This window comes from Delphinapterus leucas, chromosome 2, assembly GCF_059928025.1.
Source record: "Delphinapterus leucas isolate spDelLeu-1000000601 "Yukka" chromosome 2, BTC_Dleu_Yukka2, whole genome shotgun sequence".
Classification (NCBI taxonomy): domain Eukaryota; kingdom Metazoa; phylum Chordata; class Mammalia; order Artiodactyla; family Monodontidae; genus Delphinapterus; species Delphinapterus leucas.
This window is the reverse complement of record NC_143130.1, coordinates 13329298-13906013: the sequence shown is the minus strand read 5'-3', so window position 1 is coordinate 13906013 and position 576716 is coordinate 13329298. Positions and strand designations below refer to the sequence as shown.

General features: G+C 39.4%; 3 protein-coding genes, 2 non-coding genes and 2 pseudogenes across 18 annotated transcripts; 2 read left to right on the top strand and 5 right to left on the bottom strand.

Annotated features, from left to right (window-relative positions):
• Positions 1-14082: 14082 nt before the first annotated feature.
• LOC111177951 (2-iminobutanoate/2-iminopropanoate deaminase pseudogene) lies at positions 14083-14977 on the bottom strand (annotated as a pseudogene).
• Positions 14978-28156: 13179 nt separating this feature from the next.
• On the top strand, positions 28157-28305 carry LOC115802852 (small nucleolar RNA SNORA57). Its single transcript, XR_004023400.1, has one exon. It is a non-coding gene; the product is annotated as a small nucleolar RNA SNORA57 (small nucleolar RNA).
• Positions 28306-65872: 37567 nt separating this feature from the next.
• Positions 65873-65979, bottom strand: LOC115802854 (U6 spliceosomal RNA). The gene has a single exon (XR_004023402.1). It is a non-coding gene; the product is annotated as a U6 spliceosomal RNA (small nuclear RNA).
• A 21987-nt stretch (positions 65980-87966) lies between these two features.
• SKIDA1 (SKI/DACH domain containing 1) lies at positions 87967-94616 on the bottom strand. Its single transcript, XM_022580467.3, has one exon. It carries the CDS (start codon positions 94591-94593, stop codon positions 91843-91845), a length of 2751 nt encoding a protein of 916 aa, XP_022436175.1. The 5' UTR covers positions 94594-94616; the 3' UTR covers positions 87967-91842.
• Positions 94617-111213: 16597 nt separating this feature from the next.
• MLLT10 (MLLT10 histone lysine methyltransferase DOT1L cofactor) lies at positions 111214-364691 on the top strand. 14 transcript variants are annotated; one of them, XR_002645563.3, is made up of 24 exons: positions 111215-111283; positions 111416-111575; positions 114113-114192; positions 162614-162668; positions 202093-202202; positions 216860-216963; positions 220178-220271; positions 222175-222270; positions 249956-250051; positions 275201-275453; positions 278749-279318; positions 284686-284730; positions 285579-285611; positions 330613-330791; positions 343185-343302; positions 344645-344717; positions 347991-348145; positions 350077-350265; positions 350856-350944; positions 351080-351441; positions 352485-352581; positions 356440-356628; positions 357310-357436; positions 358368-364691. XR_002645563.3 is itself a non-coding variant. In XM_022580469.3 (23 exons), the coding sequence occupies exons 2-23, from the start codon at positions 111416-111418 to the stop codon at positions 358410-358412; spliced, it is 3198 nt and encodes a 1065-aa protein (XP_022436177.1). In that variant the 5' UTR covers positions 111214-111257; the 3' UTR covers positions 358413-364691. The 14 variants fall into 14 exon arrangements, 12 of the variants coding, with proteins under 12 accessions (XP_022436177.1, XP_022436178.1, XP_022436176.1 ...); XR_002645562.3 differs by having other exon boundaries at positions 356440-356634; XM_022580469.3 differs by lacking the exon at positions 357310-357436 and having other exon boundaries at positions 111214-111257; positions 356440-356634.
• A 6446-nt stretch (positions 364692-371137) lies between these two features.
• DNAJC1 (DnaJ heat shock protein family (Hsp40) member C1) lies at positions 371138-574204 on the bottom strand. Its single transcript, XM_022580478.3, has 12 exons — positions 573694-574204; positions 498602-498703; positions 498059-498105; positions 491343-491508; positions 490369-490466; positions 489297-489390; positions 472616-472706; positions 458174-458337; positions 403874-403993; positions 378142-378190; positions 376094-376524; positions 371138-373643 (listed from the first exon to the last, which is right to left on the bottom strand). Exons 1-12 carry the CDS (start codon positions 573895-573897, stop codon positions 373575-373577), a joined length of 1635 nt encoding a protein of 544 aa, XP_022436186.1. The 5' UTR covers positions 573898-574204; the 3' UTR covers positions 371138-373574.
• On the bottom strand, positions 407625-436930 carry LOC149749946 (non-histone chromosomal protein HMG-14 pseudogene; annotated as a pseudogene).
• Positions 574205-576716: the final 2512 nt, after the last annotated feature.

Genomic DNA, 576716 nt, shown 5'->3' with positions numbered 1-576716 from the left:
GGAGCTAGGATCCTGCAAGCTGCACCACGTGGCCAAAGAAATAGGAAAAAAAAATTCATATGGAATCTCAAGGGACCCCAAATAGCCAAAACAAACCTGAAAAAGAGAATGGTGCTGGAAGACTTACACCTCCTAATTTCAAAGCTTATTCTAAAGCTACAGTAATCAAAATAGTGTGGTAATGGCATAAAGACTGAAGTCAGGACCAACAGAATAGAATAGAGAGCCCAAAAATAACCTCTCACATATAGTCAAATGATTTTTGACAAGGGGGCCAAGACCATTCAATGGGGAAAGGACAGTCGTTACAGCAATGGTACTGGGAAAACTGGATATCCATATGCAAAAGAATGAAGTTGGACCCTTACCTAACACCACATCCCAAAATTAACTCAAAATGGATCAAAGGCCTAAATGTAAGACCAAAAACTATAAAACTTATAGAAGAAAACATAGGGTAAAATCTTCATGACATTGGATTTGGCAACGATTTCTTGGATATGATGCTAAAGGCACAGGAAACAAACTAAACTTCATAAAATTTTTTAAAATTTGTGCATCAAAAGACAGTATCAACAAATAAAATGGCAACCCACAGAATGGGAGAAAATATTTGCAAATCATATATCTGATAATGGATTAATATCCAGAATATATTAAAAAACTCCTATAACTTAACAATAAAAAAATTTAAAAGCTTATTCAAAAAATATGCCAAGGGGGCTTCCCTGGTGGTGCAGTGGTTGAGAGTCCACCTGCCGATGCAGGGGACACGGGTTCGTGCCCCAGTCCGGGAGGATCCCACATGCCGCGGAGCACCTGGGCCCATAAGCCATGGCCGCTGAGCTTGCGCATCCGGAGCCTGTGCTCCGCAACGGGAGAGGCCACAACAGTGAGAGGCCCGCGTACCGCAAAAAAAAAAAAAAAAAAAATCACAAAAGCACAATTCTTACGAGAAAAAACACAGGACTCCTTACTGTGCTCATGACACAATTTTTCTAAAATTAAGGGCAACTACACATGTGCACTGAGTGTAGGAAATGCAGCATCATGGGGTAGCTCTATGAAATATTCTTACATTGTCAGAGTCAGACAGGGACTGATGGGCAGGAGGTAATAACTTCCCTTTGCAAGTGTTACCTCCGGACTCAGGTAGGAGTAGAAGTGTTTAAGAGACTGGAAAAAGGACCAGAAAATCATGTTTTTATTCCATTTTTAAAACTGAACATTCTCTAGGTAAAAGGAATCTTGCTTTATTGGTCTTGGAATTGGGATGATTACAGAGTGCTTGTGGAGATGGCTTATTCCTAAATCCCCTCTTCTTGAAAAAATACTTATTTAAAGCTCCAAGCCTGGGAGCCCTCACCAACTTTCCATTTGTTCTTCTTGGCAAATGGCTGTTCTGCACCCAGCCAGCTCCCAAATCCAGTCATTGGGACATATGACGTCACAGTCTAGGAGGCTCTTTCCTCTCCCTGCTCCCCCCAACACACACACACACACACACACACACACACACACACTCATAAAGAAATGAAACAGCTCTTAAATTCATGTACTTAAGCATGTTTGTTAAGGTTATATGGCTGCATCCCGCAGAGATGAAAGACAAGGAAAACCCAGACAGCAGAGAAAAAAAGATGTTATCACAGAGGGATTTATTCTCCCTAATCAGAATTTTCTGCTCTTGAAAAATCAATGCATTGGCCACTAATCAAATGAAAACAATTAAAAAAATAGGACAAAACCTTTTGACTACAGCTTGAAACTCTTTTAAAAGAGCTCTTTTTGACGTGTTCAATCTCTGGTCCATCTAAAACAGCAAACTTTGTGACACGTGAGACTTCGTGTGACTTTGTCTCTCAACTGGGAACCATCATTTGGAGTGATCCGTATGTGTCTCATGTAGTAACTAGGATGGAGGGCTGGATGTCAGGGAAGTTAAGGTTTCTACTCACAGGAAGTCTGTAATCTAGTTTGGAAGGCGTAAGTAAGACGTGAAATAATTAACAAACTAAGCCAGACAATATATAAAAAGGTGTGGAAGGGTGCGACTGTCATCAGTGTTGTGTATTCCATCGGGTGTGCTGCAGACCAGCCTCCTCAGAAAGCAGGCTGAGGTAGAGATTAGGTCTCAGGAAGATCTTGGGGACTGCTCTCGGGGGCCACACCTGTTGGAGAACGGAAGGACTCAGCCTGGCAGATGGAGAAGCAGGGCTGTGGCGCAGGCCATCTGTGGGAAGCTCTGAAGCTGAGATGTCCCTTCAGAATGGTCCACGTTGGGCCTTCAGACAGCCCCACACATTCCCACCAGTTGCTGGGTGTGGGATGTCCAGGTGGGAAGCTTGACGGAGAGCAAGGTGGCCTTTCCCAGGGTGGGCTGAGAGCTGGGGGCTCCCCACCCAGCCTGCACGCTCCCAGCAGCTGAGGAATAGGTTCTTCAACCTTGAAGGGGCCATCTGGGCAGCACAGCATCCATGGGATGGTGGCTCCAGGTCACAATAAATTCCCCTGCTCTGGGAAAAGTCTCCCCTCAGAGGGAAGGCCCCAGTGGCCCCAGTTTCCTCACCCACCTCCACCTGGCTGCAAGATCTAAATCACCTGAGTCGAATTTAAACACGCCAGCTTCTCCTGGGACTTGAAACTCTGCATCAATGCCCGAAGCAGCAGTTCTGGAAGCCGAGGCACTGCCCTGCAAAGTGTAAATATTTCCACTGCTGAGATCCCTGGAGATTCTCTCTTCCTGCCCCCGGAAGCCAAGGTTTCAGCTCTCCTTCAGTTCTGTGAGGTACCCCAGGACGTTCCCAAGAAATCCATGTTTGGGTCTATATTCCAGAACTAGGTCTTGTTGATTGCAAAAAAAAAAAAAAAAAAATTACCCTGATTAATACGGATTATAAAGAGGACTGAAAGGCTCTATTATTGTGTGATTTTTGTGTGTATAATACCTAAACTTTCAGTCCTATGAAGGCGGGGAACAAATCTGCCTTATTTACTGTGGAATTCCCACTTAAAGCATGGTGATGGGCATAGCACGAGCATGTAACAAATATTTGTTCAGTGAATGAATGAATGAAGGAAGGAAGGAAGGAAGGAAGGAAAATATAGGACTTCGATGCAGGCTGGGATCATCAAAAAGCTTCAAGAAGGAGATAAAACTCGATCTCGGCATTACATGGAAGGATTTAGCTGAACAGAAAAAGGGACCCTGCCAGGAAGAAAAGAGACATGAATACACAGATGAAGGAGGCCAGCTGCTTGGAGCAGAGGTTATGGATTACAGGAGTAGGCCAGATTGTGCAGACTATTGAAACCCAGGGGGAGTGGGGTAAATTTCACGTGGAGGGCAGTAAGAAGATATTGCTGGGTCCCATGCAAAGGATAACTGGATTCCTCATCAGCTTCCTTCCTCTCTAGTGAAAACTCACACTGAGAGACAATCTAATGCCAAAACCTGTTAGAAATTTCCATCCACTGTTACTGCCAATGGAGCTGGGTTGAGAAAAATCTAACCAGAGCCAGACTGAAAAAAGCAATAAGACATGCTATACCTCCCTGGGATTCTACTTCCTGTCTCAGAGACTGAGTGTCTGTGGCTACCAAAAAACCAAATAATGAGCTGTAAGGCAGGCAGGATAAGATGCCTCTGTGCACCCTGTCTCTCTGCCAGAAAACTCAGGACAAGAGAGAAGAGTTGATAGCAGCAGTGCACTGCATCCTGGAAGGTAAAACCCCACAAGTAAAATTCTATAGATTAAGAGAAGGATCTGGGTGGCAGTTCATGAGGATTGCAATCTACCCTGGAGGGTGTGGTCCACCCTGGGGATTGCAGTTGTCCCTGTGTTCCAATGGGTCAAAGAATCAAAGGACAAATCAAGAGGGTTTAGGAAGGCCTCATTCCTGAGTACCTAAAGAGCCCCACTAGATTAATTTCTTTGGGGACATAGGCAGAGGGCTGAGCGTATCAATCTGCCTCCAGCTCTGAATCTAAGAAGGGGAAGTACATATAGTGAGTAGGTAGAGCCAAGGACAATCAACAGCAATTAAAGGCCTGAGAGCAAATATCAAGTGTGAATAGATCTCTCTCTCTCTTGTTTGAAGCTCAGAAAAAGGAGGGGGCTGGTGGAAAACTTGAGGTCTGTGAAATCACATTTAGACAAGGGAAAAAGGAAAAATGCCCAGAGAGCTCATAGGAAGAGCCTACAACTGAAAAATGATCCTATGCAGGATCCAGGAAAGAAATTAGGAAATGGTTTAGTATCCTTTATACAATGAAGGCAAGAAGGTGCATGTGATAAATTGTAAAAGTAATAAATACCATAAAGAGAAAACAGCTTGAAATGAAGGCAAATGTATTCATTATATTAATTAAGACTTTCCTTGCACCAAAAAAAAAAAAAAAGGTAAAAGCAAAAAAAAAAAAAAAAAAGAGAGAGAGAGAAGGGATTTATTGCAAGAACAGGGGGTGGTTTACAGACCCCTGGGGCACGAAGGAACAGAGCAGGGGCCTGAGAAGGGGCTGGAGCTGGACCACGGTAGGGTGGGGAGTAGGGTTTTGAGTTCTCTTTGCCCCTCTCCCTCACCACAATGGTATGACTAATATCTTTCATTTCTGTCCCAATGATAGGAGAAACAATACTATCTCATTTTAATATGCATTTCTTTGATTATTTGGGAAGCTGAGCATTTTTCATGTTTAACAATATTTCCATTAAGGCTGTTGTGAGGAATGAGATGAGAGAATAGAAAACAAATTTTTTGAGAATAAATGCAGGCTGCTATGCTGCTTTACTTTTGTAAAAAATGAAGAGTGGTTTATATTGAGTACATATTTCAAATAAATTCTGAAGTTCATCAGGTTTCTATTAGAGAAGAGTGATATGTATGTATACAAAGCCCATTTCAGGTGATGGAATTGCACCCAAGAAAATAAGCACTTGATGGTTACATATGATACAGATCTGTCATTTAGCCCGAAAGCAAACCCCCAAAAAGGGAGAAGAAAGGTAAAAATGGTAAACCTACAAGAAATTCCATGTAATAGGTCATCTTTTCTAGACTGTCTTTGGCTGATTTTTGTGGGACTCTTCTACAGAGAAAGTGTGTATGTTCACTTAGCTCTAATTATAAGGTATTTTCCTCAAGCTTTAACCCAACAAAATCAGAATAGCTACTAGGAATTATTTGACCCTGTTTTCAGGGTTAGTTTTCTCACATAGAGGGTTGGTAAATACTAAAAGAAAGGGACAAATGCCTTTTCTAAGTTAGATTCTCAACGGCACAATGAGGAATAAAACTGACTTATACTAACTCTTCCTCTTACTATAAAGAAGACATGATTCTACATGTATCTTCGAAAAAAATAGTCTCCAGTTGGGCACTGTTTTTAGAGCATTCTTTTACATATTTTTTACCCAACTGAGACTATGTCCTCACTGTAAAAACAACACATTATGTTATTGACCCTGAATTTTACAGAGAGAGAGAGAGAGAGAGAGAGATTCTTCTCCACTAATGACTTCCAGGTGGACAGAGCAGCTCCACTGGGCCCCATCACCTGGTGGAAAAGGGATAATTCTAACTGGACCGAAGGATCCATCTTGCCAGAGTAAGTCAAAGGCCATTAGCACTTCCAAATACTCTGCCAAATGGTTCATTATAATCAGAAAGACATACAGATGACCAAAAGCACACGAAAAGATGCTCAACAAACTACAATGAGGTATCACTTCACACAGTTCAGAATGGCCATCATCAGGGACTTCCCTGGTGGTCCAGTGGTTAAGAATCTGCCTTCCAATGCAGGGGATGCGAGTTCAATCCCTGGTCGGGGGAACTAAGATCCCACATGCCGCAGGGCAACTAAGCCTGCTCACCACAATTACTGAGCTCACGCACCTCAACTAGAGAGCCCGCGTGCCACAAGCTACAGAGCCCACGTACCCTGCAACCCTCATGCCACAACTAGAGAGAGAAAACCCGCATGCCACAACTAGAGAGAACTTTTCCTTATACTGTTGGTGGGAATGTAAATTGGTGCAGCTACTATGGAGAACAGTATGGAGGTTCCTTAAAAGACTAAAAATAGGGCTACCATATGATCCAGCAATCCCACTCCTGGGCATATATCTGGAGAAAACCAAAATTCCAAATGATACGTGCACCTCAATGTTCACTGCAGCACTATTTACAATAGCCAAGACATGGAAGCAACCTAAATGTTCATTGACAGAGGAGTGGATAAAGAAGGTGTGGTACATATATACAATGGAATGTTACTCAGCATAAAAAAAGAACGAAATGATGACATTTACAGCAACATGGATGGACCTAGAGATTATCATACTAAGCGAAGTAAGTCAGACAAAGAAAGACACATATATGACATCACTTATATGTAGAAACTAAAAACATGGTTCAGATGAACTTATTTACAAAACAAAAATATAGAATCACAGATGTAGAAAACAATCTTATGGTTACGGGGTGGGAGGGAAGGGGGTGGGGGAGGGATCAATTGGGAGATTGGGATTGACATATACACACGTGTATCATCAGGCCACTCACGATGGCTCTTCTCTTGCTCTCTGTACATCCCCTGCCTGACCAAGGCCTGCTTCACCTACACCATACTCTCATGACTGAACTTCCTTTTGCCCCAGGCCCCAGCTAATGATAGTTTATCAAAAGGGCAATGAGGGTCATGCCCCTTTGCTGGTTTCCCTGGTAACTAATGAGCCCACCTGATGTCAATTTCCTTATAACTGGTAATCTATTCCTTCCCCCTGGGAGCTAAAGACAGCCACCATGTCCTACCCGCTGTCTGCCGCACATGGTGGGGTATCGCTCCAGGACCTTGCTTCAGACGTGTAAGCTCCCCCATCCATTAAACCCTTGATGTCTCTGATTGCTGACTCCGGGCTCTTTCTTCAATCTTGAAGCTGGGCAAGCACAGGCCTTGTAGGCCTGTGGGGCATAGCCCAACAACACTACTATATATAAAATAGATAATTAATAAGGACCTACTGTCTAGCACAGAGAACTCTACTCAATACTCTGTAATGACCTATATGGGAAAAGAATCTAAAAAAAGAGAGCATATATGTATCTGTAAAACTGATTCACTTTGCTGTACACCTGAAACTAACACAACATTGTAAATCATCTATACGCCAATAAAAATTTTTTAAGAAGAATCAGGGGACCTCCCTGGTGGTCCAATGGCTACGACTCTGCCCACTCCCAATGCAGGGGCCCAGGTTTGATCCCTGGTCAGGGAACTAGATCCCACATGCCACAACTAAGAGTTTGCATGCCACAACTAAAAAAAAGATCCTACATGCTGCACCTAAGACCTGGTGTAGCCAAATAAATAAATAAATATAAAAAAAAAAAAGAATCAGAAAGAAATGTTCTTTACTAATTAACAGAGGATGGAGCACCCTGACTCCACTAGGGGGTCTGTATATATGCAAATGAACACCCCACAAACATCTATAAACCCTAAAGTCTGCTTTTATTTTCTTCTATCCAGCTTCATTTTCTAACTCTCCATCCCAGAGGTACAACAAAGGAAGTGGCACTAGAGGCTATTTCCACCTAGTTCCTCACAGACCATTTATTTGGTCCACATAAGGCACGCCAAAACATGCAATGCAAATCTGATCAATGTTGAAATAGATCCTTTTTTAAAAGAATCTATTTTTCTGACCAGAGGTCACAGAAACAGGATATCTTATTCTAATTCCCCAATTTTTTTTTTTAATAGAAAATATTTTCAGGGCACCCATAGAAAAATAAAGGAAGCCAAGCAGAACTCCTACACTTCTTCCTCTCAACCTGGGGAGTTATGCCTTTTCTGTGTCAAGGATCAGTTTCTGATTTAGAAGGCCCTAGATATATAAGCTCACGAGGCCAAGTATCCAAAAGCAAGCCTCAACATCAAACATGTCTAGAACTGTGACGTGACTTTCCAATGGACTCTCACAATGGGAATACTTCAGTCATCTGCATAACATTTGAAGGAAAAACGTCCATTAAAGGGGAGAAGGTAAGAACGAGCAAACCATTTTTCACATCTGAAAATCTTCCTGTGTTAAATAAGAACTTCAAACAGTCGGAATTCAACTGGCCAGAAAGATCTGGATTTATACTTACTTCAAAGCAACTCAGCTAACTCTGGCTTTGTTTCTTGAGAGGTCTCCCCATGTTTCTGCAGCTCCTCTAACGCATTAAGAACTCAGGGGTCCAGGGACCAGTCTTTCAAACTGCTCCTCTTGGATGAAGGAAAAGATGGTGTAAGCAGATAGGTTAGAGGGTCCCTGGAGAAGGAGAATCAGGCTTCACTTTCTTGACCTAAGAGAACCCCTTTTAGCCTAAGCCATTTTGTGATCTAAGCCTGGCTACAGTGCTTGCCCTTGAACAGGTCTCCATAATTAATGATCTTAAGGAAGGGAATGCAGAAACAAGGCAGGAGCAGTCAAGAATCAACAGTGCAGGCTTGGGGTAGGGTCCTGGTTCCTCAAGGGATATACATAATAATATATCTTTGAGTTGGGCAGGAACTAAGGCCCCCACCCAGGTGGAGGATGGAATGATGATGTTGACCCACCTGACTTCAATCAACTAAAGCTTGGACTCTGTCAAACTTTGCCCCAATTCTATGCTGAATTCTCCTCTGCTCAAGCCCCTTCATGAATATGCATGTACCCTTAGCTTGTAACTTCCCCAATTTTGCTTTTCTGGGAGACACTGCTTTGGGAGAGACCCCCAGTGTTCTCCTTACTTGCTGCAAGTAATAAGTCCTTCCTTCTCCTGATCTCTGGCTTGGTTGTGTCTATTGGCTCAAAACCCACCAACAGATTGTTGCCAAAATCTTGCCACTCTGTGTGATGCTGAACAGAAATACGGAGATGGAGTTATGGAGGAGAAAGAAAGAATGGCTTTATTTCTTTTTTTTTTTAACTTATTTATTTTATTTATTTATTTTTGGCCGCACTGGGTCTTCGTTGCTGCGCGCGGGCTTTTCTCTAGTTGCAGCGAGCAGGGTCTACTCTTCGTTGCGGTGCGCAGGCTTCTCACTGCAGTGGCTTCTCTTGTTGTGGAGCATGGGCTCTAGGCGAGCGGGCTTCAGTAGTTGTGGCACATGGGTTCAGTAGTTGTGGCTCATGGGCTCTAGAGCACAGGCTCGGTAGTTGTGGTGCACGGGCTTAGCTGCTCCTGGCATGTGGGATCTTCCCGGACCAGGGCTCGAACCCATGTCCCCTGCATTGGCAGGCGGATTCTTAACCACTGCACCACCAGGGAAGCCCAGAATGGCTTTATTTCTTTGCCAGGCAAAGAGGAAACACAGTAGGGTAGCACCTCAAGAACTGTGCCCCCCTCCCTGGGGAAGAGGGACAGGTTATATAGTCAGGACTCCTGGTGATAAGGACCATGTGATAAGGATCAAGGCAGTAACAGTCTTGCATTCTTCTTTCTTCTGCAAAGTTTCAAAAGGGTGGGGTTGCTGACAAGATTAGGGTGTGTGGAGGGTCTCAGGTGGTCTAATCTTGATGAGCTTCTCTGGTCCCTGTAATCTTGCCTCAGGTGGTTTCATGGCTGCTCCTTCCTTGATTAGCAACTGTTTGAATCTACCCTTTGGAACTCAGGGAAGGTCATGGAGGCTGGAGTCTTGCCTACAAGAAATGCGGGACAAAAAGGCCTCCGTACCTGGGAGCCCCACAGGGCCCTGCTCAGCATCAAGATGAACTCAGTTTTTGGGTATCAAATGTACCCAGTTTTCTAAGCAAGGTTTGCCTCCTTCACTGGGCATCCCCCACTCACACCCACATCTTAGGATGCAATTTTTTGTCTATCTGTTCGTTCCTTGGGGGAAGGGACAGTGTCACGGACTCCCTTCCCCCTTGCTGGTTCCCCAGCACCTAGTGACCACAGCTCTCTCCTTGACCAGACTCTGGGCAGGCTCCTCTAAGTCCTTTTTCTTTTCTTTGTTTTAATTTTTATTAGAGTATAGTTGATTTACAATGTTGTGTAGTTTCTGCTGTACAGCAAAGTGTATCATTTATACATATAACCACTCTTTTTTAGATTCTTTTACCATGTAAGTCAATACAGAGTATTGAGAAGAGTTCTCTGTGCTATACAGTAGGTCCTTATGAGTTATCTGTTTTATACACAGTATATGTCAATCCCAGTCTCCCAGTTTATCCCTCCCTCCACCCCACCCCCCACTCCCGCTTTCCCCCCTGGTAACCATAAGTTTGTTTTCTACATCTGTGCTACGTCCTTTTTTTTAATATTTATTTGGCTGTCCTGGGTCTTAGTTGTGGCATGCGGGATCTTTCGTTGCACCATGTGGGATCTAGTTCCCTGACCAGGGAACGAACTTGGGCCCCCTGCATTGGGAGCATGGAGTCTTACCCACTGGACCGCCAAGGAAGTCCCTGTGCTAAGTCCTTTTTCAACTTCAACTAGACCTCAACCTAGACTGTGTCCATCCATGTTAGGCCTGCACTGCCCAGTTTTAGCAAGAATCTTGTTAAGCTCAGTTTACAGAGAACCCCACCCTTAATATCTGATCAAATTTCTCAACCCGAATCATCCTCTGGGTGATATCTGATCACTGTTGCCTGCCCTCGGCTACAAACCTGTTCAGTTTGTTTAACCAGAATCCCCCCTACTCCTGATGTTTCCTCTTAGTAATTTCCTTCCACTAACCCCCTCCCTACTCCTTGGCTGTAAATCCCCACGTTTTCTTGTTGATTCAGAATCAAGGTCAAATCTATGCCGGGCTCTCTTTTTCCCAGTTGCAATAGTTCCTGAATAAAATCTGTTTTTACAGCTTTAGCTACAGTCTGGCCCTGGTTTCCTTTGATAATAGCACAGTACCTGGGGTACTGTCTTCACTCAAAAACTGCATTAATTGAATGATGGATAAGACAAATATGAATGAACAAACAAATGCATGAGTGAACCTTCAGCCCACTCTGCTCTCAGAGGGCAGGGGTAAGCAGCACAGATGAAATGACAGCCCTCAAGCGTCTCTCTCCTTACTCTGCTCTAGTACAGAATCGTTACCTCCTGCATGAATCTGACGGCCTTGTCGGGGAGGAAAAAAAATCTCTTCCTCTACTCATCTTACGTTCTCAGGCTGGGGCCCTGTACACTGGACTCATGAAAGACAAATTAACAAGAGAAAAACATAAAAATTTATTTAGTATAAGTTTTATGTGACACAGGAGAATTCATAAGGAATGAAGACCAGAAGAAGCAGTTAAGCCCAAGTATTTTTACACTAGGTTTGATGAAGACTGGGAAGTCGTGGTAAAATGTGATAGGACAAAAGGACATGAGATAAAGTTAGTAAACTGGGGGGAATTTAGCAAGGCCTGATCATTTGGATTCCTCCTGGCATCACTCCATCTGTGAAGATAAGAAGGGCACCTCTCTCATGAGGATCTCATGACCCACTTTGGGGAAGAGGGAAGATGAGAGAATCCTTTTTGCACCTGCTATATCCCAAATTCCTTCAACCCAAAATATTCAGTATGTCAAGGTGCCATATTGTGAGGTAGCATGTGTTTTACCCCATCAGCCAAACCCCTAATAACAAGGAGATGGGAACCACAATATGAAGAAGTAATTGATCTAAGAGGCTCCTCTGAGTAATGAGAAGAAAAACAAAAAATGAAGAGTAGAAAGTGCAACAGAGTAGACACCTCCCCAAAACTAATAAAGACCATTAGAAAGGTCTGAGGCCTGACACCTGGGGGAGGGTTGATATGAGCCATTGCACCTGTGTGGTTACAGATGCATGAATGAAATTTGATGACTCCAGCAGAGGACCAAGTATGCACCTTGGGCACCAGCAAAGCAGTAGCACTAAAGAGGAGAGAGAATCTCAAAGTTGGGGCTTCATTGTGAAAATTAAATTATTCTTATTTTATTGTCTTCATATATGTGCAATGTCATCGTCTCTGCAGGGTCAGGACCTCTACCACTCTACCCCTACACACACTCACAGAAACAATTTTTGCACCTCTGGGAACCTAAATAAAGAGCATGCCGAGGAACGCATGAGATGTCGCCATAGAGTAAAGAAAGACTGTTGTGAGCAACTTTGAAAACTGTCTCACTACTTCCAGTGACGCTTTGTATATCTGTGAGCACACGTGTTATTAGAGGCTGGAGCTGAGTCCTCATGTGATTAGCTCTGTGTGATTGCGTGTTTGTGTAAACGTCTGTAGAAGCATTTGTACACAAGACGTGGGTAAGTAAAGGATCCCAAATGGTGTCCTAATCAGAAATGTTGTCTCAGAAGTGAGACAGATTGAAACAATCTATAAAGGGAATAAGAAATAGAAAGGAAGTTAAGTCAGAAGAGGAAAAAGGCCAAAGTGTTACTGAAGAGGCACAAATGTCATAAATTTAAAATAGATGTTTAGCACAGTTATAACTTTGCCACTCTGCTGTGACATTTAAAAATTACCAACTCCATAATATGGTTTAAAGCAGTGTTTACCAACCTTAAATGGGTTTAGACGTTCATCACTCACATGTGAAAGAAGTTTAGGTCAAGCATAAGAAAAAACTAAAGAACATAGAGTTTCTAGTTAATAGATGTAATTTGTGATATTTTCATTAACCTAAGCTATTATAAAATAGTGCATTACATTACAGAAAAAAGCAAAATTTCAGAGAAATGATTACCAATTTATCATTCCTGGTTAATAGGAAGAAATCCACTTTCTGAAGAGAAGTAAAGAAAACCTTTCATTTTGATTGCCTTGGCCAATGTAAAAATGAAGAAATGAATGTGACATTTTAAATCTCATAGACAGGTTTAGTGTAAACTGTTACAAAGTGGAAGAGGTATACAGATCTTAGCTGATTTTCCCCTGGAACCTGTTTTCTTGAAGGTTTAGGTATTTCACAAATCTGCATTTGTGTAATGGTTTACCCTTTTTCAAAGGGCTTTTACATTTCTGATTCTTGCTGATCCCCATAACAACTTTGCACAGTGTTTGAGTATTAAGTGTGAGCTACAGAGAGGTTGTGTGGTTTATTTGAGGTGTCACAGTCTGTGACAGCCCCACTACAAGTGATACTTATTCTACAGTCATTAATGCCTCCCTAAAATTATACAAAGGGAATCCACACATCCATTCCAAGAACTGTAGAGCCATCCATTGTCTTGTGTTCTGTGAGATTTCCTGCTGGGAAGGGAACACAAAGGCTGCCATCTTGGTGGTATGGGTTCATTCTGACCAGTTGGTACCCAGGCCATGATAAACATTTTAATATCATCTGTGATTACTTGTGTAAAGGAAAAGACCCTGGATGGGGGTCAGGAAAGTTGAGTTCTCGTCCTGGTTTTTATTATTGAAAATACTGCAGCCACCGTGGCTAACACTTACTGAATGCTTACTTCAAATAATGCCAAGTGTGCCACATGGAGAATCAATTCTCACAGCCACCCTCTGTAGTAGATAAGCTCAGCTTGTACTTCACTGATAAGAAAACCTAGATCTAGAGAAATGAAACAAGTTGCCCAAGGATATGAAGCTTCCTGAGAAGCCAGGACTTGAACTTGGCAGTCAAATGCCAGAACTTGTGTTTCTGACCATTATGAGAACCTGCCATTCACTGGTTGACCAATTTAGGCAATCTCTCAGTTTCTCTGAGTTCAGTTTCCTAGATTACTTAGTAAAAAGGTTTCACTAAGTCCCTTCAAATTCCATATACATTATGGAAATTAGAGAAGAAATACTGCTGAAGTGTGATTTCTCCTTTGTTAATCAGTGTGTAAAAGTTGCTCTGAACCCAACAGATAAAACTGAAGGGCTTCACACCCCCACCTGTTTCCTCCATTGTAAACTTCGTGTATCATATTTTTTTATTTTGTACTTTAGGTATGTTCCCAGTATGTTACAGACAGAATTTTATTTTATTTCATTTTATTTTTATTACTTTTTAAAATCTGCATGCTATTTTATTTCCATTAGAAAAATATTATCTATATAAAATCTGGTCCAGTTTCTTCTCCTTTACCTCTACCATTCAAACTTAAATGCTTTAATTTTACTCAAGTAAAAGCAGAATCATGTATCTGACATGAGAACTAAATAGTTCACATCATTAAATTAATAGAGTTTAATTGAATTAGGTGGGCTCTTTCTTATTTCTCAGGAATAGTAACTTATCTTTCCTATATGCTATTTCCCTTTACTTTTATTTTTCTGAGTAACTATGTAATGTGTGTCTCTTTTCCCACATCCAGTAATATGAGTGTTATAGAAGTGTCATTTATAACATCACTAACTAGATTCATCATTAATCTTCAACTCATGTTCAATTCCCCTTATTATATGGTATTTCCATAATAACATCAGATATTTCAGTCAACCTTACACTTTCCAACAAATACTGTAAAGATTAAGAAGTTAATTTAAAAACATTATTAAAATTCCAGACTGAATAACACTGGGCCCACTTAGAGCAATGCTGTCACGAGAGGTCCTTGGACAGCTACTGCTTCAATCTCAACACGGCCTCCTTTGGTAAAAGCAGCTACCTGGTAAGCAGCTCTTGCAGGAAAACTACTCTGGAATATTGCCTGTAGATGTCATTGACAGTATTGAAGTCGTTTATGTCAGCCAGCAAAACAGTCGTTTTTACCGCATTCGTGAGGTCACCGCCTGCTGCTTTCAGAATTTCATCCATGTTTGTAAGAGCTTGTTTAGCCTCTTCTACCACCCCTCCTGGCACAAGCTGTCCACTTGCAGGATCCATGCCTAGCTGTCCTGAAATGTAAATGGTCCTGTCGACTAACACAGCCTGACTGTAGGGACCAGTGGCCGCTGGGGCTTTCGCGGTGCTGATCACCTTTCTGATCAAAGACAACATGGCTAATCCTTTTCCCTTGCCGCCCCCACCCATACGTACTCGCGTCTCACGGGTCTCTACAGACAGAATTTTAAAATGAAAATGCTATGTTAATTTTACTGGATGATTAATCTTTTTAAAAATTCTATTGTGAATCTTTTTGTGTTTGTTGTTCTTAAATTTTATTATTTTTAAACCACTTTATTGAGGCATGATTCACATATAAAAAGCTATACATACTTAACGTGCACAACTTGATGAGTTTGGAGATAAGTATACACTCATGAAACCATCATCATAATCAATGTCATAAACCTATCCATCACCTCTGGAAGTTTTCTCCTGCCCTCTTATTTATCATTATTTTTAGTACTGTTATTAGTGATATGAACACTTAACATAAGATCTATCCTCCTAGCAAGTCTTTAAGCATACAATACAGTATTGTTAACTATATTGTGAATCATTTGTAAAATAAAGAATCATCCCTTTAAAATTGCTTTTGTAAAACTCAGATTTTCATTGTGAAGTGCTTAATTAGAAGTGCTCCTATAATTCAACAGGTCTTTACACAGCTTTGTACTTTTGTTCCACTATCCTAAACACAGCTCCAAAGAGGTAGTTCAATCTGATTAACATCAGTAATTCCTTCTTTCTTCCTAAACAGATTCTTCATTGTCCTCATTCTATGGAGGGGAGGCTTCTGGTCTCCCTGATGGTTTTCATTAACACATCAGCCATTATTTTACTTCAGTGACATATTTTGTGGTGATAGCCCATCCATAGATTAAGGAAACATTGAAATCTAACACAGTCTGGTAAATAATCAGGACAAGATTAATGGTTATATTTAATGAAAGCCACCTGTTTGTTACAGCAGCTCACTTGCTTTCTTCATTTCATTTCAGATTCCAATAAATTGTAAATGCCTTGAAGCACACTAGACCCAGGCGGAGTAAACATAGGTCTCTGGGAGTCATCGCCACCTCTTTGGAAACACACCCAATATCCACATGGTCTACAGTTGGAAGAGGGAAAGCATAGTCAACTGACAGGCTGTTTGTTGACTTGACCAACAGGCCTGTCCTTTTGTGTCCCCCTGGCTTTCATGAACAGACATGTGTTTTCTTGGTGTGCAGCCATCATCACAGAATGATAGAGCTCAGACAGCTAAATTCCTGGTCTTACAGGTCATATTTTACCCTCCTCCCCAAAGTATGGTAAGTCAACCACCATAAAAATTACCTAATTAAAAAAAAAAACAATTACCTAATTGTCTAAAGTGAAATAGACAGTTCCAGCTTTGGTGACTTTTTAACTGAATGACTGGAGTAAAATACAAGTTGAAGGGAGCAAAAAAACTTGCAGTCTATCTTTTGAGGACACTCACCAGTGAGTGTGTACGCTCAAAAAGTCTAGAAGGACACAGTAAAAAAACATGAACAATGACTATCTCTGGAAGTAAGATTAAGTGATTTCCTTTTTTAAATTGTTTACTATTTTTTCAAAATGTTCTTTACAACTTTTTATTACCATCTCAATAATAAAAGAAAAATAACTTTTTGTTTTACCATTAACTGAAATTATGTCATTCCCTAATATTTTGGTGGCAAATTTACAGTTAGGACAGTGAATAAGAGATTAAAACTCATATCATTTTTATTCCCACTTTGAAACCAGGGCATACAAGATTTCTCTGAGGAATCCATTTTCTGTACAGTTATGCTAGTGATAAAATCTCATTCAGCTAAACTCTCCATCGTGGAGAGGCAAGAACACAAGAAATTCTAGTTTTAAAATAGACCCTTCTGGGACTTCCCTGGTGGTGCAGAGGTTAAGAATCCGCCTGCCAATGCCGGGGACACGGGTTTGAGCCCTGGTCCGGGAAGATCCCACATGCCGCGGAGCAACTAAGCCCCTGTGTGCCACAACTACTGAGCCTGCGCTCTAGAGCCCATGAGCCACAACTACTGAAGCCCGTGCGCCTGGAGCCCGTGTTCCGCAACAAGAGAAGCCACCGCAATGAGAAGCCCGCGCACGGCAACAAAAGAGTAGACCCCGCTCGCCGCAACTAGAGAAAGCCCGCACACATCAACGAAGACCCAACGCAGCCATAAATAAATAAATAAATTTATTTATTTTAAAAAAATAGACCCTTCTTACACAGAAAACTATTTATCTGGAAGTCATCACTTATCAAGGAACCTTAGCTAATCAGAGTATAGCCAAGTACCCTGACAATCCAAAAAGGTCTCTGAACAGTCCAAAAAAAGAGACGATAAAACATCTTGCTCAGGGCTTCCCTGGTGGCGCAGTGGTTGAGAGCCCGCCTGCCGATGCAGGAGACGTGGGTTCGTGCCCCGGCTGGGGAAGATCCCACATGCCGCGGAGCAGCTGGGCCCGTGAGCCATGGGCGCTGGGCCTGCGCGTCCGGAGCCTGTGCTGCGCAACGGGAGAGGCCACAACAGTGAGAGGCCCGCGTACCGCAAAAAAAAAAAAGAACCACCCTGGCCAAGACAAGCGGTCTTAACCCAGGCTAGAACCCCTGCGCAAGTCCAGGCAACCAATTTGGTAACAGTCGGAGGGGGCAGACTCACAATATATTCAAGTCCCATACTCCCAGGTGGGCGACCTACACACTGGAGAATAATAACGTTGCAGAGGTTCTCCCAAAGGAGTGAGAGTTCTCAATCACATGCTGGGCTTCCAAGCCTGGGGGGTCCTGCACCAGGAGCAATGAGACCCCAGAGCATCTGGCCTTGAAGGCCAGAGGGGCTTACTTTTGGGCCGACTCAGAGGGCTGTGGGAAATAGAGGCTCCACTCTTAAAGGGCGCATATAAAATCTCACACGTTCTGGGACCCAGGAGAGAAGCAGTAATTTGACAGGAGCCTGGGTCAGACCTACCTGCTGGTCTTGGAGTCTCCCGGCGAGGCAGAAGCCAATAGCAGCTGACGCTGGGGACACAGACACTGGCGGCGGCCTTCTCGGACCCCAGTGCTGGCAAGCCTGCCGTTGCGGAATCCTCCCCTCTAGCTTATTAGCTCAGGCCCAACAGCCTGCTGGTGCCAGTGCCTGGACGCCTCAGGCCAAGCAGCACCTCAGGATAGGACACGGGCCTACTCCTCAGCCGTCAGGCTGCTTTAAAACGCCCAGAGCACAGAAGAGCCCTGCCCACCAGAGGGCCCAGGACCAGCTCCGCCCGCCAGCGTTCAGGACCAGTCCCAGAATCCCCTGCGCTCGGCCCCTCCCTACGGAGCCTGCTCTAGCCTCCCACCGACCTCCCCTGCCCGAGAGGAGACGCCAGAGGTGGTAAATCCACAGCCTGCGGACCCAGCCTGCCCACCTGCAAGGTCAGACCGTGACTCACCACCAGCAGGCCACACAAGCTTCGGGACAGCCTGGACTTCGTACGCGACTGGGTCAGGAACCGGCTGCTCCCCGCAGCCACCCCGAAATCCGACACCAGCTCCGGGAGCCCTGGGCCCTGCAGCCAGACTCCACGACCCGGCTCTGCCCTCCAGTAAGCCGGCACTAACCCCAGGACCTGGCTCCACCCAAAAGCCCAGACCCACCGGTGAGGCCGCACTAGCCCTGAGGCCTCCTGGGGTCCGCCGTCAGCCGCTTCATGCCCTGGGCCTGCCGAGCAGCGGCCGGCAGCCTCCTCTCAAGGCAGGGCCCGGGGCCAACCAAGCCTACCAGACCACCCTCATGGTCAGCCCGCCGCAAAGAAGGACCCGTGCAGCCCTCTTAGGGGGACCCCTAGAGCATACGAGTCAGGTGACAAGAGGGGAGTGCGCTGTGGGGAAACATGGGACGTCTGCTACCAAAGGCCACTTCTCCAAGGTCGGGAAATGTACCTAACCTACCACATACATAAAAATACAGAGTTGGGAGTTCCCTGGCGGTCCAGTGGTTGGGACACCATGCTTTCACTGCTGAGGGCCCTGGTTGGATCCCTGGTCGGGGAACTAAGATCCTGCAAGCTGCGCAGTGCGGCCGAAAAAAAAAAAAAAAAAGAGAAAGTTAAAAAAAACAATACAAACAGCAATTTAGGCAAAATGAGGCAACAGAGGAACACCTTGCAGATGAAGGAACAAGATAAAACCCAGCAAGAAGAACTAAGTGAAGTGGAGATAGGCAATCCACCTGAGAAAGAGTTCAGGTAGTGATCATAAAGGTGATCAAAGAACTCCAGAGAAGAATGGATGCAAAGAGTGAGAGGCTAAAAGTTTTTAACAAAGAGTTAGAAAATATAAAGGACAACCAAACAGAGATGAGGAATACAATAACTGCAATGAAATATGCACCAGATGGGGCTTCCCTGGTGGCGCAGTGGTTGAGAGTCCACCTGCCTATGTATGCAGGGGACAGGGCTTCGTGACCTGGTCCGGGAAGATCCCACATGCCGCGGAGCGGCTGGGCCCGTGAGCCATGGCCACTGAACCTGCGCGTCCGGAGCCTGTGCTCTACAACGGGAGAGGCCACAACAGTGACAGGCCCGCGTACCGAAAAAAAGAAAAAAAAAAGCACCAGAGCCTGGGAACCCAGAAACACCCTGATAGGAGCCCCGGAAACAAAGTTTCAGAATGCCTTTGTTACGTTCATATTTAACTGTATTAAAATTATTATATCCTACACAAATGCGTTCAAAGGACATGGTTCCCAGAATTGTGCCGCCTGGATATGTCCACTCACAGTCCACAAAATATGAGGTGTCAAGACAGGGCTTCCTCACCTACCAGCTGTGTGACCTTGGGTAAGTTACTTAACCCCTTGAGCCTCAGATTCTTTTTTATTGAATGAGGATGGTAATGTTATAGTGGGCCTCTGTTATTTTGGTCTGAGCAGCATCCATACCTTTGGGGATTCACGTCTTCCCCAAGTCATGTGTCAGCTCATAGTAATCACTCAGTAAATGATCATTTTTATTGATTATCATTACACTAGTAGCAGTACAGAATGTACCTATGTCTCTGCAAAAGAAAGAAAATCTGTATCATGCTAAATATAGTCACTGAGACATATTCTCATCAATGCTCTCTCTATTCTGCACCATGTGGATCCTGACCTGGAGGGTCTGTGAGGGGGAAACGCCCCTTACATTGTCACGTGGTATGTCCAGAGGCCCTGCAGCAAACCAATTCCATTTTTTCTTTCTGAGCATGGAGGTGTTCTTTTTGTCCTTTGTTTTCATCAAGCATTTCAGTAACCATCTTGGAGTTCTCTCTAACTAGTAGCCCCTGTTGTGAGAGCGATTGTATCACGCTTAATGGTATGATGTCTGACCTGGGAGACTATGGGGATAATGTGGGTGGTGGTCACAGTTTAGCCAAAGTCTATATAAATTTCAATTACTACCTTTAGCTATCCCCTGCACGTACCCCTGTCCTGAGCCAGACGCCACTGCTTTCCTTTGCCATAAACTGCATGGACACAACCTATAATCTTCCTCCATCTTCTTCATTCCTTGTTTTTATTTTCATTCTTCTTTCTACAACTGCAATATTCACAATTCAAATGCCGCCTAGTGAAGCCTATGACAAGCACCGTGGGTGAGGACATCGTTTATATCAACAAGATTGGTTCTTACTCTTCCTGCTCATGCAAAAGTCAGAGTTGAAAACACAGGCACGAAGTACATACCTGAGTCATTTTTAAGCCCTCTACACCTAGGATTCAGCATTTTTAAAAATCACTAATGTTTCTTTCCCTTTTTTTTTTTTTTTCAAAAGAGCATTTTCTGCTTTTTTATGTGAAAAGAGCTTCGTTAACTGTAGGCCCACATAAGTGCAATGGACAGAACACTTCAGGATGAACAGAAAAGCTCATTTATAGGATGCTTCTACTTTCCCAAATAGATTTCATTTTCCAATTGTCTCATCCACTGCTGTCTTACTCTAAAGCAGCTAATTTCTGTAATGGTTCTGTTGCCATGGACTAAAAAAAAAGTGTTAAAATGTAGCAGAAGCCCTATGTTTAGGGGAGCCAGCTGGTGTCAAATGTTGTAGTTGCAGCCAACCTCTCCTCTTCTCCCAGGAGTCCCCTTTGGGCAGCAAAGGGACACTGAGTTTACCTGGCAGTCACTACTGTGTGGGAAAGGACATATTTTCCACCTGAGAGAAATCAAATCACAACTGCTAGAGGTGACTCTGAACACAGTTATTCTACAAATTTCCAGAAACTACGTGCACAGCAGTTGGGCTTCTGGTGCATTTTTACTTTTTCAATGTACCATAAATTATATCTATAAAACATTGAACAGAAATCTCCTTGGTCAAAATAGCCATGGTTTTGTGCATTCCAAAAATAATTTCTTTTGGTCAGGATTTTAAAGGTAAATGATATGGTCTCCAGGCAGGACGAGAATCCTCGCTTGCCGTTTCCCGGGCATGGGGCCTTGGGCAAGTCACTTAAGATTTCTGTACCTTAGTTTCCACATATGTAAAAAGGTGTCATTAACAGTGTCTAACTCACATGCTTGTTGGGATTGTATAAGTGAGATAAATATAGTGCCTGATACAGAGCAGCAAGTATAAATTTTTTAAAAATCACCTTTTAAAAAACTTTTTAAGGAGAAGTAAGATCTTGCAGTTATTCTATATTATTGACAATAGCAGCAAGATAGCTAAGCCTATTTATTATGAGTCTTAGCTACTATTTTTACTGTTAGTATTATTAGTCTCATTTTATTTCTACACATTTTCCATGTGTTCCAGAGCTCCCTTTCCCAAATAGTCAGCATCCATGACCTCATTTGCTGTTTTGCCTAAAAATTTTCATTCCTTTTTTTTTTAATTAAGGGTACTTTAATTAATTTATTTATTTATTTTTGGCTGTGTTGGGTCTTCGTTTCTGTGCAAGTGCTTTCTCTAGTTTTGGCAAGCGGGGGTCACTCTTCATCGCGGTGCACAGGCCTCTCACTGTCGTGGTCTCTCTTGTTGCGGAGCACAGGCTCCAGACGCGTAGGCTCAGTAGTTGTGGCTCACAGGCCTAGTTGCTCCGCGGCACGTGAGATCTTCCCAGACCAGGGCTCGAACCCGTGTCCCCTGTATTAGCAGGCAGATTCTCAACCACTGCGCCACCAGGGAAGCCCCATTCCCTCTTTTTTTACCCTTTTGTGTTTTTTTTTATAAATTTATTTTGTTTATTTATTTATTTTTGGCTGCGTTGGGTCTTCATTGTTGCGCGTGGGCTTTCTCTAGTTGCAGCGAGCGGGGGCTACTCTTGGTTGCGGTGCGCGGGCTTCTCATTGCGGTGGCTTCTCTTGTTGCGGAGCACGGGCTCTAGGCGCGCGGGCTTCAGTAGTTGTGGCTCGCGGGCTCTAGAGCACAGGCTCAGTAGTTGTTGTGCACGGGCCTACTTGCTCCGCGGCATGTGGGATCTTACCAGACCAGGGCTCAAACCCGTGTTCGCTGCATTGGCAGGCGGATTCTTAATCACTGCGCCACCAGGGAAGTCCGCTTGCAGTAATATCTTAATATTTTCAAATAATTCTCATATAGCATGTCTTCATGCACCTGTATAAATTAGGGCATTTATGTATATGCATAACCACAATATTATCAGCTATACAAACAAAATTAATGTCATCTAATACCCAGACCAAAATCAAATATCCTGATTTGGCTCAAAAATGGCATTTTATAGTTGGTTTGCTCAAACCAGGGTCCAAACAAGGTCTACACCTTCTATGTAATTGTTGTATTTCTTAAGACATAACAATGTACTTGAGGCATGATACTATCTCTTAAGTCTTTGTTTTTTTGTTTGCTTTTTTTTTTGCGGTATGCGGGTGGGTGGAGCACAGGCTTATGGGCCCAGCCTCTACCCCAGCATGTGAGATCTTTCCCGGACCGGGGCATGAACCCGCGAACCCTGCATCAGCAGGCGGACTCTCAACCACTGTGCCACCAGGGAAGCCCTCTCTCTTAAGTCTTTTTAATCAATAATATAAGACCTTAATTCTCCTTAAAGACCTATTATGAAGTTTAAAAGCAGGTGATTCTTTTTCTCTTTTTATTACTAAGCATTGAAATGAATTCTTATTTGGATTATGCTCCTCAAGCACAAAAAGAAAAAGAAAAAGAAAAGGGAGGTGGGGCCGGGTTGGAGATGAAAGCCAGAGGAAGGGCATCTTCTCACTTCTGTTTTCTCTTCATTGTTTTTGTAGCCTTTCATCCTTTTGTTATTTCTTACCCGGATACTTTGTTTTTTTCCCGTTTTCAATTATGTTAGGAATGATCAAGCTCATTACCAAGGATAAAATGTAAAACCCTATCACCCACCTAACTAAAAAACAAGGGATTGTTTTACTGGACAGCCTTTACTTTACTTCCTGAGAAGTTAGTCAGCAACACCATTATGTATCTTCTATGTCCTTGCTGTCACCTTGCATCATCGTGGAAGCCAAGAAAGATACAGAAAACGAAGTCCTGACATCTGGGCAAAGATGGAAGAATTGAACCTTTGCATTTATGTCTATTCTCTCCTAAAACCATGCTAAAATGACAGTATAGGGATTTTTAATCCAATAAAAGTAGTGTTTTATTGGTAAAAAAAAAAAGGGCAAAATATAAACATGAGTGCTTTAAATCTACTTTAAAATCTACTTTAAATGAAATTTAAGTCTACTTTAAAATGAAATTTAAGCCAGACGTATCCAGAACCCCAGCAATCACCAGATCCGGAAGCCAGTCCCAGCCCTGCCCCTCTCTGGCTGTGAGATACTAAGCTAGTCTTTTCCCCTGTCAGGGCCACGACTTCAGCTTGTGGCGGGGGGTGGGGGGCAAGTCCCATATATGATCTCCCACATCCCTTCCAGTTTTGAGAGTGTTTGCTTCTGGTCCCAGTCTTAAAAATCTTAGGCAAAATCAAATGAAATCCTATCTCAGAACCTACTGAACCAATAGATGTAACCCAGTTCACCCAGAGAGTTTAAATCAATACACCAACCCCCCAAAAAAGAAAGGAGAGAAAACAAAGCATGAAAACTGTGAAAGCCGGAAAGCAGATTATTAAGTGACAAATGATTTAGCACCCTGAAAAAACTTAATCCTAAACTGACAGTGAAGAAAGTCAAGAAACAACTGGATTTATGGCCGAGAAGCCCCAAAAGGCTTGGGAATTGGTGGCATCAGACACTGCTAGAAATGGAGCTGAAATGGAGGCAGGGGTGAGGCAGGGAAGGAGAATAAACGAGAGACTTGAAAGTCTGTCTGAGAAGCAATTAGAGCTTCCTTTCCCTTGCCAGCTATAAACAATCAAGCTACTGCCTCATGCCCACAAACGGGGAAAAGGCAAGGGGCTTGGAACTGGGGAACACCAAGGAATAATTGAAAGCAAAGGAAAATGGAGGGTTTCATTAGCATATGCATACTGGATGCTGAGACGCCACCTTTCTTTCTCCTGGGCTTGCAGAACATTGACAATCAGCACCTCCTTCAAGCAGTATTTGACAGTCTTCTCTATAGAATGTGACCAGTCCAAGAGCAAACATCTACGTGGAGGTTTACCACTGAACAGCCAGCCTAATGTGAAGTGCAGTCCATGTGTAGGTACCACACACAGATTTTTACCCATCCATGCTTAAGTGGGAGCTGACACTCAAGTATCAACAGGTATCCAAGGAAACCCTCTAATATGAAAGACACTGTACAGTTAGAGGGAACGGTCCAGAGGACCACCCTCACTTCTGACGTCAACTGTAAATTTGGAGGTCCCCAAGACCACCCTTAGGCTTTTCTTTAATTCGCTAGAAGGACTCACAGAACATGCTGAAAGCTGTTTTACGCACAGTTATGGTCTACTGCAACGAAAGGATACAGATTAAAATCAGCCAAGAGAGGAAGTGCATAGGGCAGGGTCCAAACACAGAGTTTTCTAGTTGTCCTCTCCCCATGGCATCCAGGAATGATGTGTGGCAATGAGCAGACTATTGCCAACCGGGGAAGCTCACCCTGTCAGTCCAGAGTTTTGACATGACCCAAAGCACCCACTCTAAATCATGCTGTTGGCGTGGCTCAAAGCCCCCAGGCAAACAAAAACAATCCTATCAGCCTGACATTCCAAGAGTTAAGAGATTACCTCCCAGAAGCCTAAGGCAAAGGCCAGAACATTTTTAGAGCAAAATTAAATTCTTTACTATACAGGCCACTCCTTGGTTTTTTTGCCAAGGCTTTTTTTACAGCAAAACAATGAGTACCTAGCATTCCCATGATAACATGTCCCTGTACAGACCCTTTGCATTCTATTATGAAATTCTTCTGGGCACGGCCCTCCCCCATTAGAATGTTTTTTTGTTTTGTTTGGGTTTTGTTTTTTTTTTAATTTTTTTGTCACACAGCATGCAGGATCCAGTTCCCCAACCAGGGATTGAACCTGTGCACCCTGCAGTGGAAGGGCGGAGTCTTAACCACTGGACAGCCAGGGTTAAACCCAGAATGTTTCTTCAACATCACCCAAGACATTTGGGGTATTTCAGGTTTCAAGATTATTTTATATCCTGCGGTCATAGAGGCAGTTTCAATTAAAGTCTGAGAGTAAGCTAGTAATCTCTCAAATGGGAATTTTATGGTCCAAAATCCCAGTGGTCACTGCTGGGTGGTGATCACTGGCTTTTACCATAAGCCTCAGTCTGTGCTTCACACAGGGCTATTGTATAGAGAATTTGTCTGAGCCAGCACTCAAGCTTCTAACAGGGCATTAATTAAAGTAATAAACTTTTTGTCCACCAGATGTTCTATATTCTTTCAAATTAACAACCTGTGTGGGCTTGGGCAATCTTGTTGGTTTCCACTGAGCATGTCAAATCAATATTGGCTGAAGGGCAGATTTACATGACTTTTGTTTTACAATACTAAATAGGAGACATGTTCCTCAGCCAGACACAATATTTATCCCCATAGTACATTCAGGTAAAGGAGACACAAACATTCCAATTTTCTGGAAACTGTTCAGTCATTCCAGCTTTCATCCAAATTTTTACCTTGATCCTATCAACCACTGCATTCCTTCATCCTCCCAATCTCAGTGTAGCCCTGTTAGGACTTTACCAACAGATTTTGGAATCACAGTGCTTTGGGCTCCCATGTCCAGGAATCCTAGGAAAGTCTCTTCTCCACCCTCTGACCATTCTACCCACTCACGTGCACATGACTTTGAGTCTTCAGACAGGGGTCAGGCCAAGAGACCCAGGCCCCCCTGTCAATCCTTATCTTGATTATCAACGTGGGGGTTTGGAGATCAGATTTCTGTTTGTCATCTTTGTCTTCTGGCTTTTTAAATTTCTCAAAACTAGGATATATAGAGCAGACTTGTTTAGAACCCTTCAGAGTTGGGGGACCTTCAGGGATTCTCATCAACCCACCCAAGTTCCAAGAGTGCTGCAGTAAGACCTTTGTTTTGACCATATCAATTCCACTTTATTCGTCCCATTTCTTTTTGTTGTTGTTGTTAATTTATTTATTTTTGGCTGTGTTGGGTCTTCATTGCTGTGCATGGGCTTTCTCTAGTTGTGGCAAGCGGGGGCTACTCTTTGTTGCGGTACACGGGCTTTTCTCATTGCGGTGACTTCTCGTTGCGGAGCACGGGCTCTAGGCGCATGGGCTTCAGTACTTGTGGCACACAGGCTCAGTAGTTGTGGCTTGCAGGCTCTAGAGTGCAGGCTCAGTAGTTGTGGCACATGTGCTTAGTTGCTCCATGGCATGTGTGATCTTCCTGGACCCAGGCTCGAACCCATGTCCCCTGCAATGGCAGGCGGATTCTTAACCACGGGACCACCAGGGAAGTCCCTACTCATCCCATTTCTTAATCACCATTTAAAGAGTTCTATCCTGCTGGGGTAAGTTCTTTTTTTTTTTTTTTTTTTTTAATATTTATTTGGCTGTGCCAGGTCTTAGTGGTGGCATGCAGGAACTTTGATGCTGCATGCGGGATCTTTACTTGTGGCATGTAAACTCTTAGTTGCAGCATGCATGTGGGCTCTAGTTCCCTGACCAGAGATTGAACCTGGGCCCCCTGCACTGGGAGTGGGGAATCTTAGCCACTGGACCACCGGGGAAGTCCCCTGGGATGACTTCTTTAACTCTCCCTTCTCTCTTTCCCTGTTCTCTTATGTATCACTCTAACCTTCTTCACTATCTGTTATTTCAACATAACTTTTCGCTTTGGTAATGACCCAGAGGCTAGCAGCTGTAGCTCAGAGTCCAAGCTTGGTCCCGTGTCAGGATCTGCCCTAACATTCTCCTTTAACTTCATTTTAGCTGTTTCAGAGAATAATAACCAAGGGATTGTATAGTTAGCTTGTTTCTTGTTATTTTGCATTTCTATATGCATCCAGTGAGCCAGCTCCTTGGAGTTGGATTCATCATTTCTAAATTCCATTGTTAACTTTTACCTCCAGTTAACTGATGGCAGTAGAATTGCAGTTCCATACCATGGATGACCCTGTAGCCATCCAGGAATCAAAGGTTCATCATCCCACACCCTCTCATCCTTCCTCGTCCCAAACCATAGCTTTCAGTTCTGTGAGTCCTTTTAGTGAGTAATCAGACCTAAGGGTGGTCTCGTGAACCCTTGAATTTTTGCAATTGGTATCAGAAGTGAGGGTGGTCTTGTGTACTATTCCCTCTAACTTGACAGACACCAAAGCAACAAACAGAAAATAGCAACTTGGGGGCTTCCCTGGTGGCGCAGTGGTTGAGAGTCCGCCCGCCGATGCAGGGGACACGGGTTCGTGCCCCGGTCCGGGAAGATCCCACATGCCACGGAGCAGCTAGGCCCGTGAGCCATGGCCGCTGAGCCTGTGCGTCCGGAGCCTGTGCTCTGCAACGGGAGAGGCCACAACAGTGAGAGGCCTGCGTACCACAAAAAAAAAAAAGAAAGAAAGAAAATAGCAACTTGGAGGAAAAAGAAACTATGTAGGAAGAAAGTTTTAAAAAACAAAACAAATAAAAATCCTCAGAGAGATAAGATTGAGGAAATTTCTCAGAAAGATGATCAAAATCTGTAGAAGGGTGATAGAAGAGAAAGAGGTGGATTCCCAAGCAATTATACAATTGTTTGCTAAAAGTATGCTAAAGAAATACTTTGTGATACACAAACATTTGCTTGAGCATTTTAAAGGAGAATTTTAAGAGAACAGATGGAACCCACAAGTAGAAAAATGATCAAATGGGGGAGAAAATCCAACAACAGAAGGATTGGCTAAATTGTGAAGTAGTCCATGACCACTGAAAAATATTATGATCATTAAAAATTGACATGAAGACCCTCCTTTTCTTGGCGGGGATCGGGCGTGCGGTCCCGGTCCGCGTAATGTACGGAGGTAGAGGGAAAGGGCTCCGGCCCCCTCGGCGTCATGTCTTTGGTACCGGCGGCTTCTATTCTGCGGGTTCTACCCTCAAGCGCCGGGACACAGGGCAAAAAAAACAAAACAAACAAACAAACAAAAAAATTGACATGAAAATATGTGAAATCGTATTTACTTAAAAATTTAAGTAAAATTTTCAGGTTACAGGATAGTATGTTAAATATGATTATATTGTTATAAAATATATTTTATCTATGGCTATTCACATTGAGTCTTTTTTTTTTTTTTTTCCGGTACACGGGCCTCTCACTGTTGTGGCCTCTCCCTTTGCGGAGCACAGGCTCCGGATACGCAGGCCCAGCGGCCATGGCTCACGGGCCCAGCCGCTCCACGGCATGTGGGATCTTCCTGGACCGGGGCACGAACCCGCATCCCCTGTATCAGCAGGTGGACTCTCAACCACTGCGCCACCAGGGAAGCCCACATTGAGTCATTTTTTAAAGACAAAGGATAAAGAGCAAAGAATTAACATCAGTGTTTATCTTCAGATAGTAAGAACGCAAGTGATTTTTTTGTTTGTTTTTCTATATTTTCCAAATTTCCTATGCTAAGCCCCTTACTTTTATAAATAGGAGTAAAAAAGTGTTCCTTTAAAAGGCATGGTACTTGGAAGAGCTTATTCCTTTCTTCAACTGTCATCTGGAGCAAGTGACCCACATTCGGGTTGCCAGTGCCCCTGCCTCACAGCTCTTCTAACCACCTTTCTCACATGTCCTAACTTCTCATCCTATCAGCTGTCATCTCATCTCCTTCAACAACTGATTTCCTCCTTTAATCCCATATATAAACAAGTTAAAGCCCTTTAAAGGGACCCTGACATAGTTCTCAGTTTCACTCAATGCTTCACAAATAATAGGAATGAGGGAATTCCTTGGTGGTCCAACACTTTCACCGTGGGGGGACCACAGTCCAATCCCTGGTCAGGGAACTAAGATCCCGCAAGCCATGCAGTACAGGCAAAAACCAACAACAACAACAAAACAAATAATGGGAACAAAATAAACACTTATTGAGGGCTTCCCTGGTGGCGCAGTGGTTGAGAATCTGCCTGCCAGTGCAGGGGACGCAGGTTCGAGCCCTGGTCTGGGAGGATCCCTCATGCCACGGAGCGACTGGGCCTGTGAGCCACAACTACTGAGCCCGTGTGTCTGGAGCCTGTGCTCCACAACAAGAGAGGCTGCAATAGTGAGAGGCCCGTGCACTGCAATGAAGAGTGGCCCCCACTTGCCACAACTAGAGAGAGCCCTTGCACGGAAACGAAGACCCAACACAGCCAAAAATTAATTAATTATTAAAAAAGCAGGCTTCCTTGGTGGCGCAGTGGTTGAGAGTCCGCCTGCCGATGCAGGGGACACGGGTTCGTGCCCCGGGGGAAGATCCCACATGCCGCGGAGCGGCTGGGCCCGTGAGCCATGGCTGCTGAGCCTGCGCGTCGGGAGCCTGTGCTTCGCAATGGGAGAGGCCACAGCAGTGAGAGTCCCGCGTACCGCAAAAAATAAATAAATAAAAATTTAAAAAGCAAGTTTTGTTAAATGAATAATGAACCCTGTTTAAAAAAAAAAAAAAAAACACTTAAGAAGTCGTTGTTAGAGAAGAGGGAGATGTGGTAGTGGGAGGACTAGAGAGCTGCAGAAAGTCTTCACAGAGGTTGGAAGACCTGAGCTGGGCCTTGAAGAATGGCTAAAATTTGGGTGGCTCAAAGGGAGAGCAACCAGGCATGCCAGGAAGAGTGAAGAGCATGGGAGAAGAGATGGACTTGGCTACATAAGTTCAGGAGACATACATTAAACTTGCCTGGTTGGAGTGCAAGTTGTGGGTTGGAAAGCAATAGAGTAAGTTTGGAGAGGTCGAGGCTGGATGAAGAAGCGTGAGGGTCAAGCCCAGCCTACATGCTATGGTCCTCAAACTTTGGCAGACTTTTTACACACCTTACTGGACCCGAGTCTCAGAGTTTCTGTCTCAGTAGATCTGGGGTAGGACCTGAGATGTTACAGTTCTAATGTGTTCCTAGGTCATGCTGGTTGCACATTAGAACCACCTAAAAAGCTTTTCAAAAAGCCAAAGCCAGGGCCCTACCCTTTAGAGATCCTAATGTAATCGGCTTGAAGTACCTGAGCCCTGTTGTTTTTTTTAAATAACCCAGGTGATTAAAATATGCAACCAGGGTTTTTAATCTTTCTAATTACTGGCATAAGCAATAAGGAGCTCTTCGTGGTTTCTGAAGGAGAGGATGTTAACATTTATTAGTTACACAAATAATAAATAATGTCAAAAAATGAGAAAGAAAAAAATCTGAATTATGTAAAATCCCAGTACAAAGAGCAACACTTGTTAATGATTTAAATAAAATTACCAGATCTTTCCCATGCAAAATATACGTAAAGATATATATTTACAAAGATGGTATCATATTTACTAATTGCTTTCTTTATTTAACAATACACTGTGAACAACTTCCACAACAGTAAATATAAGTATAAATCATAATTTATGATGGCTGCATGGTACTCTATGAGAAGGATGTCCTGTGGTTTGTTTAACCCATCAGTAGAGCATGTTTTAAGATTGTGGAAGGTGGGCCATACCATACCAGGTCAGAGACAAAGCCCAGGACTCGGGTTCTACTCTTGGCTTTCCCATTTGCTGAGTGAACTTAGATAAATCAAAATCTATGTATGGGGGGCTTCCCTGGTGGCGCAGTGGTGGTTGGGAGTCTGCCTGCCGATGCCCCGGTCCGGGAGGATCCCGCGTGCCGCGGAGCGGCTGGGCCCATGGGCCGTGGCCGCTGGGCCTGCGCGTCCGGACGGGAGAGGCCGCGGCAGTGGGGGGCCCGCGTACCGAAAAACAAAAAAGAAAAAAAATCTGTGTATGACGTTGAAAAGTCCTCAACTAGGGTATTATTGGTAAGAAACCCAGTTTGAATAAAGAAACCCTAGGACTTGTTGATGGTTAAATGTGACAGAGAAAAAATATTTTAAATATGTAAATTGATAGTAGACAAGGAAACAACTTTTTTTTTTAAAGAAAAGCCCAAGACAGAAATTAGCATACTTTCAAAAGCAGAGAGGCTCAAGATAGCCTTCTATAAATCATAACCATTCTTTCTTGAAGCACTAGTTGATGTCTTGCCTAATCTATGAAGCCTGCTGTGATTTTTACTCTGTGATTTCCTTTTACACTTACAGTCTAACACATGGCTTAGCCCTTAATCATAGAGTCTTTTATCCTTCCTCAGTTATGTGTCTTGGCACCTCAACTAAGCTATAAACTCCTTGAGTGTAGAGATGGCCCCTCCACTACCACACCTAATACTTTCTTTTTGGGCTATGGTGCCTAATGTAGTGCAGGATTCACAATAAGTATCTATTAGGAACATTTGTTGATCTTCAGTTTTGCAATTCAGTAATCTGATCAGCAGACCACTCTAGTTACCAATGCATATTTTCTGTCCCCATAGACAAGTCTCTAGGAATCCTTAAATTTACACAAGTATGTCAACGATAGCCACTTCAATTTAGACAGTCTCTAAATAATCTAGCATTTGAGGTTTTCCCCACCTTCCATTGGCTCTAGAAATCTAAGCTCCCCAAAGCCCCCCTTTTTATCCTATTTTACACCAAATGACAGCTGCAGTGACTTCCAGAGTTCAAATCAGTACACATATCATACTACCATGGAAATCCGCAGTTCAGCATATTTGGTGAGCTCATTACACAATAAAACTTGATGTCAGAGATTAAAGTCTATTTCCCAGTAGATAAAAATTGGTTTGACAATATGCAAACCAACAGTTTGTTCAATATGATATATATGGCAAATTTTGCTTCTGAAGTCAAAACGTTTTCATTTTTATTAATATTTGGTTATAAAGGCAACAAATTCACAATTCTGTTTTTTGCCTGAAAATAATACAGAGAGGTAGTGAGTGGTTTTTCTTTCTTATAGTTTATATTAACTAACTTAAAACTCCTAAATATGAAATCTGTCAACTTGCCCAGAGTCTAATAATATTCTCAATATTGGCAATTTTTCCAACATAATTCTTTACAGAAAGGAAAAAGAAATCCAGTTGTAATCTTTTCTTTCTTTCTCTCTTCCTCCCTTCCTTCCTTCCTTCCTTTCTTTCTTCTTTCTCTTCTTTTCAATTAACATTTAGTGCCCACTATGTGCCCCCCCTGAACCAGGCACTACACAAACAGTAGTGAACATAACATAGTCATAGCTCTGGTCATGGAGACAGATATAAACCAGAGATTGTAAACTGGCAGCTTTCAGAGGTATCATGACCCACAAATGAATTTTGTTTGGTCCACACCATGTCTTTTTTCAACTGCATTATTTACCTACCTTTTAAGGCCGGGACATTTCCCACAAAAAGTCAGAGTTCTGGGTTATATGAAAAATTGGAAAATCCAGTCTCATTGAGCCCCTTGCTCCCTCAAAAGAACAACTAGCAGATCCAAGCAGGAACTGCCCTGGTTGGATACATGGAGTTCTTCGCAGCCCTCACACAATCTCCCTCAGCACTGTTTGCAAATGCTATGTTAACAGTCACAGAAATAATAAATGCACAGTTACCAATAGCAGCGAATGCTCTAAAGGGAAAATACAGAGCTTTATTCTCAAGAGAATGTAAGAGGGGGACTAATTTAGATTGAGGGTCAATCATGATCTCTTTAAGGACACCACATTCTTAACTTTCCTCAGTATTGACACTCACCTCTTATGAAGTATTTATCCAAATAATATTTACCATTTATTGAGAGTCTACTGGTGCCAGGTACCTTACTTAATTCTCACAGAAACAATTTTGCATCATCTCCATTTTGCTAATGAAACACCTATGAAATACATGAGTTTCAAGAAGGTCAAACGATTAGCCCAAATATATAGAACCAGAAGGGGAAAACCTGAAGTCAGAACCAAATCCTGATTAATTCCAAATTATATGTTCATTCCAGTAAAAAGAGCTGTTTCAAATAAGTCCCATTTCCAATTCCAAAAGTCCATTCTTCTCTGCTCTTCCTAAAACACATGGCCAAGAATTTTCAATATGGAGCACCCTTGATTTTTCCTTACGATGAGACCGGGTTTATTCTCCAATTATTCCTCTACTTATACGTGGAGTGGGGCAGAGTCACCATTTGAGACAGCTGGTTCTGCAGCTGAAGTCCAGAATCTCTGGCCAGATCTTGGGACCTGCTGGTGCTTTGGATGATCCTAACTTGAGCCAGGTTTATCAGGCCAGGTGCCTGCTTGCCTACCATGTTGGTGGGGATTTCCTGCCCCCACCAATCAGTTGGAACTTCCCATGTCCATACCCAGAGAGCTTAAATTTTGTTTTCCCCTTATCACTTAACAGGTTGTGTGAACATCTCACCAAATTCTGTTCTGATCTTTTAGGCTTTCCTCTCAAACCTCTGGGTCAGTTTAATGTTGCTGCATCTTTCTTTCTCTTTTTTTTTTTTTTTTTTTTTTGCGGTATGCGGGCCTCTCACTGTTGTGGCCTCTCCCATTGTGGAGCACAGGCTCTGGACGCGCAGGCTCAGCGGCCATGGCTCATGGGCCCAGCCGCTCCGCGGCATGTGGGATCTTCCCGGACCAGGGCGCGAACCTGTGTCCCCTGCATCAGCAGGCGGACTCTCAACCACTGCTCCACCAGGGAAGCCCACTGCGTCTTTCTTTCTTCTTATTATGAGAAATTTTTGACCGTTAAAATTCCTTATCGGGCCTCCCCGGTGGCGCAGTGGTTGAGAGTCCGCCTGCCAATGCAGAGGACACAGGTTCGTGCCCCGGTCCGGGAGGATCCCACATGCCGCAACTAAGACCTGGTGCAGCCAAATAAATAAATAAATATTTAAAAAAAAAAAAAAAAATTCCTTATCATGCCACCTATTCCAAATTCTCCTCCAACTCATCCAAGATCCCAATTAAATAGTATCAGCAAGTAATTTCCCAAGGCATCACTGTGTTCCTACCACTTCTATCATTCAATTCAAGTACAATATTCAATTAAAGTAATGACATATGATATTTTGAAAGTAAAACCAATAAAAAAGGAAGATATAGTGTTTTTTGTTTTGTTTTGTTTTGGGGAGTTTTGTTTGGGGGAGTTTTGTTTTGTTTTTATTTGTTTGTTTGTTTTTTGGTCCGAGGATACAAGGCAAAAATCTATGTATTTTAGGTTTTGAAGAAAGTAGAATCTGAGTATTTATGGCATGATCTATACCTTAGCTTCGTAACACTATATTCCTCACCTGCAAGATATTTCTGTCTTTTTAGGCCTTATTTTCCATTAATAAATTTGCTTTTCTAGTCAACTCGACGACTGAGCCAATGTAAGAAATCCTTCCACTTCAACCTCATAGGAATGCTGTATTAATGTTTTATTATGCTAAGACATAAATGAGCTTGAAATCAAGAAGTGAAACTCTTAGAAATGCAGCAAAATTTAGGATGGTAACTAAGTCAAAATGCTCACAGGGGAATCAGTTGAATATAAGCCTTAACAGCTGGAGTTTGTGACATTAACACCTATGTGAGGATGGGAGTATAGGACTCTAGGTCAAGCCAGGACTCACACAGGGCTGGCCCTTGTGAAATGGAGCCTAGAAAAACTTGGCCCACCCATTTGAGGAAGCAGCAAGGAAACTTGCTGTTACCATGAATAGAAAAACAGTCACTGGAGAGAAATCCGAAACCCAGGCCTTTGCCGTGTGCAGAAATGAGGTTGGAATTCACACTCTTTGCATGATACTGGGACCTCAAGGCTGAAAAATTAACGTATAAACTGGTTTGACACTATGGAACCCACAGGTCCCCAGTCAGGGGGAAAAGCAAAACCATTCTGTAGGAATACTCCAACAACCTAACGCTCAAGAGACTTTCATAGAAAACAGAGCAACCCCTGCTGAAATAACTTCACAGTAAAAATCAGAAACCACACCAGAAAATAAACCACTGAGGAAAAGTCAGCAGACAGGACAAAGGTGATCCTTTATACCCAAGGACTGATTTTAGTAAAACTATTAGGAAGAGAGTTTAAAGTAAGTATGTTAAAAATGTCTGGGGAGATAGTGTAGGGGTAGAAAAATCTCTTCCTCTACCCATAATAGGTTCTCCAGCTGGGGCCCTGTAAATTGGAGGGACAAAAGACAGACTCACAAGAGCAAACAATACAAATTTATTTACTATAAGATTTACATGACACAGGAGGCTTCATAAGGAAATGGAAATCCAAAGAAGTGGTTAAACCTGAGCCTTTTTATAACTAAGTTTGATGAAGAGTGTAACCTTGTAGAAAAATTGATAGGACAAAAGGATACAAGCTAAAGGTAGAAAACTGGGGAAACAGCAAGGCTTGATCTTCAGATCCCTCTCACAGTCCCTCCGTCTTGGGAGATAAGGATGGTCCTTTCCTCTGGGAATGGGGAGGACATCTCTCACATGAGGATCTCAAAACGCGCTTCAGCGGAGATGGAGAGGTCAGAGAATACTTCCTGCATCTTCTGTTCCTCAAATTTCTTCAGCTTAAAATATTCCATATGCCAAGGTGCCATTTTTTTAAGGTAGCATGTTTTGAACACTGTCACTGGGAATCAGTACAAAATGAGGAAATGGGACTCTCTGACCTTTATGTTCCCCTCTTTCAGCACCAACATTACAGTTGCCCGACCCCACCTTCCACCCGTAGGTTCCGCATCCACGGATTCCACCAACCACAGATCAATTTAGAACAAAATCAGTGCAAGGTTGATGGAATCCAGGATGTGGAACCCAAGGATTTAGAGCGCCAACTGTACTAGGCCATTTTATATAAGGAACTTTCGAATTCAGAGTCTGGTATCCGAGGGAGTCCTGGAACCTATCCCCCCCGTGAATATGCAGAGCCGGCTCTGTTGGATTCTGTGTGCAGTGAGCACCAATCTTAATCTACAGTCTCAGGCAATTTTGAGTCCTCATTCCATTAGTCTGACAAGGAATGTTAACTTTTGTGGATTTCCCATCCCCTTCCCTGTCATGTCAAAATGCCAGGGAACTTTCTACCAAAGCACTAGAAAAGCAAATCATTCCTCAGATCATTTGATATAGATTTTACAACATTCCATTTGCTCAATAAACACTTGTTGATCTACTGATTTATGAAAAACACCTAGAAAGTGTTTTTATCTGTAGCCCACCACATTCTTAAAATGATCGGAATAACAAAGATATCTATACTAAAGCTTTAAAACAAAGAAAATCAGAATCATGAGAGGGAAATAAAAAGAAAAAATGTTTCTAAGAATTGAGAACAGCCTTTTGTTCTAAGCACCCAAGTAGCCAAGGCAAGGAGGAAATGTGGGAGTCTATAGTTCATGCTATCAGAAAAGAAAAAATAACACTACTCCTTAATGGAAAGAATGTTTTACTTACTTATCAATTAAGTTGAGTCTCTTGGGGACAAAAATATTTAAATTATGAGAGACTAGCTGCTTAATGGTGTACAGAATGAGATAAAAAAGATACTGAAGTTAAAACTGTGATAAAGTTCTTCCAGATTCATGAAAAGTAGAAAAAAAAATATGGTGTGTTGTTTGTTAAAGCAGTTTTGAGAAGCATAGGAAAAATTTGTATGTGGTAGTTTAGTCATTTTATTCCCACTTACAGCTGTTACAGAAATTGGAGACTTTAAGAATAGATATATATTTAAGGATGCATAACACTGCCATTTAGTAAATTATCACTGCTATTAATGCAAGTCAATTGAAATTGTTCCTTAAAAGTCTGAGCTAACCTAAGTCATATCAGAAATAATATGGAAGCATTAACAAAATCAAAAGACAGGGGCTTCCCTGGTGGTGCAGTGATTGAGAGTCCGCCTGCCAATGCAAGGGATGCGGGTTCGTGCCCCAGTCTGGGAAGATCCCACATGCCGCGGAGCGGCTGGGCCCGTGAGCCATGGCCGCTGAGCCTGCGCTTCCGGAGCCTGTGCTCGGCAACCTGAGAGGCCACAGCAGTGAGAGGCCCGCATACTGCAAAAAAAAAAAAAAAAAAATCAAAAGGCAAATTTTGTCAGTAGGTAACATCAAATCAAGCAAGCAATTTTCAAGGCTCGGAAATGTTACGGACCTAGCATAAACCTAGTTCAAGAGCAAATGATGTAGGGAATTAATGGCTGAACCAAGCACCATTGAGACCTGCCAGGCTAACTCCTAAGGATGATGTAGTGTCTTTTGGAAAAAAAAAAAGGAGAAAAGTATAGAATTGTATTAAAAACTGCTCTCCCACGATCACCTTGTAAGAAAAAGGAACTGCCTGTTTACTGAATAAAATATATCTAAGAACACCTATCACTTCAATGACAAGACGAACAACAGTAATAATAATTAAATTGTATGCATGTGAATTTTAGAGAAACAAGGTTAACCAGCCTTAATCTTGTTCTAATGTTAGCCTGTGGGGCAGGTTTAAACACTAAGCTCTTCCAGAGCCACATAAGCTGCTCAGGGCCCCAGGGTGACTTGACTGCATTGTTACTGTGATGAATAAATAGCACCCTTCTGACCTGAAAGAGTTAATATGGTTCCCCTCCCCCAAATGTATTACTAGGGAGCTCTCTGAGATATTATTTGGTGCTGGAAGGAAAAAGGCCCATTTGTCCCAAGGTTTTTTTTCCTCATAAAGCGCAGCAAAGACCCCTTCTTCTGTCTATGTCCAACCCCCGCTCCTGCCTACCCTACAAACCATATTTTGTAAACCAAATTTTCAAACTGTAAGACTGGTTTTTCTCATGAGGCAAAGGAAAAAAACCTCTGTGATTAATGCTTGAGCTAAAAGCATAGAATGTAAAATGGGAAGATTATTTATGGTTCTTCTCTTCAGGAGCTAATAGAGTCAGACGTTAGCCTAAAAGGTTGGAAATCCTGCGGTGGGATTTTTTTTTTTTTTTCCAACAGATAAAAGTGGCTTCTAGAAACAGCATAAATACTGTCTGCAGCAAGCCATAAGCACTAATAATTTTGCTGTAAGTGCTCAGTCAAAGGGAGATGAACATGTTAAATGTTATTTAAAAATGGACAGCATATTATCTTGAAAGCCACAGTGAAATACTAACCTAAGTGGCAAGCATTGCTTTCAGTGCCATGTTTTAAGATGGACGGTGGTTGGAGGGATTTACCAGGCCACTCTTCCATATAGTCAAATCACATTCAGTAGCTCAAAATGTAATGTGGACTGAATTTTCAATTTCCAGTTATATTTTCCCCAAGGCTGTTTAAATTTCTTTTTTCCTGAACTGCTCATTCTTCTTCAGTTAGTTCTGTTTAAAAGAACTGCTTTGCTAATTACCTAAGGTAGGCAAGTGAGCATGAAACTTGTTTTCACTACCTAGGACAGTGTTAAAATTTAATTTGGCAGAGAAGAGTTTTATTTGTTTTAATACGTTATTTCCAGTGAAAAGCACTTTGCATTTTTTAAAATTTATTTATTTATTTTGGTCTTAGTTGCAGCAGGCGGGCTCCTTAGTTGTGGCTTGCCAGCTCCTTTAGTTGCAGCACACGTCTTAGTTATGGCACATGTGCTCCTTAGTTGTGGCTCACAGGCTGCTTAGTTGTGACATGCAAACTCTTAGTTGTGGCATGCATGTGGAATCTAGTTCTCTGACCAGGGATCAAACCCGTGTCCCCTGCATTGGAAGGCAGATTCTTAACCACTGCACCACCAGGGAAGTCCCAAGCTTTTTGCATTTTTGTTCCCTTTTTAAAAATCAGGAACACCAAAAGTTTCCTCTTCTTTAGTGGTCTTTAAAAAAAAAAAAGGATTTAATGAAATACTGGAGACAAATAAGAAAATAACAATTTGGAAATTAAAAGGCCTGAGGTGAAATGCTAAGACAAATATATTGCCTCTTTATAATAAAAGAGACTTCCACAAACAGATGTGCTGGTTGTCAGTAAGCCAACAATTGCTTACTGGTCTAATTTTGGGGGTGATTAAAACATTCGTAACGCACAGAAACAGCACTGTTACCAAGTGATTCCACAGGTGATTTTGGTCAAAGGAGCCAATGAATCACAGCACCCCGGAGGGACAGACAGCTCCAGAGGCGTCCTACCTCCATGTGGGTGGAAATAGTCTAGACGTGGGCCAATGTAAGAGGAGTACTCCAGATCAGGCTCCCTAAATATGTTCAGAGTGTTGTGCAAACGTGTATTGCCATGAAAGCAGTTCATGAATCCCCACTGTTCAATTCCTTAACAGAAGAAAAAAAAAAATCTGAAGCAAATAAAGCATAGATTGATAGATTATAGATCTAGATCAGTCCAATTCTAACAGGAAATAGATATCACTCTCAAACTGGATAATTAAATGTTAATGAAAGGACTATTTATAAAGGTGCTGTATTTGTTTGCTAGGGCCACTGTTACAAAGTACCACAGACAGGATGGCTTGAACAACAGAATTTTATTGTTTATACAGTTCTGGAGGCTGGAAGTCCAAAATCAAGGTGTCGGCAAGGTTGATTTCCTCTGAGGACTGTGCGGGGAGGGTCTGTTCCAGGCCTGTCTCCTTGACTTGTCGATGGCCTTCTACTTCCTGTGTCTTCACATCTTCTTCCCTCTGTGTGTCTGTCTCTGTGTCCAAATTTCTCCTTTTTACAAGGACACCAGTCATATTGGATCAGGGCCCACCCTGATGACCTCACTTTAATTTGATTCTCTCTGTAAAGATCCAATCTCCAAATAAGATCACATTCTGAGGCCCTGGGGGTTAGGACTTCAACGTAAGAATTTTGGAAGGACATCACTGAACCCATAACAGCTGTGTACAGCATTTGAGGAAGCCGCCAAGGGATAGCACAGTATCCTGGGACTAATCACAGCAGAAAGCTGTCTCGACCCTAGGTGTGAAGAGATTATCAGAACCCAGAGAGAGAGGAGCTAGGTGGAGATGACTATCGTACAGGAACCAGGGCTTTGAGTAAAAGGATTTAGCCAACAAGCAGCCTGGATAGAGCTGGAGAGTGGAGAGAATAAACGCCCTGACCTCACCCACCTCCCACCTTGCATCTCCCCCTGCAGGTTCCTCCCATGAGCCAAACCAGGTGGAAACCAGAGAACAAGGCAGTAGATCAGTCCAGACTGGCCAGCCTCCTGGGGCCCTCTGCAGGGCTGCATAAAGGTAAAGAATGAACCTGGAGTGATAAGCAGAAGATAACTAGTAGATTGTCTATTAAAACTCATAAAACCAGCTAGTGGATATGCAAGAGTTCCTTATGTTTTTCTGTATATATTTGAAATAATTCACAGTAAAAATCTTAAAAGAAACTTATAGTATATTGTTATATGGTGAAAAAATACACATAATATTATCACTACCCATGTTCTGAAGGATATACTCAAAAATGCAACCATGTTTATCTCGTGGTTGGGGGTTAAGGATAGTTTTTACTTTTATTTTCTTTTATTATTTTGGTATTACGAAGATTTTTACAGGGATGGAGAGTACCAGGAAAATAACACTGCCAGCAACCGTAAGGGATGTAGTAAGAAGGAGTAGCATCTCTTTGAGTAAATAGAGGAAGACTTCTGGAAAGAGGCTTAGAGTACAGGAGGGTTTGCTTATGATGGAAGAGATTCCAGAGACCAGTGTACAACATTTGGAAGATGAATGGGGAAAAGAGAATGTGTAATATTATGGACCTCAAACCATCGGAGAAGACGATACAAGGGGCTTGCATTTTGGGCGGTGGCCAAACATTCAGGGGGTTATATATTGAGGCAGTGAATAATTAACTACCTTCCATGTTTTAAATAGAACTCTGATGAAAGTTATTTTTAAACTCCAAGTGCCAGAAGCCTGACCACACTAGCAATCAGCAGTCTTTGCAGGACTCTATCCGGCATGTGTGTGAAAATCTCTTATGAAGCCTTCCAAAAAAAAACCTTTCCCATGGAGCGCCAGAACACTCAGGCCTACTTTGATGGGGTATGAACATAACTGAGATCAGTTCTTGGAGTCACCTTCGTAAGATTTTCTATATGACTTCTGCAGTGTCGTGGTAGGATGTCTGTTTTTATATTGCTGAACAGATGTAAAGTTTGAACTTCAATGTAAAGGTTACAGCATAAATTCCATATGCCTTTGTAAGTTCTAAGACATGGTAAATAAAGCAAAAACCCAGCATCTACACATATGCTATAAAAGTCTCATATCAATTTTCATCAGCAGACTAAGAGTAACGTACCAAGCATGTGCAAACATGTAATATTAGAGCTTTCCAACTAAAAAAAATACTCAGCTTTTTCTCAAGCTAACAGTGATTGTATTCCTCAGAGAGCCATGAATATGTAAAGTTTGAAGTTTTTATGTCCAACTGTTCTTAAAGTTATTTGAGGGCAGAAAAAGGTCACCAGGATTTTTTTTTTTAATAAATTTATTTATTTATTTTTGGCTGCATTGGGTCTTTGTTGCTGTTTGCAGGCTTTTCTCTGGTTGCAGCGAGCGGGAACTACTCTTCCTTGAGGTGCACAGGCTTCTCATTGTGGTGGCTCCTCTTGTTGCGGAGCACAGGCTCTAGGCGCGCGGGCTCTAGAGCGCAGGCTCAGTAGTTGTGGCGCACGGGCTTAGTTGCTCCGCGGCATGTGGGATCTTCCCGGACCGGGGCACGAACCCGGGCACGAACCTGCGTACCCTGCATCAGCAGGCGGACTCTCAACCACTGAGCCACCAGAGAAGCCCTCACGGGGCTCTTTAATCCATAGGTATAACTGTGTTTTCACTTCTATAACTGCCTACGTGTTCTCACTTCCCTCCGTATTCATCTTAGATGTCATGATCCAGCACTCCTCCCCTGAAAATACACTTAACCCCTTTGCACCTCTCTTTCTTCTCTGCATTTGCCTGGAAAACCCCAGCCCTGACTAGACTCCTACGTCTATACCCCGTGACTGCATGTCAGCAGCTTCAGAATCATGCTGATTGTTGCCACATTAAATTAATGACTACAAATCCCAGGTACAGAATTAACACTGCCAGACCACCCTACTATACCTCCTGGCAAATTCCCTTACCCATTCTTCAAAAGGATTACTCTAGGGAATTCCCTGGCGGTCCAGTGGTCAGGACTCGGCACTTTCACTGCCGAGGGCCCGGGTTCAATCCCTGGTCAGGGAACTACGATCCCACAAGCTACACAGTGGGACCAAAAAAAAAAAAAGGACTACTTTAGACTCCTTTGCTTCCCTAACATAGTGTTTTAGGTCACCTATACTTCAATTTAAAAAAGGAAAGAATGTGGGGGAGGATAAATTAGGAGGTTGGGATTAACATATACACACTACTATATATAAAATAGATAATCAACAAGGACCTACTGTAGAGCACAGGGAACTCTATTCAATACTCTGTAATATCCTAAATGGGAAAAGAATCTGAAAAAGAATAGATATATGTATATGTATAACAATCACTTTGCTGTACACCTGAAACTAACACAACGTTGTAAATCAACTATACTCCAGTATAAATTTTTTTTAAATTTTAATATATAAATAAAAATAAAAAGCACAAATTAAGGCAAAAAAAAACTATTTCCGGTATATCATAGGATCAAGAAAATAAATAGTTACATTACCGTTGTTTGGTACCAAGATTTTCAGCATGAGTAAAAAAAAAAGATAGCATAAAATAAAAGAAGAAATAAATATCCTGAACTTGTTAAATTTTAATTGGAAATATCAACATGAACTTGATTTTTAAACCTATCTGTCTATCTATTGAAGGGTAGCAGAATATGCCACCCCAAAATATGCCACTTTAACATAAGCATTATTTTGAGCTGAAAGCAACTGAAAAGAAGCAGATACAAGAAAAGCTCCCTACCCTCCCTCTAAGACAGGACATAAATTTACAAAGGGGGCCCTCCTCTCTTCTCTATCAAGAAGGACAAAGGTTGATCCTGGAGGCAACTTTAGACCCTTATTAATGGAGGAGGCACCGACTGAAATCTGAATAACAAATTGTACTCCTGTTTACCATGCTTTTCCTTGTAACCTCCCCATAACTGGTCTCCCCCACACCTTTATTTCTTTTGTCTTTAGCTGAAGATGGTATTTAAGCTGGAGGTCTAAGTCACCTCTGAGAGTTACTCATTTTTCCCCAGGTATTTCCCATGTATACATGACGTATACACGTTGACAAATTTCTGTTTCTTTTTCTCTTTTTAATCTGTCTTTTATTACAGGGGTCTCAGCCAAGACACAGAGGGTAGCAGGAAAAATTATTTTTCCTCCCCCATACTACCTATCTATCTATTTCCTAACTCTAGTCACTCAAAGGACCTAGAAGCAGTCTTAAACCAGTGGCAATGAGTGTGCCTAGTAACCAAATTTTGTGTTCTAAATACCACCCTCCTTTAAATGGGAGCAAGCCTCCTTGGAGAAATAGCTAACTCCAAGTCTGAGGCAGGGAATACATGGTAAGGCTGGAATAAGTGCTACTATATGCTGTGTGCCTGATAAAGTAGAATTCAAGACTTTCCCTGGGAAAAGAAGCCAATAGCATATGTGCAGTTTATTGTATGTCAGTTATACCTCAGTAAAGTGTTTTTGTTTTTGTTTTTGTTTTTTGCGGTATGCGGGCCTCTCACTGCTGTGGCCTCTCCCGTTGCGGAGCACAGGCTCCAGACGCGCAGGCCTAGCGGCCATGGCTCACGGGCCCAGCCGCTCCGCGGCATGTGGGATCCTCCCAGACCGGGGCACGAACCCGTGTCCCCTGCATCGGCAGGCGGACTCTCAACCACTGCGCCACCAGGGAAGCCCTCAATAAAGTATTTTTAATTAGGAGGAAGGAACAGGAAAATAACTATATAACTCAATAGTTCTTAAAGTATAATCTGAAAATCTTGGGTGACCCCAAGATCCTCTCAGGGGATCTGCAAGGTCAAAACTATTTTTATAATATTACCAAAATATTATTTGCCTTTTTTCCACTACTTACATTTACACTGATATTGCAAAAGCAAAGGTGGGTAAAAATGCTGGCCACTTAGCACCAACCAGTACTGGTAGGCACTGGGTTCTTTTTTTCTTTATTGGCTGTGCCCACGAAGCTTGCAGGATCTTAGATCCCCAACCAGGGATTGAACCTGGACCCAGGCCCACAGCAGTGAAAGCACCGAGTCCCAACCACTGGACCACCAGGGAATTCCCTGTGTTCTTTATTATTATGAACTCACAGCAAAAACAGAAAACGAACAAAGCAGAAAAAGATAGATGGAGGCAGAGTCAAGTTGGCGTACTAGGAGGACGCAGAATTCGTGTCTTCTCACAACTAGGGCACCTACCAGGCACCGGTGGGGGACCACAGACACCTAAGGGGATGGGAGGAACCCCCAGTAACCAGGTAGGAAGTGGGGCATGGGGGGAGTGAAGGAGGAGGAGAAGTGGAGGCGGGACAGGACTGGCACCCCTGAGTGTGGCTGGGGGAGGGGAAGGGATCCCATGCCCAAAGGGGGAAATTGGGGAACCGTTAGGAGGGCAGAGGATCAAAAGGGAGTGTGGCCAGGTTTCCCCTGCCAACTTGGGTCCCCAGGAACCTGCTGAGATCCCGGGCCTGATCCTCTGCCCACCAAGGTCCCCTCCAGCCGCACAGGTCCTGAGGGAGTGTGAGGGGGGGAAGGGGGAGCAAAAGTAAAGGCCGGACTTCCGGGACCAGCACCTCTGAGGAGTGGCTGGGCAAGGGAAGGAGTTCCTACACTGAGGGGGACCCACCCACGGTTAGAGGTCCAGCAGTGATGGAAGAGACCCTGGGGGAGACAGTGGGGAGGGGCACGAAGGAACGGAAGGGAACACAGCCAGTGCTTTCCCTGTCCACTTAGGCACCGGGAAGCCTGTTGGGCTCCCCAGCCTAAACCTCTGCCCTCGGAGCCTCCCTCCTGCCATGCAGAACCCAAGTCCTGCCCCTACACCCCCACCCAGGGCCCCACCTCTACACTCAGAGATCCCCTCTAACTAGGTGGGACTAAACCCCACCCACACGCCCTCACTCAGGGTCTTACCTCCAAACTCCAGAACTCCACACTCCAGACGCCCTCCTTTGGACAGTTTACCTCTCCCCTTCCTTGCAAGTCCTAAGCAGAGGCCCCGCCCCATGCTTGAACATAGCTCCCCCACCCGCCTAGGTCCCGCCCCACCCTAAACTGCGCCCCTGCCTAAGTTCCAACCCCACCTAAATTCCACCCCAATAGCCAAGGCTTTTTTTTCTTTTCATTTATCTCTTTTAGATTGGGGTTCTGTTTTACCTGTTGATTCATTGTTATTGATTCTTTTATATTTTTATTTTTCCTAATAAATCTTTTATTTTTCTAATTGTATTTTATTCTTTATACTTTGTTAGTGACCTCTCCTTTTGGCTTGTTCCCTGCACCTTTTTATTTTTTTCTTCTTTCTGTTGTGGTTTTATTTTCCCTTGTTGCAGTTGTTTCAATTATAGTTTTATTTTTCCTAATATATTTTTTATCTTTCTAATTTTATTTTATTTTTTTCTTTGATATTGCACTGCTCCTTCCTTTTTCTTTTTCTTTCTTTCTTTCTTTCTTTTTTTTTTTTTTTTAACCACACCATGAAGCTTGTGGGATCTTGGTTCCCAAGCCAGAGGTCAGGCCCTGTGGTGGGAGCTCCAAGTCCAAACTGCTGGACTAACAGAGAACCTCAGACCCCATGGAATATCAATCAGAGTGAGGCCTCCCCGAGGCCCTCATCTCAGCACCAAGACCCAGTTCTGTCCAACTGTCTGCAAACTCCGGTGCTGGACGTCTCATGCCAAGCAATCAGTAAGACAGGAATACAGCATCACCCATCAAAAAAAAAAAAAAGAAAAAAAAATATGTTACAGATGAAGGAGCAAGGTAAAAACCGACAAGACCAAATAAATGAAGACAAAATAGGCAACCTACCTAAAAAAGAATTCAGAGTGGACTTCCCTGGTAGCGCAGTGGTTAAGAATGGCCAATGCAGGAGACACAGGTTTGAGCCCTGGTCCGGGAAGATCCCACATGCCGCAGAGCAGCTGGGCCTGTGTGCCACAACTACTGAGCCCATGTGCTGCAACTGCTGAAGCCCACACACCTAGAGCTCAAGCTCTGAAACAAGAGAAGCTACCACAATGAGAAGCCCACACAGCACAACGAGGAGAAGCCCCACTCACCACAACTAGAGATAGACCACACGCAGCAATGAAGACCCAGCAACGAAGACCCAATGCAGCCAAAAATAAATGAATAAATAAGTTTGTTAAAAAATAATAATATTTCAGAGTACTGATAGTAATGATGATCCAAAATCTCGGAAACAGGATGGAGAAAATACAAGAGACATTTAACAAGGATCTAGAAGAACTACAGGGCAAACAAACAGTGATGAACAACACAGTTACTGAAATTAAAAATACTCTAGGGCTTCCCTGGTGGCGCAGTGGTTGGGAGTCCGCCTGCCGATGCAGGGGACGCAGGTTCGTGCCCCGGTCCGGGAGGATCCCACATGCCACGGAGCGGCTGGGCCCGTGAGCCATGGCTGCTGGGCCTGCGCGTCCAGAGCCTGTGCTCTGCAATGGGAGAGGCCACAACAGTGAGAGGCCCGCGTACTGCAAAAAAGAAAAAGAAAAATACTCTAGAAGGAATCAATAACAGAATAACTGAGGCAGAAGAACAGATAAGTGAGCTGAAAGATAAAATGGTGGAAATAACTGCCAGGGAGCAAAATAAAGAAAAAAGAATGAAAGAATTGAGGACAGTCTCAGAGACCTCTGGGACAACATTAAATGCACCAACATTCGAATTATAGGGGCCCCAGAAGAAGAAGAGAAATGATGATGATAGTCAAACACTTCCCTAACATGGGAAAGGAAATAGTCAATCAAGTCCAGGAAGCACAGAGAGTACCATACAGGATAAACACAAAGAGAAACACACAGAGACACATATTAATCAAACTATCAAAAATTAAATACAAAGGAAAAATATTAAAAGCAGCAAGGGAAAAGCAACAAATAACATATAAGGGAATCCCCATAAGGTTAACAGCTGATTTTTCAGCAGAAACTCTGCAAGCCAGAAGGGAGTGGCAGGACATATTTAAAGTGATGAAAGGGAAGAACCTACAAGCAAGATTATTCTACCCAGCAAGGATCTCATTCAGATTCAAGGGAGAAATTGAAACCTTTACAGATAAGCAAAAGTTAAGAGAATTCAACACCACCAAACCAGCTTTACAACAAATACTAAAGGAACTCCTCTAGGCAGGAAACACAAGGGTAAACAAAAACAAACCCAAAACAATTAAGAAAATGGTAATAGGAATATACATATCGATAATTACCTTAAATATAAATGGATTAAATGCTCCACCCAAAAGACACAGACTGGCTGAATGGATACAAAAACAAGACCTGTATATATGCTGTCTACAAGAGACCCACTTCATACCTAGGGACACATACAGACTGAAAGTGAGGGGATGGAAAAAGATATTCCATGCAAATGGAAATCAAAAGAAAGCTGGAGTAGCAATTCTCATATAAGACAAAATAAAGACTATTGGGACTTCCCTGGTGGCGCAGTGGTTAAGAATCTGCCTGCCAACGCAGGGGACACGGGATGGAGCCCTGATCTGGAAAGATCCCACATGCTGCAGAGCAACTAAGCCCACGAGCCACAACTACTGAGCCTGCGTGCTGCAACTACTGAAGCCTGTGCACCTACAGCCCATGCTCTGCCACTAGAGAAGCCACTGTAATAAGAAACCTGCGCACCACAACAAAGAGTAGCCCCCGCTCACCACAACTAGAGAAAGCCTGCGTGTAGCAACGAAGACCCAACACAGCCAAAAATAAATAAATAAATAAATTTTATAAAATAAAATAAAGGCTATTACAAGAGACAAAGAAGGACACTACATAATGATCAAGGGATCAATCCAAGAAGAAGATATAACAATTGTAAATATTTATGCGCCCAACATAGGAGCACCTCAATACATAAGGCAAATGCTAACGGCCATAAAAGGGGAAATCGACAGTAACACAATAATAGTAGGGGACTTTAACACTCCACTTTCACCGATGGACAGATCATCCATAATGAAAATAAATAAGGAAACACAAGCTTTAAACGACACATTACAAAAGATGGACTTAATTGATATTTATAGGACATTCCATCCCAAAACAACAGAACACACTTTCTTCTCAAGTGCTCATGGAACATGCTCCAGGATAGATCATATCTGGGGTCACAAATCAAGCCTTGGTAAATTTAAGAAAATTGAAATCGTATCAGGTATCTTTTCCAACCACAATGCTTTGAGACTAGATATCAATTACAGGAAAAAAACTGTAAAAAATACAAACACATGGATGATAAACAATACACTACTAAATAACCAAGAGATCACTGAAGAAATCATAGAGGAAATCAAAAAATACCTAGAAACAAATGACAATGAAAACACGACGACCCAAAACATATGGGAAGCAGCAAAAGCAGTTCTAAGAGGGAATTTTATAGCAATACAATCCTACCTCAAGAAACATCTCAAATAAACAACCTAACCTTACACCTAAAGCAATTAGATAAAGAAGAACAAAAAAACCCCAAAGTTAGCAGAAGGAAAGAAATCATAAAGATCAGATCAGAAATAAATGAAAAAGAAATAAAGGAAACAATAGTAAAGAATAATAAAACTAAAAGCTGGTTCTTTGAGGAGATAAACAAAATTGATAAATCATTAGCCAGACTCATCAAGAAAAAAAGGGAGAAGACTCAAATCAACAGAATTAGAAATGAAAAAGGAGAAGTAACAACTGACACTGCAGAAATACAAAAGATCATGAGAGATTACTACAAGCAACTGTATGCCAATAAAATGGACAACCTGGAAGAAATGGACAAATTCTTAGAAAACAACAACGTTCTGAGACTGAGCCAGGAAGAAATAGAAAATATAAACAGACCAATCACAAGCACTGAAATTGAAACTGCAATTGAAAATCTTCCAACAAACAAAAGCCCAGGACCAGATGGCTTCACAGGCGAATTGTATCAAACATTTAGAGAAGAGCTAACACCTATCCTTCTCCAACTCTTCCAAAATATAGCAGAGGGAGGAACACTCCCAAACTCATTCTACAAGGCCACCATCACCTTGATACCAAAACCAGACAAAGATATCACAAAAAAGGAAAACTACAGACCAATATCACTGATGAACACAGATGCAAAAATCCTCAACAAAATACTAGCAAACAGAATCCAACAGCACATTAAAAGGATCATACACCATGATCAAGTGGGATTTATCCCAGGGATGCAAGGATTCTTCAATATACACAAATCAATCAGTGTGATACACCATATTAACAAATTGAAGGATAAAAACCATATGATCATCTCAATAGATGCACAAAAAAGCTTTTGACAAAATTTAACACCCAGTTATGATAAAAACTCTCCAGAAAGTAGGCATACAGGGAACCTACCTCAACATAATAAAGGCCATATATGACAAACCCACAGCCAACATCATTCTCAATAGTGAAAAACCGAAACCATTTCCTCTAAGACCAGGAACAAGACAAGGTTGCCCACTCTCACCACTATTACTCAGCATGGTTTTGGAGGTTTTAGCCACAGCAATCAGAGAAGAAAAAGAAATAAAAGGAATCCAAATTGGAAAAGAAGTAAAACTGTCACTGTTTGCAGATGACATGATACTATACATAGTGAACCCTAAAGATGCTACCAGAAAACTACTTGAGCTAATCAATGAATTTGGTAGAGTAGCAGGATACAAAATTAATGCACAGAAATCTCTTGCATTCCTATACACAAATGATGAAAAATCTGAAAGAGAAATTAAGGAAACACTCCCATTTACCATTACAACAAAAAGAATAAAATACCTAGGAATAAACCTACCTAAGGAGACAAAAGACCTGTATGCAGAAAATTATAAGACACTGATGAAAGAAATTAAAGATGATACAAACAAATGGAGAGATACACTATGTTCTTGGATAGGAAGAATCAACATTATGAAAATGACTCTACTACCCAAAGCAATCTACAGATTCAATGCAATCACTATCAAACTACCAATGGCATTTTTCACAGAACTAGAACAAAAAATCGCACAATTTGTATGGAAACACAAAAGACCCCGAATAGCCAAAACAACCTTGAGAAAGAAAAACAGAGCTGGAGGAATCAGGCTCCCTGACTTCAGACTATACTACGAAGCTACAGTAATCAAGACAGTATGCTACTGGCACAAAAACAGAAAGATAGATCAATGGAACAGGATAGAAAGCCCAGAGATAAACCCACGCACCTATGGTCACCTTATCTTTGATAAAGGAGGCAAGAATATACAATGGAGAAAAGACAGCCTCTTCAATAAGTGGTGCTGGGAAAACTGGACAGCTACATGTAAAGGAATGAAATTAGAACACTCCCTAACACCATACACAAAAATAAACTGAAAATGGATTAAAGACCTAAATGTAAGGCCAGACGCTATAAAACTCTTAGAGGAAAACATAGGTAGAACACTCTATGACATAAATCTCAGCAAGATCCTTTTTGGCCCACCTCTTAGAGAAATGGAAATTTAAAGAAAATAGACAAATGGGACCTAATGAAACTTAAAAGCTTTTGCACAGCAAAGGAAACCACAAACAAGATGAACAGACAACCCTCAGAATGGGAGAAAATATTTGCAAACAAAGCAACCGACAAAGGATTAATCTTCAAAATATGCAAGCAGCTGATGCAGCTCAATATCAAAAAAACAAACAACCCAATCCAAAAATGGGCAGAAGACCTAAATGACATTTCTCCAAAGATGATATACAGATTGCCAACAAACACATGAAAAGATGCTCAACATCACTAATCATTAGAGAAATGCAAATCAAAACTACAGTGAGGTATCACCTCACACCTGTCAGAATGGACATCATTAAAAAGATCTACAAACAGTAAATGCTGGAGAGGGTGTGGAGAAAAGGGAAGCCTCTTGCACTGTTGGTGGGAATGTAAATTGGTACAGCCACTATGGAGAACTGTATGGAGGTTCCTTACAAAACTAAAAATAAGGCTTCCTTGGTGGCGCAGTGGTTGAGCATCTGCCTGCCGATGCAGGGGACATGGGTTCGTGCCCCGGTCCAGGAAGATCCCACATGCCGTGGAGCAGCTAGGCCCGTGAGCCATGGCCGCTTAGCCTGCACGTCCGGAGCCTGTGCTCCACAACGGGAGAGGCCACAACAGTGAGAGGCCCACGTACCACAAAAAAAGAAAACTAAAAATAGAACTACCATGTGATCCAGCAATCCTGCTACTGGGCATATACCCAGAGAAAACCATAATTCAAAAAGAGTCATGTACCCCAATGTTCATTACAGCACTATTTACAATAGCCAGGACATGGAAGCAATGTAAGTGTCCATCAACAGATGAATGGATAAAGAAGATGTGGCACATACAGACAATGGAATATTACTCAGCCATAAAAAGAAACAAAATTGAGTTATTTGTAGTGAGGTGGATGGACCTAGAGTGTGTCATACAGAGTGAAGTAAGTCAGAAGGAGACAAACAAATATCGTATGCTAACACATATATATGGAATCAAAAAAAAAAAAAAAAGGTTCTGATGAACCTAAGGGCAGGACAGGAGTAAAGACACAGAGGTAGAGAATGGATTTGAGGACACAGGGAGCTGGAAGGGTAAGCTGTGACGAAGTGAGAGAGTAGCATTGACATATATACACTACCAAATGTAAAATAGCTAGCTAGTGGGAAGCAGCTGCATGGCACAGGGAGATCAGCTGGGTGCTTTGCAACCACCTAGAAGGGAGGGATAGGGAGGGTGGGAGGGAGATGCAAGAGGGCGTGGAGATGGGGATATATGTATGCATATAGCTGATTCATTTTGTTATACAGCAGAAACTAACAGAACCCTGTAAAGCAATTATACTCCAATAAAGATGTTAAAAATAAAAGAGGAATAATACCAGTTGCTGGGGAGGATGCAGAGAAACTGGATCTCTCATACATTACTGGTGTGATTGTAAAATGGTATGGTCACTCTGAAAAAGAGTTTGTCAGTTACTTATAAAACTAAATATGCGTCTGTCATACAGCCCAGCAACTATACTCCAGGACATTTATCCCAGAAAAATGAAAATTTATGTTCACAGAAAAATCTGTACATAAATGTCCATAGCAGCCTTAGTTGTAATAGCAAGAGAGAAAAAAAAGACAACCCATATGTCCTTCTAGGGATGAAACTCTGCAATATTCATACAATGGAATACTACTCAGCAATAAAAAGGCCTAAACTATTGGTGAGGCGAAAAACTGGGTCTCAGATGCGCTACGCTTAGTGAAAAAAGTAAACCTCAAAAGGTTACATACTGGGTGATTCTATATAACATTCTTGAAATGATAAAACTACAGAGATTGGGCTTCCCTGGTGGCGCAGTGGTTGAGAGTCCGCCCGCCGATGCGGGGGACACGGGTTCGTGCCCCGGTCCGGGAGAATCCCACATGCCGTGGAGCGGCTGGGCCCATGAGCCATGGCCGCTGAGCCTGCGCGTCCGGAGCCTGTGCTCCGCAACGGGAGAGGCCACAACAATGAGAGGCCCGTGTACCACAAAAAAAAACCAAAAAAAAACAAAACTACAGAGATGGAAACCGATTGGTGGTTGTCATGGGACAGGGCAAGTGTGGAAGGGGTTCATATGTAAAAGGGTAGCAGGAGGGACTTCTTTGTAGAGATGAAAGAGTTCTATGCCTTGATTGCTGTGGTTACATGAACCTATAGAAGGGATAAAATTGCATAGAACTACACATACACAAACACACACGAATGCATGTAAAAAATGGTGAAGATTCAGTAAGACCTCTTGTAACCTATAAGCTACTTAATGGTGTTAGACAATGTCAGTTTCTCGGTTTTGATATTGTACTGCATTTAGTTATATGACATGTCATCATTGGAGGAAGCTGAGTGAGGGTACATGGAACTCTGTACTATTTTTGCAACTTCTTCTGAGTCTATAATTATTTCACAATAAAAACTTAAAAAAAAAGACAACAGATAAAAATAAAGGTGCTTTTAATCATTAATTATATCAAACCTCAAACCTATTTATACATCTTTTTAATATCCTATGTGATGAAATGGAAATAAAACACTTCTGCTTCATATCCAAGTGGGATGGTTGTCCCAAGGGAAAGCACTTGTGTGACTGTATGTGGTCTGAGTTGAACTAGCGGTTTTTTCATGGAACACTGTTTTTACTTGAGAGAACTGACAGACTTACTATGATTATTTTGACTTGGGTATTTGGCACATTTTCTCAAACATAAATGAAGTGAGCCTGTCACTTCAAGGAAAACAACTGACAGTGTTGGTTGCCAGTGATAAAATTTGAGCTTTTAAGTGAAAATTAGAATTTTGGGAAACTTCTAGCAGCTACTCTGAGCTTAACAGTTTCCCAATACTTAAGGGTTTTCTGTTGAGACCAGTGGTGACACTGACAATTCGAATCTTTTAATATTGTTTAAGGAGGTGTGTCAAAATTTGGAAGATCTGCACAATTAGGTGGACCAATATTTTGCATGTGACCAACGCATGATGTGACAAAATTATGTGTCGGTAAAATATCCATTCAAAGTGCAAAGTAGGGATTTCCCTGGTGGCGCAGTGGTTAGGACTCCACGACCCCAATGCAGGGGGCCCAGGTTCGATCCCTGGTCAGGGAACTAGATCCCACATGCAAGCCGCAACTGAGAGTTCACATGCCACAACTAAAGAGCCCAAGTGCCACAACTAAGGAGCCCGCCTGCTGCAACTAAGACCTGGTGCAACCTAATTAATTGATTAATCTAAAAAAAAAAACAAAGTGCAAAGTAGTTCAATGGGTTTGATATGATTTTAGATTCTACGTTGCAACTAAATTTTAAGAAACTACCACTCATCAAGTTTTGGTGTGATATCAAAGAATAATATCTATGATTATCTGAAAAGGCTACTAAAATACTCATCCATTTTCCAACAACTTCACCCAAAACAATATATTGCAATGGATTGAATGCCGAAGCAAATATGAGAATCTAGTCCCCTCTATTAGGCCAGATAATAAAGAGATTTACAAAAATGTAAAGCAACATGACTCTTCTCACTAAATCCTTTTTATTGTGGAAGACATAGCTGTTTTCATAAAACATATTTGCATTAACATGTATAGGGTTTATTACTGTTACTTTTAAATGAATTAATGAATATATATATATATTTTAAAGTTTCTCTATTTTAATTTCTAACATAGTAAATATAGATAAACAGAACCCTGAAATAAAAGTTCAGTCATTTTTAAGAGTGAAAAGGGGTCTGGAGACCAAAAAGTTTGAGAACTGTTGGTTTAACTGAACACAGAAGATCACTTTAGAATGTACCTGCTTTTTGCTCAGGAAAAATCCATGAGTGGCCTTTATTAGTTATGAAATATACAATGAACAGGCACCTGCTGCTCTGGGGGAAAGGGTAAGAGGACCTTTTCTGGCCTGAAAAAGGCTGTCTGTCAAAGCTTAGTATACAGAGGTGGTCACTGTGTGCAAATTTGCATGGGGACCAAGATGCATCCTGGGAGGAAAGTGATCCAACACTGACCCCTTCCTTGTGAGAGTCAGTGTCCTTGCAACCAACCACTGTGAAGGCATGAGAACTGGTGGGAACAAAGACCCTCAAAATCTTCAGAGAGGAGCTCATTGTGATGGAGAATTCTGCACAGGTGACCCCGGTCCCATAGCAGCACCTAGAAGGCCACAAAGAGAAAGAGTTCCCACTGAGTGTGAACCTGAGGATGGATCCACATACTTTGTACCTCTTTGGATCCAGCTACCTTGTCCCCTTGGTTCAGCCTCAGGAATAAGGATTGGAATGAATGTGAGCCAGAAGAGCTGTTCCCTGGGAGCCCACATGTGGGCCGCTGGACTAGTGGGGCCATTCTTCCAGCAATGGGGGCCAGGCCTGGGTTGAACCACTCTTGTGCAGTGAGATCACAGACCTGTGATTAAAGGAGCAGCAGCCTTAACCCAGAGCCCACTGACAAACTGATTCAATTCTCTAACTCTCTCTGCCTGATGTTTGAAAACAGAACTTACCCCTTTGGACTGAATAAGTCCCTACTATCCTGGGAAGATTGGCGGGGAGAAGTCAGCTTCAAAGGAGAGATTCTGGACATCATGCACATGTGAGACTTCAACTGATTCATAGAAATGATAGGGACTTCCCTGGTGGTCCAGTGGTTAAGACTCCACGCTTCCAATGCAGGGGGCAAGGGTTCCATCCCCGGTCGGGGAACTAGGATCCCACATGCTGTGCCTCGCAGCCAAAAAATTAAAACTCAAACAAAAACGAAAGAAAGGATTTAAAAAAGGTGTTTGTATTAGCGTAGCGTGCCAACAAGTCAGTTACAGTTGTATTGGGTGCTGTGCTGGGCAGCCATGAACAAGATACAATCCCTGGCCTCAAACTGCTTACAGCTGCAGAAAGAAACCAGAAAATAGGCATTTGTGGGGGCTTCCCTGGTGGCACAGTGGTTAAGAATCCACCTGCCAATGCAAGGGACACGGGTTCAAGCCCTGGTCCAGGAAGATCCCACGTGCCGCGGAGCACCTAAGCCCGTGTGCCACAACTACTGAGCCTGTGCTCTAGAGCCAGAGAGCCACAACTACTGAACCCACATGCTGCAACTACTGAAGCCTGCATGCCTAGAGCCCGTGGTCCACAACAAGAGAAGCCACCTCATGAGAAGCCCGCGCACCGCAACGGAGAGTCGCCCCCGCTCACTGCACCTAGGGGAAGCCCGCGCGCAGCAATGAAGACCTAACGCAGCCATAAATAAATAAATAAATAAAAAGTGTATTTTTAAAATAGATAAATAAAATAGGCACTTGTGTTCCATAGAGAGAAGTTCTATATTAGGAATAAGTACAGAGTGCTATGGGGACAGATAGAGAAGTACTCAACCAAGTCTCAAAAGGGATGTAGAAACAGATTCCCAAACTGCATTAATCAGGACATTAATTGCCAGCCGGGAGGACAAACAACCTCTAAGTGTCAGTGTTTCAGCACAATATTTATGTTTTGTTCAGCTCAGGCAGATTTCCTGGTATTCTCCTCCAAAGTGTCCCAAGGACAGCTTCTACGTTGTGCCCACACCAACTTAGCGCTTCAAGGCTACCCCCGCATCATCCAGCCGGCATACAGGGCACAAGTGGGGTTGGGGATGGTGGTGTGTGAGGGAAAGGCACGTCACATTCTCAACAACTTGGGCCTGCAAGTAACACACATAACTTTCATTTACGTTCCATTAACCAGGACTGGCCACGTGGCCCCGCCTAGATGCAAAAGAAATGGGTCATGTGGGCTTCCTGGTCTCCAGGAAGAAAATTAAACGACGTGGTGGCCACATAGCATTATCTCTGCCACACGGCAGAGGCAATATCTAAGTTAAAGGGTGAGGAAGGTGAAGGGAGAAGGTGAGAAGGAAGAGACAGAGCATTTCAGATAGAGGGCCCTGTGGAGGAAAAATCCCAGAGGTGAAAGATCTTGGTGTAGAATGACTGGAATAAAATATATCAGGGGAAGTTGTGATAAGACATGAGGCTAAAAAGGTAAGCAGGGCCTTATGATAAAGGGTCTGGGCACCGTGTAAATTAAAGTGGACTTTTATCCTGAGAGTGACGAAAGCCTTTGAAGCATTTTGAACAAGGGAGTGACATGACCATATTCGTTTTTCTGGAAGCTCATTCTGGCTGCAGTGTAGGGAGCCAGCTGGAAAGAGGTAAGACCAAAAGCAGGAAAGTCAGGAGGTTGTTGCAGTGTTCTAGAAGAGAAACTCTGATCTGATCTGGGGTTGTGGCAATGGGTATGAAAAAGAGCGGGTGGACTTTACGCAGATGTGATGTGGTAACTGAGCATATTTGATGATTGGACAAGGAGTGGGGAGTTGAGGGGTGAGAAAGAGAGCCGGGACGGTGCCTTTCACTGAGACAGACAGTTTTAAAAAACAAAACAAAACAAAAAGCTATTTTAAGGGGAAATACGATATGCTTGTAGAACAGCCAAGGGAAGCCAGAAGGTATTTGAAAAGCTGGGGCTAAAGACAGATCTTAACTGGAGATGAAAGATGTGATAGTCATCAATATAGAGATGGTGCTTAAAACTATAACTGTGGATTATCCAGGGGGGTGTGAAGAGCCAAAATGGAAGCAGTGATGTGCTGTTAAGTGTTTAACGATCAGCTCTCCAGCAAAAGAAGCCCTGATTTGTAGCATTTGCTAATGTCTGTGATGTAACTACTCCCACTGCAGTCAGTTTCAAACTACTAACTTGTCATCACTGAATGTGGAGTTCTTTTTTTTTTTTGGCTGTGTTGGTTCTTTGTTGCTGCTCGAGGGCTTTCTCTAGTTGCAGCGATGGGGGCTACTCTTCATCGAGGTGCGCGGGCTTCTCTTTCCAGTGGCTTCTCTTGTTGCGGAGCATGGGCTCTAGGCGTGCGGGCTTCAGTAGCTGTGGTTCGCAGGCTTCAGTGGTTGTGGCTCGCAGGGTCTAGAGCGCAGGCTCAGTAGTTGTGGCTCATGGGCTTAGTTGCTCCGCTGCATGTGGGATCTTCCCAGACCAGGGCTCGAACCTGTGTCCCTCTGCCTTGGCAGGCAGATTCTCAACCACTGCATCACCAGGGAAGTCCGAATGTGGAGTTCTGAAGAGATGCACTCAGTTGGTTCTAGAGAGCTGCTGGGAGCTGGCTCCAGCACACCACTGAATAGCAGACAGCCTGCAAATAACCCTAACACGAATATTTAAGGAATGCGCAGAACAAAAGAAATCTCAAAAGAAGAAACCATCCTACAGTCCACAGAAAGAAAGAATGTGAAGGAAGAAATGGTCGACAACTCACACACACACCCCAAAAAAATCAAATACAATAAACACTAAAATGTGTCCATTGGATTTAGCATCAGGAGGTCTTTAGTATCCTTGGTAAGATCAGTTTTAATGGAGTCAGGTGACAGTGGGCCTAGAGGTTAATGTGAAATCAAGGCTTGGAAACTACAACTGTAGATAATTCTTGGACACCAAGAATAATCAGGCTGGATTCTATTTTCCAACAGAAAATAGAGATGGACCAATCATTCAAAACCATAATGGTAGGGCTTCCCTGGTGGCGCAGTGGTTGAGAGTCCGCCTGCCGATGCAGAGGACACGGGTTCGTGCCCCGGTCCGGGAAGATCCCACATGCCGCAGAGCGGCTAGGCCCGTGAGCCATGGCCGCTGAGCCTGCGCGTCAGTAGCCTGTGCTCCGCAACGGGAGAGACAGCAACAGTGAGAGGCCCGTGTACCGCAAAAAAAAAAAAAACCATAATGATACTATCCCTCACTCCCATTCCACTCCCCACACACATAAATACCTAGATTTATGTACTTCTGTGTTTCTTGCAATGGACCCCAAGTAAAGTGGTACCGTTTCCCCAGGAAGCATGGGAAAATGTATAGGGTACGTGCTGGATTGTGCGGCTGTCAACTTGGTTAACTACAATTCCCAGAATCCCCTTCCCTGTGTGTTCCAAGTTGGAACTGCCCAGAACAGGAACTTGAGTGAAATTGGAGGCAGAAGTGAAGCAGCAACCATTATCTTCAGGAGGTCTTTAGTCAGATGGTGAAGGACAGACTCAGAAGTGTTTGGCAGACCTCAGCTGGTCATCATCTTCCTTCACTCTGCATTCAGATCATCATCCCAACTGTTGGCCCTAAGACCAGCAGCAGCCCCAGGTAAACCACCAGATGTGTGGATACAGACCCACAGAGGAAAGAGTCTTCCAGAAACCTGTCCATGAGCTCTCCCTTTGTGGTCCACTTCAGGGCCTGGACAGTGCATGATCTCTCAAATTTCTCTGCAGTTCCAACTTGTCTACCCACTTCAGTGCTACAGACAAACTGAGTAATGACTCTTCTTTTGATCCTTCAAGTCTCCTCCCAGACTTCCACTTCCTCGCTTCCTTAGTTTCTCTTACATTTGTGTAGAGTCTCTGATTTCTAATCCCTTCTCCCCACAATGCTATTGATGGCTCTGTTTCTCTGATTGAATTCGCATTGACCCAAATATTGATACTGGGAGTGAAGTGCAGCCAGAACAAAACCTACAGTATGTGGCTTTGGTTTGGGGATGGGGCAATGCGTAGAGGCTGGAAAAGCAGCATGGAAACTGTTAGCAAAGGCTGGAAAAATGGTGAAAGGATCATTAGTAGAGGTTGGAAAGGTGGTGAATACCTGTTTTCGCAGATTGAAACGGTGATTTTTGTTACATAGCAGTAAAACAATTGGCAGCACTGTCTCCTGTGGTAGCTAGAAAGATAGACAATGTACCTAATGAATTTTTGGATCTAGCTAAGTTTATTTCCAAGCAGAATGTTTGAAGTGGAGATGAAAGATGTGATAGTTATCAGTACAGAAATGAGTCACCAGTTGGTTACTCCTAGCTGCATTAAATAAAGTATCACAAGAGAGGGAGGGCAGGAGGGAAAAGAAGGAACTCTAGTTTGCAAGTAGAATTTAGAAGAAACAAAAAATCCAGGACTTGTTTATGTTGTAAAACAAAACTGTGTCACATCTCCAGCTGATATAGGCAGCGGAAAGATTCTCTGAGGAAGAAATAGCCTCAGGTAAAGATCAAATCAAGGATTTGGCTGTAAGACCCTGTGCCAAAACTTCAGAAACATTAAAGGTGGTGCCTAGTAGACACTTTCAGTTAGACAAAAGGGCTTCTAGGAATCTTAAGAACATGGTCCCAAAGAAGCCTAATCCTAAAATAGCTATGAAGAAGTCTAAAGGGTGGGCCTGTCTCAAAAATAATTGTGGATATGATTTTATCGAATGGAGTAGACTATAAATCTGATGCATAGAAAGCCCACAAAGTTGTTTTTTTTTTTACTTCTTTGTTTTTAAATTTATTTATTTATTATTTGGTTGTGCCAGGTCTTAGTTGTGGCAGGCAGACACCTTGGTTGTGGCATGCATGTGGGATCTGGTTCCCTAACCAGGGATCGAAGCTGTGTCCCCTGAATTGGAAAGTGGATTCTTAACCACTGGACCACCAGGGAAGTCCTGAAAAAGGAAGAAACTTCTGATGCATGCTTCATCACGGATGAACCTTGAAGGCATTACGCTAAGTGAAATAATCTAAGACAAATACTGTATGATTCCATGCATATGATGTACTTATAGTAGTCAAATACATAGAGACAGAAAGTAGAATGGTGATTGTCAGGGGCTGTGAGGAGGGGAGGAATAGGGAGTTGTTGTTTAATATGTACAGAGTTTTAGTTTTGCAAGATGAAAAAAGGTCTGGACATGGATGGTAGTGACAGTTGTACAACAATGTGAATGTACTTACTATACACTTAAAAATGTTTAAAAGGGGGCTTCCCTGGTGGCACAGTGGTTGAGAATCTGCCTGCCAATGCAGGGGACACAGGTTCGAGCCCTGATCTGGGAAGATCCCACATGCCATGGAGCAACTGGGCCTGTGAGCCACAACTACTGAGCCTTCGTGTCTGGAGCTTGTGCTCCGCAACAAGAGAGGCCACGACAGTGAGAGGCCTGAGCACCTCAATGAAGAGTGGCCCCCGCTCGCCGAAACTAGAGAAAGCCCTCGCACAGAAACGAAGACCCAACACAGCCAAAAATAGAAAATAATTAATTAATTTTAAATAAAAATGGTTAAATGGTACTAGTGGGGAGAAGGAAGGGGGAGCGGCAAGATAGGGGTAGGGGATTAATAGATGCAAAGTACTATGTATAAAATAAATAAGATACAAGAATGTAATGTATAGCACAGGGAATATAACCAATATTTTATAATAACTATAAATGGAGGATAACCTTTTAAAAAAAGTGAACCACTATGTGAAACCTGAAACTTATATAATGCTGTAAATCAACTATACCTCAATTTTTTTTAATGGTTAAATGGTAAATTTTTTATGTAATGTGTATTTTATCACAATTTTTAAAAGAAAAAAAATAACCATACCCAAAGAGCCTTAGCCACATTGATATCTGATGAAGATCAAAAGTTCACTACTTGGGACTTCCCTAGTGGCACAGTGGTTAAGAATCCATCTGCCATGGACATATATACACTACCAAATGTAAAATAGATAGCTAGTGAGAAGCAGCTGCATAGCACAGGGAGATCAGCTCAGTACTTTGTGACCACCTAGAGGAGTAGGATAGGGAGGGTGGGAGGGAGACGCAAGAGGGAGGAGATATGGGGATATATGTGTATGTAGAGCTGATTCACTTTGTTATAAAGCAGAAACTAACACACCATTGTAAAGCAATTATACTCCAATAAAGATGTTAAAAAATATGGGCTTCCCTGGTGGTGCAGTGGTTAAGAATCCACCTGCCAATGCAGGGAACACAGGTTTGAGCCCTGATCCGGGAAGATCCCACATGCCACAGAGCAACTAAGACCACTTACCACAACTACTGAGCCTGCGTTCTAGAGCCCGTGAGCCACAACTACTGAGCCCACGTGCTGCAACTACTGAAGCCCGCGCACCTAGGGCCTGTGCTCCGCAACAAGAGAAGCCACCACAATGAGAAGCCCGCGCACCACAATGAAGAGTAGCCCTCCGCAACTAGATAAAACCCCATGCGCAGCAACGAAGACCCAACGCACACAAAAATAAAAATAAAATAAAATCTACTTAAAAAAAAAAGATGTTAAAAATAAATAAATAAACAGCTGAATTCATACACATAGAGAGTAGAATGGTGGATGCAAGTTATGAGAGGGGGATATGGGGAGATGTTAGTCAAAGGTACAAACTTTCTTCTTTAAGATGAATAAGTTCTGGGGAATCTGGTGTACAGCATGGTGATTATTGTTAATACTACTGTATTGTACACTTGAAAATTATTGAGAGTAAATCTTAAATGTTACTATCAACCACACACACACACACACAAAAAGGTAATTATGTGAGGCGATGGAGGTTTGAACTATCACCATTGCAGTAATCTTTCTGCAGTACATACAGGTATCAAATCGTCATGTTGTATACTTAAACTTACATATGTTATATGTCAATAATATCTCAATAAAGCTGGAAAAATGAAAAAAAAAAATCCACCTGCCAATGAAGGGGAGACAGGTTTGATCCCTGGGCCGGGAAGATCCCACATGCCGCGGAGCAACTAAGCCCATGTGCCACAACTACTGAGCCTGTGCTCTAGGGCCCACGAGCCACAACTACTGAAGCCCACGTGCCTACAGTCCATGCTCTACAACAAGAGAAGCCACCACAGTGAGAAGCCCACACACCACAACGAAGAGTAGCCCCACTTGCTGCAACTAGAGAAAGCCCTGCACACAGCAACAAAGACCCAACACAGCCAAAGATAAATAAATAAATTTATTTTTTTAAAAAAAGTTCACTACTTCAAGTCTGACACAACACTTGGCATGAGAGTTTTGAGGGTCTTAGGATGTGGATAGGTATATTTCCTAGTTGGGAGGAACGTGAATAATTTATAGCCAGAGCATGGACTTCGATAAACTGAAGAAATAGACACAGAGTTTTCTCGTGTGTGTGTTTCTCTGCTGGGTGACTTTGCAGCTCCCTGCCCATCAAGAGTCGGAGTCCACTCTTTGCACCTGAGTTTAACCTTATGACTTTTGTTGGTCAGCAGGATATTAGCACAGGTAATGTAAGCAGAGGGTTGAAAAGTCTTTATGTTTGGGAGCTTGCCTTCTCTTGCTTCTGGGAACACTGCAACCCCCTTGTAAAGAAGCCCAGGTTAACCTCTTAGAAGATGAGAGGCCCCACATCCCAACTCCAGACATGTGAGGGAAGCCATTCTAGACCATTCAGCCTCAGTCAATTTGACTCACAGTACGTGTTCCACACCCCAACCCAGTGAAGCATGAGAACAAATATTTTGTGTGTGCTTTAAGCCACTGAGTTTTGAATGATTTGTTACTCGGGAAAAGCTAACAGGTACACAGTGGTTTTAGATTGTCAAAATGACTAGGGAATTCTATTGGCATTCAGTTGGTAGGGGCCAGGTGGGCTAAATGTCCAGCAATGCACTCGTGCAGTCCTGCACAGTGAAGAATTATTCCACCCAATCGCCAGTAGGGTCCCCACCAAAGAACACCACAACTATGTCTGAGCTTGCCACCCTGGTTGGAAGAGAGAAGAGTTAAAGGAAGTTAGTATTTATTAAGTGGGTTATCTGTACCAGACATTTTACATGCATTACTTCATTGATTCTATGCAACAGCCATCTATGCTTAGCCCCACTTAACAGAAAAGGGGCTAGAGAGGTAACTTGGTTGTCTCATTTCACATAGCTAGTAAGTAGCATCACCAGGACTTGAACCCATGGCTGTCAAACGTCATCTCAGAGAGGTCTTCCCTGACCACCTATTCCAAGGTGCCCTCCACACCCACCACCATCACTCTTTATTAGGTTACTCGTTTATTTTTTTCATAGCACCTATCTCTATTTGAAATCAGTGTGTTTGTTTACTTGTTGTCATAAGCCCCCTACCAGAATGTAAATCCCATAGAAGCAGAGATTTTGTGGGATTTATTCACCACTACATCTCCAATGCCTAGAGCAGTGCTAGGCATGTAAAAAGCACTCAGAAAATTATTGTTGAATGAATGAAGTGAATGAATGGCTTTCCATCAAATCCTCATGCAGGCTGGGGTCTCAGCTTCTATTTCTGATGGTCCCAGATTCCTTCTCCTCTCCACTGGCTCTGATTAATGTGACCCAGCCTGAGACCTCTGACATGACTAAAGGAACTTCAGAGATCCTCTAATCCAATCCTTTCATTTTCCAACTAAGAAAAATGAGGTCACCGACATTTCCCTGGGGACATCCCTTCTCAAGCCACATGTTGGTCTCAACACTTCTGTCACTTCCCTGAGCCTGTTTATTCATCTTTAAAATGTAGATAATAACCACCCTGTCTGCTTCACTGAGTTGCTGTGCAAATGATATAAAATAATGTGACTTCCTTAAATCTCACCAGCCTCAGGGATGAAAATTAATTATCATGATAACAATCACAGATAGTAACCTTGAGCCTGTGGTGCTAACTCGGGCTCTTAAAAATATGGAGAGCTCTTTAATTTGATCATGATTTGGACACTTGCTATATCAACAAATTCCTTCTCAACTTTATATGATTGTAATAACTGCAGCTAACAAGACAAGTGTGGTTGTCTGTTGCTGTATAACCAATCACCTCAAAGCTTAGTGGCTTAAAACAAGAAGATTTATTATTTTTCATGATTCTGTTGGCTGTGTGGTTCCTCTTCCTGGGTTCATTAACGTAGTGGTATTCAGCTGGTGGATATGCTAGGCGCTGGGCTCAATGGGAACAGCTGATACACAGCTGGGCCTCTCTCTCTCCTCACGATCTTTCATCCCAGTCTTCTTTGTGGCATGGTGTTCCAGGAGGATAAAGATGGAAGGTGCAAAGTTTCTCCGGGCTTTTTTTTTTTTTTAATTTTATTGAAGTCTAGCTGATGTGCAATGTTGTATTAATTTCTTTGGTACAGCAAAGTGACTCAGCCATACATATATACATATTCTTTTTCATATTCTTTTTCCATTATGGTCTGTCACTGGATATTGAATATAGTTCCCATACTATACAATAACACCTTGTTTATCTACCCTATATACAATAATTTGCCTCTGCTAATCCCAAACCCCCATTCTTTCCCCCACTCCCACCCTCTCCCCCTTGGCAACCACAAGTCTGTTCTCTGCATCTGTGAGTCTGTTTCTGCTTTGTAGGTATGTTAATTTGTGTTATGTTTTAGATTCCACATATAAGTGATATCATACGGTATTTGTCTTTCTCTTTCTGACTTACTTCGCTTCGTATGATAACCTCTAGGTCCATCCGTGTTGCTGCAAATGGCGTTATTTCGTTCTTTTTGATGGCAGAGTAATATTCCACTGTGTGTGTATATATATATATATATATATATATATGTACCACATCTTCCTTATCCATTCATCTGTCGATGGACATTTAGGTTGTTTCCATGTCTTGGCTATTGTAAATAATGCTGCTATGAACATAGGGGTGCATGTATCTTTTCGAGTTTTATCTGGATATATGCCCAGGAGTGGGATTGCTGGATCTCCTCAGGCTTAATTCCAAAACTTGTACAACATTATCTCCACTTTATCCAATTAGTCAAAGTCACAAGGCCAGCCCATATTCCAGGGAGTGGAGGATAGAGTCCACTTCTGGATGGGAGCAGCAAACTCACATTTTAAAGGGCTGTGCATTCTGGAATGGGACAAACTTGCAACCATGAAAAGAATTTTCGTGATTCCACATTATCTTATTTTCATAGCTCAGACAAAGGCAAGTATTGTTAATAATGTGCTTCTGATTTCTGAAAGCAGCGTTCAAGTAAAGCTATTCTCAGATAGCTCTGTTATAATATATATTTTTTTCTTTTTAAAAATATGCAACGCTTCATGAATTTGCGTGTCATCCTTGTGCAGGGCCCATGCTAATCTTCTCTGTATCATTCCAATTTTAGTATATGTGCTGCCAAAGCGAGCACTGTTATAACATTTTTAAATCAATTGTCAAATAGCTTTTTTAATAAGATTATTATAAAAATCAACAACTGCTTATCCTTTCCCTACAAATACACACACACCAGGAATAGTTGTCCCTCACCACTAGCCATTTAATTCCTACTTCTTTTTTGTTTTTATAATTGATTAATTTTTTTTTTTTTTGGCTGTGTTGGGTATTCGTTGCTGTGCGCAGGCTTTCTCTAGTTGCGTCGAGTGGGAGCTACTCTTCGTTGCAGTGCGCGGGTTTCTCATTGCAGTGGCTTCTCTTGTTGCAGAGCACGGACTCTAGGCACGTGGGCTTCAGTAGTTGTGGTTCACGGGCTCTGGAGCGCAGGCTCAGTAGTTGTGGCACACGGGCTTAGCTGCTCCGTGGCATGTGGGATCTTCCCAGACTAAGGCTCGAACCCGTGTTCCCTGCATTGGCAGGCGGATTCTTAACCACTGCACCACTAGGGAAGTCCCTCCTAGTTCTTTTTTAATGTAAAAACTTCCCTTCCGCTTTCTAATTAGCTGTGGCAGAATTTTCATCGGTATTGTAGCTTGGCAGTTACCTAAGTTTCCTACTTATTTTGGCCAATTGCCACCTAGAATATTAAGTCCTCTGAGACAAGCTGTCAAAGGCAACATTCCTGGAACAGCCTATCACATTTTTTCCACACTTAGGAAGAGCAAGTGTCCCCATAGGGCAAAGCAATCTCCTCTGAATCTGGAAGGGAAGAAAAACAGGAAGAGCGAACTCTGACATTCAGCTTCTGGTAGTCTACAGAGCTACTTTTTTTTTTTTTTGCAGTACGCGGGCCCCTCACTGTTGTGGCGTCTCCCGTTGCAGAGCACAGGCTCCGGACGTGCAGGCTCAGCGGCCATGGCTCACGGGCCCAGCCGCTCCGCGGCATGTGGGATCTTCCCGGACCGGGGCACGAACCCGTGTCCTCTGCATCGGCAGGCAGACTCTCAACCACTGCGCCACCAGGGAAGCCCCAGAGCTACTTTTTAATAGCTGGGTGACCATTAACTGTCAATGTGGCCTTTTGAGTTGTTCAGTGATTTTTGGAGCCAATAGATATTTTGTAAGAACTAAAAAAAATCTAAATTTACTGAGAGAAATATTCCTCAATTTTTTTCCTTACTTGGCAAAAAAAAAAAAAAAAAATCAAACTACTCCCTTTATCTACTTTTAACCATTTGTTTAAAAACTTAGGCAGGTTCAGTTCAAGTCCCAAATTACAAAAATTGTTGAAGATAGCATTTTTCTTATTAGTTATTTTTGGCTGTGTGGGCTTTCTCTAGTTGCCGTGAGCAGGGGGTTGCTCTTCCTTGTGGTGCGGGGCTTCTCACTGCGGTGGCTTCTTTTGTTGCAGAGCACGGGCTCTAGGAGCGCGGGCTTCAGTAGTTGCGGCGCACGGGCTTATTTGCTCCGTGGCATGTGGGATCTTCCCAGACTAGGGCTCGAACCGGTGTCCCCTGCATCGGCAGGCGGATTCTTAACCACTGTGCCACCAGGGAAGTCCCAGCGTTTGTTTTTAACATGTCTTAAAAATCGGCCATTATAGGGGCTTCCCTGGTGGCGCAGTGGTTGAGAGTCCGCCTGCCGATGCAGGGAACACGGGTTCGTGCCCCGGTCTGGGAAGATCCCACATGCCGCAGAGCGGCTGGGCCCCTGAGCCATGGCCACTGAGCCTGCGTGCCCGGAGCCTGTGCTTCACAACGGGAGAGGCCACAACAGTGAGAGGCCCGCGTACAGCAAAAAAAAAAAAAAAAAAATCGGCCATTATAGACAAAAGAAGTTAAAAATCTGGTGGCTATGGGTAATAAGAAAATAATTAACTAAAGTAAGTAAGCTTTCTGAATTATCCATAAATACTTCTAAATTTGAATTAATATTCAAATCAAAAAATGATCTCTCTGGGCTTCCCTGGTGGCGCAGTGGTTAAGAATCCGCCTGCCAATGCAGGGGACACAGGTTCGAGCCCTGGTCTGGGAAGATCCCACATGCTGCGGAGCAACTAAGCCCGTGCGCCACAACTACTGAGCCTGCGCTCTAGAGCCCACGAGCCACAACTACTGAGCCCACGTGCCACAACTACTGAAGCCTGCGCGCCTAGAGCCTGTGCTCTGCAACAAGAGAAGCCACCACAATGAGCCCCGCAACGAAGAGTAGCCCCCCGCTCACTGCAACTAGAGAAAGCCCGCGTGCAGCAGCGAAGACCCAATGTAGCCAAAAATTAAATGAATAAATAAATAAATTTATTTTAAAAAAAAACATGATCTCTGAGATTTTATGATTATGGTATTTGGTACTAAAATTTAGCTAATAACATTCGTTCACAAGTAAATAAAATACATAGAAGGAGAAATTGATGCCAAAATAACAAGTTGACAAATTTTCTGCTCAAAAGGAAAAGTAAGAGAAAACAGATTTCTATAATTAATTAGGAGAATTTAAATTTATTTTAATTTTTCTATTGACTCTAATATTCTATTTATTAGTATTTAAAAAATTTTTATAATATGCAATTCATTATTTAATGAAAGCTATCACATATTTTCATATAAGGAACACCCCAGGGTTCCAATCAATTTTATTTAATTTAGGAATGATCATTATATTTATATACATAAATCCACATGTGTCTTATGAATTGGATTTATTTAAAATTCTCCTATATTTAATAAATTATGAACTTTTGAAAAACATGCATATTTGTCCCATTCCTCTTACCATATTGGGTACAATTGTTCACTTAAGGTACAGTTAATTTTCCTTTTAGTGGCTGTTTTTGTTTAGATTTTTATTTATATAGTCAGACACTAACTTTTAAGCTTTGGTTAGATCTGTCTAATATATCACTTTGTACGAGCGTTTCCCCCAGAGCACTATAAATCTGCAATGAGAAGGAAGTATGGGCAAGCAAGCAAGAAAAACGTCCAGGAATGAATCCGTGCTAAAGATTGCACACAACTGAATATTTTGCATTTTAAGTTATTCTTACTATGTTATCTCCAAAGGGTCAGGCATTAAGTTTTAATTTACCCTGATGACCTTAATCAGATTTGTTTCAAATTTATGAGGACTGTAAAATTAGGAAACTTTCATTAAAAAAAATTAAACCCCCTGGATGGCTTCCCAAAGCACATCCAGCATTACTTACGACTTTATTATTTCAGCTAGTTGGATACATCATAACCACAGCTCTAGCCAGGTCTGTAAGAGTTCTGTGACTGACGCCTAATGGAACCAATTTTCACTCTGGCAGAACAAGTTCAAGTTCTAATACTAACTTGAATCCTAGTTTCCTTTGAATGCCAGGAACCAGATCCTTGAAGAAGAAAATGTATCAGAGCATCTGCCTGTTAAGCGCCATTCCATTTATTTCATCTAAATAGCTCGCAGGAACAATTGACTAAAATCAAATCTAAAATAGAAAACAAATAGTTTTTTAATTACTGAATTTCCTTTATTCTTTTTTTAGTCTTCTTTCCCTCTTGGCCTCAATTTTCTACAAAATTCCCCTATTTCCACTGAGGGCCAGAGACCTTTTTAAAACAGGAACAAATGTTTCGGTGCACTCGCTCACCTACACTAACAACCATATTACAGTCACAGTTCATTGACTGTCACCCGCCCACATTTTTATTACCCTACATCTGATGAACATTGATGCACTTGGGTTTCTTCCTCTGCACTGGCAGGAAAAAATAATAATTTAGATAGAATTCTAAGAACTTAGCACGTTTTGTCAATAGCTTCATTGTTCCTTGTGTCCATTCATCACATCTTGCCTGCTACTGAAATCTTTCCTTACTTTCCAACATTATTAAAGTCAGTCATTATTAAAGCCATCTCAAAAAGAGATGGATACTTCTGCAACTTCTAAGATACTGTCAACTAAGAATCATATTTTCAACACTTCAAATTTTATTGTATTTTCAAGCTTCGGGGAAATCTAATATTCTTGCATATTTCCTAAGATGGAATTTCATGTAGACAGTGATGTGATAGGAAAGATGAGACTTATCTAATGATTTTGGCATTGCCCCTAGATAACTGTGCTCCTCTGAGAAAAGCAGCAATGGTTTTCTTATTATCAGAGCACATTAAAGAGCACGTTCTGAAGTCCTACATGTCTTACGTTTGAGAGAGAAAAATCACTGGGAAAACAACAGTTATATTTGTATTCCTCTAGTTTCATTAAAATATACTTTGGGCACTCTTTTTTTTATAACAATTTTATAACATATATTCTACAAGACCACTTAACGGATAATTGTATTTTAGTTTTATTTTTCACAAAAGTCAGGTTTAATTAAAGCTTTATGAAAAGGCTAAAAAGTATTCCACAGTTTCTAATTTTCCAACCCCTCCTTCAGTAGGAATGACTTAAGTAATTTGATCCAGATAGTTTATGTTGTTGGAGTTCAATCTCAGTGAATAAGCCTCTCTAAATAGAATGCATGTTTTAGTCATTTTCAATTAATATGAAGTTGTTTTGCCAAAATATAACTGTAAATGGGAAGCCATTATTCTGAACATTTGGAAACTATAGTTTTAAAAAAATTATTTGTTGATATTTGATATAAAAATACTGTTTAAGCCACTCATTAATGCTATTTTCCATTAATCACAAAGAAGTAAATTCAAAGCAAAGATAATTGTTTTATTGGTTTACCAAAGATCCCTGATGAAATGCACACACCACCAAGAACAAAAGTTAGGTCCTCAACATGTTCCAAATTTCAATGGAAACAAGACATGGGCATGGATTTATAGATGATACATTACAGGCTGACTAGGGAAAAGTCTGCACAAAATGTATATTCTGTGTGTGTGTTCATGTGTGGGAACGAAAGCCAGAAAGAGAGGGGAAAAGAGCCACAATCGTATAATGGTTCTCTCTCTTAGATTTATTAATGGGGAATGGAGAGAAAGATAACCCAGGACTCTTCTCTCTGGTGACAATACAATACTAGGGGAAAAATCAGGCGTCATATGTAATTTACTATAGAATTGCTTGTCTTAGAAATAGACTAGAGGGAATACAAACGCTGTTGCATGTGCATACGTGTACAGATACAATACACACATTTTCTCTTCTGAAATTTTTATTTCAAATCTGCTTTAAATCAAACTGAGTTGAGCTCAGTCTGGGGCTGGTGAGAAAGAACCTTCTAAAATTTTTGCTCAACCCAGCAAATGCTTTAAAAGTGAACTAATGAGCAGTATCTCTTAGTTACCTAACCATGCTCCAAGAAAGACTGGCTCTCTGTATTTTGATTTAGAAAGAAAGTGCTCGGGCTTTTAAAGAACAAAGAAGGAAAGCCTTCTCCATCCTTCCTTCCCTCCCTTCCTCTCCACAATTTGACCACTCCATTTTTCCCAGCTTTTCTTTTTAAATAAGGTCCGTCTCCTTTCTTTGGCCTTCCTTCCCTCCTTGTACGTCCACGACCACTAATTTGACTAAAAAGGATTTTCCACGAAGGACCCTTCTTAACACATAGGACCTTTCTTAACACATCAACGTGATAAGTGGACACTCACTATCTTGGGACTCGGCCCACCTGACCAGGGCGGTCTCCCCCGTACCCCGCCCTCTGCTCTCCTGCTCCTCCGGCGCCTCCCCCGGGGGCTGAACACCCCCCGGCAGGTCTCGCGGCAAGTTGAGAGCTTGGTCTGGCGCCGCGCGGTGTGGCCACCAACTTCTGCTTTCCCCCAGGGAAAACTGCGAGACTCGAAGCGCGTCGGCAAGTGCTTCTTGTGGTCGGCTTGGGGTCTCCGAGCCCCCGGACTGGAGGCCCAAAGCCCTCCTCCTCCCGCGCCTGGCGTCGGGGGAACCTGGGTCTGGGGATAATTCAAAGCCCTCGGAGCCCCCAACACCCAAGCACCCACATCTGCCCGAGCGAGAAAGCGCAGGATGGAGCTTGCACGGCTCGTATGGCTTCGGCATGACCCGTGGAGAGACGAGATGCGCGTGGAGACCCAAGAGTTGGGGGAAGAGGGTGGTGAGAGGGCCCAGTCCAGGCTGCCCCTCGCGCTGGGGGCGCCGCCAGTCCAGACCTCAAAGGGAGCAAACGAGCGCGGAGCCGTTTTCCGCTTCACCAGAGAGCGGGCTTTTCGCTGAGAAGGAAAAACACAGGGAAAGTCAGCTCGCGCGCTTGTTTTGGTTTTTCGTCTGTTTGCCTCTCAATTAAAAAGTGGCCGGCTAGGCGACAGCTTTGCGGTTTTCACAGTGTAAAACGGATTAGAGGGAAAGCTCCAGCCCTTCTCGACTTTCGCTTGCGGTTTGCAAACCCCGGGGAAGGCGTGACCCTGCGGCACCTGCCGGGGCGAGCTCCTCCCGCTGCGGCCCGACCTGCGGCCTCGGCTCTCCTGGGGCGGGGCCCGGCAGGGCGGAGCCGAGGCTGCGCGCCGGGGGGAGTGGGGAGTGGGGAGTGGGGGGTGGGGGGTGGGGGGTGGGAGGGGGAAAGCCGGTTCCCTCCGTGCAGGTAAACTTCGTGCCCCGGGCCGGCACCGCCTCCCCTCCCCCACGCCCTCCCGGCGCCGGGACCTGAGCTTTCCTCTGAGAGTCCGGATCCTGGGTGTGCGGAAATCCTGTGACAACCCCTGGGGGACCCCTCTCCAAGACGCGGAGGAGGGAAGAGCAAAGAAAAGGAATTTACTGCAGATGGCACCGGAACCGGAGTTGGCTTGTTCGTGCCCTGCTCGATGCTCGTAGGTTTTCCCCAAGAATCTCGAATTCGCTGAGGTCACTTATACCCAAGAAACGATGAGTTCACACGCACACTCTTTAGTTAAAAGGGAAAAAGGAAAGAAAGAAAAACTGCTCTTCGATCCTCTCCACGTTCCTTGCTTTCACCAAATAAACAAAGCATCCGGGCGAGAGTGAGGTGAAGCGGGGGCGCCGGAGGTGCACAAGGAGAGGTTTCCTGTGGGCCCGCCGCTCCTCCCCGGCCTCTTGCACCGGCACCTGCCCAAGAGTTTGCGGGGTGTGGGCGCTGAATGCGATTCCGGGACCGGCCAGGCTCATCCTGAACACTTGGATCTGAAAAGTCCATGGACAGGTCACCAACCCCCGGCGACCCTTTCCTGGTGGCCTTCTGCTTTTAATAAACGAAAATAAAAGTTTGCTTTCAAGTTAAAGAAACGCCTTTTTCGTCTTTCAGCCCTGACGCGTAACTTACGCCTCTTTTTATACCAGCAGGATATTATCAATGGTGATTGTCGAAATCGATACCGGGGCATCCGCGGACGAGGACCTACAGGTAGTAGGGCCAAGGGGGTCAAGGAAATAGCAGTAGGAGCCAGCAGCCTCCGACCGTTCTGGACTGCCAGGCCCGCTTCTCGAGGGAGGCTCCGCGGGTGGAAGCATGGTTGCGGGAGAGCCGAACGCGCGGGTGGGGAACGAGGCCGGTTCCACCTTAAAGAGTCGGATCAGCGGCTGCAGAGGCGCCCGGCACCTGCAGGGGGCGCTGCTGCCCCGCGGTTCCGCCCGCGCCGCGGCGCGCCGCCTGCCTTGCGGCTCCCGGGCCGCAGTCCCTGGAGGGGGTGGGGACGCTGGGGGAGGAAGGGAGCGAGTGCAGCCGTTAGGTAAGGAACCCGAACCCTCCCGGATTCTGAAGCGGCCTCAGTGAGGCGTTGGCTGGAGGGAGCTTTTCCGTCATTCGGCCGGGAGAGGAAATGTGGCGAGGCGTCCTCCCCTGCCCCCACCGCCTGCCTTCCTGCCTCCCTGCACCTCCGCTCCGCGACCCCGGCCGTGCTTCCCAGACCCTTTGTTCTCGAGGTTGGGAGCTCCTGGGTGGGGGTTCCCCGGGAAAGAGGTTCCCCCTGCGCCACTCAGAAGGGAGGGGACTCTCGCCTCGCCCCCCGCCCCAGCCCTCCCCAGCCGAGTCCCCCTGGCCCCCGGGCCCCTCTCCGCATCGCAGTGCCTCCTTTTCGACCCGGAGTCCCCCCAGCTCCCGCTCCCAGGCCTTCGCCGTCTGTTTACCCGCCTCCCTTCCCACTTCGCCGCCGCTGCGAGGTCTCCGGGAAGAGGGTGGGAGAGGCAGACGCGAGGAGAAGGAGAAACCACGTTGCCACCGCGGCACGGAGAATCCCCGGGGACACTTTCAGGCTGCGTCCCCGGGGACCCGCCGCAGAGGCAGGGGTTTCCCGGCGCCGCCGCAGGGCGGAGGGCCCGCCCCAGCCGGGAAGCCGCCTGGCCAGCGCCCCCGCCGGGCGGCCCGGGGACCCGCTGGCGCGCAACACAGCCCGCCCTTGCAGCCGGGAGACAGCCCCGCGCGGCGCGGCCTCAAGGTCAGGACCTGAGCCCCCCAGGTAGAGAGAAAGGGACACTGTAGTTGGCGCCCCGGGGAGGCGAAGTGCAAACAAACGCCCCCGGCTTCCCCCCACCTACCCTCTGGGGCGCCACCCGCATCGCCTCTCTGCCGCGCGCGACCCCGAGGGCTCCCGCGATTGTATCTCCTTCAGTACAGTTACAGTTGCAAGCAGCTAATTTCTTACTCCGGCGAAGGCGTCGCGTAGTGGAGCGAGGGGACAGGGTTGCGGAGGGGGGGGGGAGGGGAGAAGCCGGGGCGGGAGTGAGCGGAGAGGTAAGGGGAGTCGGGCAGTGAAGGGCCTCCCAGAGTCCCGAGTCTCCGCCGACGAGGCAGGACTGCCGGTGCAGGCCTGCGCCCCGGCCCGGCAGCCGCAGGCCAGCGGCCGAGCCCTTCACGTCCTCGGCTCTGGGGATGCGCCTTCGCCTTCCACGCGCCCCGCACGCTCGCGACCGTAGAGGGGGTTCCGCACGAGCCCGGGTACAAAATAGGTGTCCCCCTCCCCCCGGAGATTGGGAGGCCCGGGACCATCAGCGTGAGGCTTCCTGGAGTCCCCTCCGGCCTCTCAGCGTGACCCTGGACCTCACTGGCTCGTCGAGAGCCGCGCCAGCAGTCCTCTCGGCAGCGGGTTCCCCGGGACACACCCCGTCCCCACCCCCGAGAGCTGGCGGCCAGCTCGGGATGCCAGGCGGCCAGGCGGGCGCCTTGCCAAATTCCGCGTTCCTCTCCAGGAGACGGGGAGTTGCGTCCCAGGCTCGGGAAAGCCCGTAGTTTGAGCTTGGGACTCGCTTGCAAAACCCCCCAAGGCGCCTGGGACGCCTCTGCAGGTTGAATTCCTGCTCCCTATCACTTCAATTTTAATTAATCTTTTAAAACACCGCTGTCACGTTGCTTGCAGAAAATTAATCAAACCTGAATCCTTGTTGCATAGCAAGAATTTCGATCCGAGTCTGTTAAAAAGGACTTGACTTTGCAAAGTCACGTCTTATACAGTTCCCTCATTCCCCCTTTAGCAAGGGAAATATTGCAAAAGTCAAGACATGTTTGTTTGGTTCTTTCTATCTTCAAAAATGAAACTTTGCTTATTTCTGATCTTTATTTTCTGTCTTTGAACAACAACAACAAAAATAATAACGAGATAAATTGCCTACCTCTGTTAATTCAAAATATAATTACTTTGAATGACCTTTAAGGGTCCAGATAAACTAAGATAATCTTAATTTTAATGTGACACGACCCCTATTTTTCCTTGTGAATAATGAGAATAAAGCAGTCATTAATTAATACCAAGATATCTCCATAGAAGATGGTATCTTGTCTCGCTGAGATGCTGAAACATCAGTTGTATTAGTAATTGATACTGTATAATTGAACATGAAGATAGTTGTCTATTTTTAACCTCAAAGCTCAGAGTTTATTTGGTGATTACTGAGCTCCTAATAATTAATTTTTGTTCCTTCTTGCTGCTTGTAAATAATTCTTATGATTCCCAGTTCCCATGCAATAGAGAGGCTTCTCATTAAAATCTACTCCTCAAAATATAAGATTGTGAACCTATATTGTGCAACAACCCTTTCTATTCCATTATTTATAACATATTTGGTCTATTTTTATGTCTTCCTGTTACATTCCCCTTTGCTGTAGTTTATCTGCTAAAAATTGGGAGAATATAACTAACATCTTTTACTACAACTTCGTCTTTCTGTGTTCCATCGGTTCAGTTTAATATATAATACTTAAAATTTCCTATTTTTCAAGTTTCTGAGGTTTGAGGATAAGTTCCATTGAAGAATCAATGTTTTTTGTAAAGCAAAGTTGCCATAGACTCTACTCCCACCTAACACAGAGCCCACACTATCTCACACTTTTCTGTGGTTAAAAATAGACTTTGCTCAAACACATTCCGTTTTTCCAACTTGAAGATTGGCTCTCAACAATTTCCTGGGTTAAATTTACATTTAACACAACTTTTGGCATTAAAATAATTTCCCCTCCCACGAAATAGAGAAGACTTCCAAATAATAATGGAAATTTAGACTCCACCTTAAAGGTATCTAATTATTTCTTAGCATCAGTTTGCTGATGACCCTCACTTTTTATCCAATAGAGGGGGTTATATTTTTTCTCTTACATATGCATAAAATCTCCCTATACATTTCTCCAGTATGTCTCCCGAAATAAATATAAAATATTTTACACCACTTAAATATTCTTCATACCTACCCTCCCAAACACTTACACTTTACTTGTCAGTGCTATTCCTAAAGTGATGAAAAGAATATTGGTTTTCCACTTTTATTTCCCCCTTGGAGCAATTAAAACTTTAGGTCAATATATGATGGAGTAATTCTCTCCTCTTAGATTTTATATTTTCCCACTGTAATTTAGACTGAAATGGGATTAAAACAGGATCTAGAGTTCTAATCTTGGTTGATGTTTTGGTGTATTCACCGTAAAGAGTCCTATTCCCTGGGGTCATGAAGCTCCCAAACGTCAATCAAGCAAACTGATTCAGAAATGCCATTGTTCGACTCCCACGTCACTCGCCTTCCTCTCATTTTATTTAACAATACCGGAGTTCTCTGATCAGTCATTCGGAATATGAGGCATTATCTGGGGAAAATTCACAAAGTGTCTTGGTCTTTCTTTGGGAGATACTGTTAAGGGGTTTCCGCAAAGCAGAAAGTGCTTGTTTATATTTCTGTCTTTGGACCGCACTACTGATCGAAAGAACCGATGAATACCGCTGGAAAGAAAATCATACCGTAAATCCGTCAAAAATTAATTCGTCCAGTTGGATGTTACATTTCTATTTTCGTGTTGGAAGCATCCTGGCTTGTCACCGGAAGAGAAGTATGACCGGGTCTGGGTCCAGTTGGCATGCCCCCCACTTTCAACCCCTTCTGTTTTACCCCATTTAATAACATTAATGTGTTTAGTCTACACTAGTTAACCAAGAATTTATTTGGGGCGAGGAAGAGCCAACCTTTGCCCCAGAGCTCTACCCAGCCCACTCAGACACATCCCAGAGCCTCCAACACTCGCATTTCCCATCCGCAGCCCTTGGGTCGCCTACGCCGGGATCCCAGCTCCGAGACAATTCCCAAAGCCAGAAGCCTTGAGTGTGTTACTGGCTCCGAGCAGCCCAAATTAATGACCAACTTCACGTAGAGGCTGTGAGCCTTCATTCTGAGTTCCCTGAAGGCTCCCAGTGTGGAGCCCGGCTCCTGCGAGGACTTCCATGGCGGGAGGTAGGCGTGCCGAGACGGTTTCCTGGGAATAGCTGTCGCTTGCGTCTTTCTTTTAGAGGGTTTTGGGCGCAGAGACGCGATTCCTACCCTCCCGTAATGGGTTCTTACACCAGGATTCATCCAAAATCGCGACAGCCGCTCTGGCCCTGCTTGTTTGACACGCATTCATACACAAATGCTCGCGTTTGCGGCTCACATCTCCAAACGCGCCAACCCTCGCGCCCGCGTGTCTCCGCGCACACTTGGAGCCGAGGTGACAAGGGAAGGCGGTGGAGATGGGGACGGGGGTGGAGCCGCTCTCTGGTGGGACACGATCAATCACTTTAAAGTAAAGGGTTCAAAAGTTCCAACCACCCTTTGGAGGGAGAGAGAACGAGCTTCCCGGGGCCTGCTTCTCTCTCAGTAGCCCGCGGGTTCCCAGAAGCCGCGCGACAGCCTGGGATGTCGACCGCCCCGACAGGAGTCCCTTCTCCCGCCTGCGCGGCCGGCCGGGTTTATAGGGCCTGCCTGGGCACTTTGGCTCCCCCCCGGAGCACCGGCTCTCCCTCGGCACGGACACGCTCCAGCCCGCACGAGCCGGGGCGCGCGCTTTTCCCTTTCTCAGCAAGCGGGAAAGGCCTGCGCGCCGAGGCGGGCGCAGCGCGGGCGGCCAGGGCGCGGGGCCTCCGAGGAAACCCGAGCTCCCTGCGACCTGCTCTGCGAGAAGGGGCGGGGGGGGAGCGCCAGCGGGCTGCCCCGGAGGCAGGCCATGCGAGTTCCTGCGAAAAACCCCTCTCGAAAACACCAAAACCTTCCAAAAGACGTGGCTCTGTCCCTCCCCCCGTCCTGCGGCCTTCCATCCTGTCGGTCCCCTCCTCAGCAGCCGGCCTGGCCCTCACCTGAGACCTTGCTAAGGGCCTCGCCACCTCTCCTCTGCCCCATACCCGCTTTTAAGCTTCTTCTCCTCCCAGACTTCTCGCAGGCCTCGGCTAGGGTAGCCAGGGTGCCGCAGAGGAAATGAAATTGTTCTGGAGATTACAGTGGGGCTTTTGGCCAGAAGTCCCCCCCCACACACACACACACTTTTTCTCATGCTTCCATGTGAAGTGCAAACTTGTATTTCCCTTCCCAAGAATAGACAAATTTTCTCGCTTATTTGCAGTTTTGCAAAGTTCTACACACAGATCAGTGAACCTTAAGCGCCCTTTTTCAGACCCACATTGTGGAGGTTTGTCAGGGTCCCTGGGCAGTGAGCGTAATGACAGGTGAATCCAGCAGCCCCAGGGGAAGCCAGACCTAACCCCCAAGACTTACAATAGGGCAGGGGCCCAAGGGCTCCCCAAGCAGCTTTAAGCAACAGGTACCTTACAGCAGAGCAGAGCAGGTTTTCCAGGATCCCAGCGTTTAGGGCCTGGATGCAGAACCTGCTCCTAGGTAACTTGGGACAGAGAGTCCCTACCCAGGAGATTCCTTCTCTGCAGCTTTCCTCTCCTCACACAAGAGCAGGAATCTCTGCACTCTGAGCCACCTGTCCAGACATAGCCAGGCCTCAAGTCAGCTTCAGCAGAGGCCCTCACGGTGCAAGTCCGCTGCTGCCTGCAGCCTGCTGTTCTCCCTGATGTGACATTGATGATGATGAAGAAGAAGAAGGAGAAGGAGAAGAAAAAGAAATGCAAACTAAAAGGCCAAAGGGGGACCATAGCAAAACAGAGATTCCTTTCTTATCCAAATTGCCCCTAACTCAGTCTTTCCCACACAGGAAGAGAGAGAACTGGTTTCATGAACCCTAGCTTCTCAAAGTAACTTTTTTGAGTGATAGTTTGCTCCTGGGCCTGAATGGACCCAACCTCAAGAGAGGAAGGACCTATATAGCTTTAGGGAAGTAAACAGCTTTATAGGGCAGAATCAGCCTCCCTGTAGGTGGTCATCATTCCACAGAGAGCCTGGTAGTTTCCAGCTGCAGGAGCCTAAGTGCTCGGTTGCACAACCAACCTCGGCCTTAACCCAGCCCAACTTGGGTTGGCCCAACTTAGGGGCAAAGGAAATGGGAGATTTAGGGTTCCTTCTACTGCCTTCTACTGCTATGAAGAAGAGCTTCATATGGAAATATGGCTAGGCCCTAGGACCATGCTCCAAGTGGGAGCTAGTCATCCTAACTAGGATGGAGGATGATTAGAAGACTGGAAGGGACTGGGGGAGATAGGGGATAGATAGATAGAGATAGGTATATTTTGTTTTGCCCTACTCAGGGATTCCAGCCTACTCAGACCTTCCAGTTCATCCTCACTCAGCTGCCAGGGTAAAACTGAGATCAGTTTCTGGGTCAGGGAGCAGCGGGGGCATGAGGGTGTGCTTTTCCAACCTCAGGCTGGTGTATAAGGAAGGATATAATGGGATCTGGCAGAGGGAAGGAGAGGACTGAGCAGCAGCCATAGCCCCCAGTCACTCTGAGGAACTCATCCTCATTAAAGAAATCCCTCGTATGATGCTGCATTTCTGTCCCAGATTTGTGGCAGACACACTGAAGGAGGAGGCAGCTGTGGTGGCCGCCGCGTGCAGACGTCCAGCAGTGTGTCCCTAGCAGCAGACTCGGTGTCCCCAGTGTGAAGAGCCCAGGCCCTGCCTGTTAGGCTGTGACTGGAAACAATCCCCCACCCCAAGCAGCCTCCTCAGTGACGACCCCAAATCCCTAAACAGATTCCTGGACTGAGAGAAACACAGTTCATAGCATGAATGTCTAAGAGCTGGATTTGGTAGAAAAAGGAACAGAAAATCCCACCCAATTCTGAAGCCACTAATACAATCATGGGCAGCAGTGTGTATTTGTGCCTGGATATATGACGGGTTTCATACTTTTGGCCCCGGAATGACATTTCAAAAATATTTCTTCCCTACATAGCACCAACTGCTGTTTTTATGTCCTGCTATTGTGAAGCAACCCTCTGTAAACTATATTGTGCATTTCCCCCTGGATTTTAGTGAAAGAACTGTGCAAACGCAACTGCTTTGTCCCAGAGCCACTGAAACAAAGACTAATACACAGGGAAGGACGTTTCCAAAATGTACTCTCCTCTGATTTGGGAGGAAAGCTCCTAGAGGCACCAGCCTGTAATTGTGGTTGATATTTAATCCTCCTTAGTACAAAGGCTCATCTTTTCACGACGCAGAAGCACCGTTGACATAGGACTAACCTTTAGAGTTATATCCCAAACTGGGAGTCCAAAGCTTAGACGTGGATTGTCTATGCCTCTTCTAACCTGAACAAAAAGGATCTGAAGAAAATCACATTTTTTCCCTTGCAACAAAGCATTCCTAATCACTTCAGCTTGTTGGTGAATTTTTATTCCCGCGTCCACTTGGGATATTGAAATCGATCGCTGCAATATTTAATATATTACACTCCCTGGGTCATCGCTCTGCTAAGACCGAATTCTCTCTCCCTCATGCCCTCAACTCAGCCTGATTCCTACCCTCCCACTCCCATCTGTCCAGGCCCTCTGTTTTTCTGTCCACATAAAGCCTTTAATTCTCAGCCCAGCGCCGCCGACAACTTCACGTTTATTTTGTTTTCTGGTATGGAAAATACTGAAAGCTCTAGGCAGCACTGCACTTAAAAGGGAAAATGAGGAGCTCAGTAGTTTGGAGAAAATTAACCTGCCACAAACAGCCTCATTAAAGAGCTGCCTACCAAGAGTTAAGAATTAATAGTAAAATGGATGGGAAAAAAAAACCCTTGAGTGAAGAGACCTTAAAACCGCTTTCCCTGAAAGGTGCATAATTTACAAGCCCAACCTAACGTTCGGTTTTATTTCCCTTTCCTAGTGACCTGTCCCATAACCTTGTAATCCACTGTGGGGCCGGTTTCTCTTTGGCCCCTTTCTTCTTTTTCACACACACCCCCTTAGGTTTGCAAGTCCAAATACTTTCTGATATTTTTGGTTCAAAAATGCACTTAAATTGTTCGGGGTCTTTTAATTTAGAAAGACACTTTAAGAGACTCCTGGAATATCCTTTGGGAATTGTTAGATGATTTGAAGAGTGCCCTTAAAAGAATTGTGTTTGGATAGGAGGGGGTGGGGGGGATCATGCAGAAAGCAGCAGGAAAAACCAGAGTGAGGACATCGTGTAGACTTAGGGTTCTGATGGCGCTATGGTTTACTTTGCACATGAAGTTCCAATTTAAGTAAAGCCCATGTATGTGGGCTGTAAGTTGCTTTTCTAATGTTTTATTGGGCATTGTATTCTATATTGGCATTTTAGATGCATAATCTCATTTCAATGCAGAGCCGCATACTAAATCCTGGGGCAAGCAGATGAGAATGTGGTATGGATATTACACTCAATTTCATAGGCTTCAATGAGACTTTGCACATCGCGATTTCCATTGTAATGGCTTATCTTGGGCTAGAATTTTACACATAGACATGCTATTCCTTTGGCCAGGATCCTGAATGAAGAAACAGTGTCAATGGAACAGCCATAATGATTCCATTCACATTATAGCAGGTAACTGGGATCAGTGGTCCCAAAGTATTTATAAAAGATTTCCTGCTTTTCTTTCTCTTAATAATCATTTTTGCACTTTTTTTTCTTTGAAGAAGATCATATTTAAAATCACCCTTGGAGTATACACTAAAGTAATGTTTCAAAACAGGAAGAGATAGGAAATCCACCATCGGGATGCTTCCAATTCCTCTAGAAATCCTTCTATTGTGTCAGAATATTATATGTAGTCCACATGTTATGTAAGATTGGATCCTATTCAGATAAATCAGCTAGAGATTGATACAAAGAACAAGATTTTAGAAGCCCTTGGCAACCTCCCTAAGTCTATATAATAAGGTATCTTTTCCTCCCATTTAAATTATACAAAATAAGTCTTGTTTTTCTCCTATTCAATGGTACTGTTAAACTACAAACCACAGACCAAAATGTATAATATAATAGGAAATGTTGATATTTCAGGGAAAGTAGATGTTTCTGAGGTCCTTTTTCTAAAGAAGATGGCAGGCGTGTATGACTGATTCCCTAATTTACTTTTGAATTTACAAAACATAAGATGTAAAAAGATTTTTAAAAACAAGGATTAAAATATTTTTATTTTCCTGAAATTGTATAAGCAGCAAAGCGGTTGAACAATTCACATGTTAACCAAGCTCTTCTACTTAAAATTTTTCCTTATTTAGGAGGGGTGGAAAAGTACCACCTCTCTTTTTTTTTTTTTCACGTCTTTTTAAACTCAGATGAGAAACACTCTGGTATTAGTGACATACACCCTTTTAATTCTCAATCATATATTTTTAAGGTCGCTTTTTAAAAGTCTTTATTATAACAGATAAAAATCAAATCTGGCTTTCTGAAGACCACTTTGCCACATGATGTATAACACGTGGAACAAAATTAAAAGTATCTCTTTGCATTTGCATCTGGCAATGTACTCCATGTTAGAACCATAGCTGGGTGTTTATGGAGTTGAACCCTCCTCCACGCTGTTTTTTATAGCCTAACCGGAATAGCTCAGCACATGCAGGACAAGAGGCTGGGAAGCTCTGGCCCCTCACCCCAGCAAGGAAGCTCAGGGTCACCGCAGGCTCCCACACCGCCTCTATCAGCATTGTTTTAAGTCCAGATTTTACTCTCTTTCCACCTCTGGAGAAAATGTTGCTAACTGTTGGTATTCCCCCATGATGTCTTCTCTTGGGTGCAGGGTTAGGTAGGGGGAGGGGAAGAAGAGGACAACCTGAGAAGGTAGAAGATAAAAAAGTGATGATAAAGGAAAAAGAAAACAAAAACTGGCTATGGCAATTTCTACTACAGCATGCAGGTTTTTACTTTGAGTGGATCTAATAACCAGGCATTTGAAAGCTTAACCATCCCCTGGTTTGCACATTTGGATTCAATGTAGAGGAAGAAAACTAATCTTGCACATTTGCACCACTGACAATGAGGGTATTCATTTTGAAAGGGAGGGAAAAAGAGAAATCTAGAGAAACGCAAGGGAGAATGAACGTAAAATGCGCCTTTATTCCTGGGAGATCCAAGAATTTAGGTCCTTTCCAGTCATTTCAGACTGAAACTCTTGCCTCCTGACCAAGCTGTAGCCTCAAGATCTCTTACATATTTGCGTCATGTCTAACTTTCACAGGAAGGAGGGAGGGCTTCTGCCTAAGCTTGGTGCAGTCTCTCTCTTCCTTACTGCTTTTCCTTGCTACTGCTCATCACTTATCATAAGTATTGTGTTGTTCCCGGAGCTAACTTAAACTGATCTTAAAGAGGGCAAGCACTAACAATGGGAATTATATTCCAACCCTTCCATGCCCCACATGCGCTTGCCCAACAGCCCAGACTCCAGGAAAACTGAGTTTGTTTGTCTGCTTGTTTGTGTTGATGGCTTGGGGAAGAGGGTAGGCAGCCACTCAGATGGTTTCCCCTCCGTTTCCCTCCCTTCCTTCTGAGCATCCTGGCTGAGGAGGGCCTTGCAGACCCATGAGCAGTTGTTCTCCGCTAGACTGGCGACATTTTAGGGTCTAAGTGTATTGACTGCTAAGCCTCTTCCATCCAAGAGGGTCAAACACAAACATACTGATGGCATTGATTCGATGAATAACTGGATCTTACTGGAGAGCCTCTAGGCTGCCTGCCACTCTCTTTCCACCTCTTTCTGTCTTGCTCCAGTCCTCTCAACTGAAGGAAGATCCAGGTAGCAGGAGCTAAGGAATCGGGAATACCCTAGCATCTCAGGTACTTGGCCTGTTTCCCTTGTAGCTGTTCTTTTCAGACTACATGGACACACACACACACACACACACACACACACACACACACACCTGCAGGCAGCAGGCTCTCCTAATTCCCTTTTGAAACCTTTCTCCCTCCACCTCTCTGGCCTTAACGTCTCCTGCAAGGGGACAACCAGTGCCCTTCCCCCAGTTAGGCACAAGTCTGTCCTGAAGCCTTGCCTGCAGCCACCAAAGAATAGGAAGCTTGCTGTGCTACAGCCCGAATAGCTCGGCTCTGGGGGAAGAAGTCGTGGGAGTCAAGTAGTAGCCCAGGACAGGGTTAGGTTCAAGGTAGAGAAAGAAAAGGAATGGCAGTCAGCAGTTCCCCCATGGAAGCCACTGACGGAGGTTTAACTCCACACGTTTTGGGATCCTGTTTTTCTAAACAAACTGGAGTGATCTTTAGGGAAAGCCAAAGACACATGATGAAAACAGCCTGTTTTGAGAAGCAGGAACGGTGGAACCGCAGTTAACTGCCCACGAGTGCGTTAATCAGGAAAGGGGCTTGGGAGCCCAAGGCTTGAATTTGGTGAATTCGTGCAATTTGGAGCATTTCGACTTAATATTGATCCCTAAACTCAATTTTGAAAACAGCCTCCATCGCAGGAGTATGGGCTGTGTTATCCCAGTATTTGCACGCATCGATTGGGCTAAAATAAAATTCATCATACTCTCCGCAAAGAAGGAAGAGGCAGGGACGGTCACAAGAGGAATAGCAGAAAGTGCATAGTTAATATGGGTTGTACGCGAATCCGCGAAACAAGTGCTTTAAACCCAAGGGGATTTCGCGTAATAGCTAATTTGGTGAGAGAGCGAGAGTGCGCAAGCAGAGGGCCATCTTAGAAGGGAAGAAAGATAGCTGAATATAGGTTCTTCTGACTGGAATTAACATTTCCTTGTGATTTGCATTCGCTAATGTCCAAGCCCTTACGTCCACCTAACCCAGGGTTTTCCACCCCCCAGTGCCGGCTCTCTCGAAGAAATTCCCTTCCCTCGAGCTGCACGTTCAGAACTCAGAGGCTGCGGAGAGGCTGCTGCTGCTTTTCCCCCCGACCCACCGGGTCTTAAGTCCTGGAAAGGCCGCGGGGCCGAGCCCAGGGAGGCGCTCTCCGCCCGCCCACTCCAGGCCTGCAGGGCCCGGCGGGGTCTTCGCCTCCAAGTTAATCAAATGAACCCAGCGCCTGCCTGGTTTAGCCCATACCCTTCCCGGGTCCCAACTGGCTGGAAAGAGAACTGGAGGAGATGGGAAAAGGAGATGGGAATATCTTATCTTAAAATAAAGAATAAATCCTTTCCCTTGTTTAAACACACACACACACACACACACACACACACAACCAAAAACGGTTCCTCTTATTTCTCCTGTCTTCTGTGTCCAGTTCAGGTTCCTAAAGGAGACGGAGAAGGAGAAAAGGAGAGAGAGAGAGATCGCGCGTGACAGAGAAAGGAAGAAAGAGGGAGAGAGAAAAGGAGAAAGAAAGCTTTAAACAAAAGACGAGCTGGCTCAGGCAGGGGTCTGGAGCCCTCCTTCAGGGACCTCTCTGCCTGTAGCCTCTCCAGTCCCCGGCCCTGCATTTTTGGGCGTTCGGCAGGCGTGGCCGAACCGGCCCGATCCCGCGCTCCACGCGGCCGGAGAACTGGAGACAAAGCCCAACAACCAGTTCCACCCCCCCACCCCCCACCCCCCCCCGCAGCGCGGCTCGAGCCCGCGTCCGGGGCCGGCGGCCTGCGGTCCAGGCTGTGACCGGAGAGGGGCGCCGGGTCTCTTGCGCCCGCCCGCGGCCTCGCCGCCTGGGTCGCCCTGGCCCGCCCGGTTCTCCTCGCAGCACTCAGCAAGCTGCTCTCGTGGGCTCGCGAGTTCAAAACACGCCTTCTCATCCACGAAAGCCCGGACCCCATCGCCACTTTCTTCCCAGGTCCCGCAGCGTCTCCAGGGGTCGCCGTGGCGCTCCCGGCCGGAGTCCGCTTCCGCCCTGGGCCTCGGAGGCCGAGCGGCCATTTACTGCCCTCTGATTGCGCCAGGACCAGGTTAGCTCATAAAGCCTTTCACACTCAACAATGGGGATTTTCTCAACAATTAACAAGAAACAACATAATAAAGCCATTTACAAAGACCTTGCTATTTACTATAAATTAGGCACTCTTTAAGAGACCAGTGCGTAATTTCACACACTTTACAACTGGGGCTGCATTTTAAACACCCGGGAAAACAAGCTTGTTGCACTTTCCTGTGACCTGTCTGCGGTGCACCTCTGTTTCCCCTCTTCCTCTCGAAGCAGCTTTGTTTGCATTGCTGCGCTCCAACCTCCCCAACCCAGGCTGGTTTTCCAGGTCACTGTCTCACGTTTCCCGTCTCCAGGTCATCATTCCACTTTCAGATGCACTGAGCGGTTCCAAGGGACAGGAACCACGGCGCCAAAGGAAGTAGGCCTGGCCGCATCGCGTTTCCCCGACTTGGGGGGTTCCGCCGGGCCTCGCCTGCTCGCCCGCGCCCTCCCCCGACTCCCGGTCTGGGCTCTTGGGCCACTTCCCAGGGGGCGTTCGCAGCCCCGCCGGCCGCCCGAGTGAAGCCCCATCTCTTTGCCACTTGCGTTCCGCACACTCAGTTGGAGGCATTGGCCAGCCCTCCGCCCAAGGCGAAAAGCTGGGCCCCATTTGCCTGGGGAAGAGAACTCAGGCCTGGGCGAGAAGGTGAGAAATGGCCAGGCGGCGTGTGCGTGCGCGGGGGTGGGAGATGACTCCGGGCCACACAAAAGGAGCGCCAAGGGACGGAAGGCGGTCCAGCCCCCGAGGGCCGGCCCCGGGGAGAAGGCCAGGCCGGCCGCGCGCCCCGGCGCCCCTGCCCTGCTCCGGGTGGGCCCGGCCACGAGGTCGCCGGGCAGTGAGGCCGCACGAAAGGCGCTGGGGGCCGTGTGCACGGGGGTACGGGCCTTTCCGCCCGGGGAGCGGGTTGGTTCATTCCGAGGAGAGCAAGAGCTGGGCGGGAAAAAAAGTCACAAAGAAATTTGTTTGCCACTGTGCAAAATGGCGGCATTTGCACATCTTTCTGGTGGTGGCAGTGGCCCAGGCCTGAGAGCCGGGAGCTGCCCTGGGTCAGCGCGGTGGCCGGAGCAGGCGGGGAAAAAGGGACCCCGACGCCCCCTCGGCTCCCGGGCCGGCCTTCAGCCCGCTCGGTTGTCCCCTGCCTTCCCCCCCCCCCCAAGCCTGCCAGTCCCCAACCCCGCGCCAGCAGCCCCTGGACACTGACCCCTGTTTACAAACACAGCCTGGGGGCGGGGTGGGGCGGCCGGAACGCGGGCTGCCGGGGCGGGGGAGGCGGCCCGCTCCCGAGGACGCCCCCAGCAGAGAGGGACGAGGAGTTGGTGCGAGAGAGCGGGCCCGGCAGCTGGAAAGGACTGAACGCCTTGTTTTTGAAACTGTCAATTCCCTCAACCCCTATTGTGAGGGCTTCATGCAAAACATCTCAGGCCTTTTAAAGTAGGAGCTTGTGAGGCCGCCACAGTTTGAAAAGGAGCGAGAGAGGAGCGGGGGCCTAGGGCATGGGCAAAGAATGATAGCTGGGCCCCCCTCCTTTTTTTTTTCCAGCAAACGAGGGCCAAACAGGTAAGATGCAGCCCTCCCCCACCTCCTAGATCTGCCCTACGTCCCCACCCCCCAAGCTAGTTTGCAAAATGCCCTCTGGCCTCGGGAGCAAACCAAAACCAAAGCTAGCATTAAAAATAGCGCTTCCTTACAGGAAAGGGGAAAATCGTGGCGAAGGCCCGGGTGACCCGGAGGACTCCCTAAGGTGGAAGCCCTGTTCCTCCTTGCCAGTTTCCTGAGGTTAGTTGATGGGGGAGCCTTTAAATCCCCGCTCCCCCCGCCACGCCAGTTTGACTCTAGGAGCTCCCTTTTTCACATTCTTTTCAGCAGGAAGTATTTTCAAGGTGAAGCAAAACTCACCACATTTTCTGTCTTTTGTAGATGCTAATACTTTATTATTTTTTTAATGGTTGTGTTTTTGTTTTTGTTTTACCATAGAGGATTTTTGTTCTCTTTGAAAGAAAAAAAATGCTTTTGAGGAATTAGTCTACATCTCTTCCTGCATGCACACAAAACTAGCATTCTCATATCAGCAGAAACTTCCAATTCTAGTGACTGGAACTTTGAGGAATTTCTAGACCATTGAAAGTCACCCAGACATGGATAAGATAAAAGTCCACACACCAGCCCATCTAGTTTATGTTATTGCTGTTTAGTGGTGGCTCCTTGTTGTTGATTTTAAAATAAACAACCATTATTGAGTATACTCCACTGTAATCAAGTAAGCCAGTACAAAAGAATACCCACTTTAAAAAGTAAATAGTTGAGAAAGAGCAAGCTGCATTTGCTAAAAAAGGCAGATAACCTGACTGTGGAAGACAGAGTACACACATCTCTTAAAAAAATAATTAAATCTTCATTTCACAGTCTTATCAGGAAACTACTTTTACAGGAGACCAAAAATAACTTGTTTCCACAAAAAAGTCAGAAAAAGAGCCCTTTCCTGCATTTTTCTTACACCTATAAGTGCTGAGCTTTAGACACAGGAACTGGTGACCCTGGAACCATATAGTGCCTTTTAAAAAAATTCTCTCACCTGAAAACATTTAAATGTAAAAATGCAGTCTATCAATGGAGGTAACTTTTGTTTTTCTCTCAATAAGGCTTAACTTTTTGAACAAATGGGACATTTATAACATCTTAGAAAATCTAGATATTGTCATTAATCATAAACCAACCAAAATGAAGTAAACTGCACTAAGAATACAGCAGAATAGGAAAACAGCTAAGGGGCTCCCAGAAATTGAAAGAATACCTTGAATTTACAAGTTACTGAATACCGTTTGGTACACTTTCCTAACAGAAGCCCCAACTCAGGTTTTGCTGTGGTTGGCTGTCTTGTGGTAGTACTGTGGGGTGAAATTTGTGTTGACTATTTCATTTCTTTCCTTTTGATGGTATCACTCTGGAATGCCTCGGCCTCCATGCTGCTCATTCTTCAGTTCCTATAAACTGAAACTATTGATTCTCTGAGGGCTGGAGACCAAGTGTCAAAGCTGGAGGCCAATATTTTATGTCAAAAATTCCATAGGGTATATTTGTTTTAAATTGTGCTCATTCCATCTCACAGTCCTCCCACACCCAAGATCTGTAAGCTTCAAATATATTCTCAATTTATAATTTAGGCACAATGATTCCATAGCCAACAAGAAAAGTACTAGTCTAAATGTAGTAGTCATACTTTGAACTTTCTTGACTTAGCAGTAATTAAAGAGTAGAAATTACAGACGTCCAGTGTGTGTATGTCACACTTTTTACAGATTGATTTTGCAGGACAACTCACTGCACCCAAATTCTGTATTGCCTTCCAAAGAGGAAAGAACTGACTGAGAAGCCAATGGTTCAGCTTTCTGGAGTTTTAACTGTAACTTGTACCGGTCTTTGAAATTACACAAACATGAATTCAAGGATTACATCCCCCAATTTTTGCTTTGACCATATCTATCATCCCAATAAAAAAAAAAAAGATCCATTGAACCTACATCTGGCAACATTCAAGAAGGAAAGGAAGGGAGGCAGTTCAAAGCATCTGTTTACTCCATCCAAATGTATTTGGATGCAGGTACTCTCAGACTCTGTCCTTTACAATAAGAGTAAAACCACAGAGCATATACAACAATTAGGGCTGAGACCATCCAGATCTATCTGAAACATTTATAGACAAAAGGAAAATTTCAAAGGGAATAGGAATTAAAAGGTTAAGAAAAAAAAACTGAATTTCCATGAGAACTAGTGACTTAAATTCACACAGTAAACATTTCATTGATGTTTTGTTTTCTGATTTATGATCTATATATGCAACTTCTTAGGTTTAAGATGGCAAAGATCTGAGATATATAATTTGTCAGACTAGGGGAGGTGGACCCAAAATTATTAGGTTTAACTTTCATCAAAATAGCAAGTGATCTCTGCTTCACTTTCTTAAACCTGAAACTTTTTGCAATTGATTTGTAACAAGTGTGTAAAGTTTTGTTGTTATTTAGGAAGAAATCCACCAGTGTTTTGCACAGAACCTGACTGGCCTCATCACATGGTGTTACAACAAAACATTACACCCAATAAATGCATTTCTTTCAGGCAAAAACATTACAAGTGAAAAGGTCAACAAAACCATTCATTCCTGTTAACTGTTCTCCAATCTGGAATAAGTAGAAATGTATGGAACCAGGAATTTTAAACAGTGTTTTTAATTGAAAATAAAGCTAAAGCATGCTTTTCAACAGTGCAAATTTCCATAATTTTGATTTACTGCTTCCATCATCACAACATAGTACACCAGCATGGCCCTCACCAAGGGCTAGACCCTAACCATTTGCATGTTGAACTACTTTGATTTCAAGTGCAAATATAGATAGTCACCTCTGATTGTCACTTGCAGTAGAAACTCTCCTGCTCTATACACAGGATGGTCTGAAAATAGAAGTTTAGAGAGATGCAGAGAAAGCAAAAGGTAATAAAATCCAAGTGCCTGAGTTCTGGTACCAAAAAGCCCTGAACTAACTGTTATTTTTCATTTGGGGTATTCTTATACTTCTGACCCATTTTACTTTTCTCGGTCGCTTTTACTGCTTTGTCACTATAAAGAGACCATAACATATTCTGCTATTAAGAGAAATATTTTCATTGTTTTGCAAGTTTGAGGAGTCATGTTCAGACCACAAGGTAAGCAGGACAGTAGTAAGAGTCACCTAATTTAAAATTTTGGGTGAGAACACAAAAAAGGAATTTTCCAATCGCAAGGAGTGCCTGTAAAAGTAAAATCACACCCTTTACAAAAAAAAAAAAAGAAAAAAGACAATATTATATTTACTTTACTCAGTATATATGAGGCAGCTTTTACCAGCATTCAATCAGGACTCCCCAATATTTCCACTCAAAAAAAAAATAAGTGCAATGACTCTTGGAGAGGAAATGAGGGGAGAAAAAGATACCCCACAAACAAGAGCTCCAGTAGAGAACACTTTGGGCTTTCTTGCTACCTCACTGTGTAACCATGTAACCTAACAAACTTTCACTGAATTAACAGTTACACTTTCAGGTCTGAAATCTAGTGCATAAACTTAATGGCTCATTGTAATATTTATTATTCAACCTTTTGACATTTATTTGTAGCAGTTGAATTGAGGTACCAGGTGCATTATTAGCATTGAAACAGTAAAGTGTTCCAGCTCTACCGTAATAACTGAGTTTTACTTGAGTCTTTAGCCTGAAGTATAGTCTGTGGAATGTAAACCAACCCTTCTCCCACCCCGCCCCCACCCTACTCCAAAAAAAAAAAAAAAAACCCGCAATGGAAAAAAAAGTAATCCGATTTCTGTCTTCAAAATGCGATAAACCAGGACTCCAAAAGGGGTGTAACACATTAATGGACTTGTACAAACCATCCTGTGCAGTTTACAACAAAAGGAAGGGAATATGGTTCAAGAAAATATCTTCCAAAACACTTTTATGAATTAAATTTCCTGAATTTGTGACTAGGTGGAAGAGGTATTGCAGAACCGCCCAGCTGCCATTTCCATATAGGATGGGCCTTGTGAGGAGGTTGGGAATCCTTAGTGGTGTTTAAGGAATACGCTGGCCACAAATCCCCATCCTTCCCAATAATGAGTGATGGTGGACAAGGAAAATTTGCCATGAAATTAAATGGCCTTTTCACTGCTGATGCTACATTGCTGGCTACCTTTTTGCGTCTGTTTATAACTGTAAAATCATCCAGTGTTCCTTCATGTGTCTCAGTTTTACCTGTAGGACGAGGACTTCTAGCTGATTTCAGATTTGGTTTGACTGGAGGTGTCTGAAGTACAGGTCGCTTTCCCAGTACTAGTGTCCGGTAATTTTTTCTCACCCTGGCACCAAATTTATATTCCCCATCCTCAGGTTGTGGAGAACCTAAAGTGCATGAAAGGCCCTGACTCTGAGCCAGTGGACTTAAGGAAGGAGCTTCTTTTTCAGGGCAGGCAAAACCTTCCTTGGCTGTGGTTAACAAGGCGTCCTCCTCTTTACTTTCAGTCACACTGTAAAACTCACCCTTTGTATCATTGCACTCGCACTTTAGCTTATTTGTAATAAGGTCAGGTTCATATTCTTCATTAGCACTACTGTCTTCTACTTTGATTTTAATATTGTGCAGAAATGGCAATGTCTTGTCGCCTGTGTCAGTGCAGGGATTCTCGGCTTTAGTTGCTGCTGCTGCTGCATCCACCTCGGGATCAGTTGGCGAAGAGGGCAAATCCGTAGCAAATTCAGTGCAATGAGGGATTTTGGAATCTTTTTCTGAATTTGCTGCCACTCCCGAAGAATCATTACTTAAGAACCTAGCAGCTATTGTGTTGTTATCTGCACAGTATGTAGTAGGAGTTGCTTGTAGGCATTTCCTAGCCTCTCGGAGTATTCTTTGTTGTGGAAATGCATTGTTTGTCTTTGGGCTAGGTGAAGAGGCCCCCTCCGCCAGGCAGTTAATTGTCAGCTCAGTTCTCTTTACAGTACTGGGAATTTCAGAGTGTGGGAATGTAATCTCAGATACCCTATCGTTCCTTATCTCTGTGAAACAACTCCCCAGGCTGGCCGGGCAGTACACCGGAGACGCTTTGGGGGCCCAGCTCTGCAGATTCCACTCCTCGGGCGACTCCGCTTTGACACTACTCTTGAGGTCGGGAAGTCTGCCGGCATCCTCGAAAGCAGCGGGTTTGGTTGCAGCGGCGGCGGAGGCCAGATGGTACAAGAAGTTGGCCTGCGCCTGCACGCTGGGAGGCTTGCAGAAGCTGGTGCGCCTGAAACGGATGCTCTGCACTGACACTTGGCTGGAGCCGGAGCTGGAGTCCGACTCCGTGGACGAGTCCTCCTCCTCCGAGCTGACTTCACTGGAATCCGAGGCCCCACTGCCCCCCTCCTCCTCGTCCTCCTCCTCTTCCTCCTCCTCCTCCTCTCCCTCCTCCTCCTCTTCCTCCGAGGACACAGAGTTGCTGGAGCTAGACAAACTGGAGCCAAAATCTGAGTCGTTGGCTGCATGGTCCGAGTAGGAGCTGGACTCGGAGTCGCTGCTGCAACTCTCGGGAAAGCTGCCCAGATGGGGCTGCGGCCGGTGGTGATGAGGGGGGTGGTGATTCGGCTGCGGCTGCTGGGCCCTGTGGTGGTGGTGGTGATGGTGGTGGTGGTGATGGTGGTGGTGGTGGTGGTGGTGGTGGGGAGGCGGGCAGAAGCTGTTAACCAGGTGAAACCTCTCCAGGCAACTGGCCCCGGCGGCCGCCGCCGCCGCCGCCGCCGCCGCCGCGGCCGCCGCCTTGGCTTTGTAGGACCTGGGCAGCAGAAGCAGGCGGCGGGCGCCGGCGTGGGGCTCCAGCAGGCAGTCTTTGGCGCCCCCGCGCTTGCGCTTACACCGGTAGGTCAGGCTCACGGGGCCTCCGGCGCTCGCCGCCGCCTTGGGTTGGGGCCCGGCCGCCGACGCCTGGTAGTAGGCGGCGGCGGCGGCGGCGGCGGCGGCGGCCGCGGCCGCGGCGGCTGCGGCGGCGGCGGCGGCAGCCGGGTGCTTGCTGCACAGCAGGCTCCGAAAATAAGTAGGGTCCGAGTGGAAAGCGACGTAGTTTCCCTGGAGCGGGGCAGTTTCATAGTTTAGAGGGGGTTTGCAAGGCGAGCGCACGATTTCCGGGTAGTGCGAGCCCGGATATTTGCTAAAAATCTGAGGTAGATGGGCGGCTGGGCGCACGACGGCGGCGCCCGGGCGCGGGGACTGCGCGCTGATTGGCAGGGGCCGCGCGGCTCCACTCAGGCCCCGCCAAAGTTGGTGCTTGTCCTTCCAAAAACCCGGGCGGGGGCTGGCGGCGGCGGCGGCGGCGGCGCGCTCTGGCGGCGGCGCCTTTGTGGCCAGGGCCCGGCCGACCCTCCTGCGCTTGGTCTTGAGGACGCGCTCGGTTTTGCAGGAGGTGTAGAGCGCTTCCACGTCTTCCCGGGAGATGAGAGTGCATTTGGCGGCGTGGAAGGCGATGCTGTTGATTGCCTTGAGTTTCCGCAACTCCTCCAGATCGCAGTGGTGCTTTTTCACTTTCAGATGATCCATGCGCTTGTGCACGGTCGTCCTCGGGATGTTTTTCAGCAGATCCGTGAAGACTTGGGAGAGGGCAAACATTTGCTTTCCTTTAATGATGAGGTAGCCGAGCCTCACGCCATCCACCTCTTCAAAACCTGACTTCAGGTCTCCCATCTCGGGCACTAAACGATCCCCACCATTTGCAGTAAATATATACGTGACGCATACATACACATGTATGTATGTTAATCCTCCACCAGATGCTGCGTGTGTCTCAAGGCATCCTGCTAATAAAATAACAAAGACTGTTATTCCCGGCGAAGGGAGTGCCAAACTCTAGGCGAAATTATTGGGGGGAAAAAAAAAACTATGAAATTACACTGACTTGATTCTTGCTTTTTTTTTGGTTTTCGTTTTTTTAAAAAAGAGGGAAAAAACCATCCGGTTTCTGATCTGCCAGTGTGTTGGTCTAAGTCCCCGATGCAGATCAGTACCTGGGCCCCTCTATTCCTTCCTTCTCCATTGGAGCACTATGATAATGGAATGTGAAGGGAGAAAGAGAAAAGAAATGCAGCTGCTATTCCCGCCGCTGCTTTAGCTACAAATAAAATGACAGAGTGAAGTGAGCTCGTCCGGAGACACCTTCATCAATTAATTCCCCTAAAGCCAGCGCTGATTGGACACTCCTGACAGGTGATGCAATAAAAATTGATATTCCACCCCTTCCCCCCAAAATCTCCCACTAATTAGCATACCCTTATACTGCCACCTCCCCTCCCAAAGTAAATAATACAGTCGGTATATAAATCTTTCCATTAAACTATCGGAGCTCAGAAACAGGCTGACTCACAGACTTCATCAGAAGCAGTGTGTGTACGCTTTAAAAAAAAAAAAAAAGCCCTGTATATTCGCCTTTAAAGGAATATTGCCTATTTTTGCTTTATTTGCATTTTACCGCTATAGCTATTATCATTTCAAAGAAAAGCAGTTTTAAAACATTATCAAGCCTAAATACATATACCCCACCCCCTTGTCCTTTGGAAAATGGAGCTTAAGTGAAAACGTGCAGAATAGCCTGGTATTTCCCTTATGGGAGTGGAGCAAGGAGCCCGGCTGGGAGCTCCAAAGTTAAATCCGCGCGGTGAACCACCCCAGTACAGACTTACGTTTTGAATTTCTCTCGATTATCCTTGTTCCCCCCCCCCCCGCCCTAAAATGCCTTTTTACAACCAGAAACAAAGTTATTTGACCAAGGAAGCAGTTCAAGGCTCCAGCTCCGAAACACTGTAACAATTCAACTGGATTTTGGTTCTCTGCTGGGGGGTGGGGTGGGGAGGAGGTAGTTTCACGTCAGACCCATAACAAAGCATAGATAAGCCAGAAATGTGTACACTTTTCACAATTAACCAGGCTGGATTGGAGGCGGGATGGTCCTAGAGTCCCCAGCACAGCCTTAGCCAGGGTCCTGTTCACGACAGGTCAGAATTCCATGGAGCAGATTGCTTCTGTAGCAAAGAAAAGAAAATGTAAAACGCCCAAGGTGCTTCCATAGGTTTTAGGTAATAACGATGAAAAGAAAGTGTTGATGTGCGATGCAGACTATTTCAGTGGCCTGTGATGCTCTTGGTTGGTAGTTTAAATGAATCTTCCACAACTCCCAATTTTTTCCCCATGAAAGCCAAGCATCTGCTTAAAAAAAAATCACTTTGGATGAATATCAATATTGTTTAACCTCTTCTTAGTCAAATTAAAGTATTATTTTGGTGTCATTTTCAAGGATATCCAAAATATTGTCAAATGAGAGCAAAGGTCTTCCCAGTCGCATTACCACGATCCCAAGGCGGTTTGTTGGCTGCTTTGCAAAATTCAGCAAAATCTTAACTGTTCGGTGTTTGGAACTACAGCATAAATGCAACTCAGGCATTTATATGTTTCCTTGTTCTTCCAAAAATAGACACATCCGTGTGCTTAAAAGAATAAACGGATATTTCTGAGCCTGCAAGAAAAAAAATGTATAATAATTTCTTCCTTCACATTCAAAAGTTCCAGCTTCCCCTGCTCTGGTCTGGCTAGCACAAGCAGGTATGGCTCAAAGAGAGAGAGACACACAGAGAGAGAGAGAGAGATTAAAAACCGAGGAATCAGACATACAAAAAGGTAGTTTGCATGAAATGAAATCTCGGCCATAGTTCCCCACCCCCACCCTCATCTTCCTTGTAATTTCCCAGGAATTTTGAAGAGAATTGGGAATTTCAAGAAGTGCATCCGGAAATTAAGGAAGCCTATTTAAGAGAGCCTGTAACTCAGAGGTTGGGATTTGAAAAGTCAGCCCTGGACTACTGTTGCACTCAGCACAGATGTAATCGCCGCTCTTCAACTTAATCAATGTGTGTACAAACCACGATGTCTACTTCTTGCCTTTGAAATCTAAGGCTAGCATTTCCATCCAAGAAATCAGAGCTACAGCAAATTACATTTTTGTCCCTTGAATGAGAGAAGGATCATTGAATGGATCTCGTGATATTTCAGGCTTTAAACGTAACCGAGAGGCAGCAATGAACAATGCCTCGTCACAGCTAATACCATCCACCGAGTTGGCTTTCTTTTGCATCTGGATCTATCACACCGCGTTTTTCTCTTTCACTTTCGCAGGAGGCAAAATGGTAAAGGTTTAAGCAGAAAGCAAAGTTTCCAGGAAAAGCAGATGCTGGTGGTTTTTTTTAAGTATAATGACCAGAGTCTACTGCAAGCGACAATAAGGTCGTTTTAAAATTCCTCCTGATGCACTTATATACTGCCAGCCCTCTCCCTCCCACCCCACCCCGTCCAATTCCCCTCCCCCAGCTTTAAGATTTCCACCAAAGAGTCAAACAGCCAAGAAATAGTAAACTCAAAAAAAGCCTCTGAGAAGACATTACAAAAGGTTGGCTAGAGCATTCTTTTTTTTTTTTTTTGGCCAGGTAGTTCTAGTTGTTCTCAATTCCTATTTAGATTTACACACACACACACACACACACACACACACACTCCTATTCCTCCTGCACAAGGCAACATGACTTAGTAACCATTTCAAAATCACCTTTTCCTCTCCTTCCTCCCCTTCCACCTTTAAAATACTGGCAATATGGGTGGTTTTTTAAACTAACAGAATAGTATTTTTTAAACTAAAGTTACAATCTGTTGGGTCAAAAGGAGAAAAATAAAGGCCAAAAGATTTGGGAAGTGGGTCTATGTATACAATTTATGCGAATATCTTTGTATGTGCACTCAGGTACCTTCACACTTATACATTTTTAATACTCCTATTACACATATTTCTTCTTGTCTAATACATTCTTTTGTTCCTTTAACTTCCCCATCGGGGTGTGTGTGTGTGTGTGTGTGTGTGTGTGTGTGTGTGTGTGAAGGCGTGAGCGCGCGCGCGCGCTCACGCCTTCACACACACACACACAGAGAGTGTGACAGACAGCTTTCTTGTGGCCATCAGGACACGTTGTATATCCGGGGTCTTCTCCAGGCACATTGGGGGTCGATCCCGATAAAAAGATCTAGCAGAGGCCCCTGAGCGCTCACACATGAAAGGCAGGGGACTTTAAGATGGATTTGCATGCACACAGGGGATTTCGATCAATAGCTACCAACATTTATGGCTTAGATTATTAATGTGAAAGCTGGCCAAAAGAATGGGGATGAAAAATTAAAGGTGTCTGTTATCAATTATGCTTAAAGTTATGCAATAATTTACTTACTTTGCCTGGATGTGCAGATCCAGATGTATAAAGTACTATTCTTCAAAAGCCAGGGGGTTTCTTTGATAAATATGTTGACCATGTCAGCCGCTTCTACAATCAAAGATGAACCCAATTCAGATGATGGACTGTATTCAAATTCTTTTTAAAGAAAGGATATATCAACTTCTATGTTTCTCAAACACATATACCTATGTGGGTGGATACGCCCAAATTAACATTTATGTGTATATCCATCTCTGAGGGTCCAGGGGATTACTTAACTGAGAATTTAGGCATATATATGATATGCATTGAGTTTGTTAATTAAATGCGATTATTTAGTCAGTGAGGAATGCATAACCTACACACTATCATAAAAAGTGTTTTAGCTTTGAAAACAAAGCTGCTTGCTAGAGGAAAATCCTCTGTGGCAAATACAGACAGAAATACATAAATGTCCACTTACTTCTGCATTTATTGTAAAAAATCAGCACTTTCAGTTTTTAAAGTGATGGGCTATGAAAACATGAACATATTTGTCTTTACTTATCCTGTGCTGATGTGCTACATTTATCTTCAAATGTTCTATTTTGATTTATTTTCACTGTATTTTATGTTTAAATACCATTGCAATTCAGTCTGACCTCTTTCCTCTGGAGCGAAGTAATGCACACGGCATTTACAGTCTTTTAAATGGTTAGCTGGGAAATGCAATAGCAATTTGCAGAAGTAGTTTACTAATGGGGAAAGTTCTTTTGAAAACCTGAAGGAAAACCTAAGAGTACTTTTGCATTTCTACACTACAATGTCATATAATTAAAGTACTGAAGAGCATTAAAATAATCCTTTCCCTTCCCAGCCTTCACCCATACATACATAATTTAAATGAGGATCGCCCCCCCCTCCCAACCCCACCACCATCACCTAACTCTTCACCATATACATTTGTTTTAGTGATTGCTGGCACATTTTGTTCAAAATGAATTCAGACAGAAAAGACTAAGGAACATCACAAAGGCCTCAACAATGTAAGTATACTGGTTAGAAGAATAAAAGAAGTCCCTTGTACTGTTAGCCAAAAGTAACTATAATACTTACAACATAACAAAGTCTAAAATAATAATAATTTAAAGTCTTATATGGCTGAATTAATTGAGGATATAGGACAATAAAATCTTGTGTGAGAGTCAACAGTTCCTTACCTAAATTTATGTCATATCACATGTCCTCTGCTTTTGGGGAGAGGAAAATGAGAACGGAGGAGGAGGAAATGGCTAAATTAAGGAACAACTTAAATTATAACTCAGTACATTTTCTTTAATATTTTTCTTTTTTGTCTCATCCAAACAAATCAGGGCAAGTCTCCAAAAGGGCCCATCCTTCTCTTCTTAGGCATTTAAAAATTCTGTTTTTAACAGAAGTTTGGGACACAGAGTATATGCCATGTTGTCTACTGACCCATAATCAAAATGCAGTGACCTTCTACCCTTTTTTGCCCCCTGACCCATCTTGAATTCAATGCAGCCTTTATAAATTTGCAAATCCTTGGAGGTAAAGGGGGTTTTGTGAGGCTTTGTTCTGAAAAAGCCCTAAGAGTGTGCTTTCTAAATTAGACAAAGGTAAAGCAACAAACCCTAGTGGACAAGATTTTATACAGGTGAGCAATAGGCAACTCTTCAGGTAACACATATTGCAAGCTAAAAAGCAGTTATAAACATGGGAGACAAGAAGGTTATAGATTGTGTCAAATTAGAGTGTGGTACAAATCACTTTCACGATGTTAAGAAATGGTTAGGCCACAATCTTCCTGCTCTCCTCATCTCAAGGGCTGTGGGGGACCCTAGTGACCATGGAAGGAATGGGGGGGGAGGGTAGTAAAGAGAGAGGGGAGGGAGGATGGCAGGGAAAAAAAGAAAGGAGCAGGACCTGATCTGAATCTACAGGCACATTCCCTTATCTTTCCTGCTATCAGCCAGTTTAAAGGACACCATAATTATGATGGTGATAAAACAATGCCTGCTTATGTGTGCTGAATAAATAATGTTTACAGCTCAAGAATCTTTTAATTCCAATTAAATGCCATCAAAGAAAAGCCACTTTTCCTACTGCAACGCCTTTCCCCCAATTATCTTGTTTTGTTGCAATATTTTCCTATGAGACACCAGGGCCTCTCACAATTGATCCTGAATGTAGAAAAAAAAATCTGAGAAAGTAGTGTTCAATGTTGGTGTATCAAATAATACACAAACCTCAAGACCCACAATTTATTTGGATTACCCCAATTTTTGTTTATTTCCCATCAGGGCCAAACGTGTAGAAACCTAAGTGATGACACTCAGTGTTGAGGCCTACCTATGGGCTGCTGAAGCCATACTGAAATTCTGAGCACCCATGAGGGGAGAAGGGAAAGATAAGGCATGTGGGGCCTGATGGTCTCTGGAAAGGGAATCCTCTGGTTCTGTTCCCCTGGCTTCAGCCCAAATCCTTCTAGGAGCACTGGAGCCAATCACTGTCTTCCACTGCTGCAGCTACTGGGCGCACACAAAAAAGCGGGAGATCAAAAAACCCCAAGTTCACATTTATGGATACACAAGGATCATTTCGTATTCATGACTTCAACAAATCACATCATAATCAGATTTAAACAGGGTTTGGGCAGGAATGCCCACCAGGCTGGACACTAAACTCTGACATGTATCACACGCTAACCAGAAAAGTCACTTGCTAAGTTTTGGAATCATAGAGTTAAAATTGTCTTTCAACTTTAAAAATCTCACTTTTTGCTTTTGAGGCCAATTTTTACACTAATTCATTTCAAGCAAGCGCCCCTCTTTAAGTCATTCCGCAACGTTATAATTCAAATTTCTCTTTGCTTCCTTTCTCAGTTCCAGTAGTGTTTTGAAAAAACACATGGCATAACAAACGTTATGGAAAACCCACTCGTTCCGTTAAATGTCCGTACAAACCTGCCTTGTTACTCCATCTGTCTAAGCAGCACATTGCTAAGAAGAAACTTACACACACACACACTTTCCTCGAAGAAATATCTAATATTTCTTGGCAAATTCTATTTGGTGATGTGGTACAAAAATACACTGGTAAAAAATTTCAAGGGATACATAAGTTTTCTGGATACTTGCGGGCCCCTTTCCTTTTGAAAGTTTAGAGCTCCAATACCGTCAGTTCTACTGGCAGAATTAGGATGGACTTAGAGGGTCCTAAACGTGACCGATTCACTAAGGCGGGGGGCTACAGCTTGCAGCAACGTGCTCGGCAACTTAATCCTACGCTAAAAGAGGGCAGAGAACGAAAAAGAATGGAATACAAACTCTCCCGACATTCGTAGTTACTTTCAAGGTGGATTGTGTATTTTAAGGCTGATGGGAACGTCTGGTTTTGGGAGCAAAAAGAAGAGAAGGTAAGTGTTTGTCCTTGTATCCACCAGTTCGTAGAGAAACAATGAAAGAACAAAGGGAACCACTTCTCCATCTGAACATTTTCTGAATATCCCTCCGTTTCAAGCCAGAAAGCTTGCGAGAGGATTCGCTTTACTCTACCGTGAGCAGTTGTTGCTAGGTTTGCTGAACTAAGAAAGAGAAAGAAGTTGATCGGCAGTGTAAATATAGACTAAATAATAATAATAAAGGCTCGCTGTGGCTAATCTCCACAGCTCCAGTCGCAACAATTTAGAGCAGAAGTTGCTAAATGCAGGAAGGGAAAGCCCAAGGAAGAACCTTTACAGATTTCAAACTCAGTCACTTAAATAGCCTTACTTGCTTTTTGAAATGATTTCTGCGCACAAAATATGTAGGTTACTGTCTATGGGAAAAAAGAGCGGCATACTGTTTAGGTCGAAAAATGTTCTCTATTGCTATGTGGAAAAAAATTTTTCTAAAGGAAAGGGGATTCAAGAATTGACACTACTGTTTACTGATAGAAGAAACGGCAGCAGCGGTGGCTGGGAAAGGAGAGAGAGTCGTATTTAAATGTGTTTGCTTTTGGGTATGGTGGTTATCGGCAAGTCTGCCTTTGTGGGTCTGTGTGGCTGAATGAGTAAGTGACCGAGTGCAGTCGGCATTATATAAATGGATCGGTGTGTGGGGGCAGCCCCCACAGCCGACGAGCACGTGAAACACACATTTTTTTACTGCCCCCCAAGCGGCGACCAAGCCCTCCTCCACCCCACCCCCAAATCCGTATATTACCTGCCCAGTTACAGTGACACATGTTTATGTTTATAGTCCTGGTTTGTAGTAGTGTCAAGAGCCGCAGCAAGAGAAGGGGGAGGAGAGAAGAGAGGGAGGAGTAAATGCAACCACCCCCACTTGTTGTTAAAGCAAATTTACTGCGTTATTGCAAGCCCGGTACGGGGGGCTGGGAAGTGAGTTGAGAGGAAGGGTAGAGTTGGGTAGTGTGTTGGTGGTGGAAGGGGGGGTGGGGTTAGGAGATACGGGATAGAGCTCCTCTGCTCCAGCGGCCCGGGAAAAGCAGCGCGGTCAATAGGGGAGCATGCTGGCGCGGTCGAAAACAAAAAGGTTTCTCCTGCTCGCTGCGTTCACGTGGGGGGGATCTGCACGCAGGGCTCCAGGGCCCTGACCTCTGACCCCGGCTCCTCTCCGCGCTCTCCCGGTGCCGCGCGGCCACTTTTTACCCAGGATCCCTCGCGCGGGCCGCGCTCGTGCCGAGCTCGAGTCCTTCTTAATCCTCCATTCCCCGATTTCCATCCCCTCCCCCTCCCGCCGCCAGCCCCGGGGGAGGATTCTCCGGCAGGGAACCCCTGCCCCACCCCCACCCCGAGAGCCCAGGCCTAGGCGGCCGCAGTCTGACCGGGTGGGGCGGGGAGTGCAGAGCCGGCCTCCCCTGCCGGGCCGGGCCTGCGGAGGAGGGGAGGGAAGGGGAGGGGGAAGGGGGGAGGGGATCTGAGAGGAGGGGGCCCGGAGGCCCGGCCCCGCTGCCCTGCGGCGGCCTGGACCTGTTGACTGCTATTGGTCCACCTCGTCCTGCGCCCTCTCTGCCCGCCGCAGTCCCGGTACTTCTGCGGAAACGTGGGGAGGAAATAAGGATGGTGTTCTCTCCGCCTCCCTCCAACTTTAGTTTTTTCTTAGGGGATGAGAAAGCAAAGTAATCTCATCCGCTGCGCCATCCTTTCTCATAAAGTACCGTCATGCGCGGGCCCGCCGCCCTCCCGGCCCCCGCTATTTAAAACCTTCTCTCTTTCCCAGACTAGCTCCCCTGCCCGGAGCCCGAGGGCCCTCGACGCCCCCGCTGCGCCTCCCCCCGCCTGGCCTGGCTTCGTCTCCAGCGAATTGTGTTGCTTTTCTTCCCTAGAAGCTTACTCGTCCACGTTCCACTTTTTTACCATCCCAGGAGGCGTAAGATAAAACCTCTGATTTGCTGCGTGCTGCCGGACACATTCTCTGCCCTCTCATCAAAATGTACTTGATGGAGAGTTTAAAATAACAATATTTAAAGGAGGAAATAAAAAGAGAAGAGAGTTCTTTTGCCAGGTTAGACGACATAAATGCGTTAAAATTAAAAAAAAAAAGACGTATTTAGAGTTAAAGGTTTTATGGGATTTGCTGTAGTTCCTTCTAGGTTTTGGATTTCCTGGGGGAATCTTTTCCAGAGGGAAATAGCAAATGGAAATTAAGGTGGAAGTGAGACATCTCAACCACTTCCGAAAATAAAGGAGAAATTTAGAAAATATATTAATAGCGGGAAGGCGGCCGCAGCGAAAGCTGGAGTCGCCGAAGGCAGCGCCTCGGTGTCTCAGTCGGAGAAAGGAGGGACAGCCCGGGGACGGGAAAGAGGCGCGCGGCGGCGGGGCGAGCGGCGGGCCGGGCCGCAGCGCTCGGGAGGAAGGCTGAGGCCGGCAGTGGGAGCGCGAAACCGCGGGCGGGGAGGGCCGCGGTGGGCGGGGGCGGCCGGGCGCGCGGCCGGCGCCGCCGAGGAAGCGGGAGCCGGGTCCCGCTCGCCCGGACGCCCCCATTGTTCGGCCCTCGTGCGGCAGTTCGCCGAGCGCGTCCTTCCCGAAGGAGGGGTCCCCCGGCCCGACTCGGCCCCCACCCCCACCTCCCCGAACTGCAACGCTTGGGCCGGGTCGGGTCGGCGCGGCAAGTTTTATGATCAGTGTCGGCCGGCGAGGGTTTCCCAACTCCAGACCGCGTAGGAAGGAGGCTTTACAACGTGCCGCTAAATTGGAGGAAGCTGGGCAAGGCTGCGACTCACACACGAAAAGAAGAGGGAAAGCAGCATAGATATGTTTGCAAAGTGATAAGTAGATAGAGACAAATGTGGGCGATTTTTTTTTCTGGATCTGGAAAGTTAGAGCCCATCATATCCTATTTTAAATCTCTTTAAATGTATGGATTCGAAAATGAATGTCGGGATTCAAAGGAGTTCGGAAAAGCACGTTTCGCTGTCTCTATTTGTTATTATTCAGCTCTTTGTTGTATACAAGGAGTCTAATTTTAAAAGGCTGGGTTGAGCTACCCCTAACAAAAACAGGATTGGTTTCTTAACGTGAAATGCATTTTCAAAATAACAGTGAAATTCAAAAGGGAAAAACGTGTCATTAGCTTTTATACCACGTTTTAGAAAGAAATAATTGTAAGCAACCTACGAAACTCTGCCTGTTTTCCTTTGTGAGGCATGTGGAAAAAATATTTCTGGCAAGCATCACAGTTTTAAAAAATGAAGATTTCCAACAAGTGCTCGCGAATCTTGAAGACAAGACCAAAGTCATCGTGCGTGAAAACTCATGAAGAAATAATTTCAGTCCTTTTGCCCAAACCTTACTAGGGCAAGACAGTAATTTCGACTTAGATTGATAATAGACTTTGCGGAAATTCCTTCTAAAATGCCCATTACTAGTCTGTGTATTATACAGCACTGGTTTCCCAAGGTGGATTTTTAAAAACCAATTAGAATTGATCTCTAGTGGAATATTATATTTACACGTCATCTTGAAAACATCATTTGACGAGAGTTTTGAATTACCAGAAAGAAGTTAACAGATGATGTTCATAAACAGCCTCTGTTTGAAAAGAACCCTTAAGAGTCAGTTAAAGGTAGTGGTGGTTGTGATTTTGCATTTGAAATGCTATAGAAGTGGTTTGCATTTTAACACTTTCATTTTGCGGATCTTCCTAAACTTGCATTTCCTCACGGAAATCATTCAGTTATTTCGAGATATAGGGAGAAATTTTTATATAAGAAATCATTTGAGGTGTAACTATGGAAAGGTTTGAACGGAAAAAAAATTGGTGTTGAAATTAGATATTCTCAATCTGTTCATTCCTCCCACACTCATCCTCCCATCGTCCCCCTCCCCAACTACTTGGATTCAATTTACATTTTTTATTTATAAGTCCTTGGATGTTTAGAATAGCTTTATAAGTTTATCTGCTATGTAGTTGATTGCAGAAGGTGAATCTTTTTACATCTTTTAGTGTTTCAGGCATTTGGGGGTTTTATTTAAATAAAAAAAAATATGTTGCAAGTCATGATATACTTGTGAGAAAAACAACAAATGGGCGGAAAAAAAGGGCATGAATGGGGGTGGGGATGGAGAGGGACAAGAAGCGTTCCAGGTCAGTCTTTGTAATATCTTTCTTTAGTTTTCTGTCATTATATTTTCCACTTCTGCTTGCATCAAAGATCATTGCTTTTTAAATTGGGGTAAATTGCCACCATATAAAAATTACCTACAGTTTGGCTGTTACGCGCCACAGTAAAGACTGACAAAAAGTGATCGGAGGCTTGTGTGTTTAATTCGCCAGGAATGTTAAGCTTCATAAGATGCACCCTATGGGGCCATGGTGGTATTTGGCACTGTTACTGTACAATTCCAAGAGGTAAGTATACACATTATAGATTTTAAAAATCTAAGATGTACTAGGCAAACAGTTTATTGATTGAAGAAATAAAAAAATGAATTTGTCAACCTCATTCTTTCTGGGACACAATGCAGTTAATTAACATATTCTAGGGCTTGTTTCTGGATTTGGTAAGCAGTGGCCCCTTTCAGAGAGGAAAACATTTAAATCTTAAAAAGTAGTCTTCTTTGGTCCAAATAGTATTTAGCAATTCAGTTTAATTTCTGATTCTTCTTTTTTTTCAGTCCAAGATATGTTTCATTTCTTGCAAGGTTCTCTTCCATTTCAAAAACTGATTTTCCTCTTTTCCATGTCCAGAATCTTTTCACTTGGATAACCTTATTGTATCCTATAAACAGACACTTAAATATGTCACTTTAATCACACTTTAATTATAACAGAAATGCAAATCTTCAGTGTCAGTAAAAAAATGGGAACATGGACCTTACACTCCTGCCCTTACATTATATTGATGATACTCTGAAAAGTCTAAAGTGTAACACCTTTAAGTATTATTGCATCATGGAAAAAAATAGCCCAGCTCTGAAATGTTATTGAGGTTTGTGTAACGCCTAGAGGATCTAAAGGCATCTTTTAGATATTATTTTTCTGTTGGTAATTACACGGTGTTTTACCCAAAAATGTAAATATAACCAAGGCATATCAATTTTATAGCAAAAGGCGTGGCTCTGAAGCCAAACACAGGATTAACCAAACTAAACCCTTTAAAGTAAATATTAGGCCTTGATTCTTAAAAAGATTTTAAAATTTAAATTACATACAATTTAAATTTCAGAATTACCTAACTAAACTTTTTAACAATTAAGTGTATGTAACAATAATATTAATTATGATTGATTCTAAGTTAGAGTCTGTTTTGTAAGAAAATGACTTTTACATGGAGAGGTGGTTAACATTTGAGGGCTATTTAAATACAGACAATTCTAAATTACCCGGTAAATAAAAACTCTTCACCTATATTAATTTCAACTATTGAAAATCTTTAAAGCCAATTTATCTGAAAATTTCCTAATCATTACTTAGAAATTTTAGTTCAGGTGTACATACAAAATAAAGCCTTGCTTTACTCTGAAGAATAAAGCTCAGACAGCAATTAACTTTTAAACACCAATACTGTACATTAAATGAATATTGTGGGCCTACTACGTGCAGGACACTTGCTAGGCGGTATGGTGAGTTTAAAAAAATCACCTAGTAAGATTAATATGCTTCGTTAAATGGAATTTTCCAAAAGCCATTAACGGAATATCAACTGAAAATATAATTGAAATGAATACCTTTTAATGAAATTTCTGATCGTGCTCCATGATATAGGTGCCATGCATGGGTTTGTACCTATAAAGACACAATACTCACTTATTGTGAGATAAATAACAAAACTAGTATCATAAATACCTCAATATTTTAATCATACTAGTATAAACATATGGCTCATAAACTTTTCATGTAAAAGGTAAGAAACCTTGGATACCAAATGAGCAAAACAAAATTTTATTCAGAGATTCCTTTAAAAGAGGGCATATCTTAAAGTTTGTGCAGATCATAAGGAATTGCCTTATTGCTTTTTCCAACTAATTTATTTAGAAAGAAAATTATAGTTTCTGATGAGGTTTAGTAGATGAATGAATTCTGATAATTGCTTTTTGTTTAAAAACCTAGGTATCAGAGCCAGTACAGAATTTTAAACACTTTATGGAAGTTAAGAATCTGAGTTAAGGAAAGTGCATCTAGTCTTAACATTATAGAAATATACCTCAATTTCTATACCTCATTAAAGAAATATACTTCAACAATGGGTATAATAGACTAAACATAACAGGCAAATAGCAGAAGGCAAATAAAACTTCAATTTAAAAAGGAGACAAATATAAGCAATACTAACCTAGGAACCAAGTTTGGTTTTAAATATTTCGTTCATAAGTATCTACTAATGTAAATGATTATGGAAAAGCAAATCTAAAAATTTGGTGCCCAGGATGAGGAATAAAGAAAATTATAAGAAGATATATTACCCATACAGGAAGAAAATATAGTTTCCCATTATAGTAGGGTTAGAGGTTACATCATAAAATACTTTACTTGAGTTTTTTGTGGTTTGCCTCAGATGATTAGTTCAGAGAAACAGATGAGCCATTACTGAGTTAGCTGCTGTTGTTATGTGAAGAAGTATACTGGGACCACAGGCTTTTGTTTTATTCTACAGGTACTAGGTGTACTTTTTCAAAGAATATTTTGAGAATGTGGAATCAGATTTAAAGGATAACATTATTTTAAGATTGAAATTGTACTTTTCTATGAAGTTATTCTATAAATCCCATGAACTTTTTTCTTTTTTTTTTAACATTACCATGTGTTGTTAAAAACTTGCTCGAACTTCAACGATTCTGGCACTTTATAAGTTGTATCCATTCTGAGTTATGAGAATTAGCATAATCAGCCAATCATACACATACATATCGCACAAAGGACAAATATAACTTGCTCACTGCTGTATTTCCTGTATCTAGTAAATGTTCCCTGGCTCACAGTAAATGTTCCATAAATATTTACTGAATGAATAATTAATTGTATCTCTGAACTATTTTGTAATGTCTGTTATTCTTATCACCTAATATTTTTTAGAAATATATTAAATATCATACTTCTGATATATAACATAAGAAAAAGTTCTATATCTGGTACATGAGTTAAAATTAGAATGACCTATTTAGCTCATTATGTTTTTTCTTACAGTTTTCATAACATTTAATATGTTAAATATCAGTTTTAAATAATTTGACTTTTATTTTGTCAACATTTATATGTACATCTTTAATAAAATTTCTTCTTCAGATACTATTATTTATATATAGGCCTGTTCTTAAGAAATAGTGTATTTTCTCTATTTTTCTAAATTTCAAAAATATATTACAAATGATGAACTTTTTTGTTTTGTTTTGGAAACAGTAAGCGTTTACCTACATTTCTTCTATTAAGTGTTACAGGATAGGGTAAAGTACCCATCTTTCTTTACATACAAATTAATTCCATCACAAGAACTAAGCTCCAATGCATTAAAAATAAAATGAATGTATTTTAAAATAATTTATTTCATTAAGGTTCGACTGCAGTGTTTAGCAAGGGAAATTTCACATTAATTTTAACTAAAAATTACTCTTCATTAAGAGTGTGAACCTGATCAGGAATTGGATGTTGAACTGGTATCCCTTGTAAAGGGGTAAAGATAAGATATACAGTAGAGATACACAAAACAATATAGATTTGTTTGAACACGGTTTTAGTTTTAAAAATATTAGTGGTATTTTAAGAACATCATTATTATATGTTTGGAAATTTATTATTACCATACCCTCCAAAAGAAGTTGCATTTTATAAGTATGTAATCTTGTAGTCACCTTTTTAAAATGCACTAATATAACTAAATTCTCATTCTTTGGTCTCTTTAGTGTACATTTTTCCCCTATCTTACACTTCTAGATTTGCATTACTGTAGCCATCTCACTTCGCTTTTAGAATGTTTGAATATATTTGCTGATATATGCTTGCGTTGTAGTGTATCTATTATAATTCTTAGATTTCTAGCAATTAATTTGCAATAGAAAAAGCAGCCATGCCACCAATTTTTTTTTTTTCTTTATGAGAACACTTGGAATGCTTTTAGAACTTAAACCATTATCTTTTGGTGACTGACTAGGAGAGCTTGGATTCCTTCATCTTTTAGCATTTTATATAACTGCATTTCCCAGATCCCCACATTATATTGCTAATTCCTGATAAACAGTCATTTTGTACCTGTAAGGTATTTATCAAAGTCATGAATTCGCCTTGTAACTATGCTTGTCATTTAAACAATCTATCTATATTCCTATTTCATGCTAAACTTTTTTGGCCTAAAATCAATATTGGACTAAAAAGGATACATAGGGGGTAGGGCAACAGCAGATTTCACAGCTCAGAACTGCTCAATATCCAGCTAATTATTCAGATAGGCCTGATCCATTTTCTATTTGTATGTGAGTGAGCTCCCATCTTTCTGCCACTTAAGTGGCCTTAATAAAAAATTGACAAATTTTCAAGAGTAAATTTGGAGTACAGAGCCAGATCAGAGAAATCCTCAATTGAAAGGACTCCATGTCACATGGTGTTAGAGATCATTTGGTGCCTGACTAGAACTTGGGTTCCCTCAAACTGCGATTTCCTGATCCTCACATTATATTGCTAATTCCTGATTAACAACCATTTGTACTCCTACACAGCAAGTTGCGGGTAGCATAGGTATTCCCTCTTCGAATACAACCCAACTTAGGCTTTTGACCCTGTCTGTGATGCACTTTCAGTTGTCACTGGGCCCAGTGTGGTGTGTAAACGGGCAGCCGACTTGGTGGCACTTCCACTGGGTGAACTTTGGGTAGAGTCCAGGATGTGAACTTAATGGGTGGAAAGGCTTCGGCACTACAGAGAAGTTCGCGCGGCCAACTGCAGGAAGCCATGCTTCATTGCACCCTTCATGGAAGTTGGCCGACTTGCCCAACCCTTGTTACCCACGGGCCAGTTCTTGAGGAAAAGGCCTGCAGGTAGGTTCTCAGATGCCCGCTGGGAGTCCCCTCCAGCTACTCAGACAAAACTCGTCCTCCCTACCGGTCCTCGGAATCCTCCCTTCCCGAGGCCTCTTCGCGACGTGCACACGCCGCCCGCGCGGCCGGCACTGCAGAAGACGGCCCCAACGTCCCCGCCCCCGCGTGCGCGCCCCCGCGCCCTCCAGTTGGCTTGTTTCGGCCTCGGCGCGCCACGGGCTCCCCTCGCCCCCTCCACCCCAGCACACCTCGGCGGCTGCGAGCGGCGCGGGGGAGGGGAAGGGGCCGGGAGGCAGGCCCGGGCTGCGGGCCGGACGCGGCGGCGCGCACGCAGGCCTCGCCTCTCCCGGGCCTTTTCCCTCACGCCGGTCGCCGGGCGGGCGCGCACGCCGAGTGACGCTCGGAGGAGGAAGCGCAACCCCCTTCCCCTCCCTCGCTGCCCCTGGCCCAGCGGGAGCCCCCCCAGTGCGCCTGTGCGGAGGCCTACTTGATTATGTGTGCCCTCTCCGGGCTCCAGCGTTAGCCGCCGGGTGGAGGTGGGGAGGGAAGAAGACGAGGAGGAGGAGGCGGAGGAGGCGGTGGAGGGGAGGTGGGGGGAGTCAGCAAGGACATGGCTCCTGACTCCTGTGCGGAACGTGAGTGACTGAGCGGCAAAGCCCGAGTGAGCGAGCGGCCGAGCGGCGGGCGGGGGCCGGGGCGCCGGGAAGGGAGCGGGGGCGCGGGGGACTGGGCGGGGGGAAGCACTCATTGGCTTGCATGTGTTTTTTAATGGTCCCCCCCAACTCCCTCTTAGATGGTCTCTAGCGACCGGCCCGTGTCACTGGAGGACGAGGTCTCCCATAGTATGAAGGAGATGATTGGAGGCTGTTGCGTTTGCTCAGACGAGAGAGGCTGGGCCGAGAACCCGCTGGTTTATTGCGACGGGCACGGCTGCAGCGTCGCGGTGCATCAAGGTAAACACCCAACCGCCCGCCGGGCCGAACCCGGCCTCTCCCAACCGTCACCGCTTCCCCCACCTTGGCAGCAACTGCCAGTTCCCCTCCCGCCCCTCCCCCCGCCCCGCCCCCGCCCCGCCCCGCCCCGTTCTGCGGCCGGGGATTGACTCGGAGGGTCGGCGGCGGGGCGGAAGGGGTGTGGGCTGCGCATGTGGGAGAAAGTGTGTGTGGCCTGGACTGTCATGTGATGCTGCGTTCACTCTCTCAAGTGTCATTCGGCCGCCGCCTGCGCCCGGAGCCGCGGGTCTGCGGACTCTCGGAGGCGGGCGTCGGCGGCGAGGGGGTGTCGGGGCCCGGGCGCGCGTCCCTCGGCCGTGGCCCCGCGGCTGTGGGTTCGGGTTGGGGAGTGGGGAGCCCCCTCCCCCTCCCCCTCCCGCCGCGCCGCCTGCCGCAGTGTCTGGAGACTTCCTGTACCATGGAGTCGGGCTCGGGAGCGCGGCGCGCGGCGCCGGGGCGGATCCGGAGCTCGGGGGTCTGCCCTGCCGCTTTAGATTTGGGGGGGGAGGGCGCCGGCTGCCGCACCCCAAGCTTTCTGGCCGAGACCTTGCTGCCGCTCCTGCGGACTGGAGCTTTCCCGCGGAGAAGAGGCGGAAGGCCGTCGCCGCAGTCGCGCCGCCGCGGGCGCGGCTGGGCTGAGCTGCTCGGGGTGGTGGATGAGGCTGTTGAGTGGCCTCATCGGGCCCCTTCCTCAGCTTCAGTGACTGGACAGAAGAGGAGGTGGTGGCGCCGCCAGTGACTCGGGGAGCATCTTAGTTTGTGTCTGGGTGTTTCCATTAGGTGAGTTTTGGGGTTATACAGAAAAGCCGAGGACACTAGTTAAGGTAGTTTTCTGGCCGTTTGAAGGTTCTGACTTTTTCCATTTCATGTGGTAAGGAATTGAGGCTGAAAATTTGGGGGCCGAAAGACAGGTCACTTTTTTTGGTGGCTCTTGTACTCCCCTTGTTGTGCACCAACCCGCCCCCCCTTCCCGTTTCTAAAGCTGGCGTTGAGTGAGGCAGAGGTTCAGTAGTGTATCGGGCGCTACTAAACGAGAGAAAGCCTGAGCGTAAGGGACTAAACTGTATTCTTTATAGAACGGAATCTCAGAACTGGGAAGGGGGACTTAGGAGATAGTGAGTAACCGAACCTGAGCATGCATGTATCCCCAGTTCTTTTAAAGAAGGGCAGAGTTGCACACCTTGCTCTTCTAAGGAGTGAAAACCATGTGTATTCAAACTAGGTACTGATTGATTGTAAGGTCTCAGAACTGGTATAGTGTATTTCCGTTATAGTGTTCATTGGCACTTGTAGAGAGGTATTATGAATTGGATGATAAATGATGCTAAGTAGTCTCATCTCCCAATTTAGAAAGTGTTCATTTAAGTGTTAAAATTTCTTTTCTAGAAGTATTTCTGAATTAAAATATAAGTTTTTGGGCTGTGATGCTGTATTTCTTGGCTGATAGAATATTTTTACTCTGATACATTTTAAAAGGGATTAGAAGTTTAGCTTTTGGAGTTTTAAAAATTTGTGTTGATTTTATATTCTTTAAGTACTTTCCGATATTTGATATATTTTCAAGTTACCTCTGAGCAGGCTCATTCAAGAGAATGTCAGTTGGATATTAGTGTTTTAAGGTTTTTGGAAAATGTTAAATTTTGAGTTAGGTAAATGTTAATATAAAAACAGTTTTGTACGCAACTAGACTGTGATTTGGATGTGTGATATACAGATCACTTGTTGGAACATTATATGTTAGAAATAAACGTGTAGTTTACTTTTTTTTTCTGACGGGTTTATTGAGATGTAACTCACATACCATACAATTAACCCACTTAAAGTATACAATTCACTGGTTTTTAGTATATTCACAGTTTCGGATTTGTTACTACAGTCAATTTTAGAACATTTTCATCACCCTAATAAGAAACCTTGAACCTGTTAACAGTTATTCCCCATTTCTTCCTAACTCCCCCAGTCCTAGACAACCAGTAATGTACCTTCTGTCTCTATAGACAGATAGACAAATGTCTATTCTGGACATTTCATTTAAATAGAAGCATTTTACTTTTAACATTACATTTCATTTTCTTTCCTGCAATGTCTTGTTTGTTTTGAAAGGTGATTTGGAAATAATTTTCACTTTCGTGTATCTAAAATGCTTGCTATTTAAACTTCAGGATATAGGAATGAATTAATTAATTTGAGTTATTCTGTGTAAAGAAAAGTGTTAAATTTTATCTAATATTTTTTCTGTTATAAGAATAAAATTTGTGATGTTTATACTTTTTAATTGAAATAGAAAAAGATTATTTTTCTAGTATTTAGTTAAAATGTCAATTTTAACTAGGTGATAAATTATAAACATAAATATATCATGTTTAAGTTCTTTACAAAGCAGGTGGTTTATGTGAATAGTTTCAGAGGTAATTACTTTAATAGGGCTTTGAAAGGGTATTTGATTTTACATAATTATTCAAATCTTAACTTACTTTAAAACATTTATTTCCCAACAGCTTGCTATGGCATTGTTCAAGTACCCACTGGACCATGGTTTTGCAGGAAATGTGAATCTCAGGAGAGAGCAGCCAGAGTGGTAAGGACTGTTTATCAAAAACATTAAAATACTTCAGTGAGTAGCTTAGGATGCTACACACTCATGTTTCAGTTTGAAGGGTTTTCAGTCTTTGGTTCAAATATTGAATTTGGGCCAAGTATTAACTTACAGTTTTAAACTGGTTTTATAAGATCTGAAAAACAAATTGAATCACATAAGTATATACTGATGGATACTTAGAACAGGTAAAATATAAAGTTGTATTTGGGCTTTCTTAGCCGTGCCTACTGGTTTGAGGGTTAAATTGGCTAATCATAGTTGGAATATAATGGCAGTAGGACATAAGTAAGTTATATTGAGATAATTTTGCTAGGTTCTGTTTACTGAGTTAAAAAAAAGTGTTTAATGATTCATATTTCTTTTTACTATATCTATACATGTACAGTTTAACTTTGCTCAGTATTTTCAGACATTCAGTCCCTTTGGCAAAGCAACATAAAAATCTTCCTTTTTTTTGACTTGGCTGGCTAACCTTCTTTCTGAACACTTCTGTAAACCTTCTGTAAGAATGAGGGAGGAATGTTTATTCTTTGTGGCCAAAATCATTTTTCCAGTTGAACTTCTGGAAATAGGGAGAAAAAGATTTAATCTTCATTAATCACATGGAAGTATTACCATTTGCAGTGTGATAGTTTCTTCCTTTTGTTGTTGACTACAGTATGTGACAGAAGGTAGAAAACAAATATTTCAACTTCTTTACCTACATGGATAGTATGAACAGAAGCCTTTTTGTCTGGGCAATTTTTGATCAGAAATAATGGCTGAGTAGCTTATATAGGATTGTGAAACTCAGAGCAATATTCTGTTGATGTGTTTTCTTTGTGTGTGGGAATGCACTGTACCAGAGTTTCAGCTATTCTAGCGTTAACAGAAATGGGAACTGGCAAGTGGAGGATGAAATTAATAATGAAAGTTTTAGGACTTAAAGTATGTATAGGTTTACTCTTTTTTCCTTTTTGTAGCATGTTATGGTTTGGGGTTGATGGGTCACCAAGCAAAGGAAGTTATGCTTTAATTTGTTAGTAAACACTGACAGTAAGGTGAGGCTCTTCCAGAGGATGTCACAGTAGATACATGGCCAGAGAAAGATTAGAAAATAGGAAAGTGGGTATCAAGAGAGGGAGGATAAAGAGGTGAATGGGGAGTGGTAAAATGGCAGCATTATTTGCCTCAAATGCCACTTGTTGCCTGTTTCTATTTCTTTTTCCTCTCTGAGGTCATGGTCAGGATATTTAGGTGAATAAAGTATTTATCGTAAAAGGTATATAAAGGTATATTGGAGGACCCATTTTATTTTAGCTTTATTTGGTAGGATGGTGGGGGTCGTTAATGAAAGAAGAGGCACAGAGTCTTCTAAATTCCTGTAGTGTACAGTTATACAAGGTAGGATTGTTTGTAAAAAACAAAAACTCATTCCAAGCTTAAATAAGTAAAGAAAGGGCATTTCGTTATAAGGATATAGTAGCCAAGAAACCTAACCTGAAAATGTACCCATGAATTAGAACGGGAATGGAATTAGTTTTAATATTATTTCTGCTTTTCTCTGTGTGTCTGCTTCATTCTTTTCTGCAGATTTTCTCTGCTACTTACTCCAAAAATCAATAGTTAACTTTTTTGATTGTTTACCATTTGTCAGATACTGTGCTGAATGTTCTATACCAATTATTTTCTTTACCTATAAAATATATGAGGTAGATATTCTGTTACTTTCATTTCATAGATAAAGATATCGTACTTTTAAGAGAAATACATATCTAGTTGGAGTCTGGGCTGTGATGAAGCTCTCAACCAAGGTGTTGTATATTGCCTCCTGTGGTGAAAGATGGCCATACTTCAGCTCTTAATATTTTCTGTCTCCTGTCTCAAGAGGCTAAATTGCAGTGTGAATCTCATGTTCCTTTTTGGGGAAAAAAAACTGTCTTGGCTTGTCTAGTTCTGGACCAGTTAGCTAGCCATGGCTAGACAATAGGGTTGAGTTGCTCAGACACAGGGAGATCTCTGTGGGGTTGGGATAGCTCACTTTTCAGAAGAGGGGGAATTATAAACTGGTGGTACCTTGACAGATACTGAGGAGTAAAAATCCAGAACAAATAAAAGTATTTTTAGACAAGAAGTTTGGTTGTATATAGAATGGCTTTGAAAGGGGAGGTTAGAAACTGAAAGTCTTAGGATGCTGTTACTATAAAAATGTGAGAGTAGAAAGGGAGGGAGTAGAAAGAAAGAGAGGGAGCATTTTGAAGGAGGAAATGACAGAAATGGATGTGGGGTGAAGGAAAGGGAATAATCAGAGATGATTCTGAGATGTCAAGGTTGAGCACTCTGGAATGGTGATACCATTAACAGTAACAAAGGAAGGAGAGCAAATTTGGAGAGTAAGGAAAGTTGTTTTGGGCATGTTGGTTTTGATGCCGCTAGGATTTTTCATTGGAAATTTAGGGTTAAAGTAATGAGGACAAGTTAGAGTTGGAGCTGCATAGAAGGAAGATTGGGAAACAAGTGACATTTTTTGTTAGAGAAAAGAAGAGTGAAGATAGAACTACGGTGAATGTTCACATTTGGGAGAGTAAGAACGAGTTTCCAAGGATGGATAATGAACTGTCAGGAAAGGAGAACCTGCAGGGTCCAGTAGCAACAGTTTTTTTTTTTTTTTTTTAATATTAACATTCTATACCCATTTTATTTTTTATTTTATTTTTATTTTTATTTTTTTTGCGGTACGTGGGCCTCTCACTGTTGTGGCCTCTCACTGTTGTGGCCTCTCCCGTTGCGGAGCACAGGCTCCGGACGCGCAGGCTCAGCGGCCATGGCTCACGGGCCGAGCCGCTCCGTGGCATGTGGGATCTTCCTGGACCGGGGCACGAACCCGCGTCCCCCGCATCGGCAGGCGGCCTCTCAACCACTGTGACACCAGGGAAGACCCCCATTTTATTTTTAATTTGTTTTTTAAATTAATTTATTTTTGACTGTGTTGGGTCTTCGTTGCTGCGTGCGGGCTTTCTCTAGTTGTGGCGAGCAGGGGCTACTCTTTGTTGTGGTGCGCGGACTTCTCATTCTGGTGGCTTTTCTTGTTGCGGAGCACGGGCTCCAGGTGCGCGGGCTTCAGTAGTCATGGCGCGCAGGCTGTAGAGCGCAGGCTCAGTAGTTGTACACGGGCTTAGTTGCTCCGTGGCACGTGGGATCTTCCCGGACCAGGGCTCGAACCTGTGTTGCCTGCATTGGCAGGTGGATTCTTAGCTGCTGCGCCACCAGGGAGGTCCACAATTATTTTTTTTAAGAAAGAGTTTTTGATAGTGACATTGCTGCCAAGGATGCTGAAGGACTAAGATAAGTACTTGAGACAGCAATTGTGGTTCTCTGGTTTGGGCAGAACCCTTATGATAGGGCATCGAAAAGAGTAAGGATTGCAGGGTTAGATTGAATGTTGAAAATAAGGAAAGAGGAAAATAAAAATAGATGGGGAATTGAGGGAAAGTTTGGTTGGTTTTTAAGGGAAGCTCTTTGTTAGGCATTCATTGTTCAGAAAAAACACTCGAATTGCTTTATTCACCTCAAGTGAATAAGAATTTTTTTAAAAAATTAATTTATTTTTGGCTGCGTTGGGTCTTGGTTTCTGTGCGCAGGCTTTCTCTAGTTGCAGCAGGGGGGGGCTACTGTTCGTTGTGGTGCAAAGGCTTCTCATTGGGTGGCTTCTCTTGTTGCAGAGCACCGGCTCTAGGGTGCGCAGGCTTCAGTAGTTGTGGCGCGTGGGCTCTAGAGCACAGGCTTAGTAGTTGTGGCACACGGGCTTAGTTGCTCCATGGCATGTGGGATCTTCCCGGACCAGGGATCGAACCCGTGTCCCCTGCATTGGCAGGTGGATTCCCAACCACTGTGCCACCAGGGAAGCCCAAGAATTTTTATTGAAATATTTTCATTAGACTTCATTGTTTACTAACTGCTGTCACAGTGTTTAGAGTTTTTTTTTTAAAATAAATTTATTTATTTTATTTTTGTCTGCATTGCGTCTTCGTTGCTGAGTGTGGGCTTTCCCCTAGTTGCGGTGAGCGGGGGCTACTCTTCCTTGTGGTCCGTAGGCTTCTCATTGCGGTGGCTTCTCTTGTTGCGGAGCACGGGCTCTAGGCATGCGGGCTGCAGTAGTTGTGGCTCGTGGGCTCTAGAGCACAGGCTCAGTAGTTGTGGTGCACGGGCTTAGTTGCTCTGCGGCATGTGGGATCTTCCTGGACCAGGGCTCGAACCCTTGTCCCCTGCATTGGCTGACGGATTCTTAACCACTGCACCACCAGGTCAGTCCCGAGGTTAGAGGTTAAAACACTCATTGATGACTGTTTTCTTTTTTTCCTTTAATAAATTTATTTATTTATTTTTGGCTGCATTGGGTCTTTGTTGCTGTGCGTGGATTTTCTCTAGTTGCGGCAAGAGGGGCTACTCTTTGTTGCGATGCACAGGCTTCTTATTGCGGGGGCTTCTCTTGTTGGGGAGCGTGGATTCTAGGCACGCAGGCTTCAGTAGTTGTGGTGCGCGGGCTCTGTAGTTGTGGCTCGCTGGCTCTAGAGCGCCGACTCAGTAGTTGTGGCGCATGGGCTTAGTTGTTCCGTGGCATGTGGGATCTTCCTGGGTCAGGGATCAAACCCATGTCCCCTGCATTGGCAGGTGGATTCTTAACCACTGTGCCACCAGGGAAGTTCTGATGACTGTTTTTGTATTTAATGTGTATGTGTTCTTTTTTTTTTTAAATTAACATTTTTAAAAAGTAAATTTATTTTATTTTTGGCTGTGATGGGTCTTCATTGCTGCGCATGGGCTTTCTCTAGTTGCGGGGGGGGCTACTCTTCATTGCGTCACGTGGGCGTCTCATTGCAGTGGATTCTCTTGTTACAGAGCACGGGCTCTAGGCACGCAGGCTTCAGTAGTTGTGGCACATGGGTGTAGTTGCTCCACGGCATGTGGGATCTTCCTGGATTAGGGATCAAACCCATGTCTCCTGCATTGGCAGGTGGATTCTTAACCACTGTGATACCAGGGAAATTCTGATGACTGTTTTTGTGTTTACTGTTCGTAACTACCACAGGCTGAAGAGATTTATTAGAAATTTTACCTACTTATACAATTTTAATGAGATACAGAGAGAGGATATTTTATTTTATTTTATTTTATTTATTTATTTATTTTTGCGGTACGTGGGCCTCTCACTGTTGCGGCCTCTCCCGCTGCGGATCACAGGCTCCGGACGCGCAGGCTCAGCGGCCATGGCTCATGGGCCTAGCCGCTCCGCGGCATGTGGGATATTCCCGGACCGGGGCACGAACCCATGTCCCCTGCATCGGCAGGCGGACTCTCAACCACTGTGCCACCAGGGAAGCCCGAGAGAGGATATTTTAGATATTTAATTATTCTGCTTGGAAAATGTGTTGACAGTGCATTGTGTAATAAATAAAATGGCCAAAAGCTCATTAAGTATTTGCATTGTTTAGGTCTTGCTCTTCTTGCTCTAAGTGAAAGATGATTCCTTTCCTCCAGGAGGTGAGCTGTAACTTTCTTCTATTGCTCTGCCTCTCTTTATTTCAGTTCTTCCTGGCTTTTTACATTGTTAGGGAGGAACCACTGGATGGACTCAAAACCAGGGCTTTAGGGATTGATCTAGGGATGCACTATTTTATTTTTAAATTTTTTTCTTATTGAGATACATAATGCAAATAAATTACTATAAATCTGTAAAACCATATGAAATACACTTAATCACAGTAAGTGTATATTTAGATTTAATTCTACAAATTAAAATTATATTAATACGCATTTGATTATCACGAGTAGTTCTGAGCAGTATAAAACATAAAATGACCATCTGTGTGTTCCCTACCCAGAATGAACAAATGTCCATTCTTCATATTTGCTTCACATCTTCCCTTGTGCTTAAAAAGAACAATAAATTAAAAAATTAAGTTGAAGTACTATTTGTATTCTCCCCAGTTTGGGTCAGCCATTACCCTTTTAATGTCTGTGGGGCCAGTCTCTCTATATGTTTTTCTTGCCAGTTTTATTGAGCTGTAATTGATATGTAACACCAGAATGTTTAAGGTGTACAACGTAATGATTTGATATATGTATGTATTGCAAAATGATTACCACAGAGGGTTTAGTTAACATCCATCACCTCACCTAGTTGCAAATTGTTTTTTCTTTTGATGAGAACTTTTAAGATTTATTCTTAGCAGCTTTCAAATACACAATACAGTGTTGTTAACTACAGTCACCATGCTGTACATTACATCCCCAGAGCTCACTTATCTTATAACTGGAAGTTTGTGCCTTTTGACCACGTTCACCCATTTCCCCTAGCCCATACCCACTGCATCTGGCAACCACCAATCTGTTCTCTGTTTCTGAGTTTGGTTTTTTTAGGTTCCATATATAAGTGAGATCATATAGTATTTGTTTTCTCTGTCTGACTTGTTTCATTTCGCATAATGCCTTCAGGGTCCATCTATGTTGTCACAGATGGCAGAATTTCCTTGTTTTTAAGACTGAGTAATAGTCTGTTGTATATATATACCACCATTTATGTTTTACTCCTTGTTACTACACGCATATATCCATACACACCACCAACTAGTGTATTATTTTACAGGAATGGTAAATTCTATATGTGTTCTGTGATTTGTGACATAGCTACTTGTGACATCACTACACTGATATATATTGATCTAGTTCGTTCTTTTTATCTGCTTTTTAGTATTCTGTCACAGAATGTACTGTAATTTATTTAATTCCTTTATTGATTGTCATTTAGATTTCCAGTTTTTCATAACCACAAATAGTGCTGCAGTGAACATCCTTGTAAATATAGTGAAGCTTGGTTTTTTAAAAAAATGTAGTCTAAGAACCTGTATTAACATGCACTACAGATTATTTGTTTACATTTACAGTAATGACTGATACATTTGGGCTTCTTAAATTTTTATTTTGTGTTATCTATTTTGTGTTATCTATTTTTGTGTTATCTATTTACCATGCTTATTTTTTTTCCTCTTTTTTTTCTTCAGTTGGAGTGATTATTCTTTATTCTTCTTTTAAAAAATCTGGTCTGATTTGGAGGTTATATGTTCCATTTCTTTTCTTTTAGTGATTGCCCTTAATATTTTAATGTGCATACTTTATATTTTTTCTGTGAGTCTAAGATTAATCTTTTTCTTAAAAAATTAATTAATTTTGGCTGCACTGGGTCTTTGTTTCTGTGCACGGGGCTTTCTTTAGTTGCGGTGAGCGAGGGCTACTCTTCGTTGCGTTGCGCGGGCTTCTCGTTGCAGTGACTTCTCTTGTTGCGTGCAGAGCACAGGCTCTAGGTGCACGGGCTTCAGTAGTTGTTGCATGCGGGGTCAGTAGTTGTGGCGCACGGGCTTAGTTGCTCCGAGGCACATGAGATCTTCTTGGGCCAGGGCTCGAACCTGTGTCCCCTGCATTGGCAGGCGGATTCTTAACCACTGTGCCACCAGGGAAGCCCTAAGATTAATCTTTGTACTCCTTTTGAACAAAACCAAGGACCTTAGGACACCTTATGTTCACTCTCTTTACCTTGCAAAATCAGTTTTATTGTTGTTTACATTTTAATTCTACCTTATTTTTTTTTTAAAGAATCAATTTTATTTAGTTATTTATTTTTGGTTGCTTTGGGTCTTTGTTGTTACACGTGGGTTTTCCGTAGTTGTGGCGAGCGGGGGCTACTCTTCGTTGCGATGCATGGGCCTCTCATTGTGGTGGCTTCTTGCTGCAGAGCATGGGTTCTAGGAGCACGGATTTCAGTAGTTGTGGCACGTGGGCTCAGTAGTTGTGGCTCATGGCCTCTAGAGTGCAGTCTCAGTAGTTATGGTGCACAAGCTTAGTTGCTCCATGGCATGTGGGATCTTCCCAGACCAGGGATCGAATGCATGTCCCCTGCATTGGCAGGTGTATTTTTAACCACTGCGCCACCAGGGAAGTCCCTATTGTAGTCTTAAGGAGTATATTTATTTACTTATTTGAATATTTAAAACATAACTTATTTTGGCCTCTTGCCTCCTGAGACGGCCCACGCTCTGTCTATGGAGTGGGTTTCTGCCTGAATAAACCTTCTTTCACTTAAAAAAAAAAAAAACTTTATTAAGAAAGAAATATTTATTATTTATTTATTTTCACTGTGCCAAGTCTTAGTTGTGGCATGCGGGATCTTCATTGTGGCATGCGGGCTTCTTAGTCGTGGCCAAAACATACTTTTTATAAAAATAAATCAATTTATTTATTTATTTATGGCTGCGTTGGGTCTTCATTGCTGCTCGTGGACTCTCTCTAGTTGAGGCGAGTGGGGGCTTCTCTTTGCTGTGGTGCACGTGCTTCTCATTGCAGTGGCTTCTCTTGTTGCAGAGCATGGGCTCTAGGCATATGGGCTTCAGTAGTTGCGGCACGTGGGCTCAGTAGTTGTGGCTCGTGGGCTCCAGAGTGCAGGCTTAGTAGTTGTGGCGTCTGGGCTTAGTTCATCTGCGGCATGTGCGATCTTCCTGGACTAGGGCTCGAACCCGTGTCCCCTGCATTGGCAGGCAGATTCTTAACCACTGCGCCACCAGGGAAGTCCCCAAGACATACTTACTTTAAAATTTCTCAGAGATTCTGGAATTCTTTCATTTTTTTTGTTTTTTAACTGTGGTGGTAGATGTCTTCACATACTTTGTAATTTTTGACTGTGAGCTAATCTTTAAGAGTTGTTTTCTTTCTTGGGATTCCTGGTCCTCTAACCTGGGTTTGTGGAGGTGTCACTGAGGGAAGTTTTCGCATTTGCTCTGTAGCTGTTAAGAATTGCTTTTGGCTGCTAGTAACAAAGACCAGATTACAGATTAATCTGGCTTCTGCAGATTAGCAATTTACAAATTTACTGATTTCTTATTTGAAAGGAGTTGAGAAACTCCTTTGAAGCTTTTATGACAGCTCTGTGAGGTCTTTATTTATTTAGTCTGCACCTCATGGCATGCGGGATCTTAGTTGCCTGACCAGGGATTGAACCCGTTCCCCCTATAGTGGAAGCACGGAGTCCTAACCACTGGACCACCAGGGAAGTCCCTCTGTGAAATCTTTAGGGATCAGACTTTCTTTCTTTCTACTATACCAACCTTAGCAGATAGTTTTCATTTTCAGCATTGTTCTGCGGTCACAGCATGACAGTCATTGTGACTGCAGAGAGGTGTTCCAGGCAGAAAGAAGGGAGGGCAAGGTTGAAAGTGGTTCTCCTCCCAGCTGAGTTATCCTCTTGAATGAATTTTCTCTAGTCTTAGTGGTCCAGTCCATGTTTTTTTGAGATAGATTCCCCTTCGGTAGGATTGGCCTTTTTCATTTCCTGTCCTTACACAGCACATCTAGGGTCTGTGCTGGTGTCATAGTCAACCCCAGCCTCTAAGGTATATATTAGATCAGGTATCTTCATTGACTGCCTCAGCTTGAACTAATGTTGATTCTTTTAGCTTTTAAGTTCTTTTTTATTTGTACCACAAGAAGATTTACCTTTATCTACATAATTAAAAATTTGTCTTCAAATTTATTTATCTTATATACCTCTGACTTAAGAGTACAAGAAGCCAGGATGGGGCGTCTTCAGTGGCAGTTTAAAAAAGGTATTGTGGAGCTTCCCTGGTGGCACAGTGGTTGAGAGTCTGCCTGCTGATGCAGGGGACATGGGTTCGTGCCCCGGTCCGGGAGGATCCCACGTGCCGCGGAGTGGCTGGGCCCGTGGGCCATGGCCGCTGAGCCTGCGTGTCTGGAGCCTGTGCTCCGCGCAGGTATTGTAGGGGCTTCCTACAGGTATTGTAGGGCCTTCCCTCGTGGTGCAGTGGTTAACGTAGGGACACGGGTTTGAGTCCTGGCCCTGGAAGATCTCACATGCCGAGGAGCAACTAAGCCTGTGTACCACAACTACTGAGCCTGCACTCTAGAGCCTGCGAGCCACAAATACTGAGCCCGTGTGCCACAACTACTGAAGCCCGTGCGCCTAGAGCCCGTGCTCTGCAACAAGAGAAGCCACTGTGATGAGAAGCCTGCACACCGCAGTGAAGAGTAGCCCCGCTTGCCGCAACAAGAGAAAAGCCTGCGTGCAGCAACGAAGACCCAATACAGCCGAAAATTTAAAAAAAAAAATTATATATAACTTTTTTCGTTTTATTCCTGTACGAGCTTTTTAGCCTGTATGCTTTATTTATTTATTTAAAATTTTGTTTTTGACGTGGACCACTTTTAAAGTCTTTATTGAATTTGTTACAGTATTGCTTCAGTTTTATGTTTTGGTTTTCTGGTCGTGAGGCATGTGGGATCTTATCTCCCTGACCAGGGATCGAACCTGCACCCCCTTGCATTGTAAGGCGAAGTCTTAACCACTGGACTGCCAGGGAAGTCCCAGCCTATATACTTTAAATAGAATGCCTTCAAAGTTTAACATTTGCTAACGTTTTTTTCACTTACTGATGATTCATGTCTACTCTTTGCTTTTAAATTCAGTGTAGCATCCTGAGTTCCTATAGCTTTGAAAGAGGTGATTTTAAAAAGTTAACAGATTTAATGCTTACCACCATACATAAAATAGCAAATAGCCAATTTCCGTTGTCTCACTTCTTGAATTCCTTTCTTTTACTGTGAGAAAAACTTAGCATAACAGCTGACATGAAGTAGGCGTTTAGTACTTGCTTGTATCCTTTTCTAACCTGCCTACATAACTAGTAAGAGAAATGAAAACATTGGGTACATTGATATATTGCCCATTGTACCTATTTATTCCATTTTTTGTTTAGATTTAATTTTTATGTTTATCAAAGTGAAAAATGCACAGTCAGTAGTACCAAAAGATTCTTTTGCACACACAGTAAAACAGTACCTTGCTGCTTGACTCTTGACGAGGAATGTAGAAGCAGCTGTTCTTTTTTATAAAAAATAGATTTATTTATTTATTTTTATTTATTTATTTTTGGTGGCACTGGGTCTTCATTGCTGTGCGTGGGCTTTCTCTAGTTGTGGCGAGCAGGGGCTACTCTTCGTTGTGATGTGCGGGCTTCTCATCGCGGTGTCTTGTTGCGGAGCACAGGCTCTAGGCACGTGGGCTTCAGTAGTTGCAGCACGCAGGCTCAGTAGTTGTGGTGCACGGGCTTAGTTGCTCTGTGGCATGTGGGATCTTCCCGGACCAGGGCTTGAACCCGTGTCCCCTGCCTTGGCAGGTGGATTCTTAATCACTGTGCCACGAGGGAAGCCTGAAGCAGCTATTCTTGATGTATCAGTTTTAGATGTTGTCTTTCAGTATATCACAAATTTTGGTTAAGTCAGGAGTGTTAAACAGAAAATTTTACGTTATTATGACTATTTAAGTATTTTGTTCATTTCTGAGCCAAAAGCATACTAAGATTGTTTTCTTTTTAAATTTTTTTTTCCCTGGGATTAGTAATTGTCTTGTATTTTCATTTTCCTTGTGTTCTTCATTTAAGGCTAAATCTTTGCATACTTTCTAGTCACTTCATGTAATTTTCCACTTGTTTAATGAATCAGGTAGTCTATAAATTCAATTTTCTATACATTATAAAATTCCAAAAAGGAAAAAAGTTTTACCATCTTACTTGATGGATAGTTTGCCTGAGTATGGAATTCTTTCTTGGTTGGAAATAAGTTTCCTTCAAAATTTTGAAGGTATTTCTCCATTACTTTTTAGCTGTCAGTGTTTCTTTTAAGAAGACCAATGAAGTTCTGATTTCTAATCCTTTATATGTGATTGTTCTCTCTGGATTTAGTGTTTTCTGTGGCCAGTGTACCAGCTATTTCTCATGATAGTTAGTGTACTGTCCCTCATTCATTGTACTGGGCACACAGTGGCCCTTTCAATTTGGTAAATCGTGTTAGGGAACATGAGTTGAGTTAAGGGAGAATTTTTTGGAATTATTTTTGACAGTTCCTCAGTTCTATTATCATTGTTTGCTTTTTCTGTATTTTTCTTTATTTGGATGTTGGACCTTTTGAACTGATCTTGCATTTAAGTTAATCTATTTCTTTCTGTTTTACTTTCTGAGGCAGTTTCTTTATTTTCCATTCTTTCACTTAAATTTCTAAATTCTATTATACTTTTAATTTCCAGAGGCTCTTTTATGCTTTCTGAATGTTTATTTTTTATCCTCTGCTTTTGTTTCTTAAGTGCAATATTTTCTCTTAATTCTCTGAGGATGTTAACCAGATGGTTGTTTTTGTTTTGTTTCAGTGTTCTGAAGTTTTCTTCTGCTCCTGGGACTCTTTTCCTCAGAGTTCCTTTGTACCATTTGTTTTGGCCTGTCTTGTTACGGACTTTGCTTACAAATCTAGTGACTGGTAGCCGTCCATTTGAATTTAAGACAGGCTCCTAATGAGGTGGCTGGAAGTTCTGTGTGTGTGGCAGAAATTGTTGGCAGATAGGCTTCATTATAGGTGTCTAGCTGGGTTCTTTTATTGGGATGCCACCAACTGGTTAGTTTATTCAGAGAAAAATCCTCCAGTCAGCTGTTTGGGATTCACAACCTGGTTACCAGTATTCTTTGAGGCATTGGTTGCTGGAATTTCATGATCTAGAACTAGATTTTTCAGTACACCTTTGCTCAGATGTCTCAAGGTCCAGATTTCCTTTTGCTTACCCTTTGTGCAGTTTTCTCGGCTGTGGGAGAGAGAGTTACCTGGTAGTGTGTAGAGAAGGGATTGGGGGGCGGGCATTGATTATCTTTCAGGTTTTATCTTATCCCTCGTCCTGTTTTGAGCTGTACTTGTTGTCCTGTTTTGAGCCATACTTGAACCCGTCCCTCTCAGGGGCATGCACCACCACTATGATGTGGCGCCTGAGGTCCCTCAGCTGGGGCGCCGTGTGGCCTGAGACGTGTTGCTTTTGGACTTGCCTTACTGCAGCAGCCTTTTCTCATCTGCTAAGTCATTTGCTACTCTTTTCCTTTTAGCTTCCAAAGTTTTAGAACTGTTGTTTTTCTTTATGTTTGTTTCCCTTTTGTGATTTTGCCCTTTTTATGTCATTCAGTGGAGTTTTCGGAAGGAGAGGAGTTAGTTTTCAAGTGGAATTAACTGCCTGTTCTCATGATGTAGTCTTTTCCCACTTCTTCCAGGGTCTTGTTTTTCCTTTTTTTTTCTTTTAGTCTGTCCTTTTTACTTGATTTTTTCCCACGCAGCTCACAGTCGTTTTTCAATCTTCCCATGGATTTTACTTTCCCTTTACATTTTTCACCTTTTACTTGCAGGCTTCCTGGAAGAATAAAACCATTAGTTGTTATCTCTGCTTCTTCAACTGCCTACTGTGGTCTAGCCTTCCAGTTGTGCTTAATGATTAAGGTGTAACTTAATCGTATTGTTTTTTTTTTTTTTGGTCGCACTGCGTGGCATGCAGGATCTTAGTTCCCTGACCAGGCATTGAACCCGTGGAAGCAAGGAGTCTTAACAACCACTGGGCTGCTAGAGAAGTCCCTTAATTGTCATTTTAAGCAGTAGCATATGAAATCAGCATTTGCTGTAACATTCTCATTATGGACACTGTCCGTTTTGTCTTTCAGTGACCCTTATATGAAAATCCATGTACAAGAGATTCTTTTAAGAATTTAGCATAAGGAAAAGTGTCTCCCATTAGAATCTGGTATATTTCCTCCTTTTTGACAGCTCTATGATATGTATTCTATTTTTCTTTTTGTTCTGGCTATCAGGCAGCCCAGAACCAAATCTGGTCTTTAGTTACATCAGCTATGTTAATCTGATTATTGGTATATTTGTTTTCTCCTCCTCGTCCTGTGGGGTTTAGGACTTCACCTCTTACCTCTGTTTCTCTGCGTGTTGATTTCATTCTCTCATACTACAGACTCTCTACTTCATGAGGCTGGAACCATGACTGCTGGCAGCTCTTGGCTCTCATCTTCCTAGCCCCTTCTACCAGAAGAAGGGGCTGTCTTGAAGAATCCTGGGAAGGACTCTGATTGGCCTGTCTTGGATCATGTACCCACCATCCCTGTGGCTGGAGTGGGGAGGGTACTATGAATGACAACCCTCACTAGAACTACATAGTTGGAGTCAGGGGTAAGAGCAGTTTCCCTAAATCAGGGGATGTCCCTCATACTGGCTTTCACTGTTCATTTTTCTGTTTTTTTTATTGTTATAATACAGGTCCTTTATTTGTAGTCTGCCTCAAATCCTTTTCTGAAAAAAATTTTAGGTATAAATAAGTAAATAAAATATCACAAATTGCTGTTCATTCATTCTTCACATTGTTACATTTGACTCTTAAGTCTACCACTCTATTGATTTTGCTATTAACTTCATATGACCAAATTCAAAATTTTTTTTTCACTTTTCATTATACTTGATCTACTTTCAGCATTTAAAACTGATCACTCATCTTTCTTGCAACTTTCTTTACTCATAACTTCTGATAAGCTGTTTTCTACTTGTACCTCTTTAAACATTGCCTTTTGGATTCCTGTTTGGCATTACTTATTTACTTGTTTAAAATTTATGTTCGATGATTACTTTTCTGGCCTGTTTATTTGATTACCTCACACTAGGTAAACTTAGGCATGCTTATGGATGCCTCGAGGCATCACTATCACCTGAAAAATTTTCTAGCCTTTAGATCCATATTTGCAGTTGGCTTTTGGATATCTCTATTTAGATATCCTAGGCATCTTAAATTTAATTTCTCTACTTCTGTAGTCACTGACATAATCTTGATTATTTTTTTGTCTAGATTATTTCAACAGCTTAAATTATGTAACTTTTGGTTAGATAATATATTGACATGGCTCAAAAAATATAAAAAGATACACAGTGAAAATTCTTCCTCCTAAACCTTCCTCTTAATTTGCCCAGTTTAGCTTTCCATCTTTCTCTGTTGTTACTAGTTTTTAATTCATTTTTCTAGTTTATTCATGTATGTATATATTTCTACATATATAGACTCTTGTTTTTCTTCCTTTTCTACAAAAAGGTAGCATATTACACACTTTTAGAGTGAACTTTTCTCCCTTGTCTTTTTACCTCTCTCCTTTCAGTACTGTCCCCCTCCCCAACATTTCAAGATTATCTCCTGTAAAGCAAATATGATTGTTATTTCCCAATCTCCTATAGTGTTACTTAACTGTTGGTGCAGTGAAAATTCTTTTGTCAGGTCCACAGTATTTCCACTCTCACACATGTGCACAGGGTATGGCTGGGTAACCTCCCCCACCGCCCCCCGGCCCCAACAATAAAAAATTTAGTTCTGTAGTTACATAGTAGGGTCAGAAATTTATGGTGGTATTGCTCTAGAGACAAGTAGAAATTATAGCTGCCCTAACATGATGTAAATTTTTCTTTTTCCATCTATCTTGTCCCTACCCCTCCTATTTTCACTTTCTGCACTGTATCCTCCACATAGCCATGAATAGACAGATAACCCCAAAAGATTACTTCAGCATTTTATTTTCAGATGCTACAAGTACTTTTCTGTTCTCTGATTCCCAAAGTGCAGAGTATTTGTTATCTTCTATCTAAAAAAAATTTTGCTCTGATTTTAGTATAGTGCAGGCCTACTCGTTTTTGATAATTAGGGAAAGAAAGAAAGATAACTGGAAAAAAAAATCCATAATCCAGGGCTTCCCTGGTGACGCAGTGGTTGAGAGTCCGCCTGCTGATGCAGGGGATGCGGGTTCGTGCCCCGGTCCAGGAGGATCCCACGTTCCGCGGAGCGGCTGGGCCCGTGGGCCGTGGCCGCTGAGCCTGCGCGTCCGGAGCCTGTGCTCCGCGGCGGGAGAGGCCACAGCAGTGAGAGGCCCGCGTACCGCAAAAAAAAAAAAAAAAAAAAAAAAAAAAAATCCATAATCTCATGCAGAGATATCCAAGTAGTATGAGGCCCGCGTACCGCAAAAAAAAAAAAAAAAAAAAAAAATCCATAATCTCATGCAGAGATATCCAAGTAGTATGGTAGTAGTGTTAAGATCATGGGCTTTGGAGTCAGACGGACTAGATTTATGCCTGTGCAATTTTATCTCGTAAGCCTCAGTTTCCTCATGTGCAAAATGTCATGGAGCTCTAATAACGTGCCAAGTAGTGTCAGGCGCTTAATACAGAGGAATACATCACATCACCCTCTCAACAGGACAATGAAATTAGAGGTACTATTTTAATCTAAATTTTTTTAATGAGGAGGCAACTTGAGGCAAAGAGGTTTAATGATTTGTTCAGGGTCACATAAAAATGGGTAAGCCAGGTTTTGAACCCTGGGCTCTCCAGAGATGATGTTATTTATTTATGGGCTCTCCAGAGATGATGTTATTTATTTATTTAGCTGCATCGGGTCTTAGTTGCGGCATGCAGCATCTTCATTGTGGCAGGATCTTCATTGATCTTTCGATGTGGTGTGTGGGCTTCTCTGGTTGTGGCACGTGGGCTTCTCTCTAGTTGTGATACGTGGGCTCCAGAGTGCACAGACTCAGTAGTTGTGGCGCACGGGCTTAGTTGCTCCGCGGCATGTGGAATCTTCCCGGACCAGGGATTGAACCCCGTCCCATGCATTGGCAGGCGGATGGATTCTTAACCACTGTGCCACCAAGGAAGTCCTTGCTGTTGTTTTAGAATACGAGAAAGTGAAATAGCATCAATATGGTAGGATTAGGAAGTATATTATCAATAATAAGGACACTATTCCCTCATGTTTGGATCATTTCTGAGGTTCATTAGTTTCTGCTATTGTATGTGTACGTTTTAACGCCCGTAGTTCCTAGCTGATTCCTTTTGTCTTTAAAATTAGGATGGAGTGGACTTCCCTGGTGGTCCAGTGGTTAAGACTCCACGCTTCCACTGCAAGGGGCACAGGGTTTGATTCCTGGTTGGGGAAATTCCTGTTGGCCGTGCTGTGTGGCCAAAAAAAAAACCAAATTAGGATGGGGTAGTTTAGATGAGCTGTATCTCTGTACATGAAAGTTTCATTTCACTTAAGACTTTCCAGGGCTTCCCTGGTGGTGCGGTGGTTAAGAATCTGCCTGCCAACGCAGGGGACACGGGTTCGAGCCCTGGTCTGGGAAGATCCCACATGCCATGGAGCAGCTAAGCCCGTGGGCCACAACTACTTGAGCCCATGTGCCACAACGACTGAAACCCGCACATCTAGAGCCCGTGCTCCGCAACATGAGAAGCCACCGCAGTGAGAAGCCCGCTCACTGCAGTAAAGGGTAGCTCCAGCTCGCCGCAACTAGAGAAAGCTCGTGTGCAGCAACGAAGACCCAACGCAGGCAAAAATAAATAAATAAATTAAAAAAAAAAAAAAAGGACTTTCCAGAAGCTTTTTTTGTCTTCACTTCTTTGGCAACGTATGATTAATATTTATGGATGGTTGAGTGCTTTTGGCGACTGACTTTTGGGGGGAAGTGCTAGTTTTCTCTGCCAAACACACTCCATCCTTTGTGTTTCTTTGATATATGGATAATGTATGTCAAAATATATTTCTTTTGTCCTTTGTACAAATAGTTGTGCGTTATAAACTGTAAGAGTATTGATATTTTACTCATATTCAAACGAAGACTCCTAATTTCTTTGGACCAACCCTGTGCATTTTAATTTACTTTTCTCACTTGTGTGTGTTTATGTGTAGAATTTTCATCACCTGTTATTATTTTTAAAAGATTAGTTTTGGCTGTGTTGGGTCTTCGTTGCTGTGCGCGGGCTTTCTCTAGTTGCAGCAAGCGGGGGCTACTCTTCGTTGCGGTGTGCAGGCTTCTCATTGTGGTGGCTTCTCTTGTTGCAGAGCATGGGATCTAGGCGCACGGGCTTCATTAGTTGTGGCTCGCAGGCTGTAGAGAGCAGGCTCAGTAGTTGTGGCGTCCAGGCTTAGTTGCTCCATGGCATGTGGGATCTTCCCGGACCAGGGCTCAAACCGGTGTCCCGTGCATTGCAGGTGGATTCTTAACCACTGTGCCACCAGGGAAGCCCCTCATCACTTATTTATTTATTTATTTATTTATTTATTTAACTTATTTTTAATTGTAAGATCTGTGATGCAAAGAAAAGAGGGTGTACCCAGTATATGGACACTTAAAATAATAAAGTGAGTATTCGTATATTTAGCGACCAAGCTTAATAAAGAGAGCATTTTGCCCATACCTTTGACTCTTGTGTGCCTCCCTTTGAGCACATTCCTCTCTTCACCTGAAGGAGAAACTGCTGAATTTTGTGTTAATTGTTCTTCCTTTACTTCTAAACAGTATTTTATTTAGTTGTGGCTGTTTTGAACTTCATGTGAATGGAGTAATGCTGTATTGATTTTTTTTGATTTACATTTTGTTTTTGAGATTCATCTATTTGATGCATATAGCTGTACTTTATTAATTTCTTTTGTTCCATGATTTCAGCATTTGAATTACACCAGTGTCCATTCTCCTGTTGATGGACATGTAGATTTTTGTCTGTGTTTTGCAATTTATGAACACTTTTGTGAATTTTCTTGTACACTTGCAGGAATTCAGCTCACTACTAATCAAACTGCTGGGGTTGCTCCAAAAAGGGTCATAAAATCAATTTAGTGGGGAGCAACCAGCATTAAAAAATGAACTAGAGCAGAAAAAAATTGACAGTGCAGTTTTAGTATTCTGTGTAGTGGGGTTGCAGTATAAAACATATTTCTTAGAGTGGTTCGTGGTCAAAAAAGCTTGAGAAATGTTACTCTAGGGTATGTACGAAGAGGTGGAGTTGCTGGGTTGCCAGGGAGGCCACTCCTTTTTTAGAAGTGGTTATTTCACTTTACTTTCCCACCAGTGAATGGCTTTTTTGCTCTACATCCTTACCCAGTGCTTAGTATGTCAGTCTTTTTAAGTTTAGTCATTTTGGTAGTCTCACTGTGGTTTTTACTTTGCAATTCCCTGATTACTAATGATGGTGAAACCCTTTTTGTATATTTATAGTCCATTAAGATTTTCTTACTTGTGACTTGCAGATGGCTTCTCTGTGTCAGTGGTTCATTTTTTATCCTTTTAATGCAAAGTTCTCAATTTCACTGTAGTCAAAATTTTCAGGTGGGTTTTTTTTGTTCTCAGGGTTTTTTTTTTTTTGGTGCTTAGTGTTTTTTGCAACCTGTTAAATCTTTTACTAACTTGAGGGCATGAAATGATTTTCCTATAAAAGAATTATTTTTTTTAACTGCTTTTTACATTTAGGTCTATAACCAACTCATCTGGATTTGATTTTATGTATAGAATGAAATGGGGGAAAAACGTATTTATTTTACGTACATTATATATTTATATATTTTATACATATTGTACGCATAATATATATTACATATTATGTTAAAAAGGAACATCCAGTTACTTTAACACCATTCTTTCCACTTTTGCTGTACTGTGCCACTGTGTCATGAATCAGCAGTTCATATATGTGTATATTTGTTTCTGGACTTGCTGTTCTGTTCTTTATGCTGATACCAGTTTTAAAATTATTCTAGCTTCTACTTTTCTTTTTTACTCTAGCTTTTTAAAGTCTGGACATATGTCAGATAAAATTAGTATTTCCCTCTTGTCTTTTTCTTCTTTTTAATATTTCGCCTCTTGCTCTTTGCATTTGATAACCATTTAGAATCTTATTGTTCCATGAAAAATCCATTTAGTGTTTTGATTAGCTTTGCATTGATTCTGTAAATCAATTTGAGACATCTATTTACAGTTTTGAATCTTTCAATCTATGAACATAGTAATGTCTAGTTGTTAGGTTTTCTTTTTTAATTCTGATAAAATGTATACAACAAAAAATTTACCATTTTAACTATTTTTGAGTATGCAATTCAGCTCAGTGGCATTAAGTACATTCATAATGTTTTATAACCATCACCAGTATCTATTTCTGGAACTTTTTCATCATCCCAAACAGACACTCTGTACCCATTAAAGAAATCCCCCTACCACCCTCTCCCCAGCCCCTGGTAACTTCTAGTATTCTAGTTTCTATTTTATGAAATTTGTCTGCTATAGATGCCTCATTTAAGTGGGATCATGCAATATTTGTCCTTTATTTCACTTAGTTATTAAAGCATTTAATGTTCATCCATGTTGTAGATGCGTCAGAATTTACTTTTTATGGCTGAATAATAGTCCATTGTATGTATGTACCACATTTTATTTATCCATTCATGCTTTGATGGACTCTTGGATTGTTTCTACCTTTTGACTATTGTGAATAATGCTACTATGAACATTGGTGTACAGGTATCTACTTGAGTCCCTGTTTTCAGTTTTTTGGGATATATACTAGGAGTGAAATTGCTGGATCATATGGTAATTCTATGTTCAACTTTTGAGGAACTGCCAAAATGTTTTTCACCATGGCTGCACTGTTTTACGTTGCTATTGGCAATGCATGAGGGTTCCAATTTCTCCACATCCCCTCCAGCTCATTTTTTTGATAATAACCATGTTAATGGTATGAAGTGGTATTACCTCCTTATGGTTTTGATTTGTATCTCCCTAATGGTTAGTGATGCTGAACGTCTTTTCATGTGCTTTTTGGCCATTTGTAAATCTTTGGAGAAATGCCTATTCAATTCTTTGCCCATTTTGTATTTGGGTTGTTTGTCTTTTTGTTGTTGAATTGTAAGAATTCTTTATCTAGTTTCGGATCTAGATATTATCAGATATACGATTTACAAATATTTTCTCCTATTCTGTGGGTTTCTTCATTCTTATGCTGATGTTCTTTGATGCACAAAAGTTTTAATTTTAATGATGTTCAGTTTATCTATTTTTGTTTTTTGATGCCTGTGCTTTTGGTGTCATGTCCAAGAAATCATTGCCATATCCAGTGTCATGAAGATTTCCCTTACATTTTCTTTCTCTCTCTTTTTTTTTGGTAACATTTTCTCTTTTAAGTGTTTTTTAAGTTTTAGCCCTTAACATTTATTTAGGTCTTTGATCCATTTTGGGTTAATTTTTGTATATGGTGTAAGGTAAGAGTCCAACTTTATTGTTTTGCATGTGAATATCCAGTTTTCCTAGCATCATTTATTGAAAAGGTGATTTTCCCCCATTGAATGGTTTGGCATCCTTATCAAAACTCATTTGACCGTAGTACATGCAAGGATTTATTTCTGGGCTCTCTATTCTCTTTGATATGTCTGCCTTTATGCCTGTACAGACCACTTTGGTTACTGTAGCTTTGCAGTAAGTTTTGAAATCAGGAAGTGTGAGTCCTCTGACTTTGTTCTTCATTTTCATGATTTTAGTGTCTATTCAGGGTTCCTTGAGATTCCAAACGAATTTTAGGAATAATTTTTCTATTTCTGCGTAAAATGTTCTTGGGATTTTGGTATCAATTGCATTGAATCTGTAGATCACTTTGGATAGTGATGATGTATTAACATTCTTCCAGTCTGTGAACTTATATTTATTTGTGTCACCTTTAATTTTTTTCAGCAACATTATGTAGTTTTCAGTGTATAAGTTTTTTGCCTCTGGATAAGTTTATTCCCAAGGTTTTCTTTCTTTCTTTTTTGATGGTCTTATAAATGCAGTTAATTGTTTTCTTAATTTCCTTTTCAGATTGTTCATTTACAATTATATTTTATTTATTTATTTTATTTATTATTTTTTGGCTGCATTGGGTCTTAGTTGTGGTATGCGGGATCTTCGTTGAGGCGTGTGGGCTTCTCTCTAGTTGTGGTGTGTTTTCTCTTTCTAGTTGTGGTGCACGGGCTCCAGAGCATGTGGGCCCTGTAGCGTGCAGCGTGCAGGCTCTCTAGTTGAGGTGTGAGGGCTTGGTAGTTGCGGTGTGCGGGTTTAGTTGTCCCCTGACCAGGGATTGAACCCACGTCCCCTGCATTGGAAGGCGGATTCTTTAACACTGGACCAGCAGGGAAGTCCCTACAATTTTTTTTTTTTAAATCAATAGTTTAAAAAAAAAAAAAAAACTTTTTATTTATTTATTTATTTAATTTTTGGCTGCATTGGGTCTTCGTTGCTGTGTGGGGTTTCTCTAGTTGTGGCGAGCGGGGGCTACTCTTTATTGCAGTGCGCAGGCTTCTCATTGTGGTGGCTTTTGTTACGGAGCATGGGCTCTAGGCGTGTGGGCTTCAGTAGTTGCAGCATGCAGGCTCAGTAGTTGTGGCTCATGGGCTCTAGAGTGCAGGCTCAGTAATTGTAGTGCATGGGCTTAGTTGCTCCGCGGCATGTGGGATCTTCCTGGACCAGGGCTCGAACCTGCATCCCCTGCATTGGCAGGCAGATTCTTAACCACTGTACCAACAGGGAAGTCCCCTACAATTATTATTATTATATTTTTAAATAAATTTATTTATTTATTTATGGCTGCATTGGGTCTTTGTTGCTGCGTGTGCATTTTCTCTGGTTGCGTCAAGCAGAGGCTACTCTTTGTTGTGCTTCACGGGCTTCTTATTGCAGTGGCTTATTTTGTTGCGGAGGATGGGCTCTAGGCATGCAGGCTTCAGTAGTTGCAGCACGCACACTCAGTAGTTGTGGCTCACGGGCTCTAGAGCACAGGCTCAGTCGCTGTGGTGCACGGGCTTAGTTGCTCTGCGGCATGTGGGATCTTCCCGGACCAGGGCTCGAACCCGTGTACCCTGCATTGGCAGGTGGATTCTTAAGCACTGCGCCACCAGGGATGTCCCTACAATTATTTTTTAATTAAACCTTTTGTGTCAAATGTAGAGTCACATACAGGTGTAAGAAATAATATAATTACTATTTACCCAGTTCCCATTTATCCATTTTCCCCAATGCTAATAACATCTTGAAGAACTGTAGGATGGTATCCCCACCAGGATATTGAAATTGATGCAGTTAACAAACAGAATATATCCATTACCACAAGGATCCCTCATGGTACTCTTTTTACAGCTACACCTGTTTCCTTTCTGCCCCGAGGCTTAGTCCCTTGTAACTACTTATATATATATTTTTTTAATTATTGTTTTTTGTTGAGGTATAGTTGATATATAATATTATGTGAGTTACAGGTGTATAACATAGTGATTCACAGTTTTTAAAGGTTATACTTCATTTATAGTTATTATAAAATATTGGCTATATTTTCTGTGTTGTGCAGTATATCCTTGTAGCTTATTTATTTTATACATAGTAGTTTGTAGCTCTTAATTCCCTACCCCTGTCTTGCCCTTCCCCACTGGTAACCGCTAGTTTTTTTCTCTGCATCTGAGTCTGTTCTGTTTTGTTATATTCATTAATTTGTTTTGTTTTTTAGGTTCCACATATAAGTGAAAGCATACAGTATTTGTCTTTCTCTCTCTGACTTGTTTCACATAGCACAATACCCTCCAGGCCCATCCATGTTGTTGCAAATGGCAAAATTTCATTCTTTATTATGGCCGAGTAGTGTTGCATGGTATATGTATATACATGTATATGTGTGTGTGTGTAATGTGTGTGTCACATCTTCTTTATCCATTCATCTGTTGATAGACACTTAGGTTGTTTCTGTATCTTGGCAATTGTAAATAATGCTGCTGTGAACATTGGGGTGCAAATATCTTTTCAAATTAGTGTTCTTATTTTTTTCAGGTGTATTATCTAGGAGTAGAATTGCTGGGTCATATGGTAGTTCTATTTTTAGTTTTTTTAAAAACCGCCATACTGTTTACCACAGTGGCTGCACCAATGTACCTTCCCACTAACGATGCATAAGGGTTCCATTTTCTCCACATCCTCACCAACATTTGTTGTTTGTGTTCTTTTCTTTTTCTTTTTTTTAAATTTTTAAATTTATTTTTGGCTGCGTTGAGGCATCATTGCTGTGCGCAAGCTTCCTCTAGTTGTGGCGAGCGGGGGCTGTTCTTTTGTTGCTGTGTGTGGGTTTCTCATTGCAGTGGCTTCTCTTGTTGTGGAGCATGGGCTCTAGGCGTTTGGGCTTCAGTAGTTGCGGTGCATGGGCTCAGTAGCTGCTGCTCATGGGCTCTAGGGCGTGTGGGCTTCAGTAGTTGTTGTGCTTGGGCTCTAGAGTGCAGGCTCAGTAGTTGTGGCGCACGGGCTTAGTTGCTACGAGGCATGTGGGATCTTCCCGGACCAGGGATTGAAACCGTGTTCGATCCCTGCAGTGGCAGGCGGATTCTTAACCACTGTGCCACCAGGGAAGTTCTTATTTATTTTTAATTTTATTTTTGGCTGCGTTAGGTCCTCACCGCCACGCGTGGGCCCCCTCCAGCTGCAGTGAGCGGGGGCCACTCCCCGCCGCGGTGCGCGGGCCTTTTACTGTGGTGGCCTCCCCGGCCGCCGACCATGGGCTCCAGGCACGCAGGCCTCAGCAGCTGCAGCATGCGAGCCCACTAGCCGTGGCACGCGGGCTCCAGAGTGCAGGCCCAGCAGCTGTGGCGCAGGGGCTCAGCCGCTCCGCAGCACATGGCGTCCTCCTGGACCAGGGCCGAAACCTGTGTCTCCTGCATTGGCAGGCGGACCCCCGAACCACTGCGCCACCAGGGAAGTCCGCATTGTTGGTTTTTACAAATATGTATAGGAACTTCCCTGGTGGCGCAGTGGTTAAAAATCTGCCTGCCATGCCAATGCAGGGGACACAGATTCGAGCCCTGGTCCAGGAAGATCCCATGTGCTGCGGAGCAACTAAGCCCGTGTGCCACAACTGTTGAGCCCGCTAGCCTGTGCGCCTAGAGCCCGTGCTCCGCAACAAGAGAAGCCACTGCAACAAAGAGTAGTCCCTGCTTGCTGCAACTAGAGGAGGCCTGCACGCAGCAATGAAGACCCAAAGCAGCCAAAAAAAAAAAAAAAAAAAGAGTATATTTTAGAATAACCTGTCTTTATCGGTCCAAAAATCTTGCTAGAATTTTGATAGGATACCATTAAACTGAATATCAATTTGTGGAGAACTGACATCTTTACTCTGTTGAGTGTTCTAATCCATGAACGTTCTGTGTTTTTCCATTTATTTAGGTCTTCCTTGTTTGTCTTTTTTTGTTGTTGTTCAGTTTGGCATAGTTTTCAGCCTATAAGTCCTGTGCATGTTTTGTGGATTTATAAGTATTTAATTTTGTGGGAAGCAATTGTATATAATGTTGTATGTTTAATTTTGGTGTCCACGCATTTATTGGTAGTGTTTCGAAATAACAACTGATTTTTATATGTACCTTGCATCCTATGACCTTGTTGAATTTACTTATTCTGGGAGTTTTATTTTCTGATTATTGTGTCATCTGCAAATAGGGTTATTTTTATTTCTTCCTTCTCAATTTATATGCCCTTTTATGCTTGCCTAATTGTTTTGACTAGAAATTTCAGCACCATGTTCGTTAAGATTGTTGAGAGTGGACATACTTTTTTCTGACCTTAGGGGGAAGGCATTCACTCAGTGATGCAAACCACTAAGTAGGATGTCACTAAGTAGGTTTTTTTGTAGATGTTCTATATGCAGTTGAGGAAATTTACCTATTTTCCTATTATTCTCAGCTTTTTGAAAGTCATGTATGGGTGCTGAATTTTGTTAATTATTCTGCATCAATTGATGCATGTAATTTTTTTCCTTTAGCCTGTTAATATGGTAGATTACATTCACTGATTTTGCATTTTTTTTTCTTTTCTTTTTTTTATTTTTTGCGATACGCGGGCCTCTCACTCTTGTGGCCTCTCCCGTAGCAGAGCACAGGCTCTGGTCACGCAGGCTCAGCAGCCATGGCTCACGGGCCCAGCCGCTCCGCGGCATGTGGGATCTTCCTGGACCGGGACACGAACCCGCATCCCCTGCATCCGCAGGCGGACTCTCAACCATTGCACCACCAGGGAAGCCCTTCATGCAGTTTTTAAAAGAATTTTATTTATTTTTGGCTGTGTTGGGTCCTCGTTGCTGCGTGCGGGCTTTCTCTAGTTGTGGCGAGCGGGGGATACTCTTTGTTGTGGTGCATGGGCTTCTCATTGCGATGGCTGCTCTTCGTTGCAGAGCACAGACTGTAGGTGTGCGGGCTTCAGTAGTTGCAGCATACAGGCTCGGTAGTTGTGGCACGTGTGCTCTAGAGCACATGGGCTTCAGTGGTTGTGGCTCAGGAGTTGTGGCGCATGGGCTTAGTTGCTCTGCGGCATGTGGGATCTTCCTGGACCAGGGATCGAACCCGTGTCCCTTGCATTGGCAGGCAGATTTTTAACCACTGAGCCACCGGGGAAGTCCCTTCATTCAGTTTAATATATTTTTTTCATTTTCCTTGAGGCTTCCTCTTTTATTGTTGTGTCATGTCTTTCTGGCTTCTGTGGTTTCTGATGAGAAAGCTGCTCTCTTTTAAATTATGTTTTCCCTACATAGGCGTACCTCGTTTTATTGCACTTCACTTTATTGTGCCTCACAGATGCACTTATTTTCTTTTTTTAACAAATTGAAGGTTTGTGGCAACTCTTCATCGAGCAAGCCTGTCTGTGCCATTTTTCTAACAGCATTTGCTCACTTCATGTTTCTGTATCACATTTTGGTAATTCTTGCAATGTTTCAAACTTTCTCGTTATTATATTTGTCGTGGTGATCTGTCATCAGTGATCTTTGATGTTACTATTACGACTTGCTGAAGACTCAGATGATTAGCATTTTTTAGCTGTGTGGCGTGTGGGATCTTAGCACCCTGACCAGGGATCAAACCTGTGCCCCCTGCATTGGGAGCATGGAGTCTTACCCACTGGACCACTGGGGAAATCCCAAGGCTCTTTTCATTTTTTTTTTTTTTTCAGTCTGTTTTCTCTGTTGTTTACATTGAGCAATTTTCACTGAAATATCTTCTAGTTCACTGATTCTTTTCCTCTCTTTCTGCTCTTGAGGTCATCCAGAGAGCTCTTTCTTTCTTTCTTTTTTTTTTTGCTGTATGCAGGCCTCTCCCGTTGCAGAGCACAGGCTCCGGACGCACAGGCTCCGGACGCACACGCTCAGCGGCCATGGCTCACGGGCCCAGCCGCTCCGCGCCATGTGGGATCTTCCCGGACTGGGGCACGAACCCGTGTCCCCTGCATCGGCAGGCGGACTCTCAACCACTGCGCCACCAGGGAAGCCCCCAGAGAGCTCTTTCTTACTGTACTTTTCAGTTCTAAAATTTCCATTTTGTTCTTCCGTATATCTTCAATTTTTTGCTAAAGTTTTCTAGTTTTCATTTTTATGTTCATAATTGTGTGTTGAATAATTTTTATCAGGGCTGCTTTAAAATCTTCATTAGATGATTCTAACATCCATGTCAGATGTTAAAATTACAAACATCTTGGAATCCCCTGGCAGTCCAGTGGTTAGGACTTTGTGCTTTCACTGCCAAGGGTGCGGGTTCAATCCCTGGTCGGGGAACTACGATCCCACAAGCCCCACTGCACAGCCAAAACCCTAAAAACACAAACAAAAAGATTACAAACATCTCAATGTTGATTTTTCATTGAAACTTGAACATTTTTGTATTATGTTATGGGACTTTGCATCTTTTATAAACCTGTTTTACCTGGCTTTCTTTCTCTGACATTTGTCTGACAGGGGAAGAGTGAGGACACCTTTTCCTATAGCAGGTAGGGGTGAAGTTCAGGTTTCCTACTTGGCCTCTGTTGACATTTGAGGGAAACTGCTTATTAATGCCAAGCAGAGTTCGGAGTTATGGCTCCATACTTGATCTCCACAGTGGATGTGGCCTCATTTAACACTGTGTTTTGGTGAAAGGCCTGATTCTGTGCTTGACTTTTACTGATACCATACCAGTGAGGACAGGGTGGGTTCCCTCATTACTGCCAGATGGGCGTGGAAGTCCAGGCTTCCCGTGTTGTCTTCATCGATAGTATGGGGAAAGGTGCTCATTACCTGTTAGTGAGGATGAAAGTTCTGATTCCTTACTTGACCTGCTCTTACACTACTCCAGTGGGAGTCTTCAGCTGATTTATAGAATCACAAAGGTGGATGTCTAGGTTTGTTCCCCACTTGACCATTGCAGGAGTGGGTAGCGTCAGTTTTTCCTGTGATGAGCAGCTACTGTCTAACAGTTTTCTTTCTACCTATTATGCCCTCTTCCTGGTCCTTTGTCTAGAGAGAGAAGCCTTTCATTGGGACTTTTTTTTTTGGGCTGTGCTTGGTGGTGCTTTTGGGTTGCTGAATTCTTCCATACCAAGAGTGAGATACATTAGGCAAAAAGAAAGTCCAGGGAGCTCACTGCCATGTTGTTTCTTGGGTCCTGTGGTCTCTAGTTAATTTGCCTTCTCACCACCTTTCAGAATATATTTATTTTATTTTTAATGTTCACAGTTTTTGCTTGTACTTAGTAGGAGGAATAGGAAAAAGTACTTCTTTCTATTCCATCCTCCCAGAAATGGATGAAGTATAGCCTTTGATTTCATCGTTCACTGTATTGTTTTTCTGCGGCATGCGGGGTCTTACTTCCCTGACCGGGGATTGAACTATGCCCCCTGCAGTGGAATGGCAGAGTCAGGGAAGTCCTTTGTTTTTTCTGTTTTATATTACATTGATTTCTGTTCTGATCTTTATTCTTTGCTTACCTAGGTTTGTAAGGTGCAAGGTGAAGTGATTGATTTGAGTTGTTTCTTTTCTAGAAAACAGGCATTTAGTGCTATAAATTTCCCCCTCATTTATTGCTTTTAACTGCCTTCCACAAAGTTCAGTAAATTTTTTTTTTATTTTAATTTATTTAAAAATACTGTATATTTTCTTTTTGGATTTCTTCTTTGACCCATTGGTTATTTAGAGGTATATTTGGATTCCAAATATTGAGATTTTTCCATCATTTATTTCTAAATTAATTACATTATGGTCAGAGAAAATTCTTTTTATGACTTAAAATCTTTTAAATATAAGAGATGTTTCATGGTCTGAATATGATTGGTCTTGGTAAATGTTCCCTATGTCCTTGAACAGAATATTATGCTAGTTTGTATTAGTGTTCTATAAATGTCACTTAACATCAGTTTGGTTGATGGTATTTTTCTGGTTGATAGTATTGTTCAGGACTTCTGTATCGTTACTGATTTTATGTTTATTGGTTCTATCAATTATTGAGAGAAGTTTGTTGAAATCTCCAAATATAATTGTGGAACTTTTCTTCTTATAGTTCTGTTATTTTTACTTTATGTTTTTTGAAGCTGTTATTAGGTGAATAAATGTTTTGGATTTTTCGTATCTTCTTAATGAGTTATACCCTTTATCTTTGAGAAATGATCCTCTTTTTTTGGTGATAATATTATTGATTTTAAATTTAAAAATTTAAAAATTTTATTTCGTTTAATTTTTGGCTGCATTGGGTCTTCATTGCTATGTGCAGGCTTTCTCTAGTTGTGGTGAGTGGGGGCTACTCTTTGTTGTGGTGCGTGGGCTTCTCATTGTGGTGGCTTCTCTTGTTGCGGAGCGCAGGCTCTAGGTACCCAGGCTTCAGTAGTTGTGGCACATGCTCAGTAGCTGTGGCTCGCAGGCTCTAGAGAGCAGGCTCAGTAGTTGTGGCTCACTGGCCCAGTTGCTCCGCGGCATGTGGGATCTTCCTGGACCAGGGCTCAAACCTGTGTCCTCTGCACAGGCAGGCAGATTCTTAACCACTGTGCCCCCAGGGAAGTCCCAATATTGTTGATTTTTATTAATTCTACTTTATATGAAATTAATATAACCATTTCAACTTTCTTTGATTCTGCAGTATGTAATGTAATATGTCCTTTTCCTCTGGCTGCTTTAAAGATCTTTATTTCTGGTTGTAGGCGATTTGATCATAATATGTTTTGGTTTACATTTCTTCATGTTTCTATTGCTTGGTGTTTATTTAAAGAGTGCTTTGTCTTAGCTGTTAAGTTTTCATCAAATTTGGAAAATGGTTGATGTTATTTCTTCAAATATATTTTTCTGTATTATCTCCTTTGTGGCTCCATTTATAAGTGTACTTGCCTTCTTGAAGTTGTCTCAAAGCTAATCTGTGCTCTATTAATTTTTTTTTGTTTTTTTTGCGCTACGCGGGCCTCTCACTGTTGCGGCCTCTCCCGTTGTGGAGCACAGGCTCCGGATGCGCAGGCTCAGCGGCCATGGCTCACGGGCCTAGCCGCTCCGCAGCATGTGGGATCTTCCCGGACCGGGGCACGAACCCGTGTCCCCTGCATCGGCAGGCAGACTCTTAACCTCTGCGCCACTAGGGAAGAAGCCCCTCTATTCATTTTTTAAAAGTACTTTTTTTCTGTTTCATTTTGGTTAGTAACTATTACTTGGTTTCATGTGCTGTAAATCTCATACAGTATATTTTTCCTCTTAGACCTTATGATTTTCATCTTTAGAAGTTCACTTTTTTTAATTTGATGTTTCTACGTAACAAGTTTAATATTTCCTCTGTCTCCTTGAACATATGAACATAATAATTGTTTGATAGGACTTGTATACTAATTCTTCTTGTCTTTTCAAGATTGACATTTCAAGGTTTAATGGTTTTTGTTTTATTATGGCATATAATTTCCTGCTTCTGTATATGTCTTTTTTTTTTTTTTTTTTTTTGTCTTTTAGTTGTTGTGAATTTTATCCTTTTTTTTTTCTTTTGGAGCAGAGAAAAATTTATTTCAGGGCCATGCAAAGAGAACAGGCAGCTCATGCTCAAAAGACCCAAACTCCCCAATGGCTTTCAGGGGAGCAGTTTTAAAGGCAACATTTGGGGGTGAAGGCTGTAGGATTCATGACTTTCTTCTCATTGATATGTTGTGAAGTAACAGTGTGGTGTTTTAGGAATCTTAACCATCAACTTTGTGGTCCGGACAGTCTGGGGTCTAGTGCTTGTGCTCAGCAGGTAGTCGCCACCCTCCACCTGAGTGTGGGGGTCTCAGTTCCTGTAGAATGACTGGTTTCAGGACTTAGTGAAGCTCAGGTTCTTGATGTCTCATCGCAGAAAGAATACAGTGAGAGACAAAGTGATAGGTAAAAAGTGGATTTATTTAGAGAGAAACACACTTCACAGGCAGAGTGTGGGCCATCTCAGAAGGTGAGAAAGGCCGTGAATTTTATCTTGTTAGATTCTCTGTTTTATAAAGTATGCCTAAAAATATTTTTGGACTTTGTTCTATGACATGGTTAAGTTACTGGAAAACAGTTTGTTGCTTTTGGGTCTTGCTTTTATGTTTTGTTTGAATGGACCAGAGCTAGGTTTAGTCTAGGTTAATTTTTCCCCTCCTTCTGAGGCATTATGCTTCTTAGTACTCTGATGTAGTATGAATTAGTTGGTTTTCTATTCTGGCTTTCAAGAATAGCCATTACTTGTATCCTTGTGTGAGGTGTGGGTGCTGTCACTTCTAAATATTTGGTGGTTCTTTCCCTGGCCTTGAATAGTTCTCTCACACCCAAGTGCTGATTAGTTACTCAACATATTGTAGGGTGAGCCTCTGTAGATCTCTTCATTTTTCTCTCTCTCTCCAGCTTTCTACTCAGTGCTGGTCTCCCTTGTGAGCTCTAGCCACCTTGGCTTCCTTGGACTCCCAGCTCCATTTCCTCAACTTGGGGAGCCCACAGGTTCTGCCTGGGTTCCTTCCACGGCCTGGAGACTCTCAAGGCAGTAAGCTGGGCAAATGTATGCTTGTGTTATTTGTTTCTTGTCTCCCAGGGATCACTGTCTTTTGTTACATGTCTAAAATCTTCAGTATTATTGTTTCATACATTTTGTTAGGTTTTTATTATTTCATGCAGAAGGGTAAATCTGGTCTCTTTCATTCCATCTTGACTGGAAGTGGTATTATTGTAGTTTTATTTTGTATTTTCATATTGACCAGTGATATTGAACACATTTTAATTTGCTTATTGACCATTCATGTGTTTCTCTTGGGAAGAGTTTGTTTAAAGCTTTAGCCTTTTTCCTTCTTTCTCTCCTTATTTTTTCTTTGTCTGTTTTTTTCTTTCTTTTTTTTTTTTTTGCATTGCAGAAGGTCCTTATATGTCTTGGATACCAGTCCTCTGTTAGATAAGTGTTTTGTAAGTACTTTCTCCAAGTCTGTTTTTTCCTATTTATTTTCTTAACTGTGCCTTTTGATGAGCAGAAATGTCTAAGTCTGATGAAGTCTAATTTATCAGTTTTTTCTTTTATAGTTATTGCTTACTGTGAGCTAAGACACTTTTGCCTAACCCTGAAGTCATGAAGGTAATTTCCTTTGTTTCCTCTAAAACTTTTTGGTTTTGCTAATTTATATTTAGGTCTGTGATGCATCTCAAATTAAGTTTTATAGGTTTTTTGCATAATTGTTTCTGCACCATTTTATGAAAATGTAACTTTAAAAAATATTTTTTGGCTGCATTGGGTCTTCGTTGCTGCACGTGGGCTTTTCTCTAGTTGTGATGAGTGAGGGCTTCTCTTGTTGCAGAGCACGGGCTCTGGGTGCGCAGGCTTCAGTAGTTGTGGCATGTGGGCTCAGTAGTTGTGGCTCACGGGCTCTAGAGTGCAGGCTCAGTAGTTGTGGTGCATGGGCTTAGTTGCTCTGTGGCAACTAAGAGAAGATCTTTATGAACTGTATTCATAATAATTGTTTGAAAGGACTTGTATACTAATTCTTCTTGTCATTTCAAGATTGACATTTCAAGGTTTGGTTTTTGTTTTATTATGGGGTATAATTTCCTGCTTCTGTATATGTCTTTTTTTTTTTTTTTTTTTTTTTGTCTTTTAGTTGTTGTGAATTTTATCTCTCTCTTTTTTTTAAAGGGATCCCACCAGTTGTGGTATCTTCCCGGACCAGGGCTTGAACCCATGACTCCTGCATTGGCAGGCAGATTCTTAACTACTGTGCCACCGGGGAAGCCCTGCACTATTTTATTGAGAAGAGTTTCCTTTCCTCACTGGGTTGCTTTGGTGAAACATTACTTGGCTGCAGAAGTCGGTTCGATTTCAGAAATCTTTATTCTGTTACACTGATCTGTTTGTCTGTCCTTATATCATTACCAAACTTTTGATTATTTGTCACTTTATAGAAAGTCTTGAAATCAGATTTGCAAGTCCTTCAGTGTTTTTCATCTTTTTCAAGATTGCTTTGCTAAGTCCTTAGCACTTCCATAAAAAGTTTGATACTTGCTTTTGCATTTCTCTGAAAGGCTGATGGGATTATGATTGCAATTGCTTTGAATCTGTAGATCAATTTGAGGAGAATTGACATGTTGACAATGTTAGATATTCCTGTTCATTAGTATGGCATATCTCTCCATTTATTTAGGTCATCTTTGTGTTTTCCTGAGCAGTGTTTTGTAGTTTTCAGCCTTTGGTTTTGCATGTCTTTTGTTTTTAAAGTTATTTTTATTTAGAAATATTTCATGTTATTTGATATTATTGGAGGGAGTATTTTAAAGAATTCAATTTTTAGTTATTCTTAGTATATGGAAATAGAATTGACTTACGTTTATTGATTTGTGTCTTAACAACCTTAACTCACGTTGGTTCTATGAGTTTTTTTGGTAGACAATTTAATTCGATTTTTCTAATAGTGATCACGTTATGAAGCTTTTTACCTCTTTCCAATTTGTATTTTTATTTTCTTCCCTTATCACATGCACTTAGGTCTTGGTCCCATTCTTTGGGGGAAAGCATTCAGTTTTATGCCATTAATTATGTGAGCTGTAGACTTTTATTGATGATCATTATCAGGTTGTTTTAAAATACAGGTTTTATTATTGCTTAAGTGTGGCAGGGAAGGCTAACAGATCAGGAGATGATTGCCATTGAAAAGATAATTCGTTATACTCACAGATTCCCCAGAGGAGGGCGGGTATACCACAGCCTAGGAAGACACATGGGGAAGCACCCTAATTAGGATGCAGCAGGTGTGAACGGGGTGGGGGTGGGGGGAAAGTAAAGGCAAGCGCCTTTATTTTGGTTTCTGTGGGAAGAAATAGTCAAGGACTCGTAATCAGGTTTAGGATTGTCTAGTTTGAATAATATCAAGGGCTTTGGGGTATGGGGCCTGCCCCTAGTTGTCTGGTACCTGGCCCTGGGGTGATTAGGGCAGGGGAATATAGTAGCCAGTGTAAAATAGATAGAGATGGTTGGGGGTATGAGCTTTGAGTTGGTTGGTTTGCATATGAAAGCAAGCTGGGGAGTTGTTTGCTATCTCCAGGAATTAGCTAGCCTTGGGAGGGACAGCCCTCCAGGGTCAGCAAGGCCTCCAAGTATCAAAAATACAGAATGAAAAGGTATGATTAACAGGTTGAGTAGGATCTCTTCTCTTCCTAGTTTTGTGACAGTTTATGACATGAGTGGATGTTGTTTTGTCGAATGCCTTTTCTGCATCTTTCGAGATGATTATGTGATGTTTTTGCAGAATTAATATTTTCATATGTTATATCCTTGTATTCCTGGGATAAACTCTGCTTGGTCATGGTGTATTATTCTTTTTTTGTATTGCAGTATTTACATTGCTAGTATTATTATTAAATATTTTTGCATCTGTGTACTTCAGAGATGTTAGTCTGTAATTTTTTTTGTAGCTTCTTTTCAGGTTTTGGTAGTATTAGTATATTCATTAGTATTTTTTGTGCTGAACTTAGAAAATGATTTCAGAAGTAGTCTATTTTCTAGAAGTGTTTGTGTGAGATTGATTCTGTTTTCTCCTTGGTGTTTGATGGAATTTACCAGTGAAAAAATCTGAGCCTAGAGTTGTATTTTGGGGAAGGATTTTTTTTTTTTTTTTTTTTGCGGTACACGGGCCTCTTACTGCTGCGGCCTCTCCCGTTGCAGAGCACAGGCCCCGGACGTGCAGGCCCAGCGGCCATGGCTCACAGGCCCAGTCGCTCTGTAGCATGTGGGATCCTCCCAGACCGGGGCATGAACCCGTGTCCCCTGCATCGGCAGGCGGCCTCTCAACCACTGCGCCACCAGGGAAGCCCTTGGGGAAGGATTTTGATGATGGATTCAACTTAAGGGCTCTTCAAATTTTGTTTCATCTTGTCAATTTTGGTAAATTGTATTTTTCAAGGCATTTTTCCATTTCATCTAAGTTGTTGAATTGGTTAGTGTAAAGTTAATAATCTTTGGTTTTTCAGTATCTGTGGGTTCTATAGTGATAATTCCTCCTTTATTCCTGATATTGGTAATTTTTGTGTATGTTTTAAATTAGTTTAGCTAGAAGTTTATCAACTTTATTTTTCCAAAGGACAGTCTTTGATTTTAAATTTTCTTTAGAGTTTCTATCTCATCTTTTTCTACTCTTTACTATTTACTTTCTTCTTCTCACTTTGGGTTTAGTTTGCACCTTTGTAGATTCTTTAGGTGAAATCTTAGGTTATTAATTAATTTTATAGCTTTTTCCCCTAGCATGGTCAGGGAACATACTTTGTAAGATTTCTTTCTTTCCTTATTTTTTTAATTTTATTTTTGGCTGCGTTGGTCTTGGCTGCTGCTCGTGGGCTTTGTTGAGGTGCACGGGCTTCTCATTGCAGTGGCTTCTCTTGTTGTGGAGCACAGGCTCTAGGCCCGTGGGTTTCAGTAGTTGCAGCATGCGAGCTCAGTATTTGTGGCTTGTCTCTAGAGCGCATGCTCAGTAGTTGTGGCGCACGGGCTCAGTTGCTGCATGGCATGTGGGATCTTCCCAGACTAGGGCTGGAACCCGTGGCCCCTGTATTGCAGGCGGATTCTTAGCCACTGCACCACCAGGGAAGTTGCCTTCGTATGATTTCATTCCTTTTAATTCATTGTGTCTTATTTTGTGGTGAATGTACCATAGTCACCTGAAAGGAATGGACATTTCATATAGATGGAGTCATACACTGTGTGGTGACTTTGTGTGAGTGGCTTTTTGCTTTTAGCAAAATGTTTTTAAGGTTCACTCATGTTTTAGCATGTATTAGAACTTTATTCCTTTTTTTTGTTGAATAACATTCCATTGTCCGGATCTGGCACATTTTATTTGCTCACTCAGTTGATCGGCATTTAGATTTTATCTATATTTTAGCTATTCTGAATAATGCTGTTTTGAACATTTCCATACATGTTTTTTGTGTAGATGTATGGTTTCATTTCTTTTGGGAGTGGAATTTTTGACGCATGTGGTAACTGTGTTTAACTTTTTGAGGAACTGCTGAAGCAGCCACACCATTTTAAACTCCCATCAGCGATATATGAGGGTTCTGATTTCTCCACATTCTTGCTAACAGGATTTGTTTATCTTTTTTTTTTTTTTTTTTGCGGTACACAGGCTTCTCACTGCTGTGGTCTCGCCCGTTGCGGAGCACAGGCTCCGGACGCGCAGGCTCAGCGGCCATGGCTCACGGGCCCAGCCACTCCGCGGCACGTGGGATCTTCCCGTACCGGGGCACGAACCCGTGTCCCCTGCATCGGCAGGCGGACTCTCAACCACTGCGCTACCAGGGAAGCCCTATCTTTTGATTTTAGCCATCCTCGTGGTATCTCATTGTGGTGTTGATTTGTATTTCCTTTTTTCCTTTTTATAAATTTATCTATTTTAATTATTTCCTTTTGGCTGCATTGGGTCTTCGTTGCTGCGCATGTGCTTTCTCTAGTTGTGGCGAGTGGGGGCTACTCTTCGTTGCGGTGCACGGGCTTCTCATCACAGTGGCTTCTCTTGTTGTGGAGCACGGGCTCTAGGCACACGGGCTTCAGTAGTTGTGGCACGTGGGCTCAGTAGTTGTGGTTCATAGGCTCTAGAGTGCAGGCTCAGCAGTTGTGGCGCACGGGCCTAGTTGCTCTGCAGCATGTGGGATCTTCCCGGACCAGGGCTTGAACCTCCTGCATTGGCAGGCGGATTCTTAACCACTGCACCACCAGGGAAGCCTGATTTGTATTTCTTTAATGAATGTTAGACATCTTTTCACAGGCTTGTTTTGGTCATTTATGTGTTTTCTTTGGAGAAATGGCTATTCAGATCCTTGCCCCAGTATTTAATTAGGATATTTATCTTTTTTTTTTTTTTTAAGGTTTTATTTATTTTTTTTGGCCATGCCTTGCAGCATGTGGGATCTTAGTTCCCCAACCAGGGATCAAACTCGAGCCCCCTGCAGTGGAAGCATGGGGTCCTAACCACTGAACCACTAGGGAAGTCCCTATATATCTTTTTATTATTGAGTTATAGAGCTCTTTATATTTTCTGGGTATAAGTCCCTTATCAGATATATATCTTGTAAGTATTTTATTCTATGGGGTTTTTTACTTGATGGTATCATTTGCAGAACAAAAGGTTTTAGGTTTGGAAAATTCCAATTTATCTATTATTTCTCTTGTTGCCTCTGTTTTTGGTGTTGTATCTAAGAAACCATTATCCAACCCTGAGTCATGAAGAATTTACTCCAGTTTCATTCTAAGAGTTTTATAGTGTTAGCTCTTACATTTAAGTATATGATCCATTTTGAGTTACTTTTATATATCATATGCATAAGGGGTCCAACTTAATTTTTTGCATGTAGAGAATTTTTAATGTACCAGTTTTATAGAGCTATTTCTGTTTGCATTAGTTTCTTAGTGTTTCTCTAGCAATTTCAGTATATTTCCTTACCTTTTTTACAGTCTATTTAGCGTACCCACTTATAGTTAATATTGTATCACTTCTTGTAAAGTGTAGAAATCTTGTAACTGTAGAGATTCTTTTACATCACATCACCTCTGTCCATTGTTACTTATGCTATTGTCTATTGTCATATATATTAGAGCTACATATATTATAAACCCCAGAAGACAGTATTACAATTTTTGTTTTCAGTAATCATATGTATTTTTAAGAATTTAAGAACTAAAAGTCTTTTATATTGGGTTGGCCAAAAAGTTTGTTCGGGTTTTTCCATAAGCTCTTACGAAAAAACCCAAACGAACTTTTTGGCCAACGCAATATTTACCCAGATATTTACCATTTATGGTGTTCTTCTTTGCCTCCTGAAGATTTGTGTTTTTCATCTAGTACCATTTCCCTTTATTCCGAAGAATTTCTTGTAGCCTTTATTGTAGTCTATATCACCTGGTGATGAATTCTGTTTGCTCTTTCTTACCTAAAAACGTCTGTTTCACCTTCATTTTGAAGGATATATTAGTTAGATACAGAATTCTGGATTGACAGTTCTATTTCTTCAAGCACTTTAGAGATGTTTGTTTTACTGTTTTGACTTCCATAGTTTATGATGAGAGATCAGCTGTTAATTCAATCACTGTTTCCCTGTCTTTGGTGTGTCCTTTTCTTTTGGCTGCCTCTTGAAGACTTTTGTTTGCTTTTCATGAAGCAGTTTTTCTTGTTTGGGATTCACTGTGCTTCTGGAATCCATAAATTTGTCTTCAAATAGAGGAAATTTTCATCCATTATTTTTTCAAAATTTCCTTTACTGCCATATTCTCATATTCATATTCTCTCCCTCACCTCCTCCTCCTCTTCCAGGCCTTCAATTATACATGGTGGCTTCTTGATACTGTTCAATAGGTCCCTGAAGCTCTGTTCATTTTTTTTTTTTACCATTTTCTCTTTTTCAGATAGATCCTATCTATTGATGTAGCTTCAAGCTCACTGACCCTTTCCTTTGTCATCTTGATTCTGTTGTTAAGCCCATCCAATGAATTTTTCACTTCATGTATTATATTTTTAAGTTTAAGAATTTTTATTTACTTCTTTTTTGTTTTTAAAGATTTATTTTCTTTATTTTTGGCTGCATCGGGTCTTATTTGCAGCACGCAGGATCTTTGTTGAGGCATGTGGGATCTTTTGTTGCAGCGCGTGGGCTTCTCTCTAGTTGTGGCCTGTGGGTTTTCTCTTCTCTAGTTGTGTCACGCAGGCTCCAGGGCATGGGGGCTCTGTAGTTGTCGTGAGTGGGTTCCAGAGCACATGGGCTCTGTAGTTTGCGGCACGCGGACTCTAGTTGAGGCGTGCGAGCTCAGTGATTGTGGTGCGCAGGCTAAGTTGCCCCGCGGCATGTGGGATCTTAGTTCCCCGACCAGGGATCGAACCCACATCCGCTGTATTGGAAGGCGGATTCTTTAACACTGGACCATCAGGGAATTCCCTATTTAGTTCTTTCCTTTTCTTTTCGTTTTAATATTTATTGACTGATTGATTGCTGCGTTGGGTCTTTGTTGCTGCGCATGGGCTTTCTTTAGTTGCGGCAAGCGGGGGCTGCTCTTCGTTGTGGTGCGCAGGCTTCTCATCACGGTGGCTTCTCTTGTTGCAGAGCACGGGCTCTAGGTGTGTGGGCTTCAGTAGCTGTGGCACGCAGGCTCGGTAGTTGTGGCTCATGGGCTCTAGAGCGCAGGCTCAGTAGTTGTGGCGCACTGGCCCAGTTGCTCCGCAGCATGTGGGATCTTCCCGGCCCAGGGCTCAAACCCATGTTCCCTGCATTGGCAGGTGGATTCTTAACCACTGTGCCACCAGGGTAGTCCACTCAGCAATTTTTGAAGTAGAAATTCATTTTATGATGGATTTTAAAATATTTGGTAGTTTTCAGTTTATTGCAGTTTTTATCTCTGTTAGCATTAGATGATTTCATCTTTGGCCATCAGGAGCCTCTTTAGGTTGGACCATAGGTCCTTTTCACATGACTAAAGCAGTCTTTTACAGCTTCCTTGCTATTTGATAGAATGAGGTATTCAGGGCATACTTGACCTAGACCTGGAATCATCCACTTCTTTCAGTAGTTCTGGTTCCTTTGGGAAATGCTGTTTGGAGACCCCAGCCTGGGTGCTCTGGGTGCTTATTTCTACTCTGATAGTCATGAGTCTTTCTAAAACACAAGAAAAAATAGGTTAATTAATATGTATTTTTATGTTTTGCCTGAAAGAAGAAGTAATGATGGTAAATGTTTTATCCTACACATACTTTTTTTTTTTAAAGAAGATGTTGGGGGTAGGAGTTTATTAATTAATTAATTAATTTTTGCTGTGTTGGGTCTTCGTTTCTGTGCGAGGGCTTTCTCTAGTTGTGGCACGCGGGGGCCACTCTGCATCGTGGTGCGCGGGCCTCTCACTGTCGCGGCCTCTCTTGTTGCGGAGCGCAAGCTCCAGATGTGCAGGCTCAGTAGTTGTGGCTCACGGGCCTAGTTGCTCCACGACATGTGGGATCCTCCCAGACCAGGGCTCGAACCCGTGTCCCCTGCATTAGCAGGCAGAGTCTCAACCACTGCACCACCAGGGAAGCCCCTCCCTACACATACTTTTTTAATGCCACAATTACATCTTTTATATAATATGAGGAAGATCAAACTTAAAGCTTGAATTTATTCTTCTTATTTAGCCTATACTATTTTTTAAAAAATAATTATTATCTTGTTGCTTTCTGTAATACAATGGTGTTCGAAGTCTGAGTAAACCAGTATAGATGAATGGCTTGTTTTTTTTTTTTTTTTTTTTTTTTTGCGGTACGCAGGGTTCTCACTGTCGTGGCCTCTCCTGTTGCGGAGCACAGGCTCCGGACGCGCAGGCTCAGCGGCCATGGCTCACGGGCCCAGCCGCTCCACGGCATGTGGGATCTTCCCGGACCAGGGCACGAACCCGTGTCCCCTGCATCGGCAGGCGGACTCTCAACCACTGTGCCACCAGGGAAGCCCTGAATGGCTTGTTAATAGCCACAGCCTCCTAAAAGTCATTATTTTGGGTGAACTTGATTTAGTGAAGTATACTGAATTTTATATTTTGGAAAATAATCTAAAGTAAAGTAGGAAAACTATTTGGAAATTGATGCCTGTGTTATAAAGATGGAAAGTAGTTGCATGCTTTCTTAGTATACTACGTGATGTAAAAAAGAAGGAACCACCTTATATAACTTCCGCTTGTTTGGACCGTTTCAATTAAAACGTTTTTCCCCCCTTTGTTAAAATGTGAGATCTTGGAATCCAAAAAATAAAACAAATGAATGTATATAACAAAACAGAGGGACTTTCCTGGTAGTCCAGTGGCTAAGACTCTGTACTCCCAGTGCATGGGGCCTGGTTTGATCCCTACTCAGGGAATTAGAAGTCACATGCCACAACTAAAGATCTCGCATGCCTCAGTGAAGATCCTGCGACCCGATGCAGCCAAATAAATAGTAAAATAATATAGAAACAAACAAAACAGAAACAGACTCACAGATACCAAGAACAAGCAAGTGTTTACCAGTGGGGAAGGAAGGAGCAGGGGATGGGCAAGGCAGGGGATTAAGAGATATAAACTACTATGTATAAAATAGAAAAAAAAAGTAAGATCTTCAATGTGTGTTTTTTTTTTTTTTTGTCTCCTTATAATCTGTGTACTCTCTTACAGGATTTACTTGTGCATTTTAACAGTACCTCTCAGTTATTAAATAAGAATGCATCTGTGGAACTTTAATAGTAACATATACAGCTGCAGCCTGCCCTGTGAAACTTTTCAGGTTGGATTAGTTTACTGTAGGGTCTGGAATCTCTGTTGTCCAGAACCTGATACTTTTTTCCTGAGCTTAGGGTATAGCCTCTAATTATAACTTAAACCTTCTTTGTCTGTAGTTATTTCTTTCTCTCAAGTCTTCTATATATCTATTTTTACCTTTAGTAAAAGACTAAAGGTAAAGACATAGTAATAGTATTTTACTTATTAGCATGTAGTTCTCTTTTAGAATTTTCTTCTCTGCATTTTATAACTCATTTAAAATCTTTGTGAATATAGCATTAGTTCCCTCATTGTTATACAGTTGGACTTATAATAAAAACTTTATAGTCATAAACAGTGATATAAAATATTTCTGTACACGTCTTTTCATGTCTTGAAATTAAAGTGTGTAAGTGATATGAAGATGACACGGTACTTAATAATTGCCATTTCTATCATATTTCCTTTGGCTCTGTAGAAGTGAAGTAATTGAATCAGTATTTTTCTTTTTTTTATAATGAATGATACTATTGTCTTTATTGTAAATTTCATATAGTGCATTGATTCTCACAGAATGCTTTCATTGATTTAAAAAATATTTTTTAAAATTTATTTATTTGGCTGCATTGGGACTTAGTTGTGGCACGCGAGATCTTTGTTGCGGTGCGCGGGCTTCTCTCTAGTTGTGGCGTGCAGGCTTCTTTCTAGTTGTGGTGTGTAAGCTCCAGAGTGCGTGGGCTCAGTAGTTGTGGCGCATGGGCTTAGTTGCCCCGTGGCATGTGGGATCTTAGTTCCTTGACCAGGGATCGAACCCGCGTCCTCTGCATTGGAAGGCGGATTCTTAACCACTGGACCATCAGGGAACTCCTATTTGTAGACTTTTTTTTTTTTTGCGGTACGCGGGCCTCTCACTGTTGTGGCCTCTCCCGTTGCGGAGCACAGGCTCCGGACGCGCAGGCTCAGCGGCCATGGCTCACGGGCCCAGCCGCTCCGCGGCATGTGGGATCTTCCCGGACCGGGGCACGAACCCGTGTCCCCTGCATCGGCAGGCGGACTCTCAACCACTGCGCCACCAGGGAAGCCCTGTAGACTTTTTAATGATGGCCATTCTGACCAGTGTGAGGTGATACCTCATTGTAGTTTTGATTTGCATTTCTCTAATAATTAGCGATATTGAGCATCTTTTCATGTGCCTGTTGGCCATCTGCATTTCCTCTTTGGAAAAATGTTCAGTTCTTCTGCCCCCCTTTTTTTAAAAAAAAATTAATTCATTTATTTTTGGCTGCATTGGGTCTTTGTTGCTGTGCGTGAGCTTTTTCTAGTTGTGGCGAGCGGGAGCGACTCTTCATTGCGGTGTGCGGGCTTCTCAGTGTGGTGGCTTCTCTTGTTGCGGAGCACAGGCTGTAGGCACGTGGGCTTCAGTAGTTGTGGCATGCGGGCTTGGTAGTTGTGGTTCTTGGAGTCTAGAGCGCAGGCCCAGTAGTTGTGGCGCACGGGCTTAGTTGCTCCGCGGCATGTGGGATCTTCCGGGACCAGGGCTCGAACCCGTGTCCGCTGCATTGGCAGGCAGATTCCTATCCACTGTGCCACCAGGAAAGTCCCCTTCTGCCCATTTTTCAGTTGGGCGGTTTTTTGATGTTGAGTTGCGTGAGCTGTTTATATATGTTGGGTATTAACCCCTTATCAGTCACATCGTTTGCAGATATTTCTCCCATTCATTCAACCTCCCATTCAGCAGGTTGTCTTTTGTTTTGTCTATGGTTTCCTTTGATGTGCAAAAGCTTTTAAGTTAATTAGGTCTTATTTGTTTATTTTTGCTTTTGTTTCCTTTGATTTAGGACACAGATTAAAAAAAAACTGGTGTGATTTATGTCAAAGAATGTTCTGCCTGTTTTACTCTAGGAATTTTATAGTATCTTGCCTTAAATTTAGGTCTTTAATCCATTTTATTTTTGTATATGGTGTTGGAGAATGTTCTAATTTTATTCTTTTATATGTAGCTGTCCAGCGTTACCACCACCTTTTGTTGAAGAGACTGTCTTTTCTCCATTGTGTATTCTTGCCTCCTTTGTCATAGATTGACTATAGGTATGTGGGTTTATTTCTGGGCTCTCTATTCTGTTCCATTGACCTATGTGTCTTTTTTTTTTTGCTGGTACCATACTGTTTTGTAGCATCGTAGTACAGTCTGAAGTCAGGGAGTGGGATTCCTCCAGCTCTGTTCTTCTTTCTCAAGATTGTTTTGTCTATTCGGGGTCTTTTATGTTTCCATAGAAATTAAAAAATCATCTGTTCCAGTTCTGTGAAAAATGCCATTACTCATTTGGTAGGGATTTCATTGAGCCTGTAGATTGCCTTGGGTAGTATGGTCATTTTAACAATATTAATTCTTCAATCCAAGAACATCTTTCCATCTGATTGGGTCATTTTCAGTTTCTTTCATCAGTGTCTTATAGTTTTCTGAGTACAGGTCTTTTACCTCCTAGGTATTTTATTCTTTTTGATGCAGTGGTAAATGGGATTGTTTCCTTAATTTCTCTTTTTGATAGTTTGTTGTTAGTGTATAGAAATGTAACAGATTTCTGTATATTAGTTTATTTTTGGCTGCATTGGGTCTTTATTGCTGTGCGTGGGCTTTCTTTAGTTACGGCTAGTGGGGGCTACTCTTTGTTGTGGTGAGCAGGCTTCTCATTGCGGTGGCCTCTCTTGTTGCAGAGCACAGGCTCTAGGTGCGCAGGCTTCAGTAGTCGTGGCATGCAAGCTCAGTAGTTGTGGCTCACGGGCTCTAGGGCGCAGGCTCAGTAGTTGTGGCATACAGGCTCAGTAGTTGTGCCACATGGGATTAGTTGCTCCGTGGCATGTGGGGTCTTCCCGGACCGGGACTCGAACCCTTGTCGCCTGCATTGGCAAGTGGATTCTTAACCACTACGCCACCAGGGAAGTCCTGTATATTAGTTTTGTTCCCTGCAACTTTACTGAATTTCATTGATGGGCTCTAGTAGTTTTCTGGTAACGTCTTCAGGATTTTCTATGTGGAGTATCATGCCATCTTCAAACAGTGACATTTTTACTTTTTCTTTTCTAATTTGCATTCCTTTTCTTTCTTTTTTGTTTTTTTCTTTGATTGCTGTGGTTAGAACTTAGAAAACAATGTTGAATAATGAAATTGGGCATCCTTATTTTATTCCTGATCTTAGAGGAAATGTTTTCAGCTTTTAATCATTGAGTATGATGTTAGCTGTGGGTTTTTCATATATGGCCTTTATTATGTTGAGGTAGGTTTCCTCTCTGCTCATTTTCTGGGGAGTATAAATGGACGTTGAACTTTATCAAAAGCTTTTTCTCCATATATTGAGATGATCGTATGATTTTTATTCTTCAATTTGTTAATGTGTTATATAACACATTGATTAATTTGCAGACATTGAAAAACCCTTGCATCCCTTGGATAAATCCCACTTTATCATGGTGTATAATTCTTTTAATGTATTGTTGGATATGGTTTGCTACTATTTTGTTGAGGATTTTTGTATCTATGTTCATCAGTGATAATGGCCTGCAATTTTTTTTTTTTTGGTGATAATCTTTGTGTGGTTCTGGTATCAGGGTGATGGTGGCCTCATAGAATGACTTTGGAAGTGTTCCTTCCTCTTCTGTTTTTTGGAATAGTTTAAGAAGGATAGGTGTTAACTCTTCTTTAAATATTCGAATGTTTGGTAGAATTCACCTGTGAAGCCATCTGGGCCTAGACTTTTGTTTGTTGGGAGCTTTTATTTTTTATGTATTTTAACTTTTTTGTTTTGGCTGCACTGCATAGCTTGCGGGATCTCAGTTCCCTGACCAGGGATTGAACCCGGGCCCTCAGCAGTGAAAGTGCAGAATCCTAACCACTGGACTGCCAGGGAATTCCCTGTTGGGAGTTTTTAAGTTACTGATTCAATTTCAGTACTTGATCTGTTCATATTTTCTACTTCTTCCTGCTTCAGTCTTGGGAGACTGTACCTTTCCAAGAATTTGTCCATCTCTTCTAGATTTTCCATTTTAGTTGTGTATAGTTGCTAGTAGTAGTAGTAGTTTATGATGCTTTGTATTTCTGTCCTGTCAGTTGTAACTTCTTTTTCATTTCTCATTTTATTGATTTGAGCCCTCTCCCTTTTTTCTTTTTAATTTTTTTTGGCCACATGCCACAGCATGTGGAAATTCCCTGAACAGGGATTGAACCTCTGCCCCCTGCAGTGGAGGTCTTAACCACTGGACCACCAGGGAAGTCCTCCCTTTGTTTCTTGATGAGCTTGGCTAAAGGTTTATCACTTGTTTATCTTTTCAAAGAACCAGCTTAGTTTTATTGATCTTTTCTATTGTTTTTTCTATTTCTATTTCATTTATTTTTGCTCTGATCCTTATGATTTCTTTCTTTCTACTAATGTTGGGTTTTGTTTGTTCTTCTTTCTCTAGTTGCTTTAGATGTAAAGTTAGGTTGTTTATTTGAGATTTTTTTGTTTCCTGAGGTACAAGCTTGTATTGCTGTAAACTTCCCTTTTTTGCAACTGCTTTTGCTGCATCCCATACGTTTTGTATCATCCTGTGTTTTTTTTTTTTTCTTTTTTGACCACATCACGTGGCTTGCGGGATCTCAGTTCCTTGTCCATGGATTGAACCTGGGCCATGACAATGAAAGCCCGGAATCCTAACCACTAGGCCACCAGGGAACTCGCTGGATCATCATGTTTTTGTTTTCATTTGTCTCTTTGTATTCTTTGATTTTCTCTTTTGATTTCGCTAGTGATCCATTGGTTGTTTAGTGGCGTATTGTTTAGCTTCCACGTGTTTGTGTTTTTCATAGTTTTTTCTTGTAGCTGATTTCCAATCATAGTGTTGTAGAAGATGCTTGATGTGATTTCAGTTTTCTTAAAATTTACTGAGGCTTGTTTTGTGGCCTAGTATGTACACGATCTATCCTGGAGAATGTTGCATGTGCGCTTGAAAAGAATGTGTATTCTGCTTCTTTTGGATGGAGTGCTCATATATATAGATATACATGTCTATATATATCAATTAAGTGCATCTGCTTTAATGTGTCACTTTAGGCCAGTGTTTACTTAGTGCTTTTCTGTCTGGATGATCTGGCCATTGATGTAAGTGGGGAATTACAGTCCCTTACCATTATTGTATTCCTGTCAATTTCTCATTTTATGTTCATTAGTACTTGCCTTGTATATTTAGGTGTTTGTATGTTGGGTACGTATACTTTTACAATTGTTATATCCTCTTTTTGGACTGATCCCATGGTCATTATGTAGTGTTCTTTGTCTCTCATAACAGTCTTTATTTTAAAGTCTGTTTTGTTTGATACCGGTATTGCTGCTCCAGCTTTCTTTTGATTTTTCCATTTGCATGGAATACCTTTTCTATCCCCTCACTTTGAGTATTTGTGTGTCTCTAGATCTGAAGTGAGTCTGTTGTAGGCAGCATATATGTGGGTCTTGTTTCTGTATCCATTCATCCAGCCCATGTCTTTTGGTTGGAGCATTTAGTCCATTTACATTTAAGGTAATTATTGATATGTATGTTCTTATTGCCATTTTGTTGTTTTGGATTTGTTTTTGTAGGTCTTTTTTTCCCATTCTTCTTCTTCTGTTGTTTTCTTCTCATGATTTGATGACTATCTTTTGGGTTATGGTTGGATTTCTTTTCCTTTTTTATGTGTATATCTATCATAGATTTCTGGCTTGCAGTTACCATGAGGATTTGGTATAGCAGTCTATATATATATATATATATATATATATATATATATATATATATGGGATTGTTTTAAGTTGCTGATCTCTTAATTTCAAATGCATTCAAAAAACCCTGCATCTGTATTCTCCTCCCCTCATGATTACTGTTTTTTTTAAAAAAATTAATTTATTGTTGGCTGCATTGGGTCTTCATTGCTGCGCGCAGGCTTTCTCTCTAGTTGTGGCAAGTGGGGGCTACTCTTCGTTGCAGTGTGCGGGCTTCTCATTGCGGTGGCTCCTCTTGTTGCAGAGCATGGGCTCTAGGCACGCGGGCTTCAGTAGTTGTGGCTTGCAGGCTCTAGAGTGCAGGGTCAGTAGTTGTGGCACACGGGCTTAGTTGCTCTGCGGCATGTGGGATCTTCCCGGACCAGGGCTTGAACCCGTGTCCCCTGCATTGGCGGATGGATTCTTATCCATTGCACCACCAGGGAAGCCCATGATTACTGTTTCTGATATCATAGTTTACATCTAATTGTTTTGTGTATCCCTTAACTGCTTATTGTGGATATAGATGATTTTTAGTACTTTTGTCTTTTAACCCCCCTACCAGCTTATTGCTGCTTATTCACTATTTTATTTTAATTTCTTGCTCATATTTTACTGTGTAACTCATTTATATTACTATATTATATGCTTCAAACCTCTTTGGAGAGTAAGATAGGGTACAAATAATAAGTATCATATATGATTTCTAGGAATGTAGTCTTCACAGTAAGGCAGTGCCACTGAAACTATTATTTTTACAATTATTTCAGTCCTCTTGTCAGTAGTGAAAAGAAATGGCAATACTGGCTTGGTGTTTATTTCTGGTTTTAAATTGTGGGAGTGGTAGAGAGGGATCCATAATAATTCTGAGTATCATTGGGCTGTGAATAAAAAGAGTAACTAGAATAATTAGAGCAGTTCTTTTCTTCCAAAGGCAGGTAAGCACATGTGAGATCATGCCTTCCTACTTGAATCAAAATTCAGAATTTGAGTTTGGCTCTTTATTTCAGGAGAAACCAGATCCAACTGAGTATGTAATAATCCTGGTTGATTCTACTCAGAAAGCAAAGGAGTAGAGGCACAGGTTAAAAACTGTGCCCCAGTCCTATGTTGAGAGAATCTTTTTATTTTTATTAATATAACATTAGAAAAAAAATTGTGGCAGGAATTTAAATGTTAAGTAAAATTACTTTTTAAAAGTTGTTGTCTGGTACTCTGAGGAAGACCAAATGTCAAGGAAAATTGCTTTGTGAGGATCTTTCTGATACACTCTTGGTGGCAACTAGTACAAATGCCACTACCATATTTTTAATAGTTTTCAAGTTACAGGGAAGATGTTATACTTTGGTAATCTGAAAAATCTCTTTGTTTCCCCCCCTCCTTTTAATAGAGATGTGAACTGTGTCCTCATAAGGATGGAGCTTTAAAAAGAACAGATAATGGCGGTAAGTGCAGAGAATTCTGAGAAAAATTTTCTTGAACACTGGAGTGCAGATGTATTTTAAAATATCTGGTAATTCATATTATATCAAAGTGTTTGCTGCTCAAATATTTTTAACAGTACTGGGTGTAATTTTTAATTTTTAAAAATTGAAACAGCTTTTCTACTTTCTGGACAAACTTAAGTTTTGTTTTGTTTTGGTGCAGAATGATCCAGATACTTCTAATTAAAATCTTGATTTTTTTTTTTTAAATGGATACAGTTTCTTATTATTACTGTTGGGAAAATAAGCCACTTTTTTTTTTTCTTCGTTAGAGATAAAAATCTGTTTTATATTCTTTTCCTCCTGTTTTGTGTATTGCTAGACAAATGATGTTTCTAATGCATGTTAATTTTAACACCCTGTGGATCCTTGTTGCTTGAATATAAACAAATTTTGGCTTTTCTTAAATTTTGGTGTGCTTTCATAAGACCCCTTTTGTATTTCTAATTTTCATTTCCATTTTTATTTTATTATTATTTTTTAAATAAATAAATTTATTTATTTATTTATGGCTGTGTTGGGTCTTCGTTTCTGTGCGAGGGCTTTCTCTAGTGGCAAGCGGGGGCCCCTCTTCATCGCGGTGCACGGGCCTCTCACTGTCGCGGCCTCTCTTGTTGCGGAGCACAGGCTCCAGACGTGCAGGCTCAGTAGTTGTGGCTCACGGGCCCAGTTGCTCTGCGGCATGTGGGATCTTCCCAGACCAGGGCTCGAACCCGTGTCCCCTGCATTGGCAGGCAGATTCTCAACCACTGCGCCACCAGGGAAGCCCCATTTCCGTTTTTAGTTACCTTTCTTAGAGAAATCCATGTTTCTTTATAGCTCAGTACCATTCTTAAATGTGTAGACATCAATTTATTAAACTGTGGCATTTTATGAAAAGTAAGTAACTGATGGAGAAACTCAAAATAGTAGAGATAAAACTAGTACTATTAGTATATACTTCCATTTTGGGAAGCCAGCTCTAAAGTATTTTTGGCATAGAATAGTTTCATGGCATGAGTAAATAAACGGGGAAAATACAATGTTTTTAACTAGCACTATATACATATATATAAATATTTAAATCTGATGTTTAGACTATAAGTCACATTATCCAAAATTTTAAATGTTAAAAATCCTTGCTCCTACTCCTGTACACCATTATCTGCACAGTTTCTCAGTACAGTTTCTGCCACCAACATAGTTGCTGTTACTACTTTTTTGGATACACAAATAAATATGAGGAAACAAAAATTTTCTGCAATTTTATACAAATGGATGAATATTATATATACTCTCTTGCATCTTAAATTTTCCTGAACAGTTTATCTATTATCAGTATAGCGCTTTCTTTATTATCATATGTTATATAATCAGCTGCCTGTTTCTAATCTTTTGCTTTTATGACTAATGCTTGTATATATATATGTCATTTTGCTTCTGTGCAAAGACATCTGTAGGTTTTTATTAATTCCCAACAGTGGAACTGTTGGGTCAGAGAGATTTTACAATCAATTTTGGTAGATATTCCCAAATTATTCTCTTTAGTGGTGGTACCAATTTGTGTTCCCAGCAGCACACATCTTTCGCAATCCAGTAGATGAAAGTTGGTGTCTCAAACCATGCATTTTGCATTTCTCTTATTATGAGTGAATCTGAGCATCTTTTCATGTTTTTAAGAGCAATTCAACTGGTATTGTCCCATATGTGATCTGTTCTTTTTCTGTTTGGTTGTTGATTTTTTCCTTTTTGATTTGTTGGAGCTTTCATAGGAGTACCTCATATATTAGGCTTTTGTGATGAGTTGGACTAGTTTTGGCCCTGTTGTTGACCTTGCTCATGTGGCTTTTTCTCATGCAGAAAATTTTGATTTTTATTTAGTTGAATTTCTTAATCTTGTCTTTCTTGGTTTCTGTGTTTTGAACCATTAGTTAAGGCTTTCCCTACTTCAAAGTTATAAAGGAATTCTTTCATGTTTTTCCTTAAGCTTTTTTTTTTTCTTGGCCACAATGCGTGGCATATAGGATTGTTCGCTGACCAGCGAGTGAACCTGTACCCCCTGCAGTGGAAATGCAGAGTTGTAACCACTGGATCACCAGGGAACTATATATTTTAGTAAATTTACTTATTTATTTATTTTTGGCTACGTTGGGTCTTTGTTGTGTGTGGGCTTTCTCTAGTTGTGGCGAGCAGGGGCTACTCTTCGTTGCGGTGCGTGTGCTTCTCGTTGTGGTGGCTTCTCTTGTTGTGGAGCAGGGACTCTAGGAGCGCGGGCTTCGGTAGTTGTGGCACAGAGGCTCAGTAGTTGTGGCTCGCAGGCTCTAGAGTGCAGGCTCAGTAGTTGCGGCACACGGGCTTAGTTGCTCTGCGGCATGTGGGATCTTCTTGGACCAGGGCTCGAATCTGTGTCCCCCTGCATTGGCAGGCGGATTCTTAACCACTGCGCCACCAGGGAAGCCCCTCCCTCCTTTAGCATTTTTATAGTTTCTTTCTTTCTTTTCTTTTTTTTTAACAGTTAATCTTTGATACATTTGGAATGTATGCAGCAAATACAATGTGAGGTATGGTTCCAACTTAATTTTTTCCTAGATGCTAAAATGCTACCATTTGTCCCATCACCATTTATTGAACAGTTCATTTTTTCATATTGATTTGCAATGCCATCTTTGTTATAGTCTAAATTTGATGTGTATTTAAAAAATTCTGACTAAATGGTGTTCCAAAATTATTTTGGAGCCTGGAATGCATTTTATTTTAGAAATGCCAATTGTATTTCCAGACTGGCTAGCAAAACCTCACAATGTACCTGATGTATATAGTATCAGTGATGCTGTTCTTCAATATCTAATACCCATTTTTCATACCAGAAAATATGTTCCAAATTTTAGTTTTGTTTTTCTGGTGATCAGGATTAGGAATTTTTCAATTTAACTGTTACTTTTCTTCAATGTCAATCACTCCATAGTTCTCAGTTGTTGAAGGTAAGTGTTTTAACATACATCGGTGTGTGAAAAGTGGGTTATTACAGGCAAAGGGAGAAGTAAATGACAAAAGACACAGGTATATCAGGGATTTGCATTGTAGAGTTTGAATAGTAGGCCTTCTGAGAGATGGAGCTGATGGTATAGGCAAGATTTTCTTTCTTTTCCCTTTCCCCTGCTCATCCTTTTCCTTCCTTCCTCCCCTCCCCTTGCCTTGGCTTGCCTTCCCTCGCTCCTTCCCCACCTCCCCCCTCCCTCTTTCTTCCGGCCCCTGCTCCACCCTTTCATACTAAGGACTCGATCCTGTTGATTATGGGGAGCCACTGAAACTGAGGAATAACATATGAGTTTTCTGTTTTAGAAAGATCACTCTGACAGTGTTGTGGTAAATGGATTGGAAGGATATGAGACCAGACCAACTATAAAAAAGAAAGGCAGAGCTGGATCATAAGTGCATTTAACATACTTAAAACCAGCTATATGGCCTAGCGGGTGGGGGGAGATAGAAAAAAAATAAATTATGGAGGTAATTCAGTCTGCCATTTTACTCACTGAGCTCTAGACAAACCTATATGGAAATCCCTTGTGAATTATTGTAAAGCTTTCCCAACCATCGCTGACAAAGACATGAAGTATACTATTATTGAGGGGGCCAGGCAAGAGGTGGTGTCGGCTTACTTATATTATTGAAGAGGAAGTTTTAAAATGAGTTGAGGATCGTTGATAGATACTATCTGACAGCACAGTTAGAAGAACTTGAATAAAGGAGTGTTGTGTATTCAAAATGATGTACGTGTCATGCACTTTCTCTATTGGGATTTTAAGGGGTTTTTCAAGGATAGTTTTGATTATACCTACTGTTTTGGGTTTTGTACTCTGATGTTAGAATCTAAGCTCCACAGAGGTAAGACTCTGCTTTATTGTAGTAAGTCCAAGGGAGAGATACTGAGGAACTGTTTGAGTCAGAAGTAGGAGGAGGGATAAAAATGAGGGAATGGACATCAGAGATACTAAAGTGGTAAATTTTGACAGGTATATTAAAAAAATACTTTTATTATTGAAAAAAATGCTTTTATTATTGAAAAATTTCAAAAATACTTTTATTATTGAAAAAATTATTATTGAAAAATTTCAAAATATTATTGAAAAATACAAGTAGAGAGAATCCCCACCTTGGTACCTAGCTTTAACAGTGACCAAGTCATGGCCAGCTGTTTCTTCTATACCCTTCCCTACCCCAGTTTTCTGATTATTTTGAATTCTGTGAGCATTTCTAGTTTACGTGTATATTTTAAAAATGCACAATATATTATCACACCTAAAATAATTGACAGGGATTTCTTAAACCCATCAAATATCTAGTCATTGTTCAGAATTTCCTGACTGTCTCCTGTTTTCTTTTATAGTTGTTGAATCAGGATCCCGTAAGGTCCATAAGCTGGGTCCAAATAAGGTGTATACACTGCAGTAGCTTGGTATGTCTCTTAGGTCTCTCTGTAATCTCCTTTGTCTTCTTTCCCCCATTTGTCAGTTTACTTATGGAAAAAATTTAGGTCATTTGTCCTGTAGAGTTTGTACACAGCAGACTTTGTTGATTAATCTTAGATGGTGTGTGTGTGTGTGTGTGTGTGTGTGTGTGTGTGTGTGTTAACATGTCACTTTGTTCTATGTATTTTCTGTACATTAGTAGTTAGATATATTCAGAGACTTGATCATAATCAGTTTATCGTGGGGACAGTCAAGAATACTTCATAGATAGTGTTGTATATTTCCTTCAGGAGGCATATGATGTTTTGTGTGTGTGTGTTAACAACTGTTGATCAGTGTCTAGATCCATTTTCAGGTTCAGCAACGTTGCAGTCTGTATTAGTACTTCATTCCTCTTTATGGCTGATTGATATCCCATTGTATACATACAGGCCACATTTTATCTGTCCTTTCATTCGTTGAAAGACATTTGGGTTTTTTCCATCTCTTTGCTGTTGTGAATAGTGCTGCTGTGAACACTGGTATAGATGTTAGAACATTGGTATTTTGGGGGGTATATACTACTAGTGGTGTTGATGGGTCATATGATGCTTCTGTATTTAACTTTTCAAGGACCACCAAACTGGTTTTCATAGTGGCTGCACCATTTTTACATTCCCACAAGCAGTGTATGAGGGATTCATTTCCTTCTCATTATCACCAACACTTAATATTTTCTGAATTTTTAGATTATAGCTATCTTAGTGGATATGAAGTGGTACCTCATTGTGTTTTTTTTTTTTTTTTGTGGTACGCAGGCCTCTCACTGCTGTGGCCTCTCCCGTTGCGGAGCACAGGCTCCGGATGCACAGGCTCAGCGGCCATGGCTCACGGGCCCAGCCGCTCCGCGGCATGTGGGATCGTCCCGGACCGGGGCACGAACCCGCGTCCCCTGCATTGGCAGGGGGACTCTCAACCACTGCGCCACCAGGGAAGCCCTCATTGTGGTTTTGATTTGCATTTCTCTAATCATGAATGATGAGTGCTTGTTGGCCATTTGTAAATCTTCTTTGGAAAAATACCTGTTCGTATTCTTTTTTTTTTTTTTTGGCTGTGTTGGGCGTTCCCCGACCAGGGATCGAACCCGTGCCCTCCTGCAGTGGAAGTGTGGAGTCTTAACCACTGGACTGCCAGGGAAGTCCCCCTGTTCATATTCTTTGTCCATTTTGTAATTGGGTTGTTTGTCTTTTTTTTTGTTGAGCTATAAGAGTTCCTTTACATCTTCTGGATTCTAGACACCTATCAGAGATGCATGATTTACAAATCTTTTCTCCCACTCTGTGGGTTGTTTTTTCATTTTCTTTATGTTGTCCGTTGATTCACTATAGTTTTTAATTTGATGAAGTCCAATTTATCTAATTTTTCTTTTGTTGCTTATGCTTTTGGTGTCCTAAGAATCCATTACTACCCGAAGTTATATTTTACACCCATTTCCTTCCTTAGAGTTTTATGTTTTTAGCTCTTTTTAGGTTGTTGATCCATTAAAAAATTTTTTTTTTCTTTATTTTAACAGACAAGGAAGTTGACAGACTTCATGGTTGAAGTCCTAATCCCCAGCTGCTCAGAATGTGATTACATTCAGAGATAGGTCTTTTTTTCTTTTGGCTGTGCTGTGCAGCATGCAGGATCCTAGTTCCCCAACCAGAGATCGAATCTGTGTCCCCTGCAGTGGAAGCACAGAGTCCTAACCACTGGACTGCTAGGGAATTCCCCTGTTGATCTGCTTTGAGTTTTTGTTTTGTTTTGTTCTTTTGGCTGCATTGGGTCTTTGTTGCTGCGTGCAGGCTTTCTCTAGTTGTGGTGAGCAGGGGCTACTCTTCGTTGCAGTGCACGGGCTTTTCTCATTGCAGCGGCTTCTCTTGTTGTGGAGCACGGGCTCTAGAGTGCAGGCTCAGCAGTTGTGGCGCATGGGCTTAGTTGCTCCATGACACGTAGGATCTTCCTGGACCAGGGATCGAACCTGTGTCCCCTGCATTGGCAGGCGGATTCTTAACCACTGTGCCACCAGTGAAGACCATTTTGAGTTAATTTTTGTATATGATGTGAGTTAGGGGTCCAACTTCATTTTTTTTTCTTGTGGGTATCCAGATGTCCCAGCACCATTTGTTGAAGAGACTGTTCTTTCCCCCATTGAATGGTCTTGGTATCCTTGTTAAAAATCAGTTGGCTATATATGCATGGGTTTATTCCTGGACTCTATTATATCCTATTGCTCTTTTTATCTATTCTTATGCCAGTGCACACTGTTGTGATGACTGTAGCTTTGGTAATAAGCTTTGAAATTGGGAAGTTTGTTCCAATTTTACTCTTTTTTTTTTCAATATTGCTTTGGCTCCTTGCGTTCTATGGAAATTCCATATGAATTCAAGGATTGTGAAAAAGGCCATTGGAATTTTGATAAGGGGTTGCATTGCATCTGTAGATTGCTTTGGATAGTATTGCTGTCTTAACAATATTAAGTCTTCCATAATATGAACACAGGATGTCTTTCCATTTATTTATGTCTTTAAGTTCTTTCAGCAATGTTTTGTAGTTTTCAGTGTAAAAATCTTGAATGAGATCATCCTGGCCTGTTGTAGACACTCAATCCAATGACAGATGTCCTTGTGAAAGTATGTGGAGACACAGGGATGGGGAGATGGCCATGTGAAGACTAAGGTTAAAAAAACAAAAGAATAAGGTGGACATTGGAGTAATGTAGCTATAAACCAAGAAATGTCAAGGATTGTGAGAGCCACGAGAAGGTAGGAGAGAAGCATGTTAATTTTGGACTTAGAGCTTCCAGAACTGTGAGAGAATGTATTTCTGTTTTCTTAAGCTATCAAATTTGTTGACATTTTTTATGGTTGTTCTAGGACACTGATACACTTGTTTTGAGAATATTTGCATTTATATTCATAAGGGGTATTGGGCTGTTATTTTGTTTTCTTATGTTAGTTTGACCTTGGGGGCATTTGCTATCATACTGGCCTCATAGAATGAGCTAGGAAGTGTTCCCTCTTCAAGATTTTTGGAAGAGTTTGAGAAGGATTTTTGTTAATATTTCTTTAAATGTTTGGTAGAATTCACTTATGAAGGCATCTGGTCCAGGGCTTTTCTTTGTGGGGAGGTTTTTGCTTGTTGGTTGATTCAGTCTCTTGTTATAGGTCTGTTCAGATTTTCTCTTCCTTTTTTTTGCGGTACGCGGGCCTCTCACTGCTGTGGCCTCTCCCGTTGCGGAGCACAGGCTCCGGACGCGCAGGCTCAGCGGCCATGGCTCACGGGCCCAGCCGCTCCGCGGCATGTGGGATCTTCCCGGACCGGGGCACGAACCCGTGTCCCCTGCATCGGCAGGCGGACTCTCAACCACTGCGCCACCAGGGAAGCCCTGATTTTCTCTTTCTTGAGTCAGCTTTGTTAGTTTGTGTTTCTAGGAATTTGTCCATTTCCTATAGGTTATCTAATTTGTTGGTCTGTATTTGCTCATGGTATTCTCTTATAATTCTCTTTCTTTTTGTTAAGGTCAGTAATAATGTTCGCATTCTTATTTCTGAATTTAGTAATTTGAGTCCTTTTTTTTCTTAGTCAATCCAAAAGTTTGTCAATTTTGTTGATCTTTTCAAAGAACTTTTGGTTTTGTTGATTGTCCCTGTTGTTTTTCTATTCTCATTTTATCTCTGATTTTTACACCTTTCTTCCTTCTGCTGGCTTTGGGTTTAGTTTGCTCTTTTTCTAGCTCCTTAGCATAGGTATATAATTAGTTTATGAATTTGAGATCATCTTTGCTTTTTTTAAATTAATTTATTTATTTTTGCTGTGTTGGGTCTTCGTTTCTATGCGAGGGCTTTCTCTAGTTGTGGCAAGCGGGGGCCACTCTTCATCACGGTGCGTGGGCCTCTCACTGTCGCGGCCTCTCTTGTTGCGGAGCACAGGCTCCAGACGCGCAGGCTCAGTAGTTGTGGCTCACGGGCCTAGTTGCTCCGCGGCATGTGGGATCCTCCCAGACCAAGGCTCGAACCTGTGTCCCCTGCATTAGCAGGCAGATTCTCAACCACTGCACCACCAGGGAAGCCCCATCTTTGCTTTGTTTTAAATAGCTTTATTAGGAGATGGTTTATGTCATGTGTTTCACTCATTTGAAGTGTGCAACAGTTTTTTTTTTTTTTTTTTTAAGTATTTACAGTTATGTGCAACACACCACAGTCAATTTTGGAACATTTTCATCACTTCAAAAAGAAACCCTGTTTGTTTGTTTGTTTTTGTATAGGACAGGGAACTGTATTCAATATCTTGTAATAAACTATAATGGAAAAGAGTCTGAAAAACAATATATATGTATATAAAACTGAATCAGTTTGCTGTACACCAGAAACTAAGACAAAATTGTAAATCAGCTATACTTCAATTAAAAAAACAAAAGAAACCCTGTATTTTTAAACTATCACTCCCTTATCTGCCCACCCTACCCCATTTCACCCCCCTCAAGCATCTTATTTCCAACATAGATATTTACAGGTATGAATTTAACTCTGAGTGCTGCTTCCTATGTATCACATGAGGTTTTGTATATTGTGTTTTTCATTTGTCTTAGGGTATTTTCTAGTTTCCATTGTGGTTTCTTCTTTGACTCATTGGTTATTTAAGAGAATATTGTTTAATTTCCATGTATTTGTGAATTTTCCAGTTTTCCTTCTGTTGTGGATTTGTATTTTCATTCCACTGTGGATTGATAAGATCTGATTTCAGATCTTTTCAAATTTATTGACACTTGTTTTGTGACCTGAATTAATTGTGATCTTGGAGAATGTTCATGGCTATTTGAGAAGAATGTGTATTTTGCTGTTTTTATTTCAGTGTTCTATATATGTATATTGGGCCTAGATGTATTGTAGTGTTATTCAATTCTTCGATTTATTTACTGATTTTCTGATAAGTTCTATCCATTATTGAAACTTGGGTACTGAAATTTCCAGCTATTACTAAAGAATGGTCTGTTTCTTCCTTCAGTTTTGTTCATTTTTGTTTCATGTATTTTGGAGCTCTGATGTTTGGTGCATATATGTTTATCATTGTTTTATCTTGGTGTTTTTAAAAAAAAATTTTGGCTGCTTTGGGTACTCATTGCTGTGCACGGGCTTTCTTTAGTTGCGGTGAGCAGGGGCTACTCTTCGTTGTGGTGCATGGGCTTCTCATTGTGGTGGCTTCTCGTTGTGGAGCACAGGCTCAATAGTTATGGCTCGCAGGCTCTAGAGTGCAGGCTCAGTAGTTGTGGCGCACGGGCTTAGTTGCTCCACAGCATGTGGGATCTTTCCCGACCAGGGCTCGAACCCACGTCCCCTGCATTGGCAGGAGGATTTTTAACCACTGCACCACTAGGGAAGCCCCTTGGTGTTTTTTAAAAAATAAATTTATGTATTTATTTTTGGCTGTGTTGGGTCTTCATTGCTGCACGTGGGCTTTCTCTAGTTGTGGCAAGTGGGGGCTACTCTTCTTTGCGGTGTGCGGGCTTCTCATTGTGGTGGCTTCTCTTGTTGCGGAGCACGGGCTCTAGGCGTGCAGGCTTCAGTAGTTGCAGCACGTGGGCTCAGTAGCTGTGGCCCACAGGCTTAGTTGCTCCGTGGCATGTGGGATCTTCCTGCACCAGGGATCGAACCTGTGTCCCCTGCATTGGCAGGTGGATTGTTAACCCTTGTGCCACCAGGGAAGTCCCTCTTCTTGGTGTTTTGACCTGTTTTTCAATATATAATGTTCTTCTCTGTTCCTTGTAACAGGTTTTAATTCTTGTTTCATTTTCCATATATATATTTCTAGTAGCTATCCTGGAGATTGCAATTAACTTCTTAAACTTATAACACCCTGAGAAACACCCAGGTTAGGGGATACAAAGGCAAATGCCTTGAGTCAGTCCTTTGGGTTCTTTCTGTCCCCCTCCCACAGTTAGGTCAAAACTTAAAATCACAGTTCTTTGAGAATGAGCTCTGCTCAACCTCTTCTGGAACCAGGGACCAGAGTCTGGCACTAGGAACGTGGGGTGCTGTCTTCAAGACCATTGTCAAGCCAATGAGGGGTAGAGCCAGGGCAGGTAAAAATGACGCAAAACTCTTACTGTTTTTAAGTTGCCTCTTTCTTTTTTTTTTTTTTGTTTGGTTTTGGCCACGCAGTGTGGCATGTGGGATCTTAGTTCCCCGACCAGGGATTGAAGCCATGCCCTCTGCAGTGGAAGTGCAGAGTCTGGACCACTAGGGAAGTCCCAGGTTGCCTCTTTCTTTATTGTTTACTTGGGTGCATAAACTTTTGACTGTCTTCCAGAGTTCTGACAAAGCTGATTGTGACATTTTATTCTCCATTTTCTGGTGTTTCTGTGACAGCACAGGCTCTTGGAGATGCCATAGGTCCAAATGCTTCATTTTTAACTCTTATTTACCAGTTTTCAAGAGACAGGTATATTATTTGGTTGCCAGTAACAGAAATAGATTCTGGATAACTGAAGCAAAAAGAATATATGAAAACATATAACTCACAGACTTCAGGAAAAATTGAGTGCTCGAGTGTTTGCATTTTGGAGTGACTGTAACCAGAAATGAATAGAAGCTCCTGAAGCGTGGTATTCTAGCAAGAAGAGGGAATGGATACTGAATAAGCTTTTTTTTAAAAAAATTTATTTATTAAATTTATTTATTTTTGGCTGCGTTGGGTCTCCGTTGCTGCGCCCGGCTTTCTCTAGTTGCAGTGAGCGGGGGCTCCTCTTTGTTGCGGTGTGCGGGCCTCTCATTGCGGTGGCCTCTCCTGTTACGGAGCACGGGCTCTAGGCACATGGGCTTCAGTAGTTGTGGTTCATGGGCTCTAGAGCGCAGGCTCAGTATTTGTGGTGCACAGGCTTAGTTGCTCCACGGCATGTGGGATCTTCCCGGACCAGGGCTCGAACCCGTGTCCCCTGCATTGGCAGGCGGATTCTTAACCAGTGTGCCACCACAGAAGCCCGTGAATAAGCTTAAATCATGGCTATCTACAGTAGTATTATATGACTTAATGGATGTGGGTTGAGATGAGGGAAGGGAGCTGCTCAGATTTCTCTGTGGACAGCTGAATGTTGATGGTCTTAACTGAGATAGAGAGTGTTGGGCAGAGGGTTGTTTTGGGAGTAGAGATCAATGCTGAGATATACTTTTCATGTATTGAGTTTAAGGTGATGGTGAGATTGCTGAAAAATGTATATGTCAGTAGGAAATTGGATATAATTACCAGCTTTTAGCTCTTCCTGTTCCTGCTTCCTTACCATGTAGTTTCCTTCCTGGGGAGGTTACTGCATTCTTGATATCTGTCTGGAGCTACTTTCTGCGTACATAAACATTTTTTACACAAATGTAGGATATAGTGTTTTATGAATTGCTTCTTCATTTAATAATATACCTTGGAGATCATTGCACATAAGTAATAAAAAACTCATATACATCTGCAAGATACTTAATTGTAAAAATGAACCGTAATTTATTTAACCATTCTCTTGATGAACATTTAGTTATTATTATTATTTTTAAACAGTACTGCAGTGAATAACCATGTACAATGTAATCATGGATAAGTGGGTGATTAGCTATAGGCAAAAATTCCTAGAAGTGGGATTGCTGGGTCAGAGGGTATGTGCATCTGAAATTTCAGTGGATTTTGCCTAATTCCCCACTATTGAGATGTACTAATTCACAGTATATTCACAATACACGCAAAGAACCTGTTTTCATCATATTTTCCTCAGCACAGTTGCATGACCACCCGAGTCAGTTTCAGTTCTGGATTGTTGATCAGACTCACAAGTCACAATCGGCTTTTCCAGCACCAAATATAGTATAAAGGAAAAGCATACTCCGTTGTGATACGGAGGCCTCCAAACTCTGATGCAGGTTTTGATGTTTCCAGCATTTTGATTGTAAGGTTGACAAGAAGCTAATGCGAGTGCAGGTCCCATTAGCAGAGGGAAGCCTCCAGGTTTGGGGACCCTCAGTTTAAATATGCCTACTTGCCATATAGCCTCTGTATCTGTAAGTGGCTAGCTCTTATATTTTAATGTAGTATAGACTATAAATTATAAGTTATACAATATACATTCCTGACAGCCAAGTACAGCAGACTAAAGAGCATTCTTGGATAAATTATTAGTACATGGCAGACACTATAGGACTCTCCTCTATCTTCAGGGTTGATCTTGCAAGAACTGTGAAGATATTTTCTTCAGGGGCCTGAAAGAGAGATTCAAAATACAGCTTTTAACTCTTTCCATCTGTCGGTATTAAGAATCTTTTTATATTTGCCATTCTGGTAGGTAAGAATTATGTAAACCTAGCCTTAATCTGTATTTCTCTTATTATGAGAGAAGTTGAGCAACTTTTCATATGCTTAAAAGCTATTTGTATTTTCTTTATGTGAAGTATTCATTCATATTGTTAGCTCATTTTCCTCTTGGTACATTCCTCATGGCACATTTGGTTTTTTTTTTTTTAAATATTTATTTATTTATTTTGGCTGTGCCAGGTCTTAGTTGCAATATGTGGGATCTTTTAGTTGCAGTATGTGGACTTCTTAGTTGTGGCACGCGGACTCTTAGTTGCGGCACGTGGGCTTCTTAGTTGCGGCATGTGGGCTTCTTAGTTGTGGCATGCGGACTCTTAGTTGTGGCATGCATGTGGGATCTAGTTCCCCCACCAGGAATCGAACCTAGGCCCCCTGCCTTGGGACCACAGAGTCTTACTCATTGGACCACCAGGCAAGTCCTGGCAGATTTGTTGATTGTTGTGTAAGAACTCTTAATGTATTATGGGAATTAGTCCTTTGTCTGGGGTATTGCAGAATTTTTTCCTCCTAGATGGTGGTTTGTGTTTTGATTTTGCTTTTGGCCGTACAGAAATTTAAGTTTATAATCATGCTTATTATTATTATTAACAAATATTTTCCTAATTTTGTAGCACACTAGAAGGACTGTTTTCTACACCAAGATTATTTTAAACTTTTTGTACGTTTTTTTCTAGTAGGTGGTTTAAAAAAAATTTAGATTGTTGATCCATCCAGAATTTATTGTAATGTAAGCTGTGAGGTATGGAGCTATTTATTTGTCACCTAGATGACTATCCATTTGTTCCAAATACCTATTTTGAATAATCTGTTTTCCCTTGTTGATTCCAAACGACACTTTTTTAAATACAAAGTTCACATGTGATTTGACTTTATTTCTGGACTTTCATTGTATTCAGTGATGTGTCTTTTTATGGGCCAGCACCACACTGTTTTAATTGTTTTAGTTTTATATCTTGCAGATATAGCCCTTCCTCATTACTGTCTTCCTCCTCCTCCCTTCTTTTTTCTTCTCTCCCACATTTTCTTGTCTTTAAAATTTTTTTTTAATTTTAAAAAACTACTAATGGTGTTTTTGGCTCCACTCGTTTAATTTTTCTTTAGGAAACTTTTAAATCAGTTTGTTTAATTTGTTTTAATTTTTTGTTTTGGAATAATTAAAAAAATTAAAAAAAACAGATTTAATTAATTAATTAATATTTTGCCTGCGTTGGGTCTTTCGTTGCTGTGTGCGGGCTTTCTCTAGTTGTGGCGTGTGGGCTTCTCTCTAGTTGTGGTGCATGGGCTTCTCTCTAGTTGTGGCACTTGGGCTCCAGAGCGTGTGGGCTCTGTAGTTGTGGCACGCGGGCTCCATAGTTGCGGTGCATGGGCGTAGTGGCCCTGCGGCATGTGAGATCTTAGGTCCCCAACCAGGGATTGAACCTGCATCCCCTGCATTGGAAGGCGGATTCTTAACCACTGGACTACCAGGGAAGTTCCAGTTCCTGTATACCCTTTACCCAGTTTCTCCCATTATTAACTTTTTACATTACTGTGGTATATCTGTGAAAACTAAGAAACTGACGATGGTATATTACTGTTAACTGAATGCTACACTTTAAAACAGTTTTCATCAGTTTTTGTCATTAATGTCCTTTTGCATTTAGTTGCCATGTCTCCTGATCTCCTCTGGTCTATAGCAATTTCTCAGTCTTTTCTTGTTTTTCATGACCTTGACAGTCTTGAGGAATACTGGCCAGGTACCTGTTGAATGTCCCCAATCTCCATTTGTCTGATGTTTTTCTCATGATTAGATTGGATTTATGGGTTTGGGGAAAGAATACCACAAAAGTTAAGTCCTCTTCTCATCATATCTTATCCAGGGTACAGATATCCATATGAAATCACTGATATGAAAAAAATACTCAACATTACCACAGTGAGGTGACAGCACACCCATTAGAATGGCTACTATTAAAAAAAAAAAAAAAGCAACTCCAGTGTTAGTGAGGGTATGGAGAAATTGGAACCCTTGTACACTCTTGGTGGGATTGTAAAATGTTGTAACCGCTATGGAAAACAGTATGGAGTTCCTTCAAAAAATTTAAAAAGGACTACCATAAAAAAAAATGATCCAGCAATTCCACTTCCAAGTATATATCTGAAAGCAGAGTCTCTTAAGAGGTTTGGGTGCTCATGTTCATAGCAGCACTATTTGCAGTAGCCAAGAAGTATAAGCAACTCAGATGTCTATCAGTGGATTAATGGATAAGCAAAATGTGGTATATACATAAAATGGGATATTATTCAGTCTTAAAAAGGAGGGGAATTCTGTAGTGTGCCACAACATGGTTGAACCTAAAGATCATTATTGTTAAGTGAAATAAGCCAGTCACAAAGGACAAATACTGTATGATTCCACAATATGAGGTGCTTAGTTAAATTCATAGAGACAGAAAGTGTAATGGTGGTTACTAGGGTTTGGAGGGAGGGGTAGAAAGGGAATGGGTGTTTATTGGATATTGATTTGCAAGATAAAAAAGTTCTGGAGATCTGTCTCACAACAACGTGAATATACTTAACATTACTGAACTGTACACTTAAAGCATGGTTAATACACTGAATTTGGTTATGTGCTTTAAAAAATTACAGTAAAAGTAAATCTTTATCATCTTATTTATTTTTTGCCTTAGTACTTTGGCAAGGACTTACAGCACAACATTGAATAGAAGTGGTGATAGCAAGCATTGTTTTTCTCCATTTCAAAGACATTGTGTTGAGCATTTCACCATTAATTATGCTGATATGTGTATGTTTTATTTAAAATTTTTGTTGTTGTTTTTTGGCCACGCCACGGAGCTTGCAGGATCTTAGTTCCCTGACCAGGGATTGGGCCATGGCAGTGAATGCGCTGAGTCCGAACTACTGGACCACTAGGGAATTCCCTGTTTTGGTTTTTTCTTGGCTTTTGTTTAGTTTTTGGGTAACTATTTCTACCCTGATAAGAGTTTTTTTTTTTTAATCAAGAATAGATACTACTATATATAAAACAGATAAACAAGGACCTATTGTATAACACAGGGAACTATATTCAATATCTTGTAATAACCGATGATGGAAAAGAATCTGAAAAAAGGATATTTTATATATATATATATATATATATATATAATACGTCTGAATCACTTTGCTGTACACCTGAAACTAACACTAACATTGTAAATCAATTGTACTTCAATTAAAAAAAAAGAGAGGAGATATTTTTATGTCTAGTGAGATGATATAATTGTTCTACCTTATTCTGTTAGGAATTGATTCAGTTTTGAATGTTAAATATACCGTGTTTTCCTAGAGTAAGCTCAAATTGTTATTCTGGGATTCAGTTGGCTATTTGTAATTTTGGCACCCGTGTTTATGAGGGACATTAGTATGTAATTTTTTTTTCTTTTTATGGCCTTGTCAGATTTTGATTTCAACGTTATGAGGATGTCATAACAGGTTAGGAAGTATTCTCTCTTTTTTTATTTTCTGGAAGCATTTGTATAAGGTTGGCACATTTTATCCCTGGTGTTTGATAGGATTCTCTGGCAAACCTTTCTGTGTCTTGAGTTTTCCAAAATTATAATTATGTATTTATTTTCTTCAGTGATTAAAGAACTGTTTAAAATTCCTTTTTTTTTTTTTTTGCGGTATGCGGGCCTCTCACTGCCGTGGCCTCTCCCGTTGCGGAGCACAGGCTCCGGATGCGCAGGCTCAGCGGCCATGGCTCACAGGCCCAGCCGCTCCGCGGCATGTGGGATCCTCTCGGACCGGGGCACGAACCCATGTCGCCTGCATTGGCAGGCGGACTCTCAACCACTGCACCACCAGGGAAGCCCCTAAAATTTCTGTTTTTTATTGTGGTTAGTTTTGATAAGTTATACTTTTGGGGAATCCATCAGTTTCACATCTAAATTTTAAAATTACTGGCAAAAGTTCTTCATTACCTTCTTACTATCTGCAGAGTTAAAATGTCCTTGGTTATTAGTGCCATCTCTTTTTTCCTAAGTTAGTCTAGTGATGGGTTTACCCATATGTCTTTATTTATGAGAAGCTGTTAATACTTGCAAATATTTTTATTTTCTTCTACTTTTTTGGGGTTTATTTAGCTATTTTTTAAAATTTTAAGATGCAAATTTATTTAGCTCATTAAGTTTCAGTCTTTCTAATACTGCTTTAAAAACTTTACTTCTAGGGAGAAATTTAGTTTAACCTACAACTAAGATATTATTTTTATCATAAGTTAAAACTTTTATAATTTCCTTTCTAATTACTACTTTGACCTATTGATAATTAAGATGGTTATTTCTTAATTTCCAAATACATGAGTATTTTTATCTTTATTATCGATTTCTAGTTTAATTTCACCATTGTCAGAAAACATACTCTTTGATTTTAATCCTATGGAATGTGTTATCAGACTTGGTTTATGGATAGGATATGGTCAGTTTTTAAAGAAGTTCTCTGTGTGCTTTTAAAAAGTTCCGTGGTTTTGGAATGTAGTATTTTATATAAATCTGCATTTACATAAAATTTGATATTTGGCTTGTTGGATTTGATATTTGGGTTGTTAACAGTTTCCGTATCCTTTCTGATTTGTTGAATGTGTTCTATCATTTACCAAGAAAGGTATGCTAATATTTCTCATTGTAATTGTGTAGTCTCAGTTTTTGCCTTATATGTTTTGATGATGTTATTAAATGCATGCATATTTACTATTTCTCTCTTACTTAAGAATTGATTTTTTTTTCATTGTGGAATACTCTTTTTTCTCTCGTGCTATTTTTTACCTCAAAGTATGTATATTTCAACTTATATTAACATAACTACCTCAGCTTTCTATCAGTTTTTGTTTTCAAATGGTATACCTTCTTTTTAGTTTTAATTTTTCTTTATTTGAATGTGTTAGATTTGGCTCTTGTTAACAGCAAATAGTCGCCTTTTCCCCTAGTCAAACAGTTTTTGTATTTTAAGTAAATTTTAGTTTGTTTACGTTTAATGTATGCATGTGGGTTTTTGTGTGTTTGTGTGCATGTGTGTGTATTTGTATTTGAATTTACACTTTCCATTTTACTAAATGTTTTCTATTTGTTTTTCTTGTTTTATGTTCGTTTTCATTCTTGTCTTTTTTTGAATTACGTGTTTAAAAAATAGACTTTATGTTTTAGAGGAGTTGAATGTTCCCAACAGTATTGAACAGAAGGTACAGAGATTTCCCGTATGTCCTTTGTCCCCACAGATGCATAGCCTCTCTCATTATCAACATCCCCCACCAGATTGGGACATTTGTTACTATTGATGAACCTATAATGACACATAATTATCATCCAAAGTTTGTTATTTACAGTAGGGGTCTCTCTTGGTGTTGTACATTCTCTGTGTCTGGACAAATTTATAATGACATATGTCCAGCATTATAATATCACACAGAGTATTTTCATGGCCCTGAATAACCCTTTGTGCTCTGCCTATTCATCCCTCACTACCTCCTAAACCCTGAAAACCACTGATCTTTTTATGGTTTTCATAGTTTTGTGTTTTCTAGAATGTAATATACTTGTAATCATATAGTTATGTAGCCTTTACAGATTGACTTCTTTCACTTAGTAGTATGCTTTTAAGTTTCCTCCATGTCTCTTTATGGCTTGACAGGTCACTTATTGTTAATGCGGATTTATTGTTTGTCTGGAGGTACCTCATTTTATCCATTCACCTGTGGAAGGACCTCTTGGTTGCCTCTTAAGTTTTGGAAATTATGAATAAAGCTGCTGTAAACATCCATGTGCAAGATTTTGTGTGTACATGAGTTTTCAACTATTTTTGTAAATACTAAGGAGCATAAGCTTGATTGTATGGGAAAGGTATGTTTCATTTTTTTAATAAATAGCCGAAGTGTTTTCCAAAGTATTGTACTCTTTTGCATTCTCACTATCGGGGAATGAGAGTTCCTGTTACCCTTCACCCTTGCCAATAGTTCGTGTTGTCAGTGTTCTGAATTTTGGCCATGTTAATAGGTGTGCAGAGGTTCCTATTGGATTACTTCTTATTCTGTTCTACCCCTTCTGTTAGCTTGATAAAATTTAATATTTATATTTGCTTTTGCGCTCTTTCTGAACCCTATGAATTTGAAATTCATTTATTAAACTACTGACATAAATCTTATTGTTGTTATGTACTTTAATTCTCCATTTCTTTAAAAATTGTAATATTTTTGTCAGATTTTTTATGCAAGGGCTATAATAGTCCTTTGAAATGAAAAAGTTTGTGTAATAGGTGTTACTTTCTACTTGAATGGTTTGGCAGAATTTACCAGCGAAACCTTTTAGTGTTAGAGTGAAACTTTTCTCGGGAAGATTTTTTGATAAAAAAATTATTTTTGAAGAGTAAGTATATATAGTATTTTTTATTAGCCTGTTAATGTTTGTTGGATCAGTAGTGTGTCAGTAGTCATAACCCTATTTTTATTCTTAATATTGGTAATTTGTGGTCTCAACTTTTTGTTTTGCTTTATTTTGTTTTTGTTGTTGTCTTGGTTTGGGTTTTGGAGTTTGGTGTTTGGTTTTTCTTTAACCTGTGTACCTAGAATTTGTCAGTTTTGTTAACCTTTTTAAAGAAATAGTGTTTGGCTTTAATTTTTAAAGTCATCTGCCTGTTTTCTGTTTTACTGATTAATCTTTATGATTTCCTTCTTTCTACTTACTTTGTATGTATTTAGCTCTAATTTTTAAATTTCTTCATGGGGCACTTTAGGTCTTTGATTTCAGATCTTCTTTTCTAGTAAAAGTATTTAAAACTGCAAGTTTCCCTCCTAACACTTTTGCTGCATTTCACAGGATTTGATATGTTGTATATTTGTTGCCATTCATTTCAAAATGTTTTCCAAATTTGCCTTGTGATTTTTCTCTTTGATCCATAAATTATTTAGAAGTCTATTATTTATTTGCCATATATTAGTGGTTTTGCTAGATAGCTAATTATTGTTGGTTGCTAATTTAATTTCATTGTGGTTAGTGATTACACTCTAGATGATTTTAGTCCTTTAAAATTCACTAAGACTTATTTTAGGGCCCAGCATATGGTCTGCGTTGGTGAATGTACCATATGTATTTGAAAAGGCATCTGTATTCTACTGTTTTTTTTAAAAAATATTTTTTTATTTAGTTTTGGCTGTGTTGGGTCTTCATTGCTGCACTAGGGCTTTCTCTAGTTGAGGTGAGCGGGGGCTACTGTTTGTTGTGGTGCTCGGGCTTCTCATTGCAGTGGATTCTCTTGTGGAGCACGGGCTCTAGGTGCACAGGCTTCAGTACTTGTGGCATTCAGGCTCAGTAGTTGTGGCTTGTGGTCTCTAGAGCGCAGGCTCAGTAGTTGTGGCACATCGCTTAGTTGCTCCACGGCATGTGGGAGCTTCCCGGACCAGGGCTCGAACCCCTGTCTTCTGCATTGGCAGGCGGATTCTTAACCACTGCGCCACCAGGGAAGTCCCTCTACTGTTGAATATAGTGTTCTAATTAGTTAGATCAAGATGCTTGTTATAGGTAAGCTCTTTTATGTATTTATTGATTTTTTTCATTCTTTTTTTTTTAAATAAATTTATTTATTTTTGGCTGTGTTGGGTCTTCGTTGCTGCGCGCAGGCTTTCTCTAGTTGCAGTGAGCGGAGGCTACTCTTGGTTGCAGTGCGCAGGCTTCTCATTGCAGTGGCTTCTCTTGTTGCGGAGCATAGGCTCTAGGTGTGCGGGCTTCAATAGTTGTGGCTCGTGGGCTCTAGAGCACAGGCTCAGTAGTTGTGGCACATGGGCTTAGTTGCTCTGCAACATGTGGGATCTTCCCGGACCAGGGCTCAAACCTGTGTCCCCTGTGTTGGCAGGCAGGTTCTTAACTACTGGGCCACCAGGGAAGCCCGATTTTTTTCTTTTTTTGGTCTAGTACACCTGTCATTTGCTGAAAATGGTGTGTTAAAAATCTGTTATGATTGGAACGTTGTCAGTTTCTTCCTTTAATCCTGTCAAGTGTTGCTTCATGTATTTTAAGGCTTTATTATTAGGTTCATACACTTTTCTAATTGTTATGTCTTTCTATTAAATTATTACTTTATTGTTATGAAATGTCCCTTTCTATGGAGTGTTTTATAGTGTATATTTGATTTCAAAATAGTCACTCCAGCCTTTATATTCTTACTGTTAGCAGGGTATATAATTTCCCATCCATTTGCTTTATTTTCTTTAAACTTATCAGAGTCTTTGTTTATTAAAAGTGTTTCTCTTATAGGCAGCATATCATTTGGTCATTAAAAAAAAAATCTACTCTGTCCCTTTCAGTCTCTCTTTAATCTTACCTTGTCCCATCAACTGTTGTGTATAAATGATTTAACATTTAATGTAAATTAAAATTTGGATTGAGATCTATTTTAAGATTTTTCTTTTAAAAACAGGTTTATTCAGATATGATTGACTTTCAGTATACGACATATATTTAAAGTGAACAATTTGAAAAGTTCTGACTAATGTATGTACATGAAACCATCCACCCAATCAAGTCAGTGAACATATCCATCATTCCTAAAACTTTACTCTGATTTCTTTTACTATATCTGAACCACCTGTTCCTCCTTTCAGCCTTGTCCCAGGTAACCAGTGTTCTGTTTTCTATTACCATAGATTAATTTGCATTTTCTAGAGTTTTGTGTAAATGGAATCTATACGTGTGTTTGTGTGTCTAGACACACAAATATATAATAGACACACATTCTATGGGTAAATAGGAATGAAATGGCTAGTTTATAGTAAGTGCATGCTTAATTGTTTAAGGAACTGACAAACTCTTTTCTAAAGTGGTTGTAACATTTTACATTCCTATCAGGAGCATGTGAGAGTTCCACTTGCTCTGCATCCTGTTCAACACTTAGTATATAGTCAGGCTTTTTTTTTTTTTTAAAGTTGCCATTAAAGAAGTGTACAGTTGGTATCCTTGTGGGTTTTTTTTTTCCAGGTATGTGTATGTGTACATCTTTGAAATGATTTTCTGTCATCGGTTATTACAGGATATTAAATATAGCTTCCTATGTTATACAGTAAATCATTTTTGCTTATCTGTTTTATGTAGTAGTGGGTATCAATTCCATACTTTCATTTATCTCCCCCCCTCCCCCTTTGGTAACCATAAGTTTGTTTTCTATGTCTGTGGTATCTTTGTAGTTTTAATTTGAATTTCCTTAATGAGTAAATAAGTTTGAGCTCCTTTTCATGTGCTTACTTGCCATTCTCACATCTTCTTTGGTGATGTGTATGTTCAAATCTTTCTATGATTCTATTTTATCTTCTTTGTTGTGTTACTAGCTATATATTTTGTTTTGTTGTGTTACTCATTGCCTTAGGGTTTAAAGTGTAATAAATCTTTTCCTCAGTACAGTCTACCATCAAGTGATGTTATTATTCTACGTCACCTATAGTACAAGACCCTCAAAATAATGCAGTTCCATTTCTCTTTTTTTGGCCTTTATGCAATTGTTGTCATGTATTTATCTTTGTTATAAACCCCACAATGAATTATTAATTTTGTTTCAATAATTATTTGTTAGACTCTTCCATGACTCTACTTAACTTTTTAAATATATGGAGTAAAGGTATAGTAACTGTTTTGTTGCTTTTTCTGTTAATTTTATCATTTATATCAGTTCTTGATTGATTATTCTCATTGTGGGTTGTGTTTTCCTGCTTCTTTGCATGCATGGTAATCTTTGAATGGATTCCAGACATTGTGGATTATACTATTTTGGGTGCTGGCTTGGTGTGTGTATGTAATTTTAAAAACAGATAACATTAACATAACAAAATTAACTATTTTAAAGTGAACAATTCATTGGCATTTAGAACATTCATGACGTTGTACAGCCACCACCTCTACGTAATTGTAAAACATTTTTATCACCTCAAAAGGGAACCCTCTACCCTTTAAACATTTGCTTCCTATTACCCTCATTTCTTGTCTAACTCACTGGTTGTTTAAGACTGTGTTATTTAATTTCTAAATATTTCTGATTTTTTCATTTCCCCCTTTTAATGATTTCTAGCTTCATTCCACTGGAGTTGGAGAAGATACATTGTATGCTTTAATTCTTTTTAAATTTATTGAGATTTATGTTCTAACATAGAGTCTGTCTTGGAGAATGTTTCATGTGCAATTGAGAAGAATGTGTATTCTGCTGTTGTTGGGTTGATTGTTCTTTTAGGTTTAGCTGGTTTATAGTGTTGTTCACGTCTTCTGTTTCCTGGTTTATCTTCAGCCTAGATGTTATATCCGTTATTGAAGGTGGGGTGTTGAAGTCTCTAAGTATTAGAACTGTCTATCAGTTCTGTCCATTTTTGCCTCATGTAATTTGGGGCTCTGTTGTTTGGTGTGTGTGTTTTTATAATTTTAACACTATAATTTTGACACTGATGAATTGACTTTTAAATTAACATATAATGTCCTTGTTAGTCTCCCTCCCTCCTCTCTTTCCCTCCCTCCCTTCCCCCCCCCCCCCCCCCGCCCCCAACAGCTTTTGACTTAAGGTCTTTTTGTGTGGTATTACTGTAGCCATCAAGGTCTGGTTTGGTTACTATTTGCATGGAATATCTTTTTCCATCCCTTTACTTTTAATGTTTGTGCCTCTGTATCCAAAGTAAGTTTCTTGTAGACAGTAGTCAGGCAAAGCTTGGAGATACTTTGATTTTGGTTCCAATTACTGCAGTAAAGTGAATCACATGAATTTTCCTTCTGCATATAAAAGTTACATTTATACTATACTTTATTAAGTGTACAATAGCATTATGGCTTAAAAAAAAACAATGTACGTGTCTTAATTAAAACATACTTTATTGCCAGAAAATGATAGCCATCATCTGAGGCTTTTTTTTTTTTAACTTTCTAACACAGGCTTTTTTGAAACATAATACTAATACAGAAAAGTACGCAAATTATAAATGTATAAGTCAGTAAATGTTCACAGAGTGAGCACATTTATATAGTCAGCACTAGATCAAGAAACAGACCATTACCCCAGAAGCCCTCATGCCCCCCTTTTAATCAAGGGTAACCAGTATCCTGACTTCTTACAGCATCATAGGTGAGTTCTGTGTATCTTTGAAATTTATAATTGGACTCATTTAGTAAATACTTTTTGTGTGTCTGGCTTCTTTTGCTCAGCATTATATTTGTGAGATGAATTCAGTGAAAGTATGTAATTCAAGTTTTTTTTGAATTTATCTTTTTATACAGCAGTATAGTCATCAATTTTATTAGTCTTCTTATTAGTCATCAATTTTATACACATCACTGTATACATGTCAGTCCCAATCTCACAATGCATCACACCCCCCCCCCACCCCCCGCCGCTTTCCCCCCTTGGTGACCATATGTTTGTTCTCTACATCTGTGTCTCAATTTCTGTCCTGCAAACTGGTTCATCTGTACCACATTTCTAGGTTCCACATATATGCGTTAATATACAATATTTGTTTTTCTCTTTCTGACTTACTTCACTCTGTATGACAGTCTCTAGATCCATCCATGTCTCTACAAATGACCCAATTTGGTTCCTTTTTACGGCCGAGTAATATTCCATTGTATATATGTGCCACATCATCTTTATCCATTCATCTGTCGATGGGCATTTAGGTTGCTTCCATGACCTGGCTATTGTAAATAGTGCTACAGTGAACATTGGGGTGTGCATGTGTCTTTTTGAATTATGGTTTTCTCTGGGTATATGCCCAGTAGTGGAATTGCTAGGTCATATGGTAATTCTATTTTTAGTTTTTTAAGGAACCTCCATGCTTTTCTCCATAGCGGCTGTGTCAATTTACATTCCCACCAACAGTGCAAGAGGGTTCCCTTTTCTCCACACCCTCTCCAGCATTTGTTACTTGTAAATTTTCTGATGATGCCCATTCTAACTGGTGTGAGGTGATACCTCATTGTAGTTTTGATTTGCATTTCTCTAACACTTAGTGATATTGAGCAGCTTTTCATGTGCTTCTTGGCCATCTGTATATCTTGTTTGGAGAAGTGTCTATTTAGGTCTTCTGCCCATTTTTGGATTGGGTTGTTTGTTTCTTTAATATCGAGCTGCATGAGCTGTTTATATATTTTGGAGATTACGCCTTTGTCCATTGATTCGTTTGCAAATATTTTCTCCCATTCTGAGGGTTGTCTTTTTGTCTTGATTATGGTTTCCTTTGCTGTGCAAAAGCTTTTAAATTGCATTAGGTCACATTTGTTTATTTTTGTTTTTATTTCCATTACTCTAGGAGGTGGATCAAAAAAGATCTTGCTGTGATTTATGTCAAAGAGTGTTCTTCCTATGTTTTCCTCTAAGAGTTTTATAGTGTCTGGTCTTACATTTAGGTCTTGAATCCATTTTCAGTTTATTTTTGTGTATGGTGTTAGGGAGTGTTCTAATTTCATTCTTTTACATGTAGCTGTTTAGTTTTCCCAGCACCATTTATTGAAGAGACAGTCTTTTCTCCATTGTGTATCTTTGCCTCCTTTGACATAGATTAGTTGACCATATGTGTGTGGGTTTGTCTCTGGGCTTTCTATCTTGTTCCATTGATCTGTGTTTCTGTTTTTGTGCCAGTACCATATTGTCTTGATTACTGTAGCTTTGTAGTATAGTCTGAAGTCAGGGAGTCTGATTCCTCCAGCCCTGTTTTTTTCCCTCAAGACTGCTTTGGCTATTTGGGGTCTTTTGTGTATCCATACAGATTTTGAGATTTTTTTTTGTTCTTGTTCCGTAAAAAATTCCATTGGTAATTGGATACAGATTGCATTGAATATGTAGATTGCTTTGGGTAGTATAGTCATTTTCACAATATTGATTCTTCCTATCCAAGAACATGGTATATCTCTCCTTCTGTTGGTATCATCTTTAATTTCTTTTATCAGTGTCTTATAGTTTTCTGCATACAGGTCTTTTGTCCCCCTAGGTAGGTTTATTCCTAGGTATTTTATTCTTTTGTTGCAATGGTAAATGGGAGTGTTTCTAATTTCTCTTTCAAATTTTTCATCATTCGTGTATAGGAATGCAGGAGATTTCTGTGCATTAATTTTGTATCCTGCAACTTTACCGAATTCATTGATTAGCTCTAGTAGTTTCTGGTGGCATCTTTCGGATTCTCTATGTATAGTATCACGTCATCTGCAAAGGGTGACAGTTTTACTTCTTCTTTTCCAGTTTGTATTCCTTTTATTTCTTTTTCTTCTCTGATTGCCATGGCTAGGACTTCCAAAACTATGTTGAATGATAGTGGTGAGAGTGGACATCCTTGTCTTGTTCCTGATCTTAGAGGAAATGCTTTCAGTTTTTCACCATTGAGAATGATGTTTGCTGTGGGTTTGTCGTATATGGCCTTTATTATGTTGAGATAGGTTCCCTCTGTGCCCACTTTCTGGAGAGTTTTTATCATAAATGGGTGTTGCATTTTGACAAAAGCTTTTTCTGCATCTATTGAGATGATCATGTGGTTTTTATTCTTAAATTTGTTAATATGGTGTATCACATTGATTGATTTGCATATATTGAAGAATCCTTGCATCCCTGCGATAAATCCCACATGATCATGGTGTATGATCCTTTTAATGTGTTGTTGGATTCTGTTTGCTAGTATTTTGTTGAGGATTTTTGCATCTATATTCATCAGTGATATTTGTCTGTAATTTTCTTTTTTTGTAGTATCTTTGTCTGGTTTTGGTATCAGGGTGATGGTGGCCTCATAAAATGAGTTTGGGAGTGTTCCTTCCTCTACAATTTTTTGGAAGAGTTTGAGAAGGATGGGTATTAGCTCTTCTCTAAATGTTTGATAGAATTCACCTGTGAAGCCATCTGGTCCTGGACTTTTGTTTGTTGGAAGATTTTAAATCACAGTTTCAATTTCATTACTTGTGATTGGTTTGTTCATATTTTCTCTTTCTTCCTGTTTCAGTCTTGCGAAGTTACACCTTTTTAAGAATTTGTCCATTTCTTCCAGGTTGTCCATTTTATTGGCATAGAGTTGCTTGTAGTAGTCTCTTAGGATGCTTTGTATTTCTGCAGTGTCTGTTGTAACTTCTTTTTCGTTTCTAATTTTATTGATTTCAGTCCTCTCCCTCTTTTTCTTGATGAGTTTGGCTAATGTTTTATCAATTTTGTTTATCTTCTCAAAGAACCAGCTTTTGGTTTTATTGATCTTTGGTATTGTTTTCTTTGTTTCTGTTTCATTTATTTCTGCTCTGATCTTTATGATTTCTTTCCTTCTGCTAGCTTTGGGTTTTGTTTGTTCTTCTTTCTCTAGTTGCTTAGGTGTAAGGTTAGGTTGTTTATTTGAGATTTTTCTTGTTTCTTGAGGTAGGATTTTATTGCTATAAACTTCTCTCTTAGAACTTCTTTTGCTGCATCCCATAGGTTTTGGATCGTCGTGTTTTCATTGTCATTTGTCTCTAGGTGTTTTTTGATTTCCTCTTTGATTTCTTCAGTGATCGCTTGGTTATTTAGTAACGTATTGTTTAGCTTCCATGTGTTTGTGTTTTTTACGTTTTTTCCTGTGTAATTGATTTCTAATCTCATAGCGTTGTGGTCAGAAAAGATGCTTGATATGATTTCAGTTTTCTTAAATTTACTGAGGCTTGATTTGTGACCTAAGATGTGATCTATCCTGGAGAATGTTCCCATGCACAGTTGAGAAGAAAGTGTTTTATGCTGTTTTTGGATGGAATGTCCTATAAGTATCAATTAAATCTGTCTTGTCTGTTGTGTCATTTAAAGCTTGTGTTTCCTTATTAATTTTCTGTTTGGATCTGTCCATTGGTGTAAGTGAGGTGTTAAAGTCTCCCACTATTACTGTGTCACTGTCGGTTTCCTCTTTTATAGCTGTTAGCAGTTGCCTTATGTATTGAGGTGCTCCTATGTTGGGTGCATATATATTTATAATTGTTATATCTTCTTCTTGGGTTGATCCCTTGATCATTATGTAGTGTCCTTCCTTGTCTCTTGTAGCATTCTTTGTGTTAAAGTCTGTTTTATCTGATATGAGTATTGCTACTGCAGCTTTCTTTTGATTTCCATTTGCATGGAATATCTTTTTCCATCGCCTCACTTTCAGTCTGTATGTTTTCCTAGGTCTGAAGTGGGTCTCTTGTAGACAGCATATATATGGGTCTTGTTTTTGTATCCATTCAGCAAGCCTGTGTCTTTTGGTCGGAGCATTTAATCCATTTACGTTTAAGGTAATTATCAATATGTATGTTCCTATGACCATTTTCTTAATCGTTTTGCAGGTCCTTTTTTTCTCTCGTGTTTCCCACTTAGAGAAGTTCCTTTAGCATTTGTTGTAGAGCTGGTTTGGTGGTGCTGAATTCTCTTAGCTTTTGCTTGTCTGTAAAGCTTTTGATTTCTCCATCGAATCTGAATGTGATCCTTGACAGGTAGAGTAATCTTGGTTGTAGGTTCTTCCCTTTCATCACTGTAAGTGTATCATGCCACTCCCTTCTGGCTTGTAGAGTTTCTGCTGCGAAATCAGATCCCGCAAGTCGTGCTGGCCGGGTGGGGGGGAAAAATAAGGACATCAATAACAAAGTGAAAAATAAAATTAGACTAGGGAACTAACACCTATGTTAAAAAAAATACAAAAATAAAGATAAAGGTGAAAGAACAACCAAAAGGTAAAAGAGAACCACGATAGTAACAGAGGAGGGAAAAAAAAAAAAGTAAGAAAGGTGGAAAAGGCCTTGGCTTTGGAGGGTGGGGCCGAAGCAAGGGTGAGGTTTGGGTGGTGGGCGGGGTGTATGCTTAGTACCCACAGGGGTGGAAAAGGCCCGGGGTGTGTGTGTGTGGGGGGGCGGCTTAGGCTCAACAGAACAGAAGGGGCCCAGGCATGCCCCCCGCCTCTGGTCTCAGAGGCTGGGGGACCCCACCTGGGAGCCCAGAAGGCTTTCTGGCTCGAGTGGATGGGGTAGACGCCTTCCTCTCCTGCTCCTACGGTCATGGAGGGCCCCTTGTTCCTGCCTCTCCACATCTCCCCAGCCTTCCTCTTATGCCCCCAGGGCCAACCCAGCCCAGCGGGGACCTTTGAGGGCATAGGACCTGGCCTAGCCCGAGACGGGCAAACATCCCCGGCTGATTGGGCAGGGGAAATGCTGGGCCCGCTGCCCCCTAATCCGAGCCCCTGAGGGTCCCTCCAGGCGTGGATACCCTTCCCCCCGCTCAGCCACCCCTCAGGGGCGCCGGTCCTGTCCGGCCTCCACTTCTCCTCCCCTCTCAGTGCCCCCACATCCTACCGGTTTTCTTGGGGGTTCTTCCCATCTTCTTGGGCATCAGGGTCCCCCACTGATGTCTGGCAAGTGCCCCAGTTGTGGGGAGATGCGCGCTCTGCATCTTCCCACACTGTCATCTTGACTCCTCCCTCTAACCTTACAAAATTTACTTCTTAATTTTTAAAACTTTGAAGTTGAAATTATTCTTTGATCCATAGGCTGCAGAATGGAAAATATGTTAACAGGCCTGAAAGCGACATAAAACTCATTGTACATCTCCATTAGCGTCCTTGGGTGATGAGGTACATTGTCATTGAGCAGTATTATATTGGAAGGAATCTTTTTTCTGAGCAGTAGATCTCAACTGTGGTCTTAAAATATTCAGTAACCCATGTTGTAAACAGAGGTACAGTCGTCCACGATTTGTTGTTCCATTTTTAGAGCATAGACAGAGTAGATTTAGCATAATTCTTAAGGATTCTAGGAGTTTTGAAGTACTAAATGAGCATTGGCTTCAACTTTAAGTCACCAGCTGCAGTAGTCCCTAGTAAGATAGTCGGGGGTGTTGTCAGGGCCTTTGAAACATTGAAGCCAGGCATTGGCTTCTCTAGCTATGAAACTCCTAGATGTCATCTTCCAATTGAAGGCTGTTTCATCTACATTGAAAATCTGTTGTTTAGTGTAGCAACCTTCATTAATTATCTTCGCTAGCTCTTCTGGATAACTTGCTGTAGCTTCTGTATCAGCACTTGCTGCTTCACCTTGCACTTTGATGTTACGGAGGCAGCTTCATTCCTTAAACCTCATGAAACAACCTCTGCTAGCTTTATACATTTCTTCTGCAGCTTCCTCATCTCTCTCAGTCTTCTTAGAATTGAAGAGAATTAAGGCTTTGCTCTGCATTTGGCTTTGTTGTGGCTGGCTTGATCTTCTATCCAGACTCCTGAAACTTTCTCCATATCAACAATAAGGGTGTTTTGCTTTCTTATCATTTGTGTGTTCACAATAGTGTCACTTTTAATTTTCTTTAGGAATTTTTCCTTTGCATTCACAACATAGCTGGCTCTTTGGTACAAGAGGCCTAGCTTTCAGCCTCCCTTGGCTTTTGACATGCCTTCCTCACTGAGCTTAATCATTTTTAGCTTTCGATTTAAAGTGAGAGATGCGCAATTCTTCCCTTCGCTTAAACACTACTTGAACACAATTTCAGTATTGTTGTGTCTCGGAATAGGGAGGTCTGAGGAGAGGGAGAGAGAGAGGGGAACAGCTGGTCAATGGAACAGTCAGAACATACAACATTTGTTGAATTAAATTTGCTGTCGTGAATGGGTGTGGCACCCCAAAACGATTAAATAGTAACGTCAAACATCACTGATCATGGATACTATGACAAATATAATAATGAAAAAGCTGAGATATTGCGAAAATTACAAAATGTGACAAAGAGACATGAAGCAAGCAAATGTTGGAAAAATGGTGCCAGTAGACTTGCTTGATGCAGAATTGCTACAAACCTTCAATTTATAAAAAATGCAACATCTGTGATGAGCAGTAAAATGAGGTATGCCTGTATAGTTGGAGCATTGTTTTTTTTTTTTGTGGTGCGCGGGCCTCTCACCGTTGTGGCCTCTCCCGTTGTGGAGCACAGGCTCCGGACACGCAGGCTCAGCGGCCATGGCTCACGGGCCCAGCCGCTCCGCGGCATGTGGGATCCTTCCGGACCGGGGCACGAACCCGTGTCCCCTGCATCGGCAGGTGGACTCTCAACCACTGCGCCACCAGGGAAGCCCTGGAGCGTATTCTTAATTCACTTAGCCAATCTCTCTCTCTTGTTTTTGACGGGATAGTTTAACCCGTTTCCATTTAAAGTAGTTACTGATAATTTATGCCATTTTACTATTTTTCCTGTACGTTTTATGCCCCCCTTTGTTCTTCTATTTCTCCAATACTGCCTTTTTTCTTAAATTAAGTTTTTTGGCTTTGTGCCCTTTTGATTGCCTTCCTTTTTTTTTTTTTTTCTTTTATTTTCATTTCTTTCTTTCTTTCTTTTTTTCTTTTCCTCCCCCAGCATGCGGGATCTTAGTTCCCTGACCAGGGATTGAACCCATGCCACCTGAAGTGGAAGTGTGGAGTCTTAACCACTGGACCACCAGGGAAGTCCTGCCTTCCTTTTTTTTTTTTTTTATTTTAAGATTTATTTTAGGCTGCGTTGGGTCTTAGTTGTAGCATGTGGGATCTTTGTTGAGGCACATGGGATCTTTCGTTGCGGCATGAGGGCTCTTTGTTGTGGTGCGCGGGCTTCTCTCTAGTTGTGGTGTGCGGGTTTTCTCTTCTCTAGTTGGGGCTCGCAGGCTCCAGGGCGTGTGGGCTCTGTCGTTGTGTTGTGCAGGTTCCAGAGCACATAGGCTCTGTAGTTTGTGGCACGTGGGCTGTAAGTTGAGACGTGCAAGCTCAGTAACTGTGGCGTGTGGGCTTAGTTGCCCCACATTATGTGGGATCTTAGTTCCCTGACCAGGGATTGAACCCATGTCCCCTGCATTGCAAGGTGGATTCTTTACCACTGGACCACCAGGGAAGTCCCCCGCCTTCCTTTTCTTTTGTGTATATTTTTAAGGCACAGTTGACCTTTGAACAGCATGGGAGATAGGGGCACTGACCCACTGTGTAGTCAAAAATCCAAGTATAATGTATAGTTGGCCCTCTATATATATGTGATTCCTCCATATCCAAGGTTCCACGTCCACGGATTCAACAAACTCTGGATTGTGTAGTACTGTAGTATTTACTGTGGACAAATTGCATGTAAGTGGACCTGCACAGTTCAAACCTGGGTTTTACAAGGGCCAACTTCATTTTCTTGCTGGTTTCCATGAGGATTACAATTAACATCCTAAATTTGTAATAACTTTGAATTTTTTAAAAAAAAATAATTTTTGGCTGCGTTGGGTCTTCGTTGCTGTGCGTGGGCTTTCTCTAGTTGTGGTGAGTGGGGGCTACTCTTCGTTGCATTGCACGGGCTTCTCATTGTGGTGGCTTCTCGTTGCGGAGCACGGGCTCTAGGCGTATAGGCTTCAGTAGTTGCAGCATGTGGGCTTCAGTAGTTGTGGCATGCAGGCCTTAGAGCGCATGGACTTCAGTAGTTGTGATGCATGGGCTCTAGGGCATGCAGGCTTCAATAGTTGTGGTGTGTGGGCTCACTAGTTGTGGGTTGTGGGCTCTAGAGCACGGGCTCAGTAGTTGTGGCGTACGGGCTTAGTTGCTCCGTGACACGCAAGATCTTCCTGGACCAGGGTTTGAACCCGTGCCCCCTGCATTGGCAGCCGGATTCTTAACCACTGCGCCACCAGGGAAGTCCCACTTTGAATTGATACCAACTTAGCTTCAGTAGCATACAAAAAATTCTGCTCACATTCCCCCACCTTTCTATTGTTTTTTCAAAATTTGTGTCTTTATACATATCGTGTGCCCATTAACATAGACATATAGTTATTTTTTTCATGCATTTGTCTTTTAAACCATGTAGGAAATATAAAGAAGAGGTACAAATCAAAACTATCATAATGCTGGCTTTAATTTTTACCTATATTTAACTTTTACTGGCGTTAAAAATTTTTTTTTTTTGGTACGGCTTTTAGTTACTGTCTAGTGTTCTTTCGTTTAGCCAGAAGGACCCCCTTTCCAATTTCTTGTAGGGCAGGTCTCTTAGCAACAGATTCCCTCACCTTCTGTTTCGTTGGGAATGTCTGTCTTTTTCCATATTTGAAGGATAGCTTTGCTTGATTTAGAATTCTTGGGTGACAGGTTTTTTTCTTTCAGAAATTTAAAAATGTCATTGTACACACCCTAATGGCCCCTGTTGAATTCGGTGAGAAATTTGTTGTTTAATCTTACTGAGGATTCTTTGTATGTGACAAGTTGCTTTTCTGTTAATCTTTTAAAGATTCTCTTTTTTCTTGGCTTTTAGCAGTGATTATTATTTTATCTCAGTGCAGATCTCTGCGTGTTTATTCTTCTCGTGGTTTCTTGAGCCTCTTGAATGTGTAGATTCACGTAATTATCTAATTCGGAAGTTTTTGGCCAATATTTCTTAAAATATTTTCTCTGTTCCTCTTTTTCCTTTTCTTCTGGAATTCCCATTGTTTGTATGTTAGTAGACATGATTGTGTCCTACAGGTTTCGTAGGAGCTCCTCTGCTCCCCTTTTTTAAATGATCCTGAAACTGGATAATTTCAATTGGTCTACCTTTAAGTTTACTGAGTTTTTTTCTTTACCTACTCACATCTGTTGTTGAGACCCTGTAGTGTAGTTTTCATTCTGGTTATTATAATTTTCAATGTCAATGTCTCTGTTTGGTTCCTTTTTGAAACGACTGTTGATTCTCTGTTGAGACATCATTGTCCTGGTTTCCTTTAGCTCCTTGACCTTGCTCTCCTTTATCTTTGAGCAGATCTAAGACAGTTGACTTAAAGTCTGCACTAAATGTCTGTGCTTCTACAGAGACAGATTCTCTTTGTGAATGGGCTATTCTTTTTTTTCTTTGCATGCTTTGTAACTCTCTTGAAAACTGGATGTACTGAATATTATGATATGGTAACTCTGGAAAGTGGGTTCTTTACTCACGGTTTAATTTTGTTGCTTGCTGTATGCTGCAGTTATTTGCCTTTTTAGTGGTCTTCTATGCAATTTTTTAAAAAGTGTACATTCTTTGTCACTTTCATCTCTAAAGTCTGTTTCTGTAGTTTGTGTTTAACTAGTTTTTTGACAGAGTTTTGCTTGAATACCAGGTGCCAAAATAGCGAGAGAGAGGGAGAATCAAAAAGAAAAGGAAAAAAAAAAAAAAAAGGAAAAAAGCAACACCTCTTCCAGTCTTTGCAGATTGGCTCTGTGCTAGGACCGTTCCTTCAGTGGCTAGCCAGTCTTCTTACCACTCTCCCTTACTTAGCCTTCACTTCCTGCTTGCCCTGTACCAGGAGATAGACCAGAGATGAAACGTTAGTGTCTCATCAGGTCTTTTAGGAATATGCATCCTGCCCTGGGCATGTGGTGCTGTCTAAATTCCCTAGAATGAACAGACACTTTTCAGTGCCCCAGTTTCCAAGAGAAACGTTGTCCCCAGCTTTTCCTCTTAGGCTCTTGGCACTAGGTTATTTGCTTGAACCATGATCTTTCGCCCCAGGGACCTGTGGGTATTTTGTCTGCTTTACAGTGATTTGAGGATACCCACCACTTTTCTGCCCTGAGTGAGTTCTGAGCTTGTCAAAAGAATAAGCATGTTGTGTCAGTTCTTCAGTAGCCAACAGACACTTTAGAGAAACACAATTCTTTGCAAATAAAGTCTGCTCTGCTCCTTCTGAAACCAGAAGCTGGGGTTCTTCACTGGGAATACAAGATGCTATCTTCAAGACCTCTGCTGAATCCATGGGTCAAGGGAAAGTAAAAATTCCCAAAGCTTTCCTGCCTTTTTTTTTGGGGGGGGGGCTGCACTGCGTGGATTTCGGGATCTTAGTTCCCTGACCAAGGACTGAACTTGGGCCCACGGCAGTGAGAGCACTTGAGTCCTAACCACTGGACCGCAAGGGAACTCCCCACTTTCCTGCCATTTTTAAGTTGCTTTTTTCTGACTTAGCGTTTGCTTGGTTGCTGCAAACCTTTCACTTTCTTTCCCAGAGTCCTGACAAAATTGGTTCTGATAGTTTCTGCTTGACTTCTTGATGTTTCTGTGGTGGCATGTGCCCTTGGAGCTGCCTTCTCCCCCATTTTTGCTAACATAAATCTGGATATTTTTGCATCCCTGTAAGTCTCCTTGAGTTTTGTTCTGAAATACAGTTATGTTCCTTGGAAACAGTTTGATCTTTTCAGGTCCTGCTCTTATGATTTATTCAGTGGGTCCAGAGCAGTGCTCAGTCTAGGGGTACTTATTCCCACTACTGAGGCAAGACCTTTATGAGTCTTTTACCCAGTGAAAGCCCTGTGAGTTGGGAGTTTTTCCAGTCTGGCTCAGGGAACAGGCACTGTTCCTAGACCTTTGTGCCAGCTGGCTACTGTTCGCTCTAATCTTTTTGGCTGGTTCTTTTTCCAGCCTCAGGTAATTTCTCTACTCACATGTTCTCTGTTTAATACTTATGTAGTGCTGTTTCTCTTTCTCTGTCTTTGAGTGTTCTCTCTCTGAAGGGCTTTCATTTCTGGTACTTGGCTTTGCCAATTTTAGCTTTCTTGGTCTCACCCATCTCCTATACTTTGAGAGTGTCCTGGGCTTGGCCTCAGTTTCTCTCCCTGAGTCTTGGCCTGGAAGAACTCTCAAGACATTAAGAGGGGGCAAACAGAGGGCTCACCTCATTTGTCTATTACCTCTTTGAGATTGTTGTCTTTCTGTAGCTGATACACAAGTATCTTGAGAACCACTGTCTAAATTATTTTGTCCTTTCTTTTTTTTTTTTGAGTGTGTGGGGTATGTATTGTTTTATGCAGGAGGATAAATTTGGTCCTTGTTATTCCATCTTGACCAATCTCCTACTATTTCTCCTTAGCCTTGATTTTTTTCTCTTATTTTATTATTCTTCTGTTCCCTCTTTTCTTCCTTATTTGTGATTATAATGAATATTTTTAACATTGCATTTTAATCAGTTTAATAATGCAGTTATTTAATATTGCATTTAAATTTAATTGTAAATTAAATTACCTTTTGGGCCATATCTCTTTCTGTGTATACAAGTATTAATATCTGTGTAGTGGTTGCTCCAGGGATTACAAATTTCATACAAATAAGTTCAGTCTACTATGTGTACCACTTCACACAAAATGTAGAAACCTTGAAACTGTATAGATCTCTTTTACCTGCTCCTTCCCCAATCTTTGTTATAGTTTTACACACATTGAAAACTTTACAAGACAGCGTTTTAACTTTTGATGTAAGCAGTCATATGTATTTTAAGTGAAAGGAGGTATTATGATTGTTATATCAGCCAATAATCTATCAAAAGTACCTGCATGTTTATCATGCTTCATTTTCCCCTTCATCTTGGAGCTTACTTCTTGGGTCATTGTTTTCTGCCCGAGGAAAATTGTTTGGTATTCCCTTTAATGGAAATTTGTTTAGAGATATTTTTTGGCTTTGTTATTTATCCAGTTCTTTTAGTGATAACTTCCCTTTGGGTTATATTAAGATTTTTATTTCTCTTTTTGGTTTTCTGTAGTTTTATTAATGTGCCTATGTGTGGATTTATATTTATTTACCCTGGGATTTATTGTGGTTCTTCAGTCTATGACTTGCCATCTTTCTTCTGTTTTAGAAAGTTTTTAGTTCTTACCATTTTTTAAAAGATTTATTATTTATTTATTTATCTATATCTATTTATGTGTTTATTTTTGGCTGCGTTGGGTCTTAGTTGCGGCATGCGGGATCTTCATTGAGGCATGCGGGATCTTTGTTGAAGCATGCGGGGTCTTTCGTGGCGTTGCTTGGACTCTTTGTTGTGGCGTGCGGGCTTCTCTCTAGTTGTGGCACACAGGCTCCAGGGCGTGTGAGCTCTGTAGTTGTGATGCACGGGCTCCAGGGCGTGTGTGCTCTGTAGTTGCGATGCACGGGCTCCAGAGCGTGTGGGCTCTGTAGTTTGCGGCACACGGGCTTTCTAGTTGAGGCGCATGAACTCAGTAGTTGTGGCGCGTTGGCTTAGTTGCCCCACGGCATGTGGGATCTTAGTTCCTTGACCAGGGATTGAACCCGCGTCCCCTGCACTGTAAGGTGGATTCTTTACCACTGGACCACCAGGGACGTCCCAGTTATTATCATTTTAAATATTGCTTTTGTACCATTTTTTTCCCTCTCATATTTCTCTGGGACTCTAATTACATGTGTGTTAGGCCTGCCCATCATGTTGTTTTCGTTTCCTGTCTTTTTGTATTTTTCATTTTTTTTTTTTTTTTTTTTTTGCGGTACGCGGGCCTCTCACTGTTGTGGCCTTTCCCGTTATGGAGCACAGGCTCCGGATGCGCAGGCTCAGCGGCCATGGCTCACGGTCCAGCCGCTCCGCGGCATATGGGATCTTCCCGGACCGGGGCATGAACCCGCGCCCCCTGCATCGGCAGGCGGACTCTCAACCACTGTGCCACCAGGGAAGCCCTATTTTTCATACTTCTGTGTTAATGTTCTGAATATTTTCTTCTGACCTATTTTGTTGTTCTAATTCTGTTTTCAGCTATGTCTAAGCCATTGTTAATCCCATTTATTGATTTTATAATTTTTGTTTTTACTTCTATAATTTTTGATTTAGAGTTTTCAGTTCTTTGAAGAAATTTTAAATTTTGTGTTGTGTGTATTTGAACATAATAAACATACTTTTTATAAATGTCTGTATCTGAAACTCCAAAATACAGATATGTTTTGATCTTCATGTTTCTGCTGGTTTTCATTCATGTTGTCTTGACTCTCATGTGTTTAGTATTTTTCATTGTGCCGAAAATGGTAATGAACTAGTATTAGAAATTATTTGTAGCCAAAATGACATTGTTTTCCTCTAAAGAGGATGTATATTAGCTTCTGTCTGGTGTCTGGCGGCACTTGTAATTTAGGGTTATGTGAGTCAAATTTCAGAGTTTGAGATGATCAAAGCCCAGCTGCAGTCTCTGGGTGGGCCTATGTACTTTTAGTTTATTGTCATTGCTGGCTTGCAGCCCCTCAGTGTTACAGCTGAAAGAGGGAAGGGATTTACTAGTGTTCTTCTTTTCCCTTAGTTGTCTATGGACGTAGATCCCTGTACTTTCAGCCTTCTGAGTTTGTCAGAAGTACCTTCTACTCTCTCAGCTGCTTTCTTTGAACTAGGCAAATGTCCCCTGGGTGACAGAATGGTCAAAAGTTGTACTTAACTCCCTTGACTTCCATCCTTTTCAAGTTTTGGCCCAGTAATTCCTTACTATGACATCAGCTCTTTGATACCTTTAGTCACATTTTGAAAATTAAAAGAAACAGCATTTAATATTAATATTTAAATTGATAAATTGTTAATATATTTTAAGTGAAATATTAAAATAGTAGAACAATGATTGTTAGTATTAGTGTTTAAAATGTCAACATTTGTATAACAGTTAAAAATTTAATACTGACATTTAAGATTTAAAGTATTAAAATTTTTATTATGGGTTTTCAGCTATAAAACTTCATACTTTTAAAATTAATTAATCAATTAATTAATTTTTGGATGAGTTGGATCTTTGTTGCTGTGCGCCGGCTTTCTCTAGTTGCAGCCAGCAGGGGCTACTCTTTGTTGCTGTGTGTGAGCTTCTGATTGCAGTGGCTTCTCTTGTTGCGGAGCAGGGCTTTACACACCGGGCTTCAGTAGTTGTGGCACGTGGGCTTCAGTAGTTGTGGCACACGGGCTCAGTAGTTGTGGCTTGTGGGCTCTAGAGCACAGGCTCAGTAGTTGTGGCACGTGGGCTTAGTTGCTCCGCAGCGTATGGGATCCTCCCGGACCAGGGCTCGAACCCATGTCCCCTGCATTGGCAGGTGTATTGTTAACCACTGCACCACCAGGGAAGTCCCAAAACTTCATACTTCTGTAGTGGTTCTCAGAGGAATTATTGATCTGAATTATTCAGTTTACTCTTATGAAAAGTGTCAGTGCCAGCATCTGAATTAAAAATTTCCCTTGGGGGGCTTCCCTGGTGGCGCAGTGATTGAGGTTCTGCCTGCCAATGCAGGGGACACGGGTTCGAGCCCTGATCTGGGAAGATCCCACATGCTGCGGAGCAGCTAGGCCCGTGAGCTACAACTACTGAGCCTGCGCATCTGGAGCTTGTGCTCCGCAACAAGAGAGGCCGCGACAGTGAGTGCCCGCTCACCGTGATGAAGAGTGGCCCCCCTCTCGCCGCAACAAGAGAAAGCCCTCACACAGAAACGATGGCCCAACACAGCCAAAAAAGAAAAGAAAAAAATTTCCCTTGGGGAGTTCCCTGGTGGTCCAGTGGTTAGGATTCTGGGCTTTCACTGCTGTGGCCCGGGTTCAGTCCCTGGTCGGGGAACTGAGATCCATCCAGCAAGCCTTGTGGCACAGCCAAAAAAAAAAAAAAAAAAGTTTCTGTTTATTTGTGTTACTGTGTGTATTAACTGGAGAAACGACTAAGAGTCTTATCAGTAGTGGTTTGATGATCAGTCAGTAATGATAATTTGTTAATGTTTTTGTTGTGCATTTCCTAAAATGGACATTTAAGGGACCTGTTCATAAAGTTAATAATTTAATTTATCTTTGAAAAAGCTTTATTGAAAAATGGAAAAATGACATTATTTTTGTTTATTTTTAGGTTGGGCTCATGTGGTTTGTGCCCTGTATATTCCAGAGGTACAGTTTGCCAATGTTTCAACAATGGAACCAATTGTTTTACAGTCTGTGCCACACGATCGTTATAATAAGGTATAGTAGATATTATTTTATTGATGTTTGAATATAATTTTTTTGTTTTAAAACTAGGAAGTATAAAGGAATTTTAAAATTTTGTTTTATTACAGCCCTTCATTAAAAAATTTAAATTAAATGCCTCCATTGATTTGGAAAAAGTGTAATTACTGTGGTAAACTACAAGTATTAAAATATGTTGTTAAGGTCACAGGAGTACAAAACAAACACACACAAACAAAACTATATTACCTTTTACATTAACCTAAGTATTTAAGCTTCTAACATTTTAATCTGTATAGATTTGTTCTTTTTTAAAAAAAAATATTTATTTATTATTTTGGCTGCACCAGGTCTTAGTTGTGGCACTTGGGACCTTTGTTGCAGTATGCAGGATCTTTAGTTACAGTATGTGGAATCTTATAGTTGCGGCATGTGGACTTCCTAGTTGCGGCATGCAGACTTCTTTGTTGTGGCATGTGAACTCTTAGTTGCAGCATGCATGTATGCCTGGTTCCCCGACCAGGGATCGAACCCGAGCCCCCTGCATTGGGAGCGTAGAGTCTTACCCATTGGACCACCAGGGAAGTCCTTAGATTTGTTCTTTAAGAATTACTAACTTTTGTGTTCTTTCAGACATTGAGGATCTGTTAAATTTGAATTAATCATTATTTGGTATAATATTCATTACGATGCTACACATCCTGTCTTAAAAATAATCCTATCACAGAATATTATTTGCTCATCTCTCCTCTCCACATTATTTTGTTCCCCTGAGATAGGATTTTTATTGTTGCCTTTTTTTTTTTTTTTTTTTTTTTTTTTTTTGGCGGTACGTGGGCCTCTCACTGCTGTGGCCTCTCCCGTTGCGGAGCACAGGCTCCGGACGCGCAGGCTCAGCGGCCATGGCTCACGGGCCCAGCCGCTCCGCGGCACGTGGGATCCTCCCGGACTGGGGCATGAACCCGCGTCCCCTGCATCGGCAGGCAGACTCTCAACCACTGCACCACCAGGGCAGCCCTATTGTTGCCTTTTTTAAAAACTTTAGTTAATGTTCACTTTTTTCCTGTATCTTTTTATTAATTTAGTACATTTATATTATTGTTTCATTCTCTTTTGCATATTATTGGATGATTTTTTTCTATTAACCACTGTGTCTTTAAATATAGTGTTACCATTTTTAACTAAAGGTACCTGTTGATTTATTCCATTGGTGAAGAAAGTGTCACTGCAGCCAGTTCTAAGGTTTCAAAATACTAAACATTTTGTAATGTAGGTCGTTAGTATTTATTAAAAAAAATGGAAAATATGGAGAAAAAATAGGAAAATGCGAGACAGAAATCATCTAAAATCTTTTTTGTGTGCATTTTAACATATACTATATAACTGTAAAAAGTTTGGATCATAGTGCTCATACTGTTCTGTTTTTGAAACTTAATAACCCTGAACATCATTTTGTGTTAATAAATTATATTTTGCCATTATTTCTAGCGGATATTTAGCATCTAATACAAAGTATTATTAGTTTTGATAAAATATAATTTATTAGGAACGCCTTAGGAACGCCTTCTTGTTGAAGAGCCTCACTTGGTGTTTGGCATGTACATACCAGCCAAATCTCTGTGTAAAAGAGTACGAACATTTTGGAGGCTTCAGTAAATATATTGTGTGAAGTTGTTCTAGAATGTAGTTTCTCATTTATTAATCACACTAGTTATATGTGAGATTGCACATAATCTTATATCCTGTTAAATGCACTGTATATTACCATTAAAACAGGCTTTGCTATTCTTTTTAGTGAAAAATATTAGTGTTTGAATGATTTTCTTTGAATATTGGTAAGGTTAGATATTTTACAGTTTTTAAAAAGGTTATTCATGTTTGTTAATTGATCTTGAATAGCTCTTCGTTCAGTTTAATATTGTAATGTTTTAATTTTTTCTTACAAAATGTTTTTTATATTGGAGATGTTATTCTTTATTCTTATATACTTGCTGTGAATGCTTTTGCCCATAACGTAACATTTTCTTTTTATTTTTCATTAAGTCTTGATGGTTTTTATTGTTGTCGGTATTCTAGCAGGTTAATTTCTTCTAGTTTGAAGTTTAAAATTTTTATGTAATTTACACAATTACTCTTTATTGTTTCTGCCTTTGTTGCCATGCAAAGGAAATCTTTCTCTACACTAATGTCTAACTATTTTTTTAGTACTTTCAAAATTCATTTCTAAAAATACTTGTTTTTTTCCTTTCAATTTTGAAATAATTTCAAACTTAAATTAAGGTTGCATTAATAGTACAAAGACTTCTTCCTCTCCTAAACCATCTGAGAGTAATTTATCATATAACACCGACACCTCTGAATGCTTTAGTTTGTATTTCCTATAAAGAAGGACTTTCTTCTGCATGACCAGAATACAGCCAAAATCAGGAAATTAACATTTATGCATTATTACTGTCTAATCCAGAGACCCCATCATTATTTGCCTAATTTTCATTCATGTTTTCTTTTTTCCCTTTCATAGCAAAACGATCACAGATTGCTTTTTGTCTCTTAGGTCTCCTGAATAGTAACTCAGTCTTTCTCTGATTCTCATAACTTTGATACTTCTGAATGGTATAGGCCAGTTATTTGTAGAATGGATTTTTATAATGTTTCCACATGATTAAATTCAGATTATGTGTTTTTGGCAGGAATATCACGGAAACGATGCTATGTTCTTCTCATTGCATCCTGTCAGGTGGTACATGATTTCAGCTTTTCCCATTACTGATGATTTTACCTTGATCACTTGGTTAAGGCAGTGTCTCCAAGATTTCTCCACTGGGAGGTTAATCTTTATTCCCTTTATAATCAGTAAGCATTTTGTGGGGAAGTACTTTCTTTTTTTTTGCGGTACGCAGGCCTCTCATGTTGCGGCCTCTCCCGTTGCGGAGCACAGGCTCCGGGCGTGCAGGCTCAGCGGCCATAGCACACGGGCCCAGCCCTCCGCGGCCTGTGGGATCTTCCTGGACTGGGGCACGAACCTGTGTCCCCTGCATCGGCAGGCGGACTCTCAACCACTGCGCCACCAGGGAAGCCCCGGGAAGTACTTTTTATGTAAATATCTTGTTCCTTGTGCCTTTTACTCACTAATTTTAGCATTCATTGTTGTTTCTTTGCTTAATTAGTCTATTAGATTGATGGCAAGTGGTGGTTTCCTAATTCCATCTTTTACATTCATCAGGTGGCATTCCATTTTAAGGAAAAGCTTTCTCCACTCCGCAATTATTTGTATTAGTATGGACTAATATTGACTTACACGTTAATATTTTATTTTAATGGGTCATTCCCCATTACTGTCACTTATTGTGATGTTCATATTGTCTCAGGTTTGGCCAGTGGGACCTCTTCATGTGGGTTCCTGTGTCTTTTGACATGGTTCTATCATTGTTTGAGCACTTCTTTACTTCTGACATGACAGTATGTTCTAGGCACATCTTGAACCATTCCTTGTCTTAGCCCTAGAATAACATTTCTCCAGGGAGCCTTGATTTGTTTTAGGTGAGAATGGTATTTAGAAACCAAAGTGGACACTAGGTGTGCTCATTGTTATTAGGATGTTGCTACTTCCAGGCCCTCTCAGTGTGTATAGATGCAGAGATAAACGCACATTCACATCTATATCTTATTTATATTTTGAAGTTGGTGAGGTCACATAGATACTTCTGATTTAGTATATGGATTTATGTATTAAATACAAACATAATCTGTATGTATTTCTGTATCTGTCTGTCTTTGTTTCTATTTATTTATTGAACCATAAACTCCTAGGAATTTCCTAGTAATTTCCCTAAACCTAATCCAACAGCACAGGGTTCATTCTAATGTTTTTTTGTTTTTGTGTTATGACTCTCATGCCAGACAATGAGAGACCTGACTCCCATTATCCTCAATATATTTATTTGATCATTCTCTCTTATATTGACAAATCTTCTGTTGCTGCCATCCCATAATACAGAGGCCAGCCTAACCATGTTCAGGCTCAGACCTCACTCTGGGTTGCTGCTGCTTCCCTGCATGTCTGCCTTTATTTTTTTAAACCATTTTGGGGGTTTGACACCCAGCTTCAGTCCAGAACTACCCCTTCTCCCCTCATTTTGCTAACTTTGCTCAGGTTCTTACAACTCACTTGGACACTACCTCCACCCCAACCCCCAACACTCTCATGAGCGCCAACACTACTGGGGCTCTGATAGTTGAGTTGGCCTGCCCCTTCCTTCCCAGGATAGATGCTAGCATGCTTGGCCCCAGCTCACGGCTTTAAGACTAAAGTACTCAAGAAGTAAGGGAGGGAGTATAGAGGCAGAATGAATTAATTTAGGTATAAATCTTCTATTCAGTTAGAGTTAATTTTAGAATATGGTGAGATGTGTGTGTAATTTTTCCCCTCCCATGTGGTTTAGTCAACCTTTTCAGCACTATTATTGAATAATCTATGTTTTGCACAGTGATTTGAAATACTGTTTGAATCATTATTAAATTCTTGGCTATTCTTGACATTTTTTCTGTTCCATTGATGTGTCTTTCTATTCTTATTCTAGTACCACACTGTTTTAAATTATTATGGCTTTAAATACATCTTGGTACATGGTAGAACAAATATTGCCATGTATTTCTTTTTTTAGATGAACATTTAGGAGTAACAATACAATTTTAATTTTACTGGTGCTGCAGTGAAATACTATTTTGGGGAAAAATTGATCTTTTTGGAATATTGAATCTCCCCTTCCAGAAGCATGGTGTATCTCTCTGTCAAATTTTTTCCTTATATGTTTCTTGGATTCTTATGGTTGTTGGTCTGTATAGTTAACCTTAAAAAGAATAATATTCTGTTCGTGAATATTCAGCATGGCTAATAGGGGACATGGAATTCTGAAATGATAGGAACAATGGGAAAATGGATTGTTGCATTTTGGAAGACATCAATCTTTTTTTTCTCTTTGGGGGGTGTGTGGGGGCGTTCCCTGACCAGGGATTGAACCTGGACCATGGCAGTGAAAGTGTCAAGTCCTAACCACTGGACTGCCAGGGAGCTCCCCTGGAATACATCAGTCCTTAATGAGTGGTAGTAAAGGATAATGTGGAGATTATTAATAAATGTATTAATAAATGTATTGGGCACTTAAAATGGACCTGCTTTGCATTGTGCTAGACGCTAAGAGTTCAGAGTTTCATAAAATACAGGGTTTATCTCCATGTGACACTTAGACAGTCAAGTAAATATATAACTACAATGTATGAAAATAATAAGAGATTATAAATAATAAATCTGAATAGAGTATTATGGAACATACTGAAAGGAGGGATTATTTTTGTCTAAGGAATTGAATAAGGCACACAAAGATATTATATAAGGGCTGTGCATGATAATAAGAAATTTGACCTGTGGAAGAAAGAATCAAATAATAATTCTAGACAGAGAAAGTAGCATAAATTAGGGTAATAGGTACAAAGGGGAGGTGCTAGGCAGTTCAGAGAATAATAAACCCTGTGTGGCTGGAACACTGTAGGATTTAGAAGAAGAAAAGGAAAATTTCTAGACTATTTGTATAGTATATCCAGTTGCAGAGAACTCACTGTGTTGACTTATTTTGTTAAAATTTCCACGTCATTATATATATAGTGGCCAGTTTCTGTACCATTTGGCATCAGATTCTTGTTTTTATTTTTTGACCTCTCATATTTTCTTGTATCAATTCCTTATTTCACTAACATATACATTTTGTTAATAAATGTGAGTGGCATATGTTACCTTTAATTACATTTCAATAATTTTTAAGAAATGGGAAGATTGGGGCAACATAGACATTTGGGAACTTTTTTGGGTGGTCTTGTGTTCTTTAGAGTCAAGGAAGCATTTAGTTTAGAAAGCTGCAATTTCCATAGAGAGGAGTTGGCAGATGATGGGTATATCCTGGATTTATCCTTTTGAATAGCTTTTATTTACTGAATGGCCACGAAGGAATGAGTGTTTATAAGTATAGGAAGGATCATAACAGACCAACCAAACAAACCAAAAATACTATAAAACATGGTGTCATTGAACTATAAGAGGATAACGGTAGAGGAAAACTTAGAAATTGCTAGCCCAACTTCCCTTTATCTTTTTTCCAGAGGAATAGATGTGGAAAGCTATTAAGAATATTTTTTTTCTTGAAGTATAGTTGATTTACAAAGTTGTGTTGGTTTCAGGTGTATAGTAAAGTGATTCAGTTATATCTATGTCTGTATACACATACATACATATATATGCTTTTTCAGATTCTTCTGTTATAGGTTATTACAAGATATTGAATATAGTTCCCTGTGCTATACAGTAGGTCCTTGTTGTTTACCTATTTTATATATAGTAGTGTGTATATGTTAATCCCCAATTCCAAATTTATCCCCCATGTGAGGTGTGTGTGTGTACACACACACACACACACCCCACATGTTTTTTATCCATTTATATGTCAATGGTGGACATTTATGTTGCTTCCATGTCTTGGCTATTGTAAATAGTGCTGCTTGGCTATTGTAAATATGAACAGTGGGGTGCATGTGTCTTTTTGAGTTATAGTTTTCTCTGGATATATGCCCAGGAGTGGGATTGCTGGATCATAGGTTAACTCTATTTTTAGTTTTTTAAGGAACCTCCATACTGTCTTCCATAGTGGCTGCACCAGTTTACATTCGTACCAAAAGTAAATACCTCATCTCTTGTATGTAGGCTGCTCTGTAACTTGTTTTGGCTAATAAAGTGTGGTGGAAGTAACATTGTGTGACCTCTCTCTGTGGCTTGATGATCTGTTTTCTGAGTCCATTGGGGTGGCCCTGCCCCTTCATCCTCCTCTAATGATACCTTATGTTTAGGTTGAGGGCTGGAATATTGGGTGATTTGGTGCCACAGAGGTTGGTTTCTTTCTGTGCTCTTCCTTTTACCACACTTTTGTCCCACCTGTTAGTGCTAGACTACTTTCGTTTATTATTTGATGTTTTGGGCTTTTGATTTCTTGGTTGTTTTGGTCCAGCCTCAGTCCTTGGTGGGCTCTGTATATCTGGGCCTCAGGGTTTCACCAATTCATTGCCTCCTGCCTTTGGCAGACTTTACATCTGTGGAAGGACTTGGGAGGGAGACAGCTTCCTGTCTCTCCCCAAGTGCTAGAAGATCTCTGATAACAGATCCTGGGGTCAGGAATTTTTCCTGCCCCTTGTTTAGGGGTAAAAGATTTTCTCCTTTGTCCTCCTAGCCATCATGGGTCTTTACTTATGCCCTGGGTGTGACAGGATTTGCTGCCAATCCCCCAGACGCTCAGGGCTTTTGAGAGTAGTGTCTGGGCACGAGGTGGGATTTCATATCTTTGCCTCAGTGGCACCTGATCCTCTCCTTCATGCCTGCGCCACCAAGAGAGATTCTTTCTGGTTGTTTTGTCTCCTTGCTTCCAGTCTTCCCCAAGAGCTCCTTGTAAATCTTCATGGAGTAGAGCCTGTGAGTGAGTGTGAACTCCTGTCTGTGGTTCCAGTGGTTCTGTATTACTGCAGTAGCCCACAATCAGCCTTGAGCAATTTGTTAAAATTTTAGCTGGTTTCTTATCTGCATGTCTTCCTCCACATTTTCTTCCCTTGCTCTGTCGTTAGTGGATAGTCTGAGTGTCTTGTGGTTTTTAGGCAGCTGAAGGAGAGAGTGTGTCTGCCCTTGGATTTCAAACTATTTGGTTGCCTTTGCAGGTGCAAATCTTTCATAGTTTCAAGAAAAGTTGTGGGTTTTATAGTTTAAATGGCTTTTTCTTGATAGGTTTAGAGTGATGTTCTTTCAGCTCTCTACTTTTTAGGTAGAGTTGGAATTTGGCCCCTGAATCCTTTTGATATGAACACTGTTTCTTTTATTCAAAATATTAGGTCAAACTATGACTTTTTCCCCCCTTAAAATGAAAGTTTTCAAGCTATAAGTTTGCCTCTGAGTATAGCTTTATTCACATACTTGACATTTTATTTAGATGCGATTTTGTTGTTTGGGATCATTTTCTAAATAATCCTCAAGTTAGTTTATAATTTTTCTTCTCGATCCAATAGCTATTTAATTGCGAAATTTAAAATTTGCAAATCACTTTTTTCCTCCTTTGATTCATGTGTCTTGGAAGCTCTTGTTGGTTGCATGTATATATGCTTATAATTGTTATATCTGTTTTATTATTATAAAATCTCTCTCAATAGTCTATTTTTCTTTTTTTAAAAATAAATTTATTTATTTATAGTAGTGGCACATGGGCTTAGTTGCACCATAGCATGTGGGATCTTCCTGGACCATAGATCGAACCTGTGTCCCCTGCATTGACAGGCAGATTCTTAACCCCTGTGCCACCAGGGGAGTCCCTCAACAGTCTATTTTTTTGTCTGATAATAAACCACTTGTATTTGCTTGCCTTTTGCATGGTATATCTTTTTTCATCCTTTTACTTTGAACTTACTTGTGTCTTCAAATCTAAAGTATGCATTGCCTTGTGTTTGCTTGCCTTTTGCATGGTATATCTTTTTTCATCGTTTTACTTTTAACTTACTTGTGTCTTCAGATCTAAAGTATGCATCCTATAGATGGCATATGGAACTTTTTTTTTTTTTGCGGTATGCGGGCCTCTCACTGTTGTGGGCTCTCCCGTTGCGGAGCACAGGCTCCGGACGCGCAGGCTCAGCAGCCATGGCTCACGGGCCCAGCCACTCCACGGCATGTGGGATCATCCCGGACCGGGGCACGAATCCGTGTCCCCTGCATCGGCAGGCGGACTCTCAACCACTGCGCCACCAGGGAAGCCTGGAACTTTTTTTTTTTAATTCAGTTAAGCAGTCTCTGCCTTTTGATTGGATTATTTTCATGTTCAGTGCTATTAATGTGGTTGGGTTTACATCTGCCGTTTTACTTTGTTTTCTTTTTTACTTTTTTTTATTAACAGCAATTTTTTGTTTTTTTGGCTGTGCTGGGTCTTCGTTGTTGTCCGTGGGCTTTCTATAGTTGAGGCCAATAGGAGCTACTGTTTGTTGTGGTGCGTGAGTTTCTCATTGCAGTGGCTTCTCTTGTTGCAGAGCGCAGGCTACAGGTGCATGAGCTTCAGTAGTTGTGGCTCGCGGGCTTTAGAGTGCAGGCTCAGTAGTTGTGGCGCACAGGCTTAGTTGCTCTGCGGCATGTGGGATCTTCCCAGACCAGGGATTGAACCTGTGTCCTCTGCATTGGCAGTCAGATTCTCAACCACTGCGCCACCAGGGAAGTCCCTTAATTTGTTTTCTTTGTCTTGTGACTACTTTGTTTTTTGTCTTTGTACACTACCTTCTTTAATGTTTATAAGTGGATGTTTTCTGGTGTACCGTTTTCATTCCTTTCATGATTGTTAAATTATATTTTCCTGGGTTATATTCTTAGTGGTTGCTCTAGGGCTTACAATATTCATCTTAACTTACCAGAATCTACTTAACTCCAGTAAGATATAGAAAATTTATAGCATTCATTTTATTTCTTTCCTCTCCACCTTTGTGCTATTATTATTATAGATATCATGTCTCTATATATACTACAAGCCCCAAAGTAGTTAAAATTATTGCTTTATATAATCTTATATTTTTTAAAGAAGCTAAGAGATGAAGACCACAGATATATTTATAGAGTGTTTTCCTGTTTACCATTTTTATTTCTCTTCATTTCTTCCTGTGGGTTCCAGTTACCATCTCGTGTTATTTCCTTACTCCAAAATAACTTATTCCCACTCTCTTTCATTGTGTCGTCATTGTCACATATATTACATTTCTATATGTTATAGTCCCAACAATACAATTTATGGACATTGTTTTATGTGATTGCTTTTTAAATTAAGAGAATGAGAAAGAAATATCTCATCATACTATCTTTTATCATTTTGTATATAATTACCTTTGTCAGAACTCTTTCTTTGTTTTTTAATTGGTCTATATATTTATTTATTTATTTATTTTTGCGGTACGCGGGCCTCTTACTGTTGTGGCCTCTCCCGTTGCGGAGCACAGGCTCTGGATGCGCAGGCTCAGTGGCCATGGCTCACGGGCCCAGCCGCTCCCCGGCACGTGGGATCTTCCTGGACTGGGGCATGAACTCGTGTCCCCTGCATCGGCAGGCGGACTCTCAACCACTGAGCCACCAGGGAAGCCCTATATATTTATTTTTTAAAATTTCAGCTTTATTGAGGAACTCTTTGTTTTTTTGTGTGGATTGCAGTTACTGTCTAGTGTCACTTAATTTTAGCCTAAGGAATTTCTTTTTGTAGTTCTTGTTAGTGAGGTTTGGAGCAACAAAGTATCTCAGTTTTTTTGGGTCTGAGAATGTTATTTTGCCATTATTTCTGCAATATAGCTCTTCTGGATATAGGATTCTTGGCTGATAGTTTTGTTCTTTCAGCATTTTGAATGTTATTCCACTGCTTTCTGTCCCCTATTTTATTCCTAATGAAACCTCAGGTTTACTTGTATTTGATGATATATTTCCCTCATTTCGCTTTCGAGATTTTCTCTTTATTTTGCCTTTTAGCATTTTGAGTGTCCATCTGTTTTGTGTTTATCCTGTATGGAGTTTGGTGAGCTTTTTGGATGTGTAGGTTATTGTTTTTCATCACATTTGGGAAGTTTTCAGCCATTATTTCTTCAGGTACAGTTTCTATCCTTTTCTTTCCTCTCCCGATTTTCTCATTACACAACTATTAATGCAGTTAATGGCATACCACGTTTCTCTGAAACTGTTCTTTAGGTAGTATGATCTAAAAAATCTGTTCCTTAGATTGTAAAATCTCTATTGATCTATTTTTAAAGTTGATTCTTTCCCTACTGCCAACTCAACTCTACTATTGAGCCCTTTTAGTGAGGTTTTTTTTTTTTTTTGCTGTACGTGGGCCTCTCACTGTTGTGGCCTCTCCCGTTGCAGAGCACAGGCTCCAGACGCGCAGGCTCAGCGGCCATGGCTCACGGGCCTAGCTGCTGTGCGGCATGTGGGATCTTCCCGGACCAGGGCACAAACCCGTGTCCCCTGCATCGGCAGGCGGACTCTCAACCACTGCGCCACCAGGGAAGCCCCCCTTTTAGTGAATTTTAAAATTTGGTTGGTTTTGGTCTCCTAAGTCCAACATCTTGGTTCCCCGCAAAGACAGTTATTGATGCCTGCTTTTTTTTTTCTTACAAATGGGTCATACTTTTCTCTTTCTTTGCATGTCTTATAATTTTTTGTTGAAAATTAGACATTTTATTTTATTTATTTTTTTGGCTGCGTCAGGTCTTAGTTGTGGCACACGGGATCTTTGTGGAGGCACGTGGGATCTTTTTCATTAAGGCACGTGGTCTGCTCAGGTTTCTCACTAGTTGTGGCGCGCAACTAGTCTTTAATTGTGGTGTGCCGGTTTTATTTATTTTTCCTTTCTCTCTATCTAGTTGTGATGTGTGTGCTCTGTAGTTTGCGGCACGTGGGCTCTCTCGTTGAGGCACGTGAGCTCAATAGCTGTGGCATGTGGGCTTAATTGCCCTGCGACATGTGGGGTCTTAGTTCTTCTACCAGGGATCGAACCCACGTCCCCTGCATTGGAAGGCGGTTTCTTTACCACTGGACCACCAGGGAACTCCCCCAAAATTAGACATTTTAGATAGTAGCCCCTCTAGAGAATGAGTCTTCCTTCTCCTTGTAGAGACAGAACCTCTGCACTAGTGCTCTGGAGCTGGGGATGGTGACAGCACTTTGCTTCTCCTGAAGAGGCACGTGTACTCTGACAGGGTGCTGGAAGGAGGGAAGGGTATAGTAGCCCAGCTTATCCCTCCTAGCATGGAACTTCCATTCTGCTAGCAAGCTGGGGAAGGAATGATAGGGCCCCAGGAATCTTGGCCTGTTTTTAGGGTGGGAGGCTATGAGTGGGAGCTACCAGGATGAGTAGTAGTATGAGAGTCACTGGAGACCTGGCCCTCCTCGGGTAAAATTGTAGCCTTAGACTAGGATCTGTGGAGAGAGGGAGCCCTCATCTTCTTGACAGCGCCACCCAGAAAGGAACTTCCTTCACAAGAAGCAGTATGTGGGGGTGGTGGCGGTGATGGGGGCAGATCATGGCTCAAATGCCACCGGCTCTCACTGTTCTTATTGAGATTTAGTAGATTGTCTTGGGTAAAATATTCTGCTTTCTGCATGTCTTCAGGACAATTTTCAGAGACTTTATTATTTTTCTTTATTGAAGTGTAATTGATATACAGTACCATGTAAGTTACAGATTTTCAATATAGTAACTCATAATTCTTTTTTTTTGTAACTCATAATTCTTAAAGGTTATATTCCATTTATAGTTATTATAAAATATTGGCTATATTCCCTGTGTTGTACCGTATATCCTTGTAGCTTATTCTATACAGAGACTTTAAATGGTTCTTTTTCACCTATGAAATGGTTAATTTACTGAGGAGAGGATCCGTGGACCTCTTCACTCTGGTATTTCAGAAGTCTGGAAGGCCTAACTTCTTTAAAAAAAAAAATCTGTCATAATTTTAGTTTTATTGAGTGGTCAAATGATGGTGTCTTTTCACTGTCAGCTCTGTTGGAAGTTACTGAGATATTCTTTGAGGCCTATTTGCATATTTTCCCTGAATTTTGCCATTTAAAATGTTACTGTTTCGGGACTTCTGTGGGGGTGCAGTGGTTGGGGGTCTGCCTGCCAACGCAGGGGACACGGGTTCGAGCCCTGGTCCGGGAAGATCCCACATGCCGTGGAGCAGCTAAGCCCACGTGCCACAAGTGCTGAGCCTGCGCTCTAGAGCCCATGAGCTGCAACTGCTGAGCCTGCGTGCCACAACTGCTGAAGCCCATGTGCCTAGAGCCTGTGCTCCTCAACAAGAGAAGCCATTGCAATGAGAAGCCTGTGCACCACAATGAAGGGTAACCCCCGCTCACTGCAACTAGAGAAAATCTGCACACAGCCCCGAAGACCCAATGCAGCTAAAAATAAATAAATTAATTTAAAAAAAGTTACTGTTTCAATCTGCTCTGTACTTTTCTTTTTAAAATTTTATTGATCATTTATAGGCTGAAAGATGTATGTTAAATGCTTCCATTGTAATTGTTTGATATTGCCTTCTGGTAATTTGAACAGTTAGAGATGCTCTTTTTAAAAATTAATTAATTAATGAATTAATTTGGCTGCATCAGGTCTAAGTTGCGGCATGTGGGATCTTTTGTTGCGGCTAGTGGGCTTCTCTCTAGTGTGGCACGTGGACTCTAGAGTGCATGGGCTCAGTAGTTGCAGCATGTGGGCTTAGTTTTGTTGCAGCGAGCAGGCTCTTCGTTGCGGTGTTTGGGCTTCTCTCTAGTTGTGGCGCGCAGGCTTCTCTCTAGTTATGGCGCAGGCTGTAGAGCGTGCAGGCTCAGTAGCTGTGGCACGTGTGCTTCGTTGCCCTGTGGCACATGGGATCTTAGTTCCCCAAGCAGGGATCGAACTCACGTCGCCTGCATTGGAAGGTAGATTCTCAGCCACTGGACCACCAGGGAGGTCTCTAGAGATGCTCTTATTCAGTGTGTCTAGGTTAGTTTTGTTGTAACTAAGGATTTTACTTTTTAGAGATATAAAATAATTTTTGTAATTCAGTTCAGTCTGAATCCATGTCTTTCAGCAGAGGAGTTGAAATTCATTTACCTGACTTTACTATATATTACTCTTTTTTTGAAACTGTGTTCTTATCAATATTGTTGAACGGTGTTATTTGGCACCACAGTGCATAGTGGGGGAAACTTCTCCAAATTTAAAAATGCATGTGGTCCTATTGAAGTTTGCTAGGTTATACCTTGTTACTGTTGAGAAATTGGTTTCTTTTTAGAATTGTATCATCTGAGTATATGTAGTTAGGCATTAATTTTTGTATACTCAACTTACAGTCAGTTGATAATTTTATTAATTATACACTTGTAGATTGCCATTTCTATAATTTAGTCTTTCATGAAAATGTGGTACTGTCTATCAGCTATTTTCAACTGGGTGAAGGACCAGATAGATGTCAAAGTTGCTGGGAGTGTTCATTGGCCAATACCTCTTGGGGACATCTCTGATCTCCTAAAGTGTCTTCCTCCCAGGCCTATTTTGTCACGTTGGCAGGGCTGAATGATAGGTCATGTGGGATTCTTGTGGACAGTTGGAATGACCTAAACCTTGCTCACTCATTTAGGACTGTCCTTCACCTCTAAGTCCCAACTTCCTGTATCAACCTCCTTTATTTATGCTTACTTCCAGCAGAAAAGAAAGCAAACCTCTTTTTACACCTTTGTTACAGGAATCAGTTAAATATTGGTGAGGAGGAGTATATTAATACTGAGGTGGGGTAGGCTGTGTCCTGCCCCCTGGCCTCAGTTCCTGTGAAGATTCTTCTTATCTTGTGGGGTTTTTGAGTCTAAGGAAACACTGCCCTGTGAAATCGTACTAGGACCGTTTATGTCTGTATTGATGTTTTCATGTTTGGAAAAATTAGATTACAGTCAGAAAAAAAATGAATTCATGATTTGGAGTAGGTTAGATAGTAAACCTGATCTTGACTTCTGAAGATAACTATAAAATCCTTATTTGTGTGAAGCACTCGTAAAGTTTTTGTTTTCTTTTCAATTTGTTTTGTTTCTTTACCCTAAGACTTGCTACATTTGTGATGAACAAGGAAGAGAAAGCAAAGCAGCCACTGGTGCTTGCATGACATGTAATAAACATGGATGTCGACAGGCTTTCCATGTGACATGGTAAGTATGTTTCTGTCATTGTACAGAAGTGAAATTGGGAATACCTTGTAAGTTAAAAACTTAGGTACCCAAATATTATTAAAGTAAATTTTGTTGGGATAGTGTCTATGTTTATATTTACTGTAATAAAGATAATTCTAATAATTGAGTGTATTTACCAGAGTCCAGTAGGTGGACCCTGGTTCTAGTGACTTATTCAGTTACATTTTGTTTAAAATACTTCTGTTGGTTACCTACCCTTGGATTTGTCATTAGGATTAAAAGAGCTGATGTAGATAAATTTAGTGCAATACCTGAAATACTAGTAAGGATTTAATGAATGATAGCATTTTTTCACTGTCTGTGTTTCAAGAGGGGAAAAAAAAGCGATCGCCATCATTCTCAGTATTATAGTGGCTGTTCCTTAAAAAGTTAAACGTTTTTTTAAATAACATTCTAGTTTTATTTTGTTCATGTTTCTTTTCAGTTTTTATCCATGTACCTGTTTGTTGCATACTTTTTTAAAATCACAGTTTAAATGTAACATTGTTTTTTGATAATTTTTTCACCAAAAATTTTGGTAAGATGATATAGTCCACTAGCAACATGGAAATGGCTGCATTATATCCTATCAAATGTTAGTATTTTATTTAATGTTTCACTAATTTGAGACACATTGTTTCCAAATTGTTTTATAATATGTGGTGCTGTAAAGAACATTTTGTGCATTCAACAAACATAAATGTAATTTCCTTAGAATAGTAACTAATGATAATTAATAGCTATTATGTATTGAGTATTTACTATGAAGTGGGCACAGTTCCATGGAGTCGGACTTCAGGGCAAAAATTGTGAACATTATTATTGTTCTTAACACGTGTTACTAAATTTTTGGACGCAGTGTAAATTGATACTAAAACTTGTACTTATATGTTTTTTTGAGCATAAAATTTCAAAAGCACAAATTATCCTAAAACAAAACATTCAACATAATAGACAACAATTAAAACTAAAAGTTTGGCAAGACTTCCCTGGTAGTCCAGTGGTTAGGACTCCACGCTTCCACTGCAAGGGGCACGGATTCGATCCCTGGTTGGGGAATTAAGATCCCACATGCTGTACGGCCAAAAAAGTATAAATAAAATAAAAAATAAAAGTTTGGGAATAACTCATATAGTTATTAATTTTAAAAACCAGTCTATATTTATCAGCCAGTATAGGAACAGGCTTTATTTCCTGAGCTTTTAGTATGTGGATTTATGAAGTCCATTTTAGATTACTTTTTGGGAATGGAAAAAATATATATTTTAGTATTTATTTATTCTTGTGGCTGCGCTGTGTCTTAGTTGCGGTATGCAGGATCTTCATTGCAGCCTGCTGGATCTTTAGTTGTGGCATGCGGGATCTTTTAGTTGTGGTATGTGGGATGTAAATCCCTGACCAGGGATTGAACCTGGGCCCCCTGCGGCATGGGCCCCCTGTGGCATGGAGTCTTACCCACTGGACCACCAGAGAAGTCCCATGGAAAAGATTTTTGTTTCTTTTAAATTCTCTTAATTGAAAAATGGACAGAAGACCTAAAGAGACATTTCTTTAAAGAAGAAATACAGGTGGCCACTAAGTACGTGAAAGGATGCTCAAATCACTAATTATTAGAGAAATGCAAATCAAAACTACAATGAGGTACCACCTCACACCAGTCAGAATGGCCATCATTAAAAAGTCTACAAATAACAAATGCCGGAGGGGGTGTAGAGAAAAGGGAACCCTCCTACACTGTTGGTGGGAATGTAAGTTGGTACAGCCACTGTGGAAAACAGTATGGAGGTTCCTCAGAAAACTAAAACTAGAATTACCATATGATCCAGCATTCCCACTCCTGAGAATATATCCAGACAAAACTGTATAATTCAAAAATATACATGCACCCCTACGTTCATAGCAGCACTAGTCACAATAGCCAAGACATGGAAACACCCTAAATGTCCATCGACAGATGAATGGATAAAGAAGATGTGGTGTATACACACACACACACACACACACACACACACACACACAGTGGAATACTACTCAGCCATAAAAAGGAATGAAAGAATGCCATTTGTAGCAACATGGATGCAACTAGAGACTATCATACTAAGCAAAGTAATTCAGAAAGAAAAAGACAAATACCATATGATATCACTTATATGTAGAATCTAAAACATGACACAAATGAACCTATCAATGAAACAGAAACAGAATCAGGGACGTAGATAATAGACTGGTGGTTTCCAAGGGGGAGGGGGATGGATTGGGAGTTTGGGATTAGCAGATGCAAGCTGGTATATATGGAATGGATAAACAACAAGGTCTTACTGTATAGCACAGGGAACTATATTCAGTATCCTGTGATAAACCATAGTGGAAAAGAATGTACATATGTGTATAACTGAGTCACTTTGCTGTAGTACCTCAGTAATTAACACAACATTGTAATTCAGCTATACCTCAATAAAAAATAAAAAGAATTCTCTTAATATTGTATTTAAATTTCCAAAGATGAAAGACCTTTTTTGGGTATGAGATACATACTAGTACTTTAATTTTGGAATGTTAAAAGTGGAAGGTCAAATTGACAAGATAATGATTCTAAACTTTAGCACTTCGTGTTTTTTAAAAATATGAATATCATAGCTTTAGGTTTCAGTTCCATTTCTTCCATTGTTTTTAACTAGAAAAACACAGTTTACATTTCTCTTACCTACTGTACTATGGTATGACTTGAAGCATTTTCCTTCTAACAGTATGTCATCTGCATCATATGTCATGTCAGCCCTTTAGACGCCTGGCCTTTCCAGTTGTACCTGTGATAGAGATTGAAAAAGTAAAATGAAGTGTTAAGTTTGGGGTGTGGAGATATCTTAAAAGAAATTTGATGTCTACTTGGTGACATAAAACGTGAATAAATCTTCATCCTTGTTAGAGATGGATAAAAAGTTTATTTTAAACCATGTATATAACTTTAAAAATATATCAGTCATAGGATGGGATGAAATGTTCTTGGTCTCAGCTAGAATAAAGCCTTTTATTTTCCCTTTTTCTCTTAGGAGATGTAAGGTTTTCTTATAAACCCTACATGCTTGGAAGTGAATTTTAAGTTTTATATATATCTATATATATAATATATATAGATATATATACGCACACCATGGTTTGAAATTTTGTTGATATACTTGGCTTTCTTTTTCAGTGCTCAGTTTGCAGGACTACTTTGTGAAGAAGAAGGTAATGGTGCAGATAACGTCCAATACTGTGGCTACTGTAAATACCATTTCAGTAAGCTGGTAAGAATTTGTCTTGAATTTAATTTTAAAATGATAATAATTAGTTTTGACAATAGAGTTGAGTCTTTTATAGAAAAGGCATAATAGCCATTACTTTTTTTGGTTGTTTGTGCTTCAGATTAAGTTTGCTTAGCGTGTTCTTTGTTGGGAATTAAAAGCTCTAGTAATTTTAAAAGATTTTGTTTTGCTTGGGTTCATTTATAAAGGTGAATATTCTACTTTAGAATATATATTAATAGTTAATAGTAAATGTTGGTATACATTTAGTAGAAAATACAAATGTGTAAAGAACTCTGTAATTTACCACCGTTTTCAGTTAATTTAATTTTTGATGTTTGATTATGTATTTTGTGATTATCACTTGTTTCTCATCTTTTTGCTTTATTACTATTACCGATTTTATTATTTATTTTCATTTTTATTTACTTGGAGATAGTAAACCTGAAACAAGGCTCTTTTATAACTCCTTGGTTAAAGATCTTGAGAAAAATATATTTAAATACAACTTTGGAAATATTTTAGATTTGATCACTCTTTACTGTCACATAGTAGCATGGATGAGTTAGTATTATTTGATTAACCATTATGTATTTTGTGTCCATGTTCCTTTGACAGATCAATATTTCCTTAATGCCCCATTGTCTATTTCTCAGTCTTTAGAGGTATCAGATTTGTATACTGAAAATATAAGGCTTCTTTGTTTTTCTTTAGTGTCTCATTGTTATTTTTTATTGTTACCTCTCCCCTGGGAATAGGGCTATTTCTTTCTTTTTTAAAAATAAATAATATCATTAGGGGCCCCTTTCTTAAGAAATGAGCAATTCATGACTCCGGTATTCTGGTTCATGCATATAAAATATTTAAGATTGTACATATATATTGTTTAATATTGAAGACTTTGATTTATTTTAATGACTGTCAAAGAACATTGAAGTGTTCTAAGAGAAATCTTGAGATAGTAAAATTGAAAATTTGCTTTAAAACCACATTGGAATGTTCATTTTCTAAATCAGAGATGATATAGATAAAATATAGAAATAATGAAAGTGGATTTTGACCTTTGTGTAAATAGAATTTTTTCATTGTTACTTATTAATATGCTGTTATTCCATTTGGTGGTTGGGGGAAACATCTGTTTAATAATTTAATAAGATTGTATAAGATCTACGTTTGCATGGAATTTGATCATCTTTTATAGTCACTTTAGTTTAAACTAGTTATGGTACCACCAAATTTTAACACCTCCAGTAACTCTGTCATACTTTATTATGAATCTGTGTAAGTATTTTAAATAGAAATGTGTAATAGTTTTAGTAATGTTTTGAAAAATGCATGGATCTAATGCTGACATTTCCTTTCATTTTTTTTTTTTTCTATATGAACTGCAGAGACAAATTTTTAGAAAATCGTATGCCTTAATACTGAACGTATGAGATTAAAAGGCTTCTTGCTTTTCCTAGTGGCATAAAGTAACTCTTCAGATATTTTCTTTTCTTTTCTTCTAGTCTTGGCATCCTTTTTCAATATGGCATTCTCTATTTTTGGTTGAAACATCTTTAGTTTTTTAAACCAGACGTTGAAAACTATAGTTGATCTCTTTAATGAGGTGGTTTTGTAATAAAATGACAAATAAGCTACTGCTTGTTTGAAAGTATAGTCTGTTTTCACACTTTTTAATAAACGTACAAAAACATGGCATTAATCTTAGATTTAGGGTTATATTTTCCTTTATAATGCAATATATAATATATGGATGGTGTCTGGAGTATATAGTTTGAAATAGACTTTCTTTTTCCTTCAGTAGACATTTTATAGTACTTCACACTTGAATTGGTTTAAACCTAACAAAAGATTTCAAATTTTATATACATATACCTATATGTATACATATTTTCTTTTTTAGAAAAAGAGCAAACGGGGATGTAATAGGTCATATGATCAAAGTTTAAGTGATTCTTCCTCTCACTCTCAGGATAAACATCATGAGAAAGAGAAAAAAGTAAGTGGATTTGTTGTTGCTAAATATGTAGCACATCTACTTAATAGATTTTTTTCCCGTTTTTAGATAAAATTAAGTTTCTTGATAGCTGAATGAAAACATTGAAATACTGAAAAATTTTGGCTAATACAGAGTATTAAGTCAAAGAGTAGGTTTAAAATAATATGCCATATTTGTGAATATGGTTGTACCCATTTCAACTGAAAATTTGAAATATTGAAAACTTTATTGAAGGCACGTGAGGGATTTCTTGCATGTGTTACTCTGGTCATCTTTTGAAATCTTTGGGTAACTTTAGCAATAATGGTTTGTTGCTAGATATTATTAACTGATTATTTCACATGTAAGTAAAAATCTCATCAGCCTTTTCCCTTTATAATATAGAACAATTTTGAAGTTCTATATATTCTTGACTGTTATTTTTTCCCCAGTGGTACTAATGGTTTATTATTTTTTTTAATGACCAAATGTCATACCATTTGTTTGAGAATATTCTTTTAATTAAAACACTAAAAGCTTGCCTAATACTAATCTGTCTTCTTCTGACTTACCTGTTTTCTGCTTACATTTTTACTTATTGTAAAGGATATGAGTAATTTTTAGTAAACTAATGATAAGTACTGTAGAATCATTCATAGGACATATTGCCCACATAGGAAAAGGATACTGCTATGGATTGTTTTCAACAAAGTGAAGATACAAAGGACTTCTTCAATCAGGAAAGAATATTACTTTTAAACAGTTGGTATAAACTAGTTTGGAAGATATTTCTACAGATTGTGTGAAAAACTAAATCACTTAACATTTTCATGTTTGTAAATACTTAGGAATTTGGTTAGAATTTGTTTCTTTTTTCAAGGTAAACATTTTGAAAGCGTAAATTTTTTGTTTTGAGATTAATTTTCCAATTATTAGTGAATAATAATTATAACTTTATATTCTCCTTCCGAACATTTGTTAGGTTTATATATTTTTGGTAGATCTTAGGCAACAAGTACACATACTCATTTTGAGTTCTTTAACGAGGTGGTTTTGTGATAGTGACAATAGTAGGGTTTGATTTTGCTGTTTATTGTTGCTTGTGTTGCTCATGGAAAAATGGCAGATTTGGTTTAATTAGCTGTTTTTGTAACAAGCATTGTGAGATTTTATTTAAACTTTTTAATCATGATTGAGGAAGTCTTAGGTAGGGCTTATTATAAATTGTGAAAAGGGAAGTCATACCAATGATGTTCTTATATTCTGCCATTTCATGAGGATTATCTGTTTAAAGAAGTATTTGCTGTATGACCATATTTATCTTAATCTATGCCCTGTCATGTTATTTTTAATGGACAATTATTAAATGTAGTACAGTATTTAATAAATATGGTACTGGTGACTGTTTATTAATCTTTTTTTCCTTCTAGGAATGAATTAAAGTTTTCATTTTATGAGTTTTTGCAGTCGTTGAATACTGTATTAAAAAACAATGTATTAAGTTAGTCAAACTTGTTTAACTTTAAATTCTAGCTGTTGGTATTTTCATTAGTATATAAATACTATTTGAATTTTACTTTTAGCACGTATAAGTTTAGTACAACTTGATTTTGTTGTCAGACTTAAAATCAGTTTGTGCATTTTATTTTCTAATAATTAAGATTTTCTGATAATCTATAAAGGCTGTGAGATAAACATACTATAAATTTATTATTATTGTTAGACTTGTTTGCTTGCCTTAGGAATATTCGGGGAGGGACTTTTTTATTATGGTATGATGTTAAGTGATGACGTAGCTGTAAAGATAGGGTGTTACAGACTGTCTTTCTCTTCATCCCTCCTTACCTCTTTTAAGACTTTAACATCTGATAGGGTTGTCTTGAAAATATGCATATCGTGTTATAAAATGTTTTGACAAGTAGTACTTATAATCTATTTGGATTTTACTAATTTAAAATACTATATATTATGAACTAAAATTTGGTGATATTGTTCATAAGATATGTTAGAATCATGTTCCCTGTGAATTCTTTTATCTGTGTTCATTCTGTCACGTTTATTAAGTTATAAATAAGTGATTATAAAGAATATTTAATACTAAATATTGTATTATCCAACTCACTTATTTTTAAATGAAATCAATTTACAAGTTAACTTTTTATATATAACTATAAGAAAATTTAAAAACTGTTGGGCTGGCCAAAAAGTTCGTTCGGGTTTTCCATAAACTACAAAAACCAGAGCGAACTTTTTGGCCAACCCAATACTTAGCCTTTGCTTTTGAGAGAATTTCTGTGTGGCCCAAGATATATTATTACTGGTTAGATATTAACTGTGAAATGCCAGCAAGGAGAGAGGAAAAGCTAATGGTGAGATATACCTTTGAATTAGAGACAGTTTCTCTAAAAATTGGCATATATATTTTTAAAAGAATCAAAGTACATGTTTGAAATGAATGAAAAGCTACGCATATTATAGGAGGGTCTTAATTCAATCATGAAATAGTTTGGATCATGATCATTACTATTTAAGAAGAATATCTTCTAAGACTATTAATGTCAATGCTCATTGTAAAATAGAATTTTTTTTTTTAAGCCTAGTGTTTTTGTGTTTACAGAAGCACTGCCATAGAGTGAGATGTGGGCAAAAGTTAGGAAATGGAAATGCATATCAGACTTGGAGACATGCCATTGTTTTGCGAGGCTCCGAGCTTCAGAAAGGATTTTTTTTCTAAAGGCTAAGTTGGAGGTCATCATTTAGAAATCAGTGGTTATTTTTTGCATTGAGATAATCTGTACCAGTGCATTTGATCCTCACTTTATCCTCTTCCCACTCATCAATGTTAACTTATATTGTATCAGTAGTAGAGTATTATGCTAGACTAGACTTACAATACTTTACAGCCACATTAACATTAGTGGCAGTGTATCTTATGGAAATTTACTCAGTTCCAAATAGGTATGACAGAAATCCAGCTGTCCCCTACTACAATTAGAGGGATTTATCTCCCATCCTGTACTCCACCCCCTTACTTGCCCTTGGTTCCATCCTGTTATTAATAACTGGCAACAGATGAAGGAGTTATTGCTGGTATAAATACTGTTAGGGTGCTTTGGGAGGTTGGGGGAGATAGGCTTTTTGGTTAGTGTTTTGTGAACCTCAGGGAATTGACTGGACTTCCCTTTTGTTTAGGACTGTTCATCTCTTCGAAGAGAACTGGGCTACTTCTTTGGTCCTTGGAGGAATAAAACTCAATCACAGAGCTGTCATTACTTCTCTGTATTTTTGGTTTTTTTTTAAGTTTTCAGTTTGAGAGTCACCCGTTACACACACACACACACACACACACACACACTTTTTGTACTTCCCTTTGGAAATCTTCCACTCAGGTTAAAGCTTTAAGCTTCTACGTGTGCAAAGAGTTAAGAGAGGGGAGAGGGCAGGGCTTTGCAGGAACAGTAATTTAGAATGTTTGGAGTGTGTGGTGGGGCTGAAGAGTGACAGGAGATGAGACTATTTAATTAAGAAGGTCATTTCCACAAGTAGAGAACCAACGTATGGACACCACAGGGGGAAAGGGAGTGGGTGGGATGAACTGGGAGGTTGGGATTGACATATATACACTAATATGTATAAAATAGATAACTAACGAAAAACCTGCTGTATAGCACAGGGAACTACACTTTGCTGTACAGTAGAAACTAACACAACACTGTAAAACAACTATACCCCAATTAAAAAAAAAGGTGTCATTTCATGAATAGTTTTATAAGTAATGCTAGTTTTGTCCTTCATCCTGGGGTGTTGGGCAGCCAGCCAGAAGGATTAACATCTTTTTTTTTTTTTAAACTTTTGATTTTGCAGTAATTTTAGACTTGTGGGAAAAGTTGCAAAAATACTACACATTATTTCTCTGCACCATTCACCCAGACTCCCAAGATGTTAGCATTTCATCCTGTTAGCTTTATCATGTCCTCCCTTCCTCTCCCGGCTTTGCCCTCTTTTGCTCACTTTTCTATGTATAATCTTTTTTCTGAACTTGAGACAGTAAATTATAATGCCCTGTTAGCCTAAGTCCTTTAATGTGTAGTTTTAATAAAAGGGGAAATTTCCTACATGATTACAGTACAATGGTCAAAGGCAGTAAATTAACATTGTTGCAGAACTATTAGATCTATAGATCCTATTTGAATTCCACCCACTAATGTCCTCCATACTAAAAGAGGGAGACTTTTTTAGTTCTGGTTCAGAATCCAATCCAGGATCACACGTTGCAGTCAGTTGTCCTGTCTCTTAGTTTTTCCCAGTCTGGAATATTTCCTCATTCTTTCTTTGTCTTTCCTGACCCTGACACCTGACATTGTTTCAGGTTCTCTGAGGCTCACTAAATCTTAACAGTGGATTTTACAGTCATACCCTTGCTTTGCTCACATATAGTGGTTTTCTGACAGTAGCCTAGATTTTATGTTTTTCTGGAAGCTAGTCCTTACTTTAGCATTGTTTGCTGTCTGGAAAGACTGGCAACTTATAAAACCAGCAGGTCTTGGTTCCTTTTTTGTCAGTGGTTTTCCTAGTTTATCTCTATACTGCTTTTTACTATAAATAGCAAAAAGACTGCACTTTCAACATATTACCTAGAAAATCTCCTTGTTAAATCATACAATACATTGAGTACACTTTCTCTTTTCTATGTTACCATGGGCATAATGTTGCTAAATGTTGTTACTACATAACAAGAACCCCCTTTCCTCTAATTTTCAAGTACATTTTTTTCTCTTTTAAGCCCTCCTTAGCAGCCTCCTGAAAGGCTAGGAATAGTCTCTTCCGTGCTCGTTAGGCTTTCATGCATCATCTCCTAAAAGTCCTTCCAACTCCTGCCCACTGAGAAATAGGATAATACCTGGAGGAATATGTAAGATTAAGGTATGGTAATGGACAAAGAAGAATATTGTCTTGTCCTGTTTGGGGGGTGGTGGGAGAGGTGGAAGAAAAGAGGTGGCGTGTATGTGAGTAACTTTGCTACCTGAAAACTGGGTTCGCCTCTTGGTAGGTGTTGAGCCAAAAGACACAACCAAGCCAAAGACTGGGAAGGGGGAAAGATTTATTATTTACAGCAAGTAAGGAGAACACCAGGGATCTCTCCCAAAGTGGTATCTCTTCAAACAGCAGAAGTGGGGAAGTTTTAAGCCAAGGGTACATGCATATTCATGAAGGGGCTTGAGCAGAGGAGAATTCAGCATAGAATTGGGGCAGAAGTTGAGAGTCCAAGCTTTAGTTGATTAAAGTCAGGAGGGGTCAGAAAAGGTCGACATCATCTGTTTCATCCTCCACCTTGGGTGGGGGGCCTTAATTCCTGCAGAACTCAAGACAGGTATCAGATTGTTATGTATATCCCTTGAGGAGGAACTAGGACCCTGTTTTATGGCTGAACTATTGTTTCTTTTTTAAAAAATTAATTAATTTATGGCTGTGTTGGGTCTTTGTTGCTGCACGTGGGCTTTCTCTAGTTGCGGTGAGCAGGGGCTACTCTTCGTTGTGGTGCGTGGGCTTCTCATTACGGTGGCTTCTCTTGTTGCAGAGCACAGGCTCTAGGCGCACAGGCTTCATAGTTGTGGCACATGGGCTCAGTCGTTGTGGCTCGCGGGCTCTAGAGCACAGGCTCAGTAGTTGTGGTACACGGGCTTAGTTGCTCCGCAGCATGTGGGATCTTCCCTGACCAGGGCTCGAACCCGTGTCCCCTGCATTGGCAGGCAGATTCTTACCCACTGCGCCACCAGGGAAGTCTTGAATTATTGGTTCTTGACTGCATTTCTGTTACCAAGACCAAGCTTGCTCTACTTGCATCAAGACAGGCCAGTGAAGCGCAGACGAGGTGTTGAGGCAAGGAATACAACTTTATTCGGAAAGTTGGCAGACCGAGAAGGTGGCAGACTGGTGTCTCCGAAAAACCATATTATATATGGGGTTTGGATGCCAGTTTCTTTTATAGCACAGAGAGGGGGAGATGAGGAAGTAAAGTAAAAAGGCCATAAGTTTTGCAAATATCCCCTGGAATGGCCAGCCTCTGTGAGGGAGTGTGTTAATTTCTTCTTTCTTGCAGCCATCCACAGGCGGGCAGGGTCGGATTGTCTCCCGGTGAGCTGAACAGAGGCACTTTAGTTTAACATTCAGGCAGAGGGGCAGGGTTCCCTGAGGCAGGCCATTATATATGATTAAAATAACAAAAGCAACAAAAAGCAAAGGTTAAAATCAAACAGATCGAACTTGCAGTCTGATTTAGCTCTTCCCTGTTAATTTTCCTTTGTTCCTGCATTTCCCTCATTTCCTGTAAGATCAATAATTATGGAGACCTGTTCCATTGCGGCCAGGCTTAGATCACAAAATGGCTTAGGCCAGAAATGGCTTCTCTTATGTCAAGAAAGCCATGCCTCGTTCTCTTTCTCCGAGACCCCCTACCCGATGTGCTTACAACTTCGGGTCACCTGGATAATGGAGCAGAGAAAGTAGACGAGGGCAGAATCCTAGGGGAGATACTGCTAAGCAGGTTGGGTATTAGGATAAGGAGACAAGTTATTTTCAAAAGTGTTTAAAGTGAAACTAGGGAATGGGGCATATAGATTTGGAGGAAGTGTTGGAGCAAGGGCCTGGAAGAACTCAGTGAGGTCCCAAGAACAAGTTAAGAGAGTGAGTTAACTTCAAGGTTGTGAAGAAAGAATAGATCATAGTGGTTGAATATTTCATTGGTCTGTTTTGGCATCAGTTGTTGGGAGACAGTTCTCCATGGGACTCTGACATTTGTACACGTCTTGTGAGCAGAGACTTCAACTGCCTTTGTTTATCTTTTCGAAGTTTTTATATAATAAATAGCCTTGGAAAATGGAGGCACCATCCAGAGCAAGGGCAGAGTTGCATATAGTCTTGGGAGTTACAGAGATAATACCTCTTTCTGGGGTAATTGGCAGGCATGCTTACTGTTCAGAATTGGGTTCCCTAAGCCCAAGATTGCTCTCCTTAAATGCAACCCACTCTGTGTGCAAGTGTCATCTGGCCTCATTCGGGTTATCCTGTCAGAATTGGGGGTTGGGGGATGATGCAAATGCTGACACTCTGGCTACTGCTATTGCTATGAGTAATAGAGCCCTCTGTGTCCAACCCAGGAGTCTTGTGTCTTCTTCCAGCACTCATGAAACTGGTGGGCTAATAGTTAGCTTGTAAGTACGGTAAGATCTTAGACCCTTCAAATTTTGGGGCACAAGATGTGATTATAGGCATACCAAAGGAGAATCTTAAGTGAAAGCCATTGGAACTGAGAATGTTTGGGGACCCTGAGGGTTGTCCACATAGGATTGGCCTTATCTGTTTAACACACCCACTCTTGTGGTCCGGAGTATTGGGTTACTGTGGTTGAAGATCTTAGCAAGGTCACAAGGAGTAGGGAAGAGTTACCTAAAGAAAAATAATGGGCAGACAAAAACAGGAGATATCTGTTAATAAATGATGGAGCAAGGATTTAAGACCAAGCATGCCTGACTCCAAAGTCTGTGGATCTTTTTTTCACAAGTCTTTCTGCCTTTTACGTGGAGGTTTAATAATCACATTTCTTTAAAAGTTAGATAAATCAGATGTATTACAAATTGAACTTTTTTTGGTCTTAGTGCAAATGGTGCAGTTTTCACGTGTTCTAAAAGGATTGCTAATACAAAGAATCTCTCGTGAATCCTCTGCTTTGTTCCAGGAAGTTCTTACTTAGACTAGCGTTTGGGAGAAGAGATTTATAAAGAGCTTGTAACTTAGGAGGGAAAGATTCCTTGTCAAAAGAGGATAAACAGCCAAGTTACAAGTAGATGTGAATAGCCTTTTTGAAATTTTGCTTGAATTTAGATATTAAAGATAAACATTAATACAGTTTGCATCCATTAAATACCATGCCCATGAAATGGAATTTTATGACTAATTGAATTGGCTGAGGGACTAATTTCTTTATTCAGTAGAGTCACTATCTTTTATAAAGTTGAGATTACACATAATGTGAAGACTTAAATTCATTTAGGTGTTTAGAGTTGAATTCCAACTGTCTAAAATCTTAGAATTATGGTGACTGTAACAAATATTTTCCATTAATAGTAAAAATTTGTTAATATACTTATTTCCTATGTTACATTATCTAGTTTAATTTCCTTTTCCATAGATGAAGAATAGGGACATTAATGTTTAATTGAATTTAATAAATGTTTATGTAGCATCTACTTTATATAGTCCATATCCAAATATTTCCTGTTGTCCCAATAATGTTCTTTGTAGCTGCCTTAAAAGAAATTGATCCAGGATTCAGTTAAGTATCAAACACTGCATTTAGTTACATCTCTTTAGTCCTCAAGCTTTTCTACCTTTCGCAATGTTGACATTTTTGAAGGTTCTATACTAGTTGTTTTGCAGCATGTCCCTCAACTGGGATTTGTCTTTTTCATTTCCTTTTGATTAGATTTATGTTAAGCATACTTGGTAGAAATACCACATAAGTGGTGTATTGTTCACAGTGCATCATAACCTTTTTTTTTTTTTGCTATCATTGTATCGTATTCTTTCAGTGGGGATGGTATTTAGAAACCATTTTTCTTTGGAGTAAGTCCCTGTCCTAGAATGGACCCTTACCTGGAAGGTTAATTGAGACCCCACTTCAGCCCTTCTTACAGGAGGCTGCTTGCATTTATCTGGTATTGGCCATTGCAAAACCCTTTCTTGTTTCAGCTGCTGTCCTCAAATTAGCCCTTAGTGCTTTGTAGTGGATACCGTTGGTGATTTTGTGGTTTTCCTGTGGTTTCCTTCTCCCCTCACAAATGCTGTTACCATGCAGATCTTGTAGTTCTTTGTTCCACTCTGTTTGTATTTTGGGGTTGATGGAAGTACTTTGACACTTGGTTTTGTTGTAAAATGTTATTCCATGGATTTTTGGTTTTCCTAAATTGTCTGTTTTTATATGGGGATTCAGAGAGATTGAGAAACTACTCTGTTGCCACCATATTTCCTTAATTTCTTTCTTGTTCTTTTATTATTTGTTTATTTTATTTATTTTATTTTTGGCTGAGTTGGGTCTTTGTTGCTGCACGCGGGCTTTTCTCTGGTTGTGGCGAGCTGGGGCTACTCTTTGTTGCGGTGCGTGGGCTTCTCATTGTGGTGGCTTCTCGTTGCGGAGCATGGGCTCTAGGCACATGGGCTTCAGTAGTTGTGGCACGTGGGCTCAGTAGTTGTGGCTCATGGGCTCTATAGAGTTCAGACTCAGTAGTTGTGGCACATGGGCTTAGCTGCTCTGTGGCATCTGGGATCTTCCCGGATCAGGTCTCGAACCCGTGTCCCCTGCATTGGCAGGTGGATTCTTAACTACTGTGCCACCAGGGAAGCCCTTTCTTGTTACTTTAAAAGGGGGTTCACTATTATTGTATCTTCTTTTATTGTCTGTTTATAAAGACTATTGACTTTTATATGTTAATCGTGTATCAGTTATCTTATTGTCTGAGGTAGTAGTAGTACAAAGTAATTTTACAGTACTGTTTTACCAAATACTTTGTGACATAACATTTGTATTTTAAAAGCAAGTGATTTTGTTTTGTTTGGTTTGTTTCTGCTATTCCCTATTTTTTTTTTAAATAAATTTATTCATTTTATTTATTTATTTTTGGCTGCGTTGGGTCTTTGTTGCTGTGCGCAGGCTTTCTCTAGTTGTGGCGAGTGGGGGCTACTCTCCCTTGTGTGGGCTTCTCATTGCCATGGCTTCTCTTATTGAGGAGTACGGGCTCTAGGCATGCAGGCTTCAGTAGTTGTGGCACGTGGGCTCAGTTGTGGCACACGAGCTTAGTTGCTCCGTGGCATGTGGGATCTTCCCGGACCAGGGCTCGAACCCGTGTCTCCTGCATTGGCAGGCGGATTCTTAACCACTGCGCCACCAAGGAAGCCCCTGCTATTCCCTATTTTTAAACTGAAAAAATAATCTCAGTTGTAGCATTTCAATTAAGTGGGGGAATGGATGAAGAAAAAGTAAACAGTGTATAGACAGAATGTATTATATAAACAGTTTGGGGCAGCTCTCCAACTGCTTAAACTTCTCTGTGTGAGCTTGTTTCAATTCTGTAATGATAGTGATAATGACAAGGGCCCTAGGTTTCTCTCTGTCTGTAGTAGTTATCACTCCTAATTTTTAAAGTGGTAGAATATACATAAGATTTACTGTTTAAACCATTTTAAAATGTGCAGTTCAGTGGCATTAAATACATTTATATTGCTGTGCACCCATCACCACCATCCATCTGCAAAACTCTTTTCATCTTGCAGAACGGAAACTCTGCAACCAGTAAGCAGTAACTCCCCCCTCCCCCCAACTCCCCCCTCAAGCCCCTGGCAGCCACTATTCTACTTTGTGCTTTTAGAAATTTGACTACTCTAGATTCCTCTTATAAGTGGAATATTCTGTTATATGTACATGCCACATTTTGCTTATTCATTTATTTGTTGATGGGGACTTGGGTTGCTTCCACATTCTAGCTGTTGCGAATGAATAATGCTGCTGTGAACATGGGTGGGTATACAATATCTCTTCAAGCTTCTGCTTTCAGCTCTTTCGGGTATATATCCAGAAGTGGAATTGCTGGATCACATGGTGATTCTGTGTTTAATTTTTTGAGGAGCCGCTATACTATTTTCCATAGCAGCTGTACCATTTTACATTTCTACCAACAGGGTTTCCAGTTTCTCCACATCCTTGCCAACACTTACTTTTTGTTTTTGCTTTTCTCAGTGGTAGTTTTGTTCCTTCATTATGATAAGTTATTTGGTCTTCAGCTCTTTATTTTCTTGGGGCTGATTATTGTTAAATAAACTTTGTCTCATAGTTACATTAGAGGAAAAGTGAGAGGAGTACATTCAAATGTAAATTTTTATTGATTTATTGTGAAGTTCTAGACTAGACCACAGTTAAGTAAGTTAAATAGCCACATGTGGCAAGTAGATACCATGTTGGAAGCATGGCTTTAGAAGATAGTGAGAGCCTGGTTCATGTTTATGGTTTCTGGATAAATATTAGTGTTACTTTGTTTAAATTATGAAGTGTTTTTATTCAGTTTCTTGTTTTGTTTACTTCATCATGAAGTAAATGTGGGAATCACATGGGCACTAAAAAGCTTTAGGTTCAACCACTAATAGGTAAGGAATTACTTTGTACTAAGTCTTCCAGGTAACCAGTAGACTGGAAAGTTTTTGTGATAAAAAAATAACGGGCATAATAATAATTTATTCTTTTTAAAAATATTTGTTTATTTGGCTGTGTTGGATTTTAGTTGCGGCACGTGGGCTCTAGAGGGCATGGGCTCAGTAGTTGCATCACCTGGGCTTAGCTGCCCTGTGGCATGTGGGTTCTTAGTTCCCCGACCAGGGATCCAACCTGCATCCTCTGCATTGGAAGGCAGATTCTTAACCACTGGACCACCAAGGAAGTCCCCAATAATAATTTATTCTTAATTGATGAATTATTAGGTGACTCTGCTTAGAGGATGGTTACCTATTATGATTCTGTGTGGTAAAATCAATCACTCAGTAACGTTTTTACTGAATAAATTGTTGTGTAGGCCTATTTTTTTTCAAACCTTAATTGTCGTATATAACCACAGCTGAATTTTTTTAAAAGAAATGTGAAGTGGTAGTGGTTTCTGAAATTGAGTACGGCTAGCTTAGGTTAGGCCGAATGGTTAAAATAAATATACGCGTGAGTCAGAGCGAGATTGGTCCAGTGAGAAGAAAATAAAGTCCTTGTGGAAATTTGGCAGAAGTTTCCTGTGAGGCAGTAGGAAATGCTAAATGAAAGCAGTGTTATTTTAGAAACGTTTTGAATGTTGTCATTGATTTTTCTTAAGGAGATATGAGAGGACAGTGTTCCCAATTACATGAACAGTATCTTCAGAGTACAAAAGCTAGAAACTTCATAGTATTTTGAACATGGAGAAGGTTCAGTTTGTTGAAAACATGGGGTAGGGGAATAAGAATGATAAGCATGAAAATATAGGTTGGGGCCATTTATGACAATTTCAGTAAGAGGAGTTTGCATTTAATAGTGGTATGAGGAAGATTATTCACCCAGTTTTGTATGAGGGGACAGAATTTGTGAACTACTATGATGACTGATAGTTCTGTTTATAACATTTATCTAAGTTTTATGTATTTGTCTTCCCCATTGAAACAATGGAATTTCACCATAAATTTTTGTCCTATTTACATTTGTATTATCAGCATTTGTGTACTGAATAAATAAATAATTTTACTTAATAAGTAATTGAAATAAGGAGCCCAGTTTGTAGAATGATGATGATGACAACTACAATGACAACCAAGCAGCGATAATTAACATTTACTGTATGTTAGACCTTGTTCTAGGTACTTTACATGTATTATTAACTCATAGAATCCCCAACAACAAACTTGTGCGATAAGTACAATTATTATTATTTTTTACAGATATGAAAACTATGCCATAGAAGTTTAACAGCGTGCACAAGCTAATAGTGAATAAGATAGAGCCAAATGTGAACCCACATAGTCAGGCTCCTGAGTCCATGCTCTTTAACCACTATATTATGTTGCTTAAGCACGTTAGCCTGAATCAGATTAAAAGTAATGAAGTCTAAACTGAGTTTATATGAATGGAAAGATACAGGAAATGATATTCAAGGCACTGAAGCAATAAAATCTATAAGGCCCGGGATCTGATTGGTAGTAGTGGGGCAAGGGGAAGAGTGCATTGTAAGTGATAGATGGTTACAGGCTGTCTTCACTAGGGGACATGCTACCACCATAAGTACAAGTAGGGCCTTGAGGAAAAAGTAAACATTATAATTACTCAATATAATGAGTAAACATTATAAAAAGGAGGAACTGATAATTCTGATTTTAGTCACATTAGGTCTGGTGGAATGGGAAACATTTTAAAGGCAGTTAGAAGTGTGAGACTGGAGTTTGAGATGGGTTAGGCTAGATGTATATTTGATTCAAGTAAGTGAAATTATTACTATTTTAAGAGTTGTAAATTATGATTAATATTGTAAAATAAGGAGATTGATTTGATAGTAAAAACGAAGAGTTGTCAGAAAGACTTAAGTGATGAGGCTTTGCTTGGACTGAGGTATTGGCACATTACACGTAACAGAAGGGAAAAGCAATTTGTTTGAATCATATTCTACCCATTGCCTCCAAACAAGCTTTGGGTTTTTTTTTTTTTTTAAACATTATTCTGTGTGCTCCAGTTATTCTTTTTTTGTCAAATAATGATGCTCTTCAGTTTTCATTTTCTTCTTCTCTTTCTTCCATCTCAGTTCAAGTCCAGCACTTAGTTCTGGCTTTCTCATGAAGCTAGACTTTGTCTTGTGTGACTCATGCTGTATCTCTTGCTTTGGATATCTTTTACACAATTTTCTTATGTTTTCATTTCACTTTTTTACTACTAGTTGTCATTAGTATATGTCTAACTGCCAGGCTATATTGTGTTTTGTTTTGTTTTTTGTTTTTGGCCGTGCTGTGTGGCATTTGGGGGATAGTTCCCTGACCAGGGATCAAGCCCATGCCCCTTGCAGTGGAAGCTCGGAGTCCTAACCACTGGACCACCAGGGAATTCCCTACATTGTGTTTCAAAACTGATCCGTATCTTTTGTACTTTACTATTTTTTCCACAGTGCCTAAAAATACGGTTTCTTGAACACAGTGAAACCATGTGAAATGCTTGCTTTTTAAACAAACCCAGAGTTTTAAGTATGGGGGTAATGAAATAAAGGTAGTATTATTGACAACTTTTGAGTAATTAAGAACTGATTTGGGAGGATTTGTAGTTTTAGTTGCATTGACTATACTGTAGTAGTTACATATACATTTATAGGAATATGAAACTGGAGCACAGGATGTTAATGGAGTAAGAGGGGTCTGCTGAGGTCATGAAAAGGGATAATCTCTGATGAGACTTTGAGAAGGGATGGACTTTTATCCATGAAAGAAGAAAACGATTTAGTATTTAATGTTCCAAAATGGATATACTTGTTCAGCAGGCAGAGAGAAGTTAAAGTGAGCATTAAATCATTTATTATTCATTCCTTTGTGTGATTACATAGTTTGTTTCCTTAACTTTTTCAGCCTCTAGAGTATGCCCACATCCCTTGCTTCATGGCCCACTTCGTCTCTTTAAAGCCAGCAACGTTGCAGCTCTCTGATCAGTCTTCAGTAGTCATATATCTTCCAGTGACTCTCTTCTTTTGCCTCCTTTTTTCACTTTAAGGATCCCTGTGATTGCATTGGGCCTGCTGGATAATCCAGGATAAGTAAATATACTTATATATGCAAAGTGCCTTTTGCCATGTAAGATAACATATTTACAGATTCTGAGGGTTAGGGTTTAGACATCTTTCAGTACCATTATTTTACCTTCCACAGAAGTGTTGTCTGGTGCTGTGAGAATGGCTTGAATTCTGCCTCCTAGTGCAGTGATGACATGTATTTTTGGATCAGTTTAGCAGGTACTGAGGCTGAATAGCTGCTGCAACCCAGTGCATACCACATACCATTTGGCTTTGGTTTAGTTGAACTAGTCAGTGAACCAAGCTCAGTGTTGAAGGGAAGCTCTATGAATTGAGGTCCACATTAAGCCAACAGCTTTGCATCAGGTGACAGAACAGAGGTAGCTGTCACATTTTAAATACAAAGCTGAGATGCTGATGGGACCAGGGCAGTTGTGTTCTTGAGTATACCATTTCCATTTGACAAGTGAGGAATTTGGGGCCCTTGCCATTGCCACATTGTTAGTCATTAAGTCTGACTTAATATAGACATCATAGGCTGGAGAGTCACATTGTTCTGTGGGTCTAGTTTTTTTTTTTTTTTTAAACATCTTTATTGGGGTATAATTGCTTTACAATTGTGTGTTAGTTTCTGCTTTATAACAAAGTGAATCAGTTATACATATACATATGTTCCCATATGTCTTCCCTCTTGCGTCTCCCTCCCTCCCACTCTCCCTATCCCACCCCTGTGGGTCTAGTTTTGACAAGAGCCCACTGGCAAGCTAATAGCTACTTTTCAAAAAGGGGTGCCCCTGATAGCTGTGTCAGGGAGGCAACAAATCTAGAACCCCAATGGGAGCCTCTGGGTAGAGGCTTTTTGCCAGAGTCTCAAATGAGCAAAATCATCAGTCACAAAACTTGTAGCTCAAGTGCATAATGAGGATTGTGGGGCGCTGAAGGTAGAAAGTATTAGCTTCCTTCTTCCCACTGTGAATCTTTGCACTGATGCTGGTGCCTTTTTCTTCCATAGGTCCCGGTAAGATAGTAATCTGGGTAACTCTGTGTGACAGAACCATAAAAATTTGTGTCTCTGCTGTCTCCAAATTCTCCAGCATACTTGGATGGGCGCCTGTGGCCATTAGTTGATTTCTCTTTGAGGACTGGGAAATCTTATCCTCATCTCTAATCATTTTTCTTATTAAAGCAACTGTGATCACCTTAAAGGCTGAGGAGGTTGAGGAAGAGTGAGAGACTCGGGGGGTAGAGATGGCTCCACACTGTTAAATTCACCTTTGGGTTTAGTTTCAATTTCCAAGGGCATGACGGCTGCTGGTGGGTTAACCAAACAAATTTCCCGTGTTTTCAGCATTCACAGTGCTCTATATTGTGACATCCTCATGGGTGACACCATTTATTTCAGCCCAGGGGACCCCGTGATTCAGCAGCCACTTTGCACTCTCTGGTCAACTTGATTTTGGCTCACACAGTAGGAACCCGTTTTGGAGAGCTCTCCTCAGTCCAGGGTATCTGCCACCCAATACAAAGTTAAACTCTCAGGTTTTCACCTAGTTTCAGTAAGGTGCTAGTTTCATAAAGACTGGGAGAGTTTTTCAGGGTGGCAGTGGTGATTGGAAAAATTTATCTAGATTTCTCATTCTCCAGTGGGTCATCTTTATTATACTGTAAATGCTTTATTAATATTGTAAATCCAACCTGGGGCATCAGGAGCCTGAATACTATTCTTCTAAGTCTCAACTGTAATTTCTCATGGGTGTTGGTCTGCCTCTGGGAAATCTCCCTGAGATTTCCTGACCAAAGCTGCCTTATAGCAACCAGGATCCACTGCAAAAATATCTGAAGTCTTTTATTGTCATCTCTAATTGAATTTAAAGTTGACTCGATAGATCGCAGGTGGTATTGAGCTGTGAGGCAACCCAGCTATTGCCATTCTTCCTTAACATACATTAAGGCCCCTCTACCTGCATTTTTCAAGTGAACCAGGGTTCCTATGATTCACCTTGTTTCTGCCCATAGTGATTGCTTGCCAGTTTCCCTCCTTTCATGCCCAGTATAGGTGAGTGGCTCTGTTACTGTTATCTGAAAAGGGTTAGAACTTTCTGTTCACTAGTTACTATTATGGTAGGATGGAACTGAAGCCAACTGCCAGATTGGTGAGGAAATCATCCTACCTGAAGGTTTTTTTTTTTTTTAATTGAAGCATAGTTGATGTACAAAATTATATATGTTGCAGGTGTGCATATAGTGATTTACAGTTTTTAAAGTTTATACTCTATTTATAGTTATAAAATATTGGCTGTATTCCCTGTGTTGTACAATATATCCTTGTAACCTGGAGGAGGTTTTAACAGCCACCTCCTCAGTTCTTCCTCATTATCAGGCAGTAAAATGAAGGACCATTTACTACTTGATTGACCATACGATTTGCTCAATGTTTGTTAGTCATTCCCACAGACTTCCCTCAAATTCCATTAATTGGCCCTTGAGGCCCTTATTCTTCCTCTTCCAGAAAGCCATGTCTCTAACAGCATCACATTCCTATTACCAAACTGTCAAGAACTTTGAAAGAGGTCTGTGATTTTACTCTACTTATAAGGTAACTAGTTAGGAGACAAGAAAATTCTGGGTCAGAGATGAAGTATAGTTTATCACTTAAAGCAGTAGAAGTAGCCAGAGCATCAGTGTTTCTGCACTGCTCCCCCAAGATCCAGTTTCCGTAGGGCAGTGCAAAGAGGACCAGATGACATCTGCTCATGCAGTCTTTTGCATTGCAGTAGAGGTGATCTTAGGGCACCTGAATCTTTTGTAATAGCCAGTAAGTGTGGCTGCCCTTTGCTCCTAAGGTACACATTCTGTTTTCTAAGTCTGATCATTATATGAACAACCTTTAAAAGATAGTTCAGAATGACGGGCAAGTCATTGCCTCATTCTCAAGACATACAGAAACAGTAGAGACTCATGTAAGAACTTTCTCCTAACACATGACAGTCTTCAGATTATGAGGATTAATACAATGTTTATTTTTCATTCACAGCTAAGTCCAGAATGGATGTTGCAGACAGCTTTCTTTCTTATAAGGCATGAATCAGGAATTTAAGTTCCTTCCACCTTGTGACTCGGCCTTCTTTTCATTGTTCCTTCGTGGCTGCCGTGTTCACTTGCATTAATCTCTGGAAGAGGAAGGAGCATGGACACTCAATACTTGGGGCTATGAAGGACCAGGCCTAGAGGCAGCACACGTTGTTTTTCATTCAGATTGCGTTTGACTTCAACCCAGTTGAATGCCGCATTGAACTGCAAAAGGAAACTGGGAAATATCCAGTTATACTCTGAATAAGAAAAGGAAATGGGTTTGGTGAATAGCTAGCTGTCTCTACCTCATTTTAGCCCATTCTTTTTGTTAAGCCATATGTAATTATTTAAAAAAATTCAGGGCTTCCCTGGTGGCGCAGTGGTTGAGAGTCCGCCTGCCGATGCAGGGGACACGGGTTCGTGCCCTGGTCTGGGAAGATCCCACATGCCGCGGAGCGGCTGGGCCCGTGAGCCATGGCCGCTGAGCCTGTGTGTCCGGAGCCTGTGCTCCGCAACAGGAGAGGCCACAACAGTGAGAGGCCCGCGTACAGCAAAAAAAAAGAAAAAAAAATTCAAACAAAGACAAAGCATTTAAAAAAATGCAAGTTAATTAAAAAAAAAAAAAAGACCCACTCCAGAATCCACCATCCAGAAATAGCCATTATTACTACTAAGTAAATTTTTATATATAGATAGCTATATAATCCAGATTTTTATATATAGATGGAAAATAGATTTTAAAAAGGGTAGTTAGAGCAATAAAAAATATTAAAATGATATAATACATTAATTTTTAAAATATTAAAGTTAGATTTATTTGGCTATATAGAAGAAAAAGAAAGTGAAGCAAAATAGATAACATTGAACTTCATATAAAATTTCCTTACCACAAGAGATATTATTTCCTTAAATTTATACCTTGAAGCTTAATAATAGAGATTACAAAAACAAACAAAACATTGAGAGGTAAGATTGTCTTTCCAGTTCAGATGCTTTTAGCTGTAACAGAATATTGCTAAAGCAGTAGGAAATTTATTGTTTTGCATAAGATGTTCAGAGGCTTTTCTAAGATTAGTTAATTTAACAATAGCCAGTTCAACAGTGGGAGGGCATTGTTGTCTTTCTTTTGGTTCTCTTGGCTTTTCTAGGCATAGTTGTCAGGTCATTACAGTTGTTCCAAGGGTCATGGCCTAACACTTGAGCATCTGAAGGCAGGAAGGGAGTACGTTTTTAAGAGAGAGAACATTCCCAGCCATCTCACAGAAAATTTACCCTTCTGTTTTATTACCCTGACCTAAATCTATCCCAGACCTAAGGCAGTCAGTGGGTAGGGAGGGTAGATTTATCTAAATTGACTTAGATATACCATGTTCACCTCTGGGCTGGAGTTTGAGGATGTGAGAGGGTGATTAGCCAAAGAAAACCAGACTTTGTCTACAAGGAGGGGATTTATGTGTAATTACTATTTGGTGGCAAACTATTTTGTTTTAACTACATGCTTCAAAATCTATATTGAGCTCCTGCCTTGAAAGGCTAACAGCATCCCCATACTCTTCTCATTTCCTGTGCCCTCCAGTTTGTTTGTTTTTCAAAGATCTTTATGTTATATTTTTCAGGCCTGGGACATTCTCTTCTGTAAACACAATCCTCAGAGTTGTTTTAGGGATTTGTTCTGTATTTTAAAAAAATATTTATTTATTTATTCGGCTGTGGTGGGTCTTCTTCTTCTTTTTTTTCTTTTCCTGCATTGGGTCTTAGTTGCGGCGCGCAGCGTCATTAGTTGTGGCATGCGGGCTCAGTATTTGCAGTGTGCGGGCTTAGTTGCCCCATGGCCTGTGGGATCTTAGTTCCCCGACCAGTGATTGAACTGGTGTACCCCACTTTGCAAGATGGATTCTTAACCGCTGGACCACCAGGGAAGTCTCGCTCTGACGGGTCTTAGTTGTAGCACATGGACTTCTTAGTTGTGGCGCATGGGATCTTTGTTTTTTAGTTGTGGCATGTGGGCTCTTAGTTGTGGCATACAGAGTCTTAGTTGTGGCATGCAAACTCTTAGTTGTGCATGTGTGTGGAATCTAGTTCCCCAGCCAGGGATGGAACCCGGGCCCCTGCATTGGGAGCATGGAGTCTTACCCACTGGACCACCAGAGAAGTCCCATTTGTTCTGTATTTAATTTCAATTTGTAGGATGGTCACTACCAGTCCTTTCACCACAGCTTCTCCAGTGAGTTCTTTATATCATGTCTTAAATTGGCAGAACTTTATTGTTCAGTATCTTTTTTCAAGAATAAGTTCTGCAGACCTGTATTCTGAGTTTGTTCATAATGGAAAGTATTTCCTTATTGTCCTAATTTTTGAATTGTATCTTGGCTATATATAATATCATTAGGTCACACTTTCTTTCCTTTTAAGAATTCAAGCAGTGGACCTGGAGAGTATTGCTGTGGGGAGGACCAGGGACAGTCCCACCCCCCTGACCCCCTTGCAGTCTACTGAGTTTAACTACAGTAAGTCTTGCCGTTGAACATTCTGTAACTGAATTTTTCAGAATGTGTTTTTTCCAATTTTTATTTTGTGGGCTTTTGTGTTTGAATACATCTTCTGTTCTCCATTCATTGGATTTTCTACTTTAGGGACACAGGTTATACTTATGTTTGATTATCTTGTTTTATGTAGCTCTTAGTTCCTCTCTAACCCCCCCACCCCCCTTTTTTTCTTGGCCACGCTGCGTGGCTTGTGGGATCTTCGTTCCCTGACCAGGGATCGAACCCGGGCCACAGCAGTGAAAGTGCCCAGTCCTAACCATTGGACCCTCAGAGAATTCCTTCTAACCACTTTCTTTTTTTTTAAAAATTTTTATTGGAGTATGGTTACTTTACAATGTTGTGTTAGCCTCCACTACACAACAAAATGTATCAGCCATCCACATACAGATATCCCCTCCCTTTTGGACATAACCACTTTAATATCTGCTGATTTTTCACTTGCATTACTAGGATTGTTTCATGCCCCTTTTTAAGCAGTATTTTTATTCTCAAGAATGTATATTATTTTTCCTTGCTGATTCTATTTTATTTACTAATTCTGTTTTACTTTTTAAATTACTTTGGTTGTATAATCCCTTTTCTTTTTTTTTTTTTTTAATCCCTTTTCTTTGACCTTTTTTTTTTTGTTTGTTTCATTATCTCATTTTTGTGCTTTGTTCGAAGTTTTATTTAGCGTGAAGCAGTTTTGAGAAGCATCTTCAAATTGCATTTTTATAAGAAAAATTGTATTTATTTATTTATGGCTGTGTTGGGTCTTTGTTGCTGCACGCGGGCTTCCTCTAGTTGTGGCGAGCGGGGGCTACTCTTCGTTGCAGTGCATGGGCTTCTCATTGCGGTGCCTTCTCTTGTTGCGGAGCATGGGCTCTAGGCGCGCGGGCTTCAGTAGTTGCAGCTTGTGAGCTCTAGAGCGTAGGCTCAGTAGTTGTGGCACATGGGCTTAGTTGCTCTGCGGCATGTGGGATCTTCCCGGACCAGGGCTCGAACCCATGACCCCTGCATTGGCAGACGGATTCTTAACCACTGCGCCGCCAGAGAATTCTGAGAAATATCTTTATGCTGAGTTATATTTATTTGTAGGGTAAGATTTTTGGTTCTCTTATGCACGTTGTGCTCTTTATATTGTTTCTTTTTTGGCTGTGATTTCTTTGCCATGCAACTTTTTTCCCTCTTGCTCATTTTTGTGAGGCTCTTTGTAGATATTTGCTCCACTATAGTTTAGGTAATTTCTTGAATCTCTTCTCACCATTTTTGAGACTAGGGTTTGAGGGCTAAGTATTTTGCCTTTTTCTGACGCCAGCGGGAATGGCAAGGATGCAGTGTAAAAACTCAGCTGGGGCAGTATACAGTTTTTGGTAAAACCTCAGGCTCAGCTTTCTTTTCTAATTTTTGATTAAATGTCTTATACTAGATTTTAATCTCTTAACTGTGTGGGGGTATCTCATACAGTTAAGAATACCCTCTGATTTTATATAATTCACTCCTAGCCTAGATCCTTCATTTCCAAAGAGTAAGTACTCTCCCTTCCTCTAGTTTTTCCTGTTTCTGCCCTGAAGCTTGCACTACTCTTTAGGCAGAGAACAAATTAAGTAGGCAGGAAAACAAAAAGAAAAGATTGCTTCTCTGCAGAATGAGGGGTTTTTGTGATATTCTCAGAATTTTAGCTAATTTTGGAAGCAGGATTATTAATAGCTGAATTCTATAGTTCAGTCCAGGGCATTTTCTCCTCTATTTCTGAAGTCTTCTATTTCACTGCTTGCTTGCCAGTTTTTGTTTAATGCATTATTATCTGCCTCTGCCAATCCCCCAGTTTTGGTTGCGGTTTGGTTTGTTGTTTTCACTGGTTTTTGTTTGTTAGATTTTGAATCGTTAACATTGGAAAAATTTGATGTGATTTCAAATCACCATTTTTTAAGCGTTAGGAGTTATTAAATCTAGACACACTCTCCTTACTAGAAATTTAATTTCTAATATTGGGCTTCCTGATGAACTCTTCTTTGCACTTAGTGATGATGAAATTCTTTCCTACATATGAGCAAATCTTTGTTGATAATTTAGAATTTTTCTGGGGAAGTAATAACCTCAAGCCCAATATTGCATTCCTTTTAGAATTCACTTTCTAATTTACCCCCAGTATTTCTACCAGTTGTTCAGTGATTGCATGTGCACTTTTCAAACTCTGAGATATCTGATTTCTCTGTGTCTGAAGACATGAACTTATTTCAGGTGTTATCTCTACTGTATTGTACTTTAGTTTTCCTTTAACAGTTAATTTCTTTACCCATTCCAGTTTGAACACAGGAAACATTGGATGTCTCTTAGTTGTTTATCTTGCTCTAAACTTAGGTTAAAAACTCCTGTATTGTCCCTAACTTCTACATGGAAAGTAGTTCATTCTGGAGCTAAAGCTACTTTAAAATGGAAACATTTTCTCTCCCTTCTTTTATATCTTTTCTTCTTTCCCCTACTCTTTCAAATTTCCTTTTTTTTTTGTTTTTTGGCTGTGTTGGGTCTTCGTTGCTGCACGTGGGCTTTCTCTAGTTGCGGCGAGCAGGGGCTACTCTTCGTTGCGGTGCATGGGCTTCTCATTGTGGTGGCTTCTCTTGTTGCGGAACACGGGCTCTAGGTGCGCGGGCTTCAGTAGTTGTGGCGTGTGGGCTCAGTAGTTGTGGCGCATGGGCTTAGTTGCTCCACAGCATGTGCGATCTTCCCAGACCAGGGATTGAACCCGTGTCCCCTGCGTTGGCAGGTGGATTCTTAACCACTGCGCCACCAGGGAAGTCCAAATTTCCATTTTATAATTCGTCATCATGGGTAACTTACCTATACTTTTATTTAAATTAAAAAATATATATATATTTTTAAAGGTTTCAGTTAACTTTCTTGGGAGGTGTAGGTTAAAGTCTATTTTGTGCTTGTTTAAGCCATTCCTTTGTGATCTGTAAAAATAGATCCTTACAGGGCTGTTTTAAGGATTAAATGAGATAATATATATATTTGTAAATTACAAATTGCTACAATTCAGATTATTTTTATTGTTAATTATACACACTAATATATTTAGGAGTGACACTGGTTGTCCTTACCTATGGTTTTACATAAAAATATTCAGTATTTGTTTATTTCCTTCTGGTTGGTACTCTCTTTTAGCATAAAATTTTATTCACTTATTAAATTTATTTTTTATGGAAATAATATAGTTGATGTAAAGTATTATATTAGTTTTAGGTGTACTATGTAGTGATTTGATATTTACATACATTATGAAATGATCGCCATAATAAGTCTAGTAACCATCTGTCCCTGTACAAATTTCTTAACAATGTTATTGACCATATTCTTTATGTTGTGTATTATAGCCCCTTTGCTCACTTATTTTATAGCTGGAAGTTTTCTCCCCCACCCCGCTCAGTTTGTTCTCTGCATCTGAGTCTGATTTCGTTCGGTTTGTTTGTTTTGTTTTTTAGATTCCACATAAAAGTAAGGTCATATGGTACTTGTCTTTCTTAGTCTGACTTATTTAACTTAGTGTAATACTGTCTAAATCCATTCATGTAAAATGGCAAAATTTTATTTTTTTAATGGCTGAGTAATATGACACACACACACTGTCTTCTTTATCCATTTATCTACTGATGGCCACTTAGATTGCTTCCATATCTTGGCTATTGCAAATAATGCTGCAATGAACATTGTGCATATGTCTTTTTGAATTAGTGTTTTTGTTTTCTTTGGGTAAATACCCAGAAATGAAGTTGCTGGATCATATGGCAGTTCTATTTTTAATTTTTTGAGGAGTCTTCACATTGTTTTCCATAGTGGCTGCACTAATTTCCAATCCCACCGACAGTTCACAAGGGTTCTGTTTTCTCTGCAGCCTTGCCAACACTTATTATTTGTTGTCTTTTTGATGATAGCCATTGTGACAGGTGTGACGTGGTATCTCATCGTGGTTCTGATTTGCATTTCCCTGCTGATTAGTGATATTGAGCATCTTCTCATGTGTCTGTTGGCCATCTGTATGTCTTTTTTGGAAAAATGTCTATTCAGGTCCTCTGCTTATTTATTTTGTTTTATTTTGCGGTACGCGGGCATCTCACTGTTGTGGCCTCTCCCGTTGCGGAGCACAGGCTCCGGACGTGCAGGCTCAGCGGCCATGGCTCACGGGCCCAGCCGCTCCGCAGCATGTGGGATCTTCCCGGACCGGGGCACGAACCCGTGTTCCCTGCATCAGCAGGTGGACTCTCAACCACTGCGCCACCAGGGAAGCCCCCTCTGCTTATTTTTTAATTGGGTTGTTGGTTTTTGGATGTTGATTTGTATGAGTTCTTTGTGTATTTTGGATATTAATCCCTTATCAGATATGTTGTTTGCAAGTATCTTGTCCCATTCAGTAGGTGGCCTTTTCATTTTGTTGCTGGTTTCCTTCGCTGTGCAAAAACTTTTCATTCTCAATTTGATGTCCCTTTTGTTTATTTTTGCTTTTGCTTCCCTTGCCTCAGGAGACGTATCTGGAAAGATTCTGCTAAGACCAGTTTCGAAAAGCATGCTGCCCATGTTTTCTTCTGGTTTTATGGTTTCAGGTCTTTTTAAGTCATTTTGAGTTTATTTTTGTATATGGTGTAAGAAAGTAGTCTAGTTGACTCTTTTGTATGTAGCTGTCCAGTTTTCACAACATCATTTATTGAAGAGGCTGTCTTTTCCTCATTGCATATTCTGGCCTCCTTTGTTAACAGATTAACTGACCATGTAAGCATGGGTTTATTTCTGGACTCTCTGTTCTGTCCCGTTGATCTGTGTGTCTGTTTTTATGCTAGTACCATAGTATTTTGATTACCATAGTTTTGCAGTATAGTTTGAAATCAGGGTCTGTGATACCTCCAGCTTTGTTCTTCTTTCTCAGATTTCTCTGGCTCCTTGCATAAAATTTTAAAGCAGAATTCATATCATATTAACCATTTTCCCAAATCTTTAAATATTCCTTTAGAACATGCTTTTTAAGTGGCCATTACATGGTTGTATAATAATTTTTTCAACCACATCTGTGTCACTGGACATTCAGATTGTTTTCAGGTTTTTTATCATTGCAAATAGTAGCATAATAAACTGTATTTAATCCTTTGTTCACTTCCTAGAGGTGAAATTACTAGATCAGATAAAGTATTCATGGTTTCTAACTCTTACCTTTAAAATGGTCCTTTGCATTTTTACATTCTCTCAAGTAATGTATGCAGGTACTCATTTCACTGTAACTTGGGCGACATTGGGTCTTATTATAAACAAAAACCCAACAATTTTGATCACTAGGTAATAGAAAAATATTACCATTAAGTTCTCTAGTAGTTGGGTTGCACATTCTTTGTTATTGTTGTTTAGTGACTCTGTTTCTTTTATAAATTGCCCTCTGTACATTATTTTATGGCATATATATTTTTTCTTACTGATTTATAAAAAATTTAAACAGCACTGAAATACGGAACATATTAACTCACTTCTCAGTTTGTTTTTAGCTTTTTAATGGTTTTTAAATTGATGTAGAAGTATTTTGAATTTGAATAGCTAAAACTGCCTTTTCCATTTCTGATTTTCTTTTTAATCTTATTGGAGTATAGTTGCTTTACAATGTTGTGTTAGTTTCTGCTGTACAACAAAGTGAATCAGCTGTATGTATGCATATATCCCCATATCCCCTCCCTCTTGAGCCTCCCTCCCACCCTCTGTATCCCACCCCTCTAGGTGGTCACAGAGCGCTGAGCTGATCTCCCTGTGCTATGCAGCAGCTTCCCACTAGCTAGCTATTTTACATTTGGTAGTGTATATATGTCAATGCTACACTCGCACTTCGTCCCAGCTCCCCCTTCCCCCGCTGCGTCCTCAAGTCCGTTCTCTATGTCTGTGTCTTTATTTCTGCCCCACCACTAGGTTCATCAGTACCATTTTTTTAGATTCCATATATGTGAGTTAGCATACGGTATCCATTTCTGATTTTTTAGTGAGTTTTTTGCTCTTAGAAAAAGTCTTTCTTTAAAGTTTTAAAAAATATTTTCTTAAACCTCTTAGATTATTTTAATTTTTATTTAACTATTTAAAGTAATCCATTTGGATTTTGTCTTACTTTGTATAAGATACTTTCCCCTAAATTATTAACCAGTTATTGTAGTACCATTATTAAATAATTTCAGTCTTTCCTTGCTGATTTGGAATCCCATCTTTGTCATATGCTAAATGTTTATATTAATTGAATATTTTCCTGGAATTTCCTTTTGTTCTATTGTTCTATTAAAATCAGCCTGTCTTTTTAGTGTGAAAGTCGTTAGACTGTGTTGATTCATATCTTACCGGCCAATATTATGAATATAATCTATTGATAGCCTCTTCCACTGAGCATTTGCAATCCTCATCTCAGGATGTATTTCTTGGCGTATTACAAAGGACCAAAGTTCTGTGTTATTTCATGATGACTTCCATACATTCACATTTTCATAGATTTACACATGCATACTTTACTTTTTACTCTCGTGTGCTTTCCAAGATTGTAGAGATTGTTTATCTTGTTCTTATTCAGACTCTTTACATGATGACTGGGATCTAAGGGGGCAAAGGTGAAAGACGTAGAAGACTTCTCAAGGCTCTTCTTGGCTCCAGAACTTGTACATGACATCCTATTACAAAGATTTGGAGGCATGAGTCCTTATGATCTGTCACAGTTAAAATATCTTCATAGTAAGAAAGTTTCCTAAAAAAATCTGAATAAAAACTATTATTGTGTTATTTTACATTTTCTTTTACTAAAGTATTAACATTGCAGTCAAGAGGTATCTAATGTACTTATTAAATCAGGAGTTAAAAGCAAAGAGTGGCAGTACTCTTGGGTATGACAGTAAAACATCTCTCCTTAATTTTTATGCTTTTTGTTTTGCTGGTGTGTAATCTCTTTTAGGGCAGAGCCAGTGATATTATTCTTTCATGCCTTGAATAGATTAAGTTCTCCGAATGTTTAAATTTATGAACTATTGCAAATAAGTTGAATTAACTAAATAGTAGTAAACTTCACACCCAATACTGACTCTTACCTACTGATTCAAACATCTGAGAATGATTTCGTTAAAAGTTTTTGGTGTTAAATAAGGTTGGGCTCCTAATATGTAATTAATTTCTTATTAATTGAATTCCTTTGTTATATTTCAATTCATCAGTTTTAGCAGAGATAACTAATCCATCTATTTTCGGAGTAAACCTCGGAAAGAATTTTTTGCCTGAGTTTCTATGCTCTGTTTTGTAGTTTGTGGGCCATAGAATTTAATGCATGGTGATGGAGAATCCGACATCATTATGATGTGATAGTGCATGTCAAAGTGCTATGTAAATTTTAAAGTGCTATTTATGAAATGTACGCAACAGTATTTGGTGTTTTTAACAGAAGAAAAAGTTTGTCAGATATAAAAGTAGCAAATAATTGTAGACTTTAGTTGTTTATATATTGTTCTACGTTGGTCAAGGATAAGGGAACTGAAGTCACCTTAAAATAAGTTATACTAGTATTACTATATATTTTAATATATAGTAATATATATAGTAATGCCATAAGTATATTACTAGTATTGTTTATATATAAAATAATATGATCATGGTTAGAAGTGATTATTTTTGACAAATATTTGTTAACATTGTAAATTACTTAAACACAATTATATAGAAATCTCATCTTTATTATGTATATGTGGGTTATGATTTAAATTTAAATTGGATTTTACTTCTATTCACTTTTAGAAATATAAAGAAAAGGACAAACACAAACAAAAACACAAGAAGCAACCAGAACCATCACCTGCATTGGTTCCTTCCTTGACTGTTACTACAGAAAAAGTAAGTTTTAAGTGTCATATTTTGTTCTACATAATAACTAGTTATGTGCTGACTTTTACCGTTTGACTAGTTATGTGCTGAATTTTGAAAATACTTGAGGAAGTGTCCTGGTTCCTTCTAAGCATTTCCACCTCTCTAACCCTACATCAGGTGCTTTAGGTTTTCTATTCTTAGTCCTTTATTCTATCTTCTGTTTATTCTATGCTTATTTCTGAAGAATGTTAAGTGAGGATAACAAGTGGGGGGCATCATTGAGATGTAAACTTTGGGCTGTGCAGTGGGCTTTGTCCACCTGTGCTTTTGAATTTTGGCTTCAACACTTACAGACCAAGCTCTTAGGTTAATTAACCTCTTTGTAACTCAATTTCATCATTCGTTAAAGTGGGGGAGATAATTGTTGGAATTGAATGAGGTAATGCATATGAAGCAGTTAGAACAATGTCTGGTTCATAGTAAGTATTACTTAGTAAATGTTAAATATTATTAAGATTATAATCATGTGGTTAACAGGAAAACAAGTGGGGATGGTGTTGGGCAGCTGGGACAGAGTAAGAAAGGGAGGTGGGAGGGGTGCAGTAGAAGAGGCCAGGATGAGAGGCCAATCACATAGGGCTGTATAAGCCAGTGGAAGGACGTAGTTTTTAGCCTGAGTGTAAAGGTAGCCGTTAGAGCAGCGGTCCCCAACCTTTTTGGCACCAGGGACTGTTGTTTTTTTTTTAAATTAAGTTATTTATTTATATTTTTATTTTTGGCTGTGTAGGGTCTTCATTTCTGTGGGAGGGCTTTCTCTAGTTGCGGCAAGTGGGGGCCACTCTTCATCGTGGTGTGCGGGCCTCTCACTGTTGTGGCCTCTCTTGTTGCGGAGCACAGGCTCCAGATGCGCAGGCTCAGTAGTTGTGGCTCACGGGCCTGGTTGCTCCGCGGCATGTGGGATCTTCCCAGACCAGGGCACGAACCCGTGTCCCCTGCATTGGCAGGCAGATTCTCAACCACTGCGCAACCAGGGAAGCCCCAGGGACTGGTCTTGTGGAAGATAATTTTTCCACAGATGGGGGGTGGTGGGGTGATGGTTTCAGCATGATTGAAGCACATTAAGTTTATTGTACACTTTATTACTGTCATTATTACATTGTAATATATAGTGAAGTAATTATACAACTCACCATAATGCAGAATCAGTGCGAGCCCTGAGCTAGTTTTCACTTGCCACTAACTGATAGGGTTTTGATAGGAGTCTGCAAGCGATTGATTTATTATGGTCTCTGCAGTGAAACCTCTCTGATAATGATAATCTGTATTTGCAGCCGCTTCCCAATGCTAGCATCACCGCCTCATCTCCCCCTCAGATCATCAGGCATTAGATTCTCATAAGGAGCACGCAAGCTAGATCCCTCGCGTGTGCAGTTCACCGTAGGGTTTGCGCTCCTAGGAGAATCTAATGCCGCTGCTGATCACAGGAGGCGGAGCTCAGGCAGTAATATGAGCAGTGGAGAGCGGCTGTAAATATAGATGAAGCATCGCTTGCTCGCCTGCCACTCACCTCCTGCTGTGCAGCCCGGTTCCTAACAGGCCACGGACTGGTACCAGCCCGGGGATTGGGGACCCCTCCGTTAAAGAGTTCTGATCTGAGATGTAACATGGTGTTACTTAAGTTTTGTAAGAACCTGTGGCTGCTTTGTTGTAAATGGACTATAGAGAGTCAAGAATGAAAGGAGGGAGGCCATTAGGAGGTTATTGCAATAATCCAGAAAGGGATGGTGGTGACACTGGAGGGTGGTGAAAGGTGATCAGGTTATGAATACATTCAAAAGTAGAACCCACGTAACTTTCTTATAGATAAAAAGTGTAAGAGAAAGAGGATCCAAAGATGATTCCAAAGATGTTAGCTCACATAACTAGAAGGAATGGAACTGCTGTTGACAAAGATGTGAAAGACTGTGGGTGTGGTAGGTTTAGGGGAAGAAGAGGAATTCAGTTTTGGGTATGGTATTTGTTCTTTTTAAAATTTTTTAAAATTGAAGTATAGTTGATTTACAGTGTTGTGTTAATTTTTTCTGTATAGCAGAGTGACACAGCCATACATATATACATATTTTTTTTCATATTCTTTTCCATTATGGCTTATCACAGGATACTGAATATAGTTCCTTGTGCTGTACAGTAGGACCTTGTTATTTATCCATCCTATATATAATGGGTTGCATCTGCTAATCTCCAAACTTCCAATTCTTTCCTCCTCCACATCCCTGCCCCATGGCAACCACAAGTCTGTTCTCTATGTCTGTGAGTCTCTTTCTGTTTCATAGATATGTTCATTTGTGTCGTATTTTAGATTCCACATATAAGTGATATCATCTGATATTTGTCTTTCTCTTTCTGACTTATTTCGCTTAGTATGATAATCTCTAGGTCCATCCATGCTGCTGCAAATGGCATTATTTCATTCTTTTTAATGGCTGGGCAATATTCCTGTGTGTGTGTGTGTGTGTGTGTGTGTGTGTGTGTGTTTGTGTTTGTGTTTAGGGTTGTCCAAAAAGTTCGTTTGGGTTTTCCTGTAAAATCTTATGGAAAAACCGGAACAAACTTTTTGGCCAACCCAGTATATACCACGTTTTTTTATCCATTTGTCTGTTGATGGACATTTAGGTTGCTTCCACGTCTTGGCTATTGTAAATAGTGCTGCTATGAACATAACGGTGCATGTAGCTTTTCGAATTATAGTTTTGTCTGGGTATATGCCCAGGAGTAGGATTGCTGGATCATATGGCAACTCTAGTTTTTGAGGAACCTCCATACTGTTTTCCATAGTGGCTGCACCAATTTACATTCCCACCAACAGTATAAGAGTGTTCCCTTTTCTCCACACCCTCTCCAGCATTTGTTGTTTGTAGACTTTTTAATGGTGGCTCCTCTGACTGGTGTGAAGTGGTACCTCATTGTAGTTTTGATTTGCATTTCTCTAATAATTAGCGATGAGTATCTTGCAAAAGTGGTGCTAGAGGGAACATATCTCAACATAATAAAAGCTATTTACAACAGACCCACAGCAAATGTAATACTCAGCGTTGAAAAGCTGAAAGCATTCCTGCCCAAAACAAGACAAGGATGCCCACTCTCACTACTTCTCTTCAGCATAATATTGGAAGTTTTAGCCACAACAATCAGACAAGAAAAAGAAATAAAGGTATTCAAACGGGTAGGGAAGAGGTAAAGTTGTCATATACACAAATGATATGATGCTATATGTAGAAAACCCTGAAGACTCCACACAAAAACTGATGAACGAATTTAGCAAGGTAACAGCATACAAGATTAACATACAGGAATCAGTTGCATTCCTTTACAGTAACAGTGAAATAACAGAACAGGAATGCAAACAAACAATCCCTTTTAAAATTGCTTCAAAAAAAAAAAAGAAACTTAGGAGTGAACCTCACCAAGGAGGTAAAAGACTTATATGCTAAGAACTACAAAACCTTAATAAAGGAAACTGAAGATGATTCAAAGTAATGGAAAGATATCCCCTGCTCTTGGATTGGAAGAATTAATATTGTTAAAATGGCCGTACTACCCAAAGCTATCTATAGATTTAATGTGATCCCTATCAAATTACCCATGACATTTTTCACAGAAGTAGAACAAATAATCAGAAAATTTATATGGAAACTTTATAAAAGACCCAGAATTGCCAAAACAATCCTGAGGAAAAAGGACAAGGCAGGAGTTACGACTCTCCCAGACTTCAGACAAAGCTACAGTAATCAAAACAGTATGGTATTGATACAAAAACAGACAGGTCAGTGGAACAGAATAAAGAGCCCAGAAATAAACCCACACACCTATGGGCAGCCTTCGACAAAGGACGCAAGAATATACAATGGTAAAAGACAGTCCCTTCAGCAAGTGTGTTGGGAAAGTTGGACAGCTGCATGTCAGTCAGTGAAGTTAGAACACACCCTCACACCATACACAAAAGTAAACTCAAAATGCTTAAAGACTTAAATATAAGACAGGACACCATAAAACTCCTAGAAGAGGACACAGGCAAAACATTCTCTGAAATAAATCGTAGCAGTGTTTTTTTAGGTCAGTCTCCCAAGGCGATAGAAATAAAAGCAAAAATAAACAAATGGGACCTAAATAAACTTATAAGCTTTTGCACAGCAAAGGAGACCATAAACAAAACAAAAAGACAACCTACGGACTTGGAGAAAATATTTGCAAATGATGCAACCAACAAGGGCTTAATTTCCAAAATATACGAACAGCTCATACAATTCAACAGCAACAAAAGAAGCCTGGGATTTCCCTGGTGGTCCAGTGGTTAAGACTCCATGCTGCCAATGCAGGGGCCCTGGCTTTGATCCCTGGTCAGGGAACTGCATCCTGCATGCTGCAACTAAATTTCCCACACACTGCAATGAAGATTCCGCACTCGGCAACAAAGATCCTGTGTGCCTCAAATAAGACCCAAGATACAACTAAGCTTGTACTTTTCCAAATTCTGCTCTAAGGGATTGATAATAACTGTAACAGTGAGACCTAGTGAGTGATAAGGTCTGATGTTTTGAGGTTTTATACCTGGAGGGCTTTAGAGAGAGAGAGGGGTTTAGAATCAGCATTGAAGAGCAAGAGAACCCAGCCCACCTGCATAGCCAGTGAAACCAGAGTAGAGTAGCTGGAGTAGAGTATCCATTACTTGAAGTAGCTGTGAGGTAAACAGGGTGTTCAGGGTGACCCCTGATTTTCTTAGAGCAAGAATCTGCAGGGAATATTCTGAGAAAAGGTTGAACTTATTTATTTTTTAATATTTATTTATTTATTTGGCTGTGCCATGTCTTAGTTGCGGCATGTGGGAATCTAGTTCTCTGACCAGGGATCGAACCTGGGCCCCCAGCATTGGGAGTGTGGAGTCTTAACCACTGGACCACCATGGCAGTCCCAAGGTTGAGTTTAATATAGCAGCTTTTCCTGATCATTCTGAGTTCCAGAGAGAACAGTGGAAGGGTTTCAGCTGTTGAAGAGGGAGCAGCGGGGGTGTGTGGACAAAATGTTCATGGCTGAGTGGGAAAGACGGAGGTGAGGATTAAACTGGATTCTGGGCTTTCTGTTAGTGAGTGGCAAAGTCCCAGGCTGCCATTAACTAGCTCTGTGGCCTTGAACCTTTTTTTTTTTTGCTGTACGCGGGCCTCTCACTGTTGTGGCCTCTCTCCCGTTGCGGAGCGCAGGCTCAGCGGCCATGGCTCACGGGCCCAGCCGCTCCACGGCATGTGGGATCTTCCCAGACCGGGGCACGAACCCGTGTCCCCTGCATCGGCAGGTGGACTCTCAACCACTGCGCCACCAGGGAAGCCCTATAGCCAGTTTTGATTGTACATTTTTGAACCTTGCATTTGTCATTTCTTACACCTTAAGGCAAAATTCCATTTTGTTTATTTCTTTATTAACTTAGAATCGACTCTGCTGGTCTTAAAATTTTTAATTGTACTTTATGTATAATTTTTAACCCTTTTTTGACTCTAAGCATTTTTCAGGCTAGAAATTAGCAGCAAGTAAATGCCTCGATGTCATGTCAATGTGATGTCACTGTAATCCTTTAAATACTGCAACTTTAATTTATCAGTATAATATTTTCACATAAATCCTTGATAACCATGGTAGTGTACTACTGGTGATACATAGATATATAAAAGTCACTAGGAACAGAGTAGGATTTTCATATTAATCATTAAGATTGTATATGTAAGTGTCCTTCCTGGAAAGCATAGCTTGTTGTTTCTGTCATTGGGAGGTTTAGGTTTTTAGGTATAAGGGGATTAGATGGAACAGATGGGATTAGATTCTGCAGAGACTTGAATTAAGGGAATCCTTTAATATAATACATCAAGTTGAGAAAGCTTTCAGAAAAGGAGGCTCACCTTGTGTTTGTAGGACAGTGTGGTCGCTTCCCCTGATTTCCTCAGTTTGGTCTTTCTGAGCACTTCAAATCTGTTTCCTTCTTTCCATAGTGTTAGTAGAAGGGTATATTGCCAAGGAAGGATAAGAGAAGAAAGTCTTAGCTCTTTACCTTGTGCCGATTTGTTTGGTGTCAGTGTTATTTTTCTGAAAAAAATATTTGAATGAGGGAAAGCCATAGTTAAGTTCTGTTTTCTTGTATCTCTTGGCCTTTCAGTAAGTATAACTTTTAAATAAAACTGTTAAAGTTTATACTGTTTTTCTAAGATTTTTTGATAGTAGAACAAACACTTTTCTGTAAAGTAGGTTAATTGATTTCTTAATGTTTAAAAACTTCTAATATGCTTCTTTAAAGATTAACTTTTAAAGAAATCTGTAGAAGTTTTAACTTTACTAAGAAATCCAGGTGTAGATTTATCCACTATGTTTTTAGTATATGTCAATCTCTGGTCTTTTCTTGTGTTATTCAGTAACACAACACCCTTGAATGCTAATCATCCTTAAACAAATTTTTTTGGAGACTTAATTTTTAAGGAAATACACACACATACACAATAATCTTACGATAATAAAAGTATTCAAAATTTTATTGTATCAAATACATTGGACCTTTTGTTAGCTTTCTTGAGGTAAAATTGACATACAATAAATTGCACATATTTGAAGTGGAAAATTCCATAAATTTGTGAATTGATTTGCTAAATGATTAGCAAAAGTTTCCTTGTGATTTAGTGTAATGCCCTTCTTGCCTTCACATGACTACCCTTGCCCTGGCAACTATTGTGTTTTCTGTCACTGTAAATTAGTTTGAATTTTCTAGAATTTAAAAAATGGAAACATATAGTATGTACACTTCTTTATCTGACTTCTTTCACTCAGCATAATTATTTTGAGACTCATCCATATTGTGTGTATGAAGAGTTCATTCCCTTTTATTCCTGACTAGTATTCTGTTGTATGGGCTTACCATAATTTGTTAATCCATTTAACAATGGATGGACATTCAGGTTGTTTCCAGTTTTGGGCTATTAAAAATAAAGCTGCTAGGAACATTGTACAATATTTGTATGGGCATGCACTTTAATTTTTCTTGCATAAATACCAAGGAGCAGAACAGCTGGGTCACATGGTAGGTATGTCCTTAATTATTTAAGACAGTGTCAAACTGTCTTCCAAAGTGGTTATACCATTTAACAATTCTACCATCAGCGTACGAGAGTTCTTGTTCCTCTACGTTCTCTGCAACACTTGGTATAATCAGTTGTTTTAATTTCAGCCATTCTAGTTAGGTACGTATCAGTTTCTCATTGTGGTTTTTATTTGCATTTCCTTAATGGCCTAAATTATGTTAAACATCTTTTCATGTGAATAGTTGCCATTTATTTATTTTTTCCTTTTTATTGGTTTGTTTGTTTTCTTATTACTGAGTTTTGTGAGACATTATATGTTCCGATGCAAATCCTTTATCAGATATGTTATATGTTTTCTTTTAGAAGTTTTATATTTTTATGTTTTACATTTAGGTCGATGATCCTTTTTGAGTTAATTTTTGCATATGATGTGAGCTACACATCAAAATCCACTTATTTGAATACTGATATTCAGTTTTTCCTGAGCCATTTTGTGGAACAGACTGCCCTTTCTCCACTGAATTACCTTTACTCCCATTTGTATAAAAACAGTTGACCGTATATGTATCGGTCTATTTCTGGACTCTGTTCTGTTCCATACCACACAATCTTGATTACTGTGCCTTTATAATGACCCTTGAGGTCAGATAGGGTCCACTTCCAACTTTGTTCTCTTTCAGTTGTTTGATCTGTTCCAGGTTCTCTGCATTTTTATATGAATTTTAGAATTGTCAATTTATAGAAATAAAACTACTGGTATTTTGACTTGAACTGTAATGAATCTTCAAATTGTTTTGGGGGATAATTGATCCCTCAATAACATTGAGTCTTCTAACCTGTGAACGTGTGTGTGTGTGTGTGTGTGTGTGTGTGTGTACCCAACATCTTCTTTATCCATTCATCTGCCAGTGCACATTTAGGTTGTTTCCATGTCTTGGCTATTGTAAACAGTGCTGCAGTGAACATTGGTGTGCATGTATACTTTCGAACCAAGTTTTTCTCCAGATATATGCCCCGAAGTGGGATTGCTGGATCATATGGTAGCTCTATTTTTAGTTTTTTAAGGAATCTCCATACTGTTTTCGGTAGTGGTTGCACCAAGTTACATTCCCACTGACAGTGTAGGAGGGTTCCCTTTTCTCCACGCCCTCTCCAGCATTTATTATTTGTAGACTCTTTGATAGCCATTCTGACTGGTGTGAGGTGATACTTTGTTGTGGTTTTGATTTGCATTTCTCTAATAATTAGCAGTGTTGAGCATCTTTTCATGTGCCTTTGGGCCGTCTGTATGTCTTCTTTGGAGAAATGTCTGTTTAGGTCTTCTGCCCATTTTTTGATTATGTTGTTGTTTTTCTGACATTGAGTTGTATGAACTGTTTGTATATTTTGGAAATTAAGCCCTTGTTGGTTGCATCATTTGCAAACATTTTCTCCCAGTCTGTAGGTTTTTTTTGGTTTTGTTGATGGTTTCCTTCACTGTGCAAAAGCTTTTAAGTTTGATTAGGCCCCGTTTGTTTATTTTTGCTTTTATTTCTTTTGCCTTGGGAGACTGATCTAAGAAAATATTGTTATGATTTATATCACAGAATGTTTTGCCTATGTTTTCTGGGAGTTTTATAGTGTTATGTCTTACATTTAGATCTTAAAGCCATTTTTGAGTTTATTTTTGTATATGGTGTCAGAGTGTTCTGATTTCATTAATTGACATGAGGGTTTCCCAGCACCCCTTGCTGAAGAGACTGTTTATATATTTTTAATAGATATATTGATTGATTTTTTTCCTTTTTAATCTGTTAATATGATGAAGTACGTTGATTTTCCGAGGGTTGGTTTTCCAGTGTTGAAAAACCTTGCCTTCCTGGGGAAATCCCACTTGGTCTTGATGTATTACCATTTTTATATACTGTTTGATTCTACTTTTAGAAATTTTACAGGAATTTTTGCCTCTGTATTCATGAGGGATATATATATATATATATTTGTTTGTTTTTGTTTTTGTTTTTGCGGTACATGGGCCTCTCACTGCTGTGGCCTCTCCCGTCGCGGAGCACAGGCTCCGGACGCGCAGGCCCAGCGGCCACGGCCCACGGGCCCAGCCGCTGCATGGCACGCGGGATCCTCCTGCACCGGGGCATGAACCCGCGTCCCCCGCATCGGCAGGCGGACTCTCAACCTCTGCGCCACCAGGGAAGCCCCATGAGGGATATTGACCCATGTTTTCTTACAATGTCTTTGTTGTTTTTTTTTTTTTTTGCGGTACGCGGGCCTCTCACTGTTGTGGCCTCTCGCATTGCGGAGCACAGGCTCCGGACGTGCAGGCTCAGCGGCCATGGCTCATGGGCCCAGCCTCTCCGTGGCATGTGGGATCTTCCCGGACCGGGGCACGAACCCACATCCCCTGCATTGGCAGGTAGACTCTCAACCACTGTGCCACCAGGGAAGCCCCAATGTCTTTGGTTTTGGTGTTAAAAGGAATGCTGGCCTTACAGAATGCATTGCAGGTATTCACTCTTGTTTTCTGGAAGAGTTTATGTAAATTTGGTAATATTTCTTAGTGTTTAATATTATTCACTTTTTTTTTTTCTTTCTTTTTGCTGCACTGCACAGCTTGCGGGATCTTAGTTCCCTGACAGGGATTGAACCTGGGTCCTTGGCAGTAAGAGTGTGGAGTCCTGACCACTGGACCACCAGGGAACTCCCGCTAGTATTCTCTTTTAAGGCCATCTGGGCCAGAGTTTTCTTTAGGGGGAACGTTTTCAACTGTAATTTCATTAAAAGAAAATAGATACGGGGCTATATTCAGGTTATCTATTTCTTCTTGAGTGAGCTTTGACAGTCTTTTCTCTTTTTTGTAACCAGGCTGGCTATGAATTTTTATGATCTTAAATTATTACCTTTGGGTTCCACTGATTTTTCTCTGTTGTTACTATGTTTTATATTTTAGTGATTTCTGTTCTAATTTTATTTTTTCCTTTTTACTGCTTGCTTTGGGTTTCTTTTCCTCTTCATTTTCTAATTTATTAAGGTGTAATATGAATTTATTCAAGACCTTTCTTTTCTCTAAAATAGGCAGCTTAAAAAAAACTTTATTTTTTAGAGTGGTTATAGATTCAGAGAAAAATTGGAAAGTATAGAGATTTCCTATATAACTCCTGACACCTTCCCCCACTGTCAGCATCCCACACCAGAGTGATACATTTGTTACAATCTGTGAACTTCCACTGACACGTCATTAAGGCTTAAAACCCACAGTTGGCATTAGGGTTCAGTTTTTTTTTTTTTTTTTAACATCTTTATTGGGGTATAATTGCTTTACAATGGTGTGTTAGTTTCTGCTTTATAACAAAGTGAATCAGTTATACATATACATATGTTCCCATATCTTTTCCCTCTTGCATCTCCCTCCCTCCCATTTCTCTAGGAGGTGGGTCAAAAAGGATCTTGCTGTGATTTATGTCATAGAGTGTTCTGCCTATGTTTTCCTCTAAGAGTTTGACAGTGTCTGGCCTTACATTTAGGTCTTTAATCCATTTTGAGCTTATTTTTGTGTATGGTGTTAGGGAGTGACCTAATCTCATACTTTTACATGTACCTGTCCAGTTTTCTCAGCACCACTTATTGAAGAGGCTGTCCTTTCTCCACTGTACATTCTGCCTCCTTTATCAAAGATAAGGTGACCATATGTGGTGGGTTTATCTCTGGGCTTTCTATCCTGTTCCATTGATCTATCTCTCTGTTTTTGTGCCAGTACCATACTGTCTTGATTACTGTAGCTTTGTAGTATAGTCTGAAGTCAGGGAGCCTGATTCCTCCAGCTCCGTTTTTCATTCTCAAGATTGCTTTGGCTATTCGGGGTCTTTTTTGTTTCCATACAAATTGTGAAATTTTTTGTTCTAGTTCTGTGAAAAATGCCAGTGATAGTTTGATAGGGATTGCATTGAATCTGTAGATTGCTTTGGGTAGTAGAGTCATTTTCACAATGTTGATTCTTCCAATCCAAGAACATGGTACATCTCTCCATCTATTTGTATCATCTTTAATTTCTTTCATCAGTGTCTTATAATTTTCTGCATACAGGTCTTTTGTCTCCTTAGGTAGGTTTATTCCTATTTTATTCTTTTTGTTGCAATGGTAAATGGGAGTGTTTTCTTGATTTCACTTTCAGATTTTTTCATCATTAGTGTATAGGAATGCCAGAGATTTCTGTGCATTAATTTTGTATCCCACTACTTTACCAAATTCGTTGATTAGCTCTAGTAGTTTTCTGGTAGCATCCTTAGGATTCTCTATGTATAGTATCATGTCATCTGCAAACAGTGACAGCTTTACTTCTTCTTTTCCAATTTGGATTCCTTTTATTTCTTTTTCTTCTCTGATTGCTGTGGCTAAAACTTCCAAAAGTATGTTGAATAAGAGTGGTGAGAGTGGGCAACCTTGTCTTGTTCCTGATCTTAGTGGAAATGCTTTCAGTTTTTCACCATTGAGGATGATGTTGGCTGTGGGTTTGTCATATGTGGCCTTTATTATGTTGAGGAAAGTTCCCTCTATGCCTACTTTCTGCAGGGTTTTTATTATAAATGGGTGTTGAATTTTGTCAAAAGCTTTCTCTGCATCTATTGAGATGACCATATGGTTTTTCTCCTTCAGTTTGTTAATGTGGTGTATCACATTGATTGATTTGCGTATATTGAAGAATCCTTGCATTCCTGGAATAAACCCCACTTGATCATGGTGTATGATCCTTTTAATGTGCTGTTGGATCTGTTTGCTAGTATTTTGTGGAGGATTTTTGCATCTATGTTCATCAGTGATATTGGCCTGTAGTTTTCTTTCTTTGTGACATCCTTGTCTGGTTTTGGTATCAGGGTGATGGTGGCCTCGTAGAATGAGTTTGGGAGTGTTCCTCCCTCTGCTATATTTTGGAAGAGTTTGAGAAGGATAGGTGTTAACTCTTCTCTAAATGTTTGAAAGAATTCACCTGTGAAGCCATCTGGTCCTGGGCTTTTGTTTTTTGGAAGATTTTTAATCACAGTTTCAATTTCAGTGCTTGTGATTGGTCTGTTCATATTTTCTATTTCTTCCTGATTCAGTCTTGGCAGGTTGTGCATTTCTAAGAATTTGTCCATTTCTTCCAGGTTGTCCATTTTATTGGCCTAGAGCTTTTGTAGTAATCTCTCGTGATCCTTTGTATTTCTGCAGTGTCAGTTGTTACTTCTCCTTTTTCATTTCTAATTCTATTGATTTGAGTCTTCTCCCTTTTTTTCTTGATGAGTCTGGCTAATGGTTTATCAATTTTGTTTATCTTCTCAAAGCACCAGCTTTTAGTTTTATTGATCTTTGCTACCATTTCCTTCACTTCCTTTTCATTTATTTCTGATCCGATCTTTATGATTTCTTTCCTTCTGCTGACTTCGGGGTTTTTTTTGTTCTTCTTTCTCTAATTGCTTTAGGTGTAAGGTTAGGTTGTTTATTTGAGATGTTTCTTGTTGCCTGAGGTAGGATTTTATTGCTATAAACTTCCCTCTTAGAACTGCTTTTGCTGCATCCCATAGGTTTTGGGTCGTTGTGTTTTCATTGTCATTTGTTTCTAGGTATTTTTTGATTTCCTCTTTGATTTCTTCAGTGATCTCCTGGTTATTTAGTAGTATATTGTTTAGCCTCCATGTGTTTTTATTTTTTACAGAGTTTTTTTCTGTAATTGACATCTAGTCTCATAGCGTTGTGGTCGGAATAGATACTTGATACGATTTCAATTTTCTTAAATTTACCAAGGGTTGATTTGTGACCCAAGATATGATCTAGCCTGCAGAATGTTCCATGAGCTCTTGAGAAGAAAGTGTTTTCTGTTGTTTTTAGATGGAATGTCCTATAAATATCAATTAAGTCCATCTTGTGTAACGTATCATTTAAAGCTTGTGTTTGTTTGTTTATTTTCATTTTGGATGATCTGTCCATTGGTGAAAGTGGGGTGTTAAATTCCCCTCTTTTTATCCCGTTACTGTCAATTTCCCCTTTTATGGCTGTTAGCATTTGCCTTATGTATTGAGGTGCTCCTATGTTGGGTGCATAAATATTTACAATTGTTACGTTTTCTTCTTGGATTGATCCCTTGATCATTATGTAATGTCCTTCTTTGTCGCTTGTAGTAGTCTTTATTTTAGTCTATTTAGCCTGATATGAGAATCGCTACTCCAGCTTTCTTTTGATTTCCATTTGCACAGAATATCTTTTTCCACCCCCTCACTTTCAGTCTGTACGTGTCCCTAGGTCTGAAGTGGGTCTCATGTAGACAGCATATGTACAGGTCTTGTTTTTGTATCCATTCAGCCAGTCTATGTCTTTTTCTTGGAGCATTTAATCCATTTACATTTAAGGTAGTTATGCGTATGTATGTTCCTATGACCATTTTCTTAATTGTTTTGGGTTTGTTTTTGTAGGTCTTTTCCTTCTCTTGTGTTTTCTGTCTAGAGAAGTTCCTTTTGCATTTGTTGTAAAGCAGGTTTTGTGGTGCTGAATTCTCTTAGCTTTTGCTTGTCTGTAAAGGTTTTATTTTCTCCGTCATATCTGAACGAGATCTTTGCTGGGTAGAGTAATCTTGGTTGTAGATTTTTCCCTTTCGTCACTTTAAATATGTCCGCCACTCCCCTCTTGCTTGCAGAGTTTCTGCTGAAAGATCAGCTGTTAACCTTATGGGGATTCCCTTGTATGTTATTTGTTTTTTTTCCCTTACTGCTTTTAATGTTTTTTCTTTGTATTTATTTTTGATAGTTTGATTAATATGTGTCTTGGAATGTTTTTCCTTGGATTTATCCTGTATAGGAGTCCCTGTGCTACCTGGACTTGATTGTTAACTTTCCCATATTAGGGAAATTTTCAACTATAATCTCTTCAAATATTTTCTCAGTCTCTTTCTTTTTCTCTTCTTCTGGGACCCCTGTAATTCGAATGTTGGTGTGTTTAATGTTGTCCTAGAGGTGTCTCAGATTGCCCTCAATTCTGTTCATTATTTTTTCTTTGTTCGGCTCTGTGGTAGTTATTTCCACTATTTTATCTTCCAGGTCACTTATCCGTTCTTCTACCTCAGTTATTCCGCTATTGATTCCTTCTAGAGAATTTTTAATTTCATTTATGGTGTTGTTCATCATTGTTTTTTGCTCTTTTGTTCTTCTGGGTCCTTGTTAAAGTTTTCTTGTATTTTCTCCATTCTATTTCCAAGATTGTGGATGATCTTTACTTTCATTACTCTTAATTCTTTTTCAGGTAGACTGCCTATTTCCTCTTCATTTCTTTGGTCTGGTGGGTTTTACCTTGCTCCTTCATCTGCTGTGTGTTTCTCTTTTGGGTCTCCTTTTCACAGGCTGCAGGTTCGTAATTCCCGTTGTTTTGGGTGTCTGCCCCCAGTGTGTAAGGTTGGTTCAGTGGGTTGTGTAGGCTTCCTCGTGGAGGGGACTGGTGCCTGTGTTATGGTGGATGTGGCTGGATCTTGTCTTTGTGGTTGGCAGGACCGCATCAGGTGGTGTGTTTTGGGTTGTCTGTGACCTTATTATGATTTTAGGCAGCCTCTCTGCTAATGGGTGGGGCTGTGTTCCTGTCTTGCTAGTTGTGTGGCATAGGGTGTCTAGCACTGTAGCTTGCTGGTCGCTGAGTGGAGCTGGGTCTTAGCGTTGAGATGGAGGTCTCTGGGAGAGCTTTCACTGTTTGATATTATGTGGAGCCGGGAGGTCTTTGATGGAGCAATGTCCTGAACTTGGCTCTCCCACCTCAGAGGCATCGGCCTGACACCTGTCCAGATCACGAAGACCCTTTCAGCCACACGCTCAGAAGAAAAGGGAGAAAAGAAAAAGAAAGAAAAAAATAATAGTTATTAAAATAAAAAATTATTAAAAATAAAAAATCATTAAAAAAAGAAAGAAAGAAGAGAGCAACCAAACCAATAAACAAATCCACCAATGATAACAAGCACTAAAAAGTATACTTAAGAAAAAAAAGAAAAACAGACAGAACCCTAGGACAAATGGTAAAAGCAAAGCTATACAGACAGAATCACACAAAGAAGCATACACCTACACTCTCACTAAAAGTGAAAAATGAAAAAAATATATATCTGTATATAAAAGAAAAAAAGGAAGAGAGCAACCAAGTCAGTAAACAAATCTACCAGTGATAAGAAAGTCTGAATATTAAACTCTAAATATTAAACTAAGATAAACATAAAATCATAAAGGAATTAGATGCAGAAAGCAAACTCCAAGTCTACAGTTGCTCCCAAAGTCCACCGCCTCCGTTTGGGATGATTCTTTGTCTATTCAGGTATTCCACTGATGCAGGTACCTTAAGTTGATTGTGGAGATTTATTCTGCTGCTCCTGAGGCTGCTGGGAGAAATTTCCCTTTCTCTTCTTCGTAGCTCCCAGGGTTCAGCTTTGGATTTGGCCCCGCCTCTGCGTGTAGGTCGCCTGAGGGCATCTGTTCCCCATCCAGACAGGACGGGGTTAAAGGAGCAGCTGATTCGGGGGCTCTGGCTCACTCAGGCTGGGGGGAGGGAGGGGTGCGGATGCGGGGAGAGCCTGAGGCGGCAGAAGCCAGCGTGACGTTGCACCAGCCTGAGGCACGCCGTGCATTCTCCCGGGGGAAGTTGTCCCTGAATCATGGGACCCTGGCAGTGGCGGGCTGCACAGGCTCCAGGAGGGGAGGTGTGGATAGTGACGTGTGCTTGCACACAGGCTTCTTGGTGCCTGCACCAGCAGCCTTAGCATCTCATGCCCATCTCTGGTGTCCGCGCTGATAGCGGTGGCTTGCGCCCATCCCTGGAGCTCGTTTAGGCGGTGCTCTGAATCCCCTCTCCTCGCGCATCCCCGAAACAATGGTCTCTTGCCTCTTAGGCAGATCCAGACTTTTCCCCGGACTCCCTCCCGTCTAGCCGTGGCGCACTAATCCCCTGCAGGCTGTGCTCATGCTGACAACCCCAGTCCTCTCTCTCCCAGCGCTCCGACCGAAGCCGAAGCCTCAACTCCCAGCCCCGCCCGCCCCGGCGGGTGAGCAGACAAGCCTCTCGGGCTGGTGAGTTCCGGTCTGCACCGATCCTCTGTGTGGCAGCCTCTCCATTTTGCCTTCTGCACCCCTGTTGCTGTGTTCTCGTCTTTGGCTCTGAAGCTTCACCCTCAGCAGCCCCTGTCTCCACCAGTGAAGGGCCTTCCTAGTGTGTGGAAACTTTTCCTCCTTCACAGCTCTGTCCCAGTGGTTCAGATCCCACCCCTATTCTTTTGTCTGTTTTTTGTTTTTTTGCTGTTTTTTTGTTTTTTTCTTTTCCCTACCCTGGTACATGGGGGGTTTCTTGCCTTTTGGGAGGTCTGAGGTCTTCTGCCAGCGTTCAGTAGGTGTTCTGTAGTTGTTGTTCCCCATGTAGACGTATTTCTGACGTATTTGTTGGGAGGAAGGTGATCTCCACATCTTACTCCTCCGCCATCTTGCAAGTCTCTATAATTCTTTTTATACATTTTTGGATTTGATTTGCCAATACCTTGTAGAGAATTTTTGTATCTATTTCATGAGTGATATTATTCTGTGTTTTCTTTCTTATAATGTCTTTATCTGTTTTGATATAGTATTGCTGTCCTCATAGAGTGAGTTAGGAATTACTTCTTCTGCTTCTGTTTTCTGGAAGAGGTTGTAGAGAACTGGTATAATTTTTTTCCTTAAGAATTTTGTAGAATTTAACAGTGAACCTATCTGGTCCTGGTGCTTTATGTGTTTTGGTGGGGTGCTTAATTATTAATTAAATTTCTTTAATAGATATAGGTCTGTTCAGATTGTCTGTTTCTTTTTGTGTGTAAAATTCCTTGATTATCCCTTAATGTCCATGAGATCTGTAGTTAATGTTCCGTCTTTCATTTCTGAACTACTGTGCCACCAGGGAAGTCCCTGCCTCATGTATTTAATGTTTTGTTTTTAGGCATATACACATGAAGGATTGTTGTGTCATCTTGTAGTCTTCATACCTTTGTTGTTATATAATGTCACTGTTTATCCCTGTTAACTTTCCTTGCTCTGAAGTCTACTCTGTCTGAAATACAGCTATTCTTGCCTTGTTTAGATTAGTGATAGCATGTTATACCCTTTTCCATCCATTGATTTCTTTTTTTTTTAAATCATGATGTGTCTCTATATTTACTGTACCTGAGTCTTGCTTTTTGATCCACTCTGACAATTTCTGTTTTTTAATTGGCATATTTAGACCATGTGTGTTTAGGATGATTGTTGATACAGTTAGGTTAGTATCTACAAAACTTGTTACTGTTTTTTATTTGTTCTTGGTCTTTGTTCCTGTTTTTGTCTTCCACATGTTTTCTAACTTTTGTGGTTTTAACTGAGCATTTTATACGATTCCATTTTCTTTTCGTTTCTTAATATATCAATTATACTTGTTTTCCTTCATGGTTGCCCTCATGCTCGCAATATATCTTTACAGCATATCTAAGGCGTCTTTCAGTAACACTATACTGCTTCATGGTAGCACAAGTACGTTATAATAACCAAATATTCCTAATTTCTCCCTCCCATCTTTTCTGTCAATGCTGTCATTCATTTCACTTATACATGAACATACATAAGCATATGAATGCATAAAACTATATAATCAAATACATCATTGAGCAAGCTATCTGTTAAGGTCAATTAAGAATTTAAAAAATCAAAGTTTAATTTTACCTTCACTGATTCATTCTCTGATGGTATTTTTTATGTAAATCCACGTTTCTGACCTGTTTCATTTTCCTTCTCTCCAAAGAACTTCTCACATTTCTTGCAAGGCAGTCCTACTGGCAACAAATTCCCTCAATTTTTGTTTGTCTGAGAAAGTCTTTGTCTTTCACTCTTACAGGATAATTTTGCAGTGTGCAGAATTCTAGGTTGTTTTTTTTCTCTCAACACTTTAAATATTTCACATCACTCCGTAGTTTGCATTGTTTCTGAAGAGAAGTCAGATGTAATTCTTATCTTTGCTCCTTTGTAGTTAAGGCTTTCCCCCCTTCTGGCTTCTTTGAGTGTTTTTTCTTTTATCTTTGATTTTCTGCATTTTGAATATGATATGCCTAGGTGTTGTTTTTGTTTGCTTGCTTGCTTTTTGGCATTTATCTTGCTTGGTATTCTCAGAGCTTCCTAGATCTGTCATTTGGTTTCTGACATTAATTTGGTTAAATTCTTAGTCATTATTGCTTCAGATATTGCCTCAGTTCCTTTGTTTTCCTTCTGGTATTCCCATTACACCTATGTCACACCTTTTGTAGTTGTCCTGTGGTTCTTGGATATTGTTCTCTGTTTCATAGTTTCTTTTTCTCTTTGCTTTTTATTTTTGGAAGTTTCTATTTTCATATCCTCACTCTCTGAGATGCTTTCCATAGCCATGCCCAGTCTACTAATGAGCGCATCAAAGGAATTCTTCATTTTTGTTATGGGTTTTTTTATCTCAAAGAGTCCTTTTAAATTTTTTTTTAGAATTTCTTTCTGCTTACAATATCCATCTGTTGTTGCATGCTGTCTATTTTTTACGTTAAAACCCTTAGCATACTAATCATAGTTTAAAAAATTTCTGGGTTGGTAATTCCCACAGTCGTGCCATCTCTGTCTTTGGTTCTGATGTTTGTTCGTTCTCTTCACACGGTCTATTTGCCTCTTAGTGCACCTTGTAGTTTTTTGTTAAAAGATGTATATGATTTACTGGATAAAAGGAAGTGTGGTAAATAGGCCTTTAATAATGTGATGGTAAGAGGGACAGGAAGCATTCTATAGTCCTATGGTTAGTTCTCAGTCTTTTGGTGAGCCTGTGCCCCTGGACTGTGAACCTCACAAGTGATTCTCACCCCCTACCCTGCTTTGCTGGGACAGGATACTGGTGGGGGTTGTAGTTGGGTATTTCCCTTCCTTCACATACTTGAGGCTCTGATACAACCTCAGCAGGTTATGCTCTGGTAAAATATATTCTCCTGATAACAGGCCTTATTAAGAAGAACAGAATACCTTGGCATATTAGAATAGTTCCTTTCTGCCTTCCCTGCTGGAAGCATGAGTGTATATTTTTCTTCTGGTATTCACTGTCAAGACTTGGTAGAGCTCTTGGAGGTAAAACTTGAAAAGTGTGAGGAGTTCTTTTTTTTTTTTTTTTTTTAATAAGATCTATCTCTGCCTTACCTTTATCTTTTTTAAAAAATAAATTTATATATTTTATTTATTTATTTTTGGCTGTGTTGGGTCTGTTGCTGTGCACATGTTTTCTCTAGTTGCAGTCAGCGAGGGCTACTCTTTGTTGCGGTGCGTGAGTGTCTCATTGCAGTGGCTTCTCTTGTGGAGCACGGGCTCTAGGTGCCCGGGCTTCAGTAGTTGTGGCACACAGGCTCAGTAGTTGTGGCTCCCAGGCTCTAGAGCTCGGGCTCAGTAGTTGTGGCACACAGGCTTAGTTGCTCCGCAGCATGGGGGATCTTCCCCGATCAGGGCTCGAACCCATGTCCCTTGCATTGGCAGGCAGATTCTTAACCTTTGCACCAACAGGGAAGCCCCTCCTGGAGTTTTTAATCTCTCAGACTTGTCCACACTGAGCCTTCAACAATTTGTCAATTATACTTGAGGTTTTCCTACCCTGATACTGGTTGCCATAGAGATTTCTGTTTGGGTACACTCTGATTCTCTGTATCTGTCTGTCTCTCTAATTTTGGTGGCAGTGGTTTGCTCTGTGACCTCGCTTCTCTGATGGATCTAAGAAGAGTTATTGACTTTTCAGTTTGTTAGGCTTTTTACTTGTTAGGATGGAATGAAGACGTCAAAGTTCCTTATTACATGCTGACCAGAAAGTGCTGATATGGACATTTAATGCTAAAAACTTTGTTCTAAGCTCCACTTACAAATTATATGTTGTATTTTCATTTTTACTTAGTTGAACAAATACCTTATGGTTTCTTTTTGATTTCTTCTTTGACCATAGGTTACTTAGAAGCATTTTATTTACTTTTGAAATATTTAGGGGTTTTTCACGTATCTTCTTGTTGATTTCTCATTTAATGTCTTTGTGTTATAATTTATTTTAAATTTTTTTGAGATTTTCTTAATGACACAGAACATGGATTATTTTGTTTTTCTGTGTGCTTTGCAAAAGGATGTGTATTCATTCTGCTCTTATTGTATGAAGTTTTTCTATAAATATCAGTTAGGTCAAGTTGACTTATATTGTTTAAGTTTCTTTATATCCTCATTTTTTTGGGTCTATTTGTTCAGTCAGTTATTGAGAAAAAGAATGAACCTCTTACTATAACTATACATTTTGCTGTTTCTTTGTTTTCTCTATTCAGTTTTTGCTTCATTTATTTTGAAGGTCTCATAATTTGCAGAAACATTTAGGATTTTTATATCCTCTTGATTAATAGACCTGTTTATCCTGGTAATATGTCTTGTTCTGAAGTGTACTTTGTCTGATATTAATGTTGTGAATTCAGCTTTCTTTGGATTAGTGTTAGATTGATATGTGTTCCCCATACTTTTAATATCTTTCTGTATTAAATGGGTGTCTTGTAGACAACATAAAGTCTTGAGTTTCTTTTTTCACTGTTACAATCTCTGTCTTTCAATGGGGGTGTTTAGGTAATTTACATATAATGTGATTATTGATATGGTTGTATTTAAGTCTATCCTTTGTTAGTCCTTTTTAATTTGCCCATTATTTCTCATCTCCCTATTTTCTTTTTTTTCTCATTGAATATTTTGTATGATTGCATTTTGGCTGATTAGTAATAATTGTATTATTTTATTAGTTGCTTTAGGGTTTATATATCTTTAGCTTGTCACAGTCTGCTTTCAAGTGATATTATACCATTTCACATATTATATAAGAACCTTAAAACTGTGTACTTCCATTGCTACCCTTTTGGCTTTGGGCCTGTTTTTGTCATGTTTTAAAATTTTTACATATCTTATAAACCTCACAATTCATTGTTATTATTTTTGCTCTAGATCATCAGTTACCTTATAAAGAGACTTAAATAATTAAAAAGTCTTCTGTATTTATCCATGTAGTCACCGTTTCTAGTGCTCTTAATTACTTTGTGTACATCCACATTTCCTTTGTTGTTTTCCTCCTGCCTGAAAGACAACCTTTAGCATTTACTATAGTGTTAACTGCTGGTGATTAGATCTTTCAGCATTTTTATCTGAAAATCAGTTATTTTGCCTGTGTTTTTGAAGGGTATTTTAGCTCGGTATAGAATTCTAGGTTAATGATAGTTTGTTTCTTTTAGTACATTGAAGATTTTACTCTTCTCTTTTCTAGCTAGCATCTTTTTCATGAGAAATCTGTTTTCATCCTTATCCTTGTTTCTTAGCACATAGGCATATTTAACCGCCCCCCCCCCAGCTGCTTTTATCATTTTCTGTTTATTGTTGGTTTTTAGCGAGAAGCCATATGATTATGATGTGCATTCATGGCATTTTCTTTATGTTTCTTATACTTGGGGTTAGTTGATCTGTAGGTTCATAGTTGTCATCAAATTTCATAGTTTTTCTATTATTTATTTTTTTTCTTTCTTCCCCCTGCTATTATTATTGTTGAGTCCCTCCCCCCTGCTCTCTTTTGGGTACTGCAGTAGCATGTACATTAGGCTTCTTAATGTTGTCCCATAGCTTACTGGCACCCCTCCCCCCTTAAAAAGTTTTCATTCTTTTTGGGCTTCATGTTTGATAGTTTCTGTGCTGTATTCTAAGAATTGGGCTAGTGAAAAATGTGACTTTTATGAGAGACTTGAATAGTATATAATTAAAAAAAAATTTTTTAACAAGCATTATTCTGTTTCACCATGTTGGTGAAAGGCAAAGCTATTGGTTGTTTTCCTTCCCTCTGCCTCCTTCTTCCAAACATGGATTACAGAGCCTTGTAGAATAAAACCTAAGGCAACCATACCTTTAAAATATAATAACTGCTATTTCTTTGGTTACCTCTGATAGCCTTTGATTAATTATGAGTCTAAAAATTTCTGTTTGAAGTTAGAAATATTTTTTTGTTCCTAATTAATGCTATTTAGTAGGTATATTGGGTTTGCATCTCATCTGAGGACTAATAATTTTAGTTGGCCATGAAAGAAAAATCAAACACATTGTAGATGTCTATTTTGAAAGATTCATTAAGTTGCCTGTAAATCACAAAGTGTTTATGCACTTCTCTAAAGACTATCAATATAGCCAGATATCCAATTTTCTCTCTAGTGGAAAAGAAAAAAAAGGAAGGCTATATTTTACTTAGTTGAGTACCAGTTGATGTAGTTAGTTTGTATTTTATGGTCAATTTACATGAATATGTATTTTTAAACACTATAGTGGCTCTCAGAGCAATGACATGCTAATGCTATGAGAGTTACTTAGGTTGTGAAACTGACTGAGGAAACAGGTTTGTGATGTTGGGGGCATGTATAAAATTTTTTTTAACTGTTAGAATCTTCAGCTAAAGTTATTTTTGTTATGTTTTATTTTTTTTTCTTACTAAGAAACCTGTGGTATCTTGTTAAAAAAATTTATGTGTATTTTATTTATTTACTTATGGCTGCGTTGGGTCTTTGTTGCTGCACGCGGGCTTTCTCTAGTTGCAGTGAGTGAGGGCTACTATTCGTTGTGGTGTGTGGGCTTCTCATTGTGGTGGCTTCTCTTGTTGTGGAGCATGAGCTCTAGGCATGCGAGCTTCAGTAGTTGTGGCGTGCGGGCTCTAGAGCGCAGGCTCAGTAGTTGTGGTGCACGGGCTTAGTTGCTCTGTGGAATGTGGGATCTTCCGGGACCAGGGCTTGAACCCATGTTCTCTGCATTGGCAGATGGATTCTTAACCACTTGTGCCACCAGGGAAGTCCCTGTAGTACTTTTTTTTTTTTTTTTTAACTTACAAGGTGTTGAGGTTTGTAAAAAATAAAATGTTATGGTTTTATTTAATATGACTTTGGTCACTGAAATTTGTGTAATTTTCATTAAATGCTTTCTTTGTAATACCTTCTCTTCCAAATATCATGTTTTCATTGGATTTATATGGACATATTTATACTTCAGGGGTAAGCAAGTATATTCTGTTAAATGACTGGGAAAATTGACCAACCCTAATTTAGGTTGTTATGTGGAAACAGCATATTTCTGTTGTTGGTATTCTACCCAGTTTTCTCTCCTTTTCCTTATTTGACACATAGAGTACTTGAATGAAGAACACCATTGTGTTTTTTTTAGATGACTTTTAAACTTTACTAGGGTCAAATGAGTGGGTTGGAAAATCTCAGGATGAACTTGAATTATTGGAAAAAAATATTGGAAAAGTGAAGTGTCAGGTGATTTTGAAAGTGACCTGTCTGGCTGGGAAAGGTAGTCATCCATGAAGTTTAATCAGCTTAAATATGATTGTTTTGTTAAATGGGAGTGTGTTTCCTCCTGAAATTTAGTTTGAAAACCTTTTTCTTATTTGTGGATTATAGTTTATTACAATAGTGATTAGTTTTTTATGAGATCATAATGTCTCTTGTACTTGATGGTGAAAATCTGTTCTTGGCAGTGAGATGCTGTGGGGTGCAGCAGCAACACTGGGCAAGTAGCAGAAGAGTAGTAGTAAAGATTTGGTTTTCAAAACAGTTGAAGTTTCCTCTTACTCCTTTTTTCTGAACACTGATTTGCTAACAAACCTGATTTTTATCGTCACTTTCTCATTTTTAAAATTTTTCTGATGTTTTGTACTGAGTGGTTGTTAATATGTGGCAGATTTCAATTTTGCATATTTTCAGATTTTTCACTTGTGTTACATTGGAGATTTCAGATAGAAGTATTAGAAAATTATTTATTTATTCAACAGAAATTTAGGGCTAGTTATAGTTCAGACACCAGTTTAACAATGGCAACAAAAATCCCTGACCCTTTGGACCATATAAATCTTTTTTAAAAAAATTAATCAATTAATTTATTTTTGGGTGTGTTGGGTCTTTGTTTCTGTGTGAGGGCTTTCTCTAGTTGCTGTCAGTGAGGGCTACTGTTCATTGTGGTGCATGGGCCTCTCACTGTCGCGGTCTCTCTTGTTGTGGATCACAGGCTCCAGACATGCAGGCTCAGTAGTTGTGGCTCACGGGCCTAGTTGCTCCGCGGCATGTGGGATCTTCCCAGACCAGGGCTTGAACCCGTGTCCCCTGCATTGGCAGGCAGATTCTCAACCACTGCACCACCAGGGAAGCCCCCATATAAATCTTTAATTTCAAAGCATGTTGATTAATTTACATCTGGCATCACACTTTCATAGTCATTTAATTTGTCATTATTTGCATGCACCTTATATTAAAATGATTATTAAAAACTGGAAACTGTTTAAGTTTGTCTTTATCTTGCTTTGTTTCCCTACCATAACTAATTATAGGGGGTGATTGTGAATCAATTTTATGGTATAATTGTACTTTTAATTTTTTTAGAAATCTTAACTGCAAAATGTAGCTGTTTCCTCAACTTAATACTGGGAAGAAATCTTTTCTGTTTCAAGGTTTTAAATATTTCTCTTTTGAAAAGCAGCCTTCATCTGAATTTAAAAAATTCTTGCTCTGACCTATGCTAGATCTGTATAATATCATGGATATAGTCCAGTAGTGAAATTTTAGTACCTTACTTCTTTCTAGTTGTTGCCTTTCAGGGATGAACACTAAAGCTGATTTTAATTTCATGTCTAAGAAGTAGAGTGTTCTTGTTGAAAATTATGTTGCTTGAGAAACAAGTATCTTCTGTATTGCTTACTGTGTGTCACTTAATAAATAACAACTAATATGTACTTTTACTAATTGCTGCAATTTGATGCTCAGTCATATTATAAATTATCTACATTTTTAAAAGAAATATTTGTACCAGACTCTAAATTGTTCTTACATGATTTTCTTAGGCAGACTGACATGTTTTTATAACTGAAACTTTCATATGTTTATCTTTCAAGTCCAGTAGTTATTTATTATTAATGTGCCATCTTTTTTTCCCCCTGTAGCCAAATTGTAATCAGTTCTTTTTCCTTTTACTTCCTTTCTCAATCAAAATGTTAGACTTATACAAGCACTAGCAGCAACTCTATATCTGGATCATTGAAGCGCTTGGAAGATACTGCAGCACGATTTACAAATGCAAATTTCCAGGAAGTCTCTGCGCACACTACTAGTGCAAAAGATGTTTCAGAGGCTAGAGGGTCAGAGGGCAAAGGGAAGAAATCTTCAGCTCACAGCTCAGGTCAAAGGGGAAGAAAGCCTGGTGGAAGAAATCCAGGAACGACTGTATCAGCAGCTAGTCCTTTCCAGCAAGGTATTAATTATGATATTTTAGTTGAAATACTTGTTCTTGTGATGATCAATAGTAGTTAAGTTTTATAAAAGAATTTACCTTTTACTTATAACTATTGGATAATTAGAGATTATTTTATGATTAGTTGCTATAGTAAGATTACTTTAAAGACTAGTATTCCTTCTTCAAATGTTTCTGGGAACTTTGCTTTCTTTTTGTGTTATGACCTGTGCTTCTAAAGTTGAACTGTAATTTTTTTTAATGCTTAAATAGATGTGGAATAAAGTTTAAGTCTGAGGAGAAAAACAATAAAAGCTGGAGTTTTCCTTTCCTTTCTGCTCAACAGAAAAGTCACTCTAATTTATAAATTGTTTTTATTTGTCTTTCCCAGTTGAACACTAAAGCGGTTAAGGTATACATTTTCAATAAGTGAATAAGTACTCAGTAATTTTTAGGGGAGCTAAATAGTTCTCGGTAAATAATACTTGCTGATTATTAATGCATTTATTATAAAGCTTGAAGATGAAAGTAGAATTCTGCTCAGCCTACATATCTTTTGGTAATTATGGCTGCTGTATGTACAGGATGCCCAGCTAGTTTTGAGTTTTAGTTAAACAACAAATTATTTTTTTCAGTGTGTGTCCCATGCATTTATTTGGGACATACTTATACTGAAAAATAATTTGTTGTTTAACTGATATTCAGAATTAACTAGGCATTTTGTGTTTTATATGACAAGTCTGTTTTATGGAGAACAAAATAACTCAGCTAAACCTTAGAATACATTAGCCTAATGTTCTAGGTTTTTATTTTGAAATAAATATGTTGAGAAATATAAGTGCTAAAACTGTTCGAGACAAATACATTTAGTAAAATAAAGGCCTCCTCTCCCTCGCCCCCACCCCAGCCCTTTGTCCCCTAGGAGTAAATGAGGGAAAAAGTTGTCCTTTTCTTTACCCTGTTAAAGCTTTTGCTGACAATAAAAATTATGCCCGTAATCTACCAGGACATAATTTGAATATGTAGAGAGATGCTTAGACTGCTGACCTCTTCATTAAAAAGTATATTCATATATTTTTAAACTAAGTTATTTTGTGCTTCAAGATTTTCAAGTCCTAGATTTTTTTTTCTTTTTGCCTCATATAACAAAAAGTTAGACAAGTAGAAAAGAAATGAAATGCTAAATTTGCTGTTTTATGTTTAATAAATTTACTGTATATTATTTTTATGATACTTTGGAAAACAAATAGTAAAACTGTAGTTTTGGGTTTTTTTGTTTGTTTGTTGGTTTTTGCCACATGGGTTTCGGGATCTTAGTTCCCTGACCAGGGATCAGACCTGGGCCACGGCAGTGAAAGTGCCAAGTCCTAACCACTGGACCACCAGGGAATTCCTGTAAAACTAATTTTTAATGTAACTTCATTCACGTTTTGAATGTGATTAGCAGAATTCAGTCATCTCTTCTCTATAGCTAAGACCTTATTTTGTACTTGTAAAATTGCATTTTTGAGTTTTTAATGTTATCTTTGAAGTACTAATTCATTTAGAAAAGAGAGCTCTCATTTTCTTAAATTCCACAATATTGGAGAGTCTTTCCCTGCTTCTGTTAAGATATGGTAGAGAACGTGTTATGTTTTTATATCTGAAGTAATATCCTGAAAAGTTTTAAAAGTTGAAATTTAAAGGTAGGGCGTTTAAGGTAATTTTTTTTTTTTAAATTACAGGTAGTATGTGAATTTTAGAAAATACACATTTAAAATACTGTGTATACTAAGTGTTTTAAAGTATTTGCTATGCTGTCGTGAGCTTTTAACACCAGCTGTAAAAACAAAAATGTGCAGAAAAAAAACAGATGGTGACAGATCAGAATGGATAATAAAGAACTTCTTTATAGCTGTTAATTAAGTGGCAAATTGCAGTTATCCTTAAATGATTGATGTAATGTAAATGGCTTCTTAATATGTATATATTTTTTTTACACAGAAATGGCCTGAAAATGGTCACATCGGTACAAGTAATTTTGTAAATTAATAAGGCAGATCTTCTCTTGAAGGAGTTAAATTTTAGAACTATTAATTTTTTTTAATGAGCCATTTTAGAAGAGCTTAAAATTTAAAAACCAGAACCTTGAGACTTTAGTTAAAAAGAAATTATTTCTTATGTGTAGGGAAAAAATATCTTTGTAAATATTTAGGTAGATTTATGTGTGATTACTTACGAATGTGCTCTACAGTAAAATTTAACACTTAGCTTGGAATTTCCTTTCCACTGCCAACAGAACACTTTATTTTGAGCTTTCGTTTCTTGAAGACATTAGTTAAAACATGACATAGTTTAGTTTTATGAAACACAATAGATGTTGGTCAAAACTGAGTCTAAACACTTGTTACTTCATTTGGCAAGCGTGGCGAGAGTGTTTGATGAAGTGGGATGGTGGATCGAATTTGTTTCATCCCAGCCATTAGTTTTAACCTGGTAAATAAGAACCTTGAGGTTTTCATATCTCATAATGACACGGTGGGCTTACTAATATTCTTTAAAGAGTGGGGAAAAAATAAGCAGTTGTGAGAGATTCATGAGAGGTGCCCCTCCTATGATTTTACTTTCATAAAAGCAATAGCAGAATATAAGTGGCTGGTTTCTTTTCTTTATGCATCTCCGTGGGAGGTGGACTGGGAGAATGTGAGTTATATAGATTAGGTTCCATATGATGATTATTATATCAAATCCATGTTTTGGTGGGGTAGATATAACTGAAAGATAACATTCACCAATATTATCTTGAAGTTAAAACTCAGAACTTACGACCTGAGCAACATCTTTTGGGTCTTATTGTATGTTGGGAACATTTATAATCATACCTTCAGTAATTGCAAGAAAGGAAGTTCCCAAAGCCATTCAGAGTTCAATCATAGTCATTTCAGAGTCTCCTTGAGACTTTGCTTTTCTTTGGTCCTTCCTCAAGCATACACAAGGCATTTGGGGGAGAGTAGAGGAATGCTGCCATGGTAAAAGGTAGGTTAAATAAAGCACATCTTATATCTTGGTAATTGTACAAGTAATAGCGTATAATTCAAGAGTTAATATTCAATTTAATAACTATAAAATAAGTATTTTTAGAACATAATTTTATAGATAAACTTGATTTCAGTAATAATCCTTAAAAAAATCTAGCTTTGTTACATACTGATGTCCTAAGTTTTATAATTTTTTTCATCCTCTCTTTTTGATGATTGTGTCATTTCTACTGCTCATGGGAACTTTTGCATCCAACTTTTTCTTTTCCTACCCCATTTTTTTTTTTCCCCCACTACAGGCAGTTTTTCAGGAACTCCAGGCAGTGTAAAATCATCTTCGGGAAGTTCAGTACAGTCTCCCCAGGATTTCTTGAGCTTTACAGACTCAGATCTGCGTAATGACAGTTACACTCACTCCCAACAGTCATCATCAACCAAAGATGTACATAAAGGAGAGTCTGGAAGCCAGGAAGGGGGGGTAAATAGTTTTAGTTCCATAATTGGTCTCCCTTCAACCTCAGCTGCTATTCCGCAGCCTAAAAGCTTTGAAAATTCACCTGGAGATTTGGGTAATTCCAGCCTTCCTACAGCAGGATATAAGCGGGCTCAAACTTCTGGCATAGAAGAAGAAACTGTAAAGGAAAAGAAAAGAAAAGGAAATAAACAAAGTAAGCATGGGCCTGGTAGACCCAAAGGAAACAAAAGTCAAGAGAATGTTTCTCATCTCTCAGTTTCTTCTGCTTCACCAACGTCATCTGTAGCGTCAGCTGCAGGAAGTGTAACCAGCTCTAGTCTCCAGAAATCCCCCACGCCGCTCAGGAATGGGAGTGTGCAGAGTCTTAGTGTGGGCTCCTCTCCACTTGGTTCAGGTAGGCTTGGCCCCTTGTTTTCTCCCTCCCTCCCTCTCTCCCTCCCTCCCTCTCACCCACCCACCCACCGCCACTGCCACTGCCACCACCACCAAGCAAATTTATTTAATTTTATTTTTTTTTAAATTTTATTTATTTTTGGCTGCATTGGGTCTTTGTTGCTGCGCACGGGCTTTCTCTAGTTGTGGCGAGCTGGGGCTACTCTTCGTTGCAGTGTGCAGGCTTCTCGTTGCAGTGGCTTCTCTTGTTGCGGACCATGGGCTCTAGGCACGTGGGCTTCAACGGGGTTAGTTGTTCCATGGCATGTGGGATCTTCCTGGACCAGGGCTCGAGCCTGTGTCCCCTGCGTTGGCAGGTGGATTCCTAACCACTGTACCACCAGGGAAGTCCCCGCAAATTCATTTTAAACTATCATTATGATAATACTGTGAGTTGCTAAGTGACGTTTAATTATCTTAATGAAAAGTGTTACAATCTTAGGAGGACAGTTTGGTCTTTGGAAAAGACATTTGGCACTAATCCAGTTTTACTTAATATAGGCTAAATAGTTAAAAGATAAATTCTTAAAAGATTTTCCTAGCTGTTATTGATTTAGGGAAATATTATGTGTGGGAAATCATGTTTTTTACTGATTACTGATTACTTTGTGAGGGCAGTGTCTGTGGTACATCTGTGGCAGAAAAATATGAATTTGTATCCTTTTTACCTCACCAGTAGGTAGACAGAAATTTAGGGAGAAATTCCCATAAATATGATTTCATCAAAATAAATGACTTAAATTTAGACTTGTCAGGTTTTTTTTTTTGTGTGTGGTACGCGGGCCTCTCACTGTTGTGGCCTGTCCTGTTGTGGAGCACAGGCTCCGGACGCGCAGGCTCAGCGGCCAAGGCTCACGGGCCCAGCCGCTCTGCGGCATGTGGGATCTTCCCGGACCGGGGCACAAACCCGTGTCCCCTGCATCGGCAGGCGGACTCTCAACCACTGTGCCACCAGGGAAGCCCTAGGATTTTTTTTTTTTCTTAAACTTGAGTTTTAAAATCACTCTGAAGAGTGTATGTATCTTGTTAAAGCCATACTTAGGGAATAAGATTAGTTGTTGAAAACTATTTGAGGTAATATATTATTTAATCTTACACATTTTAATAAAAGTTTTATGACTAGATCAGAGCACTCTCTCACTGATAAGCTTAGTACTAAAAAGTCTATGCTTATCTAGAAGAAGCTGGCTAAATGCCATGAGTATTTAGGAATTACGCCTTCTTACCATAAGTTAAGAATTGCTAACTGCTGTTGAAACTTAGCATGTGCTGCACACTGTCTTAAGCACTTGACAAGCATCAAGTATTATCGCTCATTATATAGAAGAGGAAACCGAGACAGAATTCTCACAGCTCTAAGTGGTGGAACTATGTATTTTCCTTGATTCCAGAGACACTTAATTATAAAATTCAAGGGATGTTTGCTGATGAGGGTGTAAAACCTTGCTAGTATACTGTCAGTCATGCTTTAAGCAATGGGATCAACAAGAGAGTTTGAGCCAATAATTTAACTTGCAACAATAGTACCTCCTACTAGTATCAAAATGTTAATTTTTCCTTTGGCCTAATTTTAGATTGAGAAAGCACTTAGTAATTGTAAAAGCAGAAAACTCGCTCCTGTATAAATAAGTCAGAAGGAGAAAATGTGTACTGTGTTATCAAGAATTGTTTTCCATGATGCCCTTTTAAAGATTCATGTGCAAGTAACAATGCAGGTGACCTTGTAAACACCTGTTAATTATAAGGTTAGACTGTAACAAGCACTATAATCCTAGCTCCAGGAGGTTAGGGGCTGTGTTTGTCATGTTCATTACTGTCTCCCCACTGCCAGCACAGTGCTTTGACCATAATAAATGCTAAACATTAAAAAACAAAAAAAAGAATGAATACTATTAGTAATCACTGAGAACGTTATCATGTGTTTAGTAGTATCCTGTGTGATTTTGTACTTGTCTTTCAAATGTTTTTGCCAGATTGCAAGTGAAATTATTTATTGTAAAGCGTTTCATGTATCAATAGTATTACAGACCAGTTTTAGGATATATAATTAGTTGGAAAAGACCATGGACAAGATGAAATTTGAATTGTACTTTGGAGTAGTCAGAAAAAGAAGGCCAACATTATTATCAGAAAAGATAGTAAAGGTATATTTGAAGGGTAAACTTCATAGAAACAAGAAGCTTGTGTTTGTGGGATAGTTAGAAGTAATGTTGATTAAATAGAGCAGGATGAGTTTATGGAGAGTTGACTGCCAGGCTGAAGAAATCAAACTTTGAGGCTAGTGGTCTTTCTCCTAGAATTAGCATTCTGGACTTAATTCTGGCAACTTACTATTAAAAGAATTTTAGAGTAATCAAAATTCTCTCCTGACATGTTCAAATTATAGTAGAGCATATGTAGCAAGATATTTATTCTAGGAGGCCTAGATCCAGTCAGAATAGAAACCCAGAAAACACCTCTAAACTTGTCTGATCAAGGGTTTGTATTGTAAGATTTTTATTAAATCACAGTACATCCTGATAAATGACCTACTGTTTTATACTGACTTGTACAAAATGTTTTAAGTGGCTACTAAAGGTTGTAAGTTTTGGCTTACAGATATTAAACTTTTGATTGAATTCTTTCCTACGTATGTTCTTTTGAGCTCTTAATAGGCACCTGGTCTTTTGAAACATTGAAAATTAAGATGTTGAAAACATTGAATATTTTGGAAGAGTTGACGTGCTGTATTTGTCCTTTTCTGTTTTCCTTTTATTTATTTGTTTGTTTGTTTTTGGCTGCGTTGGGTCTTCGTTGCTATGCGCGGGCTTTCTCTAGTTGCTGCAAGCGGGGGCTACTCTTCGTTGTGGTGTGCGGGCTCTAGGTGCACGGGCTTCTGTAGTTGTGGCTCTCTGTCTCTAGAGCGTAGGCTCAGTAGTCGTGGCGCATGGGCTTAGTTGCTCCGCGGCATGTGGGATCTTCCTGTACCAGGGCTCAAACCCGTGTCCCCTGCATTGGCAGGCGGATTCTTAACCACTGCACCACCAGGGAAGTCCCTGTTTTCCTTTTTATCTCAACCACATTAGGAGAGTTTATGATTTAGTAAAGTGAAGGTTAGCATTTTTTCTTCACAAAAATCATCATTTTATTTTCTCTGAGAAAAGTTTGGTATTCGTTAAATGATGGTGGTTTAACGTTAATTTCTTTTCTTTGGACACGCTCTGTCCTTTCAAAGTATAGGGTTCCCTGTTTTTTGTTTTTGTTTTTTAAACTCAGTCTCTAATTCTTTAATAGAATGCCTCTATACCTTTCTCAGTTAAGATACCTGAAATCTATTTCAGTGGTGGAATTCTTTAGTGGTGATACATGCTATAAAAGGAGATTCTGGAAAGGCAGTCCTTTGGTTGTGAGACTATCTACTTAATCTTAAATTGTTCCTGATTTCACAAAGACAAATTATTACTATGAATAGATCGCCTCAATAGAAGTTTCTTCTGGCTTCTCCTGAAATATGAAGGTTATGAAAGTTTAACTTGAGCCTGTGTAACTATGAAAGGGAACTTGTTAAATGTATCCCTGTTTATGTCATATCTACTTATGTTGGTAAAGTGAAACTGAGGAGTCTTTTTTTGATAAAATATTTTAATTAGAAATAGACTGATTCTGTAAACAGGTAAGGGAATCATATAGATAAAATATTAATCTAATAAACTCATGAGAGTAGAGTTACTAACACAGTATTGTAGATGAAGGAGTAGTTAGTTAGTGAACATAATTCACATCTAAATGACTCAGGTTCATGATTTTATATACATTGATTATATTGGGTTATAAACGAAAATCATAAAGGATATTGGATGCTGCTAAGACCAGGATATACCTTGGAATTTGCTTTCTTAGAAAATCCCCTGATTTTGTTTTGGCTTTTGATGATCTGAAAATTTGCTGGCCCTATGTCATGGCTGTCTTTCTATAAAAGTACTAGATCAAAGGCCAGAATAGCCATATTCCAGTTTTTTGTCCCCACTGAGAAAATCCTTCTGCATGAGTGTCCTTTGATTATTTTTTAGGACCATTCCAAACAACTACCATTTCTCTATAATGTAACATGTCTATCTCTTTAATAGCCTTTTAAAATCTCACTTGTATTGCATTTGTTAGTGAAGCATTAAGGTGACAAATTCTCCCACCATGACTCATTGTCAGGGGTCATCTGGAAAGGACTTACACTAAACTGGCCTAAGTGTTTGATTTTTTAACAGTATCTAATGTCAAGTTCTTTTAACATTACAGTGATTGCAAGTGAGTGCTGGCTTCCTCTACCTTGCTTTGTCTTTCTTCTTAATCTCAAGTTATTCAGAGTGGGCCCATGATTAGACTTGAGTTCTGAGGTAGATGTGTGAGTGATGGTTGCCTGGAAGGCTCTGCTGTGCACATGGTTCCTAGAAGTCATGTTTTTGGTTAAGTAATAGCCAGAGAATTCCTGTGGCTTCCTGCGGCGGCTTGCAGGATCTTAGTTCCCCAGCCAGGGAACGAACCCTTGCCTCCTGCAGTGGAAGTGCAGAGTCTTAACCACTGGGCCGCCAGGGAGTTCCCAGGCCAGGACTTTTGAGTCAAAGCCTTAGCACTGGTTTTATCGATTACTTTTCCTTTGGAGTGTCATATGGAAATTTATTTCCCATTTCTGAGCAGATTTTGCTTTTAGCAGTGTTTTATTGCTTCATGTCACCCTCTGCTCGTTCTCCTCATTTGGGTGGAGTAAAAGAATAAGAGTAATGGCTTTTCATTCATTATCATCATCAAAAATGAAAGGTAGAAGAAAGTAAGCAGACTGTAGTTTAATGAGTTTTTTATTGTTATGTAAGTCATAATGGATTTCTGCTCAGATATAAACTAAATAATTTTCATACTTAAATTGTAATTTCTAATTGAACATAGCATTCAAATGTGTTTGATACACTGTTCTCATCTAATGAATTATATAAAGCACATTAGTTTATCTCATTGCCTAACTGTACTTCCTCATAGAAGTGAATCCATTTATTCTTAAATGCTTGTTATACAGATTCATTTGTAAGCCCTTCTGTCTTTTCCTCATTCGTTGCACACATATGCATGCACACACATTTCTACACTGTCCTGTTAAGATTTGTGAGAATGCCATCATGTTTGGTCCTCCTACCCCTTATGTCCCAATTACTGGCTCATAATTTCTGTTCTTGCATTTCTGTTTGCCCTGCTCAGCTAGACTTTTAGGTGAATGTTTTCCTGTTTTTCTGGCCTGTTTCTTTTCTGCCCTTAACTCACTGGCAACTTCTTTGCTGATTTCCTTTCTCCTCCCTCCCAACAGAAATTTCCATGCAGTATCGGCATGATGGAGCTTGTCCAACAACTAGTAAGTTGTATAACTGGGTTGGTAACCCAGACTTTTTGACTCCTACTCTAGTGCTTTTTCTAGTATATTATGCCACTTCTGAACCTTTAAATTTTAATTTTCTCAAATGCAGTTGGTTCTTAATTGAATAGATTTCTTTCTCCTACAAAGGTAGCTTAACTTGCTGCTTTGTCCTGTGTTCAGGATCCATATTAGAGTCAAATTGTGACCAAATTTTGTTGATTGCTGACCTTTTAATATGGTGCTTCCATTGTAGAATTGTGACTTCTGTTCCCCAATGAAGTAATATTTCCAGTTTTTTGTTTTTCACTAATCTTAATGTTAATATTTGTATATTGGCATTAGATATCTTTTTTGCTTAGGCCTCTGCATATCTTGAGCCTATTATACTAAAGTCTAGGAATTGAGAATGTTTGATCAGGTTAGATGATAAAATGAGGTTTTTCGTTACAATAAATACTATTAAGTGTGACCAAAGGCGGATTTACCTGTATAGAATTGCATCTTATAGATACTGACTTTCAGCCAGAAAGACATTACATAGTTAGACTACTAAATGTCTTTTTAAAAGCAGCTTTATTTATTACTAAGGAGATTTGTCATCATTATGACAGTATATCTGATATGTTATTTAAATTTAGTAGGTAATATATTGGCAAGTGAAATGCGGTATCTAGAAATTTATACCATGTGAAGACTGAGCCAAGCTTGTAGTTTTAATGATTTAAGCAATGATCCAAGGTAGATTTACTGAGATTTTATTATACTGATGCAGCCTATGCCTATGTATTTCTTTTGTGTATTTGAGAATGATCTTAACCTGAAGTCCTTTTTTCCTTACTTAAAAGCTTTCTCAGAGTTGCTGAATGCAATACACAATGGTAAGTTTTATTAGAATCTTCTCTGGTGGTTCATTTATTACAAAGGTTGCCTTTTGTAGAGAATCCCAATTGAAAGCGTGCATGTTCCATTGATGAAGTGAAACCTAGCTCTGAATCAATTGTTCAGCACCTTAGTGAAAACTTTTTGTGGATTGCCTGCAGGAGGATTATAGGTCAACTTAGTTCATCAGTTTGGCTTCTGTTGTCTCTTTGTAAGGCAAAATGGTGATAGTGTTGTTGTACCTTTATGAAAGTCATTTTCCTATTTTTGCAGATAGTTTTTTCTAGTTCTTATGAGCTCTGGCTTGCCAGTGCAGTTGGTGATTGGTACCTACATCAGGAATTTGCTGCTTCTTCCACAACTGGGAATGTGAATTTTATTTTTAGGATTAAAATAATAATAATAGTTTTATTATTCTATCTCTATCTCTCTATTCCATTTAGTGAATAAACATAAGATAACCTTTTACATTATGTCTAATTTGAGGCCAGGTTTTTACAGGGACTTGCATCTTTTGCAGGATTGGGTTCTGAAATCAGAATATAAGGCAAATGCTACCATTTTTTTTAACTTTTAAGATATAATTATAATGGAGTTTACTTTTGCAAAAGTGGTAGGGAGTTTCTTCAGTTCCAAGAACCTTCCTTAATTATTTGCTGTTTAAAGAAAATTCTTGAATCTAGTATCATCTTTGTTGATTATCTTTTTTAGTCATTAGCTGACATACCTCTTATTTGTTCAAGACTGTTTAAATGATTCCAAGCAGTTTTCCCAACACGTTTTCATTAACTTTCTGAAATCTTGCATATTTTGCTAATGTAATTTAATTTGCAGTCGTTTTGCATTGCATTTGGATTAAATTGTCAGGTGTTTACAAATCTATAGCCAGCAAGAGACTAATGGCACAATGAACAGGCATAGACACTGTGTTGATTTGAGGGCTAGTGTGGTTGGGATGGGAAACCCATAATGAGCATTTTATTAATGGGTACATTTTAAAAATAACTCTTGCTTCCCTGTGTAACCTGGAACTGCAGACTCTTAGAATAAATATTCCAGATAAAAAGGAACTCTTGAATATTGGGTATCGAGAGGAAAAGGGATTAGAAGCATTCTTAAGAATAAACCAAATATGTTACCATTCTTTGATAGGAAAGTATAAAACATCATTTTCAGTTTGCATAGGTAAATTTAGACTTGCTCTTTAATTTTGGAATATTAGAATTTGGAGGCATGCTGAAAGTTTGAAAAGAGTATATTTGGGGTAAAAAAGGAAGTAGATACTGTTGGGAGCCACCTAAATCCTTTGTCGTTATTAACTACATAGTACTGGGTTGTATTAATTTAACAGGCAAATTGTCATGTTTCTTTGCATTGGTGAATGAAGTTAATGTCATGGGATTAATATAATGAACACAGGTTTTCTTTAAAATCTTGGGTTATTTTGTAACTGGAAATTTGACCCCCATCACGCATTCCATCCCATCCATTGATGGACATTTAGGTTGTTTCCGTGTCTTGGCTATTGTAAATAGTGCTGTAGCGAACTTGGGGGTACATATATCTTTTTGAATTAGTGCTTTTGTCTCCTTCAAATAAATACCCAGAAGTGGATCCATATGGTAGGACATTTTTGTTTTTTAAAGGAACCTCCAAACAGTTTCCCAATAGTGGTTGCACCAATTTACATTCTCACCAACAAGGGTTCCCTTTTCTCCACATTCTCACCGATACTTATTTCTTGTATTTTTGATAATAGCCATTCTAACAGATGTGAGGCGATATCTCGTGACTCTCATTTGCATTTCCCTGATGATTAGCGATGTTAAGCATCTTTTCATATGTCTGTTGGCCATCTGTGTGTCTTCTTTTAAAAAATGTCTCTTCAGATCCTCTGCTCAGTTTTTAATCGGATTTTGTTTCCCTCTTGAATTATAGGAGTTCTTTATGTATTTTGGATATCAACCCCTTATCAGATACAATTGACCCTTCAACAGTTGAAACAACTAGGGGTTGGGGTGCTGACCCCTGAGCAGTTGAAAATCAAGTACTGCTTTCTCCGCCTCAGAAACAAAGGAAATGACAAATGACTCACCCAAAGCAGGAAGCAGAAACAGTTTAGATAGAATCAAAACTTAAACCCTGGTTCATTTGATTCCACGCATTATGATTTAGAAGCGAACACAGACTTTCCCCCACATATAAAGATTTGTAAAATGAAAATACAGGTACTATGTTTTTTTTTTTTTTTTTTGTGGTATGCGGGCCTCTCACTGTTGTGGCCTCTCCCGTTGCGGAGCACAGGCTCCGGACACGCAGGCTCAGCGGCCATGGCTCACGGGCCCAGCCGCTCCGCGGCATGTGGGATCCTCCTGGACTGGGGCGCGAACCTGTGTCCCCTGCATCGGTAGGCAGACTCTCAACCACTGCGCCACCAGGGAAGCTCCAGGTACTATGTTTATTGAAAAAAAAAAAAACACATTAAGTGTACTTGCGCAGTTCAAACCCATATTCAAGGGTCAGCTGTGTATGATTTGCAGATATTTTCTCCCTTTTGGTAGGTTGCCTTTTCATTTTGTTGATGGTTTCCTTGGCTTTGTGGTAGCTTTTTACCACTTGTTTATTTTTGATGTATTACCACTTGTTTATTTTTGTTTTTGGTATCAAGTCCAAAAAATCATCACCAAGAGCAATGTCAAGGAGCTGACTGCCTATGTTTTCTTATAGGAGTTTTATGGTTTCAGGTCTTACATTCAAGTCTTTAATCCGTTTTGTCTCTTTTGCCACAAATTGACCGTATATGCTTGGGTGTATTTCTGGGCTCCCTATTCTGTTCCGTTGATCTATGTGTCTGCTTTTATGCCAGTACCATACTGTTTTGACTACTGTAGCTTTGTAATATAGTTGAAATCAGGGAGCATGATGCCTCCAGGTTTGTTGTTCTTTCTCACAATTGCTTTGTCTATTTGGGGCTTTTGTGGTTCCATACAAATTTTGGGATTGTTTTTTCTATTTCTCGGAAAAGTGCCATTGGAATCTTCATATGGAGTACACTGAATCTATGGCTTCCTTTGGGTAGTGTGGACATTTTAACAATATTAATTCTTCCAACCCGTGACTACAGAATATCTTTCCATTGTTTGTGCCTTCAATTTCTTTCATTAATGTCATTTAGTTTTCAGTGTAGAGATCTTTCATCTCCTTGGTTAAATTAATTCCTATGTATTATTCTTTATGATGCAGTTGTTAGTGGGATTGTTTTATTAATTTCTCTTTCTGATAGTTTGTTATTAGTGTATAGAAATGCAACTGATTTTGTATATTGATTTTATATTCTGCAACTTTACTGAATTTGTTTATTTGTTTAACATTTTCTTTTGTGGAGTCTGTAGGGTTTTCTATATATAGTATCATGTCATCTGCAAATAGTGACGGTTTTACATCTTCGCTTCCAATTCGATGTCTTTTATTTTGTTTTCTCGCCTAATTGCTCTGGACTTATATTTTTAATTACGAAGACAAGTGTAGAATTGGCACCTAGTGAAGTAATATTTAGCCTGTGGAGGATTGAAGGAGAGTTGCTTGGACTTAGTTGGAAAAATCCATGTGTTTGTGTTTTCTCCTTTTTCAAATGTATTCCATTTTTTTGGTTTTAATTGTGGTAAAATACACATAATATAAAATTTGTCATTTTAACCGTTTTTAAGTGTACAGTTAAGTAGTGTTTAATACATTCACATTGTTGTACACCCAATCTCCAGAATTTTTTAATTTTACAAAAACTGAAACTATAGTCATTAAACAACAGCTCCCCATTTCCCCCTCCCCCCAGCCCCTGACAACCAGCATTTTACTTTGTTTGTATGAATTCAACTACTCTAGATACCTCATGTGAGTTAGAATCATGTAGTATTTGTCTTTTTGTGACTGACTTACTTCACTTAGCATAATGTCCTCAAGGTGCATCCATGTTATAGCATGTGTCAGAATTTCCTTCCTTTTTAAGGCTGAATAATATTAATACTGCATTGTATTATATACCACATCTTACCATTTATCTGTTAAGGGACACTTGGGTTGCATTCACCTTTTGGCTGTTACAAATAAGCTGCTTTGAACATGGATGTTCAGATATCTTTTCGAATCTCCATTTTACCCAGAAGTGCAATTGCTGGATCATATGGTAGTTATATTTAAAATTTTTTTTAATTGAGGTATAGTTGATTTACAATATATTAGTTTCAGGTGTACAACATAGTGATTCAGAATGTTTATAGATTATACTCCATTTAAAGTTATTATACATTATTGGCTATTATACATCCCTGTGCTGTACAGTAGATCTTTGTAGCATATTTATTTTATACAGTTATATATATATACATATATATATATATTTTTTTTTTGTGGTACGCGGGCCTCTCACTGTTGTGGCCTCTCCCGTTGCAGAGCACAGGCTACGGATGCGCAGGCTCAGCGGCCGTGGCTCACAGGCCCAGCCTCTCCGTGGCATGTGGGATCTTTCTGGACCAGGGCACGAACCTGTGTCCCCTGCATCGGCAGGCGGACTCTCAACCACTGTGCCACCAGGGAAGCCCAATATACACTTATATTTTTAATTTTCAAAATCTGTTTCCATGGTGACTGCACCATTTTAAAAATTCCCACCAACAGTATACAAGGATTCCAATTTTTCAATATCCTTGCCAACACTAAATTTTTTTTGCTTTTTTTTTTTTTGATAGTAACCATCCTAATGGGTGTGAGGTGTCAAATGTTAGCTTAAAATTTTTTTTCTTCTTCATTATATTGAGTATCAAGCAATAAAAACCGTGAGACTTGTCTCTGGGGGGAGGAAAGAAAAAGAAGAATTTACATTCCATTTTATTCTTCTGTATTTGTTTTTTATGGTTGCTCTAACAACTTATCACAAACTTAAAGCAATACAGATTTATTACAGTTCTGTAGAAGTCTGACGTGGACCTCACTGGGTTAAAATTAAGGTGTTGGCAGGCTTTGAACCTTTTCAAAATCTCTAGAGGAGGATCTCTTTCCTTATATTTTCCAGTTTTGGGAGGCTGCCTGCTCTCCTTGCCTTGTGGCCCCCATCCTCCATCTTCAGAGCCATCAATTATGGGGAAGTCCCTCTAATGCTTCAGTCCGTCTGGTTCTCAGATACACTTTATGAGAACTCTTATGATTAGGTTGGGCCCACCCAGACAATTCAGGATAAGCTCTGCATCTCTGGGTCCTTAACTTAGATAAATTTGTGTAGTCCCTTTTGCTATTTAAGGTAACGTATTCACGGGTTCTGGACATTAAGGCATGGACACCTTGGGGACAGGTGGGGGGGGCATTATTCTGTATACCATGTCTGCTCACAATTATTCTAACTGCCATACTTTAAGAAGATGTTACTAAAATCATTTCCAGGGTTAGGATTTATTAGTACATGTATTTTTTGAATAGTTTTGGTTTTAGCACCTTTTTTGTTAGCTTTTTTCCCATAAATTACTAGTGACCAGTTCTGGTTGCCAATTCCCGGAGACAGGTTTTTATCTTACTTGATTTCATTTCAGAGAAATTGTTGGCCATTCTCTTTTTTTGTGTGTGATACGTGGGCCTCTCACTGTTGTGGCCTCTCCCTTTGCGGAGCACAGGCTCTGGACGCGCAGGCTCAGCGGCCATGGCTCCCGGGCCCAGCCGCTCCGCGGCATGTGGGATCTTCCCAGACCAGGGCACGAACCGGCGTTCCCTGCATCGGCAGGTGGACTCTCAACCACCGCGCCACCAGGGAAGCCCGGCCATTCTCTTTTGAAGCTTTCTGTATTCCATTATAGCATTCTCCTCTATCTTTTTTATAAATTATAAAATACTTCAAATTTATAGAAAAGTACAGAGATTATGAATTTATTACAAATATAACACCTGTTAATATTTTGCCATATTTTCATACATCCTTTTTCAGCTTTTATTCTGAAATATTTGATACATTGAAAGCAATATGTATAAGTTATGTGGCCACACTAATAAAATGAGCACTCAGGAATCTACCACCAATTTAAGAAATAGAATGTTACCAGCACTGTTGAATATAGTGCATGCTTTTCACCATTGCATTCCCCAAGGTTAATGACTATCCTGAATTTTGTTTATCATTCCTTTGCTTTAATTAATTGTTTTGCATGTACGTATAAAATTACACCCCTTATTTCTTTTTCATACTTCTCTCATCCTTTTTCAGAGTAAATGGTTCTTGTTCTACTTCTCCAGTATCTTATCTTTTCCCCCCAAAGTTTTTAATGAAGTAAAATTTATGTAATATAAAAGTTACAGTTTTAACCATTTAAAAGTGTATAATTCAAAGGTTTTTGGTATACAGTTGGCCCTTGAATAACTCAGGGGTTGGGGCCCTGACGCTCCTCACATGTAGAAAAATTTGGATAAAATTTATAGTTGGCCCTTTGTATACAGCTTTCGTCCCTATTGTCAGTTTTGCATCCATGGATTCAACCAACCAAGGATCATGTAGTAATGCAGTACTTACTGTTGAAAAAAATTCACATGTAAGTGGACCCATGCAGTTCAAATCCATATTGGTACATGGTCAACTGTATTCATAATGTGGTGCAACTGTAACCACTATCTAATGCCATAAATAAATAAAAATTTATTTTATTTTATTCATTTATTTAATTTTTGGCTGCATTGGGTCATCGCTGCTGCACGGGGGTTTTCTTTAGTTGCTGAGAGCGGGGCTACTCTTTGTTGCAGTGTGTGGGCTTCTCTTGTTGTGGAGCACGGGCTCTAGGCGCATGGGCTTCAGTAGTTGTGGCACACGGGCTTCAGTAATTGCGGCTCACGGGCTCTAGAGCGCAGGCTCAGTAGTTGTGGCACACGGGCTTAGTTGCTCCGCGGTATGTGGGATCTTCCCAGACCAGGGCTCGAACCCGTGTCCCCTGCATTGGCCGGCGGATTCTTAACCAGTGCGCCACCAGGGAAGCCTAATGCTAGAACATTTTTATCAATCCGGAAATAAATCACATACATCCCAATATATTCCCCTCCCCCTCCATACCCTGGCAATCAGTAATATACTTTCTGTCTCTGTGGATTTGCCTTTTGTTGAGTTGACACTACATGTAGAGGGAGTTCGTGTCTGGTTCCTTTTACTTGGCATAATGTTTTCCATATTTAAGCGTAAGTTTTGTCTATGTTGTAGTACATATCAGCACTTCATTCTTTTTCCTATGGCTTGATGATACACATTATATGAATATACACCACATTTGGTTTATCCAGTCATCAGTTGATGGACATTTGGGTTGTTTCCACTTCTTGACTGGTATGAAACTGCTGTGAACTTTCACACAGGTTTTTGTGTGAACATATTTTTTTAATTTGTCTTGTGTATATACTTAGGATAGAATTGCTGGGTCATTATGGTAACTCCTGTTTAACTTTTTGAGGAACTGCCAAACTATTTCCCACAGCAGCTGTACTACTTTACATTTCCATTAGTAGTATATGAGGGTTCTATCAGTAGTATATGAGGGTTCTAACTTCACCACATCCTCACCAAGACTTGTTATTTTCTATTTTTTTTTCCCTAGCCATCCAAGTGAGTGTGAAATGGTATCTCAATGTGGTTTCAATTTGCATTTACCTTATGACTAATGAATTAGCATCTTTTCATGTTCTTTTTGGCCATTTGTATATTTTCTTTTGAGAAAAATCTATTTATATCTTCTTGTATCAATTTTTGTAGTTTGGATGTTTCTAAGAATTTGCCCATTTCATCTAGATTTTTAAATTTGTTGGCATACAGTTATTCATAGTATTCTCTTCATAATCCTTTAAAAACTTTTTTGGTAATATGGGTAGTAATATCCCCTTTTATTCCTGATTATAGTATATTTGAGTCCTTTTTCCTTTTTCCTTTGTCAGTTAAGCTGAAGTTTAGCAATTTTATTCTTTTCTTTTAATTGGAGTATAATTGCTTTATATGCCATTTTGTTATTTTAAACCAACTTGTGATTTCATTCTTTTTTTAAAAATAGTTTTCCTGTTCTTTATTGTATTTCTGCTATTTATTTTTTTCTTCCTTCTGCTTCCTTTGAGTTTTATTTGCTCTTCTTTTTCTGATTCCTTAAGATAGGAGGTTAGATTATTTATTTCAGATCTTTTTTTGAAAGTAGGTCTTTACAGCAATGTCTTCCTGAGAGTATTGACAGTATCTTTTACGATTTCTTTGTGTACCTCTTGTTTTATTCCCAGTATCCTCTTCTCTACTTATTCACTTCTCATTCTGTGCCTATTCTGTTGGAAGCTATCTTATTCATACCTACAGATTGAGCAGTCATCTATATTCGTTAGATTGCCAAATCTCTGCCTCCAGTGTAGAATTTTATCTTGATTTTCAGACTCATTCCCAGCAACGTAATAAACCTCAGTTCTTCTTACATTCCCACTCTAAGCCTGCTTCTTCTCTGGTGTTCCTTATCTGTATATGATAGATTAAAAGAATTAAAAGTTCTAAACCAGAGTTATACTAGGGACTTAAAGAAATGAGAGGGAAGAGTTTAATTTGTCACCATTTGTTTTTTTAAAGGTTTTTCCTGTTATTCATCACTTTAACTTGTCTTTTCCTTTATGTTTCCACTGCTCCTGCTTTGGCAATTCTACGTAATTTGTTATATGAACTCTTTCAGCAACCTCTTAACCTTTATTCTGTTATCCAGCTCATTCTCTAGGTGTTACCAGAATCTATTAGGGTCTATGTAAAGATGCAGATCAGGGACTTCCCTGGTGGTCCAGTGGGTAAGACTTCAGGCTCCCAATGCAGGGGGCCCAGGTTCCATCCCTGGTAAGGGAACTAGATCCCACGTGCATCCCGCAACTAAGAGGTCTGCATGCCACAACTAAAGATACTACATGCCGCAACTAAGACCTGGTGCAGCCAAAATAAATTAATGAATGAATAAATAAATATTAAAAAAATTTTTTTAATAAATAAAGATGCAGATCAGACCATGTCACTGTCTTACTTAAATCCTTTAAGGATTTTCTGGTATTAATGGGATAAATTCATATTGTTTAGCAAGGCATAAGGAGTTTTTCTGGCACTGACCTGCCTCTCCAGTCTCATTTCTTCTCTCCCACTTCTTGCTGCATCAGTATAATCTACTCATAGTTTCCCGGTAGACTGTTCTCTGCAAAATCTATGATATAGACTTTGGGTGTGTCTGCTGCTGGTATGGCCTTCCTCCTTTCCTTACGAATGAAGGTAGAATTTAAAACTAAGCATAGATTTATCTCCTACAGAGTTTTTTCCAAAGTCTTTTGATAGAATTATTAACTAAAAAACAAAAACAAAGAAAACACTTCTGGGTTCTTGTACATAGTAATCTAATATTTTCTTCATTCTATTTCTACTGCTCCTCCGGACAGTTGTTTTTGTTTCTGTGATCTATATCTTAGTCATATTTGTCGCACATTTGTGAAACTTAAAAAAAAAAGACAAACCCATAAACTCTTCCGTTAGAAAGTTGAAATTCTGAAAAGTTGAAGACTGGATTACTTTCATTATTTACTCTCTAGTATCTGATACATCTCAAAATGTTTTATTATATAGAACTTTATAAAATTAAAATTTCACTGAGACTTGTTTTGGAAACTATAAGAACCAAGGAAATATTGTATGTTTAATAGTCATAGATGTTGAATTTTAAGCATCTATCTTGACTTGGTGTTTCTCATGGCAGATCTTAGGACTTAATGGTGGCGGTTTTTTTGAATGTGTGTAAAATATTCCGTAAACTTTTTTTTATGCATATAAATTTTTCCCTTTATTGTGTGTATTTTTATTTTTTTTATTGGAGTATAGTTGCTTTACAATGTTGTGTTAGTTTCTGTTGTATAGCAACATGAATCAGCTGTACGTTGAAATTGGTGTTTCTCAATAAGGAAATAAGAATATCATCAATACAAAGCAAAATACTTTCAGGAAAACACTTCACCAGTATATTTGTAAAAAATAGGCCCAGTGGGATGAATTTTATGTGATCAGAGAAATTTAGGAAACTTAAGAGTTGAAGAAATAAAATTATTGTACTAACAGAGGAAAAAGAAAACTGAACAGATAGGAGAAAGATATAATGTAAAAATCTTTTAGTAAATGTTTGAAACTTTTAAGGCAATTTGGAAAGGCAAAATAGTCATTTGACTATTTTAGAAAACAATGTATGGGGGCTGTAAACTTTGAATAGATGTCCATGAAGTGAAGTGCCTTGTATTTCATAACATTTTGCTTTATGGTGGTACCTTGGAACTAGCCAGCTTGAGTAAGAGAATTTAGATTTCACAATATTATTAAACTCTAAGTTTAATTTCTGTTTCATTTGGTAGGTGTATTTAAAACTCTTATAATAATGATGAAACAAGTACTATGTATATAGGAATTACAGTTTAGTTTCATAGTCCAGTTAAAAACTAGCACATCATCAGCCTGGTTTTCATCATCCTATTTCAGGTATGATTTTGCTCTAGTGCTTTCTAGGTGGTTTAATAATTTATTTATTTGTTCATAGTTTTTCTTCCTCACTGGAGTATAAAGCTGTTTAGCATAGGAATTGAGTTTTTTCTTTATTTCATTGGTATTTAGTTCATCATCTAATAGACTCTCCATTAATGTTAAATGAATAAATTGTCGTCAGTTACTACACAGCCCTTGAATAGGTTTTATATATTCTTTGTAATGTGTTTATTTTCTTCAGGAATTAAACTTTGCCTTACGCAGTCTTGTTTCTGTCAGAGTAGGAACTTGGTTCTTTGCTGCAGTAATGGAGTTGCTTCATTTGTTTGTCTTGGCAGTTCTCACTTTTAATATAACTTTGAAATAGAAGATAAAAGTAGCTAGAGAGCTTGGATCTGTTTTCACCACAGTAACATTGCTAATTGATTTCTGTGCCCGTTTCCTACGCTGTTGAATGCCCTTTAATTATGGCGCCCAGAATTTGTCACAGCCACGCTCATCAAACACATCTCACTTGATGGAGGCGGCAAAGTAATGCCAACCAGTTATTCATAGATATCTCCTATAGGATTGAGAGTAATAGGGATGCTAATTGATTTGGGGGGTGAGCATTCTCCCTCAAATATGGGATCCTATCCAGGTTTTTTCAAAATAGTTCGTAGGAAACTAGATTTTTATTCTTCATATGTGTCCCCTTTTCATTTCAGGGAAGCATTGAGATGTAGGGATTTAAGAACAAAGATGAGTAGTTCTCAGACAGAACAGTTCTGTAGTACATCTGTGAATCATTTGAGAGTCACTGTGTGGGGGCTTCCCTGGCGGTGCAGTGGTTAGGACTCCAAGCTTCCAGTGCTGGGGACGTGGGTTCCATCCCTAGTTGGGGAACTAGGATCCCACATGCTGCTCGGCGCTGCCAAAAGAAAAAAAAGATTCACTATGTGTAATGAGGCATTACTGATGGCAGAAGCTGTCTCTGTGAACAGTGTGGTGATTGAGAACAGTGGATCTAGATTATTCTAGATCTAATTTCTTTTTAATCACAATAGACTTGTTTTTCCTTCTTACCCAATTAGTTGGTGTGTTATTTTTACACAATAAATTGTTAACGTCCCAGGATACAGCAAATGCTGCTGTTTGTTTCAATGTTTGTTCCTGTGTAGGAAGGAATTTGACTGATTACTATATAGCCTTGCTAAGTAGTATAAGACATATACTATAGATAAGACAGTAAGACTTTTTCTATTTCAAAGCATCCAAGCTACTTTGTCTCTTGGATCTCTTTAAGTTCCTGAAAGGTAGCCTTCAGAGACTCTTAAGTGATAAACAGAGAAGGATATTAACATTTGGATGGTGAATCAGCCACTGGGGAGATAAAGTCATTTTCAGTATGCATGTACTTATAAAGTGAAATGAATTTATAAGCATCTCATTGAAACTCCAAGAGAAGAAGACCCTGAAAAGTTCTTATTGAGTGAAGGAATTAGCATAAATGGAAATGAATTTATAAGAATTACTTTTTTTTTTAAAGAACATTGCATTTATTAATTTGAAAAGTCGACCCAAATATTCACTGTCCATTTTTAAATGCCAAGGCTATTACATTTCCACTAAGATATATAAATTTGTTTGAAAAAATCACCTTTCAAATGTCAAAAATGTCTAATCAAATACTTTTTTTCAGGGTATTTAGATTCCTTGGCTGTTGAAATGAGAAGCTATTAGCACATATGATTTGTGTTTAGTATATTATAGGTGTGTCCTTGATCATTTATATCCCCTCAGTACTCCGGCAGCTCCCCTTAAACTCTAGTTTCTGATCATGTCTGTCCATTTATCCTCTCATCCAAAACAAACCCAAATAAAATCTCAGCAGGCCAAATCCCTCTCCATACACGCAGCAGACACTATCCCCAACCCTTCTTCTACCCTGCTGGAAATGGTAATAAGTTGCTCTTTTTTTTTAAACATCTTTATTGGAGTATAATTGCTTTACAATGGTGTGTTAGTTTCTGCTTAATAACAAAGTGAATCAGTTATACATACACATATGTTCCCATATCTCTTCCCTCTTGCGTCTCCCTCCCTCCCACCCTCCCTATCCCACCTCTCTAGGTGGTCACAAAGCACCGAGCTTTAAATTAATTAAATGGTACTGCCATTGATAATATCTTTATTTAGGATGCTACCTTTTTATTTTAGTGAAAAATAAATTTATAATGATTGAAAATTCCCCTTCCCCCCTTTTTGACTTTAACCCTACTGAGTTTTCCTCCTCATAATGTCTTAAGTTCCTCAACTTGTCTATCATGGTAGTTTTTAGGAACTGGTTATTAAAAATTCAAAATTAAAGTGTGTCCTTTCTTTAGACAGAGATGACAATTCTACACTAACAAAGCAGGAACTTAAATTCATAGGTATGTAGCAAACTCAGGCATGGTTCTAAAGGTAATAGTGTTAAATTAATCCTAATGTACCTTGGAAGACTTCACATATAAAGCAGTATTAGAGATCTGTAGTCACAGAAATGATAGCTGAAAGGAATTCTCCATAATTTTGGATGATTGGTGGGATGAAGAATTTTATCATGTTCTTATTGTTGTACTTGTTTGGATTTGTTATATTAAGACATGGTACGATGGGTTTTAGGATTCCTTAAACTATTTACCTGTCAGGGTCTAGACACCTTAAGTCTTCGATTTTTTTTTCCTTTCTTTTCTTTCTTTTTTTTTTTTTTTTTTGCTGTACGCGGGCCTCTCACTGCTGTGGCCTCTCCTGCTGTGGAGCACAGGCTCCGGACGCGCAGGCCCAGCAGCCATGGCCCACGAGCCCAGCCGCTCCGCGGCATGCGGGATCCTCCCGGACTGGGGCACGAACCCGCGTCCCCTGCATTGGCAGGCAGACTCTCAAACACTGCGCCACCAGGGAAGCCCCAAGTCTTTGATTTTTTAAGAACGCTTTCTACATCTGTGACCCTTCTCTCTCACTGAGTGAAAGAAGAATCTGAACCATATTCTATGATTTATAATAATTCTCTAATTCTGTAATGTGTCTCTAATACTTCTGGAATAGTTTGAGAGTGAGCATGTGTATTCTGAATCCACTACTCTTAACCAATTAATGTATGCATCTACTCCACCCCTTTCTCTCTCCTTAAACCCTTAGTTTCACATATTAATAAAGGAATCTTGCAGGCTGTATCTGCAATATGATGCACTCCTTCTAAAGAGTGTTGAAACTATTTTTCACTTGACAAGTATGTATTAAGTTCTTTCTATATCTAAGATCCTGGTTAGTTGCTTTGGCAGAAATAAGTATATACAGTAAATGGATCCTGCCTTTAGGAAAGATAAAATCTAAAAGGAAAAGAAATGTGTATGTAAATAATTTCAAGATACGTAGTTTTAACTTCTTTAATGATCTACAGTATAATAAGAGTTCAGGGTCAGAGGAAATTACTTTCAACTGAGGGAAGGAGATGTCCAGAGAATGTAACATTTTACCTGATGCTTAAAGAGCATGTAGAATTTAGCTATATGGAGAATAGGGATCAGGGCTAGACTCCTAATCCCAGGAATACAAACCAGCACAAGCAGTGGCACATAAATGAGAATACACAGGGGCTTCCCTGGTGGCACAGTGGTTGAGAGTCCGCCTGCCGATGCAGGGGACACGGGTTCGTGCCCCGGTCCGGGAAGATCCCACATGCCGCGGAGCGGCTGGGCCCGTGAGCCATGGCCTCTGAGCCTGCACATCCGGAGCCTGTGCTCCGCAACGGGAGAGGCCACGGCAGTGAGAGGCCCGTGTACCGCAAAAAAAAAAAAAAAAAAAAAAAGAATAAGCAGGCTGTGTAAAGTGATGGTGATACTGCTATTTGATATGAATTAAGAAAAATAACACCCTTAGATACTAGGCCAAAGGGTTGAGAGTAGTTAGTGTTTGAGCTGGGAAAAAAAGATAAAACCTGTTGTTTAGGAAGGTTCATCTGGCTGTAGCATATAAAAAGATTAACAGGAGCTAATGCTGGAACAGAGAAACCAATTAGATTTTTAATATAATGTAGCCAAATGTATTGAGTTCCTGAATGAGAATAATGAAGTCAGACTGATGGGACATATATTACCCAGGAGGGAACTGGTAGTAATTGTCAATGAACCGAATGGCAGGAGCTTGGGAAGGATGGGTATTCATTTACTAACAAGGTATTTAGGTAGGGACGTTTAGCATGCAAATGGATAGATGAGTTTGCGCATGAAGGAGTATTGATAGTAGTCCTCCACATAGGGGTAAATAACTAAAACTCCAAGATTGGTCAAGGCTGAGAAATATTGATAGAGAAGAAGAAGAAAGGTTGGATCAGGTTTATTTTAAGATAGGAAAGTCAGGGTGGAAAGGAAGACTCTAGAAAGATCAAGGATCAAGACATAAGAGAAGAATGTTTGATGGACCAAAGAATGTGGACAGATGGGAAGAGATCAAGTGAACAAGTAGAAAACAAGTAGAAACATTCAATGTAAAAAACCCCACAGTATTCATAATTTTGGATTAATGCATGTTTAAATTAGTAGAAATTTTAAAAGTAGCCTTTTCCCTCCAAAAGAAATGATTGTTACTTTCAGGTATGTGTAGTAACTTGAATGTGTTTACTACAAAAGTGGTATCCTTTTAGTGTACTTCAGAATAATGTTTTAATGATTGTATGAGTAACAAATAATGATACCTATATATGTAAAGATTATGGTTCTGAGCTGCAGTATTTTCTTTTGTAATACTGTCTCCGGAGAAGTTACCTCCTCTCCTTTTGTCAAAAATGTGTCTGTCTGTCTCTCATTGTATTCTCCGCCTTCGCCTAACTGAATCAGTCACCAAGCGGTACCCTTTAAATATTTTTTCTAATTAATTAATTTGAAGCTTCCTAGATATGACTTTTATATGTGATTTCTTTATTATTTTCAGACTCCATCTTCTTCATGGCCATGGGTTGGTTCAGATCCTTACTTAACCTCTTTCACATATTATTGTAATATACTAGACTCCTTTTGGTTTTGTCAGTATACCTAGAGTTGGTCAGGTGGGCTGACCCAAGACACTATCTCAGAAATGAAGGTAGGAAAGAATGTTATTTAATCATTAATGATAAAAACATAAACTGTCAAGAATGCCAAATGTTGCTTGTCTTATTCTTCCTTAAAATAATCTTGGGAAACACATCATAATTGGGAAGTTACTTGCTTAGTGAATCTGCTACAAGAATAAGGAGTTAGATTATGTTTAAAGACTGTCACCATCTTGATAACATTCTTTTTTCGCTCTTTATAACGCAGTTCATTGCTTTGTAGCTTCCTTTTACATTAATGTCAGGTCATGTGTTTTCTGAAAATCTGTCCCAATCACCTTGATTAAACCTGGAGTTATAGACCATGTCTTATGGTGAGCTGTTTCTATAGATGGCCGATATTACTTGTTTCACATTCATAGGGTCATTTTATTTCAGGATATCTAGATTTATGTATATACCTATTTCTGACAGAATAGTATATTTATATAATAACAACTCAGTATTTGGAATTATGTTTCTCAGATTTCTCTCCAGGATGCCTGTAATATTAGGTGCAACTAATATTTTTATTCAAAAGTGTATTAGGAAACTTACATTGAAAGTTGTTTCTGCATGTGTCAAGATTTAGGAGACTAAAAATCTGATCTTCTACCCAGATCAGTCCTTAAATCAACTTTGGAGAGGAAACAAATCAGTGTAATAAACATATAAATACATAAGGGAAAATAATTTGAAACAAAGAAAATATTATAAACGGAAAGAAGTAGAAATTTTAGGTATGGAAGACTATTTTAATGGTTGAAGTAAAGAATGCAATATATGGGATAAATATAGCCAAGGAAGAAAATAATTAATGGAAAGTTCAGATTAAGGAAATCCCTAGAAAGGCAGAGAGGATCTATATATAAAAAATGAAAACAATATCATATGGAGGATAGAAGTAGAATACAGATAACAGGAGCCCCAGAAAGGTGGAGAGAGAAAGATGGAGAAGAGGAAAATAACCTGAAGAAATAATGGAGGTAAATTTCCTTTAAAAAAAAAAAAAAATGAGGTCTTAGATTGAAACAGCCCATGAAGTGTCAAAGAAAAGAGTGAAGGAGGGCTTCCCTGGTGGCACAGTGGTTAAGAAACCGCCTGCCAATGCAGGGGACACAGGTTCGAGCCCTTGTCCGGGAAGATCCCACATGCCACGGAGCAACTAAGCCCAGTGTGCCACAACTACTGAGCCTGCGCTCTAGAGCCCGCGAGCCACAACTACTGAGCCCGTGTGCCACAACTACTGAGCCTGCGCGCCTAGAGCCTGTGCTCCGCAACAAGAGAAGCCACCTCAATGAGAAGCCTGCACACCGCAACTAGAGAAAGCCTGTGCACAGCAACGAAGACCCAACGCAGTCATAAAGAAACAAACAATCTTCATCTGGACACATTATTGGGAAATTTAGACATATCAAAGAAATACATGGGGGCTTCCCTGGTGGCGCAGTGGTTGAGAGTCTGCCTGCCGACGCAGGGGACACAAGTTCGTGCCCCGGTCCGGGAAGATCCCACATGCCGTGGAGCGGCTGGGCCCGTGAGCCATGGCTGCTGAGCCTGCGCGTCCGGAGCCTGTGCTCCGCAACGGGAGAGCCCACGGCAGTGAGAGGCCCGCGTACCGCAAAAAAAAAAAAAAAAAGAAATACATGGACTATTGTGAAGTGCTTCTTGGGGAGATTTAGAAGGACTAAGTAGAAGCGATTACTATTCTAAGGAAATGGTACAACATGTGAAAAAGCTAGACTTACAGATAGATTTATCATAACAAAAAAAGTGGAAGTACTGGGAATGTGAAAATTATACTCCTATTTCTTGTAGTATCTCCTGGATTTGATTATCAAGTTTTATTTAGGAAGTTCACCTAAGTAACTTGAAAATATATCCAGGATATATTTTCCCAGACACCAAACCCAGAACAACAAATTGTATATTATTATGCATAAATAATAATTATATGGTAAAGGGCTGTTGATTCAATATGATGCTTGTTTTCTTGGTGCTCAGATTCTAGTTGGAAGAGTCAGAAATGTAAATGAGTAATTACAGAATAAAATGTTAGACAAAATTATCATAGTGGATATGTTAAAGATTTATGTTATAGATTTGAGAGTAGTTTTTTCCTTGTCTTCATTTTCTAAAATTGAATATGGTCATTATATTCATTCATTCCATGCCGGGTCGTAGTTGCTGCATGTGGGGTCTTCATTGCAGCATGCGGACTTCTTAGTTGCGGCGTGTGGACTTTAGTTGCTGCACGCGAACTCTTTACTTGCAGCATGCATGCGGGATCTAGTTCCCCGACCAGGGATCGAATCCGGGCCCCCTGCATTTGGAGCACAGAGTCTTACCGATTGGACCACCAGGGAAGTCCTTATGTTTTCAATTAAATCACAAAACATTTTAATGAAGAATGGCAAATTGTTTTAATAGCTGCCACACCTAATAAGATTACGTTCTTCATTTTAATTGGCAATTTTTCTTTTCCTATTAAACCTTTCTTTTAACTTCCTTAAGCTAAAGAAACAGAACAAAAAAATCACTGTGTAATGAACTTCATGTTTCTCATCTAGGTTTATGATTGATACTGATTTATGTGTGTCTTATCTCTTCTTAGTGAAGTACTCTCCTTCATTAAACTGACCACATATATATATATATATATTTTAATGGATGACCACAAGAAAAGCAACAATGACAGCAATTACCAAACATGAAACACACTCATAATATTGACATTCATTCCAGTAATCCTCCACTGTAACCGCTCCTTTACTTTGCAGTGAGAATTGATTTGTGTATTTTTTGCCTCTGAGTCCTTGTGGGATTTTTTTTTTATTCAAACAGAAAGTCATAAAAATTATAATCATCCTCATCAGTTCACTCAGTCCCATGTAATTAATTTTTTTTATCTTGATCTTTTGTTAGAACTTTCATGAATTCATCAGTTTTCCATTAGAGTTGTGAAAATGCTTATTCATTCAGTTCAGCAGTATAGTCAGTTACCAGAAACCTGTACTTGTCAGAGTCTTTTCCATGACTTCCTTGAAGATGAAACCCTGTTATAGGAACATATTTGCGAAAGCATCAGAGTACACCCAGAACTGTCTGTAAATGACAAAAGACTTAAAAATGACCACGGTGAAAGATTTGATGAAAGTTCATAATAATGCAGTTGACAAGGAAATTTTGTTATTTCTGAGATACAGATTTTAAAGTAATAGCTAGAATTATGACTTACAACATTATAACAGAACATATAAGATTTTTAGAAATTTCATGTAATGTCTGAACATTTATATTAACATATTTCCATACAAATACTCGAAAGAAAGTTTAATATTAGTTGTTTTTTTCTGTTTGTTTTTATATACTGCAGGTTCCTATTAGTTATCAATTTTATACACATCAGTGTATACATGTCAATCCCAGTCGCCCAATTCAGCACACCACCATTCCCACCCCACCGTGGTTTTCCCCCCTTGGTGTCCATAAGTTGGTTCCCTACATCTGTGTCTCAGTTTCTGCCCCGCAAACTGGTTCATCTGTACCATTTTTCTAGGTTCCATATATATGCATTAATATACGATAGTTGTTTTTCTAACTTAACTTCACTCTGTATGACAGTCTCTAGATCCATCCACATCTCAACAAATGACTCAGTTTCGTTCCTTTTTATGGCTGAGTAATATTCCATTGTATATATGTACCACGACTTCTTTATCCATTCCTCTGTCAATGGGCATTTAGGTTGCTTCCATGACCTGGCTATTGTAAACAGTGCTGCAGTGAACATTGGGGTGCATGTGTCTTTGAATTATGGTTTTCTCTGGGTATATGCCCAGTGGTGGGATTGCTGGATCATATGGTAATTCTATTTTTAGTTTTTTAAAGGAACCTCCATACTGTTCTCCATAGTGGCTGTATCAATTTACATTCCCACCAACAGTGCAAGAGGGTTCCCTTTTCTCCACACCCTCTCCAGCATTTGTTGTTTGTAGATTTTCTGATGATGCCCATTCTAAGTGGTGTGAGGTGATACCTCGTAGTTTTGATTTGCATTTCTCTAATAATTAGTGATGTTGAGCAGCTTTTCATGTGCTTCTTGGCCATCTGTATGTCTTCTTTGGAGAAATGTCTATTGAGGTCTTCTGCCCATTTTTTGATTGGGTTGTTTGTTTCTTTAATATTGAGCTGCATGAGCTGTTTATATATTCTGGAGATTAATCCTTTGTTGATTCATTTGCAAATATTTTCTCCCATTCTGAGGGCTGTCTTTTCGTCTTGTCTGTGGTTTCCTTTGCTGTGCAAAAGCTTTGAACTTTCATTAGGTCCCATTTGTTTATTTTTGTTTTTATTTCCATTACTGTAGGAGGTGGATCAAAAAAGATCTTGCTGTGATTTATGTCAAAGAGTGTTCTTCTTATGTTTTCCTCTAAGAGTTTTATAGTGTCCGGTCTTACATTTAGGTCTTGAATCCATTTTCAGTTTATTTTTGTGTATGGTGTTAGGGAGTGTTCTAATTTCATTCTTTTACATGTAGCTGTTTAGTTTTCCCAGCACCATTTATTGAAGAGACAGTCTTTTCTCCATTGTGTATCTTTGCCTCCTTTGACATAGATTAGTTGACCATATGTGTGTGGGTTTATCTCTGGGCTTTCTATCTTGTTCCATTGATCTATGTTTCTGTTTTTGTGCCAGTACCATATTGTCTTGATTACTGTAGCTTTGTAGTATAGCCTGAAGCCAGGGAGTCTGATTCCTCCAGCTCTGTTGTTTTCCCTCAAGACTGCTTTGGCTATTCAGGAACTTTTGTGTCTCCATACAGATTTTGAGATGATTTGTTCTAGTTCCGTAAAAAATGGCATTGGTAATTTGGCAGGGATTGCATTGAATCTGTAGATTGCTTTGGGTAGTATAGTCATTTTCACAATATTGATTCTTCCTATCCAAGAACATGGTATATCTCTCCATCTGTTGGTATCATTTTTAATTTCTTTCATCAGTGTCTCATAGTTTTCTGCATACAGGTCTTTTGTCTCCCTAGGTAGGTTTATTCCTAGGTATTTTATTCTTTTTGTTGCAATGGTAAATGGGAGTGTTTCCATAAATTCTCTTCCAGATTTTTCATCATTAGTATATAGGAATGCAAGTGATTTCTGTGCATTAATGTTGTATCCTGCAACTTTACCAAATACATTGATTAGCTCTAGTAGTTTTCTGGTGGCATTTTTAGGATTCTCTATGTATACTATCATGGCATCTGCAAACAGTGACAGTTTTATTTCTTCTTTTCCAATTTGTATTCCTTTTATTTCTTTTTCTTCTCTGATTGCTGCGGCTAGGACTTCCAAAGCAATGTTGAATAATAGTGGTGAGAGTGGACATCCTTGTCTCATTCCTGATCTTAGAGGAAATGGTTTCAGTTTTTCACCATTGAGAATGATGTTTGCTGTGAGTTTGTTGTATATGGCCTTTATTATGTTGAGGTAGGTTCCCTCTCTGCCCACTTTCTGGAGAGTTTTTATCATAAATGGGTGTTGCATTTTGTCAAAAGCTTTTTCTGCATCTATTGAGATGATCACGTGGTTTTTATTCTTAAATTTGTTAATATGGTGTATCACATTGATTGATTTGCATATATTGAAGAATCCTTGCATCCCTGGGATAAATCCCACATGATCATGGTGTATGATCCTTTTAATGTGTCGTTGGATTCTGTTTGCCAGTATTTTGTTGAGGATTTTTGCATCTATATTCATCAGTGATATTGGCCTGTAATTTTCTTTTTTTGTAGTATGTTTGTCTGGTTTTGGTATCAGGGTGATGGTGGCCTCATAGAATGAGTTTGGGAGTGTTCCTTCCTCTGCAATTTTTTGGAAGAGTTTGAGAAGGATGGGTGTTAGCTTTTCTCTAAATGTTTGATGGAATTCACCTGTGAAGCCATCTGGTCCTGGACTTTTGTTTGTTGGAAGATTCTTAATCACAGTTTCAATTTCATTACTTGTGATAGGTCTGTTCATATTTTCTGTTTCTTCCTGGTTCAGTCTTAGAAGGTTACACCTTTCTAAGAATTTGTCCATTTCTTCCAGGTTGTCCATTTTATTGGCATAGAGTTGCTTGTAGTAGTCTCTTAGGATGCTTTGTATTTCTGCGGTGTCTGTTGTAACTTCTCCTTTGTCATTTCTAATTTTTTGATTTGAGTCCTCTCCCTCTTTTTCTTGATGAGTCTGGCTAATGGTTTATCAATTTTGTCTATCTTCTCAAAGCACCAGCTTTTAGTTTTATTGATATTTGCTATTGTTTTTTTGTTTCTATTTCATTTATTTCTGCTCTGGTCTTTATGATTTCTTTCCTTCTGCTAACTTTGGGTTTTATTTGTTCTTCTTTCTCTAATTCCTTTAGTTGTAAGGTTAGATTGTTTATTTGAGATGTTTCTTGTTTCTTGAGGTAGGCTTGTATAGCTATAAACTTCCCTCTTAGAACTGCTGTTGCTGCATACCATAGGTTTTGGATCACTGTGTTTTGATTGTCATTTGTCTCTAAGTTGAGTGCTTCAGTGATCTCTTGGTTATTTAGTAACGTATTGTTTAGCCTCCATGTGTTTGTGTTTTTTACTTTTTTTCCCCTGTAATTCATTTCTAATCTCATAGGGTTGTGGTCAGAAAAGATGCTTGATATGATTTCAGTTTTATTAAATTTACTGAGGCTTGATTTGTGACCCAAGATGTGATCTATCCTGGAGAATGTTCCATGCCCACTTGAGAAGGAAGTGTAATCTGCTGTTTTTGGATGGAATGTCCTATAAATATCAATTAAATCTATCTGTTCTATTGTGTCATTTAAAGCTTGTGTTTCCTTATTTATTTTCATTTTGGATGATCTGTCCATTGGTGTAAGTGAGGTGTTAAAGTCCCCCACTGTTACTGTGTTACTGTTGATTTCCTCTTTTATAGCTGTTAGCAGTTGCCTTATGTATTGATGTGCTCCTATGTTGGGTGCATATATATTTATCATTGTTATATCTTCTTCTTGGTTTGATCCCTTGATCATTATGTAGTGTCCTTCCTTGTCTCTTGTAACATTCTTTATTTTTTTTATTTTTATTTTTTTTGCAGTACGTGGGCCCCTCACTGTTGTGGCCTCTCCCATTGCAGAGCATAGGCTCAGCGAGCCCGCTCCGCGGCATGTGGGATCTTCCCTGACCGGGGCACGAAACGGTGTCCCCTGCATCGGCAGGCAGACTCTCAACCCCTGCGCCACTGGGGAAGCCCACATTCTTTATTTTAAAGTCTATATTACCTGATATGAGTATTGCTACTCCAGCTTTCTTTTGATTTCCATTTGCATGGAATATCTTTTTCCATCCCCTCACTTTCAGTCTGTATGTGTCCCTAGGTCTGAAGTGGGTCTCTTGTAGACAGCATATATATGGGTCTTGTTTTTGTATCCATTCAGAAAGCCTGTGTCTTTTGGTTGGGGCATTTAATCCGTTCACATTTAAGGCAATTATCAATATGTATGTTCCTGTGACCATTTTTTTAATAGTTTTGGGTTTGTTTTTGTAGGTCCTTTTCTTCTCTGTGTTTCCCACTTAGAGAAGTTCCTTTAGCATTTGTTGTAGAGCTGGTTTGGTGGTGCTGCATTCTCTTAGCTTTTGCTTGTCTGTAAAGCTTTTGATTTCTCCATCAAATCTCAATGAGATCCTTGACGGGTAGAGTAATCTTGGTTGTAGGTTCTTCCCTTTCATCACTTTAAGTATATCATGCCACCGTGTTCTGGCTTGTAGCGTTTCTGCTGAGAAATCAGCTGTTAACCTTATGGGGGCTCCCTTGTATGTTATTTTCGTTTTTCCCTTGCATGTTATTTTTCGTTTTTCCCTTGCTGATTACAATAATTTTTCTTCGTCTTTATTTTTTGCCAATTTGATTACTATGTGTCTCGGCCTGTTTCTCCTTGGGTTTATCCTGTATGGGACTCGCTGTGCTTCCCGGACTTGGGTGCCTATTTCCTTTCCCGTGTTAGGGAAGTTTTCGACTATAATCTCTTCAAATATTTTCTTTGGTCCTTTCTCTCTCTATTCTTCTGGGACCTCTATAATGCGAATATTGTTGCATTTAATGTTGTCCCAGGGGTCTCTTAGGCGGTCTTCTCATTCTTTTTTCTTTATTCTGTTCCACAGCAGTGAATTCCACCATTCTGTTTTCCAGGTCACTTATCCGTTCTTCTACCTCAGTTATTCTGCTATTGATTTCTTCTAGTGTAGTTTACATTTCAGTTATTGTATTGTTTATCTCTGTTTGTTCTTTAATTCTTCTAGGTCTTTGTTAAACATTTCTTGCATGTTCTCGATCTTTGCCTCCATTCTTTTTCCTAGGTCCTGGATCATCTTCACTATCATAATTCTGAATTCTTTTTCTGGAAGGTTGCGTATCTCCGCTTTATTTAGTTGTTTTTCTGAGGTTTTATCTTGTTCCTTCATCTGGTACATAGCCCTCTGCCTTTTCATCTTGTCTATGTTTCTGTGAATGTGGTTTTTGTTCCACAGGCTGCAGAACTGTAGTTCTTTTTTCTGCTGTCTGCTCTCTGGTGGATGAGGCTATCTAAGAGGCTTGATGGGAGGGACTGGTGGCAGGTAGAGCTTACTGTTGCTCTGGTGGGCAGAGCTCAGTAAAACTTTAATCCAGTTGACTGTTGATGGCTGTGGCTGGGTTCCCTCCCTGTTGGTTGTTTGGCCTGAGGCCACCCAGCACTGGAGCCTACCTGGGCTCTTTGGTGGGGCTAATGGTAGACTCTGGAAGGGCTCACGCCAATGAGTACTTCCCAGAACTTCTTCTGCTAGTGTCCTTGTCCCCACGGCGAGCCACAGCCCCACCTCCCCCCAAGTCCTGCCAAAGTCCTGCTATCAATTCCCACTTGGCTTCAAAATCTGATTCTCTAGGAATTCCTCCTCCCGTTTCTGGACCCCCAGTTTCGGAAGCCTGACGTGGGGCTCAGAACCTTCACTCCACTGGGTTGACTTCTGTGGTATAAGTGTTCGCCAGTCTGTGAGTCACCCACCCACCAGTTATGGGATTTGATTTTCCTGTGATTGCGCCCCTCCTACCGTCTCATTGTGGCTTCTCCTATGTCTTTGGATGTCGGGTATCTTTTTTGGTGAGATCCAGTGTCTTCCTGTCGATGATTGTCCAGCAGCTAGTTGTGATTCTGGTGTTCTCGCAAGAGGGAGTGAGAGCACGTCCTTCTACTCTGCCATCTTCGTTCCTCCTCCCATATATATATATATATATATATATATATATATATATATATATATATTTTTTTTTTTTTTTTTCTTTTTTGCCGAACACGCGCCTCTCACTGTTGTGGCCTCTCCCGTTGCGGAGCACAGGCTACGGATGCACAGGCTCAGTGGCCATGGCTTATGGGCCCAGCCGCTCCGCGGCATGTGGGATCTTCCCAGACCGGGGCACGAACCCGTGTCCCCTGCATCGGCAGGCGGACTCTTAACCACTGCGTCACCAGGGAAGCCCTCCCACCTATATTTTTATACTTCATCTTAGCTAAGTGTTTCTGTAGACAAAATCACACCATGTACAGATTCCTGCCATTGTAGATTCATGATATTACCCTTGAGTGATATTTAAATTGCTTCACAATGTTAGTACACATCTCTAGGAAGCTCTTAATTTTTGCCATGATTGTTCTTTTTTTTTTTTAACATCTTTATTGGAGTATAATTGCTTTACAATGGTTTGTTAGTTTCTACTTTACAGCAAAATGAATCAGTTACATATATACATATGTTCCCATATCTCTTCCCTCTTGCTTCTCCCTCCCTGCCACCCTCCCTATCCCACCCCTCCAGGTGGTCACCAAACACCGAGCTGATCTCCCTGTGCTATGTAGCTGCTTTGCACTAGCTATCTACCTTACATTTGGTAGTGTATATATGTCCATGCCTCTCTCTCGCTTTGTCACAGCTTACCCTTCCCCCTCCCCATATCCTCAAGTCCATTCTCTAGTAGGTCTGTGTCTTTATTCCTGTCTTACCCCTAGGTTTTTCATGACTTTTTTTTTCCCTTAAATTCTATGTATATGTGTTAGCATACGGTATTTGTCTCTCTCTTTCTGACTTACTTCACTCTGTATGACAGACATTAGATCTATCCACCTCAATACAAATAGCTCAATTTCGTTTCTTTTTATGGCTGAGTAATATTCCATTGTGTATATGTGCCACATCTTCTTTATCCATTCATCTGATCATGGACACTTAGGTGGTTTCCTTCTCCGGGCTATTGTAAATAGAGCTGCAATGAACATTTTGGTACATGACTATTTTTGTATTATGGTTTTCTCAGGGTATATGCCCAGTAGTGGGACTGCTGGGTTTTATGGTAGTGCTATGTGTAGTTTTTTAAGAATCTCCATACTGTTCTCCACAGCGGCTGTATCCATTTACATTCCCACCAGCAGTGCAAGAGGGTTCCCTTTTCTCCACATCCTCTGCAGCATTTATTGTTTGTAGATTTTTTGATGATGGCCATTCTGACTGGTGTGAGATGATATCTCATGGTAGTTTTGATTTGCATTTCTCTAATGATGAGTGATGTTGAGCATTCTTTCATGTGTTTTTTGGCAGTCTGTATACCTTCTTTGGAGAAATGTCTGCTTAGGTCTTCTGCCCATTGTTGGATTGGGCTGTTTGTTTTTTGTTATTAAGCTCCATGAGCTGCTTATAAATTTTGGAGATTAATCCTTTGTCAGTTGCTTCATTTGCAAATATTTTCTCCCATTCTGAGGGTTGTCTTTTGGTCTTGTTTATGGTTTCCTTTGCTGTGCAAAAGCTTTGAAGTTTCATTAGGTCCCATTTGTTTATTTTTGTTTTTATTTCCATTTCTCTAGGAGGTGGGTCAGAACGGATCTTGCTGTGATTTATATGTCATAGAGTGTCCTGCCTATGTTTTCCTCTAAGAGTTTGATAGTTTCTGACCTTACATTTAGGTCTTTAATCCATTTTGAGCTTATATTTGTGTATGGTGTTAGGGAGTGATCTAATCTCCTACTTTTACATGTACCTATCCAGTTTTCCCAGCACCACTTTTTGAAGAGGCTGTCCTTTCTCCACTGTACATTCCTGCCTCCATTATCAAAGATAAGGTGACCATATGTGCATGGGTTTATCTCTGGGATTTTTATCCTGTTCCATTTATCTATATTTCTCTTTTTGTGCCAGTACCATACTGTCTTGGTCACTGTAGCTTTGTAGTATAGTCTGAAGTCAGGGAGCCTGATTCTTCCAGCTCCGTTTTTCATTCTCAAGATTGCTTTGGCTATTCGGGGTGTTCTGTGTTTGCATACAAATTGTGAAATTTTTTGTTCTAGTTCTGTGAAAAATGCCAGTGGTAGTTTGATAGGGATTGCATTGAATCTGTATATTGCTTTAGGTAGTAGACTCATTTTCACAATGTTGATTCTTCCAATCCAAGAACATGGTATATCTCTCCATCTATTTGTATCATCTTTAATTTCTTTCATCAGTGTCTTATAATTTTCTGCATACAGGTCTTTTGTCTCCTGAGGTAGGTTTATTCCTAGATATTTTATTCTTTCTGTTGAAATGGTAAATGGGAGTGTTTTCTTGATTTCTCTTTCAGATTTTTCATCATTAGTGTATAGGAATGCCAGAGATTTCTGTGCATTAATTTTGTATCCTGCTACTTTACCGAATTCATTGATCAGCTGTAGTAATTTTCTGGTAGCATCTTTAGGATTCTCTATGTATAGTATCATGTCATCTGCAAACAGTGACAGCTTTACTTCTTCTTTTCCGATTTGGATTCCTTTTCTTCTATGATTGCTGTGGCTAAAACTTCCAAAAGTATGTTGAATAAGAGTGGTGAGAGTGGGCAACCTTGTCTTGTACCTGATCTTACTGGAAATGCTTTCAGTTTTTCACCATTGAGGATGATGTTGGCTGTGGGTTTGTCATATATGGCCTTTATCATGTTGAGGAAAGTTCCCTCTATGCCTACTTTCTGCAGGGTTTTTATCATAAATGGGTGTTGAATTTTGTTGAAAGCTTTCTCTGCATCAATTGAGATGATCATATGGTTTTTCTCCTTCAGTTTGTTAATATGGTGTAGCACGTTGATTGATTTGCATATATTGAAGAATCCTTGCATTCCTGGAATAAACCCCACTTGATCATGGTGTATGTTGCGTTTAATGTACTGTTGGATTCTGTTTGCTAGTATTTTGTTGAGGATTTTTGCATCTATGTTCATCGGTGATATTGGCCTGTAGTTTTTTTTCTTTGTGACATCCTTGTCTGATTTTGGTATCAGGGTGATGGTAGCCTCGTAGAATGAGTTTGGGAGTGTTCCTCCCTCTGCTATATTTTGGAAGAGTTTGAGAAGGATAGGTGTTAGCTCTTCTCTAAATGTTTGATAGAATTTGCCTGTGAAGCCATCTGGTCCTGGGCTTCTGTTTGTTGGAAGATTTTTAATCACAGTTTCAATTTCAGTGCTTGTGATCGGTCTGTTCATATTTTCTATTTTTTCCTGATTCAGTTTTGGCAGGGTGTGCATTTCTAAGAATTTGTCCATTTTTTTCAGGTTGTCCATTTTATTGGCATAGAGTTGCTTGTAGTAATCTCTCATGATCTTTTGTATTTCTGCAGTGTCAGTTGTTACTTCTCCTCTTTCATTTCTAATTCTATTGATTTGAGTCTTCTCCCTTTTTTTCTTGATGAGTCTGGCTAATGGTTTATCAATTTTGTTTATCTTCTCAAAGCACCAGCTTTTAGTTTTATTGATCTTTGCTATCGTTTCCTTCATTTCTTTTTCATTTATTTCTGACCTGATTTTTATGATTTCTTTCCTTCTGCTAACTGTGGGTTTTTTTTTTTTTTTTTTTGCGGTACGCAGGCCTCTCACTGTTGTGGCCTCTCCCGTTGAGGAGCACAGGCTCCGGATGCGCAGGCTCAGCGGCCATGGCTCACGGGCCCAGCCGCTCTGCAGCATGTGGGATCTTCCCGGACCAGGGCACGAACCCGTGTCCGCTGCATCAGCGGGCAGACTCTCAACCACTGCGCCACCAGGGAAGCCCACTTTGGGGTTTTTTTTGTTCTTCTTTCTCTAATTGCTTTAGGTGCAAGGTTAGATTGTTTATTCGAGATGTTTCCTGTTTCTTTTCTTAAGGTAGGATTGTATTGCTATAAACTTCCCTCTTAGAACTGCTTTTGCTGCAACCCATAGATTTTGGGTCATCGTGTCTTCATTGTGTTTTGTTTCTAGGTATGTTTTAATTTCCTCTTTGATTTCTTCACTGATATCTTCGTTATTAATTAGTGTATCGTTTAGCCACCATATGTTTGTATTTTTTACAGATCTTTTCCTGTAATTGATATCTAGTCATAGCGTTGTGGTCGGAAAAGATACTTGATAAAATTTCAATTTTCTTAAATTTACCAAGGCTTGATTTGTGACCCAAGATATGATCTATCCTGGAGAATGTTCCACGAGCACTTGAGAAAAACGTGTATTCTGTGGTTTTTGGATGCAGTGTCCTATAAATATCAGTTAAGTCCATCTTGTTTAATGTATCATTTAAAGCTTGTGTTTCCTTACTTATTTTCATTTTGGATGATGTGTCCATTGGTGATAGTGGGGTGTTAAAGTCCCCTACTATGAATGTGTTACTGTCGATTTCCCCTTTTATGCCTGTTAGTATTTGCCTTATGTATTGAGGTGCTCCTATGTTGGGTGCATTAATATTTACAATTGTTATATCTTCTTCTTGGATTGATCCCTTGATCATCATGTAGTGTCCTTCTTTGTCTCTTCTAATAGTCTTTATTTTAATGTCTATTTTGTCTGATATGAGAATTGCTACCCCAGCTTTCTTTTGGTTTCCATTTGCATGAAATATCTTTTTCCATCCCCTTACTTTCAGTCTGTATGTGTCTCTAGGTCTAAAGTGGGTCTCTTGTAGACAGCAAATATATGGGTCTTGTTTTTGTATCCATTTAGCCAATCTGTGTCTTTTGGTGGGAGCATTTAGTCCATTTACATTTAAGGTAATTATAGATATGTATATTCCTATTCCCATTTTCTTAATTGTTTTGGGTTCGTTATTGTAGGTCTTTTCCTTCTCTTGTGTTTCTTGCCTAGAGAAGTTCCTTTAGCAGTTGTTGTAGAGCTGGTTTGGTGGTCCTGAAGTATCTCAGCTTTTGCTTCTGTGTAAAGGTTTTAATTTCTCCATCAAATCTGAATGAGATCCTTGCTGGGTAGAGTAATCTTGGTTGCAGGTTTTTCTCCTTCATCACTTTAAATATGTCCTGCCACTCCCTTCTGGCTTGCAGAGTTTCTGCTGAAAGATCAGCTGTTAACCTTATGGGGATTCCCTTGTGTGTTGTTGTTTTTCCCTTGCTACTTTTAATATATTGTAGTTAAGTTTTGACAGTTTGATTAATATGTGTCTTGGCGTATATCTCCTTGGATTTATCCTGTATGGGACTCTCTGTGCTTCCTGGACTTGATTAACTATTTCCTTTCCCATATTAGGGAAGTTTTCAACTATAATCTCTTCAAATATTTTCTCTGTCCCTTTCTTTTTCTCTTCTTCTTCTGGAACCCCTATAATTCGAATGTTGGTGCGTTTAATGTTGTCCCAGAGGTCTCTGAGACTGTCCTCAGTTCTTTTCATTCTCTTTTCTTTATTCTGCTCTGCAGTAGTTATTTCCACTATTTTATCTTCCGGGTCACTTATCCGTTTTTCTGCCTCAGTTATTCTGCTATTGATCCCATCTAGAGTATTTTTCATTTCATTTATGTGTTGTTCATCGTTGTTTCATTCATCTTTAGTTCTTCTAGGTCCTTGTTAAATGTTTCTTGCATTTTCTCTATTCTATTTCCAAGATTTTGGATCATCTTTACTATCATTATTCTGAATTCTTTTTCAGGTAGACTGCCTATTTCCTCTTCATTTGTTAGGTCTGGTGGGTTTTTATCTTGCTCCTTCATCTGCTGTGTGTTTTTCTGTCTTCTGATTTTGTTTATCTTACTGTGTTTGGTGTCTACTTTTTGCAGGCTGCAGGTTCGTAGTTCCCATTGTTTTTGGTGTCTGTCCGCAGTGGCTAAGGTTGGTTCAGTGGGTTGTGTAGGCTTCCTGGTGGAGGGTACTAGTGCCTGTGTTCTGGTGGATGAGGCTGGATCTTGTCTCTCTGGTGGGCATGTCCACATCTGGTGGTGTGTTTTGGGGTGTCTGTGGACTTACTATGATTTTAGGCAGCCTCTCTGCTATTGTGTGGGGTTGTGTTCCTGTCTTGCTAGTTGTTTGGCATAGGATGTCCAGCACTGTAGCTTGCTGGTCGTTGAGTGAAGCTGGGTGCTGGTGTTGAGATGGAGATCTCTGGGCGATTTTTTCCGTTTGATATTATGTGGAGCTGGGAGGTCTCTTGTGGACCAGTGTCCTGAAGTTGGCTCTCCCACCTCAGAGGCACAGCACTGACTACTGGCTCCAGCACCAAGAGCCTTTCATCCACACAGCTCAGAATAAAAGGGAGAAAAAGTAGAAAGAAAGAATTAGTAGAAGTAGAAAGAAAGAAAGTAAGAACGGAGGGAGGGAGGGAGGGAGGACAGAAGGAAGGAGGGAAGGAAGGGAAAAAAGAAAGGAGATAATGTAAAATAAAATCAAGGAAGATAAAATATAATAAAGTTATTAAAATAAAAAAATAATTATTAAGAGGGAAAAAAAACGGACGGATAGAACCCTCGGACAAATGGTGGAAGCAAAGCTATACAGACAAAATCTCACACAGAAGCATACACATACACACTCACAAAAAGAGGAAAAGGGGAAAAAATCATAAATCTTGCTCTCAAAGTCCACCTCCTCAATTTGGGATGATTCGTTTTCTATTCATGTATTCCACAGATGCAGGGCACATCAAGTTGATTGTGGAGCTTTAATCCGCTGTTTCTGAGGCTGCTGGGAGAGATTTCCCTTTCTCTTCTTTGTTCTCACATCTCCCGGGGCTCAGCTTTGGATTTGGCCCCGCCTCTGCTCGTAGGTCGCCGGAGGGCGTCTGTTCTTTGCTCAGACAGGACTGGGTTAAAGGAGCCGCTGATTCCGGGGCTCTGGCTCACTCAGGCCGGGGGGAGGGAGGGGCACGGAGTGTGGGGCCTGCGGCAGCAGAGGCCGGCGTGACGTTGCACCAGCCTGAGGCGCGCCGTGCGTTCTCTCCCAGGGAGGGGAGTTGTCCCTGGATCCCGGGACCCTGTCAGTGGTGGGCTGCACAGGCTCCCTGGAAGGGGGGTGTGGATAGTGACCTGTGCTCGCACACAGGCTTCTTGGTGGCGGCAACAGCAGCCTTAGCATTTCATGCCGGTCTCTGGGGTCCGCGCTGTTAGCTGCAGCTCGCGCCTGTCTCTGGAGCTCCTTTAAGCAGCGCTCTTAATCTCCTCTCCTCGCGTACCGGGAAACAAAGAGGGAAGAAAAAGTCTCTTGCCTCTTCGGCAGCTCCAGACTTTTTCCCCGACTCCCTCCCAGCTCTCTGCGGCGCACTAGCCCCCTTCAGGCTGTGTTCACGCCGCCAACCCCAGACTTCTCCCTGCGCTCTGACCGAAGCCCGAGCCTCAGCTCCCAGCCCCGCCCGCCCTGGCGGGGGAGTAGACAAGCCTCTCAGGCTGGTGAGTGCCGATCGGCACTGATTCTCTGTTCGGGAATCTCGCCGCCTTGCCCTCCGCACCCCTGTTGCTGCGCTCTCCTCCGCAGCTCTGAAGCTTTCCCCCTCCGCCACCCGCAGTCTCCGCCTGCGAAGGGGCTTCCTAGTGTGTGGAAGCCTCTCCTCCTTCACAGCTCCCTCCCACTGGTGCAGGTCCCGTCCCTATCCTTTTGTCTCTGTTTATTCTTTTTTCTTTTGCCCTACCCAGGTACGTGGGGGTTTCTTGCCTTTTGGGAGGTCAGAGGTCTTCTGCCATTGTTCAGTAGGTGTTCTGTAGGAGTTTTTTCACGTGTAAATGTATTTCTGGTGTATCTGTGCAGACGAAGGTGATCTCCGCGTCTTACTCTTCCGCCGTCTTCCCGGAAGCCCCTGATTGTTCTTTTTTTAAAACTTTTCCTCCCCTTTCCCCATCCCCAGTGTATTAGATGTCTTTGCCTGTTACTCCCAGAAAAACCTTGATCTTCTCATAACTCAGTTCTGCAACCTACTTGATTTGTGTCCATCTTCTTTTCTTTCCCTCTAGTCCTGCCTACACTCAAAGGCTAATCATTACTTATGGTCTGGATCTCATCCATCCTTTTTTGCCCTCTCAGAGACCTTGCCATTTTAGTTCCCTTACTGTCTGTTTCACTATCACTTATCTTTGCCCATCTACATCTAAACATGCTCTAGTCTTTTCCTCTTGGCAAAAACGCCAAAAAACCCAAACTGTCTTTTTTCTTTTTTTTTGCGGTACACGGACCTCTCACTGCTGTGGCCTCTCCTGTTGCAGAGCACAGGCTCCGGACGCGCAGGCCCAGCGGCCATGGCTTACGGGCCCAGCCGCTCCGTGACACGTGGGATCCTCCTGGACCAGGGCACAAACCCGCGTCCCCTGCTTCGGCAGGCGGACTCCCAACCACTGCGCCACCAGGGAAGCCCCCAAACTGTCTTTAATCCCACATTCCTATTTGTGTGCCTAAACCTCACGTTGTTTTCCCCACACTCCCTTGTTTAAGATCTTCTTGTACTTCCTCATTGAGGGAATTCATGTCTGTTATCAGTTCTGAACACAATTGTAGCCATTATATCTTAAATTATTACTCTTATTCTTTCTATTCTTGAGCAATTGTTTTTAGATTTTCATCTGTCTTTCATGTCCCTTACCCTCTCGTTTATAATTTCCACTTCTTAATCTCTCTGTACTGTATCTGTGTAATTTCTTTAACTCTTTTTTGTTCACTCATCATTTCTTTAGCTCTATTAATTGTTTCTATTTAGTGAATGTGTTTTTAAATTTTAGGAATTCTTTGTTGTTGTTTTCTTTAATGGACCTGGTCTGGTTTTGTTTTTCTTTCTTGTTTTTTAAGAGTGTTTAGCTCTTTCCTCACATCTAAAAATATTTTTATTTTGAAAGAGTGTCAAACTTATAGAAAAATTGCAAATATAGAGAACTTTATTTTCCTCAACCATTTGAGAGTAAGTTACACTCATAGTGCCCCATCAGCCCTTAATACCTAAGTATTTCTTACAAACAAGGATATTCTCCTCCAAAATCATGGTACAGCTATCAAGAACAGGAAATTAATATCGCCATATTAGTAGCATCTAGGCTTTAGACACCATCTGAGTTTTGACAGCTGCCTAAATTTTTGAGGATTATAGGCCAGTTGTTTTGGATGTTTTTTTTTTTTAAGTTACTAGGTTGAGGCTATTTGTTTTATCTTACTTATTTATTTTTTTTGTTGGCTGCACCACATGGCACGCAGGGATCTTAGTTCCCGACTAGGGATGCAACCCGTGCCCCCTGTGGTGGAAGCGTGGATTCTTAACCACTGGACCGCCAGGCAAGTCCCAGGGTTATATATTTTAGAAGTGATCTTTCCATTGCATTTTTTCACATGGCATATAATGAGACTTTTCCAATGAAAAGTTTTTCTTTCCCCCTTATAATTAGTATTTTGTGGAATAAACTGTGAGACTATGTAAATATTCCATTCCTCATCAAACTTTCAGTTTATTTCAGTATGGACTTACGGATTTGTATGGGTTATAATCCATTTGTTGTGATGCTCAGATTGTTCACAATTAGGCATTGGGAGCCCTGTAAGCTGACTCCATGTCCTTTTGATATGTCCCCTCTATTCTTTTAATGCTTCTTTGCTTTCTGACACTGCAAGTATATTAGTTTTCTCTTGCTGCTCTACCAAATTACCACAAGTATTAGCAGCTTAAAACCAGACAAATTTCTTAGTGCACAGTCAGAAGTCTGGGTTGGGTAAGTTGGTTTCTCTGCTTAGATTCTCACAAGGCTGATGTCATGGTGTTGGCCAGCTCTTACTGTCAGGAGGCTCTGGGAACAACCCACTTCCAAGCTCATTCAGGTTGTTGGTGAAATCTAGTTCTTTCCTTGGAGTGGTAGAACCAAGGTCACCATTTCCGGTCAGTTAAGGGCCTCCCTTAGCTCCTAGAGCCTTCTCTCCCATCCTTGCACATGTGTCTCTATATCTTAGAGCCAGAAAAGGTGATGATTTGAATCCTTTTCACACCTAGAGTCTCTCTTGACATCCCCTTCTGCCACATTTCCCTTGCTTTTCTCTTCTGCATCTCCCACTGACTCTTCTGCCCTTGTTTGGTTTTTAAGGGCTCATTCAATTACACTGGGCCCAGCCTCATATTCAGAATAATCCACCTATTTTAAGGTCAGCTGATGAGTACCTTAATTCAATCTGCCAAGTGCCTTCAGAGCAGTACCTAGATTAGTGTTTGATTGAATAACCAGGAGATGGGAAACTTGGGGAATTCTGCTTACCACAGAAGGATATCCCAGGTTCTTCTTTTTTATATAGAATGTTGTTCCTTTCTCATATTTTTGATTTCTTCTCTTAGGTTCTTAATCATTTAAAATCTTTGTCTCATAATCTTTATTTGCTGTTTTCTGTTTTCTAAGGTTCTTAGAAGATAGTCAAATCTTAATGTCCGCTAACTTGTGATCAAGGGGATTGTTCTTTCCCTGTTTTCTAATTTGGGATTGCAAACTCATTTTCTAGCCTGGGTTGAGGATATATCCCTTCAAAGAGGTTTTGCATTTGCTTCTGCTAATATATTCAAGTAACGGTACTGCCTGACCCCTTCTTATATTGATTCAGCATTTGGGATTTACCAGACCAGGCAGATGGTGTAAGTTCAGACCCAAAACCTATTTGAAGACAAGGCTGTGGCTGTAAATTCTCAAGGCAGATCTTCTATCCTCTATCCAAAGCTCAGATCAAATTGGACAAACTTCCTTATTTTATTTTTCTCCCTGTGTATGCCGTGATTTTGGGGTTTTGTGTTTTGTGGGGGTATTTGGGTGTGGAGTGGACAAGGGATGGGTTAGTTTTCCCCTGAAAGTGTAGCCATGGGAAAGTCTAAACTATATAAACAGGGTCTCATCAATTTCAGCTTTCCCTCCATCGGAGACCCAAGGTTTTATCTCTTTTCCTTGTGGTGGGCATTAAAGCCAAAGGTCCTAGGCTCCTGACATAGGCTGGCTGCTTTAGGGCAGCTGTTAAAGCCTTTCCTTTTTATTTGGACCCCTAATTTTTTTTTTTTTTTGTGGGTTTAGCTATTCACATTTAGGTACTTTTAATTAGGAAGGTTTTTAGGTTGTCGAGTCTGCTTTGTTGCCAGAAACAGAAATTCCCCCATTGATTGATTGACTGATTTTTTAAAACCACTTCATATTGGCTTCTGCAACTACTACTCCACTCGGGTCAGGAATAGCTTTCACACTGTCAAGTCCAAGAGAGTATTTTTCAGTTTTCTTCTTACATGACCATCTTACATGACTTCCCCTTCTCTTCTTTTTCCACTTTCCCTAACTTGGTTGTCCTACTGTTTTGACCATTTCTTTTTAGTTTTTTGTGACTTCTCCCTTATCCTGATTTGGTGTTGAAATTCCTTGGGGCTCACTCCTGAGGCTCTGCTTTGCTCACTCCATAATTCTCACCACATTTAAGTTACTTAAAATCTTTTGTGTAGGGCTTCCCCAGTGGTGCAGTGGTTGAGAATCTGCCTGCCAATGCAGGGGACACGGGTTCGATCCCTGGCCTGGGAAGATCCCACATGCCGCGGAGCAACTAAGCTCGTGTGCCACAACTACTGAGCCTGTGCTTTAGAGCCCGTGAGCCACAACTACTGAGCCCACGTGCCACAGCTACTGAAGCCCGTGCGCCTAGAGCCCGTGCTCCACAATGAGAGAAGCCACTGCAATGAGAAGCCCGCGCACTGCAAAGAAGAGTAGCCCCCACTCGCCGCAACTAGAGAAAGCCTGTGTGCAGCAACGAAGACCCAACACAGCCAAAAATAAATAAATAAATAAAACTAAAAAAAAAATCTTTTGTGTAAAGTATTGCAGTAACGACCTAATTTATCTCCCTGATTCTACTCTTCTGTTGTCTTTTAAGGCATTGTTCACTTTGTATTCAAAGTGATCTCTTAAAAATACTATAATGATCATGTCACTCTCGGTTAAGACGCTTTAATAGCTTTCCATTACTACAAAATTGGGAAGTCCTTTATGGCCTGCAAGGTTTTACCTGAGCTGACTCTTGGGCTGGATTCTAGCTTCTTTTGTTTTTTTAGTTCTCCAAGCAGGGATCAAACCTACACCTCCTGCACTGGAAGCTTGGAATGGGTCCTAATCCCCCTGCAGCGGTCCTAACCACTGGACCACTGGGGGAAGTCCCTAGCTTCATTTTGAGTATCTTGTTTCTTTGTTTATTATGCCACAGTGGCTGTGTCTGTTAGGGTCCATTGTACGTAAGCCACAGAAGTAGGTTCTGTCGAATGTAAGCAAAAAGTAATTTATTGGATATATACAGTTATTTTAGAGAATTAGTAGAAAGACCTTATTCTGAAACTTTTGGAGGAGAGAAATAAGGGTAATTTAAAGGGCAAGGTGAACAAGAACTAATAGACTCCTAATATTATTACCATTAGACTAACTTAGGTCTGATCATTCTCTGCCCTTATGAGCATGCATTCAAGGTGTAAGTTCCCAGCAGAGACGGTTCGCCTTAGATTGGCTTACATGTTCATCCCTGGGCCAGGAGTGCATGAAGTGGAGGACGGGTACTTCCCTAATAGAAAATAGGGTGCTATTTGGAAAAGAAATGGGAAAGAGGTCTAGGCAAGTAAAATTAGAACTTCCCCTAAGGACTTCCTTTTAGTTTATGTGTCACTTTACAAAGGCCTACCCTTTACTGCGAATTTTTCTTTTCTTTTTTTGTTTTTTTGTTTTTGGTACTGCTAATCTTAAGTTACCCGTCGTATTCTGTCATAGCACATTCTACTTTTTCATCATAGCACTAATATTTGTGTGATTATTTAACGTGTGACTCCTTTACTTTAAGCTCCACGAGTGCAAGGATGGTATCTGTTTTCTTCTTTGTAGCATCTTTAGCAGGAAGTATTGTATCTGGGCATATTAGGTGCATAAATATTTGTAGAATATTGTACAATCAGGTCAACTCTGCAGTATTCAATTGATATCAAAATGATATTCAAAACATTTAAAAATATTTTAAAATGAAATCAGAAAATATGTATGGTAAGTGTAAGAGGATTAAAAATTGTATGTCCAGTATATAGGCAACTATATAGAGCAAAACCGTAAACTCTGCACCAAAAAGTTTGAAAATATATAAAAATATTAACAGTCTTTGTGGTTGATTTTTTTTCCTACTTTCCCATCTACTTAAAATTTTTAATAATGAGTATGTGTTGTCTTTATGGGTAAATTCAAAAGAAACAACACATAATAAACGAAATTGGGATTGATGCAAAATACTTTACACTGTCTACCAAATATAGCTTATCAAGTTTAGGTGATTTTAACTTGTAGATGCACTTCAGACACATCTTTCTCCATGGTCAGTTCCACTACCATTTTTAGAGGATCATAATCTTTCATCTAGTTTATGGAATAGCCTCTTAAATGATCTTTCTGTTTCCACTCTTCCTCCTTTCTATTCATTTGCTACACAGCAGTTAGAGGGATGATATTTTAAAAATCCAGTTCCCACTATTCGTCTTTATTGTCTTCCCATTGATCTTTTTAAAAAATATTTATTTATTTATTTTTGGCTGCGTTGGGTCTTTTTTGCTGCGCACAGGCTTTTCTGTAGTTGCAGAGAGCGGGGGGTACTCTTCGTTGTGGTGTGTGGGCTTCTCATTGTGGTGGTTTCTCCTGTTGTGGAGCATGGGCTGTAGGCACGCAGGCTTCAGTAGTTGTGGCTTGTGGCTCTAGAGTGCAGGCTCAGTAGTTGTGGCACACAGGCTTAGTTGCTCTGCAGCATGTGGGATCTTCCTGGACCGGGGCTTGAACCCGTGTCCCCTGCATCGGCAGGCGGACTCTCAACCACTGCGCCACCAGGGAAGCCCTTAACTTGTCTTTTGAACGAGCTTTTCTGCTTCATTCTTTGTTCAGTTAACAACTACATACCTAACCTTTAGGTCTTATTATATCATTTCTTCAGACAGATCTTTTCTGCTTCTTAATTTTTCACCCTCATTATACCCTTTCTCTTCCATCATATAGCGTTTGCAACAATTTATAGTCGTGTTTGTTTTTTTTAATATTTTATTTTTTTACTTATTTATTTGGTTACTCTGGGTCTTAGCTGCTGCCAGCAGGCTCCTTAGTTGCAGCTCATGGGCTCCTTAGTTGTGGCATGCAAACTCTTAGTTGCAGCATGCATGTGGGATCTAGTTCCCGACCAGGGATCAAACCTGGGCCCCCTGCATTGGGAGCATGGAGTCTTGACCAGGGAAGTCCCATGTGTTTGTTTTGATGTTTGCCTCCCTAATTGTATATTCCTGGAGAACAGAGATCTTTTGTGTCTTGTTCCCTACTTTATTCCCTGCTCTTAGCACAGTGCCTGTCTTTTAGTACATATGAAATAAATATTTCTTGGGTGGATGGATAAATGAATCAGTATGTTACTGCCACTCTCTGTATCATTCTGCATCTCTGTTTCTTTTTTGTTTGTTTTTCATTTCATCCTTTAAAAAATTTTTTTTGTTGAAATTTAGTTGATTTACAGTGTCTTTATTATAAAACATCCCAGTGTCATGAGTAAAAAATGGGGACTGTTTGTGCTGATAACTCCAGTTCTTAAAAGTACCTGTGAAGGTGGCCTAGTTCGTTCACAGCATGATAAATTTACTAGATCGTATGTGTGTGCACACACACACATTTGCACACACATGCACACTTGCCTCAAATGAGCAGCCTAGAAACAGAAAAGATAAATCAAGACTCCTAGTCTACACAGCTTATGAAACAATAACAATAGCCTCTAAGTGTCTAGTGTGTGCCAGGCATTTAATCCTTACAACCCAATAAAGGACAAGGTGTTCTTACGAACCTCACTTCACCTCGTTTTTTTGTTTTTTAAAATAGATTTATGTATGTATGTATGTATGTATGTATGGCTGCATTGGGTCTTCGCTGCTGCATGTGGGCTTTCTCTACCGGCAGCAAGCAGGGGCTACTCTTCGCTGTGCTGCGTGGGTCTCTCATTGCTGTGGCTTCTCTTGTTGCGGATCACGGGCTCTAGGCATGCGGGCTTCAGTAGTTGTGGCATGCAGGCTTAAATAGTTGTGGCACGCAGGCTTCAGTAATTGTGGCTTGCGGACTCTAGAGTGCAGGCTCAGTAGTTGTGACATACGGGCCTAGTTGCTCCCTGGCATGTGGGATCCTCCCAGACCAGGGCTCGAATCCATGTCCCCTGCATTGGCAGGCAGATTCTTAACCGCTGTGCCACCAGGGAAGCCCCCCACTTCACCTTTAAGGAAAGAAGCTTAGGGAAGTTAAGTTGCTTGTCCAAAGTCACGCAGCTGATCTGAGGTCCAAATGAGCCCAACCCTGCAAGTTTAATTACTAAGCTATACTGCCTTGCCAAATAGAATTTCACTCATTCAATACTGAATGATAATAATAAATATGTATTGCAAATATAGTATGCCTGGCACTGCTCTAAGTACAATACTGGGAATAAGGCAGTGAACAAAGCAGACTCCCATCCTCATGGAGAGTACATTCCAGAGGGACATGGGAAAGACAGTGAACAAAAGGAATAAGGAAAACATGCAGAATGATAAATGTGATAATGAGTATGGAGAAAAAGCAGGGGAGTAGATGGAGGCAGTAAGGGGGTTGCAGTACTCAATAGGGTGGTCAAGGAAGGCCTCTCTGAGAAGGTGCCATTTGAGCCGAGACCTGAAGGGTGCAAAGACATCTGTGAGGAACCCAAGGAAACTTCGGACAGAGGAGGAGACGCAAGCACGGTCTGTCTGGCACGCGCTGACCCTAAGAACCCCAGAGGGGAGCCTTTTTTGGGACAGCTGCACGCGCTGCTTCTCTCCCTCGGGCGCCCGTGGGTGGGTGAGCAGGTCTCCGTCCTCACCGCCACCGTCACACGCGACGGCTGACCCGGGCTGGTCCCAAGTCCGGGCCTCCTCTCTCTCCAGTTCCATTTGCCAAAATTCATTGCACACGAGGAGCGCTCCTCCTGACAGTGCTCATTCCACACGTCCTCCCACGCCTGGTTACACACAGGTAAAAGTGTGGTAGTGCACCTTTGTTTGCCCATTGGATTAACAAAGATGTAAGGACTAGATAAAATCGAGTGTGAGGTGGAAAACAGGCACTTGGTCTCTGTTGGTGGAGAGTGTAAACCGGTACAACTGCCCTGAACGGCAGGTGCACAGTATTGTATCCTGAACAGGTGAATTTGAGGGTATTTTCCTTGAGCTTGTGCATTGCAGGATTCAGTTCTATTTAATTAGATGAATGTCACCTTGATTTAGATTAAAATAGCATATAACTTGTAAAAGATGAAAATAGAGTGAAGTTAAATAGAAAGCAGGTACAGAACAATCTAAGGAGGATTATTTGCCTTGTGAAAAAGGATCTAGAGGTCTTAGTGAACGGTTAATGCTGTACCATCGTACCCGAGGTATGAGGGAGTTGAGGTGAGCCAGTGATCCGCATTTTCAGAAAAAGATTTAGAATTCCATGCTTTCCTGACTTGATAGGAAAGGAAAATTTTGATTTGTTCTATTTTATTACAGTAACCTGAGTACCAGTTTCAAAGTGTGATTGCTGCGTTTTTAGCTGTGCAGTTTCCCATTTAAGATCAAGCTAATGCAGTTAGAAAACAGACTTAAGTTTAGAGATTGAAGATCCTCAAACACACCACAGTTTTGCCTCTCAGTATTATACTTTCATGATATATTATTGCATGTGGTAATGGTATTTGCAGTTTTCAAAGTGTAGTACGGACAGTAGAGGACCTGACAATTAAAATACTGTACTTCCCTGACTTAAAGATAAAATTTTAACTAGAGCACTAACTCTAAAATAGCTATAGCTACCATTTATGGCAACTTACTGTGTATTAGGCACTGTTAGAGCCTTTACATGAGTATTCTCAAAAACCTTTAAGGTAGCTATTATCTTGGTTCTTAGAAAAGAACAGTATGGAGGCTCACAAAGTTTAAGATCACAAGGTTGGGAGAGCCAGGACGTTTGTCTCAGTCAAAAACTTGTCCTGTTGTGATTTCAGCCTACTGCCTCCAGCTCACTTTTGTCTTTTGGTTTTGGGAATTGGAGATTCCATGTATAGTATGCTTTTCGACATTAAAAAAAAATCAGCACTCTACCTTTTAAGGTACTTTGAAAAAGCTGAGTTCAAGTACTTCTCTCTGGAACTCTTCCACCCCAGTCTCTTCCTCTGAACTTAAGTCATTTTTTGTATCATATGTCCTTATGGTATTTAGCATTTCCCTCCTGTATCATAGTAGCTTGGGAGTACTTATTAGCTGTGCTGTGAGACTATAAGTTCTTTGAAGGATGAATTCCTTTCTGTTCTTTGCTATCTTCATTGCCTTTTTAAAAATTATTATTAGAACCTCAATAAGTATTTGTTGAAAGAACTATGGGGTAAACAAAACAATTCTTTTTCCTCACCTACGGACCTGTCCTTTGGAATGTAGGTTTATAAATATTCACTGCATTTATGTGCTCTTTTCTGTCCTCCACAGCCAAACTTCTTAAAAGAGTTATCTTGCCAAAATTTCTTGTTACTTTTCATGACTTCTTTTTCTGGCCTTACCTTAAATGACTAATAGAATCATTTGACCTTTTCCTTTGAAATTCTCTTAGGTGGTTTCTAAGATTCTCTCTGTTTCCTTATTTTGTTCTTTGTGGTCCATCTTTCTTTCTTTTTTTTTTTTTTTGCGGTATGCGGGCCTCTCACTGTTGTGGCCTCTCCCGTTGTGAGCACAGGCTCCGGACGCGCAGGTTCAGCGGCCATGGCTCACAGGCCCAGCCGCTCTGCAGCATGTGGGATCTTCCCAGACCGGGGCACGAACCCGTGTCCCCTGCATCGGCAGGTGGACTGTCAACCACTGCGCCACCAGGGAAGCCCTAACATTTTAACTTTTAATGTTCTTCTTGATTCGATTCCTGCTTATTTTTTAGCCTCATTTCTTGCTTAAGCTACACGGATGGCACTTATAAGTTCTTAGAATCTACCTGGCTCTGTGGCGCATGTTTCTTCCTCAGAATGCCCTTCACCTCTGTCCTGCAGCTCCTTTAGAAATTAGCTTTAAAGGCACCCATCTCTTCCAGTTCGCTTTTTGACCTCATCCTTTCTCACTCCAGGTCTGGGTTAGATAACCCTCTTTATGCAGTCACAGCCTCCTGAGGATCTCTCTATCATGGTACTCTTCACGGTCTTTTGTAATTGTCTCTTTTTTCCACTAAGCTTCTTGAAGGCAGAGACCACATATCTTGAACAGCTTTGTATCTCTAGGGCTTAGAATAATGTCTGGCAAACAGTGAGCTCTCAGATGTTTGTGGAATGAATGTATTTGTTAAGTGGATAAATTATCATTATTCTGGAGAAATTGTAGATAATAAAAAGGATCTTAGGAGCCTCAATTATAGTTGTAAGGCCTTTAAAAATGTCCCAATTTTTGTATTCCCCTTGTTTGAAGATTATAGGTACTTTTATTTATTATGAATCAATAATATTTATATTCTTTAGAACAAAGTAAATTTAACTGTTGATATAACCAAGCACTGTGTTTTCTCAAAAAAATTTTTTTTGACTATGGCATACTTAGGTTCTTTTTTTCTGCTTTCCTCTTGTTTATAGTGTCAAGTTCTTAAGGCCTTATTCCCTCCCACCCTCCCAAGAGCCCTGGTTTATTATAAGATTTCTCAGCCTCCATTGCTATTAACTCTATGGGCCAGATAATTCTTAGCTGTGAGGAGCTGTCTTGTGCATTGTACAATGTTTAGCAGCATCCCTGGCCATTACCTACTAGATGCCAGTAGTACCTCCTAGTTTTGACAACCAAAAATGTGTCCAGACATTGTCATATGTCTCCTGTGAAGCAGAATCACCCCTGGTTCAGAACCCCACTGGTTTATAGAGATTCCTGTCTCTTAACCTTTATCCTCAAAGAGCCTTTCCTTCTCTGTGGACTCTTTGTTATCAGCATAAGAGCATGATCTCCCATCTTGGGGGAAAAAAAAAAAACAAAAACCCACAAAACACTTTTTAAAGTAACTCCTAGTTTCTTCTTAACTTTTGCTCATTTTCTCTTTCTGTCCTCTGTCCATCCACTTTTCTAGAGTGAATTGCTTCTACTCTTTCTTTCTGGCTTTTTAACCCTGTGGTGCTACTGAAAATGCTTTCAAATCTCTTTCCTCTTTTCCTGTGTTCTCTGAAGTGAATGCTACCACTACCTAGCTTTCCACGTCACCATCATCTCTTAATCCTCTGTTCCCTGGCCACCCCGACTGCTACTTTAGATACCCCATTCGGTCAGTCATAAAGTCCTGTTTATTCTACCTCCTGAATATCTATAGAATCCACCTGTATTCTTTATTCTCACTGCTGTGTCCCACCAGTGGCATCAGGCTCTTTGTTGTTCTCGGAATATCAAGTCTAGTCCTGTTCCATTTTATTTTCTGCTCTGTAATGTGGATGACCTTTCTAAAACAGAGTCTCTTCCCATTTCATACCTTCTCAATCATGAGTGCTGGGGCTCTAGTATCTGCATTTTTGAAAGGCTTACCAAGTGATTTTTATACAACTCTAATTTCTTCATTCTCCTATTTCAGAAACATGTCACTGCTCTTAGGAATTCCTAAAACCCTTATTATTATTTTTACAAAGCACTTCCTGATGTGATCTCTGTCTCTTAACAAATCATCTTTGACGTATAAAAAAAGTCTTAGTTTCTTTAAGACAAGTACTTTATGAAAAGTCAGTATTTATACATTTAGTTACTGGGTTTTTTTTGTTTTTTGTTTTTTGTTTTGCGGTACGCGGGCCTCTCACTGTTGTAGTCTCTCCCGTTGCGGAGCACAGGCTCGGGACGCGCAGGCAGGCTCAGCTGCCATGGCTCACGGGCCCAGCCGCTCCGCGGCATGTGGGATCTTCCCGGACCGTGTTTTTTTTTTTTTTGACATCAATAAAATTTATCATTGTGGGAGGGATCAGGAGGAAATGTGGGTATTCTAACTTATTGATTAATGTTGGTGTCTGTGACCAATTTGACTGCTAAATTATAAAATATTTAAATAAGATTTTTTTCTTGTAGGTATTTATAGCAGCAGTGATGTAGCAGTATCATTTCCAAATGTAGCATCTGGCTCAGGATCCAGTACTCCTGTCTCCAGTTCTCATTTACCTCAGCAACCTTCTGGGCATTTACAGCAAGTGGGAGCGCTCTCCCCATCTGCTGGGTCGTCTGCACCCTCTGCTGTTGCTACAACTCAGGTAAATTATTACAGTGTTACAAAGTAACATGTACATCCATTTGTCTTTTTTTTTTCTAAACATCTTTATTGGAGTATAACTACAGTGGTGTGTTAGTTTCTGCTGTATAACAAAGTGACTCAGCTATACATATTCATGTATCCCCACATCTCCTCCCTCTTGTGTCTCCCTCCCACCCTCCCTATCCCACCCCGCTAGGTGGTCACAGAGCACGGAGCTGATCTCCCTGTGCTATGTGGCTGCTTCCCACTAGCTATCTATTTACATTTTGTAGTGTATATATGTCCATGCCACTCTCACTTTGTCCCAGCTTACCCTTCCCCCTCCCCGTGTCCTGAAGTCCATTCTCTACGTCTGCGTCTTTATTCGTCCTGCCCCTAGGTTCTTCAGAACCATTTTTTTTTTTTTTTTTAGATTCCATATATGTGTTAGCATACGGTATTTGTTTTTCTCTTTCTGACTTACTTCACTCTGTATGACAGACTCTAGGTCCATCCACCTCACTACAAATAACTCAGTTTCGTTTCTTTTTATGGCTGAGTAATATTCTATCGTATATATGTGCCACATCTTCTTTATCCATTCATCCGATGATGGGCACTTAGGTTGCTTCCATATCCTGGCTATTGTAAATAGAGCTGCGATGAACATTGTGGTACATGACTCTTTTTGAATTATGGTTTTCTCAGGGTATATGCCCAGTAGTGGGATTGCTGGGTTTTATGGTAGTGCTATGTGTAGTTTTTTAAGGAACCTCTATACTGTTCTCCATAGTGGCTGTATCAATTTACATTCCCACCAACAGTGCAAGAGGGTTCCCTTTTCTCCACACCCTCTCCGGCATTTATTGTTTGTAGATTTTTTTAATGATGGCCATTCTGACCAGTGTGAGGTGACACCTCACTGTAGTTTTGATTTGCATTTCTCTGATGATTAGTGATGTTGAGCATCTTTTCATGTGTTTGCTGGCCATCTGTGTCTTCTTTGGGGAAATGTCTGTTTAGGTCTTCTGCCCATTTTTGGATTGGGTAGTTTGTTTTGTTGATATTGAGCTGCATGAGCTGCTTGTATATTTTGGTGATTAATCCTTTGTCAGTTTCTTCATTTGCAAATGAAAGTAAGTTAGATTATAGGGGAGATAAATGAAATAGGGCTTCCTATAGGAATTTATAAAATACCTCAATCTGTATTGACACGAGTGGAAATAATACACATTTTTACATGATATTCATGGGAGAGCACAAAAGAATATGTTGGCACCAACTGATTCTTTTCAATTTCTGAGTTCCTGATTTTGTCCTAATGATGTAAAATAGTAATTTGGGGGGGAGCTTTTATTCCCTTTTTTAAAAGTAGGACCAAACAAAGTATGAACCACTTTTGGACTTCTGTGGTTTTAAAAATTCCTTTCATAATTTTAAAATTGCAGAAATAATATATGAATATCTGTGGTGTAAATTTTTAAAAACCAGTGAAGGAGAATATAGGATTAAGAGTGAATGATTCTTTTAAGTACTTATAGGGTGTTCTTTCTTGTGAGAAAGAAGGGATATTTATAATATTATAAATAATGGTGACTATGTTGGTGGTTTTGCATTTATTTATCCTTTTCCTTCATTTTAGATCTGGAACTTGATGGGTGACCTAGTCTACAGGAATGCTCTAAGAGCCAGAGTCAAACCAGATAAATCATAATTATATAAATAGGATAGTAAATGGGCACAGCTGCACACGTGCGTGCACACACACACACACACACGTGCGCACACGCACGCACACACAAGCACACACACTCACTCCCCATCCCCAACCCCCGTGTTTCCTCAAAGGTAATAATTTAAAATTCCTAAAGTATATATATATTTTCTTTATTTGGAATTCTTTATAATTTTATTATTTTCATTTTACCCAATGCCTCTAATAGTCTCAGAGTTTTAAGAAAATTATGACAAAGACAAATGTCTAGTTATAAACAACTAGTTAAGTAGTTAGTTGTTTGTAAGTTGCTGTAAACTTCTGCTTTATGTATGTGTTCATAATTTCTATTGTACGGACCTTAGAATATATGTACACTTTTCCAGCATTTTCTGTAAGTTGTACATCAGAGCACAACATTAAGTTATTTTTAAAGTATGTAGTGGTGTAGTGCAAACGATCACCATTATAATTAGATCAAGAATTAGAATAAACAACAGTTCAGCACAGAAGAACAATGGCATGGTTAGTGGTATTGTCTTTGAAAATGAAAGTTAACAATTTGGTGAACTTCTCAACCTGAAGAAGGGAAGTTTGACTAGTTTAGGAGAGTTTTTCTCTAGCTCATTTCACTAGCCTTGGTGAGCTATAGGCATAATGATAGGGGTTTGGGGTTAGAGAGGGTGAAAGGATAAATGAGAAAATGGCTCTTATTAATAGTTTTATCTCCTTTAATTAAGTGTAACCATATGCTGTTGATAGCTTTATATCCTTGTAAAGAGTCTCACATGAACATTTTCAATGTGCATTTTCCTTTCCTTTCTTTCTAAAAGTCTGTTTTAATTACCTCTGGTTAATTCCAGGCTGAATTAAGCAAAAATCTCATTTCTTCCCATTCATTATGTTTGTGGTTTTGGGGGTTGGCTTTAGGGAGGTGGGTGGGGGAAGTGGTAGTGAAGAGAAATTTATAGCTAGAGGGAAAATTCCACTTAACATATGACTCAGCTGAAGAACAAAGAAATCATAGTTTCAAGTAATCCAGGATTCAGTCCAATTAAAATCTTCACTGTTTATCCTCTTCCCTGTTTCAGTAAGGTGGGTCTCCTATAAATATGATCATCCAGTGAGACTCACATGCTGCATGCCGAGACAGCTGCATCTGTGTTTCTGTCCAGCAGTAAACACTTTCTGCCTTGAAGCCGGAGCTTATTTAGCCTGGCTTATCTGGTGCTGCTGTAGCAACCATCAGTTTCCAGGCAACTGAGGCAGGTTGACCTCTGACTTGAACTGAGTGCAGAACTACTTCAGTTTAGCTGCCTTAGACAATTGTATTGGTGTTGAATGTGCAAAGTGTGAATTTTCTAGGCAATGTGCAAAGGAAAGGATACAGAAATATTTAGAATAAATCGAATGTTTAGATAGAACTCCTAAAATTGTGATGCACTTGGTGATTTAATCTTCTTTCCAAAATGACAGAAGTTTATTTCTGTTTAACTTTTGTATAGGCCTTGTATGTTTTCAGATCATGCAATTCACTGTGTTTAGATAATCACACCCTAGCCTTTTATTTAGAGTTTCTTTATAGGTAGTTGATTTAAAAATGAAGAGAGTAGTGCTATAAGTGTGTAAATTAAAACTGTCAATGTTTAAAATATAATTATAGAAGCCTTGTTACAATTATTGAGAAAACCATCATACCAGCAAGCAAATGTTTTAAAAAATATAAATCAGAGAATAGAAGTGTTAAATTTGCACGATGTTTTGACTTTCCTCCTTTCCCTCCCAAAACCTTAATGAAAGCAGTAATTTTTAGTGATGGGCTTGGTGCCAGCAGGATAAAAATCCGTAGGTCATTCTTGATCTTTCTGGCCTTGGTTTTAAGTAAGATAGACAGGCCTCTTCTTTGGTTTATTTGCTGTCTTAAGGATTGTTCCCAGGCAAGTGGTCAGGGAAGTAAGATCAGGAAGAGCTAATAGAAATTAAAAACTGAAACTAGATTTGTGCCTTTAATGGGGCAAAAAGGAGACACTTGTAAAAATGTGGGGAGACAAAGTCTGCTGCTTAGCAGCCCTAATTTGAAAAAAACCTTTAAAAATGTTTGATAACCTAGTTTTATATTGTTTGATGTCAAATCCTTTTGTTTTATTTGATAAACTTGTTTTTAGGGTAATTATTCCTTTACAGATATCAGCAGTATAGTTACAATTATAGTTCCTTAACATTATTGGAAGATAGAACTGCTGTCCTTGTGATGTTTTAATGATGGGTGCTCTGCTCTTGTATCATGGGTGGAGGTATAAGTTAGTTTCTATAGGTGTGCCATTAATTTTTCATTTTGCCTTTCAAATTCCACTGTTTCTTAGTTCTGCATTCATTCTGTTTTGTCTTTGGAAGAATTCTGGTGCTTTTGTTTGAAGGATGATTGCTTTAATAGAGTTTAAGACAGAATGTAATGAAAATAATTGTACTCTAATATGTCTTGCATTCTGAGTTTTGCTTTTGGATACAGTCTTCATGTAGATAATCATGGTTCCTTGTTTACTCTGTGTTACTATTATAAAAATGATACAGGTTTAAAAGTAATTTAATTGAAGGAACTTCTAAGGTTTATTTATGTGATATTTAGTAAATGCAGATAAATTTAAGTATTTTAAAGGTATAATTTAGTGACTAATGTTTTGCAGATTTCTGTGAGACTTTTACTTCAAGTATCTTAACTTTGGTGTGTGTGTTGGGGAGCTGTCCTAGATATAATCCTGATTTCCTTTCAGATGATGGCTGATAGGGCACTTTAATTCTGTTTGGGAAAATGGTTCAGTTTCCCAGGCCGATTCATCTATCTTTGGAGGAGCTCTGACTTGATTGGTCAGAGCGAAAGTTTCATCTATTTTATTTTATTTTACTTTATTGTTGTATCCTGCTTTTTAATTAATTATTTTATTTATCTATTTTGGGGGTTGCATTGGGTCTTGCTGCACACAGGCTTTCTCTAGTTGCGGCGAGCGGGGGCTACTCTTCGTTGCGGTGCGCGGGCTTCTCATTGCGGTGGCTTCTCTTGTTGTGGAGCATGGGCTCTAGGCACGTGGGCTTCAATAGTTGTGGTACGCGGGCTCAGTAGTTGTGCCTTGCGGGCTCTAGAGCGCAGGCTCAGTAGTTGTGGCACATGGGCTTAGTTGCTCTGCAGCATGTGAGATCTTCCCGGACCAGGGCTTGAACCTGTGTCCTCTGCATTGGCAGACAGATTCTTAACCTCTGCATCACCAGGGAAGTCCCTGTTTTAAATAATTACATAATGACTTGTAATTTTAAGGAAGTCCACATTCTGAGCAGAATAAGTTTTTATAAGTGCTTTCTAATGTTACTTACTTTTGGATGATGAAGAGGTTAAGTGACATAGATGATGAGCCTCTGTGTTAAGGGGTATCTCTTTGAAAAAACATTCTTAAGAGTTTTACTGTGTCTGTTTGTGTGGCACAATGCAAAATAGCAGAAACTGGGGTCCGAAATCCTAGATTCCTGGAGCGTTGCTGCTCACTAGTGTGTCTGTGGGTAGGTCTTTTACATTTGTGGATGTTGATTTTTTTTTTCATATGTGAAATGGAATACTTTAAATACCTGTTCTACCTGCAGTACAGGTATATTCTGAAGTTCAAGCGAGAATAAGTACTTTGCAGACCATGAAGTACTTTGGAATTAATGGTTATTACACCCATTTAGTCATTTCACATACAGCTGTTGACTAAGGTCTTTTCATTCTTAAATTATTTCAATAGCCTCTTTAGTCCTAGGGACTTAATTTCCACCCCAAAAGGTAGGTGATATATTGATTAGATATTGGCCAATTAAGAAACCTGCTTAGAATTGGTGGTTATTCTGCACAGTCCTGTTGCTCAATCATCAGTGTTCATTGATGGTTTAACTACAATTTAATCCCTCCCACTACTTTATAAACTCAATTGTGGGGCATTTCAGCATTAGCCTAAACAATGGTTTTGAATACGTTAAGCTCCTAACAATTAGAGAGCAGTTTGGGGCATTGAATAAAGTGGAATGATGCAATTGAACCTGACAGCTTTAACAGTCAGCCTACTCATGGGACCTGAAAGTTGTTCACACATGGTTTCTTCTCTCATCACATGCTGAGTATTAAAGCCCGATGGTGGTAGCTGACACAGAAATGGGTCTGTTATCAGGATACATTTTAGAGTACAAAGTTAGGATTGAGTTGGAGAATATATGAAACTTTCTACTGTTCTCCAGTTTTTCCTGGAAACTTTTCTAGTCAAACAAACTGTGTATAAATTATCATTAAAATATTTGAATCCTTACATTATATTTGCTGTATTGCTGTGTTATTATAGAATATATAGATTAAGATATCACTGCATAGTGAGACAGTACTATCTGATTTTTCTTAGGGAAATGTTTTACTCTGAAATATAGCCATGTTAATATCAGAATATAATGGGCAAATTATGTTCTCTAATGAAGTTAATGGAAAAGATGGAAACCATAATAGTTTATGAAAAGAAGCTTTAAATAACAAGGTAAAGTTTGAGTGCTTGCCATCTGCCACGCATTCTTCTCAGCCCTTACGTGCAGTAACTCAAGTCTCACAGTATTCTTATGATGAAGGTACTATTTCTATCTCCATTTTTACAGATGGAAATTGAGGACAGAGAGCTTTAGTGCCTCACCCAAGGTGAGATAGTTTGTCTTATGGCCGATATAGTGATAACAAAGAGTTTTTTCTTGTAAGAGTATGGATGAAGTAGGAATTTTTAAAAATAATACTGTTTAGTGAGCTGACAGTATTTCAGAAGAACGCATTTTTAAATCATGTGTCAGCGTTGGAAAGTTTGAAGAAGAAGCTGCTGTGTTTTAGAGCTTGTTTGAATCATTTGACTTTAATGTTTATTGACAGGTTAATTGTGCATTTAAAAAATGCTTGCTATGACCTCTTCCTATATGATTGAAGCATGAAGTTTCATACTCACCTCTAGATGATGCATTGCTATGATACTTTCCAAAGGTGAAATTTTGATAGGTACTGTTCTTTCAAACCTAATTTGTCTTCTTTATACTTTATTTTTCTGCCTTTACCAACATTAGGGAGGAAAAAAAAAATCTACCAAAACAACACCCACTTTTAAGTCTGATACTCAGATAATTGAGTAGATTTAGCCTGATTTTTTCCCTCTCTACTACTAACTTCTTTAGAATGAGCCAAGTGCCTAGGAATTTGGTAGACTTACTTCACTCTACAACTAGAACTCTTTCAAAACTTCTCTGTGGTCATAAGGAGACATTTGAAATGTAAGAGGTGAACTTCAAGCTGAAATATAATTTTAATCTTGTTAATATTTTAATAGGGTATGTCAGTCTACTTAGGAAACACTAAATTTCTATGATTTATTTTGAGTTTCACTACTGCCTTGGTCTAGGGACTTGCATATCTTTCTAGATGCTTAACATAGTAAGTTATTCTAAATTTGCTAAGGGTATTCTTTGACTCAGGTACTAAGCATATTTTGCTTCACCGTGACTTAGATTTACCTCAGTAATTATTCAGTTTATTTTTACTTTACTTGGCTCTGGGTCCATCTTGTAAAATAATTGTTACACTTAGTGAGACTTTTACTAAGGTATTAGAATAGATATAATATCTTGCGTGGAAGTGGTTCCTTCAGTTATTAGTCTTGGGGAGGGAAAAAAGAACCTGTCTAAGGTATCATATATTTGGAAGTGAAAGCAGAAGTTTATTAAGGCAATATGAACTTATAGTTTCATAAAATATTTTTATCTTGATCTAAAACCTATTTTTACATTTTGAGTAGATGACTTCATTTCATCAGGACACTATAAAGCCAAGTGACCAGTTTTTTGGCGGTCATATTCTTTTTTTTTTTTTAAACATCTTTATTGGAGTATAATTGCTTTACAGTGGTGTGTTAGTTTCTGCTGTATAACAAAGTGAATCAGCTATATGCATACATATACCCCTATATCCCCTCCCTCTTGTGTCTCCCTCCCACCCTCCCTATCCCACCCCTCTAGGTGGTCACAAAGCACCGAGCTGATCTCCCTGTGCTATGCGGCTGCTTCCCACTAGCTGTCTGTTTTTACATTTGGTAGTGTATATATGTCAATGCTACTCTTACTTCATCCCAGCTTACCCTTCCCCCTCCCCGTGTCCTCAAGTCCATTCTCTACGTCTGTGTCTTTACACCTGTCCTGCCCCTAGGTTCATCAGAACCATTTTTTTTTTTAGATTCCATATATGTGTGTGAGCATATGGTATTTGTTTTTCTCCTTCTGATCCACTTCACTCTGTATGACAGACTCTAGGTCCATCCACCTCACTACAAATAATTTCATTTCTTTTTATGGCTGAGTAATATTCCACTACATATATGTGCCACATCTTCTTTATCCATTCATCTGTTGATGGACACTTACATATTCTTTTTTGTTTTAGCTTCTTATTTTGAAATAATTTTTGGGTGTATAGAAAAGTTGCAAAACCAGTACAGAGTTTATGTGTCTTGTGGATACCTTCACTCAGCCTCCCCAGTGTTTAACAACTCATACTCTTTATAGTGCCAATAGGCCTGAGAACATATTTGCCCACAGTAAACATTCTCTTTCCCAGGGCAAGATAGAATTGAAATAAGGTATGTACTTCCTTCCAGACACAATTGCCAGTTTTTTGGTTTTTTTTTCATTGAAGTCTAGTTGATTTACAATGTTGTGTTAATTTCAGGTGTACAGCAAAGTGATTCAGTTATACATACATATATTTCTTTTTTTTTTTCAGATTCTTTTCCCTTATAGGTTATTACAAAATACTGAGTATAGTTCCCTGTGCCATACAGTATGTCCTTGTTGGTTATCTATTTTATATATAGTTGTGTGTATATGTTAATCCCAAACTCCTAAGTTATCCCTCTGCCCCTTCCCCTTTCCTCTTTGGTAACCATAAGCTTGTTTTCCATGTCTGTGGATATATTTCTGTTTTGTATATAAGTTCATCTGTATCTCTCTCCCTTTTTTTTTTTTTTAAATTCCGTATGTGAGCTCTATGATATGATATTTGTCTTTGTCTGGCTTACTTCACTTAGTATGATAGTCTCTAGGTCCATCCATGTTGCTGCAAATGGCATTATTTCACTCTTTTTATGGCTGAGTAGTAGTCCATTGTATATATGGACCACATCTCCATTATCCATTCATCTGTCAGTGGATATTTAGGTTGCTTCCATGTCTTGGCTATTGTAAATAGTGCTGCTATGAACATTGCGGTACATGTATCTTTTTGAATTATGGTTTTCTCTGGATATATGCCCAGGAGTGGGATTGCTGGATCATGTGGTAGCTCTGTTTTTAGTTTTTTAACGATCCTCCATAGTGGCTGCACCAATTTACATTCCCACCAGCAGTGTAGGAGGGCTCCTTTATCTCCACACTGTCTCCAGCAATAACAACTGCCAGTTTTTATACCAGGTCTTCTGAAGCAGACCTGTGGTACATTACTAATTTGCTTTCGGTGCACTTTAAAAATCCATGTTCAAAGTGTGCTTTGGAGAACTGTGTATATATTGTTTCCCTTATTCCTTGTTCCAGATTCCTTTTATATAAAAGCTTTCAGTGCCCTTTATGCTTCATAACTAGCTTCTTTAGGTTCTCATGGACTTCCATGAATCTTAGTGCTTTCACTTATTAATAACGAAGGTTTTTGAGTCTACAAAATGCCAGTCATTATATGTGTACTGTCCTCATAAGTTGTGTGTCTCTTCCCTGCTCTCTTACTTATCCTTCTCTATTGCTACTAAGTTGAAGAATGTTTTTACTAAAATGTTGGGAGTTTCTTGGTCCTAAGGTGCCTACAGAGTTATCAAGGGTTTCCAGCAGTAACCATTGTAAATACTATTTGAGAAGTGTTGGCCAAGCAGTGTCAGACATTTGTGGAATCTTTGGTAGCTTCATGTTCCCTGCTTAAAATGATGGTAATGACTTGAATTTTAATGTGGAGTGCTTTAGATGTTTTCATATACCACAGAACCCTACATGGTAAAATTAGTCATTTATTTTCAGTCTCTCTTGGAAATTTCTTGTTTAGATAAATACAATAATTTTTAAAAGACGAAACTACCAGATAATTTTTAAACATTCAGAAAATTTGGGAAATTTATCATTCAGGATAATGTATTTCTAATTTATTTTATTATTTTATTATTAATTTTTCCTTTTCCTGCCATCTTTATAAAATACATGTTTCCTGCTTTGGAATCATGCTAACAATGATTGATTCTCTTCCTGTTGATAGTCATTATGGAAATCAGTTATGGTGTGCTGCTTTGCGTTTTGATCCGTTAGTGTAGTGGGCGTAGTGTGTGATTCGGAAAGTAAGATGATTTGGAGACTACATCAAGAAATTTGAAGCTAACAAGGATAAATATAAAGCTCTTGACAGAAGGAACCCTTCCTGAAAGAGAATAGGATCTTTGATTCTTGTCAAGAGACTAAGGCAGCTCATAAAACTGATAATTGGAACTAGAAAAGCAGTTCACCTGGTATGATAATAGTTTTGATTCAGCCAGTGGATGAGTGCACAAACACGAGAGTCAAAGGATAGGGTGCAGGTGCAGAGGCCCCTCCTGTCCATGTGCTCAGAGCACAGCCCCACCAGCAGTCGGGAATGCACTCATTCTTGCTGGTATTTTTCTCTCTCCTCTCTTGCTGTCAGCTGTTACTTCTTGCTGCCAACAAAATGTCTCAAGTTATTACTTTTTCTTCGTCTTTCTAATTAATTTTCCACTTCTAATCTGTTATATGCTTAGTTGATCTTTTTAGAATTGTGTCTAGAGTAAGTAAGTTCGCTCTGCAAAGAGCATTTTTAAGTGTGAGGTGCCCAAGATTTTAAACTGGGTTACTGGTAACATCTGATCATTCTGTGTGTCTCTTTGGATTTTTCTTGTTCTAAGTTATTTTATAAGTATCCAAGATTCCCAAGTAGTTAACTTCTGGAGAGGTTAAAAAAAAAGGTCTTCCTATGTTTCCATTTTTGACTCATATTTTATATATTCTATACATGGTAAGTGTCTAGTGTGATCTTTAGGTTAAAGTGCTGACTTAGCTTTTGCCGAGGGCTAATTGATTGTTAAACAGTACTATATAATCCAAACTACTGACTTCGTATACGTATCTTTAATAAGAGGAAAAATGAAGCCCAGAAATTGACCAGTTGAACTTAGACATTACAGTATGAACTATGAAATATACCCTTTGAAACAATGGAAAGCAAGGACAGGATTCTACATCACAGGGACTATTACTATGAATTGTAAAGGCCAACTTTTATGCTTAGTAAGTTGGCTAGAGGCCGAATATTAATGTCAGGGTCTGAGTCTTTCCAGAAACACAGTTTACTCTCTTGTTTATATTTTGCTTGTTGTCACTATTATGTCGTCTTGTTCTCTTTTGTGCAGTTAAACGTGTCAAAATGTCCCACATCTTTTGTTCTGCTGTTATTCAGCTGCTTTATATTAAAAATGCCTCAGTTCTTTTAAATTGTTTTCCAGAATTTTGTTTTGCAATAACTACGCAATGATTTTGTTTTTATGAAAGGTTAAGTTTGATTTCATTCATGAGAAAGAAAAAGAAATCTACTTTGAAATTCGTGGTTCTGTTAAGTCTGAAAAGTATTTCAGGCTAGTAATAGCCTTCTGTGAGTTAACAGTGTTTTGTGTACAAGAGATTTGCTTCTAAAATGCCACATTTTTAAGGTTATAATATTCTTGGAAAGTGAGAGAAAGTATTCACATCAAAGAAGGCATTTTTATTACTTTGGATTACGCAAGACTTTGGCCAGCCTCCTTAGCTTCATCTGTTTAAGGGTTCATTTTCGCTTGTTTGGCACAAGTCCCAGTGGAGGCCTTCAGAATTGTGGTTAGCAACATGAATGAATCACAAACTGTGGACTAGCTCTTCAGTTCGTAGAGCTGGCTTACTGCCAAAAAGACAGTGCCTTATATGGGGTCAGGGCAAAGCTGTGATTCGTTGAGCCCTGCATTGTATAGAAAACATACTTGTGATGCCTGTTTGCTTTCTTTTAAAATAAAACAAAACAAAACAAAAAGCAGCAGGCTTCCAAGTCTATCAGAATAGGAAGTAACAAAATAGTGTGCAGGTTTTACTAATGACAGAGTTAAGCAATAGAAATATGGCTCTGTATAGTTAAAATACTAAAGGTAGAAGTTGGACCTTTTGACCTCCTCAGCCAGCCTGTGAGGTAAGAGATTGAAACATTTGTTAGACATCTGTTGTCTCCCTGCCCTTATTTTGTAAATGGTTTAATAAGATTAAATAACTAGTCATATGTTCACATGGTTACCATGCCACTGGTTTTGGTATCGAATAGGTACTTTGAAATTAAAGCATGAATAGTTAACTTTGTGCCAATCCTTTTTCTTTCTCTCTCTCACTTTTTTATTTTTTTAAATTTAGAGTTATGTAACTTTCCAGAAACTGGAATATTGGAATGGTGAAACAAGAATGAAATTTGCTCTTCAGAAAGTCAGAAATTTTTGCTTATATTCTTAGGTTGGAGAAAATAGTTGTTACTAGTTCTATTAGGAGGAAAAGTATTAAGATATTTTTAAGTATAATTCATTTGTCTTTGTAATTCTTTTCATTTAGGCAAATACTCTAGCTGGATCTTCTCTTAGTCAGGCATCATCTCATATATATGGCAATAGATTAAATCCAAATTCATCAATGGCAGCTCTTATAGCTCAGTCTGAAAATAATCAAACAGGTAAGATTTCAAGAATTTTTAAACTCTAAAGTTCTGTTCCCTTCCCCCAGTGTAATTTTTACCCCCTTCAGGTCATTTGATTTGAAAGATCTAAAGGTGTGGTTAATAAGTAAAATCTAAAGGGGGGGGTTGTGCCCCTCCCTTTTTAAATCAAAAGAATCACAGTTGGAAGTAAATAGTATGCTGTGCTGCAAAATAGTGATGTGCTTTTTTACTGTCTGAAATGTAAATGTTTAAGCAGAGCCATCAGCAGGCAGGAATGCTAGTGTCTCCTGTGACTTTTGTGATTGATGTGTTCAGTGCTCAGTTCTGTGCAATGAAAGTAACATAACACTGGGCTTTTCTCTGAATAGCCTCAATCTTTATTTGCATAATTCATGAAATTGCATTACACAAACTTGGTAAAAAAATCCTGTTAGAGAATTTCTACAGTGTTTAGTAATCCTGTGAATTTTTACCAGTTGACATTTTGTAGCGTTTGCCTCTTGTACTGTTTTAATGAGCCACTGGATTTGCTTTGTCTCATTCCATCCTTAAGGATTTGTTGACATGTCCAAGTAGTCATGCCTGTTTGGGGGAAGGGAATGGGTTTAGCAGTTCACCAAGAATGGATCAGTCATGTCTTTACACTTTAAGGGTCAGAGGTTACCTGACTCAGAATAAGGGGAGGACAACCTTAAAGAGGCCAGATAGGATGATTTTATAAGGAACTAACTGTAGGGGAAATACAAGTTATTTTTCAAGCAGAGATATTCGGTGTTACCTAAGGAATATTTTGAAGAAATTAGTTTCTTTTTCCTTTTAAATACAGAATTCTGTATTCCTACTTGTTATTGTCCATTTGGATATTTAGTGTTATGTGAAATGATCCATATAATAGATACACTTTTAGTGTGTAGCTCTATGTAATACATATGTATTTTATGACTTGTCTTGGAATGCACAGTGTTAAAATATACAAAGCATAAGGATTTGCTGTGATAAGCATACAGATTAGCTGTCCACAGCTGTGATTCATTACTTTAACCGTAGAAATTAAAAGTGGCTGAGGGGAGGGTACTGCAAATGGAAACCATGCTTCTGTGCTGTAAAATTGAAAGGAATGAAAGAATGAACATAATCCATGGTCTTCTCCACCCACAAAAAACGTGTAGGGACAACGCCTTACATGCCACAGTTCAGCAATTCTAAACTAGCAACATACTAGATCTTCTACTTTCATAGTAACTGCAAAGATAGTGGTAAAGGTTTTATGTATGTTTTAGAAAAAATCAGGGCCAGAGCTTAAAACCTGTTATCTAGTGAGAGTCACTTTATCAGCTGTGAAATATTTACACTGCAGATCAAGAACTTGGAGACAATAGCCGCAGCCTTGGTGGCAGAGGAAGCTCACCCAGAGGGAGTCTCTCACCAAGGTAAGCGTTATTTGCACTGCAAAGTATCGGCAAAGGAAACATTTCGCGATTTGGAAACTTCTTTAACTCATATCAGCAGAGCATACATTTGTGAGGCTATAAAAGCATTCTATAGATAAGAAGCATGTCTGGACAGTCAAGAAAAATGATTCTAAATTGACTTGAATATTAATTTAAACACATGGTTAGATTTGTAAGCTTTGTAAAAGATATCCCTTTTCTTGGATTTCTAATGAATTTCAGCTCTCTTGTATATTCAGCTCCTGGTACTATTAATGTATTAATTTGGGTAATTCTTTTTGGTTAGAAAATAGTCTTAAAAGTCTCTTAGGGCTTCCCTGGTGGCGCAGTGGTTAAGAATCTGCCTGCCAATGCAGGGGGGACATAGGTTTGATCCTTGGCCCGGGCAGATCCCACATGCTGCGGAGCAGCTGAGTCCGTGTGCCACAACTACTGAAACCCCTGCGCCTACAGCCCGTGCTCTTCAACAAGAGAAGCCACTGCAATGAGCAGCCCGTGCACCGCAAAGAAGAGTAGCCCTCGCTCGCCGCAACTAGAGAAAGCCCCCATGCAGCAACAAAGACCCGACACAGCCAAAAATAAAAACAAAACAAACAAACAAAAACAAACAAAAAAAGTCTCTTAAAGCTGCAGACTCCAGGCTTTCAACTTTGGGTCCCAGTTTTAGCTCTGTTGTGGGCAGTGCACTTAACCCTTTAGTCTCTAGTTCCTAATTCAGTAAATGAAGTTCTTGTGGCTCATCTCTGAAATCCCTCTAGTTCTTAAAATTGTCTGAAGCAAAGTATAGCAAATATGTTACATTGTTCTGTGAAATTATCTTAGATGTTATATGAAAGAGTTCAGGTACCATTTATTAATATATTATATATAAGGTTATTCCTGTGAATAGCACATTAGGCTATCGTTTTATTAACTTTATTCCACTCTCAACTCCTATACCTTTTTCTAGTTTGTTTTCTCTCTGTTCTCTAATTTTGTAAACTGCCTCAAGCATAGTGTTAGATTGGGTGAGAATGGAGCAGGAGGAAGAAGCCCATTCAAGAATCTTTTTCAACTGTGGAAATTTTAAAATTCTATTAAAAATAAAAATTTTTCTGCCATGGCTACCGTAAATATCACTGTTGTTGTGTTGCTGATATATATGGGAATGTCTGTTAAGGAACATCTTTAACATTAGAGAGATTAGTCCAATAACCTCTAATTTTGCTATTTTCTAGTGCTGCATCAAGTAATGCCTTTTTTCTAATCCCTGAGTGAACTAAAGGTAGTATTGTTTTCCTAATTGAACTCTGCAGAAAATTAAATAGTCTTCTTTTGAAACTAGGAGTCTGAAGTACAATTATAACATCATCTGACCAATTTATAATTTATGCTGTGTTACTTCTGTACTGTTTTATTCTTTTTTTTTCAAAGAAGAAAGTTAATGGATTTTTTTTTGCTCTTAGTTTAGTAGAGGAAGCGTCTCTGCGTTCTCCTTTTTTTTTTTTTTAATTAATTTATTTTTGGCTGCACTGGGTCTTCGTTGCTGTGCTTGGGCTTTCTCTAGTTGTGGTAAGCGGGGACTACTCTTCTTTGCAGTGCATGGGCTTCTCATTGCGGCGGCTTCTCTTGTTGTGGAGCACGGGCTCTAGGCGCGCGGGCTTCAGTAGTTGCAGCGCACGGGCTCAGTTGCTCTGTGGTATGTGGGATCTTCCCGGACCAGGGCTCAAACCCGTATCCCCTGCATTTGGCAGGCGAATTCTTAACCACTGCGCCACCAGAGAAGTCCCCGTGATCTCCTTTTTTTTTTTTTTTGTGGTACGCGGGCCTCTCACTGTTGTGGCCTCTCCCGTTGCGGAGCATGGGCTCCGGACGCGCAGGCTCAGCGGCCATGGTTCACAGGCCCAGCCACTCCACGGCATGCGGGATCTTCCCAGACCGGGGCACGAACCCGCGTCCCCTGCATCGGCAGGTGGACTCTCAGCCACTGTGCCACCAGGGAAGCCCCCCTGTGTTCTCCTTTTAAACTTAAAATATCGTGCAAGCTACCTAGAAATTATTCAGGATTCCTTACTGCAATTTTGCATTGTGCAGTTCTTCGTGTTTCATTAGCTAAATGGTATTTAACACAAAAAAATGGCACTAAATTACTTTAGCACATACTTTAGCACATATTTCGAACTGTATATTATTCTTTAAAAATCAGCCTGAAATATAATGGCCTAAATTATCCTGGCAATAATATACTATTTGGAAAGGGATGGGCAGCTGTATGTAGCATGTGATGTTTACATGTGGAATAAAAAGCCTCATTTGTTTAACTTCTAATTTAAAGAGATTTTTGGAGAGATGCATATCAGGGATGTGGCAGAGCACTCTCAGGCTGTTGGAAGACCTGAGCTGTAGCCCAGCTCTGTCACTTACTAGCGGCGTGTCTTTGGACAAGTCACTAAAGCCCCATCTTGTTTCCTCAGGTAGAAATGGAGCCAGTAAGGCAGGTTTTGACTTCTCACTAGGTTGTTGTGAAGATAACTAGGTGGAAACACTTCAGAAACTCTAAAGCCCTTTACTAATTTATTATATTTTTATGGAGGCTGGAGAACAGAAATGGCCCCATTTACTTTTTTAAAACAAAAAGTGGATGAGAGAACATAACATGTACATCTTAATATAAGTGATACTTGTTTTGGAAGAGGTGATTAAGTTGTTATCATTTGAAGTACAGATGTAAGACATTTTAGAAAAAATTTGTATAAAGGGCTCAAAAATTGCTTTGGTCTGGATAATGTTCCCTAATTCTAATAATACTTGAAACTAAGTATTTTTGAATTTATAACAAAATACTCCTTCAAAATTGTTTAAAAATTCTTTTTACTGATATTTGAGATTTTGTGGTTATGAATTAAAATGCTCTCTACTTTATTATAATTGTACAGTGTCTTTCTAGTCCTGTCTTTCTCCCTTTTGTCTTATAAAGTTGCATCAAGTTCTTTTACAGCCTATTTCAGAGACTATTAATGGTGTGTTTATATATTTTCTAGTGGTTTTTAATTATTGAGCATGGCCAGCTATTCCCTTGATTTTTACCATTTGGGGAGGAAGGATGGTAATTACTAAATTTTAGGGTAGATTATGGTTTTATTGTTCTAACATAGGCAGCCCGGTGTTAGAAAACTTGTACACGAGAAGGCTCAGTGTAAGGTGAGAAATGTGAATGTGCTTCCTTCAAAGGGTCCTTCTTCTGTTTAACCTGAGGATTAATGTTTCCAACAGATCCCCTGTAAGTAGCTTACAGATCCGCTATGATCAACCAGGCAACAGCAGTTTGGAAAACCTGCCCCCAGTAGCAGCCAGCATAGAGCAGCTTCTGGAGAGGCAGTGGAGTGAAGGACAGCAGTTTTTATTAGAACAGGGCACTCCTAGTGACAGTAAGTATTCTCTTCTTGTCTTTAAAGAAAGATCAATAGATGGATGGATGGATGGATGAACAGATAGGTGGATAGATGTTGAAGTCACACTTCATCAAGAATAGCATTGAAATTATGATATGTCTTACATAATATGGTGAGAAAGTGTAATGTAGTGGCTCAGTAGAACAAATGCTACAGGTTTACTGCTTGGACTTGAATTTTGTTTTTATCTGTTATTAACAGTGTGATCTTAGGCAAGTTTCTTAATGTCATTGTGCTTTTAGATTTCCATTTGTAGGATGGGAATGATAATGTACCTATATCATAGTATTGTTTTGAGGGTTAAATGACATAGAATATATAAAGAACATTGCCTGGCTCATGGAATTCACTGGTTTTTGTTACTTTTTATAATTATTAAAATATTGGTACATTGTTTCTCCATTGTACTTTGTTCTAGTCAATTTTTAAAAGTTTTACTAAAATATGAGTTATAGCTTCTTTTAGCTTAGTTGTTTGAATCAAACTTGCTCATCTTTGGAGAATTTGTTTTAAAAAATGTGTATAGTCAAGTATGGCCAACTCTCTTGATTTTACAATTTGGGTGAGAAAGAATAATTACTAAATTATATATATAACTTATATATATTATCTATATCATTTACTTGCTAAATTATGTAATATATATTACATAAACATATTTAGTATCTTTACAATTTTAAGTATTAAGGAGAGCCATGGGTGAAAAATGCCAAACACAAAAACTGTTACTACAGATACTGCTAACTAGAGAAGTGGCCTAATATTAAGGATATATATATATCTGGGGGAAATAATAAGTGTTTTGGTTTGGTTTTTAATCATTTTGGGGGTGGGAGGTATAAGCTTTTGCTGCTTTAATTTTTTAAAACAAAACAAAATATTTTGCTTACTGTTACACAGGTGCCATAAATTGGTATTTTTATGAATGGTGCTCTGACAAAAAATGCTAATTGTGAGGAAATTCATGCTGGGATAATCCTTTTAACATGATAGCTGGAGGACAGGTTTAGCTTAGTCTTACTGCATCTCATTTGGGTATACTAAGGGTTTATTTGTGGGATCTTGAAGAGGAGGGATAAAAGTTAAATCCTTGGGAAATGACCGTATGTGTCTGTACCAGTAGAATTGTGTGTTTTCAAGGCCCTGAGGGCATGTTAAACAAATACAACTTTTTAATATATAGAACTTTTAAAGTGTCATTCACTGCAGCATCACACAGGCCTCTCTCTCTGCTGTGTCGAGAGGTCTGAGAGCTGTGGCAGGAACGGAAACGGTATTTGAGGTGGTAAGGCAGGACAGAAGCTGAGCCTGTATGCAGATGACGTGCCTTCCCTTGGAGCCGGGAGAGGGGCTGTGGTGCACACACACTGCTCTCTGCTGGGCGAGTGTGGATCCACAGGCCTGGCGGCTGGGCTTCCTAGTCCTGTGTCAGGTGGCTTGCTTAACTCAACCAAGCAACAAACAAATACTTGTGCTCTTTATTTGTGGCGAAGGATATTGGTGTGATTCTTTGCCCTTTGAAATATGATTTTAATGAAAAATCATGGCGAGCACTTTGAATTTTTAATTAGGTTTTTATTTTGATGAAAATAAAGTGTTCTCATGATTTTTCTTTGAGAATGGAAATTACCTGAACTAGGTTGGGTTTTTTTGGTATGTGGCGACAAAGTTTCCACATGGTATATCTAGGAACAGTATCCCTTTATGCTTACATAGGTACAAATATATTATGGTTTATTTATATCTACATATAAATTTAGGAACAGAACCTAGTCACTTAGAAATGCTTTATAGAATTTCTACTTTTCTATTTTAATTTATTTCTAAAGTTATTGACACTTAAGTCCATAAAATACCTAGTCCTGTGTATGAAATTCTTTATTAAAAACCATTCAAATGTCTGCTAGTTTTAGGAATGCTGAAGTCATTACACCAACTTCAAGTAGAAAATCGAAGATTAGAGGAACAGATTAAAAACTTGACTGCCAAAAAGGAACGCCTTCAATTATTGAATGCACAGCTCTCAGTGCCTTTTCCAACAATAACAACAAATCCCAGCCCATCTCATCAAATGCATGCATTTTCAGCACAGAATGGTAAGTATGAATTTATTGTGGATCTAAGGAAAGTAGGATGGACTTCCATTATCTTTTTCATAATAACTGAATAATAACTGGTCACCAGTTATATGCAGATGTAGAAAAGGAATGATAAATTATTTTCTATGAGCATAAAGAATCCTGCTCATGTAGAGAACAAACATATGGACACCAAGGGGGAAAGTGGTGGTGGGGAGATGAATTGGGAGATTGGGATTGACGTATATACACTAATATGTATAAAATAGATAACTAATAAGAAACTGCTGTATAAAAAAATAAAATTCAAAAATTCAAAAAAAGAATCCTGTTCATTGTTCAATTTGAATTTGCTCTAACTTCTTTAGTACAGAATTTAATGGTAAAATTTAAATATGTAATGATCTCTTTATTGATTTAAAGCCATGATATTCAGTAGAGATAAAGATTTTTTTCATTCAAATTGGTCTTAAGAATAACAAGGCTTAATATTTAAGTGTTTTTAATGCGGGCTTCGGGGTAAGCTTTTTTAGACAAGCCTTTAATCTTACACATAATGTAATTTAACAGGTAAATAGGTTTCTTTTTCTTCGTCTTTTTTAATCTAGCTCCTACTACTGATTCCTTGAACAGCAGTAAGAGCCCTCATCTAGGAAACAGCTTTCTACCTGATAATTCTCTTCCTGTATTAAATCAGGTAATTTGGGTGTGGTTAGTTTCATTTGTGTGTCTCACTTATGAACAGTAGTATATCACATTAGATGGTTTAAAATTATTTTAAACAGTTTTGCTGTGTTGTTTACAACTTAGTTTCTATTCTTTCTTACGTTAGGACTTAACCTCCAGTGGACAAAGCACCAGCAGCTCATCGGCTCTTTCTACTCCACCTCCTGCTGGGCAGAGTCCAGCTCAGCAGGGCTCAGGCCTTAGTGGAGTTCAGCAGGTCAATGGTGTGACAGTGGGGGCACTGGCTAGTGGAATGCAGACTGTAACATCCACCATTCCTGCCGTGCCTGGAGTGGGTGGAATAATTGGAGCTTTGCCAGGTAACCAACTGGCAATTAATGGCATTGTAGGAGCTTTAAATGGGGTTATTCAGACCCCTGTCACAATATCCCAGAACCCTACCCCACTCACCCACACAACTGTACCGCCTAATGCAGCACATCCAATGCCAACTACACTGACTAACAGGTAAGAAACTTACTTAAATACCTTTTGGGTTTTTTAGTGCAACATGGTACCAGTGCTGTCCATACTTTAGATTGGGATTTTTAAATGTGTTCCTTGTTAGATGTACTCTAAGAAATTAAAACCCACCAAACTTAATATATTATACCAAGAGCCATTTATTTTTGACACTTAAGTAAAACAAAATTAAATCACCTTTTGTAACAAAGCATTAGGTATATTCTATACTGAAAATTTCAGTTTTGATCTGTGATGTGTGTTTTAAATGCTAATTTTTCTCATCCCCGTGTATATTGCCTTCATGTGTCATAAATCCTGAAGAAAAGTAATATTATAATGAAGATCACATAGGAATGTTGGTTTCTTAAAATTCAGCTATGTAATTTTGTTAGCTTTGTTGTCAAAGATTTTGATATAATATGAAGGTCAAATATTTATCTTGAATTTCCAGGGAGTGAGACTCACTGTTTCACTGTAGTGGAATTTCATTTGAATGGCAAAGCCATGTTGTTATTGCACATACTTTTGAGGAATAAGTCATTTTAAATGGATTTGCAATGGATAGTAGTAAACTATTTCTTCTGGCTCTCTTTTCATTGGTGCTTAATTTTACCGACCATTGGGACTGTAAAAAAAGTTTAGGTCAAATCAATTAGTAGTATGTTTGGATTCTTTCTTTGTTTTAAATATGTGTCACTTAGTGTGGGTTAAATTATCCTTGAATGATTAAAAATAGAGTATTACATGTTCATGTTATAAACACATGTAAATTTTTACTCCATAAAACAACTGAGTGCCTGCTTGGTTTACAGTGTAAAGGGAAACAAAACATTTACTGACAATGTGAATTCTTGTTTACCTGTATATGTGCAGAGAGAGAGAGAAAGAGAGATAAAAGAAATTTGTACATCATTGTTTTCAAAAAGTGTTATGGTTAGAAACTTGTTAAGTTATTAAACATCAAATTGAAACAATTGTTCATTTTACATTAAAAAAAAACATTAAAAGGTGTACGGTAGAAAGTAAGAATTTTCATCGTTTTTCAGTGCCTCAGGACTCGGATTACTTTCTGACCAGCAAAGACAAATATTTCTTCATCAACAGCAATTCCAGCAGTTGTTAAATTCTCAACAGCTCACACCAGTAAGTTCTTCCTTTTGATAATACTTGATCTTTATTAGGAGCAAGTGATCCAAGCTATAATAACTATTCAGCATAGGTATAGATTGCCCACTGTGTGAAATGACATTGTGCTGTAGTCTGTGATACCTGCAGTTACATTATATTGATTCATCGACAAATACTAGAACGTGGTCTATGCAGCTCTGGTAGACTCTGTATTTTCATGGAGCTTCATTCTGATAGGGGTGATGGACGATAAATATATACACACCTTTTGGTAGTGATGAGTACTGGGAAGGAAAATGAAGCAGGATAAGGTGGTAGATAACAGTCGGATGAGAGCCATCTTAGATAGGATGGTCCAGCCTCTGAGCAGGTGACTTTTGAGCACATACCTGAATAAAAGTTGAAGGAGCATGACTTTGTGGCATGGGGGGGGCGTGCACTCAAGGTGGAGGGACCAGGGCTTGTGTGCTGTGTGACTGGGCTGGTGTGGAGGAGAGCAGTCAGATGGGTGAGCGTGGGCTGCAAGGTTGTGGGCTGCCTTGTTTGGCTCTCCATGGCATGGAATTGAGATTTACCTTAAGTGTGATGGAAAGCCATTGGTGATTTTTTTTAAAAAAACCTTTCTTTGTGGAAATAAACATTCAGGTGTACAAGAAGTAGAGAGTATGGTATACTGATTGCCTAGCTTTAATAATTATCCCAGTTAAAAAACTCTTTTTTCGTATATCCTCATTTTTCCTTTCAGAATTTTAAAGAATTAATTGTAGGGCTTTTGTTTGTTTGTTTGTTATTTTGGCCGTGTAGCATGGCATGCAGGATCTTAGTTCCCTGACCAGAGATCGAACCTGCACCCCCCGCAGTGGAAGCTCGAAGTCTTAACCACTGGACTGCCAAGGAAGTCCTGTAATTGCAGGGCTTTAAACACAACAGTGACATGATATACAGTGATGTTTAGATTCACGGGATTCTCTGAAGTCAGTAGGGAATGAAGTCTAATGTCTCAGGACTGAGCCCTGGGCACCCTGGAGGAGGAGAGTAATCTAGTCAAGGGTCTAGGGAAAAAGTGGCCAGTGAGTTAGCACAGAGAGTGGTGGCCTAGTTCCGTGTGAGGAAACATTTCAAGAAAGGGAGGACTCAGCTGCGTAGAATGCTTCTGGTGAGACAAGTAAGAACTGCCCATTGGATTTGGGTGCCTAGAGCTTTTTGAGAACGTGGTTTTGCTGAGAAGTGAAAAGCTTCACTGAGTGGTTGGAAAGAAAATAGGAGAGGAAGCGAAGATGGGGTACAGGCAACTCAAGATGTTTTACTGTAAAGAGCAGAGAAATGAATCGGCAGCTAGCATTAGAAAGATGTGGTCTAAGGGGGGGTAGTTTCTAATCATTTTGAAAATGACAGCATATGTGTATGTTGATGGGGAATTTTCTGGTGCAGAGAGAGGAGGGATAACACCAGGGCAGCAGAGCTCTTCAGGAGAGAGCAGCTTCCCCTGTGATAAGAGGGAGGCAGAGAGGCTGTCGGTGGGTTTTATGACAGGAGGTTGAGGAAACCCACTTCTAATGTTTGTAGTTTTTAAATGGGAATTATAAGTAAAGTCATCAGCTGAGGGGGATAGGGATATTGTAGTTAGAGGAGAGAAAGAAGGTGTGGAACATATCTTGGAGGTGGGGAGAGAACTAAGGCAGATGTGGGAGGGTGTGTCTAGCACACCTCACTGCTAGGAGAACACCCATTTAATTAACTTTGGGGTTTCAGCCTTTGTTTGTAACTTCTTTCTAAAATACATCTACCTACTTTCTTGCTTTAGTCAAAAATGTATTGAAAATGTCTGTTTTACAATTCTGGATCATTGTCACTGTTCTTAACAGTGGTATAAGGATAGAGTCTATATAAATACTTTTTTTTTTTTTTTTTTTGCCGTACGCAGGCCTCTCACTGCTGTGGCCTCTCCCGTTGCGGAGCACAGGCTCCGGACGCGCAGGCTCAGTGGCCATGGCTCACGGGCCCAGCCGCTCCGCGGCACGTGGGATCTCCCCAGACCGGGGCACGAACCCGTGTCCCCTGCATCGGCAGGCAGACTCTTAACCACTGCGCCACCAGGGAAGCCCTATATAAATTCTTAAACGCTTACACTAAAATGTAATCTTGTTTTCTTATCTCTTGCCTCATCTTAATATGAAGTTCTGGAATTCAGTTTATTTGGGGTTCTTCCTGTTAATCAAGATTTTACTCTAAGAACAGCACGTATAGGTGTCTCGTTTCTGGAACGTGGTTGATCATGGAATTTTTAGCACAAATTATTACCCAGAGACCAGGAAGACTGAATGGATTAGACTTGGCGTTTCCTTTGCAGCCAAGGTTGTGGTGTGAGGTTTGTTTATTTACAAGCATCAAACTTCACATAGTGAGGAATGGTGCTGTGAGGCACCTCCCTCCTCCCACCTTAAGGAAAACTCTTGCTCGACCTCCTGACCCTCCTCCCCACCAGCTGCTGCCCCATGCTCAGCCCTGTCCATTTCTGCCTGGCCTCTTCCCTGACCTGGTAACGGCTTCTGCCCACTGGAAACATTTTCTTCCCTTAGCTCCCAAGATACCACATTATCTTGGTTTTCTTCCTACCTAACTGGTTCTTCCTTTTTAGCTTCCTTTTCTGGGTCCTCCTCTTCTCCTCAGCCCCACTCATTTCAGAGCATCCTAGAATTCAGGATCTCCTCCAGCCACAAAGCTTTAAATACTGTCTGTGCTGATACCGACGTCTCCAGCCCGGGCCGCTCTCTGGAATTTCAAGCTCCCTTATCCACTGCTTACTTAGTTGCCACCACTTGGCTCTCTTAATAGATGGTGCAGGCATAATTAATGTGTGCAGACAGAACTGCTGACCTTCCACATGGCTGCCCCACCTCAGCTGATGCACCTCCATCCTTCCAGCTGCTCAAGCAGTTATTCCTTCACCCCTCTCTTTTTCTGACACCTCACATTGAATCCATCAAGAATCCTAGGTCAGGTTGTGTCGCTCCTCTGTTCAAAACCTTCCTTTGCCTTCCCGCATTACTTTGAGAAAAACCAGAGCTCTCTCGGCCAACACTCCAGACCCTCATCCTTCTCTGGCCTCCTTCCTGCTCACTGCACTCCGGCCCGGTCTCCTTGCTCATCCTGTGTCATGCTGGGTGTGCCACGGGGCCCCTCGGCACTGGCTAGCACTCTCTCTGCCTGGAACCCACCCACCCCTGCCCCCCCATATCCACATAGAGAATTCCCTCATCTCCTCGTGTCTGTGTCCAAGTGAGAACCACCCTGACCCCCGCCCCTGCTGTCCTCTCTCTTACACTCCTGTTCCCCCCGACCCTGGGCAGTACTCATTTCCTAACATTTCTTCACCCCAGAACAGTGCCTGGCACATCATAGTAAGCGCTCAGGGGTGCTCGCTGGAAGGCATGGTCTCATAACCGCATCAAGAAAGCACTCTTTCTGTTGGCATGAATGAGAACTTTAAAAGTTATTTTAAGTTCCCAGAATTATTAAGGGAGGGATTTCACCATGCAGTGCATTCTAAAGCCAAATGCAGGTCACATGGCTGCTCTAAGTTGCCATTCTCCTTGATTATCATGGGCAACCGCATATGAATAGGGGTCTCCTACGTTTGTTTGCCCCATTTTGAAAATAAGGCCATTCCCTGATGATATTGACATTTTACAGTAGATGGTTATTATCTAGTGCAGTGTGTTCTTCCAGATGAGACTCTTGTTGTCTTTCTTAGTAGTATGACTTTGCTGTCACTTAAATACCTAATATCAGAGCAAAGAAGAGAGAAAGCAGGCTGTCCTGACTGCCGGGTCTGCACTGGGACTCACCTTCTCCTGCATGTTCTTACCTAAGGAGCAGCACCAGGCCCTTCTGTATCAGCTGGTGCAGCAGCACCACCAGCCTGATCTCCAGCAGCTGCAGATCCCGGCACCCACGCAGATGCCCATCAACAACCTGCTCGCAGGCACGCAGGCGCCTCCGCTTCATCCAGCCACCACCAACCCGTTCCTCACCATCCATGGCGATAATGCAAGTCAGAAGGTAACAGTAAGTGTCTGTGCTTTGTTACAGCTAGTGAAATATCAAAACGAATTTTATTGATTAATCAGAGATGACTGTCCAGCCCCTCTCTTCCTCCCCACCCCCCTTAAAATATATTATCCCCCTGATAATTTCTTCTTAAAACCAGTTGTTTCAGCACCTGGATATTGTAAACACAAAGGACCTAAGCCAATTTATATATCCTCTGTCAGTTTGAATTTGCATGTAAGGTTGGAAGACTTTTATAACTCAGCAATTTTTCAAAATGAAAATGTGTTTTAGTGTGATATGGCAAGTGGAATTGGACAGTCCAATCAGAAGATAGTAGTTGGTGTTTTGAGAATCTTTGTTTAACTAATTTGTTTAATTATAGAAATAGTCTAGATTATTTAGGAATATTTTTATTATTTTGCTCAGACATGCTAAAATTGAATTATATTTATAATAAAATTAATATATAAACTTTAGGGCAATCCAGTTATTCTACCTGATAGAAAGTAAATCATAATCACATTTGTAATGAAATTTAAATTCTTTATTAATCTCATGTAAGTGATAGCATCTTACCCTTTCAATGTACAAGTTAAGATAAATAAAAATGGGTGCAGGAACAGTATACTATACATATAGTAGCACACATTTTAAGGCTGTTTCTTTCTATTAATTCTCCCCTTCAATCAGGTCTACTTTACTGGAGTATAAATGTTTCCCCTAAATTCCAGTTCAGGGCAGAACCCTGTTAGAGGAAGGATATTGGGATATAGAATGGAGACTGGACATCAGGAAAAGGAAGAAGGGAAAGAATGAGGTGGGAGACTTGGCAAAAAATGGTGTTAAAAGTCACAATGTTTGCTCTTTCCCATTACTTTGAAAGTTTGCTCTTTACTGTGCTTTTAGTTTTCAGAAACTTTAGTTTGTATTTAGTAACAAGAATTGGCTCAAAATATAGAATTATTGGTTTTCATTAACTCTTCAATGCTTTTTGTTTGCCCCACTGTTCCTCTGACTTCCTGACTGTGAATGCTGTCATTATCACAAACCTAGTTTTGCAGACATGGAAAATTTCATTGATTCTGTATTAATTTAGAATTTTTTTTAACCGTTTTTTCCTAAGTTTTTTCTTGTGTTAAAAAAAATTATACAGTATGAAATGTATTTTTAATGGAAAATCACAATAGTAAACACTATAAAATAAACAATATTAATGTAAAAAAGCAAGGCTGGGAAATAATATTTATGAGTATCCTGCTATGTGGCAGGCATCTTTGTTAGATACAATAGTATACGTGGTTCCAATCTTTAAAATATTAATAGGCTGTAACCCCATTTTTTAAATAGGGAGATTCAAAGAGGTTAAAGCTCAAAGGACACATAGCACATGTGGGATCAGAACCCATGACTTTGTTAGTTGATTTTCCACACTACTGTGTTACTGCTTCTGTGGAACAGTCAGTCTGGGGGGATGGTTTCTACATTCATTCCTTATGAATCCTCCCTCAGAGGGGCACTTCTGTCTTTGTATACTGCTGAATTTAATATAAAGCAACTGAATGTTTAGCAGTAAATTCATGTCTTTATATTATGCTGAAAAGTAGCCATGCTGACTTTTAGAAAAAAAGGAATAACTGTATATATGACCTTTTATCTCAGTTAAAATTTCAAGTAAGAGGATATTATCTTAAGTGGGGGCCAAAAATTCATTTAGCTAATGCATCTTATTTTGTTTGTTTTAACTGCAGAGACTTAGTGATAAAACTGGGCCTGTTGCTCAAGAAAAAAGTTGACACTTGAGAAACATCTAGAAATGGACTATCCTGCTATTCTAGCACTTCATCTGGCTGCTGTTGCAGTCCCCTTACTACACCTATGAAGAAATGCAACAAGAAACCAGCTGCACGACAAAGGATTAATTGCCCCAAGAGCATTCTTGTAAGGCTTTGATTGATTTTCTTGTTGCTTTGTTGCACTGAAATGGAATTCCCATATCCCCCACCCCTCACCCACATTTTTTGAATTTTGAAAGAAAATTTAATAGCTAACTTTTGTCATTGAAGTAATTTACATGCAATGAGTTTATCAGCCTAAGAGGAATTTAATATAGTTGGTGTACAACTAATTTTGTTATAAATTGGCGAGATGAATAGCAAAACTGAAGACTTGTTCCATTTTTAAACCATTTGATTTTAATGTAAAAGTTGGAACGTGAAATATGATCTTTTGTTTGGGTTACAGTATGCTTGCTCTGTGAGTCAAAACAAATTTCAAGGAACTGTCTAATTTCTTCTATTGGAGTTTTATTGGTTAAATATTACAAATAAATAGGTCATCCACTTGGACTTGGCAATCTTTATTATGAAAATTTCCTTTCTAATGGGATTTGGCCAATTTTGGTAATCAAGTTAGGATGGTAAATGTCTGCTTCTGCTAAAGGTAATTTTCTTTTGCTAAATGCTTTTTCTTTAGTGTTAAGACCTACTCATATTTTAAAGAAAGCTTGAGTTCAGTGATTTCTAAGGCTGCTGAGGGAACCACCTCAATTCAAAGTGAAAGAGGGGCCACTCTGAAACTGCTGGTAGGGTTTGGCCTGAATCAAGTGCCTGTTAGGACCTGCCTTGTGCTGAAGTGGCTCTGGACAGCTGAGCCTGCGCTCTCAGTCCTTGGGAGTAGTAGGGACAGTCGGCGTTGCACCAGCAGCCTTCCCCATGGTTCTGCCTTTATTAAGAACTTTCTATGCCACTGTAGCTAGCTCAGGCAAAACTATTACCTGGGTATTTATCCACTAATGAGTCACAAGAAAAATGAGTGGATTTGGTAAGAATTTTCTTTTTTTCGTAAGTTAGACAACTTCCCATTATTGACAATGATTTGAAACAAACAAAACAATACAAAAAACCCACCACTGCAGTTCCTGAAACAGGTGAAATCTGTATTACAGCCCTTCCATGTTGGGTATCCCCACTCCTGGTATGACAGTATAGCAGAGTATAAATTAAACAATTGGGGATGTAATCATTGAACTATTCTTAAATGTGTGAATTATTAGTGGAAAAGACCCAGCTGTAATTAGACCTCCACTGTGTACTTAGCTGGAAGAACATGTTAATTCTGCAATATGTCTCTTGGTTAATAAACATTGCACAGTTCTTACCTCATTTCTGTAAATAAGGTTTTGTGAATCTGTTTTGTATTGTGAAAAATTCATAAGATAACATTGATATTTTGATTTGTAATATTTCTAATTGGTAGATTTAATTGAAAAGTAAAATTAATTTATTTTTATATGTTCAGGGGAATTTTAAAGAAAGTCAAATCTTTTGTAGATAATTTAAAAAAATCGGTGTGGTTTATTTTACTTATTTAACCCACTGGTTGTTATTCTGTAACAATTTGTATAAATGGTAAATTTTGAATGTGTTGTTATTTTACTTAGATGTAAAATTCCACATGTATTAAAATGTACAAAGTTTTTGTTAATAAAATTTAATAATGTTTATAACTCTGCCTTTTTTTCCAGTTTTATTAAGATATACTTGACATACAGCACAGTATAAGTTTAAGGTGGACAGCATAATAATTTGACTTATATATATTGTGAAATGATTACCACAATAAGTGTAGTTAAACATCCATCATCTCATACAGATACTAAAAAAAGAGAATGACAAAAAAAGTGTTTTCCTTGTGATGAGAACTCTTAGAATTTACTCTCTTTAACCACTTTCCTGTATATCATGTACAGCAGACTTCACAACAGTAATCGTGTTGTACTTTTACAGTCCTAGTACTTATTTATCTTATAACTGGAAATCTGAACTGTTTGACCACCTTTGTCCAGTTCCCTCTCCCTCAACCCCCACCTCTTTTCTGAGTTAAATTTTGTTCTTTTAATAAGATTCTACATATGAGATCATACAGTATTTGTCTTTCTCTGTTTGACTTAATTCACTTAGCACAGTGCCTTCAAGGTCCATCCATGTTGTCACAATAGCAGGGTTTCCTTCCTTTTTTATGGCTGAATAATATTCCATCACACATCATATGTATGTATGTATATGTGTGTGTATAGACACATATATATACACACACAAATACATACAGACTCATATACCACAACTTCATCCATCAGTGGACATTTAGGTTATTTCCATATCTTGGCTATTGTGAGTAATGCTGCTATGAACATATAGGGGTATAGATATCTCTTCAACATAAGTGGTTTTGTTTCCTTTGGATATGTTCCCAGAAGTGAGGTTGCTGGATCAGATGGTAGTTTGATAATAGCCATTCTAACAGGCATGAGGTGACATCTCATTGTGGTTTTGATATGCATTTCCCTGATGATTAGTGATGTTGAGGAACTTTTCAAGGGACTTTTCATGTATCTGTTGGCCATCTGTATGTCTTCTTTGGAAAATGTCTGTTGAGGTCCTTTGCCCATTTAAAAATTGGATTATTTGGTTTATTTTTGGTTTTTTCTGTTGAGTTGTCTGAGTTCTTTATGTATTTTGGATATTAATCCCTTATCAGATACATGATTTGCAAATATTTTTTCCCATTCTATAGGTTGTCTTTTTCAGTTTGTTGTTATATCTTCTTGATGGTTTGACCCCTTTATCATTATATAATGACCTTCTTTGTCTCTTTTTATCATTTTTAGTTTACAGTCTATTTTGTCTGATATATGTAGGTATAGCTACCTCTCCCTGCTTCTTTTTGGTTAGTTTTGCTTGAGATGTCTTTTTCTATCACTTCACTCTCAGTTAATTGTCTTAAAGGCTAAAGCGAGTCTCTTGTAGGCAGCAGCATGTTGTTGGATCTTGTGTTTTTATCCATTCCGTCATTCTTTTTATTTTTATTGGAGAATTTAATCTATTTTTGTTTAAAGCAATTATTGACAAGTATGGACTTGCTGTTGCCATTTTGTTCATTGTTTTCTGGCTGTTTTATAGACCCATTGTTCCTTGTTCCTTATCCTGCGGTCTTTCTGTGTTTTGATGTCTTTGGGTACCAGTATGCTTTGACTCCTCTATCATGTTCTTTTTGTGTAATTACTACAGATTTTTCCCATGTGGTTACATGAGTCTTACATAAAATATCTTAAAATTATAACACACCCTATTTTAAAATGACAACAACTTAACTTAGATAGCTGTCCTAAGCTTCACACTTTTACTTCTCTTCCCCTCACATTTTATGTTACTGATATTACAGTTTACATATTTTTCATATTGTGTATCCAATAACAGATTTTTATAGTTATGATTCTTTTTACTGTCTGTTTTTTAACTTTTAGAGTTGTAAGTGAATTATGCACCACCATTACCATATTACAGAATCTAATTTTGAATGTATATTTACCATTATCATTGAATTTTATGGTACCTTCTTATATTGTATAATGTTAATTAGCATCCTTTTACTTCCACTCAACTCCCTTTAGGATTTCTTGTAAAGCAGGTCTCCTGGTGATGAGCTCCCTCAGCTTCTGCTTGTTCAGGAAAATCTTTATCCCTCCTTCATTTCTGAAGGACAGTTTTGCCTGATACAGGCTTCTTGGTTGACAGTTTTTTACTTTCGATACTTTGAATGTATCATCCCATCTCTCCTGGCCTGAAGTTTCTTTTGAGAAATCTGCTGATAGTCTTATGGGGTTTCCCTTGTATGTAACTTCTCTCTTGTCTCTTGTTGCTTTCAAAATTATTTGTCTTTGACTTTTGATATTTTTAATGTGTTTCAGTGTAGCCCTATTTAGGCTCAACCTGTTTGGGGTCTACTGGGCCTCATGGATCTGTTCATTTCTCTCCCCAAGTTTGGGAAGCTTTTCCACATTATTGCTTTGAACGTACTTTCTGTCCCTTCCCCTTTCTCTTCTCCTGAAATTCCCATAATGCAGATATTGGTTCTTTTGATTGTGCCCCATAAGGCTTTCTTCACTTTTTCTTTTTTTTTCCTTTTGCTCCTCTGACTGGGTAATTTCAAATGTCCTGTCTTCTAGGTCATTGATTGTTTCTCCTGCATGGTCGTCTGATTTTGAAGCTCTCTGTTGAATGCTTCAGTTCAGTCATTGTATTTTTCAGCTCTAGGATTTCTGTTTGCTTTTAATGGTTTCTGTTTCTTTGTTCAACTTCTCATTTTGTTCACATATTGTTTTCCTAATTTCGTTTAGCTGTGTGTCCTTGTAGTTCACTAAAGTTCAAGAGGATTATTCTGAATTCTTTGTCTGATAGTTCATAGATCTCCATTTCTTTAGCATCAGTTACTAGTCACTTTGGTGGTGTCATGCTTACCTGAATTTTTGTGATCCTTGATTCCTTATGTTGGTATCTGAGCATTTGAGTAAGTGGGCTCCTCTTCCAGATTTTACAGGTTCATTTTGGCAGAGACAGTTTATCACCAGTCAGCCCTGTTGGGGTTTCTGGATGTGTCTGCTGGTAATGTTTGTGGGCTGGGGTGGGGTGGGGCTGCTATATCAGGGTCTACTTTGGGGCAAGGCCACTGCCCAGAACCCTGGGGTGGGGGGCAGGGGTGGTGGTGCTGCTGAGAGAACTTGGATAGGAAAGCTGGCTGGTTTCCCTGCCCTAGTAAGGCTGTAGGACGGGCTTTGCTGTTGCCTGGGGTCTCTGGTCGGGCTCATCAGACTGTCGGGACGGGGTACTCTACCCAGTATTCAGCAGGGCTCTGAGTTAGCTTCCCTCCCTGGCGGGGCAGCATTGTTTCGGGGCCCTAATTAGGCTAAACTATGCGCTGAATTCCCTGGTCAGACAGGGCCGCCGGTGTTGCTCTGCAGACAGGGAAGCACAGGCTGTGCACTGTTTAAGTGCCACTGTAAGCACGGCTCTCGGATGGGCTACACAGCTTGCTGTGTGCTCTGGTCAGGCTTCCTGGGTGAGAGGGCGGGCAGCTGTATTCAGCAGTGGGTGGGGCTACAAATTAGTTCCCCTGCCCAGGTGGAGTGGGAGAACTCGCTCCAAGACAGGTAAGGCGCTTCGTGGTCTCGACTCACGCCGACCGGTGTCTCAAGTTTCCTGGCTGAACGGGGCCGCTGGATCTGCTCGTCAGAGCTCTGCCCCTGCTGGACTCGGCTCCAGGGCTCCAGCAGGGGTGGGCGGTGCGGCTCTGCCGGCGTTGCGGCCGCCTTCCTGGGCAGGGGGCCCGCAGAGCTCCACTCAGCGGTGGGCGGGGCTGTGAGAGAGCTGCCGTTCGGCGCCCTCGTGCCTGCGTCCCAGCTGCCTCTCCGGTGGGCGGGGCTCCGAGTAAACTGCCGCCCGTGCGGGGGCAACAGCCGGCTCCGGGCCCCCAGGCCCACACCCTGCGCCCTGTCGGGCTACCTGGTCGGACGTGCTGCCGCAGCCGGGCAGAGCCGCTGGCAGGGACCGCCGCCTGGGCTTAGCAGGTAGGAGCTCGGTCGGCCGAGTGCCGGTTGTCGGAAGCCCCACGGTCTTCTCCACCACAGATGCCCAGGGGTCGAGCCCCGCAGCTCCTCCGGTGATGCGGCGGGGTGGGTGCAGTAGGGGCTCCCGTGAAGCAGCCCACAGTGCTGGGGCGAGGGCGCTAGATGCCCGCCGGAGGAGCGGTGGGCTCAGGGGCCCTGCTGGGTGGTGTTGGGCGGGCCTGGGGCGGCTCCTCTGACTCTGCCAGGTGAGGTGCGTCATGGTCTCTGTGGTGCCGGCGGTGCTTCAGCCTCACGCCCGTAGTCTAGGATTTTCTGAGGGGTGTGTTGTCCGTGAACAGTTGTTCGTTGTTCTTGTGAGGGCAGTGAGGTCAGGAAGGACCTGTATCACCAGCTTGGTGACATCCGTTCTTGTTTGGAGAAGATGACGCTCCTGAGGCCGTTGGTGCCTCGCGACGATTCGCTCCAGGAGCCTCTGGGCGCTTTGTGCTTCGGCAGCAGGGTGGTTCCATCTTGAGGTTGTTTAAGCTCGCTCGGGAGTAGACGCTGCGCAGCGGCCGAGCACACCGCCTTGTGTCCGACTCTTAGACATCATGAGGTGAGACAGAGAGAGCCCTGCAAACTGCCGCAGCGGAAAGAGGAAGGAAATAACCGCAGTGAAGATGAAAGGAAGGTAAGTTCCAGATGAGAATCAGAGCACATCAGTAAAGCTGTATTCATACTTGGTAAAGAGTAAATTCTTGTTTTACACAGTTAGCTTTAACCAGAGGCATTTAAATAAAAGAGAAACCCGAGTGGTTCCCGGCTCTCAGTGTGCATCAGGATCACCTGTGGGCCTTGCAAAGGTTCAGACTTAATTGAACCAGAATATACCTCATCTGTGTAACTGGGTCCTCTTAATTAAGAGTTGAATAAACAAGGAAAACTGGTTTAGGCTTTTAACTTTACTAAGGAGCGCATTTTAGGTTCCTGGGAAGACTTCCTTTTTGATACACGAATAGAAAATGATTATCTGATTCTGCAGAGTCTTGTCTCCCACAGGGCTGAGGACCCGCCTTCCTCCAGAGGGCCAGTGCCTCGTCACTGTTAGCCGCCGCCTCAGTCTTCACTCTCCCAGCCCTCCACAAAACGTTAGCCGGCGGTGCACCTTTTCAGTTCTTAAGCACGTGACACTTGTCTGGGCTCTTGGCTTGTGCCTGTGTCTTGGTGTGGCTCCACATGCTTAAGCCGCTGTTGGAACTTGCCCGACGTGCTGGGCAGCCTCGTCCCCCCACCGCATGAAATGCGCCTGGGCTGCTGCGTCCTGCTTCCCTGTTGGGTTTTGCTCTGAGACGTTTCTGAGCAGCTACTGCTCGTTGCCCAGCACAGACCCTCGGGCAGGGGTGCTCTGCATGTGACTCGGGATGCCATGGGCTGGTTCCCGTCTGGACTTCTTTGCAGAAGTGCCGTGGGAGTGTGCTGGGTCGTAGGGTCAAGAGCAGGTGCCGGGCGGGAGGGCTGAGAACGCAGGTCGCCAGGTGGCTTTCTTAAGCACTCCATCAACCAAGCAGAGGACAGAATGACCACTGCCCCTGGACACTCCCCAAGACAGCAGAGGCCCTGGCATTGTAGGCAAAAGGTGCCTCACAACGGAATGTAGCTTTGCTTTTAAAAGTAGGGGATGGGGCTTCCCGGGTGGCGCAGTGGTTGAGAGTCCGCCTGCCGATGCAGGGGACACGGGTTCGTGCCCCGGTCTGGGAAGATCCCACATGCCGCCGAGCGGCTGGGCCCGTGAGCCATGGCCGCTGAGCCTGTGCGTCCGGAGCCTGTGCTCCGCAACGGGAGACACATACCATTAATCTTAAACTTCACTTACTGGAAACAAAACACACACTGATGAAAACCACTTTTGGTATACATCACACTAGGCCTTTCCAAATGAAATAGTTGTGAACTTTTGTAAACATTGGGAAGCCGTTAGATTTTTTCAGATAATTTTACCTTGTTAAGAATTCACGCCAACTGTTGTTCCACTTACAGTCCCAACGCCTCACCTTGGTATTGGCAACAAAGGAAATGTCTCTTTCATACCCATCACTGAATGTTTACAGTCCCGTAAATTCAGTAAAGACTTCAGTGAACTGTGAGCTGCCTTTGGTCACAGTTCAGGCTTGGTGAGTCTGTCCTCAGGGGCAGAGCCCGGGTGGTGCTGTGACATCCTTGCAGCTGTGGCCACTCTGACCCCCAGACCTCTGGCTGCTTTGGGCACAGAGGCAGAACTGGGGAACAGACAAACTGAACTGAACTGGTTTGAAGGTTCAGATGAGATCAAATGGAGGGTGGGAAAGAAAGGCACGTTTGGGTCCCGTGGGGGAAGTGACCCCCAAGTAGGATCCGGAAACTGCAGTGGTGTTTCGACCAAGCTAAGGCTTTTAGGGGCAAGGAATGAACAGACTCCATCGCTGGCTTTGGGCTGGAGATGCGTTGTCTTGCTTCTCGTTCTGTGGGAGGGCTTCTAACCTCTGCTTCCCAGGGAGGGGACCCAGAGGGGCAGACTTCCCAGCCTTGCTGTGGTACTGGACGTGAGGGAGGCCCAGGCTTCCTCAGCAGAGGGGATGATGGTTGGCTCAGGCACGGGGAGGCTGGTCCCCATCAGGCCAGTGCAGGCGGTACAGGCAATAGCCGCGAGGAGGGTGTGCTGGAGGCTGGCCCTTGGGGACCCTGAGGTTTAGAAGGCAGGTGGGAGATAAAGGGCCTGTACAGGGATCTGAGGACGGGCCGGGAGGGCTCCCCGTTTTCTTGAATTACACGCACTTCATTCCCGAAAAACTTGAGGCTGCAGAAAGTTGAAAGGTGACACCGCCTGCTGCTCATCAGGACTGAAGATCCAACCTGAAAACGCCTCCTGGATCCAGTGCTTAGAAAGTGATGTGACCAGGAGCGGCTTGGGTGGCGTGAGCGGCAGGGGTTGGGGAGGATGGGTTGCACAGCCAGGCCAAGCGGGGAAGGAGGCACCTCGCGATTGGCGGCTGTGAGTGCACAGCGTTCTGGCTGTGCTGGTCCTTCTGAAGTTTGAAGCAAGACGTTCACTTTTTTGCTGATGGAGTTAATTTGGTTTCCCTCAAATTCTGATTGATGCATCTGCTGTTTTTCACTTGGCTCACTGAACAAGCAGACGGATTAATTAGGAGATTTTACATTTTTGGCATCGCCGCTGCTCCTGCCGCAGCGATCTCGCTGGTTCTCCCCCTCCTCCCGGAGCAAGGATGGACAGGTGTTTCCGCAGCTGAACCCTTCGTGTGCGGGCAGTCTGTGAACAAAATAAGGTGCAGAGTTTCTTTGCAAACTCTTGGCCTGGTGCAGTGGTTCTCCTCCCTCCAGCCGCCTGTGAAGGCGGAGTGTGGACTGGGGTCCTGCCCTGGGTGTCTGGGGGCTCCGGTGAGAAACTGCTGGGCCGTCAGGCTGCTTTCCCTGCCCTTCCCAGGCCCTCTGCCCCACCCCACTCCTGACGCCCCCCATCCTTCCCAGGCTCTGGGCGAAGCCTCGCAGCTGCCCATCGTGGGCCTTGCGGCTATTTCAAGAACTGGCCTCTCCCAGCTGCGGATCAGGTGGCCTTGTTGTTCACCCCGATGTGAGCCTTTGACACTTCAACCGCAGGCGTCAGTGCTCGGTCTTGGGTTTTACTGGGGGCCCAGGGTAGCTCTGTGGCCTTCAGCATCGCAGTGGGCAGGCCCGTGACCTTGTAAACGTCGGGCCTCCCTGCCCGCAGCTCTCACAGCTTCGGGCTTCTCAGGTCCTTGCAAGCTTCTTTACTTTCTTCTGATTTACGACCCATGTTTAACTCCTCCCTCAGAACAGTCTTTCTCCATGACTGCAGCCCTCGTTTTGGTTTGGAGTTAATGTCCAAGCCAAGACCCCGAAGGAGGTACCAAGCGGCCCGGCCTCACCCCAGGCTTTGCTCCCGGAGGAAGTGGCCCCTTCGGCCACTCAGCTGGCTGCAAACAGCTGCTTTCGCTGCTGCCAGGAGCTGGTGCTGAGCGGCGGTGGGGGGTGGGGGGGAGAGGTATTTGGAGCCGACCGGTCCCAGGATTAAAGCAAGTCTGGGTTCAAGTTTGGGTTCGTCGTCACCCACCCCAGGCCAGAATCGGCCTCTCCCCTGTTACGGAAACACAGCCCCAGGCAAAAACGTCCACATCCAATGCTTTGGTTCCAGTTTTCACATAACAGGATAGATCTTAGTTTAGCCAGAGGAGAGTTCCAAGGGAGTTTCCTATGCCAGGCCTCTTAAAAACAGGAGACCAGCTTGGGTCAGACGTCTGGAGGCATCTAGTTGTCACTGCAGGAACATCGTCCTTTGTGAGACAGATTGGAACCAAGATAATTTGGGATAAACAATTTGATATTTTATCTTAAATTTTACAAAATATTTCTTTTTGAGTTACAACAGAAAAGAAAGCATGGCAGAGATTGTTCGTGTTCCTTTGTAACTTAGGACACACAAAATTAAAAGACGACTCAGACTAGAAAACAAACTTCTGGTTACCAAAGGGGAAAGGGGGTGGGGAGGGATAAATTAGGAGTTTGGGATTAACAGTTACTAAAGACTCTATATAAAGTAGATAACAAGGTCCTACTGTATAGGATAGGAACTGTATTCATGAAATATCCTGTAATAAACCATAATGGAAAAGAATATGAAAAAGAATGTATATATATGTGTGTATGTATAACTGAATCGCTGTGCTTCAGAAACTAACACAGCATTGTAAGTCAGCTATACTTCATTAAAAAAGACGACTCCCTCATTGCCGCTCAAATCTTTGTCCATTTCATTTTGTAAAAGTAGGATTTCATTTTAAACTGTACTAACCAAAGATGGGCTTAATTGAGTTAAACTCCTGTAATAATCCAGGGGATACTGACCCTCAGGCTCCTGGCTTATGACAGGTGGTGAAGGCAAGAGGTGAGCAGGCAACTTTCCCTACAGAAGAATCCGGTGTCTTTTTGTTCGTTCCTGTAGCAGTTCCTGAAGTGGGAGGGCACGGAGGGCGTGAGGAAGGGAGCTGGACCCGCGGGTCCCAGCTGAGGCTGGAGGGTCCCAGAGCAGCCAGGCCAGGTGCTCAGTGGGGGCAGTGGGAGGAGGGGCTGCCCTGCCCCCCCCCTCCCACCAGGGCAGGTGACAGCCCCGGGGCTGGCCCCTGGCTCTCTCTGGACACACTGGTAGCTTCCCCCTGGGGATCCGATTGCGAACGTGGTTTCCCTTTTTCTGTCCTACATGAAGACATTCTTTTTCTCCCCAGACCAGAGGGGAAAATAATTGCAGCCGTTCAGTTTTACAGCGTGTTAATTTAGCTCTCCGGTGAATCAAGTCGAAGGCTGAGGGCCAAGCAGTTTATTCAAACAGGAGGCTGGGACTCCTGCCAAGACAGTGGGGTGGCTTCCAGGCCAGCCCCGCCGTGATCCCAGCTACAGGTGGAGCGGCGGGGGCGGCGGGAGGGGAGGCCGTGCGGCAAACCGCTAAAGGGGGCCACGGCCGGGGCAGCTGCGGGAGCGCAGGGGGAGTCTGCCTGACGCTGGCAGGAGCCCCCCGGTCGGGATGGGCCCGACTCAGGCGGGTCCCTGTGCCCCTGGGGGCACCAGGGCTCAGGGTCAGCACAGTCGCTGCGTCCTCGTGCTTTCTCAGCCACAGGTGAGCAAAACGAACGCGGACGCCTCAGAGCCATCTGGGATGGGGGTGTGGTTCAGAGTCCGTCCCCCCACCCCCCAGGGACCTCTGGGACCAGCCATCCTCCAGCAGCCCCTCACAGACGGGTGACCATGTAACGTGCAGTCCAGACTGGGTGCACGGAGACAGGTATAAACTGGGACTGTCCTGGGCCACTTGGGACCTGTGGTCACCCTGTGTGTATAGAACATCACAACTTAAGCCGTGCCGTTTAAGTGTTAGGAAAAGAACCTAACTACAACAACTACCCTACAGGTGGAAGTAAGGCTAAGGTGGTTGGTATTTTAAAGGGATGAGTTCTCTACTTTCAAAAGGGGCGGGTGGACTTGGTGTGAGGGCAGGGCTGGCACATACCAAGAGGCAAGAGGCCTTTTTAAGGCATCCGGAACATCGACTGGGGAAAGCTGCCTATGATTTATTCTAAAACTCTGACAGGAACCCAGGAGAAGACTCGGCCCACGGGGGCAATATTCCAGTCAAAACGGATCCCGTCTTGTGGGGCGGAACGTTTGCCAAGCACACATGGGTCAATCAAGGAGATGAGAGCGCAAGACTTCTAGGTGGTTCCTAAGCAAATGTCACAGAAGCACCAGGTCGTCCACTGGGAACCTCAGTTCTTAGTAACAAAGCATCGTGAGGCACAGCCGGGAAAGAACACAGGCCTGCCAGCCCCGCCGGGCCCTGGGCAGCGGGTGACAGCACCTGGCCTCGAAGCAGCGCTGGCTGCTGGCGGGAACCTGCTAGAACAGTCAGGGGCTTCGTGAGGACACGGGAGGGAACGTGTGAATGGGCTTAAAAACTGCTGCCGTCGGTGGTGTGAAGAACTGAGCTGTAAGCTTTTGCCCCAGTGGAGAAAGTAAATGTCAATTACTACAGGACAAAGGGCCCGGTTCTCCGGGAAGACGGGGGCAGACACCCCAAGCTGTGTGGGGCCAGGGGGCGCAGGTGGGCGGCGCGTGCTGGGGCCAGGCCAGCGCTTTCCAAGCCCCGCACGAAGAGACACCTCCTGCTGTTCCCTCTGCCAGGGTCTGAGTGGGGTGGGGACTCTGAGGTCGAATTCTGGGCCTCTTTTTGTCAGAGGCCAAGTCTGAGGATCGTCCTTGTACCACGTGGGCCCTTGGTGGGCTGCAGTCAGAGTAAACACTTGAGCAGAGGCCTGAGTTAACCTTTTTGGGTAAGGAACCTTTGGGGCAACCGGTGAAAGATGTGTACCCTCTCTCCAGAAAACCACACGTCCAAAAGAATAAAGACTTTGCATACCTTTGGCAGGGCTCCCAAAGCTCCCACCGGGGCCTGTACAGTGCCCAGGCTAGGGATTCCCGCCCACGAGGGACCAAATGAGCATGGCTGGTGGCCTGTCAGCCCTGCTACCTGCGTCTGCAGCCACTGAAAATGATGGTAACAGGAAGCCTGGATGGTCAGATAGAAAAAGAACATTTATTGTGTTCAACAAGCCAGATTATCATCGTAACAACCTATGCAGCATCCACCGTTACTCCCTATTTTTCCAGAAGGGAATTGAGACAAAGAGGTAAGACAAGGCACTGATGTCACACAGCTCGGAGGTGTGAATAGATAGATAAGGTCACAAGGCGGGGCTGAGGGGTGGGTTTAGAGAGCACTTCCCTGGGGCGTCAGGAAGGAGAGGGGGGCCGTGCCTGGTCCCCATGTGACCTGTGTCGGGAACCCCTTTTGGAGGTGCCATTGCTTTCCCGACCGTGACCTCACTCAAGCTGAACCCCACGGGTCTCCTGTGTGCAGCTGAGCTCCTGAGCCCTGCCCCACCCGGCCCACTGGTCCTACTTCAACAAAACTCAGCAGCTCCAGGTCCCCCAAATAGGGGAGGCCACGCAGAAAGGGGCTGGTGGCAGGGATAGTGATCAGTAGAAAACTATGCTAGAAGACTCCTCCTTAGTGAGTGTGCAAAAGATGAGGTTGGTAGGCAAATTAGGGCATTTCATCCTAAATTGTACCTCTTAAGGCATCTTTGGGCCCCTGTGGGGCTCTCCCCACACTGGAAGCCCAGAAATCTGGTCATGGGATTTGGGGGTGCATGCAACAGAAACCCAATTCAAAGTACCATAAGTGAAAAGGGTGATTTCATGGAAGGATGCTCACAGAATGTCACAGGCTGGACAACCAAGCTGTGTGACAAGCCTGACCCTGGACTCGGAGACAGGATGGACCCAAGGCCTGGAAAGCAGCCAGAACAATCCCTTCCTGATTCCCTCCATGCACCAGCTTCTTCCTCTGAGACGTCCCACACCAATGGGGAGTGGGCCTTGGCCCGAAGCGAATGCACAGTAATAACCTCATGGCCCCATTGGCTCCAGGAGAAAGTTCTGGGGCAGAAGCTGTTGGCTCTGGTGCCGCCCGTGACCAGCTCTTGTTTGTTCTTAGAAAGAGGCCTCCTGACATGCAGGCCAGGCAGCCTCTCCCTCCCCGGCTGCCTCCCCTTTCCGACCAGGATGAGGCTCAGGGGAGCTGCTGCCCGAGGACTCAGTTCATGAAAACGATGACTTGGAACAGTTTCTCCACTTCTCTTTTTGACATCGCAGAGGTGGCAGGTCCTCCACAGCATCAGAGGCGGGCCTAGCTGGAGCCACGTGTGTCCTGCTCAGGCTGAAAGGTTACAGAGCCAGTGTGGCTGCTGCCACCCAAACCTTCTCCGGGAATCTAACCTCATTTCAATCCTTAGAGAAAAATGACGTCTTTATAGCATTTTATCAAATCACCTCCCTGAAATGTGTTCTGGTGATCTTTTTAAATTTATTTTTGGCTGCGTTGGGTCTTCGTTGTTGCGCGGCAGGCTTTCTCTAGTTGCAGCGAGTGGGGTCTACTCTTCATTGCGGTATGCGGGCTTCTCATTGCAGTGGCTTCTCTTGTTGTGGAGCACGGGCTCTAGGTGCGCAGGCTTCAGTAGTTGTGGCTCGCGGGCTCAGTAGTTGTGGCTCGTGGGCTTAGTCGCTCTGCAGCACCTGATCTTCCCGGACCAGGGCTTGAACCCGTGTCCCCTGCATTGGCAGGCGGATTCTCAACCACTGCGGCACCAGGGAAGCACTGTTCTGGTGATCTTAATGGTTTTCAAGTTTAGGCAATCTGTACTTCAGCAAACTGCTTTCAGCCCTGAGCAAATGACAGATTTAAAAAGGAGCACTCAGCTGATGGTGATGGTTCAGTCAAAAGTAACAGCACAAAATAGTGATTTTTAACTCAGGTATTGAAAAGTGGGACCCAGTGTCATCAGATCCGAAAAACCTTGCCTACGTGTTGTCTGGAAATTCTATCCGTTGGGTATGCACTTCTACCAAACCATCCAAACTTAAGAGTTTATTATGTCCTTGTGCATTTAGACTTATTTTTTTCTACATACATATAACATATGCATATACATACAGTTAAGATAACCCCACACTACTCCCAGCCAGCTAGCTCAGTACAAAGCTAGTTTGTTCTCCCAAATACTGGCATCCTGCTACTCATTAGCTGGTGTGATCTTTGGTCAAAGAAACACATTAAGTCTTCATTCTTACACATTAGTTCACTCATATGTTCCTTCAAAATCATCCATTTGCCTCACTGTTAGAAAGCACGATTCAGTTTGTTCCCCAGGAAATTAAACTTTGCAGTGATGAGAGAGAAAATAATCTATAAAATACCCAAATCTGCTTTTTTCTCCTTTAACACAGTATTTGTTTAAACAACGTAGCACAACATTTATGTTACATTTTTAATTTTTTTTACTAAGGCACATGACGTATAGAAATAGTGAGGTACAAAATGCAAATTTCTGCATAAGATTTTTAAAATAATCCTTTTGGAAAATAAGGTAAACATCATCTTCCAGAGGATTCAGCTTTTAGCTTGCTTTTTCTTTTGGACCAGTTCAACCAGCAGCTTGTATCTAGCGATACAGTCTTCCTGGAGAGAGAGAGAGAGAGGAGAGAGAGACAGAGAGTTGACAGTTACAATCAGAGTGACCCTCGTGGGGTGAGCCTGCCGTGCCCAGCGCTGACCAAGGGCTGTTCTGTCCACCTGGAATTCCCTGGGTGCCCGGGCGGGAGGTGTGATGTGCACCCTGGGGGAGGGGCCGGTGGCTGCTGTCTGTGGGACGGAGACTTTTGTTCCTGTGATGGTGACTTTCGACTCACCAGTGGTACTTAACATTTTAACATTTCACCGTTTTGTCACAACACATTACTTCAGAGAAACGAAAAGCCTTGAGGCCAGGCATCCACAACGTCATTCTCATTATGCTTTGCCTCTCCCTGGGGGCCCCTGGGACCTTCCTGCGGTAGGGTAGGGCCACGTCGGCCCAGCCCCACGGGCTACTGCGGGGAGTGTGCCCTGCTCTTCCTCCGGCTCGTGCCAGACCCGCCGAGGTCTTCCAGCCTTCCAGTCAGGCTACAGAACTAGTAACTTCGGACGCCCGCTGCCTGTCGCTGTCACCCCTTGGGGTGAGGACCCCTGATGAAGCAGGGGAAGGGCCTCATTGCTCTCTTGTTTATCACAAGGTACTTTCCAGAATCCATTTCTGTTTCTGTTCAAAAACACCCCAAGGCACTGTCAGCCTTCACTAACTTACGGTCACACGTGAACTGGTTGTGCTCCGCAGCTGACGACTTTACCAGAGGCCCTGGACGGAGAATGGTGTTCATTCTCTTCCTGGAGTTCTGGCTTAGTAGTGTTCTGAGAGAATCTTCTAATAAGGGCCTCTTCTGCATCCCCAAGGGCCACCTGCCTAAAGTGTCACCCTTTCCCTAACAGCCAAGCTGCCCGGCCGGCCCAGCACTCTGTGGGGGGATGCGGGGACCCTGGGCTCTGAGCAGCAGGCCTGCCAGGGTGGGCGGCCCAGCCCAGCCCCGTGTGGGCCTCAGGCAGAGGCTCCTCCTTCAGGCCCAGGGCTCCCAGCGGCTTGCAGGCCACTTCCAGGGAGTCGCCCTGTAGGGGGCAAGCCAGCAGGCAACCTCCCCTGGACCTGGTTCTGACGTGGAGGCGTAAGGGGAACACCTGCAGGATAATAAACCATGCTGCTCATTCCTCCCTGAACCAGGAAGGTTTCCAAACCCCAAGGCAATGAGTTTCTGAGTGTGCTGTCCGCAGGAATCCACGGTTCCAGCTCCTTCATTTTAAGCCAGTGTCAATTCATCACACATGTAAATGCCTGTGTCCCGACAGATGCTAAAGAAATTCAGGGAAAATAATTACTTCTGGCAAACCAGTTGGAGGGGCTGAGAGGATCTGTGTTTCTCAAATAGATCAACTGCTAATGGTTTATTTTTCTCCCCAGGAATTCTCAACTTCCTCATTTTAAAGTAGGTGATAGATAACTAGACTTGTACGCACGGGGACATCCATGGCCACGAGCTAGATTTTCCAACATCGAATTTCAATTAAAAAAAAAAGGAACGTAAATGAACATCAGTGTGCCCACAGGCTACTGAGTGATGGGCAGAGAAGGCAAAGGAGACTGGCTCTTTTGATTTCTCGGTGTTCCTGGTGCCTCAGACGAAGGGTATGACTACGAGGAAAGACGCCCAGGAGGCTGTATCAGGAAAGGCTTGGGTTGAAAACATCACACCGGAGGCTCTGCAGCTCCCAACTGTCGGAGCAGAAGACAGAGGCCGGACAGGGCCTGACTTCCCACAGGGGCTGCCCCCTTCCCTCCTATCTGAGTTGGCATTTGGGAACTCTCTGCAGATGTGTTTAAACAGACACTAAAAGCTGTACACTGGGAGGAAAGGGCTACAGTAGAGGACAAGCTGGATCCTGATCCTGAGGGCAACCTCTCCCTGACCCCGCCCCCAACACTACTTCCAGCCTTTGGTCCACAGGTGCCACCGCTGAGACAAGTTACACGGCAGAACTGGTGACCATGGCGACGCTGGCCGCCACACGTGTTCCCCGGGTTAAAGAGCTGTGAAGCGCCGGAGGGGCTCGTGATTCTGTGGGAAACCTTCTCCTTGCTGGCCGAAGGGAGCCTCCGCCTGCGAGGGAGGCCTGGCCCTGCGCGGCCCTCGCAGCGACAAGGATGCTGCCCGGCCGTCCCCGCCCCGCCCCCGCCGAGCGAACGCTCCAGAAGGTTGGCGGGATTGCTGTGGGGGCAGGTTATGATCTATGCGTGGGGTTTTCGCTGAGAAAACATAACTGGTCTGTATAACGATTCAACTTGGAATCTTGACCTCATTTACACTAAGCAGTCGAGTGCAGACTCACAGGCTCTCGGGAGACATCTAGTGGAAGGTAACTGGCAGGTAAGAGATGAGGCGGATAGAAAGACGCGTAGGAGGAGGGAAAGCCGGTGGACCCGCTGCGGCCGCGTCCGTGTGATCTAGACCCGCTCGGAGGCCGGCCTTCCCGGCGTCACCCACCTTACTCTTGGACGGGACACACTTGGCGATTTTGTCCCAGCGGTCAGAGGATCCCTTTGGGTACTGCTGTAATGCTAACTCCAGAAGCTTCTGTTGGCTCTGAGTCCAGGGCTCATCTGCGGCTCGCGCTCGCTCTCTCTTCTGGCTCTCATCGTCGCTGGACTCGTGCTGTTCCGACATGTCGAAGTCCTTCTGCCTCTTTCCCCGGACTTTCTCCTCCGGCTCGGGCGGCAGGGCTGGCCTCCGCCTCCGAGGCCGGCTCTCCTCCGCGGCCTCCGGATCGGCCTCCTCCTCGCCGTCCTCCTCCTCCAGCTCCCCAGCCTGCTTGGCCTCCTCCCGCTGAGTGATGATGTCGTCCGGCAAGGTGGTGGCGGCCTTGGGGGGCCGGGAGTTCTGGGCTGTGGATCTGAGTTCGGAGAGTCTGACCATCCCTGTGAGAAAGGACACACGGAGGGGAAGGGCAAGGTCAGTCAGTTCCGGTGACAAGAGTCAGGACAGCTGCCTTCACCACAGCAGACAGTGCGCTGGGCATTTTGCATGTATTGTATACTTAATGTTCACACTATAAAGACAGCCATCGTGACCCCAGTTGCACAGAGGAGGGCAGTCAGTCTCAGAAGCAGCAGAGGTGGGATCTGAACCCACTTCTGTCTGATTCCAAGTCTGTCCTTCCACCGCTCTGAGGACTTCGGGGGCCTCCCAGGGCCAGGTTGCAATCAGAGGATGAGAAGGTCTCGAGAGGGGATAAGCGGCTACTCTCGAGGTATGGAAAAATGTTTTTCAGAATCTAGGGTTATTAGTTCCGCGAGCGCAAGTACAGTGAATCCGTCAGACCTCCCACTGGGCTAACCCTGCACGGGGGGACCGCCCCCCCCCCCCCCCCCCGCCAGCCAAGCTGCTTCCTGTGCCACCGCGATGCCTCGCTTGACAGAAAATCACACTCCTCGTGCCACCCACGGGTGTGTTCAGCCACGCCTTTCCCGCCCTGCTCACACACTCCCAACCCCTCCGGTGCTCTAGGAAGATCTGTCTGTGCCCCACTGCTTTTTCAGGAGGTTTCTGGAGACTGTGTCGGAGAGGAGCGTCTTTCACAGAAGCACGTTGCGCGCTTGGGCCTCCACACGCAGACCAACAGCTGCGCTGGTAGGAGAGCAGTCTGGAAATGCCCTCCTCGCTGGAGCCCGCAGAACCGCACGCCCCGTCCTCTCCAGGGGAGACGTTTCGAGATCTCAGGGTTTGCTGGTCCCTAGTAGGTTACATCGAGTGCAGGGACCTGTATTTAAGTGGAGTTGGAAGGTTTAGGAGGCATTTTCTTCTTGGTTCCGAGCAAAAAGTATGGGGACTTGAGCAAAATTCTACTTAGTCTTGGAGGAAATGGATTTTTTTTTTTAAAAAAAAATTTATTTTATTTTTGGCTGCATTGGGACTTCGTTGCTGCGCGGGCTTTCTCTAGTTGTGGAGAGCAGAGGCTGCTCTTCGTTGTGGTGCACGGGCTTCTCACTGCGGTGGCTTCTCGTTGCGGAGCACGGGGCTTCAGTAGTTATGGCGTGTGGGCTCAGTAGTTGTGGTGCACGGGCTTAGTTGCTCCGTGGCACGTGGGATCTTCCCAGACCAGGGCTTGAACTCGTGTCCCCTGCACTGGCAGGCGGATTCTTAACTGCTGCACCACCAGGGAAGTCCCTGGAAGAAATGGATTTTGAGAAACATAGATTCTTGGAGAAGCTGCTTGGCCTGTCCTGAAGGACACTTTGTGTGTGTGGTGGCAATGGTGGAAATACGGGGAAATGGCGCAGGCTGGCTTTCCCCTGCGTGCCCCCCTCCCCCCCAATACTAGAGAAGAACAAGGTTTTTACAGTTCTTCAAACTTATTAAGTACATCTTAGCACCACTGTGTGTGCAGGGCTGCATTGGCTTGTGGGTGCTTGTAATTCGATCCCTTTCACAGAGATGACCAGTAGAGTCCATTGGGCAAAACAAGTTATTATAAAAAGGGATTTATTTTGAAGGCACGGCTTTAGATTAATGGGATGGAGTGGGTGCTGACTCACCTGGGGAGCAGGTAACTGAATCCTTCAGTTGCTTGGCTTTGGTTGTCACCTGTTTCAAAATATAAAAGCAGAGAAAATCTGACTTTCCATATGTCTACTGTAGGTCAAGTGACCTCTTTCATAGAAGGTCCGTGTGAAGGAACAGGGTTTACTGAATCTTAGGCCTGGATGGACCCTCAGTCATCAGTTCAGTCCATTTTCTTAACCAACATGGAAATCGAAGCCCAGAGAGATTAAATGAATTACTCCAAAATATCCATCTGATCAAGCGGCAGAGTCAGAACAAGAATTCAGATCGCCTGATTGCAGCCCCGTTATACAAGGCTGCCTGTGAAGATGTACCAGTTTCCAGAATCACTATACAAACACGTCGTGTTTTTTAGTTAGAATTTCCTGAAAGAGTATCTTTCTTCACGGGAGAATATTATACCATAGGGGTATTATGAACAATGGGGAAATTTACTCTTAAGCTAACGATGTTATAATACAAAAGTCTTTTCTTCGCATCCCAGAAAGAAACCCTAAGAGCACCAAGATTGACACTAGCAGAAGGACCTCTTGGTGGAGTAGTAGATGGACCCAAGAACCATGAGACATTTACATACACAAGTGTGGATCCACAGAAATAATGTTTTCTTTCTTCTGTATAAATGGTATTATATTGTACGTCTCACCCTTTAGCTTGCTTTTTTAAATTTAATGATGTATTGGAGGTCTAGATATATTTCCCTTTTTAAAACTGAGATAAAATTTGCATAGAGTGGAATGTACAGATTTTTAAATGTACATTTCAATTGAGTTTTGACCAAAAAAACCCCATGCAACCAACATTCTGATCAAATTACAGAAAATTCCTGTTATCCTAGAAAGTTCCCTGTGCCCCTAAATCCATCTCTACCCTGCCATAGACAACCACTGTTCTGATTTCTATTATATATATTTTAAACAGGAGATCAAAATTAATTTAAAAAAATTAAAGTTGGATAGTTAACTGCCCCAATGCACGTATTAAACAAGCCATCCCTTCTCCATTTATTTAAAAGGTTAACTTTATTAAAATTATATTAAAATTACATTTCATTGCATACATGGAATACATACTTTGTATTCTATCCCCTTAATCCGTGTAACTTCTTGAACAAACATTTTGCTGCTTTAATGAAATTTGAAAGGAAAACCTCAGAAAGCATGCTCTAACATCCTCAGAGCTTGGAGTTAGAGCTCATATTCAGTTTTGGTTCTCTGTCTCTCTCTGTCTCTCTCTGTCTCTCTCTCTCTCGTATTACCCTCTGTAATATGTGGATAAAACTGCTAATAGCTTTTGTCTGGTAGGGATGTTTTAAGTTTGAAATAAGCTCTTAGCATGATACCTAGCAAATGTTAAAGGCTTATAATTACCTATTATAATTGATGTGGATCATTTGTTTTCCATTCATGCAAAAGGGCAGAATTAGAGAAAATATTTAAAGCTGCTTAGAAACACTCTTCAATTTTATTCCCTCTCTGTGGATGACCTTGCTTCATATTTTATGGGAAAAAACTTGAAGTTATCCAACATGAGCTTCCCTGACTTCCAACTTCCCAACTCAAATTTCTGATTGCACCACCATATATCTTTCCCACATTTTATATAACCTACACATATCCTCTTGTACATTTTGAATCACCTCTGCATTACTTACAATACCTGATACAATCTAAATGCTATGTAAATAGTTGCCACTGTGAGGCAAATACGTGTTTCGCTTTTTACAACTTTCTGGATTCCCCCCCCACCCCCCAAATATTTTCCATCCGAGGTTGGTTGAATTTGCAGGTGTGGTGCCGACCATACCATGGGGCTTCCCTCTGTAACTGCCGTTAAGTGTCTTATTTACACGTCTCCTAGCTCCTGAAACTGAACAACTCCCAACCTAAACTCATCAACTTCTCTGCTTTCCCCCCTTCCTTTTCCTAACAGTACTATCATCCCAGTCACGGAGGGGCAAAACCAAAGAACCAATTTTTGGACTTTTTTCTCCCTCCCCAACCAGCTGCCACGTTCTTCACAATACTGACCCCATGTGTTCCCGTCTCTCTCAGATCTCCACCACCTGTATTAGTCCTTCATTCTCTGACTGAATTAATATAACAGCCTTCTAACTGGTCTACAACTTATTTATTAGCAGTTCCCATGGAATAATATCCCCAAGGCAGAGTTCTGATCAGATACCTTTCATGGCTCATCAATGACCATACAACGAAGTGTTCAATTCTTATTAACCTGACACAGAAGGAAATCCACAGTCTGATCTATTTTCTTTCCTGTGTGCATCCTTCCTTTCAGCGAACTAAACAATTAATGCTCTCCAGATGGTCAGAAATTCTCTACTCTGTACTCTTGGCCATTGTTAACATTTGTCTTAAATGATTTTCTTTTCTTCATCAAACCTCTCCTTAAATATCTATCCGTCCAGAGCCAAGTCATCCTTCGAGATACTTGCAAGTGTGACTTTCTTCTTGAAGACTTCCCAGATGCCCACCACCAGGACTACCAAGTCTGCTGACAATACCTCTCCTCTCTCAATTTCTACTGTATTTTTAAAGATTCTATATTTTTACATCATAATACAATAAAATTACCTTTTCCTCTTCTGTTGCACAGTTCTATGAATTTTAACACATTTATAGATTCATGTAACTATAGGATACACAACCTACATATAGGATATGGAATAATTCTTTTTTTTCTCCTGCATCTTGTTATTTAACAAAATATTTTGGAGATTATTCCAGAATAGTACACAAAGACCTCCCTTGTTCTGTGTCTTAAGAAACAGCTTAGCTGAGATACAATTCATATACTATACAATTCATCCACTTAAAGTGTATAATTCAGTGGTTTTTACTAAATTCAGATATGTGCAGCCATCATTGTGGCCAACTTGAGAACATTTTCATCACTTTGAAAAGAACCCCCATATCCTTTAGCTATCATTCTCCATCCTCCTTATCCCACCCCATCCCTCATCAAGCAATAGGCAACTACAAATCCCTGTCTCTACAGATTTCTCTATTCTGGACTTCCATATGAATGGAATCATACAATATGTGGATTTTTGTGGCTGCTTCTTTCACTTAGGGTAACGTTTTCCAGGTTCATCCAAGTTGTAGCATATATCAGTACTTTATTCCTTTTTATTGTGGAATAATATTCCATTGTATGGATATACCACATTTTGTTTATCCATTTATCAGGTGATAAACATTTGTGTTGCTTCCATCTTTTGGCTATTATAAATAATGCTGCTATAAACATTTGTGTATAAGTTTTTGTGTGGGCATATGTTTTCATTTCTCTTGGGTATATACCTAGGAGTGGAACTGAGGAGTTACATGGTAACCGTGTTTAACTTTTTGAGGAACTGTCGTACTGTTTTCCAATATGGCTGCAACATTTTACATTCACATCAGCAGTATATGAGTCTTCTGATTTCTTTACATCTTTCCTAAAACTTGTTATTACCCAACTTTTTGTATTATCCCACATCCTAGTGGATGTGAAGTGGTATCTTGTGGTTTTAATTTGCATTTCCCGAATGACTAGTGATACTGAACATTTTTTTTCATGTTTATTGGCTATTTGTATATCTTCTTTGGATAAATGTGTATTCAGATCCTTTTCTCATTTTTTATTTGGGTGATTTGTCTTTATCATTGAGTTGTAAGGGCTCTTTATATATTCTGGATACAAGTCCTTCATCAAATAAATGATTTGCAAATATTTTCTCCCATTCTGTGGGTTGTCTTTTCCTGCTCTTAGTGGTGTCCTGTGAAGCACAAAAGTTTTAAATTTTGATGACATACATGTTTTTTTTCTTTCTTTTTTTTAGTTGCTTGGACTTTTGGTGTCCTATCTAAGAATCCTTTTGCCAAATTCAAGGTCATGAAGATTTACCCTTCTGTTTTCTTCTAAGAGTTTTATAGTTTTAGCTCTTACATTTAGGGGAATATTGCAATCTTAACAATGTTAAATCTTCTGATCCATGAACAGGAGATATTTTTCCACTTATTTTGATCTTCTTCAATTTCTTTCAACAATGTTTTGTAGTTTTTAAAGTTTGTATTTTTTGTTAAATTTATTCCCAAGTATTTTATTCTTTTTGATGCTATTGTGAGTGCAATTATTTTCTTTATTTCATTTTCAGGTTGTTTATTGTAGGTATATAAACATAAAACATTTTTGTGTATTTATGTTTACTGCAATCTTGATGTACTAATTCCAATAGTTTTTTAGTTAATTACTTAGTATTTTGTATACATAAAATCATGTCATTAGCAAATAGGGACAGTTTACTTCTTCCTTTTCAATCTTATTTCTTTTTCTCAGCTAACAGCCCTGGCTAGAACCTCATATAATGTTGAATAGAAGTGGTGAGAGCAGACATTATTGTCTTGTTCTTTATCTTAGCAGGAAAACATCCCCTCTCTCACCAATAAGTATGATATTAACTGTGGGTTTTTAGTAGATGTTTTTTATCAGGTTGAGGCACTTCCCTCTTATTCCTAATTTGTTGAGTGTTTCTATCATGGAAGGATGTTGGATTTGTTAAATGCTCCTATTGAGATGATCTTGTTTTTTAACTCTATTGATATGATTAATTTACATGAATTGATTTTCAGATATTGAATCAACTTTGCATTCTTGAGATAAATCCCACTTGATTAGGGTATATAATTATTTTTATAAGTTGCTGGATTTGGTTTGCTGTATTTTGTTGAATTTTTGCATCCATATTCATATGAACTATTAGTATGTAGTTTTCTTCTCATGTCTTTGGCTTGGTATTAGAGTAATACTGGCTTCACAAAATGTGTTGGGAAGTATTCATCCTCTTCTATTTTGGGGAAGATTTGTGAAGTTTTGGTATTCATTCTTCTTTAAATGTTTGGTAGAGTTCAGCAGTGAAGCCATCTAAGCCTGGGCTTTTCTTTTTTTTTTTTTTTTTGCGGTACATGGGCCTCTCACTGTTGTGGCCTCTCCCATTGCGGAGCACAGGCTCCGGACGCGCAGGCTCAGCGGCCATGGCTCACGGGCCCAGCCGCTCCGCGGCACGTGGGATCCTCCCGGACCGGGGCACGAACGCATCGGCAGGCAGACTCTCAACTACTGAGCCACCAGGGAAGCCCTGGGCTTTTCTTTTTGAATAGTTTTTTTTTTTTTTTTTTAAATTACTAATTCAATCTCTTCACTTGTTATAGGCCTATTTCGATTGTCTATTTCTTCTAAACTTGATTCAGTTTTAGTAGTTTATGTCTTTCTAGGAATTTGTTCATTTCATTTATATCTATTAGAAAAACAGGTATCTAACTTCTTGGCATACATTTGTTCACAGTATTCCTTTACAGTCCTTTTTATTTCTGTAAGGTTGGTAGTGATCTCTTTTTTCATTTCTGACTGTATTGAGTCCTTTTTCTTTTTTGTCAGCCTAGTTAAATGTTTGTCAATTTTATTGATATTTTCAAAGAATCAGCTTTTGGATTCATTGACTTTTCTCTATTTCTTTTCTAGTCTTATTTCATTCATTTCTGCTCTACTTTTTATTATTTCCTTTCTTCTCCTTCCTTTAGTTTAGGTTGTCATTTTCCCATTGTCTTAATGTGGAAGATTGAATTATTGGTTTGAGACCTTCTTTCTTAATAAAGGCATTTACAGCTATAAATTTCCCTCTATGAATTACATTAGCTGAATTTCTTAAATTTTGGTGTGTTGTGTCTTCATTTTTCATTTGTCTTTAAGAATTTTTATTCCCCTTGGAATTTCTTCTTTGATTCATTTGTTATTTAGGAGTCTGCGGTTTAATTTAGACATATTTGTTGATTTTCCCAATTTCTTCCCTGACACTGATTTCTAATCTCATTCCTTTGGGATCAGAGAATATACTTGTATTATTTCTATCCTTTTAAACTTACTGAGGTTGTTTGATGGCCTAGCACATGGTCTATCTTGGAATATATTTCATGTTTACTTGAAGAATGTATATTCTGTTGTTGTTGGATGAGGTGTTATAGAGATGTCTGTCAGGTCTAGCTGGTTTATTATCATTCAATTTTTCCCTGTTAATCTTCTGTCTAGTTGTTTTATCCATTATTGAAAAGTGGAGGCATTGAAGTTTCCAACTCTTATTGTTGAATCATCTATTTCTCTTTTCATCCATCTCAGTTTTTGCTAAAAGTATTTTGGTGCTCTGTTATTAGATGCACATGCTTTTCACTGTTATATTTTCCTGGACTGGCCTTTTAATTATTATAAAATGTTCCTCTTTATCTCTAGTAATTTTTTTGTTTTAAAGTCTACTTAATCTAATGTTAGTATAGCCACTCCAGCTTTCTTACAATTGATATTTGCATGATATCTTTTTTCTATCCTTTTCCTTTCATTTTATTTCTATTTGTGAATCTAAAGTGTGTCTCCCATAGACCACATAGAGATGAATCATGATTATTTTTATCATGTCGGATAATCTCTCTTTTGATTGGATTGTTTAATCCATTCACATTTAATGTTGTTGATATAGTTGAATTTGATTTCTTTTAACTTTTAATGTCTTTTTTGCTCCTCTATTCCTCTATTATTGTTTTCTTTTGCATTTAAGTATTTTCTAATGTAGCATTTTAATTAATTTTTTTTTTTTTTTTTACTATATTGAGTTTTATTTTTTTTAAGAGGTTGCTCTAGGGTTTACCATATACATCTTATGACAGTCAGCTTCAGATTTATACTACCTTAATTCCAGTGATATATAGAAATGTTACTTTAGTATAGCTCTATCCCTCGGCCCCCCACCCCAGCCCCAACCCCAACCATTTTTTGGCCATGCTGCATGTCTTGTGGGATCTTAGGTCCCTGACCAGGGATTGAACCCAGGCCCTCGGAAGTGAAAGCATGGAGTCCTAACCACTGGACTGCCAGGGAATTCCCTAGCGCTATTCCCTTTACCCCCATACTGTAGTATGGCCATTATACATATTGTACGTATTCATGTTACAAACTCAGTAATATTCTTATAATTACTACTTTACCATCTGTAATGGTTTACTCAGCCCCATACAGCTTTGCTCCCACCCACCTCCTTTGTGCTGTTATTGGCAAATATATTAGACAAATACTACCTTTCTATATGTTACAGGTCTGACAGTAACATATATCTATTATTTGATACAATTGCTTTCTAAATCAGTTAAGAAAAGAAGAAAACATTTATTAATACTGTCTTTCATAATTACCTTATTACCTTCACTGGTGTTCTTTTTCATGTGGATTCAAATTACAATCTGGGGTCACTTGTTTTCAGATTGAAGAACTTCAGTTTTTGTTATCTTGAAAATTTTTTATTTTGCATTCATTTTGATAAATAGCTTTGCTGGATGTAGGATTTCTGGTTGGCAAGTTTTTCTTTGAGTACTCTGAATATGTTATTCCACTGTCCTGGCCTACGTGGTTTATGCTGAGAAGTAAGCTGTTAATCGTATTGGTGTGTGTGTGTGTGGGGGGGGGTTCCCTGTTAGTCACAAGTCACTTCTTGCTGCCTTCAAGGTTTTCTCATTTTTTACTTTCAGCATTTTTATTATGATGCATCCTTTGTGGGTATCTTTGAGCTTATCTGACTCAGAATTCAGCATGTTTCCTGATGTATATAGGTTAGCTTTTTTCAATGTATTTGGGAAATTTTCACCCACCATTCTTTGGATTTTTTTTCCCCTCCTTTCTCTCTCTCCTCTCCTAACTCCCATTATGTGTATGTTGGTGTGCTTAATGGTGTCTCATTTTTCTCTGAGGCTCTGTTCACTTTTCCTCTTTTGTTTTTCTCTCTGTTCTTCAGCTTGAATACTCTCTGTGGAGCATCTCTAGTGAATTTATTTATTTATCTTTGGCCATGTTGGGTCTTTGTTGCTGTGTGTGGTCTTTCTCTGGCTGTGGTGAGCAGGGGCTACTCTTCATTGTGGTGTGCAGGCTTCTCATTGTGGTGGCTTCTCTCGTTGCAGAGCACAGGCTCTAGGCATGCGGGCTTCAGCAGTTGTGGCACGTCAGCTGTAGACTGCAGGCTCAGTAGTTGTGGCACACGGGCTTAGGTGCTCTGCGTCATGTGGGATCTTCCCAGACCAGGGCTCGAACCCTGCATTGTCCCCTGCATTGGCAGGCAGACTCTTAACCACTGTGCCACCAGGGAAGTCCTCTAGTGAATTTTTAAAATTTCAATTATTGTACTTTTAACTCCAGAATTTCCACTTGGTTCTTTTTTCTTTTAAAATAATTTCTATCTCTTTATTGATATTATTTGTCTGATGCAACACTGTCATTATATCTTCCCTTGTTTCTTTCATCATCCTTTCCTTCAGTTCTGTGAACATATTTACAAGGGTTACTTTGAAGTCTTTTTCTGTGAAATCTGACATTTGGTCACTCTTATAGGGCAGCTTCTGTTGCCTTCTGTTTTTCTAATGTATGGGTCATATTTTCCTGTTTCTTTTCATGGCTCATTATTTTTGTTCAAAACTGAACATTTAGATAATATATTGCAGCAATTCTGGTTAGTGATTTTTCTCTCGCCACACCCTTCCCCAAGTTAGGGTCTGTCATTGTTATTTGCATGTTTGTTTAATGGATGGCTGGATTTAGCGAAGCCTATGCCCCTCTGCCCCCTACAGCATTAAGCCTCTGATGTCGCTCCTCAGGTACTGCAGGTATGGGTATCCCCAGTCATCTTGGGATGCTAGTGGTATTTGTAGGACTCTCTTCCTCTCTTTACCTAACCACACCCATTAATAAACTACATTAACTGCTGGCTGATGCTTTACTGTTTACAAAATGCCCCAGGGTATAAACTGCTCTACAATCAAATCAAATCAAACTGTGGCTTCTTTGAAGGAATGGTTTCTGAAGGCAATGTTTGATATTTATTCTGACTCCTGGAGGACTCCTCCTAGAGAAGGAGTTACTATCCATGAGTTGGTTTGAGAATACATGGCTAGTTATTCCTGGTACTGACAGAGGATTCTGAATACAGTACATGTCTTCCTTAGCTTATGATGGAGTTACAGCCCAATAAAGTTTCAACAAGTTTCAGTAAGTTGAAAATGCTTACAATACACCTAGCCTACTGAACATCATAGCTTTTAGCCTAGCCTGCCTTAAACATGCTCAGAACACTTACGTTAGCCTAAAACTTGACAAAGTCACGTAACACAAAGCCTATTTTATAATAAAGTATTGAATATCTCATGTAACTTACTGAAAACTGTACAGAAAGTGGAAAAAAGAATGGTTGTAAGTGTATCAGTTGTTCACCCTCATAATCGCTTGGCTGAGTGGAAGCTACAGCTGCTGCCGCTGCCCAGCATCACGAGGAGTATTGTACTGCGTATGACTAGCCCAGGAAAAGACCAAAATTCAGAATTCAAAGTGTGGTTTCTACTGAAGGTGTATTGCTTTCGCACCATCATAAAGTTGAAAAATAGCTAAGTTGAACCACTGTAAGTAGGGGACCATCTGCATATGTCACAATCTGGCCTATCCATACCACACAAAACAAACAGCTGCTATAATCTGAGTCTTTCAGATTCTCAGTTCTAAATAATAAAACGAATGGGATGTCACTATAGTCACCTTTGAGCCAAACTTTTCTCTCACTTAAAAAGGCAACTTAGAACCTATAAGAAAGAAGCAAAAAGCACAACTGGTCAACTTTCCAATTCTATGTAGTCCAACATTTATTTTAATATTCTATCCTCTTTGCCAAGTCCATATCTCCTGGTGCCATAAGATGGTTGTATAACAATGATAACTCTAAGTGATCCTTTTTTTCTTGAGAATTTCTCTTCTTTTCATTAGTTTCTGTCTCAGGAGAAGGCATGTATATGGCAAAATATTTCTGTTCTGGGGGCAAATTTGGCATCCTCAGCAGATCATTTATTATTCTAGGCAGATTAAGAACTTTCCAAATAAGTGACAGTCTAATAATAAAGCTCACTGTCCAGGGTGTCTCTGAGTATGGCAGTATGCCACTTCAGAAAAGGAAAGTCATCCTTCAGTGAGCATTGGTCACCACCAATTCTATTTCTTTCCTATAGATCTAGATAACTTCAATTACATGGGTGTCAGTTTGCTTTTTTTTTTTTTAAAAGGTATAATTAACAAATAAGATGGTAAGATATTTAAAGCGAACAACATGATATATGTATACATTTAAAAGGGTTCCCCCATTAAGTTGATTAACATATCGATCACCTCATATATTCACTTGTTGTTGAGAACATTTCAGTTCTACTCTCTTAGCAAATTTCAATTCTATAATACAGTGTTGTCAACTGTAGTCACTATGTTATACATTAGATCCTCAAACCTTATTCAACTTCTAACTGAAAGTTTGTACCTTTTTACCAACCTCTCCCTATCTCCCCCATCTCCTAGTCCTGGCAACCACTTTTCTACAATTTTTCTATGAAGCTTTACTTTTTTTTGGCTGAATAATACTCTTTTGTGTGTGTGTGTGTGTGTGTGTGTGTGTGTATAAACACATTTTCTGTATACATTCAGCAGCTGATGGACACTTAAGTTGTTTCCATACACTGGCTGTGGTGAATACTGTTGCTATGAAATTGGGAGTGCAGATATCTCTTGGAGATAATGATTTTGTTGCCTTTGGATATATACCCAGAAGTGGGATTACTGGATCATATAGTAGTACTATTTTTAATTTCTTGAGGAACCTTCATACTGTTTTCCATAGTGGCTGTACAAGTTTACATTCCCACCAAAAGTCTACAAGGGTTTTCTTTTCTCCACATCCTCACCAGCATGTTATCTCGTCTTTTTCATAACAGATATCCTAACAGGTTTGAGGTGATATCTCATTGTGGTTTTGATTTGCATTTCCTTGATGATTAGTGATGTTGAACATCTTTTCATATACTTGGCCATTTATAGGTCTTCTTTGGAAAAAATGTCTATTTAGCTCCTTTGCCCATTTTAAAATTGAATTTTTTTTTTTTTGGTATTGTGCTGTGTGAGATCCTTGTACATTAACCCCTTATTGGATATGTGCTTTGCAAGTGTTTTCTCCCATTCCATAGGTTTTCATTTTGTTGATGGTTCCCTCGCTGTGCAGAAGCTTTTTAGTTTGATGTAGTCCCACTTGTTTTATTTTTGCTTTTGTTACCTTTGCTTTTGGTGTCAGATCCAAAAAAATCAACACCAAGACTAATGTCAAGGGGCTTACTCCCTATATTTTCTGCTAGTTTTATGGTTTCAGGTCTCATGTTCAAGTCTTTAATCCATTTTGAGTTAGTTTTTGTGTACAGTATTAGATAGAAGCCTGGTTTTATTCTTTTACGTGTGGCTGTCCAGTTTTCCCAACACCATTTATTGAAGAGACTATCCTTTTCTCATTGTATATTCTTGGCTTTGTCAAAAATTAGTTGCCTGTACTAGTAAAATAAACCAGTGGATTTATTTCTGGCCTCTCTATTCTGTTTTTAATGCCAGTACCATACTGTTTTGATTACTATCACTTTAAAAGTTGAAATCAGAAATGTGATCCCTCCAGGTTGTTCTTCCTTCTCAAGATTGCTTTGGCTATTTGGGATCTTTTGTGGTTCCATACAAATTTTCAGACTGTTTATTTCAGTGAAGAATGCCATTCGAATTTTGAGAGCGTTTACACTGGATCTGTAGATTGCTTTGGGTGGTATGGACATTTTAACAATATTAAATTCTTCCAGTCATGAACACAAAATATCCTTCCATTTATTTGTGTCTCATTCAATTTCTTTCGTCAGTGTCTTGAGAGTTTTCAGTGTATAGATCATTCATCCTCTTGGTTAAATGTAAAACTAGCACTTTATTCTTTTTGATGCTATTGTAAATGGAATTAATTTCTCTTCTTGATAGTTTGTTGTTGGTGTACAGAGTTACAACTGATTTCTGTATACTGATCTTGTAGCTTACGATTTTACTGAAATAGTTTATTAATTCTAACAGTTTTGGTGGAGTCTTTAGGGTTCTCTATATGTAATATGTCATCTGCAAATAGAGATGACATTGGAGGTGACATATTCATCACCAAATTTATTTCTCTCTGATAGATCTAGATGACTTGGATAACATGGGTGCCAATTTAGTCATGAATGTTTAGTATTCTCACCTATTCTATAATGAATTTTTCAGTTATTCATTCTGCTTTTATATCATGTGCAATTGTAGAAGGTATGGGCTCTGTCTGACTTAATGGAGATTTATGACTTTTTTCTAGCCTCCTTTTGGGAGAAGACCTATAGGTCCATACAGACAAGACTTCTCTTCTTCCTCAGTATGTGAACAAATAATATTGTGGGCTACTGGCTTAGGTGGGCTTTTGGATAACACTACCCACATGTGTATTAACAGTTACATGGATTGTAGAATTGTAGGGAAATTTGTTTCATCATGTTCTGATTCCAAGCAGAAAATAATTTTATAATCCTTCTTCTTAATGTAGTTATACCTAAAGCTATCTTTAAAATTCTTATGAAATGGGGGCTCTATGAGCAAATCTGTGATATATAGGTTAGGGTGGAGTGAATGAAAGAAACCTAAAATAGGTTTCATTCCTTCCAGTGAAAACACTGATGAAAGTAACAGAAAATTAATAAACAAAATGAAAACTGTATTCCATAGGGTACAGTTAGGATCAGTGGATAGTTATATAGTGGCACATTTCTACTCAACATACAGAAGAGTTTTCCGTTTTTCTGAGCTATATAAAGTGTATACTCATATTCCTGGCATCCTCAGATAACTGAGAAAATAAATGTTGGCTATTAGTGATAACCTCAAGTCATATTTTTCAAATTCTGGCTGACTTAATGATATTTTAAGTATTCTAATAATAAAAATTATGTAACTGTGAAGTTCATTACAGTTGGACCTTGGGTAACACAGGTTTGAACTGAGCAGATCCACTTACGTGGTTTTTTTTTTCAATAAATATGTACTAAACTACTACACAATCCACCATTGGTTGGATCTGAGGAGGCAGAACTATGGATACACAGGGCTGACTGTAAAGTTATATGTGGATTTTCAACTGTGTGGGGGGCTGGTGCCCCTAACTGTCATGTTGTTCAGGGATCAACTGTATTTTCATTCAGTTGTATTTAATTTTGGCCAACTTTCTGTTGAATCTAGCACTCGTTATAACCAGGAGCTACTGTAGTTTTCAAATAAAAACGGCACTCTGTTACCTGAACATTAAATAAACCACCTGAAAAATGTTTCCAGCTGGTAGAGAGCAGTGCTGTTCATTCTTATTATTCTCCAAGGTCTTTAAATTTTTCTCTGGACCCTCTGTCTGGATAGAAAATACAAGAAATAATAATAGTGTACATCTTAATCATTGACAAAGAGGGCCTTCCATTAACTTCCTGATCACCTCTATAAGTAATGTAGATGGCCATTTACTGGGAGAAAATACTTATGCCAACAGACAGTAGTGTAGTTTTGCAGATATTTTTAGTCTATCAGCAAGATATTGCAACAAGCCAACATACATTCACCCACTTTCCTCTTTTTTAAATGGGTTACCCAAATTTTTAGCACAAGGAAGCAATTTTACATTGCATTAGCACATTAGCATCTGCTCAAGGGTCACCATCTATTGACTTGCTGCATCTCTAAGCTATACATAAGACAGAGTTAAGCAAATAATTCAGGGTAATAAAAGAAATCCCACCATAAAGTACGATGCTATCCCCAGACATAGATTATACTGTGAGAAACCAGTTCCTTCATGAATAAAACATCCATGGTATTCAAAGTGAATATCATTGTAACTAGTAAATTAGATCTAGACTTTAAAGTGGATACTATCCTCTTGGTAAGATACAGGGTTCTGATGAGTGAGTACAAATTACAAACTCAATATATTAGTAATATAGGACACTAAATAAGATCCAGGAGAAAACATATAAGAATGGTAAATGGGAGATATATATAGAAAAATTTTCATGCAATCTGCAGGTATGCTTTGCTTGAATGAATCACTGAGGAAGATGAACAAGTGTTCAGTTAGAGCTTAACGAGATGCTGAATATTTCTGTGGTTCAAATATTCAAAGGAAAGCAACTGCTTTTGGAGCTCTCTGGAGTTCCAGCCCCATGGACTGGCCAGTGTCTTGGGACATGAAATACCTTGCTCTCAAATTTATCCTCCTTTGGCCCAGAACCCCAGAAAACCAAGAGATTTCACTTTGAAGATGATATTTGATCTAGGGCATGGCAGACAAAGAATAGTGCTGTCCTACACAGAGGGTTAAGGTGTAAAAAATCAAGTCTTTGCTGAACTAAGAGGACAGTGTAGCTTAAATAAGAGTCAAACAATCTGGGTTCTAGTCCCAGGCTGCCAATAACTAGCTCTGTGGCCTTGAACTTTTTTTTTTTTTTTTTGCGGTACGCGGGCCTCTCACTGTTGTGGCCTCTCCCGTTGCGGAGCACAGGCTCAGCGGCCATGGCTCACGGGCCCAGCCGCTCTGCGGCATGTGGGATCTTCCCGCACCGGGGCACGAATCCGTGTCCCCTGCATCGGCAGGCGGACTCTCAACCACTGCGCCACCAGGGAAGCCCATGGCCTTGAACTTTTATCTCTTTCTAGAACGCACATCTGTAATAAGTGATTATTATAGTGATTTACAATTGTGTAATGGTTCATAATAACAGTATTTTCACGATGCTATCACATTTCACCTGCCGGATACCCCGTGAAATTCATATCACAGGCGAAGAAACTGAAGCTCAGAGTGATATGGGGACCTACAAAATCACACAGCCCGTAAATGGTAGCATAGGACACCAAAGCCAGGTTTTCTTTTAAATTCTGTTCTCTTTCCACTTTACTTCTTTATCCATAAAACAAAAGATTGCATTAATGATTTCTTTTTAAATCAAATATTCTATGATTCACTAGATGTGACATTATTTTAGTATTATTATTTTTTTGGCTGCACCACGTGGCACGTGGAATCTTATTTCCCCAACCAGGGATTGAACCCGGGCCCTCTGCAGTGAGAGTGTGGAGTTCTAACCACTGGACTGCCAGGAAATTCCCTAGATGTGGTATTATTAATGAACTATCTTTCAATTTAGGTGAATTACCAAAGATTTATTAAGTACTGACTTAGCATATCGCTACACTGAGAACAGTGGTGTATGTGTAAGATCTAGTCTTACCCACCTCAAGGAGCTTCCAATGTGGTTATTCCTTTGCATACTCATTCAACAGATTTCCAATTAATTAGGACTGTGCTTATAAGAAAGAAAATCATTGTTTACTGCTTTAAAAGTTTTTTACTTCTAAATCAATGTTGGCTAAAGTAGGGAAAGAGCAATCCAAAACAGGCTTGTGTACTGACAGTTTGGGAGTCTGGCCTCACCTCTCATGAAGGCCAATTCTGTACTACTTTACCCGAGTTACTGCCAATCACCAACTAGGTGAATTTAGTAAAGATTCAAGCCCTTTGTACTTTGATTTCCCCAGTGTGTGTCACAGAGATCTGCTGGTGATACCTGTCACCCTACTGATGTATAAACAGGCTGGGTGGATATCTTGTTTCTCTCTCTCCACTATTCTGTTTGTCCCTCCTTAAGCTGTGTCCTCTGTGGAAGAAGACAACTGAACCAGATAAAAGAAGGACATTCTCTGGACAAGGGTCTGCAAGTAGTTGTTATTACTTTGCTAGAACATTCAAATTAGCCCTCAAGGCCCTTTGATGGGGGAATATAGACAAGCAAAAATATTAATAGATGGCTCTAGAATTCCACTAGTAAAGCTGTTTTCGGTGAGGGGATGGTCTGGCAAGTGTTTCAGTAGAGGCTGAATGTTCCTACTGCCCTCCCGGCCTAGCTGTCGGCTGTCAAGTACCTTACTGTTTTGATTACCATAGCTTAATAACATATTTTGAAAACAGGACATGTGATGCCTCCAAGCTTTGTTCTCTATCAAGATTGTTCTGGCTATTTGGGGGTCCATTGTGGTTCCATACAAATTTTAGGATTTTTTTTTCTATTTCTGTAAATCAGTAAAGCTTTTATAATAAAAAAAAAATTAAAAAAAATGAGGTAGGCCTATATATACGGACATGGAAAGATACAAAATATTTTTTCTTTAGATTTTTAAAAGTAGTTTTAAAAATCAAGGTAATACATGCACACAGCTTTAAAAAAAAAAAAAGTCAGTTTACAACCAGGGCTTCTGAAGAAAAGCCACGTACCCTACACCCAGAACATGCATTTCTGTTCACAGTCTTCTTTTTGAATTTTTAAAATATTTTTTTCTGAGCATTGTTTTTTTTAACCATTAAAAAAAAACTGAAGTATAAATTTACAATGTTGTGTTGGTTTCCGGTGTACAGCAAAGTGACCTGGTTACACACACACACACACACACACACACACTTTTTTCAGATTCTTTTCCATTATAGGTTATTACAGGATATTGAATATAGTTCCCTGTGCTATACAGTAGGTCCTTGTTGGTTATTTTATATATAGTAGTGTGTATATGTTAATCCCAAGCTCCTAATTTATCTCCCCCCCTGCCGTTTCCTTTGGTAGCCATGAGTTTGTTATCTATGTCTGTGAGTCTGTTTCTGTTTTGTAAATAACTTCATTTATACAATTTTTTAAGATTCCATATATAAGTGATATATGATATTTGTCTTTCTCTGACTTACTTCACTAGTATGATAATCTTTAGGTTCATCCATGTTGCTGCAGATGGCATTATTTCATTCTTTTTCATGGCTGGTAACATTCCATTGTGTTCATATACCACATCTTTATCTACTCATCTGTCAATGGACACTTAGGTTGCTTCCATGTCTTGGCTATTGTAAACAGTGCTGCTATGAACACTGGGGTGCATGTATCTTTTTGAATTAGAGTTTTTGTCAGTTCTGGATATATGCCCAGGAGTGGGATTGCTGGATCGTATGGTAGCTCTATTTTTAGTTTTTTAAGGAACCTCCATACTGTTCTCCATAGTGGCTGCACCAATTTACATTCCCACCAGCAGTGTAGGAGGGTTCCCTTTTCTCCACACTCTCTCCAGCATTTTTATTATTTGTAGAGTTTTTAATGATGGCCATTCTGACCAGTGTGAGGTGATACCTCATTGTAGTTTTGATTTGCATTTCTCTAACAATTAGTGATACTGAGTGTCTTTTCATGGGCCCGTTGGCCATCTGTATGTTCACAGTTCTTCTGATGCTTACAAGTACACATAATTAACTAACAGGCTTTTGGTATATTATATCCTGAATTCAGCCTCTTTTTCCCACCTCTACCAATAAGCCCTGGTCCAAACCACCACTGTCTTTTGCAGGGACAACTGAAATAGCCTCTTACTTGGCCTGCCTTCCTGCTCCCACACTTGCCCTGCCACAGCATCTTCTCCACAGAGAAGTCAGAATGACACTTTTAGATCTTGCACTCCTTTGCTCAAAATCTGGTGCTTTCCTGTCTCACTCAGAGTAAAATCCAAAATCTTTACCTTGACCAAGGAGGTCCTAGGTGTTCTGGTCCTCCACTATCTCTTGGCCTCATCTTCTGTAATCCCCCCTGCTCACTCCTGGTCAGCCATATTGACCTCTTTGCTGGACTCTGCACACCCAAAGCAGGCTCTTGCCTCAAAGCCTTTGCAACTGCTGTTTCCTCCACCTGGAACGCTTTCTCAGACAACCTCGCTCCCTCAGTTGCTTTGTGCCTCTGCTCAAACGTTGCCTCTTAGAGAGGACTTCCCTCAGAATCCCACTTGAAATTGCACTCCCTAGGTTAGGTCTCTGACCTCTTACTCTGCTTTATTTTTCTTCATGGAGCTTGTCACTGTTTACAATTTTTATTTTACTCCATATGTTCGTGTTCTTTCCATTGTGCTTCCCTGCCATTCTTTAGGGCAACTGTCTTTGCCTGCATGGTCGCAGCTGAGCTGCAGGCAAATTGGTATTCCAGTTCAGTGGGAGGGAAAAGTGAGCAAGAGCTCCTAGGGACACACATTACTTTAGTTACGTCCCTCTGAGAAGAAATTAGTAACCTAGCCATAGCAGAGCTTGGAGGGCTTGGAAGTGCAGTGTTGCTGGGCAAATATGTGCCTGCCTTGTCTATTACTGGAAAAGGGGATAACATATTTTGATGGACAACTTGCCATAGTCTTCCACAATTTGTTGATTTTAAAAATTGAAAAACCATCTGAAAGTATATAAAATGTTTAAAATATAGCCGTTATGTAAGATCTTACATAACTGTGATAATGGTAAACATTACTCACTGGAGAGATAAGTACTGCACTGTGATCGCACTTCTTGTGTCACTTAAAGGAGAATGTTCTCAGTGTCAAATTCTTTTGCTGTTTCTATCGTTCCACTTTTTACTGCACAGGCAGACTGCGGTTTCTGTAAGTTGAAGGTTTGTGGCAACTCTGTTGAGAAAGTCTGTGGGCACCATTCTCCCAGTAGCATCTGCTCATTTTGTGTCTCTGTGTCACATTTTGGTAATTCTCACAATATTTCACACTTTTTCATTATTATTATATTTGTTATGGCGATCTGTGATCTTTGATGTTACTACTGCAAAAAGATTATGACTCCCTGAAGGCTCAGATGATGGTTAGCATTTTTTTTTACCAATAAACTATCTTTAATTAAGGTATGTATATTTTTTGGACATGATGCTATTGCACACTTAACAGACTACAATATAGTGTAAACCAAAAAATTCATGTAGGTCACTTTATTGTGATATTTGCTTTATTTCGGTGGTCTGGAACTGAACCTGAGGTATGGCTGAACTTAAATTTGGACTATGCCTTTTTTGTATGGTTTTCTGTTGGTGGAGTTTCTAGTTGCCTTTTGTTCACGTGGTTGCTCTCTCACAGTCTTTTGTTCTCCTGCTCCAGCGTGGACTTTCTGCACTCTTCGCCTGCTGTATCGCTGTGGGGGTCTCAGGATTTCCATTCACTGGGCTCAGTCCACTATTCCGAGGATTCTGTGTCTTCCTCTTTGGTGACTTATCCCTCATTTGCTGGAGTGTGCAGTCTCAGGAAACTGTCTTAAGAATGAGAGGTCAATACGTGAGGACCCCACGTATTGACCATCATAGCTGGTTGGTCTGTTCTAGATTCAGAACCCTTCTGCCTTGAACTGTGAGGGCAATGTTCTCTTGTCTCCCGGAATCTAGTGCTGCCAAGCAATCTGCTCTCACTCTGACCTGCCTTACTTTGGAGGCTTCTTCTCCTTAGAAGCTTTAAAGATCTTCTGTGTAGTCTCAGTGTTCATGCGTTGTTGGTCTCAGGTGTTTCTTCATCCTGGAAAACTTCATTGTATCATTTATTGAAAAATGCTCTCATGTCTGTTTTCTCTGTCTAACTGGAACTCCTTTTAATCAGATTTTGACCTTTTGGACTGATTCCCTGTATTTCTTGTCTTTTTGTTCTGCTCCCTAGGAGATTTTCCAGATGATAATTTCCAACCATTCTACTTCATTTATTTGGATACTTATTTTTGTTCTGATTTTTTTCCATAGCACGCTTTTTTGTTTTATGAATTCAGTGTTTTCTTGACTCTCTAGATCAGGGGTCCCCAACCCCTGATTAGGAACCGGCCACACAGCAGGAGGTGAGCAGCGGGTGAGTGAGTGAGGCATCTCACTTCTTCTGCTGCTCCCCACCGCTCCCCATTGCTCACATTACTGCCTGAACCATCCCCCCAGCCCCATGTGTGGAAAAACTGTCTTCCACGAAACGGGTCCCTGGTGCCAAAAAGGTTGGGGACCACTGCTCTAGATGTTAGAAGGTAGGTATAATGAACTAATTCTAGAAGGCTGGTATAACCCTACCTAAAGATATCCGATTAACAAAACACCAAGAATTCTAGAATATTTTTACTTTAAGATATACAAATGCAAGAATCCTAAATAAATTAACAAATCAAATCCAGCTGTTTATTGAAAGAATATTATATGACCAAGTAAACTTTATCTTAGAAATACAAAGGGGGACCTTAGTAATATATTCATCCTTATTAGGTCATATGATCATGTCAAGGGATGTTGAAGAAACCACTGTTAAAATTTCACATCTATTCCTGAACACAACCGTAATAAATTAGAATTGGAAAAATTAAAGTGAAGAAAATTTCCCTAGCATAATAATGGATTTCTCATATCAATGACTAATATTAAAATTAATGACCAAACATTAGGTTTTCTTATTAAAATGTTGAGCAAGAAGTCTACATGAATCACTCTTACTATATCTCTGGAATTGTTAGCTAATACACTCAAGATAACAAAAGAAAATGGCAAAGTATTATTTGCAGAAGGTAGGACTTACCTGGTGAAACAGTGGTTAAGAATATGCTTGCCAATGCAGGGGACACAGGTTCGATCCCTGGTCCAGGAAGATCCCACATGCTGCAGAGCAGCTAAGCCCATGTGCTGCAACTACTGAGCCTGCGCTCTAGAGCCCGTGAGCCACAACTACTGAAGCCTGTGCGCCTAGAGCCCATGCTCTGCAACAAGAGAAGCCACCTCACGGAGAAGCCCGTGCACTGCAACAAAGACCCAACACAGCCAAAAAAACAACAACAAAAAATGGTAGGACCATCTATCCCCGAATTATAATGAATTAACACAAACTCTATTTGAAATAAGACCAGTAAGTAAGGAGGCAAGTTATAAAAATCAGTGCCATAGCACTTTTCACTTACTTGATGAGCAGTGATGGAAAAAAAACAAACGTTCTGTGTTTATGAGACTATGAGGAAGTGTCCTCTCATACCACCAGGGGCATTGTATAATATTATCACCTCTCTGGAGGCCAATTTTAGAGTCACCAAAGGTTCTAAAAACATCCATAGTCTTGAATCAAGCTTCTCCACTCCTAGGCATACAAGCTAAGGAAACAGATATAAATGGAAAGATGAATGAAGAAAAAAAGGGAAGCAATTTAAGTGACAATCACCTGGGTGCTCCTTAATTATATCCAGACAACATGGAGTATTGTACAGGTGTTTAGAAAGATGATGTGGGTCTTTGTTGTCGTGGAAAGAAGCTTATAGCAAAGTGAAAAGGGCAGGATACAGATTAATACTGTTAAAATTATGTAGTCATATGCCTATATAAGAAGACTAAAGTCTGGAATGACATACAACAAAGTGTGTGTGTGTGAGAGAGAGATTTGATAACACATTATTATCATCTATTAATGTCAGATTGAAAATTATTAGATTTTAGTGACTCATCTAGCAAGAAGAATGGTATAAAGGACCCCTTCCTTTTTAAAATTTAAGTACCCTTGAAGGTCGTGGGGTTGAGCAGGTGGGGGAGCGAGAGGAGCGGAGATGAGGCTGCTCTGGAGAACCGCTGTGGCAGGGAGCCCAATGCAGGGGGTGGCGACAGTTCTTTTCCCCTTTACAGCCTGTGTAGGACTAGTCTGACTCTAAATAAAAGTAATAGCAATGATACATTTGCCCAAATATATACGAGTTAAATTGCTGAATTCTACTCTGGATAAGTACAAGGAATGTTATTAGCTTTGTTAAAAAATTAATGCAAAGTCTATTTTAGCTGAGATATACCTAAACTGTAACAACTGCTTTACTACTGATGAAGTATTTTAAATGTTAATATATGCCTTTCAGCATTATATATACTATATATTTAGTTCACTGACAAAAGTTTATTTTCTATTGAATAATCTGCTTACATTTTTTGAAACAACTGCCATAATAACATATAAATATTCCCCCAACAGGTATCTCCTCTCTAGTTGCGGCTATATAAAATAAAATTGGGAATTTTATTATTCTCCCTCCTTTTCACCTGCATATGAAATGCTTCTCTAACTACACATCTCACGGTGGCATTAAGCTAATTACAAAAGCCTGTTTAAGTCTATCCACCTATCTTTTGTTTTGCTACCTACCTGGGCCTTTTCCAAGCAGGCAGAACATCTCCAATCAGTCTGTTATCACAACTAGGATGCAGGAGATTAGTGACTATGGAGAGGGGCAGAATCAGTTTACATCCTTACAGGCAAGAGAATGTTACTGCACAAGCAAGAAATGTGAGGCTTCCTGACCTTAATTTAGAAAACCTGCAGTTAATAATCACACTAAAGTTGGTTTTACATGCCAGACAGGTTTTGTTTCCTGTTTTTAAAATTTGAGTGTTCTTTGTGGTTACCATTAACATTTAAAATATTGCATCTATAATAAAGTAAGTCTTACAGTTTAGGTATATCTGAGTTAAAATATACTTTGCATTGATTTTTTTTACAAAGCTACTAACAAATTCTTTGTATTTATCCGGAGTAGTATTTAGCAATTTAACTAGTGAATTATGACAATTAATACACTGAAAACTCCTTTCTTAATTGAGGAACAAAATGGGTTTTTCACTGTAATCTGTCAACGCAAATAAGGAACATATAGATTCCACCACGGCACACTGTCACCCCTCCCAAAAAGGTCAATTGTTTCTCGAAGGAAAGAGAACTCAGCCTGAAGCTACACATTTAGCAAGGAAAATGGGTCAAAGAACAGATGGTGCAGAGCTGGGGTGAACTGGTACAGGTGATCCGGTCAGTATGTAGAGGTTCCAATAACAGCAAACTCAACTTGGTTTCTTTTTCATAGTGGAACACTTAATGAAAACAAATCTAATTAACACCATACGCCAAAAAAGAAGTATAAGTGATCTTCTAAAGTGTGGTTAGCTTTCACTTAACATTCTACTAAAGGAACTGTATTAGCCAAACCCATCTTAGCTGCTTCAATGTAACTCACTGTGTGTTCGGTAAAATGAGTTTTGTCTTCAGACACTTGTTCTCTTTTCGAGAGAGAGTGCTTTACAGTTTGTGTTTGTGTGTATGTTACTGAAATGTAGTTACTGAAATGAAACGTACAGTCTAGCTATGGAGATGATGCTCACAGAATGAAAATACAGTGTGAGTCTATATATGTATATACTGATATAGAAGAAAAGTTACAGTGGCCCTTTTGGTGCCCAAAATTTTAGGCTTACTAAGTATTTCCAAGGTACTTTTGGTATTATGAAAATAGAACTAATACTTGGAGGGGGAAAAAAAAAATCTCAAAAAGTCATGTTTGGGGGCTTCCCTGGTGGCGCATTGTTTGAGAGTCTGCCTGCTGATGCATGGGACACAGGTTCGTGCCCCGGTCCGGGAAGATCCCGCATGCCGTGGAGCGGCTAGGTCCGTGTGCTATGGCCGCTAAGCCTGCGCGTCCGGAGGCTGTGCTCCGCAACGGGAGAGGCCACAACAGTGAGAGGCCCGCGTACCGCAAAAAAAAAAAAAAAGAAAAAAAAAAATCATGTTTGCTACTTCCATGATAAAAGGAAAAAATATCTATTACATGGAATCAGTCTCCCTTGGGTAAGTATAGAAGAAGAAGAAAAAAAAACTATGGGATGAATTTGCAAAAGTGTGAAAAGATGCCTTTACCTACACCAAGGCTGCACTAAGACTGCTCTTGTAAGTTACGTCAATTTTCGAGATCTATGATACTAAACAGCCATCCCAAGGCTCTGTTGGTTATATCACGTATATTAGCATTTAAACTTTCATCTCTCTCCTCTTAAAAATATAGATTAAAAATTTAACCAGATTTTAATGACAACAACAAAGTAAAATATTGCTCTATTCAATTTCTTATCTGCCTTTGGAATTATTAACTCTAAGGTCTCATAGAAATATTATTTAAAAAGTTAAAGGCAGTGTTGGGACTTCCCTGGTGATGCAGTAGTTAAGAATCCACCTGCCAATGCAGGGGACATGGGTTCGAGCCCTGGTCCGGGAAGATCTCGTATGCCGCGGAGCAACTGAGCCCGTGCACCACAACTACTGAAGCCTGCGCACCTAGAGCCCGTGCTCTGCAACAAGAGAAGCCACCGCAATGAGAAGCCCACGCACCGCAACAAAGAGTACCCCCGCTCGCCGCAAACTAGAGAAAGCCTGCACGCAGCAACGAAGACTCAATGCAGCCATAAATAAATAAATAAAATAAATTTATAAAAAAAAAAGTTAAAGGCAGTGCTATCTTCAACAGAGACACTAAGTTAGTGAACTATTCTCTCTCATCAACCAACTGAACTAAAAGTTTTGAGGCCCTTTTAAACCAATGCCTGTTTTGTAACTTTCTAAAAAGTATTTCAGTCATTTTTGTTAATCACTATATTAACAGTAATTATATACTTAGAGGATCATAGTACTTAAAACATCAGTAACCACGGAACATCTTTAACCTGGTCAGATATTTACTGATAAGGCATTATTAACTGATCTTTCTTTTACAAACAAACAACCTTACAAGATAAAATGCACATCCCAGTAACATTCTTAGCAGAGGAAAAGGTATCCTTATGGTTTTCCTCCAGTAACCTAAGATAACGGGTCTCATCATGAAATAGCCAAAAAAAAGTGACAAGATAAAAGGGCTAACTTTCCACATGATCAGACTAACTCTTAAGTCGAAATCATGTAAAACATCTTACAGAAATTTGTGTCTTTAAAATGTGATTTTAAAAAGCCCTACCATACGGTAGTAAAAACATTCCTATATAATTTAAAATTCTCAAAGCAGCTCCTATCTGAAACAGAAAAAAAAAAAAGAAAAAAAACCCAAGAAAAAGAATTGACAGTAATACGTATTATTTGTTTCTAAATTAAAAGGTTATTTTTTTGGTGGTTGTGCTTATTAATCATTTTGCAGGGTTTTTAAATTGTTCATTATCAAAAAAGACCCAAAGTATTCTAATACAATTGAAGAGAACATAAGAAATCTGAATCTTTGCTTTCAGTATCCTTAGATATTTTAGAGCTATAGGATTTATTTTAAAGTAAATTCAGTAAATATTTACTATCATTTATGAAAATAAGGATCATATTGATGAAAATAAAGACCTCCATTTCAAGTAAACACTTACTGAATATTTAGTATATATCAGGTGCTCTAGTAGGTGCTTTTATAAGATTCTCTGCCCTATATTTCCAAAGTGTTAAATCGAAAACTTTCCCAGCAAACACTGTCTTTTAAATGGTAGGTATTACTAGTCACATATAAATCATATATAATTTAAATATATATTGTTTATAGTATATATATAAATCTATAGTTATACACTTTTAATGTACATTACATATAATTATAAAGCTATATGCATAGAACAATTTTTTGGTTAAACAACTTGTCAAAATGAATGGTAGGTATCATCCTTCAAATAAAAACATAGGAATATTGCTCATTTAATTAACGCAAACCACCTGTCAACTACCTATAGCAATCTGTACTTCAGTGTTAAAAAGATCCAGCTGAAATGTAACTTCTCTAATTCTGATCAGAGAACTATATTTTTTTCCCACAGCTAAAGGGGTCACTCGAAACAAAAACTAGCATTGTTTTTCTGTGATTAGGTTACAGTAGCTTAAGTCTCTAAACACCAGAATGCCTCACACAGCTGTTAATTGTAGACCAGGGCACTAGCTGACATCTGCTTCTTGCTTATTTTGTTAACGGTTCACTTCCAGGTCCTTAAAAAGATTGTAGGCTTTCTCCAAAGATAATGCTGGATGCATCTATGTCTGCCTTCTACAAAGTTGGCTTATTCTGGTTTCTCACTCTCCATTCAATGCAAATCTCAGTGAACTCACATCTGTCACCGATCGACCCAATTCGTGGGCAATCTTTTCCCATCGACCTGGGGTTCCTCCTGGGAACTTAACCATACTTCTTGTCAGCTGGCTGAGGTCCTCTTCTGTCCATTCAGGTGCCTGCAAAACATTAAAGAAAAAAAAATAATTCAGAGAATGTTCGCTAAAACATTTAATAAACCTGTGAAACCAAGTATTGGCTTTATGCTTTCCGCAAAAATAACAATGTTAAAACGTCTCTACTAGTTTAGGTGAAGGTCTGAGTTGCATATTTAACATTAGAATGCAAAGCTCCCGCAGCCTTTTAAATGCTCCAACATACGCCAAATAATAAAGAAGTACTGTGAACCCAGGCTCTTAAAGACATTAAAAAAAGGAAGACAGTTGTTTTGAAGTGCATTGTGTCACTAATGCTCACAAATGCCTCATGTGAGCTTACCACAGAAGGTCTTGAAGTTTTTAAGAAAAATGATTAAAAAAGCAAAAAAACTTTATAAGTGTAAATGAAAATGTGAACAAGTAAATGGACTGATTCAGAATCAGAACTGAGACAAAGATATATTTTTTGTTCATTCTACGTAACGATATTTAATTCTAAAAAGCATGTATTTTCAAGAAGTTAATTTATCAAGTGCTAGCATTTTGTAAAACTTGAGAATAGAAATTAGAAAATCCTGCAGCCAAGACTTAAACCACCCAGTCCATGCAAAGCAACACTTCCTTTTTGAGAAAGTAAATAGCTTCTAAAAGTTGATCAGATTATTAAATTGAATAATAAAATACCTTAAAGATGATAAAAATCTGTTTTTGCAAAAGCCAAAATTCTCAGAGCAAGCATATTCTCTGCATTTTATTCAGCATTACCACTTGGTGAAACCCAAAGTAGAGCAAAGCAAAAGAAACCATCATCAAAGAACAGATAGCCACGTTACAATTATTTTACATTACAGCACTGAACTATTTCCTACCAGAGGCAGTAGCCACAATGGTACAACACAAGACTCTAGGAGTCAGCAGAGAGATGGAGGAAGCCACCTTATTTTCCTTTAATTAAAAAGAAAGAAAAAAGAAAGAAGGAAGGAAACCTCTGAGACAAATACCTTTTCTAATCACTGTTTCCGATAATGAACAGGCATACATCAGGCCGTATGCATTACAGGACCATCAGCACAGACAACAGCCAGAGGTGAGTGACCCCAGGGACTATCTCCACAGCTACAGCAAAGCTTCTCCCTGACACTAATCCTCCCTGTCATTCTCCCACTGTGCTCTAACCACACTGACATCCGCCTGCCTCACCGCAAGCTTAAGGGGGCCCTTCCTGACTTTTTACTGTCTCCCCCAATCAATGGTTCAAGCGTGCTCTTTTCACCATGTCCAAATGGCAGCTTCACTCATAATCAAAGTGCACTGCCCCTGTTAAAGGGCTTTCCGAAAGGCTCTCCCATTTGCATTCATTTGCAAAGCAAACTACTTTTATTCACTTTGTTCTGCTATCAAGAATGTTCCCTGAAGCAGATAAATTGGCATAAATACAACCTGCCACTTAAGAGTCAGTAAATAATAGCCAATAGTAGGGAGGATTTTATCAATCATTCTATTTTGTATCCACTAAAAGCTGAAAGCCTCAAACATATTCATCAGTACAACCCTTACGAAACATGCATAAATTCCCTTCTATAAAAAGGTAGCCTACACTGAGTATGGTCGGAATTTCCTTGATATTTAATGAATATCAGAAATCTAATTCTCCATATCAGATAAATTAAAAATTTACACTGCAGGTTTTTTACTTTTTGCTTGTTTGTTTTTACTTAGGGGAAAAAGCATTATTCAGATATTATTTAGACAGACATAATTGGATTTTCTAGGAAATCGCTTTTGCTAAAAAGCTGAAACTTGAATAACTATACCAATTGGCTTCAAAATGCAAAAGTTATGAAGCATTTAAATATAAGCTTATAGTACAAGGTCATACATAAACAGCATTAAGTTGACGCTGCACAGAGATAGAGTATTCCAACCATATAGTGTATCAATGCAATTTCACACTAAATCAGATCTTATTTCTGCATTAATTATAACAAACACATTTTTGTAGGAAACAAAATTGTCTAAAATGTCAATAATATAAGCCATTCTTTCACAGAGTAAACTAATTCTTTAATCTATTTTTAATAGATTGGCCTTCCAAATATGCTGCATATATCAACAATGGGCATTAAGAATCAATCTAATTTTAATTCCTTGTGAATGAGCCTAAAAGGATAGTGCCACTTTTTTCTGGAAAGGAAAAGATTTAAATCAAATATTTGGATGAATATCCTGAAAAATCATCTACTTCCTTGAAAATCTTTCCTTTTAGTTTCACTGTTATTTCACAGCCATGATTTTATTATTAATATTAAAAAACTAGATCAATAATAACTAGGACCATAATCTGAAATCTTTGAAAGAATCCTTTTACCAGTTCATTATTCTCTCTCTTCCAGCTGTACGGCACTTTGGTGAATGTGTAATTCCTCAGCAATAGTTGGTTGTGTCTTTAGAAGCAACAGAGCCTACTGTGATCCAGCTACTGCAGCAGCCATGAGGGTGGCCTTGGTGTGAATGTATTCTCCTTGCTCTAATCTGGAGCCAACTGTAGCTCTGAAAGTCAAATGAATGCATACGCATACCGCTTTGCCACTTAAAACCACGTGTGTCCAATACTACTGAGACACTGGGCCAAAAATTCATCTCTACTGTAATGGAAGACACCCCATGGGGTGGGGACAGCTGTTCTGACTACACAAGCATTCCAATTTTGCATCAGAAAAGCCCCGCTCTGGGAATAAATCTCCATACTGAATAAAAAGTAAAAAGTTTTCAAATTATTTAATATATTTACGTAATGACCCCAAAATATATCTGCTAAAGTAAGAGCTGATATAACATTTAAATTGTATTCTCTCTACCCCTTTGGGATAGATTTTTGTCATAAAGCTAGCTAATGTTCAAAGATTCAGTGCCTTTGAAAATCCTTAATATTCTTGGGGAATAGGAGTTGGAGGCTGTAGGGGAAAGCACACTGTACCTTTAAAGTAACCTATACATACCTTTCCCCTCACAGAGTTAGACGGTAAAATGTTAATTACAAACTGTCATGCAATTTATTTGGTACTGAAAACTTATGACCCAATTAAAAGAAAAATTTTAAATGTACTTATTTACTGCATTTTCATACTTTATTGAAACTGCCTAATGAAGAATATTTCTGTTGAAATGACTTATTAATGTAATTTATGTAATTACAGACCTTACAATTTTGGATTCAACAATTTTTAATAGATTCAGCTCAATTCATGAATTCTCAAATTTTACCTAAGAAATAATATCCTTACTTAGTATCACCCAGTTAAAATATCACATATGCATCTAATATTATGTGGATGGTATATCTAATGATCGAATAACCTGCTACCCTCTCATTCTACATCCTGTACTGACATTCTGTTTTAGAATGTGCATTTGGCTTTCAGCTATGCAATTTTCATTTCCAATTTGAAAATTGAGCAGTTAACTGACCTTGACTATATATGTGGATAAATGGTATATTAAAAAACGCAAACAACAAAATTAAAAACAAATCACCTCGGGGCTTCCCTGGTGGCTCAGTGGTTGAGAGTCCGCCTCCCGATGCAGGGGACACGGGTTCGTGCCCCGGTCCGGGAGGATCCCACATGCCGCGGAGCGGCTGGGCCCGTGAGCCATGGCCGCTGAGCCTGCGCGTCCGGAGCCTGTGCTCCGCAACGGGAGAGGCCACAACAGTGAGAGGCCCGCATACCGAAAACAAACAAACAAAAAAACAAATCACCTCTAATGTCTTTTCACTCTTAGGAGGAGAAACTCTTCTTTGAAGAAAACTTGCAACTCATCCTAAGCTATTAGTATAGTGTTGTGATCCTTTAGCAGCAGTCGTTGTGACCAGAAAGGTCTTCCCATCTATGATTTAGCTACCTTGCCAAAAGAGAGATCCCCTCTGGACCAGTGATCCTAAAGTGTGGTCTGGCGCGAACCGGCAAACGAGTTTGTTACCCACCTGTGACGAAGTTCCGACACTTACAGCAGTTGACCGCTGCCGCCACAACCAAGAGCAATCAGCAGGTTCTTCCTTTAGAGACTAGAAGCCAGTTGGGTTAGTTGTCAAGCTAGCATGTGCGTCCCATGAAGTGCGAGCTGCAATCTCGTTCGGCACAGCAGGACTACAGCCTGGTCAGCAGTAGCCGGAAATAATTTTTAAAACCCGGTCCTTCACTATAGATCATTTGAGAAACACTGCTCAAGACAATGCAGATAGTTCAAATTGCTTCTTACCTCCTTTTTTTTTTTTTTTTTAGGAGCAACAGTAAATACTTGGAGCTCTTGAGAAATGGAAACAAAGATGTTTGATCCATTCCTTTGCAAAATATTTTATGCCACTAAGTGTTGGCGGGGGGACTTGGCATGTAGTAGAAGATTACACCAGGTACAGGGAACAGCAAATTGCAGAGGCCTTGAAGTGGGAGCACGTCTAGGATGTTTGAGGAACAGCAAGATGACCAGGGTGGCCAGAACAAAGCAAGCCGAGGTGGCAGGGGGAGGAGGTGAGGTCAGAGGGGCAAGGAGGTAAAATCACAGAAGGGCTCAGAGGCCATCACAAGGACTCTGACTCATTTACTCTGCCTGACACAAAGCTATTGGAGAGGTTTTTCTCCCTTCAGTTGGTGGAGAGCTTATTTACAAAAGGGGCTATTTACAAAGGTGTGAGTGGAGGGGAGCCACAAGAGCTAGTGCACTGACAGTCCTGACAGCTCAAACCTGCAAGAGAAGACGCCCAGAGTCAGCCTGCTTACAAAGTGAGAGTGAAATCAGGTGCAGGGCAGCAACTGGCCTGAGATGACCACATCCAGAACCACGGCTAATTAGGTCTGTGATGAGTTACTGCACAGGCCCCACAGTTGATGATAAGGAACAATATCAGGGTGTGATAAGAATCTCTGAAGTCTTTAATGACAGTACTAATCTCTGCCTCTTTTATTCCTTTACTCTCCTGTGGGGATTCAGAAAGGAGTAATGATAAATGTGATCAAGGGGATATATTTACCCAGAAGAAGATGATTTTACCTGAAAGATTTGCGAAGTCTTATTTAAAACTATGATATACATTATTCAAATTCTAACCTAAAGAGTACGTACTAGAATCATCTATTCATGGTAATTTAATATTGAAATAAAGAGCTGACACCATCGAAGATGTTTGACTGCCGATAGCTTTGAAGCCTCCCCTCTCCCCTCCCCCTTGTGCCCCACATCTGGGTTAAAGCCCGAAGGAAGCCTGGGAGGCTGAAACCTCGCACGTCCCTCCGTCCCTCCGTCCCTCCATCCCTCCGTCCCTCCGTGTGTGCAAGAACCCTCATCTCAGCCCCACCCCAACCGCAGTAAAAAAATCCCAAACCAGCCTCCTTTCCTTTCTCAGGTAATTTTTGGGCCAACATGGAAAGCCTGCCCTGTTTTCCCCAGAAAGCCTCGTTACATAATCAACCTTTTTGTATTATCTTGGGGGGGGGGGTTTGTGTGTGTGTGTGTGTGTGTGTGACATTATCAGTCCTGACACTGGAACCAAATTTTGGGTATGGAGGTGGTAATGCTGTCACTGCAAGGTGGCCACAGCAGTTGACACTAGGAGCAGGATGTCTAGAGGGGGGCGACCACCACCCGGGGTTATCTTCTCTTGCTTTGGTTTGCTGACTGGATCTGCTGCCTGGTGCTGCATTTGCTGAGTCCTACCAAGCCTCTGTCATAGATTTAACCTACCTAAGTTGGAAGCGTCAATGATTGGTGTTCACAGAGAAGAGTATGGGATCAAGGAGCTCCTTTAGCCTTGGGTTGTGTGTCTCAGCCCAGACTCATCTGTGTCTTAGACTGAGTTGTGTGTCTTGATTGATGGACTCAGGAGAAAGACTCTAACTTGTGAGATACTGCTTGTGTGTCTCAAGCAGGTGGTGTTGGCCCTGTTCTAAAGAGGGCTCAGGGGGAAAGAGCTTGTTTAGGCCCACTGGGTAGTCACCTGTATGGAGGAACAGCAGTCCCTATTGGAAGAGCAGTTGAATTACTGAGATTCATACTCCTAAAGGCAGATGGCTCACTAGGACCCTATAAGATACTTTTGCTTCTGCTGCAGAAAAGACCTTGATCCTCAGGGTTACAGAGAAGAACACCCCTGGCATCCCTGTGGCACAGCCAAGTTGTAAATTCAACCTCTGTCACGGCGAAGGACGCTAACCCTGACAATACTGATTGGAGGCTTTCTGGAGGAAGAAATTTATAAATATGACCAGTGCAGAGAAGACCTCCCTGAAGGATATCCAGTAACTACCACCACCAAAAAACCCCAAACCAAAACAAAAAAAACCTACAGGGTGAGCACACCGGTCTGCTAGGGCTGCCGTAACTGAGTTGCTTCAACAACAGAAGTCTCTCTCTTCACATTTCTGGAGGCCAGAAGTAGGAGATCAAGGTGTCATCAGGGTTGATTTCTGATGAGACCTCTCTTTCTGGCTTGCACATGGCCTTTGCTCTGTGTGTGCCCACGCAAAGCGAGGGAAGATCCCTGGCCTCTCTTCCTCTTCTGATAAGGACCCCAGTCCTATCAGATTAGGGCCCTGCCTGTATGACCTCACTTAACCTTAATTAATCACCTCCTTAAAGGCCCCATCTCCAAGTACAGTCACGTGAGGGTTAGAACTTCCGCATATGAAGTTGGGACACAATTCAGTCAGTAACAAGGAGGAAACAAACAAAAACCGAAATGGAAGTCTGTAATTTGGCCCAATTGGTAACTGAAATTTTACTAAAAGAATTTCTACAACAAAAAGATTAAAAGGGCAGATTGGCTTTTGTACCTCTATAACACTGGTTCTGAGTTAGTTTAACGTTTGCTGAAACACAGCAGTTGGATAACCTTCATGGCCTTAATCAATAACGGGGCTCAAATTACAGTTATACTGGGCATCCCACTAAATTTAAATAAGGTACCCCCTATAATCATCGGGCAGTTACTAAAGGTGATAAAGAGGACAAACAGGTATGCCTTACCTTAACCACAGGAACTACTGTCTTGCCTAAATTTCTCGTGATCACAATACCCATTGTCCTAAAATGTGCCAGTGCTCATGGACTCTCTGACTCAACAAGTAATAAATATTTGTCACAAATTATCTCGATAAAATGGAAGCCCATGAACCTCTTCTTCCCCCATTAAAATAGTTAATATGGCCCAGTGTAAATTAAAACAGAGTCTTTCATGGTTGAAACCCTTTAGACAAGATGTATTTAGAGAAGTGGTGAGTATCCCCACTGCTTTGCCATTTAAGAGCCCAGTTCACCCTGCTCTTAAACTTGGGAAGAATGAATGTGCCTCACAGTGGATTACCAACGAGCCTGGATTGCTGTGGGCCGCGTTAAGGTCCCTGTAGCCAGTACTACTGAATTGACCAAATTCATCCAATCAGCGAATGGTAAATATTTTGCTATTATAGAATTTGCTGCATATCTTTTGTTCGGTGCCTATTTCAACAGCCTCTTGACTGAAGTTTGCCTTCCCCTCCAAAGGGCTAGGACATACTTTACCCAGCTCCCAGGGCGGGTAGCTCACAGCCCTGTCATTGCACGCAGTCTCTGAGGGCAAGACCTTAACTACATCCTTCTTTCTCTAGGGACACAGGTATGACATTACCCTGATGATTTCCTCTTTGACACACTCGTTCGGGACATACAAATAATACAAGGTGCTCACAAAAAGAGGATGGGCCACTGCCTCACACACAGGGTAAGCCCCCCCTGCCACCTCGACGAGATTCCTGAAAATTATTGGGGAAACTGAAGGCTGCTCTCTCTCTGACACTGTCAAGAAACAGCTGTTGACTCTCAGCACCCACAACGTCTTTTAGGCTTTTTTTTGTGTTCTGAAGGAAACATATTTCTCATTTACAACTTGTACACAAGCCCATTTATGCTGGTACTTGCAAATTAGCTCACTTTGAATGGGGCCCCCTCTAACAAAGGGCTCTAGAATCTGTCCCAATTGCAAAATAAGACACTCCTGTTAGTGCCCCCCAGAGACTCCTTCACTGTAGAGGTTTTGGCAACCTTCTCTCTGAGTTAGAATACCAGTTGTGTACAACTAATCACTTTAAAATGTTAAAACCATAAGTATTTGGACTGCTAAAATTAAATTTTTGGTCTTTTAAAGAAACTGCTTAAAAATGAAAAAGAAAGCCACAAACCAGGAGCAAATATTCACAACACATATCAGAAAACAAGATTTGTATCGCAATTTGTTTATCTATTCTCCTACTGATAAACATTTGGGTAGCTGCCGGCTCTGGGTTACTATGTATTATGAATACAGATGCTATGGATATTTGTGTTTAACTCTCTTAGTGGTCATGTGTCTTAATTTCTCTTGGATAAATACCTACTGGTGGAATCGCTAGGTCATAGAGAAAGTATACATGTCACTTTACAAGAAACTAGATAAGTATTTTTCCCAAGTATTGCTTTGCACTCTAACCAGCGATAACTGAGGGTTCTTGTTGCTCCAGATCCTCACCCACACTTGATATCACCAGTTATTTTATTTATTTATTTTAAAAGAATAATCAGGAATTTAGTTATTAATTTAACTTTATTTAATTTTACTTTTTGGCCATGCCATGCAGCATGTGGGATCTTAGTTCCCCAACCAGGGATCGAACCAGTGCCCCCTGCATTGGAAGGACAGAGTCTTAACCACTGGGCCTCCAGGGAAGTCTCCAGTTATTTTGACTGTTCTGGTGGGAATGAAATGTATCTTATTGTGGTAACGATTTGCATTTCCCAGATAACAAATGATCTTGAGTATCTTTACATGTGTTTAAAGACCAACTGAATATCTACTTTTGTGAAGTATATGTTCATTTGTTAACTGGGTTGTCTTTTTATCAGTCAGTTGTAAGAATTCTTTATATTTTGTGGATACAAGATCTTTGTCAGATATATGTTTTGTGAATATTTTCTTCCAGTCTGTAACTTACATTTTCATTTAAAATTCTTCAACTTTTCAAGACTTACCTAATTCCATATACTCTTTATCTAGCTAACTACGATGCTAATAGCTTATGTAATTACTGTGGTTACAAGCCTCCAAGATGGTCCTCAGTGATTTCTACCTCCTTGTTCAGTCCCCTTCCACAGTGCCTAGAGCTGACCTGTGTAACTAAGAAGATATTGTAGAAATGGCAGTGTGTGACTTCCAAGGCTAGTTTATAAAAGACCACTGCAGCTTCTGCCTTGCTGTCTTTGGGATCACTTGGCTCTGAAGGCCAACTGCCCAGTTGTGAGGGCATTCAAGCAGCCCAATAGACAGGCAGTGACAGGAAGAGACAGTGTCTCCCTCAAGAACAAGGGGCAAGCATTCTTACTGTCTGCTGTAGTGAAGATAATTGCCTCTCTCTGGAGAAAAGGACAGCCAGGCTTATTGCCTGTTATAAAAGATTTGGGTTCCTTAAGCTCAGGATTCCTCTTCTGTACCACAACCCATTGGCTGCAGAGGGGGTCATCTGTCCCTCTGCATTGCTCTGGGGGAACTGGGCTCAGGGAACCAGCAGAAAAAATGCTGATACTCTAGCTACTGCTATTGCTGTGAGTGATAAACTGTCCTTTACCTCTGATCGACGAGTCTCACGTCTTCTACCAGCATCCATGAAACTGTGGCAGGCTAACTTATGTACTTGCAAGTGGGGTAAATCTCCAATTCCTTACAGTTTTGGTGACAAGGATAGGATTCTGACAGAGACATGACTTTCTGAAAGAGGAAGGATGAGAGCCTTGCAGAGACTTGAGGGAAGGCCTTGGGAATCTGCAGTAAACATGTTGACCAAATCATACAGTCAGTTATGGAAGCAAATGGCCCTTCCTTTCGCTGCCTATTACTGAGGGTGAACTGCGGAGGTGGCTGCAGGCTGAACACCAGGAAACAGGTTCAAGACAGGTGCCTCAGAGGTGTCCTCACTGCTGCTAAATCTCTTCTGGGCTGGGGCACTTCCTTACCATCCTGTTAATCAGCCTCAGGTGTGTCCCACAGTAACAACCAGGAGATTCATTTTAGTACTGTTCCCTTTCAGGCAAAAGGTTCTGCTCTCTTTCAGACAATTACAGAGACACATATCAATAATGACCATGAAAGGAGAGAAATTCATGGGCATAAATCAGGCCAGTCATTAGAACAATGTCTGGTTTACTTGGGAGTTGAGGGGGCGGGGTGTGTAATGGTCTTAAGGACAAATGGTATCAGCTGGGCTGTCTTTCCTACAGTCTATCTTGTCCACCTCAAGTCTATTTGGAAATGACAGTAAAAGGTCTCAGAGGTTTTGGAAGTGGGTCACGGCTGCTTTTATCCTTTCAGGAGGCCTCCCAGAGACAGACAAACTCTTGTAGGAAACCAAGGATGAGGCCCTGCTTAGTATTCAGGTTCTTACCACCTCAGATTGGATTTAGATGCTGATGTAGGTGACCAACCAGAGAATGAGAAATCAACCCAGAGAAACTTAGGTAAATTTTTGTGGTCAGCCTACTGCCCTGGAAAACTCCCCTAGCCCTTATGTAGAAACTGAGTGAGAATTAAGAGATGTTAGTGATGGGAGAGCAACTGCTCTGGATTAAGATGGACTCGGCAAAGAAGGTCACCACTGTGCAAGCCTGAGCCAGCCAGTGGCAACCCCATGACCTCAGCTAGAAAGCCCCGTGGCTACGGTACTGAGTCAGAGAGTTCTCAAAGCTGAAATAGATGGTATCAGCCATGAGGACCTCACCACCTGATCGCACGTGGTGTGATCACGGGTCACCCAAAACAGTGGAGTTGCACTTGGTTTGTGCAGCTCAGAATTAAAAGCACCTTATCCAAATCTTTGAGTACTGGAGATAGTATGTGTCTCATTTCAGCACTCTACCTGGTACTTTATATGGACTAAACTACTTATCACAGTACTTTGAAGGGACTCAGACCAGCAGGCTGCATTTGCACCTGTCCAGCAAGCTGCTGACATGCTGTCTGCTTTTGAAGTCCCACATCTTCATGACTCTTTTGGGAGGTAAGTCTCTATGACTAATGACCCTGTGACCTGGAGCCTATGACAAAGGAAAACAGCCTTGACCTGGAGGCGTCTCTTGGGTTTTGGACTTGCTGCCTCCCTGACACAGCTATCAGGTAGGCACACCACCCCCTTTTTGGGGGGCCTCATTGCACAGCATGTGGGGTTTTAGTTCCCTGACCAGGGATCAAACCTGTGCCCCCTGCAGTGGAAGCGCAGAGTCCTAAACACTGGGCCACCAGGGAATTCCAAGGTGCACCCTTTTTGAAAAACAACTACAAGCTTGCTGTTGAACTATTTTCAAAAGGAATGCCTGGTTTAAGGAAGCCTTGTGACTCTCCAGTCTGATATTCCCATTTTGGGGTGAGTCAATGCAGATTCAATGACTCATAAGTTGAGGGGGCCTAACAAGCCTTGCTTGTTAAATGGAAACGGTAAGTTCAAGAACACAGCTGGCCTCGGCCCACTGGCATCTGGTCTCTACATGAAAAAGTGGCAGCTTTCCCTTTGGGAGAAACTTTTACTCTATTCCACCATCTGAAGCAAAGCTGCTGGCTCAGTGGGGCCCTCAATTCACAAAGGTTCCATTAAATGCCTGGGCCTTGTTCACTGATGGTTGGGCTAATGAGAAACCTGACGGTATCCAACCTCAGTTAGCAGCTATGAAAAAACAAAACAGATGTCGCTGTGTAGAGAGAGTAGAGCTGGGGGCGGGAGGCGGGGCGCTTCCCCACCACCGACACTTTTCCAGGTTACTGAGCTGCCATTCCCATCTGATCAGCCACGTCATTATGGCTCTTGAAGGTGGTCTTTGCCATTTTTTCAGCTTTCCAGACCATTCACGGTCTGTCAGCAGTACACCTTTTATTGCAAAAGCCACTCAACAGCCACTCAAGAGTTACCGTATCTGATGGAACTCAAAAATTGATTCAAAAAGGTTTGAGTCTATCTCCCTCATCTCCTCCAGGTCTTTACACCTTAGTAATAAAGCAGTTTGGTCACTAAGTGTCACTTTCTCTAGAAAGGAATCTTATCTTCTTAGCTACTTCCTGGGTGATGGGTAATGATTAGGATGAAAGGAGATGTGGGTTATAGAGACGTATTTAGAAAATTCGGGATTCCCACCTGATTCTGGCATGATGCTTCTTTCCCTCATGACAATCCCAGCCCAGTCTGGCTGGTATACCTTCTGGGTGGCAGTCCAGCCAAAAGGGGGAATAGGCGTTTCAACCTCGATTCTGGTTCAGCTACCTGGATTCTCTTGTTAGAGTCACATGGTCCTAGGTCATGATCACTTAGTTGAATAGACTTGTCACCAATACAGTGCAAAGTGGGGGGATCTAATGGAACTCGATTAGATGTATAAAAATGACTTTTTCCTCTCGTACTTCACCCTTCTGGGAAAAAGATCTTGGTACAAGGTCAGGGGTGAATGGGGGAAAAAAAGGTGAAGCTATAGCTTCTGGAATGAGATACCCCAATTTTGTGGCAATGGAGGGAGAACAACAATCTCAAAATCTGGAAAGGGAACAGATTAGATCCTGAGAGAGATGGGGAAGGGAGGAGTGTTAATAATTTTGTCTTTCAGAATAGGCCCTGGAACCTTCCTCACGAAGGAAAACACCCTGGTGCTACTCTCTCAAACTGTTCCAAGTGCCTTAAATTTAGCTGGCTGTACCACAATTTGATTATTATTGCCTTAAATATTTCTGACAATGCCATTAAAAATAGCAGATGGCCCAGATCCTGTATATCCCATGCTAAACGTACATCAGCACCTTTGGGTGTCATCTCTATCCTCATCCCCATGGTCATCACACTCAATCATTCTGTGGGGAAGAAAAATGTGACTGGTGGCACTGGTGGCAGTGACCAACATGACAGGTTGGGCTGACGACTTCAGGTAGTTGCTCAACAAAACAAGGACTAGACTCCATTATTAAAAGTGAACTGGCCCAGCTGAGAGGTGTGTAGGAACTTGTTCCTCACACTGACTCATAAAAGTCTCATATGTAATATACTACCACTGCCCTAATAATTGTAAATAAACTTTCTTTACAGGGTCATCATGTGCATGCACCTCAGGACTACACCTTGGTGCAGAAGCAAGCCATCTTTTTTCCCTTTATTCCTGAAAATGCAATGACTTGCACCCTGGGAGTAGTCATACGAGACATTCAAGTGTTTAAGGAAACACCACCAGCAGGTTATGCAGCCCTCAGATGGCTGAGAAGATCCCTCCGAAACGAGGGATAACTGACTTGTAGTTCATGTGCTCACTGAGGGAGGTATCCCTACAGTGGGAATCATCTAATTTTAAAAGGTGGTATGAAATTTGTTCCTGATTATTTGAACTGACCAATTACACTACCTACCATGGTGGTGGAAGACACTCAGATCAGCCTCAGCTTTCTGGCCAGGGTTGTTACTGGTGACCCAGCTGCCACAGGTTCCTCCTGTGGGCCAGGGCGGAAGCTTGCTAAAGCATCCTGCTATACCAGAGGCTTGGGGAACTGGCTTAAAAATGCTGATATTCTGACTACTGCTGTTGCTGTAATAAACTGTCCTTTATCTCTGACCAGGAGTCTTATTCTTCTATCACCATTCATGAAACTGTGGCAGGCTAACTTGTTAGTCTACAAATAGTGTGAAACTGTAGACCCTTCACAGTTGTTGACAGTATGTACCTTTTCATTTTCTTAATGGTACCTCTTGAATGACAGAAGTTTTTAATTTTCATGAAGTCCAATTTATCAGTGTTTTCTTTTATGGTTAGTGACTTGAGTGCCCTGTCTCTAAAGGCTTTACCAATCTCAAGGGTAAGGTAGGGGTCAAGGTTCATTTCCTATTTCACAGCTGCTCCAATACCATTTGTTGAAAAGACTACATTCTTTCTCCTTCTGAATTGCCTTGATATCACTGTCAAAAATCAGTTGATAGACTGTAGGGAACAAATGTATGGATACCAAGGGGGAAAGGGGTGGTGGGAGGGATTGGGAGATGGGGATTGCCACTATACATTATTGATACTATGTAGACAACTGATGGGAACATACTACATAGCACAGGGAACTCTACCTAATGCACTGTGGTGACCTAAATGGGAGGGAAGTCCAAAAGGGAGGGGATATCGGTATGTGTATGGCTGATTCATTATGTTGTGCAGTGCAGGCAAACACAACAGTGTTAAAGCAACCACACTCCAATAAAAATTAAAAAAAAAGAAGGCAAAGAAGAGAAACAAAGAGAAGTCAAGAAGAAAAGGAATGTAATCACTAAAGGCAAATATAAACATTTTAAATTCTTAAAAAAAATCAACTGACTGTATGTATGAGTCTACTTCAGGGCTCTTTTAATGTTACATTGATCTATTTATCTATTGGATGCCATATAATTTCCATTATAAGATAAGAAAATTGTAGTGTTGTGCTGCTAATTTTTTTAAAGATGTAGCACATCACAACTTTTTTTTTTGGGGGGGAAGTGAAGATTATTTTAAATTACAAATAAATATTCCATCTATTTAAATCTTTATCCCTGCTTGTGGAATAATGCTATATAGTCTGCAAAAGGACCTAAATCAGGACCTGGGGTCTTTGTTGTCTTTTTTAGCTACACCTTTCTAATGCTCTACAAAACTTATATCCTGTCTTACTCTTCCTGAAATAATAACACTATCATCACCTATAAGGTTAGGGAATTGGCAAAAAGATGTAATAATTTTCTTAAGGCCACCTAGAAAGTCAATACAAGAAGCCAAAGTTCTTAAAGAAAAAAAAAGTATTCTGGATAAAATTATAACTGATTAAGGCCCAACATTTACTATATTATTTACTAAGATTATATAAAAGATATGTGTGAGTGTGCATTTACTATATTATTCAAAAGAAAGACTCTTTGAAAATGAGCATTGGTAAATTTATGTTAGAAAATCTTTGTGCCGTCATTATTACTTGTTCTCTATTGTTTTTTTTCCAATGTTGAAAAGTAGGAAAAGCTTTATAAAGAATTACATTACTATTTACTGCCTAAAACTTTTTTTTGAGAAAAATGAATAGTAAAGCGTAGAAAACCAAAGTTAGATATATATACTGTTAGACTACCTAGGATAAAGTTATATCATATTTAAGATTAACATGATGTTAACAGAAAAATTTTAGAACATGACACTGGCTTTGATTTAAGACCTCATGAAAAAGCAGTACAAATTCGTTTTTTTTAGTTTTGGAGGACATGCATTAGCCCACCAGCTTGTCAGTCACGCTTTGAAATTCAAGCTTAAAAAATGTATTGGGGACTTCCCTGGTGGCACAGCGGTTAAGAATCTGCCTGCCAATGCAGGGGACATGGGTTCAATCTCTGGTCTGGGAGGATCCCACATGCCACGGAGCAACTAAGCCCGTGCGCCACAACTACTGAGCATGCGCTCTACAGCCCGCGAGCCACAACTACAGAGCCCGTGCTCCGCAACAAGAGAAGCCACCGCAAAGAGAAGCCTGCGCACCACAACAAAGAGTAGCCCCCACTCGCCGCAACTAGAGAAAGCCCATGAGCAGCAACGAAGACCCAACGCAGCCAAAAATAAAATAAAATTAAATCTTTAGGAAAAAAAAGTATTGATTTACCACTGACATAATTAAAATTATATCCTCTTGTTGGATTGACCCCTTTATCATTATGTAATACTCCTTCTCTGTCTCTCATGATAATCTTTGTTTTAAAGTTTACTTTGTCTGATATAAGTATAGTTACCCCAGCTTTCTTTTGGTTTCCATTTGTATAGAGTATCTTCTCCCATCCCTTCACTTTCAGTTTATGTGTGTCCTTATATCTGAAGTCAGTCTCTTGTAGTCAGTGTATTGATGGGCTAATGCATGTCCTCCAAAACTATAATTAAGAATTATAGTTGACCCTTGTACAACATGGGTTTGAACTGCATGGGTCCACTTACATGCAGATTTTTTTCAATAAATATGTACTATAGTACTACACGAAACACAGCTGGTTGAATCCACAAATGTGGAACTGGGGATACGGAGGCCTGACTATAAAGTTACATGCAAATTTTTCACTGTGTGAAGGGTTGGCGCCCCTAATCCCCATGTTGTTCAAGGGTCAACTGTAATACCAATCCTTCTCTAACTCTTCCAAAAAATAGAGAACACTTTCAAAATCATTTTACAAGGCCAGCATTACCCTGATACCAAAACCAGACAAGGAAGCCATAAGAAGAGAAAATTACAGGCCAAAATCCCAGGTGAACACAGATGCATTTTAAAATCCTCAAGAAAATATTAGCAAACCAAATTCATTAATACAGTAAAAGCATCATACACCACGATCAAGTGGAATTTATTCCAGGGATGCAACAATGGTTCAACATGTGCAAATCAATGTGATACACCAACATTAACAACATTGGTTTGTTAACAACATTAACAAAATGAAGGATAAAAATCATATAATCATCTCAGTAGATGCAGAAAAGGAATTTGACAGAATCCATAAACATCCATTTATGATAAAAACTCGCAAGAAAGTGAGTACAGAGGGAATGTACTTCAACATAATAAAGGTCATATATGACAAGCCCATAGCTAACATTATACTCAATGGTGGAAAGCTGAAAGCTTTTTCTTTAAGATCAAGAACAAGACAGGGATGCCAAGTCTTACCACTTTTATTCGACATAGTATGGAAAGTCCTAGCCAAAGCAAGTAGACAAGAAATAAAATGCATGCAAACTGGAAAATGCATGCAAACATGTAAAACTGTCACTTTTTGCAGATGATATATGATATAATATATAGAAAACCCTAAAGGCTCCACCAAAAGACTGTTAGCACTAGTAAATTCAGTAAAGTTTCAGGAAACAAAATCAATTAAAACAATCTGTTGTGTGTTTTTTTTTTTTTTGCAGTACGCGGGCCTCTCACTGTTGCAGCCTCTCCTGTTGCGGAGCACAGGCTCCGGACGAGCAGGCTCAGCGGCCATGGCTCACGGGCCCAGCCGCTCTGTGGCATGTGGGATCTTCCCAGACAGGGGCACGAACCCGTGTCCCCTGCATCGGCAGGCAGACTCTCAACCACTGTGCCACCAGGGAAGCCCTGTTGTGTTTTTATGCACTAGTAATGAACTCTCAGAAAAAGAAATTAAGAAAACAATCCCATTTACAAAAAAATAAAATACCTAGGAATAAATTTAACCAAGGAGGTGAAAGATCTGTATACTGAAAACCGTAAGACATTAATGAAAGAAATTGAAGAAGACACAAATAAATGGAGAGACAGTCTGTGCTCATGGATTGGAAGAATATGTTAAAATGTCCATACTACCCAAAGCAATCTACAGATTCAATACAGTTCAATGGTATTTTTCACAGAAATAGAAAAACAATCCTAAAATTAGAGTGGAACCACAAAGGACCCCCAACAGCCAAAGCAATCTTGAGAAAGAAGTACAAAACTGGAGCAAAGTACAAAACTGCTCCCTGATTTCAAATTATATTACACACCTACAGTAATCAAAACAGTATAGTATGAGACAACCTACTGAATGGGAGAAAATATTTGCAAATGATATTACTGATAAGAGATTAATATCCAATACATATAAATAGCTCATAAAACTCAACATCAAAAAAACAACCCAAGGGCTTCCCTGGTGGCACAGTGGTTGAGAGTCTGCCTGCCGATGCAGGGGACATGGGTTCGTGCCCCGGTCCGGGAGGATCCCACATGCCGCGGAGCGGCTGAGCTTGTGAGCCATGGCCGCTGAGCCTGCACGTCCGGAGCCTGTGCTCCGCAACGGGAGAGGCCACAGCAGTGAGAGGCCCGTGTACCGCAAAAACAAAACCAAAAACAAACAAAAAAACAACCCGATTAAAAAATGGGGCAGAAGAACTGAACAGACGTTTTCCCAGAGGAAATGCAGATTTTTCATATGCAGGCCAAGAGGCATATGAAAAGATGATCAACATAACTAATCATCAGGGAAATGCAAATGAAAACCACAATGAGATATCACCTAACACCTGTCAGAATGGCTACCATCAAAAAGAACACAAATAACAAATGTTGGTGAGTGTGTGGAGAAAAGGGAACCCACATACAGTGCTGGTGGGAATGTAAACTGATGCAGCCACTGTGGAAAGCAGTATGGGGGGGTTTTCAAAAAATTAAAAATAGAACTACCATATGACCCAGCAATTCCACTTCTGGGTATACATCTGAAAAAAACAAAAACACTAATTCGAAAGCTACATGCACCTCAATGTTCAGAGCAGCATTATTTACAATTGCCAAGATATGGAAACAAACTAAGTGCCCGTCAACAGATGAATAAAGAGGTGGTATATCTATACCATGAAATACTACTCAGCCATAAAAAAAGAATGAAATTTTGCCATTTGCAGCAACATGGATGGATTTGAAGGATATTATGCTAAATGAACTAAGTCAAAGACAAATACCATATGATATCACTTATATGTGGAATCTAAAAGACACACCAAACTAGTGAATAAAACAAAAAAGAAGCAGACTCGCAGATATGGAGAATAAACTAGTGGTTACCAGTGGGGGAGTGGGTGGGCGGCAATAAAAGGGTGGGGGAGAGGGAGGCACACACTACTGGGGGCAAGACAGGCTCGAGGATGTACTGCACAACGTGGGGAACCCAGCCAATATTGTGTAGTAACCGTAAATGGAAAAAACGAATGAAAAATTGTATGAAAAATAAAAAATAAATGGCCACCCCCCCCACCACCACCAAACAGTATGTGGTACTGGCATAAAGTCAGATATATATGATCAATGGAAGAGAATAGAGATCCCAGAAATAAACTCATTCATATACGGTCAATTGATTTATGACAAAGGAGCCAAGAATATACAATGGGGAAAGGACAGTCTCTTCAATAAATGGTGCTGAGAAAACTGGACAGGCATACGCAAAAGAATGAAACTGGACCACTATCTTACACCATACACAAAACTTAACCCAAAACAGATTAAAGACTTGAATGTAAGACCTGAAACCATAAAACTCCTGGAAGACAACATAGGCAGTAAGCTCCTTGACATCCCAGATTTGATTCACTGTTAAAAATCCACCAATTTTTCTCATTTCCTTTAGGAAGAAATCCAAGTTCCTATGCAAGGCATTTAAAGACTGGGTATCTGGCCCCTGCCTACCTCTCCACTTTTATTTCATCTTAATCTCTGCCTCCTATCCTAATGCTTCAGACATCTGAAACTACTGGCTGAACATGGAGGATGTTTCATCTCACTGTGCCTTTTTGAATATTTTCCCTATGCTTAGAATGCACTCTTCTGCGTTTTCTATCTAATAACTACTCTTACATTAAGAATAAGTTTCCTCTGTGAAGCCTTTCTAACTCCCAAGACACTGAAGTACTCCCTCTGCTATGCTTCCTCCATAACTATACACACTTTTATAAAAATTATTGCATTATATTGTGATGGCCTCTTTATATAACTGTTTCTTTGTATGGATTATAATCTCCTAAGGCTTAGGGACTGTGCCTTCATGCATATATTCTCAATGCCTGAAGCACATTATTAAGTCAGTGAATAATTACTGAGTGAGTATTTTGGGAAAAAGTTGAAAAACCCAAAGGAAAAATAGGTGCGAAGCATACCAGGCCCCTTTGGAGGTAGGACAATAAATTCTATATGTATCATTAGAAGTGGATAACGCATACATGAGTGGAAAATGACAATAATTACGTATTTCTCTAGGATTAGTGATACTCAAAATGTAGATCTCTTGCTTAGTAAAGTTAGAATTCCACCAGAGACATTTTCATGTCTTAAGGGACATTTTAATTTATAGATTTATAGCTATTAACATTAAATGTGACCTCAAGGACCAACTGTTCTGTCTACAGGCAGAAATTTTTCTGCATTATCCTATTTGAGAAAAAATAACTGAAACAAAAGAAACTGAAGGGATTTTAAAAAAATCAGGACGTATGATAAAAGGATGTATTGGTAAATAGTACGGGGGAAGCTGGAAATTTGTAGTACTCTTTCCATGTTGTTCAACTATAATGCATCCAGTATTTGTCAAAGGTCATATTATTCAACAGAATGACACCTGATTCTTAGTTTAGTAACTGGAATCATGTATGTACACTGGAATCTAACTAGCTTTCTTAAAGGGTAACACTTTTAGTAGTTACATTCCCTTAAAACAGCCTCATTTCAATGGTTTATCTATATGCTGTAATATTTAATAATATTTTAGAATTACAAGGGGTCACAGAGTCAACCTAGCCCAACACCCTCTTTTTAAGATAGAAGAAACTGAAGCCTACAGAAGCCGAAAAGGCTTCTTCAGGTTCACTGGGCAATCAGCGATGGAGTCGGGATAAGATCTCAGGTTTCCCAATTTTAGCCCAGTAATCCATTCTGAGTTTTTAAAATTACAAATAAAAGTGTTAAGTTATTGCTGACAGTGAGCATATATATTGTATCATGCAATATCATAAAAACATATTTAGCCAAACTGTTGAAAGTGGGATACCTTTTAAATATTTCTACAAAATTAAGGTAGGATCATAATTTTAGACAGCATCACAGTCAGGACAATACTTGCAAATTCTTTTAATTAGTATAAATGTCATAATTTCCTTTCCAGTTTTATGTCATCTGATAGCAAAGTCCTAGTGTGAAAGGAAAATAAAAATAGAGTCAGTATGGCTCAGATAGCTCTCTTAAATGGAGCTGGGAGGCCATTAAGGAAGTATGACTTATGCAAGTCTCAGCCTGGATGGAATCTGACCTTTGGACCTGATGAAGTCATCCAGAACACCTGCCAGAAACTCAAGATACTTATAGGACCCTTACCCTAAAATAACTTGTGACAGTCTATCTACTTATCAGACCCCTACCCTAAAACAACTTGTGATCCCGGGACTTCCCTGGTGGTGCAGTGGTTAAGAATCTGCCTGTCAATGCAGGGGACCCGGGTTCGATCCCTGGTCCGGGAAGATCCCACATGCTGCAGAGCAACTAAGCCCATGCACCACAACTACTGAGCCCTCGTGCCACAACTACTGAAGCTCACACTCCTAGAGCCCATGCTCCGCAACAAGAGAAGCCACCGCAATGACAAGCCCATGCACTGCAAGCAAGAGTAGCCCCCGCTCGCCGCAACTAGAGAAAGCCCGGGCGCAGCAATGAAGACCCAACGCAGCCAAAAAAATAATATAAAACAATAAATAAAAACAAACTTGTGATCTCTTAAGGACAAATACAGTCTGACTCAGGTCAGAGTCAATCATAATTCTCACCAGGCAACTTTCAACACCCTCTGGCTTTTTGTTTTAATAAGCCCCTGACTCTTTTCCTCGGAACATTCTTTCAGAGTTACCAGAATCTGTGTCTCTTGATTTGTGATCCTTAAGACCCCAGATAAACACTTTTCTTATTTGCAGCCTCCTGCATTATTTTTTGGTTGACACTAGACGCATACTCAGTACTCAGAAAACACTTGTTAAATTGACTGAAAGAATACCATATGATAGTCTCGAGTATTAACCACTAACAAGGGAAGGCCTACGTAATTTGCAGAAAAGGGATACAGACAAGAATACAGCTAGGAAAAATAGGAATAGTTTATAAAATCATAGTAAGCTTTAAAAATATGTGTTATTTAGGTCTTTACTCATCTCTGCAAATTCAAGGAGACTTGAACTGACATCTAGAAAACCACAAACAAACCCATTAGAAGCTTTTTAAGTGAAAATAAGAACTTAGATGAAGTGTGCACTGAAGAGCTGCTTCTTTGTGAAGGCTTTAAATTTTCGTGTTTTATCCAGATTTCCTTATGACCAGTGGTATATGTCTGTAAGATGGTTCCCAGGATAAGGGAAATGGATGTGAAAAGTATAAAAACCAATCTCACACCAGGATCAAGTCATAAATGATACCTTCATACCCATACGTGTGCCACCATATATTTAATTGCACTTTTAGATGGGGTAGTTTTAATTAGAATTTTTTATTGAAGTATCATTGATTTACAATGTTGTGTTAGTTTCAGGTACACAGCACAGTGATTCAGTTATATATATACACATACATATATATGCACGTACGTACATATATATTCTTTTTAGATTCTTTTCCCATTTTTTCTTAACAGTTGTGATTTTTCTCTCACTGATGTATATTTTCCTTACTCTCAAGAGAAAGCTATTCAACTGTCATATTTTCTTCATTCCTTATTCAGTCTTAAAAATTTATGGCTTCTGATATGCTTTCCACTTACATATAGACAATACCAGTCAACAGTATTTTTAGTTTGAACAATAATAATACATCAGGTACTCTGTTCTTCCTTCATGTGTTTCCATACTTGAGAATAAAAATTAGATATAATAAATGTACCAGCAAATGAAAAGGTATGGAAAACTCCTTGATTACCTGAGCATACATACCACTGCGCCTGACACATAGCAGGCTTATAATAATTATGTTGAATGAATGGCTGACTGACTAGCTGAGTGAATGACGGAAATAAAGATTCCGGCCATTTTGACAGTGGCTGGAATTTGGCACTGAACAGTTCTTGCACGTAACCAAGCAGACTAGACTCGCTTTGCTAAGGGAGGGAAGAGTCAAGCTTCCGTTCAAAAGACAGTAATACTAAGAGCCATTGGTACAGCCTTACACCAAAAACTAGGCTAGGGGAGAAGAGAATGGCAGGAGCAACAGCTGGACAAGGGCTTCGGAGGCTTTCTTCTCACTGCTCAGTGCAGCTAAGCGTTCCAGTTCCACAAACATTATAGGTCCGTAACACTACCTGAGTAAGAGATTATTCAAATCTTTCAGGAAAGATCTGGCACCACACGATGGTAAATTAGATAAAGTTACCATCATTTGAAGTGAGGCTGTAAGTTAAGGACCTATATTAAGGCCAATAATATTTAATAAATGTTAGCTGTGGGTTACTGAATTTCCAAATAGCCCTCCAGAGGGAGGTGAGGGTGAGGGAAATCTGCTGTCTGCTTCCTACCAGCCTGGGCCACCATGCTGCTCCCTTCCAGCTTCCGCTTCCCACCCAGCTCCCAGGAGTGTCACAAACCTGCCCTTACTCATGGTTTTGATTGTGGTAAAACATACATATGTTATGTCTCTATGGATTTGCTTACTTTGGATATTTTATATAAATGGAATCATACAATATGTGACCTTTAGTTTCTGGCTTATTTACTTATAATGTTTCAGTGTTCATCCACATTGTGACATGTGTCAGTCCTTTGTATGGCTGAGTAATATTCCATTGTACATTTAGACCACATTTGTTTATCCATTAATTGATGGACATTTGGGCTGTTTCCACCTTTTGGCTATTGTGAATGGTGCTGCTATGAACATGCACATTTATGTATTTATTTGAGCTCTTGTTTTCAATTCCCTTGAGTATATACCTATGAATGGAAGGGCTGGATCATACCGAACTCTATGCTTAACTTTTTGAGGACCCACCAACCTGTTTTGCGCAGCAGCTGAACCATTTTACATACTTTCCAGTAATTTACGAGGATTTCATTTTCTCCATATCCTTGCCAACATTTGTTATTTTCCTTTTCCCCTCTTTTTCATACGGCCATGCTTACAGGGTGTGAGTGGTATCTCACTGTGATTTTGATTTGCATTTCCCTAATGATTAATGATGTTGAGCATCATTTCACATGCTTATTGGCCATCGGTATATCTCCTCTGCCCATCTTTGAATTGGGCTGTTTTTTGTTGTTGCTGAGTTTTAGGAGTCCTTTATATATTCTGTGTATTAATCTCTTATCAGATATATGATTTGCAAATATTTTCTCCCATTCTATTCCATCTTCACTATTAATAGTGTCCTTTGATATACAGAAGTTTCTAATTTTGATAAGTCCAATTTATCTATATTTTCTTTTGTTGCTGTGCTTTTGGTGTCACATCCAAGAAATCTTGCCAAATTCAATACCATGAAGCTTTCCCCATGTTTTCTTCTAAGAGTTTCATAGTTTTAGCTCTTGCATTTATGTCTTTGATCCATTTTGAGTTGGTTTTTCTATACAGTGTAAAACAAGGGTCTAACGTCATTCTTTTCAATATGGATATCCAGTTTTCCCAACACCATTTGTGGAAAGACTGTCCTTTCTCCATTGGACAGTCCTGGCACTCTTGTTGAAAATCATTTGACATATATGCGAGGGATATTTTTTTACTCTATTCTATTCCATTGATATATATGTCTGTCTTTATGGCAGTCCCACACTGTTTTGATTACTATAGTTTTGTAGTAAGTTTTGAAATCAGGAAATATGAGTCCTCCAATTTAGTTCTTATTTTCAAGATTGTTTTGGCTATCTGGAGTCCCTTGAGATTCCATTCTGATGCGGATGCACTGAACCTGTAGATTGCTTTGAGTAGTATTCACGTCTAACAGTAGTAAGTCTTCCAATGCATGAACACAAGATGCCTCTCAATTTATTTTTCTCTAGTTTCTTTCACCAGTGATTTGTAGTTTTCAATGTACTTCATTCATCTTTAAAATGAAGCTCAAAGCCACTTTGTCCAGTCAGTACCACTTGCTTACTGGAGGTCACAGTCTCCTCCCTCCCCCACCGTCTGCCTTGGGTTTACATAAATTGTAATGAGATATACTTTTTCCCATTTGACACTAAGTTTTCAAGATTTACCCATATTGATACATATAGTTCTAGTTCATTTGTTTAAACTGCTATGTAGTATTAGTTCCTAGGGCTGCCATAAAACATTACACTACAAACTGGGTGGCTTAAACATTTATTCCCTCATAGTTCAGGAGGCTAGAAGTCCAAAGTCAAGGTGTTGGTAAGGTTGGTTCTTTTTGGAGGTTCTGTGGGAGAATCTGTTCCACACCTCTCTCTAGCTTCTGGTGGTTGCCAGTAATCTTTGTGTTCCTTGGCTTGTACCTGTATCACTCCAATCTCTCCTGTGTGTTTCTGTGTATCTTCACCTTTTATAAGGACAGCAGTTATTGGATTCAGGGCCTGTCTTAATCCAGTACGACCTCATATTAACTAAGACCCTATTCCTGAATAAGATCATATCCTGAAGTTCTGGGTAGACATGGATAGTGCCCTTTTTGGGAGGGCACTATTCACTATACATTAAATGACTATAATATGTAATTCATTTATCTATTCATTCCCCTTGTTGATGGACATTTAGGTTGTTTCCAATTTTTCACTATTAGAATTCTGCAATGAATATCTTTTTTTTCTTTCATAATTGAGATTTTATTGGTTGCTTTGAGGATCAGTACACAGACATTTCAATTTGTACACAACTCTCAACATACGTACCAAAAATCTAAAAAATCATGTAGTTGTGATTCTTTTCTGAACAGTTATTCCAGTGACTTTCCAGCTTAAAATTTGGAGGCAAATTTTCCTTCACAGGATATCAAGTACCAATATCTTCAAATATTGATATGCTGTTACATCGTAAGTCCCACTAATTCGCAATTTAATATCATATACACTACATACTCAAATTGTCAATCGTTCACAGCACATTAACAGTTACTAGAAGAACTGGACTACCACGACCAAAGATGTTAACAGAGTGCACAAAATTCTGCCCAGGAGAGCCAAGATCAAGGGGTGAGTGGTTTGCTTTAGGAAACAATTCTACCAAAAACAACGTGGGAAGAGTAGTAATTTAAAGTGTTTAAGACATTAAATGCACAACTGACTATGCTTTGTATTATAGGATATAAAAGCTACCCCACCATCTGTGGAATGTTAAGCTCACACCCAAGACAATCAAAGCCTCCCATATTCAATATCCCACTATTTTCTGGTTGTACCAAAAAATAAACAACCAGCAAGTGATATCACCTCTTAAAAAAAAGCATTTACACTTAAAAAAATGGGATGAGGTGGGATTCCCTCCTTTTAAAAAATGTTTCTAGAACTACTAAAAAACTTGCGTTTACAAAATAGTTGACAAAAATATTCCTCTGGATTGTACAAGAAGGGAGACAGGGACCACTGATAGGACCAGGTGCATGGTATTAATCAGACTTGGCTTCTTTCTCTCCCGCTTCATCAGAGGCTGGGCTCTCCTCGTTTTTAGTTTCTCCATTTTCTGCAGGTAAGTCTTCTGTAGTCTCTTGGTTAGCCACTTCAGCCTGTTTTCCCTTTGCTCCCCTTTTCCCTTTTATCTGCACTTTTTTGTCTGAAGATTTATCCTTTCCTGCCGCCTTTTTTGGCTTCGTTTCCACTTTTGCAGGAGCCGGTGTAGCTGACAACCTCGCCCATCTCCTCTTGGGCTCCTCCTTCGCTGCCCCCTCCTTGGAGCTGACCTTCCTCTTGGGCATCGTGGCGGCGGCGCTGGCGCCTGCCGGGTACCTGTGGGCCGTGGCGCGCCAAGAGCCTTCGCGAAACTGGGCTGCCTGGCCGCTGCCGCTCCTCCCGCCAATGAATATCCTTTAAATGACTCTTTACCTACTTGTGTGTTTACTGATTCCTGACAATAGGATATGGGTATCTTCAAATTTGCAATTAGATATCACCAAACTTTTCTCCAAAGTAATTGTATTAATTCACTTTCCCATCAAAGGCAATGGAGATTTGGGACTTCCCTGGTGGTCCAGTGGTAGAGAATCAGCCTTCCAACACAGGGGACACGGGTTCAATCCCCAGTCAGGGAACTAAGATCCCACATGCTGACGGGCAACTAAGCCCACGTGCCACAACTATTGAGCTCGCGCCCAACAACTAGAGAACCCACATGCCACAAACTACAGATCCCACGCGCCCTGGAGCCTGCGCACCACAACTAGAGAGAGAAAACCTGCACGCCACAACTAGAGAGAAACCCCAGTGCCAAAATGAAGAGACTGTGCGCCACAACAAAAGATCCCGAATGCCTCAGTGAAGATCCAATGTGCCGCAATTAAGACCCAATGCAGCCAAGAGGCAAATAAAATAAATATTTTTTAAAAAGCAATGGAGATTTCCCATTTTTCCTCCACATAGTCGGCAACATCTAAATTTTTTTTTTTTTTTTGTAGTACGCGGGCCTCTCACTGCTGTGGCCTCTCCCGTTGCGGAGCACGGGCTCTGGACGTGCAGGCTCAGGGGCCATGGCTCACGGGCCCAGCCACTCTGCGGCATGTGGGATCTTCCCGGACCGGGGCACGAACCTGTGCCCCCTTTATCAGCAGGCGGGCTCTCATCCACTGTGCCACCAGGGAAGCCCGGCAACATCTAAATTTTAACTTTGCCAGATGTATTAGCTTGTTATTACAAAACAAACAACTGAAAATCTCAGTATATAAAACAACAGGCATTTATTTATCACATGAGTCTGTGGGACACTCAGAGATGGCTGATCTAGGCTGCACTAGCCCCGGCGGATTGCCGATATTACATGTTTCAAAGTTGGTATTACTATCATACTCATTTAACAGAGCAGAAACTTTTAAAGCAAACCTCAGGTATTAGAAAATGACTTTTTAAAACTCAATAACATTTTTAGGAAATTTTTGTATCTACGTTCATATGTAACAGTGATCTCTTCCTTTTCATAATACATATTTAATTTTGAAATTAAGATTTACATTAGCCTCATAAAAGAACTTGGGGAGTTTTTCCTCTACAAATATTAGAATATCTATATAAGATAGAGGTTATCTGGTCCTTGAAGGTGTGGTATTTGTGCATTTTTTTGCCATGTAAATTTAGGTTATGTTGTTAGATGCATAAAGATTATAAGGGTCAGAATTCTGATTTTTTACTTTCTCTTTACTTGCAATCTTTCAGTGACACTGTGTTTTAGATGTTTCTCTAATAACATGTGGCCACGTTTTGTATTAGTTTTTCAATTTGAAAATACTACTTTCATGTATTGTGATTACTGAAATATTTGGATTTATTCTTTATCTTAACTTATGCTTTTGTATCTTCTTTTATGTATCTTTTATTCTCTCTTTTCCTATATTCTATTTTTCTTACTGTGTTTTTCTCCACCTATTGGTTTGAAAATTGTACATACTATAGTTTTACCCCTATATTTAAAAAATAATCATTGACAAAGTCTAATTAGTATCTCTATCCTCCTCCCACTCAATACAAGGATGCTAAGGATGCTAAAATGTTTCTGATTTCCTTCTCCCATCTTCTAAGTTTTGCTGTCATACTGTTTTTAACCCCCTCCAAATTAGTCATCATCATTACAATAATTTCTTTTACAGTCAGTGCTTAAGATTTATCAACATGTTTACTTTTTTCTGAGTTAGAACTTTTTCTTGCTGCCCTCTCCTTCCTCCTGTATTCAATTTTCTTCTTGCTGAGGTATACCCTTTATTTGCCTTCAAAGTGAGGGTCTCTCAATGGCAAATTGATAAGTCTTAATTTTCCTGAAAATATCTTTATTTTATTCTCAACTAATACTTTAACAAGGTATAAAATGCTACACTGACAATTATTTTCTCTAAGCAATTTGAAGATATTTTTCTATCTTTTTCTGACATCTTTTGTTTCAGATGGGAAGGTAATTGTTAGTATAACTGGTGTTCTTTAATTTTTGCTCTACAATTGGTTTAAAATTTTCTATTTGCTTTAATGCTGAACAGTTTCTCTATGGTTTGTTTAAATGTGGATTGTTTTTATTTATCCTGTTCAGGATACTGTGTACTTCTTAAATATGAGGACTTGTCTTTCTTGCCAATTCTGGAAAATCTCAACCATTATTTTATGGTAATATTGCATCTCCCATTCGCTTCTTCTAAACTGTCATTAGATAGATATATGCTGTACTTTCTTATTCTATCTCCCATGTCTCCTAAGCATTCTTATATTTTCCTTCCTGATCTCTTGGTTCTGTATTCTGGGTGATTTGACCAGATCATCTTCCAATTCACTAATTCTCATTTCAGTAGTTTAATCCAACCATTAAAGAAAAAAAAAAAAAATCAATGAACATTTCATTTATAGTTCTTTTTTTTCTCTTATCCTGTCATGTTCTTTCATTAAGGTTTTATTCCTTCTTTTATCTCTTTAATTGTTTATTTTAAAATGATTATTTTTATGGTATCTTTCAGATTAGTTTTCTTATCTCCTGTTCTTAGAAGGACAATTTTCTTCTTTGTTGCATCTGTTGACTATCCTCACAGTTTATATTTATATTGTGAGCACATCTTCACTGAGGTTTTTGATTTTTTAAAAAATACTTCCTTAACAGGAGCTCCCAAAGCCCTAAGTTTTGTGGTAGAGAACAGTTTTTGCATTGGCTTCTGTCAGGGTCCTAAGGGTTTTAATAGCTCTGGACCACTGAATTTTTCTCATTCTTTCACAAAACAGTAGCCCTTTGAGACTAGGCTTTATGCAGGGGGCCCAATTCCAGCTGCCTGTGGACCCAAAGGCACAATTTTTGTTTCAAGTAAGTATTAGAACCCCAGGCACCAAGGCTTATATTCTGTGGTGTCATTTCCTGCTTTTGACTATGGTTTTGAGCTGTTGCTGGCATTAAAACAAAACTGGATTTCCCTTTTATTCCTTTAATCAAGGCTATGATTATTTTTTTTGTTCGTAATACTTAATCTTATATTGGAAGGGCAGGGCTCATTCATATCAGCTCCATCTTTTATGCTGCTAGAAATCTGCCAAGGGAGCCTTACTGAGGGCTAATCTATATTTACTCTTAAGTCTAATAACCTAATATTCACTTTATCCATGTCTATATAACATGTGTAGATACCACAGTTAGTCTATGATTTCTGAGTGCTATGAAGGAATCTAGAATTCACTTGTAAGACATAAGAACTAGAAAATAATTTGAAGTAGAGCAGCCAATTATAGAAGCAAAGAAAAACAAAGATCTAAGGGAAAAACAATACGAAAGAGCATGTATAAGCACAAAAACTCATGTTCTCACAACCTAGATTTCATAAATGCTGATGTTCTGCCACATGTGTTTTACCTCTCTGAAACATTCCACTCTCTCACTTCCTATTTTAATCCACTGTAATCTTCTGGTTCTCCTTACCCTGGGAATATTCCTTTGGTGGTTCTGATTTTTCCATATGTCCCCTACATGTTTTTCCTCTACATGCTTCCCTGGATTTAGGTATCAAATGTACACCAAGGTCTCTAATAGTTACATCTCTAATTTTCGCCTCTTAAATTCTACATTATTGGACTTCTCTGGTGATCCAGTGGTAAAGAATCCGCCTTACAATGCAGGGGACTTGGGTTCAATCCCTGGTCGGGAAACTAAGATCCCACATGCTGCGGGGCAACTAAGCCCGCATGCGACAACTACTGAGCTTGCGCGCCTCAATGAGAGAGCCCGCGTGCCGCAAACTTCAGAGCCCACGCACTCTGGAGCCTGCGTGCCACAAATAGAGAAAACTCGCACGCCACAACTAGAGAGAAACCCGCGAGCCACAACGAGAGAGGAGCCCGAGTGCCGCAACAAAGAGACCACGCGCCACAAAGAGGCCGCGCGCAGCAACGAAAAGGCCACGTGCCGCAACTAAGACCCAATGCAGCCAAAAAAAAAAAAAAAAAAAAAATCTACATTATCGCTGAATGTTTCCTCCCACTGGCATCATAAACTTGGCATGTGTCAAACTGATTATATATCTTCCTTTCTCCCAAACTGTCATGTCCTAACTGTGCTCTTTGTTATCTCTGTTAATGGCATCTGCCTCTTCCAACCACCCACTAGGCATTTTTAGTCTCCCAGCACCACCCCTGCTGTATAGCCAATCAATCAGTTGATAAATCTTGAAGATTCAGGAAGATTCACATAGTCTCTCCTCCCGTCTCTACTTTCCCTGCTAGCTACCTAATTCAGGGCTTCATTATCTCTTCGCCTATGGCAATAACTTTCCAGTTAGTCCTTCTCCTCTCTTTGACCTTTTGCATAATTATAGCCAAACATTTCTATGATACAGACTTAAAAATACACTGCACTACTTACAAAATATGACTTAAACATCTTAATCTCACATTCAAGAACTATGACTTGGCTGCAACCCACTTTTATAAACTTATTTCCCTTTACCATTTCAAGCATCCTTTGCAGTTAAACTACATTACTCACTGTGCCTGGTAATATGTTCTGAAGAGTCTCCTCGCAAGAGTGCTTTATATCACGCAAGTTCCTGTCTGTGGAATGTTTCTCCCTACCCCACTTCCAAATCCTTCATAATGCCTTTGTTTTTGTCCTAGGTGGAAGTAATCTTGCCATCTGCTGAACTGTAAAAGTTCTTTAACCTTCTCACAAAGCTGTTATAGTAAACCTCAAAATACGCTTATTTAGGTCTCTGTCTTGCCTTTTCAACTGGATAATATAGTGGTAGTGGCTAACAGCATGGATTCTCAAGCTGGTGAAGTAGGTCTGAATCATGGTTTTGTCACTTATTAGCTAACTAATTTGGAAAAAGTTATTTTATCTCTCTGTACCTCAGTTTTCTCCTGTGTAAAATGAAGAAAATAGTGTAGACCACATGGTGTTGCTGTGAGGACTGAGTTATATATAAAGTTCATAGAACAGTATCAGACACATGGCAGCCACTTAATAAATGCTATCTAATATTAAGGACAAAATTGGGCACGTCTTATTTATCATTGTATCACCCATTCACATTATTTCCCACATAGCAGGCAGTCAGCAAGTTTTTTTTTTAATTGGAAAATATTATAACCAATAGAATACTAGGTAGTTCAAGGCACTATACACTCAAATATAAGTGGTACAGAAATAGTGCTATAAGAATTCAGATAAGGGAAGTAAGATGAGTAAGAAAATACTCTAGGAAAGAGTGGCTCCCCAGTGAAATTGTATTTTAAAAGTTCTAATCAGAGAGAAGCAAACAGGATGAACTGATAGGATAATAGTTAAGAAACTATTAGCAGTCATGAGGCCATGAGATACTGGACTAGGATGGTTAGCACTGAGGGATTTCAAAGGGAGGGATAGAAACAGAGAGAGAAAACAAAGCCAGAATAAACTGGGTTTATAAAAACAGGAAGAAGTAAAAACAAATAAAAAACCCAACAAACTCAGCTGCATTTCTATACACTAATAATGAACAATCTGAAAAGGAAATTATGAAACAATTCCTTTTATAATAGCATCAAAAAGGATAAAATACTTAGGAATTAACCAAAGAGATGAAAGACAGGTACAATAAAAGCTACAAAACACTGTTGAAAGGAATTAAAGACATAAATAAATAGAAAGACATCCCATGTTCATGGACTAAAAGACAATATCGTTAGATATGAGTTTTACCCAAAGCAATCTACAGATTCAAAAAAATCTCCACCAAGGGCTTTCCTGGTGGCTCAGTGGTTAAGAATCTACCTCTCGGGCTTCCCTGGTGGCGCAGTGGTTGAGAGTCCGCCTGCCGATGCAGGGGACACGGGTTCGTGCCCCGGTCCGGGAGGATCCCACATGCCGTAGAGTGGCTGGGCCCGTGAGCCATGGCCGCTGAGCCTGCAGGTCCGGAGCCTGTGCTCCGCAATGGGAGAGGCCATAACAGTGAGAGGCCCGCGTGCCGCAAAAAAAAAAAAAAAAAAAAAAAAAAAGAATCTACCTCCCAATGCAGGAGACACGGGTTCAAGCCCTGGTCCGGGAAGATCCCACATGCCATGGAGCAACTAAGCCCGTGCACCACAACTACTGAGCCTGCGCTCTGGAGCCCACAAGCCACAACTACTGAGCCCACATGCCACAACTACTGAAGCCCATGTGCCTAGAGCCCGTGCTCTGCAACAGGACAAGAAACCACAATAAGAAGCCCGCGCACCGCAATGAAAAGTAGCCCTCGCTGGCCGCAACTAGAGAGAGGCTGCGCACAGCAACGAAGACCCAACACAGCCAAAAATAAATTTAGAAAGAAAGAAAGAAAGAAATATTCAAAATAGGTAAATCCACAGAGACAAAATGAAGATTACTGGTTGCTATAGGCTGGTGGGGACAGGGGTAGGGAACAGGGAGCAACTGCCTAATGGGTACAGAGTTTCCTTTTGGGGTGATGAAGTGTTTTGGTGCTAAACAGAGGTGGTTGTACAACAATGTGAATGTAAATGCTACTGAAGAGTTCACTTTTTTAAAAGGTTAATTTTATGTTATATGAATTTCTCCTCAATTAAAAAAAATTGTTTAAAAAACCCGCATTGGTATACTACCCACTAGAAGAGCTAAAATGAAAAAAAGACATAAATACCAACTGTGGGCAGGGATATGGAACAACAGGAACTCTCATAAATTGGTGTGTATGCATACATTGGTTATAATTACTTCGGAAAACTGGCAGTAATCTACTAGAGCTGAATCATATGCACACCCTAGCACAATGCCTAGTAGGTGCTCAATAAATGTTTATTGATTGAACTAATGAAGTTCCCACTGTTTTTTTAGGCACTGTGCTAAGACCCTGGGACATAAAAATGAAAAGTCATGGTTCTCTCTCCTAATAAACAGACATTTAAATAATTATAATAACAGTATACAGATGGCTCTCTGTATCTGTGGGTTTCACATCTGCAGATTCAATCAACTCCGGATTGAAAATAATCAGAAAAAAAATTCTAGAAAGTTCCAAAAAGACAAAACTTGAATTTGCTGCATGCTAGCAACTGTTTACACAGCATTTACATTGTATTTACAACTAGTTACATAGCAGTTACATTGTATTAGGTATTATAAGTAATCCAGAGATTAAAGTATACAGAAGGATGTACATAGGTTATATGCAAATACTACACAAATAAAGGGACTTGAGCACCTGTGGATTTGTGTGTCCTGGGGTTGGGAGTGGTGTCCTGGAACCAGTCCCCTCGGAATACTGAGGGGTGACCACATTTACACTGTAGGGGAGCACAGTGTATTGGTTTTAGAGTCAGACAGACCATTTAAGCCCTGGCTCCACTACTGACTAGTTAGCTATGATTACAGGCAAATCTGAACTTTATTTCCGTATCATTTCTGGAATTTCTTTTCTTTCTACTCTCACTCTACAGTTTCAGTCTACTGCTGCTAGAGTCGTCTTTCTAAAACAGAACACATTGGGAATTCCCTGGCAGTCCAGTGGTTAGGACTTGGAGCTTTCACTGCCGGGCCCTGGTTCAATCCCTGGTTGGGGAACTAAGATCCCACAGGCCGCATGGCATGCCAGGAAAAAAAAAAAAGAAAAATCAGAGCACATCACCACCTCACTCCTTCCAGCTCAAAATCCAAAGATTCCCTACTACCTAAAATATAAAATGTAAACTTCTTAGCCTGGCATTCAAAAACGTGTGTATTTTGTTACCTACCTGTCCTTCCAGCCTTAGGTCACAGTCTACTCCCACTGTGTTCTGGAAGCCAGACACAATGTTCTGCCATCTCATCTTGAACATGTTTTGAAATGTCTGTACCTTTGTGTCTTTGCTCAACATGTCTTTCTTCCAAGAATTCACTTCTCCTCTCTACTTTGAGTATCTCTGAGTCATGAGAAAGTGATTTTCATGGTATATTGATAAAGGGTCTTTCTTCTACATGTAATTTAGCTTAACCTATAGATTAAGCATGGGAGAGAATAAACTGATCACATTTATGGGAGTAGACTGATCCACACGACAAATGAATAAATTAGCCATCAGGAACACACTCTGGCCTTGTGGGCATTTTATTCAGGCAGAGGGAGTTATTATTTTCTCAATACTAACCATATCGTTGTATCAGAGTTATCTCTTCTTAAAAGAACGACGCTGGAAAACTGCTTTTCTGGTCCAGAAAGTTGAATCTAATCCAGTATCAAAATAAATTGGCCCTATCCCTGTGACTCCTAGTGGCAAATATAGTGAGATACTCCCAGGAACTTTAATCTCATGGAAGTAAGATTATCTTTTGAAAGATAAACACACAAAGGATAAGAACATGTAATGGTATTGAGTGATGGAGTGAAATAAATTAGTGGGATCAGTTTAATTCAACAAGTGAATTCAATTCAATTAATATTTACCCTATAGACACTACAGGGGATATAAAATTAAAAGGGTATGAGCACATCCATCAGGTGGTTTATAGTGGAGGAGAGGAACAATATAAGTGCCCAGGTAATTATAATATAAGAATTATATCTCAGCTTATTCCTAAAAATACGTACTTATATTATTAATAAGACTGGATGCAAGGGAAACAATACAAAGCACAAAAACTAAATCCTATACTACAGTATACAGAAAAAAAACCCTTACATTATAAAAGGAAGATGAGAAACAAATGTGGATTTTTAAAAACTCTCTTTCCATAGGTATACCTAATTATATTTTAAATATTATCAAAATTTTCCTTTTAGAAAGCATTTAGTATACTATGATTCACCTTCTCTATGATCTCCTTCCCTCTGCCAAAAAAAAAAAATCTAACTTAAGTATTTTTTCTATAACATCATAATCCTGAGACAAAAGTGGTTTATTTAGAGATACAGGGAAAAAACCCAGGAAATAGTATTCAGCTAATCAGTAATATAATGCTGGACTAAAACTAGTAGCATATCAGTTGTCAGGAAGTGGAAAGGATTCTCAGATTTCAAAGCAACATCGATGTGATAAGACTCAAGGCAGAAGAAAGCAGGTGGTGTGGTAGCAGTCATTAATTATAAGGTAGCTGGGCTTAACAAAAGACCCATTTTAAAGACTTATCAATTATCTTAGCATTCTTCAAATTGACTGTAAACTGTTGCCATTGTAGAAAGTTTCTAAGAAGAAAACAAATTTATAAATAAAAGTTAAAGTCAAATAGCCATCACAAAATAAATGACTGTTTAAAAAGAAGTTTCTCAGCTATCTAGGAAAAAGTCTTAAGACATTATGAAACTAAAGGCAGTGTTAGAGAATATTGGTAGAATAACACATGCTGGTAATCACCCACCTGAACCATAAAACCACTAATTCTTTTAGAAAATTATCTAATTAAGATTAATTTTATTGAAGGGCTACGATATGTCTGCCACTTTTACATATGTTTCATTTAATTCTCATAGTATTCTTTGTTGTCTACTCACGTATGTACTTGAATATATGCATGAATGGGATATACACAAACTGATATATAAATCTGGTGTACATATTTCAGTCCACACAAAAGTAGTTTCTTATGTTGTGCTTTCATTTTATCTTAGTCTGTAAAACTGAAGACTGTGATATTCATTCTTTTTTCCCACTCAGAGAAAACTTCTATAACAAAATGAGTTACTAAGAATTTAATACAGCAGGATCTAAAAACCTGCTGTATTGTTTACTTTTTACTGCTTAAAAGAAATGTGTCCTAGTTCAGGACTATCCAGTGCATACAGAAGCCATTAGGCTCCAATTGTGTGTGAAGAGATGAGGGTGGAAAAGAAAATCTGAGTGCAAATGGAAGCGTTGAAGAAAAGGGCAAGACAACTGGGGGGACAGAAGAGCTCCTAAAATTGGTAACAGGATATGATGACATACTTGCACTTGGAGGCAAGCTTGAGAGCGGTGGCGAGGCCCCTGGTTAGCTTGGCATGAGGAGAGCAGTTGCCAGTGGGCCTCTTGCTGTATCAGAGACTACAGACACCACACTGGCCAAACCAGGAGGACAAGCAAAGGGGACTCACTTCAGAAGAAATTAGAGGGCATTCTCAGATAATCAACAAAGCAGTAATCTCAGACCGAGTGACTTCTTTTTGGAGAGACAACTGGGAAAGGGGCCAGGGCCCAAAGAATGACTAACAGTGGACTTCTCACAGACCCTGATGGGGAAGGGCTTAAAGTCAGAAATTTCTTCGGAAAAACTGAGAGATTTGACATCTTTTGTACTCTAGTGTTATCAAACAAGTTACCTCTAAAAGAATCTTATAAAATATAGGTGTTTAATATTTGTTGAAAGTGATTTTAGTAGACTTAAAACAGGATTTTAATAAAATAAGACTACCAGACACATAAATATCTCAGTTTTTCGTGCTCTCAAATATACTGGCCATTTTCTGTCTTGATGATCAAGAAAACCATGAAATGCACTTTTAACAGCACCATATAGTAAATCATTCATTGGGATGTCTTTTCTGCTATCCAGTCTATAATAGTCAGAGACAATGTTTAAAAAGAGTTTTCCTTTTCTTCCTGAAGCTTTACTTAAGTGAGAAACAGCTTTAATACAAAGGGTCAATTCAGCACAATATAAGATTTTCTAACAGGCAAAGTTCAAATTTATCTTTTGGAAAAGGCAGATATTCTAGATCTAATATGGCCATGGCCAAACTATTTTGAAAATATAATACACTTTAGAAAATGTATGTAAAACAATTTTATTAAAGGGTAAACTAATGAATGATGAAAATATTCAGTGGCAAGCTGCTATTATCAACGATGAACACAAACAGTTAACTGCTGGGTAACAGACTGGGACCTTTCACCGGAGACTTCAGCTGTTATCAAACTAATTACATTAAAAAGCTTTTAAAATGAAAACCCTGTTCTTACAAATAAAACAGATCTATCTAGGCAGTTTTAGGTAGGTGACGATCTAGCAACAAAAAAATCTCACCAATACTCCAATGTACTTAGGGATCGCTTCTTTTGGTTCTGTTGTTAAGACATGGGAAAGATAATAATTCTGAATGGTTTAAAGTCATCTTGCTAGGCAAGTAACAGGAAGGTACGATATTAAATGACTTCAGGATAATATAATAGGTGCCTTAATAATAGAGACAAACTGATAAAAAGAAGAAAGAAAACAGGCTGATATTTATATTCTCTATGTATCCCCTAAATACCAATAGTCAAATAATTTGCATAACTGTAGTGAATCCTGGAGACAGATGAAGGATGGCTGAATCAGACATACAGTAAAAGGTAAAGAAATGGAGTTTTCCCAAGGACAGTGGTGTGCTGGAGCCCACTTACACCAGCTCATGAGCGCCAATTGCCAAAGTTTCAGGAACTGTGTGAGCCAGTTATTAAACGTATCCATTATTAAAAATTAGATTATATAAGCTTTTAATTAAATTATACTAAAAAAGGTAATAGTCAAAATTCATTGCTTCCTCTTTTACATTTTATTATTATGTATCCTTTGAGGATATTCACATCTAGTGTATCTACATGATGGAAATATTACAGAATGGTAAACTACTGCTCCACATCTTTTCCCAACTCCACTTTCAGTGACTTCATGTTGATAATTTCAAATCAGCCACGATGAGAGTAAATTACCAGTAAAATTGGCAAATGCTACAAATTGAGGCTTCTTTTTTCCCTCCAAGGAATCAATTTTTAAAAATTCACCTACCTACCAGTACCATGGGGTATTCTAAAAATATTTATAAGCATGGCTGGTTTAAAAGCAGTAACACTGTGAAATACTTAAAAAACGACTTCCTGAAAAATCATTGATGACAAATAGGGAATATTCTCTTAAATGCTACTAAAATATAAACTAGATCAATCCTGGAATACTCCAGAATATAAATAAATGGTTTTTTATTTTATAAAGAAAAATATGCCACCCATCTTTGACTGCTATGACTTTGGGGGTTTAATTTTGGTTTGGAGTCATTCTAAACATAAATGAAGAGGATGTGGCATAAGGGCAGAATAAGAAACCACCAAGAGTCATTGTTGAATACTTCGCGGGCCCATGCTCACAGCTCTAAGTGTTACCATCAACATGTTTAAATAGGAACAGCATTCTGGAAGTTGTTTTCCTGATGAAGATACATGCCCTTTTCCACTTAAATAACTTTCTCTTGTTTACATTCACACACCTACTCAAGTATCTTTTTTCTGACAATAATCTGATTTTGTTTCTGTTGTTTTTATTTACTCACTTTTCTGTACTCACCATAACTCTTTCAAAACATTAAGTTTTTGGGGCTTCCCTGGTGGCGCAGTGGTTTAGAGTCCGCCTGCCAACTCAGGGGACACGGGTTCGAGCCCTGGTCTGGGAAGATCCCACATGCCGTGGAGCAACTGAGTCCATGTGCTGCTACTACTGAGCCTGTGCTCCTCAACAAGAGAAGCCACCGCAATGAAGACTGAACCCAGCCTAAAATAAATAAACCCAGCCTAAAATAAATAAACAAATAATTAATTAAAAAAAAAAACACATTAAGTTTTTGTGTATATGGAATAATGTGAAACTGAGGAGGGCAGCCATGTTTCTTAGAACTTCAGGGTTTTTCCAAGATGCCTTGCCTCAATGGGGTGAGGAAGAGGCCATACGGATGGGACTCTAGCCTCCCTCATTCTGACATTAAGCAGAGAAGCTCAGCCTTTTGTAGCTGTCTTTCATATATTGGGGTTATGTGTAAAATGTCACTAGGAAGGAAGGAAGGAAGGGAGGGAGGGAGGGAGGGAGGGAGGGAGGGAGGGAGGGAGGGAGGTGGAAAGAGAAAAGAAAAGAAAACCAGTGTGTTAGGGAACTTAGGTACGCCAATGTTTGAGTGTGTGTGTGCATATGCGTGCATGTGTACCACCTGTAATTATGCAAGGTGTGTTTGTGTGTGTGTTGGGAGGAACAGGTATAGGTAGATTGGGTCTATTTATTGTTAAAACACAAGTGCATTTTTAACTGAATTATATGCATTGTATTTTATATATACACCTACACAAAGATCTAATTGATTTAAATTACTGATATTCGAGGTTTTTTTAAATTAAAATTTAAAGTTACAGAGTATGCAGATAATCTAGGTTTTAAAGGGAACAAGAAAACAATTCTAAGTTTTGAATCTTCACGTAATTACATTATATGTGTTTTAAAAAATAATTTCATGTGTTGTATATTTTTTATAAAACAAGGGCAACACTATCTCTCAAAACAAATAGAAACAAAGAACACTTTACAGAGATAAATAAAATGAGAAGTCCCTGAGATAGTAAATTTTTAGACAATAAAACACATTGCTGGTTGGAATACTGTCTTTTCAAAAATATAGCCAAACACCTTTCAAACTAAATAGTCTTTCAAGTTTGAAAAGGGAAAATAAATAAATTCATTGATTTAAATTACTAGAAATGCATTTACTTTAAAGACCTTTTCTTTTCTTTTTTCCTACAGCAAGTAAATCAATCAAAGAGTAAAGTGCAATAATGACTGCAAGACAAGAGTTCAAGGAAGATGAAATACTGGCTGTATGGAAGATGTGTGTTCCACAGACTTTGTTCTGAGGTCTTCCATCCCAATACTAATCAGGCCCCATCTAGCTTAGTTTATGAAATCTGACATGGGTACAGCCTATGGCAATAAGGATGCAGGATAGTGATTTTATTTCTTATTTTATTCATTGCAGCCCCAGGGAGAGAGATAACGAGAACAGGAATGAAATCCAAGTCTCCTACATAAAACACTGCAGAACATTACCACTAGGTCACCAGAGGGAAAAAGAAGAAACTATTTTATTTTAGAAGAGTTTATTTGTTATAGTATTTATGGTGGAAAATTATTTTGTTTGACTTACCAATGACTCATTAAAACCTCACTTTTATTAATCATATACATGGATTGTTTTCGCACAAAAAATGTTTGACATCTGCTCATTGGACTTAAAATACTTAACTACATTGTTTCAAAAATTGAAAAAAAAATTACTATCACCAACTTAACTTATAATGTTGGGCAATTATAATCAGAAATAACTTTTCGTATTTCACTTTTTATCTAATATTCCTACTATTTGGATATTTGTCATCTTTTACTTATTGCTTTAAAGTGCTACAGGCACTGCCACTAATGAAAGCTGTGGCAAATTCTGGGAGAAATTACCTGGGTTTGACCCTTTCAAGAGCTTAAGAAGGTTAAGAAATTCCATAGATGGATTCATGCCTAATATACTTACACTGGTTGAGCCATGTAAAATTCCTGATATTTGAATGTTTTTACCCTAAATAACAAAAAACAACAATATGATTGAACTAAATATTGTACAGTGCCCCTAATAATCAAACACCCCTTGCAAAATGGAAAAAATGTTACCAGGGTTGTGAGAGTTAAATGAGCAACTCAATGTTCAGTAGGACATAGGACAATATCTGACACAAGATGTCAAGAATGATGATGATAATGATAAAAATTTGTATTTCCCCTATTTGATATGGAATTATCAGTAAAGTCAACAGCTAGCTTTCTGCTATGGTATTTTCCTTATGCAATTTGTCTATATGAGCTATACAGAGGTATAGCCTCTGTCTACGGTCATTTGCCACCATGTCATATGCCCAGGGTAACCATTCCTAGAAGTTCATCTCTCCATTACATCATTTTACAGCAATATTTTGTGACAGCTTACAAACATGGTACTTAAAACCTTTCCAAATATATACTGGACAAAGCAAAAACGAGTTAGGGAGATGATTGGAGAAGCTCTTGAACAAAGTCAACTTCTTAATACAAACAGCAGAGAGGTCAACTGGGACATATATTTCTCTTCATTTGGTTTCTACTAATAAAAGGACAAAAGAAAAATTTTAATGTAGATGAAAACTCTGAAAATAACAGGAAGATCCCAAAGAAGGCTAGAGTAAAAGGAAAATTTTGGTTTAGGGTTTCTCAGTTTACAAAATGTTTTAACATACATACTTTTATCTCTAAGGTAGAAAGATCAGATAATTTCACACTCTTTGTATGGTGTTAAGTAATAAGAAAACAAAAACCCGGATCATATAGGTAATAAACAGTGATGCTAAAACTAGAACTTAGGTCTTCAAATCTTAAGAATCCAGTATTTTGTCTCCCACTCCCCCCATTATTATGGTCTCTCAGCAGAAGTCACCATGATAAATTACTCTGGACACTTGATCAATTTAACAAATATCTACTGAGAGTATAAGGTGTGCACATTTCTTCGGTCAGTTCAACCAAAGAAACCATAGGTAAAAATTCTAATGAGAAAAGAATACAGGCTTTGAAACAAAGGAATCCAGGAAATGAAATGCTGTATCATCACACAGTTCTACACACAAAAAACTCCTGTATGACTTCATTTTAACTACTTACATATGCAATGACCTTATTTACAAATGTTACTTTCTCAGGTACTGGGAGTTAGGGCTGTAACATATAAATTTTAGGGGGACACAGCTCAACACATAACACACAAAATACACACACAAAATAGATGAAGTAAAGGGTCAAAGGTCATTTTACTGTCTGGGGAGTAGCAACAGAAACTCATGCAAGACTATAATAAGAGGCATATTGAATACTACATATTATCCACAAAAGGAAGACTAAAAGAGTGTATAATGACATCAAGTTTATAGAAGGGAGAAATGGAAATTTAAAATTAATCCAAAAGAAAGCAAGAGAGGAAACAGATAAAGAGGGACAAATAGAAAGCAAATACTAAGATGATAAATTTGAACCCCAAAATATCACTAATTATACTAAATATAGATGAATTAAATGCTCATCCCAAATTCCTAAAATGGTAAACTTAAATAATAAAAAAACTATATGCAAACAGAAGGCAGTAACAGAAAGATATCTGGAAATACCTATCTTTTAGGAAAATAAACATGAGTTGAAGAGGAAGTCACAAGGAAAATTAGACTGTTTCAAACTGAATGAAAATGAATACGCAATATCAAAATTTGTGGGATACAGCTAAAATACAAATGTATAAATATTAAAAATACCAAATATAAAGCTCTACATTTAAATAATTCAGTGTTCAGAAAAAACTTACAGCATTAATACTTAGAAAAGAAGGAAGTTCTCAAATCAATGACCTAAACATCCACCTTAAGAAACTAGAAAAAGAGCAAATTAAACCCCAAATAAGTAGGAGACAGGAAAAAATTAATAGCGGAAATCTATGAACACAAGACTAAAAAACAACAGAGGAAAATCAATGAAACCAAAAGCTGATTTCTAAAGAAAATCAGTAAAATGGATGTACTTCTAGAGACCCTGACCAAAAATAAAACAGAATCTGACATGGGGCTTGCCTGGTGGCACAGTGGTTGAGAGTCTGCCTGCTAATGCAGGGGACACGGGTTCGAGCCCTGGTCTGGGAAGATCCCACATGCCGCAGAGCAGCTAGGCCCGTGAGCCACAACTACTGAGCCTGTGCGCCTGGAGCTTGTGCTCCGCAATGAGAGACTGCGACAGTGAGAGGCCCGCGCACCGCGATGAAGAGAGGCCCCCACTCGCCGCAACTAGAGAAAGCCCACGCACAGAAACAAAGACCCAAAAATAAATAAATAAAGTTTTTAAAAAACTGCAGTCCCCAACACCCAGTATTTCCTTCTTCCCCCTCCTCGTTCTCTTTAAAAAAAAAAATGAAAAGAAGACACAAATTACCAATATCAGAAATGAAAGAGACATCACTACAGATATTAAAATGATAATAAGGGAATATTATAAACAACTTATTCCAGTATATTCAACAACCTGGATAAAACAGTCAAATCCCTTCAAAAAGAAAAACAGCCAAAGCTACCTTAAGAAAAAAATAGATGGAATTCCACACAAATGCTTGTAGAAAAGAGAAGAGGAAGGAACACTTCCCAATGCATTCTATGAGGCCAGTATTACCTGATATGAAGAGGACACAAAAACATTAAAATATAACAAAATTGTAGACCTATCCTTCATGAAAGCTACTAGGACTAATAAGTGAGCATAGCAAAGTTACAGGATAAAAGGTTAATATACAAAAATTAATTGTATTTCGATATACTCATATCAGAAACTGAAATTAAAAATACAATTCAGAATAGTATAAAATATGAAATATTTAGGTATAAATTTGACAAAATATGTTTCTAAGAGAAATTAAAGGAGACTTAAATAAAATAAGAGATATACATGTTAATGGATCAAAAGACTCAATACTGGGACTTCCCTGGTGGCGCAGTGGTTAAGAATCTGCCTGCCAATGCAGGGTACATGGGTTTGAGCCTTGGTCCGGGAATATCCCACATGCTGTGGAGCAACTAAGCCTGTGTGCCACAACTACTGAGCCTGCGCTCTAGAGCCTGTGTTCTGCAACAAGAGAAGCCACCTCAACGAGAAGCCCAGGCACTGCTACAAAGAGTAGCCCCCACTTGCCGCAACTAGAGAAAGCCCGTGTGCAGCAACAAAGACCCAAGACAGCCAAAAAAAAAAAGACTCAGTATTGTTACGATGCAAAACCTCCCCAAATTTATCTACAGATCAATTCAACTGCAATAAAAATTCCAGCAGAATCTTTTGCACAAATTGACAACTTGATTTTAAATTTTATAAAGAAATGTAAAGAACTAGAATAGCCAATACAATTTTGAAAAGGAGATTAACAGTTGGAGGATTTATACTATCTGATTTCAAGGCTTATTATCAAGACAAATTGTATTGGTGTAAATATAGACATACAGATTAAAAAAAACAGAATAGAGAGCCCAGTAATAAACCAACACATATACAGTCAATTATTTTCAACAAAGGTCCCATGCCAACTGAATGGGAAAAGTATAACGTTTTTAACAAATGGGGCTACTGGATATCTAAATGTCAAGCAAACAAACAAAAACCACCTCAACGCTTACCTCCCACTACACACAAAAATTAACTTGAAATCTCACAGACCTAAATTTAAGAGCTAAAATTGTAAAACTTCTAAATGGAAACATGGGAGAAACTCTCAGTAACTTTGGGTTTGGTAAAGACTTCTTAATTAGGACAGGAAAAGAACTTAGTATAAAAGAAAATACTTAATAAACTGAACATCTGAATTTAAAACTTTTGCTCTTCGAAAGACACTATTACTAAAATAAAAAGCAAGTTAGGGTGCTTCCCTGGTGGCGCAGTGGTTAAGAATCTGCCTGCCAATGCAGGGGACACAGGTTCGATCCCTGGTCCAGGAAGATCCCACATGCCATGGAGCAACTAAGCCCATGCGCCACAAATATTGAGCCCATGTGCCACAACTAGTGAAGCCCATGCACCTAGAGCCCATGCTCCGCAGAAAGAAAAGCCACCACAATGAGAAGCCCACGCACCGCAACGAAGAGTAGTACCCATTCGCCACAACTAGAGAAAGCCCACGCGCAGCATCGAAGACCCAACGCAGCCAAAAATAAATAAATAAATAAATAATTTATATATTAAAAAAAGCAAGTTATAAACAAGGAGAAGATATCTGCAAAACATATAGATGACAAAAGTGTTCCAAATATGTAGAGAATTTTAAACTCAATAATAAAACAAGCATGGGCCATAGATTTGAAGAGAGACTTCATAAAAAAGATACTCTAATGAAAAATAAACAGATAAAAAGATGCTCAGCATTATTAACCATTAGAGAACTGCAAATTAGAATCACAATGAGATAGTCCTACACATCCACTAGAATGGTAAAAAGAGTGTTAACAGCAAAGGTTGGCCAAGATGTGGAGCAACTGCAACTCTTACACATTGCTGGTGGGAATGTAAAATTAACAGCCACTCTGGAAAACACTTTGGCAACTTTTAAAATATTTAGATATACACACATCACACCTTCCAGTCATTTTACTGCATGGTATTTACCCAAGAGAAATGAAGGCATAAGTCCATACAAAGACATGTACAATGAATCTTCATAGAAGACTCATTTATAATGGCCAGACACTAGAAACAAATCAAATGTCTATCAACTAATAAACTTAAAACACTGTAGTGTATCCATACAATAGAATATTACTCAGCACTAAAAAGGGAAAACTATAGAAACATGAATAAATCTCACAACAGAGTATGCACTGTATGCTCCTATATACATAATATGTTAGATCATGCAAACTAACCCACTATGGATCATTATTCAGTGATAAAAAGAAACACACTACTGATACACTCAAACACTTGGAGGTATCTTAAGGGCATAATGTGAGTAAAAAAAAAAAAAGTGAATCTGAGCACCTAAATCTATAAAGCAAATATTAACAGAATAAAGGGAGAAGTAGACAGCAATACAATAATAGTAGGAAACATTAATACCCCACTTGTATCAATGGGCAGATCATCCAGACAGAAAATCAATAAGGAAGACTAGCCTGAAATGACACGTTAGACCAGACTGAATTAATAACACATACAGGACATTCCATCCAAAAGCAACAGAATACATATTCTTCTCAAGTACACATGGATCTCCAGGATAGATCAGATGTTAATTAGCCCACAAAACAAGTCCTAAATTTAAGAAGATTGAAATCATATCAAGCACCTTTTCCTACCACAATGGTATTGACATTAGAAATCAATTACAAGAAGAAAGCAAAACTCACAGATGTATGGTGATTAAGCATATGATCATCTGGGTAGATGCATTTGACAAAACTGGACAAAAATATTCATTTATGGTAAAAACTCTCAACAAAGTGTGTATAGAGGGAATGCACCACAACATAATAAAGGCCGTATGTGACAAGCCCAAAGCTAACATCATACTGAACACATGAAAAGATGCTCAGCATCACTAATCAACAGGGAAATGCATATCAAAACCATAATGAGATATCATCTCACACTTGTTAGAATGGCAATTATCAAAAAGACAAGAAATAACAAGTGGTGGCAGGGATATGGAGAAAAGGGAACTCCTGTGCACTGTTGGTGGGAATGTATATTGGTCCAACCACTATGGAAATCAGTACAGAGATTCCTCAAAGTATTAAAAATAGAACTACCATATGAGCTAGAAGTTCCACTTCTGGGTATTTATCCAAAGAAAGTGAAAACACTAATTTGAAAAGATATATGCACCCCAATGTTTGTTGCAGACTATTTACAATAGCCAAGGTATGTAAAGGACTTCAGTGTCCTTTGACGGATGAATGGATATAGAAAATGTGACACACAGATCCACAGACACACACAGGAATATCATTCAACCATAAAAAGAAGGAAATCTTACCATTTGTGACAACATGGATGGACCTTGAGGGCATTATGCTAAGTAAAATAAATCAGGTAGAGAAAGACAAATACCAGACGATCTCACTTTTTTAGAGGAATCTTAACAAAAACAAACAAAAACCAAGAAAACTAAGCTCAAAAAAAAAGAGAACAGACTGGGTTTTTTTCTTTTTTTTATAACTTTACTTATTTATTTGTTTTTATTTTTGGCTGTGTAGGGTCTTCGTTGCTGTGCGCGGGCTTTCTCTAGTTGCGGTGAGCGGGGGGTTACCCTTTGTTGCCGTGCACGGGCTTCTCATTGCAGTGGCTTCTCTTGTTGCGGAGCACGGGCTCTAGGCATGCGGGGTTCCATAGTTGTGGCTCACGGGCTCAGTAGTTGTGGCTCACGGGCTCTAGAGTGCAGGCTCAGTAGTTGTGGCGTATGGGCTTAGTTGCTTCATGGCATGTGGGATCTTCCTGGACCAGGGCTGGAACCCGTGTCCCCTGAATTGGCAGGTGCATTCCTAACCACTGCAGCACCAGGGAAGGCCCAGACTGGTTTTTATAAGAGGTGTGGCTGTGGCAGTGAGGGGTGGATGAAATGGGTGAAACGGTACGAATAAATAAGTCATGGGGATGTCATGTACAGCACGGTGACTATACTTAATAACACTGTACTGCATATTTGAAAGTTGCTAGGAGAGTATATCTTAAAAGTTCTCATCACAAAACAAATTTTTGTAACTATGTGTGGTGATGGGTGTTAACTATACTTACCGCGGTGATTCCTTTGCAATCCATACAAAGTCGAGGGACTTCCCTGGTGGCGCAGTGGTTAAGAATCCACCTGCCAACTCAGGGGACATGGGTTCGAGCCCTGGTCCCACGTGCCACAGAGCAACTAAGCCCATGCACCACAACTACTGAGCCTGCACTCTAGAGCCCGCGCGCCACAACTACTGAGCCCGTGTGCCACAACTACTGAAGCCCGCGTGCCTAGAGCCCATGCTCCGTTAACAAGAGAAGCCACCGCAATGAGAACCCTGCGTACCACAACGAAGAGTAGCCCCCTCTCGCCATAACTAGAGAAAGCCCGCGCACAGCAACAAGGACCCAACACAGCCAAAAATAAATAAATAAAAAATACATACAAAGTCGAATCATTATGTTGTAAATATGAAACTATTGTTATATGCCAATTACACCTCACTAAAAAAAAGAAATGAATAAAAATGAAAAGGCATTAAAAAATGTCTACCTCAAGAGGTCACACAATGAATGATTCCGTTTATATAACGTTCTCAAAATGACAAAACTCCTGAGAAAGAATAAATTAATGGTTGTCAGAGGTTAAGGACGGTGGGAAGGTGATGGGTGTGAATATAAAGAAGCATGAGTGATGTACTTGCGTTTTGTATCTTGACTAGCTCTGTATCTTTATTGCAGTGGTTGTTACATTAATCTACACGTGATAAAATGGCATACAACCATACACAGCCATTGTACTTAATGTCAATTTCTTGGTTTTGAAATTGTATTGTAGTTACACAAGATATAACTATCAGGGAAAACTGGGTTAAAGGTACATTAGAATTCTGTGTACTATCAAATCATATCAAATCAAATGGGTTTAAGAAAGCAAGGTGGTTTAATGTTAGAAAAACAATCTATATAATTCATCTCATTAACAAAATAAAGGTTAAAAAGCTATAATCATCATAACGGACACAAAAAATATTTGATAACATTTTATAACGTTCATTTTTAATAAATAAAAATTCTTAGCAAATCTAGGAAGAAATTTTGATTTTAAAAATTCACAGTGTGATGTTAACAAAAATGGCAGAGTAAGGAACTCCAAACCTACTCTCTGTATAAAAGCAACAAAAAAAAAAGGTCAGAATCTATCAGAATCAAGTTTTTCTAAACTCTGGAAATTAATCAAAGGCTTGCAGTACTATGGGTAACATGTACTAAAGAAAGACAGCTGATTCTTGATAAGAACAGCAACCTCTGGGCTACATTAACTTACCCCAGTCTTATTCCCTGTTCCACAGCTCAGCACTACCTATGAAAATAACAACCATATTCTCGATTGTGGAGGGAGCAGAATGAACTAATTTTCAAGGAACTGTAATCATTTGTTTTGATCTGTTTCGTGGCTCCTTGGAAGATCAAAAGGCTTGTCTTTATTTTGCCTAACTGAAAACTGGCCTAATGCTAAAAGCTCTTCCCTGGGGGCATTTTGGGAAAATGGTTACTGTCTAGTATCTTAGCCACTGCTTCCTGAGGCAACAGAAAAAAGCTGGGCAAACAGCAGATTAACCAAAAAGCTTGAAAAGAAAGGCTGAGGAATAAGATGCTCTGAGAATCTAGGCCACGTGCATGCTCAAGGCTGTGAGCATGGTCAGAAAAGACCTGAGAAGGACTTAAGTTCTCACCTGCTGTTGATCTTGAGGCTCTCTGGAAGCAGAAAGTAAAAGCTAAGGCAGAATTGTCAACTGCCTGACTGGGTGTGGAAGCTGAGCCCCAACACATACACAGAGCCCACGCCAAAGACTGGAAGAAATTTTGGCTACAGGCATTCAGGGAAATCTCTGTCCAATTATTAGCTGATCACTAAGCTAATTGAATAGAGACTTCGGTGGCTACACAAAACAAAAGAAACAGAGTTTGTAGAATTAGTACAGAAAAGTCTGTAAACAAACAAACAACAACTACAATAAGCCAAACATAACAATAAATCCTGGAAAGGGGAGAGAATCTGATTTTTTCAGAGTCGCAACTAATAACCGTCACAATACCCATTCTTCAACAGGAACAACGATAACTGCCATACCTGCAAAGAAACAATATAGTATGGCCCAAACAAAGGAAAAAATAAATAGAAACTGTGCCTGAGGAAGACCAGACACTGGGATTTCTAGGCAAAGGCTTTAAATCAGCCATTTTAAATATTCAACAAGCTAAAGGAAACCATGCCCAAAAAACTAAAGGGAAAGTATGAGAACAGTGTGTCACCTAGTTGAGAATAGATCAATAAATAGGTAGAAATTATTAAAAGGAATAAAATAGAAATTCTGAGGGTGAAAAGTGCCATAACAAATTAAGAATTCACTAGAGGGGCTCAACAGCAGGTCTGAACAGGCAGAAAAAGAATCAGCAAACTGACAAATAAACCCACTGAGATTATCTGGTCTGAAGAACAGAAAGAAAAGAGAATTAAGAAAAATAAGCAAAGCCTCAGAGGCCTGTGGGATACCATTAAACATATCAACATATGCTTAATACGAGTAACAGAAAGGCGAAAGGAGGAAGGGGAAGGGGGGGTGAGAGAGAAAGAGAGAATATTTGAAGAATAATGGTCAAAACTTCTAAAATTTGAAGCTCAATGAACTCCAAAAGGATAAACTCACAGGAATCCACATCTACATACATCACAATCAAACTGATCAAAAGCTAAAGACAAAGAAAGAATCTTCAAAACAGGAAAGGACAAGTAACTCATCATGTACAAGAGATCATCAATAAGATTAACATCTGATTTCTAATCAGAAACCAGAAGGTAGAAGGTAGTGGGATGATGTACTCAAAGTGCTGAAAGAAAAGAACAGTCAAACCAAAATTATTTATCTGGCAAAACTATCCTTCAAAAATGAAGGAAAAATTTTGACATTCCCAGATAAACAAAAAGTGAGAGAGTTTGTTGCTAGCAGTCTGGCCCTACAAGTGCTTAAAGGGACTCCTTCAGAACGAAATGAAGGGACATTAGACAGTTACTCAATGGCATATGAAGAAATAAACACCAGGATAGGTGTTTTTGTGTTTACACAGGTAAAAATACAAAAGAGCATAAATGTAATTTTTGTTTGTAATTCTTTTTTAATCTCACTAAAAGACAACTGCATAAAGCAATAGTTATAAATCTAAGTTGACAGGCACACAATATATACAGATTTAATCTGTGACAATAACACATTATATGGCGGAAAGTTTAACACTACTGAAACTAAGTTGGCATTAATCCTAACTAGATTGTTATAAATTAAGATGTTAATGTAATCCCTAGAGAAACCACAAAATATATGTTTGAATAAAGACTTGTATGTGAATGTTCATAGCATTTTTATCATAGTCCCAAAGTGGAATCAAACTAAATATCCATTAGCTGAAGAATGGGTAAACAGTATGTGATATATCCATGATGGAATATTATTTAGCCATAAGAAGAAATGAAGTACTGTTAAATAACACACCCTGAATACTTTATACCAAGCAAAACACAAAAGGCCACATACTGAAAAGAAAAAAGAAAAAAAAAAAAAGGCCACATACTGTATGATACCAATTATGTGAAATGTCTAGAATAGGCAAATCCATAGACAGAAAATAGATTAGCAGTTGCCAGGAAGGGGAGAGAGGAGAATTGGAGCTAACTGCTAACAAGCAGAGGGTTATTTATTTATTTTTTTGGTGTGATGAAAATCTTGAATTAGATAGTGGTGATGGTTGCACAACACAGTGAATAGACGACAACCACTGAACTGTGTGCACTTTTAAATGGTGAATTTTATGTTATGTGAAGTGTGTCTCAGTAAAAAATGCTACAGAAAGCCTACAGCATATATCACATTTAACAGTTAAACAATAAAAGAATATATAATTTTAATAATGAAATAAAACTTTTATATCACTTTTATTCTACGTGTACTAGAGATCCTTAGCACAAAAGAAAAAAAAGTGTAATACTCAGAGAAACTGTTAAAATTAAAAAATAAATTTAGCAAGGTTACAGGACACAAGGTTATTATACAAAAATCAATTGTATTTCTATATAGCAAATATAATTGGAAAGTGAAGTTTAAAAAAACAATATCATATATAATGTCATCTAAAAACACTAAATGACCAGGAATAAATTTTTTTTAAACGTACAGTATATACACACAAAAACCTGTAACACATTAAAAATAATTTTTTAAAGACCTATATGAATGGATTTATTCATGGGTTGTAGAGTCAATACTGTCTGGATGCCAGTTCTTCCAAAATTAATCTATATATTCAATGTAATCCCAATTGAATATCTAAGCTGAATAATTTGTGGAAAACGGCAAGTTACTTTAAAAATTTATATGTGAGGGCTTCCCTGGTGGCGCAGTGGTTAAGAATCCGCCTGCCAATGCAGGGGACACGGGTTCAAGCCCTGGTCCAGGAAGATCCCACATGCCACGGAACAACTAAGTACGTGTGCCACAACTACTGAGCCTGTGCTCTAGAGCCGCAAGCCACAACTACTGAGCCCACGAGCCACAACTACTGAAGCCCGCGTGCCTAGAGCCCTGCTCCGCAATAAGAGAAGCCGCTGCAATGAGAAGCCTGCGCACCACCAGGAAGAGTAGCCCTCGCTCACCACAACTAGAGAAAGCCCACGTGCAGCAACGAAGACCCAACACAGCCAAAAATAAAATAAAATAAAATAAAATAAATAAAAATTTATATGTGAATGTAAAGTGGCAATCTTATAGCAGGAAAACTAAGTTGGAAAATTACTATACCAGATATATAGTACATAGCTACAGTAATTAAGATTGTGTGGTATCAGCACAAGCATGGAGAAATAGATTAATGGAACAAAGCAGAAAGTCTAGAAACAGACCACATGGTTATGGACACTTGTTCTATAATAAAGGTGGCATTTGCAGAGCTGTAGGGAGGAGTCTTTTCTTTAACTGGTATTGGGTCAGTTGGTTTGGAAAACTTTTGAAAAAATATTAAACTTGATCATTACTTTACAATAAACACAAAGTCCAGGGGATTATGAATCTAAATGTAAAAAGTAGAATACTAAAGCTTCTAGAAAAATTTGGAAATATCTTTATGACTGCAAAGTGGGAAAAGATTTCTTAAACACAACACAAACATCAAATAAAGGAAAGGAAAAGACTGATGACTAAAATTAATAACTCTGGTCATCAAGACACCATTAAGAGAATGAAAACGCAAGCCAAAGTGGCAGAAAACGTGCAAAGATTCACTTCTGAAATACATTAAAAACCTCTTTACAAATCAGTAAGAAAAACACAGGCAACCCAATAATAAAAAAAGACTTGAAAAGGCATTTCACATAGGAGAATATCAGTGTCCAATAAACATAAGAAAGTGTTTAAACTTATTCATCAAAGGTTATGCAAATTAAACCATAATTAAATATGACTACACACCTAACTCTATGGTTAAAAACATAAAAGACTTGACCCAGTGTTGGCAAGGATGTAAAGTAATTGAAGTTTTCAGATCCTGTTGCTGAGCTATAAATTGATACAAACATTGAAAAAAAAAAAAGTATTCAGAATTATTTACTAAAGCTGACCCTGCAACTTAACTCCAAAAATAGAAATTTACACATACGTGTACTGAAAGTACAATAGTGTGCAAAGGAAACTTACTCATTATAGTCAAAAACTGGAAACATCAATCTCCAACAAAAATAAATTGTGCTATATTTCTAAATGGATTATACAGCAATGAAAATAAACAAATTACTGCTACACACAATAATGAATAACTATCACAAATACTATATGAATAGAGGAAAGCAGATGCAAAACAGTACATATGGAATGTGTTATGGACTGAATGTCTGTGTCCGTCCCCCCATCCATATGTTGCGATCCTAACCCCCAATGTGATGGTAGTAGGGGGTGGGGCCTTTGGGGGTTCCTTAGGTCATGAGAGTGGAGCCCTCATGAATGGGATTAGTGCCCTTATGAAAGAGACCCCAGAGAGCTCTCTCACCTCTTCCACCATGTGAGGACACAGCAAGAAGACTGCTGTCTATGAATAGGAAGAGGGCCCTCACCAGACACCGAATCTGCCGGCATCTTGATCTTGAACTTCCCAGTCTTCAGAACTGTGAGAAATAAATGTTTGTTGTTTAAACCACCCAGTCTATTATATTTTTGTTACAGCAGCCTGAATGGACTAAGACAGGACGATCCCAGTTATAAACTTCAAACAGCAGGAAAAAGTAATCTATGGTTAGAAGTCAGGATAATCATTATCTTTGTAGAAGAAAAGAAAGGTAGTGACCAGGATGAAGCATGAGTGTGGCTTCTGGACACTGGCAATGTTCTATTTCTTGATCTTGGCAGTGGTTAACTTGATTTACCATGTGATAGTTTACTGAGCTGTGCATCTATATTTTATGTACTTTTCAGTATGTATTTTACTCAATTAAAACAAAAATTTACCTGTTTTTTCTGTGCTCTGTTTCTGTTTTCCAGCCAATCATCCATTTGTTCCTCAATTTCTTCTATAGAAGTTCCATGATCATAAGATTGAATATATGTACTTTCTAAAGGCGTATATACAGGAAATTCAGGTTTTGGTTTTTTTACTTTAACTTTCTTCTGCTCTAAAAAAAAAAAAAATGTTTAAAAGAACCAATCAATAACATAATAGCTTCTAACATTTTATTCATAGACCATTCTTGAAAGAACACATAAATATATATTGTTCTTTCATCAAAATAGAATTGCTTTGCTATAAATAGTTAGCTGTAAGTTTTATTGTGCCCTATCCACTGCATTGTTTTAAAATAAAACTCACAGGTGCTAATGACAGAAGATTATGATATAACCATCATATCAATTTGTATATATCTTTAGTGTTCAAAGTACTGTTCATGAAACATTTCATTATGGCATAGTGAAAAGAGCCTGGTCATTAGTGTTTTAATCCTACCTTTACTATCTAATAGTTGCACAATACTGGGCAAGTAACTTAACCCTTAGAACAAGTGTCCATTTTCTCTTCTGTAAAAGGGAGCTACATCTAACCTCATAAAGTTGATGTGAGGAGAATTATATATCCCCTAACATACTACTTGGCAGAAAATTATCTCTTAATGGTATACATTCATCTTTTCAATATTTTACAAATGCAAAATATAACCTGGCAACATCAAGGGTAGTTATCAATAGATACTTATCAATTTATCAATTGGCCTCTCCATTAAATCCCTTTCTGATTAGAGAGTTAACACTGAGAAGCAACTTCACTCTTGATTACTACTGTCAAACTCATCCATCCTTATAACCATATCTTCTCCATCCTCTATGTATCTGTTATAATACTAATGTAATAAAATTAATATGATATTGGCATATGAAGAGACAAATTCCTAGAATAGAACAGAGAATTCATAAATATTTCAGTTCAGTGGGAAAAGGATTTATTAAATGATGCTGTCACAAATGAATACCCATTTGAAAGAAAATTGGACACAACCTTACAATATATACCAAAATAAATCCCAGTTGGATAAGAGACTTGACTTTAAAAACCAAAACAATAAAAATCTTGCAAAAATAAATCTAAAATACTACCTGTACTATTTAAAGGAAGACAAAATCTTAACTAAGACTGAAAACCCAAATGCTATTTAAAAAAAAGATAAAAGAATAAACAAATCAAGAGAGAAATAACAGATTTGGAAAGATCATCTACAATTCAGAGTACAAACAGAAGACTGATATACAGAATACATAAAGAGATCTTATAAACTGACAAAAGGATAGGCAGCCCAATAGAGAAAAATGGCCAAAAATAATGTGCATTAGGAATACATGGTTGGGCTTCCCTGGTGGCACAGTGGTTGAGAGTCCGCCTGCTGGTGCATGGGACACGGGTTTGTGCCCCGGTCCGGGAGGATTCCACATGCCGCGGAACAGCTGCGCCCGTGAGCCATGGCCGCTGAGCCTGCATGTCCGGAGCCTGTTGCTCCGTGGCGGGAGAGGCCACAGCAGTGAGAGGCCCGCGTACCACAAAAAAAAAAAAAAAAAAAGAATACAGTGTTATGGGAACAGTTCTACTTAACAAGGCTGTTACCTTTCTAGAAATTACATCGCGAAGATCCCACATGCCGCGGAGCAATTAAGCCCATGCGCCACAACTACTGAAGCCCGTGCGCCTAGAGCCCGTGCTCTGCAACAAGAGAAGCCACCACAATGGGAAGCCCGCGCCGAAACGAAGAACAGCCCTGCTCGCTGCAACTAGAGAAAGCCCACGCGCAGCAAAGAAGACCCAATGCAGCCAAATTAAAAAAAAAAAAGATTCCTTATGAAGTTGGTCGTATTACTCAATTTTTCACAATTTCTTTATCTTGAGCAACAAATTATTGCTAAGGGAAAATACACATAAACTAGAACGTATCTCATGGCTACTAATTTTGGCTGCTTATAGAGAATCAGTTATAAAAAGGAAGCAAATAAATTTGGTTTATTTCTGGGATGTTGGTCACAATTGCAAGTATTTGAATCTTTTAAAATATGCATTTAAAAAATCACTTAAAAAAATAATACAAAACTTCCACTCCTGGAAAAATGAAGAAGTACTTTTTCATAGTCCTCTCACTAAGAAAAACTAAAAATTCTAAATGTTATATATGAAACAAACAGAAGAATAATCTGAATGTTGGAGAGAAGACAGACCAACTAGGAATGGCAGGACCCAATGAGCACCAAGGTGGTAACTTCCCTGGGTTTCTTACAGCCTCATATATCCCAGACGTGGTCCCAGGGAAGCTTGCAACCCAAAAACACTGAAAGGCACAGAAATAATAATGGTAATATTAAAAAATTTAAAAAGCTTTCTCTTTCCAGCCAAAAGGACCAGAAAAGCAGCAGCATATCAAGATAAACTTTTAGATTATAACCAATCTACTTCAGGCAAACAACACAGAAAAAACTATGGCCACACCCCACCCCCATGCCAGTGAAGGCTAGTGGGAAGCCTAGACTTCTGCCACAGTGAGGCTGTAATGAGGCACCCCAACCTCAGGGTGATGTGGGAGAAGGCTGTATAAGAAGCCAAGCTTTCATGTCTGCTGAGAGGTGATGTGGGTCCCCCTTCCCATGTGGGAACAGCAGAGACTAAGTTGGTAGTCTGGGTTTCCAAATCTACCCCGGGATAGTAGATTTGGAATAATGAGGTGTCCCTCCTCCTCCCTGCCAGGGTGGTTTCAGAGGAAGCCTAGAGGGCAATCAGGGCTTTCACAACTGTCCAGCTGAGGCACCCCTGCCCTCCACAATGTCAGGGGAGGCCAGGTGGTGAGCAGTAAGGCTGGGGTAAGTGGAGACCTACTGGCAAGCAAGAGCACCCACACCCACCCAACCCTGAAAGGATTCACAACCAGCCTCCCCCTCAGCTGCAATACATGTCATGAAGGGAACCTGGAATTCCACTCCTACCTGACTGTAACAGGGCAGCAACCCTCCCCTTTCCACTGCTAGGCTTTGTTAGAGAACATCAGGTAAAATAGAGGATTTAAATAAGATCCAGAGTCTTATAATACCTGAAATGTCCAAGTTTTAATAAAAAAAAAAAAGTCACTCATCATACCAAGAACCAAGAATATCTCTATCTGAATGAAAAAGATAATCAATAGATGCCAACAGATATCCAAATTACCTGACCAGGACTTTAACACAGCCATATAAAAATGGTTTGACGAGCAATAGTACACATTCTTAAAACAGAGGAAGAAATAAAAAGTCAACAGCAAAGAAACAGAAGATATACAGAAGAACCAAAGAGAAATACCAGAACTGAAAAGTATGCTAACTGAACTTGGCACGTTTTTCAAGTGCAAAATGCAAACAACTGTCAACTCAAAATTCCATATTCAGTGAAAATATCCTTCAGGAATAAAGGGGAAACCAAGACCTCTGCAGACGAAGGGAAACTAAGAGAATTTGTTACCAGCAGACCTATCTGATAATAATGGCTAGTTATCTGAACAGAAAGGAAATCATAAAAGAAAAAAATCTTAAAATAGCTGGAAGGAGAAAGAACAAGAGTAAAAATATGGGTAAATACAATAGATTTTCCTCCTCCTCTTGAGTTTTCTATGTTATATCTGACAGCTGAATGGAAATTATAACATTCAATATATGTAGAGAAAATATTTAAGACAGTTATAAGTGGGAGACATAAATGGATGTAAAGTGAGGTAATGTTTCTATATATCACTTGAAATGGTAAATTGTTTACACCAGTAGATTGTAATGTATATATGACATAATACCTAGAGCACCCACTAAAAACGCTATACAAAATAATATATTAAAAAAACACTATAGGGCTTCCCTGGTGGCGCAGTGGTTGAGAGTCCGCCTGCCGATGCAGGGGACATGGGTTCGTGCTCCGGTCTGGGAGGATCCCCCATGCTGTGGAGCGGCTGCACCGTGAGCCATGTCCGCTGAGCCTGCGCGTCTGGAGTCTGTGCTCCGCAACGGGAGAGGCCACAACAGTGAGAGGCCCGCGTACCGCAAAAAAAAACCACACTATAGATAAATTCAAATGGAATTCTAAAAAGAAAAACATTCGAGTAACCTACACAAGAAAGCAGAAAGAAGAAAACAGAACAAATAGAAAACAAAAAATAAAATGGCACACTTAAGCCCTAATATATCAATAACTACATTACAGGCAAATGGTCTAAATACACCAATTAAAAGATAAAGATTGGTACAGTGGATGAAACACCAGGACCTATGTATATGTTATCTACAAGAAACTTATTACAAATTAAACAAAACATTAATCAAAAGAAAGCAGGAGTAGCTAATTAATATCAGGTAAATAGAATTCAGAGCAAAGGAATTTACCCAAAAGATGCCCAAAGCAAGCAGAAGAAAGAAAATAATAAAAATAAGAACAAAAATCAATGAAATTGAAAAGAAAAGCAATAGAGAAAATCAATGAAACAAGGAACTGGATCTTTGAAAAGATCAATAAAACTGATATACATCTGGAAAAACTGACCAAAAAACTGAGAAAACAGAAGTTAGCAGTACTTTAGCACTGAAACAGGAGAAATCACCACAGGACATGCAGACATCAAAAGGATAATAAAGTGAACAACGCTAAACACACAAATTTGACAATTTGGGTGAAGCTGACCAACTGCTTGAAAAATACAAACTACCTTAATTCAATCATTAAATAGATATATGAAATAAGATATTTGAATAACCTTGTATTTATAAAGGAAATTTAATTTATAATTTAAAAACTGCCAAAAAGAAATATCCAGGCTTAGATGGCGTCACTAGAGAATTCTACCAAATGTTTAAAGAATTAACACCAATTCTACACAGCTTCTTTCAGAAAATAGAAGAGACTTTGCAATTCATTATATGGGGGTACCCTGATACTGGAATCATACAAAGACAGTACAAAAAGAGAAAACTATAGACCAGTATCTCTCATGAATATAGATGCAAAAATCCTTCACAAAATATGTGCAAAGAGAATTCAGCAATATATAAAAAGAATTATATACCATCATGGTATTTACTGCGGGGGGGGGGGTGCAAGTGTGGTTCCATATTCAAAATTCAATCAGTGTAATCCACAACATTAACAGGCCAAAGAGGAAATATCACATGATCATATTAACTGATGAAGAAAATGTAACAAAAATTTAACAAAATTCAACACCCAGTCATGATTAAAAACTCAGAAAACTAGGAATAGAGGGAAACTTCCTTAACTTCATATAGGGCATCTATAAAAAACATACAGCTAACATCCTACTTAATGGTATAACACTAAATGCTTCCCCCCTAAGGTTTAGAACAGAGGAAGGATGCCCTGTCTCCCCACTCATGTTCAAAATAGTTCTGGAAGTTCTAGATAGCAAAATATGGCATGAAAAGGAAATAAAATGCATACAAATTAAAAAGGAAAAAAATAAAATTATCCCTATTGTCATATTGACATGACTATCTACATAGAAAATGCAAAGAATCTACATAAAAATTCCTAGAATAAGTAAATCCAAAAAGGTGCAGGATACAATATCTACATACAAAATCCAACTGAATTTCTTTACTTAAAGTAAACATTTGGAGACTGAAATTAAAAACCCAATACCATTTAATCACTCAAAATTAAAAAAAAAGAGATGTAAATATAAGAAGATACATACATGATTCGTAAGCTAAAAATTACAAAACACTAAAGAAATTAATGAAGATATAAATAAATGAAGAGATATATTCAACATAGTAAATAGGTCAATTCTCCCCAAATTGATATACAAGTTTAACGTAATTCGTATCAAAATTCCAGCAAGATTTTTTTTTTTTTTTTGCGGTACACGGGCCTCTCACTGTTGTGGCCTCTCCCGTTGCGGAGCACAGGCTCCGGATGCGCAGGCCCATGGCTCACGGGACTAGCCGTTCCGCGGCATGTGGGATCTTCCCGGACCAGAGCACGAACCCAGGTCCCCTGCATCGGCAGGCGGACTCTTAACCACGGTGCCACCAGGGAAGCCCCAAGATTTTTTTTTTTTGTAGATACACACAAGATTACCCTAAAATTTACATGGAAAGGCAAAGGAACTAGAATAACTAAAACATTTTGAAAAAGAAGAAGAAAGTGGGAAGAATCACTCTACCTAATTTTGAGATTATTGTAGAGCTGCAATAATCAAGATTTCATATTTGTAAACCACATATCTAAAAGAGGAATCATATCTAGAACATATATATGAAGGATTCTTAAAACTCAATAGTAAAAAAAAAAAAAAAAATCCGATTAGAAAACAAGCCAAAGGCATGAAGAAAGATTTTACTGAAGACAATATACACGTGGCAAATAAGCACATGAAAAGATGTTTCAACATCCCTATCCATTAGGAAAATGCAAGTTAAGACCATGGTGAGATATCTCTACACACCTATCAAAATAGCTAAAATAAAAAATAGTGAGAATATCAAATTCTGGTGAGGCTGCAAAGAGACTAAATCTCTCATACAATGCTGGTAGGAGTATAACATGGTACGGGAACTCTGGAAAATAGTTTGGCAATTTCTTAAAACTCTAAACATAAACTTATCATATGACCCAGCAATTGCACTTCTGGGTTCACACAAAAATTTACCTATGACTGTTCATAGCAGCCTTATTTGTAACGGTCAAAACCCATAAACCACCAAAATGCCCTACAATAGGTGAATGGCTAAACAAACGGTGGTACATCCATACTATGGAATATTATTCATTAATAAAAGGAAATGAATTACTGACACATGGAACAACTTGGATAAATCCCAAAGGCAATACAATGAGTGAAAAAAGCCAGTCTCAAAAGATCACACACTGTATGGTTCTCGAATTCACATTCTCTAAATCATACAGTCAAAATTACAATGTTAGACAGATGAAAAATAGATTAGTAATTGCCAGGTGTTAGGGATAATGGGGGGATGGGAGAAGGTGATGGTTGTGATGATAAAGCAGTAGTGGATAATTGGGGTGGTGGCTACATTAATATAAGCATGTGATAAAATGGCAGAGAACTATACATACATTTTCTATCAATGTCAGTTCCTAGTTTTGATATTATACTATACTTATATAAGATAACCAATGGGGGAAACTGAGAGGAGGGTACATGGGACCTCTCTGTACTATCTTTGCAACTTCCTATGAATCTATAATTATTTCAAAGTAAAAAGTTAAATAGAAAAGCAACAGTTCACGGGAGTTCCCTGGTGGTCTAGTGGTTAGTATTTGGCGCTTTCACTGCTGTGACCCGGGTTCAATCCCTGGTCAGGGAACTGAGATCCTACAAGCTGCAGGGCCCAGCCAAAATTAAAAAAAAAAAAAAATTAAAACAAAAATAGCAACAGTTAGGCAAATGGTGCTGGGAAAGCTAGATACCATGTGAAAATAAAGAAGTTGGACCCTTACCCAACACCATATATAAAAACTAACTCAAAATGGATCAATTACCTAAGTCTAAGAACTAAAACTCTAAAGGTCTTCCAAGAAAATATAGGGCAAAAGCTTCATGACACTGGATTTGGCAATGATTTCTTTGATATGACACCAAAGGCACAGGCAATGAAAGAAAAAATAGACAAATTAGACTTCATTAAAATGAAAAAATTTTGTGCATCAAAAGAGAATATCAACAGAGTAAAAAGGCAACCCATATAATAGGAGAAAATATTTGCACATCATGTATCTGATAAGGAATAATATACAGAATATATAGAAAACTTCTAAAACTCAACAACAAACAATCTGATTCAAAATTGGGTACAGGGCTTGAATAGTAATTTCTCCAAAGAAACACGCAATAGGATGGCTATAGGAAACACACACACACACAAAATCCCCAGAAAATAAAAAGCATTGGCAAGGATATGGAGAAATTGGAACTCTGTGCACTGTTGGTGAGAATGTAAAATGGTACAGTGCTATGGAAAACAGTATGGAGGTTCCTAAAAAAAAGTAAAAATAGAATTATCATATGATCCAGCAATTCCACTTCTGGATATATATCCAGAAGAGCTGAAACCAGGGACTCAAAGAGATATCTGTACACCCAAGTTCACAGTAGTAGTATGCACAACAGCTAAAAAGTGGAAGCAACCCAAGTGTTCATTGACAGATGAATGGATAAACAAAATGTGGTATATACATACAACGGAATATTATTCAGCCTTAAAAAGGAAGGAAATTCTGACATATGCCACAACATGGACGAATCTTGAGGACATTACGCAAAGTGAAATAAGCCAATCACAAAAAGATAAATACTGTATGATTAGACTTATGTGAGATACTTAGAGTAGTTGAAATCACAGAACAGTGGTTGCCACAGGGTGGGTGGAGGTGAGAATGGGGAGTTATTATTTAACGGGTACAGTTTCAGTTTTGCAAGATGAAAAGAGCTATGGGAGATGGAGGGGGGTAATGGTTGTACATTATGAATATATTTAATACCACTGAACTCTGCTGTACTTAGAAATGGTTAAGATGGTAAATTTTGTTATGTATATTTTACCACAATGAAAATTATTGAGGGGATAAAGCAATACATTGGTTTTATTGTAACAATCATATATTTAAAAAAAAGGAAAAAAATCCTAATATTAGATGAATTGTGACTTGGAATAAAATTTTCACTGTCAGTCTCATACATGGAATCAAAAAGATCATACCTCATTATATATGGAAATGAAGATGATTTACTCTGTGTTGATGACTCAAAAAGTAGTTTTACTGATGACAAGAATTCTCTTATCAAAAATGTTACTGAAGAGTTTAAATAAATTGCTTTAAGAAGTATGAAGTAGAAAAGAGCAATATGGTATTTCTAAATTCATTAATTCATTCAATTAATAGTTACTGAGGAGCTACCACATACCTGGCATTATTCTAGGTGCTGGGGTTATGACTATAAACAAGAGAGACGAAAATACCTGCCTGCATGGATCTTAAAAAGTGATGTATCATTTTATATACAGTTACATTAAATAGGTACTCATTTCCAGATTAGTAAGTAAAATTTTAGTTGAAATTTGACCAGTTAATCTATAGCCATAATTGTTTATATATTAAATTGAATAAATGCTTTTTTGAATCACTTCAGTGAGAAAGCTGAGACTGCATTATATTTAAGCATCACAGCATTATGATTATGAAATATCGAGGCAACTGTAATTTGTATTTGAGCTATATGATTTTAAAAATTCACATTCCATTGTTATTAGAACAAAGTACGTAGGAAATAATACTATTTTAAAGATATTCTTTGCCTACATATAAACTCTTGGGGCTAGGGTTCCTATCAGGTTTTACTATATAATAAGTTAAGGTACAGAGTTTCTATTTGGTCATGTTTCCAAATGTACTGGAGCTAGTGATGTGTCATATGCCTTTTCATAAATTATCTCAGAGAGTAATCTCCCATCCATGAGCACCCTATATTACCAAAGGGAAAATGTTCGAACCCATTGGGATTACATCTGCCCTACCTCCTTTGACCTCCTTCTCCATCAACCCCTGAATTAGCTTACAAATCAGCGCTAGCAAGTCCTTTCCTCATGAACCTAAGTTTTCTAGAAAACCAGTCTTCCATTACCTTAGGGAAGGTGAATGTTTTCCCATCCTGCCACCCTAAAGAGATATATTCTGTCTACCATGTTCTTACTGTCCCCTTGGCACCCCTACTTAGGCCATCACTGGGGCATGGAGTGGGGACCACACAACAAGAAGAAAAATATAATGTCTGGAATGATTATCTCTGTAGACAAAAAAGAAGTACTTGACAGTAGGGTTTTGATTATTTGATTTTGCTTTTGTTCTTAACTCATATAAAGTACACAGTAAAAAAGGGAAATATTGCGTTTTCCTTCTACCCTTCCTCCCTTCTTTTCTCTATTCAAATTTTAACCTTTACAATCAATTTCTTCATAAAATAACTCATTTTTTTCCATTCACAATATGGGCTGTTTCATTATAGTACTTAGAACTCACATCTATTGACTTAGATTAAAACTCACACAATTAGAGAATGTATAAAAATATTATTAACACTGAAAAAGTCTTATATTTATAAATATTCAACTTGGATTTAAACCTAAAACATAAAATTGATTAAAAGTTTATAATAAAGAAATGCTCAAAAATTTCCAAATAAATCATCACATTTTTTTCCATAAAGACTTCCCAGAAGAATGATATTTATTTTTAAGAAATTACCCTTTTTCAGATTTCCCCCCTAAAATACCATGTCAGTAAGTAACACCACCACACCCTACTCAGTGTAGTTCTAGTGTAGCTCTTAGAGGACTCTGCACAATCTCAGCAGTAAAGCAAATAGACTTGAGGGCAGATTAGCAATTAGGTCATGAAAAACAGGAAGCATAAAATAGCTATTGCTAATCTGCATGAGATGAATTTACTCAATTAAGCAGATGGAAATGTTATTATGAACTCAGTATTCCAATGATGGTCTTTAAAATTAAGAAGGATGGGGGCAAATGAAATGCACACTGGGGGAATTGGGGCCTTTATGTATTAGTTCTAAAGTATACAATGTAGAACACTGTAATGAAGTTAACAAAATTAATTAAAAGATTCTTTGCATGTAACCATTAGAGACTACATTTAAAAATACATGACAGCTTTTGACGTTATTAAGAGTAATGTGACTGTTCTTTAACATTCTTAATGTTGATACCATCACCTTTCCTAAATATACTACTGATATCAAAACACGAGCGACAGAAGTCTTATTACTCAGAGCCTAGGATGAGTATTGTTTTTAATAAAGTTTCTGGCATTTAATTTCCTCATTTTCAGTTTCAAGAAACCATAAGCCAGTAATGAATTTTCCAACTTTTTAGAAGACTATCACACATTTTTGCTGGCATACAGAGTTTTCAGATATTTACCTATTTTAAAATTAATGTTTCTTTACACAATATTTTTATTAAATAATAACAAATTATTATAACAAATATCATATGATACCACTTATATGTGGAATCTAAAGAAAATGATACAAATGAACTTACTTACAAAACAGAAAGAGACTCCCAGACATAGAAAAGCTTACAGTTAGTGGGGGGGAAAGAGAGAGAGGGATAAATTTGGTCTTTGAGATGAACAGATATACACCTCTATATATAAAATAGATAAACAACAAGGACCTACTGTATAGCACAAGGAACTATATTAAATACCTTACAATAACCTGTAATGGAAAAGAATCTTAAAAAGAATAGACATATATGTATATGTGTAGCTGAATAACTTTGCTGTATAACTGAAACATTGTAAATCAACTCTACTTCAATTTAAAAATAAAAATTAAAAAAAATTTTTTTAAAAGAGCATTATCAAATCTGCTTGAGAATTATTATCAAATTCTTAGGCAGAACAAAAGTCTCTGAACAATTTTGGAAAAATAGTCATGAAAATATGACTATGAAAGCAATGAAATTAGTGTATTCATACTGCCTCTACAGGTAAATTTTGGTTTAGTTTGATATTTTTCTCTTTTCTTGTAAATGTCATTTCCCCCCCTCCTTTTTTTTTTTTTTTTGCGGTACGCGGGCCTCTCACTGTTGTGGCTTCTCCCATTGCGGAGCACAGGCTCCGGACACGCAGGCTCAGCGGCCACGGCTCACGGGCCCAGCTGCTCCGCAGCATGTGGAATCTTCCAGGACCAGGGCACGAACCCGTGTCCCCTGCATCGGCAGGCAGACTCTCAATCACTGTGCCACCAGGGAAGCCCCTTCCCCCTGCTCCTTTTGACTAGTCTTAAAAGGCTTAGAAAATTTTTATGTAACAGTTTTACTTAAAAGTAACAATTATATAAAAATTACATTTAAAATTTCATTTATTCATTGATTTATTCAATTTAATTAAAACTATTTCAACAATTGCTCTAACATCAACTTCTGTTTCAATCTTTGGTTTAATATAACAATAATAATCATTTGTCCACCCTTACTCTGCTCTGCAAAACACATATCAGTCAACCTTAATATGTAATTCTCTAACATCCTAAACTTTCCCCTCTTAAACAGAAGTCTGCTTTAAACAATGATATAGTTTATCTGCATATTATTTTGTGTTTGTAACTGTTGAAACTTTATTTTTTATTGGAGTATTGATTTAAGATGCTGTGTTAGTTTCTGCTGTACAGCAAAGTGAATCAGCTATACATATACATATATCCACTCTTTTTTAGATTCTTTTCCCATATAGGTCATTACAGAGTATTGAGAAGAGTTCCCTGTGCTAAACAGTAGGTCCTTATTATCTGTTTTATATAGAGCAGTGTGTATATGTCAATCCCAATCTCCCAATTTATCCCTCCCCACCCCTTTCCCTCCGGTAACCGTAAGTTTGTTTTCTTCTTCACTAATATTAACACTCATTAATATTCATGGGATTATATTAATTCATGTATTTAGTCATTCATCCATTTATTAAACATTTACTCTGTGCCAGGACACTATATTCAATGCTGCAGACACAAAGATGAAAAAGAAAGTCCCTGTTCTAAAGCTGCCCAGACACCTGAAGGTTGTATAAGGCAAAAAATGGTCCCCTAACCATGACCATGTTCTAATCCCCAGAACCTGGGAATATTTTACCTTACATGGCAAAAGAGACTTTGTAGATGTGATTAAGCTTGAGATAGGAGACTATCTTGAATTAACCAAGTTGGCCCAATCTAATCACAAGTCCTTAAAAGCAGAGAACTTTTCCCAGTTATGATCAGCCAGAGATGTGACGACAGAAGAGTCAGAGAGATGAAACATTGCTGGATCTGAAGAAAGAGGAAGGGGGCCAAGATCCACGGAGTGTGGAAGGCCTCTAGAAGCTGGAAAAGGAATGCAGCCTTGCTTGATAACCTTGATTTTAGCCCAGCAAGACTCATGTCAGACTCTGAGCCATAAAACTATAAGATAATACATTTGTGTTTAAGCCACTAAATTTGTGGCCATTTGTTAGCGCAAAAATAGAAAACTAATACTGGGATCATCTAGTCCAACATGTTTTTCTGACAGATAAGGAAAGTAAAACCCTCAAGGTCACACATTTAGGTAGTAGCAGTGTACTCTTTGGGTTTGGAGAGAACATAATTCTCCTCTATTCTCAAACCACGGTCAGTGTCAGGGTAAAGACAGAAAGCTAGACTTTCAGTATATGAAGGGAAATAGCCATCACCATTTTTCTATATATACTGAAAGTGTGAACTGAATGCGTGGTATACTAATACCACAGTTGCTCTTTTCCAGTTTGATTTGGCTAAATGACTTCTATGCGCTGCAGAAAAGCTTTTACTGTATACCCTTAAAAGCACACAAGTTGTTTTCTAAACTACACATGCTGTGTATTTATATACATTTATAGGCATGAAGTGACCAGGTATTAAGGGTGTTTACACTGTCTTCTGTGCCCAGATTGGTACCATGCACAGCATTCAGAAATGAAGTCTGAACCAAAAACATTCATATTGGAATTTTTTAAAAAACAGACTTCACCTTCATGAATTCAGTCAACAATTACCTACTGAGAACCTACTATGTGCCAGGGACTCTTTAAGGTCCTTGGATAGTCATAACAGTGAACAAAACAGGTAAAGTCCTTACCCTCATGAAGCTTACATTCTATTGGGGGGACCAGACAGTAAACAAAATGAATATATAAATTAAAGTTAAGTAGTGTTAAAACGCTCTGGATAAAGATAAAGCAACGTAAAGGGACAGAACGTATATGTGTGGGAAAGATGTAGATATACAAACTTAGACAAAAAGACCAGGGCTGGTAAAATGTCTTCTTTAATAGTATGTTCAACTTTTCCTAAAATCAACAAGAGCTGTCTTTAGTATTCAATGGAAGATTTCAACATACTGACACTTTAGCCAAGGTTTTTCACGTTATATAACAATAATACAAATGAAACAAAGGCTTTCAAAACAAAAATCATTGACATTTTCAGGCTTCCTGTTTACTACTGTAATACAGCAAGTTGGGGATCAACTGGATAGACTCAGCACTAAATATCAATGACAACTGCAGCACTGGAGTATTTAAGGAGTTTCTAGATTTTGGATGCCTCTCAGATTAAAGGAACTACATGACCCCATGTTAATTTTACCCCTCCTGATATTGAGCTGTGGGTGGTTCAGAAATTACTAATATAGTATTTTCCACATATAGTATATTAAGTACAAGTAACTCCATTTACAGAGTAGCAAAGAAAGCACAGAAAATTTAATTACTGTTGAATTTAAGGGAAAATCCAAGTTTAAATAATCAGTTTTATATAATATAGTTAATACAGTAAGAAAATGTTTAAAACTCACTTTGAAGTGTTTCAAGTTCAGCTCTAGTCAATGCATCTTCCTTTTCCTTCAATCTTGTTTCTTTATATTTAGCATAAAACTGCCCAGCATCCTGAAAAAAGAAGTAACAAATAAATTAACATAAAAGTCAGTTTGCTTTGATGGTATTTTCCACATAACTTCAATTTAAAGCACTATATTCAGGGACGCAGGTTCAATGCCTGGCTGGGGAACTAAGATCCCACATGCTGCGGGGCAACTAAGCCTGCGCACCACAAATACTAAGCTTGCACACCTCAACGAGAGAGCCCACATGCCACAAACTACAGAGCCCATGCTCCCTGGAGCCCATGCACCACAACTAGAGAAGAGAAAATCTGCACGCCACAACTAGAGAGAAACCCGCGTGCTGCAAGGAAGCCATAATGGAAGATCCTGTATGCTGCAACTAAGACCCGATGCAGCCAAAAAAAATAAGGAAAATAAATAAATAAAAATAAAATAAATATTAACAGAACTATTTAAAGCAGTATATTCATTTAATAAGTAGTCTTCCTCTGTGTTTATGCTTTCAAATTTTATGATGAACAGAAGAAACTGAATAAGCAGTTCTCTACGATTTCTCTATCTTAGAGAACTAATGAAAGCCAGAAACTACATGAGTATAAATATGTTTAAGTAAAGCCTTTACTCTCAGATACGAAAGGGATGTATCCTCTTCCTGTTTTCTTCCATTGTATATTTTCTCAGTATTATGCATGGACAGAGAGCAGAAAAACACACTTGCTGAACTGAATTATTTGATAGCATAGTAAATTATATTATTGTGACTAACAAAGTACTAACACTATTTTCATATTAGTCCCTTAACTCCAAAAGATTTTCCAAAAGATTTTCAAAATTACTGTATGCAGATCTGATTGTGAAACTTCTATGACCATGTAGATACAAGTGAAAGTTGTCACTCCACTGAGAGTTGAGGACTGAGGACACACACTGTACACAAATACTTAGGTGTCAAGATACAGTGGCTAAAGTCTCAAGGAGTGGCAAATAGGACAGGTAAGACTTTAGCAGAGTACCGAAAAAGGACCAGGCCTTTAATCACAGACATGGAGATAAACAAGTTGGTGCTCTAGGCATATGAAGATCCTGACAGTGAAAAAAGCAAAAACAGATAATCTTCCACCACCCCTTGACTCAAACTCCATCTGTTCTATAGCAATACTACTTGTAGCTGCCAGGCTACACTGTGCTATGCTTCCATGTCTTTCTGTATGCTTTGCATTCTAGCTAGAACATTTTGCTCCCCTACCATTATTCTGAAGAACTCCTACTCATCCTTGAAAACCCTATTCAAGCATCACCTCTTTTGCAAGTCTTTCTGACCTTCCCTGGAAGAGTAATTCTCTCCTGTATACTGCTTCTGTATTTAAACCCATTTCTATGGTTGCTTGTATCATGCTGTATTCTCTTCTAGAAAATGAGAAATCTGAGACAGGGTTACCTGTATGCTCAGAGCACAGTATCTAGCATCAAACAGGCACTCAATAAGCATTCTTTGAACTGAGCTGGACTGAAATATATGAGAAACCTAGTAAAGAAAGAAGTAAAAGGGCTTGATGACTGACTGGTGTGGAATAAGAAAAAGATATCAAGGATAACTCTAGAGTAACATTCCCAGACTGTACGACTCCTAGAGAATATAAATCATAGAACTGTCTGAGAGGATTTTATTTCTGCAGGAAATGAAGGAACAAAATCAATCCTTGGCTCTACCTCAATTCAGATGTAAATGCATGAACACCTACCCTAGAATGGGATTATCTCTTTTCAGCTATGACTGTTCAAATTTAAGCTTTCTCCTGGGGTCTATGTTTCTTGGGGTTATAACAGAACTCTTTTACTTGATAATTAATTAGGGAAATGACAGGGCACTTCTAAAATCACTGAATCAATATAATAAAGATATACCTCTTATTCCTTCCATTCCCACTTTTAGGTTCCTACCTCACTTCTTCTAGAAGGATTTCTTTTTTCTTTTTTTTTTTTTTTTTGCGGTATGCGGGCCTCTCACCGTGTGGCCTCTCCCGTTGCGGAGCACAGGCTCCGGATGCGCAGGCTCAGTGGCCATGGCTCACGAGCCTAGCCGTTCCGCAGCATGTGGGATCTTCCTGGACCAGGGCACGAACCCGTGTCCCCTGCATCAGCAGGCGGATTCTCAACCACTGCGCCACCAGGGAAGCCCATAGAAGGATTTCTACAAGCCCTGGGCCAGCTAAATAATGGCATAATTTGAAGGGCACAGAGGTCATGCATCTGACTTATCCTCCCATGCCCATATTTACTTTATTTTTTTACTTATTATTTTCTTAGTTGCGGCATGTGGGATCTTTAGTTGCAGCACGCAAACTCTTAGTTGAGGCATGCGGGATCTAGTCTCCTGACCAGGGATCGAACCAGGGCCCCTTACATTGGGAGCGCAGAGTCTTAGCCACTGGACCACCAAGGAAGTCCCCATATTTACTTTATTTTGTTTTTTCTCTTTTTTCTTAACATTTTTATTGGAGTATAATTGCTTTACAATGGTGTGTTAGTTTCTGCTTTATATCCCTATATCTCTTCCCTCTTGCATCTCCCTCCCTTCCGCGCTCCTTATCCCACCCTTCTAGCTGGTCACAAAGCACTTAGCTGATCTCCCTATGCTATGCTACTGCTTCCCACTAGCTATCTATTTTACATTTGGTAGTGTATATATGTCCCTATATACACTTACCCGTCCCCCTCCCCGTGTCCTCAAGTCCATTCTCTAGTAGGTCTGCGTCTTTATTCCCGCCTGGCCCCTAGGTTCTTCATGACCATTTTTTTTTTTAAGATTCCATATATATGTGTTAGCATATGGTATTTGTTTTTCTCTTTCTGACTTACTTCACTCTGTATGACAGACTCTAGGTCCATCCACCTCACTACAAATAACTCAATTTTGTTTCTTTTTATGGCTGAGTAATATTCCATTGTATATATGTGCCACATCTTCTATCCATTCATGTCGATGGACACTTGGGTTGCTTCCATGTCCTGGCTACTGTAAATAGAGCTGCAATGAACATTGTGGTACGTGACTCTTTTTGAGTTATGGTTTTCTCAGGGTATATGCCCAGTAGTGGGATTGCTGGGTCATATGGTAGTTCTATCTGTAGTTTTTTAAGGAACCTCCATACTGTTCTCCGTAGTGGCTGTATCAATTTACATTCCCACCAACAGTGCAAAAGGGTTCCCTTTTCTCCACACCCTCTCCAGCATTTATTGTTTGTAGATATTTTGATGATGGCCATTCTGACCAGTGTGAGGTGATATAGCACTGTAGTTTTGATTTGCATTTCTCTAATGATTAACGATGTTAAGCATTCTTTCATGTGTTTGTTGGCAATCTGTATATCTTCTTTGGAGAAATGTCTATTTAGGTCTTCTGCCCATTTTTGGACTGGGCTGTTTGTTTTTTTGATATTGAGCTGCATGAGCTGCTTGTAAATCTTGGAGATTAATCCTTTGTCAGTTGCTTCATTTGCAAAATTTTCTCCCATTTTGAGGGTTATCTTTTCTTCCTGTTTATGGTTTCCTTTGCTGTGCAAAAGCTTTGAAGTTTCATTAGGTCCCATTTGTTTATTTTTGGCTTTATTTCCATTTCTCTAAGAGCTGGGTCAAAAAGGATCTTGCTGTGATTTATGTCATGAAGTGTTCTGCCTATGTTTTCCTCTAAGAGTTTGACAGTGTCTGGCCTTACATTTAGGTCTTTAATCCATTTTGAGTTGATTTTTGTGTATGGTGCTAGTGAGTGTTCTAATTTCATACTTTTACATGTAGCTGTCCAGTTTTCCCAGCACCACTTGCTGAAGAGGCTGTCTTTTCTCCATTGTATATTCTTGCCTCCTTTATCAAAGATAAGGTGACCATATGTGCGTGGGTGTATCTCTGGGCTTTCTATTCTGTTCCATTGATCTATATTTCTGTTTTTGTGCCAGTACCATACTGTCTTGATTACTGTAGCTTTGTAGTATAGTGTGAAGTCTGGAAGCCTGATTCCTCCATATCTGTTTTTCTTTCTCAAGTTTGCTTTGGCTATTCGGGGTCTTTTGTGTTTCCATACAAATTGTAATTCTTTGTTCTAGTTCTGTGAGAAATGCCAGTGGTAGTTTGATAGGGATTGCAGTGAATCTGTAGATTGCTTTGGGTAGTACAGTCATTTTCACAATGTTGACTCTTCCAATCCAAGAACATGGCATATCTCTCCACCTATTTGTATCATCTTTAATTTCTTTCATCGGTGTCTTATAGTTTTCTGCATACAGGTCTTTTGTCTCCTTAGGTAGGTTTATTCCTAGGTATTTTATTCTTTTGTTGCAATGGTAAATGGGAGTGTTTTCTTAATTTCATTTTCAGATTTTTCATCATCAGTGTATAGGAATGTGAGAGATTTCTGAGCATTAATTTTGTATCCTGCTACTTTACCAAATTCATTGATTAGCTCTAGTAGTTTTCTGGTAGCATCTTTAGGATTCTCTATGTATAGTATCATGTCATCTGCAAACAGTGACAGCTTTACTTCTTTTCTGATTTGGATTCCTTTTATTTCTTTTTCTTCTCTGATTGCTGTGGCTAATAATAGTGGTGAGAGGGCACAACTTTGTCTTGTTCCTGATCTTGGAGGAAATGGTTTCGGTGTTTCACCATTGAGAACGATGTTGACTGTGGGTTTGTCATATATGGCCTTTATTATGTTGAGGAAAGTTCCCTCTATGCCGACTTTCTGGAGGGTTTTTATCATAAATTGGTGTTGAATTTTGTCGAAAGCTTTTTGTGCATCTATTGAGATGATCATATGGTTTTCCTCCTTCAATTTGTTAATATGGTGTATCACGTTGATTGATTTGCGTATATTGAAGAATCCTTGCATTCCTGGGATAAACCCCACTTGATCATGGTGTATGATCCTTTTAATGTGCTGCTGGATTCTGTTTGCTAGTATTCTGTTGAGGATTTTTGCATCTATGTTCATCAGTGATATTGGCATGTAGTTTTCTTTGTGACATCTTTGTCTGGTTTTGGTATCAGGGTGATGGTGGCCTCGTAGAATGAGTTTGGGAGTGTTCCTCCCTCCGCTATATTTAGGAAGAGTTTGAGAAGGATAGGTGTTAGCTCTTCTCTAAATGTTTGACAGAATTTGCCTGTGAAGCCATCTGGTCCTGGGCTTTTGTTTTTCGGAAGATTTTTAATCACAGTTTCAATTTCAGTGCTTGTGATTGGTCTGTTCATATTTTCTATTTTTTCCTGGTTCAGTCACGGAAAGTTGTGCATTTCTAAGAATTTGTCCATTTCTTCCAGGTTGTCCATTTTACTGGCATATAGTTGCTTGTAATAATCTCTCATGATCCCTTGTATTTCTGCAGTGTCAGTTGTTACTTCTCCTTTTTCATTTCTAATTCTGTTGATTTGAGTCTTCTCCCTTTTTTTCTTGATGAGTCTGACTAATGGTTTCTCAATTTTGTTTACCTTCTCAAAGAACCAGCTTTTAGTTTTATTGATCTTTGCTATCATTTCCTTTTTTTCTTTTTCATTTATTTCTGATCTGATCTTTATGATTTCTTTCCTTCTGCTAACTTTGGGGTTTTTTTGTTCTTCTTTCTCTAATTGCTTTAGGTGTAAGGTTAGGTTGTTTATTTGAGATGTTTCTTGTTTCTTAAGGTAGGACTGTATTGCTATAAACTTCCCTCTTAGAACTGCTTTTGCTGCATCCCATAGGTTTTGGGTCGTCATGTTTTCATTGTCATTTGTTTCTAGGTATTTTTTGATTTCCTCTTTCATTTCTTCCGTGATCTCTTGGTTACCCGTATTTACTTTAAATTTCAACAGAGTTTTGGTTAAGAATTTATGGTCCCTTAACACTCCCTGCACCCCCAAAATCTCAACCCTGGAAAAGTCTTATTTGATATTAAACCATATCAGTCATTCGTTCCTCAGTATGAATGAATGAATGGGCTTATTAGCTTCTTTCCAGAGAGTAATTGTTAATAGTAGGGAAATGGTCAGGAAGGCATTGCCTCCTTAGGGAAGTAGGAAGGGTTGCACCATGTAAGAAAAGAAGGGCACAGATAAGTTATTTATGAGGTGTGAAAGATGACGAGTTGAAATCATACACCATAGTATAATAGAATGAGATAGAATATAGTGATGAAGAGGGCAGATTTTAGAGTCAAGCTGCCTGGATTAAGATCTCGGCTTTGCCATCTCACTAGCCATGTGACATTCAGCATTACTTCACTTTCCTATGGGCGAATTTTCTCATCCATCAAACGGGGATAATACAAGTACCTAACTCATAAGGCTGTTGGAAAGATTAAATGTGTTAATATATGGGAAACACTTAGAATAACATCTTGCACACAGTTAGGCCTTATACATGGTACCTATTTTTATTATTACTTCATCATTTTGCCAAGAACCTTATTCTCCACCACAAAGACAGGGTGAGATTTTCTGCTTCATAGTAAACCAAAACTCCTGCAGAATCCTGCATCTTCTCACTTACATGACTTCTCTTTACCTGAACCCTCTTCACCTCAGTGCAAAAACCTTTTGCTGGACAATCCCTTCCTAGTGGTTCTAACAAATCTGAACATTTCTCTGCTAATGTTTCTTCCTTCTGCTGCAGCACAGGATTCCACTAAAAATTCCTTTTGGAAATATGCATTAGATTCAAAACCACACTTATCTGAGGATTGCAATGCACCCAATCACCTTAACCTACTCCATCTAATTCCAAGAGTTTTAACACACTCCCTTGTCTCACTCACTGTTTGTTCTAGGCAAAGAATCCTATCTCCCTTTTGCCCCATTTCTAAGCATTTATTTAAATGTTCCTCATGCTTTTGCTTTCCTTCATATCTTGTTTGTACTTGCAAATTATAATTACAATATGTCCACTCTAGGAAGCATTACTTCTTTAATAAACCTACGATTTACCAAATAATTCTACTGTACTCAACAAACTCTTTGTTCCAACCATCCTTCTGTAGAGTTTGGTGTCCCATACTTTAAGATGCACTGACAAACTGGAAGACTTTAAAAGGAAAGTGATCAAATGGTGAGGGGCCTTGAAACTATATACATATACATACACTCAGATTACTTTCTATTATAGGTTATTATACGATATTGAATATAGTTCCCTGTGCTATACAGTAAATCCTTGTTGCATATCTACTTTATGTATAGTAGTTTATATCTGTTAACCTCATACTCCTAATTTATCCCTCCCCTCCTCCCTTTCCCCTTTCGTAACCCTAAGTTTGTCTTCTGTATCTGTGAATCTGGGCTTGAAACTGTATTTAAAAGGGAATGGAAATGAGAAGATTAGGGATAAGTTTTGATTTTGGATAAATACAAAAAAAGAGCTTGCTGATAATTATAATCACCTGAAAATGAAACAGACTGGCTTTGCAGGTAATATTCAAGAAAGACTAGGCCAGTGACAGGGGTGGGGGGTAGGGATTGGGGGTTGGGGTGTCATGTATTCAAAAGAGGTTGAATAAGAGCAGTTGTTTGCAACCTTCCCCCCCACCCCATTCTTCAAGAGAAGCTAATTCATGTGAATACCATTGTTAAGTAGGGAAAATAAACACAAAGTCTCATTTTGAGCCCAGAATAAGCCCCAGTTTACCTATACAGGAAAGGATAAATTTCTTGTGGATAAACTTCTCATCCATCTTTGGAGACACTGCCTGGCACATAATAGATGCTTAATAAGTATTTAATGAGTGAATGAATGCTTAATCAATCAGGGCTCTGGACTGCCTAGGTTTAGCTGCATAATACTGTATTAAAACTACAGAGTTTACACTGTTCCAAACATAGAGTTCTTATCTTCGAGGAGCTTATAATCCTTATGGATGGAACATGAGGAAAAGCTTTTACTCTAGAATCAATTCTCTTAATACTTAAAATTTCTTGGAGGGCTCAAAGCTTGTCTGCATAGACACCAAGCAGAGGACTGATTTTACATTATAGAACTATGACTTAAAGAATTTATATATTATGAGTGGTTCTTTATCTAATTGTAGAGCATGGGGTCCTGCACAAGAAGGTCTTTAAAAAGTAATATTTATTTATACTTATTTACTGAACCACTATTATATGTGTTGTACTTTGTTAGGATATATGGGGGTTATATGATAAGACAAGCAGTTGCCCTTAAAGCATATGTAAAAATATCTATGAATATCAACCAAAATAAGGAATATAAACTACATGAGAACAGGAATTTTGGTCTTTTTTAGAAAATTTTTTGTATTTCCAGAGCCTAAAAGAATACTTAGCACATAGTAAGCACTCAGTAAATATTTGCTTTGTAAAGCAACCATACTCTGATAAAAACTAATTAAAAAAATAGAGTAAAAAAATATTTGCTGAATGAATTATTGAAAGAGAGAGTGGTGCTCTCCCAACATTCTATTTGTTTCCCCACATTCCCTTATTCTCTTGAAATTAGGTGGGGTTATGGGACTAGTTCTGGATGGGCTGCGGTTAGAAATATCATGTGTCATTTCAAACCCAACATCAAAAAACTTGTGCAATCCTCCAGCTCTCTACTCTTGCCACAGGGAGCAAGGAAGCCACATGCTCCAGATGCGAACAGCTAGAAGATGGTGAAGACGTCATTATTCTGGGTCCCTAAATTAGAGCTGCTAGTTAGAGCAGAATGTCCCTTTTCCCACCAACCAGTGATAGATAAGTGGCATACACTGGAAAAAAATTTTAAGTCACTGAAATTTCAGGATGATCTGCACCATAGTCTATCCTGATTAATACAAATAGTAAGTGCTACTAAGTTAGTACAGAGAATATACAATGGGAAATTTTCAGTTGGCCTGATCAAGAAAGGTTTCATAATGATGATGACAATTTAGCTAAGCCTTGAAGATGTAGTATTCCCAAGGTTAGTTAGCTACAAGATGGAAGTCATCCCTTATAAATCTTTCTTTTTAACTCTATCGACATAGTTTATCTAAGTGATAAAGATAACATGCTGAGCTGGCACTGCTCGTCATGTTTTGGTTTTCTTTTACTTCTCCATATGAACCTTAAAATATTAAACAATCCAAAAAAATCTTAGGAAAGAAAGGAATTTAGATTTGTACAAGCAGGGAAATAGTACCACCTGTCCTAATGGGAATAGGGAACATTTCTCTCTGACTGTGTGACAGCACAAATCTCTTGTTTGAAGCTTACATATAACCGTCAACACAGGAGAATATCGTTAAGTGCACTTCTGAAAATCTGCCCATAAATTCAATTTCTCTGTATCAAATTTTGTTCTCCAACTGACTTATAATCTCAGAATTAGATATAATGTGTAATTACATATAATGTATAAAATTACAATGAAGAATACAGGAAAACTTTTAAATTTCATACTCTGAATAAGAGTAAATTTTCTTGTACAGAATGATAATAACACTAAATTCACAAGAAGTAATAAAAATAAAGCAGAAATCAAGCTCAGCTTTCCTCTGCCTGAGTCAGTAGTATTCAGGCAGTACTGGGCTTTGGGAAGGCCCAAAGCAACTTTTTCCATTTGTGCTAAGAGACAGAAGACACCACAGAAGTCATCTATTCAGCCCCAACTCAATACAAGAATCCTTCTACAACTTTTATAACAATTACAGTCTGCCTCAATATTCATATAGAGAATGTAAGATCAGACAGCTTATTCACTCACCATAACATATCTAGCTTGTTATCCAGCTGTTGAAAAAATTTATTCTTTCTTGGCTTTTATATTTCTTATATTTTAAATTTATTTTCGTCTGCTTTAAGTTTCATTTCTACCATTGACTAGTAGTGTCACTTTAGGCAAATTGTCTCACCAATCTGAGTCTTAAACTTATTTTTCATCTACAAAATATGGAATTGATGAGACTATGCATCTCTAACATCCTACCTAACTAACATTTTGTGATTTTAAAATCTTTTCTACAAAACTCTACATTCTGCCTTTGGACCTCCGAATAATTGCATCTTATGGTCTCCTTTCAGAGGGTAGAAGGAATGGAATCTTTGTTATGTTGTGAGGTCTTTCCAGTTTTCCTGTATCCCTTTGTCCTTCTGTAGCAGTAGAGTTTCAGCCTTATAAAAATTCAGACGAGTTTTTCCAACCTTTTTTATTTGTTTACGTATTCCCTATGTAAAGTATGTTTGTATGCAAAATTTTCCAAAAAGTTATGTGAGTACTGAAAGTAAGCTTCCTCATCCCTTGGAAAATCTGTGTTTAACTCTGAGTAGAAGGGCAGGCAACTGAGCTTGCTACAAATGCCTCCTAGCCTTTTAGAAGCTTTTCTCCCTGCTAATTAGCTGTGAATGTTTTGTTTATTTGGTTTCTGTCCCAGCAAGCAGAAGCAAAGGGGCTAGAAATGAAGGGCCCTGACTGTAGAGAGGGTGACCTCCAGGCTTGTCCACAGTTGTAGTTTCCATGGAAGAAGCTTCTTGGGAGGGAGGATGCCTCCATTTATAAATAGTTGTATAAAGTACAGTATTCCGTTTACGCTCTTAGGCAAGCTTTATTTTAATTTTTTTAAGGTAAAAGTCACAGCACTACAGAAAAGATTATTTTCTCAGCCACTGCTCCTCAGCAACCTATAAATCCTGATAGGGTAGAGATATACATGCTGGAAATTTCCTACAGTAATTTCTAGTCTAACTGTGTTCATATTAGATCAGCTTGGTAGTGAGAAAAGATGGGACTGGGACTTAACAATGAGAAAAATTAACAACCTTAGGCAATGCACACCTAAAGGAGTTATACATTTTATAAATTACGTTACTGAGAAATGTAACATAGCAGGTAGAGAGAAATTTAAATGGTCAGTTCCCAGAAAATCAAACTATCGAGCAAATAAATTCTGAATACTGAAGACCTTTTTCATCTCAGAAAATGTAGAGAACTATGAACTATGATTTAGGTTGGTAATCACTTGGGATATTTGGTACTTACTGATTTTGTATGAGAAATCGGTGGTGTTAATGACCTAAATTATCATGGGCCTAAATAAATGAAGCTCCAACACAAACAGGCACTGACAAAAATAAACTAAGTTATAAGAGTTAAAATGAAAATATGATCATAGCACTGGTTATATTTCATCAGTTGTTTGCTACCCTCATGGCTATGAATAATATTTCAGAACATATATGGTCAATTAAAAAATATCCAAGAAGGGCATTTTGGAGGTTAGAAAAATTTCTTGGGGTTACAGGTTGAATATAGTCAACACGGAAGACTGGATTAGTCAGATTCCAAGAGATTGTGTACTCCCTTCAAACTATCGTGAAAAAAGAAACACTGGTAAGATATGAAAGTGTCACTAGGGCTATACTTTTTTTTTTTTTTTAGGGCTATACTTTTAATGTTAAAATTAAATTCTAGCCTCAAAGCACACTATGCCTCTCCTGACATAGGCCAAGTTCCTTGTTATATTCTAATTCACATTCCATGTCTTCGGTTGATCATTCCACCTACCGTTTTCGCTGTCTAAACACATTCTTCTCAAGTTTCCCAAGCTTCTCTGCACACGGTCATGCATTTTACTCCTCTCTAAAGTTCTCTCATCTCTCTATGGACACATCAATTTAAAAACACTCTCCACATTCTTCTTCTATGGTTTCTCATTTGACTTTTTTCTTCTCTGCCTATGAGGGTACATGAATGATATAGGGATATACATTTTGCTAAATAGAGTAATATCCATACATCTTTCCCTTCAATATTTTCCAATCTAGGAAATGTTTGTTATTAACTTAACATCGAATATTTTACACATATCAAGTATAATCATTTTCAGTTACTGGCCTCATTCTTCTAATCTACCAAATCTTATAATTCTTTCAATATATTTTTCAGAACAAAGGAAAGGAACAAAACCCAGTGCTGGAGGTAATAAAGACCTTCTCAAAAAGCAAGGGGAGCTATCAAAGAAATACTTCTACCTCTGCCCTGCTTGATCACAGAACCACTTTGAGTATTTTCTGCCCACTAGGTACTTTAACTTTCCCATTCCTAACAATGTATACATATCTTTGACAGACATATGCGATGGAAACACTCTACTGTCTCAATGTCCTTTAATAGATTTGTGAGATTTATCTATTAGAGTATAAATTCCTAAATGGCTATATTCAGAGTCTGGAGACCTGGGATATAGTCTTAGATGATAGCAATGGAATTTTCTTTTCTTTTTTTTTTTTTTTAAAAAGCAGTTGTACAATGTTTTCCTCAGGTTTCTTCCAGTCCTAACACATATGATTATATGGGAGTTACTGTATCTATCAAATTATTTTTGTACACAAACTAGTACACAGAGTGGGTACTTCACTGTCAAGTGTCTATTCATCTTTCAAGACTCAGTTCAAGTGGCTCCTCTTTTCAGTTTTCCTTGGTTATCCTAAATAGAGACAATCTTACTTCTCTGAACATCTACAGAAGTCATTGTTTATACTACATATATGAAGCTTACATACCATATTGTGTCCCAATTATTTTAATTCATGTGATATAACCTCTACCTGACTGTAAGGTCCAAGAAAGCATATTCATCTCTATAGCCTCTTGTTCTGATATTGTGTTTAATAAATTTTTATTGAACCTGCTAAACTGTTTTTCTAAAAATATAACCAGAAGAAGTTTTATACATCAAATAACTATGATATAACTATTCTCATCTGTAATTTTTTGGGGAGAGGGATAGAAAAGAATTTAGGTAAAATAAGTAGGCAACAAGGAATTTTCTCAGGGATCTTAGATACTAAGTAATAAACAGTGAACTCAGGAGCATAAGCTGAACCAGAACTGCCACTTTTTCAAATCTTTCTAGATAACCAACCATATATGCATGTGGAGTGTAATAAAGGAATGGGTATTTAGAGGAAGAGTGGGAGGAAAACAGTTGAAGATGAAGAGCTCTTGAAATGACAATGACAAAATTTGGGTACCAGTTCTGCTAGTGTGAGGCCATTTGCTGGAAGTCTCTGAATCTCCCACTTTTAGCTTGGATACTCCATCTTATCCAACAGCTGCCTGCTTACACAGAATATCTGCAGCTCAGTTTTAATGAACTTTCCATGAAATTCAAGGGATTCACACACGGAAGTAAAACTCCCTTAACTGATACCTATTTAACTAACTGTATGCTTATATGAGCTGGTTGTATTAGCTCTTAAACCTATTTGTGTCAGTGATACATGTTATTGTAATTATACAATTCAATTAAATATTATATTAAAAAGATGAAAACTGAGTAGAAAATGACAGTTGTTTCTATGAAAACCAAGTGGATGCTTTGGAAAGCTCAATGAAAGAGTTGCTAAAAATGCTGTTAACTAGATGTAAATAAGCCGATGATGAAAGACTGAGCAACGGATATCATACAAATCTCTAAGGCTTACACAACTACATTGCTTCACAAGAATATGGTTTAACTCTTCTTTAGAGAAATCAACTGGAAATCTGTCCTTAAAGAAACCAAGATGATAGGTATGGTTTACGCAAGAAAAAGGACTCCTACTTAAAAATAAAACAATGGCCCTGTATCACAAGAGTGGTGAAGAAAATGTTGAAGGTCACGTGTATCATTTTTTTTATATTGAGTAGGGCTCTTCTATCACCACTGTGCCAGTTACTAATACAGACTGCTTCGGGTAAAAAGGGCTTCCTCTAAATTTCATAAATACCTTATTTAAGAAGATCTCATAGAAGTGTCACATGAAAATTTCAGTGTTGTAGATAAGGCATATGTATTCATATTACACGATTTTATGAATGATAAATTAATACAAAGGTCAAAGCAGACAAAAAAAAGCAGACAATCTAATCTTAATAGCAACTATTCAGTCTTGCTTTGCTGATGCTTATGAAAGTATAAGCTATATGTTTATCAACGTAAAATACTTTCACTATTACAGTTTGTATCAGAGTCTACTATATTACATTATTTTGTTAGTGAACATGAGAAAAACTTTAAACTTCAAACTGATTCAACAGTTTAAGAAAGTTTCTGAAGAGGCTAAAATGTTTTTATAAAATTCCTTATTTTTGTAAGCTTTCTACAAATTTGTGATAAGGCAAAACAATAACTTGTAAATCTAAGCTATCTTAATATATTGATTCTGTTTTTGCAAATTACTCCACGCTAATCAATAAATATGTTAATTTTACCAACTAAACTTTGTTTCAAATGACTTAGATTAAAATTACAAAGAAGTGTTTCAGACTGACATTTTATGTGATATTTTATTTACACTGCCTCATGACTATACTTTTAAATTCATCTACATTCTGGTTTGCCTACTGCACAGATTCTAAAGCCGGCAAAAAATAATCATTCTTTAAAAAATATAAGAAATCATGTCCTAAAATATTTTTCTGTCACATCTTCTCATAAATATACCAGTATGATAAATATACTTTCCCCTCTCTCTTATTAACTCTTACATACGTAGCATATGAGGATTGTGGATTTTTATTCAAATAAACAACATAAAACTTCAAATAAACAACTTAAAAACAAAAGCTTTTAAATTACCAAAATACTTCAATTGTCTCTATTAACTATAAACAAAATATATGATTCTGTAAGCAATAACTACTAAGATAAACAATTTTGACAAAAGAACTGGTAAATAATTTCTCAAAGGCTAGAAAGAAACACACTAGTAATTTTTAGTTCATTTTCCCTTCAAATATAAAATTTTCATTATTAGAGGAAAAAGAGGAATAAAGTACAGAAGTTGGAGTCATTCACTTCCTTAAACAATTAGGAAAAACAGCTGTTTCATGAAAAAAAGTGAGTAGAATTAAACAAATTATCTGTCTCTCTTGCTCTTTGTATTTTCTGAAATGAGACATTTCCTCCAAAATTACAACTTCAAAGAATCTCAAAATCTGTACACCAAAACAATTATATATTCTTTCAAATATTCTGTTTATGTGTTGGAAATTTTCTAACCAGATGCAACAATTACAATTAGCAAAGAAATAATAGAATATGTGTTGGTATGCTAAATATAAAAAAATAAGAAATTGCCATATCAATATGATATGTACATTCCATTGTTTGAGGAAGACTGACTAGCAACAGAAACTTTGATCACCAGTTTAAGACAAAATATCTTGACTGCTCTTAAAGTTGCAAATAAAATGGAAAGCTATATCTATTTTTGCTTAATTATACCAATGCTTACGTAAAGTGTTTTTTTTTCACACTATGTACTTAAATGCTATTAAAATATGGTGACAAACTATTTGAGCTTTGTTCTTTTTTACTGGATATGCCTTAAATGATTAAATTTTTATTGCTTTTATATCTGTCCTAAAGATAGTATTGCTGCAGCTACGTAGCACAGGGAGATCAGCTCGGTGCTTTGTGACCACCTAGAGGGGTGGGATGGGGGGGTGGGAGGGAGACACAAGAGGGAAGATATATGAGGATATGTGTATATGTATAGCTGAATCACTCTGTTATAAAGCAGAAACTAACACACCATTGGAAACCAATTATACTCCAATAAAGATGTTAAAAAAAATGAAGTCGGGCTTCCCTGGTGGCGCAGTGGTTGATAGTCCGCCTGCCGATGCAGGGGACACGGGCTCATGCCCCGGTCCGGGAAGATACCACATGCCGCGGAGCGGCTAGGCCCGTGAGCCATGGCCACTGAGCCTGCGCGTCTGGAGCCTGTGCTCCGCAACGGGAGGGGCCACAACAGTGAGAGGCCCATGTACCGCAAAAAAAAAAAGAAGAAGTAAAAATTATAAAACTGAAAACCATAAAAAAAAAAAAATTTATCAGAAAGAAGATGTGACACATATATACAATGGAATATTACTCAGCCATAAAGAGAAATGAAATTGAGTTATTTGTAGTGAGGTGGATGGATCTAGAGTCTCTCATACAGAGTGAAGTAAGTCAGAAAGAGAAAAACAAATACCATATGCTAACACATATATATGGAATCTAAAAAAAAAAAAGGTTCTAATGAACCTAGGGACAGGACAGGAATAAACATGCAGACGTACGGAATGGACTTGAGGACACGGGGAGGTGGAAGGGTAAGCTGGGACGAAGTGAGAGAGTAGCATTGACATATATACGCTACGAAATGTAAAACAGATAACTAGTGGGAAGCAGCTGCATCCCACGGGGAGATCAGCTCGATGCTTTGTGACCACCTAGAGGGCTGCGATAGGGAGGGTGAGAGATGCAAGAGGGAGGGGATATGGGGATATATGTATACATATAGCTGATTCACTTTGTTATACAGCAGAAACTAACACAACATTGTAAAGCAATTATACTCCAATAAAGATGTTAAAAAAAAATAGTATTGCTTTTTCCTTTTTTTTAGTGTCTTGGAATTCTAAGGTGTTATAAAAGCGGTGTAAGAGATAGTTATAGGGGAAAAAAAAGAGATAGTTATAGGAATAGATACCTAAATAAATTTTAGAACTATTCTAAATTACGTTTACACTTATACTATTCATTCAATCAGCATTAGGAAGCATCTACTGTATATTCAGCATTCAGATAGCAGGCATAAATTATTTCATGAATAATTAAAGTGAAAGCATCTAATATTATAAGAAAGAGGTACATTTTACCTGGATTAGATGAGGCAATGCTTTTAGTGTAAGGCAAAACCAAATTCCCAGCTTGCAGGGGAGCAAATCATGCCATTGTGGTTTCACCAGTAATCTAAAGGGAAAACAAAAAGCAAAAATAAAGAAGCAAAATATAGAAAGAAAGTTGACAGACAAAAATATTTTTATAATAATCATGAATTCTGTTTTGAATGGCTATTTCAACAAAGGAAGAAGTTTTTCAATGAAATATTTATGACAGTTATCACTTAATCTGAAGTATTCTATCATAAAATATATTAGTACAACAAATGCAATTATGTATAATAAGTAAGAGAATCTAGGCTAAGATTTTGGGGAAGGGGACTTGTAATCAAGTTATAAAGATAAAGAAACAAAAGCCCTGTTTCTAACCTGGACTTTTCATCAGTTTGGCAAAATGAATTCTTAAACCTTATGATTATTTCAGCGGTAAAAGACTAAACATCATCAGAGTGTCCCCAAGTGCTGACAAGCAGATATGAAGACTGTAGCATAAACAAACCAATACATAAAAATTAATGTCATTTGCAGTTCACTGAAGCATTACTCACTGATGTCATCAGAACAGAAGACAGGCAGAATAGTCTCTGATCTCCATCTCACATTGATCCAGTTCCTGCCCTGCTGTGTGAACTATTTAAACCCTTTATTTCTTCCTATGAATCAATAGAAGAAATGGTAGTATCTCTTTGAGTGTGCTGCATATCACTGTCTCTCTACATACTGTCACTCCTGAGCTAAACACTACAGTGATAGACTCTCCTAGTAATACTTTGTTTCTAAAGTTCAGTATAAAATTTTCAAATAACAAGAATTCAGGGGTTTAATTATGTAAATATATATGAACACTTTACAAAGGGAAAAACCTGTAGAACTTTTGCTTAAGATTAGAATGTGTTTCATAAACTATGGCACAGTATTAGTCTTTTATAAACTGAATACAGATGTAAATGTTAGCATATCTGAAATGGATATACATATGAAGTTGAATCACATTAAAGACATATTTTAAAACAATTTTGAATTATAAAATGTTTTTATATGCTCCCACCTTTCATTTTTTTCTGAAGCACCAAGTTTTGATACATCCACAGTCTTGCCGCCTGTCTTTTTTTTCTTTTCTCTCTTTTTTCTACTAAGCAGTTCATCCTTAATGTGGAAAAAATTATGGTTACAGGTTATCATTAACATGTACTCTTCAAATGTTATCAAGAGTCTTCTGTGAAGGGTAAACATTATAGAAGAACATTTATGCAAATGTATGTAGGGTCCAACATGATTAAGTAAAATCATCAATCTTTAACAATAACTGTTGCCATGGTAACCAGTCCTTAAACACACATGAAGTTCAGCACTGTCAGTCATGTGTATCTCCATAGCAATCAAAGTTTTCTAAGAAGAGAAGGCATTCAACTTACTTCTTCTCATTCATCCAACTTTAATAATGTCACTTCAAAAAGAATGAGTAAACAGATGCTAATTCATGAATACTGATAAATATGTTTATCTTTAGCATATAAATAAAAGCCCATAGCAGAATAAACTATGTAGTAGTATATTAGGCTAAGAAAAATGTAATATTTTTTAACCAACTGATCTCTGAAATTATAAACTTATACTCATTTCAAGTTTGACTGAGTTAAGAGCTTTTAAAATAATCATTCTTTATATAAGGGCCTGCGACACAAAAATTTCTAAAATCATTTTACATAAAAAATATGTATATCTGGAAGGTGACAATTAAGAAAACATAGCTCTACCTTCTAATTTTCAGCTAGATATTTGAGCCTTCACAAAATTTTGTAACAAACTCAAATGCCACATTTTTAAAAAGAAACATTTTCTTCTTATGTCATGGATTCTTGAAATAGAAACATATCAAATACTAAATGCTGAGTACAAAAAATATTAGAATAAGGAGTATATACAGAAAAGTTGAAATTTTTATCAGTTGAAAAAATAAATGTCTGAAATTCCATATAAAATTAAGGAGGCTAGATCATTTGATTTATTACCAGTACTTACCAGTTGTTTTTCCAGGTAGATTGACCAAACCACAGCATAATGACCCACTGTGAGAATTATGAACAAAAGTAATGCCAGCTCAGCATTGCTCATTTTTCTCACCCGCCTGTAGTAGAATACAGGCTGTCGCCAATCTGGAAGTCCATTGATCAGAATATCATCATACCTACAGCAGCAAATATAACAGTTTTTCATAGGGAGTTTAAAATATAAACAAAAAACTTTATTTGTGCTTATATGTAAAAAGAGGAAAGAGAAAAGAATTTCTCCAGAAGGGATAACATTTATATAGATTATCAGCATTACAATGGCCTATAAATCAAAACATTGTATCCAATCACAGACAGCCTTCAAAAAGGCACACAGTGATCTGCTGTGGATCCCGGACCCTGTGTGTTTAAACCCCAGTGATGTGACTCCTGTAATGGCAGCTAGGCTGAAGGAGCCAGAGTCCACCTCTCCACTGCAGGCTGCAGAGGGGCCCCGCCATGAAAGTCAGCAACAAGAGGAAGGCTCTCAATGGGAGAAAATCAAGATAAGAGCTCTGTTTGCTACCATGAATTATATATTAATGGAATCAAAATCAGGATAAATTTTCTAGTCAGTGCTTTTATTTCCACCCCTTTACAAGGGTTCAAGGTTGAAATATTTATCATTTTATCAAAGCTTCTTAATGACATAAAGAGCCTATAAAATGAGCACTTTTTAATTTTATGTTGGTCACATTCCTTTAGAGAATAAAAAATTCCCAAATTAGGAGATGTGGAAACAACCAATTTCTCGATAAAACTGTTTATTTGTAAACATTTAAGTGGCAATTTCCTCATTTTTTGGCTTTGCTGAAAGGAAAGAACATAACAAATAGCTTTCCTAGTGATGCATTTTAAATCTGCTTTCTTTAGAAGGAAATTTCAACTGAATTTAAATTTACCCGTCAGACAGTTATTGAGGCATATATTTCTAAGGTTAAAAATCAGGAATAACATTTATGATTGTAAAACTCAAAATGGTCACACACAAACAATGTTCAAAACACACAACCTGTTAATCTTAGTTCAACACAACTCATTAAATATTCTAATCACACTATTTCCAGAATTAAATCTTCACTGAAAGGCCTAATTTGGTGCAACACATTGACCAAAATATTTTAATTAAAAATATTCTGAGTTAGTCGCAGGCCTAATTACAGGAATAGAAATAGGGCCTATATTGTCAGGCAGGTCAGTAGAACTCAGTAGTAGGTTTTTCTCAAGTAAATTGACCGATCTAGGAATAATAGCGCAGCTGCTAAACTGCCAGTCTTGACATGTAAATCAATTTAAATGCAACAACTGCAGTAGCTACTTTGATAGTTATTAAATTGATACCTTGGAGATATGCTTAAAAAAATAAAGCAGAGGATTTATTACAGGCAACTTCTTCTTTCGGTACAAAAAAATATTGGTTATAAATTCAAAATATATTTTATCAGGCTATCTAGAAAACGTGTCTTTTAGGATCAACTTAGATTATTAATAATAATGGCAGATCAGAATAACCAATGTTCAAAGCAAAGGACATTAGTGGTACTAAACTCTTAAAGGCAGGCAAATTGTGTAGTATACAAGAATCTGCTAATTAAAATATGGTTGTGTAGTAGCTGGGCCAAAGTTTGATGTTTAATATTCCTTTTCAATATTTACATAGCAATTCCTGAACACTAATATCAAGACATAATAACACGATTTCATCAAAAGTTATCATTCCTGTCCAAAAAATTTATCTTTAAATCTATTTCTGTAAAAACTGACTCATTTTAGATTAGAAATGGATTGGCAAAAAGGTTTCAAGTGGTATAATGCAAGATTACAACATCTGAATGAAGTCCAATGAATGAAGTCCTGAATTTATTCTGAATCTACATTCTACTTCAGATTTGTTGAGGAAAAAAGGCAGAATATAAAAATAATTATTTTCAGCTCATCTCTCCCATGAAATAACTTCAAGTAAAAAGTGTAGCTATTAATAAAGAACATCTAAGAAAGTGGCGACAATTCCCTAAGAGCATTGCTAAGTGTTAAATTTGTTTTAGATCTAAACTGTACTGGAAGAAAACCCAGCTGAGCTCATAGCTGCGAATCTCGTATCAAATATTTTATCACCATCATCTTTGAAATGCTATGTGTCTGTTAATAGCTACTATTTTCTACCCCACATATAAATTGTTAGTGCACAGCTAAATTCAAGATAGAAAAACCTTATGCACTGAACACATTAAACAAAACTAGATATTTACTAGGCTACGTCTGCCACTCTAAACAACAGTCTCCAAGGATTAAGCTTAGAATCAATGCTCTATTGATTTTACTATCAATGAACATTATGGCTCACACGACTGGCCATTTTAAGGGAAGATAGCTTCTATTATAGTTCACTTTTTAGAATATATGCTGTTGAAAGATAAATCACTGCTTTCCTGAAACACTGAAAAAATATATTTCTTAAAATATACACAGACATTATATTCATAAGTTATTTAAGAAAAAAATGTTGTGTTGACAACATATAAAATTTAAAACATCACTGTTATGCCTTTTCTATATTTAACACATAACACTGTTAAAATAATTAAGCTCATACAAACTGCTCTTAACAATTTGTTAAAATCAGATTAAGAATGTACACATGTATGAATATTACAAGAAAATACAAAAGTAAATTTCTATGATAAAAATATCACTAATGTAAAAAATCATATGGAGCTATTAATTAGAAATTAAAACATTCATCAATTCTACATATGGCCTAATACATGTTTACATCATTTGATTTTCTTAAAATACCCATGATGAACATAATAATGGTTACATAATTATGTGAGCTCCATTCTATAGTCTGCAATTCATCAAATATATTTAGCTTAATACAAACATTGGAAAGTAAATCTAAAAATGTTTAAATTACCAGAAGAAAAAAAAGTATGTAAATTAAAAATATTATTAGCATGCTTTGAAGAATAAAATAGTAACTATGAAATTAAAATAGAAAACATGTATATTATGAAAATGAATATTGAAATAATTCTAGCATTTGCCTAAATTGTGAATCTCCCACTGTAAAAAGTTAGAATTTTTAGCTTAAAAGAGTAACAACATCTACTTAGGTCACATACTGAAACTTAAGAATAAAAATTAATTGTACAATGATCATAAACAGGAAACAAGCTTAAATTAATTGATCTTACTCTCCTTTATAAAATGTACATATGTGCCAAAAACTGTGGTACACAGCACTTTATATATTGTATATAATATGTGTCTTATAATATCTCCTAATTAGGGAAGGTACTAAGATAGATTTCTTATTCTCAGGTTAATGTTTATTTTTATTCAAACACAACTGTAATCAAATTTACAATAAGGAGGTAATGGATTTGTAAAAGTTTCACAGATTAAAGCTGAGGAAACTATACTTTCCGTTGGATTTGTATATAAAATGTGACTTTACTTAGTAAACTAAAAAAATACACTGAACTTTTACAAATATAGTACCATAAAATAGACACAAAAATTTTAAGTTGCACAAGAGGGTTAGCAAAAGAATACTGGTAAAATTTTAAAATAGATTTCAAACAAAAGTAAATATACTAATATTACTAAAGCACAATCTAGTGTATATATGTAGTGATTAGGATCTACTCAGTACTTTATTCCAGCTAACACTCAGGGCACTTGGATAGAAATTTATGTCAGAACAGAGCTGAGCTGCTATTTCCTAAAATAAGCAAGTTACCTAAGGAGTTCAGAAGACTTCTATATTAATCTCCCTTACAAGAACCAGGAAAACTTTTTTCATGCTATAGTCTATGCCTTTGGGAGGAAAAAAAAGCTTAAAAGTTTATTCACAATTATACTTCTAGGAATCTACCCAAGAGAAATGAAAAATATCCATTCACACAGACTTGTGTGTGATAATTCACAGCAGCGTTGTTCATCATAGCCAACAAGTGGAGACGACCTCAATGTCTATCAGTTGGTGAATGGATAAACAAAAGTGGAATGTGGAATACTATTCAGCAATAAAAAAGAATGAACTACTGGTATATGCTACAATATGGATGTACCTCAAAAACATTTTGATAATAGAAAGAAGTCAGATGCAAAAGACTACATATTAGATGATTTCATTAATATGAAGTGTCCAGAAAAAACCACATTTATAGACACATAAAGGAGATCAGTGATTGCCTGGGGCTGGGATCAGAATGGGAAATGCCTGCAAATGGACTTGAGGGAATGTTCTGAGGTGACAGAAATGGTCTAACACTGGTTGTGGATTGCATGACTCTGTAACTTTACTAAAAATCATGGAATTGTACACTTAAAATAGGTATTTTTACTAAAAATCATGGAATTGTACACTTAAAATAGGTTACTTTTATGGTATGCAAATTATACCTAAATAAGGCTGTTTAAAAAAATAAAATTTGCCTATTCCTTAAAAAAAAAAAAGGTTACCCAGTTTGTTATTTTATCTATTTCAATGCTATTCTCTTTTCTACCAAAATTTTAAAAATGCACCTGATTTCAGTGAAAATACAATTATTTGTAAGGAAAATAAATAGATAAAAATGTCTATGACAATTTTCCAAATTACAAATTCCTGGAAGGTTACACATTACTTATTTAATGAATATTTATAATAAATAATTGTGATACCAAAGAGCATTTTTAAATATCAGTATAAGACAATCTTCTTTCAGAAGATAAAACTATGGCTTTTTTTTTTTCTAAAGGAATTATAAACATTAGATAATTGTCTGTAGAGGTGCATTTCTCCTATATGTTTAAATACTCATAGGTCACCCGGCCTCAGGCGCAAGCTTTAGAGGAATGATTCTCAGCTTGATTAGCTAAGACTTTTGCCTCAAGGAAAACCAGTTACCAAAGAGTTACTTGTGCCTCAAGGGGTATAAATACTACAGCTGTTTGTGTAACTGTCAGATCCATTTTTTTCTACTAACACTCTACAATAAATGCAAAGGAAACTAATCCTAAAAAGAAAATGTTAGGTGAGTCTATGTTGATGAAGAAACAATTTTTACATGAGAAGTGATTTGTTCTGAAAAGATATAAATGATTTCGGTAATTGGAAGAAATTGTTACAAAGTTTACTGACTTTTAAAATAACAACAAACAAAAAGGCAAAATCTGATGCCAAAGATGTAGAGAGACTAAATAAAGCTATCTTTACAGACACGTTCTTGATGTGTGAAACAAAACTAGGGGCTCAGTGAGAGAAACCAACTAGAAAATATGCACAGAATGACCAACACTTCTTTCAACACACTCGTAGGACTCTTTCAACACTATGGATTATCTCAAACCAGAGGAATGTCTGCTATGGTATCTGGACCAATGCCAGCCCCTTATTATAAAGCAAAGAACTCTTCAAGAGAATATACTGAGTCCTTGCTTTGCAATCTGACAAACTGAGGTATTCAAATTAAAGAGTTAAGATGAGAACCAAGAGTGGCAGCTGACATTGTAGGATACAGAATAATTCCAGGTAATACATTTGAAGAAAGATTCAGAAGGTCACATTGCATACTTTTTTGGATTGTCTTTAAGATATATTAGCCTCCATAGAGAGATACAGATATTTAGGCTGGCGTTAGCCTAAAGTGTCAAATACCTACTTTTTTCTTTAAAGGTACTCCTACTGTAAAGCACTGTTTTCAAACTACAGATTGTAGCTCACTAATATCTCCTGAAACCAACTTAGTGGACCACAATCAGCATTGTTTTTAAAAAGAAAGAAGACTCGTCTAGACTAGCCTAGAATAGAAAACATCAGTCTGTTTCACACACAATAAGTGTTTTGTCAAATTTTTGTTTCAGTTGTGTGTGTGTGTGTGTCCTGAGGCATGATGCAAAATGTATTTCTTACCGTGGGTCTGACTTAAAAAAACTCTGAAACTGGTCACAGTAGTGTCTACCTTCCACACATTCGGAAGAGCAGAGGAAGGGGGTCTCTCTGCAATTTCCTCTTAAGTCACTAGCATATAAACCACTGTATAACTACATTACTACTCTGCTGAAAGAGGCCCAGAGAAGTCTCAAAGTGAGGTGGCTGCCTCTTCTCTGACGTTCGACCCTAAACACAAAATCACTGGAGCAGAGGAAGGGAAGGGATGGAGGCAAAAGAAATAGGAGAAAGAAGCAAATATTTTCCTTCTACTCCTATCTTCTACAGACTTACACAAGTCTGTTCTCTCACTCACAAATTGGGTTTATTATTTTGAGGATGAGGAAACACCAAGAAATGGTAATAACTTGAATACCACTAATCGCCTAATTGCAAAACATTTAAGAAATAGAGGGGGGAAAAAAGCCCCCCAAGCGCAGATAGGAGCAATTACTGATATATCAAAAATGAATAGGCATTTGCTTGAAGTCAAGTAGAATTTTATTTCCCAGAGCATAGATACTCACATTAAAAATATTAGCTAATGAAGCCATGATCCTGAAGTCTATAAGTACTGAATTAACCTAGTGAATATTTTCAATAGAAATTAACTCTCCTATAAACATACATTTTAAAAACAATGCACATCTTGAAAGGAACGAAAATAAAATACTAACATAATAAAATGTTTAACGAGACAATTCTCTCCTTTATAAACTGAGACATCAAAGTATAACATCTTAATTCAAAAGCAGATGAACACTCACCTCTGCCTTCGTTCATCATCCTTTAAAACTTCATAAATGGCCACCAACTAAAACAAAAGCATTACTTTAAAAATAATCTCAACTATAGGAAATCACTTAGGGAGACGAACACACTATAATTCACATGCAAAAACCCCATGCACTCATATATACAATGAACAGATAAAATCTTAATTATAAGTAACATTTTACGGTTTTGGTAGCACCTTAAGAGGTTAAAAAAGGCTTGATACCAAAATCTTTTTGAAAGACGCAAAACTAATAATTATCTTAACATGTGATTTTTAAAAGCAAAAACTGTAAGTTAGACAAGAAAATTATGACAATTATGACCCCCCCCAAAATTTAGTGATTCTAATATAAAAAAATGTTGGTAAAAGCATATTTTGTAAAAAACTGAATAAATACATATACATTATATTTCTAAACTACAATCTCATTTTAAATGGAAATATTCTACGTGTCGGTTACTGTTTCTACCATAAACATTTATTTATAAATTATCACAAAAATACATATACAATAACAGCATATTTCACTTACTTGTCTAAACTGAGTTTCTGCATTTTCATCTTTATTCTTGTCTGGATGCAAAGTTAGTGAAAGCTTACGATATGCTTTTCTAATGTCTGCAGATGAAGCATCCTGGGGGGGGGGAGGGGAAAAACACAAAGCAAACTTTGTCAGTAAAAGAAATTCCCAGAACCTTGTTAAGATCTGAGAAGACAGCCAACCAAGTGCAGGACCCCAGGCAATGTAATTTGAGCAATCAGTCTAACAACCAGGCTATGCAACTAGCCTGACCCACATGACTGAACAATTATTCAATCTAATTTGGCTCTCCTCTTAACTTTTCATTACCATACATTCATTTAAAGAAGACAGTATTTGGCAAAACTTTTCAAACACTTGCCTTCCTAAAATTAACCAATAAATCTTTTTCAGTAATTAAGAGATCAAAAAGAAACAAATTAAAAATTAATACATCCGTGTGCCTTCAAGGAAGGTCTTTATTTATCTGAGAATCCTAAAGCCAATGTCTGAAGCCCAGGCTTACCATATGTGGTTGCTTCATTGCTATTTATATTGAATTTACCATGAAGCAACAACCTATGGAATCTCAATTTCACATGTCAAAAAGTATGCCTATTTGAAGGCAGTTAACTTTGCATTTACCCAAAATAATTATAATTAGAAGTAGTTATGTATATTGTCCTTAACTTTTTTTGTTAGTACTTTATAGGTTATTTTCAATGCTGTCCAGTTTCCATAGTCTGATTTGCAGAAATAAATTTGCCCACTATTTATGTATTACTAACATAGTTTAAATATATTTTAAAAGGTCACAATAGTTGAGGAAAAGTACTTTGGATTAAGTGGATATTAAAGTTGAATTTTATGTAATCTCGTGTGTACGTGTAAACTCAGAGAACATCATTTTACACGGCCAGTAAAAAATATATGACAATAACAAAGAACACACTGTTAAGTTGGGTATAAAACTTGATCTCCACTAAATTTAAAAGTTACTACAAAAAGTAACATTCATAGTGGGGCAAAATGAGGATAAAGTTGCTTATTAAATTTTATCTTGTTTTTTAGCTGAGTATTTGTTCAATTAATTCCTAAAACTGATGTACTAAAAAGTTCAAATGACTAAAAAAACAAAACATAACAAAAGTCTGTGTACCTGGGACTAAATAGCTGTTAAAGAAACAGAGGTGGAAAGAGGCAAAGTGAGACTACAATTAGTCTGTCAAGCTCTCTTTTATAAACCAATACTTTCATTACCAATTTTCTGGGGCTTATTGCTCCAGGCAATCACTCTACTTTAAAGTTTCAACTTAGGTGTGAATATTTTTCTGACTTGTGGAGGGCTGAGGAGCTATAAAATTAGTAGAGTAAGTTTCGCAGGTAATATGGTTATAATTTCCATTCTCATTTGCTCAATGGAATTGATGTGTTCCTTATACTTAAATGATAGGTAGCATGTAGCAGAAAAGGATGATTATTTACTGAAACTCTGTGATGGAGATTTTGTTGAGCAAAGAGGTCAAGTGTCAAATGAATTCTCATTCCCTAATTGGGACTTTAATTTTAGATTTTTTAAAATTGGGACTATATCACAGAGAAATACCAAAAGTAGATTTCTTACAAAATATGAGTGTATGTATTTGCTTATGTTACAAAATTAATACATGCTCATTATGGAACATCTATGACTTACATAACAGTCACCTAAGACATTTCCCTCCTTCCAGTCTTGGCAAGCTGACCCCAATCCTCCATTCTTCTGCCGCAGTATATACCGTAAGGGTGAATGTGGCCAGATGGCTCTCCTATTTCAAACCCTTCAGTAATGCCCAAGAACCTTCATCATCTGTCTTTTCCAGTCTTTTTAGCTTTATATCCCACTATCTTGGTCCATCCTCCTTGTCCCCCAAACCATCACACGATACGATGCTGTTCTCCAACTTGATGTTTTTGTTTTGCATCCAGCTGTAGATACAGACAGTTCTCTCCTGACTTAGAAATGGGCCTCTCAGGCTACACAGAAATACTGCCTATTTTCCTCTTGAGAATCTGCCCAGTAGGTTTATTTTACTAATAAGTGGAAAGAACTTATTAGTTTCATGCTAAGTGGACAGAACTGAAAAACTCAGAGGTCTTCCTATCTAAAAGACATGCTCTAGACAAGTTGCACCTCAAACTAGCTTATGTATGTATTAAATTTTAGTTAATTACTTAATGAATCTTAACTTATTTTATCCTCATAACAAAGCTATAAGATAAGTATAGTTGTTAGCAGGCCCATTTTACTGATGAGGTAAGTGAGGCAAAAAGAAGTAATTTGCTCAAGTTCATACTACTGGCAAATAGAGGAAAACAGAATTCAAACCCAGAAAATATTGCATCAGAATCATAGCTCTCTATGTTGATTCTTTAGATTCAGTTAGTAGATTTCATCTGAGCCACTTCACAAGGGCTAAAGCTTTTGGGAAGGCAGTGAGAACAACTGCTACAATCCTACTGAGCTGATAAACTATGTGGAAACCATCCCCATAACTACAATGGAATATGGTCAACTGCAGTTTTAATGGTAAAGATCCTGATATATGTTGGCTTTTACAGCACATTTTACGTCGTATTTCCACTAGAGACCTGACTGTTAGAACATTCATCTCACATACACAGTAAATTAGACGTTTTATCTCTCTGGCTTTCAGAGAAAAATTTTTGATAGGACTATGGGTGAACTGGCCATCTTTAACACTGTTGACATCAGGAGATCTACAGGGTTCAATTGCCAGAATTCTTTTCCTTCTAAATGTGATATGGTTTTTTGGCAAGCTGGACATGAATTATCATAATACTTGGATGACCTCTGTAAAGAAGAGATATATGGTCATTCTTTTTGGTTTTTTTTTTTTTTTTTTTGGTGGGGGGCTGTGCCATGTGGGATCTTAGTTCCCTGACCAGGGATCAAACCCGTGCCCCCTGCATTGGAAGTGCAGAGTCTTAACCACTGGACCACCAGGGAAGTCCCTGGTCATTCTTTATTAAAAAAAAAAACTCAAAAAACCACAACAACAACCTATGAAAATAATATGTTTGTCAAAATTGAAAAAAATGTGATGAGACATCAATGAAAGTGGCAGAGTAGGGAACTCCAAGGGCCTGTCCCTGAAGAGAAACAGCAAATAACCTGGCAAAACCTGTCAGAATCAACTTAATCTGAACTCTTCAAACTAGTCAAAGGATTCCAGCAATCAGTCAAACACTTAGTCAAGCAAAAGGTAGCTAATTTGCAGTAAGGGTCCTGAAGATGCCAATCTGAGTTACTGGTGTGGGTTCCTAGTGTTAGAGTAAGCAAAGTGGACTTTTCTGTCCTCCAAGAACTGTGGCTGCTTGTTCTGGCCTGTCTTTTGGTTCCCTGACAGACTGTGTAAAGGGCTTACCTTTATTTTACTAAGCTCAGATCTCTCCCAGTGCAGAGCGGCAACTGTTCAGGACATTTGTCAAAAACATTTAATGGCAAATTTATCAGCACGTGCCAAATGAGGCAAGGGATGGCAGCTGGGGTAAACAATAGACACAACAAAAAGCTTAGGAGGAAAAACTGGGAAGTGAGATGCTTTGGGGAATATGGGATTTGAAATGCTTCCACCAGAAGACCCACACGTGTGTGCCCAAGGCAGAGTAGCCGCTCAAAAACACCTGAGACGGCCCTAAATTCGCATTTCTGGCTGAGCTTTAGGCTGTATACAAGCAGCAGGTGAAGTCTAAGGGTGAGTTGTAAACTGCCTAGCTGAGTGTTGAAGGCATGCCCCAACATATACACAGGACCCACTGCCAAAGATTTTGAGGTTTTTTTGTTTGTTTGTTTCTGGTCCCAAACCTTTAAGGAAATCTCTGCTGAATCATTAGCTGACCCCTAAGCTAATCAAACAGATGTCAGTGGCCACACATGGCAAAGAATATACACTTTACAAAATTAGTTCAGAAAAATCACTAGACAAACAAACAACACCAACCACAGGCAGCAAAAAACAAACAAACAAAAAAACCCCTGATGAGGTAAAATAATCTAATTACCACATTATATATTCAAAATGTCCAGTACTCATTAAAAATTATGAAGTATGCAAAGAAACAAGGAAGTATGGCCCACACACACAGAAAAAAGGAATTAACAGAAATTGTCCCTGATGAAGACCAGACACTGGATTTACTGGAGAAAGCCTTTAGATCAACTGTTTTAAATATGCTCAAGAGCATGTACAAAGAACTAATAGAAAGAACAAGAATGATGTCTCACCAATTTGAGAATATCAACAGAGACATAAAATTTTTAAAGGAACTAAAGAAAAATTCTGGACTTGAAAAATACAATAACTGAAATTTAAAAAATCACTAGAGGGGCTCAAAAGCAGATTTGAGCAGGTAGAAGAAAAAAATCTATGAACTTGAAGATAGGTCAATTGAGATTTTCCAATAATAGGAGCAAAAAGAAGAAAAAAAATGAAGAAAAATGAACAGAGCCTAAGAGATCTGTGGGACACCACCAAGTATACCAACATACATTTAATAAGAGTCCAAGAAGGAGAATAGAGAAAAGGGCAAAGAAAAGAAAAGACTGAAAACTTCTAAAATTTGATAAAAGACATGAATATACACATCCAAGAAATCTCAACAAATCCTAAGTAGGGTAAACACAAAGAAATCCACACCTAGAAACATTCCACTCAAACTGTTCAAAGACACAGAGAATCCTGAGAACAGCAGAGTGATTCATTATGTACAAGGAATTCTCAAAAACATTAACAGCTAATTTCTCATCAGAAGCCATGGTGGCCAGAAGTTAATGCAATGACACATTCAAAGTGCTTTAAAAAATCTGTTAAGCAAGAATTCTATATCCAGCAAAGCTATTCCTCAAAAAAGAAAGAGAAATTAAGATATTCCAATTAAACAAAAGATAAGAATTCATTTCTAGTAGACTTGCTCTACAAAAAGTGCTGCAGAGAGTCCTTCAGGCTGAAAGAAAAAAAATAACAGGGAGTAACTCAATTCATACAAAGAAATAAAGAACACTGATAAAGGTAACTATACAGATAAATATAAAAGTCAATATTCATGTATTTCTAGTTAGTAACTCCAATTTTTTATATGATTTAAAAGACAACTATTAAAACAATAATAATAAATGTCTTAAATGTCTTAAATAATAAATGTCTATGTCTCAAATAAAATGATAATATAGATCTATGTCTATGGGCATACATGTATAAAGATGTAATCTGTGACAATAACTATATAAGGAAGGGGAACACAGCTATACAGGAGCCAAATTTTTTATACGACTGAAACTAACTTGCTATTAATTCAAACTAGATTACTATAAATTAACATTAGTTGTAATCTCCATGGCCAACACTAAGAAAATAAAGATCTACTGTAAAAGAAACAAAAATCAAATAGTACACTAAGAATACTATGAACAACTGTATGCCAATTAGGAAACCCAGATGACATAGACAAATTTCTAGAAACACACAAACTGACTCATGAAGAAACAGAAAAAATGAATAGACCTATAACAAGTAAAGAGATTGATCAGTTAATAAAAACAAAAAAAATCCAATGTCCTACACAGAAAAGCCCGAAACCTCAAAACTAGATGACTTTCACTACTGAATTCTATCAAACATTTGAAGAAATCACAGTCCTCTTTAAACTCTTCCAAAACATATAGGAGGAAGGATACCAAAACCAGAAAAACTCCTCAAGAAAGAAAACTATAGATCAATATTCCTTATGAATACAGGTGCAAAAACTCCGTAGCAAACTTCTAGTAAACTGCATCCAGCTGCATATAACAAGAAATACATACCATGACCAAGTGAGATTTATCCCATGAATGCAAGGGTGTTTCAGTGCATGAAAACCAATCAATATATCATATTAATTAAATGAAGAACAAAAAACCACAGTCATCTCAATTGATGCAGAAAAAGCATATCCAACACCATTTAATAACAAAACACTCAACTAGGACTAGAAAGAAACTTTCTCAAGTTGATAAAGGGCATCTAAGAAAAACCCACAGGTAACTTCCTACCTGAATGGTGAAGTCTGAAACCTTTTACCCAAGATCAGTAGTAAGAGGGATATCTGTTCTGGCCTGAGCAATTAGTCAAGAAAAAGAAATAAAAGGCATCCAAATTAGAATGGAAGAATTAATACTCTCTGTATTCACAGATGACATGATCCTATACGTGGTAAATCCTAAAGCATCACAGAACTAGTATTAGAGCTAAGAAGTAAATGTATTAAGTTGTAGGATACAAAATCAATATATAAAGATCAGCTGTATTTCTACATACTAGCAATTAAAAATCCAAAAATGAAACTAAGAAAACAAATCCTTGACAATTTTATTCAAAATGAATAAAATACTTCGGAATAAGTTTAACAAAAGAAGTGTAACATTTGTACACTATGAACTATAAAACACTGCTGAAAGAAATGAAAGAAGGTCTTAATAAATGGAGAGGCATCTATGTTCATGGACTGGAAGACAATATTAAAATGGCAATAATTTGCAAGTTGATCCACAGAGTCAATGCAATCCCTATCAAAATCCCACCTGGCATTTTGCAGAAATTTACATGCTTATCCTAAAATTCATAGGGAAATGCCAGGGACCCAGAATAGCTACAATACCCTGAAAACAAAGTAGGAAGATTCATATGTCCTGATTTCAAAACTTACTGCAAAGCTATAGTCATCAAGACAGTGTGGTCATGACATATGGATAGACAAACAGCTCAATATAAGGATTCAGAATCCAAAAATAAACCTATTCATCTATGGTCAAATTGATTTTCAACAAGGGTGCCAACATCATTCAATACAGAAAGAACAGTCTTTTCAACAAATGATGTTGAGATAACTGGATATCCACATGCAAAAAAAAAAAAAGAAAGAAGTTGGACCCTTTTCTCACATGATATAAAAAAACTAACTTGAAATAAATCAAAGTCCCAAAAATAAGAGCTAAAACTATAAGACTCTTAGAAGAAAACACAGAGGTAAATCTATACGACCTTGGATTTTTACAATGGATTCTTAGCTATGATATTAAAAGAACAGGCAACAAAAGAAAAAATATACAAATTGTACTTAATCAGAATTTAAAACTTTGCAGCCACTGTGCAAGTTTGGTGGTTCCTTAAAAAAATAAACATAGAGTTACCATATAACCTTTTAATTATATTCCTAGGTATTTACTGAAAAGAATGAAAACTGGTGTTCAAACAAAAGCTTGTACGCAAATGTCCACAGCAATACTATTCACAATAGCCAAAAAGTAGAAACACCAACGTCCACTAACTGATGAATGGATAAACAAAATGTGGTATAGGTGTATCAATACAATGAATATTACTCAGACATAAAAGGAATGAAGTACTGATATATGCTACAACATGAATGAATCTTGAAAACCCGATGCTAAATGAGAAAAGCAGACACAGAAAGCCATGTATTTCATGATTCCACTTTAACTGTCCATTTGTCCTTTGTGGACAAATCTATTGATACTGAAAGCAAATCAGTAGTGCCCAGGGGCTAGGGAGAGAGGGGAATGAGGAGTGACTGCTTAATACACACAGAGCTTCTTTTCGGGGTGCGGAAAATGTCCTGGAATTAGATGATGGCTGAACAACACTGTGAATACACTAGAGATCATGGAATTGTACACTTAAAATGGTGAATTTTACGTTTCATGACTATCTCAATTTTTAAAAATTGAAACAATGCAGAATTATCTTTATTGCACGCTATGTGCTAGGCACCATTCTAGCCACAATATATGTTAATTCCCTTGATTTTTACAACCCTTGGTGATAGGTATAATTATTATCTTTATTTTAATGAGGAAACTGGGGCTTAAACTAAGGCTTAGTAATCTGCCAAAATGTTACATAGATACTACATAGCAGAAATTTCCTGACAGAAATTTAGTCTCACCTCCCATGCTACCTCTTCTAGAATTAACGACTATTTTCTGCATATCCTATGGCCACTCCTTGATTATCCTCTAATGTAAATTAAGCTATATACATCAAAATGGAGCCAGCTATCTCTGGGAGTCTGAAAAGCAGGATTAGTAGTAACCTGATATAGCTCAACCCAGAGATGTTTTAAATGTATGGATTGGGCTTCCCTGGTGGCGCCGTGGTTGAGAGTCCGCCTGCCGATGCAGGGGACGTGGGTTCATGCCCGGGTCCGGGAAGATCCCACATGCCGCGGAGTGGCTGGACCCGTGAGCCATGGCCGCTGAGCCTGCGCGTCTGGAGCCTGTGCTCCGCAACGGGAGAAGCCACAACAGTGAGAGGCCCGCGTACCGCGAAAAAAAAAAAAAAAAAATGTGTGGATTGTTCCCAGTGAACACTCCTCTAGAGGTAGATAAATTAATCTAAATGAACAAATTCTTATCTAATTTACTTTTGAACAGATCTGATAAGGATGCTAGATGTGGGACAAATCTCTGAGAAATTTTACTCGTATTCTAGATTATATTAGAGTTAGCCCCTTTCCACTTACTATGATGCTTAGGATGAAAATGGGCTTGAAAATAACTAAGCCACTTACCAGCTATGTGATTTTGGACGATTTACCTACTCTAAGTTTCAAGTTCTCATCTATAAAATGGAAATAATAATGTTACAACACCTAAATATATATACATGTATGTAAATATATATACACACATACATATATGTACATAATGTGCTTATTATAGCAACTGGCACATAGTAGTGCTGAGTAAATGAAAACTGTTATAATATGTAGGCTAGAAAGTCACTATTTCTCTTTCATTTTAACACTTACCAAACCTGACTTGCAGTTTATTTGGATTTGTGCTTCAGACCGTGAGTACTAAGAAATTGAGGAGTAAAATTAATTTGGATGGTTTTTATTTATTGATTTGACAATATTTATTGAGTACCTACTACGCACCACCATTGAGGACACAGTAGTGAACAAAATAAACCCAATCTATCCTCATAAAAGCTTTGCAAGGTAAGAACAGTGAAAATTCTGTCTTAGGTGATCCAAGAGGGGTTTCTTATTTTACTTTATATCAGGGATTGGCAAACATTTTCTGTAAAGGGCCAGATAGTAAATACTGGAGGCTTTGCAGGCAAAAAAGTCTCTGCTGCAATTATTCAGCTCGGCCATTGTAGTGAGAAAGCAGCCACAGACGACACATAAACAAATGGGTGTGGTGGTGATCCAGTGAAATTTTATTTTCAACAACAGTTAGTGCCTGGTTTTGGCCCATGGAGTGTAGTTTGTTGACCCCTGATTTATATCAGTGGATTACCAATAATCTTAAACTCATTCTATTTACAGTGTCTTTGCAAATTTGAGACCCACGTATCTTTAGGTCTGCCAGGAGGTTAACAAAACAAAAATGAGAAGACCTTATACAGAATCTGACAAAAGTAAACTGTTTTTTTTTTGAATTTAATTTAATTTTTTTAAACAGCAGGTTCTTATTATTCACCCATTTTACACACATCAGTGTATACATGTCAATCCCAATCGCCCAATTCAGCACACCACCACCCGCACCCCCCACTGCTTCCCCCCTTAGTGTCCATACATTTGTTCTCTACATCTGTGTCTCAATTTCTGCCCTGCAAACCGGTTCATCTGTACCATTTTTCTAGATTCCACATATATGCGTTAATATATGATATTTGTTTTTCTCTTTCTGACTTACTTCACTCTGTATGACAGTCTCTAGATCCATCCACGTCTCAACAAATGACCCAATTTCGTTCCTTTTTATGGCTGAGTAATATTCCATTGTATATATGTACCACAACTTCTTTATCCATTTGTCTGTCGATGGGCATTTAGGTTGCTTCCGTGACCTGGCTACTGTAAATAGTGCTGCAATGAACACTGGGGTGCATGTATCTTTTTGAATTATGGTATTCCCTGGGTATATTCCCAGTAGTGGGATTGCTGGGTCATATGGTAATTCTATTTTTAGTTTTTTTTTTTTTTTTTTTCGGTGCGTGGGCCTCTCACTGTTGTGGCCTCTCCCGTTGTGGAGCACAGGCTCCGGACGCGCAGCCTCAGTGGCCATGGCTCACGGGCGCAGCCGCTCTGCAGCATGTGGGATCTTCCTGGACCGGGGCACGAACCCGTGTCCCCTGCATCGGCAGGCAGACTCTCAACCACTGCGCCACCAGGGAAGCCCTATTTTTAGTTTTTTAAGGAACCTCAATACTGTTCCCCACAGTGCCTGTATCAATTTACATTCCCACTAATGGTGCAAGAGGGTTCCCTTCTCTCCACACCCTCTCCAGCATTTGTTGCTTGTAGATTTTCTGATGATGCCCATTCTAACAGGTGTGAGGTGATACCTCATTGTAGTTTTGATTTGCATTTCTCTAATAATTAGTGATGTTGAGCATCTTTTCATGTCCTTCTTGGCCATCTGTAAGTCTTCTTTGGAGAAATGTCTGTTTAGGTCTTCTGCCCATTTTTGGATTGGGTTGTTTGTTTAATATTGAGCTGCATGAGCTGTTTATATATTTTGGAGATTACTCCTTTGTCCGTTGATTCGTTTGCAAATATTTTCTCCCATTCTGAGGGTTGTCATTTCGTCCTGTTTATGGTTTCCTTTGCTGTGCAAAAGCTTTTAAGTTTCATTAGGTCGCATTTGTTTATTTTTGTTTTGATTTCCATTACTGTAGGAGGTGGATCAAAAAACATCTTGCTGTGATTTATGTCATAGAGTGTTCTGCCTATGTTTTCCTCTAAGAGATTTATAGGGTTCGGTCTTACATTTAGGTCTTGAATCCATTTTGAGTTTATTTTTTGTATGGTGTTAAGGAGTGTTCTAATTTCATTCTTTAACATGTAAATGCCCAGTTTTCCCAGCACCACTTATTGAAGAGACTGTCATTTCTCCATTGTATATCCTTGCCTCCTTTGTCATAGATTAGTTGACCATATGTGCGTGGGTTTATCTCTAGGCTTTCTATCCTGTTCCATTGATCTACAGTTCTGTTTTTGTGCCAGTGCCATACTGTCTTGATTACTGTAGCTTATAGTCTGGAGTCCAGGAGCCTGATTCCTCCAGCTTTGTTTTTCTTTCTCAAGATTGCTTTGGCTATTTGGGGTCTTTTGTGTTTCCATACAAATTGTGAAATTCTTTGCTCTAGTTATGTGAAAAATGTCAGTGGTAGTTTGATAGGGATTGCATTGAATCTGTAGATTGCTTTGGGTAGTAGAGTCATTTTCACAATGTTGACTCTTCCAATCCAAGAACATGGTATATCTCTCCACCTATTTGTATCATCTTTAATTTCTTTCATCAGTGTCTCATAGTTTTCTGCATACAGGTCTTTTGTCTCCCTAGGTAGGTTTATTCCTAGGTATTTTATTCTTTTTGTTGCAATTGTAAATGGGAGTGTTTTCTTAATTTCACTTTCAGATTTTTCATCATTAGTGTATAGGAACGCCACAGATTTCTGTGCATTAATTTTGTATCCTGCAACTTTACCAAATTCATTGATTAGCTCTAGTAGTTTTCTGGTGGCATCTTTCGGATCCTCTATGTATAGTATCATGTCATCTGCAAACAGTGACACTTTTACTTCTTCTTTTCCAATTTGTACTCCTTTTATTTCTTTTTCTTCTCTGATTGCCATGGCTAGGACTTCCAAAACTATGTTGAATAGTGGTGAGGGTGGACATCCTTGTCTTGTTCCTGATCTTAGAGGAAATGCTTTCAGTTTTTCACCATTGAGAATGATGTTTGCTGTGGGTTTGTCATATATGGCCTTTATTATGTTGAGATAGGTTCCCTCTGTGTCCACTTTCTGGAGAGTTTTTATCATAAATGGGTGTTGAATTTTGTCAAAGGCTTTTTCTGCATCTATTGAGATGATCATATGGTTTTTCTCCTTCAATTTTTTAATATGGTGTATCACATTGATTGATTTGCGTACACTGAAGAATCCTTGCATCCCTGGGACAAATCCCACTTGATCATGGTGTATGACCCTTTTAATGTGTTGTTGGATTCTGTTTGCTAGTATTTTGTTGAGGATTTTTGCATCTATATTCATCAGTGATACTGGTCTGTAATTTTCTTTTTTGTAGTATCTCTGTCTAGTTTTGGTATCAGGATGATGGTGGATTCATAGAATGAGTTTGGGAGTGTTCCTTCCTCTGCAACTTTTTGGAAGAGTTTGAGAAGGATGGGTGTTAGCCCTTCTCTGAATGTTTGACAGAATTCACTCATGAAGCCATCTGGTCCTGGACTTTTGTTTGTTGGAAGATTTGTAATCACAGTTTCAATTTCATTACTTGTGATTGGTCTGTTCATATTTTCTATTTCTTCCTGGTTCAGTCTTGGAAGGTTATACCTTTCTAAGAATTTGTCCATTTCTTCCAGGTTGTCCATTCTATTGGCATAGAGTTGCTTGTAGTAGTCTCTTAGGATGCTTTGTATTTCTGCGGTGTCTGTTGTAACTTCTCCTTTTTCATTTCTAATTTTATTGATTTGAGTCCTCTCCCTCTTTTTCTTGATGAGTCTGGCTAACGGTTTATGAATTTTGTTTATCTTCTCAAAGCACCAGCTTTTAGTTTTATTGATCTTTGCTACTGTTTTCTTTGTTTCTACCTCATTTATTTCTGCTCTGATCTGTAAGATTTCTTTCCTTCTGCGAACTTTGGGTTTTGTTTGTTCTTCTTTCTCTGGTTCCTTTAGGTGTAAGGTTAGATTGTTTATTTGAGATGTTTCTTGTTTCTTGAGGTAGGCTTGTATAGCTATAAACTTCTCTCTTAGAACTGCTTTTGGTGCATCCCATAGGTTTTGGATCGTCGTGTTTTCATTGTCATTTGTCTCTAGGTATTTTTTGATTTCCTCTTTGATTTCTTCTTTTTATTTTTTTTACATCTTTATCCTCTTTGATTTCTTCAGTGATCGCTTGGTTATTTAGTAACGTATTGTTTAGCCTCCATGTGTTTGTGTATTTTATGTTTTTTTCCCTGTAATTCATTTCTAATCTCATAGTGTTGTGGTCAGAAAAGATGCTTGATATGATTTCACTTTTCTTAAATTTACTGAGGCTTGATATGTGACCCAAGATATGATCTATCCTGGAGAATGTTCTGTGCACACTTGAGAAGAAAGTGTAATCTGCTGTTTTTGGACGGAATGTCCTATAAATATCAATTACATCTATCTGGTCTATTGTGTCATTTAAAGCTTCTGTTTCCTTATTAATTTTCTGCTTGGATGATCTGTCCACTGGTGTAACTGAGGTGTTAAAAGTCCTCCACCAGGGTTTCCCTGGTGGTGCAGTGGTTGAGAGTCCGCCTGCCGATGCAGGGGACACAGGTTTGTGCCCCAGTTCAGGAAGATCCCACATGCAGCAGAGTGGCTGGGCTGGTGAGCCATGGCCGTTGAGCCTGCGCGTCTGGAGCCTGTGCTCCACAACGGGAGAGGCCACAACAGTGAGAGGCCCATGTACCGCAAAAAAAAAAAAAAAAAAAAAGTCCCCCACTATTAGTGTGTCACTGTCAATTACCTCTTTTATAGCTGTTAGCAGTTGCCTTCTATACTGAGGTATTCCTATGTTGGGTGCATATATATTTATAATCGTTATATCTTCTTCTTAGATTGATCCCCTTGATCATTATGTAGTGTCCTTCCTTGTCTCTTGTAACATTCTTTATTTTAAAGTCTATTTTATCTGATATGAGTATTGCTACTCCAGCTTTCTTTTGATTACCATTTGAATGGAATACCTTTTTCCAACCCCTCACTTTCAGTCTGTATGTGTCCCTAGGTCTGAAATGGATGGCATATATATGGGTCTTGCTTTTGTATCCATTCAGCAAGCCTGTGTCTTTTGGTTGGAGCATTTAATCCATTCACATTTAAGGTAATTATCAATATGTATATTCCTATTACCCTTTTCTTAATCGTTTTGGGTTTGTTTTTGTAGGTCCTTTTCTTCTCTTGTGTTTCCTACTTAGAAAAGTTCCTTTAGCATTTGTTGTAGAGCTGTTTTGGTGGTGCTGAATTCTCTTAGCTTTTGCTTGTCTGTAAAGCTTATGATTTCTCCATTGAATCTGAATGAGATCCTTGCTGGGTAGAGTAATCTCGGTTGTAGGTTTTTCCCTTTCATCACTTTAAGTATATCATGCCACTCCCTTCTGGCTTGTAGAGTTTCTGCTGAGAAATCAGCTGTTAACCTCATGGGAGTTCCCTTGTACATTATTGGTCGTTTTTCCCTTGCTTTCAAGAATTTTTCTTTGTCTTTAATTTTTGCCAATTTGATTCCTATGTGTCTCGGCGTGTTTCTCCTTGGGTTTATCCTGCCTGGGACTCTCTGCATTTCCTGGACTTGGGTGGCTATTTCCTTTCCCATGTTAGGGAAGTTTTCGACTATAATCTCTTCAAATATTTTCTCAGGTCCTTTCTCTCTCTCTTCTCCTTCTGGGACCCCTATAATGCGTATGTTGCTGCGTTTAATGTTGTCCCAGAGGTCTCTTAGGCGTCTTCATTTCTTTTCATTCTTTTTTCTTTATTCTCTCCACAGCAGTGAATTCCACCATTCTGTCTTCCAGGTCACTTATCCATTCTTCTGCCTCAGTTTTTCTGCTATTGATTCCTTCTAGTGTATTTTTCAGTTCAATTATTGTATTGTTCATCTCTGTTTGTTTGTTCTTTAATTCTTCTAGGTCTTTGTTAAACATTTCCTGCATCTTCTCGATCTTTGCCTCCATTCTTTTTCCGAGGTCCTGGATCATCTTCAGTATCATTTTTCTGAATTCTTTTTCTGGAAGGTGGCCTAGCTCCACTTCATTTAGTTGTTTTTCTGGGGTTTTATATTGTTCCTTCATCTGGTACATAGCCCTCTGCCTTTTCATCTTGTCTATCTTTCTATGAATGTGGTTTTTGTTCCACAGGCTGCAGGATTGTAGTTCTTCTTGCTTCTGCTGTCTGCCCTCTGGTGGGTGAGGCTATTTAAGAGGCTTGTGCAAGTTTCCTGACGGGAGGGACTGATGGTGGGTAGAGCTGGCTGTTGCTCTGGTGGGCAGAGCTCAGTAAAACTTTAATCCACTTGCCTGCTAATGGGTGGGGCTGTGTCCCACCTCTGTTGGTTGTTTGGCCTGAGGCGACCCAACACTGGAGCCTACCTGGGCTCTTTGGTGGGGCTAATGGCGGACTCTGGGAGGGCTCACGCCAAGGAGTACTTCCCAGAACTTCTGCTGCCAGTGTCCTTGTCCTCACGGTGAGACACAGCCACCCCTGCCTCTGCAGGAGACCCCCCAACACTACCAGGTAGGTCTGGTTCAGTCTCCATGGGGTCACTGCTCCTTCCCCTGGGTCCCCATGCACACACTACTTTGTGTGTGCCCTCCAAGAGTGGAGTCTCTGTTTCCCCCAGTCCTGTCGAAGTCCTGCAATCAAGTCCCACTAGCCTTCAAAGTCTGATTCTCTAGGAATTCCTCCTCCCGTTGCCGGACCCACAGGTTCTGAAGCCTGATGTGGGGCTCAGAACCTTCACTCCAGTGGGTGGACTTCTGTGCTTTAAGTGTTCTCCAGTTTGTGGGTCACCCACCCAGCAGTTATGGGATTTGATTTTATTGTTATTGCGCCCCTCCTACCATCTCACTGTGGCTTCTCCTTTGTCTTTGGATGTGGAGTATCTTTCTTGGTGAGTTCCAGTGTCTTCCTCTCAATGACTGTTCAGCAGTTAGTTGTGATTCCAGTGTTCTCGCAAGAGGGAATGAGAGCACGTCCTTCTACTCCATCATCTTGAACCAATCTTCAGTAAACTGTTCTTAATAAAACTTCCTATTGCCTTGAAAAAACTCAAGAATATTAAATCCAAGAGAAGAGCATATATCAGATTCAGTAAAAAGGGAAGACTGTAGTTATCCAAACTATATATTTAGGCACATAGTTGAAGAACTTCAAACTCTGGTTGACATCTGGGTATCTTAATTTCTGCAATGTTATTACCCAAGGTCAACTGCCTCAAACTTAGTAATTCCATGCAATCTTTCTAAGTCCTTGGGTCATTTTCTCATCTGATATTACTGAGTAAAAAGCTCAAGCTGAACTCTTGATAATGACATCATCCTCTTTACTCGGGTCTTTGCACTTAAATTCATAGTCCACTCCCACCCTCCACCCCCCAAAAAAGCCAACAACAACAAAAAATAAACAAAAAACTATGTGCCTGGATACAAGTGCATTTACCACTAGAAGAACTAAATAAGAGAGGCATTTAAGGAGGCATTTAAGGACCAGGAGGATAAGAGAGGAAACTTGTGCTCACCATAACTTCAGGACTATGGGATTTTACCCAGGTTCAAAATAAAATTCAAAATAAATTGGAAAAAAAATCAAAATAAACTGAAAAAGGAAAATGTTTTTCAAATGATTTTTCATGGCAATAATAAATAAATAATAAAGTCATTTACTTCATAATAAATTTTAAGTCTGGGCTTCTATGGTTGACCTGCTACAAAAGAAGCAGGGAGAAGCTTTGGGTTCTTCCACTGGAGATCACTGTTAAAAGTCAATTGCCTTTGGAGAAAACTACTAAAATTTATGTAAGATGACAGCTTTAGTTCACTTTTCTTAGCCTTAAACTATATATAGGAACCAATAAAGGGCTAGTTTATATCAAAATCCGGTTATTGATGCTCATATAGAACATACATCTTATTATTTTTTGAGAGTCAAGGTTGGTAAGAATAATTTGTTGACAAATCAGATAATTTCCAGTACAGTAAAAGAGGAATGCATTCTATCCTCTTATTTTTAACTTGCATCGAAATAAATTTGGATTAATAACATGTTTATTTAAGTTGAACACACCTCTGCCCTCCCCATAAGATTAAAAATGCAAGCCTTCTCCAAAATGTAGATAAACAAAATACTGCAGCCTCAAGAGACAGCTGCTTCTGATATCTAATTACTGGGGGACTGAGCTGCCAGGAACATCAAATCAACTATTCACAAAACAAAATCATCATTTCTGGTAACCAGATTAGTTATCTTAGACTATATTTTCTAACTAATTTATCTTGAAAGGGAAGTCAATGGCAGGGGCACAAAGCAGGATGGACAGTTCTATATTAAAGAGATTTGAGAGACAGAACCAAATGTATATTTTTAAAAAAATTTAGCAAGGCAGAAATAAAAGTTGAAATTACATATTACCTAGAAATTAATGAAAAGGAAAATATTTGGTATCAAAACCTATGACAGCTGAAGCTCTACTGAGAGGATAATACTTGTAGCTTTAAATACTCTTTTAACAAGACAATCCAAAAATGAATGAAGTGCCCAGCCTAAGAAAGTAGAAAAAGAACAACAAAATACACAAAAGAAAATAGGAAGAACAAAAAAACATAAAAGGTGAAAGTAATGAAACCGAAAAGGAAAAAAAGCTGGTTCTTTGGGAAAGTGAATAAAACGTACCAGACACAGAGTGCCTTGATGGTCACTTAAAACCTCAGTTTCTGTATCTTGAATATTCTCACATATCAACTTTACTTGCCTTTCCGCTGACCCCGCCTCCTGTACTGTCCAATAGCAGAGCCAAACGATCTCATCTGAAAGCTCAGCCAAGACAAGTTCTAGATATGGTACTGGGAACTTTCAAAATCTGTCCTTCACCTAATCAGTTTTGCATTTACTCCCTTTCAGAGACAGATTTTTTTTTTTTTTTTTTTTTTTGCGGTACGCAGGCCTCTCACTGTTGTGGCCTCTCCCGTTGCGGAGCACAGGCTCCAGACGCGCAGGCTCAGCAGCCATGGCTCACGGGCCCAGCCGCTCCGCGGCATGTGGGATCTTCCCGGACCGGGGCACGAACCCGTGTACCCTGCATCGGCAGGCAGACTCCCAACCACTGCGCCACCAGGGAAGCCCGACAGATTGGTTCTTAATAGCAGAGCACCAGTTCCCCTTACAGGGCTTTTTTCTGCTGTGTTTCTTGCAGACTATGTCTTGTCCCTGGTAGTCGTCTTCCCAATGACAGAAGCCCCAACTCCTGAATGTCAGCCCAGGGAATAGTCCCCAAGGCTCACAGCTGGACCTCTTAGAGAACAGTCAACTGACTGCTACTGCTAAATGGTTTGTCCATTTTCCCACTGGTATGCTTCCACTCTGACATGGTAAGTGAGAAGGTGGCTACAGTCAATGAAAGCGATTTCATGATTTCAAATCCATGCCACACCAAAGGAAAAACAGATAGGCACCCATGCCTACTAACAGAAATGTAAAAGCAGCAGAAGCACAGCCTCCATCTGATTTCCACCTTCCAAAATTTACCAAAGTATGTCTAATTGGTCAAAGCTATATTATATCCAGAACACTTAACTGCAAGTGAGTCTGAGAAACATAGTTATTCACTTTCCACACTTTGTGCAGTAAAGCACACCAGAAGGAAGGAATAAATGTTGAAACCAATCCACTGTATTTACTACATAGAAGGTTTGTTTTCTCATATCATCCTCTAATTTTAATATATAAATTCTTACAGCATTTAAGAAAGCTGATAAATTTGTAAAATAAATGTGCAAACCAGGAAATGCAATGGAATGATAATGAATGCTTTTCTTTGGATCTCTGAAATTAACTCACTTTTTTAGGGTGAAACCTTTATCTCCAAATAAAGACGTGTAACAGTCCACTACATTTTTCCTTTTCTTCAACGACTGTCAGGGTAAATTTCTAAATTATTCATAGTATGGATTGTAAATCCCCGAAGACAGAGACCAGTTCTTTCAATTTATGTTTTTATAAGTTCCCACTAGAAAGCATAAATAATACAGTTCTCCCAATAATAATACAGTTCTTCCTCCTTTCCCAGTTTTTCCTTTTAGGTAAATGGCACCACTATCTACTCAGTAGCCACAGCCAAAAATCTAATGGTAAACCTCAATTATTTTCGTTCCTTCAGCTTCCTTATGTAATTTGTCAGGTGTACAAACACTCCCCTGATCCTAGTCCAAGCAACCTATTCTTGGCCCTTCTATGGGACTCTGTTCAAAGTATATGTTGCTTCAAATATCATGGCTCCTCTGGTATATAAAGTGGATATTCAGTTCACCTTCTTTCTAATCCAGCATTGTCTAAAAAGAATTTTGCACAATGATAGAAATGCTCCAGACCTGCACATGTAGCCACTGAGCACTTGAGATGTGGGAAGCATGACTAAAGAACTGCATTTAAATTTCATTTAATTTTAATTCAGTTAAATTTAAATAGCCACATGTGGTTAGCGGCTACTATGTTCAACAATGAATTTCTAGAGCATCTTCCCATACTAAAGAAGTTAGACGCACTCTGATCTAGTATGCAAAACTGAGGCAAAGACCACTTCTGCTGCCAAACAAGGTCATAGGTTTTTCTGTGATAGTATAAGAAGTCCTGTTGCAACCACTAGCTTCATGGCTGCCAGACACTCCTTTGGGTGGAACAGGTATAGTGCAGCAGTTGCAGTGGCTAACTGATCATGACAGTTCCCTGATCACGACAGCTTCCTAACTGTAGCAATCATAGCACAGTCCAATTAAGAGATATTGGAAAAGTCTAGGATAATCACAGGGGAGACAGAATTCAGTATTGTAGAAAAGTAGCAATGAGTTTATCTTAGGTAATCTTTGGGGAGAGAGAATTAAAAGTCTTTAAGAAATGTTATTAAGAGAACTTCTGTTGATAATTTAGATTGGGGGAGGGATGTAAATGACAGGTGACTTGTAGTGTCAGACTTGCACAAGTAAGGATACTGGTGCCATTGGTGGAGATAGGGAATACTGTAAGAGTAAGATTAGAAGGGCAGAGAAGATCATGAGTTTACCAAGCAGGAGATGCCTTTGAAGTAGTCAAGTGGAACTGTCGATTAAGCATCTGAATATACAGGTTTGAAGCTCAAAGAAGTAGTTTGTGCTAGACATATAGATTTAGGAGCTATTGGTACATGAAGAAAAATCGAACACAGGCACAAATAAGACTGCTTAAAGAAAAAAGTACGGAGTGGTAAGACATGAAGGCCTAAATGAGTCTGAAGAATCTAAATAAATAACAGAGAACCAAAGTTAGGTAGAAAATCAGAAGGGTTTTCTTTTATTCCAAGAATAAAAGAATGGTCAGCAGTATCAATATTGCTACTGTTAGGTAAAGTAAGCACTGAAACATACTGACTGGATTTGCTATTTTGAAGATCACCAACGACCTTGGGAAGAGCTGTTTTGATAGAGTAATGGGTACAGATGCCAAACTAGAGAGCAGTAAGGAATGGGTGGGAAGTGAGGAAATGAGGACAGATTTTCAAGAAATCTGACTGCTAAAAGGAGATGTGGGATTGAGAAAGGTTTTCTTTCCTTTTTGACACTGATAAGAAGGATCCAGCTGACAGGAGAATTTAAATATAAGTGATACACAGGATTACTGACACTGTTTCAGAGCAGGTGGAGATAGAATCCAAATTGTGAGAGAAAAACTGGCCTTCAGGAAGAAGGAGAGGATAGACGTAAGAGTAAGTCTGTAGGGTGACTGTGGGAAGCTGCAAGTATCTGGCTGTAAATGTTATAAATCCTGATGATGCATAAATATCATTGCTAATAAAAGTTGAGGGGGATTCTTTGAATTAACAGGAATAAGAATGCAAGCTGACGGTGAGAGAGTTCTTTTAGGCTGAACTCTTCATTAGAGGTAGTAGGAAGGTCATACTAAGGAAAAAAGTGGACATGTAAACAGAGGAGAGACAGAACTAGTAATTCAGTCTGTACAACTTTGCCTAGCTATTCGTTAACAGAAGATCTGATGTACATAGTGGCTATTTCCACATTTACCTTAACCCTTTCTCCTACTTTACTGTTTCATCTTATTTCCAATTTTATGCAAAATAACTGTTTACTTAGTAATTTGAGAAGTGATAGGTGAAAAATCAAAATTATACTAGACAGGGCTTCCCTGGTGGCGCAGTGGTTGAGAGTCCACCTGCCGATGCAGGGGACACGGGTTCGTGCCCTAGTCCGGGAAGATCCCACATGCCGCGGAGCGGCTGGGCCCATGAGCCATGGCCGCTGAGCCTGCGCATCTGGAGCCTGTGCTCCGCAATGGGAGAGGCCACAGCAGTGAGAGGCCCGCGTACCACACACACACACACACACACAAATTATACTAGACAATCACTAGAAATTACATACTAGAAATGATCAGTAAGTTCAAATTCCCAGCTTTTCTCTCTGTGTAGCAGTAGTACATAGAAATAGATAATACTTTAAAATCTGTATTTCATATCCAAATGGCCAACAAACAAATGAAAAAGTATTCAACTTCATTAATCATTGGGGAAAAGCAAATTAAAGCCCCAATGAGATACCACTACATACCTAACAAAATGGCCAAAATAAAGAAGGTAATTTTTTTATTTTTGTAAAATGAAAATTTGTAGAAGATTTTCTCTTTATAAAAAAGATAATTAACAAGCGAGTGTTGACAGGATATGGAGCAACTACACCATCAATGCACTGCTAGAGGGACTATAAACTAGTACAACCATCTGAAAACTGTTTGGCAGTATCTGCTAAGGCTGAACAGACACATACCCTGTGATCCAGCAAGTTCGTTCCTAGGTATGAACCCAACAGAAATGCATAGATATGCTCATCAAAAAACATGTACAAGAATGTTCACAGAAGCACTGTTCATAACAGCTCCAAACTGGAAACAACCTAAATATCCATCAACAATAGGATGGGTAAATAAACTGGGATACATCCATACAATGGAATACACAGACAGCAATGAACACAAGTGAACTTTTGTTTGACACAATATGGATGACTTTCATGAGCATAATGTTGAGCAAAAGAAGCCAAGCCAAAAAAAAAAGAGCATATACCGTATGATTATGTGAATGTAAATTTTTTTAAAAGGTAAAACTAATTTATGATGTTAGAAGGCAGGATAACAGTTGTCCTTGGAGGGGAGAGTAATTGAGAAAGAGCACAAGAGGAGGTTTTGGAGTGCTGGTAACATTTTATTTCTTGTCCTTGGTGATTACATGGATGGATTCAGTTGTGAAAATTCATTTCACTATATACTTACGATTTTTGCATCTTTCTGAATGTACGAATGTGCATTTCAATAAAAACTTTACTTCAGAAAACTGTGTATCTCTTAAACTACTTTGGTAGAATTGACTCTTCAAATGAGCTCCTTACAGAAATAGCAACAATCCAATGGAAAATAAAATATATAACCTAAACATGTAAGCAACCTCTCTTCCAAAAGAAAAAGAAACATTACATGGGGTCTATATGGGAAAAGAATCTAAAGAAGTGGATATATATATTTGTATAACTGATTCACTTTGCTGTACACCTGAAACTAACACAACACTGCAAATCTACTATACTCCAATAAAAACTTAAAATAAAAATAGTTATTACAAAAAAAAATTACACGGAAATTAAACAAAAACTACCTGCCAACCACCTTCATTCCAAGGAGCATGTGGACTTCCTCCCTTTCCTTATCTTGAAGAAACAAAAAAAGTAAAGACACCTCACTTGTAGCCTTCCAAAAGATAAAGCTATATGAAACGATAGAGGCCTGAGTTATTCTTCTGCTTAGCTCTGTAGTTAGTTTTAGGGCTGTAACCAGAGAGAAGATTTGCAATAATTTCTCTCTCTTTTTGAAGGGTAGTCTAATTTCTATGAAGCAAATTTCTAAGAAGCAAATCAACACTTAATAAAAGGAAATCTATGTCAGAGTATATACTTTGATACTATGTATCTTTTCTATGCATTTTAGCAGCTCCTGATGCCGAGGATTTAAGAAGACTCTGATTTCCTCAGGGGCATTTTATTATGCAATAGCTGCTTACAGATTATTTTATGATCATTATACTCTAGGAAGCTATTGATAGTTCTTCCTCTGAAAAAAAATATTTTCTTTAGCATATTTGTCACATTTGACCTGTTGGCCAAAATTTTTGTCAAATTATTTATAATAATTTGTAAGCCCACCTTTGCACAGATCACAAAAGAAAGAAACAAGGCAAATACAGCTTACTAAAATCTAAATTCTATCTCACCTACGTTTCAAAAAATTAGTAAATGGCCTGAATGGGTTGGGGAGATTATGGCAATAGCTGAAGTAGAAAGTGACTATGAAAGGCAAGGAGGAAGTGCCTCAGTGGTATGCAGACAGAGAAGAGTTTACCTGGGAGTCTGATGTGATCTGGGGAGCAAGGTAAAAAACAACTAGATGCTAGAGATGTCTACAAGATTAAAGAATTTAGTAATAGGAGAACAAGGTAAGAAAAAAGACTACTGCAGTGAACAATGCATGAGTCACTATATCAGACCTTACAAAGATAACATAATGAAATGGTCACTAAACAATTTTGAGCATGAATTGCCAAAATATGCTTATTTATTTATAAATAATATATTAGTATGACAGTACTATCTATTGGAAGGCTACAAAGGAGGTTAGAAAGCAATCACTTATTGAAACATGGGGTCTTCAAAAGAGAATAGGACATAATCCTTGTGAATCCAGAAATGATTTTAAATCATTTATTAAATCAGTTAAAGGTAGAGGGAAAAAAAACCCTATCCTTAAATTAATCCAGAAATTATTGCAGTAATTTATTCCTGGTTCTCATACATGGGTAACATAAGGGAAATTTTTTGAAACTTCATTCTTAAACTGGTTAGGGATATTTCACTTCTCTTTCTGGAACCTTACTTATTTTTTGTTTGTTTCATTTTTAAGCAGTAGACAGAAAAGATAGAAAAGGAAAACCTAAATATACTGTATCCAAATTTTAAAACTTTTATCTACTGAAGGTGAGTAAAAGATTTAAAAATATATTCCCTCCAGTGTAACTGGTGGAGTCTGACCTCTCAGTAAGACAGACACAATTTCTTTGAGCTACTCTTCTGAATTAATTAAATGTGTTTTAGTAACATTGCTTTCCTAGAAAGTTTCCAATTGGGAGGAAGTGGAGAATGAAGCTGAAATAAGTGACATTTTGTGTGTGTGTGTGTGTGTGTGTGTGTGTGTGTGGTACACGGGCCTCTCACTGTTGTGGCCTCTCCCATTGCAGAGCACAGGCTCCGGACGCGCAGGCTCAGCGGCCATGGCTCACGGGCCCAGCCGCTCCGCGGCATGTGGGATCTTCCCGGACCGGGGCACAAACCCGGGTCCCCTGCATCGGCAGGCGGACTCTCAACCACTGCGCCACCAGGGAAGCCCCAAGTGACAAGTATTTTAAAGAAGAGGTGCTTGCTCTTAACTTGTCCTAAGCTTCTTTTGACCTTGCATCCTAATGTACTCTCTACAGGTCACCAAATACAATCTGCCTGGAATTATTAAATTCCCATACTGATTCCACCAGCAATGATTTGGAGACTGTTGTGATATTACATCTAAGTGCTCCTTGGATTCAATATTTTGTCATTTATTTTGTTCCCAAAATTACTTTGTGCGATGGTTTCTGACATTTTTAAAGGCAGTAAACATGCAGAATTTCAGATGACTCATAGACTTGAATATTAAGACTACAAGTTGGTAAGGAAATAAGGAATGGTTAGTACTAATACTTTTATTATATCCAATTTCTTTGAATCATGACATTAGAAATATCTGAGAAATCAAACTAGTCTTCAATAGCTAAACACACTTCCACCCCAACCCAGAATAGATCTAACCCCAATTAAACTTAAAAGCTTTTGCACAAAGGAAACCATAAACAAGACGAAAAGACAACACTCAGAAAGGAAGAAAATATTTGCAAATGAAGCAACTGATAAGGGATTAATCTCTAAAATATGCAAAGAACTCATGCAGCTCAATATCAACAAAACAAACTACCCAATCCAAAAATGGGCAGAAGACCTAAACAGACATTTCTCCAAAGAAGACATACAGATGGCCAAGAGGCACATGAAAAGGTGCTCAACATCACTAATTATTAGAGAAACGCAAATCAAAACTACAATGAGGTATCACCTCACACCGGTCAAAATGGCCATCATCAAAAAAATCTACAAACAATAAATGCTGGAGAGGGTGTGGAGAAAAGGGAAGACTCTTACACTGTTGGTGGGAATGTAAATTGATACAGCCATTATGGTGAACAGTATGGAGGTTCCTTAAAAAACTAAAAATAGAACTACCATATGACCCAGCAATCCCACTCCTGGGCATATATCCAGAGAAAACCATAATTCAAAAAGATACATGCACCCCAATGTTCACTGCAGCACTATTTACAATAGCCAGGACATGGAAGCAACCTAAACGTCCATCAACAGAGGAATGGATAAAGAAGATGTGGTACATATATACAGTGGAATATTAGCCATAAAAAGGAACAAAACTGTGCCATCTGCAGAGACATGCATGGACCTAGAGACTGTCATCAGAGTGAAATAAGAAAGAGAAAAACAAACATCATATAACATTGCTTATATGTGGAATCTAGAAAAATGATACAGATGAACTTATTTGCAAAGCAGAAATAGACACACAGATGGATACCAAGGAGGCAAGGTGGGTGGGATGAACTGGGAGATTGGGATTGACATATATACACTACTATGTATAAAATAGATAACTAATGAGAACCTACTGTACAGCACAAGGAACTCAGTGCTCTGTGGTGACCTAAATGGGAAGGAAATCCAGAAAAGAGGGGATATATGTATACGTATAGTTGATTCACTTTGCTGTACAGCAGAAACTAACACACACTGTAAAGCAATGATACTCCCATAAAAATTAATTAAAAAAATAAATTGGAAAAACTTTTCTGAAAAAAAATTGTACTTAAAATTAAAATAAAATAAAACAAACCTTTGGATGTTATTATTGATTAAAATCACAATTATGTGGAAAACAATTTAATTGATAAGCTAACAAAACTATGAATGATGATAATTAATTATACTTACAGTTCCTTATCAGAATAATTTAGGCTTACTTTGCTAATGGTAACAAACACAATTCTGTGAGGCTACGTGATTTTGCAAGGAACTCTACTAAAGATAATTTGATAAAAAGTTTTTAAGTCAAACCAAATTAATTTTTAAAAGACAACTTACATTGAGAACAAAACACTCTCCTTTAAAAACCTCGACAATCATATACTTTTGTAATGATCATTTGTATATAATGAATCAGAAAGAGGAACTAGTATACACAGAGAAAAGTACCTGTGATCAAGAAGTCAGCAATTCAGATGAGAAAGTTTCTTTAATCCTCTGCTCTTAAATCTTTTAACAGTCATGATTACTTTAAATGCAAAAAAGCATACCAAGCAAGATTTAAGTTTCACTTTGCACTTAAATTCTTATTATTCTGCAACCTCATCATTTTATGTATTGTTATGAAGTATTTAATAACTATAACTGATTAAGTACTTAAGTATTCTTAATTTATAAACTTTGACATGTTACGGTTTTTTGGTATAAAAGGGTTTAAGTTATAGCTTTTCATATCAAAACATCATACCCATTAAGATAAAATGTATTTAGTTTTAAATGCAGTATTTATGCTAGCCTATAAGAAAATAAACTGTATGAAATAACCCTAAAAGTTATTTTATTAGTTTCTTTACGTACACATAATAAATGCCCAGTCAATTTTCTTTTCGCGGGTTATCCTCAGTTACATAAATTTACTGAGCTATTAATTGTAACTTTTATACTACAGTCCAATTAACATGTTAGCAAGAGGACTAAGTCGACACAGATTAATTTAAGGTCTTATCAAAATATTAAAATAATAAACTATCTAGCTGACATTTATAGAACAGATGAACAGAAACTTGATAATTTTCTGCACAGTTCCTGATGTTTACACTATTACTGCTTATTGATAACTAATTATTTCATTATCCTCAATGTGTCATAAAAATTACATGACATACATATTATAATTATATTCATACAGTATATAATCCACTCTACATACTTTATACACTCTTTGCCTCACATGGCATGACTTTTTTAGTTAACCTTCATTAATAAGCTAATTCATACTGAAGTTTCTTTTACAGATATCAGCTAAATTTTTTTTGCATATCAATGAATTTGAGATACAAATACAACTGCCATTTTGCACATCATCAAACATGTATTTGGATGCATATAAATTTGTTTCATAAATCAGGGCTACTTCACTTAAAAGAGTATTAACATAAAATTTATACTTAAAAGTAAAATAATGCCTTTACTAAAAATTATACCTATATTAATTAATATGGCCTTTCATTTAGTGTTAACTACCTTCATAAAAATTTAAAGGATAGAGAAGACTAAATTCAGAGTGTTTATTCATTGACATATTTTGCTTTTTAGTTTAAAAAGCCATGGTGCTGTTACAGAAGTAATCATATATATTTTCTGCTTAATTATGAAAAATTTAAGGAAAGTGGATGGATCCAGGTTTGGGGACAACCGCAAGACATCATTTGTGTAGTACAACTTCATAAAAAAATTTTTTTTCAAAAGAAAGTGAGCTTTGAAAAGTATTTCAATAGCTATTTAGGTAGCCTGATGATATAAAAATAAAGTGAAACTTAAGATTATTTTACTACATATACTTTATTTTCAAAAGCAAAATAAAGCAGGAAATCTTTAATGCTAAATATGTGAAAAGAATAAAATTTTTATTGAAACAAAATAACAACTAGAGAGCCAAATTGTTTTTCTAGTTGCTGTATGACCATATTTTAGATAGTACTGAAAGCTATGCAATAATAATGTAAAATCGAAACTTCAACACAGAGTGAGAAGACAGTATTTGAACACATATATAATTAATGGGATATAGAGCTGTCCAGACACATTCTAAGAATTGACAAATGTAATCTGCATTGTTTAAAGTCTGTATTAACAGCAGGGGCTGTGTCAGTGGGGTTTTTTTTTTGGTTTATTAATAGAATGCTTTGACAAATCAAAAGATTTTTATTAGCCACTATAATAACTACTACAGATTTCCTTGTGCTTATTATACTTTCGACATACAGTTTAATAAAAACCTGTTAAGTAGACATTTCAGGAAAATTTATTTTAAAAAAAAACTAGTTTACAAAAAGAAATGAGAAGTTTGTCCTTTTCTACTTAATTTATTTTTGTCTTATCGACAAAAGTTACTGTTAATGATGTTTATAGTACTAATACTGAAAGTGAGTATAATACTCTTAACAGTAAGTACTGGGCGATAGGAATGCTTCACTGCAGGTTTCGGCACTACTACCAGCATGATAAAAAGGTAAGCTAAGTAAACTTTAAATGTTAGAGATGATACTACCTAACACCAACATACTGGTTAAAAGGAGAAAAAGCAACTCAGCAACCTCAATGTAAAACAGAGGAATTCTTCCTCCACCGAATTAAAGACAGTTTTAAACTTGTTTGACTGTAGCAAGTAACAACTGCATCCTTTATCCTTTTTCCTTTTAAAAGAGGTTTGACATGTAAAGTTAACTTGATATGCGTATAACTGATTTATTCATAGGGCAAGTGCTTCAGAGAAATGGAGAATGTTTCAGTTTCCCTTTGTCAAGAGAGATTCCTCAAGTTAAAACTTAAGTTGAAACTTAACCATAACTACTTAAAATGAATTTATTTCATTAGTAACTACTACTATAAGGTTACCATTTATAGATATTTGTAGTAGCATAACAATTTTTTGATTTGGAGTTTGCCTATCACTGATAAACAGACTATATCTTTTCAAGTTCATGTCATTACACAACCAAAAGCTAATTTAATGCAATTACATTGGCTTCGGAGGTATTAATAACAAAAGGAAATGCTTGGAAAATTACAAGATGCTTTTGAAATATGTTTCTTTCTTACTAGAGTCCCAAAACTTAATAAGATAAGAAACAAATAAAGCGACACACGGCTTTCTAGGAGATTGTTACTACTGAGGTGATTCACAAGCAAACTATGCTGCAAATTTAGCTGACTTTATACACAGCCTGAAATGAATTTATACAATATTTGCTTAGCCGAAAAGAAAATCAACTGTTGTTAACACTATCATTAAACGTTAATTATAAAGAATTATTGGCGGGCTTCCCTGGTGGTGCAGTGGTTGAGAATCCGCCTGCCGATGGAGGAGACACGGGTTCGTGCTCCGGTATGGGAGGATCCCACATGCCGCGAAGCGGCTGGGCCCGTGAGCCATGGCTGCTGAGCCTGCGCATCCGGAGCCTGTGCTCCGCAATGGGAGAGGCCACAACAGTGAGAAGCCCGCGTACCGCAAAAAAAAAAAAAAAAAAAAAAAAAAAGTTATTGGCAATGACTGTTTCAGTGAGCTTTTTGTCTCAACAGAGAATAAGAATTTAAGAAACTGAAGAAAAGTTAAAAAACCACTGTATATCATTTTTCACGCTTCTAATATGATTTTCCAGTTATACATTCTCCTTCAACAAAAAACAATTATCTCATGTAAATATCAAACCAAATATTACTCATGGTTTGCTGCTAATACTTTGAGGATTAAAAATACCACTTGTAAACCAATGGCACATACCTATTGAAATGCTTTATAAGACATCATAATTAATCCAGGTAATGGTATATGAGTAGGAAAGTAAGAAAACTTACTATTCTTTTTTCCAGTTTTCTTGATATTCTAAAAGAAGTAGACTAAAATCAACAGTGTACAGAGAACATTAACATCCATATTTTTTCCCTATTTCCACCACACTTCTACATATAGTGACAATGGACCCTTTATTTGACTATGAAAGAAAACCATTTCTGATGGGTAAGAATATTTACCACTTAAAGAGCATGTGTGTTCATAAAAAGAATATTTTACAAAAAAATTCCTAAATTTGGATTAATTTAAATTGATTTAATTTTTTAAAAATCAGGGAACTGAATTGGAAAAATACGTTCTCTTAAGAACTCAAATGTTGAACGATAGATAGTAAGCATAACAATTAATAATATAGATGGTCATGTTTAATTATGATGCAATACTGATTTTAAGCACCTGATTTCCTACTAATAAAATGTCTTTTACTAACTTGTTAGATATGCAAGCTCATTCTAATACTAGTTAGGAACCTTTGACTAACAATTTTAACATACTTTTTTCAACAAATAATAACAATGAAACAGATACTTAAATAGCCATTTTTTCAAATTATTTGTGGACTTGCTGAATCAGCTTCCCTAGTTAAAACTGACATATATTCATCCTTAAATATTATTTTTTAAAAATCCATTCTGCCTTCAATATCTTATGTAAAACAATATAAAGCATATATTTGGAAAGATACAGCAAACATTCTCCCTTAGAAAGTACTGAAGCTCCATCTAGAGGCTTTCTGCCCTATTACTATCACTTGCAATATAAGTAATATCACCTAGAAATGTGAATAATATTAAAATGTCAGAGATTTCTTTTGTATATACCCTTTTGTTATTCATGATGAGTTCTTGACCTAACCTTCTTAGGGTAGCTCTAGCTCCATCACTGCCATCAAGTGGTAAAAAGCTAAAACTGAACTTTGTAAGAAAAAAAAAGGAAGAAAGGAAAAAAGAAAAAAAAAAACAGGAAAAAAATGATATACCTATACCACTTACATACCCTCTTTTTTTGGTTCAAAAAATAAGTTTGTTTTTTTTTTCCTGTGTCATTTACTATCTTAGTGATTATGGAGAAAATTGATTTGCCATCTGTTTCTAGAAAATAATCATTTCCTATAAATGGGAAACTTTTCTGGATATTTTTACATTTACAAGGCACATAAAAATACTTTGAATTAAGTCATTATGTAGTTTAGTGATATATATTTAATGTAACTACAGTTCATAAATTACTTCACTGATAGGGATAGCAGTGAGAAACACAAAGAATTACTTAAGATTGATGAATCTTATAGTGCATTACAACAGTTATTTAAAAAAATGATGTGCTAAAATAAGGATTTTCTATTACCTCTACAAATAATCTAGATTTTAATAAACTGAACACTCTCATTGTACTCTCAGGATGTGGTGATAGCAAAATATCCCCAAAAGGTCTTCCACAGCCTATGAATGGAGAAGGATCAGAATAATGATTTAACACTGTGGAAAGAAAGAGTAAAAAATTTAACCATGAGGAAACAAGTCAAAAGTGAATTCAAATTTATTTAATATCTTTCCTTTTTTTTTTTTTTTAAATGAACATATACTTCCTGAATTATGTTACAGGAGTTAGGACTGTCAAAGAAACAAAACTACAACTACAGAACCTAGGCGAAAAGACCCATGAAATAATGTCTCAGTTCAAGGAATGCTGCTATGTGAGATGCATCACTCATGACACAATTTTAAAATATTTTTAAAAATTATCTGTGTACAAAATAGTATGTAGGAATGTAGTTAACTTCATCTCATAATCATGTTTAGAAATTTTCCAACATTGCTAAAATAGATATTAATGGACCACTCTTTCTGTTTTATATATTTGTAACATGAAAATTTCAGAGTACTCTGATTTTATTCTTTTGATTGGATTTAAATTTTTACTGAGACACTTGTTTACAAATCACAGAGAACATGAAAATTTTGTAGCTTTGATTATAGGTATGAATTACCATGTTAATTAACAATAGCAGCCAACATTCATGGAGTTTCTAATATGTGCCAAGCATTTTTCTAGATGTTTCACATGTATTAAATATTCTCTCAACAAAGCTATAAGATAGGTACTATTAATATTATATAGATAAGGAAACTGAGGCACAGAGAGGTTAAATAACCACCCACAGTCACACACTAAGTGTAGGGATGAGATATGAACCTAAGTAGTCTGCCTGGGTATAAGTCAGGTTTTCTCAATCTTGGCACTATTGACATTTTGACCAGATAATTCTTTACCTGGGGCGGGGGGAGGGTGCTCTTTGGTGTAGTACAAGATGTTTGGCAGCATCCCTGGCATCTACCACCAGAGGCCATTAACATGACCTCACCCCCCTACCCCCAGTTATGATAACCAAAAATGTCTCCAAACATTGCCTAATGTCTGGGGGAGAGGGAGGGAGGGAGGGTGGGTGGGGAACTGCCCCCAGTTAAAAATCAATGATATAAGATTAGTTTATCTGTTATAACACTGCAGAAACAAAGGACGACCAATTAATCTGAAATTAGTTTTCCTCCATTTTAAATTATTTGCCACAATACAGAAAATTTTAAATCTAAAACAGATGGTTTAGGATAGCAATACTCTAAGTCTTACCATTTAGGGGATGACATGTCATATAATTAAAAATCGTAATATGAGGGGCAAACCTCATACAAGGTTTATGTAGGCAAACATGAAAATAATAAGGAGATACATAAATTTCATCCAAATTTATAGAAGTAGTTACCTCTGGCAAATGGGACTGAGGGACAAAGTATGGGAATATCACCTTTCACTTTATGTATTTTGGTATTGTGTTAACTTTTTTTTCAAATAACATTTTGGTTTTTTACTAAGTTTCTGAGAAACCAAATTTTAGGAAAAACGTTTTCTTTCTGACATCATTTCAGTTATGCTTATTAACTACAGGGTTGCAGATGGGAAGGAGGCTAGACTGAGGAAGGACCCAGGCAACCGGTGTCCACCTAGGCTACAGAAAGAACACATCCCCGCCCATCAGTCCACCTCAACCTGAGCGCTTCAGTCCACAGCTCAGACCAGGCTGCTTCAGGGCCCACATTGCCACGTATGGCCTAGGAAACGCCACTCTCACCCTAGGCAGCGATTCTTCCAGAGGGCATAATGCTCTGTGCTGGGCCTGGAAGAATCTTTTTCACTGATGTTTTCCCATGAGCTGTTTTCACTGGTTTTCCCATATTTCTCTCTGTTATGTTTTATCTTACATACTAATGTAGGAAATACAACAAATTCATAATGAAATTCATGATAAAATAATCGTGCTTACTTAGACAAAAAATATTAACTAGATAGTTAACCATGGGTTTGAAAACTAGTAAACTGAATAACAAATTAAAAGACTACTAGAGTGTATTTTTCAAGAGTGCTGCTTTAAGATGTGTATAAAAGTGGGTATACAATTTTCAAACAATTCTTATTTTTTCTAGAACTCTGTGCAATAACTTTAACCATGTACATTTTGCCAATCCCCAATCATAGCAAGTTTTCTTTCCAGTTACTTTGATTATTCAGAAATCCTTTAAAGAAAACACAGAGTAATAAGTACTCTTCTATTCATTTAACTTTAAATTCTCTCACTGTCATCTTTATTTCTTTCCCTTCATTTTCCTACTTGTTTTTACTACTGTAAACTAAATTGTACATACTACGTTGTATCCTTTTCTTTTAGTCAGTATACATATCAATTTTCCATTTTGTTTCATAAATTTAATAAAGTAATATTTATAATGTTTATGTTCAAGTAATGTTCATAGTTCCACTTAATTTAGTATAATCTACTTATCCATTCTGCTGATCTCTGCAATGATTTTTTACTATATCAACTTGGCAACTAAATATTTTTCACATTTTTACCTTCTTCTCTATCCTCACTGCCTTTATTTAGGCTCTGATCTTTTTTTCCTTTTCAGTTGTTTAGTCTCGTTATACTTTTGCTAGCTATTAGCTATACAAGTAATAGATGAATAAATACACACATCTTATTATAAAAATTTAAATAACACAGAGTATAACATCCCCCTTAGCTACCCCCCTGGCAAAGCCCACTCCTCCAACAGAAGTTATTATGGTTATCAGTTTGGTGCATATACACACTTCTAGATCTTTTTTCTTTTTTTAATTAATTTACTTTCATATATGTGTACATGTAGAAATCTTCCACTTTATATTATACCATCAATAAGCAAAGCACTTTGCTTGTATTAAAAAAAAGAACTCATAATTAATGTCTGCTTTTGTCCATTCACACATTGCTTTGCTGGGCTTTGATGTTAATATTCATTTGCATACAAGATATGCTATGTAACACTAGTTTTACCAAGGATTTGGCTTATTATTGGAAATATTTAATTGAAAATACCATGGTGTAAAACATACACTATTTTAACATAAAATATATATGTAGGGACCTGAAACTAAAACTATAATTGGATTTAAAAGTTTAACAAAAATATTCTCTTTAGGGCTTCCCTGGTGGCGCAGTGGTTGAGAGTCCGCCTGCCGATGCAGGGGACACGGGTTCGTGCCCTGGTCCGGGAAGAGTCCACATGCTGCGGAGCGGCTAGGCCCATGAGCCATGGCTGCTGAGCCTGCGCGTCCGGAGCCTGTGCTCCTCAACGGGAGAGGCCACAACAGTGAGAGGCCCGCGTACGGCAAAAAAAAAAAAAATTCTCTTTAAGTTTTAAAATATTAATCAGAATGATCAAGGGACTAGGGTTTTATTTTCTTTCTGGTACTTTTTTTTAAACAGCTTTATTGAAGCATAAGCCATAAAAGTCACCTGTTTTAAGTACACAATGATTTTTTAGTAAATGTAAAGGGCTGTGCAAGGTTATCACAATCCAGTTTTAGAATATTTCCAACACCCCAGAAAGAGCTCTCATGTCCATCTCTATAGATTTGCCTTTTCTGAACATTTCATATAAATGGAAGGGATGAGGTTTTTCTGATATATTTAAATATCAGAGTTAGTAGCAAAAAAAAAATACTTTTTGCATAAAGATTTTGCTGAAGTCTTTTCTAAAAGTTAACATGCTTTGCTCATTTGGTAAGGATGCTATAAATATAACTGAACTCTTTTCCTTCTTTCCCTCCCTCCCTCCTTTCCTTCCTCTCTTCTTTTTGCCAATTTTCACTCTTACAGTATTTAGCGATCATCACTGTTAACAGACCACAGTTCTCAATACAGTATACATGGAAGGTATAAGGAATGGACCTTTCTATATCCACTCCAACACATATCCTGATAGTTTAATGAAAAACAAAACAAGGGACTTCCCTGGTGGTGCAGTGATTAAGAATCCGCCTGCCAATGCAGGGGACACGGGTCCGAGCCCTGGTCCAGGAAGATCCCACATGCCATGAAGCAACTAAGCCCATGCACCACAACTACTGAGCCTGTGCTCTAGAGCCCGTGAGCCACAACTACCGAGCCTGCGTGCCACAACTACTGAAGCCCGCGCGCCTAGAGCCCTGTGGTCCACAACCAGAGAAGCCACCGCAATGAGAAGCCCGCGCACCACAAGGAAGAGTAGCCCCTGCTCACCGCAACTAGAGAAAGCCCACGTGTAGCAACGAAGACCCAACGCAGCCAAATATAAAAATAAATAAAATAAATTTATCGAAAAACAAAACAGAAATCCAACATATGAACATATCGTTTCCTTGAGATGTTTTAGTTTCTCCTAAATGTGGAATATACTTTTTAAAAATTGATGAGAAATCCATTTAATACAGGTCTCTAAACATTTGGGATTCTATCCCCAAGTGGAATTCTATCTCCAAATAGAAATCCATCCTCCAAAAAATTCTGACATCACTCTTACTCCTCTTTCTCTCACAGTCCACATCCAATTCATTAGCGACTCTTGATGGTTCTATTATCCAATTATATTCAGGATCTGAACACTAATGCCTTCACCATTACCACAATGGTCCAAAGCCACCATCCTTTTTTGCCTGGATCGTAACAAAAACTTCTAACACAACTCCTGACTTCAGCCCTTGCCAGGCCCCTTCCTTCAACAGTCTGTTTTCAGCACAGCAGCCAGACTAAAACAAAAAACAGATCCAGTCAAAAACCTCCAACAGCTTTCCCTTTTACTCAGATCAAAAGTCCAAGTCCTTAGTGATTACAATTAACACCTTAAACTTACAACAATCTAGTTTAACTTTTAACAACCTATGTAACAACTAAGAAATAACTTAAAAAATATTTGTAAAGAAATAAGGGAATAAAATGGTGCGCTACAAAAATTCAACTAAATACAAAACCTGGCAGTAATGGAGAAACTGAGGGACAAAAACCCGTAAGCTATAGAAATCAAATAACATCAATGGACACTGTCAAAAGACTGAAAAGACAACCACAAAAGAGGGAAAATGTTTGCAAATCATATACCTGATAAGGGGTAAATATCCAGAATACGTATAAAACGCCTGCAACTCAACAACAAGAAGGCAAACAATCCTGTTAAAAATTGGGCAAACGACTTGAATAGACATTTCTCCAAAGATATACAAATGGCCAAAAGTACATGAAAAGATGCTCAACATCACTAATAATTAGGGAACTGCTAATCAAAACCATAATGGAGGGACTTCCCTGGTGGTACAGTGGTTAAGACTCTACCCTCCCAAAGCAGGGGGCCTGGGTTCGATCCCTGGTCGGGGAGCTAGATCCCTCACGCATGCCGCAATTAAGAAGTCCACATGCCACAACTAAAAGATCCCGCCTGCCACAACGAAGACCCGGTGCAGCCAAAATGAATGAATAAATGAATAAATAAATAAATATTAAAAAAAAGAAAAAAACCACAATGGATACCACTTCAGAACTACTAGGGTGGCTGTAATTTTTAAAAATGGAAAATGTTAAGTGTAGACGAGGATATAGAGAAATTGGAACCCTTACACATTGCTGGTGAGAAAGTAAAATGGTGGTTACTATGGAAAATAGTTTGTATGACAGTTCCTTACAAAGTCAAACGTCATATTAGAATACGATCAACAATTCCACTTCTCAGTACATACCCTAAAAAACTGACAACAGGGATACCAATGTCCACAGCAACATTATTCACAATAGTGGAAATAACCCAAGTTCATCAACAGATGAATGCATATACTACAAAATGTAGTATATACATATGATGGAAAATTATTCAACCATAAAAACAATGAAGTACTGATATATGCTATACCATGGATGAACCTTGAAAACTCTGTGCTAAGCCAGCTACAAAAGGGCAAATATTGTATGATTCCACTTATGTGAGCACCTGCAATAGGCAAACTCACAGAGATAAAAAATAATAGACTAGAGGTTACCGGGGCTGGGGGAGGAAGGACGGGAAGTTACTGCTTAATATGTACAGAGTCTTAGTTTGGGGTGACGAAAAAACTTTGGAAACAGATGGTGGTTAGGGATGTACAACACTGTAAATGCACTTAATGTCACTGAATTGTATACTTAAAAATTAAAATAGCAAACTTTTTGTTTTACATATTTTAACCACTCTTCCTTCCTTCCTTCCTTTATATTTTTAAAAAATTATTTTTTTGGCTGTGCTGCGCAGCTTGCAGGATCTTAGTTCCCCGACCAGGGATTGATCCCATGCCCCCTGCAGTGGAAGCACAGAGAACTAACCGCTGGACCACCAGGGAATTCCCTAACCACTTCTGTTAAAAGCCAAAGGTTTTACAATCACATTAAAACCTCCAAAATCCTTTAAAGGGCCTACAGAGTCACCAGGACCTGATGTCTCATTATCTCTCGGATCCATCTCCAACCACTTTCCCTCTGGCTTTTTCCACACTCACACCTCCTTGATGTTCCTTGAACACACACGGGCACAGTCAGAACCTTTACATCTGCTGATCCCGATCCGTCTGTCTGAAACGGACTTCCCCCTCACCTTTAGGTCTTTGCTCAAATATCACCCTTTCAGTAAGGGCTCCCCTGACTATCCTGTTCAAAACTCAGCCCCTCCCCCAACATGTCCTATCCCTCTTCTCCAGTTTGTTTTCCTCCACTGCACTTTATCTGGGGTGTGTGTGTGTGTGTGTGTGTGTGTGTGTGTGTGTGTGTGATATAAATCACAAATTTATTGTCATTCTCTTCCTTTAGAATGTAAACACCATAATGGCAGGAATTTTGTCTATTTTGTTCAATGCTGTGTCCCTAAAAGAGTGCCAGGCACATAGTAAGCAGTCAATAAATCACTGTTGAGTGAACGAAGAGTGAATTATTCTGATCACTAATATAAGACTATTGATCGGGCTTCCCTGGTTGGCGCAGTGGTTGAGAGTCCGCCTGCCGATGCAGGGGACACGGGTTCGTGCCCCGGTCTGGGAAGATCCCACATGCCGCGGAGCGGCTGGGCCCGTGAGCCATGGCCGCTGAGCCTGCGCGTCCGGAGCCTGTGCTCTGCAACGGGAGAGGCCACAACAGTGAGAGGCCCGCGTACCGTAAAAAAAAAAAAAAAAAGACTATTGATCAACTATTAAGACATGCCACTTCTTAAACCTTCCTCAAAATTGGAGAGGGCTCTAATTTTACTCTAAAGTCTGTTCTACAATTAAAGGCCTGCTACTTTATTACTGACTTTTTTCTTTTGCTATGTTTAATTTAGCTTTTGCCACTCCATCATTTTTTTTATAGTGTCTCTCAAACATTTTTAACAGCATTACTGAAATTATCATTTACAAACAACTCACCCATCTTAAGTGTACAACTCAATGACTTTTAATAAATGTATCCAGTTATGCAACTTTCACCACAATCCAGTTTTAGAGTATTTCTATCATCCCAAACATTCCCTCAAATCCATTTGCAGTCAATCCCCACTCCAACTTCCAACCCAAGGCAAACACGAATTTAAGTCTTTAGCTTTATCTTTTCTAGAAATTTCATACAAATGGAATAATTCAACATTAGTCTTACGTATCTGGCTTCATTCATTGAGCACATTTTTGAGGTTCATCCATGTCATTACATGTATCAGTTATTCATTTTTTTAAAAAAATTACTGAGCAGTATTCCAACCTTATCATTTTAAGCACTGCCTTATTCTCTTGCAGCACAGTGTTCGAGATTCATCTTCTATTTTTCCTGACCCAGCCCTGGAATCAACCATTTCTCCATGTAGCCCTGGTTCTTTTAATTTAATCAGTGAGGTTTTTTTTTTTATTTTCATTTATACAAGTACTAATTGGTCCTTTTAAAAATCTGTTTGGCTATTCTTTAAAGGGCATTAGGATACAGGCTAAGCTGCTGTAACAAAGAGATTCTAAAATATAGTGGCTTAAATAAGATAGAAGGTTATTTCCTTCTCACGTAATAGTCTAGAAATAAGCCGTGTATAGCTGGACGGGCAGCTCCATACACACTACAATCTCTGTGTCCAGATTCTGCTGACGCGAGTTTTCGTCAACTATCAGTACACAAGAGGGACATAGGCAGGGGGTCATGCACAGGCATTCCTTCTTAAGGCAAGACATAGAAGGGCCACACATGACTTCTGTTCATAATCAATTGCCAAAACTTAGCCTTAGCCATATCAACCTTCAAGGGAAGTTAGTGAATAGTTTCCAGCTTGGCAGCTATAAGCCATATATATTCATCTATAAACTAGGAAATCTTTGTGGATAACTAGCACAAGAGGCCCTGTGCCAGTTAGAACCACTTCAAATTAAATTCCCCACTTGAGGTTTTGTCCTACATAAGTAACATAACTTAGGACCACCAACTTATGAAGACTCACTCCTGGTTACAAAATCTCAGGGGAGATGTTTTTGCCTCTCTACTAGGCAACCAGGTTGAGATAGGCAAGTTTTGACCCTCTAAGGCATGCTAACTCAGGCTAGCTGAGCAATGCATTTAATTTTTTTCCCATTTCATTCAGGATTTCAATTGTTTCAATTGACAGGATCATTCAGGATCATTCCACCACATAAAAACAATATTTACTGCCTACTCTTTTAAACTGTGCAAGATGGTAATAATTCATTGAACTATCACAGATCAAAAACCAAAACAAAGGTTACAAAATAGCTTTAAGCTTTTACCCTTATAATGGTTACAAAATGTAGCATTTCAAAATCTACAACTTAAAATCATTAACTACCTTCTAAAACAACAGAAATAACTTAGTGTCAAGTTTCCAAAATGACCCATTATATACAATACCATCCTTTAATTATAAATGCATATTTGAATAGTTTTATATTGCACCAACACTTGTTTCATTAGAAATTTTTTCCAGAATTTTCACTCAGTATCTAAATTTATCAGTATCTTTTCTTCTCCACAAGTCATTACTTCCTTCAGAGTAAAAGCATATGTTAAGTAAAAGAATATACAAGGAGCTCAATAAAATTATATTCTCGAAAAAACTAAGATAAAGTATTAGCTAACATTTATTAAGCAGTGTGTTCTACATGTATCATAATACTGAAACCTCACAACCACCTGATAAGGTAAGGGCTGCTTATCTCACAGATGAGAAAACTAAGATTTAGAGACTTTATGCTGCTTACCCGAGATCATACAATTAGTTAAGTATTAGAGCAACGCAACTCTGAGCTTTTAGCCACTATGCTTTAAAATAAATGTTTTCCCCACACTTGAAACTCTAAATTCAGGGTGAATCTTAAAATTGTTGGTGTATTACAGTTGCTGTTGTAGCAATTCTAAGTGACAATAATGTGGCAACTGTCACTCCCTGTGTGCATGCAAACCTACAAAGTACTAGTACCAAGACTTGCAGAATTTGAGTTGGAAGAAAATCCTAGAAATGATCTTGGAACACTCCTTTTAATTCCTACGAAGCAAGCAATTGTGAGGAGAGGGCAGCGTGGGGAAAATAGGACACACTTAGCAGCGTTCCCAAAGTGGATATCAAAAGTAGGTTCACTCCACGTAAGTGCAAAGCTGGCTTAAGAGCTGAGCACCAAGGGTTCCTGATTCTTTGTCAGAAATGCTGCACAGAGGAAGACTTCGTGTGAAAAAACTGAACATCAGTGACTGAGTCAAAAAGTGATTCTGAATGTAAAGAACTTTAAAAATCCCTTAACCAACTTATTTCACATGTATTTTCCATTTTCAGGTATGTGTAAGAATTATAAACAATAAAATCTATGTCTTACTAATTCTGACAGAGTTCTTTTGATAAACATGAAAATTCTAAATGGTAAAAAGCTTTGACAGTATGCTTTCCTTGTAAGTAGTATATAAAATAACGGTAAATGATTGTACCATTATTGCTATGTACCATTAATGCTATGATAGCAAAACCAGTGCTTACTATGTAATTCACGATAGGACATCTTAATATTGAGCTTCATATATAACATCAATAAAATCATGCCCCCTTCCGCCCAACCTCATCTTTTGACCAGGAACTTATGCATTATGGAGGGTAAAAATCTGATGTTAAACCCAGATCATATAGCATTGGCACTTTCCCAGTTTTTTCTGATTCATAAAGTATAATGTTCTCTGATGAGTTCTGAATTTACACAATTCCTGGTTTTCTTTATGTTAACCTATATATAACTTGCAAGGCTGGGGAAACAACTAAAAATATTTTAGGCATTTAAGTTACTTTCTTAAATTATCCTTGTTATCATGAAAATTTTTAACAATCTCATTGATTTCTATTAGCTGTCTTTTTTTCTACTCAGCATTTTGATGTTTCTAAGTTTTCTTTTTTTTGTTGTTGCGGTACGCGGACCTCTCACTGTTGTGGCCTCTCCCGTTGTGGAGCACAGGCTCCGGACGCGCAGGCTCAGCGGCCATGGCTCACGGGCCCAGCCGCTCCGCGGCACGTGGGATCTTCCCGGACGGGGGCACGAACCCGTGTCCCCTGCATCAGCAGGCGGACTCTCAACCACTGCGCCACCAGGGAAGCCCGTCTAAGTTTTCTTGATCGGGCAGATTTATTACAAAGTAAAAAACAATGCAATTCAAAGTTATATTAATGTGATTTCATACTGTGAAATAAAAATGGAATGAACACTATGAATAGGTAAATTCTCTTTTTTATGGCCTTCCACTTTTTATTCTGAAAGAGAAGTTATCTAATAAATTAATAGTCTCTTTTTCCTTTTATACTAAGTTGTTTAAAGGAGGTTAGGAGAAAACAAAAAATTTCATGTTTCTCTACAGGTATTAAAATATGTTTTTTTTAAAAACGGAAAAAATGCAGAAACAGGACTAGAAACAGAAAGCAAATAGGAGCAGGAAATTCTCAGTTATAAGATAAACTAATAAACATTTTTAAACGAAGGATTTGAAATTTATCAAGAGGAGAGAAAGTACTTGCAATCCTATTCAAATATTTGTTCCTGTCCTTCCATATGGAATGTTTTCCTTTGTAAATCTTGACAAACTCCTTCCTGTGTCAGCATCTCTATCTAAAGTTGACAGACCAAACATGTATTTTTAAACATGGACCACAACAGAATTTGGAGTTGATTTGATTTCTGCTGTGCTACCTCTACAAAAAAAAATTCCTAAAATTATTTACTCAGGGATAGTTAGTATGGTCACCGATTATGGTAGGAATAAAAGATAAAATTATCAGCCTAAGAGTTTGGAATCTTATCCTAAATATTTTGAGATTTTTTTCTGCTCACACCCTAATTTTTTTCTATAGTGCTAATCTCGCATATATATTTTACATCACAATAAAGTTCTGAAATATAGCTTCTAAACTTTTATTCCAAACTAATTAGAGTAAGTATTTTAGTTTATCCTGATATGACTCTGGCCACAGAAGTATATATAATAGCTGTCTAAACATACATGTGGCATAATGCCTTTAATTTTATAATTTGTTTAGAGATATTTAGAAAAAAATGACTGCTAATGAATGTTTTCCTTTAAACATTAGATTTGGCTCAACAACTCAATAATAACTAGGAATGAAATAATTTATTTGGGTATCTTTTATTTATGTCAAACAATGAATTGTTTATCTTAACAACGTATTTCATCTTTAGAAGCTAAAATCATTTTGAAGAGTCATATCTTGTCCTTCTCTTTGCTATATATTTATAAGGACTTATTTAAGAGAAATTTTTAAGGCTTACGAGAATTCAAAAGAAAAGGACATCTGGAAACAGAATGTGAACTTTTAAATAGGAAATACTGGCTTAGAAAAAATTGATATTAGAGAAACATAACACAGAGTCATTTTTAAAGCTTCTTGCTTTGAGAAACATAAGATATGCTGTACTTTTTAAAAGACGTGTCATAATTGATTTCTGTTCTTATCAGAAACTCCTCTAAAACTTATTTGGAAAATATTTTGAACTGAGAGTTTGACATCATTATTCAAATTACATTTATTGAAAGTAAACATTAAAACTAAAGAGCAAATGGCACAAATAAAAATATATAGCATTAAAAAAACTCAATAATTTACAGAACTTTAGAATATTAGAGCAACCTGGAGGGTATTATAAGCTGCATAGAGTAACTGGAGCATACTGAAAGACGAGACAGCATGACTAAATATATCATGTAAACAGATTTCAAATACAAAATAAAATGTTCTTAGAAAAATTTTCAGGAGTTGAATACTATAATTTAAGCTCATCATCTCCCCCTTTTTCCTTTATCTTCCTTATTAATATATTAATACATCTGCATAAAATTAAGAACTCCACTCTACTGTAGTTGTTTACTGATATGGAATGTGACCTAATCTTTATTTTGCTTTCAAGGAGACTTTTTAAAATATAATATAAATTAATTACTGGAAAAACAAGTTTTAAGACAAGGATATATAAAATATAACCACAAATTTTGTCATTATTAGATTCAACAGGCACAAAATTTCTGTCAAATTGCTATAAAAATGTCTAAATGCTTATTCTCAATGTCTGTGTTTATCTCATTGCAAACAAGTAACAATTTACAAACCAGCACCAGTCCACAGACCACACTTTGAGTAGCACTATCTCAGAAACAACAAAGAAGGTAACAATAAGAAATTAATTCGGAATTAGTGACTAAAGCTTTAAGTTCTAAGTATTCCATAAATTTGCTGTTTAACAGTACACATTTAAATCTAAAAGAAATGCATTGAATATAATTTTCTTAAAAATTAAGCAGCAGCTTTATCACATTTGAAGCCAAGTGCTGAGTTTGAATGATGTTTGAGCATGCAATTAATTTAAATGAGGAAAAATATTAAGTCTTGAAAATAAATGAAACTATAAATTAATCTAATCTGTTTCTCTCAAGAGTAACATTGGGTTGTCCAAGCAGTCCTATAAACAATTCCCACTTGTCCAGTATAAAACTCTAAATGCTCTAAATGAGCGCTCAGGAGGCTACTGCCATGGGCAGCATCAAATGGACTGATGATCACCGACTGGTTTTAATCCAGAACTACTTCTACCCTGACTCTACTACTTGAGAATAGTTGCTGGTATATTTCATGCTCTACACCAAGAAAACAGAAGTAGGGCAATTTCAGGTTAAAAACAGAACCAGATCACCTAAATAGCATGATACACTCTAGTAAAAAGTCTTTATTAAAAAATTAAAAAAAGAAAATAAAAAGAAAGAAAGCTGAAAGGCTCTTCAAAATATAACCCCATTTTTCAAATCAGCTTCCAACTTTGTTTACAGCTTTACAAACCACATACTTAAGTGAAGTAATACTCAAAACTAGCAATTTATGGAATAAGCCTTAGGAAGTAATAAACCCAGAAGTGATACTAGTGTGTATTGTTGTTGCTGCTTGTGTTATCGGCTGTGTGTTCCCGTTTCTCAATTCTCTAAAAATTGAGTCATGTTATTGGTCGTGTGTTCCGGTCTCTCAACTCTAAAGATCAAAACTCCCATAACAAAGAATTATGTTGCTTCCATTATTGAACTGTCCTAATGAAAGAAGTACAGTCTTTCCTATGTGACTCTTGAAGGCACCAATGAATAAAACCAACAGATATCACGTTAAAAAAATTTTTTTTTTTTTTTTTTTGCGGTACACGGGCCTCTCCCGTTGCGGAGCACAGGCTCCGGACGCGCAGGCTCAGTGGCCATGGCTCACGGGCCCAGCCGCTCCGCGGCATGTGGGATCTTCCCGGACCGGTGCACGAACCCGCGTCCCCTGCATCGGCAGGCGGACTCTCAACCACTGCGCCACCAGGGAAGCCCCAGGTTAAAATTTAATAACCAACACTAACAACAAAAAAGACTGTCTAGAAAGAAAGTGACAATATCTTTATTACCCGAGAAAATCAAACAGAAAGTAGATAAGTAATAACAATTAAACTAAAATTATTTTCTAATGTTCTGCTCAATACTAAGATCATTATCAGTCCACAGTGGTCCTCACAAAGTGATGAAATACGTCCTAGCACTTGGCTAGAACTCTTCTTCTACAACAGAAGGAATAGGCATGATAGACAGAATTTTGCTGAAATGAATCTAAATCCACACCCTGAGGGATATCAGTATTCCTCAAATATGCGTTTTACCCGGAGTTACTCACATTGGGTAAGAGAACTGTGTTTCAAAACAAATTTGAGATAAACCTGAACGTAACACAATGTGGCATGGTTAACAAAATTATATTTAGTAGCAATTACTTACTAAGGTCATATAGTTTTACGTTCACTACTTTAAAAATTGCTGGCAAAGATTGTGGAGATGAAGGTTTCTCTAGTTTGAAATATGATTTGCAAGAATAGCAATTTACCAACTAGATGGGTCTGAACACTTTTATTTTTAGTGATAAGGAAGTTATGCTCAACTTCCCTACTTAAAATGAAAATTAAAATAAGATGGAATTTTTCACCCTTAAGAATATAGAAAATGTAAAAATCTGACTAGACTATCAGATACTGATTAGGGTCTAGGGAGTGTAAATTAATGTAGACAGTATGGAAAGTAATTTGGCTGTATCTAACAAAATTCAAAATATTATATAGCCCACGATCCAGTTAATCCACTTCTGGGTATATAATCCAAAACAGACTGAGATACACCATACAAAATATATATTTGAGACCTGCAGTAGGGAATACATTTTATATAATTGTGTTCTGAGCTGTGATACATGTCTCATGAAAAAATAAGTGCCCTTTATGCTGACACTTTCTATTACATTCTATTCTTTTTCAAAATGCAGATTCCAACCTACTAAACTCATTTCACTACCTGCTGTTTGGAAAACACTGCCCTAAAAAACTGTAGCAATATGTGCAAGACATCATCTGTAAAGGTGTTCACTGTGGCATTGTTTAAAATAGAGAAGAAACTGGACAACTTATATATCCATCGTGTCACACAACCGCATAATTTAAATACAAAATACAATGTAATATTATGAAAAAGTTGTTTAAATTAGATCTATGTAATATGTATATATCTTTAAAATATAATGTAGGGACTTCCCTGTGGCGTAGTGGTTAAGAATCCACCTGCCAATGCAGGGGACACCGGTTCCAGCCCTAGTCTGGGAATATCCCACATGCCTCGGAGCAACTAAGCCCGTGTGCCACAACTACTGAGCCTGTGCTCTAGAGCCCACGAGCCACAACTACTGAGCCTACATGCCACAACTACTGAAGCCCGTGCTCCTAGAGCCCGTGTTCCACAACAAGAGAAGCCACTTCAATGAGAAGCCCGTGCACCACAACGAAGAGTAGCCCCCGCTCACCACAACTAGAGAAAGACCGCGGGCAGCAACAAAGACCCAACACAGCCAAAAATAAATAAATAAATGAAAAATACATATATACAATGTAGAGTGAAAAAAAAGCAACAAGCAGAACAATATTTCCAGAATTTTATCATTTCTGCAGATTTCCAGCATATTATGATTATGAATAGGTATACATACAAATATAAAATTACTAAAATGGCTTAGAAGTGTATATATACTAATATATTAACTCACAGCCGGGTGGGGGGTTCTCAGACGATAAAGTGTCTGGCTAGAGAGGCCTTTAGCTATATATATAATGTTTAAATTTTTAAAGAATATTTAAATGTTATTTGAAAAAAGATAGAAAAGTTGCAGCAAGTTTTGAGATAGCAATTGGAGTAGAATGAATGAATGGATGTTGGGGTGAGAAAGAATGAGGTACAGATGAGCAGAACCAGGTGTACATACACCCATACAGTTAAATCAATGAATGAGAGAAAAAAGCTGGAAAAAAAATAATAAAATCCACGAAAAGCATAAGGACTGAGGAAAGATTAGAGAGGCATGTAGCAACAGCTTGGGGGGAGGGGAGGGAAGCATGAAGTGGGCAGAAAAGGCAGGAAGAAAAGGCCTAACAACTGGTAAACTGATCCATTCCTTATTGGTGGTTCAACTGCATAAAGGGGGGCAGCTTAGTGAGAAAGTACTTAGCAGCTATGTTTACACAGACAACAGAAAGTGCCACTAGAGTGGCAAATTGAACTGTGCAAGGCCAATTAACCCTTTCACCTTAGCGTTTTATACTAGCTACCTTACTTACTGTGCCTCTGTTAGATCTACATTGATATGTGTTAGGACCAAATGCAATTATAAATCATTGTTACATGTATTGATGAATTCTTCAAATTCCATGAAGCACATCCATTTAATTTATTTAGTATTCTGAATACCTTCCTCGCCACTCTCATCTGGATTTAATCAAGGAACACTTTCAAAGGAAGAGTGGTTATCCAGAAATTCAAACTACACATGTCCTTTATTAAACTATGAATTGACTACTACTCAAGTTTTTCAGCCTAAATGATTTTTTGTTTTTTTTTTAGGTTAGGTTCACTTCAAATTTCTTCTAGACAAATTAGGGGGAAATTAGGAAAAGAGTAACATATTTAAGTGGGCAAAAATGTAATCCTAATATGCACTGAAGAGGTTTGTAAATCAACCAGCTGCTGCATAAGCAATTGTATCTAATTATAATTTACTACTATAAAGGAAACTTTGTATCTTGAAGGGCTATATAAGATTTCTTTTAAAGATAATAATAGGTTTATCACTGGAAACTGTATTCATCTTCCTGATTCCAAAATACAGCCATGTATCGTCTTTAAATTATATTTGAGAGCAAGGATCATACCTTCCACACAGTCTATAAAACCTAGAAAAGTATCATATACTAGGCATGCAAATATTTGGTAATGACCAATGTTGTAAAATGTTTGGCATATGTGAAAGGCATTGCTCCTATGAGCTAAGAGGGCCAATAATAAAAGAATATAGTTGTTCAATAGTAAGTTAAGACAGTCTACATAAATATTTATTCGTTAATCCTAACACTTTCTTTTCCCTACTACCCATACCTCACTCCTGAAGGTACCAATATCATCCCACTATCAGCTAAAATTCCATGCCAAATCTTCCCCTAGCCATGTTATTTATCAGAGTCTTAATAGCAGTAATTTTTAAAATGCTAATTGAATACTGGGAAAATGCCAACAGACAGTTTTGAAGTGGGGTTTAAAGGAATACACACTGTATTTCTTAACCCAACGAAGATCAATACCTGTCTGAAAAGGTTACACTTGCTTTGGGGAGCAAGGGACTTTTTCTAGTTGTGGCTTTTCTCAGTCCTTCTCAATGGGTAACAAAAGGCAAAGGAGCTGGCGAATTCTACCCTCATCTAGCTACAGAGGCTGTTTACTGACTTCTATGGCTATGTTAAAAATCAGTGGAGGAAGAGAAGGCTAGCAGCCTTTGCCTTTCTCTAAGTCTTTTCTTGAATGCAGGCCACCCACCAAGTTCCCCTACTTCTCTTTTCTTCCATAACAGCACCAACACAGCCACTGCAAAAGCAACGCATCAAGACAAGCAGCATCAGTGAGGAGGAAATGGGGCCAATGGTAAGGGACAGAAGAAAGAAGCAGTGATGACTCCAAATCTGGTCTCATGAATGAGTCAGGCACATGATGCTTCTTTGTAGGTAGGAAGAGAATATGGTGAACACTCACACAGCTGGCCTCCAGCTCCCTTGACATATTCTCACACTCACAAATGCAAGTCATAGTACTTAGTACTTCAATGCCAGACAAGATTCAAGATTTTATCTTACTGATTTTTTTAAAAAGAAAACTACCAAATGTAAAAAATGAATAATAGACTATGCCAAGTAAACATTATTTAGCTTAAAGCTGCAGTATAGTCTAATTAATTAATTTACAAAGCTCGGTTTCTCTAAAGCAACTATTATCAGGTTTTCTTCAGGAATTCATTTCCTTGTTTTATAAACACAAACTATAATATGAATTAAAATAAAATTCAGAATGAGAAATGGTTTCCAAAAGTAGTAATTATTAATTTAATCCAAGCAATTATTTGTGTGATTTGAAGAAGTACAGATATCTCTTCCTATTTCTCTTCGGAACACTAGTCTCTGGAGCCAATTTTAGACTTGAGTTTAGAATTGATCCCCAGTGCAGGGGACCAAAATACACATACCCAGGAGACAACAGTCAGCTACCATGATTTTTTCACATTAAATAAAGCAAATACATCTTAATACATCCAAAAGAACATTTAAGTCAAGCTTTTGTTCTAGTGCTGACCCTACATACGATCCTTGTATCACTCTGGATCTCCACTTCCCCACCTGGATAATAAGGGTTGATAATCAGTCTTTTCTCTATTTTGGAAAGCTGACAAGATTGTCTAATATAAAAATTCTTTGAAAAGTCAACAGGAAAGTAATAAATAAATGAAGAAAATACTTTTCAAAGTGACATGGGAATAAAATCCATGCCCAAGTTATTTTTCTACATTCTGTACATCAAGCCAACATTTAGATAATATATAACTACAAAAGCCCTTTTTTTAAAAATGAGGGTGCCTAGTTTCTAAATAGGAACATTTAGATTATTTTGTAAGTTAGATAAGCTTCAATAGTTTTCTTTCTAAAGCTCTTCTACTTCAAGTCTTTCCACACCTTTCTCTTTCCTCCTCAACCAAATATATAGAGATTTTTCTTGATTAACTCTTTAACAGGTAATACAATAGTCAAGAAGACTAAAGAATACAAAATATAAAAGGCCACTAGCCACCTAGAAGCATATCTCCACTAAGAGAGGGCAATTTTAACAGGGAGGGAGGGAAGAAGAAAGGGAGAGAAATACAACAGGCAAACTCTACAAGGGTTTCCATTACTTTTTTTTTTTTTTTTTTTTTGTCTGCACCGTGCAGCATGTGGGATCTTAGTTCCCTGACCAGAGATTGAACCCACATCCCTTTCCGTGGAAGCATGGAGTCTTAACCACTGGACCGCCAGGGAAGTCCCTCCATTACTTCTTGAAACAAGATTTCGTAGTACTCACATATTGATATAGTAATTTATAGAATTCAGAAAGTCTCTCAGTAAAGTGGGAAAGTCAATTAGCAAGTGAAAGCATTGGCTCAGAACCTGGTCAGACCGGGGTCAGCAACTTCTTAAGCTTGAAATGTGTTCAGCCAAACTAGGCAATGCCAGAGCACAGGCAGGCCTACTGTTTACAGGCATCACAGAGCAGTCCATCAGCTGATTATATTTTGTCTTGCAATGAAACCAAATTACCTCCTGTCTATAAACGGCAGGAATTATATTATATTCTTCTTTCAAAGATTCCATAAAACCTAGCACAGTGCCAGGAACTAAGAGAATACATGGAGGAATAGAAAGAGGCATAGAAAAAAAGGAAAAAGAATTTAAAAGACTGTGGAAACATACATAAAACCACTACCCAAAAGCACCTCTCCAAAACCCAAGAATCCAGAGACTAAAGTACTACATACATCACACAAGCCCATCTTCTATTCAAAGACTAGAAGGTATGCTTGTACGATGTTATCAGAAACATCTAAGGCCATAAGAAAAGGCAAATAGCACCTCTGGTTAAACACTGTCACTGAAGTGCACACATATTAGCAATCAATTACTCAGTTTATTGCAGGTTAATTAATTAGTGCTATGACATGTGCTTCTTTAACTTGAACTACCTTATTATGTGATTAGTAAATAGTGGTATGATGTCCTTATAATGCAGAAGTTGTGTTAGCCCAATTTGATCTTTTCCCAGCTCATTCATTTTTTTAAAATGATTGGAGACAAGCTTTCTTGCAATTAAAGACAAAGCCTTAGCTCTTTCTGAAGAACTTAAAAAAATTGAAAAATTTTAAAAAGCTAAAAATTCACAGAAATGCCTTCCTTTAATGTAAGTAGTACCTGGTTTAGTGGCTCTGAGAACATCTATGGTTTCTACTATGTAAAGCTATCTGATGAAACTGTGAGTATAGTTGAAGAAGTATATTTCCTCCATTTTAAAACTTGTATATCAGTGAAAAGTGTTCTGCTCTGGATCATATTTTGAATTTTTATTCAAATGACCTAAAAAACCTATATCTCAAATAAAGGAGCATGAACAGAAGAGTCTGAAGGGTTCTAAGAACTGACTGACTATGAGGCTAGGTACAAATGCCAGTGGGAGATTGTTTCTTAAGTATTTTTTGCTTTTGTTAGTGTTTATAAAGTTCCATAGATTTTGAGGGCTCTACTCAATCCTTTTTCTCCTAAAAATCTGTTATTTTCACGGTGTGATTTTGCACAACAAGGAGTCAAATACGGTATTGTAGCAGAAATAACTGTTATTGGATCTGGTCCACCTGGATAAAGTAGAAAATAATGGAAAGCAAATAAAAGGACAGAATTCCAGTGAAGGGGATATCCTCATTTGCTTCTCTGAGGATGTCTCCATGGCTTACTGATACAACCTTCTCAAGACAGCCAGACTAAGGCATAATGGATAAAAGGACTATCAATCTTCTCTTGCTTACCTACTACTCTGAGCAAAGTTTGTCATAGGCCTCCAGCTCCTTCACTGTTTTTGATAATAATCAAAACTTCCTTCTCCCACAGCTTTTTATTTTCGTTATTCTGAATTTATATTTTGTCTAATTCCCCAGTTTACCTTTCTCAGAATCAAAACACAACAGATTTATGGGATTAGAAAGTCCTTAGGTTATACAGTCTAACCTCACTAAGTGAGGAATCCCTTCTATATTGTTAGTTACGAATACCTATGGACCATCGTGCTAAACACCGTGCTAATTGTTAAAGAAATGGCAGTAAACAACAAAACAAAGACACAAAATCCAGATACTGAGCAAACCATATGCATACATGTATTTCCTAGTTCTGTCCATCGAGAAATACTAGACGCAAGGGCACCACAAAAGCAACAAGCACACTTAGTGTCCATATTTTGGTTTCTAAATATTATTCTTCAATGAAAAGAACCTGAGCTCCTTGGGGAAATGACCGATTCCAGCGCTGGGGCAGTGAAAGTGAAAGATAAGTCTGGAACATCTTACGGTGCCAGAAAATAAGTGCCCTGAAAAACAACAGGAGTAAGACAAAAGGCACAGGATCCTCCTATGTGAAGGAGTTCTTAATGGCCAAATGTAGTATAATATGAGCAAAAAAATAATGATAGTAATGGAGCATAACCCATAGATTAAAATAAATATTCATACTGATAGAAGTAACTGACCAAACAGTGAGAAGGGCTATCTCTTCCTTACAGTACAGAAAGAATAATGGAAATAGAAAAATCACCATTTGGTAAGTACCATGGTAATGTTGGCTACAGGCAAGAATCATCGACAGATGCTAAAATTACTGGGCAAAAGAATGATGAGAAATAAATGGGGTCCCCTGGTGGCGCAGTGGTTAAGAATCCGCCTGCCAATGCAGGGGACATGGGTTCAATCCCTGGTCTGGGAAGATCCCACATGCGGTGGAGCAACGAAGCCCGTGCGCCCCAACTACTGAGCCCGCGTGCCACAACTCCTGAAGCCTGTGGGCCTACAGCCCGTGCTCCACAACAAGAGAAGCCACCGTAATGAGAAGTCCCCGCTCACTGCAACTAGAGAAAGCCCGTGCGCAGCAACAAAGACCCAGTGCAGCCAAAAATAAATAAAATAAATAAATTTATTTTAAAAAAAGAAATAAGATATTTGCACAATCTTAAAGTATTTTCCCACATGAAAAATGACAAACGGAAAACAGTAGCTTTACAATGAAAAAATTTGGCATACACTTAACCAAGTAATCAAAGTTAAGCTCAGCGGCAATGTGATACATCAATATCGTGTGCCTGGTGACATGATACACTGAAAAGGGCACAGCATCAGGTCTATGGTATTCATGCAAAACATGTATAACCTGAATTTAATGATGAGAAAACATGAGACAAACCCAAATTGAGGGACATTCTAAAATATAACTATCTAATACTCTTGAAAAGTGTCAAGGTCAAGAATGACAAAGACTAAGGAACTGTCCCAGAGTAGAGGACATCAATGAGATAAGAACTAAATGTATGATTCAGGACTAGAAAAAAGATGCTAGTAGGACAGCTGATAAAATTTGAATAAGATCTGTAGGTCAGTTAATAGTACTGTATCAATCTTAATTTCCTGATTTTGATCATTTTATTAAGGTTATGTAAGACATTTGGGAAAACTAGGAGAAGAGTATAAAGGAACTCTTTGCATTACTTTTGCCACTTTTTTGTTAAATCTGAAATTATTCCAAAATGAAAGATAAGTAAAAAGTCAAAAAATATATTTCTTAATTCTAATATTCAAGGTCAGTGATCATACACCCCCTTAGCCTTTCTTTTTCACATTTAATATGTTCTGCATTGGACAAGATTCCCAGAACCCCTACTATACTTACAGCTCCCCTTTTAAAACACTCCATTTGTTACCAGGAATGTACATAATCAGTTACAGATTGCATTATATTTCTCACTTCATACAATCAAGTCACTATATGTATGTTAATGCAACCTAGAGCTGGTTTTTAAAAGCAGATGCATCATATAGTTGGCGTAATTCAGTTTGTGATCAACTAAAACTTGAGCGTTTACTAAGGTCAAATTAGGTCTTCCCATTTTATACTTGTGCAAGTGATTTTTTTCAGCAAAATGTGGAATTACCTTTTTCTGTGATTATTTCCACCCTTCTGGTTTCTGCTCACATTTTACACAGGTAAGGGTACCAGTTAGATTATTTTGAATTACAATTCTATCACTCACTTGCCGTGCATTGAATACATACCATTTGCAGTGTACTACGAATTAAGAGTATATAAAAAATTTGCCATGGAGTGGTCATATCTGATTGGAAGGGTAGGGAAAATCTTAATAAAGAGATTAAATTTAGGCTAGAACTTTAAGAATAGGCAGCATATGAATAGTAAGAAATAATACAGAATAATGGTTATGATCTTTGAACCTAACAAACAAGAGTGTAAATCCTAACTCCGCCAATTATTAGTTTTGGGAAAGTCTTTGGAATTCCATTTCCTCATTGATAAAATACCTAACTTGATAGAACTGTTTTAGAGATTAAATAATATATACTCAAGCAGTTAGCCTTTTCATCAAATGGTGCCGGAAAAATTGTGTGCAAAAGAATGAAACTGGACCCTTATATTACACCGTATACAAAAATTAACTCAAAATGGGATCAAAGGCTTAAAGGTAAGAGCTAAAGTTATAAAACTGTTTGAAGAAACATAGGGGAAAAACTTCATGACATGGGATTTGGCAATTACTTCTTGGACATGACACCCAAAACACAGGGAACAAAAGAGATAGTTTGGACTTCATCAAAACTAAAAACTTTTGTGCATCAAAGGACACTATCAAGAGAGTAAAAAGGCAATCCATGTTTGCAAATCATATACCTGACAAGGGATTAATATCCACGATATATCAAAGACTCCCATAACTCAACAACAAAAAAAACAAACAATCCCCCCCAAAATGGGCAAATGATTTGAATACACATTTGTGCAAGGAACATATACAGACGGTCAACAAGCATATGAAAAGGCGTTCAACATCACCAATCCTTTAGAGAAATGTAAATCAAAACCACAATAGGATACCACTTCTTATCCATTATGAAGACTATTATCAAAACAAAAACAAACAAAAAAACACTGGTGATACTGTGGAGAAAATTAGAACCCTTGTTCATTGCTTGTGGGCATGTAAAATGATGCAGCCACTGTGGAAAAGATCATCACCATATATATCATCTACCAATTCTACTTCTAGGTATATCCCCAAAAGCATTGAAAGCAGGGGCTCCAGCAAATACTTGTTGACCAGTGTCTAAAGCAACTTTACAGCTGACCCTTGAACGATGTTGGTGGGGATGGGAGGGGGCGTGTTTAGGGGCACGGACCCTCCGTGCAGTTGAAAATCTAAATACAACTTAAACTCAGTCCCCTCATCTGCAGATTCAGCCAATCACCGATCATGCAACACTGTAGTATTTACTACTGAAAAAAATCCACGCATAAGTGGACCTGTGCAGTTTAGACCCATGTTGTTCAAGAGCCAACTGTATTTACAATAGCCAGAGGTGGACCCCAGTTTATCAACAGATGAATGTATATATTCCACAAAATGTGGTGTATACATACGATGGAATATTATTCAGTCATAAAAAGGAATATAATTTGGAGACATTCCACAACGTGGATTAACCTTGAAGACTTAAGTGAAATAAGCCAGACACAAAAGGATAAATGTTGTATGATTCCATGTATATGAGGTGCCTGGAATAGGCAAGGTCTTATGAGACAGAAAATGGATTAGAGGTTATCAGGGCCTGGGGGAGGAGGGAATAGTGAGCAATTTTTTTTAATGGATACAGAGTTTCTTTTTGAGATGATGAAAAATTTCTAGGAATGGATAGTGATGATGGTTGCACAACACTGTTAATATACACAATGAATTGTATACTTTAAAAATGGTTAAATGGTAAATTTTATGCTATGTGTATTTTACCACAATTTTAAAAAGAGCAGTTAGCATGCTGTACTCACATAAAAGTACTCACATAGATTATTTTTGGAGGTGGAAGAAATTCAGGCACAGTTAACAGTATGAGCAGAGTTACTAGGTAAAAAAACATATATGAGGAAAAAAACCCTGAAATGATATAGGTAAAAATGTCAAAAGTGGTTTTCTTTGGATTTTAAAAATTTTGTTTTTCTTTGCTTTTACATAAAAAAATTTAATAAAAAATATTTAAAGAACAACCCCTCATACAGGTAAGAACAGTGTATTAGAAGTAAGCTGCTTGTAATAGAAACTCAATATACCAAATGGCTTTTTAAATGATAGAGGTCTATTTATCTCTTACATAAGAGAAGTACAGAAGCGGGCATCCAGGGCAGTTATGGTGGCTCCACAGTCACCAGGACCCAGGCCCCTACTAGCTCTCTGCTCCTGGTTTCTCAAGGTCACCTCTACTTGCAAGATGTCTGCTGCAGCAGCTACTAACATCTCATCTATTGATACATTCCAGTGAGCAGAAAGGAGGGAGAAACAAGGACAAAATGATGTACTGCCCTTTAAGGGCTTCCTTCACTAGAAGCCCAACCCTATGTCTTCTGTTCACCGGCCACCATTACCTGTAAAGAAGACAGGAAAATGCTGTTTGTTTTGTTTTGTTTTTAACTCCAGTATCTAATAATACAGGGGTTCTGCTACTAAAGAAAAGAAAAATAGATAGATGGTTAGTAGCCTGCCTCAGATACTTAAAAGCATTTTTCATATAACTAAAATTTCAGCTTTCATCTTTACTATTTGGAGTCACCTCTAAAAACTATAAAATCTCATAAAAAGATACACATTAACAAGTCTTTAGGACATTTTACACTAAAAAAAAAATTACATTTTAATGAATGTCAAAGCCAGAACATAGTGAGATCAAATTCTTTTTATTTATTTATTTATTTTATTTTTGGCTGCATTGTGTCTTTGTTGCTACGAGCGGGCTTTCTCTAGTTGCTGCAAGAGGGGGCTACTCTTGTGGTATGTGGGCTTCTCATTGTGGTGGCTTCTCTTGCTGCCGAGCACGGGCTCTAGGCCCGCAGGCTTCAGTAGTTACACGGCTCGCAGGCTCTAGAGCGCAGGCTCAGTAGTTGTGGCTCACTGACTTAGCTGCTCCGCAGCACGTGGGATCTTCCCAGACCAGGACTCCAACCCATGCCCCCTGAATTGGCAGGCAGATTCTTAACCACTGCGCCACCAGGGAAGTCCCTGACAGCAAAGATGCAATGGTAGAAACAAGTCTGTATATTCAGTTAACATAGGTATGTGTATGTGTGTGTGCATCTGTACGGAAGAGGACAAATCATAAGAACTTTTAAATGCTCAGACATGTCGGAAGTCACAATTTAGGATCCTTACAGAGTAATCTGTCAAACAAGACTCTCAATTCAGAAAACCCTCACATTTCCCATAAAATAACATATCTTTTTTCTAACGGTTTTGTTGAGGTATAATTTACATATCATGAAATTCACATACTGTAAGTACACAATTCAGTGATTTTAATAAATTTACAAAGATATGCAATCATCACTAAAATCCAGTCTTAGAACATTTCTATCACCCTAAAAAAGATCCCTCATGCCATTTTCAGTCAACCCTCATTCCCAGACTATGACAACTACTACTCTTACTTGCTGTCACTACATACTTACCTTTTCTGGACATTTCATATAAATCATATCACGTAACATGGAGTCTTTTTGAGTCAGACTTATTTTACTTAGCATAATGTTCTTAAGGTTCATCCATGTTGTAGTTTATATCAGAAGTTCTTCCTTTTTGTACTAAATATTAAATAGTATTCCATTACCTGGATATATCACATTTTGTTTATCCATTTGTAGGTTGCTGGGCACTTGGATTGTTTCCAATTTTGGCTCTTATGAATAATGCCCTATGAACATTCATCTACAAATCTGTATGGACATATACTTTCACTTTTGTCTTAAGACACTATAGACATCTAGGAGGAACTGCTGTAGCATATCCTAAGTTTACTTGAACTTTAAAAACAAAACAAAAAAACTGCCACACTGTCTTCCAAAGTTGCTGTACCATTTTACATCACCACCAGTTTATCCTCACCAATGATTTTTCCTGTCCACTATTTTGATTATAGGCATCCTAGTGGGTGTAATGTTTGATCTCCTTATGGCTTTAATTTGCATTTCTTTAATGACAAATACCGTTGAGTACTTTTTCATGCACTTACTAGCCATTTGTATATCTTCTTGGGGGAAATGTCTACAAGGATAGCTTTTTAGATTCTCTTTATTAGGTTGATGAAATTACCTTCTATTCCCGGTTTGCTGAGAGTTTTTATTATGAATAGGTATTAGATTCTTTCAATTTTTTTTTCTGTGTCTGAGATAATCATGCAGTTTTTGTCTTTGATTCTATTAATACAGTGTATTATATTAATTGATTTTCAGATGTTAAAACAACCTTGCATTCCTGGGATAAATCCCACTTGATCATTAAGTTTAATCCATTTTATATGTTGCTGGATACAGCTGGCTAACATTTTTGCTGGAAATTTTACATCTCTATTCATGAGGGTTATTGGTCTGTAGTTTTCTTTTCTTGTGACATCTTTGTCTGGCTTTAGTTATCAGGGTAATACTTATCTCACAGAATGAGTTAGGAAATATTCCCTCCCCTCCTCTTCTATTTTCTATAAGTTTTTGAAAATTTGTGATTATTTCTTCTTTAAATATTTGATAGAATTCACCAATGAAGCCATCTGGCTTTTTTTTGTGGGAAGACTTTAAAATACTAATTCAATTTACTTACTGGTTATAGGTCTATTCAGAGTTTTTATTGAGAGTAGTTTTGGTCAGTGGACTTTGTTCATTTCATCTAAGCTGTCGCTTTTGTAGGCAAAGTTCTTCATAGTGCTCTCTTATAATCCTTTTAATTTCTGTAGAGTTGGCAGTGATACATCCTCTTTCATTCCTGAGGTTGGTGTTTATGTCTTCTTTTTTTTCTTGATCAGTATAGCTAACAGCTTATCAATTTTGTTGCTCTTTTCAAAGGGCAAAGTTTTGCTTTCACTGATTTTTCTATTAACTGTTTCATATTTCATTGGTTTCTGCTCTAATCTTTACTATTCCTTCCTTTTTCTTGCTTTGTGTTTAGTTTGCACTTTTTCCCCTCCTAGTGTTGTAAGGCAAAAGTGTAAGGTTATTGATTTTAAATCTGTCTTCTTTGTGTGACTTCCCTGGTGGCACAGTGGTTAACAATCCGCCTGCCAATGCAGGGGACACGGTTTCGAGCCCTGGTCCGGGAAGATCCCACATGCTGCGCAGCAACTAAGCCCGTGAGCCACAACTACTGAGCCCACGTGCCACAACTGCTGGAGCCCACGTGCCTAGAGTGCATGCTCCATGACAAAAGAAGCCACTGCAATGAGAATCCCACCCACCGCAACAAAGAGTAGCCCCCGCTCGCCGCAACTAGAGAAAGCCCGTGCACAGCAACAAAGACCCAATGCAGCCAAAATAAATAAACAATAAAAAATAAAATAAAATCTGTCTTCTTTGCTATTATAGGTATTTGAAGCTATAAATTCCATCTAAGTACTACTTTAATTGCATCACATAAATGGTGATATGTTCTGTTTTCATTTTCATTCAGTTCAAAACATTTCCTAATTTCCCTGGTGATTTTCTTCTTTGACTGATGGGTTATTTAGAAATGTGTTAAGTTCCAAAAATTGGGAGCTTTTTCCATCCTTTTACATTCCACCTATTTGTGTCTTTGAATCTAAAGTATGTCTCTTGTAGAAAGCATATCATTGGATCTTTTGTCTTTTTTTTTTTTTTTTTAAATCCAGCCTAACATTCTCTGCCTTTTTATTGGAATGTTTAATCCGGTCATATTTAATTTAGTTACTGATATGGTCAGATTTACATCTGCCATTGTGCTATGTTTCCTATATACCTCATGTCTTTTTCCCCCTCTCCTTTACTGCCTTCTTTTTAGTTACATAGATATGTCCTAGTGATCTATGTTACCTCCTTTGTTAGAATTTTTACTACATAAATTTTTTAGTTATGTTCTTGGTGGTTGCTCTAAGGATTACAATATGTATCTTACCAAGATCTATTTCAGGGACTTCCCTGGTGGTCCAATGGTTAAGAATCTGCCTGCCAATGCAGGGGACGTGGGTTCAATCCCTGGTTGGGGAACTAAGATCCCACATGCTGCGGGGCAACTAAGCCCATGCACCACAACTACTGAGCCCGTGCGCCACAACTAGAGAGAAGCCCGCGTGCCGCAATGAAGAGCCTGTGCACTGCAACGAAGATCCCGTGTGCTGCAACTAGGACCTGACACAGCCAAATAAATCAAAAAAAAAAAAAAAGATCTATTTCAGATAAATACTAACTTTATTCTGGAAAAATATAAAAACATTGCTCTATTACAGCTCCATCTCTTGCCCCTTTCTTTGTGCTATCATTTTCATATATAGTAATTGTTATGTGTTATAAGCTCAACAACAGAGTTTTATATAGTCTTTTCTGGAAGATTAGACTTATGATGAAACAGTTTGATTCACTGAAATAATTATTAGAAATTATTTGGTAATATTTTAAAATAACAAAATAAATACATGGGATTTTTAGTCTAAAATTATTTGATTTACTTAATTTCCCACTCATAATTTTAAATAGCTTATAGGTTAAAAGCAACTTTAAAATACCCATATACTTTGTCTCATAAATATGAGATATGTTGCTAATTTAGTTTATCCAATTGTGGTTTAATTATATAACATTCTTTTTTCCAAAGTAACAGAGTTTACATGGGTATATATTAGTAATGTTATCAGGGCTCTACATGAAACATTCACCACTAAATAAAATGATTCTACCAATCCCACAATTTAAACTGTTCTCATTAGCCCATGTTACTGTCTCACCCTTGTGCATATATATGATTCCTACAAATCAAATGTGAATAAAACTTGCTATTTAGCTTTTTTCACCTATACGTGTTTTTCCATGTTGCTATGTACTTTTCACTTATATTGTTATTAATGATTACATATCACACCAAGAACATATCATAGTTCACTCAAATATTCTCCTACTATTAGAATCTGATTGTTTCCATTCTCTACTATTATTAGTGTGCTGTAGAAAGAACAAATGAATTAATAACTATGAAAAACAGGCTTTATCAGAATTTCGTAACAAAACCTACATAGCTGTGCATATTCTATTTTGTCACAAAAACAAAGGTTAGAAACACTATTGCAGAGAACTGCTGCAGGAACAGAGTATTGTTATCCATGTTAAAGAAAAGCAACAATGACAGTCTGTAAGTGAAATGTCTTTTAAAAAGATCATTATACCACAGTTTTCATTCATGGTAGTATCTTTAAAGATTTCCCTTAGATTAACAACTCAATATTAAAGGTATACAATAATAAGATAAACATGTCCTTCAAATTGTATGTAAACCGATTATATTTAAATCCTATGGATCTAATATGAAAAGACCCTTTATCTTTTCTTGTAAGTCTGAATTGTATACTTCTTTCCTTAAAATAATTTAAAGTACATTCCAAATGTGCACTCTATAAACTGCTTGAAGCTCTGATTAAAGATCACTCAATTCCATGAAGCTAATATCCACTGAAACTCTATGATTTTAGTATCGCCCATCAAGTTGACAATTGAAAATGTTTTTCAGTGAGGTTAACCCTCACTGTCTTATTTTTTGTTTTGTGAATTTTGAAGACTATGTGTAAGAGAACATAATGTTATTCAGGTCCAGAAAGTCTTTTTAAGAGGTTTTGTGATTGGTATATATTTATAAAACATCAACATGAAATTATCTGCATATATCTTAATTTCAGGACCATTCATGTCCTCCAGCAATGGTTTTTCAGACATGTACCTGAGTTTCAGTAACTATTTCCCCACGTGGCATGGTTTTCTAACTAGATTCAAGACAGAGTTCAGGACTCTCCTCTGGACACCTCCAATAACAGGGCCACATACATCACTCTGAGGTAATGGATCTACTTATTACAATATTCAAAACCTGTGGGATCTGATTATTTTAGAAATGTTACTTGCCTGTTTTAGCACCCAGACTTGGATCAAGTCTAGGAATAGTGGACTGATAGCGACAGGGACTGACGGTTTACTGTTCCTTTCAATGCCTAAGTAACAGCCTCTTATATTGCTGTGAGTAATAGGCCTGACTATGTTTCTGGATGTTAAGTAGTAAAAGGTTCTTAGATAATAGGAAAATGGCATTAAAAATAATAATTTAAAAAGTGCAGCTTTAAAAAATACTCTGGAGTCAAAGTAGCACTGCTCCTCCTAAACCCTACTCCAAATATGTACCAATGGTAAAATTTAAAGAGAGAAAATCATAAACATATAGCCACGGCCAAAACCAGTTAAGTATCTCTGTAGACAAAAACTAAAGGAAACGTGTAGCCACAAACAGAGCTTAAGCTAAAAGCCTGGACTCCACACCTGTAGTAGGCAGGAGAAATGAGAAGTCTGACTCCCACAGAGTAATGAGGACTGAAAGTACTCTACAAAAGGCCTGGGATCAGAGCCAGACTCTGATGGAAACTCATGCTGGAAACCAAGGGTTGCAGTGGGACTCCACCGCCTGCGAAAAAAAGTGAGAAGTCCGCTGCCTGAGGCTACAAGCTTATAAAATATTATGTATCTGAGATGCTAAGAGGCCATAGTTTCAGCCCAACAGCTGAAACCAGGCCAAACAATCTGCAGGCTTGGTATCTGGATCTGCAATGGCTTCAATATAGCCTCAGGAGGGAGCCCTAAGCTGCCTATATCAGACCGACTGCTTGTCTAGGTGTCTCGGGGAAAGGAGTGAAAGCCATTATAAAGCGAGGACGGGTGAATAAAAAGGAGAGAGAAACAGCCACTCAAGATGGACCTGAAAACTAAAATTCTACCTAAAGAAACATAACATTTTAATTATGAAAGAGAAATTATCTCCTTCACAGTTTAATTACCTATGTGCAATTCTTCATAAAAACCTCAGTCTAAAACATCTTTGTATCACGATAGTTTTGAAGCAGACACACAACCTGCACAACTGTACACACAGGTCTTGCTTTAAGGGTCTGTAACAACTTTGGGGTACAGTTTTAATTAAATCAACCCTGTGGTCCATATTATCAAAGCCAACACACCCCAAATCATCTTATGCTTTCAACGTTCAGAAATTTCCTGTTGCTGACTTTGATGAGCCCAGGGAATTATTTATAGTAACTTCAAATCATGCTTGGTGTACTTCCAAGACAACTGTAACTACGGTGGCTTGGGTCTTCTCTAGGGTGGACTTAATACATATCTAAAGACCATGAAACCAAGTAGGCTTCTCAGCTTGCCTGTATTTTTTTTTAAACAACTTTATTGAGGTATAACTGCTATACAAAGAACGGTGGTTTGTTTTTAAATAACTCTACTGTTGTGGAGAGTTCTCCTGTGCATTTTATTTTAAGGCATTTCAGAAAAATAATTTAGAGGGAATATATATTCAGAGGTACTCCAAAAGAAGACTGCAAATAAAGTTGAAAGTAAGTATAAGAATTATGATTTTTGGCTTTACATAAGAATAAAATTCCCATTGAGTACTTTATCAAAAACTTAACAGGTTGTTTCATAATCCCCCATTGTTAGACATAAATCAAACAGACTGGATGACCATCTTCGGGGAGAGCTACAGAAGAGACTCCTACACGAAGAAACAGGTTAGATATTGGTGAGGTCTCTTCTAACTTCAGGATTCTATATCCGTTCTCCAATTTTCGTTGTTGTTTTTTTTCCCTTAGCATAGAGTTTTTAACATCTCTGACCCCACTGCAATTCTTTCCTATAACGGGACTATTTAAAACAATAACAGCCAGGTATAAGAATGATCAATATTAAGATCTACTTCTTTTCCTTAACTTATGAAATTACAGAAGACAAAAGCAAAAAGATCAGCAATTAATCAGTCCAAAATAAAGCAGTACTTTTAGGAGCTGTGTGGAGATGGCAAAGGTGGCTAGTGGAAAAGGATGACTCTGGAATCCCTAATTGATATTATAATGAGCCAAAAGACTCGCACACAAACAGAACTGCACCTGGAAATCCCTTTTTAAAATTACTTAATTAAAGATGTTATAATAATCAAAATAGATGACAGTAGAGAATATAGTGAATATTTCGTAACTAATAATATATTTGATGGATGAGTTTCAGAATAACTAGGGAGAACAGGCAACCTCAAAGTTAAAATTACAAAGTAGGAACACTGGTGATTTCTTGGTCAAAGCATCATTAAAGACCTAATATATTAACTTAATAACACTTTAAGAATTATAAAATATAACAGGCTAGTCAGCAAAAGTAAACGACCAAATTGGATTAAGCTGATTACTGAAAACACCCTCAGCAGACAGACCTCTACGCATGGACGTTCAGAACCCATTGTCCCTAGAAGAGCAGCATGTACTACTATACTAACAGCCTTTACAGGCCAAAGAAAAGAATGGACAAAACGGACAGAAAACTAACTAGGAAGATGATATATAGCATAACTGGAACAATTCTAAAAAAAAGCAAAACAATAAAAACCACAGTGAATTAAGACAAAAACAAAACCTACAAACAATGTCCCTGACAAAATGGAAACAGCAATCAGTGATTTTATCCAAAAATATTTAGATATATCTATACAACACAGAAATGTTCATTCTCTAAGGCTGTGCTATCCAATGTGGTAGCCATTAGCCATATCTGAGCACTTGAGATGTGTTAGTGCAACTCAGAAATCAAATTTTTTATTAAATTTGAGTCATTTATATTTAAATTTTTTTAATGATACTTGATTCAGTTACTGGAAAGCTTTTTAAGTATGTGTGGAAGAACCTGAATACATGACTCTACTTGTTAGCTTGGAAGAGTTTGATTACATGAATCTACTTGTTAGCTGCACATTCTATGAAATCTCAACACAGATTAAGTATTTTCAATCAAAATTGAGTATTCAAATTGAAGTGTGCTAAGAAGTATAAATTAAAAATATATACCAGATTTTGATGACTTAGTAAAAAAGCTAAAATGTGAAATGTCACAATAACTTTAAAAAATGTGATTACATGTTGAAATAATATTTTTGATACATGGGATTAAATAAAATATATTTTTAATTAATTTTACCTGTTTCCTTTTTACTTTTTAAAATGTGGCTTTTAAAAAATGTTTAATTACGTATGTGGCTTGCATTATGTATCTATTGCACAGTGCTGCTCTAAGGGATCAATGGCTTTAAAAAGAAAGTCATCTGTCAAAAATCTGAAATATATGTCAGTAAGGTGGTATTTTACTTACAAATCCTGATCTCCTACTGTCACAAAGTAATACTATAGGCTACTCAGAATTGGTATACTTATACATTCCAAAGACATTTGTATCCTCTTCACACAGATTGTTACAAACCATTAAAGTATTCCTCTGAGTTACTGCAAACTATGGGTATGCAGTACCCATAGTTACCTAGTGGTCACTCCACCATCCAGAATAAGTAATCAAGTAGTAACTGAAGGACACTAATTCATCAGATTCCTTGATTCCTTTTATATCCAGATTCACTCACCAATATGTTAACTAATGCTCTTGGTTCTATGAGAGCTAAATGAAGATCTTTAGTATAGCAAAGATTTTGATAAGAGTAATTACATAGGACAATTTTATTTTTATATGTATACACATATATACACAGGCTTATAAAATTTTCCCTGGAAGAAAAACATTATAACTGCATGCCTTCACAGTGCTCTTCCAACTTTTTCCATACCATGGCATTTCACAGAAAATTACATTTGTAAGACACACTGGAGTTAAGCCCTTTCCAGGGAGGGCACCACCGTCCCAGCACACTAACTTACTGTACACCAACTGGGAAGCTCAGGCTCAAAGGTCATTGCAAAAAAATCTCTGAACCATATTTTATTTTCATCTGACTTATATTTTATTCTTACTTATGCCTACAGTTGTGAAAATACAACCCCTCAACATTTTTAACAACAATATACAAAGAAGGCCACAAGATGGAGATACTACTCCATTACAGTATTTGTATTGATGTATTATTTTTCTGTGTACATGTCCCTCTTTCTGTGTATTTCCTACTTTCTCCTTCAGTGGTATTCTCAGCTACTGTCTCTATCCCTAACGTCTATATTGGTTCCTCCCACTCTGTTTTAACTAGCATTATTAGAGAATTATATAATAAATACTTTTATGATCCTTTTTAATTTTAAAAGCAGGCAAATAATTAAAATATTTACTTCTAGCTCAATATTTTCCCGCCTCTCTAAAATTAACGATGATTTTTATTTACATATTTTTCTCTGATAGGTAAAAATTCTTTTAAAAATTTGCTACCCGCAAAGTAATAAGTACTCCAAAAGCCATTTACTGGAATACATTCTGTTGCTTTGTAAGGCTACAGATTCACTTCATGTTGATACCCTTCCAAACTTCCCTGGAATTCTTCTTTGACAACAGTCCTCAAAGCAGTTTATGAGCCTTACATGAAATTTATTTTCAGATCTCTTTATCAGTCCAAAGCGTACTTACCCAAGTTTGCTAACCCAATTTAGTCATCAAATTTAGCTCCAAATGACTATAAGCTATAGGCAAAAATCAAATCCAACTTAAAAGTTTACTATTAATGAGTAAATCTGCCAAATATGTTGCAGGCTTTTCAAGCAATGCAAAATAAGAAGTTTCAACAATGTTTTGAGAGGTGGCAGCATTGTTGAAAACCTGCAAAGCTTTCCACAAAACTAATTTCAAGATCTAATTTACTCTAAGTTAAACATATACTTGCAAATGTGTGATACAAAAAGTCACACTAATTCTGTATAACTACTATAGAACTGCATAGCATGGCAATCATCTGAACTTTATATGATATACTTAAGTACAAGGAACAAGTTCCAGTCACCCTACATTATACATACATATATTAACTTCCTTAAATCAAATTTAATCACCAATATTAATACAAAACACTACTTAAAGTCAGAGAAGAACCTAAATACTAATCTTTTATATGTTAACTAAAAGTGTGGTAATTGAAAATAACTGCTAATAAGATTTGCATTTTTTTTTAATTCCAAAAAGTCAGAGGCTTCTTGGTAATTGGCCATGAGATAGCTTCCTTAACCTGATCCATTTTAATGGTATAAAGTCCTTAAGTATTGGCTAGAAATATGAAGCCTCTACTTTCCTTAGCAGGCACATATATGGACCCTAGGATTTCTCTATGGTCTGTTCAGACCTTCCCAATAAATGACAACAACAATTTTTCTGGTCTTAACTCATTTTGACTACTGCTTACTACACATGTCACAGTGGGGTCTCATGTAGCTTTTAAAAATTCTTGTACCTTCTATAATCAGGAGTTGTATGTATTCCAGAATTTGTTTAATTAATTACTTCCTTTTAGAATTCCAGTGTTTGCACTCAGTGGCATTTTAATACTGCTGCTTAATACTCTACCAAACGTAAGGTAGATAGCTAGTGGGAAGCAGCCGCATAGCACAGGGAGATCAGCTCGGTGCTTTGTGACCACCTAGAGGGGTGGGATAGGGAGGGTGGGACGGAGACGCAAGAGGGAAGAGAGATGGGAACATATGTATATGTATAACTGATTCACTTTGTTATAAAGCAGAAACTAACACACCACTGTAAAGCAATTATACTCCAATAAAGATGTAAAAAAAAAAAATACTGCTGCTTATACCATGACATGTGTCTTTTTATTTAATTCTTGATCTTAAACTCTTACCTTTAATATTTAATTCAAATTCTATTAGCTGACCATGTAGCTGCACATAGCTTTATGTCCACTGCTTCACTGGCACTAAAATAGGCATTTTGTCTAATAATGAAGCATACTGTTTTATGCACATATTCTCTCTAACCAGAAATGTAGACAGCGGCATGCCTTGCTTTTGCAACATGCCTGATTACACGTGAGATTCCAGTTGCTGGATGATGGTAATCAGAAACACTTTCTGAGTAAGTGCATGAGTCCTAACCTTACTTAATGCAGTATTAAGGAGGATGAGAATGAGACACAAATCCTAGATTAAGTTTCTAATTAAGTGCTAATAACACTCTTAGACAAAAATTTCAGTAAATATAAGTTAAAAAAAAATTTAGCTCTTCAAATGGAATACCATGATGTTACTTAAAACATAATCATATTTTTACATTCATTAGTATAGGACCCACCTTTCAAAAGTAGGTGTTTTGATGAAAATAAAGAAAGGTTTTTGAAAATACATATAACTATAGCTTCATTATCAATTGGTCTAGGGTCCTGCTTCACCCAATCAGAAGTCTCTCTTTTCACTGCCACTCCTTTCCTTCCATCTCTGCACACTTCTATACAAGAAAGGCTTTGAGGGCTTCCCTGGTGGCGCAGTGGTTGAGAGTCCGCCTGCCGATCCAGGGAACACGGGTTTGTGCCCCAGTCCGGGAAGATCCCACATGCCGCGGAGCGGCAACGGGAGAGGCCACAACAGTGAGAGGCCCGCGTACCGCAAAAAAAAAAAAAAAAAAAAGAAAGGCTTTGGATTTGTTTTTAATTCTGGGTAAAATTAATTGACGTCATTACTGTCCAAACAGAGCCAATAATGCCTGACTTAGAAAAAGATTCCCAAGACCATATAGTCTTGGAATAAGTGAGAACATGTTTAATATAGATACCAAGCATTTTATCAACTGGTGTTACTTATAACTGCCACGGAGGTTCTTCTCTCAGCAATCATCAAGCCAAGTACCTACCCTCACCTCCATCCTACCCTGTGTATCATTCCCAACACTGAATAAAACATATGATGTTGAAATTCACCACATTACACCAATCACTGGGCAAAATGGTGACTTTTATTAAAAAGATTTTAGAATGTATCTCTAAGAATAATAGTAATAACAAAGGACAATTCCATTTCCCAGTTCAGCTTAGGGTGTATCTATGAATAATAAAAGACACACTATTCTAGGATTGTTCTCATAATTAGTGTAAAAAAAAAGAATAGTATAAAAAGAAAACAGAAACTTACAACTAGAAGAGGATTTCTGTTCCATCAGCTCTAGATTATGTGGCAAGTTTCCCAATAAACTTGCTTTTTCCCGTAAAATATGTCCAGGCAAACTCCACTAAACAGCGTATACATAAGAAAAGTAAATCAATTTTACAATAATCCAAGCTGATGCAAATATGTATACAACTAAACAAGTATTTATTCGGCTCTAACTCTATACATGATACGCTTTACATCAGAAATATAAATGACTGGAAGGTTATCTACCATTCCAGATTTTGTACATCTCCCTCTCTCCAAATCAACAAATAATTTTGGATTTTACAATGAAAATGGGGGAGTGATTATTACATGACATAGATTTACAAGGGAATAGACTCACTAGAGAAAGACTGCACTATATTCAACTAACACCACAAACTCAGTGGAATCTACAAGAATCACTGGAGAGAACTGATACTCACAGTACAGATTCACTAGTCACTTATGAAAGAGGTCTTCCTCTTTATTTCTCAAACCCCTATGCCAGGGTTTGAGAAGGCCCCATTAATGACTTTCTGCTTTTCCCACCCAAAAAAACTGAACACAGAACTCAGGCAAATAGAGATCAAATAGCACCTTTACTGCTGAAAAGCTACTGGAGAATTGAGATTACGTATAGGAGCCAAGTGGGCTTGCTAGAAATTCTGGCCCTCCCATCCCCAGCCTAGACTTTTTTTTTTTTACATCTTTATTAGAGTATAATTGCTTTAAAATGGTGTGTTAGTTTCTGCTTTATAACAAAGTGAATCAGTTATACATATACATATGTTCCCATCTCTCTTCCCTCTTGCGTCTCCCTCCCTCCCACCCTCCCTATCCCACCCCTCCAGGCAGTCACAAAGCACCGAGCTGATCTCCCTGTGCTATGCGGCTGCTTCCCACTAGCTATCTACGTTACATTTGGTAGTGTACATACGACAATGCCTCTCTCTCGCTTTGTCACAGCTTACCCTTCCCCCTCCCCATATCCTCAAGTCCATGCTCTAGTAGGTCTGTGTCTTTATTCCTGTCTTACCCCTAGGTTCTTCATGACTTTTTTTTTTTTTCTTAAATTCCATATATATGTTAGCATACGGTATTTGTCTTTCTCTTTCTGACTTACTTCACTCTGTATGACAGACTCTAGGTCTATCCACCTCATTACAAATAGCTCAATTGTTTCTCTTTATGGCTGAGTAATATTCCATTGTATATATGTGCCACATCTTCTTTATCCATTCATCCGATGATGAACACTTAGGTTGTTTCCATCTCCGGGCTATTTTAAATAGAGCTGCAATGAACATTTTGGTACATGACTCTTTTTGAATTACGGTTTTCTCAGGGTATATGCCCAGTAGTGGGATTGCTGGGTCATATGGTAGTTCTATCTGTAGTTTTTTAAGGAACCTCCATACTGTTCTCCACAGTGGCTGTACCAATTCACATTCCCACCAGCAGTGCAAGAGTGTTCCCTTTTCTCCACACCCTCTCCAGCATTTATTGTCTCTAGAGTTTTTGATGATCCAGCCTAGACTTTGAGACAGTACACTCAAGAGAAAGTCTGGCAGGATAACAACTGCCTTACTGGTCTGTTAAGAATGAGCCTCATTACTTCTAGCTTTTTAGTTAGTTAGCTCTCCCCAATCAAGCAAAGCAGACCAAAGGTGATCACCCTCCAACAAGGTAACTCATCCATGGAAAGATGTAAGAGATGAGTCAAGAGATCAGCAGTTGTTTCTTTAAGGGAGTCCTTCCCCTTGGGTATGTGTAGGATGAGTGTGCCGTAACTGTCCCTCCCTTATACAGGCTGCTACTCTGTACATTCTGTGCATCTGAAGTACAGACTGAAAGAGCTTAAAAGATGTATTAATTCTGATTAAAAAGTTAAAATCCAACATTTTGTAAGCACATGTCACTTAACAATAGTTTTCTTCTTTTAACCAGGTTTTAGCATTCATTTGAATGTAAGGATGCAGGTTATTAAAAATTTTCTAAGAGAAAGAGGCACATTTTCTAGCTCTATGAATAGGAATCTGTAATGACTGGCACCAAGAAAATTACTCTGATTTCATCAGAAAGTGAATGCTGCAAAATTTAAGCTAACTTAGCTTGTTACAATTTCAACTGACAGATTTTTAAATGACTATGAAGTATTTATTGTTGGCTAGAACACTGTACAAAGTATAAAGAAAATCATGGACCCAAAAGACAATGAAAAAAATTGATCCCACAAGAAATACAGGTATCCAAGGAGCAGGGGCTGTTAGAATAAATATAAATACTGTTTGGGGACCTAGAATTTAAGTTACTAATGAGGTATTTCAATAACACAACTTTTCTCCTACATTCTTCTAATCTTCTACCTTGTATTCTCTGAAAAGATGCAATATCCAAATTGGAATGCCCTGTGAACAATCAAAGCCATTCTAAAAATAGAGTGAGCCTCTGCTATGTCACCTGCATACATACGTCCACTAAAATCTTCTGGAATCCCTTTGAAAGCTTTTAGAACCAATTTGAAACTTGGGAATACAAGGAGAGGGATTCCTTTGCTGGATGAGAGCAATAAAAGGCCAATATAAATATAACTTATTGAATAAAAACAGTCAAGCAATTACTCATTCGGTGAATTACTGTTTAGTTTTAGTTACCATGTTCATATTTTTTCATTTAATAAATATTTAAGTGTCTCCTATGACGTAAATAAAGAAAGAAAATACCATTTGTCCTAAAAATGAAGTAATAACTTGACAAGGTCATAAGTCAGTAAGTGGCCTGGTTCAAGTTCTAAAAGTCTAATTCAAGCCTAGTTCAAGTTCGAAAAGTCTAATAATCTAATTGATTATTCCAGTTATAGAGTTTAGGGAGTGACTGAGCAAACTACTTTAGACCTGGTGGAAAAAGGGATAAAATGGCTGCCACATTAAGTCACTAATCATCCCTGGAATCTAGTTTGGGGTATGGAGATCTCAAAAAAAAGTTTTTTTCTATTAATTGTCTCCAATTCCGCCCCCTTCCTTCTCTCCTGAACCCAATGTAACCAATCTATTGATCTCACCACTCCACTGAAACAGCTCTTGCTAAAGTAGCCAATGACCTCCACACTGTTGAATTCAACAGTCAACGCGCAGAACGCATCTTATTTGAATTATCATCAGCATTTAGCCCAGCTGATTGCTTCCTCCTCTTTAAAATACTTTCCTCAGCTGACTTGAAAGAGACCATCTTTTGCTGATTTGCCTGCTACTTCGCTGGCTGTTCCTTCCTCTTCTCCTTTGCTGGTTCCTCCCATGGCCCAGCTCCCAGACCCCTCTTTTCTCTTTTACGTTCAGTCTCCTGGTGAACTTACCTGGTTTTGTGGCTTCAAATTACCTACGAAGTGCCAGGGACTCCCTAATTTATTATGCACAGCCTAAACCCTCTCCTTACAACTCCAGGCTTAGATAACCAACTTGAAAGTTTATTAGACACCTCACATTTGGCATGACCAAAACCAAATTACTGATTTTCCCCCAACCATACCTGCTTCTATTCCAGGCTTCTCCATCTCAGTACGTGGCAAGTGCAATTAGACAAGTATTTATTCACTTTCTGAGGTTTAGAAAAAGCTTTCGAATTATCCTCAACTTTTCTTCCCCACTCCCCCCCTCCACATCCCACATTCAAACAATCAGCAAAATGCTGTCAGCTCTATGTTCCAATTATATCCAGAATCTGACCACTCTGCACCACCCAGGTCCATTCTACATTCTTCACCACAATTATCCAATAATTAATAACATATCACTGATCTCCAACTCAATAAAGTAATCGTTGTGAAATTTAAGTCAAATTATGTACCTCTTCTGTTCAAAACCCCCCTTGATCCCCAACTTACTTATAATAGCCAAAGTCCTCATGACTTACGTTGAAGCCCTACAAGATCTTCCCCCGCCCCCCATGACTCTGATCTCATCTACTACTGTCCTCCCCATACACCCTGCTCCAGCCACATTGGCTGCCTTGCCATTCCTCAAATACTAAGTAAGCTCCAAGGCCTTTGCGCTTAACCGTTTGCCTTCCTTGAATGCACTTATCAACATGGCTCACTTCCTTACTTCTTTCTGAGGACTTCTCTGACCATCTGACATTTATATTTACTTGTTTGGTTGTTTACTGTTTCCCCCTACTAAAATGAGTCTAGGGGTTTTGTGTTACATACTGGCCAATTCCCAGTGTTTAATATTTAGTAGGTATGAACCAAATCTCTGTTGAATGGACAACAAAACTGATTAAGTGTGTAAAGCCAGGTCACCACTCTTAAGTAACCTACCTAATTTGCTCTGGTTCCTCATGTCTGGCTAGTCAAGAAGAGATTCATTGGCTTTAGCCTGAAAATTACACATTAAGGACATAAGACAGGCTGCATTTGTCTCTACCAAATTTCTGGTCTCCTGAAAGTCTCCTAAGAAAGTTAAGATTCAATGTAATGTAAAGAACTTGTTCCGATCAGTTTCTCTGCTTAGGTAGAATAAAGTTTCTTCTGCATTCTTTCCAATTTAACACAACTGCGTAGAGAAACACAGATGAAAACAATTTTCTGGATCCTTCTATTAAAATGTTACCTCCACACAGAATCTTCTCAATTACCTATGCTTCTTTATTTTCCCATCTTTGCCCATATAGTTAAATGCTCTGGTTGTTCACACTGCCTAATTAACTCTGCAAATTTAATTGCATGAATTTATAAATGAAAATTCTATGAGAGTTCATATGCAAGCTAGATTACATAATCTAAAATTTAAACCACTGCTACTAAGTTTCTGTATTCTCTGAAAGGGGCTTAGTTTTCCTTGAATAACTGGAAAATATCTTCAAAATCTTTGGATAGGTTATGTAAAAGACTCTAGCTACAGAATTTAATCAATTATGGTAAATTCTAACAAATATTCTCAATATTACAGGCATTCTTAAAAGTCTTCAGAGTTATATTTCACTAGTGATTTTTACACATATTGAGACACCATTTACTTTGAAATGAGGTATACTTTATCTCTACAAGCAGGAAGTGGCACCAGGTGAAGACAATGACTAAAGACAATTGCCACATAATCGTTTGCACAGAAGAATTTGAAGTGTGAAATTCTTAAACTACTTTATAACTTACAAAATTGAAATTCGTTAAAATCATGGTGCCATGGCAACTGCTATTTTATATTCAATTATATATATTTAATTGAAAAGTAAATTTCCATTTAATGTTAAGCTCAACAGTTCACACAAATTTATGATAACCTGTAGGAGTGAAATGTACACTTCACATCTGGTCACGGGAAGTGTGCCTTGAATGACAATTGTTGGTAAACATTTTTTTTCCCCCATAACTATTCAAAGCATTTTATGAAGGGCTCAATCAGATCGTGTTAAATTCTAAGTCTTTAACCCCATAATTCTTAAACCAGTAAAATGGCGTCAGAGACGGGATATCTACCCTCATTCACCACTCCCAGGGTGTAAGTAAATAGCAACAAACGGACATTACAAGTTAAAGTCTCAAGCTAGAAAAGGAAAGAAAACGAAACGAAAGGAAAAGAAAAAGACAACGATCCTGCGTTACTGGTTGGACTTCTCTTCCTGGAGCTCCCCAAGTGCCTCTACTGCCCCGAACACTTGATGGCTCCTTCTATGACTTCCAGGACCAACACTGCAGAGGCTTCAAGTTCCTCCAGATTTCTAAACTATGATACGAACGCCTAATCCAACAGGCTACATAGATTCCAAAGTACAGTGCAAGAAAAATTTCTGCAACCCAGAGGCCAACCAAAATGTATTCCTATCTTCCCGGAAAGGCAGAGGAAAGGAGGCTGCTAAAATATAGATAAGTGTAATTGGGAAGGTGAAAATTTGGAGGCAGACACGACTACTCCTTCCCACACTCACGGGGCAGGCAAGGAAAGGGTAAAAGATCTACCCACACCACTCTTCCTTCTTCCTCCTGCACAGCTGGGTGCAAGGATCTCCCCCAGAATGGCAGAGGAAAGAGAAGGGATCGCCACCCCAGGCTGGTGGCACCGTCCAGGCTGTCACTGAGACTGCTGTCACTGAGACTGGAACTCGAGGAGGGGAGCCGGGCGGTGAGGAATTGGGGAAGGCGGGTCATTCCCTCTGAGACTGGTTACGAGGAGATCCTGGTGGATCGGGCTGAGGACGGCAGACGAGCCCAGGATGACCAAGTCTTGCCCCGCGTGCCCGGCTCCCTCGGAGGAAACTGGGTCAGAGTCCGCCCCACCCCCTCCTTTCCGCCCGTACCCGCACTTTTCTGCCCCGGAGGCGCAGCCCTCGGGCGGGCTGGCTGCCGGCCGGCCGGCCCCGCTTACCTGCTGCACCCCGAGGAACTGGTAGAAGTTGAGCTGCACCTCCTCCACCAAGTCAAACAACTCCAGGTCTCCGCTCTCCCAGCCGCGCGCCGGCCCCGCGGCCGCCAGCAGCAGCAACAGCAGCGGCGGCGGGAACTGCACAAGCCGGAGCCGGAGCCGGCGGCGCGGAGGAAGCCGGGCCAGCCGGCAGCAGGGCGCCGTCATCGTGCGGGGCTCGGAGAGGTCACCCGCCGCGCAGCGCCGTCGGCCGAGACCAGGGACGCGGCGGGCAGCGCGGGCTATGGGAACAGTGCTTGTCAGTCGGAAGCACCGGCAGCCGCCCCGGAGTCGCCCGCCCCGCGGCCGGTCCTAGCCTGAGGGACAGGCTGGGCCGCGGGCGCTTCTACCCTCCGCGGACCCCCGCCCCTCACCCAGGCCTACAAACAGCTGGCGAGCCAGCGCCGGGCGCTGAGGTTGCACCGGGTGGGAGAGGTTTCCCCTCGCCTTAGCCTATCCCAGGCCTTGCTTCCGGTGACATCACGTCTCCTAGCAACCGCGGGAGAGGGGGCGGGGCCGGAAGTAGAGAAGCCTGCGCCCCAGAGCTGGGCCTCAGCGAAATGCCTCTCAGTCGCTGGCGCGCTCTGCGAAGCTGTTCGTGTACTGACACAGATTAAGAGACGTGGACGGTTATAGACATCGCGCATCCACCTGGAACATCCCAAATATCCCTGAAACAGCTACCTTCTTACCCTCCCCCAGATATTGAAAACTAAAAGTATATTTGAAAACTGATTTATTGATTACGGCCTCTGTTCCACACATTTCATTATTCTATCCCCAAAGATATAGGAGGAATTGAACCTAGGACTTGAAAGGGGCAAATCTAGTGAGTAGTCTAAAGTATCCTTTTGAGAGAGGTGAAGAAGAAATGAAATTTGAACCAAGACAAAAAGCATACTTCTAATAATGAATTAAGATTTATAGGCATAATACCATAAAGTAGGCAACCTGGCAGAAATTAATAAGCGTGACTCAATCATAGCCTTAGGGGAAGTGTAGTTTATCTGCTTTAGCCGATTTCCAATTGGTGTTCCCTTCCCAACTGAGGTCTATTTTTAATGACATTTAGGCTAAAAACCTCCTCTCTTTCCCACCAGTGTCTCACCTCCTCCTCCATCCTCCTCCTCACCGCTATTGCTTTCTCTTGTGTGAACCGTATTTTCTTCTTAAGCTTTTGCTTGACCAGTTTTGAGAGTTTGATCTCATGCTTTTCCCATCTTGGATCCAGCCAGCTGAATTAAGCTCAACAGGATAATGATAAAGCTCTCATAGTAAAAATATATTATGTTTGTCAAAGGTTAGAAAAACAATACCTGGATCCAGGAAGTAAATCTTACTGAAGAAATCATTCCAGTACTGCAGAGTTAAAAAATATATAGATATTTTAAAATAGTTAAATGAATGCAAGTATATCTTGCTTAAAAATAATATATATGCTTGAATTAATCCCATTTTAAATTCATCATGAGGCTTACCTTTCAAAGATACAAGAGCAGGGGTGTCTCAGTCAGCAAGGGCTGCTGTAACAAAATACCATAGACTGGGCGGCTTAAACAACAGACATTTATTTCTCACAATTCTGGAGGCTGGGAAGTCTGTAACGGGGAAAGGTCAGCATGGTCGAGTTCTGGTGAGAGCCCTCTTCCAGGTTGCAGAGGGCTGCTTTCTTGCTGTACCTTCACATGGTGGAATTGTGGGGGAGGGGGAGAGAGATCTAGCATTTCCTCTTACAAGGGCACTAATCCCACAGGGTGGGCTCCACCATCATGAACTCATTTAAACCTAATTATCTCCCAAAGGCTGCACCTCCAAACACCATCACATTGGGAATGAGGGCTTCAAAATATGAATTTGGGGAGGACACAAACATTCAGTCCATAGCAAAGGGTATCACCTTTTCTGTGTATTCCCAGTTCCAAGCACAATGCATAGCACATGCTAGCATTCAATTAGTTGAATGGAATCCTGTGAACACCTCCCCACCTCCATGCCTCCCCCTACAGTTTTTTAGTTTGATTTTTTGATATATCAGTTTTCTTGAAGTGAGAGGCATTTTTACCACATCTACGTTAGCTTACTGTTTATTCAATGATTAAAACATCAAAATAAAATGAGAGCAATAATCTTAAGAACTACTTTTACATAATATCCCAACATTCATCTTTTCTCCTAATTTGACCATTAAATTAAGTGCAATATAACATTTGAAACTGGTGCCATATTGCCACTGATATTTTAGTGATCTGGTATTTCCCTCTTGAGCTCTATTCTTATGTTGTCCAAGAACCCCAAGGACTTCCTCCATCTAAAGGGAATAGTTCTCTTCCCAAGGTCAAGCTGAAAAGCAGAACTGAAGTCTATTCAATACAGCACTGCTACTGCTTCTCACTGCTATAAGGTATTGCTCTGGAGGCTTCTTCCTACCAGTTCCAATAACACTAGTCCACTCTGAAGTGATGTCCTTGCTTGTTCTGGTCTAGGTCTCTGCAAAGGCCACAGTGCTATTTACATTCAGACTTCTAATTTGGCATCTTCACGTGTTCAGTCTCATCCCCCAGAGGACAATGCAGTTGAATAAACCTTCTTTTGCTGAAGCCAGGACTAAGTGAGCTCACAACGAACAGCTGTTTTCTTATCTGGTGACATTTAATGATTCTGGGCATGGACTGATGAAGCTTAGCATGGGCAGAGGCAATGTACACAGGAAGAGAGAAGCCAGTGAAATGTTTAACAGTCTTGTGAGTTGTGTAATGGATTGGAAATGTAGAGAGGAGGCCCAGACTTACAGCCAGCTTTCCCACAGAACATGTGCTGAATTCTGGGGTCATGCAGGAGGCCGAAAGACTGAAGGATAGGAAGAGTAAAATCTCCCCACATTCTACCAGTGCATACAAAAGGAACTCTACCGAAAAAGAGGAGCCTGCTTCAAATACACAGGCAGTCTTCTCCCTCAAGACATTTGCAATATTTCTGAAGTTATATGA

What these genes read in the sequence shown, in the direction of transcription:
- SKIDA1 (XM_022580467.3), bottom strand. Translation starts at nt 94,593, where the DNA reads ATGGGAGACCTGAAGTCAGGTTTTGAAGAGGTGGATGGCGTGAGGCTC.
- MLLT10 (XM_022580469.3), top strand. Translation starts at nt 111,416, where the DNA reads ATGGTCTCTAGCGACCGGCCCGTGTCACTGGAGGACGAGGTCTCCCAT. An exon ending in ACAGGGCACTCCTAGTGACA is followed by an intron (nt 348,146 to 350,076) that starts GTAAGTATTCTC and finishes AATGTCTGCTAG; the next exon opens with TTTTAGGAATGCTGAAGTCA. An exon ending in ATGCAAGTCAGAAGGTAACA is followed by an intron (nt 356,635 to 358,367) that starts GTAAGTGTCTGT and finishes TTTTAACTGCAG; the next exon opens with AGACTTAGTGATAAAACTGG.
- DNAJC1 (XM_022580478.3), bottom strand. Translation starts at nt 573,897, where the DNA reads ATGACGGCGCCCTGCTGCCGGCTGGCCCGGCTTCCTCCGCGCCGCCGG. An exon ending in TCTACCTGGAAAAACAACTG is followed by an intron (nt 490,467 to 491,342) that starts GTAAGTACTGGT and finishes TTCCACATTAAG; the next exon opens with GATGAACTGCTTAGTAGAAA. An exon ending in ACAGAGCACAGAAAAAACAG is followed by an intron (nt 403,994 to 458,173) that starts GTAAATTTTTGT and finishes AATGTTTTGCAG; the next exon opens with GCACCTGAATGGACAGAAGA.